The sequence below is a fragment of the Dermacentor silvarum genome, chromosome 8, assembly GCF_013339745.2.
Source record: "Dermacentor silvarum isolate Dsil-2018 chromosome 8, BIME_Dsil_1.4, whole genome shotgun sequence".
Lineage (NCBI taxonomy): Eukaryota > Metazoa > Arthropoda > Arachnida > Ixodida > Ixodidae > Dermacentor > Dermacentor silvarum.
Window position 1 is genome coordinate 119,529,961 of NC_051161.1, and position 527,500 is coordinate 120,057,460.

The 527,500-nt window shown below is 45.7% G+C and overlaps 2 protein-coding genes across 3 annotated transcripts in view; both read left to right on the forward strand.

Moving 5' to 3' along the window:
* Positions 1-103,894: 103,894 nt before the first annotated feature.
* On the forward strand, positions 103,895-387,218 carry LOC119461642 (potassium voltage-gated channel subfamily KQT member 1-like). The gene is made up of 13 exons (XM_037723006.2): positions 103,895-104,308; positions 222,257-222,347; positions 274,082-274,208; positions 284,654-284,829; positions 288,892-289,020; positions 312,875-312,985; positions 315,564-315,748; positions 324,404-324,478; positions 326,603-326,826; positions 357,202-357,275; positions 358,447-358,574; positions 362,599-362,695; positions 382,883-387,218. Exons 1-13 carry the CDS (start codon positions 103,950-103,952, stop codon positions 383,453-383,455), a joined length of 2,349 nt encoding a protein of 782 aa, XP_037578934.1. The 5' UTR covers positions 103,895-103,949; the 3' UTR covers positions 383,456-387,218.
* A 137,557-nt stretch (positions 387,219-524,775) lies between these two features.
* LOC119461643 (inactive serine protease PAMR1) overlaps positions 524,776-527,500 on the forward strand; it is a 92,069-nt gene continuing 89,344 nt past the window's right edge. The window contains exon 1 of one of the 2 annotated variants that reach the window (XM_049671827.1): positions 524,776-525,006. In XM_049671827.1, the coding sequence (XP_049527784.1) occupies positions 524,894-525,006 (113 nt within the window). In that variant the 5' untranslated portion in view covers positions 524,776-524,893. The remainder of the gene's footprint in view (positions 525,007-527,500) is intronic. The other variant, XM_037723008.2, reaches the window with a different exon arrangement.

Consider the following 527,500-nt stretch of genomic DNA (forward strand, 5'->3'; position numbering starts at 1 on the left):
TCATTGGCCGTCAACTGCCCCCTACGATCAGTAAAGCGTGCAGGGACACCTACAGCGCGCTCGTGTTCTAACGTGTCCTGCGCCCTCGAAGCGTCTGTCCACTAGCGTCACGACTGTGGGCCATCTGGGCTTCTTGACCTTGTGTCGTCTAAGAAGCATTGATGTGGTGTGGGTATTCCACGTATGGTCACTTTTTGATGGCTCTGGGCGCCAGGAGGACAGTGCTGAATTCGCGCATCTTCCCGTGAGCCTAGTGTGCTACAGAAGTTTCGCTGCAGATAGGCCTGTACACTTGCGACTAAAATGTGCGCGCATGTGACAGTATATATAATACAAGTGATTATAGCGCCACTGACGCCGTCTTCACGCTGCACTCACGCGGAAGTCTCCTTCCTCCACGTTCTGGTCCTTGAGGTCCTGCATGGCTTCTTTCAGGTCCACCTGCGATGCCAACAAGCGAAGCGGCAACGCAGTTGCAAACACAACCATACGTTTTACTACACTTGCAATAAGGCTTCGTATTGCGTTGTATTTGCATCAGAAATAACGTGAACGTCATCGAGGTTGAAACTTAGGCAAGCTCCTCAGCCATGGTGGAACACTGGCGCTTTTCCCGTTGTCTCTTACCGTTTGCGCTTCATTCAGCGCGTGTTACCTATAGCAATAGCTTCCGTGATCAGAAGGCGCGGTGGAGTGTCCTGTGCAGCGCCGCTCGGGTGTTGGAGGCCATGCCATGGCCATGCATGCATGGTTATATAACAGTGGCTCGATCGTTTCACGCAGAAGCACGAAGCGGCAAAATACAGACTGGAGTGTTACTACCGTACGTGCCGCGGACTTCCTACTGGCGTATGTCTGAATTAGAAGCGTAGTTTATTGAATAAGATAATCGAGGACGTGGCCGAGCATTCGTTGTCGATTATACATGCGTAGCCTCAGGAACCGGTAATGATTGCTGCGCATTTCCATCAGTTTTGCTCCACTAATTTTAGACCATATACAGAGTGATTTGGTGCGAATGCGTTGTCGCGAAGTATGTTTGGTTCAAATTAGAATGTCCGCCTTCGTCACTGCAGACACTTTCGAGCATTGCGCATCCACTTTCTAACGTCACGCGACTGTTTACATACCGCTCTGAACGAACCAAAACCAACTTGAAGAAAAAAAAAAAAAAAAAAAAAGCCTTGTGTAGAGATTTTAATGTGGCTGACTTGTGGATAATAATCTGCGGCGCAGAACAGCCGACTGCGTGCATCAAATTAAGAAGCAAAAGAAATACGGTAACGTATTCGATATGTGTCTACAAACATTCAACGCGAGTGACACGCACCGTGTTGGCGAAGTGCACGGCGAGCACGATGCTGCTGATGTAACAGATGCTGACACCGGCCGAATTCCATGCGATGAAGCCGAGCAGGACCAGGCTCTCTTTACCCAACAGCAAGGATGGCAGTGGGAAGTCCTGCGCAGATGGCAATGGCATCATCGCACCATGCACCGACATCGGCGGTGTGCCGAATTTGAGGAAGATGACGGCGGCATGCATCATAAACGCGCGTTGCCGGGTGATCCGTACGAAGCTAGGCGTTCCATTAATGACTATGGTCGGATGAATCCATTGCGCCTGTCTCAGTCCACAGCAGCACGGCGACGAAACTTGGGTACTGTTACGATCGACCGCGGGTACGAAGATGTGCGGACTTCATGCACCACGGTGGAGTAAGGACGTTTAGAAATACACGTTTATAGTTACATTTTTGTACAACATATAGTAAAGATGCAGAAAAGATGTTCAAGTTCAAACTGTAGCTGCCGCGGTTCTCTATCACCAAGCGTCCTTCCAGTTTTTAACACCACCGTCCTCCTGGTGCCGTCATCTTCCCCCGCTCCGGCGTCAGGATATGGATGACATCATCCCCTGCCAATTATCCCGAGGTTTGCAGCCCTTTTCCTCCGAGAAGAGCTTGGTGTCGGCTTGGCCCTAAACACACGCGCACGAACATGGAAAGAGGGAAACACAATGAACCCGTCTCCGACACGGACGTGGCAGTTAGGGCCCGGTAACCATGAAGGGTGTCTTTGTCTGGTTCGCTCCTTAGTCGCCCCGGGGTCATGTGAAGGAATGCCCCCTTGCAAAGTGCCCAAACCCGGCCTGGCGGTATCCAACTGTGTGCCTTGAATCATCGCAGTTGGAGATGCCTCTGACGAGGGTGTCGGCTCGTCTACCATTGTCGCCTTCTCCGTGAGCGACTGGTTTCGGCGGGGTAAACGCCCGATCACAACAGTACTAAGCGGGGACTTTCAACACGATTGTCTTGCCTCGAGTTAATTCGGACTGCTATACATGGGCAACACGTTCTATTGTTAATTATCAGAATTTTATCAAGCAGAAGGGGCCGTGACACACTTTTATAAATAATCGTAGAATGGCCTCAGTATCAGAATACGTCGTCCCGCGAATCTCTTGCCACAAAAATCTTTTGAATGCCCTAACTATAAGTGGAGTTATCACACCGATACCCGGCTTTCTCTCTTCGTCTCCGCTAGCGTGCTGGAAGGTATACTAGAGTTACTGTTAGGCTCCCTTAAGGGAGCGGGAGTCAACACAGTAACTCTACAATGCACAGCGGTAGGTAAGGTGCCTCGATGTCCTCCTCGCCCGCCACTCCCTACAATGCACAGCGGTAGGTAAGGTGCCTCGATGTCCTCCTCGCCCGCCACTCCGTACGCGGGCGAGGAGGTCATCGAGGCACCCTGCACTGCCCTACACAGCGGAGAAGCCAAGACGGAGACGACAGAAATGCGTCTGGCGTCTCTATACAATTGCTATCGCAATAAAAATATTGTGCACCTTTGAAATACGGTTTCCCCGATAAGGTGTATCCTTAGAGCAGGGCTGCAGTACATACAGCCCATGACCGGATGCCCGCGGCCGAACCAAGATATATATGACGCGCTTCTGCCGCAGTCAGTGCATGGCCATATCACAAGAAAGACGACAGTTTTGTCGCCTCACTGGACCGATAACGCAACACTGAATATAAAGAACATGTCGAGAACATTTTCGCACGGTTCCAACAGCGTCTCAAGTTATTCGAAGATGAGAAACGGAGCGACTATCTGTCTCGCGCCCAATTCTCCGTGGCGCCGGAAAACTGACTATATAGCGTAGCTCTACAATTCATTGATCCCATGCACCGGGAGCATCACTTTCTTTTTTCGGTTTTATATGCACCTATATTAGAGCAAATAAGGAAACGTAATTTACGATGCCGGTAAACAAGCGTCTCTCTTCGGAAGCACGTATACATGTCGCTAACTGTGAGTGCATGCGAAGCGAGTGCTTGCTTATGACTATGAACAAGAGCAATCTTCTCTCCTCAGTGAGCGACGAGAATTAAAAACGTGATTACAGCAACTAGCGCAATGGCTCGAAGCAGACTGTCTTTCCGTATGCAAAACATGCGACGCTTCTGACTAAAGTACGGCCCGTGTGGACTCCAGAAAAGTTGATAAATTTGGCCCTCGCCCCAAGTTTTGACGTTTGCAGCCCTGCTGTAGGAGGAATGTGAGAATTCAGTGCATAGCGTGGCTTTCTTTCGAACTATTCAGACAGGGAACGTGTCAATGCTCACAACCGGCAAATTGCGCTTACGCATGCGCGTCGCAGGCCTGGACTAAATTGGTTATCCGCCGAAAGCGGAAACGTCGGAAATACGAGACGTGGCCGCATAATGAAGCATGCGTGATAAGAATATTAAGATGGCTTATTGAGTGAGAGCTGCTGCACATTTACTCATATTTAGAGCTGCTGTAAATTTAGTGGCATTTGAAGTTTTGCGTGTGGGAGGGCGCTGAGGGAGGAGCAATATGTAAAGTATACATGACACGCCTGAACACACACACGCACACACACACACACACACACACACACACACACACACACACACACACACACACACATATATATATATATATATATATATATTGTACCGGAGCACATCGGCACCAGCTCTGTGCCAGCGAGTGTGTGGAAGAAGACGTTGACGATCGTGTGGTTCGCGCTAGGTCGGTTTTCAACGAGCCAGCTTGTTTAACCGCTTCATCTAGTCTACCTGCAAAATACTCTTGTTGCATTTGTTGCATTGTTGACGAAGGGGGCCAGGTGCTCCCCTTCGTCACGTACGCCTATAACTCTGCGCCACAAGCTACCACCGGCTTCTCCCCTTTCTTTCTTCTATATGGACGTGAACCATCATGTTCAATGGACACCATTCTCCCCTACCGACCCGATGTCTCTGAAGCCACGCCCGTTTCCGAAGCGGCTGCTTATGCTGAAGAGTGTCGTCAACTGGCTCGCTCGTTTACCGCGCAAGACCAATGTCGCCAAAAATCTCGCCATGACGAATCTGCATCTAGCGCCCACTATTCCCCGGGAATGCTAGTTTGGCTCTGGGTCCCATCCACTACTCCCGGCCTTTCGACCAAGCTTCTCTCGAATTACCACGGTCCCTACCGAGTAGTAGAGCAAACATCTCCCGTCAACTACATCATCGAGCCGCTCGAGCCATCTTCCGACCACCGCTGCCGAGGGCGTGAAACAGTTCACGTCACTCGGCTGAAACCGTTCTACGACCCTCCTGTGCTGTCATTCCCCTAAGTCGCCAGGTTGGCTCCTTTCTGCGCGGGGAGTGATTGTACCGGAGCACATCGGCACCAGCTCTGTGCCAGCGAGTGTGTGGAAGAAGACGTTGACGATCGTGTGGTTCGCGCTAGGTCGGTTTTCAACGAGCCAGCTTGTTTAACCGCTTCATCTAGTCTACCTGCAAAATACTCTTGTTGCATTATATATATATATATATATATATATATATATATATATATATATATATATATATATATATATATATAGTACTGAAGGCGAATGACCGCGCTTCGATGTCTGGGAAAAGAAGACAACGATGAGCGGTGGTTGTTGACGCTCTAGCTCGCGCTCGCCAGTAACCAGACCTGCCTTCCGAATAGCCTTCTGCAACGCAACGTCCAGGCCAGCTTGAAGACCAACACGCCCCATTTTAAGATATATATATATATATATATATATATATATATATATATATATATATATATATTGTGGTGAAGAAAGACGCCAGTGGGTAACCATCATCTAACTGTGTTATGACGTTAACGGTGACACAGTGCGTGCCTATAGTTTGTTGGCTTTGTACCTTGTAGGTGGCGAGGAGGAGGTAGTCGGATATCAAATTGATAAAGCACTCGGACCCGAAGGTGAGGTCGAAAGCCCAGCCGTAGGCTGAAAAACAAAAACAAAAAATTAAGGGCAGCTTCACGCAAAGTGGTGCGAAGACTGGGCCAACAGCGAAGCCGGTGGACCCTCCCTATAGCTTAAACTTTGCTTTCCTTTGCTTAACTTGGTTTGGCTTGGCTGGTTCTTATGCAAACGTAGCCGACCCCGAGCATCGGGACGATACTCGGGTCCTAAAGGCCACTTTATAGACCGACGTAGCGTTGACGCGCGAGCGCGCTCGGCACGGGGACGCCACGCCAGTGAAAGCACAGGTGTGGCCGACGTATCCGGCGTTCGTCGGCGTGCCCCGCAGCCGGCGTCGAGATGCGACATGCTGCATTTCGCGCCGGCCTCTTCACCCAGAATTATCGTGAACTACAGAATGGACCGCATGCGTGTCTTCGAGCAAGATGGGCTGATGGATACTGGTGGCGGTACGTGCAGCGAGTTCGCAGTTTCGAATCATCCCGAAACTCCTAGTTTCGCATAAAATGCGCATGCGTCTAGGCGGCGCGGCGCACACGTTGTCGGTTTTCGCGCCGTCCATAATCACGGCTATCCACCAGCCTATCTTGCTCGACGCGACGCGGATTCGGTTCATTCTGGGTGACGAGGCCGGCGCGAAATGCAGCATGTCGCATCTCAACGCCGGCTGCAGCCGTGGCACGCCGACGAACGCCGGATACGTCGGAGAGCGAGGGTAACCTGGGAGAGGGCGTAACCTCGCCGAGCGATGACGTCACCTGCGTCGCCTAGCAACGCCTCGCACAGCTGCGAGGCGTTGCTAGGCGACGTGCGGTGACGTCTTCGCCAGGCGCAGTTTTTTTTTTTTTGTTTGCACTACGCGTCCTAACCAAGAGCTTAAGCAGTTTAGCTCCGCTGTTAAAACGAAAAATCAAAACCATGATTCATCTACGACTTTGTGGAGATGAAAGTTGGACCAGGGCGAACTGAATCACGTGACAGTGCGTATAGTGTTGCGAAGTTACCAACAACGAGTGACTTCGAAGAACGTACCGATGCTTCGCCTGTAGAAGCCGAATGCGTATTTCAGAAAACTGAATGAATTCAGCGCCTGTAATGAAGAAAGAGGAGGCTATAAATATTGTCGCCATTACACCTATACCCAATAATCTCCCTGTAAACCACTGAATTTACTTGCATTATATATAATGTGTTTCCTTTTAGTAAATCGGCGTTTACTAATATTTTACTCCTAGTAAACACACAGACAAGGCCCTGGAAATGAAAAAAAAGTGATAAGTCTGCAGTTGAGGGTCTCTACAACAAACGCATCTACATCGAAATGTGAATGCGTTGTCGCGAAGTATGTTTGGTACAAACTAGAATGCCCGCCTTCGTCACTGCAGACACTTTCGAGCATTGCGCATCCACTCTCTAACGTTACGGTGCTGTTTACCCCCCCCCCCCCCCCCCTACCGCTCTCAAAAAAACAAAACCAACTTGAAGAAAAAACGTCTTGTGTAGCTGTGTAAATGTGACTGACTTGTAGATCATAATCTGCGGTTCACAAAAGGTGGTCAACAAGAGTGGTGACTTCGCCTCTCTAGCAGTAAGTGTGATCTAGGAAACACAAAAAATAGGCTAAGATCTAACGTGTATGTGCTGGAGTTTGTTCTTTCCTAGATGTGGCGATGCTGATTAATCGTCATGTTTCTTTCACGATTTACACCATATTTTTAAAGGGACACTAAAAGAAAATATTAAGTCGAGCCAGGTCGATAGAGTATTCGCCTAGAAGTCTATCACCGTTTTCAGTTGTGCCAATATATCATTTTGTTGCATGGAAAATTGCGCCGGAGAAGGCCCCGCTGCTTCTCCTCAATTTCAACATTCTGTGCCGATACAGGGCAGCTGACGTAATCTCCACGTGACCTCCATCTATGTCGTTGTTATGTCTTTTAGAAACTTTATTTAGATCTATATAGGAAGCGTACTGCTTGGCGGCTGCAGGTGTTCTGCTTGCATGAGTCGCCTCAGCGGCTCTGCTTGGGTGCAGGACGTACCAGATACGGTCACTTGAGCCACAGCAGCGGTAAAAAAACAGAGAAAGCGACGTATAGCAGCCGCAGTCTGAGAATCCGTAGCGTTGACGTCACATATACCATAGTCCGCATCTGGTGTCCTCTCTCCGATTTTACATCTTCGTAATTTTCTCGCTTACTAAAGTTCTGTTTTTGTTACGAATGACGAATTCGTTACTACGGAAGCTATAATCTTTCAGTCTATAGCTCGACGTAATATTTTCCTTTAGTATACCTGCTTGCCTTTAAGTATACACGCTGTACACATCCGAGCGAGGTCCCAAAGGAGGGTCAATAGTATCCTAGTAGATGGAATCACACTGCAACACTTACCGCGCAGCCGTAGCACAAGCTGACGATGGTGTTTCTGTTCATGGCGAGCCGGTAGCGTGTAACTAGCGGAGCGGTGTCACGAGTTTCGAACCAGCGCCGTTGCGTCTACCGGTCGGTGCCCGGCGTCATGCTGGCATAGTGCGGCACTAATGATGATGATGATAATGATGACGAGTCTTTAAACATATGGCACGTACCCACAATAGTGGATGGGTGCAATTTAAGGATAAGGTGGTTGTAGGAAACGCATGGATAATAAAAATGTCACAGTTTCGCCCCAAGGGCGAAGCAATGAATGCGATAGCAACACAGCAATGCCATACGAAGTAAGGTGAGCGGCTTTGGTAGCAATATGAATTGTAGTAAACATGAGCTGATTAAGTAAGCAGGTGTGCTGCGGCGTAAGTAGACCGACATGAAGAGAGACTCGATGACCACGAGAAGGCGCGTGTGAAACGCTGGTGTTGATGAGAAGCGCTTCCCGTGGGCAGCGCGTGCGAAGGGACACACCTGTAGCGCTGCACTGCCGACCCGGGCAGCATTGCATGTGTAGCGTGCGTTGGAAAATGTGGCCCGACTATTACTAACTGATTGAACAAGCGTGGTGTGAGCGCGCACAAACAAACATGAATAGATCACACTGAATGACTGCAGACAACGACTGTCAAAACGCTGGCAGCAAGCGCATACGCCGCACCAACGGGCGAAGGTACGTGCGGTCTATCGCTTCAACAGAAACTGAGCGGCGAATGCACGGCGCATAAAGGTCAGAGCCGTGGGGAGATAAGAGACGGTGCGGGCGAGCGACGAGCGCTGTTGTTGGCAGAGAGGAAATGCCCCCCCCCCCCCCCCCCCGCCCTCCGCTCCCTCCGGCGCTGGCTTCCCGCTTCCTTGCTTGCGCGTGGGAGATTGAGTGCGTTCGCTCTCCGTGATAGCGCGCGTCCCCGCACGCTTCCGCTCGGGCATACGGCGCGCGGCGAAGATTAGACAGTTTTAGTTTAGCGTTAGCGTAATAGCGGGGTTACGGGAAATAGCGTTGCCGTTCCGCAAACGAACTTTGCAGAAAGAGAGTTTTAGTATAGCGTGATAGCGTAGTTTACGTGCGGGACGCTATTCCATTACGCTTTGAATTTTGCATACACAGGGCACCTAATTTTATGTGTGTGTGCGTCCGGAAAGTGCGATAGGCAGCGCAATGGAAGCCAGGAGCGCGTTGTATTTTTACTTCACATGTCCGTCGATCTGCAATGAACCAGACAAGCAGTACAAGCTGTCTACCATAGCCTCCGAAATCCTCCCATCTCAGAGGCCATATGCCGTCGTCGCGCCTATCTCCCGACTTTAGCGACAAATGGCGTTCGCATCTCAGAAAAAAATTTCTCTCGTTAGGCTTAGGCGCGTTCGAAACGAGAAGCGATCTCGAAAATTCCTCAAGATTAGCCATAACACTCTCTCGGCGAAGCGGCATGAGACTAAGCAAAAGCCGTTTACGCAGTAATTTGCTACGAACGAAGTGAATTCTACAAAAACAACGCCAAATTCAGTTCGAAGCGGGCGACCAGGACCGCCGCCATGTTTTACGTACACTACGTACACCACGCTAACACGGTAACGGTACTCTGAGAAATAGCGTGCGCACGGTAAACGCTATGGGTCGGTTAGCGTTCTGCGCATGCGCACTTCGATCCCGCTATTCCGGTAACCACGCTAAACTAAAACTGTCTATTTTATCTATAGGGAACCTCACGGCGATGGTGACGGCGACGGCAGAAATCCGGTTGAAGTGTCCATATAATTGCTATCGCAATAATAATTACAGGAATGAGGCGCAGAGTTAGAACAGGCCAAGCTGTGAACAAAAAAAGTTGTCGCAGTTTCACCTGAAAGGCGAAGCATCAATTGCGATAGCAAATTTGTAGAGAGCTATACGGAGTAATGATAGTAGCTTTATCAGCTGTATAAACTTGGACATGCAGCAGCACCGGCAACACGCAGAACTGTTGTCGACGCCGTCGGCGTTTTGCCCGCGTTCGCACAAAAGCCTCTGATATAAATAGGCACTTGGTGCCGCAGCTCAACGTCCCCTCCCTTCCCTCCCCCTCCCCCCCGGCCTTTCGTGCGTCAGAAGAAGGCGCGTTTGCTCTACATATATGGTTATTGTAAAGGAGGAAAGAGACGCCTACTTCTGCAGCCCTTAAGGGAGCACGGCACAGAACGCGCGCTTGTTCTCCGCCGTGCGTTCACTCCCCGTGAAAGCGCGCGTCCCTCGCGCCCTTTCACTCGCACATACAGCGTTCGGCGGCGCGCGGCGACGATTTCATCTCCATTGACATTGTCTTGAAGAGCGGTCACTAAGTTAGCAGGATTTCAGTCCAGGGCTCCGCTGGTGAACTTTCGGGCACTTCTGGAAGTATAGCCCATTAGGTATAGCGTTGGTCTTTATATATATATATATATATTGCCACCTGTAGGTAGTGGGTCGAGGGCAAGAGTGGGTCGAGCCCAAGAGAAGAAAGAAGACCGCGCGCCCCTTCTCTGCTCGAGCCAGCCCCGACGGTCGCGTCTTCCAAGAGCCAGCTGCTCTACGTCTATTAAACCTTCTGGGCTACTCCTCGAGGCTCGTGACAAACTGGTGGAGGTGCTGGGTAAGCGTCTTCACGGATGTTGCAGACCCCTCCAAGGATACGCGCTACGAATCCAGTGCCTGTCGACACTCCCGTGCATCGGGCCAGCCGCAGGATCAGGGGACTGTCTCCAGAAGTCGTCAACGCTACAGTTCCCACCACATCAACCGGTATGACCAGCGCTTCCCTTCAAACCACCCCAACCGGTACGGGAAGCACGATGTCGAACCGGTACACACTTGAGAGCCCACGGATCCCGAAGACGTTTCACGGCACAGTGTTCGAAGACGTCGAAGACTGGATGGTCGAATACGAGCGCGTGGCCTCCGTGAACGAATGGAACGAAACGGAAAAACTCCGACACGTCTACTTCTACCTGGAGGATGGCGCGCGTACGTGGTTTCAGAACCGCGAGGAGCAACTGACGTCGTGGCGCGAGTTTTGTCGGCAGCTCTTGGAGACCTACACCAGTGCCGATCGCCACGAACGAGCGGAACGAGCGATTCAAGCCCGCGTCCAGTTGCCAAACGAAACTGTGACCACGTACGTCGAAGACATGACGCGCCTCTTCCGACGAGCGGATCCAAGGATGACGGAGGAGAAGAAGTTACGTCATCTGATGCGCGGGGTCAAGGAGCAACTCTTCGCTGGCCTCGTACGGAGCCCTCCGAAGACGGTCGCGGAGTTCTTGTCCGAGGCCGTGACCATGGAAAAAATGCTTCTGCACCGCTCGAACCTATATGAGCGGCAAGCGAACAGCATGTCTACTGCTGACATTTTCGCGGCCATAGGAAGCAACGGTGACTCTCTGCGAGAACTCATCCGCTCTGTAGTGCGTGAAGAGTTGCAAAAGTACGCTGTAACACCGCAACCTACGGTAAGCTCCATAGCAAGCATTATAAAGGACGAACTGCACCAGGCCCTTCGTGACACCTTGCCTCCTGCTAACGCCGCGCCAGTACCTCCTGAATACCCCCGTGCGACCTACGCGGAAGCCCTGAAGCGCCCTGCTTCCTCTCCGCCGCTGTTCGTTCGTGCTGTTCCTACGGTGTCAGTTCAGTCGGCACAGCCGATACCGTACTACGACGCTGGGTACACCACGCCGCCCGTTGTTCATGCCGCTCCATTTGCCCACCATTCGGAGCGAGCGGTTCACCACGTCGACGACAGACGCCCGCCCCCTCGGAAGTCGGATGTTTGGCGCACACCCGATCATCGGCCTCTGTGCTTCCACTGCGGTGAAGCTGACCACCTGTACCGCCAGTGCCCATACCGGCGCCTTGGGATTCGCGGCTTTTCCTGCATACTCGCCGCCGCCCCGATACGGCCAGCGACCCCGGGACATTGAGGACTACCTCTCTCAGCAGCGCTTGCCACCGCCTGCCAGGCGGCAGTCGCGATCGCCGTCTCCGAGACGATTTTCACCTCCGCCCCAGCGGTATTCTCCCGAGCGGTCGACCAGTCCCCGCCGGGAAAACTAACTGAGGCGATCTTTGGGGGCGAGGTCGCTGACAGGTCGAAGCGCTGAAGACCTCCGACGGACGCAGTTACGGAAACCTACCGATCCGACATCACCTGCAGCTGAACGGGACGACCGGCTTTCGCTCGATATACCAGTGACTATTGACGGTTATGCCGTTAGTGCTTTAGTGGACACCGGCGCAGACTACACGATTCTAAGCGGGAAAATAGCAACGCAGCTGAAGAAAGTTATCACGCCCTGGCATAACTCGCAGATTCGGACGGCTGGCGGCCACGTCGTTACTCCACTGGGCGCCTGCACGACTAGAGTTGAGATTCAAGGATCAACATTCGTAGCGAGCTGCCTTGTCTTACGCGAATGCTCCCGCGACGTTATTCTTGGGGTTGACTTCCTGCAGGAGTACGGCGCGATTATCGATCTGCAAGAGCGTCGTATCACTTTCTCTTCCGAACGAGCAGTCGACGTGCAAGACGGCCAACGGCGCGACGACGTACTCCGTGTTTCGGCAGACAGTGTAACGCTTCCTCCACGAGCCAGTGTCCTCGTCGACGTCACATGCTGTGGCTTACGCGATGGCGAAGCGGTGGCCGAAAGCAACTTGGAACACCTACTGAAGCAAGGTGTTTGCGTGGCTCGAAGTGTTATACAGATTCGTGCTGGTCATTCGCAATTGCTTGTCACCAACTTTAGCTACGAGCACCGACACCTGTTCCGCGGCACTTCATTAGCGTTTGCAGACGCAGTAGCAAACGTTAACAACTGTTTCACGTCAGAAGTAGTGGAGACAGCAGACACGTCTCTGGGCCATCTCGACATCAATTCTGAACTGTCCACCGATAGCCAGACATGCACTGCGCAAGCTCTTGCTTGAATTCAGGACATGCTTCGCACATTCTTCCAAGGTACGCCAGACTTCCATCACTAAACACAGGATCATCACGTACGAAGACGCACGCCCGATACACCAGCAGCCTTACCGCGTGTCGGCAAAAGAACGCGAAGCCATACGTACGCAAGTCCGGGAGATGCTTGACGATGGCGTCATCGAACCTTCCAACAGCCCGTGGTCGTCTCCGGTCGTTCTTGTCAAAAAGAAAGACGGAACGCTACGCTTCTGTGTCGACTACCGCAAGCTCAACAACGTGACTAAAAAGGACGTGTACCCGCTGCCGCGTATCGACGACTCGTTAGATAGACTACGGCGTGCCCACTATTTTTCTTCTCTCGATTTAAAAAGCGGCTACTGGCAAATCGAGGTAGACGAACGCGACCGAGAGAAAACAGCCTTTGTGACTCCAGATGGGCTCTATGAATTTCGAGTGCTTCCTTTTGGCTTGTGTTCAGCCCCGGCTACTTTCCAACGAATGATGGACACTGTCCTTACTGGACTGAAGTGGCAGGCCTGTCTTGTGTACCTGGATGATGTGGTCATCTTCTCCGAAATGTTCGAGCAGCATCTTCACCGCCTACGGAGTGTGCTAGAAGCCATCCGATCGGCAGACCTCACACTTAAGCCCGAAAAGTGCCACTTTGGTTACGAAGAGCTCAAGTTCCTCGGGCATGTAGTAAGCGCCAAAGGGGTCCGACCCGATCCAGACAAGCTTGCCGCTGTGGCCGCGTTTCCAGCTCCTGCTGATAAGAAGGCCATCCGGCGCTTCCTGGGTTTGTGCGCCTACTATCGCTGGTTTATTAAAGGCTTTTCGAAGATAGCGGAACCCCTGACACGCCTTACAAGGGACGATACGCCATTTGTGTGGCATAACGAGCAACAGGCGGCTTTTGCTGAATTACGACAGCGCCTGCAGTCAGCACCCGTTCTTGCACATTTTGACAATGATGCTGAGACTGAGGTGCATACCGATGCCAGCAGCATTGGCCTTGGCGCAGTGCTCGTTCAGCTTCAAGATGGAGTGGAAAGAGTTATAGCGTATGCCAGCCGCTCCCTGTCCCGTGCCGAGGCGAATTATTCGACTACGGAGAAAGAGTGCCTCGCGGTCGTGTGGGCGATCCTCAAGTTTCGCCCCTATCTCTATGGTCGCCCCTTCAAAGTAGTGACGGACCACCATGCCCTCTGTTGGCTGGCAAGCATGCGCGACCCTTCAGGACGACTGGCACGGTGGAGCTTGCGGCTACAGGAATTTGACATCACCATCGTTTATAAGTCTGGCCGTAAGCATGAAGACGCTGACACGCTGTCCCGCGCACCCATTGATCCAGCCAGTCAGGAAACAGAGGATGATGACGGCTTCCTGGGCGCCATTAGTTCGTCGGACTTGAGCAGACGGCAGCGTGACGACGGTGAGATTCGACCGATCATCGATCATTTAGAGGGTCGCGACACAACCATACCACGCCATCTGTCCCGCTCGCTGACGTCCTTCTGCCTGCGAGATAACGTGCTTTATAAGAAGAATGCTCGTTCGACCAGCCGTGCTTACCTCCTGGTGGTTCCAAGGGACATGCGCGACGACATCCTCTTCGCTTGCCATGACGAACCGACATCTGGTCATTTAGGCTTTTCGCGAACACTCGCTAGAGTAAGCGAAATGTACTATTGGCCCGGGCTTTCGGCAAGCGTCAAACAGTACGTTAAAGGCTGTCGTGAATGCCAGCGCCGCAAGACACCATCCGTTAAACCGGCTGGCTTACTTCAGCCAATTGAAGCACCTCACACGCCTTTCGACCAAGTCGGCATGGACATTCTCGGACCGTTTCCTCTCTCGGCCGACGGCAACAAATGGGTGATCGTCGCGACTGATTATTTAACACGCTATGCTGAGACGCAGGCGATCCCACGAGCCACGGCCTCAGAGGTAGCGCAGTTCTTCATGCGCCACATCGTCTTGCGTCACGGTGCTCCCTCCACTGTAATAACAGACAGAGGGACAGCATTCACAGCGCAGCTTATGGACGAAGTTTTTGAATTGAGCAACACCAGGCATCGCAAGACCACCGCGTACCATCCTGCAGACCAACGGACTTACAGAGCGACTGAATAAGACGGTAACAGACATGCTCGCAATGTACATCGACGTTCAACATAAAACTTGGGATCGGATCTTGCCTTACGTGACCTTCGCGTATAACACCGCCGTGCAAGAGACGACGCGCTTCACGCCCTTTCGCCTTCTCTACGGTCGCGAAGTCCAGACGATGCTGGACGCTATGCTGCCGTGTCAAGACGCTGACCTATTTACAACTGACGCCGAGGAATTTGCCAGAGCGTGCTGAGGAAGCTCGGCAGCTCGCGCGGCTGCATATCGGCCAGCAGCAGCAGGCAGACGCACGACGCTACAACATCCGCCACAGGGACGTGTCCTACAACCCCGGGGACCAAGTTTGGGTGTGGACCCCCGTTCGCCGTCGTGGCCTCTGTGAAAAGCTGCTGAGCCGGTATTTCGGTCCGTATAAAGTGCTCCGCCGCGTCAGTGATGTAAACTACGAAGTTGTTCCGGACACAACATCGCAGACGCGGAATAGGACACAAAGACAACCGACCTCAGACATAGTTCATGTTGTGCGCATGAAGCCGTACATTGCACGTCCGTAACTTTTTTTGTTTTCGTTTTTTTTTCTCTCATTCCCTTCTTTGTTTCTACTTTTCATTTATCTTTGGGAGATTGCTTCTTCGTTCATTGACTGTGCCGGCGTGACGGCTACTTTTTTTGTGTGTACTTTCGCTTTACCTGCCTTCTTCTTCTTTGTCTTCTACACTTATTCTTTTTTTAGCATCGAGGCGATGCTTTTGTTCCTAAGGGGGGATATTGCCACCTGTAAGTAGTGGGTCGAGGGCAAGAGTGGGTCGAGCCCAAGAGAAGAAAGAAGACCGCGCGCCCTTCTCTGCTCGAGCCAGCCCCGACGGTCGCGTCTTCCAAGAGCCAGCTGCTCTACGTTTATTAAACCTTCCGGGCTACTCCTCGAGGCTCGTGACAATATACATATATGTATATATATACATGTACACACTCACACACACACACACACACATATATATATATATATATATATTCATACATACATACATACCCTCATATATGTATACATATACATATATATACTGTACATGTGTACAGTATATACAGCACTTATATAGCCCTTGCGCACCGCAACGCCCCTAGCGGACTCCATGCAAACCAGAGCTACGGACAACTACGAGGGGGGGACAAGCCTCGGCCCTAAGGCGCTTCACCCCTAAAACCTTGCTACTTCAATGCGTCGTATTGAGTAGTTATTTACATCTGACACCACTAACAGTCCGTAAGAAAGGACTCCACATTCTTCCATTTGTGAAACAGTGCTACGTGACGCATAATGGCAGAGGAAAACAACATCGTCAAAAAAAGGTTCCAGGAGAAAATGTTTCATTGTGCCGTTATTCTTCTTCTTATTATTATTATTATTATTATTTGTAGTCATGCAATAACTCGCGAATAACCTGCTAAGGAGCACGAGCATTGTGTGACCCCATGATAAGCGTGCGGTGCAATGGAAGTTACGCAACGAGGTTATACAAAAGGCGTATGAGTTACAAACGAATTACTTTGGTGTGCACCTTCACGCGTGTGCGTGTCACCAGCGCCCTCTCTCCCCTCGTTTATTTCTTCTCACCCCTTCATCCCCCTCCTTCAGTTCAGGGTAGCAAAGCGTAAGTGTGTCCGGTTTGCCTTAGTGACGTTCTCCTTGCTTCTCTCTATCTCTCTCTATCGCAAGTGTCAACGGTTTTCTCAGAAGCATTCGCTCTGATGATGCAGTACTACTCTTCGCTTTATATAGAAACCGTATGAAGCCAACAGACAACGAAGCCAAAGAACGCATGGGAATGTTTTGCTGTGCTTGTTAACTAAAATGTAGAATCAATTCAGAAAAGGGAAACGAAAGTGGAAGGACAAGTGGCCAATGGTTGGAGCCCAACCCACAACCTCACTTTGACGCGAGCGATACTTCTACCAATTGCCGCAACGGCACCGCTGCTCTCCTAACAATCACTGCAGCGCCGCCGCATGCCGAGACACGTGGGTGAAGAATTGAAAAGAATGGAAACTGAAATAGATGGTTGCAAGATGGGACCTCAGAGTGAAGGAGTGGCAGCGGCTGGGCCAAACTAAACTTGACGTTAGGCAGCAGCGTGTTGCTCAACGCCTTTGAACTCAAGGGAGACGAGCGATCATTGGCACAACTCTGGCGCGAAGAGACCGCGGGCATAGTGAAAAAAAAAGAAAAGAAAGAAAAAACGAACGAGTGAGCAAGAAGGCAAGGAAGAAAGCGAATGAACAAGCAAGAAACTGCCGCCAGTTTTGGCGGCGCGCCAGGAGCGGAAGGAGCGTAGATGGCACGTCCGGATGACGAGAGGGAAGCTGCGTTTTCAATGAGCTGAGATGGTCGAGTTACGAGCACCGCACTGAGCAATAAAAAGCTCGGTCTCGTTTAACGCGCAAAAGAATAGCCGAAGTTGTCGACATGAATTCAGGGTTACAATTAACACCCGGCGTGTTAGCAACCGCGTGTCAGGAAAGGCCCATCCGAGAGCGATTGTTTCGCCGTGATAAAACTACGGCGTCAATGGCGATGACGTTTCAGCAAGCGGTTTTAGAGCAGGCTGGCAGTCGAGGCTGCCAATTCGTCCGCATTTAGTGTCCGCTTTTTATTTTGGGCGGCGGACGAGACCTCTGTGAGCTCGAGATGCAAATTTGGTGCAGCGACCGCAGAGATTGCTTTGGGATGGTCGTTGCATTGCGACGCGTCCTCAAACCGTTTGCGCTGTTCGAATATGTGTATTCTGATTTTTATTTCTTTTTGTTTTTTCGCGCTGCTCTTAAGGAGAGAAACGAAAGCCCCGGCCATTGCTCCATTGTATTCCGAAATCCAGACGTCATACTCTGGTCCCATACATAGGCTACAAGCCACGCTCGACGTGCTTTAAATGGCGAGAAAGACCGTGACAGTAAACGACCATGCACGTGCCCCGATCTGCCTAAATTGCGTAAAACTATGAAGCGAATGAAACGCCGGAAGAAACGCTGTGCGCCGAAACAATGGCAAGCTGCGAGGTAACGAAGAATAAAGAAACAATTTACCGACGAAAACGATACTCCAGAATGCGAAATTTGAGCGCAGCTGTATACATGTTTTCATTTAGCGATATGTTGGCTGGCGCGGACAAACCGTCTCTTCGCTATCACCGTCTTTCATCTGCCGCTGCGCTCCGCGTTCGCTTTCATCGTCGCTGTGTTCGTTCACTGGGTCACGAGGGACAACGACGACGCTCACCGTGGCAACGGGCGCCTAAGAGCTGCGCGTCTAAAAAGCAACGTAAAAATTCAGTGATGATTTACCGGTAATTGCGAGAGAAATACGTGTGCATCATTTCGCACCTCTTTGAGGGCCCGGGTTCATTGTTTTACATATATTCACATATATTTACATATATGTTTTACACATATTCGAACAGTGCAAACGGTCTGAGGACGCGTCGTAATCCACATATGATATAGTATATATAACGGGAACAGCTTCTCACTCTTCACCCACATACACTTTTTTCCCGGTTTGACACTCTGAATACTAGCGCATTAAAGCTTACACACAGTGAGGCATCAACCTATAATGAAGCGCATAGTTAGGGTTCGGCGAGGAGTGAGAATGGCTGACCAGCTTGTTGCCGTCGAATGAAGGAAAGAGTCGAGTGGATGATAATGAATCGGGGAAAAGAGACGGCGGGGAAAGGCGCCCAGGGTGCGAATAAGGACCCCCCGAACTTCGCTGTTAATGGCCTCCGCACAAGTCAGAAGTCGTGGGGCGGCGCGTCCGCGCTGAGTGAACGATCTCTAATGAGGGTCGATATCCAGGAAGCTTATATACTTTCCTGCGACAGTGGCCGATGGCGGTGTGAGGAGACTACCGGCCACTTTGCCAGTGAAAAAAAAGTAAAAAAGAAGAAAGCCATCGAGTCCATGTATAGAAAGGGAGCGCGCCGCTCTTAGAAGAAGACGAAGTGGTCGATTGTCGCATTGGCCAAGTGTGAAATCATTTGTCACTGAGCCGCCGAATTGAGGGCAGCACCGAAGGAGGTCATCATTAGTCTCCTCGCATATACTCGCGCTGAAGGGGGCAGCTTACGTGATCGCTCAGCGCTGCAACCAATCAACGGGTTTTGGCGATCGAAGCTTGCAGTCGGAATTGACAGGGGATGGTTGTTTCTCCTCCGTACAGCCCAAACTCAATACCATGTTTCTGTGGAAACTTCCGGGGTGGTGCTTGAAAACCATATGAGTGCATCGTGTTTCAAGCCGAAGTTGCCGCGTCGGACGCAAGGATGCGAAGAGCCGCGGTCGAGTGTTCATTTTGCGAGACGGGACGCTGCATTTTTCTGATCACTTGATCGAGAAGCATCTTCTTGGGGATCGTTGCCAGCAGGAAAATGAAGGTGACAAGAAAAAAATAGGTGCAGCCCAGGCTAAGATATGAGCGTTGGTTGCTCGGGAGAAGGAAAGAAAATAGACAGAGGCCTCGACCTGCTCACCTCGCAATGCATTTGGCGCGGCAAACGAATATCCGGGCTATGCGCCATGAACCTGCAGCTTCTTACAGTGCCCTCACTCCTCTATGCTGCGTCCCCTCTCCCCCGCTCCATTAAAAAAAAAAAAAAAAAAAAAAAAAAAAAAAACGTATTATTTAGGAGAAATCGGTGCCTTTAGGAGGCACCAGCTACTCCCTTTTCGCATAGCACACATATATATTACTAATGAAATATCAAGGCGGCATTTACCGGAACAAAGTTAACGAGAGCAAAAACATAATTCAGTGAGGTGACGTAAATACACTAAAAGCTGTTGACTACGTAAATTACATAACGTATATTGGGAAGACAAGGTAATCTCACATGAATGTGTAAAATAAAATTCACGTAACGTGTCACATAAGAAAACACTACAATGTAAAGTCGGCTCTCAGAGATGCTCTTGAAGTACAGAACACACGAAATAAGCTCACAGAAATTCACATGAATTCGGGGGCAGAAAGGAATGCTACATACCAATATATATATATATAACAATAATTACTCCCGATCGGACATTTCTGGAGGGCCACACGGTCTAGCCTTTGCAATGTACCTGTACGCTTCGGGCCTTGGATTTTTTTAAGACTTAAACGCCCGTGGTCTATTGGCATTGAAGTGCGTATGAAACGGTCTCTTTGAGTACCATGTCATGGGCATTCTAGTTATCGATTATATACGACTTCATCCGGCCGTAGCCACAAATGCATCGCGGTCCATCTAAGCATGGACCAATTTTTATGCAGGAAATGTTTTGTAAATACTATGTCAAGCCTCAAGCGTAAACTAGTGTTCCAAAATATCTGCTGGCATTTAATGTGCGTGGAATATGAAATTCAAAGCAGGGGTCAATGGCAAATAATCTAAAAAAATTGAATTTTGATCAAACCATGTTTCTCTGCAACGTACGCGCTCAAGTGTGTCTTTAAGCATGGCACATTTTGCCTTGTGATAGAAAATTTCCTGAGACATTTCAGTGGCCATGTATCTACTGCAACATTATTTGGTGAAGGTATTTCACTGCTTTTATAAGAAAACGGAGGTCCATCAATGTCCCCCAATAAAGTTCATTCCATCCATCCATCCATATATCCATCAATGTCCCCTTTACTTCGCTGCTTGAAGTCATTGTTAAATGGGCGCGCCATCGCATGAAGAGGGAGGAAAGAACTTAGTAGCGAGTTAGCGGTGAAGGCGAGATAAATGCATTATCTCTTTGAGGTTCTGGATCCATGATTTAAAGCGCGTTCACCACTTTGCAAAGTGTTATTGAGGAGCTCACTCGACACACTGTCGGTTCGTCATACGCGCCCTTTAAAGCGGGGTTTTAGATGCATGAAGAAGTAGACGTGGCGCCCGCAGCTGGCGCGCGCGATCACGCCATACCCCCAGCCAATCACAGGCGTTCCCTCCCTCCTGATGAGGGAAAGGGTGTGATCGCGGAAAGGGGGCTCGCTCGCCTCGCGCCCGCCGTTTCCCGCCAGTTCAGGCCCGGCAATCAGATGGGGAGGCCGCGTTTGGTTCGTTCTGCCGAAGAGCAGGCTGCGTTGAAGGAACGGTAGCGGCAACGGCAGCGGGCCCGTGAACGCCTCAAGCGCTCAGAAAACTAACCAGCCCCTCCCCTATAGTGTTGCACAAGACTCGCGTGCACCCCTGTTCCAGGTAGGAAAGGGGTTTAAAATTATTCCGCTTTCACTCTCCTAATACTAGCGCATTCAAAAAAGTATCGCAGAAGCTCCCAAGTGGGATTTGTCAGATAGTGCGTGAGCATTCTTCCCAGTCGCTTATATTGCACACATACGTCTCTGACGTATCTGAACGCGTCTGGTCGTAATATGGCGACGTTTGCTCGGTTTCTTTCTTTGTTGTTGTTGTCGTGTTGTTTTCTTCGTTTTTTGAGCGACTGGGAAAGAATGCTCCCGCGCATCTGACCAGTTACGCAGACCGCGGCTCACTGTGCCGAGTAAGGAATGTTAAGGAATGTTTTGCAATTGAAGTAATTTATTAACACACATTTCACTTCGGGAGAACTTTGGCAATAATGTTCTCCCTATTTTCGCTAAACATAATCCCGGTGAAGTTCATAGTTCTCCCAGGGCAGCATAGTAAATATTGCGCTGTCGGTAAAGCGCACGTATAACGCTTAAAAATGCCATCCGGTGCTACCAGATATTAACTTGGTGCAACGTAGAGTTCTTTCTTGACATTGGGCAACATAGCCGATAAGAGTCGTATGACACTTTGAAACATATCTTTAAGAAACCTTTTTTTTTTCAAAGGCTGCATTTAGTCCACGCAAATTTAACTTCACATACTAATCCATTTTTAGTAAGTATGACCCTGGTGGCATTTATAGTTATGCTAGGCCAGTGTGCTAAATACTGCGTCGCTCGTAAAACGCACTCATAACGCTCCGGAGCGTTTGAATATGTAATTTATAGAAAAATGCAGAATTGACCGAAACACTAAACTTTGCGTGCACAAAAGCCAAAACTTGCCCCTTATTGTCATCAAATATGAACTTGCTGCAATGTACAGTTCTCTCGGGACCCTGGGAAATATGCGTTTAATGGCCATACAATGGTTTAGAACCGCTGATAAATGAATTTTCAAGAAAGGATGTAATCTATGCACACGCTTATCTATCTTCTCTTCGTACTCACATCTACGATAGCGTTCCTCCGGATTTTGCTAAATTTTACATCGGTGGTATTTGTAGTTATGCCGGGTCAGCGGGATAAATTTAGCACCGTTAGTAAATAACACTCATAACGCCAATTTATTGCAAAAGCTGCAATTAACCCACACACATTGAACTTTGCCTACCAATGACCCATAACATGGCGCTTATTTAATTTAACAATTAAACTTAGTTTATCTAATTTAGATAGATGATTTCTTTAGTTCATTGAAGACGCCGCGAAAGCCTATACTACAAACTTCGTAAAACGTGTGACACTTGGCGGAGAGAGGAAAAAAAAATACAAAAAGACCGAGCTTCAGTAATTATTTGCAACGCTTCTCATGAAGCCACAAACGTGATAATCTTCCAAGATCTTACTCCTAAGATGTCCCTTTGCATTTTTCAAATAATTTTTATTCAGCCACGTAAAACACATACACTAAAGATTTGGCTGCACGTTGCCTGTAATATTACTCCAATTTATTCTATAAACTTCGTCAGTAACTAAGCCTTTCCATGATACCGTGAGAACAGACATATAACTTTATATAGCGCCTCCCGTCCCACTAAAACGTTCCCCGTTATACAACCAAATCTATTCTGGTGTTTTTCGTGCGCCTGCTTTATGTGAAACAAAATGCTACGTGATACTAAACAGGTCCGCTCGCATACAAAGAGAACAGTCGTCATGCCTCTCCACGTTTGCATTCGTGCGGTTCGAGCCCAAGCCTCGCACGATCCTCGCATATTACGCGTTTTCATTATTTGCATTCGCGCGTCATGACGGCGTGACCTTGAAACCTGGAAACGGGCGCGAGTAAGACCAAACAAACAGGGCAATAGAATGGCAGCGGCTCTGCATTCGAAGCTCGGTGAGAGTCATTTAAAACTTTCTTCTTTTTTTTTCTCTCTCAAAGGACTCGCGCTCGGGCTTCTTTCGAACCGTGAAACTTGGAAAGCCAAACCCGAGGCGAGCTGCAAAATGAGAATAGGGAAGGGACGTGCGGCAGTGCGGCGTGGCTAGGGGCCAGGAGCGAGCTGGGTGTCCCTGACACCTGCTGGCTGAGCACGACGTTGCAGCCGTCGACGACAGGGCCGTTCCAGCAGCGTGCATCCTTGACAGGTTGCGACGACAGCTTGCGGGGCGTGGACTTGTACTGCTTTACTTATTATTCATCCACTATCGCCACCAGTCAGCCGGGATCGCATGCGCCAAGAGCTGCGAGTGGAGGCGTTATAGGCATTGAAAAAAAAATTATAAGAAGGGCAAGGAGGAAAACCGGGGATAATTTGAGCTTCAAGACGATTACAACGCGGGAGAGACGCAAGACAAGAAGATGCCGAACACACACGACACCGCCGTTCTCGGCCATATAACCGCGTGCGGTTGGTTCAGCGACGCGACCGACCGGAAAACGCGCATCGGCACTAAGGGGAGGTTGCGATGATAATATCCTTGTTATTACGAGGCAATAACTAATTGGGTTTTCGAGTGACCGAACAAGTTTTTTTTTTTTTCCTTCGAGGGACACTGTGGCGGGGTCATTGGTATTCCGTGAGATTCTGAAACAGTGCAAGGAGACAGGACGACACCGGACGAAAGGGACACCAGGCTTCTTCAACGGACGCGAAAGTGTCAGTACGCGACGACTTTCGCGAACCATCCCACCGGAAGGGGGGTGCCCGCATCCAGGAATCTAAACTACGACCTTGCTGAAAGAAAAAGAACGCTGCAGCCATTGACCCATGACGACGGTTTCGGCAACGGTATGCAGTGAGAGGCGGCGCGGTTGTCCGAGTTTATTCCGCGGCTGAAAAAGAGGTCCACGCGTAGCCTTCGAATTTCTATCAAATAAAAAAAAGCAAGAAAATAAGCGAGAGAACGGAAGGAAGCAGCTCGTCAGTGGTCAGCGTGGGACGCACAAATAATTATAGCTTGGAACACTACTCACCCATTTTAAGGCTAATACACCCTAAGTGCACGGTGTGAGCCACATGCTTACTTTACAGCAACAAACAAACAAACGAACAAACAAACAAAACGAAAGAATAATATTAACAATTTGACACTAAGAAGTCTAAACAGCTGCCGTCTCGTGGCTTTAGGATTATATGAATGCAGAATTGTTCGCGTCTCTGAACTGTTTCCGCCAAACACTTGCGGTTTCCAATTAGGCGTGCGTTCACTTCGGCGTGTTTTTGTAACCACGTTGATTAGGACGTATGCCACCCATACACCTGGCATGTCCCTGAGACAGTTATACCTAGGCGCTGCCTAATTAATTGACACGACAGCATCTAAGCGTACAACGAATCCGGTTTACTCAAGGGCTCGTAATTTAATGGCATCGACCTTTTCCACTAGCGAAGTTGTTGGGTCTATGTTCGTCAACAGCAGTGCATCGCAAAGGAATGGATGTCTTTGAATATACCACTGTTAAACAGTGGTATATTTATGTGCATTGTATGGACAGCACCATGCGTTATTATGTATGTGTATATAGTTTTTACATCGGTCCGAAACACCGGTGGACCTGCATTCGTTGGAATACGTTGTGACTTTACCTTTTCGTGGGCGAATGTTTTGCTGGTGTCGCTGCACTGTTATATTTTTGAGGTTAATAATTCTGCACAGATTTTCTTATAATGGTGACATTGGGATGTATCTTAGATTTTTTTTTTTTGTTCTGTGCATGCGCACCACATCCTACTCCACTTTAGACTGGTTGGTAACGAGCTCTCCAGCATTCGTTCTGAGCTCAATCGAGGGATATCAAAAGCTGTATTTTGAGGATATGTGGGCACGGTAGCGCCGTATCCGGTGCTCGTTTATGTTCAGCGTAAGGCCTTGCTTCAGGTACAATATTTATGCGCCCTTTGAAGTGCCGCCGGCTTGTTCTGAAACCACCACCCAGTCGAATTCGCCATTAGTTTACACGTGCGCGTGACTGAAGTGGTGGCCGTGGTATTCCGAACACTCTAGCTTCACTCATACGCTATATTATTAAGAGCCACGCAGTTGCTTAATGTACTAAGACCTCAAAGAAGCCAGCGAGGCGGCTTTCTTTTTCGTTCGACAGTACTTGCTTAAGCTCTTCTCTATTTTTTTCGCTAACTTTTGTATTGTTCTTGCCCATAGGTATTGCGGCTAGGCATTTGAATACTTATATCTGCGCCATACTTTTAATTTCTATAGGGAAATGCCGTGTACCGCCATGCAAGAGAGAATCAGCAGCGCAGTCAAAGGATCCAGGTTTTCTGCATTCACCTCTCCCATGTCAGAGAGCTAAATTTTACTCTATTTTAGTTGGCATTCCGCCTGCTCATACAGCCCTGCCCTTCGGCTGCATAAGGGAATGTTGTACCGGCAGTCCGTTTAGCTAGTGGATTTGTATGAAACACCACGATATAAGGGCAATTCATATATTTCTGCTGCACAGTCGCAGTAAATGCATGTTTTTCTTAAGAATGCTAAGTAACTCAACGAAATGCACACGTGAACGTGAATATTGTTCTGTTACCTTTAGCTCAGAAGACGGTCATGTACTAACAACACATTCACCCACTGTTACTGGAAGTACACCTTGGTTTCGGTTTTCTTCCCGAGCATCACCTCTATACCACCTTGGTTCCGAATACCCTGAAATTTATATTTCAAATTGCTTGTAAACTTCTGCCGAACACCTTTCACAAATACCGTTCACTCAGCATGAAATAGACGTAGCGCCGGAAACACGTTGGGCGAATAGGTTTCACGCGGTTGTCGCTTAATGAACAATGCACGTAATTATACCGTCACGTTGTGGTGACGGTGACGAATCAGACCTCGGAGCAACGGTGCGTCATAAAACGGAGTATTTATTGGGTCCTGAACCTGTGCCCACAAAACAACTAAAACACTCATGCACGACGATATTGGCGAGTGCAAGCGATGGTCGTCCAAATTTGATCTGCGGATCATGTACACATTGGCTATTCATGCCTGGCTCAATGAAACCTCCAGCGTAGTCGCTGGAGCTCGCATAAGTTCTGCGATGTAAGCCACTAATCGATTACACAAGCAGTGGCGACACATAGGCAACAAATAGAACCCGCGAACGTTCCACAAATTTGAAATGCAGAAAGGCGCGCCTTGCGCTTAGCGATAACTTTTAACAGTTGTCAGCAGGTGAAATGGCGGTCACCGGAATAAGGGAAGCAAGTACGCGTGTCGATAAAATAGACATTTAACACCTGTCACTACAGAGGGCAAGTAAAGGTACAAGCTTTAAGGATATGCTGGATATATTAGCCTGGCTGATCGCCTGGCAATGCTACTCTAGGCTCTGGGTGATAGCTATAGCATACCCTGTTATCACATAGGCACACAAACAGCAAATACACTCACACATACAGACACATTCACAACAGAGATGCTTAAGAAGTTTCGTTAAGGCTTGTAGACGTGAAAAACACCATCAGAGCTTTCCTGGTGCGTAACGCGCCGGTGGTGCTTTGCCACGGGACGAGAACGTGCCGCAGTTATAAGCTTGAGTCCGTTTGCAAGTGCATAGTGCCGCCTTCAAAGAATGTCTGCCTATCACTAATTCTAACATTCTACTCAGCGATAGAGGGAGATAAAGAGACAGGGTTTTTCTGGCCGCCCTTTATCAGTAGAAAGGGATGGAGGAATGATGCGAGGAGGAGAAGAGAAACAAAAACTTTCTTCGCAGACACAATTAAGCGAGCAGCGTCGATCGCAGCCTGTCGGGCGATCCTGCGTTATTGTGAAACATATAGCACTCAAGCAGCAGTAGCTTGATGTGGGCGAGTCAGTGTAACTGATTGGTGGTTTTCTGATGCGATATAGAGTTCATGACGTCACGGCGGTGTAATTAATTTTTCACGCATATAAACCTTGTTTCTTCGAATAAAATTTAGTTGGAAGTTAGCGCCCGTCTGTTGCACCGGTCTTCTTTTCGTCCTCGTCCCTTTTGCGCTGTTTTTTCTTCAACCACTCAAGCGCACGCTCGTGTGAAGCGATGGGGTCGGGAAAGGAGCACGCCACCATATCTTTCGAGACATTATGTTTAGTGGAGCGTCAACGAAAGCGTCACACGCCGTTGTTGCTTAGTGGCTGCGGTGTTGTGCTGCTAAGTACGAGGTCGCAAGATCATATCCCGGTGGCTGTGGCCGCATTTCGAGAAGGGCGAAATGCAAAAACGCCCGTGTTACTTAGATTTAGGTGCACGTTAAACAAGCCCAGGCGGTCTAGATTCATCCGTAGTCCCCCAGATACGGGCGTGCCTCATAACCAGACTGTAGTTTTGGCACGTAAAACCCCATAATTTTTTTTTTTTTTCATCAACGAAAGCGTCGTTCGCGAAACTTTCGCGGGGTTGCTTGCAAACTATAAGTCTTGGCAAGAGGCCGCTGTGGTCGCTGCTGCAGGCGTAGTCCGTGCTAGGCAGTCAGCGATTGCGGCTGCCACGTGTGCTGACTGAACCGTTGCTTCTTGTCACAAACTACGGATTGGTCTTTTGATCACTTTGCTTCGTGGAGTGAAGAGCAACCGGAACAACGTGTTTTTACGCGACTTTGGTGCGCCTGGATAACACGTATCTTCGTTCACTGTGGGGACACGGGCCGCCAGGCTTGGCACTAAAATTAAATTATGGGGTTTTACGTGCCAAAACCACGATCTGATTATGAGGCACGCCGCAGTGGGGGACGCCGGAAATTTGGACCGCCTGGGGTTCTTTAACGTGCACCTAAATCTAAGTACACGGGTGTTTTCGCATTTCGCCCCCATCGAAATGCGGCCACCATGGCCGGGACTCGATCCCGCGACCTTGTGCTCAGCAGCCCAACACCATAGTCACTGAGCAACCACGGCGGGTGCAGGCTTAGCACTGCACACTGGTTATCCACATTTTATTTATAGCAGTAAAACGCAATAGCTTTAATCGCACAAATTTACGCCACTACTGCTTTAACATGGCAGTTACGGTGGCAAGCGGAAGAGACAGAGACCCTTGCACCGGAGAGGTAGACATGACCTTCATATGAGAGGCTGTCTTCATATGAGAGACTTTTATTCTGAAATGCACGTCTTTGACTTTCGTCTCCGTCCTGGGTGAAGGAAAAAGTGGGATCAGAGGAGGTGAATAATAGTAAGCTGGGAAGCATTAAGAATAAACAAGTGCACTATACTCTATCCTGCGCGCGGTATGCGCACGTGCTTCATTATATGTTGAGCAGATCATCATCATCATCATCAAGATCATCATCATCACCAGCACCACCACCACCATATCATATGTCCACTGCAGGATGGTCATTTCCAATTTAACGATACGAACTTTTTGGTGCATGTAATCTTGCATTAGTTGTCTTCCCCTTACACCTCGAAATTTGGCAGTCTCATGACAATATACAATTATACGCTGTCCTCGACTTAGTTTCCTTCGCCTTGGAACCAATTATGTTAATCTAACACACCGCTCGTAATCTGCTGAACGTATTACAGAATTGGCCAACTTCCGTTCCTCTTAATTTCAACTAAACTATCGCCTGCAGCCATTTTTTCACCAATATGTACTGCAATCTTCCTGTCTCTCAATGTTCCATCTAACATTATTCATACAATGGCTGGTTGTGCGGTGCTTAGCTTCCTGTCTGTACTGCGTTTGTTAGCCGTCAAGTTTCAGCCTTACGGGTAAGTACTTATAGATTGCATCGATTGTATACTTTTCTTCTTTAAGGAAGGCAGTCAGTTGCCGTTCACGCTTTCAGGCTCACGGCCATACGAGCTTAGGCAGGTTCTAACAATGCTGAAATACTAGCGCTCATTGGAAAGCGCAATCAAATGCACACGCGAAATGTGTTGGTGAGGATAAATAAAGAGAATGCAGCAACACACCAAAGCATAAAGAGTGTCATTGACTAGGGAAAGATACCGTGAAGTTACCGCGGAATAAAACGTGCATCGCGCTGATTACGCAGCACTATACGGAACGAACTAATCAGGTCATTGTCCATGAAAAATGGCGCAGGGCTTTCACATGTTGGCTATAAAGACACGATGCGCCCGTTCAGGAAAAAAAAACCGCCGCGTTGTGTGACAATAAAAAGCGAGCTGTTTCGTGGCAGGATGCATTCACCAGGGCTCGATCGTTACAACTGCGGCGAGCGCAGCCAGCGAACGTAGTCGATGGCATGCCTAAAAAAAAAAAAAAAAAAAACTGTTAGCACTTAACGGGCCCATTAACTAGGCAACGTGTCATGCTGCGGTATGCTCGTATAAGCGCATCGCCATTATAGGACAACGGGTAAAGCGCGCTGTATACTCCATGGATATAGAAACCAGAGCCGCCACTTTAGGACGCGAATATTCCGAACATCTTATACACCGTGCGGTTCCTTGGAAACATCACCGTATATCTTTCAAATAACGATTACGCTCATTCACGCCATCTCTCGGCTACGCGCGCAGCCCATGCGCGAGGAAGGTGGAATACGAATTTATTTACGCAGCCTTTTGAATGAAAAGTTCACAGATGCATTTCGATGTAGTCTATGGGCCGTCTGTATGCATCGTAGGGACTTGCAACCCGACGCATTTATTTAATAGAGTTTTTTTTTTTTTTTTTCAGACACTCTAGCCCTGTTCCGTGTTGTTGCAGAAGGTACTACACGGACAAGAAGGGCGAAGTTTCGTAATTTAAATGAAGTCCGTACAACGACGTGCAAACTGCTTTTTGAGACCTTGAAAGTGTACGAGGCACCTCGAGTAGGCAAATGGGCGGGAGGGAGGCATCGGAATTTGTGGATGTAGATGTTAGAGCCTTGGTTATTTTGGCGCATGTACTACTTCTTCATCTTCTTTTCTTTTCTTCTACTTATCGCCTTTTTATGTTCTTTTCCTTGACTTCTTTTTTTTAACTTCTTATTCTTCGGAAAGAAAGAAACGACTTTGATGGGAGCGCCTGCATGCATCGTATACGTACCTTTTTCTACGGTCTATTTGCATCATGACGGTACTTTTCGATGGCTACTTAGAAACTAGCCCGGAAATGGGTTCTTTTGAGGCAGTTTTACGCCGTCAACTATTCTTCGGCTACGCACTATTAGCCTTCCGGACTTGACGCCCTCCCCCCCCTCCCTTTTTTTTTGCTAAGTCATCTTTGCTGTGCGTACACTGTTTATACCATGATTACGGCAGTCTTCTAAGTGCGTTGCCCAGTCTTGGTATACTTAAGCATACTCTAAGCATTCTGCGTACGCATTGCAACAGGAATAGCGTCTACCTTTTGGGCATAAGCCTCTCACTTGTCGCCTGCGCGAGGACTGTAAATTTTAAAACACATCTGCAGGAGAGTAGAGTCGTGTCCTGCTACGAAGAAACAGAAACAGAACTTGCTCACTTGAAATACAGTTTCGGGGGTTTAAGTTACGCAAGCTGTACCGTGGGCTATAAGTAATGCCGTAGGGGGGACAACCGGCATAATTTGGACAGCACGGTGTTCGGTAAAGTGCACGCAAGTCACGGTTCATGCACTTTTTTTTTTGCATTCCGCCCATATCGTAATGCAGCGCACGTGAATCGAAACTGCGATCACGTGCTCAGCAGCAGAACCCTACTCCAAAGCCACCGAGCCACCAGGGCTGCTCAATTATTCCTTTAATATATGACGACGCTACGCCAATATTCGTTAGAGAAAGAAAACCGGTGCTTCGCAAAAGGAGCAGAGCTACTTTGCATTTCAGGTGATGAAGAAAGCGGCGGGGATAGTGCTAAAAGTGCTGAGAACGTCAGCCATGACCAGCTTCGAAATAAACGTCGTCGAGGCTTTCTCGGAGCCACTATAATCTGACCTGGCTGTGAAAAATGCCCGGTTTATGCCGCACTTCTCTGTCACGGACAATAACAAATGACTTTGCTGGCCGCAGTGGCCCGGTGATTAGGAATGGCCCCAACGACCTCCTTGCTAAGCTGGTAGGAAGAGCGTGTTCAGATTTATAGTGAGTGCATGCCCACGATGTAATTTTTGCTGCGCTTTAACACATTATTAATACAGGTCCAAAGGCACGCTCGCTGCGTTTATATATAGAGCGGTGTCTTAAGATGTTCTGGAAATTTTAGTGAGCTCATTATTTATCATTGAAAAACGAGCTTTCTTCTTGCGTTACTTGCAAAAGTGAGCAGGCAAGGCCCCTCTTGAAGAAGGAAGAAAACCAAACAGAAACATGAGCCATAATATTCTATATCTCAAGTAATCCAAGCTGCACATATGGGACTCTTATGGCACTGCTATGACGATTTCTTTATGAAGAAATATCTGGTAATATCATGAGCGGTATCCTCCTGGTTTCCTGGTCCATAGCATGAACACTTTGTCATAAAGCGCTTGTCATAAAGCGCTAGTCATCAGGATAACAAATAACCCAAATTGAAAAAAAATCGGTCTCGATCGATTGTATAACTTACGGGTTCAATGTCCGAAAGCAACACTTGGTCCATGACAGACGCCGCTGTCGATGGCATCGGATTAATTTCGACCGACTGAGATTTTTCAACGTGCGCCAAATTATAAGTACACGATCGGTTATGGATGTCTTGTTGCATAATATTATTGCCTACTGCCATACCTGTGCCTCTTGCTGATACGAAAATCAAACAAGACAGAAGAGGTCCGCAGCGATTTGGAGACTTGGTGTGGTAGGCCACCTTCAAAAGTCAATTTTCTAGATTTTTTGCTTTTTTCATATTATACTTGTCCAAACAATGAGGAACATTTTTCAAAAGAAAATATCTTCCTATCATCATTAGTTTGGGAGTTGCAGTGAGTTTTCTTACCCATACCTTCGTATTGTGAAACCGAAAATCATTGCTATTTCTTTTATAAAACTATTATTCAAAATACCTTTTTCACTTTATGTTGTCGCCGAGCAGCCACACGGACATAAGGAGACTCTATCTCATAGGGGCTCCAGCTATGAAGCTGGTGCCTTGTAGGCCTCTGTGTTGTTTGTGACATCTTTTACCTTTTTTTAACTTTTTTTTTAATGTTTTTCTCAGTACAAGATTTTGCTTTTGACATAAAATTTTGCATTCATTCCTCATATGCAGGTGTGTGCAATGAACTAAAACAAAAATAAGTGAAGCAATATTTTTGCATTTACAGCTCATCCTGCACATAAATTTGGCCCAAATTCGCAATTTTCCTCACTTTTCTTAGTTTTTGAACATAACTTTCCTAAGATTTATCACATTACATTTATCCTAGTTCATTGCATAGGTGACACACTCAGCTGCATAAACGCCACTGAGCAATTCATTAGTTACTTATCATTGCTGGCGCGACTAGCACTTTTAACACATATTATGACAAAAATTGTACGCCAAGAAAATAAAGTGAATTATTTTCTGCAGTTTAAATGGTTCATAAAGTTAAATAAGGCCTAATCATTCCGAAAAAAAATTTCAAGCCTAACTTCTTAAAAAAAATTTGTGGCCTACCACCTTGAAGTGACCAGCAGTCGTCGAACAAGAGACGTCTCTGAAGTTTAACAAAAGACACTCTCCTTGTTCCATCATCCAGTTGTTGATCGGACGAAGAGAAATCCCCCTGTCGGAATGTGGACTTAAGAGACATCTCTTGTTCGACGACTGCCCTTAGCCTAGCCTGGGGCATGAGGGGACGTGCCACCCTCCCCGATATTTCTGTGTTGGTATGCGGTCTGCTCATCCACCCCCTTCCCTCCTAAGCCTCACCATGCCTTGTCAAGTTCGAATGCATATACATGCAATAACGTAATGCATTAACAAGTTGTTCGATGGAACTGCGTTCATCGGGTCGCTGCAGATAATAATTCGTCCAAGATTTCATGTCCGTATCCGTAGCTCTCGCACGCCACAGGCGTTCCCATAGAGAGGAACAATTGGTTGCAGGAACAATTCTCACTGCATCTACTAGTTCACTCACTGACTGCGATTATCGCACTGACTGCGAACAGGAATTACGAGCCTCTTCGACCGCTTCATACGTTCAAGGATTCCTTATCGATATTGTGACGTGATTGCTGTTTCAGATGTCATCGAGGACGTGTCTTCTTCCTGCTGTTTTGGTCGTTGCCGTGCCGTTATCGCTGAATCGTAAGAGTGTTAATGAGTGCCAAAATTCTTCCTCGTCACAGTAATAATTTGCACACCATTCCGTTCTGTTGGTTTGTCTCATGGTTAACGCTCTTCCCCTTACGGTCGGGACATGCTTACCCTGCGCTGTAGTCGTCACCGCCGTCGGTCTCACGTCGTCGTCGTTGTTGACGTCGTTGTCATCCTGTTACCTGTATTGCTAAAGTCAGTGTTTTTTTTTATTATTTGTTTTGCACATGCGTCTGAACAACAGTGTGACGGACGAACGAATTCGACCAGCCAGTTTACCGGCCTCACAGTTCCTTGCAGCAAAGGGGAGAACAAGCGTAATGTGCGTCATCTCAGAGAAGGTAGCAGAGCACGTTGCGACAAGTAAGCCGTTACATATGGCCGAAAGCATCTCCCGGCAGGAACACCGCGCTTTTCTCCCGATTGAGCTAGGTTGCGTCCGTGGGAGGCGCAACTCAGGACAAAGCACGATGTCCTCGGAAAGGCAAGTGCGCATCTTACCGAATGCATGGGAGCAACAGAGCCGGTTCTTTTCTGACAGTGCCCGATTCCGGCGAAAAATGGACAAGAACAGAAACGAGCCGCTAGTAATCTCTCTTCCTATAAATGACACAGCGGCGACGCATCCAAGAGGCGTCCTATCCTTAAGTATCCCCACACCATGCGCGGACAGTGAAGCTGTATACAAGCCCGACGCGCGCGCAACCTCCTCATTTGCCCAGCACTATATATACCTAAGCGAGATCGAACGAGACACCGGCTCTTATGGTCTTCTAGGGGTTACTTGTTCGCTCTGGACGGGTTGACAGTGAGAAGTGCAGGCGGAGGGGATTTTGCTGCGAGACAAAGAGTGGACGCGCGAGTGAGGGATGATCTTCCGCTTAGACCGTGCGCAAGAAGTGTGGTGTGACAACGGTGTGAGCGAAGTGGTGGCGCTGGCTAACACACCCTCAGGGTTACCTCTCGTACGCATAAACAATTGTATACACAGGAAAGTGACCGGGGAATTGGCGCGGCGGTATTGCTCAATTGGTAAGAGCACCAGTAGATCTTTCGTCCACTTTAATTTTCATGTAATTTCCACATTTCAATCTGAATAAACGAGTAATTTCTCCTAGGCTTTCCTTGTTGTCATTGTCTGTTGGCTTTATGTGGTTGTGAATTATGAAAACCGGGCCCCTCGCTTCCCTTTCCACTTGTTCACACACACACACACAGACACACACACATGCATATATATATATATATACATGAACGACGACAAAGGGAACCGAGGGGCCCGATATTTATAATTCGTAGTATAAGAAGCCAACAAACAGTGACAGTCATTGTTTGGTGGCTTCGTAAGATATATATATATATATATATATATATATATATATATATATATATATATATATATATATATTAGGCTGAATGAGAAACGTTCACACAAAAGAAACAAGCAAAAAAATCGCCTAGTGAGGCCCCACTCAGCTTCTGCGCTTATATTATATTACCAACGTTGCATGATTTTTCTTCTAGCCCATGATGGAGCACCCATCGAGGTTGGGGCTGCGTAGAACCGTGCCCTAGCGTGAAGAAGTGTTGCTTTCATCGCCGCGTAACGTGGGACACCGCCAGAGAATGCGAGCTAAGTTCGCGAAGTCATTGCATAGTGCACATGCATTTGTCGTCTGAATTTCGGGGTAAATCTTGTGAAGAAGTAGGGACCCTAATAACGTTTTGCATCCATCCATCCATCCATGGAGCGTTCAACACAGTGTTGAAGTCTGCAAGAAAACTTCAGTCACCAGTGGCGCGCAGCTCAGCCAGTCACAAAGCAGAAAGGCCAATCAGGGCCTGTCTTCCAGCTGCTTACCAACTTCTGCTCCATTGCCTTTCTGCAGCAAGCAAACATTTGCCGATCAGATTCCCGTCGCACGAGCGCGAGCTCGATGTTTTGTCCTTACATGCATTGCGCGCGTGAGTTGCGTGTCCTTATGTATATATATATATATGCACTCCCCTTGGCCTTAATGCCGCTATCTTTTTCGCCATAGCAATTTTATTTCGACAGATGGTGGTGGCGCGGTTCGGGCCGTGTTTCTTTATATCGTGGTAGGCGATCATGGCCGAAAATCAGCGTTATTATCTGCAAGGCAAAGCCCCTACACTTCCCTCCCCCCCCCCCTCCCCCCTCCACTCTCCCTGCCATTTTTGACTGCTCGTGCGTCGGGTCTTCTTTTGACGCAGACGCGCTTCGTGTCCTGGTCTTAAAAAGTTTCTCATCGAGGCTCGTAAAGCAGATATTGTCATCGCTAGGGCGCGTTTGAATGACAGACGAATATTCATGGTGCAACAGCCTTTTGTAGCATGCTTCATAAAGGAGCATAAGGGTTGCGAAAGAGCAACTATAAATGAGTTTCGAGTGTTAGCATTTTTTCAAGAGTATATTTGAATTCATTTGCCAGGAAACTATTGTATATCGGTGCGAAAAAAGAAACAACGTCAGGCTTGTCTTTCTTTAAATATCGGACCAAACCGTAGGGATCTTTGAGACGTCACAAATTTTAAAGCCTTTTCTCAAACTTTGGGCGCTAGCTCTTCAATTAAATTTTTTTGGTTTTACTTGCCAGAACCACGATATAATTGTGAGACAAGCCGTAGTGGGAGACTCCGGATTAATTTTGACCACTTGGTGTTCTTTAACGTGCACCCTATGGCATAGGGTGAACGTATAGTATATTGGTGTTTTTACAATAAAAAAATTATATATATTATGGGGTTTTAAGTGCCAAAACCCCGATCTCATTATGAGGTACGCAGTAGTGGGGATCTCCGGATTAATTTAGACACCTGGGATTATTTAACGGGCACTTAAATCTGAGTACACGGGTGAGTTCGCATTCCGCCCCCATCTAACCCATCTAAATGCGGCCGCCGTGGCCGGGATTCGATGCCGTGACCTCGTGCTTAGCAGCCCCACATCAAAGCCACTACGCCACCAGGGCGGGTGCGTGCCAGTGTTTCTTAATATTATTACTACTGTTATTAACAGCGGAGCTGTTTAAGCCGGCCGTAATGTGTGTCAGCCTGCCATTGTGTTGCCTAGCAACCACCTCCCGGAGCGTCGCGCGCTATGCTCGGGAGAGAGAAAGATAAATTGAGAGCGAGGCAGAGAGAGAAACAAATTGTAACAGCGCCAAGGATGCAACGCGCAGAGGTGCTGCCCACGCCATCCGCGCTTCTCCGTTTCCCCGCATTAGCGCCGAACGCTCGCGGTGTCCGTAATAGGGTGCCTCGATGCCCAGCGCCGCCGTCCAGGGTGGAGACAACCCCGCTGGCGCCGCCATATTGAGTCACACGAGCTGAGACTCAGCTACGCTTGCGTTCATAAATAGTGTTACTCGCGGCGCACTTCCAAGTGCTTTGCCTTGATGAGGATTTTTTTATCGGTATCGCATCTGCACATCTTTAGAACCAATAGCCGTTAACTCGTCGAAGGTCCAAGACGTAAATGTATGGCGCCGGGAACATGCCCCAAGTTGCCTAATTCAATTTATATTTAACATGCCGTGTGTATGTTTGAAATACGCACTATTTTCTTTAGCCTTGCGCCACTTGTGCAAGCTACCCCGATTTTTTTTTGCTGTCGTTAGTATTACCACCACCACCATGATCACGATCCTCTCTGTTTGTTAAAGGTAGTGTTGGTGCTTGTAGATAGCGCCAGCCAATTTTACTTCTCCTAATTGACAGGCGTGCGCCTAATGAAGCAAAAAAGTGTCATATGAAGAAAATAATTAAATGGCAACAGTTCTACGGGTCACGCCCCCCCCCCCCCCTCCCCATACACGCACATCCATACACACGCGCGCGCACACCCACACACTTTGTTGCCAACTTTGTTCCTGCGGCTCTTGCATGCGCACACAAGAGCCGCAGGAACTCATCAGTAAAAATGATTACTGAAACATTTTGATGCAAATGCTGAAAAAGCGAGTCGCTTCCTCAAATACAATGATTTGCTGTGATCAAATTTAAAATAATAAATTTAGTAATCCCTTCATCTATAGTCGCCTCAATGTTTAATTCCCGCTGTGGTCGGGAATCTAACCCACGTATTCTTGTTCAGCAGTAGTTTGCCATAGTACCCTGTGCCACCATGCTGGGTTAAATTTGCAATGATAGGATGCGTCCTGATCATCTGCATGCTTGAGCGCACGGGCCGCGGCCTAAATATAAAGGATGAGCTCAAAGGCTCATCACAGTTGAGGAGTCAACGTAGCCTAAAGCATGCCAGGAACTATATATATATATATATATATATATATATAGAACAGTTCCCAAGGCATTATTCGTAATTTTTCAACATTTAGGAGATCACCACCTCTTAAAGCAACTCTGGGAATGAAAAAAAAAAAGAAAAAGCTTTTCGTTATAAGTTTCCCGGCAAATGCATGCTATACGCGAAATGTTCTGGTATCACGCCAGAACATCACTGACACAATGAACGTGAAAGCTTCTGTACACTCCTAAGTTCATTCCACATAGGTTGCAATAAGTAAGGGGAACATTTTCGCAGATGTGTCCGACTTATTAAGTGATACTTACGTTGAACAAAACTATGAGTGACGTATAGCAGCAGAGGCGAGAAGCTCCGTCGAAGGAAGAGCCGATGGTCAAGGACATTCGTTCCACGTCGTTCCCACTTCCCAAGCGGTACACTTCTTCAAATATGTGCTACTTACTTAGTGGAACCTACGTGGAACGAGATTAAGAGTGTACCGGTGCGCCTTTAGAAATAAGCCACCTTGAACGCTTACTTCCCCTGCTTTTCTTGAGTATTTCGTGAAATGTATAGACGAAGCACATAACATCACATGCTTCGCTTCAAGGCTTGGCGTTGAGGTAGGCGAGGATATTTCTCGCTGTGTTCCACGTGACTCCTTCAACGCGCCGTTCTTCTTCCTTTAGAGCCTACATGAAAGCGCCAACAGCATTTGCATGAAGGCTCCCTATGTACCTTGCGAACGGCGCGCCCCCTGACTCCAAACTTCCCGTTCAACCCGGATGTTTTTATTCCGTGAGCGCACCCCGGTGCAAACACATCTGCGGCCCGGGCCGTCTCTTACTCGCTGCCTTTTGTCCCATACGATTCCCGAAGTTGATACTGCTCTCCAATCGCTCCGTCGTCTACACGTTTTCTTATTGCCGTACTCTAGTTGCAGCTGATTTGAGGTTACATTGTTAGTCGTTAGTGGATTGTTATAGCCGGCAGCGTCCTGCAAATGCGCATCTTCGGGCTTCGATCGAAGTAACTACACATTGGCTCCGAGCGGTAGAAAGAAACGCCATTACTTGGAGGGTGGGAGCGTTGTGTACTGCGCCTGCTTATCTACTGTACTTTTGTTGCCGCTACTGTGCACACTGGCAACGTACCGGCAACACCGTGGACCAGAGCCATATTTTTATGGAAATGATAAGAAAGGAGAGGTTCACGCGCGAAAAGCTCACTGGCTTTCAAGAGCAGAAAATGTTGCACACAAATACGTCGATACAACTTTTTGAATTTATGGGGTTTTACGTGTCAAAGCCACCATATGATTATGGGGCACGCCGTAGTGGGGGACTCGGGATTAATTTAGACCACCTGGGGTTCTTTAAAGTGCACCTAAATCTAAATACACGGGTGTTTTCTGTATTTCTCCCTCATCAAAATGCGGCCGCCGTGGCCGAGATTCGATTCCGGGACCTCGCGCTCAGCAGCCCAACACCATAACCACTGAGCAACCACGGCGGGTCGATACAAGTTTTACTGATAAGAACTCGCAGGCGAAGAGCTTTAGTTAACACTTGCTCGATGGCAAATCTACTCTCCTCAGCAAAAGTTTACGGACCAGGTATTCTGCTATCAATACTTTGATATAAGTTTTACTGATACGAACTCGTAGGACAAAAGCTTCAGATAACACTTGTTCGATGAAAATCTACTACCCTTCGCAAGAGTATTGGGACTATGAAGGTTATTTGGTCACCTCCCTATGAATGTAAGTTCAAATTTAGGACTGCAGTGCAAAATTGACATTGCTAACTTTCCAGTGCATTCGTCAATTGCAGTTTGTGCATCTCAATTACGGATAAATTCTTTTTTTTTTTTGGCGAGGCCTTGGTCCGTATAGTTTTCGGCCATGAAGTTCACAGTTGTGTCTCGGCCACAACCACTGAACACCTCAAAGAGTCCACGGCGTGCTTACGTCAAAACATATCCGTCCGGTCATATTACGCAGGAATAAACGCAAAATTACAGCGGCGTTCTAGTTTCTATTCCTGCGAATTTTACTTGAACTTCTCCGGTCTAGCTGCGGTATTAAATGCAGTGGTTGCTGTCTTACCAGGTATTTTTTTTACAGTGCAAATGTGAATTAATATTGTCAGTTTCTTTACATAATTTACTGGTATTGTCTACTTGTCGTAGAACGCCTGAACCGGAGAAACGTCAGTTCAAACGCGAGTCATGGCAAGAAATGCAACACTGGATTTATTTTTGGCGCTTGTTGTTGCGGTGATCCGACATCAACGTAGTATAAAGGGCGTGAAGATCAGTACCACAAATACGAATGCAAAGGGCAACAGACATATAGAGAACGGGTCACAATTGATAAAATCGCTTGCTGATTTGAGGAATTTCCACCTCGTACGTTTTATCGAAGCCAGGTAGATATCGAAAACGTGCACTCATTTGTGTGGACGGAGGCATATGCATACTGTGTAAAATTAAAGAGGGAGAGAGAGATAAACGGGGTGGTAAAGGCAGGGAGGTTAACAGGAAGCGATTCTAGTTTGGTACCCTGCACTGGGGGAAGGGTAAGGGGATGTGAAAAACGGAAAGAATAGCGGAGAGAAAAAGCAAAGGCAAAAAAAAGTCATTTCAGATATCTAACTGCAATAAAACCGTGAGAAGCATACTAATCGTGACTTGCAATTCTGCTTTTCATAGCCGTCTACTCCTCATGAACAGGACAAAGCCCGCGTCATTTTTTTTTTCATCTGTGAGGCCTGTGGCCTCCCAGACTAGATCCATTATGACGACAAGAAATTGATGCGTTCGCCTATTCGGTAGTGCTTGGACGTTAATCTGCAAAGCGCACGGCGTCATCGCGTTGCGACTAAAATCAACGGGATGCCGCAGCTAGTTAACAACGCCCTGAAAGCCTCCTGACGTCGTGCACTGATTTTGAGATATTTTAGACGAGCATACGCTCCTCTAAATAGATAGAGGAGCGTACGCTCCTCTATCTTTCTATTACCTCAGCCTCACTTGCAGGGTAGCCTACGAGAACTACCCCTGGTTACCTTTCCAGCCTTTCTATGCATCCTTTCTTTCTCTCCCTTTCTCTATGTGCCATTGTCGATGCTGTTTGACGGTGGAAGGCAACGAGCGGGAACCAGGCGATGGTTGTAGGCGTCGAAACGCTTAGGAAAACAGCGTGTTTACTCAAGCAGCGTTGTTATTATTGCATCTCTAGTTCGTGTGTCGCTCCACCGTGTAGGTGTGGTGTTTTGAAGTTACGTAATGGAATGTCAGATATATGTAAACGGTGTACCAGATTGAAACCTATGGGGAGAGAAAACCAGCTGCGAAACTATATCTAACAGCAAAAAAAAAGTTAAATGGGAAAAGCTTTGTGACAGTACAAAAGGGCAGTGCCCTGCTGTGCGAAAGTGTATCAGGGTATCTGAGAACGAGCAGTTTTAGAGAAACATTTGAAGGAGAAGGCGGCTATAGCGTAGCGTGTGGAAACTCTGCAGAAGCAATCGAGCACATTCTCGTTGCAATATCAGCGCATACACCCAGCGATAAATGTGGAAGCAGAAGGCCTGACCGAGGTGTCAAGGTTTAAAAGCTATATGGAAAACATAAATAAAACCTGCCGCGAAGGGCTTGTAAGAGATGGCTGAAATTTAATTAGTGGCGCAAAGGAAGAGATAACACGCAATACAGCCAACTTTGTAGGTAGAATGATGTGCCTTAATAGGAGGAGGAGGAAACAACATTATTAAGAAAAATTTCAGGGCGTTGTAGATGGCCGCTTGTCTGCGGCCACCTCTTCCGCCCAGGCAACGATTTCTTTTTGTAGCTTTTCTTCTGGAGACCGTATTAGGGTACCTTAATATATAAGTAACATTTTAAGTACACCCGGAACATTTAAAGGGCGTTATAATGGTGTGTGCCACCACTAAGTTTCAAAGGGGATGCTTTTAACATCATCATTATGATCATAATCATCATAATTGAAAATAATCATGAGGCTTCCTGGTGCAGGTGTAACACCTGCCACAATAAATCTCAAGTTGCCAAATCCTTTTTTTACTCACTTTTTTTTTACAATGAACATGGTAAGTGTAAATACAACGAGTGCAAATATCTACAATATCTACATTGAAAACAATTCGAGGTGTAGAGATGATAACAGAATGTGTACGCCTGTTACTCCGACGAGCAAAGAGTCGATGACATTGAACAGTTCCTGCACATAACTATCTCCGTTCTGCTGCACGTGCACAAAGTTCTATCTCTGCTTATTAAATCAAAGAAACACAGCTACAAGCAATCTACGTCGAGCATACGCAGTAGATCTGAACTTGTGGCGCCATCTATGGCACAAACGGTGAACTTCTATCGATTTTCTTTTCGTTTCGGCAGATGGCGACACCAAGTCGTGTTCATAGCCTAGTTTCTATACTAATTAGCAATATTGAAGCAAATGTATATAAACAAAGAATACTATACATCGGGAAAATAAAAAAAAGAAAGTGGTTAGTGGTATGTTCCTGTCATCTCCCCATTTCATGTAGACGCACAAGTCATCGTCGCATCTTGCTCGAGGGGGATGCTATTCTGGAGACTGTGAAAATCAGCCATATTGAAAATACTGCAATGGCGGCGGTTCGGGCCAATCAGAGAAGGCGCAGCCGCTCTGTGGCCCATTCGGAGGTGACAAGATGGCGCATTCGACAATACGGCAGAATTAGACTATGTTCAGTATAACAGCTCGAGTGTCATTGCTTCTGCTCTTGACAATGATCTGAAATCATGGCACCTACCGACCAGAAGCACTGACCAAAAATCCAGTGGCGCGGGTAAAATGCATTCATTGAATGGACTTAAAGCTCAATCAATGAAACGAAGAAGAAAGAAAAAAATAAGAAGCTCGATTGAGACGACAGACGCGAATGATGTACGATTTCTGCGTTTTAATCAAAAGAAACTATTTTTGCTACCATATACATACCCGCCACTCTCTCCCTTTCTTCGCCTTCGTTTCCGATAATCTCGCCCCGTGTTTTTCTTTTTCTGCGAATGCAATTTTCTAGAGTTATGCTTTCTCTTATAAGCGAAATCAAATTTAACGTTCGAGCACATCCGTGAGAAAAGGAGCATGAATCCATCAACATGAATTCGTTAAAATGCAGTCCATTCTAAAAAAAAATAATGTGTGCACCATTCGGGACTTTCCTGTCCTAAGACAGTAATCGTGATCCATCTTGTGTACATTTCCTTTTTTTTGACACCCTGTGCTCTCTACAGTCCTGTCAAGAACGCCGTGCGCGGCGGATACGAGCATGCTGTTCGTGTTCTGAAAGAACCAGGAGAGCAGCCTTAAACAAAGGGCACGTGCACAAGATGGATCACGATTATTATTTGGGGACCAGATAAATCCCTGCGGGTGCAATTGTTTTTTTTCCTACTCTAAAACTAAATGTGCTTATGTCGGTATTGAAAGACGAAATGCACACTGCGCGAGAGTAAATGCTAAGGTAATGTATATTGATAGGCTGGCCTTATAGAACATACGTTCGACCATCCAAGCGTTGCCATGGAGCCTGCTTGAGACCATATTTGCAGTGGTTCAGTTTCTTCCCTCTTGGGTACATTAGACCCTGTTGTGAATTCATGGAATATTTATAGCTGGTAACGATTTTCTATTTGGAAATTGGGTTACCAATGACTTTTGGACACAGCGAATTGGGTAACGCTGGTACCTACTTGGCTTTCAAGTTCTTGTCATGTACTGTTTCCGCAAACAGGTTGCTTTCGAAAGCTTACCTGCAGGTTTCACGTAAACAATATGTTATGGTCTAACATTACCGCATTCTCGAAGCGGCGCATGGATTGAAATGTAATAATTTTGCTAAAGTTCTTTACCAGGCTACATTACAAACGTCCTTGACCATACAGATCCGTTTGAGTGTAATGTCTTATTCCATTAAAAACAAAACAGCACTGAAGTACTTGGATAAACATTGAAACGCAAAACTTAAAACTTGAACGCTATCACAGTTTGACAGTGAGGTTCAACGTCCCGATACGACTCGCGGTCGCCGAGAGGCACCGAATTGGATACTTCAGGTGAATTTCGACCGCCTTGTGTTGTTTAACACGCAATTCAATATCATTACACGAACGCTTTCCGCCCTCGGCCCTTATGAAAAAGTGGCTGGGTATCGAATAACTGACGACCTCGTACCCAGCAGAAAACATCACATCCACTTAGCTGACGCGGCATGTATAATTTGAATCCTATATGCAAGCTTTCAGTGTTTCTAAACTGACGCGATTTTAATGGTGTCGTGCCCATGGTGTTTTGTTATTTTCATGAATGTTGGCTGAATCATAATTGATAGGAACAACTGTGAATGACAACGAAAACGAAATCTGTCACCTTATGGCGTGGCCGCAAGGGAAAGCTATAGCGTGCCACAAAATATGCAGAGTAATGCGGTTAGATAGAGGCGCTCTCCAGTGCCTTGTTTCGAGATGTCTTCTCGCTGACAGTATGGCGGTGTCATGGCCGCGCCTGCACAAGCTCGTTACAAAATCCCGTGTGGTACACATAATGCACGGCAGACCAATAATTCAATGAAAGAGAACATGCGCTTTAAGGAGCACGCAATTCCTTCGAATATTGACATGCGTAGCCACGCACCTGTTGCAGTAAACAAAAACGCAACAAAAACAAGTTGGAATCTATATACAGCCAGGCTTTGTATGAGCGCATAAAGAGTCGAGACACGAATTTGTGTTTATTGAATGTCCGCAGAAAGTGACACGGAAGGCTTTTTTCCGGCATTAGGGTAATGCAAACGCTGCCGCGGAGACGCGAAGGTGAGCTTTATGGCTCTTCTTTTTTTCCCGCACGGCCGGCGCCACCGCTGCCGCGGATGCGCCGAGGCGAGCGCCATCTGTTGGTGGTGCAAGGGACCCAGCGTCGCGCGCGGCACGCGCCTTCCGCTATGATTGGTTGGCCTATTTGGCTAGGCAACAGCCACGCCGGAACAATTACAGCCCCGAAAACCCGGCGAGATTCACAAAAAAAACTGCGCTTTTAGAAATCAATGATGGACGTTTAAAATATCTGTGGTAAATATGTGCTCTGCGATTTTTTTTAAAACGAACCACTTTCATTGGCTCTTTCGGCCTGTTTTCAGGCTCGGTGGTAGGTGGTCAGACTTTCAACAACGACGCATAGGCGCCGTCGAGCTCTCGGCCAACTGACTTGCGTGCCGCATTCGTCGCTGAAACGTCAGCTCCTCAAGCTTTCTGAGGCACACGTGATGTTCACATATGCTAGCGCTAACCATGTGTTGGTCATCGACTCCGTTCTCTACGGAATTACGCAGTGAAACGACAAAACTCGACCTAAATATCCTCCCTGCAACAATTTTACGCCTTCAAGCGCATCATTCCTTTATATTAAAGCGTTTAGCGTTCTAGAAGCGTTCAGCGATCCGCTCACATTGACAATCATCGTCGATGGTTCCTGCATAATTTTCTTCCCTTTTGCTTGATTCGGACGGAATACGGCTGTAAACGTATAGGCGAAGTGTTAACTGAGACAGCATTATAGGCAGACGTACTTCATCTACTTTGAACGTATCACGCTCCTCTCACGAGAAATATGAGCTGATCCCGAACGCAGTGCTGTCTAACGCAGCGTCTCAAAGCTCTAGTTCGGACGAGGGCAGATTGCGAGAAACTGGCAAGTGACACAAGTGCCAGATGTTTCACAGAGCGACTTGGGCACGACGAGTGAAGCTTGCGTGCAGTATAGTTTATTTATTTATTTATTTATTTATGAGTACCTTACAGCGTCCTCGTGGGACATTGTGTAAGGGGGGCAATACAGCATGTACATATCTTTAAAAAGGGTCAGTTTGGCAATGATCGGTCGACACTTTTCTTTATCATGTCTACCCAACCTGTGAACCCGTTCAAACTGTGTACCTGTTAGTGTAAGCTGTAACTTTTCAGAACAGAACTTAATAATTTTCTCTTCGGAAGCTGCCCAATCCTCATTAGCATGTGTCATGAGTAAGACGCCGGAGGCGAAATAAAAGAAGACGAGGACGATGTGATCGGAGCGTTCGGAACGGCACGAGCTCTCGAGGCGCGTGAGCCGAGCCGTAATCGAGGGATGAACGGCGCTGTCTGAGGATTATCAACGTGGTTCCGGGCCAGGAAGGTCGCATCGCCAGCACCGCACTGGCGACGGGAGACTTGGGGGTCTGGCCGAGTCCGTGACGTTGGCCGTCCAAGGCGTGGCCGTCGACCTCGGCAAGTTCGGGCGAGGCTCCTGGACGAGCTGCAGCTTCTCACGGCAGGACCAGGCACCCCAGAGAGGCTCCCCCTTCTGCGGCAGACCGGCACGATTGATCCTCCTCGGGACGCCACGTCAGCACTCTTGAAGGAGTTGGGACGCGTCCCGACGCTAGGCCTAGGTAGGTAGGCCTAAGCTACGGCGACCGCCGTTGCGGACGAGCCGACGAGCTCATCACCGACGAAGCACCAGCGAGCTCCCTACTGGTAAAGAGACGACGCGCCGACAACAAGGCAAAAGCGACTATAGCATCAACGAGTACACCGACTGCTGGAGAAAAGGGACCGACGAGCTTCGAACTCGGACAGGCGTGCAACGACGAACGCAGCAAGGTGACTCTTTGTTTGTAGCGTCTCTGAGATAAGACAGGGTTGCCTGACTGTGAAGAGTTAGCCGCCACGGACGCGCATAGGCGCCAAGTAGAATGTGTTGCACATTAGGCTTCGTATTTTAGTTTGTATTTTTATTAGTATTTCTTCCCGTAGTGTGCTTAGATGTGCTTGATTTTTAGTTTTAGTTTTGAGTGTGTGTGTTATTAAAAAATCTGTTTGCTGTGTCGCCATCCGTCTTCCTTCTCCATCTCTCTTAACACCCGCACGCCTCCGAGATCGGTGACAACAAAACACATCACAATTGGCGAGCCTGCCAGGATCCGTCCCGGATTCTATCTTAGCCCAGTCACCGATACTCGGCAGTAGCAAAGATGGAGTGGGAGCGTTTGGCGGCAATAGCAAAGGATTTGAATATGTCTAAGGATGAGGCGATGACATTCTTCGAGTACACTCGTCAAGAGAAAGAGAAGGAGCACGAACGAGAGCGCCAGAAGCACGAACGAGCACGCGAGGAACATGAACAAGTACGCGAACAGCAGAAAAGCGAAAAGGAAATTCTAGAACTAAAGATAAGACTAGCGGAGATGGGCGCGGGTTCTCGCGAAGGCACAAGTTCACCCGGATCGGCGTCATCCGACTCAGCTGCTTCCAGACCAAAGAGAATTTGCCCTAGAAAATTAATGGCTCCTTTTGACGAGCGAAGAGACGACTTGGATGCATATTTGCATCGGTTCGAGAGAATAGCCATCGGGCAAGGCTGGGAGAAGAGCGAGTGGGCTAACGCCTTAAGTCTATGTTTGGTGGGTGAAGCGTTGAGTGTATATGGGCGTATGTCAGCTGAAGAATCACTAGACTACGACAAGGTGAAAAATACTTTATTACAGAGATTCAGGTTGACGGCAGAAGGGTTTCGAGAGAAGTTTCGCTCATGCAAGCCAGAAGACTCGGAGACAGGCAAACAGTTTGCGTGCCGACTAACTAACTACTTTGAAAGGTGGATAGAGCTTTCAGAGACTGACAAAACGTATGAAGCAGTTCGTGACAAAGTCGTAGGTGAACAATTTCTGGCCAGGTGCAGTAACAGTCTGGCAATATTTCTCAAAGAAAGAAAGTTGCAAACAGTAAAGCAGATGGCCGAACAAGCCGAACAGTTCGTAGAAGCACAAGGGTTGAAGAATTTGGGAAAGAGTGATAAAGATACGCACGCAGCAGCGGTAGAAGAGGTGAAGAATCAAGGACAAATGAACAGACCAAGGGGACCGCAGAGGTGTTTCCTATGTAATCGGCTGGGTCATGTAGCGATGAACTGTCGGGTGAGAGGTAATCGTCACGAAGCACCGGTAGTTTGCCAGTTGTGCCAAAAGAAAGGTCACAGAGCAGACGAATGCAGGACCAGATTCATGGATAAGACTGCATGTATTGTGAAGTCAATAGAGGAAGGACAGAGAGGACAGAACATGCCTGTAGTGGAAGGCGAGGTAGAAGGGCACCAAGTTACAGTGTTGAGAGACACAGGAGCAAATACCATTATAGTGAGGAAAAGTTTAGTGCCGCATGAAAGCATGACCGGATACTTTAAACCAGTGATCTTGGTAGACAAGTCAGTCAAGTATCTGCCAGAGGCACAGATCCAAATATCGACACCCTTCTATACAGGACTAGTCACAGCTAGATGTGTGGATGATCCCCTCTATGATTTGATTGTGGGAAATGTACCGGGAGCGAGGAAAGCAGATGACCCCGACCCAAATTGGAAGAGGACCGAGAAGGACGTAGAAGAGAAGGAACGCTTAGAAGCGCACAAGGTGGAAATGCAAGACACAGACGTAGCCGCTGTAGTACAAACACGAGCAAGTAGCAAGAGCATCAAACCTTTGCCAACATTGCAGGTTACGGCCGTGAAGGGGTTAAATATAACGGTAGCAGAGTTTCGAGAATTGCAGAACAAGGATGAGTCGATAAGAAAGTGTGAACAGAAGATAGGAGAACGGGTGCAAAGGAAAAGGAGTCGGACAGTAGCGGAGTTTATAAAGAAGAACAATTTATTGTACCGGAGATGTATATTTAGTTCAGGTAGGGAAGTATTACAGTTGATGGTCCCGAAGAGACTGAGGAATAAAGTATTGAAGTTAGCGCATGATAGTGTAACGGCAGGTCACCAGGGAATCAAGGACACGTTACAAAAAATAACAGAAGAGTTCTTTTGGCTGGGAGTGCAGAGTGACGTGAAACGATATGTAAAATCATGTGACGTATGCCAAAAGGCGATGGCTAAGGGGAAAAACGAGGAGAAGACTGGTGTTTGTTTGGCGATTGCCGATGACAAGGACATAGGATTGACGATAGAGCCAACGAAGTGTGAGATAGGCTACAGGACTAGGGAATTTGTGGGGCACAAGTTGGGAACGGGACGAGTCGAGCCCAAGGAGGATACACGAGATACGATACAAGCAGTGGGCAGGCCCCAGGCAGAGAAACAAGGTCGAGGAAGGATTTTCAGACCTACCCGAGCAAATAGAAGTTGGGCGGAGCGAGATGCAGTGTTTAACAGAGGAGCCCGCGAATATAAAGCTAAGCCGACGTATAACAGATATGAGAGGGAGCCTTACTTTCCACATAGAGTATATTAAGGGACGACAGAACGTGGGGGCAGATTACATGAGTAGGGCGATGGATTGACTAAGCAGTGAGAACATAACGCGTACAAAACAAATGTACATATTTGAAGTGGTGCGAACAATGAACTCATGAGTGTTGTGAACAGTGCAAACAGTGAAATGTGCGCGACAGTGCAGTGAAGTGTGGTGATAATCGGTAAGCGAAGACGACGCACAGAAAGGCACCCAAGTCACAAGAGTCAAGTTCGCCACCAAGAAAGAAGACGGACAGAAAGCAGTTTTTTGAGAAAAAACTCTTAAAAAGGGGAGCCATGTCATGAGTAAGACGCCGGAGGCGAAATAAAAGAAGACGAGGACGATGTGATCGGAGCGTTCGGAACGGCACGAGCTCTCGAGGCGCGTGAGCCGAGCCGTAATCGAGGGATGAACGGCGCTGTCTGAGGATTATCAACGTGGTTCCGGGCCAGGAAGGTCGCATCGCCAGCACCGCACTGGCGACGGGAGACTTGGGGGTCTGGCCGAGTCCGTGACGTTGGCCGTCCAAGGCGTGGCCGTCGACCTCGGCAAGTTCGGGCGAGGCTCCTGGACGAGCTGCAGCTTCTCACGGCAGGACCAGGCACCCCAGAGAGGCTCCCCCTTCTGCGGCAGACCGGCACGATTGATCCTCCTCGGGACGCCACGTCAGCACTCTTGAAGGAGTTGGGACGCGTCCCGACGCTAGGCCTAGGTAGGTAGGCCTAAGCTACGGCGACCGCCGTTGCGGACGAGCCGACGAGCTCATCACCGACGAAGCACCAGCGAGCTCCCTACTGGTAAAGAGACGACGCGCCGACAACAAGGCAAAAGCGACTATAGCATCAACGAGTACACCGACTGCTGGAGAAAAGGGACCGACGAGCTTCGAACTCGGACAGACGTGCAACGACGAACGCAGCAAGGTGACTCTTTGTTTGTAGCGTCTCTGAGATAAGACAGGGTTGCCTGACTGTGAAGAGTTAGCCGCCACGGACGCGCATAGGCGCCAAGTAGAATGTGTTGCACATTAGGCTTCGTATTTTAGTTTGTATTTTTATTAGTATTTCTTCCCGTAGTGTGCTTAGATGTGCTTGATTTTTAGTTTTAGTTTGAGTGTGTGTGTTATTAAAAAATCTGTTTGCTGTGTCGCCATCCGTCTTCCTTCTCCATCTCTCTTAACACCCGCACGCCTCCGAGATCGGTGACAACAAAACACATCACAGCATGGTCTTCTAAACCGAAGAACAGGAGGTTGGATCGACGCATCCTGTTTTCCGCTTCATCACATCGCGAAGATATCGACATCAGCTGATCTGTCACTCCGCGCAGTGTGTCTGCAGGTGCGGCCGGAGCAGTGGCAGCTGCCGAAGCCCCTGCCTGCTCAAGTGACACCACCTTTGCATTTAAGCGCTTAATTTCATGTTCAGCAGATTTCAGTTGTTCAGACATATCGCGAAAAGCAGGTACTGCGCTGTCCCCGGCCGTAAGCCGGGCGGCATGATCCTTCTCCAACGCGTCGACCTTTAGCCTAAGTTGCTTCATTTCGTCGAGGACTGCATTATGCTGAGTTACTAAAGCAGCGTATCCATCTTTGAGCTCACGTTATATTATAGTTATACTATAGTTATACTAATGGTTATAGTATTGGGCTGCTGTGCTGGTGGAAGACAGAAGTTCGATCCCACCAGCCGTCATGCATTTGTTTATAACACTTAAGGAGGACGTCACCCACTTTGGACGTATCTTTGAGAAAACTCGAACTGTGTGCTGTGTTGTACAGAAAATCTTAAAATATATAGATACCAGGTATAGAAATGGCTTACGTTCTCGGAGTTATTCTTTATAAACCCTTACATTAAATTGCCCATTCTCACAAAGTTGAGCGACAATAGACATTTTGTTACTATACTGCACCATATGCGCCTTGGCAACTTTTGCACAGAATTCAATGGGGTCCACCAAGACTAGTATTTCCGCGGAAATACAGTAATACAAAGAAAGAAACCAGAAGAAAAGTTCCACAAACATGTGGCCATGCCGCGACAATAACAGCGTTTAACCCATTGCGCCAAGCATTTGCAGAGAGCTAGACGCGCCTACAACACGTCCTTCCCGCGCTTGCTCGGGGTGGTGCCGCCGCCTAGAGCAGAAAAGAGAAGTGCATTATGACCAGCTTCGGTGGTCTCAGCACTACGACGCCTCACGATAGTGCGAGTACTCAGCGACGGCTCCGCAATCTCTGAGGAAGTTGATCGCGGAGGCTGAATTACGACGCGCTGACGCGCTGATGTTGCTAGATTGTCGCGCGTTGTATTAGTGTGTCAATCCGTCTTTCGCGTTGTGCTACTGTGCACACCTTCCATATGCACCGGTTGCCTCATCGACGTTTCGTGATGGAGGAGACCCACAGGCGTCAGCGTCGGTGCATCAACGCCTAAGGCCTTTAGCACACTGAATGTTGCTAGATTGTCGATCAATCACTACACCGCCCCTCCTTTCCCCACAACCCAGCCTCTTAAAAAATGAAAAATGAACAATTTCAGAGCCCTTCCACTAAGTGAAGATGGAAGACCAGCGCTGTTGGATTTGTTTAATTATATCTTATTTTTTTCTTAATTTGTTGGTTATGTTAAATGGTTGAAAAGACACAACACATCCCTTCGTTGCGTCACCGCGCGCCGTATGCTGTATGTGCGAGTGAAAGCGAGTTTAGGCGACTAGATTCACACCCCCTTGCACCAACGGCTGCTGCGCGTTCGGCTTCTCGTCGCTTTTGCATCCATTCGCGCTGTTGAGCGCACCGGCGCTCCTTGAAGGCGCACTCTTCCTCTTCGGAGGGAGCGACGCGGGTCTTACCCATACCGACTACATGGGCAACTTGATGACGTCGCTAGGGAAATGGCTACTTCAAGAGAGAATGAGACACAGCTATTGGTTGGTAGACTGTTACGTTTTATCACTGACGTTTCGACACGCATCCTCATAGACTAACGTTTGGGCAACATCGTTCATTGCTCCGGAGCATTGTTTTGGTCTCTTAGGGTCCCACGTGTGACAAGGGTAGTTCAAGGGCGCGTTACAGGTCCCCAACAGACAGGGTCCAAGGTCATTGGCATGGGTATGTGCCAATGACCTTGGACCCTGTCTGCACTATCACCAGGATCGGGCCACTTTGTTGTTTTACACGTCGTATTGTCCGCGGACGCGATCCGCCAGGACCTAGCCACATATACAGTTTCACTGTAAAACTTTGCCCATGGTTAACAATGGGGATACAGAAAAGAGCACTTGTGGCTTTTAAAATATTTTTTTTGGAAAATACAAAAGTATTATGCTCACAACAAACGTTCCTGGTTGAGACTACTATTATTTTCATTTAAATACCACAGGTCGCACTATATGTATACCTAAGTCTGATTTTTTTACATGTTGTTATGTGTGCTCTTGTGTAGATATCTGTAAATACGTAAGCCCTCTCGATTGCGAAACTCTCAACTTATGAGCGAGTCTTCTGACTCTCTTGTGCACTTTCATTTGTTTACGGAACTGTGTGTGTCTCTTGGTGTCATTTTACTCTGTTGTGTGAGTAGAACTTCGTGAATGTTCGTGATAATTGTATTTGCTGATAATTGACGAGTGCATTTCAGTCTTTTTGTGCTTTTAGTGTTGCTCACTCTGCAAAGAAGAGTAGCCGGCGTCAATAAAGGCGCCAACCGCTGCTTTAATTACATGTCCATAAAAAAGAGGGCAGTACCTGACGATATTTTATTGTTTCGTCGCAATCACAAAAGCTGCATGAAGCTGTATCGTTTATATTAGAGGTGCGAAAATAATAGGCGCTCGTAAAAGCTACTCGCAACCACAAGCGACACCACAAAATTGCAATCGAATTCACAGATAGACGATGCTGTAATCGAAGGCGCAATAAAGAGGCAAGGGAGTGCTGCCATAAATTGGAACATTCCGCCGAATTCCAATGTTGTGATGCATTACGACGAGAAAGTAGGCCAAGGTGCCGCGCTGCATGAGGCCTTAACAAGTTCTCCGTGCACAGGCGATCATAGACTTGTTGGTATACGCGGAACGCGCTGCTTCGTTGGTACTTTCGTTGCCAGGCAACCACTGAAATTTAATTTCATCTTGCGGCTGCCTTTGTGTGACGCATCGCACGGACTAGACCTTTTATTGGCGTGTGATAGGTAATTATCTAAAAAAATATGCACTGCCGGGAAGAAAGGTGCTGCTGAAGCTGCAACAATTCCCTTAAAGTATGCGAGCAGGTTTTGCTGTGAAACTCATTGTAGGAGAAGGCGTGGCTACGGAGCAGTAGTGCGGCAATAACAAGAAAACTTGTGCCGAGGACTTTAAGGTCATCATCATCATCATTATCATCATCATAAGGCACACACGAGAACGTGTGCGCGACTGATGAGCAAAAAGCGTGTGGGCTCGTGAGCTACACCGCCAGACAGCAGTCTTCATCAGCTCCATATGTCCGAGGTGTTGCGGGATATCTCCATTCTTTCTTTTTTTTTACTTGTTTAAGTAGGTCGTTTGCTTAACTAGCGGTACCACCTAAGTGAGCTGTCATTAGGCGAAACGCTGAAACCCTAAAGCATTCCCTGTTATCGCGAATGGCGGGCGTGTGTTTTAGCGTATACAACCGGTTGTTTTGAGATGGCATGTGCTCGGCGTCTGTCGACTGCAGTTGCATGAACATGATGTATCGTTGTGTAAATTTCCAGGCGCGTTTTATGAGGTGCGTCTGCCCGTTCTCATTTCCTCTATCTTGCGTACACAGGCGCTTCATTTTCATATTGTTGCGCGCACTTTTCCAAGCAACGCTTACGTCGCTAAGCCTCCTGACCTTCGCTGACCACGGCGGCTGGTTCTGCTGCTACTGCTTTTTTGAACAATTTACGCACAGAAAATAACATCATTACGTGTCCGATCGATGATGGCATCGAACTTGAATCTCCGAGTACGACAGCCCGATACTCTAATCATTATACCAGGTGTTTCAGCGAACACTTTCAAACATTTTTAAAGGTTGCCTGTGGCAGATAGCGTTCATGAGGTGGTCTGCGTGAAGAGGCGGACATTACTTGCTCAAAAAATTTAAATACATAATCGACCAATTAACATAAATTCACTAATTAACTTCCTAAATAAGTAACTTACGGCCCATATTGCAATTTACAAGTTCTAGCCGTGTAGTTCGCAAGGCGGATCCACTTGCAACGAATTCTGAGGATGACACCATTTTCGTGATATTAATTCCCGAACTTCGCGGAGAAATGCATTGGCGTTCCAGTTAATTTCTTAACAAAACGTCGTTTTATGCATTGAAGCACGAAAGTGCATTGAAGCACAAAAGCACGAAAGCTTATTTGTATTCTCACTCTTAAGCTGTCGAAAGGCTATTCGTGCAGCTTGTTTTTCTTTTTTAATACATTTAGTGGCTTTGGGTTTAAAACTGATCCTTCATCCTTGATATAGCTGTCTTTTTCGAACTAGTACGTTCAGCCGTGGTATAATCATACCGGAATAAATGTTCCTTCTGTAGACTTATGCGTCTGCGTTTTACTATTCGATATTCGATACTTGCTATTCGTATTCGATGCGTATTTTGAAATTTTGATTTTCGCCCTCCTCTAATAAGTGAATATAATCCAATATGTGCGATGGATCTGCGTCATATTTTTGAAATTAGTTTTTTTTTTACACGTACGCCTTGTCACGTATTTCGCGATGTGCTGTACCCGCGCACAGTGCGTGCTGAATTGTCACGTGATCTTTTCCCGTTAAACAATAGGAACATGTAAAGTAATATTCCACTTTTTTCTGCAAATTTTAGATCAATGATGAATTATAGTTCAGGACAAGCTACTGGTGGCGCATCTTTCTTTCTCGGTCGTGCCCGTGCTTTTCATCAAAACTGTGCAGAGAATGCGCACTCTGTAGAGAGACGCGATGGTGTGAATGCCTGGGTGCGCCTACCACTTCGGCACTGGGCTCCCAACCAGGCAGAGAATCTCAATGTGCGTGTCTGGCTGGAAGCAGCACATTATGTTGTTGTTTACTCGAAGCAAACATTGTGCTTCGCGAAGCGAGGTACAAAAATAAGACACATGTATAAACACATTTGGCATTTTTAGGTCATTTACAGCAAAAATAAACATTTAACTATAATTCTCCCGCTTGTTTAATTCAAGGGCGAGTGAAACGCGAGTGCTCTCCGCTGGTCTGAGCTGCCGTGCTTCAATTTGCTTTGAGGTAGCCCATATTTATGAATTAATTACGACTAAGCTAACAAATCCTAACAAACTCTTGCATGTTTCATCTTCAGTTCTGCGACTTTTTCAACATCAAGTTTCATCGTCATTATCATTAGCCTATATTTATGATGATGATGATGAATAAGAACCTTAATGTTGAAAAAGTCGCAGGACCGAAGATGAACATCAAGTTTAATCAAGGTGTAATCTCTTTTATCAAGCCCACCATAATTACCAAATGTACGCATTTTGAGCGCTACACTTACAGCTCGAGAGAGAGAGAGAGAATAAACTTTAATGAAAAGAGCACGGAGAGCGTAGGTAGCTCCTCCGGTCTGCAGTGGGTGGTCCCCTCAGTCCAGGAGTCCAGCGGCCTTAGCTGCCCTTCTCGCTCGATTGACCAGGTTGAGCTGGTCCGTCGAGTCGGAGCTGGACAGCGCTGCCTCCCATTGCCGTGTGGTGGGGTGTGTTATGGGTGTTAGCTGTGGTGTGTTTGCGCAAGCCCATACCATGTGGTAAAGTGTTGCACATTGATCACAGTGTGGACATTTATAGGAATACAGCGCAGGGTGTATGGCGTGGTAAAGACTCAAATGTGGATATGTGTTTGTTTGGAGTTTTCGCCATATTACGGCTTCCTCTCGCGTCAGAGCATTATGCGGTGGGGGTAGTGTTCTTCGTGAAAGGCGATAGTGTTGTAGGATGTGAGTGTAGGTTAATGGTATGGGCTCTGGTTGGAACTGCTCGGCGCGGTCATCTCGCGGCTCGACACGTTAAGGATGCTCAGACTAGGTTTCCCAGTACGTACGTTACTCCTTCGGGCAGCGAAAATAGGGTTTACTGGAAGCACAGAAACCAACCAGAGAGTGTAAGTATTCGATCGCCGTAGCAACGCGAAATCAAACGCTTAAATTAAGCATTCCGTTCACCAAGGACGTGTAGACAAGAAGAAAACTCCCAGAAAAAGCTGTTTAAAGCGCAAAGAAGGCGCATACCGCCAACGTCCTCGTCCGTGTACAGGCGGCAGTCGGTATCTGAAAGCATAAGTGTGTTGGAATGTGGGATTTCACACGATTGATGTTCCAGTATCCCGAGAGAGAAGAGGGGATGGACCTTGCTGCTTCGCTGCAAATTGCGCCTGGCGGGATCGTGTAGCTAAAGAAAGAAAAAAAAAAGGTTCACTGAAAGAGACGAAAAAATTTAGGCACGCATTCCTCCTCGCCTTTTTCAGCGCCTGATTCCCTCACGAGAACTTGTGCTACAGCGCCGGTGGTCGTCGACAACTGTCGCTCCAAATTTTTCATTGACCTCCAGGAAAAGTATTTCTAAGATCTAAGTCGGCGACAGCTTTGATTTTTATGAACGCCTGCAGATTGCTCATTGTGTCCACACACCTCGGAGGCATCGACTGGTTTCTAAGCGAAGCAAGACACGAGCGGCTTGGCGACAGAGTGGGCGCGAGGGAGAGAGAGGCGCTTGAGTAACGGTATTTCATTACGCCCCCCTCCCTCCTTTCCGGAGTTTCCGGAGACTACTCTCGGCGCGAGAATGCGTCCCGGGTAGAAGATTGCTTGCGGACTGGCGGTCGTTTCCAAGCATCTTGCCTCGACAAAGTGTTCGTTAGCTGTGCATGGAAGAGCTCTCGGCTTCTTGCATGTTTATATTCGAGCTCTTCTTGTACACACAGTTTTACATGCGCCTTGCTGGCATTGTGCTTGCCACCCCTGAATGGTTCCAGTCAAGTTATTTTGGCAGCCATGTTTGCGAACGTAAAAACATTTTGTTCGGTAGTAGACTTATACAGCTACAGTCAACCAGAAAAGTTTACGGGATGTGGTTTCCCCTGCAAATGTGAATTACTGCACTGTTAAAGCATGATACTTCTAACTTGATGAATCACTGTGTAGGTGGCAAAGGCTACTACATATACTGGAACATTTAATTTGAGGCTGCGTGACCTCGCTTCGCGAGAATTCAGCTTCTTGGCAGATACTGCGTCGCGCAAACTTTTGCGGTTGACGGTACATCTTCTTTATGTGTTCAGATATATATATATACATACGTGTTCAGATATATCTGTTCAGACATATCTGAGTTTGTGTGAATATTATCTTGTATATTGCACGTCCGATAAACGCAGTACGAACGTGGGTTGTTCGACATATAGAGAAACACCTTGCAACAATAATTTTTGCTTTGCACTTTAATATGAAGGTAATTATAAAAACTGCTACCAACTAAAGCTATGTCTTTTCCTTTTAGTTTCATAAAAATGAAAACGAGGAAAATGGTACAGACATCACTGTAACATGCTCCTTCAAGTAAACGCTAACGTATGTATAGAGGAGGACGACGACGACGACGACGACGACGACGACGACGACGACGACGACGACGACGACAACAACAACAACAACAACAACAACAACAACAACAACAACAACAACAACAACAACAACAACAACAACAACAACAACAACAACAACAACAACAACAACAACAACAACAACAACAACAACAACAACAACAACGGATAACTTGCGTTGTGCTGTATAAACACATGTACACCGGCAAACCGTTCATCTCTGCTGCTTACAGCTAGCAGAAATCAAATAAAAGTGTGGCATTTAACGTCGCGAATCAACACACGAGCTACGAGGAACACCATTGTGGAGATCTACGGAATAATTTAAGCGATCGGACGTTCTTTAAGTAGCACCTAAAAATAAGTACATGAAGGTTTTGGCATTTCGCTCTCATCGAAATGCAGCCACTGTGGCAGGTAAAAAAAAAAACCCACGACCTTGTATTCAATAACACGACACAATAGCCAGGGAGCCACCGCGACTGGTTATACAAGTTATACATTGGTTATACATTGGACGAAATGCATGATCATTGCAGCTAACGCAGCACTAGCCTGTTTTTCGCGTCAGTACATATATTGTTTATGAATGAAAAACCATGAGGCTGTCTCGGGAGTCAAATGAAAAGAAGCAAGCAAACAAGAAAACAAACCAATTGCGAAATATAAAACGCATACGAACGTGCTCATGAACGAGTGATACCTTCATGGTAAAAGTTTGGCATAAGTTTGATTGGAGCTGTAGGAAACACACGGGAATAATTTGAGATGAAAGTGAAGACAGGATCCAGACTGTTGGGTATTATATCGCTTAATAATATACAAGTTTGCTGCAAACCAAAAGTACGAGCAGGAAGAGCAAAATAAAACATGACAAACGCTCGACATTATCTGTGTTGCATGGAGACGCAAAAGATTAAAAAAATAATTGGAGCGAGTAAGCATAGGTATAGCTGCAAGCCAACATTGCATGAGTCTTCGATACGCTTTTCTCGATAATTTATGAAAGCTGGTCAGCGCAATAGTTGAGAATTCTTGTTCCAGTTGCCTCCATCTGCTGTCATTCCCAGGGAATCAACTTGGTGAGTTCCTTTGCGTTATGCGAGACTGCCGCAATGCGACGTACTTTACGAACTAAAGACGGACATTTCATTCTTGTCGCCACGCCCAGGGACCGTTTCTTAGTTGTTTGAATGGTCTGAAACTTTATTTAAGTCACTGAGTCAATAAACAAACAGGCGTCATATACACGCTCTTGTCGTCTGAATTTTTAAAGTTTCATCTCGCTTTGCACTCGCCACCGTGAATACAAAAGTCATTCAATTTAGTTTCCCAAGTAAACAAATACGGCGAAAATTTTCTCTGACCATGGCCTCAAGATTGCCTGAAAATTTAGCAAACGTGGTGTCGATATGTTGCCAAAAGATGTCCCGCAGCAAACAGAGACACTGGCCGACAGGAAATAAAAGAAAATAAGATTGTCGAGTCGCTCGAAGCACACAACAAGCCTCTGTATAGAAAGACGGTTCTTTCTAATATATTGCTACCTGCCAAGAGATGACGACTACTTGTCTCCCGCCACCCAATCGGCCGAAGTGGGAAAAAGCTGCAAACGAGCACAGCAACTTGACGAAGAGGTTCGGAGTGGTCCTATAAGGAAGAGTCGGCCCAGAGCGACTCAGGGATGGAAGCCTCTCTGCTGCTGCTGCTGCTGCTGCTGCTGCTAGGTTGCGTGAAGGCAATTTGTCTCGTGCGCACACACGACGGGATTCCGGCCTGGAAATTGTTTTTCCCGGTCCAGGAAATAAAGGGCAACGTCTGATAAGGCCATTTCGCGTGACGTCGCCGCGCCCCATGGAGACGAAAGTAAAACAGTGGCGGCGTTTGGAGCAAGGCTTGCATGCTGCAGACGGGAGGAGAAAAAAAAAAGAGATAGAACAACCCATGTCCAAGCCTGTCTTGCATAACTAAGAGCTCTGAAGAGGACATGTACGGAATAGGCTTCAGAAAAAAAATAAACAAATAAGCAAATACATTGAAAATCAAACGTGTTTTCTTCTCGTGCAAGAAAACAAGAAAACACGTTTTATTTTCGATGTACTCGTTTATTTCTGTGTGGCGGATAATCTGTTTGGCTCTCTCGGGCTTGAATATGTATGCGCCCAAAGCATGCTCAAGTTTGTATGGCATGCATACGCGGTAGCGTGTCTACGCGAGTTGCTTTACTTCCCCTGTTCTGTTTTCGTTGCCCATGTTTTCTTTTCATGCGCAGGTATTGTGCGTTGTTGAATGTCGCAGCTGCCCACTGCAGCCGCTCGCGCTCGCGCCGGTTCTTATGCAGGCGGCGTGTTTTGCTGCTCTCTGTCGAAGTAGTACAGCCGAGTACTAACTGTTTCTTCCTTCCCTTCATTCTGTCCGTGTTTCTTTACTTTTACTTTCCTTTTCACCGACTTTCTTGTTTCGTTCTCTATTTATACTTTCTCCTCTTTATCTTTCTCTAAGTAATCCTTGCATCATTACTTCTTGCTTTCTTCCAACCATATTTGCATTTCTTTGTTTGTTTGTTTTTTTCTTTCTGTTTTCGACGTTTCTTTCTTTGTTTCTTTGTTTGTTTGTTTCTTTCTTTCCTTTCATATTTCTTTCCTTTCTGGCTTTCGGACTTGCCGATCAGTTATTACTCACCTAGCATGTGGATCACAAGTGTCCCATGCGTGCATCGCTGTGAGCTTCTGCGACGTCAGCGCCTGCTGGTGCCGAAGGTTGACAGCACTGGCGGGATATAAGCTCTGGACGCGCTTTTTTTTTTCAACGCTTCCCGACTACCGTTTTCCGCCTGCCGTCGGCAGCAGTCTCCGGATAGCCGGTTACCACTTCGCGGAACGAAATGCGACGGTCTGCTCAACCATTGGCATACTTTTCCTTTTACCGCCGCTCCAACTCAAGTTGTGTTTCATTATGGTTTGGTTTTCATCCTGGAATCCTTTGAATACATCGCGTTATTTCGCCCGCTAGCAAGTGCTGTTCGTGGGGCACCACTGGAATTGAAATCTCTTTCTTTTTTTCATGCCGCTTTATCTAAACAATCGTTCTCTGGGTTTAGTGGTCTCGTCTAGTTGTAAACGCACTCCTTTCTTTTTACCTAGCGATAGCTCCGCGGCTATAAATTTTACGCTCTTTCTGTTACAGCCTTGCTTACGTAGCGGGGCGACAATATTTACTCAGCTAAGTGAAGGCTGTCTAACCCGTTTACAACAAGCGTATCGCTGTGCGGCGTACATCTGAGGTTTAGAACTTTCCGTAAACAACTTGCTTTAACAAGAGTGCCTTCCGGGGGAAATCGCAGTTTTTATTGTTTTTTTTTTTTCATTTGACAGATTTCCTTAGCCCTGTCACAGGCTGTTTGGCGGTCAGGAATATGCGGGGCTTGCTTGATGTCTACTTAGTAACATTGGGTTGGCTGGTTTTACACGATTCAAAGCAGTGCTTGTCCTTGTTGCCTGTTTGTCGGCTTTGCGAGTCAGAAAATCGCGGTGTTATACTTCGGTTGATGACAACTGCTTACGCAAAAGGGGGTCGAATTATGGCATTTAAAAAGAGAATGACGTCCTGGTGTCCTGTTCTAATTGTTGAACGGCTCTCTTCAAGGACATTCAGAGGCAGAAAAAAAAATGAAACTGAAGGGTGATTGTACAAGAAAACTATGCATGGTAATACATGTTCTACGATCTTACAAACATTTTGACATGCTAAAAATCGGTTCGTGAAAAGGTTCCGCTCATCGTTCTCCTTCCAAACCCCTGCAAGTCTTCTTGTCGTGGTAGGTTTCTTCGTGCAAGTTTATTCAGATTAGTTCCTAAAGCAAGCAACATCGGCAACAGCTAATTAACTGAGAAAGTCAATTTGACCTAAAAACAACTTCTAAAAATTGCGTGCTGTTCTCTTTCCCATCATTTTGGTGTTTTGTCCGCGGAATTTCCGGATTTCTAGAAATATTAAAGTTCACAGGTTGGCAGGTACACATTGTTTCGAAGTTTAGTTGTAAAAACAAACCATAACAGAGCTCACACAGTATTGAGATCTGGACATTGACCGAGAGTGTATTGCACAGCATCTCCAACTTGTCGAATATTCACGCAGACAATCTAGAAATTTAAGTTGACATTGCAGACATCTTTGTAACAGCTCAAGAATGTCAATGGAAATATGTATACTATTTTATGTCCACCCTGTTCAATATGAAAATGAGTCACGACGGCTACTGGACTAATCGATACTGGCGCCTTGCCTGTGGCTACATTTTCGGGGCATCAGCCTATTTACACGCTGTATGACTATCCCATCTGTGTGTGTATTGTTGTAGCATTTCAGGCATTGGCATATCCACCTTTAAATTACAATAGAATAGAGTAAAAAGTTTATTTCTCTTTCACGCAGTACAAAGCGGTACAGGGAAGAGGGGACACTGACCAAAAAGCTGCTAAAAGCAGCTTGAGGGAGCACCCAGTGCCCCAGGTACACATGAACAGCAATGGGTGGGCACATACAAGATCTACATGCAACATGTCTCAACGGAAACGCAATATATAGTGCGTTCACACGCTACAAAAAAAAAAAAAATAGAAAGAAAGGAAAAAGAGAAAAACTGAAATACATAATTGTCAGTCCTAAAATATCTTACAAATAGAATAATTCATGCCCATTTACAATATAAGAGGAGTGGTTTCAAAATCCAGAAGCATGGATGATAGCTGATTTCGGGATGTATCTTCTAAACATACACTATTTTCAGCGAGTATGTTGAGATAATGAGACACATTGTATCATAAGGACTGTTTGCCGATATAAGGTGTGGCAAAAAGGTAGACGCCAAGGCAAGTGATGTCTTACATTGCACACGGGTGTATAATGATAGAGGTTCAACGCTGTTCGTAAAGGTTCGTTATTTGTTGTAATTGCATCTTTGTACATACACAATGATTTGAATGGATACAACACATTAATTCATTAATTACAAGTGAAAAACGATTGTCATCAAACCACTGAACAAAAGGACTCTAATAGTTAAACGGAGCTCTGATACAACCGTTATAGTCGAAAAGAAAATCACGAAGAGTTGTAGTAAAATGTAAGCAAAATAACTTTTAAATGCGATTCATCAAACAAATTTACAAGACTTGCCTTTTGGTAAATTACGTACGTCAAAGCGATGCAGCTTTACTATGGCTCTTCTGGAACAACGAAATCGTTGCCTTCATTGCGTTGCCTGCTTTACCTTGTAATTGTTTTTCCCTCTTACAGGCAAACTCGGTGGTGACGCATAATGAACGCTTTTTGTCATAAATGGTACATTTGTTGTGGTTGGTCGAGAACTCAAAAACTGTGCCAAGCTCTTCTCTAACAAGGCGTGTTCATGCATTATGCAGCAGGCTACAGCATCCGCATCAAAGCACTGGAGGAAATCCAAGCTGGTTGAATGGCGTCGGAACTATAATGTAAGCATCTGATAAAGCTTTGTAGTGGTGCAACATAAATGATCATTGTATTATTGCTTCATGATTCGTATCTTCTTTCCTGTTACACCACAGAGGTTATACAATCGCCGAAATGCTTTACAGAAGGCATCAATTGCAGGAATCAGTCTTTAAAAAGCGTTCAACAGACAAGCGAACACGTAGATAAGGATAACTGAAGATAAATGCACTGCTCTCGCCAGCAACAGCCATGCTCTCTATATTGCTGCCATCAGGAAGTGAAGCTCATTTCCGGACAACAGTGTAGTGACAGAGCGTTTGGACATTCATCGTGGAGCCGTTGTCTATCACGAGCATCCAATGTTTTGCAAGTTATATGTTTTTTTCTTGTTGTGTGCACGAACTGTTAGGATTACAAAGCAAAGAAGGGAGCTTAGATCCTCAGCACTGGACGTCCTTGGGCCAGGTCACGTTACGCTTTTATTGGTTTATAGATGGGCTGGTCTCGACGGCTAAGCAAATTACCGCTGCCTTAGCCTTCAAGACCAGAAATAGGAGCACATCGCTGGGTTCGCATTTGTGCGAGAATTTTTCGGGCTGGAGTAGTTGATGGTGTTTGTACCTTCGCGGTACACTTACATTCTTTTAGTCTTTTCATACCAGAACTTCCTCTTAGAACGACAGTGTTGAACTTACTGCCTCTAGGCACACATGAATGCCGTTCACTCTGAGACTGGAAATCGAGCAGATTCTTATAATTCCGCGGTTTTCATGGCTGTTAACCTAAGAAGTCTAGATTCGCCATTTAATATCAGCTTTTGAATGCTACTTAGTTCCTGGAAATATTGATGATATTGATAGCAGTGTTAATGGGGGTGTTGCGCACATGTTCTGCGGGAAGGCATGGTCCGTAGAGACAAAGTAGAGTTGTTTTGAAGATGTCGCGGTTCGCCTGAAAATGGCAAAAAAAAAAAACTCATGCACACAGGTTTATCTCAGGTGGTGGTATCAAATTTTAGGTTATATAAAACAGTGTGTTTGGCTCACAATCCGCCGCTGATGATTCAGTAACGACAGTGTGCGCTGCATGATTTCGAGGGGGGGGGGGGTCACAGCGCTAGAAGACAAGGACAAGAACGAGAACACAGGATGAACACTCGTCTTGTTCTCTCGTTTTTGTCCGGGTCTTCTAGCGCTATATGACCCCCTCTGATGTATCAACCACCTAGCCCAAATAGCCATACTTTTTAAACTTCGAGTAGCACGGTACTTTCGTTGGCATGCCGACCTTCTGGACACCTAAATATGCAAGACAAACTATTGAAAACGAAAGTCAAGCGACTGAGGAGCTAAAATTAGAGTATGCTCATTATACGTTTAGTGGGACCCGCCGCATTGACACCACATGATTATTAGATATGACGACTCTATTTTCGCGCTTTTTTTTGATGCCCCCTACTTCTTAAAGAGACTGAGGAACACTCACGCATCCCCATCCTCACATTGTCTCTCTCATTACTTTGAAATATCTCCAGTTCACTGACCCTCGTATAACTAATTTGTATCCGTATTGTGTATTTCCTAGCTTGCTGCTCTTCTCACATGTCTCTACATTTTCATTATTAAACAAGGGTCCCGTTGCAGTCTTTCACTTTGGGACCTTCGTCTGCATATTACCTGTAACCCATTGACTATATGTTAACGAATAATAAACTGAATAATAAGGTAAATCATTGCCTTCTGCGCTTGCGACATTTAGCGCATACATCCATATTGAAAGACAGTAAGTTTCCACCGAATGGTCAGACTTGCATAGCGTACTTTGATACGAAATCTTTACAATGCTATCGTACACACTGTTCTTTTTTTGTGCTCTATACAGAATGGTGACTGTTAGTGAAGCACATGTGGCAAAAATTACATCCTATAGTAGCGTCGTAATTACATCGTAAAACAACATTGCCGCAACCTATGCAGGCACCTATTCCGATTCAGCAACCGCACCAATGCTCCTTGAATTTTGAAGGACACAGCAACGGAGAGATCCTCGTTTTTTGTATTTTTTTATGTCGAATGGTATTCTCAGGCTACTTCAACAACTTCGGGTTTATTTCATCCAGCCTCTTTGAGCCGCTCTTGTATAAACCAAAATTCCTCTCAAATTTATCCGGTGCTGGACAGACTCTCACGCGCGTCACACAGGTTCCTCAGGCACAGCTGCTCGACGCTTTAGCGCTACGACACGAATGCCCGCGGGCATCGAAGCATTAATTCTCACCGTTAGCATGGCCTGGCGCACGACGCATCTCGGAGGCTATGTAAAGAAAGCGAAACTTTGGCCGTACTTCGCGGTGGCGCCGCTATGTGGTGCAGCGTGTCCGGAGCGAAGCGCGGGAGTGAGGCCTGCCAGCAGTAGATGGCTCATATATGACATGCTTCGGCGGTGTCAATACGGTGTGTCGCTACATATTGCTTGAATGATGATCGCATCAACATCGACAATTTTCTTCAGATTACTACTGCTGGAATGTTTTAGGAGTTCGGCTTGGAAGGCAGTTGAGTGAGCGGCGACCATAAATATAATGGCATATTAACTTTCCGCTGTTCTGAATAAATCAATACCGCTTACTCGTCAATTCCGTGCCATACAGAAGAATTTATGTCAGCAGCTCTTTGCCTCCACTTTATCCGGAATAAATGTGCTACGTCATATGACGCCATTACATTTGAGTAACACTTCTTTTTTCTCGATATCATCGTTGAATACAAGTGCCGTCTGCGAGAAGCTACTGCCTTCACTGGCACGTGGTAATTTATTAGTATTGTTTAATTGATACCCATAACACCGTTTGAAGGAGGTATTGAGTTATTTTGTTGCTATGCTATTTCCTTATTTTTTTAATTTTGCGTTCAATTTGTTGTCCGGGCTAATCCTTTTTTTATGTTCTTCAGGCTGTTGCTTTGTTGATGTTGTGCTTGATTATATATATAATCATCATGCCGTCGGGGAAACATCTGAAATAATAAAAAGTATGTTATTTTTATTTCTTTTTTGTGGTAGTATTTCTAAAATACCCTTGCCTTCTGTAATGTGAAAGCCCCCTATGGTTAAATAAATAAGTAAGGACAAGACCGCAAGAGGCTTTCGGGCGTAGAAGAAAACGATATAGAAATGCTAAGCCACTTGACAGAGGGACGCAAACATAGCATCGCGTTTTTACCGGTTTTTCACTGTCAAGAGAGCACAAGGACTTTTCCAATTCGCTTACCAGTATTGAAAAGTTGTATACACAGAAACTTTGGCCACAGAAAGGGCCTGCTATCGCAAAATCTAACCTAGAAGTAATTGGTCCCCGCCTTTTTTTGAAAATAGAGAAAAAAACTTTAGATGACCTTAATGTTCCCCTTAAGTGTCTTTAATGGCGCCAGCCCCTAAACCTTCGCACGTCCTTCTCCTACCACACCCGTTCCGAACGTTTTCAACGACGACGTTCCGAACGCGCCGTTGGAGCGCGCGTTAGGACACGAAGAATGAATGGCTCATACCCCCTTAAGCAATGGTTCATACCCCCGTAAACGCGGCCTCTACATTACGATCACAGAAGAGAAGTGAAATTATACGCTAGAATGATGAGCGGCATCGGAGCCAGCTGGGGAAGACGACGACGACAAACGCTGGAGCAGTGGCATGAGCGCGTTCGTGCGGTAGCGCCGAGGGGCGCCAACGTGCCAGTTGTGGACGAAGAAGACGACGCTCGAGCCATTGCTGATGATGATAGTTAATCATCATAATGATAAGATGATGATGATGTGTGGGGTTTTATGGCGCAAGGGCCAGATATGGCCAACGAGAAAGACCTCACGGTTATTTGCCCTTTCCTTAACTATACTTATGCGACTATATCATATGTATCCTATACAACTCTGAACTTGAACAATTACCTTCTTTTAGATGGGTTTTTATTATTCTCACGGTTACGGAGACACCTCAACTTCCGGTTGCCTGACGCGGACTTCCGGTGTGCTCCTTCAGAAACATAATGTCGCTACGTGCTAGCGCCATAAAAATGGTGAAAATACAAAAAAACTGTCAAAAGTATATAACGGAATAGTGAAACACTAACGCAGCAATACCGTAGATCACAGAGCAAGTAGAGAAAAAAAAAAGAAAGCTTATGAGGCTACAAGAACTGCACAAGCATGAGCAGGTCATAGGAACATATAGGAAGATGCGAATCCCTATAAACGGCACTGTTCACTATGAATTTATCGAGTCACTGTCCACCAGAAACTCCCAGATAAAGTCTGCTGCATTGCTCGCAATGCAAACAAGAAATCACAATCACGGAGCGCACAGCTCACTTCGCCAGCACTTCATTCGAGGACAGACGCTGTCGCTGCGACGATATAGTACACATCGGGTCACGTAAAAGCAAGCGCGAGCACGCAGAGCGGTATTGATTTCGAGTGGGAGCACCCCGCAGGGAAACCAATAACTTGAATGAGATCCTCGGCTCTGTCGCGCACCGCCCCGACAAACAGAGCAAGTTGCGGTCAGTCTAAACACGCCGTCGCCCCGCGAACAATGACGCAATGCGTCAAGGCCGAAACTGCAGAGCCTGCCTACCACAGAAAGAGGACGAAGGAAATAAAAATAAAGAATAAACAAAAAAAAAACGAAAAAAGAAGCTCGCCGCTATCGGATTACGAAGAGCTTCCTGTGATATGTGCCAGGAGTTCCTCAGCGGTAAAATTTCCCATACGTGAGGTAGCCTCAAAAAAAAAAAAAAAAAAGGAAAAAAAGAAATATTACATCCCCCCCCCCCCCCCCCCCCATTTTTTTCCAGCTTGTATAGCGCGAGAGTCGCAATAAACGGGCGTCGGACAAACACACGTCATTCACCGGATCGGATGGCGGGAAAGGCACCCACCATTCGCACAGCATGCACTGCCTGCAAAAGTGACCTCACTGCAATATAGATAACCAGTTTCTCGGTGTGATGTTGAAAAAGAAAAATCACGGCCTCGCTTTCTGTGCCGCAATATGCTTGCGAGAGAACTCCATGCAAACGGGCGCACGCAATTTAGCAAATCGATTACTCCGATGTAAGGCTCCAATAGGTACGAGTAACATGTTTCCCCGTATCCACTGCAGAGATTCATTTTTCTTTGTAGCTCCTTGGTCACTGTCAGAACAACAGATACTGGGACAGTGGCCACAATGGTCATGTGCGCTAAAGGCAGCCAGAGCGATTGTTCGCTTGATAGTGACACGGTGCCACTTCAGAATTTTGTGCGTCCATTTCTGCTTTACTACAGATCTTTCCCTCTTCCTATTCATTTAAATCTATTTCCCCGTATGTGGGGTAGCTAACGGTGCTTTCTCCCGCTTAACCTCCCTGGCTTTCCTCTTTCTTTTTTATTTTAATAGCCCGCAGAAACTCACACAATTATAAATAAATATATTTGTTATTTATAAAAGGTACTCTGTGTGTATTTGGTCCACAGACTACTCGTACAGAGTATTTTAGGTCCCCGTTGAAAATAATCAGGTGGTAAATTCTTATAAGGAGTGTATGAACTTATGACATTGCATGTTGCCTGTAGGGTGTTTAGTGCTTTATGAATGTGCAAAAGGAAGAGTGCACTAGAAGCAAAAGTAGCTCCTGAGAAAGTATCCTAAAGCAGCGCCAGAAAGATCTCCTACGTGTGCGCAAGTGCTGTAACAAAGTTGCGCAGAGCGAATAGTCAGTTGGAAAGCCAGGCGAAAAGCGTCCGTCATATAACCAAACCATGCAGCACGCAAATCTTATGCACGCACTGTAATGCCAACAACTCTGTTAATGAGGCATAAGGCCGCCATTCCTTGAGAACGCAGTAAGTATCTAGAACACCTTTAAAAAGATCGGTTACTGGCAAGTCGTGACGCACTTGGTGCGAGCTGGCTACTTTATAAGGTGATGTAATTATTAGTTTGGCTGAGGAGGAATGTTGGTTTATTGCAAGTGCGATTATTGGAACGACAGTTATTCACTAAAGAAAATGTTGCAGCATCACTCATAATGCGAAACAGCGAGGCGATAGTTGGCGCCAATATTATAGACAGCAAGTCTTCCACTGTTTTCTCTATACAGGGTGTCCCAGCTATCCCGCAGCACGATTTGAAAAAAGAGGAAAGGCGTTACGCGAAGCAAACCTAGTGCGTATTGTTTCCAGTACAGTGGAGTAGCCGCCAGTAATCTTTTGGTTACCGAGATTTAATTCGGTAATTGTAATTAATTGTCGAACTCGAGATGTACTGTCCTAATTATCAAAGTGTCAATGAGAAGGTTGTAGAGCAACATGAAAAACTCCCGGTACAGCTTTCTGTTGCTCAATACCTGCTACATAAATGTGTTTTTTCGAGCGTGAAAGAAGCCCGCGAATACGCACAGAATTGCCGCGCGACTGGCCGCTCGAGGCATTTTGCATGTATTCGCAGGCTTCTTTCACGCTCGGAAAAACACATTTATGTAGCACGTATTGAGCAACAGAAAGATGTACCGGGAGTTTTTCATGTTGCTCTACAACTTTCTCGTTGACACTTTGATAATTAGGACAGTACTTCTCGAGTTAGATAATTAATTACAACTACCTCATTAAATCTCAGTAACCAAAAAATTACCGGCGGCTACTCCACTGTACTGGAAACAAAACGCACTAGGTTTGCTTCGCGTAACGCCTTTCCTCTTTTTTTAAATTGTGCTGTGTGATAGCTGGGACAGACTGTATAGTTCCGGTTGTAGCAAACAATCGCAGATGCTCGCTGCAATCCGCTTTCGAGAAGATAAGATTCTTATTGTCTTCGTGTGCGGAGGGGGCACTCCCCGGTGGGGGTTGAAGTGGAAAGACATGGTATCTTTTCCCTTGCGTTCATATTATGCCCTTAGATCTTTACCACTGGCTATATAGATGCTAGCGTTATAGATTAGCTGCCGCCAATCAAATGTCTCCAGGTGCAATATTCTGTTCTGCTTAAGCATTGGCACAAGCATACGTTTGTGCGGTATGATCTGGAGTTGACATTTGCGGATGCTTGCGGAGCAATATCCTGTTGAGAAGAAGAGGAATACACTTTATTGATAAAAGTGAGCTGACGGTAGAATCGCCGGAGGTGGGCGACGTCCCTAAAGTCCAGGATGACGTGGCCCTGAGCCTATAGCTAGAAGGAAAGTTTCTTCATTGTGGATGTGGCGCTGCCTGGTGGTGAAATGATGAGACACAGCTATACCTTCCACCTATTTCCTATCCTGCTTTTCAAATTTTACTGCTGGCTTCACTCAAGTATCCATGACTGCGGTGCTGGTTTATAGGTAAGCTGCAACTTGGCGTCAGCCAATTATAGCAGTAAGTGGCGTCACTGCGCTTTCCCGACGGAATATTTTTCTCTGCTGCAGAGTCAGCCCCAGTAGCTGAGGGGTAAAACCTGCGACTGCTATACTCTGTGAGACCGGAGTTAGAATACGCTTGGGGCGCCTCGCGTTTGTTTCTGCATAGAGGTTTCGCAAAGCACTTTGAGAATTTGGAACTTGTGTCAGTACTTCTACAATCGTATACACTCTGTTGACTTTAGCATCACTAATTGTTAATAAGGCTTAACAATTACGTATGCGTGCATGACCCTCCCATAGCAGTGAATCACCAGTATACGGATTGCATGTGCCAGTGAAAAGATGCACTGACACAGAAATTGAAGACGTACATGGCATCTGTGTTTCCAACTTCACCGCTTTTAACGAAATCATGAATAACGTACCTACTAGCCAACAATACCTGGTAAAGGAATATACGGGAATGGGCGAATCGTTGAGCTGTACTATACAGGGTGTTTCATTTTAGCTGCACCAAATTTAAAAAATTGCCCGTGGCAGATAGCACAATCATAATCGCTGATCTAAACTACTCGATGAGGCGGCCATTACTTCCATGAGAAATCAAAATGCCTAATTGAATAATTAACATAATTACGCTAATTATCTTTTTAATTAACGATTTCACGGCACATCTTTCAATCTACGAGTTATAGCCACTGAGTTCGCAAGGCGTATCCACTTGGAACGAATTCTCAGGACTGATCCAGTTTTCAGATATTAATTTTTAACGTGTTCGACGAAATGTATGCGTGTTCCAGTTAACTTTTTTGAGGAAAACGCTGTTTTATGCATTGAAGCACAAAGTTAACTGGAACGCCCATGCATTTCGTCGGACACTGTGAAAATTAATATCTGGAAACTGGTTCAGTCCTGAGAATTCGTTTCAAGTGGATACGCCTTGCGAACTCAGCGGCTATAATTCGTAGATTGAAAGATGTACCGTAAAATAATTAATCAAAAAGGTAATTAGCGTAAATATGTTAATTATGCAAATAGGCGTTTTGATTTCTCGTGGAAGTAATGGCCGCCTCATCGAGTAGTTAGGTCAAGGATTATAATTGTGCTATCTGCCACAGGCAATTTTTAATAATTTGGTGCAGTTAAAATGAAACACCCTGTATGTTTCCTGAACTACGTCCGTGTACTGCGTGCAAGCGATGTCACCGAAGAGTAGCCAGCAAGTTTTCTACGGCGCTTGTACTGTGGGCAGCTTTTTACACAACACCATCAACTAAGGCAACGTAGCTCTGTTGTACAGCCTTAATTACTTAATTCAGGTTTTTTTTTTTTTGCCTGGACTAGATGTGGCAGCCCGTAGATCATCTTACGCCCCGCTACACATTAAGGTTGGGCGGGGAGCTCGGGACCGCAGCCGTGCCATTATGCGGCGCACACACACAGACAAAAAAGTATATATATATATATATATATATATATATATATATGAAACCGAAACCGCGGTACCTAATGAGTGCATCCTCTATTAAAAGAAAGCCAAAGGCTCTTTGTAATTACGGCCGCACTTCAGACACGGTAACAAGGGCAATGTTTGAGGCAAGCTGCCTTTCCCTCTGGGCCTATTCCAGCTGATGCATATCTTTCTACGAAGGGGATGTCGAGATGGCTCCTGAAGCTGGTTGATGCGCTTAGAATGAGCTCTAAACATAGGGCAGCACCTTACTGTGTGATGAACCCCGTTTCTCATTTATAAGGCACGTGCACCATTGTTCTCGATGGAGAGACACATACATGTGGCAAGTTAACTTAACTCGTCACTCAATATGATTTGCCAACATTCATCATGATATATTTGAGAGATTCAATTTTTCTTTCCGGTAGCTCCGATAGCCATTGAAAAGATAGCGCAGATTCTTTTTATTTTTGCTATTGTAGCGAGGAAGGAGGCACTTATCAATTTATTTGCAATGTTTAAACCGCTGAAAAAAACGGTGAAAGATATGTTTACCATGCTCTTTATTTTAGACAGACGTCAAGTTAGCGGTAAAGCACATTCAATTTCAATTCCGTACTCGTGGGTGAAAAATCGCCCGCGGCGGTGGCATAGCGGCAATGGTGTGGCACTGCCAAATATGAGGTCGAGGGATCAAATCCCGTCCGTGGAGGCTGCATTTCGAAATTAGGGCGAAATGCAAAAACGCCCTTGTGCTGTGTATTGTGTGCACGTTAAAGATCGCCTGGTGGTCGAAATTAATCCGCAATCTCCCACTACGGCGTGCCTCATAATGAAATAGTGGTTCTGGCAAGTAGAACCCAAGAATTCAATTCACTAAGTGGGTGAAGAATCAATTAGGCGCACTCTCATTAATGCAGCTTAATACTGCAGTGCAAGACAATGCCTAGTGAATGTGCGCCAAATTTATCACGAAAGTCGGAGCCTTAAACGTTCGCGACCAGGAACGTAGAATTTGGTCTATCTCCACAATGGTAGTTCCAGATATATATGTTTGTCTGAGGTTAAGTATACTTTTTTTTTCGAAGAGACCGCGATAGATTATTTCTTAACAACTTCGGTAACATTTTTCGTAACCTCACGAAAGCCGGTGGTTGAACATACTGCGCCATTGACTATTCTCTCTGTTTGTACTCTAACTTTTAATGTCTTTCTAACTGTGCTTAACCGAGATGGCGCACTATGCTTCCTCTATTTTTTTTTCTCTTTTATCCTTACTGCGTCTTTTTCATGAGTGACGCCAATAATGGAACTGAAACATCGCATTGCGGAGAACGATTGATTAGGTACAGCATGTTCGCCACTATGAGTAAGCGAATAGTGCATTGACATGACTCAGTTGAAAGTCGAACAAGCGTATCTGGACAAGCGTATCAAGTTTGAGTTGGATGCCGCTCAATTGAAATCGGTGTCTTTTTTCTGCGATTTGTGAATGCCATGCTGATTCTTTTTGCGAAATAATTCTAAATACGGAATGAAGTGTTTACCTACACATATTTGCTTTCATATATGTCAAGGCTTCTACAACCTTCTTAAACTTTCGGTCTCTGCGGAATGATTTGAGCGGGTAATATTGTTCTCACGTTCGAACCAGATTAGTACTGCGTCAGACATCTGTGCATTATGCGGGTTATACTGGACACGCAAACGCCGCTGTACGACAGAACTGGACTTTCGCACTTTCCAATGTACTTTAGCGAAGCTTGGGAGCGGGCTAGATGGTAATCCGTGAGTACAGTTGAAGCGCGAAGTTGACAGTGGGGTCTCGCAACCGGATTCAGACAAGCGCTAACCTGGAACGATATTATTCAGGGAAATAACACGGATATATACACACCGGGGGTTCCGTGAAAAACTAAGAAAACTATAAGGAGCAAGAGGAAACAATGAGGCGTGTTCACGACTCAGCACTTCTGCCGCAACACAGGTACTCGGGGCAGTCAGTTTCGTTTCGCAAAAGATGCAGTGACGCGACACTTACAGACGAACCTTCCGCACGTGCATTTTCTTTCTTTTCTTTTCTTTTCTTTTTTTACCTCATTCAAAGATTCCTCTTGTGCTTTTTGGAAAGTCGGGTTCGCACCAACGTGCGCTGACAGTGGGCTTCAGTTGGTCAGCAGACGCTGTTTTATTTTGTTTTTTGTTTTTTGTTTTTATAGTGTTAGCATGTCTTAGACTAAGACGTTTTCTGGAGCTGCTGCGCATCTACCTGTCATCCACGGTCGTTCAATGGCAAAGTGAGGTTGTAATTCAAAAGAGCGCGATCTGTATCAGTTTCTGCATCGCACGGATACTAACCCCCGTATTCAGAAATGAATCTTTTGAGTTTAAGCCCATGATAGACTTGATACAAATGACGCCTGGCGTGAACGGGCCCAATACGTTCATCTCGTTTCCTTTGGTGCGTTCGCGATAGGCGTCATTTAAATGAAGTCATGCGTGGGCTTCAAGTTAGGGTGCATTTATGAGTACGGGGGGTAAAAGTTAACATGAGCATAACTTGAAGCAGCGCGAAGAAGACGAGTACAGGAACCGAAAACACACCCAACCGGGCGAGAGCTGAACAGCCACCCGAAACGTTTTGATTCTTGTTAGTGTCTTTGTCGTGTTCTTAAGCTGGTTGTTCCATCATCAAATTTTGTTGTTAAAGGAAGAACCTTCGACAAAGTTATGCATGCAATTATAACACATGGTACATATACGTACTAATTCTCGGAATAAAATACTTGGAGGTTAATTAGCGCTTGTCTGTGTCTGGTTCCCCGTCCCCAGCATCCATTTCCTGCTTCGACTCTACTCTCATGTACTTTAGCATACGGCACGGACTTCTTTTAAACAATTCTTAGGCCTTCTTTAGGTGCAAAAGCAAGGCACTCAGAACCTTGTGTCACATGTCTTGTTCCAGTTGAGGTTTCGGGTACGCACATTTAAAGCACAGGACCTGCCTGAAAGTAAGATGCTTTGAAAGTGCCAGCACGCTTTGCTGCTTTGCTGGCTGGTTTTGCCTGTGCAGATAATACGATGAGGTAAACTGCGTCAACGGTTGCATGCACTTGCTACCACTACATTTGTGGCTGATATCGAGTGGGCCAGAAATATGAGTTTCGACATTTCTTGCTGGGGTTACGTTATCTTTATCTCCCTGTATGACAATCAACCATAGTGGAATGGGCGGTGATAAATGCTGCTAACTTTTGCGATGCCATAACATCAAATAAAAAAAATCGAATGAAATCACCTAGTCATGATCTATCTATCTATCTATCTATCTATCTATCTATCTATCTATCTATCTATCTATCTATCTATCTATCTATCTATCTATCTATCTATCTATCTATCTATCTATCTATCTATCTATCTATCTATCTATCTATCTATCTATCTATCTATCTATCTATCTATCTATCTATCTAGCTAGCTAGCTAGCTAGCTAGCTAGCTAGCTAGCTGGCTAGTGAGCGCATTTACAGTAAGAAGGAAACCGCATTCCAATCTGTAACAGCTTCTTTACATGAGCGAGCCACCTGGCTTCGAATCTCCCTTATGGAAAGAGAACAAGGGCAAACCACGCCAACAACTCGCAGAACAAGCTTGTGTGCCAGAGCAGGCTTAGATTTCTTGTATCCCAAAAGTTTCAGAAAAGGCTTCGTAACCTACACTGCAGCGTCTAAACGTAGATACGAAAAAACTTTGTTGGCAGTTCGGTTCGCCGAACTCTTCGCGACCTCAGTGATTGGCCAGTAACTATAACTGAATCGTGGACGGTGTTATCGCCGGAGTATTGTTGAGGCGCCTGGAGCGGGTAACTGAGGCGTAAGCGCATTGGGAAGTTTACCTCTGTCACTTATTTTTTTTTTTTTACCTCTAAGCAGGTCTTCCTGTTCCGGCCGCAGCTCCCACCCTTTATTCTTAACTCGCGAGGGTCGCTTCTCCGTCCCGCCAGAAGTCACCTTTCAGCACTCCGAACTACAGCCTTGTCGATCAGTTGTGTTCGGCGGTGTTCAAAAGTGCAAGCTCTTAGCCTGACCGCATTTCGGAGTCCCCCCCCCCCCCTCTCCCAAGCCCTTCCCGTCCCCCTTAAGCCGACAGCCCTTGTTTGCGAAGGGAGAAAGTGAAGTTCCATGGCCAAAGAAAAACAAAAAACAAAAAGGAAAACGGAAAATTCTACGCATGTTCCTCCGTCGAGAGAATTTTCGCCGTCGTCCACGGAAGGTACCGGAAACGCTCGGCCGACGCTAAGCGTCGTGTGCCGGAAAACAAGGCCCCCACCTTCCCCTTCCCACCAGGTGCGCTCGAGGCGCGTACGTCTTTAGCTCTTTTCTCTTTGCTCATCTAGCGGTTTCGCGCCAGTGTTTCGGCTGTTGGCAAGAAAACCGGATCGATCGCTAATGGCTTTGCCGGACCCATGATCGCTGCTGCCGTGCGAGGCATCTCCAGTCACTCTCCTTCTTTCCCACTACCTCCCCCCCCCCCTTTTTTTTTATTCGTGCCACTTTGATGAGCCAAGTTTTTCTAGAACCAGCGTGGGGCTTCGTATCTCTCTCTCCCAAGATGCCGTGCCGCGCACATTACCGCGTCTACATCGACCGACGTCAATTGCTTTACTTCTGGTACCTGTACAGCTCGAACACTTTCGTTCTCTCTATATGTTTTTATACACACCTCACTCCAAGCGTCGACAGCAGCTCGTTGCCTTCGCAGTCACGAAAGCGTCGATCAACGAGTCTTTCGCGTTTTCTCCATAGAGAACCGAGCAGACCTGTACGACATCATTTTGAGGTTTGTGTATGCCCAGACCGAATGCATCTACGCCTCTAGGCATTCGCGTGCACGAAGCCTCCAATGACCGCGATGACGATATAGAGCTCCTCCTATTTCGTATTATCTTCCTTACATACTCACCGACCGTGGACTCCACATCGCCGTAAGTCACAATTGCTAGCACGGTTGAAACGGGTTTCTTAGTCACCAATAGGAAGGTGCATCGAAGAGTACTTCCTAAATAATGCAATTTGCCGGCACTTAAAAGTTTCCCTTCTCTTTTATTGAGTGTCAAGCCCGCAGTGCGTAGCAAAACATGACGTACACTCTTTGTCAAAAATACACGAACTACGTTGCCTGCGACTGCTAGACTCTTTCACGGAGTTCCCGTGGCACGCCATAACTTGCAACGACCCCGGCAATGAAAAAAACGTTCGGACTCATCACCAAAGAGGTCTGTAGCATCAGGAGCACCACGGGAAACCACGCCACACAGCCAAACGACGTTTATAGCGAAGGCGCAGAGTAGTCTGCATACTTTCGACAATGGCTGTACGCATAAATATAGTGTGACGCTTAGACTCGTTATTTGATTTTCTATTTGGTCGCAAATTTGTCGTTCTCGTTTCTCCACCCACAGAATTGAAACTTCCCCGTTGGGGATTTTGTACTCCGATCCTAAATGTATAAAAACAGCGCAAAATGATCGACACGTATACACTCCAACAAGCTGCAAAGGAAATTGGTGCAAGTTGTGTATCAGGATCACTAGAATTGTCGCGAAAAGGAAAATTGTCATCCACCCATATGTAGCACGAGTCTACAAAGGAAATCCATGCGGGCTTTTCAGAAAGAGAGCATCGAAGTTGAGGGAAAATTAGTCCTGGTCCGGGACCAGGATGAATTTTTCGTCAACTGAGAAGCTTTCTTTTTAAGAAACCCGTATGGGTTTCCTTCGTAGACTCGTGCTACATATGGGTGGATGACAATTTTCCTTTCTTGACACTTCCACCATCTTGCGGGATTTCGCAGAATTGATTTGCCATATTCATCATTTGAATATGCGTGGGCAGCGTCACTGAAGTGTGTTAAGTTAGGCAGTGTGCCAAGTCAGCCAATGCAAACGAAACCAATGAGTGCCACTTGACTCAGTATATACTGCTCTGCTTAGTCCCATTGTAGCAGAATAGAATAGCAGTAATGTTCGTATACAAACAAAAAAATACAAAGTGTGAACGAAAATGCTTTCCCGCTTTCAGAAGTTCACGTCACGGTACTTTCGAAAAGCGGAATGTCAAGCAAGGCATAGTTTAAGGCATTGAAGGAAGCTTTGTTTTAACTATACTCGTGGTCGCTCACTTGCATACACGTAGGTGTAAGCATGAGAGGCTGTTTAGAGCCCTGTTAACGTACCATCTGTGGAAACGACATTTGCATTGATTTTCACAGGGACATGCGTCAAACCTGTGCGGAATCTGCGGTCGCTGGTATTAGCCTGAATTGGCATTCTACGTCCGTTGACGCTGTAGTTGCCTATAGTTTGAATTGAATTGTTTATTATTGTGCCCGTAAACAGCTTATATGCCTTCTAATTTGGTCCACAGTGATGAAAAACAAATAAAGCAGAGAAGAGATGGAGCCCAGGACTTTAGAGCATAAGTAATTCAACGTAATAAATTCTAGATAGGAAAAGTGCTAGACTGCATTAGGTACAGTAAAGCTCAATTAGCTCAAGTAGGCTAACTGACTCTTCGTCGCTAGTCCCGTGTAAAGGGCATGCCAATCGTCATCAGTAAAAGCTAATACTGAGTTTTCACGAAGGATCGTAGTGTTTTTGCGCCTTGCAAAGTGCAAATCCTCGAACGCGCGCCTGAATGATCCATAGATAAGTAAAGGCACGTACCCCAGGGGAACCGTGTAGAAGAGTGACATCAACATGCGATTCAAACTTGTTTCAGTGTCAGTTTTATGCCTAAAGCTTTTCATTCTTTCGTTTTCTTTCTTTCTGTTTTGTATACGATGATAGCTGTTAATGCTTTTATAGGTTTACGGTGATGTGCATGATTTTGGAGGCGCGCATCGTGGGGCGTAACACGCCGATCGTCATAAAGAAAGAAAGTTTTCCTATATTGCGAAGCAGCGACGCGTTGTTCAGCACTGTATTATACGCAGTAATGCTTGCGCTTCGTCATCCGGTATTGGTTAGCATAAAAATTCGTAAACTTGCGCGATCGATCTGCTTTAAAGAAGAATAAAACTGTCTTGCATGTCCATTCCATAGCCCACGTCGTCTTCCCTTTTCGACGGTAGCGCTCCCCGGCGGCAAAAATGTAGACAGACACAGCTTCTTCCTTCTGTTTCCTATCCTGCCTTTGCCGCTGCCTTAGTTTAGGTACTTTCAACTCGGCGCTGGTTTATAGATCCGCGGTAGAGCTTGGCGTCAGCGTACCAGTGGTGTTCGGATGCATTATTATTTTGTGCTGTAGCATCGGCAGAAGCGCTATATTTCGCGGAGTAAGTCTTGCGTAGTTTCATGCGGCACCAGTCGGAGTACTCCGCGCGCAGATGCTCGTGGAGCAACATCTTGTACAGAAAAAAGAAAGCGTTATTCGTTGTAGATTTAGCGTTTCCTTGGTGTTGATGTTGTTGCCTCAAACCATGGCTCGGACCCACAAGGGGGATCGGCCACACTGGGTTGATTGAAAAGTGCACGAAACAACATACCAAAAGGTTCCTCGGTGGTGAAGTGGAGAAATAGGACAATTTCTTCTTCCTCCTTCCTATCCTGCTTATCGCATTTTACCGCTGATATTATTTAAGTTCTTTCACATCGGTGATGCTTTATAGGCACGCTGCAAAGCGTGGCGTAAGCCCATCGTAGCATGCTAGCGGCGTGACCGTGCTCTCCAGGTGCAGTATTGTTCACATCGATGGCGTCAACCGAGTACATGAAAGGCAAAGCCTCTGCCTGCTACTCTGCGGGGCCGGGGCTCGAATCGATTCTGAACACTTCGCATTTTTTTTATTAATTTCTCCAGAAACTCGCAAAGTGCTGTGGTATTCCGGAGACGGACACCGGCGTACATCGAAATGACTAGGGGATTGAGCCCGCAACAGCGATCGCTGTAATTAGTAAAGGGCGCGCTAAGCAGGTTGCATACACTCATGCACTTAACGGTCGCGCCTGCAAAATGGACTCTCAAATGAGACGCCGCACGTCATTTTTCTCAGAGGAGGCAGGCTTATCGCCACCAAAGATGGCGCCACTGATCTATATATATATATATAGAGAGAGAGAGAGAGAGAGAGAGAGACTTCGTTTCTGTGTAACTCAACGCTTCTCGTGCAATGCACGCTCTAATGGGGCCATTTTGTTGACTTAATGTCTTTCTCCCCAATCGGATCTTGTTGCCGACTTCTTAATTTCTAGTTTCCTGTTCTACTTGCCTATCCGAATACCTACCTAGTGGCACGCATACAGATTCTGTGGAATATGGGCCAATAATTGTAACATATACAGTATCACATGCCAAGTTGCACATGTCCTGTTATACTTACTCAGTAGCCCAAGCTGGATACTCGACACATCAGCAGACTGCAGCCAGGACCGGCGAAGTGGGACGGGCAGAGACAGCTTCGCTCTAAGAAAACATTCGAGGCAGTGCTCACCACGTGAACGCGCCGTGAGCTCCCGACTTCCTACCTCGGAAAAAGGCTGGAAATGAACGTCGCCTACGGGCGCTGGTCGAGGTAGTAGGGGGAGCCTCATCTTCGGGGAGGGTAGCTCGCCTTTTTGACCATCTTCTCGCAATCCTTCGTGTGCTGCCGTCTCTTTTATTATTCGATCCCTTTTAAAGTTTCTCCCGTATAATACTCACTGGACGGCGCGATACGACTTTCTTTTTAAAATGAAAAGAAAATATTTGGATGGGGCCTTGTGACGGGTCTTCTTCAAACGCTTTACATCAAGAAATTATCGTGGCCAAAGTTGGGATTAAAATTTAAGCCTTGCGGTTGCGAATTCCAATGTGTCTACCAGTACAGCGTGTTGGCCTAGGAGTGTTAATTCTGATGAAGGAATATAACGTCCGTAGTAGCAGTATGCCTATGCAGAACAGCTAGCACCTTGAGGTCCATGTCTATTAACAATAAAGAAGTGAGCGCACAGAAAAAACAAATGACCAACTCTTCCCTACCGGAAAATGGAGGTAAGCGAAGCGTGTAATGTCTTTATTCGGTGTCCCTCGCAACGAACTGCCACTGACGAGTACCACGTTGTGCTCGAACCCCAACCGGTCACACGCTTTGCTACTGGCTCCCAAGCTCCGGTTGAGAAAATCGCGTTGAAACTTGGCCGTCGCACCGGGGAAGTTGGCGCTAGCGTTGCCGAAGGCGTGCACCACCGTTGTAAGCAGACGACGACGACGAACACGGGAAGCAGTGGCACGAGCATCGTGCCGAGCATGAGGAACGAGCGCAAACCGAGAGTCGTTAACGAGCCAGCTGCGGAAAAAGACGACGACGCTCGAGCCAATTCTTATGAAGATAATTTTTTGCGTATATTGACGCCACCTAAATCTGTAACTTGTAACAAGCTTCGCTTGAAAAAGTACGCCGTACAGGAAATCTTACTCGTTCGCCGTAGAGCTCTCCGAGGAAAGGCTCAACAGTTCAGGTTAGGCTACGAAATCGGCAAGGCCAGTCATCTGACCAAATGTAGATGCCAATCTGTTTGAGTGCCATATTGTTCATAGATATTATTTGCACTCGTAATCATATGCCTGAAATGTGATTTCCAGAAGACAGAAATTCTGCGGCCACGCCACAGTAAGTATATGCCATTGTATTACAACAAAAGAGGTTAAACTAATTCGCAGCAGCGAAAAAAATGTTATAACTGAGCGCTAGCTCTAAAAAGAAACACTCTATTGGGCCTCCTGCAGGCAATTCTAGATGACAGCAACCGACAACACGACAGCTGTAGCCAAGGAAAAAAAAAAACCAAACGACGAAGACGCCAGCTCACAGGGTGCACCGCGCTTTCTCATTGCTCTCTCTCACGTCCTGCCTCAGGACGATATGTACAACGGTGCTTGATTGCTTGTTCCTTAAACCATGGCGCTTACATACAACGGATGATAGCATTGTTGTTACTGGAGAAAGACGGGAAAGGGAGCAATAAAAAAATTACTCCATCTCCCGTAAAGGGAACCATGTGTGGATGCGAAGCAGTGGGGAGATGGTTAGCTTGAGCGGGAGATGGTTTCGCGGCAGCGGCCCGAGCGCTCATTGCGGCGCCACACAGGAGAGAGAATGAGGCGCGCGCGCTCCGTCATTTTGATACGCGGAAATACCGTGGTGCCCCCAGCGGAGTATGCAGCTGTCGCACCACCTGTCGTGCGCGCGCTCCGGATTCCTATAGGAGAGAAAGGGGGGGAGCGTAGGAGAGGAGAGGGGGAGGGGACGCGCATGCGCTGTGGGGGTGTTGCACGCGGGCGCCGCTCCGTAGAGGATTCCTAGAGGAGAGAAAGGGGGAGCGTAGGAGAGGAGAGAGAGAGAGGGGGAGGGGACGCGCATGCGCTGTTGGGGTGTGGGACGCCGCGGGAGGGACGGACAAAGCCGCCGCCATAAGATGCTTCGCATCTGAAAAATTGTGCAGGAACGATTGACGTTGATTGTCAATGAGAGCGAATAGCCCGAAAGAACGAACGAACGAATGAAGGATAGAACGAACGAACAAACAAACCAACGAACGGACGAACAAGTGAACGCACGAACTGTTTTCCACGCCGAGTCGACCACAGAGCAATCATTAAAACGAACGGCAGACGCAAAGAAAGCTATTGGTTTCAAAAGAAGGATCACAGGCGAGCACTCTCCAGTGTTGCGAAAGTTTGACCTCCTGCGCGCTTTGGGCTAAACAGGCCCGAGTCGAACTGCTTACGTGTCATTTCCCTCCTTCCTAATCGCACCTTCCGCTATGTGCCTGACGTTGGCGTAGATTGTCACCGCAGTTAGCCGCACGATTGATTCTCATGTGCGTTTGCTCTGTGACGACCGGCGGCTTCGGCACATCTGTTGAACTAAGGCTTTCCGAAGCTCCGATGGGCGGAGGGGCGTCCTCCTGCGTTCCGGCGTCAATGAGGCATAACGGCGTACTCACGCCCGCGGCGTGGGATCGATAGCGTGCCCATCGCCATCACCGGCGCCTTTATCGTCGCGACAGAATACTCTATACCCGAGGAGTGAGGAGTGGGCTTACTCGACGTCGAGTGAATCTGCACTGCACTCTTCCATTTGCTCAAGAGCGCACGTTCTTCATTCGTAATATTATTGCCCTAGCAATTATATGGACACACCAGGCGCATTTCTGCCGTCGCCGTCGGCGTCGCCGTGAAGTTCAGTGTAAAGTTCATGGGCGATCACATCGTTGCCGCGCGCCATGGATGAAGGAAACAAATCAGGAGAGGCCCTGACGTCACTTTTTTGAAGCCGGAAGTGCAGCCATGTTGGTGTGCCACCTCTCTTTGCGCCTCCAGTCAGGGGTTCTGCAGCTCGCCGGAGCAGATGGGTGCGAACTTTGAACTTGCACTGTTACGAGCCGCCGGAAGTGTGTGATCCTGACGCGCGTCAAAACAAAGCCTACAAAACTTCTTGAGCAGCTTTAGTGAAGCAGACGCGCTCCTGTGTTTTTCTGTGGCACATTGAAGAAGACAACGAAGACCCGCGCCGTGATTGCTTGAGTGTATCTGTCGCTGGCCGACACTCACACTCACAGACCTAAAACACAACTTTCAAGCTTACACACCAAACTTCAAAGTCAGCTTTTCTCGCGAACAAAAGGTGCTGCGGGAAAGACACCGGCGGAAAAATGTTATCTCACTTTTCAGAGACCGAGAGCAGCAGCGAAAGCTCCAGGAGCGCGGTTGTCATGGCAACGTTGACATTTGGGGTACCCGTCCCAGTGCTCCTTTGTGAAAAACAGCACGTGACTTCCGCCACACCTTCTCCAATACGCTCGTGCTGGCCAGGGCCTCTCCTGGGGTTTCATTCCTCCATGCCGCGCGCCGTATGCTGCATGTCCGAATGAAAGCGTGCGAGCGTAAGCCGACGATGGTGGCTCAGTCTCGCGCCCGCGAGGGTGGAAAGAGGGCAGAAAGCACGCTGTCTTCCGTCGCGCGCAATGCACCAAGGGGGAGGGGGGGGGAGAAGGGAGAGGAGTTCTACTTCGGCTGCGGCTGCGCAGAGCGCGGCCGCCCTACGCAGCCAAGCATAACGGGGAATATTTATTCCTATCGCTCATAATTAGGAATACCCCGCGAAGAAAAAACGCAGATTTAATAATAATTTGTATCGCCCTTAAGCCATAGATGTGAACATTCTGCAACACATTGCCCTTAATAAGACGTTCATTTCTACTAAATATCGCTTAGTTTTCAAGGGACATTGGGAAACATAGCTGATTAATTCCGTGTTACACTTTCGAACACTTAATTAAGAATTTTTATAAAGGCTGCAATTTATCCACATGCACTTACATTCGCACACAAGGTTACCATAGTGTTTCCCCCGTGTTGGTTAAATGTGATCTTGATCACATTTGTAGTTATGACAGGGGAGCGCCGCTCGGAAAACAGTCATAACGCCCCGGAGCACTTAAATACTTAATATATTTCAAAATTTGCAATCAACCGAAACACTTCGAACTTCTCCTACACGTTATAACCTGCCCCCTATTGTCCCCAGATATAAACGACGTGCCGTGTTCAATTCACTGAAGACACCGAGTAACCAAACTATAGGGATCTCGTATGTGCAGCATTAAAATAAGGGGAAAATAAACTGAGTTCTAGCAAAGAGCAACTTCGTCGTCGTGCATCTCTTGATCCCAGCATATAGCAGCGGCTTTATGACGATGTGTGGAGTTTTGCCAATGTGTGGGTGTGGATACGGGGGTTTCAGGGCACCATTACTCATTTTTTACCTAGTCAATTAGTTAATCAGCAACCTGCACCTAATATACGTACGCATCTATGCATGAATCCGCGCAACCACAGGCTGCCTGCTTTTCAAACATCTTTCATTCGACACGGAACACTGGTTAAATAAGAGCAATACGTTTTTTCTTTTGCTTTTTTTTCGTGTGAACCTGAAACTACTTTTCCGAAACGTTCTAAACCAAATATTCTCGCAGCAAACATTCGAAGCAACGCTCACGCGTTAGAGATGTGTATACAATCGCTCGGCCATCTTCTTTACTCTGTTCAATCTTATAGCCCGCGGAAGTCAAGAACAGGAAAGCAAGCCGAGGTAATACACGTGAGGAAGTAGGAGTCGCATTTGCATGAAGAATCGTTTTTCCATCCGGGGAATGCCGTTTCCAATACGACTGTGCCATGAAGCGACTCACGGCCAAGTGAAAGAATGTGTGGTCGCTGACACAGCCCTTTGCGCTGTTCATACATTCAGTTGAGTTCTTTCGAGCATTTACTTCGCAGTCTATTGACTCTTTCTTGATATACTCTGTGACGATCGTTGAGTTTTGCAGCGCGCTTTTTTATTACGTAACTGAGAGACTACGCGTAAGGACTTTTCTTCATTTTACTTAGGCTTGTGGAAAGCTGAAGGAAAAATAGGAAGCACATTAGGAGTGATTCTTTGGTGCTCGGACATTTACAGTGTCATAGGTCAGTAAGACTAAAGTATCAGACAGAAAAAAAGGGGAAAAAAGCAATACAGGCGAATTTCCGAAACAGCTAGGTGGGTGAATGTCGGTGATGCTGTGATGCCGTCGTCGAGTCGTCCTTTTGCCGTATAGTAACATCGATGACTCCACTATATGCGCCGTTGAGACATCGACGAAAGCGTCATCTCTTGACAATTGCATTCGCTCACGACGCAGAGGTTGTTCTGCGCTCCACACCACACGAAGCACTCCTTAAACAAGACGCAAAATAAAACTGCGTAGTACAAACAATAGTAATAAGCTGCTACAGCGCACACGGTTCAAATATTTCATTCTGCATTTTTACTTTTGCTTAGTGTTTTGTCTATCACTCCGATTTTAGCCGTAGTGGGTGCATTACTATCCAAACATTTCACTCGCTCACGGTTAGTATACAACGGCCACGATTCGCTTGTCGTTGCAATGTATTCTGTGGCCTTTACTATGCACGAAACACCCTGAAGATATTAGCAAATTCTGAGGCTTTTCTTGCCAAAATCATGCTCTGATTAAGAGGCACGCCACCTAGCGGGACACTACAGATTAATTTTCACCACTACCGGCCGCTTCATTTACCTGGACCCAATGTACACGGTCCACGAGCCTTCTCGTATTTCACCCGCGTCGGAATGCGGCCGCCGCGACCGGAAACGAACTCCACGACCTTGCGCTCTGCAGCGCGACGCCATAACCACTGAGAACCGCGACGGTTGCAACACCGTGAGTACAGTGCAGCGAATGATAATACGTTAACTGTCTTAACTGTTTCTCAAATTCGGCAGGAGCTTCAATTCACAGAACTTCGGTAACAGTGAACTCTTGCAGCCCAACTCAGCTAACATGGGATAAATTGGAGTTACTGGAGTTCACAGAGCGCAATAAAAAGAAACGGTAATATTTGGCTACGACTACAGCTTAAATGACGCTACAAAACACACGCGCAGCTTTGAATATCACCCGGCGGCAACTTGGCGGGTCCAGCAGGAGAACGTGTTTCTGCGCTGTCTCTGAACACGGGCTATAGCGATACCGCTGAGACTCTAGCTTCCACGTTATACTCGAAAACGTTCCCACGGTTTGATGGAAGGCGACCAATTGCAGTTAACCTTAGAAGTAATTTTTCGCTGTGCTGTAAATGCATGCTTTTCTAGACTGTCGGTGAGCTAAAAACGAGTTTTCCAATTTTGTATAGCTGAGGAAGTACGCGGCTGTACACACACATACACGTAAACACAAGCACAGCTACCGAAGGAACGAGCGAACGAACGAAGAGACGACAAGAACACGCGTATTTACGCACTCAACAACCTCAGCATTGCTAATTTCCATTGGCGCAAATCACATTTGTCTGCTCTTGTTGAAATCTTTGTGTCTGTCACGTACCTGCTAGGCCAGTTTGTTCGAAGGACGTGTGTATTCATGTTTCCACACAGAGAGCGCTCCGCGTATCCAATGAAGCACTATACCATACTCGTCAGGAATGACAGCGACGCACATTTTGTCTTCGGACGAAGCTAGGGGACCCATGGAAGATCAACAAGCTCACCGATGGTTAATGCTGCAACGCTAACGGCCACGCCCCATGCCTCCATCACTACAGAGAAATAAATGCTATTCCAAATGAAGGCGTTCGCTAGCTGCTGCGTTTTAAAAGACGACGTTTGCTGTTGACTGCATAGGCCGTGGTTTACGTAATTATTTGAATTAATTCTCGCGCAGAGATTTCACCGCGAACGAGGCTCGCACGTCGATGGCAAGAAATATCGCAGCAGTTAGGAAGGGGCTAGATTTGGTAATACCTTATTTTATGGTAATGCACTCAGGCTTGGTAGGAAACTGAGGATCGCGACAGGGCTCATTTCGGCGTTTGCGACTTCGCGGCTGAAAATATTTACTCCATTTTTCCACGCGCAAAACAATTTCGGGCGACACTGACGGCAAGAATGTTTGCTATGCAAATCCAGCGCTTGATACCCACACGCTATGCAAAGCGGGGCTTGATATCTGCTCCGTGCGGGAGTGTCTGTCAACAGTAAACGGGAAAAAAAGTGTGAAGTAAAAACTGACGCCTAGGGAAGGAGAAAAGTAAACCTTAGTGAAGACAACGTCTCTGCCTTTCGGTTTTCGTTTGCGATTTGTTGCATTAATAATGTTGTGTTTTCCTTACAATGGCGAGATTAATTTTGAGTTAGGCAAGAACACACAAGAGGATGGAGGGGGGGGGGGGGGGTTAGAGAAAAGGAATCGGCTTGTTTTTGAGGAGATTGAAGTGTCCGAACTATGATTATCGTCGTAGATTGCTTTAAAGTATGACATAGATGTCTCGAAGACGCGTTTAGTCTTTCCAACGACGTCGGCGAAGTTATCAAGCAGAAGTGTGTCTTTATCACGGCGGTGTCACTATTGATGTCTCGGTCCAAAAACGGAAGATTTCGTTGCACGCAACGATATATTAGTTGACAGATGAAGTGACAGCCTTAGTGACGTTAGCTTGCCACTATGCCACGTTTTTCAATTGCTTTCTATTCTTGATAGTTGTGAGGGACAGCTACTTCCTGGCCAGCATGTAAAAAAAAAAAAAAAACATTTCTCACTGTTATTAACTACATAGTGTTTTAAGCTGTCGACTTTTCTTTCTTTTTTCGTAGATGGCATGAAGCGGGAATTGTCGCTTTTTGCTCTTCTTTCTTAATTTATATTTCAGATGTACAATAAATGTTATTCTAAAGAGATAACCTGCTTTAGTGCGTGGTTTAGTCCGAGTGACATTAATTAGTATAACACATTTAAGCGAATGATATAGACAGCTTTCGCCGTTGCGTGCAGACTCTGGAGTCACCGTTTTAGCAATGCATCTGATGGTATATATGCAAAAGCAGCTTTGGTGGTGAGAAAAGCTGACTGTCTTCTAACCAGATTGTGCTTAAACGTGATTCTGTGGTGTGACGTTACTTGGTGAGCAAAAGTATAATATTAAAAAGGCTACTCTTTAGCGAATGCTATTACGTCAACACATAAGCGTACCCAGACGCGGAAACCAATAAAAGGCCCATGCCGTTATGTTCATCACGAGGTCACCAAATATCCTGACCTGCTCTGCTGTGCATGTCTGCATTCCTGTGTTTAACTAAAGTGGCCCAATGTTTAAAATGTTTAACCCAATGTTTAAAACCGAGCAATGACGAGCGCCGTAATGTGATATAATGAAAGTATTGCTATTTATAGTTGCGTTTGCTTCAGTGTCAATTATAATAACATGGCGTTTTTTTTTTCAAGTCTTAATTGATTTGAAAAAAAAAAACGACACATTCGCCACTGCTAATATGTGTCAGATGGTCCGAGGCTAAGGTATGTGTCCAATATAGGAAGTGTGTCGAAAAGAATATTTCTCGCGGGAAAGGGCGTCTTACCTTCCAAACCTTGAACAGGTGTGAGCAAACGTAAGTAAATAATGAGCGCAGAATACTGGTACATGCCTTCTCCCATATTTACTTACTTTATCGATAAATTTTTGCATAGCGAGGCAGTTGACACATAATATGATCGTGCCCGCTGCAGGTGCTTAATTAACTAAGAGCTCCACGCGCCAACCATACGACAAGATTTTTTTTTCTTTCTTTTTAAAGCAGTTCATGCACGGAAGCACAGTTTGCTCGGGGAGATAAATCTCGACTCACAGGATAAACAGCGAAAGAAAAAAAAATATATTAACTTAAAGGTTGAGCAGTCGAAGGTATGAAGCAAAGCTACTGTATGACCTGTTTTTATCTTTACTCGAACGTACGACAGTTATTTCACTGCGTTAAGCGGGCTTGGCCCCATACTTTGACGTTTATTTTGGAAACGTCAAAATGCCTTCTACTTAAATAAAAGAGCTGTAAGTGGTAACGCTGTCCCGTGCAATTTTCGTTTTATATCTTTTTTAAATGCGCTGCCATAGTATACTCCTAATCTCGCTCCACATAATTTCCATTATTTGAGCGGAACAAATTTGCAAAATTTTTATACTTCTTAAGAGGAACCTATGTGTAGGGGGAGAAAGAAAGAAAGGGAGAAGGCTGGGATGTCATTAATAAAACATCCGGGTGGCTACCTAATGCTGTGGGAGGGGAATGGGGGAATGCAAACCTGACAGACAGAGAGAGAGAGAGGAAGGAAAGATGCGGTGAGTTCGCGCAAGACATGTGCAGCGCTCCACCAAATAAAAGACGTTCTCGCAGGCCAGTCGCCCTCAAGAAACACAAAAGCGCCTTCACAGCCTCGTGGGCCGACGAGTGGCGCTGCCCGAGTGGCCCCTGCGCGCACCACGGCCGACTGTCTATAGTCATCGCAATGTGATAGGGTGTTTTTGCGACTGAAATCGACGAAAGTGGCGCAATAAATGCTCGATGTTTTCTTCGCTGCCGCAGACTACGCACGCAGCACTGTCGGTAATTCGAGCCAATGTTGTGTAAGCCTTCGCGAAGGCCGCTCCCAACCACTGCCGGCACAGAGGAGACGCTCACATCGATGAAGCCCTGGTGGGGGGTCGGAGCCGGAGCGAAGGGTTTAGTTATAGTGTAAGCTGGTGCGCCTCACGTATTTGAGCTGTTCAACTCCGATAAGAGTAGCGTGCGTGCCAGGTGACGAAGCGGCCTTGCAGCGTCTGTCCGGGAAAGAGGAACGGTGTTCGTGTTTATGTAACGCTTGGGCAGGTTTGTCGGCGGGATCACTTCCACTGATCCCGCAATGGCCGCGTAACCACTGGCAGATAATTTCGTGGCCTTTTTTGTTTGACGCCGTGTGGAAGTTTGACGATACGAATGTCCTTGAGCGTCGGCTCTTCCCTCGGTGGAGATTCTTGCCACTGCTACGTTATATACCACTCTTATTAAGTTCCGCATAGCTTGCACTAAGTAAGTAGAACATCTTAACCTCGTTCTACGTATGTTTCACTGAGTAAGTGGAAAGTTTTCGCAGTAATGTTCCACTTAGTGGAACTCACGTGGAACGAGATTAAGAGTAAACCTAGAAATGGCTCTGTAGCACCGGCATTGCGAGACTATACTGAAGTTTACACCCACGTCATTACACCAATAACACGGAAGAATGAATTCAGGTTTCTCAACAAACACCTGCACGCTTCTTTACCTACCGCCCTCTCCCTAGTCGCATCGTCTCCAAGTATCTATGACCTTCACGTTGTTGGACAACCATGAAAAGTGTGCACACAACATATTGAAGCGGCGCGGCTCAGCAAGGAGGTGAAATCTTAATTTCTTTCCACGTGCATTCCAATAAGTATGTGGAACGCATTTATAAAAAAATAATGCTCCAATTCCTAAGCGGAACTTGTGAGTGACGAATGTCCTGGAGAATCGACTCTTCCTTAGGTCGAACATCTTGCCACTTTTAAGTATACTGCGCATCACTCTTGATATGATTGCATATAAGTTTCATTAAGTAACTAAAACATCTCAATCTCGTTCACATAGTTTCCCCTTACTTACGCTCCACTTAGTGAAAGTTTGAAAGAAAACGAAATGATTATGTGCAGGCAAGTACGACACAGGAAACTTGCAAGATGCGTATGACCTTCTATTTTTGGCGTAGTTTGCCACCTACGCCCTTCCTCCCCCACCCTCCCTCCTACATGTTATTTTGTGTCTGTTGCCACCGTTATCGAACTTGAAGGACCAGGAAAAACGGTGAACAGTTGTTGCGGGCTAACCAGCTCGGTGGACAAACAAGGCTCTTACGACTGGCATTTAGCACAGTTGTGCCCTGCGGCTGTTTTCAACAAAGAGTGTTGCACCAACAGACCTGCAGGGATGAAATGTCATTTATGCCCTTGGGTGCCTTGCAAGGCCGAGGAGCTGGCGACTAGACCAGCGTCACCTGGGACTGATGGACATGCCATTATGTTTCCTATCTTCGGCTGTCCAACAGCTCAGAGCTGATGGGCGAGACGAATTCTGAGTCAGCGGTCCCGTCCATCGTTAAACGACATCGTCGCTTTTTTCTGTCACGGTATGGACCGTGACTGTCAAACGAAAGAGCTCACTTGAGACGACGACAACGCCGCCATTCGTGGAAACGCTAATCAGCGTGAAGACCCACCTCTCTGTCAAGCTGATCTTCATGAAAAGCCCCATCATTTTTGCAAGGGGCCAACGGCAAGACTTTCCGTGGGAACGGATCAAAGTTGAAGTTTCCAAGTCGCCAAGTGGTTGCCCGTATGTGGAGGCGGTTGCAAAACCTTGGAGGCGTTATCCGGCGGGACGGTGCAACGTCCGGGGCGAGATTTTGCGAACGTTCTGGCGATTGTGATTGGACGAGAACAACATCAGTGAATTCCTCTACGAGAGAAAGGGGGAAAAGGAAGGGCTTAAAAAGCGCACTTTCTGTGCTGCGAGTGTGCTCGTACGTTGAAAACTCTCTAAATGCAAATGCTGTAAATAAACCCTTTTTCGCTCCTCTTGGACGTCGCCCCCGGGCATCTTGATCGCCCTGCACCTGGCACATCACCAGCCACGTAAACTCGTAATGATCGCTCGAACACCAGTCGCAACAGCTGGTGGTTGATAGCGGTCGGACTGGAATCCTCCAGCCAATGCCAAACACAACAATGCCTTGCGAAAATGACTGCAGTTTCTCCCACAGCGGCGCAAAGCAGTAAAAGCGATTGCTTGCTCAATTCTGAAGAGCCGCCGCACTACATCGTCCTGTTTGTTTGCTTAGCTCTCATGTCGTGTCTGTGCAGATACAATTGGAGGCTACAAGGACCCCCGCGTTTCTATTCATCACAGCCTAACGAAACATTTGAAGATTAAGAAACAGAAATTGACGCTACTAAAACTAAAATAACGTTCGAGGAACTGACAAAAGAACAAGAAACCTTTGGAATTAGTTGTCGGCCTCTTGTAACTAAAAAAAAAAGTAAGTATTTTTTTTATCGGTGGAGAGGATGGGGAGTCAAGCACTCGCGGGGTACACGGGTCATGAATAGTAAACGCCGAGACAAATAGAGATGGGTTAGAGCCCATGTGGCAGGCATTCTCAAGTCGTGCACAGCACTTTAGGAATTTAGTTGAAAAAAAAAAAAAAAAAGGTAATCACCACGAACCTGCGTGGTGGCAACTGCGAGGTCGACAAAGAAACAAAGACGCCAAAAAAGTCCCACGCGAAAAATGATTGAACGAAAAAATGTTACAAAGAGTCAATGTAGTTCATTAGCATGCAGGGGCGGAATATTGGAAGCAATCATTTTCGTTACGACATCCAAGTCTGATGGGGCAGGAGCTGAATCAAGCACTCCACTCACACGAGGAGACGCCACAAGTAGAAGCGGAAATGTGGTATTCTTAGGCTGGCCTGATTTGCGTAAGCGATATGCCACAACAGAGCCGAAAGTTCACAAGCTCAAGACAGCTCATGATATCCGTAATGGGAACGACGGTGTTAGGAAACGCGACGTTACGTGAGAGAAGGACATCAGGATTCGGAGATACGACTTAGTCACTGTCTGGTACAGGTGGGATGGGTGAAGCAACTATATGTAAGCAACGGCAACTTTATTGAGGGAGGCGAACTTGTTAATTGGACAGAGCCGGCTTAGAGCAAAATGGAGATTCAATAGCAACAATGTCATACTAATAACGAGACAGCAAGACTGCTGCGGGAATTAAGAGGGGAAACGGCGTAGCTGATCGTACAGTTGAGATTGAGAAAGTTAATGAAGCTGGCCAGGTCGCGTAATCCGTAGAGGAGTGAACCAGTGGTTTAATTAGAGTAACAGAACGGGTTCCAAAGGAGGGCGTGGTGGTGTAGGGTCGTGTGGTGCTAGAAAATCAGAAAAGCTGGCCAACTCAAGACAGCACTAGAAGGAGATCACTGGGAGAGGCCTTCGCCCTACAGTGGACATAAATAATCTAACGATGTGAAAAGAGAATCGTTGAGAACGCCTTCTTCTGACTACACTGCGACTAGTTGTACGACGCGCGCTGATAGTTCACGTGTGCGGGCCTTCTGCGTTTATTAATGCCGAGCTGTACATGTTTTTAAATCAAATAATAATAATAATAATAATAATAATAATAATAATAATAATAATAATAATAATAATAATAATAATAATAATAATTACTGACCTTTGTATTGCCGCATTTTTGTGAACCACGATCGTCGACTGAAGAGGACGTGAAGCATACACTATCAAGCATAGACCCTTTCACACCTATAGTCTAACTGACTCTAATTTGACGCATTAGGATGTATATGCAAGGGTACGCAGGCCAGCAACTGCGATGGTTCCGCATTACGCATTATACCTGCGTGAACCTATGCGCTTTCACGGTGCCTCGACACATAGCTGTGACGATGACGACTCCGCGGATACACCTATAAGAGAACCAAGATATTCCACAACGGCCAATTACGTAGATGCTCTCCGGGCGACCGAGAGTCCGAACCACGGCATTCGTCACGAAGACACTATACGCCGATACAATACGCGCCTCCCGTGACGTTTCGACAGAAGCAGCGTCGCGCTGGCCCCCCCTCCTTTGTCCCCGCGCAGTTCCGGCGAGGGCGCCGCCTTTGCACGCGCCACGGCCGTCACATTCGATCCCCGAGGTCATCCTTCAAGGCGGCGGCTGGCGTTCTTTGCGCTCGCACTTGCCGCCTCCGCGCTATAGCGCTGGCAACTGCGGCGTGGAGCGCGCTGAAAGCGCGCCGCTCCTATACGACAGAGAACGCTCGCCCTCGCCGGGCCAGCCGGTGCCAAACCCGCCGCCAGCCGACGCCCGCTGCCATAGGCCTCATCGGTCGCAGGCCCCGGCACCACGCTGTGATGCTCGCGCCCCTGGCCGACACACTTACGCCCGATAGAGCCCGGCGGCGGGCGCGGCCCCGAAATATGCCTCGACGAGGAAGGAGTGGGTTCTCTCCGTGGCGCAGAGAGACGAGGCCAGCTCTCGGTTTGCGGAAACCGAAGCAACAAGCGGCCCGGGACACCGCCGCCGCCTCTTTCGCTGAGCCGCGGCTGCGGCTCACGTGCTGTGATCACCGTCACGGGCCCGCCCTCTCTCTTTCCCTCGTGCACCTTCACCATTGTTCCGTTTAAAACTGGAGTAAATATTACGCTCACGGTAGGAGCACAGAGTGTGCCGGCGCCGCATTAAACAACCGGCTCGACCTAGAGTTTTTTTTTTTTTCCTCGTGCTTCTGGCGCTCAGTTATTTATTTTTCTGAGGTTCATACAGGTTCTAAGATTAGAAGGATTGCAGAAGAAAGTAGGGCTAGTTGGTCACAAGGCCGGTAATAATTTAACGATTACGTCCCTGTTGTATCGCTTGTACCACTCACGACCCTGTCGATCCTGTTGATAACGCAGTTAAAACGCTGCTGCTCCGACTGCACTGACGAACCGCGAAAAGCAAAATTATTGTTGTAATAGTATCGTGACATTCTATCGGTATATTCTCGTTATATTTGGTACAGGTAATCGTCGAAAAGCCAGGTTCATGCGCCTGCGGGCTTCGTGCTCGCAAAAAGTGGCGTGGGAATCATCTCATTTTCATCGCCATCACTGCCACGAGTTGCTAGTTCCGGGACACCGTCCAAAGCGAAAAAAAAAAAAAAAACTCATCATCCATGCACCTCGTACATATGGTAAACCAGCGAAGCTGAAATGTGCGACTCCGGTATGAGCCACACGTGATTTCTTTCTTTCTTTCATCCTTCCTTCTATTTTTCTTGTCCCTGTCTCATACTTGCATATCCAATGCGCATATGCGTCACACGTGATTTTATTATCGTTAATCGTGACGTAACTGACGAACATGTGATGTTATTGATGTCATGATATATCAGTGATGTTAGTCATACATTCGTACCCTTTCTATGCCAACTTTGGTGTGTAGCAAGCGAACGAGACGCGAGTTTCCGATAGGTTTTCGATAGGTTTATTTCCGCCTGGGGGTTTCTGTGGTCGGATCACGAGTGTTTCAGCCTAGGCTTATACAGATTCGCTGTAAAAACGTTTGGGTTAGATATATAGAACGAGCAAGGAAAGGTGGGGTCCGGTTAGCTACCCTGCTGGTTGCCTTCTGGCTTTGTGCGAAAGCTTACATTTTCCTTTCCTTTCCTTTTTATTTTCTTTTTGTTTTCTTTTTCTTTTCATTTCCCCCCTTTTTTTTAGTTTATTACAGGCTCTGTGTTTACGTGTTGCTTACGCCGCATTTACGAAAGTGCTCTGTTGCTAATCTTCTAAAGCTAAGTGTAGGCAAATCAGAGTTTATTCAATTGCGGTGATGGGCTGTATTACGTTGACTAAGGTAACTTAGCAGATGGGGCTTTTAGCTTCAGACATGCTTCTAAGTGAGTGGAACTGGAAAAAATACAGAAATTATGGCACTTAGGATAGTCGGATAGAGCTGGGTAATTACCCTCGCAATGATTTTGCAGCGTGCTTCGTCATAACTTGGGGGCTTTGTTTCGGTCTCTGCGTTCATTATAATCTTTAATCTTTATTCTCACTGGAACTTAAAAAGACGGTGTCGAAAAAACAAAGTTAATAAAAACAATAGCCCTTGCAGGGTGATTCTATAGGATTGCGGTGAAGGAAAATAAAGACAATGATAGATGGGACTTATATCAACACCAAACAAAGGAACAACGTAGAAAATTTTATTTAATAATTCCCGCTGACATTACGTGTGAGCACCGCATTTGAGTTCTTCGCGCTAACCATAACAGAAAGAGGGGGAGTAATGACGGTACTCTGGAACATAAAGCTGAGTGTGCTTTGACTTTCCTCTAAATTGTTGCCTGTGGAGCTCGTAAAGTGGAACTATACGATAGCCGGCAACGTGCCTTTGTACTTATGTCTTTATTCGGCATTCAAATTTTTGGCAGCCGCTTGCTACTGAAAACGTTCGTGAGGGTACGTTTCTGAACCCGTCAGGCAGTTACTGGAAAAAAAAAAAGAAAAAGAAAAGAAGAAAAAAGAACAGAACTTTGTCGACGGCTGTTGAAATGCAGCTGGTGTAAGCAGTGATGTGAAGACAGCCATGAAAGCCGTTTTGTCCCCAGACCCTGCAGTCTTAGACGTAGTGTTTCTTAAGTAGAGGTTGACTGGATTCAAACCATTCCATCAGAACGAACGCTCGTATACACTAATCTGCCACTGTTATCCACCTGTGGTTCGCAACTGCAATTAAAGACTCGGTCAGATATAGCGAACATGAAACTATATATTTCCCCTACATAGCTGCCAACTGGCTGCGCAGACTTCGTTATATTTAGTGAATACGGAACTCAAACAAAGGCAGTGTTCCCTCTCGTGGGTGTTGTACGTTGTGTATACGTCGTTGTCTGCGAGATGGCGGCTGTGCCTTATGCATTATAGTAGGAATATATGCTTTTGCAACTGACGTGGCAACGAACGGCATTACTTCTTTAATAGATGCCTAAAAGAGACCCGCCACGATAGCTTTGTGGCTGCAGAGCTCGAGGTCGCGGAGTCGATTCCCAGCCGCGCCGACCGTCTTTCGATGGAGGCGAAGTGCAAATAAGCCATTTCCACGCTTGTGAAATCTGATGAAACAGCGGAGCTCTGCAAGAGTGGGTGTATAGCGTAGGGGGTACTCACGCTCGCCTTTGGACCGTGAGTACCCGGGTTGAAATCTCACCTCGCCAAGAAAGATTATAATGTTATTTCTTTCTCTCTCTCTCTGTCTCTCTTACTTCGTTTCGCTTTGCTTCTGTGGCTCTCATTTTCTTTTTCTCTCGCCCATAGAAAGTTGTGTTACAATCGTCGGTACAATGCAACCATATGCTCAATAGCTGAAATATGAGTATTTTACTTCACCGATCACCACTCTTCATTCACTTAACAATGTATAGTTGTACAAAAGCCGGTGAGATGTTGTGCTTGTGGCCGACATTTCTAATTATTAATCAATCAAACAATCAATAAAGCTTCCGAAGCCAACAGACTTCAATGACCAACTGAAGTGCACCTTCGGATGAATCGGCACTTTCATTTCTGTGTCTTTTAAATGTTTGCCCTTTCCCTTTGTGGAGGGTAGCAAACCGGACGCTCGTCTTGTCGACATTCCTCCTTTTCCTTTCTATCTTCTCTCTCTCTCTCGCTCTATCATGCTCCTTTCAATTAAAATATAACATTATTTCCCCTTCCAAGCCTGTGTATATAAAAATACTCGAGGATTTTAGTAATTATCTCTATAATTTATTACCTAATTCATTCACTTATTGTACCATACAGGCCCATGAAAGGGCGTTGAGGAAGGGCGTTTACATCGTATATAGAGCAAAACAACCAACCAGGTGAAAAAAATAAAAGAAGAAAAGCTATAGGGAAATGGAAACTTATATAGATAGAAACGTCAGGTCATCATTATACATAAGGATATTTGTACAATAATGCGAACACCACGTATTACAAACGAGGAGCAAAAGTCACGGACGACAAGCACAAAATAATACAGGAGCGCACACCTATACGTAGAATGGCTGCAGCAACATTAATACAAATCTAGGTATAAAACATGCGCAGGTAATTGCGAAACGACTCCTGGTGAGATATTGACACAATGTGACCACTAAGCTCATTAGAGTGTGTTACGGCTCGTCGCAGAGTTCGCGGAATCACCTCGAGCTTCGCATTGGTGTTTCACATGGGGAATGCAGCATCGAAACAGGGAAATGTCCACAATGCGAATACACGGGCCAAATCAATTCAATTAATTCCTTAAATTATGGAGTATTACGTGCCAAAATGGTCTTACGTGCGGACAGGCCGCCAATGGAAAGCGAACCTGGCAACGTTCAACACGCGCACCCTCTCGAATGAGGCTAGCTTAGCAGGACTATTTGAAGAATTATCAGGCATTGCCTGGGATATTATTGCCCTTAGTGAGCTTAGAAGAACTGGTGAGGCTTACACAGTGCTGACTAACGGCCACGTCCTCTGCTACAGCGGTCTTCCAGACAAGAGAGCATCCGGGGTAGGATTTCTAGTCCATAACAACATAGCGGGCAACATTGATGAATTCTACAGCATTAATGAGAGGGTAGCAGTCGTCGTAATAAAGCTGAATAGGAGGTACAAAATGAAGGTAGTACAAGCCTATGCCCCAACCTCTAGTCACGATGATGAAGAAATAGAACAGTTTTATGAAGACGTTGAACTAGCAATGAGAAAGGTGCAAACTCAGTATACTGTAGTCATGGGCGACTTCAATACAAAAGTGGGGAAGAAGCAGGTTGGTGAGCCATCAATTGGCAACTACGGCATCGATTCTAGGAATGCAAGAGGATAGATGTTAGTAGAATTCGCGGAAAGGAATAGGCTCCGAATAATGAATACCTTTTTCAGGAAGCGCAGCAACAGGAAGTGGACCTGGAAAAGCCCTAATGGAGAAACAAGGAATGAAATAGATTTCATACTCTCTGCTGATCCAAGCATAGTGCAGGATGTAGAAGTGTTAGGTAAGGTGAAGTGCAGTGACCATAGGTTAGTGAGGTCTAGGATTTCTCTCAATTTGAAGAGCGAAAGAGTGAAATTAGTCAATAGGAAACAGGCCAACCTAGAGGCAGTAAGGGTAAAAGCAGATCAATTCAGGCTGCTGCTCGCAAACAAATGTGCAGCTTTAGAAACTGAAGATAAAGACAACATAGAGGTAATGAACAAAACCGTAACTAGGTTGATCTCAGGAGCAGCAATTGAAGTGGGAGGTAAGGCACCAAGGCAACCAGTAGGTAAGCTCTCCCAATAAACAAAGGACCTAATAAAGAAACGACAAAACATGAAAGTGTCGAACTCAAGAGATCAGATAGAATTCACTGAACTGTCAAAACTGATCAACAAGAAGAAAATAAGGATTATTCGAAATTATAACGTGGGAAAGATTGAGGAAGCCGTAAAATATGGACACAGCATTAAATCAGTAAAAAGAAAGCTTGGCATAGGACAAAGAAAGATGTATGCACTGAAAGAAAAGCATGGTAATATCATCAGCAATTTCGATGACATAGTAAAAGCCGCGGAAGAATTCTATACTTACCTGTACATTACCCAAAACAGCCAAGCTAATTTCATTCGAAATAGTGGTGAACCGGATACAGAGGCTCCTTCCATAACTAGCGATGAAGTTAGAAGGGCCTTGAAAGACATGACCAGGGGAAAAGCTGCTGGAGAAGATGGAATAACAGTAGATTTAATCAAAGATGGAGGAGATATCATGCTTGAAAAGCTTGCGGCCCTTTATACGCAATGCCTCACAACTTCATGTGTACCAGAGAGCTGGAAGAACGCCAACATTATACTAATCCATAAGAAGGGAGACGTTAAAGAATTGAAGTATTATAGACCAATTAGCTTGCTTTCAGTATTGTATAAAATATTCACCAAGATAATTTCCAATCGAATCAGTGCAACACTTGACTTCAGCCAACCAAGAGAACAGGCTGGCTTCAGGAAGGGATATTCTACGATGGATCATATCCATGTCATCAATCAGGTAATCGAGAAATCTTCGGAGTACAATCAACCTCTCTATATGGCTTTCATAGATTATGACAAGGCATTTGATTCAGTAGAGATACCAGAAGTCATAGAGGCATTGCGTAATCAAGGAGTACAAGAGGCATACGTGAATATCTTAGCAAATATCTACAAGGATTCCACAGCTACCTTGGTTCTCCACAACAAAAGTAGAAAGTTACCTATCAAGAAAGGGGTCAGGCAAGGAGACACAATCTCTCCAACGCTATTCACTGCAGGCTTAGAAGAAGTATTCAAGCTCTTAGACTGGGAAGGCTTAGGAGTGAGGATAAACGGCGAATATCTCAGCAACCTTTGGTTTGCAGATGACATTTTCCTATTCAGCAACAATGGGGACGAATTACAGCAAATGAATGAGGACCTTAACCGAGAAAGTGTAAGAGTGGGGTTGAATATTAATATGCAGAAGACAAAGATAATGTTCAATTGCCTGGCAAGGGAACAAGCATTCAGGATCGCCAGTCACCCTCTAGAGTCTGTAAAGGAGTACGTTTATCTAGGTCAATTAGTCACAGGGGACCCTGATCACGAGAAAGAAATTCACAGAAGAATAAAATTGGGTTGGAGTGCATACGGCAGGCATTGCCAAATCCTGACTGGGAGCTTACCACTGTCGTTGAAAAGAAAAGTGTACAATCATTGCATTCTACCGGTGCTAACATATGGGGCAGAAACTTGAAGGTTAACAAAGAAGCTCGAGAACAAGTTAAGGACCGCACAAACGGCGATGGAACGAAAAATCTTAGGACTAACGTTAAGAGACAGGAAGAGAGCGGTGTGGATCAGAGAACAAACGGGGATAGCCGATATTCCAGTTGACATTAAGCGGAAGAAATGGAGCTGGGCAGGCTATGTAACGCGTAGGATGGATAACCGGTGGACCATTAGGGTTGCAGAATGGATACCAAGAGAAGGGAAGCGCAGTCGAGGCCGACAGAAAACCAGATGGGGTGATGAAGTTAAGAAATTTGCAGGCGCAAGTTGGAATACGCTAGCGTAAGACAGGGGTAATTGTAATTGGAGGTCGCAGGGAGAGGCCTTCGTCCTGCAGTGGACATAAAATATAGGCTGGTGATGGTGACGTGCGAAAAGCACGATTTGATTATGAGGCACGCCGTAGTGGGGCATAATTTTGACCAACTGGGGTCCTTTAACGCGCGCCCAAATCTAAGTCCACGGGGTGTTTTTTTTTCTATTTCGCCTTCAGCTAAATGTGGCCGCCGTGGCCGGGATTTGATCCCGCGACCTTCTTTGATCCCGCAACCATAGCCACTAAGCAACCACGGCGAGGTTGCGAAGACAACAACAACGACAAAACTGGCCGGTTACTTTCACATTAAAAAAGAAGAGTTGAACACGTGGGTAGCGAGGAAAGTGCGATGGTTCTTCTTCTTCCGTCAATATTCATTTTACGGCCACCGTACGCGCCGCTGCCACAATTTCTCGCTGCTTTGTTTGACGAGAAGATCTCTCCGCAGGCGCCCTGAGCCGCTCGCCTGAAATAACGAGGAAGCAGGACGGAAGTACAAAGCCCATAAGCGCCTGGAATTAGACTCCGCTGGGGAGGGGAGGAGCGGTTCCTCCCTCCCCACCAAACTGTGCTCCCGCATTAAAGGACGGCTTACGCCTTCGACCGCTTTATTTCTTTATTTGTTTTATTTCGCTTCCTTCTCTCAGTCCTGCCTAAACACTGAACAGACTGAACGAACCTATTATCTTAGAAAGGCGCGCCTGGTTTGTTTGAGCAACAAATTTATGCCGGTTTACACTGCGAAAACAACCTTGCACTTGTGCCGTTGTAGTTTGGTGTTCGTTATGCGTTCGGCCGCGGAAAGCGAACCATTTTCTTATTTCCCGATGTTGACGCATCATGCGTTGGTTGCCGTTGCGGCGCCAATAATTGCTCCGCAATGTCGTCCTTGGCTTCAAAAGTTTGTGATACGTTCTTTTCAGAGCCTGGGAATTTCTCGGGCCACCCGCCCGGCGTTTCAGCTGGAAAGCCCTTTTCTCGCTACCTCTAGGGAATTATCTAGTGTAATCAATCATAATTGGAATGTTAATAGCACACGTTTAGTTAAACCGTGAACGTCTCTAAGAAAAGTAAAGGCAAGAGGAGCGAGACATTAAAGCTACGCATGATTGCGAGCCACGTTCAAATTGTATTTTCATTTACTGAGTGAAACTTCCTGTTTACAGTATCTGCATTGCTTCGTTTTCGATAGCTTGAATGCAGTCCTTGCTTTACTGTTAGGAATATTGCGCCCCATTTTTTTTTTCTGAAGGGAGGGAGGGGGAGGGGGGGGGGGGTCGCTTTCGGATTCTAGCAGCGCGTGTTGCCGGCGCAAGATACTTGTGTCTTTTTATTTGTATTTGTGTGTCTTTTTTTTCTTTTTTTCATTATTGACGAGCAAACGGGGCATGCTCGTCAAGAAATGAAATAACCAGACTAACGCGCCTCAATTAGTCCTTGTTTGCGACAGCATCGCCGGCAACCTTTACCGTCCACGCTAACACCAACCAGAATGTTTTCGCTACAATAATCAATCCCGGGAAGTGATTAGGAACCCGGAAGCCTAAGAGAGATGTCGAAATGCGCAGGTTCTCTCTCTCTTTTTCTTTCTTTCTTTCTTTCTATCTTTCTTTCTTTTTTTCTTTCTTTCTTTTTTCTATTTTCTATGCCGCACTACGGAACTGTCAGGGCACTGTTTTGCCTGTGACTATACGCCGCTACACCTGCCACTTCTGTGTGCAGGCTCGTTAGACGCACCGCCATAAGGTGTCGTACGGTGTCAAACAGAGCTGTGCAATGACATGCAGCTTTCCATACAGGTGCGCAGGTGCTCAGTAATTTACCCTATGCCTTCTGCCCTAGCTATATACTATTATTCGCCTGAGATCGCTTTCACATTAAACTGCAAATTGCCTTGGAGTACAAGTAGAAGTACAAGTACAAGCGTAAATAGACAACCAGGAGCCATCAGAAAGAAAGTGATAGAACCAGAGATAGTGAATTGGAAGCAGAGAATGGAAACAAAAATGACCAAGGAGATTTACAAGATCGAGAAGAAAGAAATTAGAAGGGAGAATCTGTACGATAACACGAAGTGAAGTGCCTCGCTATTTGAGGCATACCGGAGCAAGTTTTCGCAACTAGATGAGGCATAGGTATGCTGCAGCAGAAATCTGGAGGCCACTCAGAACATCTTAATGGAATGCGATGGGATTCACCCAGTGAGAACCGTGAGTAACGTGCACCTTCCAGAAGCGCTTGGATTTAAAGTGGACGGAAGCATCAACCGGGTAGCAGTCGAGATAACCAAGAGACATTTAGAGCATTGATCGAAGAAAAGCAGGGAGGAGATTGATACGACCGGATCAGTTACACGCATAGGTAGCGGTACAAGATAGTTAGAGAAGTTTGTGTGTGTGTGTGTGTGTGTGTGTGTGTGTGTGTGTGTGTGTGTGTGTGTGTGTGTGTGTGTGTGTGTGTGTGTGTGTGTGTGTGTGCGTGCGTGCGTGCGTACGTGCGTGCGTGTGCGTGCGTGTGCGTGCGTGTGCGTACTCGTGTTTCCACTCTTTATCCACTCACACAAAGCGTTGCTGTATGTAGATTCAACTCCTGGATCTGATGTATTTTTCTAAACATTGAATCAACTCGACTCGGATTTCTAAAGCTTGCATCCATTAGTAAGAACACGCATCTAGAAGCCGTTATAGCTATTCTGAATCGTTGAGCGTGCTCGCCGTATAGGCCCGTAAAGTTCTTACAAATAAAAAGTCTCGTTAATGGCGGGCCATAGTCCTTACACGGTTGCTCTCAGCTATGGCTGACGTCTTCGGGCATCCATACTCACGAGAACGTATCGACGCGATCCGACGAACTGTCCCCCACGAGTCGACCGTGGCGGCGGGAGGCGTCGAAGCTCGATTCAAAACGGCCCGCGCGCTCGCTCGCCCACGGCCCGGTCCAGGTGGCGCGGCGGTTGGAGTTCGCGCTCGAGGCGGCGCTCCGTGTGCCAACGCGAGGGGCGCGCTTGCGGTGTCGGCAGCGGGGCAAGTCGTGTGCGCGGGGAACGCGCGGGTCCGCCCGGCGGGCGCGAGTCCCTCCTATGGCCGGCAGCCGGTGGGCGGCTCGCCGCCGGCCGGACCCCGAACTCGGACGCGGGGGAGGCGGCGCGGCGGCGGCCGCCGCCGTCCAACAGCACCAACAGCAGCAGCAGCAGCAGCACCAACGGCAACAGCGGCCGCAGCAGCAGAACCCGATCGGCGCAGCCGCCGCTGAGCAGCACGCTCAGCAGCAGCAGTCGTCATCGTCGTCGTCGTGCAAGCCGCAGTCGCTGGTGCCGGGCCGCCTGCAGTCCCGGCCGCACGGACGCAGCGATGCACGCCGTCGCCGTCACCAGATTATGGTGCACAACTTCCTCGAGAGGCCTCGAGGATGGAGGGCCGCCCTCTACCACATCGCCGTGTGAGTGTGCGAGAGCCCCGCGTGTGTGTGAAGCGCGCGCGCGTGCGCTCGAACCCCCACGCCCCTCTTTCCAGTTCTTTGGCACCGGACCAGGGCTCGAAAAAAGCCGCGTCCGCTGCCCCGCACGCAGAGCGAGAATGAGGCCCGCGAGCCTATTAGGGGCGGTACGGGGTTTGCCCCCGAGATGTTCTTTCGATCATCTTTTTTGCGCGGTCATTTCGTTCTTTCCGTCGCCGCTGTGCTGGCCACGCCGCTGGGGGCAATCTCCTTTCCTGGGCACCGCTCATCAACGTCACTGTCCAACGCCCTATCCCTGCGGACCGGCACGCGTCGTGCGTACGATATGAGCGTTACGTGTAAATGCCACGCGTTGCCGACCGGCCCGCAGAGCAATGTCGTAACGCCCGAGCGTGCTTTCGGTCCGTGCACGGATGAATTTATGTGCGCGTATCCCGACGCTTATGGGCGCTGGACACTGCGGCCTGCACGCTGCTGTGTTGGCGGTCGGCCGCGCGTGGAATTCGTTCGGCAGCGATTCTCGATGGGACCTTCGCATATGCGAACGTGTCGAGGACGCGTTCTCGAGGAGAATTTCGGGGATAGTTGGCGTGGTAAGGGGTCTGTGCAGTTCCGAACGTCAGGGCCGACCGCCCCGCGCCGTGCGTGGCTGAAGGGGAAATGTCAAAAGGTTGGCCGCGGTCTGGGCCGGAAAAGAAAAAGCGGCGTTCCAAACAATGATTCGGTTCCTGGCGAGCATTCAAGTGGATCGCGTCGTTCCCGAGAGACGTGCGTTCTGGATAGAGCATAGAGGACGGATTGAGCCACGTTTGTCCTTATCCCAGAGTGCTCGTGTTCGAGAGGTAAATGTCATCCGCCTCTTTCTTTATGTAATGCTCAGGATAGAGCTATGGGCGCAAGTTAATGAAGATCGAGGCTGTTTATTAGTGAGCGGTTCTCCGTGTCGCTGGGTACGTGCGCATGTGCATTAGTTACAATGTCAGAATTCACGGGAAACTTTAGCTGAGGGTATAACAATGAAAAAAAAAAAACCAAGCAACTCATCCTGTGCTGCGCCCTATAGTTAAGTGTTTATTTACATTATTAAACGTTACATATTGTTTGCCGTGTTGAATTGCATTTTCTCAAGGCTGCAGTTTAATTCAATACCGCTTCATTCGTTCTATTCGGGTGATGATGTGTTAGGACACATTTGTCAGCGTTTACTCTCATCGCAATTTGTCTTTCAATCGCCTCGAAACTTTTCATGCATGAAGTCAGCCTTAGGTGTTCGTTGATTTCGTCTAATGAGCCTAGTCTTCTGAAGGCTGTCCATATACAAAAAATGAAAGAGGAACGAGATGAGAATGAATATCACTTTTTTTTACATTTATTTATTGTTAGAAAAACTTTTGCGCTTTACGAGGCACCCTTGCCACCGCGTGGGCGCATGGCCCCACGAAATGAACGTGGCGGTTATTTGTCCCGCGGACATCGTCCGCTTACTCCGCTAATCCGGGCGTGGCTTTGGGGGGGTCACGCGATGACCTAACAGGGACGAAGAGAGACGTTATACTGTCATTTTTTTATTCATTCTTATTTATTTTTTTCTCTTCCGCTCTGCGCCGGCAAACGTGTTCCCTCATTTCTCTTGCCTCCCGAGTATTGATTAATGCATCGTCATTTTTTATCCCTGACCACCTCGACGTTCCGCGTTGCTCTTTTAGTGCGTGGTTCGAGAGAACATGACTGACGTGGTTGGCTGCTGGCCTTCCGGAGTGGGGGCCGTTGTGGTGTGGAAAAGTTGTGTGTGTCTAACAGCATGGCGCGTGTCGCAGTGACAGTATATTATTTTTTATGTGCAACGCCACTTACATCATATGTCGTGTAGTTCCTTGTAGAGACCTTTTTTAAAATGGTGTAAAATAACACCTACCGGTATATGGTGAACACGCACGCACTTACCCTGGTTATTCGGACCCTGAAGAACAAAGCCGTTTGTGCCATAGCTTGGTTTATGACGACCAGGCTCCAACATTGTGAACAAGCGATGTCCTAAACATGGCGTTTATGACGTGGTTCCGGCCTCTGCAATCACTTCCGGATTATGGAGCCGGCCAAAGCATAGCGTTCGAGGTTCGTTTCCGTTACTCGGACGGAACCGTCAGTGGGGCGTGGATTTCGACTCCATCTATTTGTCCGGCATGCGTCATTACTAATTGCTCGCCACTGACCCGTTTCTATCGCTAGTTATATTTTAGAGATCACAACTGCCCGGGGCTTCTTCTTCTGACAAAAAATCCTAGCGTACAAACTCCTTTGTGCACACGCGCCTTGCCTCCCGGGCTCCCGTTATTATTCCTTTTTTTTTCTTGAAAGGAACGCTCATACCGTGGAGACGATAGAAAGATACATCAGTCAATACAGTAACTAGTGGTTGTAGACATTACGCGCTGCTAACGAACGATGGACTACGTCTGGGCATGCGACGCGCAGTTCATTATCTTCACAATAATCTCGACGAGCAGGCTTCCCCATTTGCATCTTACATTCATCGAACTGCGTCTATACTGCCCTCTTTTTGAGACCGCTATTGAACCGGCTGCGTATAGTGGACGGCGCAATCGGCGCTTAGATATCACGCTCGACAGCCGGGACTTCGGTTCCTCTTTCACTCCCTCTTGTCTTTCAACTTGCTGTAGTGGAGATAACTCACATGACCCGCATTTGTTATAGCTATAGTATGGGGAAGCGGCTTTGCTTATGAATGGGGAAGCAAGCAGCGGGCAAACTCGTCTGGGTAACGGATGAATGATTTAAGCCGCGATACTATTTATAGCGTTTCATTCGGCGCGTATTGCGTTTCGCTTACTTTTTTTTTCTTCCTCGCCAAATTTCTGCTGACCGCCAGAAGAAACTGAAAGCGAGCAGTGAAGCGCTCCCTGGTGCGTGCTGGCGAAACAATAAAGGTGGTGAAAGAAGGAGTACAAAGGAAGGAAGAAAGCGCATTTGAGGAAGGGAAAAGCCAAATCAATCAAAGCTAACTAAACAAGCCAGGAAGAACGGAAAGCTACTGCTACTATATGGACTCGGGAAAGTGGTCACGGTCTGTAGGCGTGCGGCCCCGTAAAGGCATCGATTTCTTAGCCCGTCGCAAGCACTCGCTTAACCCACAGACACGCTCTGCTTTGTGAAGTGAAACACCGTGACTGAAACGTGGAGAACCTCCTCGAAAGTGGTGCTTCTTTTTCGCGATCGAGCAAAATGCGATGCTCGCCGTGCTTGCTTTTAGTCTGATACGACGACACTCGAGTATGCACGAGATCAAATATTTATTCAGCTTCGTATTACGTGTACTGTTATATCTTGCAGACAACTTTGCCTTTGAAAGCATCTGTAGCTATGTACGATGTGTAGAAGGAGAAGAGGAAAAAAGAAAGGGAGTAGGCAGAGATGTTAACCACAAAAGCGTATGGTGGGCTACCCTGCGCTGAGAGATGGAAAGCGGGGAACAGAAAGATGCGAAAGATGAGAGAGATAGAAACAGGCGGTGAATTCGCGCACGCGCACAGGCCAGTTCCCATCAAGAAACACAAAAGTGCCTTCACAGCCTTGTGCGCCGACGAGCGATGGGGGCGGTGTTTGAGTAGCGCCTGCACGGATAGCGCGGCCCATCGTCGAGTCGTCGCAATGCGTCGGACAGTTTGTATTTGTGATTGAAATTGAGGACAACGACACCATATGTGCTCAACGCTCTCTTCGTTGCCGCAAATATTGCACGCAGCACTGTCGGTCATTGCAATTAGTCTAGTGTAAGCCTCCGTGAAGGCCGCTCCCAACGTCAGCCGACACAAAAGTGATGCCTCACGTCGACGAAGTCCGGGTGCAGGCCGGAGCTGCATCGAAGGATTTCGTTCGTGTACGGTGCGGTGCACCTGAGTGTGCTAATTTCGGTTGTGCTGCAAACACCCCGCAGCGTATAGGAAGGTATTTGAAGGCAACGCATAAATACAGTATACTCCAGCGCAACAGCTAGGACATGTAAAAAAATAATTACAAGAAAGTAAACCAATGCAAGCGCCAAATACATGATTAACAATTATCGCAGAGATGGCCGCGCAAAGCAGCAGTATCAGTGCCCTTTTGCTTTGCTTCCTAATGTCTTCGCCTTCTGGCAACGACGTGATCTTATGTCTTGTAAGGTGTGCAGTTAAGCACGGGACGCGCGTATAAGACGTCCGACAAGGACTAACTTAGGTTCGCGTATCCTTGTGTTGATGAGGCTTGTCCTTTTCTGTATATATGCGCTCGCTTACTCTCGTCCAGTCTCTAACTTGGCAGTTTACAAGAAAGCAACCTTACCAGCTTCATCCAACATCCCCTAGAACATACTGACCATAGCCTCTATGCACGTCTCCGTATGTACGTGGTCTCAATTCTCGCTTTCCTTTCTTTATTTTCTTCTTTCTCTTTCTTCTTGTATTTTCTTTCTCTCTCTTTCTTTTTGTATTTCTTTCTCACTTCATTCATTTCCTTCTTTCTTTTTATTTCCATCGTTTAACGCCCTTCCTCCTGCGTTGGGTTGCAAACCAGGCGTGTGTCTGGTCGACCTCCCTAAACCTTCCATGATCTCACTCTCTCTCTCTTTTTCCCTATCCAATGCATAACAAAAAAGGACCCGGTTTTGGCTCCGCATCCTCCGGTCCGATAGCGACCGTCCTTTCTCGTGGCTGCATACTGCAGTGATAAGGAGAGCCGGCGCGAAGCTTTTATATATATACGTATACTCATCTCCGTCCCACCACGCCGAAACCCTTTTCTTCCTACTGCGCTTCTTTCTGCGCACCCCGGGGAGTCTCCTTATTGGTGTCGGAAACGTCCAGCCCATTCGCTAATAACGGTTGATAGCAGCAGAAAGCGTCGACCTGTGAGCGCTGCTACAATTCGGCATACCACCGATCCTTTTTTTGAATCGTGTATCGGGAATTATTCGAAATGGTAGTGAACGAATTCAGCGCATTTCCTAGCTCGTAACCGCTACTCCCAGTAAAATGCTCGCTATATATTGCTGTACGCTTAGCAGATTCCTGCGAACACGTGTGATTCAGGAGTCGCCCTATTGTTCGTAGTGGTATTATTTTCGTGCCATTTCTTTCTCATCAGCAGTGTCTTATTGACCCTTCAGCACTGTGAGCTGCATTGCGGTCTATAGCGTCAAAACGAAGCAGCCCAGTGAGCCAACCAGTATTTCCGGCAGACAAAGCACCAATCTAGTGAGACATCCGCAACTGCACTATTAAAAATTTCCAAATAAGCGGCATTTCTCCGCTTCCCTCTTGAAATACGGGACTGCAAAGGATGGTATCCTGGCATCTGTGAACCCCGTATCTGCTGCGAAAAGACTGCGGGTTCCGTTTTATTCATTCACTAACTCGCGCCCTTTTTGTGGAGTCACGCCTATGTATACCTCGCTCTCCCAGGGGCCGAGTTTTTCTTTATTGTCAAAAACTGCAACTCTCGGACACCGCTTTATGAATCTCCCGGCAGTCATGCTTCTTTCGCCTGTTTCAACCTCTGCCTCGTCTCCCCCCCCCCCCCCTTTTTTTTTCTTCTTTTTTTAAATGCACATTTTAAAAATATGTTGGCGCTTCTAAGTGGCGCCGGCCGCTCCTTTTCATATAGAATAATAATAATAATAATAATAATAATAATAATAATAATAATAATAATAATAATAATAATAATAATAATAATAATAATAATAATAGAACTTTTAAAAAACCTAAGCTCATTTTGCACGTCTTGTGGGACCTGTGTAACATAATCCTCATTTCCCCGTCTCATTTTTCGCGCTTTTTGCTGAATTCACTCGGTGTTTTTTTTTTTTTTTTTTGACGGGCGCTAGTCGTCGCAACTCCATATGAGCAAAACACATATATGACCTCTCGCGTTTATACCTTTGCATGATTTAATGGAAACGCGAAGCTTCAGTATTAAAAAAATAAAAAATAAAGCGACAACTTTGCTCTACGGTGACCTTTCTGTCAGTCCCTGCCTGTTTATTCATCCATTATTACTATGTATTTCTTCCCTGCCTGTTTTCCTCTTCTAAGCTTTCGTTGCTACCTGGCTGCGTCCGCGGTCAGAGTTAAATCGTACCGCGCAACTGACCCCGCGACCTTTTGCCAGTAATCACTCACTGAAACATGTCGCAAATTCGTCTATAGCTGCCCTTAGCAGTGCTCGCAGTAATTCCTCCTCCCAAACACATCGGTGCCTTTTTTCGCGACGCAGGAATGGAATGACGGGCATCATACGCTCCCTGGCCTTCGTCTACTCTAAACCCGGCAGCGTGCACCTTAATACGTTTCCCCCGAAGCGCTGACCTCTCCGTGATTCGATTGTCTCAGGTGCGAGCGCCGTTCGCCCGTGCGTCCGTAATTGCATCGCGATAACCAGATACCTCCATTGTCCGTTTTCGCTCGTCGCCGACTGATTGAGTTTCGCACGTTAAGACGATTTCTTTTCGCGTTCCCCCTCCTTTCGCACCACATCTGTAATTGCAGCGAGCGCAAGCGTATTCCCGGTTTTTTTTTTATCGCTAGCGTTTCTCGCCTTTCGCATCGGTAATCGTTGAATGTATCTGTGTCGGTTTCCAGAGTCACGACGTAATTCAATAATCCGCGTTGGCCAGACATGTCAGTGACCAAGCTGAGGAACATACGTTGAAAGATTGGTACGTTAGCGAGCGGAACAGGGTATTCAATGGCATCGCGCGGAGCACGTTTTGTTTTAGAAGCGCGGAATGAGATGAATTCGAATTCCAGGACGCAATCATTACAGCGGAAAGAAACATATCGGCACGACTGCGTTTGCAATCGCTGATTATCCAGGCGGTAGTAAGAACGTTATACAGAACGCGGGGCCGTTCGCACAGCGAAGAATGATGGAGAACATGCTATAAGCGAACATTGATTACAACCACGGCTGTGTGCAGTATGCTGTGATTACAAGTCACGTCTTCCCTAATTCGCCGAAACTAACACATTTCGAGAACGCGTAGTTTTTTTATTCGTTAAAAAAGTAGGCGAAGTCAACTAGGAGCTTGCGCTATGCTGAATCCTGGCCGGCGCTTGTCGTGCCCGTGAAACTCCACGCTTTAGGAAACGCTCGTGGCTAAGGTCCAGAGTTCGCTTCCATCACCAGAGCTCACACGCGTGCCGTGCCCACACGAAGGGAGGCTGACCAGCCGCTCTTCAATCAGCTGTAGGTCGTGCGACCGATGTCATTGTTTTTCCTTTTTTTTTTATTTGCAAAGGCTGTACGTGCTTCACGTTTCTTCACGCTCCCCTTCGCAATTCTATTGGCGACCTGTGCTGTGCGAACTATACCTGTCGTCATACCCAAATTATTTTCGATTGGCCGCCGTGAGCTCACAAGACGTGTAAGCATAGTTATCTCTCTTTCGACTAGCAACGTGAACAGCACTCCCGTGTGGAAGCCGAAACGTCTAACCCATCTGACGCCTAACTAATCTCCCCCCCTTCCGATTCTTACATGAATTTACTCCGCCGACCGAGACGAAATGTCGTCCGGTTATCGTTTTCGTACAAAGCGTTTGAAGTATCCTGCAAACAGTGTAGTTATTATTTTTTTTTCTCGAGCGCACAATTGCAGTCTTTTTACGCTCTGTAATTCCGACGACCAGAAGCGTTTCGCGGAATGTGAAATCTACAAATTAAGAAATAGATTGCATATTTCAAAGTTTCCAAAAATGATCTGCAGGTGCAAGTTAATGCGGATTCGTTGATGGAATTGGAACGAGATCACTCGTATCGATTGCAAGTGAAGATGGCGGACCACCTGCGTGTCTGAAGCAACGATCGACTGGGAGGATTGAGATCATCAGAGAGCCCACGAGAAGGCACGCAATTACGTGTACAAAAGGACAGCGAGGATTAAAGCCGAGAGGGAATGGATCCCAAAGCATCTTAAGGAACAGTAACAAGATATCTCCGTGGATAAACTTAAGCGCCATGAGCTCTAGATAGAGAAACGTAAATCATAAGAGGAAATGGAAATGGACGTATCTATGGAGGACGCGTTCCATGGAATCATGTGAAAATGGGAAACAATAGCTAATAAATATAAAGCTCAGACTATCCCTGCTCATAATGCTTGGGGAAAGAAGTACGACGCGCTTAATAACAAGGGCGAAATGATCGAAAGAAAAAAAAATCCACCTTACAAGCTGAGAGCGGCTGATTGATCAACTCGCGCAACGTTCAGAACACGCGAACGTCTGCACCCCCTTGTTCAGCACACGCCGAGCTCCCGTAATTGAAAAATGCGACGATCGATACCTCAACATCGGCTCGCGAAGAGCGGCTCAGAACTTCCGCATCCAAACGCGGGATGTTTCTGAGCTCGTCTCAAGGGGGAGTGTTTTTATGCGAGAGTTGCCCGAATCAAGTGACACGTACAGCATGACGTTGCGTAACCTTTTACAGCCGAACACTGCCGAGCAATCTCCCCACGATGGTCTTCAATACACCGCGGTTACGCAATGGGCTTCAAGCAGACGTCTTGCGTGGACCATCTTACATGTGCATATGTATTGGCGTTGACACAGGTGTGCCACATATTGCGATGTATCCTGGAAATATGGAAGCGAATTCCTTCACCGTTCGTTGCCCATGTTACTGGCGCTCTTTCTCTTTTTTAAGCAAAGCACAAAGCAAGTCGGTCGATTATTTCGTAAGCAGGAGACAAGGAAGGCTTCTTTTTTTTTAATGTGACTTGTTTCTGTCATCCTTTTTTAGTGCAATACGCAATGAACTGTATTTCTACTTCGTTATCAATGCTATATGCATTTGTGTCGCCATTCTGGTTGTAGCACGGTCGCAGTCGTTTCTGTCAAAATATAGTCTACCTCAAGATAAATGGAGAGGACTGTGAGGCTTGCAGTCGACATAATACAGTCGCCATGCAACAGTTTCATTGAGGAATGAAATCATTCAAACGAACTTTGCCGCAGGCGCTACTGAGAATGTTCAAGCTAGTTCGTAGAGAGGATTCCCATAAATTTGCATAAACAAAATGCTAAAGCGCTTGCGAAATTCGTGAAGGCAACAACCTGTGTTCACGTGACTGCCAGCACAGAAGCTCTGGCACTTCGCTGTAGCGGAGTGAGGCTCGCTACAAATACAATTGTTTTAAAAATGAAATGTCTGGCTTTCTGCATTTGTTTGTCCGTACTTTTATTGTCTTGCGAAGCCGCAGGCGTCGCTGATGATTACAGCCTTGGACGTTCTGCCGCATTTATATGATGGTTAAGCAACTTCGCAATAAAAGAAGCTGAAGTTCGCGAAGTTGAGGAAGGGATGTGAAAAACTGAGCATTTATATTTGCTCCGATAAGTCGCTAAGCGTGCGAATATTACGACATCATCTTTTCCGATCCGCCGCTGTTTATGCGGTTCGAACAGAAGCAAGCTATTTCAATTAATGGCGTTTCAATATTAAAATGCGTAAGGTCGAGCCTTCTTTGCGTAACTGCAACAGACAGTCACCGCTCTTGGGGCGATTGATCTTGCGGTTACCTCACATTGGCGCAGCAGTTATGAATGTTGCTTGCAAGGACGCTTTGCGAGCAAAATAAATAGTATAAATCAAGAAAGCCACTTCTTTACTGCATATTTCATGTCAGCCGTCCTCCGATGCGAGAACTTATAAGCAACGACCTTGGATTGCCAAACGTGCGAGTACGCATACTTGTGCTCCCTGATCGATAACTTTTGTTGCTTTTGTTTCGCGCAATGTGGCGTCGATGTGGAGAGCGTTGTGGTTGCTCTCAAATCGTTACGTAACTTTTCATTTATTGCCGCATCTTGATTTGCCTTCTCTCGAAAAACACTGTTTTACATCTCGTCGTTTAATAGCCAGCAAAAATATATTGCACCTCGTCAGTTCATGACAAGCACGACAAAAATGAAAAACGTAATCTATAGAGGTACCTTAATGATTGAATAATTGCGTGAATTTGCAATTTTCAGGACGGCGGCATTTCGACTTGGGCGAAATGACAAAACGTTCGTTTAGCGACATCCCAGTGGACTGCAAATAATTCATGGTGGGCAACGTCAACCGGAATAATTTTACTACGAAGTGTGAGATAGGTAATCTATCTTGAAGGCGCACAATCAATCAATCAATCAATGAAGCAATATATCAATGATCTCGATGAAGCTATACACTGACTGGCGCGCCACTAAGAGATAATTGTGTGGCTGTTGATTTTCAATTTTGCCTAATCAGAGAGAAAAAAAGGTAAAGGAACGACAGGGAGGTTAACTAGAGATTATTTCCGGTTGGCTACCCTGTACCGGGGGAGGGGTAAAGAGATTCGACAGGAGAGAGAGATAAAAAAAAATGTCGCAGTTTCGCCCGAAAGGCGAAGCATCAATTGCGATAGCAAATTAGTAGAGAGCTATTCGGAATAGGGATAGTAGTTTTATCGGCTGCATAAGCTTGGACACATTGGCTTACTAACTGAATTAACAAGCGTGGTGTCAGCGCGCACAAGCAAACATGAATAGATCGCACGGAATGACCGCAGACAACGACTGTCAAAACGCTGGCAGCAAGCGCAGCCGCCACCGCGGGCGAAGGTTCGTGCGGTCTATCGCTTCAACGGAAACTGAGCGGCGAATGCACAGCGTATACAAAGGTCAGAGCCGTGTGGAGATAAACGACGGTGCGGGCGACCGCCACAGCCGCGGGCAAAGTACGAGTGCAGTTGTTGGCAAAGTGGAAGCTGCGCCCCCCCCCCCCTCCCTATAGTATAGTATAGTATAGTATAGTATAGCACGGCTATAGTATGACCTCAACGGGATGGACATCTACATACGCACCTCCTAATCTTATCATCATCATTCATCGCTCTTTTTATCCCCTCCCCCCTTCCCCAGTGTAGAGTAGCAGGCCAGAGCAAACTAACGCTCAAGCCGACCTCTCCGCCTTTCTTCAAATAAACCTCTCTCTCTCCCCCCCCTCCCTCCCGCGCTGCCTTCCCGCTTTCTTGCTTTCGCGTGGGAGATTGAGTGGCAAGTTCCCCTTACGCCCGGTTGAAAGATACGCCTTTGGTGCCGGAGCACAGCGTCGCCCCGCTTCCCTCCCTCCCATACCCCCATGGCCTTTCGCGCGACGGTCGCGTTTGCTTTCCGCGGTGCGTTCGCTCTCCGTGATAGCGCGCGTCCCCCGCGCGCTTTCGCTCGCGCATACGGCGCGCGGCGACGATTTTATCGCCCTTGGACTTTATACAGAACCGACAAAGGCCAGTCGTCCAATTGGTTGAACGCGTTGGTAAGAGAATGTCTCATGCGCACTGTACTGCGGGCAGTCACACAAAATATGTACAATCGATTCTTCATTGCTCCAGTGGTCACAGGCTACGCTGTCGGCCATTCCTACGCGGAATGCATAGGCGTTGGTAAATGCAACGCCCAACCATAATCTGCACAAAAGAGTTGCGTGTCCTCGGCGAAGCCTTGATGGTACTCGAAGGCTTAGGGTTGGGCCCAGAGAGTATAAGCGAGCATGCTTGAAGTGCGATTCATTCCAAGCACGCGAAGCTTCCGTGTAGCGTCAGTCCTAGAAAGTGGTATGGGCCGTTGGGGATCTTCTTTATGAGCTGTGCGGGCAGCTTGATCGGCCCGTTCATTGCCGATAATTCCACAGTGACTTGGAAGCCACTGAAAAGTTATTTCTTGCCCTATCTCAGTCAGATAGTGTATTGCCTCGGCAATCTCAAAGACCAGCTGCTCGTGTGGACCGCGGCGTAAATTTGGTGATGAATTTGGTGACTGCATAGCCGCCTTTGAGTCGCAGAAAATTGTCCATTTGTGTGTCGCTTGATCACTAATGAATTGGAGCGCGGCACAAAGCGCTTCCAGCTCTGCTGCCGTCGATGTTGTGACGTGAGACGTCTTGAATTTAATAGTTGTGCCCATCGTTGGTATCACAACTACCGCGGTAGAGCTAGCTATTCGGCAGGACGGATTCCTCGGTGTATATATGGGCAGAGTCTTGGTATACATTTCGTACAACAGAAGTAAGGCGAGCCATTTAAGCGTTGGTGATTTCAGAAGTGCCGAATGGCGCCTTGAGGTCAGGAAATACTTGAGAGGTTCATTGTTGAGCAAGATGCCCGTCATTAACGAAAACTATGGAAAGGAATTTGTTTTTCACGGCGACACTTCTGGTCTCAGAATTAGCGAAGCGCGACTCGAATTTAAAGGAATTCGAAAAACATTTTCTAAACGCATTGAGACCCCTATATGCCAGCACAAAGCAGCTCATTGGGGCTCAAAATTTAACACAACACATTAAAATGTTTTGCTTTTGCGTGCCAATGTCAAGATATGATTATGAGGCACGCTGTAGTGGGGGGCTTCGGGTTATTTAGACCGCCAGGAGTTCTTTACTGTGCGCCAAAATCTAAGCCCACTCGCGTTTTTGCATTTCACACCCATCGAAAAGTGGCCAGAGTGGTCGGTATCGAACCTACGACCTCGAGCTCGGCAGCGTGACGTCATAGCCGCTGAGGCACTGCGACGGGTCCTAGCACGAAACATTATAGGATTACCTAGAAAAGGAAAGCGCGAGGCACGAGTCTGTTTTCTATTGCAGTTGGAAAGGGGTAGTTTTCTGCGTATAGCAGCATTCCTGCTGCAACTTGTAAGCGTTACAGACGTTGATAACTGTTTCAGAGATCGTGGAAGCTTCATATGACCTTATTCTACTCGAAAAAGCTCTCGCACAGCAGGTATCAGGTTTATAGCATTTGGAATATCAATTACCGCTGTAAATCCCACAAAGCGATAACTTTTGAATGTTCCTGCGGAAGCTGTAATTTCGCACTTCCGGTTCTGGTGGAAGAAGGCGCACTAGCGCACAAGACTGACGAAAGAGGTGATTTTTATCGATCTATCTGCACTTAAAATCTGCAGCGACTGCAGCCAGAAAACTCCCCCGTTGCTGAGCATACACAATGGTTCACTCTAATCCGTTACGGACGGCAAGAAGAATAAAGCCGGCCGGTATTGTTAAAATTAATTTAAATTATAGTGTCCCTTAAGTCTGTTGTACCGCAGCTGCTGTTCACGCAATTGGCTTCCCATGCTCATCTTCTGGTAGCAAACGCGAAGTTCGATGACATGGGTGCACTCTCATCAGCTGTGTCATCGGGAATAACATCAATAAGCCATGATGCGCAGGGCATTTGCAAGCTCCCTTGCCGTATGGTAATCGTTTTGTGCTATAGTGTCCGCAGTACAGTGTACAGAGACAATAGCTCTCCGTTGTGCGCAACCAGAGTACGACCAGCCTCTGTCGGAGGAAAGAGAGAGAGAGAAAGTCATAAGGGAAGGCAGGGAGGTTAACCAGGCTGAGCCCGGTAGGCTACCCTGCACTGGGGGAGGGGGTAAAAGGGATTGAAAGAGGAGAAGAAAGAGAGAAGTCACACGGAAGATCTTGGGCCCGTGGCCTCGTGCGTCTGCTGTGTGCAGGGTTACAAAGTCGCTGCGGCGTTTTTTGAGGTGCACTGGCCTGTATGACCGCCTGTGACGACACTTGGCGATGAACGCTTGACTGTGTAAATGTGCAGAGTCGGAGGAAAGAGTTCCACAGCATCGACGGGACTCTTTCTATTTATCTGTACTCTGAGTAAGTAGTCAGCTGGAAAGATAATGACTGCTGTCAGTGTAAGAATGTCACAACCCTTAGAGAGTCATATCATCGTAACATCTTTTGACACCAGGTGCGAGACCTTGTGAAGTTCGTGTTCCGTGCCTTGATTTTTTACCACTGGTCGCAACCGGTCGACACCATCGGGGCCAGATAAATTGACGATCATAATACGCGCGTTGAGTAATGCGTCTCAAGCAAGACCACTTAACGAATTCGTAATAAATAATCAAATAATCGATCAATAGCTAATTGAGTTTGAATACCGCGGAATGCATAGAAACGAAGCTGTGTGGACAGATAGCGATAACCGGTGCACGGATCAGTAAAGAATAGGTATAGCGAGGACAGTTTGCTATGAAAGAAAGGAAAAAAAGTGCATAAAGCCTGTTACACAATAGAATGAGGAACCGTAGGAAAATAGGTCACGTGACGTTAGGCTTTAGCGCATCTTTTCGCTTTGCGATGTCCTCTTTCTTTATTAATTAGGGGGACTAGCTATTCCCATTAGGCGTCCTAGCTATTCATAGGTAGATGGGACTAGTTCTGAGCGTTGATCAAATGATAAGCAAATGTTCTGTATAATAAACTGTACTCCGTTAATTATAGTGTAGAGGAAAATGGGTGAGTATTGCGAGAAACGTTACCGAACAAAGACGAAGTCCCAAAACCACCAGATAAGGAAAACACTCCCACGCCCAAACAATTACGCTCGCTGACTCCCGCCGGGTGATACGAGTATAGCGAATGGGGCATGGCGAGTTTACGAAACTATCGCGGGGCCGCGCCCACAACCCCGCTGATAAAAAACGGCGACGCACAACGGCTAGGTTCGCCGCTAATGTCGAGCACCTGCATCGTCTGCTTGCAGCAATTATCCGTGATGCATCGGTGGGCCATGCTGCAGAGTTGCCAGAATTTCGGTCACGGGCCTTTAACGACCAAAAGTCTGCGGCGGTAACTCTTTTGGCATTTAGTGTCGGCAGTAAGTAATAATGATGAGCCCCCGTGCAAGCTATCATCCGCCAGGCAAGGATGGTTTTGGCAAAGTTCCAACTCCAATTCTGTTAGACAGCCTCTAACCACACTGCAAGGTGATTCGAGTTCGGTGTCTCGCGGTGCAGGTGTAGCCTGTGCACATCCTCGAAAGTTGACCTCAAGGAAATGGATTACGCTACGCGAAAATTGAGTTACAAAACCGAGTGTGCACACTTTGCTAACCAGCGAGCAGTCCTTGAAGTAACCTGAGCATCAGTAGGAGTTGCCTACATTTAGGCGATTGTTAATTTGAATTATTATTATTATCATTCTCATCATATTCATCATCATTATTGTCATAAATGATTGATTGATTGATTATTATGATTCCTATGGTGAAATTAGATAAATTGCAGAACACTTTGACATCGTAATGTTTACTTATTCAGCTTCCTTTGCTTTAAGTAGGGTAACCAAATGTTATCTTGCTCTTCTTTTAAATTTCTTGTCATTTAAAAAAATTTTCCGCGGCTCATCGTTGTTTGTATTTCATTCACCATATGTATTATGTTCATAGGCACGGTCCTACGAGCCAACCGAGGCTTAGACCAGCCTGTTCGTGTTGTTCTGCATTTTTGGGGTGGCAATAAACATTATTATTATTGTTATTATTTTATCTTTATTCATTTTTTATGACTGATAATGCTCTGCCGTATTTCTTTTATATATATGCGTGCGCCAGCACTTGGACCTCATGGCTGTTCCTGGGCCCGGTAATTGAATGATTGATTGGTTGATTGGTTGATTGATAATAGCAGTTCTTCAGTCACATACTGACACAATCGTGTTGCCCATCTCTTTCTTTTACGAACATTGGAAAGGCTACAAGAACGGATCTACATCGTTTTCTTTACCGACGAAGAACTGCTCAATGCACAAGGGACAAAACAGAAGCACGAGGCGGGCGCCGAAGTCACAACTCGGGTTTATTAACAATTGGGGTTCTGCTCTAGTGTCGTGATTTTGGCTTGTCTCTTGCGTACCACGCAATTCTTCGTCAGTGTGAGATACCAGTTCGCCCAGTATTTACTGTTTTCTTCACTGCGGACTTTCTAGCTTAGACCTTAATTGTGTGCTATAGCAGGAAGCGACCTAGCCACACGCCACAAAGGTTATGTAATGCTCATTTTCGTTACCTTGACATCTTTCACATCCTTTTTTTTTTTTCTTGTTCGTTTGAGACTTTCTACTCTTGAGTATTTTTTTCTTACTCAGCGCCTGCTATCGAGGTTCGTTTAGTGGCTTTTCTTCTATGTGAATTTATTTTCGAATTCAAAATTTTTATTAACAGCGAAGCTGTTTAAGCCAGCCGTAATTTGTGGTGCGTATCAAGACACTACCAAGAAAGAAAATAAAATAAACCTTCTTGCCGAGGCGGGATTCGAGCCCGCGTACCCCTGGTCCCAAAGCGAGCGTTGTGTTCTGCAAGCTTCGCTATACAGCCACGCCTCCAGAGCATGCATTTATGCGAACCATATGATTGCGCTCGAGCGTCGTCGTCTTCGTCCACAGCTGGCGCGTTCGTACGCTCGTGCTCTGCGAGGTGAAGAGGTTTTACACGCCCTGAGAGAGAGAGAGAGAGACGAATTCACGGAGCGGGTCTCCTGGAACGCGGTGTCGGTGTTGCAAGCTGCGCTACGCAACGCGCAGTGACCTCCGTAAGTCGGAGACGCGCGAAAAGAAATTATCATCATCATGAATAATTAAATGAAAAGTTCGCGCGCACTTCCGGAAAATGCTGGGCTACGATCGCCCAGCTTCGCTGTTTCAAGCGTTGCGTGGCCGAGTGCAAGGTTTTTCTTTTCGATCTTACCTCCTCGCGTGCCCTAGTTTCTTTTCTCGGTCCTAGTTTATTATAGGCTCTAGCATTGCTACGCAAATTGGTCGACTACTTTCTTCGACCTCTCGTACACATTAAATCGGATGTGGAGCGTGTTTCGCGGATTCCGGGAGTTGCGCCACTGATTGAATAATAATTGATTGATTGATTGATTGATTGATTGAATGAATGAATGAATGAATGAATGAATGAATGAATGAATGAATGAATGAATGAATGAATGAATGACTGACTCATTCGTTCGTTCGTTCGTTCGTTCGTTCATTCATTAATTCATTGTCCTTCGCCCGGTACCATAGATAAGACATCCAGATATAGGTCAATGTACGGACACAGTTTTTTCTGCGAGAAGATTTCATTCGTAACCGGACACAATGTGCTCATAAATCTGGATTTGTTCAGCTCTTTACTTCCTGCCGCACTTTTTTTTTACGTTTTCGCGACCAGAGTTGGTGTGAGAGATAAGATGAACCTGCAGCAGTGCGAGTACAGCATTTTCTCGCCTCGCGTGACTTCGAGCGTCGCTCCTTCGCTTGAACGTACCGTTATCGTGCAGTCCGCAAAATAAAAAAGTAAAAAACAAAGCGACAGATTTCGCGCGCGACGCATTCTAAGCCTTCCCGGAAAACTCCAGTCTGCGCCCAACGCTTAACAGAAGGATTAGGCAGACTACCGCTGCGTTACCCTGGCTTTCTTTCTTTTTTCCCCTCTTTGTTTTGAAAGCACGCGTCGCGACCACACGCTCGGAAAGAGCTGAGATTTGTTGCACGAGAGAGAGTTCTTCACATATCAGCGGCAGTTTCGCATCGCTTGAGAGATTCAGGCGCCAGTGGCCAGCTTAAACCAGTTGTCATCTCACGTTATCCCCCGCGCCGAGCCGGAGTAACACCGCGAAAATTTCGCAAACGAACGCAGGCGGGCGAACGGCTTATGGGCAGCGCTTATCTTGGCAGAGGAACAGGCCCCGCGATGTTGTCGTCGAGCACTGCCGAGCATGCAACAAGGAGGACGCTACGCGGAGAGCCGCAGGCGAGGCTCCCTGGACGACAACCACGCCGGGAACCGTAGTTCTGTGCACCAGCGTGCATCGCGAGCCTGTTGCATATTCGAGCAGACGCGTTTACTCCGAGGATGCATAGTTCCCGGGAAGCGGCTTGCCGTGTACTGCAGCTAATTAGCGTTGCGAGCTTTCTTTTTAACGGCAGTGCAGTGTTACATCTAGCAGCGTTCGCTGTCAAGATATATGAAACGTGAGCTGCGTACTTTATCTGAACAGCGAGTATAGTGACGGTATCTCGAATGAGATTAAGACTGCGTCGCTGCGGGTCACGTCATACGCTGAACGGTTAAAAAGTGGTCTGCATGGATTAAAGATATGGGGTTAAAAAGGTATTATTTGTAAGCAGATGATGCGAGGACGACATTGAAATTGGTCATTGGGTGTCAAAGATTGTCGCAAGATAGAGACAACGAGAAAGTTCGAGGAAAGTTCATTACCCTGCAGCTTTCACAATAAGGGACACACAATTGTAAAAGTTTTTTGTTCGCAAGTTTTCCTTAAAGTTGGCCGATAGCTCAGAATTGGCTGGAATTTGAACTTGCTAACAATTCTAGCGTAAGTGGTATAGGGTAACGGTAATCACAACACCTACGAGATTGCCGTGTGGTCATGTATCTTCCGTTGGTGTGTTTGCGTTGGGAATACCGTAATGCATGAGTGTCTGCTACCGCCACTACAATATATGATGCTGATGATGAAGACAATGTGTGCGGTGTCAACGCACAAGGATTAATTAAGAGCACGTCTTTCCTTTTACTTTTCTCGTGTGCATTGAACACGAAAAAAGACCTGCGCGAACAGGCAGGCAGACAGACAGACAGACAGGATTGATAGATGAATATATATATATATATATATATATATATATATATATATATATATATATATATATATTTAACCCCATATCTTTAATTCATGCAGACTGGTGGCGCTGGCTAAAACACCCAGGGTTAATTCAAGTTGTTAGACATAAATACCCCAGAAAGTGGATGGGAAAATGGCACCGCGGTCGCTCAATGGTGAGACCATCGCAAGCGTAATGCGAAGACGTGGGTTCGTTCCCCACGTGCGGCCAGTTGTGTTGTCATCCATTTTCATTTTCATTAATTTATCATTTCTTTAATTCAAATAGCCAGTACAAGTAATTTCCCCCATGTTGTCCTTGGTGTCACTGTTTGTTGGCTTCTTATGATATGATATATAGACAGATAGATAGATAGATGGATGGATAGATACATGGATAGATAGATGGATGGAATAGATAGATAGATGGATGGATAGATAGATGGATGGATGGATAGATGCATGGATAGATGGATAGATAGATAGATGGATAGATAGATAGGTGGATAGATAGATGGATAGATAGATAGATGGATAGATAGATAGATGGATAGATGGATAGATAGATAGGATAGATGGATAGATAGATAGATAGATGGATAGATAGATGGATAGATAGATAGATAGATAGATAGATAGATAGATAGATAGATAGATAGATAGATAGATAGATAGATAGATAGATAGATAGATAGATAGATAGATAGATAGATAGATAGATAGATAGATAGATAGATAGATAGATAGATAGATAGATAGATAGATAGATAGATAGGCAGGCGTGGCTGTTCACCAAGGTACACATTCAGTGAAATTGCGACAGGGCATCGGGACGTATTAGGTTCTTGCTTTATTGTAGGCACTACACTTTATCGCTTTTTCTTGTTCTGTTATGGCAACTGAAACGGATAAGTAAAGTATTCACCGTTTTCAATAAAATAGGGGAAAACATGCGTTCGAGAAAGCTGTCAGACTTCCAAGCGGCAACGTGGTTCTTTTTATATTTCGGCCTACGCACAACCGTCTTGGATTGGAAATTTGACCGCTAGGCCAAAGAATGAAAGAGAAAAAAAAAGAACACAGAGCGAGTGGAATTGAGTGGACCCAATACAAACAAACGAAGAATAAAAAAAAAACAAGAACAAACAAGAGAAGCTCTGCCCCCTGGAGACCAGGCCGGAAAAGGCAATTACGCTTACGTGAAATTTTCACGAGGGCGAAACTCGATGAGCTAAACACCTGCGTGCGAATAAGTAGAAGAATACACGATCAAGCCGGAATGCTCAGTTTCTCCACAATAAGAACAAACAAACAAATATTACAAACAAACTCTGACAGGCTCCTTTCCAATGCGCCGCAGCGCCGTACGCAAATAAGGATGCAAGAGCCAAAGCAGCGTCGTTATCCAGCATTGCTCGAGGCGCACGTAAGAAGCTTCGAAAAAAAAATAATAAAAAGCCAATGCGCGGCTGTAATGGAGAATAAGTGCGCCATTCAGGGAGTCACGTCACGCGCACGGCTACCACGAATTTTTTTCGAAGAATGTTGCGTTCTCTTAAAAGAGGCACTTCCGGCAAGGTGCAATGCAGCCGGTCATTGTTGCAAGCGTTAGTGCCACGGAGGTGGGCCCCGCGAAATAACCCAGTATCCGGACTCCGGAAGATGCTGGCCCCATTCGAATACATTGCGTGTACGTAGGGAGCGAGGGAGGCGCATTATTTTTACGGTATAGCGGCGAATTCGCAAAGTCGGATAAACTGAAGTTTCAATAAGGAATGTAAATTTGCGAGCAAGAACTACGCAAGAGGGCAACGTCTGCGGCGTAAAAACATAAGCGGGAGTAAGCAGAGACTGAAATAGAGAGCGCCTCTTTGGAGCACTTTCCCTGCTCGTACTTGAGTACTTTCCTTCCCCACGCAAGCGCTTTGACAATACTAAGAAGTCAGAAAGTGAGTTTGAGTTCGGCGCTGGTTCGTGCAATGCAGTTCTATAGTATTCTTCTTTCTTTTTTTGTGGCACTGGGTGGCTAAAAAGTGTGTAGTGCATTATGAACATTCAACCTTACCATTTTTAAAGCTTAAGCTATGCAGATGCAGCACAGTCTGTTCTTTACGGGATGTGTTCTTAAAACCCGCTTTCGCTGGTCATCGTTCTAGCTTGTTTTCCGGTCCGACTCAGCCGCACCTTTTTTTTGTACTAAAAGCAAGGAGAAATGTAGAAGAGGTGCTAGGGAGGTACGAACAACACACACACTCAGAAAAAAAAATTTAAAAAAAGCAGGACGGCGTGGCAGATGAAAGTTTCAGTTCCACGAGCCATTAGACATACGGCTCTACATTGATTTATAAACAATTTCGTTTAGCTTTATTCCGGTGCAATAATTTCTCTCGAAAAGAAACAAAGCAAGCCTGCAAACAGCAAGCTTGCCTTTCATTGATTTACTGGATTTTGCTACGACAGAGGAACTTTAGGAAAGAAGTAAGAAAGACAGACAAAGCTATGTCTTATCTGAACGCACACACCTGAAACGCACTCTCTGTTGGCCCTCAGACGTATGTAACGGGTATAAGTGTTTGGGCTAAGGTTGTCCCCCAAGACCGACAACTTTCAGACTACTGCAGCAGTGCCTATGAGGAGCTATATATGGAGCCACATTTAGGTCTCGCTCGGGATTTACAATAAAATATACTTAGTTCAGCTCCGTCCTGAGTATTCGTGAGGACTCAAAGGGCATTGTTTCTAAAATATATTGCTGCATTCCACACATGCCTGCTGATGGCGTCTATAATAAGCGAACATTCGGGACGAAAACGTACGCCACTGAATATTCATAGGCCTTTTAATCAACACCGAACTATGCCACAAGAAGAAGGAAGGGTTTGTGTTTAGTGGTAATAATAATAATAATAATAATAATAATAATAATAATAATAATAATAATAATAATAATAATAATAATAATAATAATAATAATAATAATAATAAATAGGAGAAGGAGGAGACGAAATATGCACTTTAGCTAAATTGACACTATTCCTAGCCAGATAATTTTTTAGATGAAATTGATCATTAGCGAAAGGTTTTTCTTCCATTGCATTCATTATTCGGCGTACGATGCTCCAATGTCAGGGAGGATAATGCGCGCGGAATGTTCACTGCGACGGCAATGTCTCTTTGCAGCACTGCACTTAAGTAAGCAGGCGAAGCACACCTCTTAGGCACATGCTCGCTTCAGTGATTCTGACGGCGGGGCGCATCTGCGAACAGATGGGTCGAGCGCTCGGGTCGGTGCGCAGCGCCATTCGTTCGGCGACGCTGTATATACTTCTTGCAGACCTCTACGGAATGGAGATTTTCGTGTGCCATGCTGCGCTAAGCATTCGCTGATCAACACAGCTGCTCGAAGGAATGTTACCAAGCCGACGTCATTGCCCTTTCGTGTTGTTGGACGCTATGTTTTTAGTGACTCAGGTAATAAGCGACATCACCTTATGACTTGAATACCAGTGTAGGTTGCGTGCTTTGTATTTGCGGGTCTTGGGCTAGCGTTATGCTTCGACATGGAAGAGCCTCGGTGGAATAAGGACTGTGTTTGGAAATTTCGCGGGGATTGACGATGTTGTGCCAGTGGTTAAAAACAATTCTGAGTGAGTGAGTGAGTGAGTGAGTGAGTGAGTGAGTGAGTGAGTGAGTGAGTGAGTGAGTGAGTGAGTGAGTGAGTGAGTGAGTGAGTGAGTGAGTGAGTGAGTGAGTGAGTGAGTGAGTGAGTGTTCGGATGAAATTGGAAATGCTCGCAGCTACTGTGTCGCCGGCTTGTACAAAAGCAATTGTCGAATGATCAAAGGACGATAACGTGAGAGAATATCGAAAAACTAACGGTCTAGCAATACAGCCCATTTCGTAAACATGCTTAAACAGTGAAATAACTCAGCATACATGATATGAACATTTTTCGACCAATAGAGCATGTTAGCTACTAAACTACAAGTACGATCTGTTGTCGTGAAAACAATCATCGCAGGCCAGATTAATTATTATAGCAGGTGCATTCAAGCGGCTGCGGGAGCTTAAAACAGCCTTCTGTAGTTTCAACTACCTGACGTGGTCAAAACGAATCCAGCCAGCGACACTATGACGTCTTTCATCTTCTATAAGTGTACACTTAGCACGTAAAATTACATTGATCAGCGGCGTATTTCTTTAATTTCACCTCATTCTATGCCCATCTGAGCTCTTTCTAACGAAACAATTCTGCATGCGCCGTAGGCGTCCAGAGTAACTTAATCGCGTATCGTCAACAATGTTTACGACCAGGTTGATTCAAACATGTTACATACGTCGGAAATTTTATGCATTACTTCCGCTTACTGCACGAAGTTCGTATATATACCGTGAAGATACGTATGTATGCTGGCATCTTTTTTTCTTTTACGTTAAAGGTTCCACTTGCTTCTTGACGCATTGACCTCTGACATTTTGGCGGCCCATAAAGAGGAGTTCATGCCTACGGAAGTTGACTGGCAAACTTTCTTTCGTAATACAGCCCAAGCAAGTACGTCGCCTCACTGTAATGCAAGGACGCTGCTTCAGCTGCAGTTCCCGCGTCAGTTTTCTTTAACCTCTGATTCTAGAAAAGAAAAAAAAATGAACAGCCAAAATTAAAACCACGTCTCATAAGCTTCCCCAATTAGCACGTCCTTGCTTAACACTGACGCTCATTCGGAGACCGCCGGGGCGTTGCAATAATTAAGACCTCAATTATTTAGGCTTCGCTAACTAAGTCTTTCTCGCGCCCGGTGATATACATATATATACGCGTGTCGCCTCGGAAAGACGAAGAAAAAAGCAAGACCGTAGGGTCTGTAAGCAACGAGCAACGGGGAAAAAAAGGCCGGCTGCATTTGTTTCCACTCAAGGACGGACATTCTTCTCACCGAGAGGCACTTGCAACGTCACGGGAAAGGGCTTGCTCCGGGGAGACGCCGTTATTGCGAGGCCGAGCCGAGCCTAGCCAGGGAGGAGCGAACCCTTCCTCTGCGGTGGTCCGACATAACCGTAAATGATGGCGCGGTTTTTCTTTCTTTTTTCTTTTTTTTTTGTGCGTGTCACCCCCGACGCTGCGGCGGAGCTCGGCGCGCGATCCCGTCGCTGTCGCGTCGCTCGCGAAGCGCCCATCTCGCGCGCGCTCTTCTATCGCCGGAAACCCACCTCCTTTTCTTTATCGGCCCCGGCCACCCATCATCCTGGCATTCCATCTCCTGTAGTACTGTGCAGCACTTCCTGGAAGGGTACAAGCAACATTGCCTTCGCGGTGTACGTTGAACAAACGCTTAATAAAATACCGGCTAAGAGAAGACTCATTATTCGCCTACTTTCTAAAACTAACCTCTATACTTGATGTAGCAATGCAGCTGTTTAATACTGGTGCCGCACGACCACTTTTGATCGCGATCAAGCCCGATCCGAATCGAAAATCTCGACAGCGATTGGCTCCCTCGCGCAGCTTGCGCAAAGGAGCCAATCACGACCGCGAAATTTGATCCGGATCGGGCTTGATCGCGACAAAAAGTGCACCGTGCGACACCCGTATTACACAGTGTATATTTGCGCATCGCTGAGCTTGTATAGCGGTCTCGATTTATTGCGTTGCATCGTGTTTCTGATTTATAATCGCCTGGTTGTTTCATCGTAATTTTGTACCAAACTATGCTGTCTGCTGCTGGGTGAGCGGGGTGGTAGTCAAGCTGCTGCGCATGCAGCTTTTTTCCCGCCTTTCTCGTCACAATTGGCACGATTTCGGCACTTTTCCGCGTGAAATAAATAAATGCCAAATACCAAATAGCGTGCTTCAATTCTGGCCAGAGAGAGTCAAAGTAAGTTTGAAAAAAGATTTCTGCCCACGTATGCTACTCTGCACGCTGGAGGGGATGAAAGGTTAAATGTCTCTAAGAGAAATAGAGAGAGAAAGAGCGGAATGAAGAAACAAAAAGACAGCTTGTAAAATGTGGACTTCTGTATCCACGTGTGGAACGAATACGCATCAAACCAAGTTCTCGCCAGCACTGAAAACTGCTACTGTCATTACTAAAAAAAAAAAAAAAACAACTTGAAGCCAGTGTAATTGAGCGCTATTGGAAGACGTCTCTGTACTCGCCGTGGTGCTCGATTGGCTTTGGTTTCTCGCTGCTAAGCCCGAGGACGCGGGATCGAATCTCGGCCGTGGCTGTTGCATTTAAATGGGGAAAAAACGAAAATCAGCCCTGTACCATGCACTAAGTGCACCTTAAGGAACCCCAGGGGGTCAAAATTAATCCGGGGTCCTCCACTACGGGCGTACCTCATGATCATATCGTTATTTTTCACGTACAACCCCGTGATTTAATTAATTAAGGACGCCTCTCTTACTTGCCGCCAACTCGCCTCGACAAGAAAAATATAGGAAAAACACATATACAATGTGTGCACCTTGAAGCACTTCTCGCGTGTGAACCTATAAAAATACAGCGTATAACTCACATTAAGCGTATAAGAAAGTGTCGCTGTGTTTTATTGTGCGCCAGGGGCCTTCCTGTCGAGTTTTGAAGCATTCGGTTCGGGCAACGAGGCGAAACAGTGCAGACTACTAGACGGATAAAACAGTTTCACGCCTCCCGTCGACTGCGTTGTTTCGCCATGGTGAACGTATATCAACTAGCCCAGCTCAGAACCCTTTTTCAGCTCAGCCGCCATCTTGGTTGGAAAGACAGGAAGTAGGCCACTTCGTTTTGATTTCCACGACGTCCTTCACAAAGCTGTCTTCTTTGCCGATTTCGTCAGAATTGAAACGAAACCTAGCGTGACCGATGTCCGCTTTGCTGTGGATTTAGCCGTCTACATCGAATATTGCAACATCGTCTAAGTCGCGCACGAGTTACGCTCGCTAATCATATTCCGCAGAACGTACGCATAATCATACGACTTATCTCAGTCCCCGATGTCGGCCTGTTGTGAAAGCTATGACGCAGTGTTTTTTTTTAACAGCGAAGCTGTTCTAGCTAACCTACTGTCGCAAAACCTCGCCGAGCTATGACGTCACTGCGTTGCCTAGCAACCACCTCGCGGAGCGGCGTGTGCCGCGCCTCCTCTCCGTGCCGTGCACATGTTGCCTTGACAGGGGACGTTAAGGAGAGAGAAGCAGAGGATGCGCGCCGCGCGCGCAATGCTCAGGCGAGAGAAAGAAAAAATGCGAGCGAGATAGAGAAACAAACTGTAGCAGCACCGACGAGGCAACGCGCAGAGCTGCTCCCGACGCCGCCCTCGTTGCCTAGCCGCACATGCGCCGAAGCAGTAGCGATGACGTCACCTCGCGCTGCCTAGTAACCGCCGGCGCAGGTGTGCGCTCGCTTCGCCCGACACAGACACGGCTCCTGCCTGCCTGCCTGCCTGCGTTTGTGGCATGCCAGGAACACTGTCGCTCGTAGGCGCCGACGCGTCCAGCGCTAGTCACGCAGGCGAAAAGCAAGGTACCTCCGAAAATGATCGCTCGAGAATACCTTCCCTACATGCATAGTTAAGTTAAACCAAGTTAAGACCTGAATGCAACCAAGTTAATACCTAACAGTAGCAGCCAGTAGGATTTGAGAATTGACACTTTCGCTGTGCCTAAGCTTTGCACGACGAAGTGCAAACTTGCCCGCTTTTTTTTTTTGGCGTGAAAAGAAAATTGTAGGTTTATAAGGAGGCTATTTTCTGTACTAGTAGCAATGCTTCACTTGCGGTCTTTTATGCACGATTTTATTTCTGGTTCATGGGCGCCACCATATTGGACTGTTGTACGAATATTTTTTTTATGTTGTGTACAATGGCGTCTAGTAAACATAGCCCTGAAACACAAAATGCGCCTTTATAATAATTTTCATGCATACGCACCGTACATTAGCTATTACACTCTCAAAGCACTCTTGCTAACTCCCCATTATAGCAGCCCTTCAACAATTCCGCGATATGGTCTGTAGCATTAGGATCAGATTAATCGACAGAGCTGATGATGTTGATGTACTAATACACCACACACCTGCGGGAATCCTGAAAGCGTGTCATAAGCTAACTGATGAAAGCGTCTTATGATGGATCGTACGCGGCTGCCTTTATCGCGAAGTCTTCGGTGGCTAACCAGACAATACTGAATGCATATGCAAAAGCAGTTTGGGCAAGGCCATATTGAAGTATAAGAATGCGCCAGTCTTGCGAAAGTAATGCGTTGTTCGGGGCCAACCTTGCGTCTCGCTATCGTTCCGCGAGAAAGACGACTGATGACGGGCATGACGTATAAACTGTACAGGGTACGAGCGCGTCTTTGTGTCGATGAACCCGCCCATAATGGCCTGCAGTCGGGCACTTCTGAATGGAGGGTCCATCCTTTGTCGTTCCGAACTACCATCATCCTGTCATTCCCTCTGTAGCACCGGTATGGTGCAGCACTAGGAAGAGCCCAGCGGCTGTAAATCTCCCGCCGCTGCCTTGCCGTAGCGCCTCAACGTGCGCCTGTTTGGGCGCGGATCTATGGGGAGGTGTTCTCGGCGCCTAAACGTGTTCGTAATTATTCTTTACTGCGGCCAACGGCCCGGTGATGCGGCGTGTGATGAAGGGTCCTTAATAGGGTGGAATTTCGCAGCGCTACGCTTAGTATTCTCATTCGACTCTTTCTTCTTCTAGCGCTCAGCGATTAGGTTGAACATGAAGCACGGGGCGAATCTTCCCATAGAGAGAGAGAGAGAGAGAGAGAGAGAGAAATGAGATAGGAAAGGAAGGGAGGTTAACCGTGAAGAAAAGCTTGATTGCTACCGAGGAGGAGGAGGAGAAGGAGAAAAGAAAGGGAGAATTAATGCCCGGATATTAATCAGAAAGGCGTCTGGTTGGCTACCCTATGGTGGGGAAGAGTGAAAGGGGACAGAATGATGAGGGGGAGAGGGGGGTGGAGGTAGGAAAGACGCGGGCAGACGGCACCCCACACTCGAAGTTGTTCACGCGGACCAGTCGGCCCCAATAAGCACGCTCGGAGAAAGTACGCATATGCCGTAAACTTCTTATGAAAGTTTCCGTCTTTATTGTGCGTTAGTTAAAAATATTCAATGCTTATGCAGAAAATACCGCATCCTCGTGAGGCCTCGTGAGGGATCTTCACCTGACGACTGTTCCCTTGCTACACCAAGCGAAACAACTCCATCCGATGTGAAAAAAAAATTAACAAATGCGTTACATTTAGTTGAAAGTCTTCACCAAAGTGTATGTTTGAAGGGCTATGCCACTGATGGAATTAGAGGAACACTACCGTGATGCAAAAAATAATTAAAAAAACACTTATCTCGTTCAATCATTATGCCTCAATTAGTTCAGGAAGTTATTTGTCCAGCGTGAAGTCTTCTGTGTCCTATCCTAATTTGGCGCCGGTAAATTATGTATGAGCCCACTTGTCAAGTAAGCACAGTCAAACATGGCGCTTATATAAATTTTTACGCGAGAAGCGAAAGTGGATAAATCCACGCAGCGCTTGAAACGAGTTCCTGGGTGCTCTTAACTAGTTGTCAGGGTGAGCCGTGAATTCCCGTTCAAGTAAAAGAGCTATGTTGCCGATTGAGAACAAAAAAGACAAGTTCGCATCTGGCCAGCCTGTATTTGCGATCTCTAAAGGGAAAATGTTAAGTGCTAGAATTTGGCCAATACTGATAGCAAGTGCGCCAGGCGTCCGTGGGCGGCGCCCCACAAGCTCAACGATGACGTATACGAGTTGTGTTGGATGGAGATGATGAAAGAAATTTCTTGAGGCAAAAAATGTAGCATGTCAGGCGAATAGCCAGGCTAACATATCCAGCATCACATTAAAGCATGTTTCTCTCTCTCTCTTCTCTAGAATTTGACATCACGTACATATTTTCTGCAAGCATTGTGCAAGATAACGTACCCGCCACGTTAACACAGCAACTGCGGCGTAGCGCTGTTGCTTTAAAGGTTGCGGGAGCGATTCCAACCGTGCTGGCAGCATTTTTACAGAGGCGAAATGTGAAAAACGCAGGTGTACTTAAATTTACGCGCACGAAACAGAAGCCCAGCTTTTCAAAATAATCTGCACCATGGCGTGTATTCTAATCAGATCATGCTTTTCGATTGTAAAGCCCCACAACTTAAAAAAAAAGTTTTAACATGACAGACCGCCTGATGCGAGCTGTGGAGCACACCAACGTTTCGTAATGTCCAGGCCTACTCCTAACGTGACATAACGCCATCCAGGATGGCCGATCCTGCTTCATAACCGAGCTTTTCAAGAAACACTAAGAAATTGTTCGTTTTGTGACATTAAATCTTCTTTCAGCGAAATGTCAAGCGTGCGCCCCAGTCATTAAAAGAGACATTGTATTTTTCTAATATAAGGCCCATAGCTGAGCATGCATCCGTAGCATGGCATCCGTATACCGGAATCATTACAGGCAAACTATAAAGGGTTCAGAAACGTTCCGCAAGTTTCGTCACGGGCAATAATAATTTTTGTGTTAGCAGCTGTGAAATCGTAGATGGCCTTGGCTGGAAACCGTTGGCATCGCGTCGAAAGATGCTTCGCTTAAAATTTGTGTTTCAGACCTACGACCACAAAACAGGCATTGATAAAAACAAATATTCGAAAGCAGCACATTACATTTCCAGCAGGAAGGACCATAATAAGAAAAAAACCCTATATGTACAAGTGTCGAAATAACGCATCTAATTATTCTTTCTTCCCTCGCACGATTTACCCCGAGAAACTGTGTATGCCCCCAGTTTTCTAACCTGTGTTGAAACTTTGCATTGAAACACGTATTTTTCTTCATCTTCTATGATACTTTGTTGTACAGGAAGTCCAAACAGTGCTTGTTTGTTGATGCTTTCTTTTTATCTTCTGCAGCAATGTTAATCGTGTACAGTATTGGCTATTTCATATATATTGCGATGTTTGTTTGGCGTTTTCTTTCAATTTTGCAAGCAATGTAACCTCCCTACAATGTCTTCTTGGCGCTGTAGGTAATCCTAATAAATAAATAAATAAATAAATAAATAAATAAATAAATAAATAAATAAATAAATAAATAAATAAATAAATAAATAAATAAATAAATAAATAAATTTCTCGCTGAAGCGCTTTCCTAGATGGAACCTAACGTAACATGACGCACGGGTAAGTCTCGCACAGTTATACAGGAGGCGTCAATTGGACTCCAAACATGATTAACTAGAGTAAAACTTGAAGCAGCGCGAAAAAGACGAGGACAAGAATCGAAAACAAACACAACAGGACGAGCGCTGTTGTGTTCATTTTCGATACTTGTCCTCGTCTTCATCGCGCTGCTTCAAGTTTTACTCAAGATGAACCAACTCGCCCTAATCAAGTTGTTGGTATCCATACCTAAGTGCGCAGGAATCCACTAAGCCGCAGACTGGCTTAAGACATTAGAAAAATTTAAAGACCGTCTCCAAACGGTGTGTGGCAACGAAGCAGCCTGTGCCTCTATTTTGTAATGTTGGAACGTTGACAAAAATATGTATGTTCTAACGGAGCTTGCCTAAATGCAGCTTCAAGAACGCAGTAATGATTAATAACTAAACGCGCTCAAAAATCTGCTCGCACTCCGCAACATCAAGTAACTCCTGACTAGACCACCGTGACGCGATACTTGAAACTAAAATGTGCGAAACTTAACATGTGAGATGAACACAAACTAGGCACAAGCTACGGGGTCACTCGTAGCTACATATAAGGCATCTATGACTTTTTTTTTAGCCGGCAGAAAAGAACAAGGCTCATGGACTAAACAAATGAAAATTCAACTCAATGGACCTCCTATACAGAGCGCAGGAGTTCTGACAGTGGCATAGGGCTGGCAAGTCAACGAAGCAGCCTGTTTCTGTTGACGGAGCTCATGCTTCTGAAGCTGTGAACCACGCCTCCCCAGGGGTCCTCGAGAAAGCCCAGAAGCCCTACCTCAATTGTGGGAGGGGGGAAGGGGGGGGGGGGGTAGAGTTCCGCTATTCGTTCAATGTTGACGAGACCTTTTTTGTTGGGCCAGCGAGTAAAACGTATACGGCGAGGCAGTTGAGACAACCAGAGCGAAGTTCCAGCGCAATGCACGCGAAACAAGGTTCGACCAGAGTTTCCAATTGACCCGTCAAGAGCACGTCGCGTTTCACCTTTTTTTCCGGCACGTCACGCCGCCTTTTTCTCATTGCGCGCACATCCAGAATGACACACGAAGTAGCGAGAGCGTGGTTCTGGAAATGTACGACATTTTCACTTCAAGCTTGCAACTCGTTCTCCGTGTGCTTCCTGCTTAAAAAAAAATCAATATGAGGAAATGTTTCCAGGCAGTTGCCGATTCGCCTATTTTGGTGAAAATTGCTAAACGTAAATAAGTTTCATGTAGATGTTGCGTAATTGCAGAATTCGTTTTAAAAAAATTAAAGGAACACCGCATAATTCTACCAGCAGTTTACCAGATTCCGGCGTGTCTCGTAGTGCCACGAGGAGGGCGCAATTCTTAAAATTTTGTTCATCGATGGCTTAATAAATGTAATGACTCAATCACTGAGTCAATCGATCAGCAGATCAATCATTCAATTACTCAATAAAGCAATTAATGAGACAGCGAATGTCACTTGCATTGGCAAACATCAGAATGCGAGAAGGGGCGACCCAAGAGAAAATGCTCGCATACACCGCAGTTTCACAAAGGTTGCATCACCACGAGAACAGTTTATTATTGCTCCATACGCAATTTCGGTTCGTCTCTCTTTAAGAGAAATATTCGCTTTAATGCGAATATTTCCTGATTATGCCGCATGGTGACGCAAGTTAACATGCCTGCATGACTAATTTTATGCTTAGAAACGACCTGTATTTCATGTGCTTTTGATTATGGAGAGAAAAAAAAAACGCTTCTGGTAACCGCCCAAGATGAGGGCACGCTAACCGTGCCTCGGGAATATTACGACATGCCGGTGCGAACTCAGCTTCACCATGGGTGGGCGTCCCATTATGCGTGCAGTTGATTACAAGACCGTGACACAAGTGCACTACATTTTAACGCGGAATGTTACGGAACCTGATACTGGCACATTACGAGCGATTCTCGACGGTTGCAGAAGTGTCGCGCAAAACAGCGATTTAAGAGGCAAGCAGATTGTGATACTGGCCGTGAAGCCCGGTTGTGATTCGACAGAGCTTTCTTTCATTCCTTCCTTTTTTTAATGAAGTAGTTTTAATGAGGTAGTTTTTAATGACTTAGAAGACGACTTTGTCTAGCTTTCTTTATGTTAGGGGCGTGGCTTGTAGAGTACGTGCTCAGCGATTCAGACGCGACACTCGGAGCGCATGGTGGCCAACGCTGTTTGCGCCACTGGTCGGCGCCGGAGACACCGAGAGTGATACTTTACGGCCTAATGATGAAAACGAGACCCTTTGTAACACAATTGGATTGCATTTGCCCTCCCCCCCCCCCCCCCCCCCCTTAGCTATAGTACCCAGCGTTCACTAGTAGCGCAAAAAGCATCGTGGTGTCATTGTCGCTTTTGAGTTGCCGAGCACTGTACACGTAAAAGGTAATGATCAAAAGTCAAACAATACAGCGGTTATTAATAATATTGCGGCTCCCCTTTGATTACAATTTGAATGGTTCTTTATTTGACTCGTGCGAAGTGGCCTCGGTATTCTGATACCAGCAATCGAAGATGTTCTTCAGATCACCCAATAAGTATTGCGGAAATCAGCACCGCAGGAGTTTCACGCAAAGGAAAGTTGTCATTCCGTGTAACGTTCGTCAGCCAGTTCAGGCGTCGGTGCCGCGGGTTCTATTCTCGAACCAAAACGTGCGTTTCCTCGACAGCTCAGCCTTCTCAGTGGCGTTTTCGAACGGCTCCTTTTGTTAATAGTTTCGCGCTTAGGTACAGCAGTTGCCCACTTTTGCTTTCATCGACGTGGAGGAGGAGGAGGAAAGAGAAAAGAAGAATTAAGGCAGGGAGGTTAACCAGAATAACGTCCGGTTGGCTACCCTACACCGGGGGTATCGGAAAGGGGAATACAAAGGTGACAGGGAGAGAGAAGTGAAATCTTGCCTGTGCACTGGGGACACCCGGTGTGTGTTGTGTGCAGAAGTTTGAATAGCCGTTAACAGCACAAAAACTGCTCTAACACTTTTACTCTTTTTTTTGCGATTCCTACATGAGGACGAGTGTTTGGTTTGGTTTGGACGAGCAGAGAACAAGAGCGTAACAAAGCTGAGAATATGCCAGGACAACATTTGTAAGAACTGGCTCTGCACATAGTGAGACACGTCATTTAGTTTTGTAGATGTATTGCGTTTTCTGGAGTTTTATTAACTTGTGTTTCATTCTGAAACTGAGCTTCTCGCGTGTTTTCTTTCTTTAATTAATGCATGTAAGAAGATTCTCGCGCCTCATTTTCTTGTTTGTCTTTCAAACTAATGCGTTTCGCGGTGAGCTGTAAAAAGCCACACAAGTGGTGTTTGTGTAGCGAAGTCAACCTCTGGACATTTTAATTAGTATTTCTTTCTGCCTTGCGACTTCTACCACCAGTGCTTCCATCGTTGGTGAGAGCCGCCCTTGGTTCGTAAAAGAAAAAAAAAAAACGAAAGAAAGGAAAGAAGACGTAGATTCTGTTTTTTTTTCTGTTTCGTTCAACGCCTAGCTGTTCAACACTGACTTCGATCCCTGCCCATTCTCTCGCTCGCTTCATTGTCGCCTACTTCCGGTGGTTAATCGGTGAGGCGTAAAACATTGAACGCTGTCCTATTGCTTCTGGCATGCTTATCTTTCAGACGCAATCACTGCAGTATACACAAAAAGAAAGAACTCGTTAGACCCCTCTGAAAAAAAAAAAGCAGAAATTTCATACAAGGATCATTAAACTTCTCCAGATCTGATAATTTAGTAGCTGGCTCGTTTTACTGCTTCCCGCTGCCTATTGTCAAACGCTTACGAAAAAAATAACACGTGAGGGAAAGAGAGAGACAGAGAGAAAGAGCGAGAGAAAAAAGGAATGAAAGGATTTAGAACAGAAAGAGGTTTGGCTCACCGCCACGATATTTTGTTTCCTTCCGCCCTACTTTATCTGTAGCATTTGCTTGCAGAAAATTAGAAAAAAAAGACGGAAAAGCAGGGAAGTACGGCATCTGAATATTCCTGCTTTCTCGAGCGGAATGTCGTGCTCCGCGATAATCTCTGGTGTGTCAAAAACAAAATAAAATCTCTTTTAATGGAAGCACGGATTCGTCGTTACGACTCAGTGCTTCCTAAGCCGAAGGCCGTCGGTTTTCTTTTTGACACGACTTCATCGGGGCCTAGACCAACCTCCTCCCTCCGCTGTGGGGCGCTGCTAGCGTACGTGCCGAGCTGCTCTAATCCCGAATAGACACAGCCAGGCGTGGTCGCTTTATTTCTGTTTCTGGGCGGCGGCATTACACTCATTCGGTGAGGTGAGGTATTAGAAGCACATGTTGAAGCGAGCTCACAAATGTGCTACACAAGAGCACGCGTAGGGAAACTTCTTTAGCATAGGCGCACAAAAAGAGAAAGTTCGAATAAAGGCAGCGCACAAAATGAACGAGATGTAGGTGTTTTGATCTTTTTCTTTTTCTTCGAATCAACATTACGCACTCTGCACGTGCGGTGAGCTATCAGCGAATACACAGATGTCCTAACCATAGGGACTGCACTGAGACAAGTATAGTATGAGGGCACCAAAACTTCCTACGAACGAAGGGCAGGAAAATGAACAACATGTTGAGCTGAATTCAAGCGAGGTTGGCAACATGGAACGTCAACAAAAAAGACGACGGAGCAAACTTTAAGAACCGTCTAGACAAAGCAACGGCATCGAAGAAAGTTCAGGATTGATCGCTAATGAGGATGTGCTTGGGAAAAGGAGTTTGAGAAAGACAGAGATGGGAGGCAAGTTGAAATCATATAGAATATCGAATTTAACAGGGATAAGCGAGTAATACGGTGTCTGTTTTGACGTTTTTCTGTTCGGAACTTTATTAGATAATTTGCGGCGACGTTGCCCGATGCCAGGCTGCACCAGCTGATGATTCCATGGGGGCCGCGGATCAATTTGCATGCGGAACTTGGAGACCAATTTCCGTTCCCAATCCGAATGATTCACTCCAGGTTTTAGTTCCTTCATTAGTGGGGTGGCTGGGGCCGGTTTACTGCGTTATATAAATATCACTGACGGAATATGTGGGCAGCAGTCGTCAAATGACGAGCAAAGTTTGATGTTCATACATTCTGATGCAGCCCACGGCTAAGAACGGAAGTGACGTGTTTTATGGAAAATGTCCGGTGTCGTGACGAAACCTCCGGTGCTGCCTGTTTTACAAACATTGCTGCCGCTTTGAGTAAAAAGGCCCGACACCTTAAGGAGTTCTTACTATACATGGTTTTTGGCTCTAAGTGTGGCCTAAATGAGGAAACACACACACACACACACACACCACACACACACACACACACACACACACACACACACACACACACACACACACACACACACACACGCACGCACGCACGCACGCACGCACGCACGCGCACACACACACACACACACACACACACACACACACACACACACACACACACACACACACACACACACACACACACACACACACACACACACACACACACACACACACACACACACACACACACACACACACACACACACACACACACACACACACACACACACACACACGCACACGCACGCACGCACACGCACATTCGGTTCCACCAGCATGCAGTAAGCCCCCCGTATGACCAAGAAGAAATTGCATTAAGAACTTGTTATTGCTTGGCTAGATATCAGCTCTTTCCAAGAGAAAACTTCATTTATTTATATCCGTATCTCGCTTTGGTCCATTTGGAACTTGCCATTCAGGAATAACATCACATATACCCTTGGTTAGAGGATTCAGCATCTCTAAGAATAGACGAGAAAAAATAAAGAAAAAAGAAAAAAATAACGCTAGACCGCTGAGAAGGCAGACATATCCCCATTACCGTCCCAGAAGAATCTGTGAATAAATAAAATCGAGCTTATCTATGGATAAATATATAGATGCCCAGACTTATCGATTGTGGCGCTGAGCGGTTTGCAGGGAAATAAAAAAATAACCTGTCAACTTCTTCTTCGTTTTTTTTTTATGTTGTAGAACCAGATACGCATTTTCTAGTTCCATCTGGTGTTGTCGAGATTAAACAAAACTGAAAATTTTGTCCTTAAACATTTCGCTGTCCCATAATCACAGCTAAAAGTAAAATCTCTAAAGGTAGCCGCAGAAATAATGAACTTTCTAATGTGTTATTCATTCTGTTCGTGGTTAAGGAAGGTGGTTAATGAAGGTGGCCACGCACAAAGAAAATGAAAAGGAAGAAAAAATGATCCGCTCCCAGCCTGATATGCGTCCGGTGATTGTAAAGATCGGGCTTCTATAAGTTGCGAAGTTCAAGCACTTTAATGACTAAGATAAGAAAAGTGCGCGAATAACTCCTCTCGTTGGTCTCCCCTCGCTTGGTTTGTTTATCAACGCCAAAGAAAGTTAGCTAAACCATTCAAGTTCCGATAAATGACGTGAATCACTGCGCAGCAGTGAATTGGGCAGCTAGCGCCACCTATATTATATACCTAAACTCCTACTGTCCATTTTTTTTTCTTTGAGGGAAAAGCCTCATTTTTCTACCACATACAGCACCGCATGTTGGTCGCTGGTCTGTAAGGATGCGCTAGCTATGCAACTTACCTATAAACAGGAATTTCAGTATTTAGAAGAAAGTGGATACGCGCATGGAATTCAGTGGTACAGTACCTGCTTCTTAGTTTTAGGAATTTGAAAAGCAAGTCACGCCGTAAACAAACGCTTGCTGACCGCGAGCGAGTTTGTTGCAGCATCAACAACGACATTAACACAACAAAAGAACTGCACTCGAGTTGAGTGTTGTCCTTTGAAAATATTCATTTATAAACGTACGCACTGGTCTAGTTGAATATGATCGTAAATATTGTGCAGTCACGAAACCCCACTTTTCTCGCAAAATGCTCACTCGCGCAACTAGCAGTGCTGGTGAATTTAAACTATTGCGACAAGATTTGTTTGCCCAATAGGCTTCAACGAATTAGCAATTCGCTTAATTCAGGTATTCCTCTTTCAATTAAATTCCAAATATATTGCCCGGCCAATCACAGAGCTACTAAAGGAACGCGTCTGTGTCCAAATTGTACTGCACGGTCGTCGTTTTATCGCGTTGTCGTACAATTATTAGAATTATTCTTCACACAAAAATGGCCGTCTTATAGTCAAGGTATGCCAGAAACAACAAGTACCCTGCTCGGCGTCTAGCATGTTTAGTGACTGTACACGTGGGTTTAGGAAAGCTGCAGTGTCACGTAGTATCACGTAAGGTTCTTTATTTCAATCAATCATCATACTTCGTCACATTTTCTTCTGCCTTCTTTCTTTCTTTTTTTTTCAAGAATCAGGAGTATCTGGCCAGCCTCTCCGCAGTTCGTAGCAAAAAATTATCTCTCTCTTTCTTAGTATACTACCGTCCACATTTAGCGGGAAGATAAATGCATGCATGCATGCGTACATGAAGGCAAGCAGTCTCTACTCGTATGGAAAGGTTTGTTCCTCACGCTTCTTACAACGCCCTCTTATCCAATAAAGTTGAAGAAGTGTTCTTGAAGTGCTCGCCTTATTACCGTCAAAATGCTCTCTCTCGGTGTCAGCCACACTCTGTACACGCTTTTCTCTAGGTCCTCTGCAGTCACATCACGTAGTATATAATGTCGTCAAAGTTAGCCGAAAACCTAAATACAACTCATAAACACAAGCCCACTGGTGCGGCACTGCTTACAGTTTTGTTTTCAATTAGAGTGAAGGAAAGGAAAAGAAAGAAGGAAAGAAATAAAGAAAAAAAGAAAGAAGGAAAGAAAGAGTAAACGGTAAATGAAGCCAAACGTCCTGAATTCCGCTCTAGAGCTCTGGCCTACTGAAAAAGCCAGCTAGTTGCTGCCGTTGCGGGAGCAATTGCCAGCGAGTAAGTACGCATTACTGCTCGATGTGGACCTAAATGGCCGCTGTAATTGCTCGCACATTTGAGAGCAGTCTGACGACTATTTCGGGCATGGAACAGGAGGGCTGCCCATTTGGCGTCTATAGGCTGGAGAGAGGCAAGTAAGTGTAAAGAGAAAGCTCCATGCGTGGAGCTGGAAGATGAGCTTGGCGAATGTTCCCTTTGGGGCGATACGGAGAAAATCAGCCATGCATAAGGTGCGTTCGTACGCGTTCACTTTAGCCGAGGCCGAGGCACTTGGACTCCTTAGTGCGTGCCACTGCACGAGTCACAAAAAGGTCAGAGAAAGGGCAATGCACTCAGAACTTCGCACGTGTTAGTGCCACGTGTGGAGTTTTCTCAAAAAAAAAAAAAGCCCGTTGCGAATAAAAGCGCTCATGGACGGTGTTAGGCTTCTAGCCATTGGCTGGCTATCTCATCATAGACGGCTGGAAGCTCAGACGAAACATGGCAGAGTCTGCTAGGTGGCCATATCTATGGTATTTTGTCGTAGAGTGACTAGATAAATTTTCTCTGAAACAGAAGTTACTGTGAGTTTTTAATTTTTACTTTCCCATGCCCTGTTCATGTTTTTGTTGTCCTTGTACTCTCTTAGCACTTATTCTTTTTCTCACTTTCTCGTGATCAACCCATCGTTTTTTCGGGTAGCTAGCGTTATGTTATTCCGTTACCGTCTTGTTTTGACTGTCTTGTAAATTTATTTCTTTTTTGTTTTTCTTAGCTAAGATTTAGGGATATCCCGCCCTTTCTGTGGCCAAACATTTCATGTCTGAGAGCTTATAAAGTAGAAGAGCCATACTGTGCCCCTACGCTGGCTAGATGACAGTGGCGTTCTCCTTCTGAGTCTGAGGTGGCGGGTTTGATTTGGGTTTTGCCGATCGCCTCCGATAGTTAGTTAGTTAGTAAGTTTGTGAGTGAGTGAGTGAGTGAGTGAGTGAGTGAGTGAGTGAGTGAGTGAGTGAGTGAGTGAGTGAGTGAGTGAGTGAGTGAGTGAGTGAGTGAGTGGTCAATGAATTTATTTTCCAGAAAGTGCAAACGTTTAGCGCTAAACGTTTCTTTAGCGCTAAACGGCTAGTGAAGCGCGGGTGTTTCCAAATGACGGCTAGTGAAGCCGCATTTGGAAACACCCGATCCGATAACATTGTGCCCGATGGCATGACGTTTCTTGAAGCGTGGCAAGGCCGAGCAGCCTCAGCCAGTCGGTCATTCGTTCTGCGTGTCGATTCGGCGGGAATAAGCTGAAATTTAAGCGACCTTTCCCGACAACTTGCAATGGCGCGCTTTCTCTCTGCACCCAGCGTAAGCTTGAGCTTCCCTGTGTCATGACCCTTACCGTGTACTGCGATCATGAAGTATGTTTTGTCCTGACCCTTAAGGATGGACGCTGGTTCTGGAAGACCATTCTTATTTTTCAGAAGACACGATCGAGAGTCTGTATCAGGCAGTAACATTAAAGTGGCCCAATCTTCGCTTATAGAAAGGTAAAGTACTGTCCCCACTTGACGAGAACACCTAATTGGTATTCTAGTCCTGGTTACAGCTAAGATTTGATATGCAGATGTGGAGAATAATTTTTATCAATACATCTCTGTCCAACGTATCGCAACGAGCCTTTACTGCGGAAGTGACAAAAATAGCGACTATATTGGCTTAAAATTTATTCATGTGTTCTATATCAAATTGAGGTATACTGTAGAAAAAGGCGATCACTATGCATTGCAAAGACCAGCGTTATTGACCCTCCAAAGATTTCTAGAAGCGAGCAATATTCTCGGAAACTATTGAGTAGTGTGTTTATCTGTGATAAGCTCACTCTACGGGATTTTTTTTTACCCGACTTTGGCCAATTCAATGCCTAGATTCATGTACCTTAATTTGAATCTAATCCGTGCTTTCTTACGTGCCCTGATATTAGTGTAGTTATGTGACCGGACTTTCTTTGCTGTGTTTCTGAGTTGAACTTCAGTTTTAGTGTGGCATTAGTGTACTTACGTGACTGGACTATGTGTTATTGTGATTTCGAGTTTACTTTTACTTTTAATGCGTATAAGCTAACTTTTTTTATATCTATATGTGAAAAGGCGTAGCCGGCGCCAACTAAAGGTGACAACATCTCCTAAGTACCATATAATAATAAATAAGTGAAATCTATTGCTGGAGCGCCGTTAATATTTGTAATGTGACCCGATAAAGACGTACTGCAATGCAGACTGAATGCCTGCGAACGATTACAGCAACGTTTTTTTTCGCTGACTTCCGTCAACATGGCTTTTTAGCGGATCCCAGACCACCAGCGTTGTACCTCTTTCTTCGCTCTATCCGAACCCTTTCTTCGGGAAATAAAGAGCTCGTCTACGGCACAATGTTTACGTTCCAACGTGCCGCCACATTACGGGCGATACTAATTACATTACTAGCGATACCGGTAGCGTTACGCTATAAATAAGGTCACGTTATCCTGTCCCGCGTCTATCAAACCGGTCGCACGAAACGACGACAAGTCACGCAAAAGGCATAAAATGATCCTTGCGCGGGCGAAATTTCTGGTCACGCCAGTTGTTGGGCAGGTCGCGAGAAAAAGAAAGGCACTTGGTTTCCGCTCTGGTGCTGGAGAAGAGAAGAATAGATTAAGTTAACCCTCTCGCCTGTATTTTACCGGCGCTGGTGACTCAATGGCTGTGGCGTTCTCCTGTTGAGGATGAGGTCCCGGGTTCGATGTGCGGCCTCATTTCGATGGCACCGAAATGCAAGAACGTTGTGCTTAGATTTAGGTGCTCGGAGAGAAACCTGGATGGCCCAAATTATTCCGAGTCCTCCCATTACGGCAACTCTCACATCCTACCGTGTTATTTAGAAACGTTGAAGGCCACAACGTCATTTACTCTCACCGTTGATGTTAATGGGTCGTGCTTTAATTCAGGCGTTATAGACTGCTTTACACTTCCTCTCAAGTATTTGTGTACCGTCTGTTTCACACTTAGGGAAAACTCGGAGCGCCTTGCAAGGCGCTCCGAGTTTTCCCCTAAGTGTGATACAGACGGTACAATCCCCCCACCCGGTTCCTCTCCTTTTTTGTTTCTTTTTCAGTGCACGGATGTACCATGTTGTTAATGATTTGTAGTTTTTTTTCTGTTGTAGTATTAGTTGACGTCGTGCAAAGTATGATTACCAGTTGTTTTACAGGGCCGGCAAATAGGCCACGTTCACTGGTGCATTAGCGAAGGTAATATGATAAATATGAAAAAAAAGAGCGTCCATCGTGTCGTAAACTGGGAAGGACCTATACTGGCGGCAATCATTTCTTGCAGTCCCTCCTACTTCTCTCTCAATCTGTCATTCCTTCTCATATGCCACCTCCCCCCCCCTCGTTCTCCTTAGTGTACAAACTTTGTTCAGGTTAACATCCCTACACTTTCCTCTTTTTTATCGCGTTATTTCTGTCTTTTCGTCAAGATTTCCACATTCGCGCTGAAAAACAAAAATAAGTCTGAGAATTGTGCGCTTGTATGGCATCTATGAGCCACGTGCACTATCCTGCGCATATATTTCGTTTCTGATAGCATGATTTACCGAAGCGAAAATTCTTCGATCCTAGTCCCCGACCAACATCGGCCCTGAGTTGCTGTAAAAGTGCTACTCGGTCTGAAAAAAAACACAAAATAGGAAAAAAAGACACGAAGGACATCGGGACTGATTGAAAAAACAGTTGTCGCTGTCAGATGCATTCTCTGTGTTTGTGCGGAAAGTTTTTTTTTTTTCGTAGCTTCTTCTCTCGGTCCTCATTTCTGCGCTTACCCCATCGCCACAGGGCAGAGTAGCCAACGGGACAGTTAATCTTGTTAACCCTTTTGTCCTTAATCCTTGCTTTCTCTCTCGTCGCAGGATGAGCCAGTTTTTCTTCAAGTAGACCGGTTCATCTCGCGCCCGCTTAATTGGCTGTCTTTCTCGTGTTTGTCAGTCTCCCCGGCGACTATCTACAGCTGCATCCCTGACGCTATAGCCGAGTGGCTCGTTGTTTGTTTCTGGCTGCATAGCGAGCGCTGATTGGGAGGGAGGTATGAGCGAGCAGGAGGATCTTCTTGTTTCCTAACTGTAGCGACATTAGAAGCCGAGCTTTCCAAACCTGCCACCGCCAAATCATAGCTAGAAACGAATCATTAAACAAGAGAAAGAAGCGTAGAATAAATAACTTTGCCCAATGATTAAGAAGCAAGTGAAGCCCTCATTAAGAAGAAACCTGTGTATTAACAACAGAACAAATACGTCCCATATATATAACCTAAATGAAGCAAATGTAGTAAAAAATTTAAAAGATTAGTTATATGGTTGCACGATGGGCATTTCAGATAAATGCACAGAATAGAAGAGGAAATATTTTATTTTTCATAACAAAAAAAATTTTTTTTGCTGTGGTTGGAATAGTTCTTGGTCGATTGCTTAATTCAGTCCATGGACGTGGAACGCAAGAACACACACACACATTCGTATGCGCCATACTTTGCGTTCACGTTAAAGAAACCTTGGTTGTCCAAATTTATGAGGAGCCCTTCAGTACAGCGTCCCTCCAAACCCGCTGTGTAGTTTCGGCACGTTAAGCCCCACAACTTCATTTTAATTAATTTGTGTAGAAATGTAAACGTCGGCAATGATTACAATATGCCGCGCTCTTCTCCGCGAGACTAAATTGTTAAATGAATGAAAAAAAAAAGCTGCTGCTGGCAAAAAACTGGCGCTTCGCTTGTGTCAGTGGTTTGTATACAATGGCGTCGAGGTCAGCTGTAAACAGCCTCTAAAGCGATCTCAGCCGTAAAAGTGATACGCGATTGCTTATGCCTGACTTTGTATACGCCGTTACTTGCATAAGTGCTACATCCGGGTTGATTAAGGGCATTCAATTAGGCACCCTTGTTGCTCTATGATGTGCGGCTGTTGAGAACCCGATTGCGGATTCAATCACCGGCATCACGGCGACCAGTGCTTCGCTGCTGACGGAATGCAAATGTGATCGCGTACAGGATTTTGAGTGAGAGAGCGCAGGCAGGTTAACCCGAACAGATTCTGGTTCGCTACCCTGCACTGGGGGAAGGGTAAGGGGAAATGCGCGCTAGAAGAGCCACTGGTGGTTGACATCAATCTGGAGCCCTCCATCACAGCCTCTTTACGTATAGCCCCCCCGTGTTGGTTATGACTCCAATAGAGATCGTAAATGATGAGTCAACACGATGCAAATCACGAGAGGGAAAATAAGCTGGCTACGTTGCCAAGAAACGATGCAGGGTTATTTTATAACTTTATTGGTTATATGATGTTCCTTCTTTTGCGTGGTTACGCGCTTTAGTTTGGGAGAAAGGTGAGGCCACGCTTTTCATGGCAGCTTTTTTTAGGGGAAACGAGTAAGGCTCTTGCGAAGTTCGTCTACCTATAAACAGCGCGACTAAGCGAAGACCACTCACAGCGCGAATTATCGACGAGAATTTAACGTAATAATATAACATAAATATATGACGAACTTATAGACAAGCAGAGAAACAACACAAGGATAGGAAAGGTATAAAGAGTTTACCCAGGCTGAGCTTACCGTATACTACACTGGGGTTACTCGACAGGAGGAACTGAAATGAGAATAAGAGGGAGAAAGTGAGAACTTTGCGCACGCAACGGAAAAGCAGCAAACGCGACAACATGGGAAGGATTAACGTCGGTCCCGTATCATCAAACTGTATTTTCGCTTCTCACAATTTTTCGGTACATTTAGTGGGGATTTTGCGAAAGCTGGCTGTGTTTGCCCTTCACCGTTGTTGCCTCTGCGGCTTTAGAAAAAAAAATATCGCGCTTCTATGAACTCACAAATCGCCAATGTGTTTCAACAACGACATCTTTATTTCGCGGTGTACATATACGCGTATATATTTGAGATCGCGACTCTGATATTAAAAACCACGTGGACAGGGCGGCACGCTGTCTGCAACAATGGTCACAGTGATAAGTGCAAGCTGTACAAATACCGAGAATCTCCGACAATGTAGGGGATATAGGCTGAAGGCAAACATTGATAGTGACCCGACGTGGAGGCATTCACGCATGCATGCGGACTGCGCCCAACCCGAAGCATTTATTCAGCCTGTAGCGATCATTGAAAGAGCTGTGTCCGGAAGGGGCGCAGATGAATATAAAGCGATCAATCAGAAAGCTTTTTGTGACCGTGTTTCTTTTTTTCGTATTCCGAGTTGTAAAAAAGGAAGAAATAAAAAAAAGCTGGCCGCACAAAAGAGTCAGAGAAGAGCTAAAAAAAAAAAAAAAAACTATGATTCAGATTGCGCGCGTGCTTTGGGAATGAAATAACTGAAGATAGGTTTTTTTTTAACTTTTAGATATGGCACTTGTTTCCCCAGCTTCGCTAGATCCAGAGAGAGTAATTTCTAGAAGGGGCTGCTTGTTATCATTCTCTGCCTAGCTGCCTGGCTCACCGCATGAAAATAAAAAAAAAATCTTGAGCCATTCCACTGTGTGAAGGTGGATGACCAGCGAAGCTGTTTGGCACACGACACAGATGTGACAAAGAAGTTTTTACAAAGGTACGAAGATATTTATTGTCCCGATCGGTGGTCATCGTGACGATTGGTACGTACACACAATCGCGCATCACCTCTGCTATTAATTGCGTCCGTCACGAAAGACAGCGAATGGCTCATACCCCCTTACGCAATGGCTCATACCCCTCTGTAAGCGCGGCCTCGCCGTTGTGACGACCGAAGACAAGTGAAATTCTACGCTGGAATAATGAGCGGCAACGGAGCCAGCTGTGGAAGACGACGACGACGAACGCGGGAGCAGTGGCACGAGCGCGTTCGCGCGGTTTGCGCCGAGGGGCGCCAACAAGCCAGCTGTGAAAGCAGACGACGTTCGAGCCATTGCTGATGATAGTTTCTTCGCGCAGACGCCACGAAACCCCGGATCTGAGCCATATACAGCTTCGCTGTAATAAACGCACAATACAGTGCTCCCCTCTGGCGGTGCCTTTCATAATGTATCGAAGCGCACGCGAAAATCTAACGCTCGCTTCGCGCGCAGGGCGCATACGCTTGCAGAAAACGATGCTGTCAGCACAGAGGTCGCAAGTTGCAGCGATGGCAAGAGTGGTGTCGCCGTGTTTGGCGGCCAAATTCTTCATGATGCAAGTTCTTACCACTCCGTGCAGTTCGGAAGCCGCGTAATGAAGTCATTTTGGATGGAAATATGTCATTAACAGGCCACGCGGATAAGTTCCAAAATCAAAATAAGCATCCAGCGCCGCACCCCTGAATTCGGCAACGCGCGCACTCACCAGCGAAAGTCTGGCACGCTGATCTTGCACATTTATGTGTGTACCGGCAGCCGCAGTCAACGCGATGCAAATTGGGCACAATTAGTGAGAAGCGAGGCATCTCTGTCCTACAGAAATACTAGTAAAAAAAGACGTATTTTGAGCTTCAACAAATACGTACAACGACGAAGGTGCGTGCAAGCATAATGATAGATGTGCTGTGAGAACACGGACGAGAATAAATCTGTCCCACGGACTCTATCGCCGCGTCTTTGCTGCGCATACTAAACTCGTGGAGGCGTTAAAGAAGCTACCGTGTTGTGTTTCAATGCTTAAAATATGCACGTCCTTGTATTTGCTCTAAATGAAGAAGTGGAGGCGGTCGAGAAGTAAGCACCCACTGCTGCCGTGATGGTGATGGGAAGCGCCAGGTGGATGCGACCGCTCAAGCCTGGGGTGCTAGCATGTGTTTTATTTGCCTGCAAATCTGCGCGCGGCGTTCTTTTTTTTTCTCGGTGGCGATGGGCCCCATTGTCGCGCCGATGCAGAGAGACTTAGACTGTAAACACACCACGTGGAATCAGCCAAACTTGAGGACCGAGGGGATGGTGTTGAGGCCTTTTCCTATTGACACCTTATAACCCCCCCTCCCCTTCGTCCCCACCCTCCCATATGCACAAACACATAAAAATATTTAAAAAAACGCAATCAGGAAAAGAAATTCACCGTAATTGAGCTATCTGTTTTTCTTTTATATCTCTAACACAAATTTTAAAAAGCGTCATTGGAATGTGGCACAATTGCACTTCTTGAGATAGATTATTCTCAAAGGCAGAGACATTTGAGCAGTAATATTTGACTAGTTAACGAAGTTTCGCTAAATTATTTTTAATATAATCAGTGTACTGCATGAATGGGAACTTACGAATTGGAACCGGTGACATGGAGAGCCATATTCACAAGGTGCGAGTTCCGAGGATGACAAGAGTTTCGAGATAGGCGTACCCAATGTTTGCGACCGAATGCATTGGTGTTCCAGTGATATTTGAGCTCCAATGCATAAAAATACATTTCTTTCAAAAGAGTAAGTAGAACAAAAATACGTTTTTGTTGCACATTTGACAGTGCTTATCTCAAAGCTAGCGCTATAGACGATTTTATACTCAATTCATGGGCGCCGCCATCTTGGGCTGTTACACAAACAATTTCTTAGTTTTATGAGAAGTTAAGTCACGTAACATGGTCATGATACGCCGAACGCATTTATACAACTGTTTTCAGGTTTGCGAATCGACTGTAGTACAGTAAACTTCGTTGTTGAAGACAGAAAACAGAAGCGTTATCAGCCCAATATGGCGGCACCTAAGCGCTTCCGTAAAATAGTGTTTATAGTCTCAAAATGTGTACCACGTGGACGTGCTTTGTGATATCACTGGATTCGAATTATGTATTGGAACATGTGCGCAAAAGCAGTCATTTAGAACACTTATTAGGGAAATTTCGTTAATTCTTTAAATGTGCATTTTGATTTCCAGTGTAAGTAATGTCCACCTCCGCGAGCAATCTAGCTCAATGAGTAGCTAAGAGTTATATTTAACAGTAAATTTGAAAAACAATTCTGTTATTGACAAAAGAAAAGAAGAAAAAAAAAAACATCCGTATATTAAGTCACCGCTTATCGTGCGCACCACTTCTACCGTCTCTCGTCTCCGCTGCGATGTTTTAAATACGGTGTCGCTCGACAACGCCCGCGGAACGTCATGATTTTCTCCTATATTGACCCGGGACGCAGCTACATGTGCCCGCATCGGCAGCGTATAGGCTCACATCATAGATATTCTGCATTTACGCCCAGCCATCGCTGTAGTCTGTTGGTTCATCGCACAAAAAAAAAAAGAAACCTGAAGAAAAAAACAGTCCCCGAATCATTTCGTGGCCACCGGATTTCGTTCGCTCGCGTCTCGCGGATTCACGCGCCGCCCCTCTGTTTGACCCTCGTTCCGGGTCGTTCGGGTCGTGCACCTGGGGGAACACCGGACCGCACCGACTACCGGCCCTATACTTCTGCAACGGTGGCCGTAAAGCCGCGGGTGACCCTGGTGGTATCGGCGTGGTCCCACGTGTTTGCTGCTGCTGCTGCTACTGCTGCACTTGCATCTCTCTCTGTCTCTCTAGTTTGTGTGTGCGCTTATATATACGCGTCTCGGTAATAGAGACGGCGGCGGCGGCCGGCCGTGGCGCAGGTCATGCGAGTAAAATGCCGCGCCTCGGCGACGCGATCGATGGTCCCGGACGACGGTGGGTCCAGCAGCGAGCGGCGTTATATAGCGGAAATGAGCGCCGCCCGTGGTGGTACGTAGCCCTCCCTTCCCCCCAGCGGCAATGCATGATCGTGACCGCGCCTGAGCGGAGCTCGCGCACATAATGGAACGCCATGGCTGCCTCACGACGGTGTTGACAGGCGCGTACTGCCTAATAGTATAGGACACCTTGCGCACTGTCTGCGACCTGGCTTGCACGCAAACGAGAGAGAACGACAGAGAGGAGGGGTGGGGGGAGGTGACAGTGTGGGTATGGAGACAGTGTTGGCACCGTCAGGGGCTGCAAGTACAGCGCGGTACACTCTTAAAGCGAACGCACTGGCGCGCATTTTACCCTGTGGCAAGTGTGTGATCGCCCGGGTTTGCAGTGACTTACTTGTAGTTGGCGGCGGTGTAACGTTTTTTTTTTTTTTATATAGCTTCAGCCGGCAAATCCAGCTGCAGTGCCAGTAAAGGGAGAGTCACACATTGTAGCGTTCCCTTTAACTGTCCACCCTACGGTTTGCGTAACACGGGCGACGCATAGGAATAAAGTGACCATTCTGTTGGCCATCAACTAGAAGTACAGCCTTGAGTATTTAGAACCTTGCTGTGGCACTCACGTGTAGGAGAAGTACAAGATATGAGGTTCAGTGACCACCACCTCTAAAACAAGGGAAGTGCTGCAGTTGCTTTTTGGGAGTAAAGTGCTGGTCCAATATTTCAATGCGTTTTAGAGATTTTTCGTACTCCCTGCAGAAGCACGTTCTCTGTGCTTGAGCCCGGACAGAGCGAATGCACCCCCAGGCGAGATTATGAAGTTCTCACCTGTACCGTTCTTCCGGTTCTGTGCATCACTTTCTTTAGTAAAATAAAAATAAAAAAATAGATTTAGTAACCTATAATGGTTACAGCTACTCCTTTTCTCATAATAGTAGTAGTAAGAAAAATATTGTAACAAAGAAATAACGTCGCAGGTCCGGAAAATCTCATTGATGAAGAAGTAGAAGAAGAAAACGAACATGACAGTTATTATCCTATGATGACTGTAAGAATTTATCCTCGATTTATACGTTCAACGAGAAATTACTTGCGTGAATGATGCTGCGGCACTTCCTTTTATGTCCGGGAGAATGCCTTCGCTCCAACAATGAAGGGCCCCAATTGCGCTGTCTTTCACTCTGTGGCATTCATTCACCGCAGCCCTGCCAGGGAAAGGAAAGTTCATCGCGTTAACCGGCCAGAGAAAGGACGTAAAAAAGAACAAAGGGGTATGCAGGTTACGTAGGTTAAGTGCCGTCTCATCGACTTGCTTTTCACTTATCCTGTGTCATGTAGTTTACCCCAATGGGCGGTGTGCAACGCGGCAAACTATCTATTCTACTCGAGTCCAGCCTGCAGGCACAAGCAATGATAAAATATCTATCTATCTATCTATCTATCTATCTATCTATCTATCTATCTATCTATCTATCTATCTATCTATCTATCTATCTATCTATCTATCTATCTATCTATCTATCTATCTATCTATCTATCTATCTATCTATCTATCTATCTATCTATTGACGCAATGTATTGAGCATTGACCATTGACGCAATGTGTTTCTGCTTGGACTATTAGGTATGTTCTCGCAGTCATGATGTCGTCGTGCTCGTTGCATTGTCGTCATTTCTGCTTTGTCATCCAACTTGGGTCATGCCGTATTCCTCACGCCAGTGTCGTGACACGGCCGTCATGCGTCCGATGTCACACTACTGTCACGATGCCGTCACGGTCGTTCCAATGACGTCATTCTAACTTCGTCATCCGACTCTCGTCATGCCATTGTCGACATGCCATCACCATCACCGCGCCTTGGTGGCTTCGCCGAGGCGTGCGCGACGAATATGCTTTGTGTTACCTTATGCACCCTCAACTCTTCCAATGTACTCACTGGATAAATACCATATGTTCGCATTTTCAGAACGAGCTGACTGCTTGGATTGCTACTGTATTTGACGAGGGGTTGGCAGTGCCAAGGAACGGTACGATTTTTTTTTACGAATTGAATTGGTGGTGCCCTCCGGAATTTGCTATTTTGCTGACGTGACAAGGTAAAGTGCAATGTGTATCACGGTATGGCTGTAATTTGTCATGCTTTGACAGCAATTCATCGAGAAAATTTATTGTAGCTTCCTTTATTGCTCCTATTGTCTCGTGTTCCGTTATTAAGCAGCTAGTTGCTCTACTTTTATAAGTAATTCATATCATTGCGTAATTTCCAGCGCGAAACCTTTGGACGTCACGTGTAGGTAGGCGTACCCTCAAATCCGGATGATGTTTAGTTAGTAGCACTTGTGCGCGATTGTGTTTCTCTATTCTTAAAAATGTACTGTCCTTGAAATGTCCCAAAACCCGTGGAGTCGTGCGCCTTAGAGGTTAAAGGCTACTACATATTTCTGACTGATTTTCCAAGACAACTAGGCTCCACATACTTTATTATCAGAATTCGCGGGGCTGTCAGATCCCAGAAAGCTGAGGCGAAATCGTGCATTGGCAAATTCACGTGCGACAGATTACGCAGGCAATGGTGCCAGGTTTCTTCTTAGTATACTTTATGTAAAAGCCCCGTACCCGCGATGGTTGGAACCTGCCGAAATCGGGAGAAGTAGTAGCATTGAAATGCGTATCTATTTAAGGCAGCCAGACGATAAAACTTATCGAGATCGCAAGCTTCCCAAGGCCACGTAAAAGGCGCCACTTTACTTTCGGGCTCGTCCGAGCGAACGGCGCCGTCATGTGTGTTGTGTGTATGCCGTTCGGTGATAAGACTGCGTCCAGTCATCGGCTGTATATGTTTTCTTCCCGCCTGGAGGGCTGAACATGCCTCTTTCGTTTTTTATAATGTCGCGGGGCCACTACACTGCGTTACTGGAGGAGAAATGCCAGCGCGAAGGGAACGAAGTCTCGTCCTTGCGGTATATATATATATATACAAGCGCAAGAAAAAAATCCCACGGGGCCGCATTGATGAGATGTAGACACAAATGTAGAGAAACGAAAGGCATAATGAAAAAGAGCGTGTGTTCCGGCGCGCACCTCGGATTTCCGACCGGGGGGCCCAGCGCAGGTTTCGATCGTGCAGCTTCGTTCGCCGCGGTACCGCCCGGACACACCTCTCGTGACGTTCATCGCTCTTCAGCCGCTTTCGGTTCTAGCTGAAAGAAAAAAGGAGGCCTTCCTTTTATGCGGAACCCAGTGAAAAGAAAGGCCGAATGCTCGTCGCAGAGCTGAGATCTGGAACGAGAGCTGTTCGCAGCTCTCTTCTATAGTGCCGTGCTGCTGTGCCGTTGACGTGGTGCCTACGGTTCCATCGTCGTATGCTATAGGCATGCCCGAAAAGGTCATTTCGCCGCAGAAGCTATTTTCTCGAGGACTCGCGCAGACTTCGGTCTCACGCAAGTCGGCGGCAGGCGACTGGTGAGGTGACTTGAAAAGCCCCGGTGAGGCGATTTCCGTTTCACGGGATTTCCGTTTCACGGAAGTAGCCTCACGGGGCCTGAAATCACCCATGATGGCGAGCATTCTTTCGGAAAAGTTTGCACTGTAAGTCGGATAATTGCGCACTTTATAACCGATGATTTACGTTTAGACGCAGCGCATAAGATGTGGCAAATTTCTAACAGCAGACTCACAGGCCATCACAATTTTTAATATGCTTTTGTGTGTGTTTGTGTGTTGTCAATTTTGCACCCCCCCCCCCTCTTTCAACAGCTTATATTTCATAAAACTTGACGCAACAGTCGTAAAAATGTGGAACGAACCCAAATTAGTAATTTTACGAAAAATTCGGGAGACTTGGAAGGTATGGCTATACCTAAATATCCTCGCTGCAACAAGTGTACGCCGTCAAGCGCATTGTTCTTTTAATCAATAAAATTGATCTATTTGGCTCTAACTCCCGTTTTAAAGATAGCAGTTTGGGTCTATCATTCATTTTCGCACTCTGACTTACCCGCTAAGGGCCCGTGATTTCGAGCAGCCGAGTTGCAGGGTGCATTCTTCTGAGACGCTTTGCTGTCGCGCGACAGTGCTAGAGCGATAGCTCTACTACTCCAGGTACAAACCCAGAAAACGCCTGGTTCCGTAAATCTGACCTTTAAGCGCAGCCAAGGTCAAACTGGGACTTAGCCTGCCACTACCGGCGGCTGCTGCGTGCGCCGCGTGGGCGCCCACATCTTGAAAGTGATCTGCGATGTGGACAAAGTGCGCGGTCGCTCGGGCCTCGTCTTCAAAGCGATCTGCGATGTGTACAAAGTGCGCCGAGTGCTGGTAGCTTCGTATGCGCTGTGCTTTCGACGCTTAGTTCGCGTTGAAGCGAGACGCAGCATGAAGGTCAATTCGCTCGCTGCTGCTGTTGCGCAGAGCAGAGTCTGTGTGTTGTCTAATAAGCATTTCAATGCCCTATGCTTGCAAACCTTTTTGTGAACTATTTCACTGAATCCTATGGCACTCGACCGCAGCCTCTGTGGTAATCTAATTGATTCCGAAATCAAATAGGTTCATTTTTTCCAATTTTGGTCGCTGAGCAGCGTTACGCAAAAGCAACTAAGCAAACCACAGCGGGTGTCAGAAGGGTTCACGGCGTTCGCATTTATTAATGGACAAAAGATATTCTCTATAATGTGTATATTACCTTCACCGCCTGCCTCCTCAGGCAAACACGCGCACTGTGCTTAGACAGATGAGCACATGATTCATGTGGAGGAAGTATTGGTGGGCTCAGTTGGTTGGGGAGTACTGTTCTAAAGGCAGCGCACTTGCTGATGCATGTACAAACACAAAAGCATACGTTTTGTCTGCTTTTACATTCATCCATGTATCAATAGGTACGCTGACTTTAAAACAACATGAATCATGTTAATATGCATCAAGCTGAAGTTTGGCAAAGTGAGCGTCAGTTTTCCCAAATGGCGCCATGCCATTGCATGCGCGCGCATACATAAATTTTGTCAGGTATGTGTTGCCTCGCTACTGCGAATCGACACCCGAGTTCCAACGCCGTTTTGACGGTCACGGTTACGCTATTGATAGTGAACGCTCGTTTCCTGAGACACTAAAGCGCGACATGTGGTGAATTGAATGGCACTTGTTTGTCGCGTGAGGGTGCCGCTTGGATGATGCGATAGCGTCATTGCTGTAGGGATGCGACTGGTGTGACCGGAGCGATGCTCTGACGGGCCAACAGTGTACGCTTTACGTCGTCTCCAGCTATAATCCTATGAGGAAAAAAAGCCATGTGCGCCATATCTAATAAATCTATATGACAATATGGCAACATATGCGGATCCCATATAAAAACCCGTATGCTTACGTTTATCATATCGAGCATATTATCAAGGAAAACACAGATGCCTCATAGCCAATAGAGAAACATGCGGAAACTTAAGGAAACATGCGTTCCCGTATATCATATGTGACATGTCTCATATGATATGCAGAAAGATATGGGTCATATATATGACATCCCGATATGTTCATAGATATGGAGCGTACGGTTTCAGGCTCGCTGCGGCCTATGCTTTGTCAACTTCGCTTCCACAAGCGGGCAAAAATGCGTTTGGCTGCGATGCCGCATATTTAAAAAAAAAGTTTTTTATTTTCGTGCACTTCGCCTGCATGAAGCTTTCCCGCGAAAGTCAACAAAACCACGATGCTTGAGGCAAGCACTTAGGCACCCGTTGCGTTCCCGTAGTTGGCGAAAAAAGCGTTTTATTTTTGTTTCATTTTTGCAAATTCTGGGGCACTCGTCGCACGGCTGGGAGCGTACACAGCAGGCGAGTGACGCGAGGGAAAGAGCGAGAGCCTCGGGCGCGGCGTCGATGCGACCCCATTTAGTTCCTCTCTTCGTGCCATTTCGTCCCTGTTGCTGCTAAGCGAGACTTCGCCGTCGAACGACGGCGGCGGCGCGCTTTCTCCCCAACTTCTTCTTAAAGTGCGTCGCACGTATGGGTGCGGACGAAGAACGACGAGCAGCTCGCTCGCGTGATCGGGTCGCCAAAAGCGCCGCGCCAGCAACCGGAATATATTGCTCGGGTTGTTTTTTCCTTGTTTTCCAGCGCCGCTTCCCATTCCGCATACAGCGCGGTGACTGCTCGTTCCCAACTCGCGCTGAGCGTTGAGCTCGCGCGAATTGCCCCAAGATGAACGATGCCTCCTGAATGTGTTCCGCCAGTGTGCGATCAGAAGCAGCGCTTCACGAAGCAATGAGAGAGCACTTCGACGCCCCTTTGAAGACTTGAATAACGTTGTTGTTTTTGAAGACTGGCATGCCAGATGAATATCGATGGTGCAGTATACCACGTGTGTGTATAAGCGTGAGGGATTTCGTTCGCGCGTATACCCTCCGTGGTGGCTTAGCGGCTATGGTTTTAAGCTGCTGAACACGAGGTCACGCATTCGATTCCCAACCGCGGCGGACGCATTTCGATGCGGCAAAATGCAAAGTCGATCGTGTACAGTGAATTGGGCGCACGTTGAAGAACCTCTAGGAGGTCCAAATTAATACGAAGTCCCTACTACGGCTTGCTTCCTAATAAGATGGTGGTTTTGGCACGTAAAACAGCACATAATTTTTTTAAATTTTCATTCGAGCGTCAAATGGAGTGTATATGCAATACATACTATGTGGAACCATGTAAAGCAAATGTCCATGAGGGTCGGCCGTGCATTCGGCATATTTTCTTGTCGTTGCTACTATATATATATATATATATATATATATATATATATATATATATATATATATATATATATATATATATAATCTTCTGATTTCCCTGCACACACATATATATGTTCTTTTGACTAGGTAAGTGTACCATATCAGCATAAATATTACAATTTCTTAGGGAAACATACGTGGAGCGAGAGTAATCCTGTGTTGACAGCTGCGGGCTTTCTATCAATGAACGAGCCAAATAAAATTTTATTTAAATATTGTCCCAAGCAAATGTATGTTTTACGGAGCCGTCGCCAGCATACGCGACGACCACTACTCCATTTTCGTCTCCATGAAAAAATAATGGCAAATGCTCATAACGACGCACGCTTCAATTCTTCTCTTCCTCCCTGTTCAGCGAATTGTTCATCATCCTAATATTTCCTGTCAACTTGCGCGAAGACGACCTCACCCCAGCCATAAATGATTAGGTGATCGAGCCACCTCCCGTTGTGTACAACAGCCTTCTCCTGCAATTATTCTTAGGATTCTTAGGATTCGTGTGACTGGAGGTCGCCGGCATGTTCCTTCATGCTGCAGGGAATTCAGACAGGCTATAGTGATGATAACGACGCTAACCAAATAGCGCGTTAGGGCTACAGCACGGATAAACGTTCACACATCGTTTCCCTGTATAGGTTTCATTTCTCTATCCGCAGCCGTGCCACGTTGCTCGCCTTTGATGTGGCCCACGAGACACGCTTCTGTGGCTGTATCGACTTCTCGGCCGGTGGTGGTGGCTTGGCGGAAGCGAAAAATGGTCCATTTATCGCACGCTTCGCCGAGACTCTCCAGCTGTGCCTCTGGCTATATCTGCTAGTTTCTCTCTCTCTCTCTCTCTCGGTGATTTAGCGAGAGGCGGTATGCTCCATTTGTTTCCCGAATCAGCATTTCCCACGGCAGCTCTAGCTCCCACCATCTTTTCGGTGAACAGCCGTGGTCGAGAATTCACGGCCAGGTACTGTGCAACGTGCACAGCGCCCACTGTGATGGCATCATCATTCTCGGGTGGTATAGCGAAGGTTAGTGCGGGCGAATGCCAGAAAAAATGGGAACGATGTGCCGCGCGGCGTCGTTTATGAGATAGCTTCTTTTAAAGAATCGAAGAAGACTGCTACGGAGTCATTGGCAATTCATAGAAAGTAACATATTGCCACACCTTGCAACAGGCACCGCTGAATTAGAAAGCAGGCGAATACCCTGCGATGCATGCATCGGTGCTCTAGCTTTTTTTTATTCTTTTCTTCTTTTTTTGTGCTCGGTTGACGGTTGTAGACTCGGACTCAGCGCTCGTATCAGCTGAAGATAGGCGGTTTTTCTAAAACGTGACAATATGTGTCGAGTGTGGGTGCATGCTGTTGCAGGGTACTATTGAATCTGTGTCTTCGTAATCTGGTCCAGGTATTACTAGATCATGATCAATCTGTTTTGAAAATATGAGGTAGCTGCTGACTGTCAAATGATATGACTGCTTGTAGGGGGAAGGGCCCCGTCAGGCTCATTGCCTTGTGCCGTTCTCCTAAGTTGCACATTTCTTCTTACACTTTGAGTAAACTTCCCTTTACATCAATAAAATCACGTGGGTTCTCTTCTCCGCCCCCTCCCTTTTTTATTTTTTACTACTACACCACCTTTCAAAGAGTTTGCTTTCCACACGAAACCAGCGCTAGCGCAAGAGGCCTTGCGCAAGCGATTCTTTAATGCACAAAGAAAGGCTGAATGCGGTAGCGTCTCGACCCCACTTCTCCTGCATAACTAAACAATTTTCTGCTGCCTAGGCTTACTACACTGACGTCACTAAAAAAATGCATTGGTTCCTGGCCACTTTTTTTCTTCCACACTTCATGGTAGTTTCGTTATTTTTTGAATGCGAATCGACCAACGGTGCTTGGGAGAAGTCTTCCATTTATTGGCGGCATCAGGCGGGGAAACTTCGACGGTGCAACTGGAAGCGGTGCGGTGGCGTTTGAGAAAGTGCGATGATGCATTATAATGTTATGGCCGCTTATTCAGGGCATGTATAAACACATCATGTGGACTTCGATCGCGTCGTTTTTCTGTTCTATTACCATGAATTCAACCACCACCCACTACTCCTGCGAACTTTTCTTTTGTTACTGAGGTTCGTAAAAATTGCACACTAAAGAAATAAGGAATGACGCTTAGAACGAACGCCTTGTCGTATCTAATAATGTACATTGCCCTCACTGTACGCCTATGTCTCTCCATCGTGTGTTGCGGCAGAGCACGCCTTCTCGTCATTCGGTACAGGCCGGTATACTTCGCGTGCTCATCGCAGCTGGATCTTGTGCGACTCGAGACAAATCATAATTGAACCCTGCTACTTCTAAAATTTCGATTTCGAGCACTTTTACCCGCATTGGTTGCATGATCGAAAAACGGAGAATGAGTTTATTTCGATGCACCAGGAAGGCCTTATGACAGATGTCAGCGTCGGTTGGTTCAGTGCAAGGCGAGATGCTTCGGCAGATCGATGTTAGGCCGCTCAATCGCCGACGCAGTGGGTGATAACAAGGTCGTGGCATGGCTGTCAGCACCATTTGGCTGACACACGGACAAATTGGAGTGGGGAAGAACAATCAACAACTTGCACGTCCACGAGCAATGCTGGAATTTTTTCAAGCACTTCAATTATTCAACGTTTTGATTATTTCGGATATGGCTTCACTTGCCTTTCACATACCATCGTACCTTTTACGCGCTATATGGGATTTTTTTGCACAAGCGTATCACACACAAACTACGGCTCACAGAGTGGGGAAGAACAATCAACAACTTGCACGACCACGAGCAATGCTGCAATTTTTTCAAGCACTTCAATTATTGAACGTTTTGATTATTTCGGATATGGCTTCACTTGCCTTTCACATACCATCGTACCTTTTACGCGCTATAAGGGATTTTTTTGCACAAGCGTATCACACACAAACTACGACTCACAGATGCTGAAACACTATTAACCTAAGCTTCCGAACAGCATTACATTTGCTGGCCTTGATATAGGCACGTGAAGTGATGCTGAACTTCGTTGTCATTTTGCAAAATGATTGTTTTTGTGCAATGTTTATTTCTTTCTCGTAAATGCAAACATCTACTTTCTTGATTTTGATTTTAGTGTTTGATTACTTGTTTTTTCTCTTGGTATGTCAGAAACTACTGTGTTTTGTCACGCTGTATACACTTCTAATCTGCATTTCTGTAAAGTTTTTATTTTATTTTTGTTAGTATTATTTTTTAAGGCGAGTTGTCTTTCTGCTAATTGTTGCTATGCATACTTGCTGATATATCCTGTGCATAATATTTATTGTGGTCAGTGCTGGTTTCCTTCTTGTCATCATATTGCACCTTTGTCAAACTGTGTGTATGGCTCAGGAGCTCGTCACGCTACAATTTTTTCTCCTATAAGCCTCTGCTAATTGGAACTAAATTAAAATAAACATCGATTGATAAATGAAGCGCGGCATTGTTTGAGTTGTCGATCGAAGTAGCAGCAGCAGTGGATGACACGAGCAACAGCCTGGTCGCCCGTAGCTGCTAGTTGTGGGCATCACGGGGACGAAAACTACGTAGCAATGTTGCTTGTTGTGGAAAGAATGTTTATGAAAAGCGTACTTACATACCGTTAAGGATTCATACCCATTGGGTCACAGTGACGCATGGTTTCTGCGAAATTGAACCAGAATTGGCCCAGAAGGCCCGTCTCACAGTCTTGTGTTCGGGCTCATACTTTGTGGCATGTGCTCAGTGATGCATGCTGTATACTTTCGGCAAGACAGCAGCCAACACACCCAATATCCCAAGTTGTCTATATATATATGACTGTATAAATCCAATAGACAATGAATCAAACGAAAGCATCGGGGAAGTTAGCTGTGGTTGAAACAGTTATGTTGAAAATAATAAAGGAAAAGAAAATTAAAGTGGCTGAAAAAGTTAACTTGTCGCCGGCGGGAGCCGAACCCGCCACCTCCGCATTACGCGTGCCTTGCAGTACCAATTGTGCTGCCGCGACCGATATATCAATCCGTCCACTCACTTGGGTATGTATGTTTACTGGATCTAGCTCTGGGTGTGCTAGCGAGTGCCAATCAAAGGCATATATATATATATATATATATATATATATATATATATATATCCAGCTAGAAAATGGCTATGAACACCAAACTCAAGGGAAGAGGCAGAAAAAGTTTCGCTTGAAAAAAAAAAAGTAACTGTAGGGCATGTTTTCTAATCGTGCGGCTTATGTTCCATTGCACCTTGAGATGTTAATTTCGACAATTTGCTGTCTGGAGGACCTTCTTTACTCTCACTTAATGGCAATGATTCACTTAATAATATAATTTCTCATAGAGTGGTCGCGATACGAGCATGTCCTGCATGCTAGTGTCGGTCATTTAATTCTATTTAAGCGTTAAATTGAGTCACTGGGGTAAGTGTGATTTTATAAAAGTTACTTGATCACACGGTACCGCCCTGATAAAGATGTGTGTTGATAGCCGTACGAGATTTGCTTGGGGACAGCCAGGTAATTAAATGCATTTGATTTGCGCATTTTTCCGAGCTCTACTTATACTTGGTGTTTGCTTTCCGGACTACTCGAACAATGGCGTTTCTGTGCGCTCCTATAACAGTATTTTCATTGCATAGTAGAGAAGAACTACTATTACTTAACGCGGGTGCTCATCGGTCGCCTCTTGATGGTTAGCTTTACTTTGTCTGTCTTATTTGCAATTGCGTTTCTTCTTATATACTTTAGCATGCTTATATGTTTGTGCTATGTGTCATCGTGCCATACGGGAAAGAATGGGTAGCCTCAATTTCCTAATTGCGTCTTGCGATGGCCGGATTGTAGACTGCTGTAGACTAAATCCCTACGTTCCCGTTTGCCTATACCATCATTAAACAACAAAGAAAACCTACGAAAAAATGAGAAAATGAAAATATTAACCTCATAGGCTTAGGAAACACAACAGGGCAAGGCTAAAGTGCTTCTCTGAGGCGGGCGCGCCCTGCACAAAACTTTCTTCCACAAGCTCACTTTCTCAACTGTTGCTATTCCATGACACCGCAACACTATCTTCATCTTTTTTTTAAATCCTTCACCATACTCCCCTACGTGCATAGCCGCACTTCCCTCTGTGTCGCGGTTCTTTTATGCGTACGCCTTCCCGTGGTGCTTAACTGCGCACATTTTCCCCTCCCACCCACTTTCCGGGCACACAAAGTCCCTCGAAGAGAAACAATGGCCTTCATTTAGAAGAGTCGTCTCCTTCCCCCCCCCCCCCCCCCTTTTTTTTTCTCTTCATTTTACGACGTTCGCCGAAAACCACTTCCCCGTTCCCTTTTTACCTCCCGTCTCCATTTCGCCAGCGCCGCACGAAAGCGCCGGGGCGAGCGCCTTTCAACGGGCGAAGCAAAATACCGCAACGGCTAAATACCGCCACTGATTACGGATACGGTTTAACGGGTCGCCTCAGTTTTAGCGATCCGCGAAGGCCTAGCGGGATGTGGCCTAGTGTCGTTTTCTTTTTCTGTACTTTTGCGTGCCTCGTAAAGCGTTGCCTGGAGTGTGGGTTAACATCTTCATCGTGGCAGGACGGGACGGAGAGCAGACAATATTGCTCGCCGGAGTGGGCAATAATCGCGTGACTTTGGGAACCGCTCGTGCGGCCCCGTGAGCTGGAAATTTCCCCAAGATATTTTCCAGTTCTGCACACAGTCGGTTCGGTGATGTCCAATGACATTTAATGAGATGCCGGCGCAAGAAGTTGTCGTTTATTTTCTCCTGATTCTCGCGCGAATTTTTCCGTACTCGAGATATTGCTGCTGTCTTTAACCCTGCCGTTCTTGTCTCGCTGTGCGTGGGTGCTTTTACCGACGCGGCTGTTTAATTCAGCCGTATACTCGCAAACTGATCGTCGTGTCAGCTTCACCCTGACTCGCTTACAGAGCGGCTGCGACCTCTCTGATTGGCTGAAAACGCCAACATGGCGGAATGTGACCACACGGCCAAATGCGACAGTGTCCCGAATTGCGCACAACGCTAATTTTCTGAACGCTGCTAACGACCAAGGTCTCTGTGCGAGCATTTCTTATTACAGCTTCCAGAACGCACTCTTCCAATACGGCGGGCTACTTGGGAACAAGAATAGAGCTGTATCTGACAGCATCTAATCATTGCCCTGGTATGCGCCCTGAGCATACGACATTTTGCAGGGATTTATTTATTTATTTATATAGGAAATATTGACAATGCCGGATTTTGCAGACTGTTTGATGCTCTATTGAAAGTACACCAAGAAATGAAAAAAAAATATGAATGGACGTACACACATACCCACAATGACGAGCCCATAGAGTTATTGAGCGTGAATCGATCGGAGAGTTGCCTGCTCCTAATAACAGGTTTCGCGTGGCCTGCGCGGTTTAGTGGATGATGTACATCAGCGCAGGTGAGGTGCAGGGGATGTGAGGTCTATACTTCCATCGTTGACAAAAGCTTGATTTTCTTACACTTGTTACACAACATAGTACTGTCGCAAGTTTGGCGTTCATGTACACTAAATCGGAAAGCCTCTTATATATATATATATATATATATATATATATATATATATATATTGTTACGGTGCAACCAAGAGTGGCGCCAGTTAGAAGAAGACGATTTGACGTCTATAGGTGGAATCGGTCTAGACCACCATCTTGTATCTTGTTTATCTGTCGTTGCCGCTCTAGTATATAATGAAAATACATCTTTATTTGAGACTTCTTCATCGTAACAATACATATATGTATAGGTGTGAAAGGTATGCGAAAGGTAGCATACCAATCAGTCGCAGACGGACATTCCGTACCATCCGGGGCACCGCTTTAAGCGTAAATGTTCGAACAGCTAGATAACCTTTCGAGGGTTACTGTTAAGTAATGAAAGGTCCTTCTTAAGCAGACATATCCGGAGAGGATAATGGATAATGCTATAACACGAGCTCGCAAGCTTAGCTGCGCTGATATACTTAACGCTAAATCACCTAAAAGTGAACATGACACCGATCAAATTGTTACCCACCCTGCGCCGGTGCTAAATGATACAGCTATACTTAGGAAGCGCCATAACATTCTTATTCAAAGTAATCGCCTCAAACAGATATCGTAGAATCACCCCGTCTCGTGTATCGGAAAAATAAACCCTTGCGGTGGAACTAGCTGCAGGCACTGCAATAAACCGCCATTGCCAGGTCTGCCCTCACATGAGAACCACAAAACATAATCAGCACATCGCCTAACTTCTCTGTTCAAATTAAAGGAAACCTTACCTTTGACACCGCCACTGTGATCTACCTTCTCAGATGCAGAACTTATAATCAGCATTATCTAAACGAAGCTTGTACACGCTAGCCTGCGCCGCCGATGTAACGCTAAAATAAACAGCTGCTTTCACAGCTGCACAGGTGGCTCGTGTTCGGCACTGCTCTCGCGTTCGTCGTCGTCGTCTGCTTCCACAGCTGGCTGCGTTGCCGCTAATCATTCCAGCGTAGAATTTCGCTTGTCTTCTGTCGTCGTAATGGGGAGGCTGCGTTTACGGAGGTTTGAGCCATTGCTTAAGGGTGTATGAGCGATTCATTGTTTTGCGTAACGGACAGATTTCATTTCGAAATAATTTCATGAAAATCCATCCAAAATGAACGCGCTCGGGGAACGGCTCGTCTTCGACGTGCCGATTCTTGCGTGAGGGCTTCTGAAGGCTAGGCGAAACGACAGCGAAGAGCTGCCAACCCCGAGTTGCGGAAGCGCGATGTTAAGGCCAAACGTCAGCGTCGTCTGGCCCTCCAGGAACCCGACAACGGTGGTGCACGCCTCGGCAACGCTAGCGCCAACTTTCCCAGTGCGATGGCCAGGTTTCAACGCGAGTTTCTCAACCATAACTTCGGAGCCAGCTGCAGTGCGTGTGACCGGTTGTGGTTCGAGCACAACGTGGTACTCGTCAGTGGAATTCATTCGGAGGAACACCGAAGAAACACACGGCAAGCGTCGCTTACCCCCATCTCCTCGACAGGAAAGGGGCTACAGATTTTTTGTCAGACAGACACACATTTTAAGATGCGATTTAATAACCACAGGTCACATGCAAAAACTATTTCGAAACTTCCTTTATCTCAACATGTCAACCTTCCCGGCCACTCTTGCAAAAAAGCGGCAATATTTGAATCAGGGTTTCAACCACACACCTGCCACAAAATTCTGAAATAGTACCTTATTGGTAAGTTTAATACTACTGCCTCGCGTAAAAGTGAAGGTAAACTCAGGTACTTGCCTACTGATTAGAAGAATGTTGTTATAAGTTGTAAGCAAGTCGACTTAATTCAAGTACGACAACATCTGTCACACCTCCTTTACGTCACCTTTCCCACCTTGCGTCGTGGTGACCCGCCCGTCCCGGGTAGAAGGTAAAGGTTACTTTTCGGTGCCTTCTTATCTGTTTAAGAGAACATGATGATTACAAACACGATGATGACAGCTCTAACATACTCCACAAAATTTGGCTGAAATAGGGATTAACAACCGTCGCTGTAAGAATAGCCTCGGGAATTTTTTGGTCAATCAACGTCCACATCACCATTGTTGGAATTACAACGCGACGCTGGCCTTATTATCCCCCGGATGTTGTTAGTGATTCTTCTTGCACGTAAAAGGCGGGTCATAAGGAAAAAATAAAAAAAAGGATGCCGGCAGTGATAGCGGAGGGTGCAGCTAAAGACCGAAAGGTCACATGCGCCCACTTTTTTCCCGTGACAGCCACACTAATTGGAACAGTAATCACCCGTTCCTGGGAGCACTTAACTGTCCCCCGAGCTTGTATACCCGCTCGACTTGTTCAACAGAGCACGCCCGCGGCAAACAGTGCTTAAAGCGGGCGGCTCTCCATTGCAAAGCAATTGGAAGCACTGACGCCCGGGCGAGCAAGAAACAAACTGCCCAGACCCCCACGCGGAGTGTGATGCTCTGCTCCGGTTTGTCCGAGACCGGGTATGTTTATCGCGAGGCGGCGCACAACTAAATAACATCGACGCACGCAATCAAGCGATGCGAGGCAAATGTTTGCACGCTTCGCTGCAGCCGTGGATGCATTCGACGACGTGATGCTCGGCCACCGCTGCTTCGCCCAGTACTACTGTTCCTACTGGTGGCCAGACACAAGACTTAAAAGGACAATAGATCAAAAAGAAAAACAAGAAACAAACGAGAGTGCAGCGTGTCCGTGTCTAAGCAGCTGCGAGCCGAGCTGGCCGCGCTCGGACCCAATTGGGCTAAGTGCATCTGGCCACGGCGTCCTTGGGAAGCGGCCTCCCATCGTGTCAGAAAAAAAAAGGGGGAAAAGGGGATCGCGGAAGGAAAGAGGGTATCGGCGTCCCATTTGTTTCACGGGCCCCGCCGTCGCCGGAACGCGGTGCCGATTCTCCGGTTATCAGCGATGCTCCGCGAGCAACCAACCCGGCGGTGGACAGCGCTCTGTTAGCGCCCTCGGTTTGTGCGCCCGATCCCTTCCTTTCCAACTTGGCCGGGTCCGGTTTCTAGCCAGGGCGGGCCGGCTCTTATTTAACCCCAACCGAGGGATGCTGTCTCACTCGGGAAGGGTGAGCTCGCGACGCTTTACACAATGGCGAGTGCGAACCGCAGCAGCGCGGAAGACTAGCTTCAATTGCATACAGGGGGCCGTTAGTGGGCCGCCACTGCGAGCCGCGTAGTAGATGTGCGTTGTTGTTTCATTACTTTTTTTTTGTTGTTACGGTGCGTGCTTTGCGTTGTCGTTGCGCCCTTCGCAGTGGTACACTTATCGTCTCTTGAGACGACATGTAGGGCGCTCGGTTTACGATCACCATTAGTCGTCGGCCTGTTAGCCCTCGAACGGCGTGGGAGGACGGTCGGGTCGTGCTGAAATTTATTGCCGTTACCGAACGTGGCTTTTGCCGGTAACCTTCTTCCTTTGTGGAACGTGACGTGCGAAGAGCTTGGTTCTCTTCTTCCCGATACTTTGTTCTTTCTCAGTTAAGTAGGACGCGGTGTCCCATTCGGGAAAAATTGACGGGCTTCGTTGTCTCTCTTGAGTCGTCTTTGGACGTCTGCGCAGATGTATTATTAAGACGCAGTTTGTTTTCAAGATGTCAATATGCCTTCATCTCTCTGCGGGTTAGACATAGCCTGCACAAGCGGCTTACAAGGAAATGTAATTCTTGGGAACTGTGCTTGTACAGAGTTCTCGAAAATTTCCAGCAGTGAGCACGATTGTTTCCCCCTCCACCAAATGTTTTATGATGAAAACAGGGAGGCACCGACCTTCTCTCGAATTACTCACTTGGGGCGATACTTAGGCCACAGCACTGCCTTGAAACAACAGTTTTCTTGTAACAATCTTTTCAAATGAGAACATGTGCTCAATATAGTTACCGACAATTTTGTGCGGCGACTCACATTTGTTGTTGATGTTTCGTCTTTTTTTCTCTATTATGTATCTCTGTTAGTATTTAGGCATGCTAAAACGTAGTTTTTATTACGATTTATTTCCTCCGAATAAATTCATTTTAAAGAAAATTGTTTGCATTAAGAAAAATGGAATAACTGAAGGTTTACTGCTTTCAACCCCTCCAGTTAGACCCCAATTATTGCTGCCTACGTAAGTACTCAATTGACAGCGTTACGAAGCAAGGATATTCTGTACCCCGCTTAGTAAAGCGGAATGTCGACCATGGCCTGAGGGATGGGCCTTGGCAGTATTATGCGCTGTCCGTAGATTCTGTCTCATTCACGTTCTTCCTCTGTATTCTTTTTTTTTTCATGTCTTAACATCCTCTGTGTCTATTCAGTCAGTGCTAGCGAACGGGACCGATCTCTGGTTAACCTCCTTGCCATGATTTTGCTTGCTCATCTATCTATCTATCTATCTATCTATCTATCTATCTATCTATCTATCTATCTATCTATCTATCTATCTATCTATCTATCTATCTATCTATCTATCTATCTATCTATCTATCTATCTATCTATCTATCTATCTATCTATCTATCTATCTATCTATCTATCTATCTATCTATCTATCTATCTATCTATCTATCTATCTACTGAGGTTGTCAAGGGTTTATAGGCAGCAGTTGAAGGACAGTGCAATATAAAAGGCCGCCGATTACGTTCGTCAAGTAAGTACGTCGTCAAAAAAGACAACACAAAAAAAAAGAAATAAGGAAAGAAAGAAGAAGACCGGAAAGGACAGGAGTTCGCGGCCTCCGTTTGACTCCATTCTATTTTCAGTTTTCGCGATGTTACTTCTTAGAAGAGTTCATGTTTGAAGCGACTAGGTTGAAGTTATGATCTTTTACCCGTTTGGGGTTAGGAGGGGGTTGACGCTTCTAGGAGAATAACGTCACTAAAAAGCAAACCTTAAACTTGACATGCCAGCGGAGCCATGAGATCCTTAAAGAGGCACTACCCAAAAGTTTGCTGCCATGAGTTCCATTCCAACACCGAGTATGAAGTGCTTCGCGGGACACATCGACGGTCAACGCCAGGATGTCGAAAGCTTGATCTCAAGGAGGCTCTTAAAACTCTGCTGCGGGGACGTATTTTGTAAAGATTGTTTGTTTGCTGCGTTTATGTTCAATGTTATCCGTCTCGCCGAGCAGCCTATCTCGGTAACAAGGGGGAGGGTGAAAGGGCAAGTTGAGTTCGTGTGAGCCAACCGCGAAAATGACGAGAAATAATACAAAAAACAGAGTCGTGACAAAATGCAGCCCATATTGTTCGTTGTGTAAACTTTTGCATTTATATTTCGCGATACTTTCTGCGTATGACACCACAGGACGACCTCTGATGATCGGTACGTGGAAGGTAAGAGATAAAAGAAACAAATGCGGGCACGCCGTGGCGATATAGCGTATCGAGAACGCATCGCAGGACGAGCATCGTTAGCGTTTTATCTGCTGCGCCGGGGCAGACTAGCGCGCCCCGTACAGCCGAGCTTACAATGACGAGAGCTGAGGCGCCGAAACTTCGCTCACAAAGAAACTGCGGCTTCGGCGAAACTGTTTGACAGCCCCGTTTAGCGCTGGCTCACGCCGAGAGAGAGAGAGAGAGGTGTTTCGCGGGACCTCTTGACGAAGCAGTCAGCAATTTTGTTGCGATACACCTCGCCGGCACGCCTCGCACCGCTGAATGCCGAGCGGACTCCTCTTTCTCGCATATACCCTCGGAACCGGCGTAGCGTATAGCTTCACCGCAGGAATAGCCGTGCTTCAATGCGTGCCGAACCGCGGAAAGCTTAATGGGCCGGCTTGCAACAACGAGCGGTGGGCGTGGCTTGCTTTGTCGAATAGCAACGAGGGCGAACGTCCCATTTGGTCACGGTGGCGCGCGCGTAATGAGGCACGCATGTCCGCTCACCGAACTGGCTCTGGTAGGTCACGCTCCGCTTCCGTGGACGAAGTCTAGCGGGAAGAGCGATGCATGAAGTATAACGAGCGCGAGTAATTAAATGAATTGGCGACAGAAATGTTTAAAGCTTCCTTTTTGCGGATGCCATGGTAACCAGTCCCAGGTAGACTCCGCTTCGTGCGGCTAACAAAAATTCAACACGGTATTGTGTCGTTCCTGTATAATGACGTATTTACTTCTTGTAGCAGGTGTGTCACGGTAATGCTACCTGGGCATAGCGCGAAATGATGTGGGAAGATTAGACAAGACGAGCCCAGACTAATAAGGTCCTTTTATTGAAAGACACACGTACAGAAAGTGCTTGTTTTTGCTTCGAACGCTTAATAAAATTTACAAAATTAACTCGGATAACGTCTAATACAGATGAATTATCTGCGCAGGCGAGCAACATTTAAAAAATGATTTCCTGAATAAACACATTAGAAAAATTCACTTCTCAGAAACATCACGACACATTTTTATATAGCAAGGTTGAAGGGAATCGCCGTAAAAGTTTAGCTCAGTGTGTCTACGTTTCAAAACGCCATGTAGGCTGAAATAACTGACGTGAAGCTATTCGTTCAATTTAGTTGATCACGCGCGTGGCTCTTAAGTCCAATCCTTGTGTGAGGTAAAAGTGTGGCGTAAGGCAAGTCACGGGCTGTCGTGTTGTAGGGGTTTGGGCTCCGCATTAACTTCTGCCACCTGAGATTCATTTATATGTGCCTATATTATGATACACAAGCTTTCCTTGGATTTGTGACATCACAGCCGACAGAAAGTAACCCGTGAAGTGCGTTTCGAGTACCGCTTAATGATATTATCCAGGTTGCACCGTCAACGTACCAACCTACCAGACGATGCGGCATCTTAATATCCGTGTTTAAGGAAATCAAGGCAGTTTTGGCAGTAACAAACATTAGGAAACGGGTTTTTTAGAACCTAGCATTGGTGTGACTGCACCAGGCGAATTTTTGCCGTTGGCGTCAGCGTCGCCGTCATGTTCAGTATATGCTTATGCGTACATACGCCATATGTTTATTTATGTCGAATATGCAAGACAGGTGCTATATCATTCAACCGCGAAAATTGCTCAAGCCTGGTCTCATATTGGCTGACTTCGTCCTAGATTGTTCTTTTTTTTGGAATTCCAGCGGGAAAACAATGTTCATGAAACATTTCATTCACACCGCATGCCTTTTATCTTACACATTTTCGCACTATAAAACAATGCAAAACAATATTAGTGCTCACAAACTGAAAGTGATGTAATTTCACCAACACCTCTCTTTCCGCCTCCCTTGACCCCAGAAAGGACATTCAATAAAGTTTTGTTTCTCTCTCATTACGGGCAGCGCAGTGCGATGCCATTACAGTCCTTACATGGCGTGTTAAAGCTTTTAAAGTTGCCAGAGGTTGTTGCGCAGCTGCGTATGTATCATACTCGTATAGTTAGAACACCGTCCGAGGAGTTCTTCACCCGTTGGGTCCAAATGCAAATTAAAAAAAGAAGTTTAGAGTCACTTTAGTATGCTCTAAAGAGGATGAAGGCGAAAGCCTGTTCGCTCACGAGACCTTCATTAAATTATTTGACATTCTCATTAGAATGCGTCGTTACTTCCAATTACTTTCTCTCCCACCAAAGGTCGTGCATTTTATAAATGCTTTTTATAAATCTATATTAATTAACTCTACAGTTATTAACTTTGCCCTAATTAACACCAAAGGTCGGGAGTTCGACTCGCACCATAGGTCGTGGGTTCGAGCTCCTTAATCCTAATTGACTGTGCCTTAATTACCTTCGACTAAAGCAACGCCAAAGGTCGTGAGTTTGACACACATCGATGCTTGTGGCTTCGACTGCCACCAAAGGTCGTGGAATTGAGTGCCCTAATTACTTCTATCTTAATTAAGCTAGATTTAATTAAGGCACTCGAACCCAGGACCTCTTTTGGTGGCACCAGCACACGGGGTCACCATGTGGCAGGGTGGCACCATGAATTTTGGTGCCACAACTCCGGACGTCGGATTTTTCGCCCCATGAGCATGTAAGGCTTTCGCCTTAAAATAACACGGATCTATCTATTTCGTAACATGCTAGTCGGTATAATAAAAACCGACTTGCCAAGCGGTTCGTTTCGTGAGCTGTCCTGGGGTCTCGCGAGAATAAGTAAAATAATACATAACTAACGAAGCTTTGCAGAGCTCTAACGTTTCCAAGTGTAGCCGCAAGCTTTTTTTTTCACCCTTTTGAATAATTCTAACGTACTAAGTCACTACATTGCTTGAAAGCTAATCGCATTAACATCCACAGTCCTCGTGAGATGTGCTCTTTTTTTTTCCCCTCCGAACATCAAAAACGAAATGACAGCGCGTAACCAAAGAGGCTTTTCGTTCCCGTTTCACGTGCGATGTCGCAATGGCGTACTTTGCGAGCGTAATACTGCCGCATCGCTCGGTCGCCCTGTGCCGTGCTCGTGGAGCATTCCACAGGATCAAATTCGCTCCGGCAAGCAAGAAACTTCTCCCCCCCCCCCCCTCCCGAAATCTCGGCGAGATAAATCGGCTTGCTTCTCTCCGCGCGGCCATCTGTGTTCGAAGCGATGCCGTCGCGATGTAAACACACGCTTCAGCAGAGAGACTCCGTCCTAACGAAAGCGAAAGAAAGGAAGAAAAACAAAAAAAACAAAAAACAAAATGAAACCATCGGCAAAGGGTGAAGGAAGCGCCGACGCAGAAAGCGATGTTCCCTAACAATGCCACGCAAGCTCCACCCGCATCGCGCTCGGCATGAGAGGTACACAAGAGAGAATTGAATCGGTCCCGCTTTTCTTTTCTTTCTTTTTTTTTTTTGGTTTGAGGGCGTTCCCTGTTCCAGGAAGGGAGCGCCCGAACAAGCCGAATGGATGCAACTTTTTCCACAGGTGGCCCAGGCGCGTTTGAACAATTTTGTTTTTCTCGTCGGTGCAAAAACGGCTGCGTAGCTGTCTTGTTTTATAGTGCGTGTTCGAGCAGATGCGCGAGACGAGCGTGTTTGTCCGGCGGTAATTTTTATCGAAGTGATTTATCGTTCCTGGCCTCGTCGCGCTACACGTCCACCCGTGCCTACATGGTGTCCTGCTGCACGTGATTCTGTGCTCTGAAAGGGTGCGCTGATCACGCGTGCGGCATTTCTATCTCTCTCTCTACTTTCTTCTTTCAACCTTCCCCTCCCTCGTTCCTCAGTGTAGGGTAGCAAATCGGATTTTCCGTTCTGGTTGAGCTCCCTGCCTTTCCCCTTTCTTTCACTCTCTCTCTCTGCTGCGACCGCCTCACTCCGATGGTGACGGCATTGAGGAAAGTGGCCCGTTTTCCCATCCTAACACGAAACAACAACAACGTGTTTCGGAAAGCGTGCCGTTCAGTTTAAACGCGCGCTTTTCGTATACAAGAAACTGCCATCAGCGCGCGACGTCGAAATCAGAGGCGCCAAAAGCTTTCTTCGCTGTTGCAGTACATTGCCCACGGCCGCGTAACCGATCAATGGAGCGTACTCGACGACGTTCTATGAAACATGAAAAAAAAAAAAAATGCCCCAGTGTCTCAACCAGTGAGAAGCGCGTAGCACAAGGCCGTAGCCGAACGACGAGATGAAACGTTAATTGTAGCGTAGGAGAGTGATAACGGCGGTATAATGATGAGAATAAAATTGACAGCTTTTTAACGTGTAAGCATTCTTTAGTGAGTACCCCAGAAAAATCCGTCGCGCGAAAAGTGCAATACCTTGTATCTGCACAAAAATGCGTAATTTGCGGAGTTGAGATATTTCTTCTTCTTTCTCGAGTTTTACGTGCCAAAACCAGTACTGATTATATGGCACGGTATAGTGGAGGGCGCCGGATTAATTTTGAGCACCTGGAGTTCTTTCACGTGCACTACAACGCAAGCACAGGGGCGTTTTTGCATTTCGCCTCCATCAAAATGCGGCCGCCGCGGCTGGGATTCGATCTCGTGCTCAGCAGCGCAACGCCTTAGCTAATTGAGATATCGCGGCGGCTGAGAGATATTTCGTAGTTGTAATAGTGTAAATGCCGATTATGGTAGGTTTACAAGCGATACGGAATAATTGAAACGAAGGAGAAAATTGATAGAGAGAAAATGTTGCTCCTCATGCCTCCTTGAAAGCTTACTTTTCCGCATGATATGTATGTGTGCAGTGAAGCCTGTTGTGGGGCTGCTGAGCATAAAAACAATAACTGAATGGTACGTGTGACAACAACAACAACAACAACAACAACAACAACAACAACAACAACAACAACAACAACAACACAACAACAACAACAACAACAACAACAACAACAACAACAACAACAATAATAATAATAATAATAATAATAATAATAATAATAATAATAATAAATGATCGGTGACGTATAAAAATAAGCTTGTGACGTCGCCGTCGCCGCGCCAAGGTCGTAGCAAAAAAGGAAAAAGAGAAAATAACATTTAAAAAATGGTAAAAACAGGTGTGGTGAAGCCGGTTGTGATGGAGCTCCGGCTCAGTTAATACGATCGCTTTGAAGGGACCACGCAGCTTCCTGGGAACTGATCTCCACACCGTTCAGTACACGGATTTCATTTCTTTGGGACGGGAAAAGCGATCGGTAGACATGCATATGCTAGGAAAAGCAAGTAAGCAAAAGGAAAGTAACAGCCGAGCCAAAGAACGCTTACGCATTAGTAGACAATTCTCACAATTTCTATAGCATTTTTGAGACGTCTAGAACTTGGTCTCATACTTTGCCAACTTCAAGTATCGTACCTCGCTGCATGCTTACCACCTTGTGACTTTTGCGTCGTGCTGCGCTCAATGGTGACATTCTTCAGTTCCTTCCGGGCAATATGCGACTCTAGAGGAATTCACGGGCACTACTTTCAAACTCCACCTGTGTGATTCAGTACGCCTTGCTGAGGCGTACTGAATCACACATTGGAATCACACACATGGATTGTGTAGGGCGTGTAGTACGCCCTACACAATCAGATGCTTTACATAGCTCGTTGCAATGGACAACACTTCACCTGGCCGTACTTCCGTGTCCTTCTAAAGAACGTTCTTCGCTAAATAGGAAGTTCTTCCACCTCCTCACAACCTTATTACCTCGGCTTCTTTATGCGTTCCCCTTAATTAGGCAAGCAGGTACGAACAACAAAAAAGAAAGAGCACACGTGTTCTACGATTCTTGCAAGGAGAACAAGACGGAAAACAAGATAAGCCTACACAAGGCTTCCGTATCGGCTCAGTGGGTCACATTTTAGTTGAGCCGCTATTTCGCCCAGCGCACAAAGTAAATTAAACGCATTCGGCCGGCTTCTTTACGCTCCACGTATGATACAGCTGCTAGCAATTATGCGAGGTGATTTCGCGCTTTTCGACGCATGCCTCTAATTGGAGTTTCCTGGACTCGGCGCTTCCTTTGTCATTGAACTGCTGACAATGGTGAACGGCGGACCCATGTGTGAGGTGTTCGACAAATTCGGTCTCTTTGTTGGGGCATTGAAAAAGAAAACTGCGTGGCCCATGTATTTTTCTTTCCATAGATCAGTTGAACTGCGTGCTTTTTAAAACTGTAGAGGAAAGGAATAGTTTCCATTAGATCCATAACATGCTCTCTCAGCTTCCTGTGTAAACATTTATTCTGTTCAAAAACAGCACCAGACGCGGATTTCCAGCAAGTCCTTTGGTCGGCCTTCGATAGCGCCTACGAATGAGAACTGTAACACTGTTGAGAATACTTTTTCCAATTATCTTCGGCCTCTCTTTATAACTTGGTGGGACGAGACCTTGCGGAATAGCGAAGAAGCCATTTCCTCGTCACTGTTAACAAATATTTCTCGAAATTAATAAAGACATTTTAGATGAATTTTATATATTGCTTGTCTTCACTGGAGTGTATAGCTTGTAGGGAAGTTCGTGCTGTCCGTCATTCTCTGACGAAATTCTAAAACAATGCTTCTCCATGGCCATTCTTGGGATAAGATAACATTTTATATAGCCACAATGTCATCTGTCTCGTATGCCAACACCTGTGCGGCAATGATATACATCTGATTGATTGTGCCAGTAATTTATTGCAACCTATTGAAGCGTTCCTTAGCAATACGTGTACAAGACCAGCCCACAGAAGAATTAACGCTTGTGTACAGGACAAGGTGAGACGTCGAAACATTGTTGAGTGTGGCGCAGCTGGAACTCCTTTCACTCTATTTACTGCCGAGCTCACCTAATTAGTAGGCCTGCTTTCAATTTACACCCACCACACTTGTTCTTTTCTTCACACGCTATCTTTGACAGCTCGTGGTCGCCTGATATGAAGCAATAAACAGCTTGTATGACTCTGCAGAAACATCCATCAGATCAAGACGCAGAGAAAACAGCTGAAGTAGTGAACCAGCTTTGATCCGCCCGGAACAAGGAAGTAGAAAGATCGCGAAACGAAGAAGCGGTAGTAACGGCTTCCTATAATTGAACCAGTGCTTTAGATTGTAGTCACTTAGAGGCGGGAACGCAGTATCAGCTGAACGGCATAATTGAAGAGCACTTACTGCCTCGAGAATCAAAAAGAAAAAAAAATGGAAAGAAAGAAAGAACCGCATGAGGAAAAAACGCGCCGCGGGCAGATACATTTGTTTGGCGCCGGAGCGTAAAAGCAAACGGAGAGAAGTTGCAACCTACACAAACAAACAAACAAACAAACAAACAAACAAACAAACAAACAACAAACAATTAACCAAATCCCTGGGGTTCGCCGGAGAACGCCTAAGAAAGAGCTCATGGTGCTAGGAATGACTCTGGTGGCATCTCCCCCTCGAAGCATTGTTATGCTGCCGCGATTGTGTACTTTTAAAATTTTAGATCATTTTCTTCCTCTCTTGCATTTCTCCGATATTTTATTTATAATCATTATTATGGTATGGTATGATAAAATTTATTACCAGCATTATTTTTTTTTTTGCGAAACTTACCATCTGGACATTGTCAACAATACTTCACCTCGATACTTTCGTGCAATACGAGGAAGACTAAGGCATGCGTCAGTCAACCAGGAAAGACAACCGAAATGACTCCTCCGATACACGCCCTCCGATAGTCCTTCGATGCAAAATGAATGGAAGCTTAACGGAAGGATTAAGAGCGTACAATGGGCGAGCCTTCATCGTCCCTTCTTAGAGCACGCAGCTCACTCTCCCTACTGCTTGGCTAGCTGGAGTCATAGCCTCGGCTTCCCTGCACGGTGTTAGACTGAGTACAGTTTGGAACAACCGGCGGAAAAGTAGGCATGCATTTGGACGGTGCCGGAAAGTAAAGATCGCACAACGTGAGAAACGCTACACCTCAGTACGGTGCAGACTCGAGACGCGAGAGGGCAGTGTTCTCGCTAGAAGCTGTGCGTGACTAGCACAGGGCGACCCGTTTCGTTGTTTGTTTCTCGGCGGGATCCTACGCGTCTGCCGGCCTTTTATTATTGCATGCGCCGTCTGTCTCCCTGCACGGTTCGCGCGGCGGCCATTCTTTATCGCCGTCCCGGAAGGTGGCGCGACATGCCGTAAAAAAACGGGGCGCCGTACGAAGGCAATGAATAGGCAAGTTGCGCGTTTTTTTTTTTTGTTTTTTGTTTAGCAATAGGGGACGCTGCGACGCAGGGTGTAGGCAAGAAAAATAAGTCCGGGCTATGCTGCGCTGAATACAGGGCGGAAACAGGACGAGTCGCAGGCCTTGCTCTTCGCTGTGAACGACGCTGTGAATGAAAAATTTCTCTCGGACAGGAAATTTTGACCACGCTTGTCTGAGAGAGGTTCTTTACACCGAACTCTCCTGTTTGCTACTTTGCACGGGGGTTGGGGCAAAAGAGGGTTAGAAAGAATTCAGGAGGAGAGAGGAAGAAAAAATAGCAACTGCTATTGGCTTTCATCGAGTCTGGTGGATCGCAATAAGCGCAACAATGCCTTCTTTCGTTTGACAGGCTGTGTGTAGTCACGTCTGCGTTGTAGGTTTGTCTCTTCAGGCAGAGGTCATTCGTCGAACGTGTTGAGCACCGCGGTAAGTCAGCGTCTCTGAAGATAACTTACAGCGCCCCCGCATGGGCTCTGCCGCCTTGGAACACGCGATGGAGCCGCCATTGAGCGCCTTCTGGCTTCTCTTTCTCGTAGCAGATGACGACGTGCTCAGTAAGTGCAGAAAATCACTGTTCTCACTTCGTGAGTACATATTAATGCAAAAACATTATATGCCCCATTGCGCTAAAATCCGTCGTAGTAATGGCGTGACCGAAATAGGGCCCAAAATGGTCCACGGGGCAAAGAGGGAGAAAGCGTCAAAAATGCTCGGATTGACGTCAAATTTCGGAGGGAAGTACCTGTAAACAAAATAAATTAATGACTTTGAAAAGAAAATTTCGGACATTTCGGTTTAGGTGGGAATCGAACCCGTGCCTCCGGGCAGCGAGCCAAAGCACGCGTCGCTGACGTCACTATGACTTTTTTTTCTTTATTAACGCCACTGTGGCTCCACGGTTCTGGCTGACTAAAGGTTTGGCCTAGTGCGCGCGTCGTTGCACACGTCACGTCGCAGACATCCGGATCACTAAAGGTGTGGCCTAGTGCATGCGTCGTTGCATACGTCACGTCGCAGCCATCCGGAATTCCGGATCACTAAAGGTGTGGCCTAGTGCGTGCGTAGTTGGATACGTCACGGCGCAGCCATCCGGATCACTAAAGGTGTGGCCTAGTGCGTGCGTCGTTGCATACGTCACGTCGCAGCCATCCGGAATTCCGGATCACTAAAGGTGTGGCCTAGTGCGTGCGTAGTTGCATACGTCACGTCGCAGCCAACCGGATCACTAAAGGTGTGGCCTAGTGCATGCGTCGTTGCATACGTCACGTCGCAGCCATCCGGAATTCCGGATCACTAAAGGTGTGGCCTAGTGCGTGCGTAGTTGCATACGTCATGTCGCAGCCATCCGGATCACTAAAGGTGTGGCCTAGTGCGTGCGTCGTTGCATACGTCACGTCGCAGCCATCCGGATCACTAAAGGTTTGGCCTAGTGCGCGCGTCGTTGCACACGTCACGTCGCAGCCATCCGGATCACCAAAGGTGTGGCCTAGTGCGCGCGTAGTTGCACACGTCACGTCGCAGCCATCCGGAGCACTAAATGTGTGGCCTAGTGCGTGCGTAGTTGCACACGTCACGTCGCAGCCATACGGATCACTAAAGGTTTGGCCTAGTGCGTGCGTCGTTGCGCACGTCACCTCGCAGCCATCCGGATCACTAAAGGTGTGGCCTAGTGCGTGCGTAGTTGCACACGTCACGTCGCAGCCATCCGGATCACTAAAAGTGTGGCCTAGTGCGTGCGTAGTTGCACACGTCACGTCGCAGCCATCCGGATCACTAAAGGTGTGGCCTAGTGCGTGCGTAGTTGCACACGTCACGTCGCAGCCATACGGATCACTAAAGGTTTGGCCTAGTGCGTGCGTAGTTGCACACGTCACGTCGCAGCCATACGGATCACTAAAGGTTTGGCCTAGTGCGTGCGTAGTTGCACACGTCACGTCGCAGCCATACGGATCACTAAAGGTTTGGCCTAGTGCGTGCGTAGTTGCACACGTCACGTCGCAGCCATACGGATCACTAAAGGTGTGGCCTAGTGCGTGCGTAGTTGCACACGTCACGTCGCAGCCATCCGGATCACTAAAGGTGTGGCCTAGTGCGTGCGTAGTTGCACACGTCACGTCGCAGCCATCCGGATCACTAAAAGTGTGGCCTAGTGCGTGCGTAGTTGCACACGTCCACGTCGCAGCCATAGGATCACTAAAGGTTTGGCCTAGTGCGTGCGTAGTTGCACACGTCACGTCGCAGCCATACGGATCACTAAAGGTTTGGCTATGGCGTGCGTATAGTTGCACACGTCACGTCGCAGCCATACGGATCACTAAAGGTGTGGCATAGTGCGTGCGTAGTTGCACACGTCACGTCGCAGCCATACGGATCACTAAAGGTTTGGCCTAGTGCGTGCGTAGTTGCACCACGTCACGTCGCAGCCATACGGATCACTAAAGGTTTGGCCTAGTGCGTGCGTAGTTGCACCAAGTCACGTCGCAGCCATCCGGATCACTAAAGGTTGGCCTAGTGCGTGCGTCGTTGCACACGTCACGTCGCAGCCATCCGGAATCACTAAAAGGTTGGCCTAGTGCGTGCGTAGTTGCCGACACGTCACGTCGCAGCCATACGGATCACTAAAAGGTTGGCCTAGTGCGTGCGTAGTTGAACACTTCACGTCGCAGCCATACGGATACACTAAAGGTTGGCCTAGTGCGTGCGTCGTTGCACGTCACGTCGCAGCCATCCGGATCACTAAAGGTGTGGCCTAGTGCGGGATCACTAAAGGTGTGGCCTAGTGCGTGCGTCATTGGGCACGTGACGGCGCAGCCAATGGTGGCGCCACGTCATGAGTGTATAAAATGAGCGCGTTCATGACGCTCCGAGGTCTTCAAACGGTTCATTGCTTTAGCACCCGCACGTAAGCAGTCTTAAGTGTTTCTCCGAATATTTATTCGACAGCGATCCATCGCTTCCAGCCAAAAGCGCAAACGGAACATTAGTACTGGGGATAATTTAAAGATTGCATTATTACAGCCTGATGGCGGTGAGCGAATGCTCAAGTCGGCGCGTGTGCGTCATGCGAAGAAGTAGTAATTTTCTTCTGTTTTCTCGTAGCAGTAGATATCTCGTGCCGCCTCAGTGCTGTGTAATTTGTCGTGACGGTGGTAATGTGCGATCAATTTGTTTGTTCGAGGATTAGTGGGCAAGCCGCCATCCTCCCATCTCAGAGCATGCAGCCACTCCTCCTGCTGATTGTCTTGCACGATCGAGTCCTCATCGAAAATAAGAAGTTATGAGAACCTCAAAAAACAGACACTTAGTACTTCCGAAGTGTTTAGAAAGTCGCTCAAACAGCTTCGCTGTCCTTGATGTATGAGTTGCTTAGTTGTCACGCATACGCGACGATTTTTTTTCTCTCGCAGACGTGGTGGTGCGTGTGAAAAGCGGTAAATGGTTGCCCTGTCCTGATGTATGGTCTCTTCACATGGTCCTTGCCGTTTATTACAGGCGAAAAATAGGTTTACTTGTTTTTGAAACACCGGTAAAACGCATACGTTTTGCGAGAACCGTTTTATAACTGGCTTCTGCTGAAATACAGTCAACAATGTTGAGCCAAGATGCTCAGCTAGATCAGCTGAGTTAACCATGGCATTTGCGGGGTACTTGTAAAACGGCATATAGGATACGGCTCGGAATAATTTTGATTCGCCCACAACATGTTCCAACAGGCGAGCGGTTGGAAGTTTTCTAGCGAATAGCTATATTACTACTCCTGGACACAGGGTTGCGACACTCAGATTATTTGGACTCCTCTGTGTTATTTGGACTCCTCTGTGCTTCTCGTACGCGACGTGTATACTATGTCTTGATCCTAAGTGCAAGCAGTGAGCTTTGGCCTCTGGTCGCCAAAAGGCGTCACCCGCTCGTTCGGTCGTAAATCCGTGGGTTCATATCTGCGACGATATTGCTAGAGAAAAGTGTGAGACTTAAGGTTTCAAAACAAAACCATGACGCATGCCTACCTTTTCTCGTGCGTGTCGCGCTACTTGTTGTTCGCGCATGCGAACAGCGAGTCCCTGTTCCCTTTGTAGCATTGCCTAATGTAACGGAGTATATACAGCAGCGACATATTGCCACAGATAACCACCTCCCAAAGCATGCTAAAGATATTCTTGAATAGCAAGCGGAGTTTGTTATTCATAATTGTTTTGTTTTGACAGCAAATGTACGGACACTCTAGGAGAATTTCTGCCGTCGTCGTCGCCGTGAGGTTCCGTATAAAGTTCAAGGGTGATAACATCATTGCCGCGCGGCCTACGCTGTATGTGCGAGTGGAAGCGTGCGAGGGGAGCCGAGGAGCGCGGCTCAAACGCGTCCGCGCGAAAGGGAAGAAAGTGGGCAGGAAGTGCGCCGTCTTTCGTCGCGCGCGAGGCACCCAACGTTGCGAGGCATGGGAAAGAGGGGACGGAGGGGGGGGGGGGGCGGCATTTTACTAAGGCTGTAAGTACGTATGTGGTGGTCGCGCGCGGTCGCGCGGCCGTATCTTGAGAGCGATCTGCGTTGGGGGGGGGTCTAGGTGCGTCGGCGGCTTGTAGCATTGCGCGTGCTGTGTTTTCGGCGCTCAGTTTGCGTTGAAGTGATAGAAAACAGCACGAAGTTCACTTCGCTCGCTGCTGCTGCCGCGTTTCCTCACGTCAGCGCTGTGACACAGCGAGTGTCCGCGGTCATCGAGTGTGATGTGTTGATGTTTGCTGTGCGCGCTGACACTATGCTTGTTAATTTATTTAGCAATCAAACCTTTACAACTCGATATGGCCGATAAAAGTATTATCCTTACTTCGTATGGCTGTCTGCTAATTTGCTATTGCAATCGATGCTTCGCCTTTCGGGCAAAACTGCGACGTTTTATCTTACCATGACGCAATATACATCAGTAAGAAAAGTGCGGTAGTTGTCTGGCTAACACGGCTACGAGAACAGATATATGTACTGTGAACGAATGGGGCCTACAAGAGAATTAGAACCACGAGAAACCAGAAACCGCATTTATGTTTGTGACGATGCAAAGGCGACAAAAAAGAATCTGCAACTGAGCTGCCAAGCAAGAATCAAGACATTTCATCGTCCCTACTGGGTCATGTCGGGACTCGGGACATTTACTCAAAAGTAGACACTGTCCCGCCAAATTTGGTGCCGTTGGCAATCCTAGATGCAGTGCTCGTGGGGGTAAAAACGCTATCAGTTTCCGAGAAATCGCGTCTGGATAGAGCTATAGGGCGTGACGCCTGTTGGCAGTTTGTCTTCCTTATGCTTGGTTAGTAACGCATAAGGGTACACTACCGGAGTAAATGGAAGCAGCATGAAAAGGATAATCGAACATCCAAACTTCGACTTGCTGGCGCCGTACGGGACGCGGTAAATGATAATGGATTGCGGAAGTGTCGACGAAAATAGGACAGCGATGTGATTATTTTTCGCTTTTTGAGTGAGGGATGTCTCAGCGAAGCTTTTACATCATTGATACTACAGGAGGGAGATAGTGTTTCTACGTTATTGATATGGCGGATTTCACGCTTAAACGCTATATGGGCCGCTATAGCTATATATATTTGATGAGGGTGAAATTGATTCACAGGGGCTTATTCAGTCTTGTTGCGGAGTAAAACGGCGTATGCTAGAAGAAGAAATTATATGTTTCGCTATTTATGCTCATTGCTGGAGCTAACTTGAGAGCTTGCAGTCTTTTTTTGTTTCCCCTGCACACGAGTAACTTCTCGTTCTGCTCGACGAATAAGCGATCCGCACAGAGCGCGTTGGCGCACTATGAAGCACGAGTAAGCCCAGCGGTGCACGGTCAACCTAGCATTACCAACGTCGCACCTTCGCTCCCCCTTTCGCCGATGTAATTTTTAGTCTATTCGTATCTTATTTCGGAAAAACGTAGAATTTATTGATTATAGATCGATTATCGATTAGCTATTGATTGGCTACCGATTGGCTATCGCAAGGTATTGGTCACGTATTTGGGATAGGCTGAGCACTACCAAGACATCCCCAGCATTTCCCGCAATTTATTGATTATTGATCGATTATTGATTAGCTATTGATTGGCTATCGATTGGTTATCGCAAGGTATTGGCTCCGTATTTCGGCTAGGCTAAGCACTACCAAGTCATCCCCAGCATTTCTCGGAATTTATTAACGATTAGCGATTAGCTTTTGATTAGCGGTCGATTGGCTATCGATGACTGACTAAGCTGAAGTAGTCCCAACGATGCTTAGCTAGACTTAGCCAGGCTCAGCTTCGCTAATTCACAGGGGTATGTGCCATTGCGCTTGGACCCTTTCTGCACAACCGCCAGGATCGGCCCACATTTCTTGCGGACAACTAACAGAATAACGGCCGGCTTAGACAGCTCCGCCGTTAAAACTGATGAGTGAATTCCGCACGCACGCACAACAGTGTAGTACACCGTGCATTCGACGGCAGCCGCCGAGCCGCGGTACACCGGCGAGATTTATAAGCTAAGACTTCCAAGTTCTTCGGTATCGTGAGTGCGCCTGAACGGAGATTTCGGAGCGCTGATCGCAGCCGCTTATACCCATGTTTGGGAGCATGATGCGAGCGACAGGATTACTTTTATGACACAATTCTCATATCGCACGTTGTCGACGAAGGTTGCAATCCTTACATGACATTTTTTTATTGTTATTGATGTGAGACTGACGTCACGCATGGAGCTGTGTTGCCCCCCCCCCGCTTCCTTTCATCCCTCCAAACGCCAGACCAAAATGAAGCGGCAAATCAACAAAGAATGGCTATTCGCTTGCAAACCATCTTCATGACACGAAAGCAACCAAGCATTGGGAATGAAAATGACACTAACAATCTTGTTCAAATATGGGCTTTTCTTCACGAATTCGATCGCATAAGCTCCTTATTGAAACGACCCAACTGGAATTGAGCGTACCAGCAAGTGACCAACTTAAGCGCAAAAATACAAATAAATCTACAGTACGATGAGATTGTAGCTGCGGAAGAGGAAAAGTCATAAATATATCGCCAAATAACACAATAGGAGCAAGAGACGGTGGCCCACGAGCCGGGCCGTCGTTCGTATGCCTCTATTTAAGCAAAGAGGTGAAGGCGGCGACGACCATCGTGGCTAGCTTCTAGAACAATATTGCGCGTGCCGAGCTTGCGCCTCGTGCAGCGCTGTGCATCTTTATTTTTCTCTTTGTTTACAGCCGGCACCAAGGCGCCGGCTCAGAGCGCCGACCAAAGTGGCCCGCGTTGCGGCGTCGGTGGGCGTTACAACGTCACTCATCGGTGAAACGGTTTTTTTATTTTAGATGCGAAGCAGCTTATGGCGGGGGCTTTGTCCGTCCTGCGTCCCACGGCGTCCCACACCCCCACAGCGCATGCGCGTTCCCCTACCCCTCTGTCTCCTCTCCTACTCTCCCCCCCTTTCTCTCCTCTAGGAATCCGGAGCGGCCCGCACGACAGGTGGGGCGACAGCTGCATACTCCGCTGGGGGCGCCACGGTAGTTCCGCGGTATGAAAATGACGGAGCGCGCGCGCCTCATTCTCTCTCCTGTGCAGCGCCGCGATGAGCGCTCGCGCCGCTGCCGCGAAACCATCTCCCGCTCAAGCTAACCATCTCCCCGCTGCTTCGCATCCACACATGGTTCCCCTTAGCCGGAGATGGAGTAATTTTTTATTTGTTTTACTACTCGCTATGAAGTAAATGAAATGAATACATTGAAGGCAAATACCACTGCTACATTTGAAGCATTACATCCGTGCATCATTTGGGAAAGCTTTTCTGTTCTGTTGTAAATGGGGTGATATTGGGGGAGGAGCTACTTCGGCTGCTCCATTGAGCTACGTTGTACAAATAAAGAATAATAAATAAAAATAAATAAAAATTTGGTATTAAAAATATAAGTAATATATTTAAAAGTACGGCTTTTTGGGCTAGTTGGTTAGATACATCAGAGGGGGTCATGTTGCTAGAAGACACGGACAAGAACGAGAGGGCAAGACGAGCGCTAACTTTCAACTTCGTTTCAACTTTCAACGCTAACTTTCGACTTTCAACGAAGTTGAAAGTCGAAAGTTAGCGCTCGTCATGTCCTCTCGTTCTTGTCCGTGTCTTCTAGCAACATGACCCCCTCCAAAGGAATGTATGTTTTACTGACTGCTATATACATCGTTGGAATTCCTTGTTCGAAAACATGTTTTTTTTTTTTTCACAGGGGTGGATGGACAGAGGGATTTGTTGTGTGGTGCGCTCTTACAGATTTTTTTAACTCTGTCAGTTATTAAAAAATATCATTTCGATTCTGGTGTCACAGATCTGCTCCCAACCGCCACTAGATTTCACCCTGCAGTTTTAAATGCAAAACGAGTGGCTTAATGTGGCTTAATCAGAATCAGAAATCACCTAAATCAGAATAAAAGAAATTTATAGCCTCTAAATCAGAATCTTTAGGTACGAAATTCAGCCTGCATTCAACTCGGTTCAGCGTCTGCCTGGTGGAAAAATCCTTGTGTTTCACATTCAGTTTGCACCAGGGAAGTCGCAGTCAGGCTTTCCCTAACAGCTTTTTCTAAAATTACTCCCTGTCTATGGAAGCGTTCGTACATGTTTACAGATACAAAGTCTCACAAGCCACACAGCGTTCTGCGCATAAGACAAAGATGAAATCGAACTTGCTTCGGCGCTTTCATGCCACCCGATGCCGACGTCGATATCGCGGTCCCTCTGCCTTCCATGCATCTACCTCGCTTTTCTCAAATCGAAGCACCGCTTCTTTCCAAGTCCAACGCAAACAATGTTGGGAACTTTCCCAAATTGGAGGCGAATGACATTTACAATGGACGGGTAAGAAATCTATCATTATCTTGTAGGAAAACGTGGAATTCAACAAATTAAATGTGCCTCGTGAATGGAACGGCAGAACCAGCGAATAAAACGAGACACAAAGAGATGGTGAGCTAGGCATAGTCCTTCGCGCCTTCACGTTCTTGTGTCTCGTATTGATCGCCGGTTTATTACTTAACCCCACAAAGACCAAAAATAATTCGAAATCAAGTAAGTTTAAAACGAGTTGTTCAACTATACATTTGGCCGTGAAAAGTATGCATTGGTAATAAAAAGAACCAGAAGAAAATCAGGAAAAATTCATATAATATGGTGTTTCATTAGTACTTGGTTTGCTGAACTATGCGCTACCAAATGTTCCCGTGAGCCTATCATACTGGTATGGTAGTGGCGTTGAGTTAAATATCATCATCATCATCATCAGCCTATATTTTTATGTCCACTGCAGGACGAAGACCTCTCCCTGCGATCTCCAATTACCCCTGTCTTGCGCTAGCGTATTCCAACTTGCGCCTGCAAATTTCCTAACTTCATCACCCCATCTGGTTTTCTGCGAGTTAAATTTAATGCGGCTTAATCAGAATCAGAAAGCACGTAAATCAGGATAAAAGAAATTTATAGCCTCTAAATCACAATCTTTACGTACAAAATTGAGCCTATCAATGCGAGTATACTCCTTCACCTGCTCGCGCCGTTGTCTATTCTCTTCAGGAGCCGCCATGAACGAAAGAAGAAAGACTATTGATCACTAGATGAAGTTTAATGTTTGCCACCATCGTGTATGTTTATATAGTTTGGCACCGAAGCCTTTCGCGCAGTTGATTTGCAATGCCTCGTGACGTCATTCAAGAAGATTTTTCCGCTATTATCGGTGTGCTACAGCCATCGTATCTATGGCGTTTAGTTTAAGTGGATATGGCCTTACTTTATTTGGTGCGTCGGTCGCGAAATTTTCCTGGTCCCGGAAATTTCATTTTATTTTGCATGCGTTCGAGGCGCCTGGAGGGATGTCTGAGGTCCAGCTTTTCCTTAATAGAGCAAAGGTAATTTGGTGCGTATTCTTACGTCTTTCCGTTTCGTGCAGCTTCCAGGTGTCCTTTGGTGGCCCATTTTTGCAGCTTCGTCCGTTTCGTGAAAAACGGAGTGAGCCGCATAAGACCTGTCACGTGTAAAGCGAAATGATTAGCCTGTTCTTTCGTTATCACTGTACTATGCTATAGCGCGTTATGAAGCTTCTGACGCATGACGATTTTCTGTTTTTGTCTGTTTTTATAAGCATCTATAAAAAAAAATCTGATCTCGCGAAAAAGACGTCTGCAAGAACGCTCTGTAGAACTTTCAGTTTTTTTTTTGCCTTTTTTTTTCATATGAGCAGATGGCTTGGATGAAATGTTCCACTTGATTTCGGCATTTACTCTTTCAAACAAGCAAAACGATTTATTTACAGTCGTGTTGAGAGTCTGTCGCTTCTTGGTGAAAACTAATCTGGTCGTACCACTCACAACGCTACTCACAGTTCCACTGAGCCTCTACACTATGCCACGCTTTCTTAATAGACAAGGCCATGACAAGAGCTCTCACCCTAACTCGTTCTGACGCTTTCAATTGGTTTAAACATTCTATTTTTCTGTGACTGTAAAATACACAGCACAAGGGCAAATCAGAAAGTCCTTGCCCCTATTTTTTTATTATCCAAAGTAAGGCACATGCAGGTAGTTACAAATATGCGTACTATTCCACGTACCTTACACAATTTTTCCACATAGCCCCCACACCGGTTCCGACATTTGTCCCATCGCAACACTAAATTTGAGATGCCCCTACGGTAGAATTCGCCCGGCTGACTGTGGAACCACCGTATCGGACTGCTTGTCTTGGCTTCATCGTTGCTCATGAATCGCTGTCCTGCTAGGAACTTCACCACCTCACACTTCTCAAAGCAAGACTACCTTTCCCCATACGTGGGCTGGATTTCCCTGTGGATTTCGAAGGGCGCTCGTCCCTTGCTCCATAGAAAACGAATCACACTTCGTTGCTCGTACGCCGTGGACGTGTGAATCACGACCGCGCCATCTTCAACAACTAACAGGAGCGCCGTGCCGCGGAGCTACCGGCAGATAAGGCCGGGCCGGTCCAACAAAGGTCCACCGTTGGGAATGGATATGTTGACTTCGCATTTACAACCGTCATTTGGCTAAAAAAAGAAAAAAAAAACAAGGGCCATGACTTTCTGATTCGCCCCCGTACGATGTTCAGGTTTTAAAAACATACAAACAAGCTAGAAAGAGCGACAGTGCTCCCATTCCAAACGACAGTCCCGTTAAAGACGTTTCCGTAATGACACGTAAACGAGTTACGAATTGTTGCGTTTTTACCAAAAGTACGAATATTTCAAGTTCGCAGCGTTCTTGAATTGGTTCTTCGAAATAAGAGCACCTAACAAAGATGAAAGGTAGATTAAATATGTTGCTGTCGAGCTAGGAATGCGGTGCAGTTGCTTCAACAAAGAAAGTCTGTACATGCAAATTCCCAACACGGCACGTTTGCTTCATTACGCTCAAGTTTCTCGACTCATTACGCAGGTAGAAGGATTAACGACTAGCAAATAAATGACTAAACAATTGTACATATAATCCAGTAATAAACTTGTCCTTGCGCTGATTAGAGGCAATTTACAAAATATTGTTACCAGCTGGCTTGCCTTTTCTGTGCTACATTTTCGTAAAACGCCTGCGCAGTGCAAATCGAAACACACAAGAGAGCAACAAGTCACAAGCGCAGCACTGAGTACTTATGTTCTGTTTTATTTGTTTAGTGTTTATTTTGCTTCAATGCCTTCGTTCTCTGCGTTCTTTAATGCAGCGCCCCTTAATCTCTCCTTCTTTATTATTTCTTTTATAATTTTTACTCTGACATGGCATGACGTGTTTATGGCATACATAATTAATGACATATATATATATATATATATATATATATATATTCGTTGCTTATATCTCTCCCAGCAGAATACTTCTTTGTCTTTTGCAGCGTCGCAGCTGCGCAATATTCCTGTCCTGTTTCCCTAAGTGGGTGCTTGTCGTAGTTAAGGATGATAATCATCATCGTTGTAAACTTTTTTTTTCAGTTTCTGCGGAACACGCACTCTTTCCTTGACCGGTAAACAACTTAAACGAGATTGTTGGACTTAATTTCTTACGGTTGTTTTCTATAGTTGTCCCTCATATTTCGTTTGTTCAGGTATGACATGCTACACTTTCCTGAGCTTTTAGGCTTGCCGGCTTGCTTTTGTTCAGCGCCCGCCTGATTAGCGTTTAAACCGAAATCGCGTAGTGCAGCATTCGTTCAGTCGTTTCCGGTCTCTAGCGCATTGTATTTTGTGTGGTGTAGGTGTGTTTTTTTTTTTTTTTTTGGCCTGAGCTGACTCTAAGACACACGCCCAAAACTTGCCTCGTTTTTCAAATGCTGTGTTTGTGCTCCGGCTTCAGCTGCGGTGCACATAATTCTCCAGAGAGAACGAGAGAGAGAGAACGAGAGAGAGAGGCATGGTGAGCTATAGCTGAAGCACACAGGACGTATGCGTAGAGGGACGCAAGGGGCGTGGTGCTGATCTGCCCAGTCATCAAGCGAGCATGGACCCCGAACGCTGAGCAGCCTGCTCAGCGGGTTCAGGAGTGAAGCGAGCATCCTTTCCCAACCATAGAGTTTCCTACGAAAATCACAAGAAAGAATTCAGGCGCCGCGATCCTTCATATACCATGAGAATGGTGGATTATATACTACGGGAGTTTGTCTAGACTTCGCGCATTTATTGTGGGCGTTATATTTCTATCTTTCGAACTTTCTGAACGCAGCCTGGCCGTAAGGCTCATCGCACGCGCATAATCAGGGCGACTAGTGCCACTTACAGCTCAATATTTTGCTCCACAGCACCGTTTTGCAAAGTCGCAAAGCCGTTCGAAGCCAGAAGAAATGAAGTCTAGATGAATCCATGAGCGAACCATCATTCCCATTCCGTACGCTGAACTGTCATATGCTTGCAGCTTGCGTAGACACTTGCGGAAGAGTTCATTCTATTAAGTTTTTGGATTAAACTAGCTACCAAGCCGAGTCGACGGTGGCCGCCGCTGGAATCACTTGAGCATACCCCATACTGTCAGTTCTGAGCATACCGGATCACACCGGTACGACACATTCTGAGCATACCGGATACCGATAAAGCATTGAGAAAGCATCCGATGTTAAAACTTGCGTACGTTGGCTCGAGCGCTCACACACCCACACACAAAAAGGCGTGAGCCTTAATAAATGAGTGGTAGCGACGACTCAAATACGAATATTTTTCGTGTGCTCGCGTGTAGAAACAGAATCATCTACTATCCAATGGTGCATGATAAGACCGGATAGAACACACACACACACACGCACACACGCACGCACACGCACAGAGAGAGAGAGAGAGACAGATGGATGGAAGAAGCGATATAAGCAGAATACTTAGCTTATAGGAGAGAGATAGAAAGATTCGGTCGTGGATACGGTCGCGAGCAGAGTTGTATCTTGTTTGCTACCATACACTGATGGAGGGGGAAGCAGGCAGAGAAGGAAAAAGGAATTATCATGAGAGTACGTCACAATGGAGTCGATGGTAGGTGAGAGGGCAGATAACTCTAAGGGCTTCCTAAGATGGCTATCATTTGTAGCAAGATGCATGAGCTATGCAATTGTTCTGTTATTACAACAGAAAGCGCTCCGCGTATTGTCAGGGGCCTCAGTGCGGTTAACGTAACAGCGATGTTTCTATTGCGTACGGGCGGCATAAACCGAACGGCAAGTGTAGTTTGTACCACACTTTCCAAAGACAGATCTAACGATTCACTGCACATCCGCGAGCTGTCGTGCACGTATATATACCGGGGCAACTTTCAAGTATTGTGTATCGCGCCACGTTAGTCAATCGCTCTAGTTGATTGAACGATAATGAGCAACGCTAAATCAGTACGTATTGTTACTTTTTCCACAATTCACTTTTATTTTCATATACTGGCTGCTACCCTGCTGAATTTTTCCGTGTGTAGTCTATGAATACCATGTTTTCTGCATGATTCTTACGAGATTTGCGAGGATCTTTTACGGAACCCGTATTGATTCCGCATGAGTAATGCGGGAAGCATCCCTAAAATACTTGGTATCATTGGACAGCCGACAAAACCGTTTCAGTAGGATAGTGCAGTAAATAAAGGTCAAACGTCCCGTTGAAATTCTCGCCGTAACCTTACCACCAGTACGTCATTCTAACGTCATAGATGTATTTTCTAGCATTTGGGTCCTTGTGTCGCAGAAAAAGATCAAGAGATTTGATAGCTCGTGTACTTAGTTGTTTGCGGTGTGCCCACAAGGGAGTTGGCATGAAGTAATACTCGCAGTTGTCCCACGGGGCGTAGTTAGGTCATTTAGAATGCGGCGCAGTACTTGGAGAGTCATGAACATGAGCTTGACGTCAGAAGATGTCCGCATTGAGGGCGTTGTGGTGACCTATTGCGAGAACTTCAATACTGAATGAGACGTTTATTTCGTGTAAAACATTGTCATACACCACGGCACAACCCAAGCTAAAAATATATCTGTCGTGCATCAAAACTTGCCCGAAGCTTCACTGCGGTTCGGTGAATCCGTGTCAGCTCCTGAGCCGTATCTCTACAAAAAAAAAAAAAAAAAAAAAAAGATCACGTCGCGAGAAATCGAAGCCTGACACACAGCGAACACACATTCATAATTCAATTAACGGGAAGACATCGCTTCATTCTCATCGGTGTCACAGCCTGATTAGTGGAACTCCACGCATTTATCTCGAGCAAGAAAACACAGCGACATCGCGTTGTATACACCGCTAGCGAGAGAGGGTCGATCGAATGAGCTCACAGTCGGTTCGGTACAGCTCTAAAGCGTTCTCGTACTTTTCGCTTGTGGCGTTTCTTCTTCCCCGACTCCGTTCCTAACCCTAACGACATGAACAGAAAAAAAAAGAACCACGGAACCGGCAGCGCTAAACATTAAACGAACTCAACCTCAGTATTAGAAGCCCTGTATAACCGGTCGCTGCAAAACCAATTCGAGGACGGCAATCAACAGCGTGTCGACATCGAACGCAATTAAGACCGCCATTCGGAGTGCGCCGACGGATCATTCGGGGCTCCGACAACCAGGTTCGTTTGCGTGGTCCATTTTCGGCAGCACGTTGCGTCAGTTGTGTTTTTCGATAGCTCCCTTCTGCAAGTTAAAAGCTCTTGAGCGAAGGCTTCCTTTCCACTCTCATCGATGCTGGTTATATGCCAGTTTGCGCAAATAGAGTGTGCCTGCGGGTATATATAGAGCAATTAAACATAACCGGGGCAACTATGCTTCTATTTGTGACTTATCTATAGGTGGAAACCACCGCCCGAATGTGTGGGGGCCAAGGCGTATATTGCAATTGTATAGCATAAACAAAGGAAACCGCCAATCGCTCACGTAGTTGTATGAAAGGAAACTGCAATGACGAGAACAACATTCAAAGACGCATCTACGCCGCAGTGAACAGACGTAAATGAACGTAACGTGCGAATAGTAATAAAGCAGCAATGAGACTCTTAGATATGCAAAAAAAAAAGAGGAAAGGCAGCCATTTTCTCCGTATCCGCTCACATCAATAGAAACAATAAATCATCTACTTAATCACGCCAGAAGTGCCCGGGCATATTACATCAACCGGCAGTTGGTTCCATTGGGCAATGGAGGAAGCTGTACTTGGACATGCGCCAAGACAGTGATATGCTGGTGTGAGTATGCGTGTATGCACGCTGCGCGCCGTGTTTCGAGTAGAATTTGTTGACACTCAGCTCTGCCTGTGTGCCTGCTCCTGTCCGTCCTGTCTTATTTCTGCTCTCGCCAGATAAGCGAACTGTCCATAGTGTTGAACGTGTCCTTAGACAAAAGAATTCGAAGAACCTCTCCTTGTGCTTTGTTCGCGTGCCTTCACTACGAATAGCACTAACATATAGTTGCTGATGTCCAAGTTAGCGTGAACACTTACGAGCCCAAAGAAGGACGTTTTCAATCTCTTGATCTTTCTCCACGTCGCATGGGGCTGATAAAATAACTTTATAAGCGGTATCGCCCGTCAGCTGATCTAGCCCGAAGGCGATATCAACTGAAGATAAAACGTAACGATCTTTTAATGTATTAGTATTTTTAAGGTGCTTTACGCACTTTCCGGGAGTCAAGTATCTATCTGGCTGTCTATTTATGTTAGTACCTAACCATTTCCCGCTTAACCTGGGTGACTGGGCAGTTCGTGTTCGAATGGGTAGCCTATCGGCCTTCTGTGCTAAAGGGTTCGACACCAACCGTCGGAGCAACTTGGGTCACTGAGTGTGGAGCATGTGCCGACATGGGTCGCAGTAGATGCGGGACTGGGTATAAGGCACCGCTGTCGAGAGAAATTTTTTGATACCGACTTGCAGTAGTGGGTATATGTGCCAGTCGGTCTGTGCTGGTCTTTAACGAACGTCTTTGATGCCAGCTTGGGTTATTAGTTATGTCTCAGTCGGTGCGTGGCGCAGTTTAATGACCGTATGTCACGCCAGCTCGGGGAACTAAGTATGTGTCACTGTATGCGTGTCAAGCGAGGCAACGATTCTCAGCGTCCGCCGGCACCGGCTCGCCGCACTTCTCGAGTCTTGGAGGCCACGCGCAAGCTTCCTGGCGACGTCACTAGGTGGTGCTGCGTGTCCACAAGCGCGAATTTTTGAAAAGGAAAAAGAATAATGAGAGGTATACAAACATGCTAGATAAAGAACATGTATAGTATACCTGATTAAATTAAGCAGGCTAGGTGACTATTTGTAGCCGCCCCGTTTCAAAGGGGGTGCCAATAAATCATCATACCACGAAACAGGAGCCCGGTTGCCACATGACGCGTTTCTGTAAGCGTTCGCAAGCAATCGACGCGCCCCGCATGTCGGAGGCCACGCCCAGGCTTCGCGGCGACGGCGCTAGGTGGCGCCCGGTGTCCTTATAGCGCATTACAGTCGAGAGTTGTCGTGAGATGGGTTGTGGCGAATTTTGTTTAGTATACTTTCTGGTGCGTTAATACTTTTTTTTGGGGGGGGGGGGAGGGGGTCCACGCATCTCGGGGTGATCAAGCATAGGCCGACAGAGAGCCTTATAAGCCGTTATTGACTTTCGTTCATTCAGTGGAGTGTCAACAAGTTCCTTGGCAGAAACCATAATATTTTTGATAACCTTTGAACCAGGTGCTTTAGACGCGGATTCCAAGTTAGGGACGACCTAAATGTCACATGTGAGTAAATGTGACTACAAGCTAGAGAATTGCTCCAACGAGAAAAGGTGGAAGTTTGCGCACTTGTGAGAGCTCTTGGTTTCTGCGCGCTTCGCGTTTACTCGATATAAACAAAACTTTGCTTCAGCGCTGACGAAGAGTTATGGAGCTTCTAAGCTCAATAGCGTGGAATTAGTTCTTCGAAATCACAACATAGCTGTAGTCGTCACAGTTATTTCTCTCCTGCGTTGATGTTTCGTGCTTGGTTCAGAGCAGAAAAACTAATATGTGCGTACTGGTACTTTTTTTTTTTTTGCCTTTGTCAGAAAATCAACAGGCGCACTCTTGAAAAGAGAGAGATAGGGGCTCGGTCACTCCGTTAATGATAGCGCACTCTCGAAATAGGAGAAGCAGTAGAAATAAAAAAAAGAAAACACGAGCTTGACACAATGGACAGCCTAAGCGCAATTTCATATCCTTCGCAAAACAGAAAAAAAAGAGAAGCGAAAAAGAAAATCAATGCGAAGCCACGGAAATCTGTCCCTCGGAAAAAGAGCTCGACAAATGGCTCTGTACTTTGATAAACTCTTCTGATCCCCGGCGGGAACTGATTTGATCTCGAGTGAGCTCTTCCAGAAGTGAAGCCTCGCGAGAACGCAATTGCGTTCAATTTAGACTTTTGCCGAGAGTCGGACAGCGCACCGATTCCTTCGCCGCTCGGTAAGTTGGAAGCTCAGTGGCGTGCAATTTGCGGTGCGCGACCTTATTTCACCCGAGGTTTTTCTATATACCGCTTTATGAAACACGTACGCCATCGCCAAGCAACGGGCTCTGTTCGGTATAACGTTGCTATACCACTGTTGGGAAGGGTGTCGACCCCTTGCTCGCGCTGCTGTTGCTGCTATTTTGCTTCGTGAGTTTTTGCTAACTATTGCAAAAAATATGCGCATCCTCTGTTGTATTAGTCTGCTATTCTCCACCGAACGGTCGCATCTAGAAAAGGTATACGTCGGGGTTCTTGCGTTACTCCGGCACAAGTGAACATTAGTGGAACAGCGAGAGAGAGAGAGAGAGTAAGCGAAGAGAGGAAAGGCAGGGAGGTCAACCAGATGAACGTCCGGTTTGCTACCCTACACAAGGGGTAAGGGAAACGGGGAATAAAAAGAGGAAAAGAGGAAGAGAGTAAGGAACAGGGAGACAGAGCGTTAAAAGAACATACGCGTTGACACGGCCACTGAGAAATGTACGCGACTAAACATTAACGACAACCGACTCAATTCGGCTAGACCAACTTGGCCAAAGGCCAACAAACGCGTATTTAAAGGACCCTTCGCAGCGCTTCGGCATTGAAAGCCTCCAAGCGCGGCGCATTGATATAGATCACTATCGTGTCTGCAAAGTATCGAACCACGGCGAGGCGTCAAAGTAGCTCGAATTTTAAGCAGAAGCTCGTGCGTTCTGCCTCTCGACGTTGGCGCACTTCCTGCAAGGTAGTCAAGGTCGTCACTGCAAGGTAGTCACGCATAAACTCCTTTACGTCAGACGCGCTACCTGCAACGTCACCCGTCACGGCACCCAACTTGGGTAAATAATGCAAAGCAGAACGCGCAATACTGCCAGGGTATCAAGCACGTGACCTGTCCATGCTTTCGTTGTTCTATTCTCGTATAACTAATTTTTCTTTAATGCAACAGCATTATATATTCGGACTTCAGCCACTTTTGGTGGTATCATGTTCGTCTGACAAAATGTGTTGGCTGATCCCCGAGGCAGTCTATCACAGCGGCTCAAAGAGCTAGCTGTCACGTGAGAATAATGCGAGAAACTTACACGGGACACATACGCCAGACGTTTCAAGAGAGAGAGAGAGAGAGAGAAAGTCATAAGGGAAAGGCAGGGAGGTTAACCAGGCTGAACCCGGTAGGCTACGCTGCACTGGAGAAAGGGGAACAGGAATGGAAAGAGGAGTAGGAAGTAAGATGTTCGCACCCTGCACATTTACACAGTCAAGCGTTTATCGCAGAGTTTCGTCACAGGCGGTCATACAGGCCAGTGCACCTCAAAAAAAAAAAGTAAAACGCAGCAGTGCCTTTGTAGCCCTGCACATAGCAGACGCACGAGGCCACGGGCCCAAGATCTTCTCCTCCGTAAAAGGCCTGTCGTCTAAGTGCCCCAAAGCCAAGAGCGACTATTGCATGGGAGAAAGATTGGTGCGATTGTGTCCTAAGGGTTGGAGCAATGGGTGGTTGTGCTGGAAGGCAGAGTTTAGGTTCCACCTTCTGTCACGCATTCCTTTATAGCAGCAAGTGAACTTCACCCGTGTTTGGAGATATGTCACAGGAAACTCGAGGCGTGATATGCGCGCGAGAGATATGTGATATGTGCACGAATTCTAAAGCGTTTAAGAGACACGAGGTATATAGAAGCGTCAATTGGATAAATGACAGTCGGGCACAGATGTCGAGACGTCACAGTAATTTCTGTCTAAGGATGCTATGAGTTATAGCGGGGCGAAGTTCTCGCCAAACTTCTATTTTTTATCCTTTTCTGTGTTTATTGTTTTGCCTATCTAGTATTTACGTATAGCTAGCCCTACCTATGGCTAAACTTGCCCAGTTTTAGTTTGAATAAAGAGGAAGCAGAAGAACCGTAGCAAAAAAAAAAAAGGAAGAAAAGAACAAAAAGGAGGCATAGCCTGTGACGTAGACGTGACGTGGTGTCTCAGCTCCGCTGTGGGAGAAAGCAGGCAAGACAGTCCATGTTGGAAAGGGAGAGAGTCAAGAGCGAAAGGGAGAGAGTGTCTATGCTAACAGTGAAGCTCTCTTCTTGGCAGCAAGGGTTTTGAATTACTCCTTTCTGCTCTATAATGAAAAACCCGTTTCAAAAACTGCTACGCTAAAACGCCTCCTAGAATGCACTTTACAAGTTCAGGTGTGCAAGCAAAATTTGCCGTGGGGCCTGGTGGTAGGCCCTTCAATTTTTTCAACGTCACCGTATGGTCGACGTAGTTAAGTGAGGAAAGAGAGCTGCAAACAAGACTTTCTACCGGCACAGACCCTAAAATCAGATTTGAGAGGACGCCAAAGAGCGACGCCCAAACAGTTTTGAGTGCAGAAGTGTTCTCCAAAACCAAAAAAAAATATTTTTTCTTAATGGGGAGAAATCATGGATCCATATCGGAGAAAATTAAAGCACAGCTTCCTCTTTGTGATTGCCACGCTCAAGCCGCCGCATCGATATGCCAGTGTGACGCCACGTATTTTTTACAGTGTTTTCGTGCATTCAGGTCTTTATAGTGCATGCAAATTTCTCCAGAAATGCTGCGCCGAGCCTGGTCCCTTCAGAATGCAATCTTATAATAATTGCTCTCCGGGGAGACCGTTACAAAATACCACGGCTATACTGCATGCCCCTCCGTTACACTAAAGAAACAAAGACATAGAGCAATAATTATCATAATATAGATTGTAAATAAATAAATGAACCCTTAGTTTTTGGCAGACAATCAACACGCCTCCACAACAGACACTGCAAAGGGAGCATTTAACCAAGCCTTTGCAATGAGAGTAGAATATACGAATAAGAGAAAACAAAAAAGAGAAAAACTAAGGACGTAGCGAAAAGGGAATAGAAAATGAAACAGAAAAGGGAATAGAGAAACTTACACCACTTCCTAGGACTATAGGCGCTCACCGCACACGAGAGGGTGCACAACACTACAGACGGCCAGGCATCCCTGTGCACAAGGGTGAGCACTAGCGCGCGAAACACTTTCATTTTCTATTGATTTTCTTGCGCCGGCAACGGTTGCGTTCCAGTCTAACGATTACCATCTCTGAAAAATGTTCTAGAGTCCCACCGGTTTAAGGCTGGTCTGGATAGGGAGAACGCCACGAAGAATATAAGCCAGTGAACTATTGCATAATAGAATCCTAGCTTTGATATATGGTCTGTATACGGTGAAGTCGAAAGAATAATATTCAGATGGAACACGGCAGAAATACCTGGAATGGACTACATTTTATCGCAGCAAAGTGAAAAAACGAAAGAAAAAAAAAGAATTAGGACACAATGCACATGTGTTGGTTAAGGGCGCCAAGATCAAGTGCAGGCCGTTTTAATCCCGGAGGGTGATATATATATATTTTGAAAACGAAATATTTTTGGCCAAGGAAGTTACTGTTTTGGCAATGTTTCTGTTTATTTATGCAAATTTGATTATTGCGTAAGAAATATAACTTGATAACAGGATCGATGGAACCTTGCGGAGCAGCTTCGGATGTATATGCAGGCGGCGAGACTGCGTTGCTGGGCGTCAAAATAAGCACTTCCGTCATCGCTGCCTGACCTTTGAAGTAGATTAAGCTCCCAAAATTCATTCAGGCCATCAGCAAAGGGTTTCGAAATGTACGAGCAGCGGAGGAAAAAAAGCTGAGCTTGGCTTGCTCCGACCCGGCAAATGAGCTTATTATAGCGTGAAAGGAACAGTCCGCATTTGCGCGTTCGGCTATCCCGTGCACCCGGATCTCCAAAATATGCATACTATACGCTCACCATTTAGAAATATAATTAGCATTTTTGTGCACTTGTTCCTTGTCTTGTCGCACGTGCACTTTCTATACATTTTAGCTCGCCTACGCATGTTTAATTAGCATAATACTCGGTATCCACGTGTCTTCTTTTTTCCATAACCGCCAAAGCTCGACAGCAGCCTAGCTGCTTGTATAGGGATGTAAAAGAAAGGGATACAAAAGCAAGAGGTCAACTACAAAACCCGAAAAGCAATGCAGGATTCGAATTCTCCTGCGGACTTTGCCGCACTTTTGGTGTTGCCGTTCGATTTTGGCAATTTCACGCGAACTGTGTTCTATTCGGCCCTTCTTTGCTGGTCGCCTTAACCGTTATACCGGACGCAAAAGCGCTGTGCTCGGCTCGCGTCTCAGGCCCAGGAAGCGAGAAGGGAACACAGTTATGAGTTCGGGAATAAAACGGGTTATTGCTCGACGCGTAGAAGGATTTTCCAACAGACTTCCGGGTCGGGTACCGGAAATAAAAAAAAAGGCCTAAGCCGGACGAGCTCGCCTTCCGGACCCAGAGTCGTCGCGCCGAGGAACTCCGGGTCGTTTCCGTATCCCGTCGCCGTTCTGCGCGGGTTGCCACCTGAAGCCAGTGCGTGCGTTGGCTGTTCTCTTAGTTGAGCGAGTTCCGTGCACTCGTTTAAGATGTGGCAAGCATGCGATGTGAAGGCAAGAACGATTTAGTGGGCGAAAGAAAATCTCTACATGCCAGATGCATCTTTATCCGCATTGGCTGATCCGCTAAAATAATTCTGTGGAAGCCATCAGACTTACGTTGCAAGCGTCTTTCTTTCCTTTCTTTTTCTTTTTTTTAGGAAAAGGGCAAGTTGTCATCCGCGCGAATGTACAGGACGTAGCTTCAAACTTTCAAAGCAGTGATTCGAGAAACCCACCCCGTGCGTTACGAATTGTGGATTCATCACACGTAGGAAAGCTGATGCGAAGCTTCTGCGAATTGCCTAGATCACTACCTAGGTGTGTGTGTGTGTCTGTGCACACACAGACGCACGTACGAACGAACACTCGTTCGCACGAACGAACACTCTACCCCCCCCCCCCCCCGCATACACGCACGCACGCACACGAAGGATAATAATAGAAAAGGCTAGCTTTATCGTTAAACAAAATGTTTGTCATTTGTTATCTGCGGCTCATGTGCGGATAAGATCTAGGTCAAAGAAACGTAGCAGCGGCTGTGGTCTTCTGGAAGGTGATTTTCACTTACTACAATTGAATACCCCCACTTTGCCACCGTCTATAAACTTTTTAAAACGGGCATGGTCGGCTGCAGACTGGGAAATCCAACCAATCAACAAGTGAGGTAAAATTTCACTTCTGGGTATACAGTGGCCACGTGAGTAATGCTTTACTGCGCATCTTCCTGCTTCGACGATTGTCTTTCGTGCCCCGCCCCGACGCACTGTAGCAGACGACGCGTGGCATGCGCCATACACGCCCGCATTGCGGAAAGGACGGGCGCTGGGCATTTGCAGCCATGACAAGTTTCAGCTTCCGCCGCTTGCGTCATGCACAGTTATCTCGGGTCATCTAAAAATACTTGAAAACACCAAATCAGCGTTGCTATATTTAACCTAAGGGCGGGGGAACGGGTCCGGATGAGGTACTACGATCCGCCGCACCCTATAGGATTACGGCCCGCAATAACTAGATTATCAAATACCGGAACTGTTGAATCCCTGCCCAGAGATAATCGACATAGCGTTGCATTCTGAGTTGTCTTTCATCGCGTTCGAAATACGAATAAAACGTTACAGGTCTGACCGTCGAACTCGATTGTGTAGTCACGGCTTAAGATCGATATGTTGGAGAACACGTCCCCGGTGAATGCAAAAAAAAAAGAAGAAAGAAGAGAGATCAATACGAGGTTGTATCTTTAGACATGCCTACTAATAAAACACCAACTTCGGATTTCTTTTTTAGATGACCATGGGGGTATTCTGACCTCTGTCAATTTCAATTTTATGCGGCTTCCGCGTAAGAGCTACACTAGCATTTGTTTTTTTTTTTTGTTTTTTTTTCGTGTGCGTCTTGCACGTGTTTTACGTTGACCGTATTTCGTATTGTGTAACAGTGGTAACGCTACTGCCTTAACTACTGACAAATATGTGCTCTAGACTTAAGCGCCAAGTATTCATTGTGCATTTATCAAAACATTTTGTAGCAAATGTGTATTTTGTTAAATGTGCTCTATACCGCTGTTACTGTGCCGGCTCAGGGACTTCTGTCACGGACTTATTACCTACTGTCCCTGCATCCGCTTGAGATGACATGTAATTTGAATAATAAAGAAAAATTAGAATAATTTACCGGTCCCCAATAATTCACCATGGGTGATTGATAATCAAGGGGATGTCTGTTAAATATAAAAATAACTCTGCGCATGCACACACGCACACACACACACACACACACGCACACACACACACACATATATATATATATATATATATGTATATATATATATATGTATATATCAAGAGAGAGAATAAGAGAGAGAGAGTAAAAAATGAGAAGCACAACGTCGCGGTTACCTTCGGTTTAATTACCCAACAGTTTCTGTCGGTGGACTGACCTTTTCTAAATACGCTTGGCCCATTGAAAAATCCAGTTACTTTACTCTCTCTCTTTATATATATATATATATATATATATATATATACATGCACGCGCCGTTATGTGGCCATCAATTTGTTTTGCAACATGTACTTACTGAAATAGCGACAGAATACTGTGTCGACGTGTCGGCTAGAGACCGACCAAACGTCGACTCAATAAACGGTTTTCCTTGCATCAACTTTTCAATTTGAACCTTTCGGCATCCACAGATACCGCTACCTTTAAGTCATATATATATATATATATATATATATATATATATATATATATATATACATACATACAGAAATTGGTAAGTTGAGAACACACGTACGAAAAAAACGATGCTTCATGTCCAACGTTTTTTAACATATATATATATATATATATATATATATATATATACACATGCACGCGCCGTTATGTGGCCATCAATTTGTTTTGCAACATGTACTTACTGAAATAACGACAGAATACTGTGTCGACGTGTCGGCTAGAGAACGACCAAACGTCGACACAATAAACGGTTTTCCTTGCATCAACTTTTCAATTTGAACCTTGCGGCATCCACAGATACCGCTACCTTTAAGTCATATATATATATATATATATATATATATATATATATATATATATATATATATATATATACATATATATATATATACACGTACATACATACAGAAATTGGTAAGTTGAGAACACACGTACGAAAAAAACGATGCTTCATGTCCAACGTTTTTTAACATATATATATATATATATATATATATATATATATAAAGAGAAAGAGAGAGAGGGGTCAGTTGGTTTTCGTTCCGTTTGTTCCCCTCTTCGAGAACTAGTTGGTCCGCCACTGTTTTGTGGATACAACGACGATCGAGGACCCGCGTCTTTGATAATGGGTTTATGCGCCAGAGAAGACTCAATGTGATTGGATAACAGTACTGGTCCTTTTGAAGCGATGTTGTCCGTGGCGAAGAACAAACAGGAACTAAACGTACTTGGTAGTTGGCCAAAGTGCCAATTAATAAACTTTTCGTAACCACTTGCCTGCAGGTCGCAGCAAAGTTACCAACTTTAAAATGCGGTTTTCTTAGCAAGACTAAGGACGCCTGACAACCAATCCTGCATAGTTCCCCATGTAACTCGAGAAATCAGTGCTTAGTTTGCATTATGAACAATGAACTTAGTGCTTCGAACATTCATATTTATGCTAAATACGCACGGGCCCCATACAATGGCTTGAACCCTTACGACGTTGAACGAATTGAGGCGAAACCTAATCGCAGTCGATTATGCTGCGAAAACCTAACCGCGCTTGTTTGTTGTTTAATAAATGATCAGATCACGGGGAAGTATAGGTTCCACAAGAGCTGGCGCTCGATGACCAGAAATCCCATTATTTAAAATAGCTTTTTGCGTTATGCAAATCGAGATAGTGGCGTCTTGCGTAATTATACTGCACATTTCTTTCCGGCAGTGTATAGTCTTCCGCTGCAATTCAAGTGGATTCGCCTGATCAGCATTGTCAAACAGAGAGAAATCTGCGAGAACACTTTGGTAGGTTGCGCCTGTATGTTATGATAAATTCTGCAGCAAAATACGCCGAGCGCAATTGGCGCAGTGGAGGTTACGTTGAGTTGGGTTAAAGTCTTCGCAAGCGAATCGGCTCTTCAGTGCTCGCCTCCTCGAAATAGCTGCCGCAGCGGGGGGTTGACGGTTGATTCGTGAGAGTATGTGGTCGCTAGCTCGTGTGCTGCCTGGCCGTTACCAAGTTGGGGACTAACAACGTTCACCGTAGTGCGTGCGGTGTTCGTTAAAATATTAAACGTGTTTACACAGCGCTAAGAAAGATGGAGCACAAAGACGAAGTACACAGGACGGACGCTGTATTTAACGATTACGATATGTATACGCCCATAGTGCTTATTATGTGGATAAGTATAGCAACGCTTTTTTAGTGAACTCTCTCACATTTTCGTGACCTTCGCTGCTGTGGACTTTACGAATATGCACGTGCGCAGCGCCAGTTTCTGTTAAGCTAGGTTAAGTTAGGATAGGTGAGAATCAAACTGGGAAATAATCAGCGACCTTTACTCCTGCCTTTCGCGTCGTACTTATCTCGGCATACGTATATCCTCACCATTTTTGCACCGACAACCATCGCCTTCGTCATCGTCACGTGACTGCGTCGACGTCTCGCATCGGGCATTCGCACAGAGGGCTGTTCACATTTCGGCTTACATTGGTGAACGGAGTAGCGCATAAAACATTGTATCACATTAACGTTGTGACTGGTATGGTGCATAGACGTGAATACTGCGTGAGAGTACACGTTGCCTAAATGACAAGTAGGATAATTGTGTAGCTTTATAGTGTAGCATTTAGTGTGTAGCATTTAGCTTTATAGTGTTGGAGTAACGGCTTCACGAAAGGCTACCTTCGCAGAGATTCCAACTTGTGTGTTTGATCTGCACACTCTTTTTTGTTTACTTTTGTTCGCAGTTTTCATATCACTAATAAAACGAATGTAATTGGTACTGACCGAAACATTTCAAGAAAGTTGCACAGGTCACCTCTCACTGCAGTTCACATTTGCAATAGTGCAACCGAAGACGCTCAGCCTGTAATGTTCAAGAGAGAGAGAGAGAATATAGAGGTGTATTTACAAACTTGACCGCTCTAACCTTCCAGTGTCAATTGGGGAAGGGAATAACTGTAACGTAAGAGGGATGGAAGATAATAAGAAAACCTGACATTCGAAATCACTTTGGGTCGCTTTGGGTTCCACCACATGTGCCCTGTGTAACTAAGAGATTTCACCGAGAGGAAGAATCACTTTTTTATTATTACTATATGGTATTTAGGAGATGTTTACGCCTTTAATTGGAGCCGGCTACTCCTTTTCACATAGAGTTATGAAAGAAAAAAAATTAACCTGCACGTATTAAAATAAATGTCAACTCCAAGTCACAATAACACTATGTCCAGTCACATAAGTGCACTATTACCACACTAATACTGAAAGTCAACTCATAAACACAGTAACGCAAAGTTCAGTCACAAAGGCGCATTAAGTTAAACACAAAATCCAGTCACATAACTACACTAATGCGACACTAAAACTGAAAGTCAACTCACTTCTCTACATCGACAGGATCTGCTAGTGCACCGGCATGGCACGCGGCGAATCAATTCTCCAAACTGCGCGGCATGCGACGAGAAAGAGATAATGAACACTTTCTGTGGTAGTGCCCGAAATTCCAAAATGAAAGGGACGCTTTCCCCGAGGATGTGCAAAAAAACAAGTGCCTTCCGCATGCATGCCTGCAACACCTTGCACTCGCCGAAGGATCACTTATTGCCCGCAAAGAAACTCCACGTCTCCTTATCGCGTTCTTAAGAGAGACTGGTTTGATAGACATTTCGTGAAAAACTGCAGTGATATTGTAAGAGACGCTCAAGCAGAGAAATTGCCGACCTTGATCGCCAGTCTGAACTCGCGTGTTGCTGCATTCCACCACCACCACCATAAGGAAGATGCAAGTGGGGGTTAATGGTGACAAGAACAGTAACGAGGTGACTTTGGTGGGGCCACACAGCGGCGTTCTTAAAGCCTCAAAACCAGTCCTGTGCCGTGCGAAAATTCACATCTAGGGCACATCTAGGGCGAGGTGAAGGACCCAGAATAATTCCTCCGAGAAAGATATAATTTTAACATTCGTTAGAGAAGAGGCGATAGCTTTAAGGAAAACGACACGTGTTCTTTTACGATGCGTCACCCTTCACACACACGCACACACGCACATACACACAACCGCACGCACATTTTCTCACTTTGAAGTCACGCACAATTATTGGCCATGAATCACTGAATAAAGCATTTCGTCACGGAAAGGATAACTACGAAGCGAAGGAGAAATGTTGGCTGCGCGGTTCAAGGGGCACGGCAGCCACATCGGCGTTTGTACCGCACGCCTTTCTCCATCGCGGCCCTAAGCGTACAACGGGGGCTTAATGCACCTGAGCCCGGCGGCTTGCAGCATCGCAAATGCGCTTCATGCAAAGAAGAGCTTAAGTGCTCGCGTCTCGCCGAGATTCCCGTGATTCACGCCGAAACTACCCAAGGCATCCTGGGCATCGAAGCGAAGTTATCTCGCGCGAATTCAGGGATGCGCGCTAAAAAATTCACAAGCACTCGGCGAGGTACGTACGTTATCTGAAAATAAAAATGAATAAATAAATAAATAAATAAATAAATAAATAGATAAATAAATAAATAAATAAATAAAATAAATAAATAAATAAATAAATAAATAAATGTTGAAGCAAACTGAAGTGACGGCGTGTTATATTGTTTTTTTTTCAGGTTTCCATTTATCGAAAATCGCTAAATAAAGCGCCGTCGTATCCTTATCTCAACTCCATTCTCAGGCGGGATTAGTAAGTGGTTGTTAGACCGGTGCAAGCGCTGTGTCACTCAAGTTATTCTTCCTGAGCGTGTTCAACCTCGTGGAACACCAAGGTGAAACTTATTATAGAATATATATGCTGTATTCGCTGAGAATTCGCAGTCACGATAGACGGAAGGCCACTCCTATGTATACCAACTGTTCTAATGCACGAGTTGCTTTATGAAATGGGGCGAGAACTGCTTCAAGTGCCTTAAGCGACATCTTGCGCGCCTTTAATTTGTTTAAATGGACGTCACATAAAATCTGTTAATCTTGTTTGCCATCCGAAAGCGAGCGAAGCGCATTATCATGTAAATTACACTGTACAAATGCAGACTCTGTGTTAACTTACGCACAGGCGCGCAAACTTTGCTTCATCGGCTCCGGCTAGGTGTTGAAAAATTAAATGCGCGGATTTTACTTGCCAAAGCCCCGATATGATTAGGAGGCTCGGCGTAGTGGGGGACTCTCGAATAACTTGGACCGCCTGGGGTTCTTTAGAGTGCACTCAATGTGCTCTACATGGGCGCTATGGCATTTCGCCAGTGTTGAAATGCGGCCGCCGCGTCAGGGATTTGAACCCGTGCTCTGGGGCTTAGCAGCGCAACGTCAAAACCGCTACGCCACAACGGCGGGTGCCGGCTAGGTGTTGCTTTAGCCAACAGCTTCATACATAAATTTGAGCGCGCTGTGCCTTCGGCGCGAGTTTACAATTATGCAAACGACGGCATCGCACATCGGCTTCTAATTTCTCCCCCTTGCGCATCGCAGAAGCGACAACTCTGCCTAAAGCTCAGATAGCTGGAGAATTGTATGCACTTTATCCAGGCGATATTCTCACACCGTAGTCTTCTGCGGATATTGGAAGTAGGGAATTATATACTGCGCGCAATTCTTATGCTAAGCGCGACCTAGCTTTGAAGTACTGGCCGCCATGCATAGGTTTAACCCGCGTTCTTCACCTCCACGACCCCCCCCCCCCTTTCCCTTTTTTTTGATGTCCTTGTGCTTAAAGCGGCAGTGAAGGGAAAAATTATTTCTTCTGTATGAGTAGATTACCCTTCCACAATAGCGAAAACACCACTCTTACCACGAGAAGCCGCTTGGTAAGCTAGCAAGAAACGAAAAACACAGAGGCGAGTGGCGACGCCACCTTGAAATTCCCGCACCAGTTCACCGTGACGTCATGGATTTTGACATTGTCTTCTAGGTCCCAGTTATTCTTTTAGCGGTAAAGATTGACTACATTGGGTTCTAAAGGAGCCCAAGACTGAATATGGGAACTTTCGCGAACTTTTACTGAGCCAACGTGGCCCAAATACAAAAAAAAAATTATTTTAGAAGTCGTGACGTCACACTGAAGTGCCGACGTCGGGGTTACCGCGTGAAATTAAAGAAAATAACTTTGAGCTTGATTTTCTCTTTTAATAATTGACCTATGGTAGTGTAATTAACGACAGCAGAGTTTTGGAAGAATACTTCATCAGTCTAAGTTGATTTATTGTTTTGCTTTAGTGTCTCTTTAAAGTGTGGATTGGCGGGCAAGGCAATTTTTTTCTTTTTCACTTTTCCTCTTGTCCTTCAGTAAGTGTTGCCTCTGTGTTTTTATTTTTCGCGCTGTTACAGAAGTTGAAATTTTTACGCAGATTTGAAAAAATATATATATTGAGTTATGCTGCAACTACACGACAAAATCTTTTCCGCTAAAGAAGATGTAAGAAGTCTTCTCGAGCGTCTTGGACATTTAAGTAGATTGAGACATGTTTGTTCGAGCGTGCTGCGCTCGCGCTGAGGCTCCACCCTATATGCATTGTAAATTCAAAGCTTCTCCCATAAGGACATGGAATTACGTTGCTGTAAGCTCATAACTGGAGGAGCGCGATTATACCGGGCTAAATAATAAGAAGGCGGCAAGAGAGAGCGTTACTTGACAACTGTGACAGTTCTTGTTATATTTTTAGAAGAACGATTAGTGTTAACTCTACAACTCTTACGGCGCGTTCTGCGAGAAGCACGAGGATACTCTGTGCCTTGAATGTGCAAAGAGACGGACTTTGACTGATAAATGTCATTTGGTTTAAGATCACGTAACAATTTATTTTACTAATAATATCTGTGTTTTTATACTACAACAATTGGTTGCCAGTTGGCGTTGTTTGGTCGCCTTGTTTTTCTGCGTCACGGTCTCGTCGCTCTGCTCCAGTCATGAATTGGCCTAACTGCAATTGTATTACCGTTTCAACTTCGGTTGTCTTGTTTTTTAGTTGGTAATAATAGCGCTAATAGTGTTCGAAAGTTATAGTGCTTGAACATTTTTGTATAGCGACTGCCACTTCTCTTACACACTCAGTGATTCCATGTGTGTGGAAGAAAATCACTTTTCTGAAATGATTTATTGCAATATGTGTTGCATAATTACGTGTTTATCACATTGCGTTTTTAATGCGAAAGCATCAAACGCCCCATTACGTGAAAATCGGGTGGCGGCGGCGTCGGCGGCGTGACTGAGCGATGGCACCAAATGTGGCCGGCGCCGCAAAGAGTAAAAACACGTCAGAAATTGACGTCATTGACGCCAAATTTCTCGTGGAGGTTCCTGTAAACAAACTAAATTCATGTATTCGAAAAGAAAATTCGGCTTGGGTGGCAACTGACCCCGGGCCTCCGGGGTGCGATCACGCTTCCCTGACGCCACGGCTACTCCTTAGTTCTGGCTGACTAAAGTTGTGCCTATAATGCGTGCGTCACTGCACACGTCACGTCGCCGCCATCTAGCTGACTAAAGTTGTGGCCTAGTGCGTGCGTCATGAGGCACATGACGGCGCAGCCAATCGGAAAGAGGTGGCGCCACGTCATAAGTTTATAAAATGAGCGCACTGCCTTCCCTCGCGTCACTTGCTCTTCGGATTTCATCGGCACTGCGATGAACTCTCGACGCCACGTCATGAGGGTATAAAATGAGCCGGCCTGGGGCCAACGTATACGCAAACACATACACTGAATCCGAAGAAATAACTTGAATGCATGTCGAAAACATCAATCGAAAACATTTCACCAATGATTTCGCATTCCCACATGCAAACAGTCCTAAGTGTCCCTGCCGAAATTTTTCTTTCTGTTAGGCACTGTATCGTTGCTCTTATACTGTACTTCCCGAGTCCAAGAAGCGGTGAGAGAGTTTTACTTTCACGAATGATTAGAAGACAAAATTAACAAACAGAAAAGGAGGCGAGGGAAATGATTCGGACAGAAATAAGGTAGCGACGCTGAGTTAGAACGAGGCGTGCAGCGCTATTCCAACGACGGCAGCACCACTAGTGGACCTCGAATTGCCTGTGCAGTAAGCTTCACCGGCGTACGCTGTGCGCTCGACTTGATTAATGGCCGACGAAGCGAGCCAACTCCGCCGCTTTGTGCACCGCTGGTCACGGAACGTGGCACAAGATCCAAAACGCAGAGGAGCACGTGCCTGTTCCCACCGAAACTTATGGACTCGGAGATTCCATGCAGACATCTGGACATAATTTAGAGAAACGGGAAGCGTTCTCTCAACGCTTGTAGAATTCATGGCTCTTTCTTACACGCTTGCGATGCCACTAGCACGTTCCTTTCAGCATCTTTTCTTATTACTGGCGCGTTCACTGTTGTTTGTTAACTCGCTTATTTTTTCCCCCTTATCCCGAGTCTTCTAGATGCTATTGCTTTTTTAAAGGATAAGATGCTATAAGAAACTAGGCCACCGAAGGTTCGGCTATTCCAATGACAAAAATAATCTCCAGCGACTGAAGAATACATGCACGAAAAAAAGAAGCAACAAACTAAAGACAACAAACTCCCCCGATTGTGCAAGCTTTGATAGCGATAGCCAAGTATTAGACAGCCAACGAAGTATGGTTTGTAGTTTTATCGGCGGCGTAAACTGCGGTAAACAGTTGCTTACTAAATAAGCAGGCAGATCCCACGCCCTGTGGGAATCGATGTTATGCGAAGCAGTGTGCGGGGAGCCTGCCATGTTAACGAAACGACCATGAGAGCACCAAGACATAGGCGTGTCTTTCATGACCTACATGACACGCATGTCATGAGACCTCAGGAGTCCCTTTAGCTACACCTAAGAGATATTAAGGCGAAAACCTTAGTCATTCTGATGACTAATACTTCGACCATCAACCTTTAGCCTTTTCCTTCGATTAGTACCACATCCGAACCTATTCCATTCGTTTTTGAGTGTTAATCTTTTTTCGCTGAGTCATTCTCATTTTTCTGAGTCATGGTCACGACTATGACTTCTACCACAATCCTTTAGTGTTTCCTTCACTTAGTGCCCACGTCGGAACCCATTTCCCTGGTTTTTGAGCGTTAATAATTTTCGCTAAGTGATTGTCATGCCCTACATGACACGCATGTCATGCCATTTATGTCATGACTTATCACTAATGTTCGTCATTCACTCGTGTCATACTATGCCAATTTTGGTATCTACCAAGTTAACGAAACGACCACGAGAGTACCAAGACGTAGGCGGCTGATTCATGACCTACATGACACGCATGTCATAACATTATTGTCATGACTTATTATTTATGTTCGTCACATACTCTTGTCATAGTATGCCAATTTTGGTACATACAAAGGTAACGAAACGACCATGAGAGCAGAAAGATGTAGGCGGCTAGATAGATAAATAGATATATAGAGAGATAATGTCAAAGTAGAAAATGTTCGCCAACAAATGCTTCGTATTAAATAAGCTAACATGAATTGGTCCACGCGGGCACAGGCAAATTATAGAACAGGTCTCACTCGATGACAGCGAACTCCCGTTGTGACAACGCTGGCGTGATGAAGAGTGCCGGCAGCGAGTAGAGAAGACTTGGTGTGGCCTCTTGCTTCACCGTGTCTTCTAAATTTGAGATATAGTGCGCGTGAAACCACCAGCCATCTCGGCTCGCTCTAAAGCATTGCACTCGCCGCAAATTACCTCGAAATATGCGGCATGTGGGTCGCATATAAGTTCAACTGCGTGCGAGCCACGGCCGTATTAGAACAGAAGACGACACGTCGCTCACCAGCACATCCTTTCCACAGAGCGCTCACCTCCTGCCCTTTCTGCGGGCTTGATCATTTGACCGCCAGCGTTGGTCGCACGGACAGAGGGAACGCATCTAGTAACCATCCTTATCTACCCACACTAGCACGCTTTCCCTCGTTCCCACAGCATGCACCGCGCGAAAGAGGGGAAGGGGGGAGGGGAGGGGGGGGGGGGGGGCATCTTGACGTTATTGCTCTTGAACATTTTACGAAATGTCACGGCGATGGCAACGACGATAGCGAAAGTTCGCCTGGAGTGTCTATCTATCTATATAGTTGTTATCGAAATAAAAATGCCGCATGTAAAGTTAGCGGAAAAATAGAACACCAAATGAAACAAGCATAGCCTGCTATACAATATGCTTAGCGAGAACGCGCTGCGTACGGTAACAAGCGAACGTGTAGTCACAATGCACGTTACAAGGACAGTTCCTATCTGTAGTCATTGCATGAAAAAAGGTAAACAAAACGAACTTGCACACGGCGATGACTAAAGACAATCGAAGGAAGGTAATGGAAACTCTCATAAACTTCCATGAAGTCATATAATGAGCACATTCATGATTTCGGTCTGTGTAAAAAAAACTGCATAATATCTATAAAAATGGTAGGGTAGCAAGCCGGACACTTGCTTGCTTGATCCTCATCCGTGGCGCTTACCCACTACGGGGGATTGGCCAAGAAGCCGGCGGTTAAAGGTTAAAGGGAAGGGAGAGACGGAAAAAAAGAAAAAGAAGAAAAAAAAACTAGACGAAAAAGTAAATCAGGGTGAAGTATAGCGTTTATGATAATTTGGAAAGAGATTTACAGGGCAGAAACAGAATTAAAATGATTGTAATGGTATATAAACAGCAAAAGTTTTTTGTGGTATTAGAATAATTTCGAAACAACAATTAGCGATTTAATGAGTTATCCAATTATTTATCTTGAGAATTAACTGGGTAGTCTTTTTGTGTCACAGATAGAGTCACAGAGGGCCACGCAGATGTTCCTGTGGCTAAAGCCCATTGAAGAAGCCCCGAAGGAGAGGATATTTTGAGTAGTTAGAGAAATACCCAATTTACGGAATGAAAATTCGAATTTCTTCCTCTGATTCCTAAAGCGACGACAAAATAATAGAAAGTGGTCAATGTTTTCGGGTTCCTGGCAGGTAGGACACAAAGGGGACGGTGCCAGACCGGACCTGTGTATGTAAAAATTTAATGGTGAGATTCGGCAGCGTACACTTGTTTGGTTGATCTCCTTTCTAGCGGCCATCGTCATCTTCATCGGTCGCCTTTTACTTATGGCGCGCTCAAGTGCATGGGCATGCGCATGTGCCTCTTTCCTCGTGCTGCGTGCTGCAAGCTTAGAAAAAGAGAAGAATAAAAAATATAGCTTCTTCTGCTCCTGCCATCGGGCTGAATTGTTCCTTGTTCTTTCACTCGCGGACTCACGCATTGTTAGAGCGGACCTAACCTCGGTCCCTATATCCTTGCTTCTTATATCCATGATTTCTCTCTCTCTCTCTCTCTTACTATGGCTCATTGAAAGGTAATTAAAAAGAAAAATTATTTGAGCTGTGTTCGTATAATAGACTTTGGCAACACTCCTAGTTCACTCTTACAGTGTGATAACGCTCGGTAAGCCACAAAAGACGTAAAAACGAAACGGGGGTGGAGACGTTGCCCTGTGGTACCGCCACAAGCTCAGCACGACGTCAATGACTTTGTTCGCGTCTGCTCTGCTTTAGCTAATATTTTTTTTTCGGTAAGGAAGAGCTACGTCCCAATCTAAATGGGCGAAAGAGTTAATTTATCAAGTCTCAATAACTTTTAGTAAAGCACAAGTGGCAAAACGAAAAGAAAGAAGTGGAAATTAGTTGCGTCACAATGATCTGCAAGCGCTTGAGTTTTGGAGCGAAATAACGTCAGTAGAGTTTTCAAAAAGAATATTCATTCAGCCTAAACTACTTTAGTGTCTCTTTAATGTCCCTTTACATATCGTCAAATAAACGTTTTAAATTGCGATAGGTACGGTATCAGTCAACCGCAATAAGTTGAACTCTCGTGTAGTATGTTACCAAGAAACAATAGCTTTTAAACCGAACGATTCAAAATCGTGGGCCTGTACGGCAGCTTTCAGCACACTAATTTGCATTTGTGAAGTGGCACGAAAGAAACTTTTAGAACGTTGTGAATTGATCACTAGTTCGTCGATGGTACTATGGTACAAAATGCGTGCAAAAACATGCACATGAACGAGACTGGTGACATGCACTGATTATCTTGTGGTGACGTGGCAGCGTAGTCGGTGTACACAAACTTTAAAGGTCATGTTCAAGCGATCTGGCTGCCTGCGTGGTTGTTTTTTCAGTTAATATAAAGAAAGTGCAGTTTTGGTTGAAGCGCCTCAAATGACGAATAATTTTTTTGAACTTTGATTTTAGTAGGAAGAAATAGATATCGCTCTTCTTAATTGATTGATTTGCTCTAAAAAGGTTTCAAACATGTAATGTAGAAAAAAAAAGAAAACTATAGTGACAACGCTTCCGAAAAGCTCACATACACACACCAAAAACAAATGTTTCTGAGCAGTCCACAAAATTTGAATGTTCATGTTGAAATACAAATTACGTCTCTGGAAAACACAGTGCACACGAACATACACATAACAGCCACGGAAACGCAATAACAATATGTATTACGGAAAAAAATATGTGATAATGTTGAAACAAATACAAATTCAACAAATACAACGTCGTTATCAAAGTTGCAATAAAAATATCAACTTTCACATATTCCTGATTCTATAAAGAACTGATCTAATGCGCATGCTGTATAGTCCTCTTTAACACACACCAACATCGCCTCGAGTACAGTTATTCAAAAAAAAAAAAAAGGAAGAAGAGACAGCGCTGAGAAAGAGTGTGCACATTTTCAACTAAGCGTTGACCTCACTTCACGGTGATGGTGTGCGAGCATACAAACCTATGTTGTCACACGAACTCCAGTTTCCTTTCTTCGAGAATGAGCGGCTCACTATATTTCTCCATTCTCTAAAGAGTGCTTTAATACGACTTATGCTCATGGATTCAGGGCGAAAGCGAGCTTGGCTCCTGCCACCGCTAACGAAGATCCGTGCATATTCTCACCGCGAATTAGCAACAGCGTGTGAAACAGGCGTATACGAAAGCGTCACATCAGTTGTCAGAGACTCAACTCGGATATTTTAGCCCTAACAGCGAGCTTGGGCTCACATCAAAGGCTGGAAACTTGGCCAGAAAGCCTACCTAGAACGCCTGATGCGCCAAAAATGGATCGCATAGAAGCGCAGACGTTCGGACGAGTTGATAATGCATGGTGACAGTGAGCATGGTGCATAGGGCTGCCCGCAAACGAGGATTCGTAAGCAGAGCGGTGTATATTGTTGCTCTTTCGCGTTTTACTCACTGTCAAGTCGGACAGGACCAGCTGTCGTGGTAATGGCGACACGTGTTTACGGAGCGCGGGCGTCGCCAAATAAACTGAGTTATCTCGATGCTTGGGAGCGCATTTCGGAACCGTGTGGTTCCACGTACGCGTATATACATACAAAAATACACAAGCTGTAGATCAATGTAGGATGGGAAAATAGCGTGACATTGTTCGCGATATCAGTGGCCGGTTAGCGCTCTGCCTCCAATGGTACACACAGTATGTTCTACGCAACGGCGCTGCACATCCTAGCAGTCTTCGTTGGCAATGTGACCTTGAAAGTCGACTTTAATCAGGAAGACCGGCAATCGGCGACTTTCGTTCCTAATTGCACATTCTTCTGTTGGGGCTGTTGGCTGTTCGCCAGCAAAAGCTTCCGAATACTGCGAGACATAAAAATACAAACGGGCACGTTTCAGGCTCCTTCATGCAATAATTTACACTGACACACAACACCCCAATACAGGCAGGTCCCGGGTCAATTTTCGCAACTCTGGCCATATACCGCCGTCGACCTCCGCCTCGAAAAATCGGAACGACACAGCCGGGAGCACATAATGAAAGGCGCTCGCTAAATGCCAAACTGAGACGAAAGAGGGAGAGACAGCCACAGTCGTAAGTGGGACAGGTTTAACGAATCTCTGCTCAAGGCGGAGGCGAGAGAGACGCAGCTGGACGGATGCGAAAGCGAGGCAGTCACTCAGCTCAACCTGGCGCCTTTGGAGCGCGGGTAATGAACGAGCCGGCGCGCAAGTCAGCCTTCCTGGTATACGATGCGACTGCAGCGCGCTCAGGGAAGACGGAGAGGGGAGAAGACTGTGTTACTGCGTTCTGGGTCCTTCCGCTGCCTTCCCACCTTTCTTTCTTTCTTTCTTTCTTTCTTTCTTTCTTTCTTTCTTTTCTCTTTCTCGCATTCTTTCCTTTCTTGCTTGTTTGCTTTCTTTTGTCTCTTTTGTCTTTCCTTTCTTCCGTTCCGTCCTTCTTTCTTTCTTATAGTTCCTTTTTGTATGTCGTTCTTTCTTCTTCTTTTTTCCTGTTTTTTTTGGGGGGGGGAATTCTGCTGCTCGCGCCCAGGCCCTGTGTAAACACAGATGAATGCCGGTGGGCCGTCTTCATTCGTGTACCCGTATTTTCCCAGGTTATACACCATCGAAGCCCGAGAAGCTTGAGAGGGCCGCCGTTCAGTTTGGTCTGTATATCCCGAGAAAAAAAAAAGACACCTCCCTGTTCTCGAGCTTCTATTCCAGCGAAGAAAATTAGCTTCCTTCCTCGTGGGTCGCTATAAGCGTCAACAACGCGAGTATTGTTGGCGCCGCCCGAAGCACGTGGGCTTCTATTTACGTCGCACGTTTCTTCCGTCGTCACCGGGCGACGCGACGCGTCGCAGACCCCCGTCCCCGACGGTTGCGCTCCGACACGTCAACTCTTGCGCTGATGTTTTCTTCCCTCATATACGTCGGCTGAGGAAGCAAAGGAGGGAAATACCTCGGCAGCCCTTAAGGCCCAGAATGTTTCTACGAAAGAAGCTTGAAGGAAAGATGAAGCAGTCAGAACCTTGGTCGGAGGAAGTAGATAATGACCGTGGTTAACAGAATTTCAGTGGCGCCACAGCTACTGTGCGTCGCTGAAACGACGGGACGGATGTATGATTTCTGCGTCGTCACATTTTTTTCCTAAAATGCATAAAAATATCCTTACGACTTTAATTGATCTGTGTCATTCAACCTCCAATAGGCTGACGTGACTGGCGAAGGTAGGCTCAGCGATGTGAATTACAAGAGACACGATGACGTAAACCACTAAATAAAAAACTGATGACGATCGCTTTTTAGCACGTGGAGGTTTCTTGCACAAACGAATATTCTACAGAGTGTATAGACCATATGGGTAGCGGCATAGACAGAAGTTAGATGCTGAGTGAGCTCTCCGTCGTGAGATTGTTATGTCGGTTAGGATTACGTTCATAGCGTTGCCAACTTTCTTTTTGAGTGTGTTGCTTAACTGAAATAGATAAGTCGCAAAATTTTCATTAACTCTTGCTCCAACGAAGCTAAATTCTGGCTAAAACTTTCGAATGATTTTAATGCGATAGCATTATAGGGGGAATTCTCCCACTTTGGTGGTATGATCGTGTGGCCTAAACAAGTGGACCGATTTCAATGGCAGTGTAGTCTGAAAAAAATTGGCCGATCTCGAAGGTAGTGCAGTCTGACTCAGCGTCTCAACGCACTAACTGTCAAGAGGAAAGAATGCGAAACACTTGCATGTGACGTAAGCGCCAGACGTTTGGAAGAACGACTTTGGCACCAGAAAAGCATGCATGGTATCGTGGCCTACCGGTGAGAGCATTGGGCTGTTTTCGGTCACGCATGTCTGTATAACATCAAGCTATAACCGGACTTTCTCCGCTGTAGAGGCATCTAGCAGAAAACTGGAGGTGTGGAGCATACGCAGCGCGTCACAGTGTGGCTGAAATTACCGAAGAGATACCAGATATAGAAACTTTGATAACTGAGAGTATGCAATGTAGCCCATGAGAAACGCTTTCGAAGCTGTGAATACATTATAATAATCGCAATCTAAGTATGCTAGAGAGTTAGCGGTGCTAATTTTTTGTCTAGCCTCTCTCTCTATTTCATTTTTTATAAGGTTGGCGTTTTTGGAACGCGATAATGAAAACTAACAAGGTGTAACACATCTACTGCAACGTTTCGAGTTCGTCTAGTGTCCTTGCACGTGAGGAATAAACAGTCAACTCACCGCCGGGGTGTAGATGACTTACTTTACTAATGCCTTTCCCAAAGCAATACATGCTGACAGCCACAATCCTGCCCCTGTATTCGTATTTTAAGATTACAAACCCTGCATGCTTAAAAAAACAGGTCACTTGACTTTCCAGTCTCAAAGGCTCACTTGTTCCGTGTTATGCATGCGAACTGTCCTGCTTTGGGCACTCTTGAATTAACTAAATTAGCATGTGGTACGATCTTCGTCGCTTTGGTAAAGCGGCAATGACAATTAGGTGAATTTTATACAGGTTAAATATTACGTCTGCCTCCCCTTGATTCACCTGAAAGCTCCGTGCGGCATCGATTTATTGAAATGGCAAGAGAAAGGGAGGCGTTGAGTTCACGTTCGCGTGAACTAGACCAGGTGCTCCGATATGCACGCTTTTCTGCAGTTTATCTCGTCTATTATTCACCCGGCGCGTTCTAGTGCTCATCATAATATATTGAAAAACGTTTTCATCACTTAATTTACTGATGCGCTTGCAAACGTTGGCCCGCCAAACATATACTTAGTGAAATTACAGTGCTCGTAGTATTAATAGCCATTCTAATGGGTTACATGACGATCATATATATATATATATATATATATATATATATATATATATATATATATAATGAACGAGAAGAAAGGGTCGCTAAAGTCGCTAAAGAATTCCGTCGGTCGATCAACTGACAAATTGCCCGCTATACAGAAAAATCTAGCGACAATATTGCTAAAATGGCAACACTGATTTTCATTGAGTTTTATTTGTTATTAACCTTATTTTCGCCTATTTTCCCTGTAAAATATATATAAACAGAGAAAGAGAGACATAAGCTTTATGATAAAAATAAATAAATGAATATACTAAATATATATAAATGGATATATAAATGAAGCAGCTGAGGTACTCTACCTCTCAATCGCTGGACTGTAACCAATTTGTAACAGTACAGGACAGAGAGCATGCCCTGAAGCACGTTCCTTCCAAACATCTATTGCACGAGTTGCAGCTCATTCAAATGTTTTTTTTTTTTCGTTTCATCGCAAGACAACTTTCATAGCGAAATTAACAAACAGTGTCCGTACGTGGTCTAGGAACCCCTGTTAGCTCGTAGCCAACTGCGAGTATATTCGAATGTGTGGAAGAACCATTCACCAGGGGCAGTAGCAATACCCTGAAGGAACATGTGTCCTTGTTGGCGTTAGACCAGCAACTGCCGCATCATTGAACGCCAATGCGCTTTGAGCTTTGATGTCACGCTCGACGTTCACGAGCCAATATTTTTGAATGCGTGACGTTTGGCGAAAGTATTTTTTTTCGCGCAGAATGAATTTCAATGGTAGCCGCAGTCTTCATTACTAACATCAACGACGAGTAATTTGTATTGTTGCCCAGACTCAAATGGTTATTTAAGCGCGCTTTGATAAGATAGAAAGTACATTTCTTACGATCACTTATTTGGTTACAGTCCCATCGTCACCAGTTTGTTTTCTTCTTCATTTTATCATTGGAAGAATTCGAGAAGGCTAGACACGAAACAAATGCAAGACTCGCGAAACTGTCGAGTCATGTGCAACTGTTAGCGGAACGGTGTAAGCTTTCTTTTTCGATTATTCTATGAATAAAGCTTTGGTTCATTGTCAGGGAACACCAGACAATGCTATTTATTTTGCTCTGTGAGGATGTAGGCCGTTGGAGAAGTTAAGACGATGTTCATGAAACGTAGTATGTGACCATATATGCACAGTGATGGCGTCGCCAATCTTAAAATGAGGGAATACGAGAACTGGCTGGTCGGGGTTATGAAATATAAAATTTCGCTGTTTTCCCATGGTTACGGGGCGTATTCTGAATTTAACAATGATTTCCGATGCAATTAGCTGGAAAAGGGTGTCATTTCAAGAATATTACTCATCCATTTTGTAAATGAGGGCATAAGGGAGAGGGAGAGAGAGAAAAAGGTAAGAGAAAGACAGGGAAGTTAAGCAGAGATTATGTCCAGTTGGAAGAGGTGCGCAAGCGCACATACGGCCACAAGATCTAGTGTTACGCTCGAAATAATCTTTTATGTTTATGGCAAAAATAACGAGAAACTGGAAGGAAAAAAAAAGATAAGAGAAAAGCTGCAGTTGGTTTTGAAGTGTATCAGTAAAGATGTCTTGAGATTTTTTTTGTTTTGCTTTTTGTTCGATCCACGTAAGCGTTTAAGTGCGTCTACATGAAAAAAATGCGACGCTTTCGGGTGACGTGGTGACGACAGCCTATTAATTTTTCTTAAAACTTGAATCTAAGCGGATAATGTCAAATTATATTTCCCTGACCACGTTTCTTTATTTTGAACACATGTACTCTTTCATATGTGTGCGCGAACAATCACCACCAAGTTTGCTGGTGATTTGTGTGAGCTGAATTCAAACTTTATTTAGAATTCAGGAACGACAACACAAGGGCGTCCTTCTGCTGTCTTTTCTTGTGCCGTCGTTTAGCGCTCCTCCAAGTTTGAAACAGACTTTATGTTTTATCTGTGTGTACGAGTAGCCTGGGTGAAGACTGAAAGGGAGCCTGCGAATTGATGTATCTCTACATTGTTGCTACAGGAAGGCTGACATCTTCAACACCTTCTCAAACATTAGAAATACGCTTCTTTGTGTTTGTCTTTTTTTCTCGTGCGGTTCCGTAAAATATACGATTATTTGCTTTTCAATTGTTCATGTACCGTTTTCTTTAAATATTGGTGATAATTAACAGTAGGTCAGTGGGAATTAAGAAACTCATTTTATATAGCCTACCATACTAACAGTTGCCAATCCCTCCTGGTGCGTACGTGTCGTGTTTAAAAGGCGACAACGTCCCCATCATGCTCATCAACAGCACCAGCACCACCACCACCACCACCACCACCACCACCACCAACAACAACAACAACAACAACAGCTTGCAACGCAGATTTAAATTGCACACATTATAATGCATTTGAAATCGGCGCCATCTTAATCTCAACGCTGACTTCTGTAGCCGCTGCACAAGCTTTGGGAACTCCATTCAGCAGCGCGATTTGATTTCGAGAATTCTGCTATACGCGATGTAATGATATGCACAACTCTGTGCGCTATATTTACAACATATCATTTTAACTACACTAAGCGGTCTACGGATTTGCGACTTCCACTTCGGACCCGTTCCAGACCAAGGAAATTGCTATATGTATTTGCTGATCGTGTTTAAAAGCGCCTTACTTGCTAAGAGCACCCCCTGTTTTTAAAATTTAAAGCTGTGTATTCCACATCTTTGAATTTACGTGCCTGTCATTCCGTCGTTTGCAAAAAAAGCTTAACTATAGGCACGGGAACGCTTAGTTAAGTTTGTTTCTGAGATGACGATCGAATGCGTCTTTATTAAGCTGGCGAAATGGAAACGGTTAATATACACCGAGATAGAACATTGTGATCATGTTACGAGCATACTCGAATAATGAGAATTGTCGAGCGCGGCATGAAATTCTCAATAATACGGTCATTATTCTGCCAATTTTCTTTTTTTATTGCACCAGGGAAAGCGCACACTGACGCCTCTCTTCTTTCCTTGTCTCGTTTCAGATTTTTAATGGTTTTCACGTGTCTGGTGCTAAGTGTTTTTTCAACAATCAAAGACTTCGAAGAATTAGCCGGTGCCATACTGCTGCGAATGGTAAGTCCGCTCATTATACACAATCATTAGCACGATTTTCTGTGCGAGCACTTCTTACCAGCTACAGAAGCGGAAATCACTCCTTAAAGCAGCTTGCTATGTCCAAGCGTATGCTCACGTTGTGCCACCCATTGTGCTAACGAATATAAATCATGCGTCGGTATATTTTATGACGACGTCAAGACCCAGAAATGCAGAAACTGCGCTGAACAGTGCGCAAACAAGAATTTATCACCCCCCCCCCCCGCAAAATAAAAAAGAAGAAAAAAAAAGAGAGATATGGTTTCGACGAGAGAGCTCATCTGCAACAACGCCTTCGAGTCTATTTTTTTAAAAGCAGTAGTTATTTCATGTCTTGGTAGTGTTTGTGCTTCGTATTTAACGCACGAACATGTTTGTTAAATTTTCGACGTAGGGCATTACCATATCAAAAGTGCGCGAACTTGTGCATCAGGAACGTGCGTAATATAAGTTATGGTTCCTAACTTAAGTATGACAGCAGACATAATCGAAATATTGGCATATTTATCAGCCCTTTTGTTCGCTCGGATATTGTTCAACTAAGTTTTAAATCAAGAAGCCGGAGAGACGTGAGACACAATGGCCAGGTAATCTTGTCTGCTTGGCATCTGCTCTACCGCATGTTATCATATGCTTTTCGCCGTTAAGTTATTAAGACATTAAACATCCGTAGTGCATAAAATTCGTACGCATTGCTGTTTTCATCGCATTTTTTTTATTCTCACATCCTTACTTTTTGCCGACGTCAGGGCTTACTGCGCTGAAACTAATCTCACGTTAAAGTACGGCCGGCAGGTCGTAATTGGTCTAACCCAGGTATGTGCTTTAACCCTACTTAGAGTAATAATTCCAACTCCGCTCATATTGAAAATTACAAGACGACGCGTATACCGAGACGTGGAATAAAGGAAAATGATATCTAAATGATATCTTAGATATCTAAGAGATAAATATATTTCGCGGAAATATAGTTCCTTTCGCAAATGATTAAAATCCACGTGCACAGTAGTTTAAAAAGATAGATACGTCAGATCACAAAGTATGTATAGTGTAATCATATGTCAGCCAGCACTTGCTCATATAATAATTTTCGCATTGTTTGAGATACGACTAGAGAAGGAAGACTCCGGTCGCGTTCGCCGAACGAAGGTGAAGGAAAAATCTATATTTCGGTGGCGCGGTTAAGGACAGCGTAAATCAGCCTAACCAGTACAACCACTCCTTTGTGTCGTTCGAACACAACCGCAGGATGAATTCTACGCGGCAGACACGACCGGGTGTCCATAAATCGTCCGGCGAAATTCCGCTCCACGCAGTCAGCGCAACTTCGAGCTGCCTTGCTATGCAGGGAAGCTCGTACAATCGCTCACTCTGAGATGGCGTCGTAGGTCTCCGCGGTCAGTGGCATGTCTTTCGGAGCCATGTTCGGTTTCATTCTCTGCAGACAATGCTCGCGGCGAACTTAGGACCAAAGGGCTAACTGCAATGAAGCATTGGAGCGCGTAAGAAGCCCAGTTTCACATTGCGTAGAATACACCGTGTACTTCACGTAACTAGAAACAAACGTTAAAAGTAGAGTGGTGCATCTTACACCAGTGAGACAAACAGCATATTGCTCGTAGTCGTATAGAGTTAAAATGTTTTGTTTTTGAAGGGCGATTGGTTGAATGATTAGTTATGTTTAATTATTTCATATTTTAAATATTTGCCTTAACTAAAGTATACGTCACATTTGAAAAGTTATATAGCGAGTTTAATAACACCCAATGAAGGTTAATTGCTTTCGTGTCGCTGTCTTTTACGTCAGTCTTTTTCTGGGCTCTAAAGAAAGAGGCAAAATATTTACAAAATGACGACACTGCAAGCTTGCGCGTCTCTATTGTTCTTGCTCACTCAGTATGTTACTAAACCCAGAAGTCTCGTCTGTGTAATGCACCGGCAAGCAGACGTACCACTAAATAACTTCAGCAAGGAACGACGGCACAAGAAAGAAGGCCCAGAGGTTGCTTACTTCGACCACATGGCAGAATTCCGCAAATGCTTCGAAGTACAAAAGGGACAACAAGACTATTTGGTGCTACCACCTGCCGTTGGCGTGAGCGCACGTTTATTACCAGCGGAGGGGCGCGCTACCTCTCCTCTGGTAATAAACTTGCATCCTACTCGTAATAAACGTGTGGGACCTCGTTCTCCAGTTTGAGCATTGCTTCTCATCGACCTCGAGATTCCGTCAGACGCCACTGACAAAGCACCGGATGACCACGGATGAGACAGCGAGACCGATTCAATAAAACCCGTACCGGGTACAGCCTGAAAGAACGTGAAGTGGCTCAAGAGCAAGGAAAGAAAATGCTTGAGGATGACGTTACCAGCCATAAAAAACCCCTTGGGCACGGCCGGTAATGCTCTGTTAAAAGAAAGACGACGGCTTACGCTTTGATGTTGACTACCGCAAGATTAACGGGGCGAAAAAGAAAGACGTATACTCATTACGGCGTATCGACGTTTCTCTTGACAGACTCAGGCATACCCGCTACTTCTGGTCGATGGACCTAAAAGTACGTATTAGCAAATAGAGGTCTAAAAGAGAGAGAAAAAAATTTTAGGACGCCTAAGCTTCGCCTTTAAGAGTGGAACGCGATAACATTCAAATATCCCTGGCTGTTTGTCAGGCTTCCCGGCAACTGCAGCTTTATTTTTTCTGCACCTTCGCCTCGGCGCGCCGCTGCCGTATAGCCCCTTGAAAACGCTGCCGAGGAGGCGAGTGCCATCTAGATCGTGTTTTTGCAAGGAACACCAAGGGGGGCGCGCGGCTTTATGAATGATGGAAATGCTGGAAAAGGGGTTTGTGTTTCAGTTTACGCGTAAAAGAAATATGTGTTCTCGTATATTCAAGTTACAATCCGACGTTATGACACTGTAGGTTGTATGTTAAGTCATACTTTACGATTTTCTTGCGCATTTTATTTTGAGAAATTCAATTAGCTCGCCAGCTCCTCTGCGCCACGCAGGGGGCCTGCGTAGTCGGGGTGGTTCAGGATAATTTTTTTGGCCGCGAACGCCGAGACCGACACCGCCACCGGATTTTATGCGACACGGGACCCTTAACGCTATGCGTTAAAGACTGCTTTCTTAACGCTTAGTCGGGTAATGCAGTGCAAACAAGATAGGGACAAAGAAAGCGCGGAACATTTGCTCAAAGTTTTCTTGGTCCCTGTCTTCTTTGCGCTACATTCCAAAACTAACTATGAAGCAACTCGCACAAATCAAAGTCCTGCTTTCCGTAACGCCTGGCGCCCTTTACGAATTCAGTCAGGGCTTTGAATTAAAGCGAAAGTCAGCCCAGCCTTAAGGCTCAGCTCCACCAAATTTTCACAGATTATTGGATATCGTTTTGCCAGGCCTGTTACGAGTGGACGCCCAGGGGCATGGATCTGCTGACAAGCCCAGTATTCCAGCGGGCGGAGTGCTCCATACAGTTGGACCATTCCGATTGGCCGGGATATGGTCACTGAACTCCCTTGTCTCGTCACCTAGAGAAAACGTGGGCTTAAGAGCGGAGATTTTTAGTGCTGTGTGCGGCGTGTGCTCAGCCTCGCCTATTAAGCTCTTTATAAGAAAAGAGACCTTCGTGTGGGGAAGAGAAGAACAAGCAGCATTTAAGCAGCACAGCGTCTACAAGCACCTGCTGTGCTGGCTCACTTTGACGAGGACGATTTGACCGTGACTCTTAAGGACACCAGCAACGTAGGCCTAGGCGCTGTGCTTGTTCAGTTCGAAGACTCAGCCGCGAATCATGCAAGCAGGGCGGTGTCATGTTCCCAGTCCAATTACTAGCCAGAGAATATTAATGTCTGCTGGTGGTATGGATAGTCATCAAGTATCACCCTAATGTATATGGTCGTTCGTTTAATGTACTCAGCGCCTATCACTCACTTTGCTAGCTGACCAATTCGAACGATTCGTCCAGTCGACTAACTGGGTGGAGAATGTAGGCTTCAATAGTTTTGATATGACGGTGGTGTATAAATTCAGATGGCAGCACTTCGACGCCAATTTACTCTCAAGGTCACCGATAGAGTAGGGAGAAGTCAGAGAGGACTGACGAAGACATAACGTTTATAGGAGTGTGAACACGGCCAGTCTTTCTCGTTAGCAAGGGCAAGACAGCGAGTTCATTCCTCGTATTGCCATCTTAAAGGGCCGGGCTACAAGTGTGCCAAGAACATTTGCAAGAAGGCTGCCATTATTGTGCTTGTGCAATTATGTCTCCGTTAGAACTTCTTTCAAGGGGAAGGAGCCACCTACTTGTCATCCCGTCATGAAGCCATACAAGCCTGTCACTATGAACCGACAGTCTGGCCACCTCGGCAGCACGCGAACATTGACCGGAGTCAAACCGAAATATTACTGGTCAAGGCTTACAGCCATCGTGAAACATAACGAGCGCACTTGCATCGATCGTCAACGACACGAACCGCCACCTGTAAAACCAGCTGGGCCATTACAACGAATACAAGTCCCCACGACATCATTTTCCTATATTGGGATGGACCTCGTTGGACCATTCTCGACTTCCAATACTGCAAGAAAGTGGGTAATGGTCACCACCAATTATCTCACACGCTGCGCAGAAACCAAGGCGCTTCCAATTGAGTGTCATAGCTGTCGAAGCAGTGCGACTATTTATTGAGAATGCGGTTCTGAGGAACGGTGCAACTATACGGTCATCATAATGGACAGAGGGATCTGGCTACACTCCTAAACACAGTGATTATTCCCACGACCACATCTCTTATAGGAAGACCACAGCTTACTACTACCCGCAAACAAATGGCCTATCAGCACGCCTGAACAAAACCATTGAGGACCTGCTGAGTATGTACGTAGAGGTGGAACACACAAATTGGGATGAGATTGTGCCATATGTCACATTCGTTTATGACACGGCGCAGCAGCAAACGATGCCAAGAACGCCATTTAGCCTTTTTACTTTTTAACAGGCACGAAGTGATGACGTCACCGCTTCATTATATATATATATATATATATATATATATACAAACGAGAACGAAGGAATCCGATGAGCCCAATTATTATTAGTCATATCATAAGAAGCCAACAAACAATGAAACCAATTAGCATAGGGGACGTTATCTGTAGTTCGTAATTGAATTAAAGCAATGATAAATAAATGGAAGTGGATAAAAAACAACTGGCCGCAGGTGGGATACGAGCCCACGTCTTTGCATTGCGTGGTCCCACGTGTATTAACTCTAGCACAAACATAAGTATAGCCAGGAAAGTGGACAGGAGGACGACGTCCAGGGCTAGTTCGGACGGGAGACCGGCGCCGCAGCAGCTCAATTAAAAAGAGCATGGAGCATTGCACGGGCCGAATGTTTCGACCCTGGCCCTGCTCGAGACCGCCGCAGGAAGCTAAGTGTATAAAAGTTTTAAAATTGTCATTACTTAGGTGGTGTACTTTAAGCTATTGTAATAAAATTGTATGCAGTGGCAATAACATATTGCCAATATCATTTTTCCGAGATAGCACGAGCACAACTAACCTGGAAAAGCCGACAGAAGCAACACCTGGATTAAGGAATGTCTGGCACAGCATTTCATTTAAAGCTTTAGGGCACGCTTTATGTTGTAAACTTCGACAATTATACACACTCGTAAAATAAGTGACAGTGTCACCCGAAGGCGAAGCCTTGCCCGCGGCACCGAGGTTCATCGCTCCGATCTAGCTCCTCCCATGGTGTTCTAGTGTTATAACAATACGCGCAAACGACATGGCGCGACGCCGCACGCGAGACTATACTGATGCTACGCAGCATGAACGGCTACCCTGCCGTGTCAAACTACGCTGTCGTGGGAGGAAAGTCGGCAACGCCGTTACTGGCGTCGCAACTCGAGGGTGCACCGGTTGAACCAGACGGAAAACTGGAAAGACTTGGCGTTTGGCAGCGCTATGGATTTGTCTTAACCTTTACTCGGTCCTTTCCGTCCAGTCCAGTGTATGCACCGCGATGTACTATGCGCACAGCTGCTCAGCAGGAATGCTAACGTATGTGCACACAACGCGCGTGACAGCAGTGGAAACGCGAATTCTGCCTGCCATCGCTCAGGCAGAGCAGATTTCGCGGAGCGTGAGAATGAATCAGCTTGCTACACAGCGCGTAACTGGATGCAATACCACATTGCCCGGTCTCATACCCTGCGCGAGGATAAATTACCTTGGACGCTTTTGCAGCTAAACGTATTCCGCGCGTCTACATAACCTTTGTGACGCGCCACGCGTATAGGCCACGTGTGCTCGTCGATACCCTGACAGGACGTACGGCGGCGGCACGAGAGCCACTTCAGTGTCCTAATTCTTATCGCCATGAAATGGTCGTTGTAAATAGTTCTTAAAGCAAGAAGTTTAAAGAGGTCCTGAACCACCCATCTGGCTTGGTGAGATAACATTGTCCGCGGGTAGCATACGCTGCTGTCATTATCTCATTCAAATTTTGCTGTCGTACGCGGTGCGTGGAACTCGCAAGCGGTGCGCGAAGTCACCTTTCTCTCAAACAGAAGCCATGTTCCTCACTCTTTTCTGGTCGCTTTATTTCGTCATGAAGCGCATTCCCATACGCGGATGCTATTGGTAGGTGCGGTCTGCGGGGTGCCGCCACGAGTCTATTGTTTAGCGCACTGCGGCTCGCTCAGCACAACCGCGTTTGGCTAACGTTTAGGCGTCGCAGGCTCCAAAATCGGAAGTCGTGGGGTCTACGTTAACATTCAAAATAAAACTTGAACTGCGCGCCACGGTGACATTCAGAAGGCAGAGCGTTGTGGTCAGGCCCAACTCGGCCGTAGCCTCCGCAGTGCAAGGCATTGAAGAAGGAACGGGAGCACGGCGGAGGCCGTGTTTGATTGCCTGTAACTCCGCTTCTGCTGAACGCATTGAAGTACGTTTTGCGGCAACGCATTTCTGAAACAGCCTATTGTCACTTCAAATGCATTTCTCTACTTTGATAAAACATGGTTCAGGGGCCCTATAAAATTAAATTAGGTGAAAGAGCAGTTGAAAGTTGAAACGCGAATATTCTAACTTGGGCACAAAAAAAAAATGAAGGTGGGAAATGCTGTACCACCCCAATCCAGATCAGGCAGCGGTGAAGCAATTCTCATGAATAATAAGTTTGAGGTCCACGAAGAACACTGAGATTGTTGTTAAGCTGGAAGCAATCCATGTACACTGAAGTGACCATAAATCAATCGTAGTGGGTATGACGCTCGCCTTCGTGCCGAGAGTACCCGGGTTGGAATCCGGCCTCTCTCTCTCTGTTTCTCGCGGTCCAGCTGCGGACCGTCAACTGGGCTTTGGAGGTCGCCGAAAGTCAAGGGCTTACGGCCACCTCACGCCGCCTAGCAGAAGAAACCCAGTAATTTAAATAACTCTGCATCTGACGAAAATAAAGTTTTCCCTCCTCCTCCTCTGTGTTTCTCTTTCTCTCTTTCTTTTTAACTCTCTCTGTCTCTCTCTCTCGCTCTCATGTTCTCTTTCTCTAGCCCATAGCAAGTTGCGTTATTATTATTATTATTATTATTATTATTATTATTATTATTATTATTATTATTATTATTATTATTATTATTATTATTATTATTTGATTTGCAAACATATACGCAGGAAAGAGTAAGCGAGAAACAAGGCTGGCAACTGCCACCAGAAGGGGCACAACGCCTGCCTACTCTTCGGAAAGGACGAGAGAAACAAAGAAGGAAAGATAGGAAGGAGGGGAGGAGAGAGGAAAGAAAGAGCGAGATGACAAATCTCAAAGAATAAAGTAAAACATACAGTAGGGCCCGTCCCTGCAGGTCAAGCTACTAACGAATGTAAAATAAAAGAAATAGTTGGTGGGTTACAAACGTGCCCCTAAGTTCGTTGCTTCTAGAAAAGTAAGGAGAGCACGATGAGCTTGATCACGTCGAGACGCACAACCACTGGGGTATAAACATTCATCTAGAGTCGTACACCGCAGGCCAAGGAGATGATAGTCCCTCACCAGTGATTTGCGTTGCGCACTGAAAGCGGGACATTCCAATATGAGGTGCTGAAGTGTCTCGCAGCCACCGCAAGACGTACACGATGGACTGGTCACACGTCCTTGTCGGTATAAACGTTCGTGCACATTAACACAGCCAACCCTTAGCTTGAGTAGTTGCGCTCTAGCGCGACGAGGCAAGCCTCGACCGCGAACACGCGCCGGGAACGTTCCATTTGCGACGCGCTGGTCTGGATGCTGCTTGAGTAGGTGGCGACGAATGAGCAGACGAGCGTCATCAAGCTTGAACAAAATTTCAGGGCAAGCACAGTTGTTATGAGTGCAAGTTGAAGCCAGTCGATCAGCCTCTTCATTTCCGGCGATCCCTACATGCGAAGGTATCCATTGAGCAACGGGAGATACCCCACGTGATAAAATTTTGTTGGCAGAGTCAGTAATGCTGCGCACAATTGGGCAATCAACCTGATTGCGTTGTAATCTGCTAAGGGCAGCGCGGGAGTTCGTAAATATGACAATCTTCCGTGTGGTTAACTCCTCTTGCACGTATTTCAGTGCAACATTAATTGCTGCTAGCTCCGCAGTTGTTGACGAGGCTGTATGGGGTATATGGAATATACGTCGTAATTGAGTTGAAGGGCAGAAAGAAGCTGCAGAGGCACCTTGACCGTCACTGTGTACAGATGCATCTGTAAATACTTGAAGGTACTCTAGAAATCTCTTGAACATTTGCGACTGATCCAATTGGAATATGGCCGAAACAGGCATATCAGACTTTTTGTGTATGTCAGGGATTGTAAGGTAAATGGACAGCACGTGTTTGATGATATCTTGCGGCGGCGAAGGCGTAACTGAAGCATCATGTTCAGAAATGTCAGTAATGTTCATAAATAATGCCGCCATTTTTCCAATGCGAGAAAACGGGCGGTGAATCAGACGATCAAGGAGCATTTGACCATTCGATGCGCGGTGCAGACGCTCTATATGAAATAGAGCTCTCTGGTCTGCTTGTAGCCTTAGAGGTAAATGATGTGCGTCAGTGAGTAATGGAACTGATTGCGCCGCACGAGGTAATCCCAGCATTATTCGAAGGGCAACGCGATGATCACGTTCAAGTTGGGCCATCAAACTAGGTGGGACGTTCTGGAATGGTAACGCACACATCATGCCTGAGAGTACAGATGATTGGTACACGTGGAGAGCCGTTGTTTGGTCACAGCCAGCACCTCTAGCAGTCAAGGCGGCCACATACTTAAGGATGGATTGCGATTTGTGTCGTACGAATTTATTAGCAGGAGGCCAAGATATGCGATCATCCACAATTAAGCCCAAATAACGGTGTTGTCGCACCCAGCTTATCGGCGTTTCGTCAAGGTACAGTCGGCTCATTGTTCGACGAGCGCGTTGTTTAGGGTGGTAATACTATTGTAGCCGACTTAGCAGGTGATCTCTGCAGGCCAACTTCACCCAAGTACTCCGAAGTCGCGTTCAGAGCTCTTTGCAAGCTTGGCCGAAGCTGCGGGCCAAGGTGCGAAGGGCCGCTTATCCACAGAGCAATATCATCTGCATAGATAGCTATGCTCACAGGGAGGTCACTGTCTCGAGGCAAGCGACTTGGAAGCGCGGCGAGTACTGTGTTAAACAGAAGCGGCGATAAAACGCTGCCCTGTGGGACACCGCACTTAACAGTGCGGGATTCACTTGTTATTGCTCCGACACGCACTTTCATCCGGCGCTCCGATAGGAAATTGCACACAAAGCGAAGCAGACGACCCGAAATTCCCGCGGTTGCAAGAGCGAAAATAATCGCCTGATGCGGAACCGAGTCGAAAGCTTGCTGTACGTCTAGGAAGAGCATGTAGGCGGAGTGCTTGTTTCCTTTAGCACATTCAAGCGCTGATACGAGGTGTCAAATGCTGTCCAGAGCTGAACGGAAACGACGAAAGCCGCTGATAACATCAGGGAAAAAATTTTGCTTCTCTAACCTGTCTTCTAGACGAAACAGGACCATTCGCTCCATTAACTTGATGACATTTGATGTTAGGAATATCGGCCGGTAGGACTTGAGGTGTCGTGCAGGGCGCCCGGGCTTTAAAATTGGTATTACCACGGACGATTTCCACTCAGTAGGGATTACACCAGTTCTCCATACCTCATTATACTCGTCCAGTATACGGTCATGAAAACTGTTATCAATGTTCCGTAATGCTTGACACGTCACCCCGTCTTCACCTGGGGCAGTGCGGCATTTGGAGAGGCTGAGCGCGTGTCGCAGCTCCTCAAGAGTGAAGTCTGCCTCGTCCATTTGCAGGCTGGAGCGTAGAAAGCAGTCATGGTACTCTGACTTGTCAAAGAAGAAAGGTCACCATTTGTGATGTCACTGGACATAGGAGAGACGAAAAGGTCTGCAAATGCCTCCGCTAGAACTTTTGATGAATGGCCAGTTGCTATGCACAAAGCAGCCGTAGGGTTCTTGCAGATTTCGGGAGTGTGGAGAGCCTTCAGTATGCGCCACACATTTCCAAAACCACTTCCAGTATGCAGCCTACTACATAAGGCGGCCCAGCTCTTGCGACGAAGCTGTTTTGTATGCCGCCGTATGGCTGCATCAATGCGATTATACAGAGTCCAGTCGGTGCGTCGTTTAGAGCGCTGTGACCGCCTATAAGCGCGGCGTCGACATGCGTGGAGCCGCAAAAGCTTAAGATCGGGGTTTGGTTTGCTGATACTTCGTCGTCATTGTATTGTAGCTTGTGGTAAACACTCACTCACCTGATTGAACAGACTGTCTTGAGATGATGCCTCTCAGATAAGCTGACGGAACGTATCCCAGTTTGTCACTGTATAGACGGTAGTCTCTCGGCCCGCAGTATGTGTTGGTGTTAACCAAATGGGCAGGTGATCTGAGCCCCACGGGTCCGCTTCGCATGACCAGTCTAAGCACATATCTCTCGTTGAAATCGCAAGGTCTATAGCGGAATGCTCCTTTCCTCTACCTATAAATGTAGGTGAACCGTCATTTAGTAATTGCAGATCATTCTTGATAATAAGCTCGTTAATTTCTGCGCCAAGATTGTCTTGGGGGCGGCTACACCATCGCGGATGGTGAGCATTAAAATCTCCGCATAACACAAACGACGCACCATACCGAGACACTAAGCACTCAAGTAGTGAGGTATCTGAAGAACGTGTAGGCCGGATGTAAATGCTTGCCACCGTCGTGTAAATGGTTGCAAGTTGTGTTACAAGCGTCGGTATAACGCAATCATATGGTTCCCATAAATAGCACGTGCTGCAAGCGTGGCATTATAGACTAGTGGTTATGATGCTCGCCTTCGGACCGTGGGTACCCCTATTCGAATCTCGCCTCGCCAAGAAAGTTTGTTTTATTTATTTCTTTACTCCTCTCGCTATCTGTTTGTCTGTCTGCCTTTCTCTCTCTGCACCTCCTCTCCTCATTTCACACTCTTTCCACTTTGCTAGAAACTGCGAACACCATCGCTCAGCAGGGATCAACCTCGACCTTAAAAAGCTCCGCTGTTAAAGTTTTTGAAAGTGTTCGCTGTAACACTAGGTATAGTGATCAAAGGAGCACAACTGAACGCAAAACGCCCATAGCAACCAATGGAAAGGAAGCAGCACTCAACATGTCTATAAAATAGGCCCCGGGACATCGGGAAGTGGATTAGCGCACTTAATAAAGCCTACTGCACGGTGTCCCTTAGGAAACACCGCCAGCAGTGATTTGGGAGCTGACGTTACTGACAACTGATGACAGTCCTAATGGAACGGCTTCTTCGGATTTCCCTTGACAAATTAGTGGAGCTCTCGACGAAGGACGCGAGCAGTGGAGAAGCTTTGCTGTATCGATCATGTTTTTTGCCGATTATGTGTGCGTTGTCGCACTATTCGCAATCTTGCTTTTAAATTTCTGTAGCTTAATGCGCAGGAATAAAGCAATGCTCAGCTCCGGTAAGTAGTGTAGTGTATGTAAAAAGATAGAAAAAATGTGGTGTTGATTAATGTACCGCCGACGACGAAAGAACGCGGGGAAGTAGTTAGGCGAAAAAGTGATTTTCGAGAAGTTTGTTCTCGGAGCGAGTAAAACCGTGGAACTTTATTGTTATGATTATTGGTAATATTATTATTAAAAACACTCAACAAGTTAGAATTTTCTCATTGGTTTTCTAAAAAACTAAAGACGGCTATAAAACCGAAACCAGGCACACAGAAAAGCGAAGTAAACACGATCAGAGAAGTGGAAATTTGACTAAAGGATTTGTCGTTAAATGTCCAAGCTTTATTATAACAACAATCCCTACAGCCATATTTACCGCTGTGAAAGCCAGCAAGATACGTAATAGAAAATATTGCTTGAGGTACGCGCGCTCTTTTTACTCTTCTAAAAAGAGCGTCGAAGATGTGTGTTTTGTTGATGAAAATGGGGATGTTTCATTTGATTTCATTTATTTCTAAAAGTGCCTAAGAACAGCTCTACGCCTTAGTATTGGTGCACTCGTGTAACACAAGTGCACCAATACTAAGGTGGGCATGAATACAAAGGCATCATCAGTGTCCTGTCTAGGACACTGCAAAACATTCATATTCCGTATTCGGTATTTCAGTGCAAAAGATGCATCTATCTCAAGTAACCTTCCTCCTCAGCCTCAATATCGTACGGTGTGTACGCTATCAGTGAATGAAGACCTTGTTTTTAAGTGTATGAAGCGCCTCTAAACTTCCCTTTCTTGTGGTGCTGATGGTATCCCTCCCGTACTGCTTAAGACGTAGGGAAACATATTTGTCCTTGTTCTCACAGGCATCTTCAATATTTCCCTAAATTCTAGTACGTTTCCTAGCGCTTGGAAGGTAGAACGGGTAGTTCCCGTACACAAATAAGGTGCTAGAAGTGCATTTACTAACACCGGTCTATATATATCCTTTGTGCTGCGTCAGAAGTGTTTGAACCTGTATTGCATTCCCTGCTTTCCGTTAATGCTAAGATCATTTGAATAGATGAACAGCATGGCTTTGTAGCGGGGCTTTCCACAACAACGAACTTGGTCACATTTATGAGCCGTGCTTGCGGTGTGGTACATAGGGTCCAATAAGGAGCTCTTTACGTTCAACTTAGTAAATCATTTCATGTAGTTGGCCACGAGCTCCTTATTACAAAACTATCGCACATGGACCTACCTTCTTCCATCAAAGCGCTGGTATAAGGTTACTTAAGCAACAGATCATGCTTCGTTTGCATTATTGGACAGAGCTCTGTTAGCTATGAAGTCGCTAGCGGAGCTCCTTAAGGATATTTTCTTGACGTTACTCTTCCGACTGTTCATAAATGATATTGCGCCAACAATCCAACACTCTTCATCCTTCTATATGATGATTACGTAAATCTATTTCAGACTATCGACAAAGTTCGCGACAGCACTGACCTCCAAAAATACATATTTTTCACTCGCAAACTGGTGCACAGACAATAAGCTGCCCTTAAATGCCTCCGAAACTGTGGTATTAATTTATACGCGGTAAACACACCATGTGAAATTATCGTACTCCTGTAGGGACGTTCTATGGCCCAGGGTTCATGAAATGAAATATTTTTGTGTGTTCTTTAAAAAAATGCCTCTCTTCACAGGCTAAATATGTGAAAGAACGTATCATTGGTGCTCTTGGTATTGTTTATCATACATCGCCTGATATCCAATCTCCGACTGCATTTTTCAAATTGTATTCTACTGTGTGCGTTCCACTACTAGAGTATGCCTCTGTAGTTTGGAGCGGTACATACAAATCTAATTCTGATCTCACTGAACGCGTCCAATATAAATTGATATGTATTTCTAAACAGATTAGAAGAGGTATAAAATAAAGGTAGTACAAGCCTACGACCCAACCTCCAGTCACGATGATGAAGTCGTAAAACAGTTTTATGAAGATGTTGTATTAGCAATGAGGAAGGTGCAAACTCAGTATACTGTAGCTATGGACGACATTAATATAAAAGTGGGGAAAACGCAGGCTGATGACCAAGCAATTGGCAACTACGGCGTCGATTCTAGGAACGATAGAGGAGATTTGTTCGTAGAATTCGCGGAAAGGAATAGGCTCCGAATAATTGAATGCCTTTAGGAAGCGCAGCAACAGGAAGTGGACCTGGAAAAGACCTAATGGAGAAACAAGGAATGAAATAGATTTCATGCTCTCTGCCGATCCCAGCATAGGGCAGGATGTAGAAGTGTTAAGTAGGGTAAAGTACAGTGACCATAGGTTAATGAGGTCGAGAATTTCTATCAATTTGAAGAGAGAAAGAGTGCCATTATTCAAGAACAAACAGGCCGACCTAGACGCTGTAAAAGTAAAAGAAGACCAATTCAGGCTGGCGCTCGCAAAAAACATGTAGCTTTACAGCAGGAAGATGAGGACAACATAGAGGTAATGAATGAAACCGCAACTAGGCTGATCTCAAAAGCCGCAATTGAAGTGGGAGGTAAGGCACCAAAGCAACCTGTAGGGAAGCTCGCCCATGTAACAAAGGGCCTAATAAAGAAACGACAAAACATGAAAGTGGCAAACTCGAGAGATCAAATAGAATGCACTGAACCGTCAAAACTGATCAGCAATTAGAAAGTAAGGGATATTCGAAATTATAACGTGGAAAAGATTGACGAAGCAGTGAAATATGGACGCGCAGCATGAAATCAGTAAGAAGAAAACTCGGCATAGGAAAAGGCAAGATGTATGCACTGAAAGATAAGCAGGGTAATATCGTCAGCAATTTAGATGACATAGTAAACGCACCAGAAGAATTAAACACTGATCTTTACAGTTCCCAGAGCAGCCAAGCTACTTTCATTCGAAGTAGTGATGAAAAGGACACAGAGGCTCCTTCTGTAACTAGCGAGGAAGTTAGAAGTTCCTTGCAAGACATGACCAAGACATGACCAGGGGAAAAGCTGCTGAAGAAGATGGAATAACACTCGATTTATTCAAACATGGAGGAGATATTATACTTGAAAAGCTTGCGGCCCTTTATACGCAATGTCTCACGACTTCAAGTGTACCAGCGAACTGAAAGAACGCCGACATTATACAAATCCATAAGAAGGGAGACGGTAAAGAATTGAAGAATTAAAGACCCATTAGCTTGCTTTCACGAAGATAATGGGCCTGCAAACTACCACATATGCCAAAACGATACTCAGCATTTTTAAATCTTGCCCAAGCCAGCAACAGCAAGCCTTGCTTTTCATTGCTCCACAGAAATGCAATTTCAATGCAAAAAGCCAATATGAAAACAGCAAACATCCGACATAAGGTTTTGCACAGGTGTAATGACTCGAGGTGAGTTTTCTAGTGTCTATACCACTGGTTATTAGGAAAGAGACAGCCCCTGAACCTGCCACCATTAAGTATGGGCAACTAGGATTTCACCCGTTATCCAAAGGGGTCACTCAAACATGTTCAACGGCTGGGTGAAATCCAAACCAGTGTGACATCCCTCCCAGAACAGAGCATGGGTGATTTCCCTGCTGAGAATCAAACACAGAGGCGCCCCCCAAAAAGATTGAAGAGCTGCCTTTAACTGCGCAGTTTTGTATCCAGCTGGACAAGTTGCAAAAGGAAGCCATTATTGGGTCGTACTGCCCGGTTCATGCGTAGAGTTCATGCGCAGGCCATCATCAACAGTCATTCCTTTCTTGGTCATTTCTTTCTTGAATAAAATATTCACGAAGATAATTTCCAATAGAATCAGGGCAACACTTGACTTCAGCCAACCAAGAGAACAGGGTGGCTTCAGGAAGGGATATTCTACGATGGATCATATCCATGTCATCAACCAGGTAATAAAGAAATGTGCGGAGTAGAATCAACCGCTCTATATGTCTTTCATAGATTATGAAAAAGCAGTAGATTCAGTAGAGATACCAGCAAGTCATAGAGGCATTACGTAACCAAGGAGTACAGGAGGCATACGTGAATATATTGGCAAATATCTACAAGGATTGCACAGCGACCTTGGTTCTCCACAAGAAAAGTAGAAAGTTACCTATCAAGAAAGGGGTTAGGCAAGGAGACACAATCTCTCCAATGCTATTCACTGCATGCTTAGAAGTATGCAAGCTCTTAGACTGGGAAGGCTTAGGAGTGAGAAAAAACGGCGAATGCCTCAACAACCTTTGGTTTACAGATGACATTGTCCTATTCAGCAACAATGGGGACGAATTACAGAAAATGATTGAGGACCTTAAAATGAGAAAGTGTAAAAGCGGGATTGAAGATTAATATGCAGAAGACAACGACAGTGTTCAATAGCCTGGCAAGGGAAGAAGAATTCAGGATCGCCAGACAGCCTCTAGAGTCTGTTTATCTAGGTCAATTACTTACACGGGACCCTGATCATGAGAAAGAAATTTATAGAAGAATAAAATTGGGCTGGAGTGCATAGGGCAGGCATTACCAAATCCTGACTGGGAGATTACCACTCTCGTTGAAAAGAAAAGTGTACAATCATTGCATTCTACCGGTGCTCATATATGCGGCAGAAACTTGGAGGTTATAAGAAAGAAGCTCGAGAACAAGTTAAGGACCGCACAAAGAGCGATGGAATAAAAAATGTTAGGCTTATAGCGTTAAGAAAAAGGGAGACATCGGCGTAGATCAGAGAGCAAACGGGGAAAGAAGATATTCTAGTTGACAGTAAGAGGAAAAAATGGAGCTGGACAGGTCATGTAATGCGTAGGATGGATAACCGGGGGGCTATCAGAGTTGCAGAATCGATACCAAGAGAAGGGAAGCGCAATCGAGGATGGCAGAAAACTAGGTGGGGTGTGGAAGTTAGGAAATTTGCAGGCGCAAGTTGGAATCAGCTAGCGCAAGACAGGGGTAATGGGAGATCGCAAGGAGAGGCCTTCGTCCTGCAGTGCACATCAAATATAGGCTGATGATGATGATGATTTTGAAGCACCGCTTTTGACGTTCTGGAGGCCATAGTCCAGCCCTCTCAAGTATACCTCAACCCCCACCTCTAAAATAAAGACGGAATAGATCAGACCTTCTGTTCCTCTGGAAGGAGGTTCATGGCACTATGCATGAACTAAAGCTTCTTGATCTTGCACACTTTTCTGAGCTACAAAATGATTCCAGGCAACATTCCGCGTTTTCTTGCACGGCATTGTTTCTGTAGCCACTGTTCTTGGAGCACCATGTTGGTTTATAAAAATCGGTGCCATAGTAGTTAGAGCAGAAACATTAAATAAATTAGTATTTCTGTAATAACTGAGCACGTTTGGTGTGAATTAATATTTGAGCATTTCTGCAGAGAATGCTTCGGGGAAAAGAAAGGTACATATAACGAAAGCATGATTAAGATAAAAATATGAACCGGAAATATCCACAGCCTTCTTGAACTTGCTGGCTGTGCCATACAAATAAAGCTCAAGTCATATTAGTTTTATTTTGACTATACACGGATGAAATTAGCTACATGTAGCGCTTACTAAAGAATAGATGAGCTGCCGAAAAAGACTTCTTTATAACTAAATCGAGCATGATAACACAAATGTTTTTTTTTAATTTTTCATAATTTTTCATTCATTGTTAAGGAGCTCATAATCATGTTTTGCCTGATGTAGAACCGAGATTGAAAAACGATGTTTTACCTTACGGCCGGTACAAAATTTTTGCACATAATATCGTGCTTCTCTTGCACGTGATGCATTGAGTAGCAAAGTGAAGTTGGAATATGCCATAGGCTGATTGGGGAAAAGCAGTAAATATTTTTAGTGGAATAGCTTTTTCTTTCTTCAAAAACATTTCCATTCCAATAGGTCATTCTTTGTTCATACACATTTCTATTCCTATAGCTCTTTATTGTTTATAGAGATTTCCATTGCGGTAGCTTTTCCTTTATCGTAAATATTTTTACTGCAACAAATCTTTCTTTTTTCAGTAAGATTTCTATTGAAAGAGCTCTTTTTTTTATAACGTTTTGCATAGAGGTATTGCGCTCATGAATAAGGGATGAAGCTCCTCGCAATATGAAGAGTGCCGCTCCGAACTCGTTGGACCCCTTCAGATATGCAAAATGTTGCGCAGAAAGATTAAAAAAAAGGGTTTGCAAACTTCAAAGCACTTGTACCTTCAATGACCCGCAGAAGGACTGGCACGACAAAAAATTGTCAGCTTTAGTTCATTGGTTCTATAATGACATATTTGCGGAGGCTTTGCGTTGTAATGGCATACGAGATTTTTGACCCTATCTGATTTCGGTAGGCACGCACAATATCAAAAGTTTGTCTCTCGGACAGAGCGGTTCCCGCATTATTCGTGGCCATCATGACTGCATTACACAGAAAATGGCACCCTACTCGCACTAGCCAAACCCATACGCACAGACACAAAAAAGGAAACAGACATGTGCCGCTCCTTGTCATAATTTTACGGCACTCGACTTCACTGAATTACTACGCACCCCAAATATAGAAGCTGCACTCTAGGCTTCACTTTTTTTACTTCCGAAAGAGAAGCTACCGGGTATAGTTTTGTAAGCAAAAGATCACGACAAGTACAACCGGTGTTTTGTCTGCAAACTGTATATGAGAAATAAAATACACTGTGTATTCATACAATGGTTACACAAAAGAAACGTCCTAAATATTTCAGTGACCCTCTGCATGCGCCACAAATTATGTATGCCTACCGCTCAAGAAGGGCTTAACAGAATATTATCATTGAAATATTTGTCCTAAAAGTGTTCGTTGCTAGCCTTGAAGTGTTTATTTGATGTGATTACGTTCAGCAGGAGATGATATATCGTGGCAGGTACCCTGCATGCGAGCCTATAGGCTGGCATGACGTGCCCGCCGTTTTACTTCTGGGTACTCCTTCCCCTGTCCCACCTACACTTCCCGATCGATACCCAAATAAAATATCCTTATTGACGCAATTAGTGACACTCCTGCTTACATTCGAAGAAGTAGAGCAACACTGCTGGAAGTATGGTCTTTCGAGAGAAAACAAATGCGGTCGAAAATTCCTTAAGGTGAATTATCGTGGTGTGAAGCATTGCATATTGCCTTTCGCAACGTTGCGGGGCAGTGCCGTTACCATGTCATCGACATCGACGGGCGCGTTTAAACTCTGTCCGACTTTGCCGTATAGGACGGCAGAAAACTTGGTGGGGTTATAAGATTAGGAAATTTGCAGGCGCAAGTTTAAGTAAGCTAGCGCAATTAAGTCAGGGGGAATTGGAGATCGCTGGGAGGTGTTCGTCTTGCAGTGGACATAGATAGGCTGATGATGATGATTATTATTATTAGGATGTTGATGATGAATGATGTTACTGACTTCCGCTCATGAAGCGCTTGATCGACATAAATGATTTGCACGGGGAGACCATGCGTTTTTTTTATTGCGATAAAGACTTGCCGTTAAGGCATAATTCTTGATTTGTATATGTGTATTATATGTGTGCTGTGAGGCTTGTGTTGTGTATGAATTGAAGCAGTGTTTTGTGGAATCTGTTATCATGTATTCAGCAGTCAAAGCTGGTTGTCACACTGTAGCGGAGGCCGGCTTGTAGTAGGAGACGCGAGCGTTCCTATTGTAAACCAGTACATGTCAATATTAGATGATATTCATCTGCTTCCATCACAGGGACGGAGCAGTATGGACACGTAGAACCTAGTGGTAAATGCGACCAGTTCCACCTTGAGATCACAGCCGGTGTAAGGGCCACCCCGGCCCGAAGCCTCCTAAGCACAACTTCCTCCGCCCTACTAAGGTGAAAGGGGAGGGAGCAGACACACGGGGGGATAAGAGTGCGTGTGTCCTGCCGGAGAAAATTTTTACGGGCTCGGAGCGAGTTAAGGGGTTGAGGTGGGAGGGAAATAGACGGAAGGCCTGTATTAGGAGGGAAATGGGCCTGCTGGTCAGCAGCAATGTTGTGAGGGTTCGGTGCATGGCCTTGAATCGAGTGCACCTTGGCGCAAGTAACTGTTTTTCTATTCATAGTGTGTATTGTTTCGCAGATTTCCATAGCCTTGTCAACCTTCTTCAGATCCTGAATAGCCGCTAAAGAATCAGTGGAAATATCTAGTCGTTTGATGGTAGGCAGCTTAGATGTCGCATCTTGCACAGCGTCGTGGATGGCTTGAAGTTCCATTACTAGAGCGCTTGCTTCCGTAGATAAATAGCGCTGGTGGCCGCTGATCAAATTATGCGTAGTACTAAGGAATGATGTCCTCCCGCCGTCTGGGAGCATAGCAGCATCCGTATAGACTTTGCAGGTGTTAGCGCTTGAGGCATCGGTGATATTGTGGTCGTCAATAATACCTGTTGTATCGCTTCGTCGTAACTTCGTTGGCTTATTAGTTGTGATGCTGATGAATTCCCAGGGAGGCATTTGATAGGGCTGATTGTCAATCCGAGAGCCGCGTTGCAAATGAGCATGCAACGCAGCAACAGCCGTAACAAGTTGCTCTTTTATTTCACGTGCTTTTTCACGTTGCAAAATTAGCTCTGCAATTGTGTTGAGCTGGGCATGTTCCTGTAAGGTTGGTATCGGAGTGATGCGTGGTAGTGCTGTGATTGTGCGCATAGCATCGCGATTAATCGTCTCTAACTGCTGCCAACTGTGCCAAAGTTAGCCGTTGAAATTGTGCCTGATATAAAATTCGTGACTGCAAGACTGCACGTACCAGCTGTCGAGCTACGTCAGTACGAGCTCCAGCTGCTTTTGCTGCAATGCGACGAATAAGGTGAAGTGTTTTTGTCGAAGTCTGTCGGATTTTACGGAGCCAGTGTGCACCACCTGCCGGAAGTGGTGAATATCGAGACCCAGTATGCGGACCTCAGAAGCCTCAGGGATTGTCACTGCGCCGAGTTTAAATGTAAAGGGGCTGCTGCGTGATTCTTGTGCGTCCTTTCTTGTTGGCCACCACAACATAGCTTGATTTTTGGGCGGAAATGTCCAACCCTGCTTTCCGAGCGTAGTTGTGCAGAACATCAAGGGCTTCTTGAAGCTGTTGAGTTCGTCGAGATACATCTTCATGCACGGACCACAAAGTGACGTCATCCGCATAGATTAAAAACTTAACGTCTGGAATCTGGTGTAGTTGCCAGGCTAGAGGCATTAGAGCAACGTTGAAGAGAAGAGGAGCTAAAACCGAACCTTGTGGGACTCCTCTGTTCGATGTGAAATATCCTTCTTGCCTTCTATCTACTCTAATCGCAAATGTGCGATTCTGAAGAAATGAGTAGATAAATCTTATGACCCGCGGTGGAAGTACCAGGTCGATGAGGTTGGCAATAATGATTTCATGGTCTATATTGTCATAAGCTTTCGTTATGTCTGTTGCTACTACCGTGCGCACAGCTGACTGTGTGGTGAAATCTGTAAGACATCGTTTGATAAGATAGAAAGACCCTCTTCAGTTCCCAAGTAAGAACGGAAGTCAATTTGAGCAGGATTATATTTATCATGGCGTTCAAGCCACCAGGAAACACGTGTGGCCAGCATCTTTTCAGCGAGCTTGCAGACAGTTGAGGTTAGTGAAACTGGGCGTAAAGACGGCAGGTTATTTGGAGACTTTCCTGGTTTCGGAATCGGAGCAACAATTGAATGCTTCCAGTCAGGTGGAACGTTTCCAGTCTCCCATACTTTATTAATAGCCTGGAGAAGTGTGTCGAGAGCTGCTCCTTCCATCTTCTTGAAAACCTCATAAGGAATACCATCTGGTCCAGGTGTTGTTCGTTTCTTCGAAGTTTCAATCGCCGCTATTAGTTCGGCCATGCTGAAAGGGCTGGATATTTTGGATTCATCAGACTCGTCGATTTCGGGGCAGTTTATAGGTGACGCGTGATCGTACTTCGGGAAAAACGCTCTAGCCGCGTGTTCTGCAAATTCATGTGGCGAACTTTGCATCGATGACCTAACGCTCGCTGCAGGGCCAGGTTGCTTCTGACCGCGTTCCATTGGCCGAAACGTACGCCAAAGTGCTCTGTTTTTAATGCCAGATCCAAGATTCTCGCACCACTCATACCATCGTCGTCGAGAAAGTTGCTCTTCGTGCCGACGCGCCTTTGCCACTATATTGTCAGCACGTGCACGGTTACCTGGTACATCGGGATTCCTCGACGCATACACTTCTGCCTGACGTCGCTTTGCCCAAAGTTGCAAAAGAGCGAGGTCCGGTTGAGGTTGTTCCTCGTCAACTATGATTACAGTGGTGTTACTCCGGAGCAGTTCTTGCAAAGCAGGAAGAATTTCCGAGGGCTCTGAGGGTACTTTATCAATCGATGATTCCCGAAACTTATCCCAATGCGTGACTGTTACTCGTCGTCGAATTTTCTTTATGCACGTTATACGCAAACCAATCATTATTGGCATATGATCACTGCCACAGATATCTGGTTCCACCCGCCACTGCGGCATTCCAGGGCCCAACCACCAGGTGAGGTCTGGAGCGTGTGTTCTAGATACTGCGGGTACAGCACAGGTAGCCACAGCGTGAAGGTTCAACAGTGTAAAACTGGCATCGCTCATGACGTTTTTAACTTGACATACTCTTCGGGAGTTGTACTTGTACCCCCATTCTGTATGTGGAGCATTAAAGTCTCCACCCACGAGAATAGGAATTCCCGGGTACGTAGACCGTAGATGGGCTATCCACGCCAAGTCCAAACATGCGCGCTGTGGTCTGGCGTAGAATGGCACTAGAATGACAGGAGTCTTCACTGGTCGTGCCAGGACCTCGACAACTTCTTGATTAACACTACACCATGGCTGCAGATCAATCACTGTGTGAGCAATATGCGATTATACATACACTGCAGCTTTTCCGGGAGCTGAAGCCATTGTAGTAGCACGTCTATCTCTAATAGATGGGTTATGATACCCACTAAAATTGGACAGGGAGCACAGCTTATTATGCTCTTGAATAAGCAGTGCCCATACATGTAGCTTATTATATTGAAGCTTGGTTTTAATTTCTCCTAACTTGGAGCTTAGGCCCCGGCAATTCCCCTGTAGAATTCCATCCTGTGACAGCTGCTGCAGAGAATTAGCCATGATGCAGGCAATCCTGAATGAGCAACGTTAGTTGAGCAAGTTGATCTAAAACTGCTGTCCAAACAGCTTGGTTGACCTGTTGTGCCGGACGGGATCCAGGCTTAACAGTGGCATTCGCACTGGTTGATGCTGTCCAAACAGCTTGGTTGACCTGTTGTGCCGGACGGGATCCAGGCGTAACAGTGGTATTCGCACTGGTTGATGCGTTACGTTTTGGTCCTGTTTTCTGACGCCGCATAATTACCAATTCTTTATGTTTGCGTAGTCGCTCAATCTCTCTGGCCAGTGCGTCTATCCGAGCGTCAATGCCATCATGGTCATCATCCGACTGATACAGAGGTTCCGGTAATTTCTGTTTCTTTGTCTGCGACAGTTTGCCACGTTTAAGAGCAGAAGAATACAGCTGTGTTCCTGGGCCTTCTGCTTCTTTTGCCATGAGCATCTCTGGCTCTTCTGCAAGAACCTCATAACGATTGTGAGTTGTTACTATACTCGTTTTTGGTATAGCCTTTCGTATCCGTGCTGTGGCCTTCTGTTTAGTCGCACAGCTTGTCATCTCATCAGATTTACATAAGCCACATCGATATCGTGGTTGGCCTTCTGGTGTGAGCTTTTCGGGGTCAATAGTACGCTGTGGGCAAAAAGCCTGCATGTGTCCGCGTTGAAAGCAGGGGTAGCAGAATATCGCCCGAGGGAGGTAGGGTTTAGGTCGCAATATACAACCATAATAGTAAAACCGTTCTGGAATACATTGGGGGCCCTGTACCGTCACTACGCAAGTACGGCTTTTGCCCATGAATCTAGCTGCGAGCACCCTGTGTGTCGTGGACGTCAATTCACGACATATTATCTCAGGGGCGTCTTCCGTGTCAATACCATAGACAACACACCTTTGTATATTAGGGCCCGATGCAAAGTAGCACTGCATAGGTAGATGCTGATCTTCTGACAGTGGGATAGATGTTAAAGTGCACATTTTCTGCAGATCACTGAGAGATGCCAAGTGCACAGTGATCGAGTCGGTAGATTTATATGCTGCGAAAACTTTGTATCCAGTGGTTTCAAGAGATTGGTCGATGACCCTTTGCACATATTTTGTGGCTACTGAAGTTATGTCGTAGCTGAAAGAGGACGTACATAAACTTGATAGGATTCAGAAGGGGTGGGCGTAGGGTAAGACTGAGAGGGAGCGGGCGTAGGGGAGGGCGTGTAGGAATTGTCTGGGGTGGCCTTGTTCCGATGCGATGGCGTCTTGTTATAGCACATTGACTGGGGGACCTCGCTTGGCTGCATTCGTCGAACCGCCAGAGGGCTGCACGTCCATAGGGTCACCAGTGTCCGTCGGCACGATTGCGGATAGGTTCCCATTCACATCAGGAAGTGGACTGTCCTTCAGTGTTGCATCTTGTGTCTTCGAGCTATCGGTTGCACACTGCTGCTGCATAGTTGGCACGGATGTTGTCATGCGCAGCAGTCCAGTGGAAGGTACAGATGAGGAGCTCACATCTGGCCCAAACACTTCTTCGTCGGGCGAGCGCGGCGGCGCGGCCGCACTAGGCCTAAGCGCCAGCCGTGCGTGTTTTGAGCCTATTAGACCAGCATGATCAGTAGGACAAGGCAAAGTAGAGTCCTCACCAGAGTCCGCAGATCCCCATAGGCTTCCGAGAAGCTTCGTATCCGGATAAGGCCAAGATTTTCGTTGCTGTCGAGCAATTTCCAAGGAACCCAAGGAAACCACGTTTGCGTTAAAACGTCGTCGTCTTCTTTTCTCCCATGCGTTCGATAATGCCATCCAGGAAAGGGAGCCTCGAAGGCTTGGGCAGGTACACGAAATCGTTGGTGCCACAGAGACGAGTAACTCTACCATGTTCTATAGCCAACTTACACGTTCTAGACAGTCCGAAAGTCTCAGGGCCGGCTTTGGGGAATAAAAGCTCGATGGTGCCCTAATGGTTAGCTTGCGCGTTAGTAATTTGCGACTTTAACCAGAGCATATCGCAAACCATGCACGGTGCTCCGAACTTGTCGTCAACGAAGTGTTTCTTAAGGTAGGCATCGGTGGCTTGGCAGAGCTGACCTTGTAGCTTCCGTCGCTTGGTTTCCGCGGTGAGCTGCTCGGCCTCGCGCTTCTATGCTTTTCTCGCTTCCATAGCGGCCTCATTATTCCTAGCGTAATTTGTGCGTTGGTGAGCTAAACGTTCTTGCTTCCCTTCTTCCGTTAGCTTAGCGTGGCGCTGCCTACTTTTAGCTATTCTGGAGCGTGACGTAGAAGCAACGCTGACCTTCTCTGGTCCAGACAGGCTCGCAGTCCTCGCGAAAGCACTGCAAACTTCGGACTTTGTTGCGGGTGATGTGGCCTTTGTACTCAGTGGACCCAGGACCCCTAAAATCGTCGTACGTTCATGTGACTCACCTTATAGGAACTCCTTATTACAGAGATAATATAGGCTGACTATTTTGAAACTTCCAAGTTAACTTAACCATTTACAATCCTCACAGAACGAAGGAATGAAAATTTATTTAATAACTACTGCATATAAAGCCTAACATTTTTTCAATATTATAGACATTATTAGGTCTAGTATTCGATTGTGCCCTTATTTTTCTGGACTTGTAAACAAAAAATTTATTTTTAAGGTGAACTAAAAAATATAAAATGTTATTGCCTGACCTTGCTGAGTGCTTGTTGTATATTACTTCGTATTATACAATCGTAATCGTGAGGAATAATTCTTCAACATTAAGGCGACGTTAACATTTGCATGAGAAAGTTCAAATGACTTTCTTAGCCTTTTCGCACGGGCAACTTAAGTGTAATATTGAGCAAACATTGCTTGGATCAGATGTCGTAATTCAAACACATTGTGGACAACAAATTGCAATTCAGGACAGGGCCTAATGTTTATCGGGGACAATACAAGTCTGTGAATTTAGAACACTACTCACAATGACACGACCACTAAACACTGAGCTGGTACATACAAAAGGAAGCCTGTTAGAATGTCCCTTGCAATGCACGACCAGTTTCATATTTGTCGACAGACCTAAGCCGGAATATGCAGCAGAGCGAAGTCACAATAACGAATACAGGACCAAGGTCAAGAATAAGACAGTGCGTTGTAAACCAAAAAATAAACAATTGATTATTTTTAAACGCAAACGTAATGTAGTCATACAGATGGATGAATAATATTTGAGACGACGCGATGCAGTACTTATCAAAATACTTTCAAGTTGATTCACATATGTTTAGTAGCACTATACAGTAGCGGTTTCGAGCTTGTATGAAGAAAAGTCAGTTCGACGCGTATAATGAGTGGCGACTTGCTCTGCAGCGCGTGTTAAAGTCAAGAGGTGCTCGTCGTCGTGCTCAAGAACTACAGTGTGACGCCGAATGATGTTCGATTAATGCATTACTTCAGACTGTCTGATCTTAACATGGCAACGTACGAAAGCTGGTCTTGGTGCGTTCCAGTCACACTGATTCGCAAAAGCTTCACTGAAGCTCCGAGCATCTATGCTAGATCTGCATATTTTTTTAATCACTCGATTGAGCGCCTGTTAGCCGTTTCCACTGGCTCGACGTGTTGAAAAGGGAAACAAATACTGTGTGCCAGCTATACAACATAGCTTGGAGGTATGCGTCGTATAGAGTGTAAAAAAGCTGTCGCCGCTTTGCTCTTTTGCCAAGTAGCGCTGAAGACGGACCATAAATCTAGCTGCTAGGCTGGGGCTATAAATCTGCTCATCTGGCACGGCCACTGCTTCCAAAGTTCCCACTCGTGCTCCTCGCGAACATCTTTGTGAGCACTCTCTCGCTTTTTGTCGAGGTGGCTCGTCTTTATATGATTTCAACCCAGTGGGAAATGATCTAGACACATAAAGCAAACGCACACGAGCGCTGCCTGTACTTATTGGTTGTTTATTACACAAGCACACATTTTTGAAAAGCAAATTATGGAACATTTTGATATTATAATAGTCATATGGAGGTGAGAAGTCCTTAATTTAACTTTTAGTCGAGTTACATCTTGAATATTTGTTCAGTGGATATTTTTTATCGCGAAATTTATGTATATTGCATTATCGTTATATTTTAGCCTTATTTATTGCCAATGTTCGTTTACATGAAATCAACGCGAGTGGGTTGAGCTAGAAGCGGAGATGACCTGGACCCATCCGACCGCGTTAGCATGCATCTTGTCAGGCGTGTTTGTGGAGTACACCCATCACTTGCAGGAGGGTTAACCGAACTCGCCTCGACACTCACTCGGCCCAAGCCGAAGGGGTTACACTGGACCCGCCGACCGGTTTACCTTCCGATATAGCGATTCGAATTTTTTCACGCTCATGTAAACGCTTCTTGGGTCCTGAAACCGTCTCGTGTTTTTCGCAAGCTATCGCTGTATATGTACTTTTTTGAAAATATCCTAGCCGTTTCTCTCATTATGGTGATTTGTTTCTTTTTCGACAATCTGCGGCGTTTTCGTAGCGACTTCTTTTATATCATACCGGGCTAATGCACAGTGGTATGTGCTTTATGATGTTCGCCGGTTTCTGCACGCGAAGTCAGGTTTACACTATTTATTTCTCATTTGAATCATCAGGCCTCGACTAAAGCTTGGTGGCGTTAAATATTCATTTATGTATATTGCATAAATTATGTATTGTATTGTATATTGCCCACGGCTTACCAACTTAGCAGGTACTCAAATGTGAATACGCATAGAAAATGGACGCTCAATGGTATCGCATAAGATCTGTAAGACGGATTCATATGCCTTATCGACTATGTCTACTGCACACATGTTCTTTCAATCTACAAGATAGATATCACGATGAAATTCAGCGAAGTTTCAGATTGCCGAGGCCATCTCACTTCTTTTTCATCACCATGCCACTTCATCGATGATGCTGAGGTAACAGTTGTCACAGTGTTTTCTGTGTCTGTGTCTCCATATTTAGAGACAATGGGTTCGACATACATTCTATGCGCAAAATTCAATACAACACGCAGCCTACACGTAAAAGGACAGCAACCCAATTATCAAGTGTTTACCAGGTCTGGGCGACTGCGCGTGGTGATGGTGTCAGTCTGCTTGTGCAAAACCAAGAGGTTTGTGGCACAAATATAATATTTTTCTTACATAGCAGCTGATTATGAGTTTTTTGTCTGTATTGAGTTTGAACAAAATTTATTAAATATTGCAAGGCTTCTAAGTGGTAATATAGAGCGGTATCTTAAATTTCTTGAGCGCTTCTTTCAATGTGCTAGTGACAAACAAATACAGTGTCGTCATGGGTAGGGACTCTAATACACACATTTTAGGTAACCGCTCTTTAATAACGGATTTCAATCAGCTGCTACTAACCCATGGCGTTTCTACCGCTATAGTACCTCTAACGAGAGATACTATCACAACTGCGTGCATTGACCTCTTCATTACCAACTTACTCAATTGTAACATTACAACCAGCGTTACCGCTTATCCTTTGAGTTACAACATTACCGCATTTCTAAGCATAAATCTAAAGGTTTGAAGTTGCGGAGCACGTGACGTCGCCCCAATGTTTATAACTACCGCACGGCTTGAACAATTTCATCGTGATATCTATCTTGTAGATTGAAAGAACATGTGTGCAGTAGACATAGTCAATAAGGCGTATGAATCGGTCTTACAAATCTTATGCGATACCATTGAGCGTCCATTTCCTATGCGTATTCACAATTGACTACCTGCTAAGTTGGTAAGCCGTGGGCAGTGGCCGTGGGACACGACGGAATTATAAAATAAAGTGCTACACAACAAGTTCGTCACGTCACATGATCTAGCAGATGTAAAAGTGTTTAAAACATGGCGTCATCGTATGAATAATGAACTCTCCCATGCCTAGGCACGCTACAATGCTAATTTAGTCGAAACATCTACGAAGGAGAGAGAAAAATGTGACATCTAAACTTTTTCCTATCTCGGCTAACGACTTTGATTTCTCCAATATTTATTATAAAGGACTGTGTTGTAATACCCGATTTAGCATTGTCTGATGCATTTAACTGCTATTTCGTTAACGTATCCGACCCGCCGTGGTTGCTTAGTGGTTATGCTATCGGGCTGCTAAGCACGAGGTCGCGGGATCGAATCCCGGCCACGGCGGTCGCATTTCGATTGGGGGCGAAATGCGAAAACACCCACGTAAGCTTAGATTTAGGTGCACGTTAAAGAACCCCAGGTGGTCTAAATGATTCCGGCCTCCCCAACTACGGCATACCTCATAATGAGATAGTGGTTTTGGCACGTAAAACCCCATATATTAGCTAACGTACCCACTTTACTTAAAAATAACACCGCGTGCCAATATGTTACTGCCAATTGATGTGAAACCATTTTTCTTCAACCTTCCTGGGCTGCTGATATAGTATGCATCAATTTTGGTTAAAAAAAAGAGAACTACATATGACATTACCAACCTGCAGACAAAACGAATAAAATATCGATTAGACATAATTGCTCCCGTGTTAAACTATATATAAAGCCTCAATCTCTATATATGCATATTTCCTAATAAAATTCAAACCACTTTAATCAGAACTGTATTTAAGAAAGGTGATAGAACAGCATTGCCATATTATAGGCCAGTATATATTCTGTCAATTTTTTTTTGCAGGAAATTATGGCATTCTGCCAATTCTGCCAATTTCTGGGAAGAAAGCCGTATATGTGGCTTTCTTGATATACTAAAGTAATAGCAAATTCTAGTATGCCTTTCGTATGCATATGTCCACGCAACCTGCTCTGATAAATCAAAAGGAGTTCATTTTTAACAACTTTGAGAGCCGCTTACTTACTCTTAAATTATAATGGGCTTCAACAAGGCCTTTATTTGTATTGTTTATAATTTACTAACAAAAGAAAATGCCTTATTACGGCATTCGTTGTTTGGTACTAGATCGTACAGGCTCATCTGAAGCACAGAGCACAGTGCGTGTTTAATCGAAACAAATCGTACAAAATCATTCCAATTACGGCAGGCGTCTCTCAAGGCAGCATCCTCAGACCACTTCTTGTCAATGTCTCCATCAATGATTTATTTAGTGCTTCATCTCAAACTAAATTCACAACGTATGCTGAAGACACGGCGGTCATGTTTTCCTCTGACAGCAGATATTCTTGTCCATACCGCGAATATAGTGCTGAAGAAAATACATATGTGGTATTTGGAAAATTGCCTAAGAATAAACACCGAAAAAAAAACAACAAAGCGCTGCTGTTTCTACCGAAAATGAAAAAAAGGTGTCCCTACCAAGTGACGTTATTCTAAGCACTTCTGCTATTACAGTTGTCACCTCTGCTAAAACATTAAGCGTGTTTTTCGTTCATTACATGATGTTGAACACACATACGAATTTAATGGATGGCAAGCTGTCATACGTTATTGATCGCAAGTACAACTCTAAAGAACTTTCACTCAGCACCAAGATGCTCATCTATTATCAACACCCTGTTTGTCACTCAACTCATTTATTTATTATTGTTTGGGGCACTACCTCTACCACTAATATAACATCTATACGTGGTGCATGGGCGGTGTAATTTTTTTGTTTGTAAGTGAGCTAACTTTGCCGTAGTATACGATACTTCTTTCAGATCCAGCCTCGACCGCAGCCGTGGCCTAGTTGTAGAGCGGCCACCTCGGTTGCCGGAGGTTGTGGGTTCGATTCCCACCGGCACTGGGTACCCGCTGGTTCAAATGGGCGCAAGTGTACTCCGACCTGTCGTTCGGATTTCGTCAGGGGTAATATGCTCGGGAAAGGAGTCTGCGCCCTCAATTCCCGTCGAAACCCTCGCGAGCACAAAAAAAGGAGGTTTGGGTCTCTCCCATAGCGGCGATTTCCCATGTGGCGCCCCTTATGCACCTATTTATGTGGGGATGCCTTCGGTTCGGAGACGAACACCCTTGGCACGCGAAGTTAGGCAGCTCGTAGTCATAGTCGATGGCACAGAAAACCACGAAAGCCTTGTTGCACTACCTCAAGTCGACAGGTCTTGGCGACCGTCTGTATACTTCGTGCGAAGTTTCAAATGTGCGCGAAACTGTGCTCTCTCTATTTCCTTCCTCTCTCTTTTCATCACTATACCCCCTTTCCCCAGTGCAGGGTAGCAAACCGGACGTGCGTCTTGTTAACCTCCCTGCATTTCCTCTCTTCTATTTCTCTCTCTCTCTCTCTGAAGAAAACCACAAGCGCCGTTAGGACCAGCACAACTGGCACAACCGCGACAGTCGCTTTGCCCCAGGTAGTCATGGGGCCAATTTAAAAGCGGCGATTTTCAACAGTACATATGGTGCACCTAATAGCAGCCAACATACATAGGGCAATCTGCGGTTACATCCACCTCTAATACCAGGGTTCCCTCGCCAATGGTCGTGACATACCGTTTTCAGCGACTTTAACGACACTTTGAAACAGTAATTCCTACTTGAACCGCAACAAGCATGCTCTACTCTATCACGGTAAATCGTGGTCTTTTCATTTCCATTAAAACTGAATGACACGTTTCGGGCGGTGGTCGGTTCCTTTAATTAACGTTCAGGCAAAGTCAGTCTGTTGCCGAGTTTAAGACCTCCGGGAAATAACAGGGTTCAGTTTCCTTTAGCGGATAGGGACACTCCTCCGTAGAGAACTTGAGGTGGCACACGGCCCAGACACATTGAGTTTCTGAGCAGGCTTCCGCTTTGCTGCTGTGGTTTATGGCCACCTAAACCACCATTAATAATTAGAGTGACGGAGGCGTCTGCGAGCTGGTTGCTTAACGAGGAGACTTTAACTTTCGTGCTGCTATGCAAGCGCATGGAAACGAGGAAATTGTTTTTATGGGCATCATCTATTTCACGCAAGTTTTAAACTTAAACGCGAAATAGGAACGCTTTAGATGATTCAAGAGACAAGGTTTACAGATCCGCGATATTTGTTTTTTGGCGTCGAGTCACGCATTTGTGCAGTCAGATTTTATTCATACTTTCGAGTTTCGTCAATTTTTGTAAAACATTCGAGGCCGTAAAACAAAATCCTGTTTTACAGTAGATAGAATTCAGCTTTTTGTCTTAACGACAACAATTTTTATCGACATTATTTCAGCGATTGTCTAACGAGCGCATTCTTGCGCTTAACGTGTACTTGAATGGAGAAATCTGAGCTGGCCCCAAGGTAAACCTTGCGTGTGTAACTATCGGAGAAGCTAGGTTTCATTGGCCATGGATTCCAGCTTTCGCCAACTTCGTTTACGGAATTCCTGAAGTGATTTAACCTTAACTCGTGTCTGTCTTCTTACGCTCTTCCTGTTCCCTCCCCGGGGGTAGGAATACATCTAACAGACATATTCATTCTTTCCCTTGAAATATGATAGCCGGGAAAGCTCTAGCGCAACTGCGGCCATGACAAAGAAAGGTAATACAACGGATGGGCGCAGAGTATAAAATATTTTATTCTTGCTTGCAGCCTTCATATGTAACAAAATTCAGGCAGGCAACGCTGTCTGTACAGCGGGCGAAAACGGAGGAAGGGCAGCGAATATTGCGAGGTGTGACAATAAAACTACAACCACGCAAGGAAGTTTCCCTGCGACCGTAAATACCAACATCGGTTTGTCTGTCACAAGCATTGCCAGCTTTGTTTGTGTAAAACGCTCCCATGAGTTATCTTGCTTTTGAAATCAGGAGCTCTGAAGATGTCGTACGTTTTGCGCGGCGAAAGAAATCGGTTCGACAGGTGTCTTCGCTTCACGTGGATATAGTTTATTTTGCTCAGCGCGGGAAATCCTATTGGGCGCTTCCATTCTAGACTGCATCGACGTAAATGGGGTTGCAGCTTTATAAAACGCCGGGGGGTCTGACTGTTGCCAGTTTTCTTTGTTGGGCTTTTATGTCGAGCCAACTCGTATTTCGTGCGAAAATTGGTTTCCTCGGCGCCGCCAGGGTATTTGTGTTGAGTATAGTGTGACGCGGGTTCTGTCCAGTTGTATTTTACAGACGACGATCGCCTTAGCGTTTTGCTGTGACTTTTACGCGAGTATTTTTATAAACAGGTTCACGTATTTTGAGACTGCTTTTTCAACATTTGGAAGAAAGCTATAGCGGCGAAACGTTCAGGAATCTTTTGATAGCATTTCAGCCGCTGTGCGGTAACATGAGAAAGGCGGTCTCTGTACGTGCGAGCTTCCATTCGATGGCTCCTTGGAGATAGTAAATTTACGTCACATTTTAGGCACGACAAATTTTTTTTTCATTAACGAAAATCGCAAAAAGAAGAAACCACCTACATATCCGCGCAGTCAAAAACAGCGGCGCGGGTGACTGTCATGTGTTGTTTGACGTGCGCTCTAAAAAACTCGAACCATATATTCTTGAAAAAAAAAAGCTTTATTGATCATGCGACCACACTCGTGAATAGCGGTTTACCGAGCAAAGTCATAACGTCTCCTCATGATACGATTCTCCGTGAAATGAAAGAGAGAGATAAGAAACAGCCAGAACCGTAAGCGAGTGATCCTTAGGATCACTGCAAGTCATATCGTCCATACGCGTAATGGATGTCAAATCTCTTACTGATTATTTTTGTCAAATCATTGCAAATACGCGAGATTCAGAAGAAATGGAAAACTGCTAAGGTTATCCCTATACATACACCCGGCGACCTGAGCAGCACATCCAATCCGACCGACCAATCTTGCTTACTTTATGGCCAGCAAAATCCTCTAACATGTAATCCTGAAACACATAGTATCATTTGTAGCAAAAAAATTCATTGCCCCTAATCAGCATGGCTTTAAAAAAAGATTATCTACGACTGCTCAACTGATTGAGACAATCCACGACTTTGCGCTTACAATGGAGAAATGTAGTAAAACCGACATGATATTCTTAGACCTATCCAAAGCGCTCGATAGGGTTTCCCATCGTTAGCTACTTCAGAAACTCATCCACTACCTTGGTGATAACCAAGTAGATAAAAAGCTATCTTGCAGGTCGACGTCAATATCTATGTTAGAAAGACTACTCTTCGGATTGCGCCGACGTGGCAGATGATGATTAACACAAAAAAAAAACTGTTTGCACAACAGTTACGAATAAAAGAGTGCCTATGAACTTCCTCTATTATTTACAAGGACAGAAGTAAATAAAGTCGAAGTGTATAAATATTTAGGTATCATAGTTTCACCAGATCTTCAAAGGAACAAGCAGATAGCATTGTTAACAAAGTGCTGGCAGTTCTTTACTCGTTAGAACGCTCGCTTAGAACAGCATCAGGAGATACTGACCGCTTACCATACCTGTCACTAGTTGGCTCTATATTGGATTATGAAATAGTACGTTGGTTTCCCTTCCGTAAACAGTACATAGGAAAATTTGAGAGAGATTTATTTTTATTAAGTGTCGTCGTCTTGACTCCCCTACAGAACTATTAAGGCTATCCGAACTTCCCACTATACAAAATCGAGCCAGACTACCTTGTATTAAGTTTTTTTACTTCTTCTTAATGGCAGCATGAAAATAAATGCGAGTAACTAGTTATTGTAGACAGATACATGTAGTTCCCGAGCAAAAACACACCAAGCACTTAACAGAATACGGATTTCACAACGACATATTCAGGTACTCCTTTTTTCAATTTGCAATCCGTGAATGGATAAGTTTTCCTGATGATGTCGTGAACTGCACATCACTCGAAGCATTTATCGCCAAGGTATCAAACAATGCTTTGTAGTTACGATCGCCACGCAGGCGCGCTGCGTCGTACAATGACATTCTGATTCACTTCTCAGTTCCTTGTTTTCAAGTCCTGATTTTTTGGTGACATGATTCCCCCAGTACCTGCCGAGTTATCTCTTATGCAATGAATATCCAGTGTATCTACAGTTTCTTTGTGCTTATTTCGTGTGCTAAGCCTTCCAACATGCCGTTTACAACTGTTTTTCTCATCCTTTTATAGCATTTGTATAATGAATATAGAGGGCATATGTACTGCCTTAATTGTTCAACTCAACTTATTTATGTCCGCGCCTACGTGAACAGTGTTCTCTTGAATATGTATCCTGCCCCTTTCCTGTAACAGCCTCAAATGTGAGGCCAGCAGCAAGTAGAAATAAATAAATAAATAAATAAATAAATAAATAAATAAATAAATAAATAAATAAATAAATAAATAAATAAATAAATAAATAAATTATCACTCAATATCAGCGAGATGGTGACTATAGACTCAACACGCCTGTTCTCTTCCTTCCTTTTTTGACTTGGGCAAACTTGCGCGGTTCTACCGATGAATGTTCTCTCTACAAGGTGTTGTGTATAAAATGGCATTGTGGGAGCACGTTATGAACAGACCAGGCTGCACAGTTGGATGCAGTAACCACACGAAGGAGCTTGCTGTTCATTAGGAAATGGGAATGTGCACTTGCTGGCCCATTGTGGTACCATGTATTTCTGCATTCCGGCAAGGGTCAGCTACTGAAGAAAAAAAATGAAATATGCCTAATGAAGCAGCATGCCCACGTGAGCAAGTTGGCTAGGATTCAGGCTAACGTGTGAAGCTGCGCAAACACACTGGGACAAAATAAGAATAAACGAACAGCGCCGCCATGTTGCCGTGAGCTATATTTTTTTGTTCCTGTATGCGCGGTTTCGCATATTAAAAAAATAACACAATGAAAGCATATATACGCTTATGCAAAGAAAGCGTGCGTGAGGTCTGTTTTGATTTGGTATAGGTAGCTCAGAATCTATTTTTAAGGAACGTGGCAATCCGTGGACCATTGAAACTTCAGTTTGCATGCATAGGCGATGACAATAAGAAGATATCCCTTTGTTGATTGTCGTAGTGTCATGCGCATTTGTCCATTTCCCTGTTGTTTACGCGTTTGAGCCCGTTGCATGCAGCCCGGCGTAATCTCCTGGCCGTATACAGCGATTCATGGCGTGACGGTTTAATCTGCTCCATGGACATCCAGCAGCCTCACCCGGCTGCTTAAATGAGATAAATAATGTCTGACCATTTAAATCGCCTCATTGCTCTACCGACTTGCCTTGTACCATTGAACGATGTAGCTTATACCTTGCTGCGCTAGGTCTTGTTCAGAGTTTGGTGGCACTGTCGTTCGTTTTCCCACCGGGTAACTTCACCGTGAAGCTTCAGCCGGCAGTACCTTCCTCAGCATTGATAGCATCAAGAAAAAAAAGGATGAGATTGATTATTTACAGAATACCTACATCACCTCGAACAAGGTGTACAAGTACAACATGTACTTGTACAACATGTACAAGGTGTCCGAGATAACTTGTGCAAAAATAATAAAATATACACGAGTGCCACGTAGCTGGACAGAGCCAAAGTAATGTTCTTTGCCGTCGCTTGCTGCAAGTCAGTCTATTTTTTGACGCAAGTCAGACTATTATTCTGACAAACTGGCCCATTCTCTTAATATTTTTTTTTGCAAAGAAGGAGTTTTGATGAATGTTCGTCCTGCAAATATAGTCGGAAAATTTTGAAGTTGTCATAGCAAGGCAATATGTAACGAATCTTTCTACCTCCAACAGGTGGCGCTGATGTTCCTGCATAAAAGCAAAGTTGATGTCTTTATGTATATGCGGATAGGTTCGATTTCCTTGGCCACCTTACCATGTGCAGTGGTCATTCCCGCGAGATCCATCATGCATCACCAAACTCATTACGTCTTGTTAGCCGTCTTGAACGGTTGCAGAACTCGCAGAGCTCCGTTCCTCGTCTCGAATCCATCATTCGGCAATCGCCGCCAGTCATGCTCTATCTTGCGGGCTCTAAGGCTGGTGTCCAGTGTGTCAAGTAGCCGTCTCATCAAGGGCCTAACCAGCAACTAGTTGGGGGTCATCTAACTACTTTATCAAGGACGCAAATAAAAATGGACACAATTTTATACCCCAGGGGATACTGGGCCATTGCGGCATCGCAACCCGCCATGGTGGCTTAGTGGCTCTGGCCTTTCGCTGCTAAGAACCAGGTCGCGGGATCAAATCCCGGCCGCGGCGGCCACGTTTCGATGGCGGCGAAATGCAAGAATGCCTCTGTACCGTGCATTAGTTAAACGCTAACAATAGCCTAAGTGGTCAAACTTAATCCTGAGTCCCCCACCACAACGTACCTACTAATAAGATCGTGGTTTGAACAGGTGAAGCTCCAGAATCTAATTATTTTTAGATGCGAAGCTGCTTATGGTCGGGGCTATGTGACTCCCTCCCTCCCTCCATCCCTCCCTCCGCCGTGCGACGTCCACACCCTTACTGCGCATGCGCAAGTTCCGGCTTCCGGAAGCCGGAACCGGAAGCCGGCTTCCGCTTCCGATTCCGCTTCCGTTGGCACTTCCGGTTCCACTTCCGGTTCCGCTTCCGGTTCCACTTCCGTTTCCGCTTCCGGTTCCGGAAGCCAGATTCCGGCTTTAGGAGAACGCTTCAAGCGTTTTGCCCGAATGATCCCCCGGTGCTTCGCCCACTCATCATCATTCGTTTCGTCCTCTCATTCTGCTCCCGCAAGGCCGCGATGAGTGCCACGGACAGCGCCAGCGTCAACGCCAGTGTCAGCGCCGTGGACAGCGCCGCGGAGAAGAGGGCTCGAGCCGCTGCCACGAAACGGCAGCGGCGACAGGCCGATCTGAAAACTAATGGGAACTTGAGTCGACCCCAAGTCTGCTTCGCATACTACTCAGGGTTCCCCTACGGGAAGATGGTGTAATTTTTTTTCTTGCGACATCTCGTGTATCGATCGTGTGGATGAGGCCGCCCGATCAGCGCACAATGTTGTCCAACGTATACCACCGCAACTATCGGTGAGAGCTGCAGGTACAAAGTTTAGTTGGTTAGCGCACGAGATTACAGCGGATCATTGGAGCTCGTAGAAGTTTACCAACACTGATTTCCATATATTAGATCCCCGTAGACAGCTCTATTTCCCCCCAATAAGACGAGACTTCTGCGCCGCCTGCGGCTCGATGACGCCCAAGCACTGCGCATTGTAATGAAAGATAATCATACGACAACTTCGGCTGCATAGAGGACTATCAGGCACTTTCTTGACTGCACTCGCTACAGTGTGGCTAGAAAAAAGCTCTCAAACTCCGATAGATAGACTAGAGAATAGCCCCCCCCCCCCCCGCCCATTTTTTTTTATTTGCGGAGAAAAGAAGCTTTAGACGCTGGTGTGAACCGTCCTCAGTTCACACGCCTTTAAACGCGTCGCTGCGCTTTTTGATGACGTAGAGACAGTGTGATAGACATAAATGGCACACAATCGTGTTAAATTGCATAAATTAACAAAACTTATGATAGTCTCCATCCTCCGGCCTACTTTCAGACATGCAAAAATGCCCGTGTGCTGTACATTGTGTGCACGTATAAGCCACTCAGCTACTCAAAATTGATCCGGAGTCTACCACTACGGCGTGCCTCATAATCAGATGGTGGTTTTGGAAAGTAAAACCGTGAAATTTTATTATTTTTAACCAACTTTTCTGCCACATGGCGCACTGCTGTACATCGCTTAAACAAATCCGTGAACTTAATCAACGATGCGACGCAAAAAAAAAGAAGAAGAAGAAGAAAGAAAACGGCTCCGGAATCGAATTAGGGAACTGACGTTCTGCTTATCGCAAAACTAGATCTGCGGTGTAGTCCAAGCCGCTCAGCGACTTCGCGAGCGGTAGGTGACAGGTTGTCGGTAGCTGACAGGTTGATATCTATGCACTTCCTCTAGATGATGAGACTGCGCTAGAAAAACTGCAATTCAGGAAATTTGAAAGTGAAGTTTACAGAAGCTTTGCTAGAATTAAATTAAAGCTTACGCCTTCAAATAGTGCATCAAAATTTGGCGTTTCAATTCCCTTGTATGTACTTTTTTTGGAAATAGCTTTCTAAAAAAAGCTGGAGTGCTGTCATAGGGTTCCACATTCAGAAGTTTGTAAGTTTTTGCGCGCAAAACTTAGCCATAAGCAGAGTCTTACAGTCAAACATTTTCTTATTAAAGGTCCCTGGAACAGGATATAGCAGACATGCCGCTTGGCCTCTTACCTTATTCGCTGATGTTGCGTGTTACTTGCATGGCTATAACAAGGATCAATAAGACGAGGAAGCAGCGCGTACGCCCCCTCATTCGCTCCAGCATAACAGAACCGGGCCAGCGCCGAGGTCGATACCGTGTATACGCGACGACGTGCACGTGGCGAGTCGTGCTCGTCGGCGCAGCACACGTCTGGTAGTCACGCTCAGATTTGTTCCAGAAAGATCGGCTTTACTGGTGTCGCACGCTTATTCTCTTTACTTGGTTACAGGAATTTGCTCTGTTCTTAATCATTTAACCGCGTACGCTCAACAATATCAAATTTTAGGTGTTTAACGTTCCTAATCTTTAGAAAGGCTATAGATGAGAGACGCTGTATAGTCGGAAGCGGCGGAAGGGAGGTCCTCGAATCCCATTTTGGCATCCGTGCAGAGGTCTCGATATCGATGAGTAGAAGAATGTTTCGTAGAAGTCTGCGTTCAAAACGTAGCTTTCTTGTTCGTCTTGAGCTCAGCGCGTACTGTCACTATATAGAGTAGTCCTCTGTATCAGCCTACCCAGAAGCTGGAATCATTGCCTAAAAAGATTGAGAACCGTCTACAAAATGCGGCTCCCTCCAAGCATTTCGCCTTTGCTGCAAATCAAGCAATGAGTTCTTTGCATCTAGCCCAATATCTATCGATGCGGAAACAGTGGATACTATAGTCATTCAATTCGGCGCACCCCTTTCCTATTGACCGTAGCGATAATAGCTTCATAGAGGGAATTACAACCGCCAGGTGAACAATTTTTGGTTGCTCACACTGAATCGTGTCCTTCACTCCTTAGCGACAGCACAGGGTGACTCATTGTGGTGGAGATGCCTGGCAACACTTCCTTCATGTACATCCACTACTGTTTCCCAAAGCTTAGAGTCAGGACTTCGTTTAAAACCTTCATTAAGAAAAATTCGCCAGCGGGCTCAGTGACTACACATACTTAAATTTGTACCCTAAACTACGAAAACACAAAAATGAAGGGGGTACATAAAAGAAGACCTAAAGGGTTAAATATAAACGCTCTATTTTTCCAAAAAAACATGTGTATACGCGTATATATGTGGGCACATTGGAACGAATAACGACATGTTTTCGAACCTACAGATACAATAGATTGCAGCCGATTAACCTCACTTCTTTTTGCTCAGAGCTAAAAAACATAAGCTGCTGCATGCACCCTGAATGTTCGTGAAACACGAAGAAAAGCTTCATTTATGGTATCTTCCCCGTATATGGTAAACCGGCACTCGCCAGAAGGCGCTACGGCAGTTCAAGTGAAACAAAAAGCAGGGAAGAAATTGATTGGACCGGACTCATTGCAGGCATATAAGTGACCATACAAGGTAGATATAGGGGTTTTAAGGATGAGGGAAGGGATTAAGGAGACATAGACAACGTGTTAGACTGATAACTATCTCTACATTACTTTAGTAACTCCAGCAGGTTACGTGACTATTTGTCACTGCCCGGTTTCGAAGTGGATTGCACTAAATCATCATCAGCACCATCGTCGTCATGTGCAACTGAAATATATGCTGACAACATCCGGCATTTAGGCCACGAAAATGACACGACGTTTTGAACAATACCAGACAGGTGCCCGTCTTGTGTTGTTCAATATATTATTACAGTCAATGTAGCCGCATTAGTAGAAGAGGAGGGTGTTAGCGGAGAAGACGAAGAAGAGAACGCTTCTTGCTCGTCGGAGGCTCGCCCTGAGGCCTGTTCAATAAACTCCGTTTGTCGCGCGTCGTAACAGTTATTTGGTGGAGGTGCGGGGTACTTCAAGTAACGACGGACCCGGAGCCATTTATTCTTCGCCGGAGTCGTCGCCTCGCCGGACTACCCCCTGCGCCTGTTAACATGACCAACAAAGGAGACGCTCGGGGACCGATGCCTGCTGGTACGTGGCGCTACTACCGAGAACCTCGGGTTTTCGCCGGGAGAGCAGGTGAAGATGTAGAAGAATGACTCAGACATTACCAACGGGTAAGCAAGTCCAACGACTGGAACACCACCGACCAACTAACCAACGTTGTCTTCGCTCTCACTGACACTGCCCTGATGTGGTTTGAGAACCACGAAGAATTATTAACAACGTGGGAACGTTTCCTTCATGACCTAAAGGAATGCTTTGGCGACTCGGACGCAAAAAAGAAACGCGCAGAGCATACCCTGGCACAGAGAGCACAGCTACCAGGGGAGACTTGCACTGCCTACATGGAAGAGATCTTGAAATTGTGCAAACAAGCCAACGCAAGAATGTCCGAGGAAGACAAGGTCGGGCACCTGCTCAAGGGCATAGCAGAGGATGTCTACAATTTTCTGATCGGCAAGGACAGTGTCGCTTCAGTGTCTGATGTCATGAAGCACTGCCGTACGTTCGAGGCGCTGAAGATGCGCCGAATAACGCCAAAGTTTGGTCGATTGGCCAATGTTACCACTGGGGCCAGCATCGATATGAGCTCTTCATTTGTCTTGGCGTCGACCATACGACAGATCGTCCGCGAAGAGCTAGACAGGCACACCGAGACGACACGTCGCCTGCCTGATGTCTCTGATGCCTCCTTTTCGCAAGCCCCGGCGACTTCACTACCTTTGAATGAATGGCAACCGTCGGTCAGCGTCGCGAATGTGTCAGAGTACCGACACGCACCGGCATCGAGAGGATACCCGATTTGAACCTCACCCTCGTTACGCACGTTCCTCTGGACGCCTCACCACTGGCAATGTTCCGCGTTACGATCCAGTCATTCGTCCTAGGCGGGCAGACGTGTCTGACAGCTCTGAAGACTACCGCAGAAGCCGTCCGCTTCCGACATGCTACGTCTGCGGCGTCCTTGGCCATATATCCCATTTTGTCCTCAACGCCAAAGGTATCCGTACGATCAACTTGCTGCCCCAGCCCCCAACGCCCAATGGCCTTCTATGGCGCAATCGCCTTCTAGCAGCAACTTTTGGCAAGGAAGCTTACGGAACCGCTCACCTGCCTCCGATCGTAGCGGGACGCCACCTCCTGTTCCTCGATTGCACCGGTCTCCTTCACCACGGCGTCGTTCAAGATCACCACCGCCGGAAAACTAGAGAGCGCGGCCAATGGAGGTGAGGTCGCTGGAGATTCGCTGCTGAAAGATATGCCTCCGCGTGTGTTTATGTTGAAGAACAAAGTGAAAGTCCTCGTTGATGGTGTGTCTACATTGGCGTTAGTGGACACCGGTGCTGTTGTCTATGTGATGAGTCTCGCTTTCCAAAGGTTATTAGGACGCAAAGTGGTATTTCAATGGAACCAAGTGGCAACATTTTGTGGCGTGAGCGGGGATTCGTTGTGGCCTGTTGGTTTTTGCGCTGCACAAGTGTCACTGGGTGGTAGAGTTTTCACGACTGAATTTACAATCCTCCCCCGTTCCTCACATGATGTTATATTAGGTATTGATTTTCTGCAGATGTGCGGTGCCACCGTTGATTGCCGAACAGGGGAGATGTTTGTGAGTGGTGACATTTCTTACGAGCTCATGCAGGATGCTCCAAACGAGGATGGCGCATTTCATGCCTGTGAGGACACTCTCGTGCCTGCTTTGTCAGCTGTGTGTGTGCCGGTGGGCTGCGTTACAACCACTCATCGGGCCTTCGACGCCACAGTAGAGCCGGCGTATTTACCGTGCATGAAGAACATTTTTCTGCCACATTGTCTTGTGTCTGTTGCTCAGCGGCGCTCCAAATTATGGGTTGTCAACCCTTCAGGCGAAAGCGCAGTGGTACCTGCTGGCATGAAGCTTGCTTCCTTCAATGAGCACAGATCGACGCCAGTCGCCGTGCTCACAGGTGCTCCACATACACGAGTTGACATCTGCTCGGAAGACTCGAAGATTCTGCCAATGATCAGCAAGTCGATCAGCATGGACGAGCGCCGTACATTAGTGAACGTCCTGACTAAACAATTAAGCATCTTCGACTTCGCCCAGGGCGATAACGCGCCGTCCATTCCTGCGTCTCGAACCAAGCACAGAATTAACACGGGGTCGGCGCAGCCTGTTCGACAGAAACCCCACAGAGTGTCACCGTCAGAGCGCCAGGTTATCGACGAACAGGTTCACGAAATGCTACAGAAAGGAGTAATTCAGGAGTCATCGAGTCCGTGTGCTGCTCCAGTTATACTGGTGAAAAAGAAAGACGATACTTGGAGATTTTGTGTGGACTACCGCCGTCTCAATTCCATTACCAAGAAAGACGTTTACCCTCTTCCAAGGATTGATGATGCATTGGATTGCCTTCATTCAGCATCCTACTTCTGTAGATTTGCGATCGGTTTACTGGCAAATCCCAATGCACCCGGCGGATAAAGAAAAAACGGCCTTTATAACCCCGGATGGCTTTTTGAGTTCAACGTCATGATGCTTGGGCTTTGCAATGCACCCGCGACTTTCGAAAGATTTATGGACACCATTCTTCGAGGCCTCAAATGGCATATTTGCATGTGTTACCTAGACGACGTTGTCATCTTTGGAAGCACTTTTGAAGAGCACAACAGGCGCCTGGAAGTCGTCTTAGACTGCATCGAAAACGCCGGCCTAGTACTCAATTCTAAGAAATGTCACTTCGCTGAGCGGCAGACATTGGTGCTTGGCCATCTTGTAGACAAGGATGGTATCAGGCCTGATCCGCAAAAGACAGCAGCTGTTGAAGCCGTTTAAGCCTCCTCGGTCTGTTAAAGAGCTTCGTAGTTTCCTAGGCCTCTGCTCTAATTTACGCCGATTTATACCTGCTTTTGCCGATGTCGCCTATCTCCTGACTTGTCTTCTGCATAAGGACGCCGTTTTTGAGTGGACTCACGAGTGCGACGCATCTTTTCGTCAACTGAAGTTCTTACTGACGACGGGTCCCATCCTTCGGCATTTCGACCCAGCTGCACCAACAGAGATCCACACCGATGCGAGTGGCGTGGGGGTCGGGGGAGTCCTCGTTCAGCGATGCGGCCGGAACGAGCATGTCATTGCTTATGCGAGTCGTACGTTAAGTAAACCTGAACGCAATTACACCGTTACGGAGCAAGAACGCCTAGCGGTCATTTTTGCTGTGCAACGTTTTCGCTCGTACGTGTATGGACGCCCATTCACAATCGTCACAGATCATCATTCGTTGTGTTGGCTTGTCAATCTTCGTGATCCCTCTGGTCGACTCGCGCGCTGGGCTCTACGTCTTCAGGAGTACAACTTCACAGTTTCATATAAGAGTGGTCGCCGACACGCTGATGCTGACTGCCTTTCGCGAATGCCGCTAAACACCACTCTTTGTGATGCCGATAACTTTGATCACTTGATTGCTTCTTTGGCACCTGCATTCCCTGATAAAGAGACCTTCGAGAAGGAGCAGCGAGAAGACTTCAGCTTAGAGCCACTTTTCAACGCGCATGACTCCACAACAAGCCGAGGATATTGTGTTCGTGATGGCCTCCTCTACAAGAGGAATTTCGCAACCACTGGTGCCCGCTTCCTTCTTGTAGTTCCGGAGAAACTACGCTCCTCTATTCTGCAGGTTATGCACGACGATCCTACCTCCGGACATCTCGGAGCAGCGCGTACATTTCATCGTGCCCAAGAACGGTTTTACTGGCCCCGAATGCGTCGGTCGACTGAAATGTATGTGGTCAGTTGCGCTCAGTGTCAGGCCCACAAACACCTAACTACGACGCCAGCCGGCCTCCTACAACCACTGACGCCTCCGAGCTCTCCTTTCGAGCAAGTTGGAATTGATCTCATGGGTCCCTTTCCCCGCTCATCGAAAGGGAACCGTTGGATCATCGTATGTGCCGACCATCTGACCCGGTACTGCGAGACGGCTGCTTTGCCATCTGCCACCGCCAGCCAAGTTTCCTTTTTCCTCCTGCATTCGATCATTCTCCGTCACGGCCCTCCTCGAGTAATCATCAGTGACCGCGGCCGCCAGTTTACTGCAGATGTCGTGGAAGAGCTTCTTCGATTATGCGCTTCCAGCTTTCGCCACTCGACACCGTATCACCCGCAAACAAATGGGCTGACCGAGCGTACCAACCGCACACTGGTGAACATGTTGTCCATGTACGTCGCATCGGACCATAAAAACTGGGACGACATTTTGCCATTCATTACATACGCTTTTAACACAGCAAAGCACGAGACTACTGGCTACAGCCCGTTTTTCCTACTCTACGCTCGTCCGCCGCGTCACACACTGGACACCATATTTTCTTTCTCCACCCACGACGATCTCACCATCGCCGAGACTCTGTGTCTCGCTGAAGAAGCTCGACGCTTGGCCCGCATACGTACTCTGGCTTCGCAAGAGCGGTCAAAAGCACGGTACGACAGGCACCATCGGGATGTCACCTATTCTCCAGGGGATCTAGTCTGGCTATGGTGTCCGGTGCGCAAACGTGGCCTGTGTCAGAAACTTCTTGCCAACTATACTGGCCCGTACGTTATTGTTGACCAACTCAGTGAAGTGAATTATCGACTGGCGCGTCTCACCGCAACTGGACGGCGCTCCGCCAAGACTGAGGTTGTGCATGTCGCTCGTCTCAAGCCCTTCACACCGAGAACTTAGCTGACTTTCCCGGCGGGCTTCGTCTAGGAGGGGAGGAATATTACAGTCAATGTAGCCGTATTAGTAGAAGAGGAGGGTGTTAGCGGAGAAGACGAAGAAGAGAACGCTTCTTGCTCGTCGGAGGCTCGCCCTGAGGCCTGTTCAATAAACTCCGTTTGTCGCGCGTCGTAACAATATATAGTACTGTGAAGAGCGCATGCGCGCCTACGTTCTGGCACGCTGGTGCTGCACTCAGGTCATAAGCCAGACACATGTGCCTCAAGAGGAGCTGTGAATGTGCTGTCGAGAAATCGGGGATGGCACGTGCTACTAAAAATTGTTTCCTCCGCTCGCTATAGGCTGTGTGTTACGGTGCTTCCAATATCAAGCGAAGCTGCAGCGCTGCTTGCTCACAGCACGTTGTCGTGGGTAGAAAAAAAAGCATGTTGTGGACAGCTCGCACTGCGGGAATCGATGTTACGCGAAGAGTTTTGCAGGTATACATAGCTGGTCGTCATGCATTCGTTGGGCTTCTTCAAAGCGTTAGAAACGGAACTTGTCTGTGTAAGGCGAGCAATTTAGTGTGTGCTACATGAACTTGTATACGATGACACCAGCAGCCAATGACGATGAGGATAGTATGAGGATGATTTCATGACGACTGATTTGTCATACACCGCTGATTAAATGTTGTTCTACCGAAGGAGGCACAACTTTACTATCATGCCACGTTTATGTAGTACACCGTTCACGAGCTATGCCGAGAAATTCGGATGGCGCGTCAAATTAGTGTGGATGTTGCTGTTTTTTGTGCATGTGTGTGTGGTAAACGCGGATACATATTTCATACCAGAACTTGAAGCCCTTCCTCCCATGTGCGCATTCTAGACCCTTTGTTGTGGTCGCACGGCTAATCCCTTTATCGGCATTAAAACAATATAATTGCATAGGAATGAAAACCGCGTTTGCGAAAATTTATCCTTTTATAGGCGCTAGCAACTAGCGACATTGTGTTTCTGAAGAAGCGCACCGGAAGTCGGCCGCAGGCAACCGGAAGTTCAGGCGTCTCCGAAACCGTGAGAATAATAGAAACCCATCTAAAAGGAGGTAATGGTTCAAGTTAAGAGTTGTATAGGATGGATATGATATAGGAGCATAAGTTTAGTTAAGGAAAGGGCCAATTGACCGCCAGGTCTTTTTCATCATTTTAATGATTAACTGTCATTATCAGCAATGGCTCGAGCGTCGTAGTCTTCTTCCACAGCTGGCTCCGTTGGCGCTCATCATTCCAGCGTAGAATTTCACTTCCCCTGTGTCGTCGTAATGCGGAGGCCGCATTTAGGCGCGTAAATGAACCATTGCTTAAGGGAGTATGAGCCATTCATGGTTCGTGTCCTAACGTGCGCTCTGCCGGCGCGTTACGACACGTCGCCAGTTGCTCCTCTGGGTGCAGGAGGAGAAGGACGTGCGTTAACCTAAGCTCTAGGGGCTAGCGCCGTTAAAGACAATTAAAGGGAACATTAAGGTCGCCTACAGTTTTTTTTTATTGGCGTGGCTGCCCCTGATGCCAAGAAAATCTATCAAACACGTGTTGTGTCAACATATAATTTACAGCGCTTCTCTCCAAATACCGCTATAAACTTGCTGGTATCAAGAATTATTTCATAGGCGAAGAGCAATTCTACACCCGCACATGGCGCAAGAAGGGATGACATGCTGTGCATCCTCTTCCGCGCATAGTCTTCCATTGCTCCAATTTTGGTGTAGCAAACCTAGTTCGTCGAGATGCCCCCAGCGCTCACCCTTTTGGTTTCATCGTCTTCGGAAAGGAAGGATAAATATATTTAAGAAAAAAGCTGGCAAGGCGCAACCTATATTCATTCTCATCGGTCATGTTTATTACGAAGTATTAGCGTAATGGGCCTTAAAAAGCAATAAAGACCTCCTACACTGTCCTCTAATGATTCAGTTAACTAAATATTGGTCGTGCTTAGAAGAATTCCCAGAACGTATTTATGAATCTGTCACCATTTCCACAGTTCTGATAACGCCACAATCTTCCTTGGTGTCAATAAACTATAGCAGGAAACCAGAATACCAGGTTGTTTCATGCTATATTTCAAGCGCACCAAGGCAGATTACAAAGTGATCTGTACAACTCTAACCGTGACAGATTTCTTAAAACGGTGGTATTTTCATGCTAGCGCGTGGTATAGAATGAAGTGAGCATACCAGGTCGTTTCATGCTAATGCGACATATTGGTTTTAGCAGTGCGGGCTGCTAAACCCTACCCGTGGAAGGTTAATGAGACAGGCACTTTAATTTCCCCGTTGTGTGGTAGCTTGCGTCAATACGTTTACGATGAGCCGCTAAAGCTGTCATTACCGGTCTTCATCGAGACGGGTGAGTCGCCGTGTATCGTTCAACTTGGGTTAAGCAGATTGTATTAACACCAGCCGTTCTGGCCGAAGGTATAATGGACGACCTGGTGGCAAAGGCGCATTACGCTCGTGTCCTGGTAATGTATGCACATAATTTCCAATACGGACAGCTGTATCAGCAGTTGCTCATATTGAACACCGTCGTCCATGATTGCAACGAACAAGAAGCTCATTAGAGCTACTTGCAGGCTGATGCGGCGTCCGATGTCTGAGATTTGGTGAAGAGCTACCAAGCCCACTGCCTGTCTATTGCCGAAAGGCAGTCATTGTGTGGGCACGTTAGAAGTCCTTCCTCAGCAGCTAGGAAGTCTGCTTAATTGGGACCTGACATTTAATTCGCCTGTGATGACTTGTTCCCTTCGTTGGGCAGAACTACGGCAGTGCATGTGCATAAGTGTTTTTCCATGCTAGTGTCAGGTGCTTGCTTAAAACAATATTGGGGCTTATCTCCAGCCAGACAAGTATATTTGGCCAGCCGACGATATATCGCGCCCCAGGCAATAAAAACAGCAATAAAAAAGTCCCTTTTCTGCGAAGGAAATGCAAAAATAAAAAAAAGAAAACAGCCAGCCTTTATTGAACTCTCTGTAGAATTTGCTTGTTTCTTGCTAGTCCCTTGTCCTCCCAGGCGCAATATCACACTCAAGAGTACAAACTTGTGCTGGCTGGTTCGGAGTCGAAATTTTCTTTTTATTATTCTATACGCTGGCTAGAGTTTACTTGGACAAGCGGCCACTTCTGAGTGAAGTGCTAAAGCAAAGGCATATCCGTGCCAAGCTTTAAGTTTTGCTTGCACGAGTAGTATTATACATTTGTGATCTTTCATTATAAATCCCCGATATCGCATGAGTATGCTTCGTGCGTGCTACACGTTTAACTTTAGTTGAATGAATCAGCAAGTGATAGCTGATATGCAGCACCTGTGCCGTTTCCCTTCTGTTTTGATGTTCGCTGCTACGTTTTAGCGGATCGCATATCACGCCAGTTGGAGCATCTCAGCCTGGTCAAGCATAAATTGTGCCTATAACGTTTTTTGTCCTACTTGACGCTCGATCGTAGTATATCCTTCTGGCGCCTGATTTGTTGTTCGCTCCTCTGGCCCCCTTCTCTCTCTCTCTCTCTCTCTATATATATATATATATATATATGTATATGTATATATATATATATATATATATATATATATATATATATATATATATATATGTATAAACGAACCAATGGTTTTTGTGTCGTTCTAGTTGAGTCAGTGAAGACATAGATCACTAGAAATCAAGAATTCAAAATATAGTTTGTAACCTTCAAAGAAAGCTAATAAACTACTGGCTTTTTGCGTTCAGTTAGAAGCACGATGACACCTCTCGTTATTTCATTTGTTACTACGCTCGCTTTGCAGTTTTACCAAAGGGAGCTATAAAACATTAAGCTTCGATGCCTATTTCCTACCCCAACAAGTATTAAAAGCCGGCAATTAAGAATAAATGAAGGGTTTCCCTGCGACATTTGTGTTTTCAGTTGGACGAGGCGCAATCTTAAAGTGTGAAGCCAATAACATTAATTTTTTTTACGAAACAGCGTAAGCCGGGCACACTGAACGACGCGACATTGAAATAATATAAACGAACCATAAACAAAGCCGTAAATTATGTGCCGCATTTTACAGCCTTGTAGGTTGTAGACCATAATCACCGTGCTTCCACGGTATAAGATGATTCGGAGAACAAGACGGCGCATATAGGTAAAAAAATTTGCGCGTGCACTGCAACTGCAAGAAATATACATTTTATATTTATGCTTGGCTTGATTAATGAAAGAATATAAACGCCATCTCACACTAATGAACGGCTAATGCGCGGCTCTACTCATACATTACGCGTAGCTAGCTTGTTAGATGTTTGTTCTGCAAGTATATTTCACTCACTTTCATTACCATAGTGGGCGTGGAGTGGATGAAGCGGGATATTCTTTTGTCTCGGCATAGGGTTACTACAAGGAATGAGGCTAATGGATGTGCCATAGCATATATGTTATGTGGGAATCGCTAGTATTACAGCTAGTGGCACTCGCTACATTCGTCATTTTATCAATGGAATCTTTATTACGGAGATGGAAATCTTCGCGTACTATGCATGTATTCCTTCTCTGATGAATATCAAACAGAAGGAGAAAAAATGATATCGTTACTACTTTTGCACCCATTTGGTGGCTTGCTTCCTCCTCAGTAGTGTGACGAGTGCCTTACTGCGGATGTTTGAAGATGCCTCTTTGAAGCGGTATCACCTTTCTGAAGCTCTCAATTGGGAGATACAAACTGGAAGCATAGCATACGGCACATACCTGCATGGTTGCAAAGACGTCACTTTTCAAAAACTGTTTTATGGCGTATTCCAAAACATGCTGCACTCGACAATGTACTCCTTCTCAATGATGATGATTGATGACTTATAATAGCACACCCTTTGAAGCAGGGCGGTGAGTGATAGTCACCTAACTTGCATATAAGCTCATCATGCTTTACTAGATCTATGTCAGTGTATGATTTTGTCTATTTCTACTTCATATTCTTTCTATTCATTGGAACCTTTGTGTTCATATTATAATGTTACGTATTCATGCCATAACACCGGCTCCATCTCTTCGCTGCATTTCCTTTCACCAATACTCTAAACATATCTTCCTTACCTCGACCGCTTACTGGTTGACGCAAGAAAGTGGACGGCAGCGCCACCATTCCATTGAAGTGGCCACTGTGCTTAAGTAAAACCCGAGAGCAGTTTCTGGGGGAAACTTTTGTAAGGAGGTGAATTCAGCTTCTGTTCGAATTCACTGGAATAAAGGTGTGCTGCTCAAGAAAATTCTCCTGGTATAATCATGGGCTCATCAGATAGCACGGTCATCTTGGGTCGAGAGATGCCATTGGGCTCTCATCAGTAGAGGTGAAGTACAGTTTTGAGTCTAGGTCCACGTGTGATTACAGGAGATAGTCTCACGTGGTATAACAAACCATCGGTATTTGAATGACCATTGAAATTAAAGATCATTAAAGTCCACGAGCGCCATTGGCTCCCTTCTGCAAGGCCACCCAGACGAGCCGATTGGGCAGGTGCATTTGAATAGCATTTTGTTTTAATTGTTTTTGAAAGCGAGCATGCGACTGAGGTATGACACTGCCGAAAAACAAGAGGTCAACAATGACTGTTTACTCACAGAAACAATAAACATCATATCCAAAGTTATCTGCTTATGAAAATACCTGGGAAGCGGACCTTGCAAATTCAATCGCACTGCTTACACAGTTAATTTCTCATCGATCATAAGGATAGAAAATATAACGCACGCGGCAGTCAGGCGCTGTTCACAGACTTTGCCCCCTTAACATGTTGCCAGTTCTCACATGTTATGTTTTCAAGCCTTGTGTTCATGCGTGTCTGTTAAGCACCGCGTTCCTTTCTTTTGCGCAGGAGATCGTGATGGTCATCTGGTTCACCATCGAGTTTTTCTGCCGGCTATGGTCGGCAGGCTGCCGGTCCAGGTACCAAGGGTGGATGGGGAGGCTACGCTTCCTCCGAAGCCCCTTCTGTGTGATAGGTGAGGATCGCCGCACTGGGAAAGAAGAGGGTGCTCGCAAGACCTTGGGGAGGGGGAGTGGGGGGGGGGGGGGGAGTGTAATTGCTTGTGCGATTATGATGAACTCCATATTAGAGGGTATTCGTCGCACGCTAAAAATGAAAAAAAAAAAACCTTAAAGAGGGTTGATTGGCCCAGTGGCAAACACCATTACCCTAAAGAGTATAAAATAAATTTTGTTGTGCACCACAGTGAGTTCACACTATACCTGCGATGACATATGTTATTGTTGAAATCTATTAAACAATGTTTCACGCAGTTTTCGTGTCCTCTGCCATAGCTAAAATCATGCTGACTTGCCAAAAGAAGTAAAAAAAAACAATTATTGGTCCCTACCAACAATTTCATCTTGCCCCGTGATGAGGGTGTTAGCCACTGGGAGGAACCAGTGTTAAAATGTCTCATGTGTACTTCCCTGGATGGCGTGGCACTCAGCTTATGCCCAGTCAGATTGAGCGTTCTGAAATGTGGTGTATAAGAACCATTTAAATTAGGGTTAAATGCATGAGGAGCATGAGGGCAGGCCATGTAATGCGTAGGATGGTAACCGGTGGACCATTAGAGTTACAGAATAGATACCAAGGGAAGGGAAGTGCGGTCGAGGACGGCAGAAAACTAGGTGGGGTGATGAAGTTAGGAAATTTGCAGGCGCAAGTTGGAATCAGCTAGCGTAAGATAGGGGTAATTGGAGATCACAGGGAGAGGCCTTCGTCCTGCAGTGGACACAAATATGGGCTGATGATGATGACGATGCATGATAAGCACTCACTTCCGCAAAGGGAGTTCCCGGCACTCACATTGTTGAACCGGCATCGATCCTTCTGTTCTGGTACCGCAGGCGTTGTTAATTGTTTGCGCCTTAGCGCGTCGCTTAACTCCAGCGCTTGCTGAATGATTCAGTGCCTGAGTGCTTCTTTGGTGCATAAGAAAATGGTTGAGGCGATTGACTGACTGCTGACATGCAACAACGTGATGCTCGAGTTAATTGATTACGATCATCGTGCAGAACGGTATCATTCATCGAAAGTGGACATCGTGCGAAGCAGTAAAGATCATCGGTGCAGGTACATCTTGTGTACTAAATAAGCCGAAATTAAAGGGGTGTAAATAACGCAAGTTTTCTGTCAGTGAAAAAACAGCGCGAAATAAACAGGGAGAGGGGAGGAACACAAGACAAGCGCTGTTTTTTTTTTTTTGTGCTTGTCCTGTGTTCTTCCCTTCTCCGTGTTTAGCTTATTTCGCGCCGATTTTTTCACCGATGGATTCGTACCAACTAGCTCGCATTCATACCCATTCAACTGACTTTTCTGTTCTTTAATCAACATTTCGACAATAAAGCAGTGTTTTTTTATGTTTTGCCATTCTCACACGTTCTCATTATTCTGTGACCGAGTAATCATCGGCAATACTCTTCGCCGCGTACGTAGCCGGGTCTCATTCCTTACTCACAAAAAGTGCCAACCCCTAAATCTTCTGAATGTCGCGTTGTAGCTACTCAGCTTCCCATTCTCTCTAAAAATATTGGCTCGTGTATTGGAATCTGATGCTACTGCATTGAATCCAATACATTTTCCCTCCTCAATTTTCGACATTTAGCTCCGTTGAGCCAAGGAGGCAAACATAAGAAAAAAAATAATTCTATACTACAATGATCAACGCTCCGAGTGACTCAGCTGAGTCAACGATGCGTCTAACTTCACCAAGGAGGAAGGTGGTTCGCATAATGTTCTGTAACTGCAAGAGCATCGGGTCATAAGAAACATCATCGTAAAAACTAGAGTTAACGTTCAGTTAATGGAAGGTATGAGGTTGAAGGTGGTATTCATTAGTATTTAACGCTAGAAGAAGCATGAGTTTCTATCTGTAAATGGTTTATCTTAAAGTATAGGTGTGTTCTAGTTATGGTGCCTTCGTTGCTTTTCAACGTGTAGCTAAATACATGTGGAAAGGGTCACTGTATACTTATCGTCGGAAAGTCGCGCGCGTGACGACAACGGCTGGCCACGCGATACAGCTCGCCCACTGATTAAGCAGCTCCGCTGTGCAATCGTAAGTTAAGCACCCGAAGCCCTGAAGTCATCGAGCCAGTGCCGACTTACTAATGCGGGGCTCAAACGAAGCTAAATGGACTCGGCGCAGGATCGTAAATTCGTTACGGTTTGCGCGCGAAAGTATAGTACGAAAAAGGTTTGATGATCCACTTTAGACCATTTTCTCGAATGGCCTTAAAGCTACAGCTTTTCAAGTGAAGGCTACGGCCCTTCCTTTTCCCCTTCCCTGCCCCCCCCCCCCCTCTCTGTCTCTCTTTAACACACACACCACTAGAAACCACGTTTTGCATTTTATAATTGGTCTCACGATCGTATTACCGTTTAGTTGAGCGCCTACTTTCTTCCAAATCATGGGATCTCAGGGCAGTGGAGTGTTCTTAGAAGTGCATAGCTGTGGCACTTTCGAATGTTCTTTCCCGCTGTTAACATGGTTGGGGAAAGACAGGGCGGCAGTTTTGGATCGCAGTAAGCTCATTTTGCTTTAATGATATACTTATCTTGCGCTTTTGAATAAACAGTGCATTCGACGGTAATACAGAGACAGAGAAAGTTTAATTATATGTGGAAAGGTTAGCCTACTGCATAGCAAAATAGCATAACATTTGGGTCCAATGTAGACAGGCTGTGCTCACACATGGAATAGAGTGGTTGCGGCAAAATGGATGTTTAATAGGGACACGAGAATCTTCCAAACTCTGAAACGTCCTCTTGTTGCAACATATGAAAGATATTAAATGAAATACCAAAGATATATATGGAGGACAGTGCACGCGTCCAAGGTATATGTTTAAGCAGTGTTCAACTACAACTTCTGCCGGTATGAGCTCTTTCGCTTGCCTTGCTGTTCCCTTGATGACGTAGCGATGCGAGTGGGTCAGGGCAATCGATGCGATGTGAAACCTTAAGTATCGTTTATATCCTCCTTGCAACGTGCAAACTCTCGACGCACGAAGCGATTGAAGCAAGTCAACGTGGAATGATCAGAAACAAACTTTTTACGTTCAGTGATATGTTTGAGAGATGAAACTAGAGATCAGCAAAGTGCAGATCAACAATGACGAACTGGAGCGCTGACGATACCAGCTAGGGCAACACTTATCTGACAATAGTGCTAAGACACTCACATAGACAAAAAATATAAGGGTAAGCGGAGCTAGTGGCAAGGCGACGCTGTCGCTGGCGTTCCGTTTGTGTGCCTTAAACTCAGGTCCGCCGCTCTTCGCTGACGTTTCGCTTGGGCTTCGGAAACCCTCACGCTAGAATCGGCCCGTCGACGACGAGCCCTTTTCCGGATGAGTTCACGGCGCCGTTGCTGAAACGCAGCCTGCTCCTCGGCGGAACGCACCACGCGGGGCCTTCCCATCCCGGAGCGAAACCGATCTGAGACGAGGGAAGCCCGCTGGAGCGCGCGCTTACCCCTTTTCCTTCCCTTCCCTTCCCTTTCTCTCCCCGCGACACATCAAACGACCCTGATTGGTCGCGCGCGTCACGTGGTCCGGCGACGGCGAAGCTTTCCCGCGCCTGCTCTACTCTGGGAGCAGCCAAGATTTCTTTCTTTCCTTCTCTGTTCCTACCTTCCTTCCTTTCTACCTTCCTTTCTTTTTTTTCTTGTACCTGGCTCATACACGCATATACAATGCGGGTATGCGCTACACGTGATTTTGTGATCGTTAATCGAGACTTAACTGATGAGCATGCGCGTTTATTGATGTCATGACCTATCAGTCATGTTTGTCATACTTTCACACCCTTCCATGCCAATTTTGGCACATATACCAAGTGAACGAGAGGCGAGTTTTCGACAGGTTTTCGATAGGGTTTTAGCGTGACACCACCACCACCACAGACACTTGTGAGACAATACAAGCGTCGCTTGAAAAAAAAAAAAAACAGAGCATAATGAACTTTTAGTACTGAGGATGCCGGGCTCGTGCACCAGCCTCTTTGTGAGAAACATAATATGTAGGAAATCTTGCATGTTGTAAATACGTTAGCTTTGTTGCGCGGCAACACACAGGCAAGCTTATGACGGAGCGCTGCATGCCGGTTGCAGAGGAACAATATATTTGATGCAAGAAATAGCTCATGCATATTTAAGCATGATAAGTATACGTCACAGCCGCTATAGTGCGACAGCAAGACTTACCACAGAGTTGAGCAAAGAGAATGCAGGACAAATGCTAACTATACCGAATATATTACATTACATACAGCAGCTTATATATAATATGCAATGTCACCCCTGCAGCTAGCACCTGCGCACACATAATTTGTAATAGCAGATAAAACACTTGAAATTTCAACCTTGTGGTGCCATATCTGAACCAAACTTAACGCATTGGGATATCTACCTTCCTATTAGGCAACTTCGCGACCGCATAAAGCGATAGAAAGGTCGCTTGCACTCTCGTCGCTGCATTTATTATTCTAAACGTCTCGACTATTTCCCTAGCTCCGCTTTGATTGCGTCTGTAAGTTGTCTTTTTTGTGTACCATAATATGTGTTCCACACCGGCAATCGTGAAATCTCGGCCGCTTCAACATAAGTTCGACGCCTTTCCCTAACTGAGGCTTGGCGCAATATCCACCTTGCACTCAAGTTTTTCGCACAATTGACGGTAGCGCCAGAACATCGTCCAGCGAGAACGGGAAGCGAAATGGGAGGGGTGCTATTCTATTTCGCAGTGACACCTCCCATCAGTTATCACGAAGAGTGTCCGAGATCTGAAAATGCTCCTCGTGACTCGGCATGTTTGCGATCGAAATCAGAAGCGCCAACGATACCTGGCTTCAACCCGGCTGAGTTTGGTGAGCAAACAAACAGACGAACAATGAAGCGTGGGTTGTTGTTCTCTTAATTGTCGTATCATTTTCTTCGTACCCCTAGCGGCCGGGATAAATGAGATAAATGAGGGCGTTGTAACACCCTTTGAATGGTGCATGCATATGGTGCCTATATATACGCACATCAAGTGAAAGCTGCAGCAGACCTCCATTTAACCTCATGAGGCCTAGACCACAAAGAGATACGAAACGCCCCCGTACATGGGATCGCATTGAGGTTTACAGCACCATGACTCTAGTTCAGAACCGCGTTGCGGTAGAAAAAGTGCTTGACTAGAAAAATGGTGTCCGAATGAGCTGCTTCTTTCTCTGAAAGCGGCTAAAAGCAAAATTACTGCATACCTAGTATCTTGCGCCTTGCTATGTGTTCGTTTGCTAGCTCAGCTCGTAATGAAAAGTGAAGAGCAGTAATATAGCTGGATGTAGGGTGACGTTCATAACCACTTTAACTATACAGCCGACAAGATTACTCACTCTCCATCTTTGTTTGACATCCCATCTACTGCCCTTCCACTGCGAGCTCCATTTTTAGAACCCGAAAAATCTATTCTCCGATGGCACACAGGTGCTGTTAGCCCCCAGGGTGTCTGTTCTCTTTCTCGTAACCTCACTCGAGTGAAGGATCTCTATTTCCGGTTGCCTCGGGCTCTGGGTGGCCCTTACAACTTCCGTAACGTGGTTGAAGAGGCTGCGAAGTGCTCAAAGTGCAGTGCCCTGGCGTAAAAAGCTCATGCTCGCCATCTATCGTAGCTATGCGCAGGCGCAAAAGCCACTCGAGTGAAAGCGCTCAGAAGTGCCGGGATACGGACAGACTAGCGCATCGCACCGAATTCGAACGGATAATTATGGTCAAAAAAATTTGAGGACGCTTAAGCTTCGCCTTTAAGAGTGAAACGCGATAGCGTTACCGGGCCCCGTTCGCATCGCATTTCTTTCAGTGGGCTTCACTGCAACACCGAACGTGGGAAATCCAGCTTACAAAGACCAAGCTTACACCGATCCCCTTAAAGTCGGCTTCACTTTTAAACAGAAATGCATTGCTGGAAGTACGTTTCTCTAGGGGCAATATAAGTGGTCTTATATTAAAATGTGAAGGCCCTAGGACGTTTTTAAAATAATTTTATTAATTGTTTGCTGTTGCCCCGACGCGCGCGCGTGTCCAAAACGTATTATTAGGTAGGCGAAGTCCCAATTTGACCTGCCGACGATGCGAGCGCCATCTGGATATCATTTCTGCAAGTAAACTACCCGAGTGCGTCTGGTAGAAATGCTGGAAAAGGGGTTTGTGTTTGAATTTCCTCGTACCAGAATTATGTTCTTTCGTACATGCAAATTGCAGTTAGACGCCAGCATGTCTGTAGGTTGTGGTTAAGTCGTACTTTACCATTTTTCTGACGGATTCCACTGTGAGAAATTCAATTTTTGTTCACCAAAACCTTGAACCTCGGGGTGGTTGGAGATGATTTTCTCCTCCACGGACGCCGACATCCACGCCGACGCCGACGCCGGATTTCTTGCAACACGGGGCCCTTAACGCTATCGCGTTAATAAGTTCCGCAAGGCACTGATGCAGCTTCTCTTCGGCGTATGGCAGACTGTGTGATAAAAAAAAACAAGAAAAAAAGCAATGTTGCTCACTTCTGGCAAACATAGTATAAGGGGTAGAAGGCAATTACCTACACTGATGGCTGCCATTCTTTAAAATGAGAGCAGTATGGCTTTTGTCGCGCAAGTGACGAGAGGAACGTAACGACGCACTGCAGCGTTCGGCGTTTGAACACTATATCACTGCGGCGCATGCACTTTCCTACTGAATTTAGATAAGGCTAATCTGTCGCTCCAGTACCTCCACCAACCACCCATGGAATGACGTGTATACATACGTATAAAGCACATTGATTTTTTATACGTCTTGGTATGACTCTGTCGGGAAAGAAAACGGCATCTTCTTTTATTATTCTTCATGGTTCGGCTTTTTACGCGGGAATCGCGCAATTCTTTAAAGCAGTAGTGTTTGACGCTGGCCACTTTTTATTCTTTTATGTAATCTAGACTGCACAAATCAGTTCTTCTTAGTTTTGGGCACTGACACCAAGCTAGGGTAAAAGAGATGTTGAAACATTTTTATTTATAATGTTCACGAACAATACGATCGTTGAGAAGTTGAGATGACAATATTAGGCTTAGAACAAGATTTTCCGGTCCAGCTAGAAAGACGAAGTACAGACAAATCCATGTTCTACCTGTCATTCCCAGGCTGGATGAAGCACTGTACAGGCGGCGCAGTTAGATGATGTACTTTATCGGTACTAAACTTAGTACAAAACTCTGTGGTGAAGTGCGCCGACCTGACTGACCGTTAACAGTCCTGTGCGTCCTCTCGCGAACACGCAGTGTCCACTCTCACTCCCTTTTTGCCTTCAGCCTCTCCCTTATCCCCCGTGTAGGGTAGCAAACCGGACGCTCGTCTGGTTGACGTCCCTCCGTTTACTCTCCATGCCTGGTCTTCTTCTAAGGTGCCACGCACCTTTAGTCGTTGTTGGTGTTTACACGTAGGCTGGAGTGCGTAACGCCAATTGAAAGTCCTCCCGACTCCTCATTTACGCACTGTTTAAGCTTTCCTTATTTTTTTTCACAACTTAGTGGTAACGCAGCCAATAATACGTACCTTCACACAATGGCATCGAGCGTCCCCGAAAAAAAAATACTTCAAATTGCAAACGCTTTGTACTGCACGTTTGTCGTTGTACCGCCAATTATTCGTGCAATATAGTGTCACGACCTCGTCACAATCAAGTTCTTAGCAGTTAATTAATTTCTGTACGATATATTCCGTCGTTCGTTTCGATGGGCCAGGCTAAATTCTCCAAGATCAACGTGATATTCGTAATTATATTTAACAGAAGTGGCATTCATTGCACAGAAGAGTAAAGGCTGCCTGCGGCTTATGTAGCCTATTTATCTGTTAGAATTGAATCAAACAAATTTTACTGAGCACCGTGAGATAGAAGTTGTGTAAACTTGAGATAAAGTGCCCCAGACAGGCTGGCCGACGTTGCTATAGGTGAACGTATGCTTGTCAAAGGTGACCTCGTAATCCTTCGGGTGTTTGAATGGGTTGGTAGGGTGACGTCATGCGGTGTCGCTGTCGCTCAGCCATTTACAGCACAAGAATTGATTCTACATCATTTTCCCTTCTTCGATTAGTTGCGCAGGCGCCATTGCAGCGCCAGTGCTTGCATCTCAAAACAGCTATAAGTCTTCTTTGTACCATTTAAAAGCGAACGAAATGGCGCTGAATGTATTACTTATGTTAAAGAAGGGGATAGGAGCAATCATAACCAAGAAAGAGGCCGTTCAAAAGGCTTCGGCATATACTAACGTCTCTATGTGAACGCTCTACCAATGGCCAGCCCGAATAGCTGGGCGCCAGTGAAGTTACTTCGCCAATGCTGAACTCGCGAGGAACGGGCGGCAGGGAAAGTGGAAAAGGAAATATGACAATTAAGCATGAGATGGGAGCGGTGCACAGAGTTGTGCGTGGCTTCTTTCTCTTGTAAAGGGACATTCAGGCGGGCTGGGAAGATCAAAGCACGCTTTGACAAAGACGACAACCTCTTCAACGCGTTGTAAACAACTTGGCATCGCATTCTCAAGAATATTGGATTCACGTTCAGAGGAACTCAAGAGCAACTGCTGCCGATTGAAAGCTCCGGGGATTGGGCGCGGAAGCGGCGCCTTTACCCCTCAATAAATAAATGAGCGCAGGCGGCGGAAACAAATCGTATTTGGAGCAGATGAGGCATGATTGAGTGCCTCTCGCACAACGTTGCAAGCACAGATTAATGAATCCCTTGTAAGTGCTCTTTGAGAGTGATTGCTCCAAAACGCTAGTCTGCCAATTTATTAAGCACTGTACTTCCTGCTATGGAAAAATACCGAACACAGGATCCTGTTTGCAAGCAAGGAGTCCTTACATTCCGGACTCTTACCTTAACAGCATCCTTACTACACAGGATTCTTAGCTTCAGCTGTCGGGGCAGAAAGTGCATGCTGACGTTGCGGACAAGTATTTGTGAGAAGATCACCCTGCTTTACGAATGCCCGTGCTCGCGAATCTTGTTGATACGCCAGAGAGCACAAGAACTAAACTTCTGGCGATGAAGTCGACGTGCTCGTTGCCTTTAATTCTTAGCCGATCATCGCCGTAACAAATGTGTTAGATTCTTTCGATTAAAATGCGAATGCCGCTGCGATAAGGGAGGCGTTCATTAAGCAAGACCCAATTGCATGCAATACTCGTCGCGCGGTGATATCACGCATTCGCGCGATCGCGCACGTGATATGACTTACGCGAGATTCACCTGTCAACTAGCTGTGGAACTGAGTGTAGGGTCTCTAAACCTGCTTTTGTTTCTTCATTACGAACGCATGCGAGAATGTCAGAATGATAACTTAGCGTTGCGCGCTGTATTTGCCCTAATGCGCATCAAGCTGATTACGCGTCTGCAGTTGACGGCAAGAGTTACCTCTCGAACTCATTCAGTAACAGTGGACTTCACTTTAAGTGTTACCTGTGAAGATACAAGTGAAATGTTAAACTTTTCTCATCACGTCATAACGGTACGGACTCGAATTGAAGTTGTCACATTTAGTTCATTGTTGACAAGAAAGAAGGGAGGAGTTCTGCAGACCCTTACAGCGTTACCATGTTGTGAATACGTTCATGTTAGCAAATAGATAAATGCAATGTTTGAGAAAGAAGACTCACAAAAATAAAAAGTCGCCGTATTTATTTGAGAGGCCACAAGGCCATTCTTATTAGTGGGGCGATACTTTATGTCCCGCCGTCAACTTCAATCCCAGAGTACTGATTTAAATTGTTAACCTGTACTTATAAACGGGAATGCCTTGATTAAGTTGGCTGAACATTTGTTGTACAAACATCCTTGTGCTACCTAAATCAGACACGAGAGCCATTGTCTTCCCTGTAGCCTAGTATAAGAAGGGTTGCCAAAAAAAGCGGTGCTCCTTCGGGACACCTTAGAAGATGTGCTTTGCTCAATGTGCGCTGTCATCAGTGGTACATCGAGCGCGTGCCGCATCTATTATTAGCAGAGCACATAAAGTTGGCAGACATGCCACGGTCAGACTCGTCATTGTCATGTCGTCGGATCGCACCTGGTACGCAGCTATTCCTCCTGCTTCCTTTTTCTTTTCTGAATAAGGAATAGCATGTGCGGCTTCCCGTTTTCGCAAGCGACGGCGCGAGAGGACAATTAAGAGTGATTCAAGGGGTTATGGAGTGGGGGAGTGACTTGCAAAAAATTATGCATGTGAGATTTGAGGGTCTAAGTGAGAGTCACTCAGCAAAAAAAAAAAAACAAGCGCTGAATCAAGGTTCGAGTCTGGTGAATCATTGAGTTGGGGGCGCTCGGGTTTTCGCCTTTAAAGCATATGCAGGAACGTTTCGGATGCCATAGTGTTGTCGCGCGTTGTTGATCGGTGCAGACGTGATCGTGATCGTGGCGTCAGTGGTGGTCCTGGCCATGGGCAGCAGCGGCCAGATGTTCGCAGCATCGGCGCTTCGAGGTCTCCGGTTCTTCCAGATCCTCCGGATGGTGCGCATGGACAGGCGAGGGGGCACCTGGAAGTTGCTCGGATCTGTCGTCTACGCGCACCGTCAGGTGGGGCCACGTGCGCTTGAAACTTATTTGTCTGCAACAATTGTGTGCTCATCTGAGCTGGTTGGCTCGTGGCTTGTTAAACGAGTTGAGGAGCTGAACTGGAGGCACGGGACTCAAAGGAAACAGCGACGCCTTTGTCCTGCCGCGCTTTCGTTTCCTGTATTCAGTTCAGCTGCTGAGCTCGCCTGAGGTATTTCTTGTCTTTTTTTGGAGGTTTTGAGTATTCCTGAGAAAGCATTAGAGAGTCTATGTTTTGCAGGGAAGTTTTATGTAAGACACTTTGTATGTATCATGCTGTTTTTAAGACGATGATCAAAACGAGAACAAGGTGAAAGCAGGAGCCAACGTTTCGACAAGTGGACTTGTCTTTTTCAAAGTGGACTTATTTTTTTCAAGGCGAATATTTCACTTTGAAAAAGACAAGTCCCCTTGTCGAAACGTTGGCACCTGCTTTTACCTGGTTTTTGTTTTGCTCATCGTCTTGACTTTCCATCTCCAGCCTTATCCATGCTGTTTTTAAGTTATGCAGCGGAGGGTGCAGGAAAGGAACTACATTTCTGCCAACATGACGGCTCTGGGAAGTATATCAAAGGATCAGACCAGTCAAGTCCTTAGAGACCACAGAAAATAATGCCCAGTTACAGGCCCGGAACGTGGAACATAAGAGCAACTTTCAACTATAGAAGAGTATAGAGGGAGGTATGTTTATCGCAAAGGCAATGCAGAGATATTCGAGCCTGCTATTCAGCTTTGGGCTAAGAGAAAATGGAAGAAAGGAAAAGGGAGAACTTTGCGTTGGTAGCTATTATAAGAGAGAAGCTTACGTAAAAAAAAATTGAACTCGAGGCCCTGCTTTGAGAGCACGTCAAGTTCACCCTTTCGAAGAAAAACTTACAATGGCCTTCAGTGCCTGTCGAGGAGAGGACGTTCGCCAAGGACACAAAATGACACTTTCCAAAAATATTCAGTTGTCAAAATGCGCCTTTGTGAAAGGCTACATTCAAGGTTTCCATTATGAACCTATAAAATTTCAGCCCATGTTTTACAAGTAATGTGCTTTAACGCGTATCACGTAGCTTAACGTGTTATATTTCGCTCAAAGAATGCTAAAAGAAAGCAGAGGCATTCCCCCCGCCTCCTCACCAACCCCTTGTTACTAGACAATGCCGATCTGTAGGTTTAGCAGCTGTGCACCTTCTCTGCAATCTTATTTGATGCGATTTTTCTGCTTGTCCATTGCAGCAACTCTTAAGGATTTATTAAAAAAAAGCAATGAATAGCCAATAAGAAAATTAAATTTACTATGTGATACAAGTTTTCTTTTTGACTTAAAATACCGCTGTTGTTAAATAGGCTTTTCCACTTCTAGTAAACAAGTCCTTGTGCACGTTAGTCCGAACATTTTTCAGTGTGTCAATTTTAGCTTCTAAACTTACTTCAGGATTAGGGAAATATACCTCTCGCTATCAGTCTCTACGCAGAAAATTTTTCTTGACACCAATTTGCACATTTTATTTATTTATTTATTTATTTATTTATTTATTTATTTATTTATTTATTTATTTATTTATTTATTTATTTATTTATTTATTTATTTATTGTACCCTCAGGGCATACAATGCGTTAGAGAGGGGAAAGGCTATAATCACACAGGAAAAATAGAAAATACCGCACGAGAATACTACGACAAAATAAACAAACATGTCATCAAATAATGAGTTTGGTTGAGCTGACAAAAATCATCAAGGTAGTAAGTTCAGTGTTAATGGGGTCGTAATTGCCTTTCTTATGATTCCTGACACGCTTTGTGGTCCTGCATTTCCGCCTTGATAGAATGCAAAGGGTTAGGTGCAGGACGTCATGATCACTGATACCGGGAATGTGTGTTATAGGGGAGATATAGGGGAGACAGTGTCAACGACACTTCAATGTTTCACGTTATGTTTGTATAGATTGACTACATATTACCTTATAGAAAACAAAACTAAGGCTATAGTTCTTTCCTGTCTATTATACTATACTAAAAATGACCAGCTGTTTTAATGGTGCATCCAGGTAACAAACTTTCTAGATTGAGAAATGTAGAATTACTTCATAGCAATTCCAAACTAAGTAAACGTATGCAGACTATAATGTCTACAAACTATTCCTTCACATGGAAGAGAAACTGCCATGGTTATTAATGGTTATAATTAATACAGATGTATTCATTGGCACTTCAGACTATCGTTCAATAATCGCTCAATAACAATAAAAAAAGTCCGCCCTTGTCCCATTGCCTCGTAGTCTAGCATTTTCGAAGCTCCAAACTGTTTTCGAAGTGCCCAATTCTTGAAGCCACGCCACCAGGAGAATAATGCGAAATACTGCCGGCTTTAACTTCGTGATTACAAGGTCGAAGAAAAGCAGTAAGGAGGTTTTCGATGCGGAAAGCACCTCTCATAGCTATCGTAATACACATCTTTATGTGTATCGGTTGGCCGAGCAAATTTGCATAAAATTTTTTCAATGCTTCTTTATTAGCCATAAACCAATAGGCAAAAACATAAATATATTCCGCGTATAGACATCGCACTTTTGGCGTAATAAAAAGGGATGCGCACTCAGAGAACAACAAGGAGTGCCTTGCAGTGCGTGCGTACTTTATGCCAGATGGGCAACATAAATGTTAGAAATATTGGAGACTAACGTTTATGGGCTAGTTTACTTGTGCATACATTAGGATTCATCGGTACAGTGCTGCACATTCACGTACTCAGAATCACGCGCAGTGACTGCTGCTTCATCAAAATACCGTTGAGGGGTTTTTAAAGGAGAGTTCTTTTATTTACAAATCAGATGTACACTGCTGGAAATATCGCCGACCAAACAAGACACTTGCACCTGAAAGGGTGAACTTGCATACGGTCCAGAATGAACACGCATTCAACCAGGCTGTTTACTGTTTACTTTTCTATCGGCTATGGGTTTCGTGAGAACCATTTTAATTCAATATAATGTTAAACATATATTTTTTGTAGAGCTGGAGGGAGTTGTTTTTTTCTCGAATTCTTTTATATCACACTTAATACATTCAAACATTTTTTTTATTTTGAAGAGGCCTTTTTTCTTTTTCCTTTCATGCCCAAAAAGTGTTTATAGACCTAAATAGAAGTTTGAGGGAAGAATATTAATTTGCTTTAATTACTTTACATTGCGTAGGTACGAGACATAGAGGCATACAAAGGCTGTGTTTTGGAAACTTCTCATTGCCGTAAGCTCTAAACATGGCGCATTATTTCTTTTAATTTAGTTTTATTTCCTTATATATCCCTTGCAAGCTGTCACATAAGAATTGGGAATACAAAAATTGAATCAAAGGTTGTCCGCAATATTATATACAAAACACTTGTTATTTCGTCCAAGAACGCAGATGAAGTGGTGATGGCCGCGATGTGCAGTGAATGACATCTCCTTGCAAATTTCTTCTCGAACCTTTTTAATCTAAAGCGGAAAGCTTTTTTACTGCTTCTCAGCCGCGTTACAGAGCACACATTCGGGGCACACACTACAGTGTCTATAAAAATAGAATACATGATTCAATGAATGAGTGAATGAATGAATGTGTTATTCAATTGAAAGACATATACAGAGGTGTTGAAAATTTCACCTGAGCCTTTAGCCTTATGGCTAGTCATGGGCTCATGCAGCTATTGTACAAGTGTTAGAACTTACTCACGCATACTTTTGTATCAAATATCTAGACTTGACATAAAAGAAATAAAGATAAAGCAAAGGAAAATGTAACTTATAATAGTTTTCATATACAAGGACGTCAATCGAAAATTCAAAGCTACAGAGTAGGTATGACACATCGAACGGAGCAATTTTAGTGCAGTATTAGTGAAATGGAAATAATTACGCTGAAATGACATTGTTTTAGCACACAATGTACACGACATATAGGGCTATTCATCGTGTGATTGACGAAATGTTTGTGTTTTATCATATACTTTTTATATGATAGTTTATCGATTGCCAGACGCATGTTTACTAATGCTTGCTTGTCTCTCTCAATTGCAGGAGCTCATCACTACATTGTACATTGGATTTCTAGGACTCATCTTTTCTTCATTTCTTGTATTTCTCGCCGAGAAAGATATCAACCCTGTAAAGTTTGGCAATTATGCCGATGCCCTTTGGTGGGGTGTGGTGAGTACAGCTTCGGTTTCTTTCATATGCTTTGTTGTCATACGTGAGCACACTTTGCTTTGTAAACTTGATTCCAGGAGTGTACCGTGAATAAAGTTTATTCGTGCACCGTTAGGACGCTGTGATATCTGAAGTGTTGTCGCGCTTTCGCTGCTATCGCTGCTCTACGAGCGCAGGCAAGGCATCTATTCTGCTGAGCATATGATGTTGTCATAGCTTGTAGCCGTACAATGTGGGACATTTATTACAAGCATGGCATGCTTACATTACATTACATTACATGTGGCAGGAAAAGATAGAATAAAAGTCGGTTAAATCATAGACGGAGGAGATATGCTTGAGGAGCTTGCCGCCTTTTGTACGCAATGCCTCACGACTTCAAGTATACCAGAGATTGGAAGAATGCCAACATTGTATTAATCCGTGAGAAGCAAGACGTTAAGGACTCGAAAAATAATAGGCCCATTAGCTTGCTTTCAGTATTTTATAAAATATTAACCAAGATAATTTCCAATAGAATCAGGGTAACACGACTTCAATTAATGAAGGGAACAGGCTAGCTTCAGAGAGGTGTATTCTAGCATGGATCTCATCCATGTCATCAGTACGATAAACGAGAAATCTGCGGAGTATGATCAGCCTCTCTATATGACTTTCATATATAATGAAAAGGCACTTGATTCAGTAAAGATACCAGCAGTCATAGAGGCATTGCGTAATCAAGGAGTACAGGAGGCATACGTGAATATCTTAGCAAATATCTACAAAGATTTCACAGCTATCTTGGTTCTCCACAAGAAAAGTAGAAAGTTACCTATCAAGAAAGGGGTCATGCAAGCAAACAATCTCTCCAATGCTATTCCCTGCATGCTTAGAAGTATTCAAGCTCTTAGACTGGGAAGGCTTATGAGTGAGGATCAATGGCAAATATTTCAGCAACCTTCGGTTGGCAGATTACATTGTCCTTCTCAGCAACACAGGGAACGAATTACAAATGATTGAGGACCTTAACCGAGAAAGTCCAAGTGTGGGGTTGAAGGATTATTATTCAGAAGACAATTCTAATGTTCAATAGCCTGGCAAGGGAACAAGAATTCAGGATCGCCAGTCGCCTCTAGAGTCTGTACAGGAGTATGTTTATCTACGCTAATTACTCACAGGGGACCTTGATCAGGAGAAGGAATTTACAGAAGAATAAAAATGGGTTGGGGCGCTTACGGCAGGCATTACTAAACCCGACTGGAAGCTTACCACTGTCGTTGAAAAAAAAAATTATACAATCATTGCATTCTACCATTGCTAACATATGGGGCAAAAGCTTGAATGCTAGCAAAGAAAATGCAAACCAAGTTAAGGACCGCGCAAAGAGTGATGGAACGAAAAATGTTAGGGGTAACCTGAAGAGACAGGAAGAGAGCGGGGGGGATCAGAGAGCAAACGGGGGATTGCCGATATTCTTGTTGACATTAAGAGAAAAAAATGGACTTGGCAGGCCATGTAATGCGTAGAGTAGATAGCCGGTGGACCATTAGAGTTACAGAGTGGATACCAAGAGAATGGAAGCGCAGTCGAGGGCGGTATAAAAATATGTGGGATAAGAAAATTTGAAAATTTTCAGGCGCAAATTGGAATTAGCTAGCGCAAGACAGGGGTAATTGCAGGTCCCAGAAGAAGACTTCGTCCTGTAGTGGACCTAAAAAAATAGGCTTACGATGATGACGACGATGATGATGATGCTTACATTTTTCCGATAATGACATCTACAAAATTGTTGTTATCAAATATGATAAAACGTCACCACATTTCAAATGCCAATTTCATCGCTCTGGTATCGCTGTGGTGTTTGAGCTTGAGTTTATTCAACCACATGGTACATGAGAAATACCACCTTTATGAAGTTTAGCACATGCCTTAAGTAATGTTCAGAATGAACAAATACTTTAATTAAAAGACGTTACGTTTGTGGTATCACGTGACTGGCAATTTCTTCAGGCTTTATGTATATTTCAATATTAATCACCACTCTAATAGGATAACGTACGTGGTACACTATAGGGTTGAAATTAGGCACATTAATTACGTGCAGCGCATTTGACAGCCACAATAGTCCCGCATTGGCTTCAAAGCCGTAATTTGATCATTTCAAAGCGCAACTTTTTTTGCGACCCTCCCGTACTCTCCTGGCTGTGGCTGCTGGGCGATGCTTTTGTCTCACCGAATGGCGCACACATTAAAAAAAAAATCACGCGCCATGCCACTGCTGTGAAGGTGAATTACCAGCGAAATTGTGTAGCACACGACACAGAGCTGACACCAGCTTAGATCATAGCTATAAGCAAATTTCATTTCTCTTGAGCGTTGACGGCGGTCATCCCGAAGAAAGACACACGCACACACACACTTTTATTTTGACTGGTGGCTTTGATCGGCGGCATACGTTCGCGTGGAAGACTACCGCCAGCTCGGGAAGTCGGATCAAAGTAGAAACGTGCGACAAAACCGCCACCCAGGGAGAGCGGAAGGAAACTAGGAACGCGAGCGCTTGGAACGACGACAGTGAGCGGGCGGTGGAGTTTGTTGGCGGACACGAAAATGCATGGAACCCTAGCCATAAACAGCGTCTCTGTAAAAAAAAGGGCACACGCCTGCGCGGCCCACGCAGCACAGTCACAGCGTAAGCTGGTGGAGCAGCTCAAGAGTAGCTCCAAATTCGGCACCACGCACAACAGGGTCTTCGCGGCAAAGTCTCTCCGCCTCGTTTTGGCGAGAACGATCTGAACTGTCCACCCGGCGTCGACAGCGAGCTGCGGCTTGTAATGCTCTCTGGAGAGCAGACTGCTGAGCCTGATGATGCCTGGTTGTAGCCGCGCACGATGCTCTACAATTCGCTTCTTCAGCAGCGGTTCGTACCTTGCGAGGAGACGCCATAACGTGTACTGAAGAGGTATCCATAATACGTGGCGCACATCTCACATCCCTTTACTCGTGCTACGGTAGGTTGTTGTTGATGATGATGACTGTTTTTTTTTTGGAATCTTCAAAACGGGCTGGTGACAAATAGTCACCTAGCCTGCTTGAATTAACCAGGCATTGATTGCGTGCCTCGTCTGAACCGCAGCTCGTCGTCTGCGCCTGCGCGCCTGCCTAGGGGGCATTTATGTAGCATTTTCCCGCTGCCTGATAGCCAGCGCTTGCGTGGATCTGTGGTGAAGAATCCGACTCCCACGCAGCGGGCCTGGGTTCGATCCCGGCGGGGACCCGGTACTTTTTTTCGCACTTCAGGCGATAGCGGTGACGGTCACCGGCATCGGCGGCGGACACCATCGCGAACCGAAACGGCGATTGGAATGAGCCTATAACAGCTTACGCTGTAAAATAATTACGTGCCCGGTGGTGGGATCGAACATTGGTCCCCTAGCACAGCAACGCAATGCTCTAATTATTAGGCTAAAATTGCATGCGCACTTCTATGCGATGATCTTTGAGATGATCGCCACATACAATGCTACATTGCGATAGCACGGTGATGTGAGAGACCATGCGCACGCGCGCCAGTTTTTCTATACGCCAAGGACGCAGGAATGAAATAGGCAAATTTGTAGCATTTCAATAACCGCTTCACGCAGATTCCTGCGCGTTGGATGCGCGTTAATTGCGTTAGTAACAGCGACATTGTGTTGAACGTGCATTGCGGGAATAGCTTGTATGCGCTGAGCGATACATTGCGTGCACAGTCGCACACTTTTTGTAGCCACATTTTGCTTTCACACGCTCACAAGATTTTAACTATTGAAGCGCACGACAACTGAAAAGCAGTGCGCAGAAAAAAAGCACATTGTGCCAAAAATATACCTCACGGAAATGAAATACCTTGAATTAGTACGCTTTCGTTTAGTGCTACTGAGTTAGTACTTCAAACTGCGTAAATATGAATGTTGTTACCGTACTTCCTCTGTGGTAATAGTCTGAGCATTGACGTATTGCTGCCCCGTTAACACGCCTTACACGCGACGATGTTCCCTTTCTGTGGGGTGAAAATGAGCAAGCAGCATTTGACGAACTACGCCAGCGCCTGCAAACGCTTCTAGTTCTTGCGCACTTTGACCTGGAAGCCCCTACAGAACTTCACAGCGATGCGAGCAATGTTGGTCAGGGGGCCGTACTGGTGCAGTGGCAAGACGGCTTCGAAAAAGTAATCGCTTACGCCAGCCGAACTCTCTCTCGTACGGAGGAAAACTACTCGACTACCGAGAAGGAATGCCTCGCCGTGGTGTGGGCGGTTACCAAATTTTTCCCGTATTTGTACGGCCGTTCATTCAAAGTTGTCAGCGATCATCATTCTCTTTGTTGGCTGACTAACTTGAAAGATCCATCTGGCCGTCTGGCGCGCTGGAGTCTTAGGCTTCAGGAGTTCAACATGACCATAATTTACAAATCTGGGAAAAGGCGCACCGACGCCGACTGCCTTTCGCGGTCACCCGTCGAGCCCGCAGGAAACGATGACGTGGACGTGGATGCTGCATTTTTGTGAGTCGTCGACGCCGTCACCGTTTCACAGGAGCAGCGCCACGACCCAGAGCTGCTCCCACTCATTAATTTTTTGGAAGGCCGAAGTAAAGACGTCCCGCGACTCTATGCCAGGGGACTGCCGTTGTTTGTCTGCGGAATGATGTTCTCTATAAGAAAAACTTTTCTGCAAGTGATAGCATGCACCTGCTTGTCGTACCGGCATCACTTCGCAAAGAAATACTAACAGCATGCAACAATGAAGCCACCTCAGGTCATCAAGGCTACACGAGAACACTGTCCCGACTCCGACGCGAGTACTATTGGCCAAAGCTACCCGCTGCTGTGAAACATCATGTACAAACATGTGCCGACTGCCAAAGACGCAAAACACCTCCCGGCAAGCCTGCAGGTCTGTTACATCCAGTCGAGGTACCAGGACAGCCTTTCACCCAAGTTGGAATGAATTTCCTGGGCCCATTTCCAACGTCTACAGCCGGAAACAAATGGATCATTGTCGCAACCGATTACCTGACGCGCTACGCGGAGACTACAGCTACGCAGCGGGGCACAGCAGCCGAAGCGGTTCGTTTTTCATCGAAAACGTCGTCCTTCGGCACGGTGCCCCAAAAGTAGTCATCACAGACAGGGTAACTGCCTTCACTGCAGATCTTCTTGACTCGGTTCTCACATCAAGTGGTACAAGCCACTGGAAAACAACCGCATATCATCCCCAAACCAACGGACTAACCGAGCGGCTTAATAAGAGCCTCGCAGACACGCTATGCATGTACGTCGACGTGGAACACAAGAACTGGGATCATATTTTGCCTTATGTAACTTTCGCATACAATACCGCTCGACAAGAAACTACTCGAATGACACCCTACAGCTTGGTCCACGGTCGCGAAGCCAGGTCGACGTAGGATGCCATGGTGCCTCACGAGTGTGACGACATACCTACCGACGTTGTCGAATTTACTCAGCGCGCCGAAGAAGCCAGACAGCTTGCCCGCGTACGTATCTGCTATCAGCAAAACCAAGATGCAAAACGGGACGATCTTCGACACAGGTCCGTTCTCTACACTCTCGGCGATAAAGTATGGGTTTGGATACGCATACGCCGTCGTGGACTTTCTGAAAAACTGCTAAGACGGTACTTTGGGCCGTACAGAATGATTCGACGCCTGAGCGACGTGACCTACGAGGTCGTTCCTGACAGTGACAGTAGCTCCAGTCGCCGCAAGAGCTTACCCGAAGTGGTGCGTGTGGTACGGATGAAGCCGTATCTGTCGAACTAAGTTTCGTTTGTTCTTTCTGTTGTTTTTTCTGTTATTGTTTTGCGTGTCTTACTCTGTGCCATTTGTACACCGCCCTCATATGCTTAAGTTGCGCATCGGGACGATGCTTCCTTCGGAGGGCCGCAAATGCCGCGCCTGTGCTCCGATGACGAGGAGGACTATGCGAGCAGGCATGCGCGTTTCTATCAAAGCGCGGCGAAGAAGAAGTCGCAGTAGCGCGCTGTATTAAAAAGGCGACCTGCTGCTATTCCTCTTGATCAGGGCTGTGCGACCTCTGTTTTTGACGTTTCGACAATATATTGAAAGAGCAGATATATTGCCGGCTCGTTGCGATAACGACCTGTGCGAGCTGTGGCACAGCGGTGTGAAGTAACGAAGAGTCATTTCGTAGTCAGGCGAACGTCTGTGCGCTGATTTGATTGTGGTACTGGTCTGCTGTTTTCATGTTACACCACGTGTCATAATTGTAATTTGCAATTTTGATTTTTTTAGAACAGGTAGTGAAATTCATGGCGCGGAACGTAGCGAAGAAGTTTGAAAAAAAAAATATCCAGAACTTTTTTTTGTCTGTTTGCTTAATAGGCCAATGCTCGAGTTTACATAGCGCGATAAATATACGCATATTAAGGTTATTGCAGCTTTATTTTTTTATTTTTGCTCAGTAAGCCTGATGCTAAGACAAATTTTTACTGGTAATGCAATTCATTGTGCGCCTGATGAGGAAAGCTTTTGATGTATAAAGTCTGTGAAGAAGTAAACCAAATTCCCCAGCACCCTACTCATGCATCTTTGACTTTAGCCCTGTAATGCTCATGGTATCGTTTTTGCTACGCTGAGTTCGACTCCTATACATTCTGATTTAAAGACAGGAAATCCAACCCGTAAGATATAATAGCGCTTGTGCATGATACCCTCGAGCGGAGGTCCAGTTGTGCATAATTCAGCGCATTAAATATTAAGCAATTTATTATCGTACTCAAATTGTTTTATTAAGAACAGCACTTCATTTTTTTTGTTTTTGTACAAATGTACTCCCCCAAAAAGATGCAGGTGCGACGCGTACTTCACCGTTCTAACACTACCCTGCCGATTAACTCCAAATTTAGTCACGAGGCCGCGACTTCCATGTTATGAAATCTTTGTTAAGTTTTGAGTCCGCGATAAATTCAAAGATAACGTGCCTCTACGCCGACATCTCATCCTCAGCCACATGGCCCTACGGTGCCGCCGAGGCAGGCAACAGAACCGTAGTAACGGACGAGAGATATCTACTTACTATATATAGGAAGGAAAACCGCGCATGAAAGAGAAGCCACAGTGATTGGCTTCGCGCCAGAGTATCGTCATGCGTCGCCTGAGGAAGTCCAGGAACCACGAGAGCTACACGGGTAGGTCGTTGTAGCTACAGACAGCAGCTGTTTCACCTGTGCTGTCCGAAAAAAAGAAAAGATCTAGTTCATCTTAAGCGGGCATAGGCTATGTTCCTGAATAATGGAACATGCGCGAAAGTATATCTGCACATAAACCGTCAAGAAACCTATATGAAATCTATCCAGCGTTTCTTTTACATGTTGGGCCGGCAGTATAGTGTAAGGTATGCTCAATGGAGAAGAAACCTGCATGCGATACAGTTGTTGCAATGAGCACTTTGCTTAATTATCGCGATAGTGAGAACCTATATTTAGGTAGTATGGTATCTGTAAAACAGTTTTCTCGACTGCTCTTCGTTAAGATGAGTCGTCCTTTTCATTCAGAAAATTGCTGTGGTGCTTGACCTATCTGAACAGATAGTTAACAAATAGATACATAGAATAGATAGACAACGAATATATTAATGTGCAATGGACCCTATTTTTGTTATTACAGCCAAGCTGTTAGCCTCTAGTTGGCCGAGATTTTTCGTGGCGTGCTCAAAAAAGAAGAAAAAAACGGCCGCTGGAAAAATGGGTTTGTGCATCAGTTTAGACGTGGTAGACTAATGTTTTCCGGCATATTTGCATAGCAGTCCGATTCTATCATATCTGTAGGTTGTGTGTAAGCCGTACTTTTCGAATTTTCCGACGCATTTTACTCGGAGCAAGTCAATTACTTCAATAACGGACTTGCGTTAGGCGGAAGGCCTACAAGAATGATGATGCATACTGCGCTAACTGTACCACCACGTAGCGGCCGTGGTCACTCTGACAGACCTCGACCGGCAGCAGGACAAGGACTTTGTCTTTGAACTCCCGCGCAACATGTTTATGTTTTCTCGTTAAGTCGTAATTCACGCATTTTCTGACGCAATTTACCTTTAAACCATACTTTAGGTTCATCAGGCACTTGCCCTTGGTGGACGGCCTAGAAAAATGCCGACGATGTACGCGGCACTTCCGCACACGTGCGGGCGCGCTTGACGTACGCCGCTTGTGGTGGTGGTGCTTGTGTAGCGTCATGTGACGTCAGTTGGGGCGGTAGTATACTTGTGTAACATCCGCACCGGCTTCCCTGTACAGCCACTTTCACAGCATAGGTTGGAGGCGGATTTGTATTCTTCCCCGTATATTAATTTCACAGATAATAATTCATTTGCGCCGCATAGTCGTATACATGAGCGCATACCTTTACGATCGCCGAACGCTGTGTAGTATTTGCTTGTTCATGCGTGCGTGCCTCATACGTAACGAGTAAAAGGTCTCCAAAGCATTTATTATGAAGACTGTGGAGTGCCTGGTGTTGTTGATCAGACAGCTGGGGTGACTTACTAAGTCAAAACGAACGTTTTGCTGTTCCAAATTTCATACGAAACAATTATTAGTACACAATGGCGTTATTATCACAGCAGGGTTCTTAAATACCGCCGAATTACCGTGGCGGCCACCTGTTAATGCTCACGACGGAAACTGATGCATTCGATAGTCTTCCAAAGTCTCGTATGATGAAGTAAAAACATATCCGTGGCACTATAGGGCGACCCGTCGTGAATCTATTGCAAGAAAAACAAAGTTCTAAATGTGCCTCGTATCAACGGGCCTAGACTAGCTGCCAGTTGTCGTCATATGAATGAGTGCTGTGACATTCTGACTTGCCGAGGCCAACAAACCAAATGGTTGTTTAGCACTAGCACTAGCGCCTTGCCAGTAGTTGCCTTACACTTAGTTGTGCAGCTAGCTGTCCAGGCTGCGTTTATGCACATTTAGCAATAACGCGTATTAAAGAAGTGAATGGGTAGTACATGTAGAGTAACGTCTGTCGCAAAATTAGGACTTAGTGACAAGTTTACGACACGTACTCGACACCTTTTACCAGACGTCATTACATTGGTTTACGGTTGGTAACGTTCGAAGTGACGAAGAAATGACGTGATAAAAGGAACATTAAACCTGTCACGTTTAATAACCTAATGACAGATGCACGAGAAAGGGGAAGGACACATCACGTGCAAATACTGCTGGCAATGCACGTTCAACACAGATTATCACTTGCGAAACATTTCAGAAATCAACGCTTGGGCACAAACGTTTTTGTTACAAACAATACATAAACAATATCTACTGTGCAGATATTAGATTGCTTCTATGTGAGGGAAGAGGCATGTGGCGAAGGCATCGCTCGAAAGTAATCCATGGAAGTGGATTTCCATGATTTAATACATATGATATATTACAGATGCATTACTAATGCATTGGCAGGGCGTTTTATTGAAAACATCGTGACGCTAGTGGAAGGATAAGGGTGCCAAGAGACGGTGAGCATGCAGCGCGGTGATAAAAGGCGAAGGCAAGCGATTGTCGGCTGTCATCAGCTTCTTTTGATTGCTCTGTTTCCGCTTAGAGACGTAAACAGAGCGTGAATGGGAAATCAATGACGAAATCACGCGCATTTCGAACATCGACGCTGTCGCAAAAGTTGAACTTCCTTTTGCAACTCATACATGGAACGGCTAACAAAAATATATACATGCATGTAGTGAACAGAGAAAAATAGCTGCTTCATAACTTGAAACAACAAAACAGATACACACACTGCTACTGCGCTAAAGGTTTGCAAACTTGGAACTTTTGCAACCATGACCGTATAGATAGCTTGAGGGTGTCGAGGTTATGAAAGTGCTATGGCGAATCCCGCAAAATTATTTTCCGACTAGGTTTGTTTATTACCAATTTTAGGCTGTTTACATATTTCATAAAGTAACTGTATGCTCTTAATTAATATTTATTGTTTACGGAAAGACCTCTAAGCTTGTTTCCACACTCTACTACCCGCCATCTTTTCCAGCTACAGGCTTAAAGTGCGTTGTACGCGTAATCTGGTATCTACAATAATACTTACGTGCAGACCAGGATACTCTGTTAGAGCCCATATTTCTTAGCGCATATTTTTAGTATCTCACATTGTTGTGCCTAAAGTATTGAAATCCTCAAATCTGACCTGCGTTCCCAAGTTCATGAATTTGCTAACATACTTATGATGCATTGCAGTCAGCCAACCAAACGGCCAAAGCTGGGCACTGAAAACGTTTTGTGAAATCTTTTTAACCCAAAATAATTTACCGTAATTTTTTTTCTGTGCCGCTAATTCATATTCTAAGTTCTGTATCCAAACAACTGTGGATTGGAACATTCTATTGCAGGGTGAACACTTAACTTGCGAAAATATTTTGTTTTTTGTTCCCCAACGCTCGTGTCATGAAGTATACGACATCGTACACAGGTGACGAACTGTTCGCCGAAGCACTTGTAAAAGTTAATAATAATAATAATAATAATAATAATAATAATAATAATAATAATAATAATAATAATAATAATAATAATAACAATAATAATAATAATAATAATAATAATCTTGTCTGAAGTAGTGCTCATATCAGACAATTTTTTTTTGCTCCGAACGTCATCCCTATTGTTTTTACCCTTGTGTTACCAGATGCTATGGTGTTACTTAGCCTTGTGTTATCTCCTGTATTGTGACGCGCTCACGGCCCTGCCGTACTTGATCAGCGGCGCTCGGGCGAATCAGTCGCTGGCAGCTTTTGCAGAGTCGCCAGCTGCACGTAACACTCCCTCTTCCCCTCCTCTTCCGAACGAGTCCCACACGGTAATTCTTGGCACCATCGAGCTTCACCGTGGGTGCCCGGAAATCGGAACACCGCATTTTCTTCCCCTCCTTGTAATATGATATGTTGTTATTAGTGTTCTTTTTTGCACAGCTTTGCCCGATCGATATTTAAATGCCGCTTAATTGCACCCAGTTCGTCTGGCAGCACCACCGCTTGTTATCCATATCGACCACTTCCGCTCCGCCGGACAAAAAGAACATCGAGGCTGAGGTCAGCGCGCAAGGGGGAAAAATAAATGTTTTTTTTTCATTTGGTACGCGCTCCTGGTGTCGACATTAACGAATCACACGTGATTGAGTAAGCTCTTCCTGTTCGCATCTGGAGATGTCGAAACTCCGTGCGCGTGCGATCCAGAGGAGAGCAAATAACAAGATTGGTGCTTGCCGGTTTTGAGCCAGTATTCACAAACAGTTCTTTCGTTAGAATTGCTTATGCGAGAAAATTCCAGCTGATGGTGACGTTGGACATAGCGAATGCGGCCAGCCAGTGGTGAGCGTCACTTATGAATTAAAATCTTGTGGATACGGCCCCTCTTCATAACCTTCAGTCGTATGAGAAGTGTAGTTCGGCACGAGTAGTATTTTTTGCTGATAAAGATTTCGCGCCATGTAACTTTAGAAATTCCGCATGCTTCATTTGGCTTTTCCGCTCAGGCAGCATGCATGTGCCCCACCGTTGCCGCCACTGCAGTTAAGCGTCCTGTGAGGGATTCGATACTTTCACGATGACACTAAGAGTGATGTAGGAGAGTGTATTTTATGAATGGGGGAAGTAATCAATGACACGGCGCAAAAATACAATTTAACTTGTCAGTAAGCGCATCACCATTTTCAGAACGCTGGGTTACAGGAGATGTGGACGGCAGCAACAAAGCATATATCGGCATGCTGTGACGCGGAGTGAAATCAAGGGAGGAAGAAAACAAGAGGTAAAAGGTAGATACGTTAACCACATTAAGTGTCCGGTTGGCTACTCTGCACAGGGGGTGGGTTAAGGGCAGAAAATATTAGAAAACCAGAGATTAAGAAAGGGGAAAGAAAAGAAAAAGGAACGCATCAGTTCACACATCAAGACAGCTCACAAAGCTAATACGGTAATAATTTAAATTACCGTATCCTACTTAAAGGGACACTAAAGGCAGATACTAAGTCATGCTAAAGTGATGTATTATTGCTCGAGTATCTCTAAAGCGTCAATATTATCGCGAGCAGAGCCTTAGTAATAGAGAAATTGAGGTAAATGCAGGACACGATTAGAGACTCCCCCCGGGACATTCAGGTACTCGCCCGATGACGAAGGCACTCCTCATTTAAATTATGTCGCTAGTACTGAACCACTCGTTATAAAACATCATTGTACTGTATTATAAGAAGAAAGAAAATACTACTTCACCAGTTCTATTACACTTTTACAAAAAAAGAACTAACTGACATTACACCGTTGACAACAACGCGGGCGGTCGGAAGGTTTCGTGTTCGCTCGACTCTGCGCCGCCCGCACTTGCGCGTTTATGTTTTTCTGTTATCGTGTAGTGTTGCGCTTGTTTGTCTGGCTCGCGAACCTCGCACTGACTGCAAGTATCAGAGAATTCCATTTCCATGCGACGTCGCGGAATGCCCGAACGGTCTACGCCGCTTTAGCAAAATCAGCTGCAGCTGCGCACCGTACCGCCATCTGTTCGGCGCCGTTTCACTCATCAACGGCAGCAAAGGGCGGTAATGGCGTATGCAACGTCACCACTCCTCGGTTGGCGTGGTGGGTGATTTGAATTGCAATGAAGGTATTTGGACCCTTCAGATCCAATTTTATCGTAAACTAAGTCTTTTCTTTCCACGAGACAAGCGTTCCGAGGTTTCTGGAAAGGTATGTAAACAGTCCACGTCGACTTAGTATTTGCCTTTAGTGTCCCTTTAACTGCTCATACAAAGCGTCGGTAGCGAGATAATTGTAAACATGCAGTCCTTTTTATCACTTTGCTTCGACAATAGCATTGGCTCAACGCAAAAACATTTAAAACACATTGTGGTTGGAGAAAGAGCAAAAGACGATCGCTATATACCAGCGTCGCTACTGCCATCCATGGATCCAATTACCCAGTAATCCATAAACAGTAATAAGTTGGCGGACTAGCTGAAACACTCTAATGAAGCATTCATTCGGGAATACTATAAGCTAACTCACGTTCCCATCATAGCTAACCTGGCTCCGCGGAGTAACACCACTAGTTATCTGGTTGAGCGGGCTCGTCGCTCTGAAAAAAAAAAGAAAAAACTTTTATGTACACTAGAACGATAAATATCTTGACTGTTCTTAATGCTGCCGTTCAGGGGCAAAACCATGGACTTTGATATGCGATGAATGAGTAAAAATTAAAGGGCAACTCGGAAAAACTGCCTAACTACTCTAAGTTTCTCCTCAAATCACTTTTTTCTACGGAAAGATTAGTAATCTTCAGAGACTCCCGCCACCCAATGTTCAGTCTTCCGGACCAGAAAATAGACGGCTAGAAACCTCTACCCCTCCAGAGAGAGAGAGAAAAAAAGGTGAAGGAAAGACAGGGAGGTTAACCAGACATTATCTCCGGTTGGCTACCCTGTACCGGGGGAGGGGTAAAGGGATGCGACAGGAGAGAGAGAGAAAAAATAAGTACAAAAAAGGGAAAAAAAAAGGAAAGAAAAAAAAATCACACACACACACACAACTGAACTGTTTCTGTGGGCATTGTCAGTCTGCGAAGGCGTTCTAGTGTTGAATAGTGTCAACGTCCCATCCTACGTCACACAGTGTACAGTCACAATTTGTCACTGAGTTCGGTGTCTTTTAAATAACGCACCAGTGCCTTCAAGGTGGCTCGCGCTGTTTTTCGTGTAGGCCAGTTTACAAGGATGTTGATTTGCGTTATTAAGCGTTTGTCCAGTTGACCTATCGTGGCTGAGAGAGCTGCTCTCTGCGGGTTAAAACGAGGGCACTCACAAAGAAGGTGTGCGATATTTTCGTTGCACCGGAAGAGCGTTCTAATCAAAGTCGGTCAGATAGGCCGGTGGCTCGTAAGAAGCGCAGAAGCGCCTGCACGGCCTTCTTCTGTGACGTTGGGTCCAGTCTGTGGTGGAGAATTTTTTCTTCCGACAGAGGCCGGTCGTCCAATTGGTTGAACGTGTTGGTAAGAAAATGTCTTTGCGCACTGTACTGCGGGCAGTCGCACAAAATATGTACAATTGATTCTTCATTGCCGCAGTGGTCACAGGCTGCGCTGTCGGCCATTCCTATGCGGAACGCATAGGCGTTGGTAAACGCAACGCCCAACCATAATCTGCACAAAAGTGTTGCGTCTCCTCGGCGAAGCCTTGATGGTACTCGAAGGCTTAGGGTTGGGTCCAGAGAGTATAAGCGAGCATGCATGAGGTGCGATTCATTCCATTGTGACCTTGTGCGTTGGTGGGCGATCACGCGGAGCTTCCGTGCAGCGTCAGTCCTAGAAAGTGGAATGGGTCGTTTGTGATCTTCTTTATGAGCTGTGCGGGCAGCTTGATCGGCCCGTTCATTGCCGATAATTCCACAGTGACTTGGAAGCCACTGAAAAGTTATTTCTTGCCCTATCTCAGTCAGATTGTGTATTGCCTCGGCAATCTCAAAGACCAGCTGCTCGTGTGGACCGCGGCGTAAAGGTGATAGTAGAGACTGCAGAGCCGCCTTTGAGTCGGAGAAAATTGTCCATTTGTGTGTCACTTGATCACTAATGAATTGCAGCGCGGCACAAAGTGCTGCGAGCTCTGCTGCCGTCGATGTTGTGACGTGAGACGTCTTGAATTTAATAGTTGTGCCCATCGTTGGTATCACTACTGCCGCGGTAGAGCTGTTCGGCAGGACGGAGCCGTCGGTGTATATATGGGCAGAGTCTTGGTACTTCTCGTACAACAGAAGTAAGGCGAGCTGTTTAAGGGCTGGTGATGACAGCTCTGCTTTTTTGTGGATGCCAGGTATTGTCAGGTTGATATTTGGCTGTGTAAGGCACCACGGAGGAATCGAAGGTCTTGCGGCAGGAGTGAAGCAAGTTGGTAATGATTCACCATGCGTGGCTATTGTTTGGCAGAAAGAGGTACGTTGTCTGTCCGCTGGCAGAGATGCCAGGTGGTGGTGGGGAGTCCGGGCAAGATGTCGTATATCTGTCCTTAATGCTTCAACCTCAATGTGAGTCTTGGCGAGGTGGTCTCCAGCAATTGCTATAGTCGCCACTGTGGATGCACTCCGAGGCAGGCCTAGGCAAATGCGGAGCGCTTGTGCTTGAACACTTTGTATGGTGCGCAGACTCATTTTGTTGACGTTAGTTAAGGCTGGCAAGCTGTACCGCAGGAAGCCAAGAAACAGCACATTGTATAGTTGCAGCATAGCACTTGTGGACATTCCCCATGTCTTTCCAGTGAAGAACTTAAACAGGTGACAGATGCCTGTTAACCGCTTCTTCATGTATGAAACATGATGGCTCCATGACATGTCTCTGTCAATTATAACGCCTAGAAACTTGTAAGATCGAATGTAGGGTATTCTTTGGCCATTTATCAATACGCTGTAGTCTGCCATGGGCTTCCGTGTAAATGCCACAAGTGCGCATTTCTCAGACGATATTTCCAGACCTCGATTCCGGAGGTAAATAGCAGTCTGAGATGCGGCTTTCTGGATCCTCGCACGCAGTTGTAGGCGTGTTACTGCAGACGTCCAAACGCAGATGTCATCCGCATACATTGATAGCTGAACTGTGCTTGGCAGGTGCTCAATGAGAGACAGGAGAGTCAGATTAAACAGCACAGGGCTGAGGACACCGCCCTGGGGGACGCCGCGGTAGCTGTAATGTAGAGAGGTGTGGCCGTCCTCAGTGTTCACGAAAAAGGATCGCATGGAGAGGTAGTCGCGTATCCATTGAAACATCCGGCCGCCCACACCTACCTCTTCGAGAGCAGTAAGTATGGCTTCATGTGTAATGTTGTCATATGCCCCTTTCACGTCAAGAAACAAGGAAGCGCAAAGACGCTTTCGGCATTTTTCGTGCTGAACGTAGGTGACTAGGTCGACGACGTTATCTATTGATGATCGACCACGGCGAAAGCCCGTCATAGCCTCTGGGTAAATGTTGTGGTACTCTAGGTACCACTCCAGGCGTCCTAGGATCATTCTCTCCATTACTTTGCCCACACAACTAGCCAAAGCGATCGGGCGATACGATGAGAGCTCCAAAGGCGATTTGCCAGGCTTCAGTAGTGGAACCAGGCGACTGGTTTTCCAGCTTATCGGGAGCGTGCCATCTCGCCAAGATTCATTGTAGAGCTCTAGGAGAACAATGCTTGCGCGCTCACCCAGATGACGTAGGGCTCTGTAAGAAATGCCGTCAGGTCCTGGAGCCGATGTGCGTCCACACAAAGCTAGTGCTGCCTTAAGTTCATGGATTGAAAAAGGTAGATCCATGCGTTGATCTCGCGGTGGTGGAGAGCTACTCAAAGGCGGAAAATTGTTGGGAGAAGTGAGTTGGCCGGATAATCTGGCGCAGAACTCTTCTGCCACGTCAATATCCGGTCGCTGTTGTGAAAGGGCTAGGGCCTTGAATGGAAACCGCTGCACGGGCAGTGTCCGGAGACCTCGTACCGTCCTCCACAATTGCGATAAAGGCTTGCGAGGGTCTAGAGACTCACAGAACGCAGCCCAGCGTTGTGATTCCAGCTTAGCTAACCGGCGCTGGATCTTCTTTTGGATGCGTCTGGCGGTCCGTAAATCATCCATTGCATGCGTGCGGCGGTACCTTCGTTCAGCACGTCGACGAATTGCTCGAAGTCGTTCTAATTCTATATCAAATTCCGTTAGCTTCGAAGAGCATGTCAGAGTGCACATAGTATCTTGTACTGCACTCTTGATAGTCTCTTCCAAACGATGTGAAATGTTGTCTTGACAGTGCTCTTCCATGAGAGACTGAAATTTGGTCCAGTCCACTCTTTGGATGGTATCGCGTATCTTGGAAGGAGATAATCCGCTTATTTTGACGTATGTGGGAATGTGGTCACTCCCATGTGTTTCTATATCTGCAAACCACCCAGCACGTCTGACGAGGCTTCGTGAGACAAACGCCAAGTCCAGACAGCTGCTGTACGTGGAGCCACGTAAGAACGTAGGACTGCCGTCATTTAACAACAAAAGTTCATTGTCATGGGCGACGGATACCAAATGTCTGCCTTTCGCGTTGATCTTCGTACTGCCCCACAGTGTGTGATGAGCGTTGAAATCCCCAATGATGACCCACGGATCAGGAGTTGATGATAGGATGTCGCGTAGTCTTGTTTGATCAAATCGACTTGATGGAGACAGGTAAGCGCCCACAACGGTGATGGTAAGTTTCTTCTTTTTCACTGTTAGACATATATATTGATTATCGTCATGAGGAACCACAGGCTGGTGAATGTAAGTGAGATTGCGACGAATAAACACCATAACCTTGCTGTTTTCACCAGTAGTAGATGACATGAATGATTCATATCCAGAGAGCCTGATTGTGCGGGATAAGTTCGGTTCGCAGATGACAATGATCGGAAACATATGGGCGTAAACGAACCGACGAAAATCAGCAATGCGCGATCTCAGTCCCCGGGCATTCCACTGAAAAATTGTTGCTTTTCGGACCTCATCCCTGAAAGGCAGTAGCTGTTGAGCCATGGTCTACTCAAGGGCTGCCAGCACCGGACTCAGAGCGTCCAGTACTTGAAGTGCACTTCTGGCTGACGGTGTCTGCATGTTGTTCAATAACACGCGAATGGCACTCATTAGGGGTCGCAGAAGAGCGACCACTTGTTTATCTGTATTCTGCAAGTCATCCGATGCAGCACCTTGCTGTACTGGAGGAGGTGGCTTCTGCTGTGGCTCTGCTACAGGTCGTGTAGGCGTAAGAGGTGGCCATTCCTTTGTAGAGAGAGATCTCCCAGTTTTCTCTCTTCCAACCTCGGCGTTTGTCGCGCTCAGAGCAGCAGCTGGCTGTGTTCTATGAACGGTCGACCTATCTTTAAAAGTTGACGTTGTCCGTCGTGAGGACCTTCGACGGTGGCGTCGTCTTCGTCGGACTTTTTCAGCGGCCTCTTTGTGGGTTGAGCTGTCTCTCACCATTTGTCTAAGAATAGAAATCTCTTTCTTAATCTGTGGACAGTCTTTGGAAGAAGCACTGTGAGCACCCTGACAGTTTGGGCACTTCAAAGTAGTTGCGCTGCACTTTTCTTCTGGGTGGGGTTCGGCGCATCGGGGGCATATTGCGGAATTTCTGCAAACGCCCTTCACATGGCCCATCTTCTGGCAGTTGAAACACTGCATAGGCCTCGGAACATATGGTCGAACCGGGTGGCGAAAGTGGCCTACCTTCACGTACGAGGGAAGACAGTCGCCTTTGAATGTTATTCTGACACAACGTGTGTTGCCGAGGCGGCCCACGTACACAATGACGTTGTTTTCGCTTGCCGGTTTTATGAGAATTGGCAGGTCTGCATTGGAAATTTTTTACCCCTCCATGCGTTACGCGCCGCTCAGGCGGTAGGTATTTGAAACAAATTTCGCCATTCACGGGCGTTTAGAAAATCCAGGCAGTTAAAGGTGCAATTGTTGGCATCCTGCAAAAACAGCAAAACAAAAATCACACACGCTCACCCACCCACACACACACAAAAAAAAAAAAATAGACGAAGGAAAGACATTCATGGCGCGAATAAAAAACTCGAAGTAAATGTGTGCCTTTCCTGAGATCGTAACTTCCACTAGACGTGATCGTGTACAAACTGTGTCGGACGGGGTTTACTCGATCATTTTAATGTTCAGTGGTTTTTACGGACCAAACCGCGGTATGATTATGAGACATGCCTTAGTGGAATATTACGGAATAATTTTGACCCCCTGGGATTCCTTAGCGTGCACCAAGTGCGCGGTACACGAGAATTTTTGCATTCCACCTTTGCATTCGGAATGGGACCTCACGGCAGCGTATCGAACCCGAAACCTCGTGCCGGGCAGCGCAATGCTATAGCCACGGAGCTACCATGATGGGTTACTCGATGCACCAAGTTCCGAAAACCGGTATCAGATGCTGAACATGAAAATAAATCAGTGCTTTATGACCAGTTTTTTTTTCTTTTTTTTAGCGAATTGTCAAAAGTGCATTATTTGTCCTGCCATCATGAGAGTTGCTGCTGTCACGTTAGTGTCAGACGACAGCAAAACAAAAAAGCTAGACGAACTTTTATTTTAGATTTTCAGATTTTTCGAAACCTCAACAGCACTCGACGAAACTCGGCGTATCCTCCGGGACAAGATCAGAGATTCCCAACGGCATAAATAATTCGCTTAAACTCTCTGACAGTTATCTTCCCTTTCGCAGAGACTTTCTGTAATGTTTCCGCGCCACTTCGCCACCCCAATTTCGTTTGATGGCGGCTGAATAATTCAGCCACACTCGCATCATCCTGATTGCGTCAATCGAAGGCTTAGTCTCTTTGGCGGTCTTCTTGTTTGCTGCCTCTGGCGAACGGAATACGTTTTGGACGCAGTAGCTGCACCCTTACCCTTGTATTTGAGCTCGCAGGCAAAACCGAAAGCGCGCTTTTGCTACGAGAAGTCCGCATTTGCGGGTGCATATACGTTAAAACGATGAAAACCTCCGAGCCTCTCTCTTCGCCGACCACAACCCAGTGAAAATGCCAAGCCAGGATAGAACATTCATCAAACGAACGTTCGTGAAAGCTAGTCTGATCCTCTTATAGGCTGCAAGTTCGTGCCGAGAACTTGCCGGGCATTATATATGCAGTGAGCATTAGTTAAATTGAGTATATTGCTTCGGGAAGAGCTCATCACTCGATCGATACAAATTTTCTAGTTGATTGTTAAAATTCTATTTATATAAAACGTCACTATACGATGCATGGTGGCAAAAATCTCATGTCATCAATTTTCATATCCTCTTGCTTTATTCCGAGGAGTAAAATACAGAAAAGAGAGTTAACGGCTGCCTCACCGAAGCTTGAAGTAGGCAGCAAGAAAACCGTCCGTACAAAAGCATCCGCACCACTACTGCCTCTGAGGCTATGTAACGGATTCTGTGATGCATGTGCTGGCCACCTTGTGGGAATGTAAAGAATTGATCGAGAATGTTTTATTTTTCCTACTGAATATTATTTCACTGGCACGTGCAATGACATTAATTTTACTAGTTTTGTACGAATGCCTAAAGCCGTCGCTTGAACAATTTTACACGGTGTTCAAAACACTTCGAGCTTAGTATAATTAACGAGCTCTCAATATCTATATGTATGACATTGCAAGCAATGATAAGGACTTAGAAGCTATGTAATGTATGGTTCCATTGACATCATATTGCCCTAAACACTCCAGGACGCAATTTGGTATTTTCAGAGCGAGATGCCGCTTATTTTCGCACTGAAGCCGCTACAGTGGGACCTCTCATATTACGCATTTTAAAGCTGACGTGCGCGCAGACAGATACGCAACACTAACAGTTAACGATCACTGAAAGAGCAGTGAGAACAGCTACTCAAAATTAAGTTTCTCAATGCAATAGAGAGGCGTACATCAGTGCACTGTACGGTATTCCATTTCGTATACATAAACGAAGTTCAAGGATATAAAAGAAATATAGCAACTGTTCACGTAATTTTGGTAATCTAACAATTGAATCATTTGAAAACATTCAAGTAAAACATTAAACATGTAAAATTACAAGAACAACTGACAATCATTAGGTAGTCATTATACACTGAAGAAGCAAAAGATAGAAAACTACGTTTGAATTATGATAAGTATGAATTCATTGCATTGATATGGCACTGAAGTTGACAGCTTTAGTGCGTAAATAGGCTAAAGTATGGCCACAATTATTTCGTATTTTTGGCAAAGGAAAGTTGTATTTCGATGCAAATCTTGTGACGGTAGCCCTGAGTAACTCTTGTGTGTGGATAAAATGAAGTAGATTGCAATTAGTAATGATTCGATACTGAGGATTATCTACACTGTAGGTAACTGTAGGTTCTCCATAGGCAATATAGCAAGTAATTCATAGAGGTCGGTGAATGTAGTGTGATTCAAGTGGGAAGGTGCAAAAACTTTGGTACATTAAGAAAAATTTTAATACCGTGTGACATTCTTTCCCGCATTTATAAAATGTGTAAATTAAACTTCATCAAGCTGCCAAGTTCAACTCCTAAGAATGTACAGCTGTCAGATGAGAGAATACGGTGGCGAATGATAAATGCGGGCAGAATATTCAGGGGGTTTGGATGTTTGGAGCTAAAATCCATGACTTAAGTATTTGAAGAACTGATGATGAGTCAATTGCTTCTCAACCAGGAGGATAACGCTATGAGGTCGCGATTGAAATGCGAGTGAAACATTGCAAGCAAGGGCAAGTGGCGATAAGCGTTGTACCGTCGGTGTATTAAAGACAGGGAGTGTAATAAGTGAGACGATTGGGAAGATTGTTAATGTAAATAAAAAATAACAGAGCGCATAACGCTACGTTCAAGTTCTGTGTTGTGTCTGTTGTCAAAGGTCGGCAAATGAAGGCGATTTCAAACGCCGAAGTGTAAATTCATATGAATTTGTTGCGTATCATCGGCATTCTCACGTTTCTCGAAGAACTCACAAGTATCGCAGGGGACGCTTCAACATTGATGTTATAAATTTAATTATTAGATTTCACGTGCAAAAAAATCACGTTCTGGTTTTAAGACCCGCCGTAGTGGGTGACTATGAATTAGGTTTGAAAAGCTGGAGTTCAATGCACGGTACAAGGGAGTTTTTGCATTTCACCTCCATCGAAATGGGTGCATTCATGATGCTAGTGGTATGTAGGAAAAGAGGAACAAGGCTACACCAAAATGGTCGTTTGGCCGTAGTTCTACACTGAGTACCCTCATAGTCGCGGTCTCTGGCTAATCAGTAAGAATCCCGACCACCATACAGGCTTTTGGACCGAACTCGGGCAATTCAACACTTCTTGTGTCCTATTGGTACCGGTCCAAAATGAATTGAATAGGGAACGTTCCGGTTACATTCAGTGCCAGGCAATGCATTTTAGCCAGGCATTCAGTGCCAGGCAGCCCGTTCAGTTACCAGGCCGCAGTAGCTTCTTACATGGACTGTTTTCGTAAAGTATAACACACGCCGACACCCTGCGTGTTCTACAACATGCAGTCTTCAGATTTTGATTCGGCCGCGAAAATGTATGAAACTAGCAGTTTATTGCAGAATGACAGTGACGTCGCGCAGAAGAAAATCGGTGTTTCAAACGAGTAGAAAAGCTTGCGGAAGGATGTCGTGGAGGCTCGCAGAAGATGCCGAAGGCGGGAGAAGTTGCACGCCTGAACTTGGTTTATTGGTCGCAGTTGCCTAATACCACGAGGCTCCACGTTCTTGGGTGGTGGTTCTGATTACGTACAGTCCGAATAATAAACGGCATTAGAATGCTGCCATACTGTGTCGTGCGCATTCTTTTGCTTTGTGATAGTGATCGCTTTGACAGTATTATCGCTGCAATCATGTTATTGGTCGCTCGCATTTGGTGGTTTCACTCGCGAAACGCGCACATAATGCGTTGAATCCTGGGAACAACACGCCAATTGTGGCTTGGTTCGTGGTAAGCTTGCGTACAGCTAGCCGCCGGATAGCTAGCGGTATTGTCACCGTTGAAACGGCAGCACTAGCTACGGAGCATCCGCACAATTGGCCGAGCGTTACAACTTTCGAGCGGCGCAGCCGACAAGCAGACGACGAGCACAGAGTAGCCGCTCAGGGCGACTAGAAACGAGTGCTTGCCATACCGTGCTTGGCTGGCTTCGGCTTAATGTTCAAATAGCGGTCTCAGCAGATGATAAAAAAGCAGGATCTTCACTTCCATACCCACGTTCTCTTGTAATGTAGCTTTAAAGCTGTTTTGATCACTTTCTTAGCTCCACCACAGCGCTCTCAAACGACCACCCGGAAATACCAATAATTTACTCGTCGGTTCTATCGGAGCACTGTCGCTACGCCGTGGCTGTACAGCGGCAACCACAGGAACTTATTGCTGGCATATTGCTGATATAGAATAGTTAATTTTTGGGCTAGTTGGTTCTGCATAACTGAACAAGTAACTCAGCGCAATATAAAAGACGGACACAAGAAAGGGACAAACAAGGACAAGCGCTGTCTTTTATATTGCGCTGAGTTACTTGTTCAGTTTGCTGATATAGCTCGACGAGGCTCCGCCGGTCTGCCTTATTCGAAGCGAGAACAAAGCAGTAATCATGCCAGAGACACCTACCACCAGGTATTCGCTTTAATTGGCATTCACATGTGGCACGTATAAGCTTGGGCCCATTGTTCCAAAATTCGATCACTTCCAATTTTAATATCCAGTTTATTCAAGTGCATGCTGTCTTGCAGGGGCGAATACTCCCCGACGAGTGATTGGTTTGGACGAATTTTAGGAAAACGTGCACCCCTAAGGAACTGCGCATTTTGGCTTTTTGTGTGAAGACTCGCGTACTAAGGCGAAATGACGCTTATCGACTTTGAAAAGGAATGAGTTCAACATTGACGTGAATTAAACGAGATGGACGTGAAGCGTGATAAAGCCAGACTCTTCAGTGTTAGCTTGAGCAAATTGTACGTGTGGGCTTAAACTTTGCAGTTCTCTGCAGTTAGGTGTTGCTGCAGAAATGCTTCAGCCGTCATTTGCTGCCCGGTCTTTCTTTCAAGATTGTGAAATGTGATATCATGAAACCCCGAACATTTTACGTTGTCGTAACATGCCTATCGGAAACTGGTTCACGCTCGTGAGGTAAATATAGAATAAAGTGTCACAGCTATGTAAAGTGTTGTGCGGTTTGCTGGGGAATACAAACCCGATCTGTGTCTTCTTTGTCAATTATCTTTTCAGATCACCCTCTGTACAGTAGGTTATGGTGACACCGTGCCCGTCACGTGGCCCGGGAAGTTGATTGCATCTTTTTGTGCTCTCATGGGAATCTCCTTCTTTGCTCTCCCTGCTGTAAGTGGCTGCCGGTTTACCACTATACCATACTTTTCAATGTTTTGCAAATTCTCACTTTTATTTTTCACTTTTCTCACTGTGTGTGCGTCTGCGTTTATGACCTAGCTGCTGTGGCTCAAACAACCATCTAGAAAGTCGAGTACTTACGCGAATTTAGTGAGTTATTCTCGCCTTCTTTCAGCTGTAAATGTCCAACGCCTTTCGCGTGTAAAAAATTATTTGTCTGGACGGATGCAGATGACTACACGGCTGCTATGAAGTGTCTGGTTTTTGAAGGGGCTTTTCACTTATGGTTATTGTGTGTCCTTCGCATGAAAAGTGTTATATGTGAATTTACGCTCATTCTTGTACACTGTAAGAAAAACTGAAAGTGAGAAACACAAAATAAGAACTCCAGGAGTCGCGAAATAGCAGCGAACTGCAGATTTTTGGTGCTTTGTTTTGGTGTCTCTTATTCCTTACGCGGATTGTTGCCGACATCCACAGCGTTCATATATTCATGAGTGTGCATTACCGTATATCTACTGTGACAGATTCATACGTCGGTGTCATTTTAGATGGGAAAAGTACACTGGAACACTAAGCTCCACGTTCGACGGCAATGGTGCGCATAAGCTTGTGAGTGTTCAATAAAGAATAAATATTGTGTGCCATTAATAAAACGATACTATACACGACAGGAATCTAACGAGCAAGACATATGTTAGCCTACGCGCAATCAAATACCCATAGCACTGAACTGAAGTTCTGACGTCGCTTCAATGAATGTCCAGCAACAATAGAGCATACATACTCCTGTGTGTTGATTAGCGTATAACTATTGTGCAACATTTATATATCGATGTCATATAAAATAGGAATCTAGTAAAAAAGATCTAAGTTAGCCTACGCGCAATACCTGAGCAGAAACACTCGAATTTAGTAGATTACGCTTTATCCCTCTATTTACCCTTGGGGGAAAACGCTCAAGCACAAAATACTTTGGGCGTTTTCTTCCGTAGGCATCAGCAGCGCACGAGACGTCTGAGAAATATATCGCTCTTAGCAGAACGCTGCATAAGCACACTGCACATCGGTATTGGGTTAGGTCGTTTCTTTTTTTTTTTGCCTTTTATATGAAGTCCCGCGGCTTATTCTATCAGGGAAGTGTGCGACCTCTTCTCAGGGCCGGCCTTAGCGAGTTTCGGAAGCGGCGACTTCCTGGATTGCACTTACTGAACGAAGCTTCGCGCACTTTGTCAGACATTGTAGGCCGCGTCAGTGCAGAAAGCTTTGTTGTGTTATATCGACCCTGGAACCCATCCCGCACACTTTGCTCTCAGCCGCCATTCCTGTCAAGGATGGATGCCCTTAGGCAAAGGTAGTTTTCCGACAGCATTTGGTGACCTCAGTTTCGTTGGACGAAGCCTGACTAGACGTGTCTGGGAGGGTAAATGTGTTAAGTTTCGTGCAATAATTTTTGCGCAGGGAATATTTTGGGCAGTCTAAATGGAAGTTACTAAATTTGGGACCTCAATGCATCGAAGTAGTGCGCGTATGTATATTTTGTTCATGGTTACTCGAGTTAAATTTAGACAGAAAGCCAAAATTTGATTTACGTCGCATTGAGTCGCATACTTGCGGATATCGCCATCTATCCGTATGCGTACCGAGCGAGAATTGTCGACGGTGAAAAGCCAGGGGAGGCAGTGAAGCGCACACGGGAAACCTTTCACGCGAGGACATCCGCCTCCGTCCCAGTTCATATTTCCGCCGTTCTGACATTGACGGAGGGCCTAGTTCTTCGGAAACTCGCAAGATATGTGCGAGCCAAGTCGTCCTTAAAGGGAAAAATTTCTTCGTTTTTTTTTTCATACTGCATTTCTGACATTTTGCAGAATTGCAGGAAAGTGTCGGCAGAGAATCGTCTTAGCACAATTGCGTGCGATACTTACGTTTAGCTTTCTTGAGTCGAGGTTCAGTTTCGTTTCATTTTTCTTTATATGATTTTATAAGTTGAGACGTACAGTGACGGGTCTGAAATTTAGGGGTAGGTTGCGACAAGCAACACGATGTTCCCCTATACTCGCCGTCTGACACTACGGTATAACACCGTGCACCGTAGTCATACTGGCAAGAACTGCATGTGATATCTGCAAACGCTTTTCAGTGTACTACGTTATACCAGAGTCGTCTGATTGGGCTATCTCTACGTGAGTCTTGACCTTCATTACTCGAACAAACTGATATTTCTTTAACCTTCCTAGCTACCTGATGGCTAAGGATTCAGACGGACTTCCAAGAACTAGGTATTCTGCAATGTTAGACGTGACAACAGATAAACAATTACGAATCAGAAAAAAATTTAATATTTCAGATGTTGGATGACACGTTATATTCGTGGACAGCATAACTTTGGCTGCGTTCTCTACGGATGTCTGCTGCGATTTCGGAAAATAATGAGTTCAAGAAAAAAACAGGAACTTTACAAATACACGTAATGTTCGCGTTCTCCTCTCTCTTGACAAATCGAGTATTCTCGTTCTCTTCCGCATTGAGCAGAAGTGTTAGCTCATGGCATCTCGTCCGGTCACAGGGCATCCTGGGGTCTGGATTTGCGCTCAAAGTACAACAGCAGCAGCGACAAAAGCACATGATCCGACGGCGTGTGCCCGCTGCTACTCTAATCCAGTGCCTGTGGAGGTGCTACGCCGCAGATGAAAACTCCATGTCCGTAGCAACGTGGAAGATTCATCAGGTCCCTCTGCCCAGTCCACCCACGTAAGTAGCCTTGGCGGAGCGACAAAAACGGGCATGCGCGGTTCACGCTTTTCTTTGAGCTTCGTGGCCACATCACTCGCACATGTCAGTCTCGAGATGGGAAAACAATTCGTTCGTGTGAACACAATAATCTTTGAGAGTGTGGGCAAACGAAACAGGTTCTTCAGCAGGAGAAAATCTCTGCCTCTTTCATCTACACTACAAAGACAAAAGAGTGGGAGGTTGGAACAGCACAAAGGAAAAAAAAACTGTCCGAACACAGATGCGAAAGCGTACGTCTGGGACTGCGGCCTGTCGGCGCAATCAGGCCTGTCATAAAACGTAGGAGCGTAGTCGTTTGCTTTCGTGTTAGTGAAAGCCAGAGCTGAGAGCTGTCTCGTCTTAATATGGATGGTTTTCCAGCTTGGTGAGGGTTGTGGAGCGCTGTTTTCTCTCTGCTAATACGAGAGCACTCACAGAGAATGCGTTTTCTTTTTAATGCAAGCGTAAATACCACAGAATGGAAACAGAGAAGACGCGTAAGTGCCAAGTCACACCGTCGCTGACCATCATCAAGGCGGTGCCGTACGTAGTGATCTAGGTAATACGTACATGTAAAAATATTTTAGCCTTCAAAGCTCTGAACAGACAACCACACCAGGAGCCTTGAAAAACTTTGTTTTTGAAGGCTTGAATATTGTATACATTGTGTGCTTAATATAGAAGCTTTGGCTTCTATGCATTTGGCTTCTCGGCTCTTTTGCACTGGCATCGTAGGTTGTTATACCACAAGCGCTCGTACATCGTCATTCATTGATACCTTCTTGTAAACTGGAGCTGCATTCTATTGTAGTTTAACTAGAATAACATGGCAATATTTTGCAGTGGCTGGTTTACGCCAAGTTGCATTCTCTGATAATTTGATGCGTTACAAAGGTCTGCGTGCATCAAAGTAACCTTGGCCTAAATCTCTCAAATCTATATCTTATTCGTAAACCTGGAAGTTATGAAAAAAATTGTTAATGATAATTCATGACAGGCTAAAAATCTAAGCAGTGCAAGAACGTGTACCCCTTCCTTCATTTTCGGATTGGCAGGCCATAGTTATTGGTATGCTTAGTACCTTAATGGTACTTTGTTAATTAAAAGTTACCCATGCTGACAGGGAACCCCACAGAATCAATTAAAGCCAGTGTTCGCGATGAAAATGCTCACTCGAAATGGGATTTCTCTCCTTTGCGAAACAAATGAGAGGCATTAGAGATTATTACTTTATTAAAGAAAGAGGAAACGTGCGAAGGACAATGGTCTTTAAGCGATTGCCTCATGAAGTTTCAAGCGCTGCATGTCACCAAAGGTAGCACTAGTGGTTTGAACGCCCCCAACTTCCAATGTTTCACACTATCACGATAACCATCACACTCCACTTTCACAATCACAGGTTCTTACCTCAGCAACGAGAAGAGGCCGCGACTGAATGTAAGGGCATAATGAAATAGTACTTTATAGGTTACATGCCAAGCTCTGCGCCTCAGCAGTTTGTGCCGGTGCCTTCGGTACCTGTTAAATGCTCAGGTGGACGAATGCGAATGCATCGAAACTATCTTTCTTGAGCCAAGATCATAATAAAGCACAGCTGCAAATTAACCCCTGGAAATGGAGAGTAGTTCGGGAACAATGCGTCGTTCCCGGCCTCCCCTTCAGTGTATGCATTGCTGCATGCTTTTCAGATACGTGTTTGTGGACAATTTCAGTACCGAAGCGTGCACCCTGATGGAACTATTTGCATGTTGCACACACACACAGTACACGGAAACTCGACTAATTTGCACAATTCACATGCACGCCAAATGCAAAAGACGTCCTATCAAATGAAATAGGAGAGGAAAGTTTGCATTTTGAGCGAGAAAATTAGCATGAGTAAGATTCCTTTCTTGTGAACTGATTCATTCTTTCTTCGAAGACATTCGTACCGCATTTCCACCCCGTCGATTCGTTCATGTACCCTTCGCAACTGCTTGAAATGCATTGCAGCGAATGTGCATTCGTTACTGGAATTTAAAATTAGGCGAAAGTAAAAAAGAGTGCCTTTCTGTAGCTTTGCACATCCAAATGAAGAACTTCAAGAACATCGAGGAATGAATTAGTTTTATTCAGTGTTACAAGTCTTCGCTTCAGTGTATGCACTTTTTTACTGTCTTGTACGCTTGTATTAAGGATAACATCACTTGCTGCCGTTTTGGGAGTCACTGATTTGAATTTGTAAACAAGGCGTACAGATTTGGTAAATTGTATGAACTTAAATTTAGGTTGAATGTGTCAATAATATTTATCATGACTATGCATGAAAACCATGGGTGGGCGGAATACTGGAAGGTGGTGAGGTAATAAATTTGGGGCGTCACGGGAATCGCATACTCTTCGCTAAATACATAAATAAATATTGAGGCCGAGGCGCAGGCCAGCGCTAAACGCAGAAACGGGCGTCTAAGAGCTGCGTTCTAAAATGTTTCAAGTACTCGCGCGTCAACCGAATACGGGGTAACATGCTTTATATTGGCAAATCTACGATGTACAAGTCTTACGCTACAGCTACAAATCAAGTGCAGTGACACTTTACTCCTTGAAGGTTGAATATACATGCAGACAGTACATATTCGTTCTACCGACCAGTAGCTCTCTAACATTATGGCTAACTTAGCCGAACCTGTTGTTTGTTGTTAGCTCATTTTTAGGCACTAGGGTAAGGTAAAGCTGTCGTTCGTGGTCGGCTCCGATTCTTCTATTGAAATAGGTTAGAAAAGCAGATGTGACCCGGATAAATGAGTTTAAAAGCTAAACCAATCGACTAACGAAAGTAGTAGGTAAATCTGCTGTATCAGGTAAATATCTTCCCAATAAAAGCAGCAGTAGCCTAAAGTTGAGAATTCAAAATGTTTACCAGAGCATATTCCAGAGCTCTGAAAACTGCATCGGTTATATTGTCTAAAGCGGATGAACATATTGTCACGCTGCACGGCGCAGCCGAAGGAAGAGGAAGTAGAAGTGTGCGCGAGGAGCTGGACCGCTGCCTGTTGGGCTTGGATGACCGTCCTGTCCTTTGTGCTACGCCAACCATCCATAATTCTTGTAAATAAATCCATCCCATCGGTTACAATTTGGTGGAGGTGCTGGCTACATCACACTGGACGACCGAGCTCTACTACCCCTTCGACGCAGCAAACGGTTGGCCGGGCTACCACCGGGAGATGTCGACATGAGCGACATGAGCGAAGGCGACGTTCGAGAAGAAATCGCGGCAGACAGCATTCGCCCGAGGCAAGCCGGTTACTGGACACCTCATCGAGAAGCACGCACATTCTCAGGCAAAGCGAATGAGAACGTCGAGGACTGGTTGAGGCACTACGAGAGGATGAACCGCCACGGTGAATGGAGCACGGCTGCGCAGCTCTCTAACGTTGTCTTTTTCCTTGTGGGAACTGCCCTCATGTGGTTCGACAATGATGAGGGCTCGCTCACAACTTGGGGCAGCTTCGTCGAAGAGATAAAGAAATGCTTTGGCGATTCACTTTCGAAAAAGAAAAAGGCTGAGCAGACACTTTCACGACGAGCGCAGTTACCGGGAGAGACGTGTGCCACCTATATCGAAGAAATCCTGAAGCTTTGCGGAATTGTGAACGCAAACATGTCGGACGAGGACAACGTCGGACACCTACTCAAAGGAATTGCTGAAGATGTGCACAATTTTTTTATCTCTAAGAAAGACCTCACTACTCCGTCCGACTTAAGGCGTCACTGTCGTACGTTCGAGGCTCTGAAGACACGCCGCATTCTTCCGAAGTTTGGTCGGCTGGACAACGTGACCAACATAGCAAGTGTGGACGAATCTGTCTGTAACGACCTGGCTGTTTTGGTACGGCAAGTTATTAGAGATGAACTGGCTCATTTTCAAGGCCCAGATGCCAACCGCGTGTGCCACCAATGCTCCGTTGATGAGCGCTACTTGGAGGCGCCGGCGGCCTGGCCGCGACCTGCCTGCGGTGCCCGCCCCGTTTCCGACAACGCCCATGCCCACAGCACCATGATCCAGCCACAAGCAACGAGTTTTGAATGTCGACTTGACAGACAGCCTCGACGTGGGTCGTCTCCCGTCTACAATGCGCCTTGGAGGTTTATACCCAACATCAATGAAAATTTCAGCCCACCTGTGTGCTACAGCTGCGGGGCTCAGGGACACATCGCGAGGTATTGCCGCCGTCGCCCACAGCGTGCTCCGCGAGATCGCGCATATCCGCCTCGCATGCAAGATGCCACATCCTGGCAACCATTTGTCCCTTTCCGCCAGCCACATCGAGACTACACATACATTCCAAGGAATGACTCTCCCGTGTCCGACCGCAGCCTGACTCCACCGCTGACTCGGACACGTCGATTGCCATCTCCACGTCGCCGCTCGCCTACGCCGCCCCAGCTGGGAACTATAGCTGTTGCGACCGATAAGGGTGAGCTCGCGGGACGGTCACTTTTGCAAATGCCTCTGTCTGTCGTCATGGTAAAGAACAAAGTGTGTGTTTGTGTCGATGGTGTTAATACTGCGGCTCTAGCAGATACTGGTGCTTCTGTGTCCGTGATGTGTCTTGCGTTCAAGACTCGCCTCGGACCGAAAGTGGTGTTTGCTTTGGATGGAAATACCACGTTTCGCGGAGTTGGCGGTGAACTATTACGTCCTGTGGGAGTATGTTCCGTCGTGATAACCGTTGGTGGAAAGGCATTTCGAATCGAATATAATGTACTCGCGCGCGCCACGCACGACATAATTCATGGTATTGATTTTACGGGAGTGTGGAGCAACATTAGACTGCAGGGCTGGTGAAATTTCACTCAGGAGCGATACCAGACCACCCGCGCTAGACGACATTGCATCCGATCGTCAGGAAATATTTTCCGTGTCCACTTATGCACTTTTGCCTGCGCAGACGGCAATGTTCATCCCTGTGACCTCGTCACGCGTCCGTACTGGTTCCTGCTGTGGATTAATTGAAGCTGAATACATCAACACTCTAAAGAAGAATGTACTTGTCCCTCGGTCACTTATCGAAGTCATAGGAGGTTGTGCTCACGTTTGGACGGTGAATGTGTCCTCCGAGTCGGTTGTTTTGCCTGCAGGACTGAAGGTAGCACGTTTTGAAGAAGATAGTGTTGCGAGCATTCGTGCGGTTGCTATTTCTATGGACGCAAGCCCACCACTCAGTGACCACTCTTCAAAATTTAGGAGCATGATTAATAAATCACTCCCCTCTTCCCACCAATAAGCGCTCCAAGAGATCCTTGCCCGCTATGCGTCAGTGTTTGACTTTGCTCAAGAGCGCCTGCAGCCACCACCACACTCCCGTGTGCACCACCGCATCAATACTGGAACAGCGTCGCCCATACGACAGAAACCGTACCGCGTCTCTCCTGCCGACCGCAAAGTGATCGCCGAGCAAGTTACAGACATGCTACAGAAAGGTGTCATCCAGGAGTCCAATAGTCCTTGGGTGGCTCCAGTCATATTGGTCAAGAAGACGATTCGTGGCAATTCTGCGTCTACTACAGACGCCTAAACGCAGTAACGAAGAAGGATGTGTATCCTCTGCCACGGATATATCACGCCATTGACTGTTTACATTCTGCCTCGTACTTTTCCTCTGTCAATCTGCGCTCAGGCTGCTGGCAAATATCGATGCACCCGCCAGTCAAGGAGAAGACTGCCTTCGTAACGCCAGACGGACTCTTCGAGTTTAACGCAATGCCTTTCGGTTTTCGTAATGCTCCGGCGACATTCGAGCGATTCATGGACATGATCCTGCGGGGACTTCGATGAGAAATCTGTATATGTTACCTGGACGACGTCGTCATTTACGGCAAGACATTTCACGAGCACAACCACCGACTCGAAATTGTGCTTGACTGCATACGGCGAGCTGGACTGATACTAAAGTCCATAAAGTGTCACTTTGGCGAACGTCAAACGCTTGTTTTGGGTTTCCTCGTCGACAAAGAAGCCATCCGCCAAGACCCCCAGAAGCTTGCGGCCGTTCGTGGCTTCAACCAGCCGAAGACAGTGAAAGACCTCTGCAGCTTCCTGGGACTATGTTCTTACTTTAGCCGTTTCATTAGGGACTTAGCACGCTTAGCTCATCCGCTCACGTCATTCCTTCACAAGGACTCCCCGTTTAGATGGACTACTGAATGTGAGTCTGCATTCCGTCAACTAAAATTTCTGCTCACGTCAGCTCTAATTTTGCGCCACTTTGACTCAGAGGCCCCAACTGAGCTTCACACCGATGCTAGTGGTCTGGATGTTGGAGCTGTACTCGTACAAATACACAGCGGACGCAAACAAGTCATCGCCTACGCAAGCCGTACTCTTACCAAGGCTGAGCGGAGTTACACCGTAACAGAAATGGAATGCCTCGCGGTAGTCTTCGCCACCTACAAGTTTCGACCATACTTGTACGGCCGCCACTTCACGATAGTGACAGAGCACCATTCTCTTTGCTGGTTGGTTGGACTACGCGATCCATCTAGCCGATTAGCTCAGTGGTCATTACGGCTTCAAAAGTACGACTTTTCTATCACTTACAAGAGTGGTCGTTCTCACACCGATGCTGACTGTTTATCTCGCCTTCCGTCAGCAAGCACGCGAGATACGGACGATGACTTAGATGAATACCTCCTTGCCATCTCCGCCGAGTTCCCTGATGCCACCGCATTCAAGCATGAGCACCAGCATGACCCTTCTATACGAGTTATTCTTGACGCCGCTCGGTCACCTGCACGCGGCTCACCTTTCATTATTTTTGAATATATACTGTATAAGAAGAATTATTCTGCTGAAGGCGCTCCACTTCTGCTCGTGGTTCCCCAGACGTTGAGGCCTATGATACTTCACGCCATGCACGATGACATCACGTCAGGCCACTTTGGCTTCGATCGGACACTTCACCGACTGCGCCAGCCTTTTTATTGGCCCAAGCCCTGGAAGACGGTGAAGCTGTACGTTTCCAGCTGTGCCATTTGCCAACGCCATAAGCAGCCAACGACGCCTCCTGCGGGTACCTTGCAGCCAGTTAAACCGCCGACCGTGTCATTCGAAAAAGTTGGTGTCGACTTGCTAGGTCCCTTCCCCAAGTCTACATCCGGTCGCCGCTGGATTATTGTGTGTGTGGACTATTTGACCCCGTACACTTAGACGGCGGCGCTCGCTTCGGCTACAGCTGCGGATGTTTCATCGTTTCTGCTGTACTCTGTCATTCTCCGCCATGGTGCTCCACGCGTTGTGATTAGTTATCGTGGACGGCAAGTTTACTGCGGACGTTGTTGAAGAACTACTACGTCTTTGTGGATCTGATTACCGGCATTCGACCCCTTACCATCCGCAAACAAACGGACTCACTGAGGGCAGGAATCGTACGCTGACCAACATGCTTGCCATGTATGTCTCCACCGATCACAAAAACTGGGATTCAATCTTACCATTTGTAACGTACGCTTACAATACTGCCAAGCACGAAGTCACCGGCTATGCGCCTTTCTTTCTTCTCTATGCTCGAAACCCCCAAAGCTTTATCGACACCATCCTGCCCTGGTCCCCACATGATGACTACTCATTAGGCCAGACTTTATGCCGTGCCGAAGAAGCGCGTCGACTAGCCCGCCTCAGGACTCTCTCCTCTCAAGATCGTGCCAAGACTCGTTATGACGCTCGACATGTGCTCGTCACATATGCTCCTGGGGACTTTGCTTGGCTTTGGACACCTGCGCGGAAAAAGGGGCTGTGCACGAAGTTTCTGTCACGATACACTGGTCCATACGTCATACTGAAACGACTGAGTGACGTGCCCTACGTCATCGCAAGAGTGACTTCGCACAAACGGCGGTCACATAACACGCAAGTCGTGCACGTCGCCCGACTCAAACAGTACCATCATCGGGCTATGTAACTCGCTCGGAGAACTTCGTCTGCCCTCGGATAAATTGTCACGCTGCACGGCGCAGCCGAAGGAAGAGGAAGTAGAAGTGTGCGCGAGGAGCTGGCCGCTGCCTGTTGGGCTTGGATGACCGTCCTGTCCCTTGTGCTACGCCAACCATCCGTCATTCTTGTAAATAAATCCATCCCATCCGTTACAATATCAAAAAATATTCTGCAATCTATGTGAAATAATTACATTGTTTACACAAGTTGTGCACAATTCATATTTGCAAATTATGTGAGAGAGCAATGTATATACTGGTTCCTCCAATTTAAACATCCCAATGTATGCATTCCGCAGAATCGTGTAGTTCTTTATTCCTCAGTTACGAAGCTGCAATCTTCATTAGTCATATTTCAGGTTGTAGGCACTATAACGCTAAAGAAGCACTACATTTTAAGTGTTTCATTTTAGTGGAACAAAACTCATCGGAAGCTCGAGGTAACTTAAGCAGTTACCAAGAAACCCAATACCTTCTTATTCATTTTAGAAAGCAGCTGCCGAAGTAAAACTTTCTCTTAATAAGAAAATCTACCTTCAACATTGTCGCACGTTTGAAAATTCGTCTATCTTTTGCGTTTGGCTCCTAGCACGGGTCTGCCTGCTTTTTTCACGCACTGTCGCACTGTGTGGTTTTGTCTTGTTGCACCCCCATCTCCAGCTATGCCTCAGGGTCGTTCACAAGCACAAAGCGCAGAGACAGACTGGACCTGCCAGCCCCAGGTGCTGGAATTCTGTAAGTATACACCGGGCACCGTATTTTTTGCACTGCTCACGAATGCCGAATGCTATATCGAGCAAATGCACAGTGATCGTAATGTGACTTTATGTTCGAGTTTCTTGCGCCAAGTGCGAAGATGGCAATAACTTGAAAAAATGAAAGAGCATCCTCTTCTTTCTCCATGCGGAATAAGGTCACTCTACGCTTACTACGCGTTATTTTGCACAAGTGGGGACCTCAGGTAATCAGAACCTTGGATGGCCGCACCAGATATGTCATATAATGGGCTCCCCGCTCTTTTGAATACTCAGTTTATGCAACAAAATTGGTCAATGGCAAAGGTGGGCAAGAAGCTATGTCGTTTGAAGGATCACTGTTAGTGTTGGTGGTCATCTTGAGCAACGGTTGGTGCTCAGCTTGAGCTTGGCGGTGTCTGGTATAGGCGTCAATAAATACCCAATGATACGTCACCGTTATTTTTCGCGAAACGCAATCATTGCAGCTCTAGTGCAATACGTTGCAAAGAAATGTGTTAAAACATGCCCGCAATAGTTGGTTCAACGTGTGCGACCAAAACGAGTATTTTAAGGAAACTTGGGGCCTGATTCTTAAAACTTACCGTGCCTGCAATTGGTCAGCCACCAATAGTATGCTCAGTATCGGGATTCATTTTAGTTTTCCCTTACGAACAATTCTAGCGTGAGAGTTTGGCGAATACGTACGCCATATCGCAAGAAGGACAGTGCGAAAATACATGGATGAAGAAGGGACACGTTAACTAAACGGGTGCAATTGATCCTTTTTACGTGCCCTTTTCTCGTCGATGTTTTTTTTTCGCGCTGCTCTGTCTATGCCTAAAAAATGAACGAACTAGCCCAAACCAAATTTTTATCGCGGGGACGTATTTATTGTCGGGAACGCGTTCCTTTTATAAAAAATAACGGGTCAAGGAGCCTTCAACTTCGCACTGTGTGACAAGCTTGGCTTTGTTACGGCAAGTAAGAAATGCTTTCCGTCCGCGGCTGGGTGGCTAGTGCAGAGGTGTTCCGTTTGCCGTGCTCAAATATTCTACTACTTCTGTTCATTCATATAAAAAAGATGAAGGGGTAACGCGAAGATGGACGCTTGTAGAGATCAGCAGTGGACAGACAAAGGAAGCATCAACGTGGAGCTGAAGTGTTGACGAGGGAAACTTGCCGTCGTCATAGCGACAACGATAGGTTGCCTTTTTGACACTTAAGCTCAAATATGAAGCTTCCATCGCCTTCTCACTGTTGGTCGCTTGTTCTGAGTTTGCATTGCGAGCAGTGCGGTTGGGAAGCATGATTGAGGCCTATGTATTCTATTTGTCAAACTCATGATTTTTTCATTGGACCTTGAGAATGACATGCACGCAATTGTACTTATTCGTGCGTCATTTAAGCGAAATGTGAAATGCCGCACGTAGAGGTCTCCGGTGCTCGACTTCTATGATGTTGATAGCGCCAACGTTTTAATGTGTGCTCAGACTTCAAGCTTTATTCACACGTTTTGCAACGGTTGATGTCGAGACAGCTGCACAAAACGTACTTGAACATTTTTCGCTGGTGTAATAAGATAATCAGTCGTACCGAGAAAATTTGAAATATTCGTTGGCGTTCGACACAGATCTGGCCGCCACACACGGATTTTCGTCTATTTTATGCGTTGTATAATCTGAAATAATAACATGGTGTCTTGCAACAGGTACTTCAGATGAAGAAAAACTCGCAAATAAAGTATACACGGCACCAGGAAATTGTATAAAGAGTTTGAGAAATTCAATGGTATGCCGTTTTGAATTACACAGCCTCGTTACGATGTTTCAAAAAAGAATCGCGAAGAAAACAGGCACCATTTAGAGGTGAGGACAAAATAATATAAACAGGTGTCAACAGTCTTCAGTCGGCTGCGGTGTCTCTGGTTGTGGTGAGTAGCATTTCTCGTGCATTTTTTTTTTGTGGTGGCGTTCTGGTAGGCAGATGTAGTGGCGTTGTTACAGATGATACATTTTCACATTTAGTTTCTCGTGCTTTACGATGCTGCTGTTTGCTGACACGCCCTCTGATACAGCTCTTACGAGGAACTTATTTCTTTCACGGTTCTTCGTGACGACCGTAGGTTCAAGCACAACACGTCTTTCGTGAGCAGGCTGTCCACGATACGTCGGCACCGACAGCCCGCCACTCCGTCGCACTTGCATTCCCCGATGTCCCGGAGTCGTTACCACTGCGACTCTAACGCCAGCCAGGACAACGTCATGCACTCGGGGAGGCTTCCGGCCAGCTTCAGCGAGGACAGCGTCGCCAGAGACATCTCTGATGCCTCAAAACGAAACTCGGACGGTGAGCGCACTCATTTGCAGCTATTTCATTGATCACCCCAATCGAAAGATTGTTCTGGCAATTCTTATTTGTCCTTTGCTTTCGTACGTACAAGAATTCAGAGCTGAGCCTGTTTCTCTATTATGTATGTGGCTATCTCCGAGCTTCAAAATTCGAATTTACACAAATAGCAACTTAGACAGGCAGGTCAGGGCAATCGGTGAACACGAAAAAAATAATGAAATGCCTGCGGCGAAGACTAAGCAGTAAGACTAGGTTCACCTTAACAAAAGAATCTTATCTCGGGTCGTCGTCGAAGCCGCTAGGTCACGGTGAAGCGAGTGTCTCTTCTCATGCCAAGGCCTACTGCGTCTATACTTGAATGTCTGATCCTGTAAAATTAACAGAAAAATGCAGTTTCGTATCAACTTCTGAATCCTTGAGAGTTAACTATGGTAATACGAACTGAAAGGTGAAAAATTGAGCACGATCGGGCTACAGACATCTCGTAAACCTGACATCCTTGACATGTGTGAAAGCATCTCCGAAAATTGTCCACAATGCCTGCAAACTTTGTTCATTTCCATGATCATCCGATGGTACAAACATCGCAAACATCGTTTGCCGAGGTTTTGTATGAAAGTACGAAGCTACTGGGTGTACGACGTGCCCCTAATCGCGCAAAAGCCGGTTGCTGGGGCGTATACCGGTCTGTCACCTGTGCCATTATTCATGCGCGAAAAAAATAACCGCAGCATTTCCATGGAAACTGTCCTCGTTTGCAGCTACGGCCGCTCGGTTCGCTGGATGTTGAACTCCGTAAGTTGTGGTAATGGTGTAGGCATAGTAAACAAAATAAGAACAGAAACTAGACTGGCACACTACGATTAGTAAACAACAAAGGGAGAATAAAATAGCAACTGCTCTCAAATAAGAAGAGGCTTTTAAGTGAAGTGTTGACTTGGGGCTCAGAGCTTCGCCGCATGTGTGTATGGCCATGTTGCGGTAAAGTATGCCTATTTTTATTCTTGTACAGCACCATGTCTGATAATGAAAATACGCTGAGTCTGCTAAGTATGTTAATAGAGGCATATGTAGGGCTCTATAGAAATGAAGGTCAGCACTGACGAAAAAAAAAAACAACTGCGGCGTATCAAGATGTATCTCAAAGGCGTAGGGGCTGTTGGCGCAAGAAAACCCTCCCAAAACATAAATATGCTGAATACTTCCTGTGGTTGTGTTTGTGCTTGTGGAAAGTTATGGAACATGAATTTCATTATCATAGCATTTCTTTTTGTTGTTGACGCGTAGTTAGTCACGTCTATGTTATCTGCTCTTTAATCTCTTTCAGCCCATAATAACAGCGAAAACAAGAAATCTTGAGGAAGCGCTTGAATAGTTCAGCAGTAAATACTGAGCTTATTTTCATTGCAACCAAGGCGATTATTTTTGTCAGCGTCGGTTGGTGTCTATAGCAATGCCTTAAGAGCGGTTGAACAGCAATCCCCGGAAAAGCTGTCGCAGCTCAAATAGGTTTAGATGCTATTCGAGGTGCAGCTGAGCGATCATCACGAGAACACCAACGGTAAGCTCAATGCTTGATATACTTTAAAACGACCACGCCTCATTGGTAGTTTTCGTGCCTTATGAAAAATGCAGCCCAGTATCCCAAGTTTGAGCAGCATCCCCTTGTCTTTTCTCAGCCGGATGGGACAATTAGTGCGCGACCCGATGTCAGAGGCCTTGGTTCGTACTCCGTGCCTAATGACGTCCCAGGGGCCTCGTTAGTGAGCCCTGCTTTGCCAGACCATCCCCCTCTAGCATACATGAGGTGTCTGGATGTTTTATTTGTACCGAGAAAGATCTTATTGCCTAATTTTTTATACTCGGCTGGAAACGCTGATTATCTATCCTGAAGCCACTTCAATGTTTTTGCATAGTGCATAATATAGATATCCAATCATGGTTTTGAATGGCACGTGCGTGCCGCAAAACAATGCATATGGCTTAAAGACATGATTCTGCCGGGCTTTAAATAAGGAAGCATATACAGGCCTACCTTTGTGGCTGGCTGTATGGTAATAAAATTTAGCCTGAAGGAGTTATTTGTTCGAAGACAGCGTATTTGGTTGGCGCGACAGCCGGAGTAAATTTGGACGCAACTATCGAAATAAAACAGCATATTATTTTAACGCACGGAGACCAGCTGGTTGATCTGAAGTTCCTTGTGTTGTGTAATTGTGTGGCTCTCGTCAATTGCAGCACGAGTTAGTACGTTCGTAAACGACGTTTATCTGGTTACGAGAAACGCACTGAGAAATGCTACTGATATATAACAGGCATATTGGATGCGCCATGTATCCTTGTAGTCACGCCCATGAAGTATTTCCCAAAGAATTAGGAGGACCGTTTCATGTCTCAGAAGGACATGGATGATGCATGCAGCCACTTCTTCACATGCTGAGGAACTTATTCAAGCAGCAAGTGTGTGCCACGGTCGGGAAACACAGAGGCCTGTACTTTTGAGAATTTGTCTGAACGTTCATGAACAAAAATTGTTTTTGTCCTCCATCCAAAAGGCACCGTTAGTAATCTTTGTTTTAAAAAAAAGTAATTGAATTTAATCCATTCATTTGTACAAGAAAGTTGTTGGAGAGAAAACTCTGCTTCATTTAACTCAAAACTTTCAAATAGAGCCATTTCTGGGTCAGTCCGCTATGTCTGACGTCTGCCACAGCGAAGAGCCATTTTGCCTGTGTCTAGTGGCAGATATTTGGGGTTTGAAAACTACGGAACGATTGGTGTGCATTTCATCTGTAAAATGCTGTTCGCTAAGCTCATATCGAGAAACGTCTGCTTCGAAAAACAATCAACTGACGGCCGCCATGAGTTATAACATGACACGCTATACGGAGAGGCACTTCATGGAGGGCCCGCTGCTCTGGAAGCAAACGCTTAGCACTTTCACGAAATATTGTACATGCGGTATAGTTTGGAGGCTATATCCGAGTACCTACGCAACGTCCGCCTCCATCCAAAAAATGACATGGTAATACATGACACAAAAAAACAGGGCGCGACAGAACAAAATAAACAGGAAAAGTATTGCTTTCCGCCGGAATGTGGTGTGCCACCCCAGTTGGAGAGTTGCCAAATCGATCTGGTGAATACATTGCTTTGAACACTTTCAGTTGAACACGTTGAGGAACATACTCAATTGAAAAGCAGAAGCATACCAAATTTAGTTGGTAGGTTTCGAATCAACAACGCGCAAACTACACAGAAGACATCACTAGCGGTGTGCAGAGGCAAGGGTTGCTGAATTATCAATGACTTTCTGGTGGTGTAACGGCGCTCATATATAGTTTAATTTATTTATATTGGGCCACGTGTGACAGTTCAGTGCCTCTGTCAAAAACGTCCTTTTGTCCTGTATTTGTTTTGATTATTTATTGTTTCCTCACAAAAAGTCCTGCCACTTTCATAGACTGGCGCAGTAGTCACTGGACAAGATAAATTCTTTTTAGGTAAAATAAACTATTACATTCAACAAAAAATATCTATGTTCCTTCATGGAGATTTCGTACTTCCTGATACAGCATATTTTAAAACACATTCTATGAAGAAAAAAGAATGCTTGAGGCCCCCTTCACCCGCAACAAGTCGCGAAAATGATGTGTTGATACGCTGATGTGTTGATGTGCTGTTTCATGTAGGTGTTCATAACGTTCGTAGTGCGGCCCAAAAATTTTTCATTTCAGTTGTCACACATTAATCTTCCTTAAGTACATGTGACTACTACGACTGGGAACAAACTGTGATGAGAAACAAGTTTTGCTTGTATCGTGACATTATTTTTTGTGAGCTTTCAACACAATTGGTCGGCTCAAGTATCAAGGAACTTATTTTGTTATGCTTGGAAACATGCATATCATGAACAGTGCCATTCACATACAACTGCGTACTTTTTACAGAAACTTCATACAGGCAAAAATTGCTTATGCATCTGCAGACTCCTGCATGGGGCTTGCGTTGCTTCCTAATATGCATTCGCCTCTATATGCATTTTCGCTGCATGTTTCTCTACGTGGTCATTGTTGTGGAGTCGCAGGCAAACGTTGCTTACGCTTTTTTTTTTTACCAGACGAAGTCGTCAGGCTGAAGGCTTGATAAATATATGTGCTTTTTCGTCGCTGCCCCTACGCTCTCGTTCTCTGTAGATTTCAGCTAGTGCGGAGCCTGACTGTGTTGCTACAGCATGCTTTAACGATGTGCGCTTTAAAAATGTGCTCGCATGAATTTTCATGTGATCCTGTCATCAATGGTCAATTCTCACCTCGTATTTTCAGTGTCAAGGTGCCGATGTCTTTATAAAGTGAATTAATCGTTGTCGAAGACTGCGGTCACTGCACTATGGGCAATTTGGTAGGCCTAGGTCAGTAATGCAGGACTATTGAGGAAATTAAATATAAATTTGCACCTACAAACAGGTGCGCGTGTAACTTAAATGAAAGAATTCGCACTAACAAATACACTCCAGTTTCACAATATATATGCGTAATAGCTCGACCGTATCACTGTTCAGAACTGGATCCTACAAGATAAATTATCAGTGTAAGCTGCGTAAATGTTATTCACTCGTGGATCATGCACACTCTTGATTAAGGCATTGTGCTGCGCCGCAGTGCTGCTTACTTTTTTTTGCAACTGCATTACAGCGTCATAATTCAAGCTCATGCAAGTAAATATTCCAGCTATGGCGTGATTCCAGGAAAAATTGACGTATAAGCCAAGTACGCCGAGCACTAGCCGAAGCAGCACCGGTTTCCCACTGTGACAATACTATGCCGCTTGAAGCTCAAAGATTATATGTATATGTCGCATTATAACATAATGTCTACATTAGCAGGCTTAAAAACGTTCTCTTGGTTTTAGAGCTGAATTATTCTCATTGTCGACTAGTATAAAAACATAAGGTTTCTAATAACAAAAATGTTTTTCTAGCGCCACAGAGGAGGAGCTCACTGAAATGATGCGACCATCCATTTCGACGGATGGCAGAATTCTGCAGATCTTTGAAATCAGAATGTTCCGAGGGATCTCAATATTTATATTTACTGCCTCTTGTGTTCACAACGCTGATTTAGACACAATTTTTCTTGAAATATATTGTTAGCCATTAAATATGAAAACAATAGTGAGCTTTCCAAGTACTGCCATGAGCGAAATGGCGTGCGACAGTTCACTTTGCCTAGATAAGCATACCGCAACTTGTATTCTGGGCGCGCGTGATACCGCAGCCACGTGTGAAACGCGGCGAAACGGACTTGACAAGTGAGCCCACTCTCCCCGCCGGTAAGACCCAAGCGAAAGACAAGTCGAACAGTCAAATCGAGCGGCGCTCCAGCTATCGTCAGCCATACTGAGATACCGCAAACATACCGAGATAAGAGCGCATAACGTTTCCCGGCGCTGGTGTCAGTCCGAGTCGGTTCAGGTTGCGCTGCGGAGCGTTCGTGTTAAGCGTGCTGACGACGGTACACCATTGCTCAGATCAGGGCCACAAAAAGCAAGCGGTAGCTTTTATACTCGTATTCGCTTCAGGCCAACAACATCTACAAAACGTAAAGTCCGCCTAATAGGAAAGCATCTACTTATCACTTGTAGTGTTGTTGGGCACATTTTCTGTACTGTGTTTAGTTAATCTTTTTCATACAATTCTACAGTATTTCTGAAAGCTGTGCAGCGTTAATCTATATATGTTTGCTGCTGGAGACTGCAATGCTTGTGCTGTTACGTACTTATTGCAGCTTATTGCTGTACCTTGCATATGACAGCTGTTACACGGACGCTCTCAACGGAATAGTGTAGAGCAAGCATCACGTGGACTATATATCATTATTTTCAGTCTTTGTGATACGGGTGCTTGACTTTATCATTTCCATTGACACTGATTATGCTATAGCAAGAAATCGTTTGGCGCATCTGCTTGAAAGACAAACAGTAGTGTACGCATTGCATCCCGTTGTGCACGATACAGAACAAATGGTACTAGCGAACAAATATATAATAACAGAGTGTTTTCGCGTGCCTTCGTCTTCTCCCAAAGCCCGCTACTGTTACCATCGTTTCCGGTTCAAAGTGCGAAAATCGCTATTACAAGAAAGGGTGGCAATTTGTGAAGTGCAGTTAAGATAAATCTGGCAGAAAAAAAAACTGGTTCTAGACATGCCAAAGCATCCTTATTGCTTTTGAAAGTAAGGTGATGTTGTGAGAATATACTATTCAAACTGGGGCCAGGTTACTCTAAACTTCCACGTCACACAGAAAAGGTCGTAAAGTGGTAAATGCGAACTGTCGAGGTTTCAATGAATATTCAAGTAGACAAGCTTACGAAAATGCACTACAGAACAGGACAAGATCTTTGCCAAGTAATGTCAAAAACCAAATACTTCTCGTGCGCCTACCGACGATGCATACCACCTGCGTCTCCATTGGCTCCCTCGTCTCATGCAAAGTCCATTGTTGCTATTGCGCGGAGGCGAGTTGAGATGGTCCGTGTAACACGGCTTTGTGTGCTTGCCAGCTCTTGAAGTGTCTTGCGGGCGTGTCTTTGTGGCATGACGCCTGCATGCTCGACTTTTTGTGCTCTCGGCGCCAAGATGTGTCTGTGCTGTTCGAGCGTGCATTCGTCGCATAACGGTGGAATGACTGTGCTGCATGCTGTTCGTGGTGCTTGCAGAGTGTGTTCATTCAGTGTCGCTGCTGTTGCCTGAGTGCATTTCGTGTTCCCCCTGCTCTGAGCAGATTGCTGCGCCGAAGACGGGACCACTCCTTTTGGCCTCTGCGTGTTGCTGCAGAAAGAATTCACCAACCCGCCGTTCCTAGCCCTGTCGCCTGGCTTTAGGTCGGCTCCAGATACAGGTTGGACACAGGCACACTGTTCCAGACGCACATTTCACCAACTCGCGTTGTTGAGGTTGCACACTGTCACCAGTTCACACTGCGGACGCTGCTCAAGCGCCATCGATACTTGAGCGCACTTGTCAATACATACTTGTAAGGTCCAGTGAAGATAAGTGCATTTGAGTTGAACGCTCACTGCTAGGTTTATGGCGTTTGTCGCATTGCCCGCGAATGCCGTTAACCTCCTATTTGGGTACATGTGTCAACACCGCTTCGATACAATCACGGCGATAATGAACATGGACATTGTTAGGCAAATTATAAAAAAGATTTAGCCTGTTGCCCTTTTTGTACCAGTTTCTCGGGAACAAAACAAGAAATGCGCTGCTGTAAACGAAAGCTCATTCAGCTTTTAGTTGTAATTACGTGTGCTAGGACAGCAAACTTACTTTCTAGTCGAACAAGGTTCACTTGTGTTCGACCACCAATGATCTTCGAGTACGTGTGTTCGAGGGCACAAATAGAGTGTAACTAAACATTACAGGAGTGGCGGAGCCATGTTTTACAGCAGACACGTGTACTCACAACGCTGCCGGGAAATTTTATAACAAAAAATATTAGCTAACATTATAATACTAGCGCTTTTGTTGATTATAGCGTGTAAGAGTTGTTGACCGCTATCCGCTATCCACATTCGAGAACTACCTATGTCAGCAATTTTTTATCATAGAATACTTCATTTATTTTCCTTTGCAAATAAAAACAGAAACATTACTGCATATGTGTGCGTAAGGGCGATGATTAGTGCATCTTTGCACTTGTGTTTTCTTTTTAAGTACACCGTATTTTTTAATTTTTAGAAACCATGTCGCGGGTATTCATGTACGGAATGTATTGATTTTTGTGATCTAGCCAACAAACAATTCGGATTCGAGGTAAACAGAATCTTGCACGCCAAACCGTCGCCATAAGCGAGCTCAAAGGCAGCAAATATAATCCTAAATTTGTTCGACAGTCTCTGCCTGCACCTTTGCTGGCAGGTTTTGGTCGAAAGGCTGAACATCGCTGTTAGGGAAAAGAGTCCTACGCCTGTAATGTGTGTCAGTGCTTTGCACTTTGCTCTTGGCACCCCGCTATATATTAGTACAGTAGCCACTTAGCTATCTTGCTCAGCCGTATGTTCTCTAGCAAGCATAAAGACAAGCTGTGGTGCACTAAGTAGACGTTGAAAAGAATAAACCAAGCTGCTGGAATTCACTGTATGTAGGCTGGTAGTAGGGTCTCAGCTATAAACGCACATAATTTGACGTAGCTTTGTTTAAGCACTTGCCAACGTCTCTTATGGCGAATTCGGCAAATCGCGCCGATGCCCACCGCCTTGGTGCGAGCATGATTGTTGAAACCGCGCAGAGGGGCGCCCTGAAGCGCACTGGCGCGATTTGTCGAAATCGCCTTTAGTGATCAGTGCGTGTGGAGTAGCATGCGTATATGGCTCATAGAGGACACTTGCGGTCACCTCGTTCCTCACAAGTATAATCGCTTGGTATATCAGCTAGAAAGTTTTAGGTGAATGGGGCTCACATGACTGTGGCGAACGTTTCCTCATACTTTTGCACCATTAGCACGCTGCATGTACTGCAACCACACCACCGCTTGCGTGTCATCTTCAACTGCATGGCAAAGTAACCACAATAGCTTGGCGTTGTCCATGTGCCGCGTGCCAGTAGTACAAGTAACGTTTGCCTGCACCAGCAAAAAGGGAAAAATAGCTCCCTTGGTTTTGCTCGGCGTTTGCTTGTTCTTCTTTCTCCCAGTATGCGTAGCTATATGCAGGTGAACGAACCTCAGTGGTACACAACATACTTACAAGATGCAGCAACTGCCTTATGTTGTGATAGCGACCATTATGAAAGAGGCTTGTGACGGAAAGTCTCATGCGTTTCTCGTCGTGTAATATTAGCGTTGCACGACTTTTGCTGAGCTCAGCGTTAGCCTTCTCTAAAATCATAATTTTCAACGACCACAGCTCTACATGTGCTAACTGGGCTAGATATTAATGAGTGACTTGGGATTCATGATGGTATACAAAAGTCAATATGGAGAACTTTCCGTGTTTATGGCAGAGTATTTCGATAAAACTCGGCTAAATGCACCTTCTTACGGAGTCAGGGTTTTCGAATGATTCAGAGCTCTAGTCACATAGACATGCTAAGTAACACTAGGAAAAATTTAATCGTTTAACAAATGTTCAAATCAACGCAGTGCGTGTGATACTAACATCAATGATTGAATTTGAATCTAAGATAATGTCACAGGTCGAATGATAATGCAGCTTCAGCACCACTGAGTTCAAAGTGACATGTGTACTATAACTTCTACATCGTTATTGTTCCACAGTTTCCTCGCCGTTGTTGGGGAAATACCTTTCACGCTTTTCAATAGACCAGCGTGAACGTTCTGCCTTGTTGGTGCGATATACTCAAGAACGGTTGAGCGTTGATGACGACGACGTGAAAGAAGGCCCACATCATTTGTTGAAGTCAGCGCTTTGTGTGTCTTCTTGCACATCCTCGTCATCGACAAGCATAAGCGTTTCTAAGCATTGGAAGACACTTAATTTAATATTGCCTTAGAGGTTTTGGCCTTCTAAAAAAAACCTTTCAATTCAGTTTAGAAGTGGTCTAACATGAGTTCATAACTTGTAAAATGGCTTTAACACCATTTAAAACCCCAAAGCCGAATATCTGAGCTTGCTTTGAAAAACTGAAAGAAACGACCAGCGCGGAATTTCAGTATATTTATATCGGCACTGTTTCTTACTTGACGTCCTCTGACATCGAGGATGAAACCACTTCTCTTTCTAGGGAACCAGTAAAGCATATGACGTTGCACTGATGGCAGCTGCGATTGTGAGCCCGAATGAATGCAGCCATGTCAGCTGCTCGGAGTGTCGCGTGTTGTTGCAAACTCTTCTGTAAGCAGGCTGTTTTAGAAATCACACATGATGAGATGTAGACATGTTTCGGTTGGAACATATACGCGACGTGATAATATCAATTTATTTCGATTCTGCTCTATTTTCTGATGAAGGAGCCAAGGGCTCGGGTGGGAGGAAATGGCAAAGGACAGGCCAGAAGAGGTGAAGGACTTTAACATATGCGATCATTAAGAAGAGAAAGTTTGACTCTGCAAGATTATGATGCAACTGCCGAGGGCTCTGCTTGAAGCAGATGCCTCCTGTTTATGACCCAGCTAAACCGGACGGACCAATAACTATGCTAGTATTTGGCTGGGGCGAGACGACATATATAAAATAAAGAAGATCAGGGCCACGGATGTGCCAACAATAAAATTTAAAGAATATTAGGCCAGACGGTTTCCGGACAGGTGACGAGTGTCAATCTTTTCAGGCGGGTCGCTTGCCTTGTCTCGAGTACCACGCTGGTCAGGGTGCTTTACTTTCGGGTATAGGTACAATTAGTGCTGTAGTGCATGACTGTTATGAACGAAGGCGTATGTATAATATGTCCGTCAAAGAGCAACGTTATCGCCGTCTGCAGGGAACTCTAGTGCTTGATCACTAGGATCACTCGATGTATAACACTATATGGTACGCATAGACTGAGGCATCCACATATCAATGGGTAGCTCTTGCATGCGTTCTATAGCGTGACATGTAAGTCATACATATCAATCCGATGGCGTTTATGCCAGTTGAGAAATGCACTCCATCATCGAAAGTACGTCATTGAAGCTGTACCGTTAAAGGCGAAATGTAATGGCGCAGTTATTGCGTACTATTCATAATTTACAAAAGAGTTTTGAAACATACAGAAAGCTGCTGTCAAACATTGAGAAATATTCCTTTTCAGTTTCAAGCATTGATATTGTGCTTATCAGCTTTTACGGCCTCAACAGTTGGTGGAGGCCACACACAGTGGTTTTAACGTTTTCTTTTTAACATTTCAGGGCTAAATACGACATCCACTGATGAGGCTTACCTACTGTCAAGTGATAGTTATAACTACATACTTGGGTGAATTGCTGGGTGAATTGCTTGCGTGAATTGGGTGAACTACATACAACGGTGTATCGGGCTAGAGTGTCGATTTCGTTGTTTGCGCTGCATTAATTATGGATATATATACATGGATTTATTTAGACTGTAAATTGATTTTACGCATTTTCGTTATCGTCACTGACTCAGCACACAACCTTTCTCACCTTTACCCTAAGTTTTCAAGCTATATGTTTATACCGTCACGGAAGTTTGTCTTTGGGGGTGATAACGAACAGTTATGTGGTCCCATAAACTTCAATTGCTTGCAGCTTTTCGAGGAAGTACACGTTGGAGAAATGTTCAAAGCTTGTAGCTTTGATTATTTGAGCGTGACACGCTAGCATTCTTTCTTGAAGCACTGTGGCCTCCCGCCTAATTAAAAATGTGGGTTCTTTTCATGTCCCAAAAAGCAACAATGCGCAAATTTTGCTTTTAGGGCAACATTGTTGGAATCTGCCTTTAATGACGTGAAAGCACCTGCAAAACACCGACGTCCTGGGACAAAATAGACATGTGGTTACAAGTACAAATGCAGTTCACGTCATGAACTTCGATATAATTGCACAAATTTCTATCCTAATTCAATTGCTTTTATTTACTTATGCATTTATTTATATGGCAATACTGCTGACTCCAGCGGGAGTCGTTGCAGAGTGGATACCGAAGGTTGAGTTCATGCATAACTACAATCTCTCAAACGGATAGGAGTAGCACGAGGAAACGATAAAAAAAGAAAGCGCACAAACGACAAAAAGCAATCAAAATCAACAATTCAGTTGGTAGTCAATGTTCGAAACATTTCTATGACTTCTGTTTCAACTGCGTGTGAATCTAAATGATTTCACTTTAATATCAACCGCGGAGAGAACGAATACTTCATAAACCCAATGTTTTTAGCCTAAAATGTAACCATCGAAAGACTATCTCTTCCTCAAGAAGCATAAGCTGTTGAAAAATGCACATAGATATATGCACTGTTCTTTAAGTGTCCTTCAATAATATAAACATATGGCGTAATCATGCAATCTTATTCCTATCTGAGGTATGCTTTAGCATTTGAATGAATTGAGTTCTAGAGTTTTTCGTGCCAAAACCACAAGTTCATGATGAGCGACGCCGTTATGGGGGACTCCGGATTAATTTTGACCTCGAGCGGATCCTTAACGTGCTAAATGTACGGGACACGGGCGTTTTTGCATTTCGCCCCCATCGAAATACGGCCGCCGGGGCTGGGATTCGATCCCGCGATCTCGTGCTCAGAAGCGCAGCACCATAACCGTTACGCCACCACGGCGGGTAGAGGGCAGCCTTTGCAACCAACCTCGAAACGCTGCTGTAGTGATTAAAGTATACAAATTGCTTCAATTGCAGTTGTAACCATGTTTCTGGACAAGTTGGTAAGGTTTTCTGAATACACCTTGGTGCGCGAAGAAGAATGTAGCACGGGAAAAGGTACAAATACCTTAATTTTTAATGTTGCATGTTCACTTTTTTAAGCTGTCATCAATCTTCAGAAAATAAAAAAAAATTGTCCGAACTTGGAGTGTGTCTTTCTATGTTCGTACTTCAGCAGATCATAGCATGAAAAACTTCATTTTCTGGCTAAAAATTAACACATCGTTCTTTGAGAAGTTTATATATAGGAAATATTTGTATCTACTGCTCTCTATCATCGAAATAAGGCTCACCACGAGCAAGCCTGCATGTGATGCCTTCATAATCTTTCCTAATGCGAACACCTGGAAAAGCATAAATTACTGTTTCTCTTACGAAACGCGAGGGCAAAGTGGAAATGAATCATCGTAAAAAAGTCTAATATTAAATTGTTTGCGCAGTTATGCACATTGCATGTTAGTAGTGTTAAAAAATTAACAATGAATTGAACCAATCCGCGAACACATATAGTTATACTTCCCAACGCTCAAGGTTAAAACAATCCCGGCGTTTTTATTATTTGCAAATGTATCTCAAACTCGCACTATATCAGCGCGATATCTCAAGAAAAAAGCTGATAATTTACTTAACTTATCTGTCTCGTTTAAATAGTTTAGGTTACTTAGCTGAGACATGTTTTCTTTGTTAAACGTCAAAGACGTCTACTCTACTGTATTTTATTATCGGTGGCTGCGTGAGGGAAAGCGCTTGCTCCTTGAGCGAGTTTTGATTCGAGGCAACTCTACAAGCCACACGCTTCACCTGAAAGAACGTGGTACGGACTGAAGGAGCGTGTTTCGCGCATTGCGCATAGGGCAATATCACTGATATTTGGCACCATGTTATGTCTGGTACATCGCACTGCCGAAACACTAGCCAGTAGCTAGTCAAATATATCTTCGTAAGCGAAGTTATGACTATAAATATTGGAAACGAACGTTGGACTATTCATTTGTAAAGCCGTGCTCTCTGTAATGATATCAAATTGACCTAATGGCATATGCCATCACTGCCTATATCATCTTTGTCGTGATATCTCTTTAATATTACAGAGAATGATCTTCTGTTTATATCTTCACGCCACATTTTCGAATGCAAAATTTCTTACCTATCTCAACTGCTCCGTAATTGGTTATGGGAGACGCAGCACGTTTAGCGGTCGTTAGTTTGATTTCCCACTTTCAACTGTTTTTAGGGAACCACGTTTTCCCATGTTTGTAGAAGGCGCGAAAGCCCCTTATTCGCACCCATTTGCATAGTGTTCATGGTCCTAATATGCGTACCAAGCTTATTCTCTCTCTATTAAATCGCACCCCCTGTGACTCACAGCGTCACGAGCCTCGAACCACACGACGTTGCTCTATAATCACGTTCTCTTTTAGCTGATACAATCCACATACGCCCACTTTTAATTGCAGTTCTTCACGTCACTTTGGCGGCAAAACGCATGCAGGCGACAGCATAGCAGCGTCCGCCATTCCACAAGTGGCAAGCAAACGTTCCGTGCGTGATTTTGCTCTTGTTGTGCTGATCGCAACTACAGGTTTGGAATACGGAATCGGTGCACTAGACTAACGTGCGTTAGCCACTTTTCTTATCAGAACTAACAGGGCCAAAACAGTCTTCACATCAATCCGGCCATAATCGCCGTGGTCTGCTACAGCACGTGCAAGGTGACTTTGGCCGCAGCGGCACGTGAGGCATGATAGCAGCAAGCTATATGGCTTGTCGCTTGCGCATGAGCTTCAGCTGCCTGTGCCAAAGCACATTTACATTTTAAGGCAGCTTATGGTGCCTGCAAACTTGTGCAACCTAACATTTCCAATATTCACGAGACCTATTCTGGGAATACGATGGTACAGTGGTGTGAGGGTGTTTGCATTCTCAAAAGCCGATCCTCAGCAAATGCGCACAACGAAAGCTTCGTTATACATTTTTTTAAAGAACGCTGAGGTGGTATTTTCGAATATCATTGTTTTCTGCGTTAAATGAAGGTTCCAGGCTTCGAAATCATAGGGAAAAAAAGCTGTAAAGCCTCCCATTGCCATAAAAAAAACTAATATAATGACTTTCTCACAGCCAGTTTCGGTGCTGTATCCCAGGAGGATGCTGTGCGGTGATGTCATTGCGCAGAATTCGGTCACTTAGGAGCACGACATTGCGAGGCCTTGACACTCGTGCCAGATTGTTTGGTCGTGTGCAATGCGGCTACATCGGCTCTGACAACTAGAAGTATAGGAGGCGACCGAGGGTCAAGAAGTCGAAATATCCTGCTCTCACGTGACTACCTACTACATCATGACGTCAAGACACAGTAAAAACGAAACCGAACCTGCATTTAGTAAAGTTATTATATTGAAGTATTTAGAGCGCTCTGATGTGCTCTAGTACCGTTTGGAGGTGTTTGTGGTCCCGGAACTTCATTTAACACGAAAAATGAGCTGTCGAAAATATCATGTCAGTACTCCAACAAGTTTTTCCTGCATGATTTATGCCGCATCGAACCTATTAAAAAATCAGGGAAGGCACTCCACTTTAAAGTCTCCAGCGCACGTTGTTATAATAACGAATACAGTTTTAGAGGCGCCATTTTGTATCCACTTGCTTGGAAGCCAACGCACTTTGCCATGCAAACCCACCATGAAATGCTCGCTTGAACAAGAGGGAACATATTGCATACGTTTCTGCGATTCGTAAAGAGCCGCGTGCCCTGAGTCGCCTACGGTGCACGGTTTGTCATGCCGCCTTGGGGCCTCTGCATTTTTTGTTTTTGTGGCGAGATTGGAACACGGTGCGAGGTCAACATATCCCGCTGCAATGCAGTCGCTATTCGAATTCTTGGGAATACTTTCCTGCAAGTAAGCAATGCTCCTCAGATTGTGAAATAAAAAAGCTGACTAGATAGAGTATGTGGGAATGAAAAAAAAAGAACAGTGTATCACGACAACAACTCTCAGTGAAGGTGTAGCCTCTAGCACCACGAAAGAAGAGACATTAATGAAATGCTTGCTGTCAACATGCTCATTAGTAGAGCTCTATACTTGTCCTGGTATAGCGTGCTCTTCGAAAATTGTCTGCAGAGCCAAGCTCTCGGAAACGAGAAAGTGAATACGTAATAAACCTGCCACTGTTCAGCAGCTATGGTCACGTCATCTTGTAACATACACAGCCAAGTTGAAAAACGCTCTGTCTTTGGGCATTATTTTGGTCGTCTTTTGGACATCTGTGACAATAGCATCGCAATTACTCACAGTAGACATCCTAGGTATAAGAAAGCTATTTCGCAAAACTTATTACATGTGCACGAACACAAATATTGAACTTACAATTTCAGCGTGAAGTCGTTTACTCATGCCAATAAAAACTTTGACGATAGAGTACTTAAGGAGGATCCGCGCCATTGCGTCTTGGCCCTTAAAAAAACAAAAACAAATCACCAGAAGACGTTTCTCCTGCCAACTGGAGCAAGAAAAGGTAACAGGTTCTGTTCTTCAATATTCTTGGTGCAATAATAGTTTCCGAATAACTTATGTCATTGTGCATATGCGCGACAAAACTTAGATAATGAAAAAGACTTATTGAGACACGCAATTCGGGGGTAAATGAGTAGAACCTCATTGCCACCAATAAACTGCAGGAGGTGATCCTTAAAAGAATGAGCAGCAACTCATATGGGCGTGTCCTAAGTACGTGATGACATCTACAATAGAGACAGCACGTGAATGCTCTTATCGAGAGAAAGGTGCGACAAAAAATATAATAGCGTAAAAAGTATTCAAAATTAACAGCGGCTATATATGGTCTGCCTGGAGAACGTTTTGTATAGACAACGCTGGTTTCAATTCACTTTCACCCTCGCGGCAATATGTCAATGCAGTTTTACTTTCATGTCAATAGTGAGCGACAAGAAGCACAGTCTACTATCCCATCGGCATGCCAGACAGTGTGCATGGTTTTTGTGGGCCATGAAAACAAGAAGTTATAAAGAGTGGGAAATGTTCAGAGCCCACGCCAGATGAGATGATAAGACACAGATATGCCAGCATAGGCAGAATTTTCTCCCAGCTTTGAACGGCTGCTCCAGGCTTGCAAATTTCCCAAGTTTCTTCAATAGCGACTGCTTCGAAGAAGTTTCGATAATTGAGCGTGTCACGGCTAGGCTCGGTGGCTTGTCACCAGCGGCGTATTGCCACTAAACAAGGCAGGACGCGCCTTTCTCGAAGCTTTTCCGCGAATCAAGAATATCGGCTTGTTGTGGCTGCTGGTTAAACCCGCGCATTGAATTACAGATCTCTAGCACGGCTGGTGTTGACACAATGCAAAGTTGTATCCCAGCTAGTGAAGCTCCTATCAAAGTGGATAAGATAAACATTTGCCGATACTCTTTCCCAGCTACTCTAATAGGGTAGATCTCAGAAAGGATGGTTTACACCAATTTGAGCGTGTTTTAATAGCCTTTATTCATCCAGGTTTTGTTCGTAATGCAAAGCATGATGAATACGACGCAATTGGATTGAGCATCGACTATTCAAAAAAAGGAGCCCCCGTATAAAGACATCGATTTCAATACCATTCACTAAAGAGTATTACTATATTAAAAGGTATAGTGCAACGAAACTTTACCAACTTAACGCGTTGGTGGTTGTTGCTGTCTTAGCTAGGTTTGAAGGTACTAGCAAATTCCCCACTTTTAGACTTTCTAAGATATGTCATTATATAGATGAGGAGTAACACAAGGGCTAACGGGCATTTCTCGTTTTTAGGGGAGTGATTGAGATCAGCGTAACCTTTTCAGCAGCTGTGTTTTAAACATGAACGAGTGAAAGGTTTCGCTTGAGAGGCTACCCGTATGGAAACGGCTGCACCGTACTTTCCTGAAATATTGTGCCTTTTTCTCCGAGAACAGGGTCTCATCGCTCCACTACACTTTGCGGAGGCTTTTTTCATAGGCTTGGGAAGCAACAGATGTTTATTGGTAAGCTAAAAGCACACGCACATCTGCTTTTATCCTCCTCGATAAATATCTTGCGTTTAAGATTACCGAAGCAAAAACAGGGTCTGATGGCGGCCGAACGATTTGCTCCATATGTTGCAAGCTGCAGATCAAGGCATCTAAACTTTAGTACGATAACCAAGTCCTCTATGCTGCCTCAGGTACTTCCAGCGTACACTTGTATTTCTAAATATTTGAGTGTCCTTTCAAATATCGTAAGCTGAAGTTGTCAATGATAAGGAACCTGTTTGTTAAATAGCATTAAAAACTAAGGAAAACTGATTTTAAGGTACAACTTGAGCGTAATGTTAGTGACGAGGCTCATGCGGTTATGTGCGGAAAAACTGACGGGCATTGAGCTGTTTCTCAGGAATATTAGAGCGGAAATGCGAATGCCGTACGCAAGAGAGTTAATTTCATGCTGGATTTGCAGTCAGCTTTAAAACGCTCACTCGCACATGTTCACATTTGCACAGCTTGGTTTTTCTGCTTTATCTCGTACCTTCCTTGCATCACCACGGAAATTGTTTTGCATGCACGATTATTTTCTCTTCTAAATGCAAGATCGGAGAAAGCTTTGCCGTTGTGCACGCACAGCCTTAAAGCTATGCACCGCCCATGGTAAAATACATGTGGTGACCCGCATTGCTTGACTCTCGTGTGAGAGTGCTTCTGCATTAGAATCTTAGAACAGGCAGAGAGCCTAATTAATAGTATATTTGCCTAACTATTAGCCTAATCATTAGGCTTCCGTAAGGTGGTCGTCTTCGTTTGTGGTTTTCCGAATTGATGGAATGTTTCCGGAATTCGCATTTTTCAACATATTTTGATGCGTTACTATTAGCGGCGTTTCAATAGTGGAATTTTCCGGTATACCCAAAGATGAATGTTCCAGGAAAACGATACTCGAATATTCGAATCGAATACTAGGTTTATTTTTATTTCCAAATAACGCGCAATAGGAATTCCGGCCTGGGCTTATGTTGCAAAAAATGCGTATTTGCGTTATTCTGCGCATGTAACGCTGTTGACAACCGAGTGTCTCTTCAACTGGGCAGATTTACATTGAGCAAATACTGTAAGGGTGTAATGTAGCAGCGCACTTCGATACAAGGACGTAACGCAGTGAACAAACGCGATCGAGTGCAATCCCTGTATCTAATGGCGTAGCCATGTTACATCATGATTAACCAACTAGCTCAGCAGTATGTCTTATACTGTAAGGGATTATCGTCTGTGCCATGGGAACGGCTGTATCGAAAGAAAGATGCAGCACGTCATTCTACTCCCTCTCAACGTCGCAGCCGTGCCACTAAAATATTTAAATTCAAGAAATCGCTGCGCTATCATTCACAGAAGTAGATTGGTATGGTACTAACACACACATTATATCGAAACGATGCAATAATGGTGAAAATTCTCAAATCGCAATATATTTTTTCAGTGATCAAAATGAAGAAAAATTCTAAGTAGTCTGAAGGAGTCGCGCATACAAAGTAAGTTCGTGAACATTAGCACGTACAAGTCATCTTGTAACCCGTGGCTGTGCAAAACAAAAAGCTCTAATGCACAGAATTACGAAAAGGGGGCTTTTTGACAAAAGCATTTGTCTTCATCATAGAATCTGCGAAGTGGCCAATAATTTCTCATCATTTCCTTTATTAACCTGCACCGAACTGCAGCTGCCGACCAGGCTGGTGCAGTATACACTTTTTAGTGTACAGTGATTTTCTATTGCCTTCAGTATTTGCAGTAAAGTAGCAACCCCTATGACAGGGTTTAACACTGTTGAATTCTGGGCTTGTTAGGCCTCCATGAAGCGCTACGGCGTTATAGCGAAATGGCATTAAAGTGAAGGGGTGGCGTTTTGAATTTGCCATAAGCTTTTACTACGACAGAAAAGCTCGAAACTGAGTTTACTGTGTCCATGCCTCGTTTTTGCTGTGCCGACTGTCCTACTCGTCGTGTTGTTATACTGGGCTTCGGTTTCTACATGCGGTGAAACAGAATAAAAGGACCCACAACGACCGCCTCCCACCGTTTCAAACGTACGCATTGCGGTAGTCGAAAAAGCGCGCAACGAGGACTGAGGGAAACACTGCACGAGAGCTACAAATATCTCCGTGCGCACTTCAAACCCATGTCCCTGCAGCTGTATGCAGCTTGGAGCTGCACTAACTATACACTGCAATATCGCGCAGTGTTCGGCTCTCCTCAATCTGGCGTTTTGCACCCGGCAGTCTATGAGAGTCTGGGTGTCTCGGCATGCACGTCGGAGGCCCCAGCAGGGAATAGCGTAGCGGACGATGATTACGTTATGTGCATCCTGAATGAAGAAGTTGTTCTAGAGACGATGCAGGATTCGTGTGAAAGCCTGCTGCGGTAACAGTAAATCACATCAGAAGTAGACACGAGCTATTGCTTTTATGCCAGTGACTTCGCAAGGTGAAAGTTTCATTCAGAGGTTATCCTAGCCGGCTGCACCGTAAATAATTAGAACCGTGTGGCTACAGCATAGCAACATCATTGCAACAGCATAGCAGAAGAACATGAATTCGTTATTGGCACTCAGCTTCAAGAATCTGTGCAAGAGCACGTTTATCTAGGCCAATTACTCACATGGAACTCGGATCACAAGAAGAAAACCTGCAAAAGAACAAAAATTGTTTTGAGTTCACACGGAAGGCATCACTGAATCATGACCGGCCGCTTACCGCTTAAGCTATCCTTGAAAAGAAAAATATGCCATTATTGCATTCTACCGGTAGTAAGATAAGGGGCAGAAACTTGGAGGTTAACAAAGACGCTTGAAAAGTTAAAGACCACGCAATGAATGGTGCGAGGGTAAATGATAGGCATAGCTTTTATACACAGGAAGATAGTGGCGCGCTTTAGGGAGCAAACGGGAGTATTCTTAATTTATAGTTCTTGAGCCAATATTTAACTCGAGAATGATAAGTCGAAATAGAATGGGTCAGATCATGCATGATATTGTGTATAGGGAAGATTACTGATGGTCTCGGAAAGTAACAGAATGTATGCCATCGGAAGGGAAGCGCCGTCGAGTACAACAGAAAACTAATTGGTTTTTTCAAGAATTTCCCATATTTGTAAGCATAAGATGGTGTCAGCTCATGCCAGATAGAGGTAATGGTAGATCGATGGGAGTGCCCTTCATCCTGTAGTGGACATAAAATAGAGTGATGGCGCCTGCGAACAGATCACTTTTAATTTATTCCAAACTTTCCAGCAGTTACTTTTAATGAGCAAAGTTCATCACCACAGAAACGCTCTAGAAAGTGGTCCAGGCCACGTTCAGACGTTTCCCATGTGCTTCATCTCATACAAACTGAAAGTGCACGATGTTTGGTACAGTGTGGATCAACTCGTGAATGAACACATTTCGGGTGGCGGTAGGTTAATTGCATGGATTATACACTTACGCGTTTGTCCACACAGAATTTCTGCACTGTGTAAGCACACATCTCAATGGAATGGAGCGTAATGTAGCCTTCCACTATTTGTATGTGTGGATACGTCGTATGTAATACAAAGTAAAGGTATTGCTCTACAGCAACTGTTTCTACGCTGCATGTGTCAGTTTTAATTAGTTTATTACGAGAAGGAGTTACATGCGAATGACCTGCTGCTGGAGAGTTCAATTTCTCATGCATGCATCCTAACATCAAAACGCAAGTGTGTTTCTTTTTTTAGTTTGAATATGTTTCCCAAATGCTTCATCTCATATAAACTGAAGTGCATGATGTTTGGTACATTATGGATGGGGTGAACTCGTCAATAAAAACATTTCGGATGGCAGTAGGTTAATACACAAGTGCATAGATTATACACTTATTTGTCCACACGTAGAATTTCTGCCCTGCCGAAACACATAATCAACAGAAGATCGCGCACAAATACACTGTCATTAGCATACGCGGATTGAATATACTTTACCTTTATACCTGAAGCTGCAGTATACAAACACACGCAACTGTAGCAGGAGAGAACTGTCGCTTTATTTAATGGACGTGAAATTATTTGCTGTCTAGGGAAATTGCGTAATGGGGATGTTGTTTCGCAGTATATTTTTATGCTGTTTACGACATATTTAAAATGCTGTTTTAAACTTCGTGCACCGCGCCAACCATTGCATCGTAAATTTCAGCGAACTATTGGAAACCTGCACCTGTTTCGGCAAACAGCCATGCACCTACATCGAAACCGAGCACGGGATAAATCAGTAGCTAATCTCACCCTGCGAGAGTCGTCTGCATGCGTCAGAAGGCAGTGTATAAGCAATAATAGAACCCAGAGGTACATACCTTCTTTGTCCGGGTTGCGCCAGTAATAGCTTACTAAAATGATATTCGACTCATAGAACATCTTAAAGCATTTCCTGATAAAGTTGGAAAACGAGAAATTTCAATTCATAGCCAATTAAACTTGGCCATATACTTGACGGCACCAAATGAATCGCGTCATGTGTTGTCATTCAAAAATCATTTAGTGTCTATATGCGGCACAAAATGATTTGCTTTAATGTGCTGACTACACCAGGCTATTTTAATGGCTGACGATATGTGCGTTTTTGCAACGGAGGGAAATGACACAGTGAGCCGCCTTTAGAGTATACGTTTTTCGCAATGCACTCGAATAAAGCTGACGAGAACATCAATGGCAAATTAACATATTTACGCGCACCCATAAGCATGCAATTGAGTACACGTTGGTGAGCCCATCTGCTAAGTCATCACAGGCTGAAACATACTTCTGAGGTGGAAACATACAAAAAAGACAAAAATTCAGATTGATAGATTTTCGTTTATCTGTGAGGAATGTGTCAGCCTGTGATAAACAGCATGTTTAATGAAGAAGCACAAAGATTAGGTCAAAAATGTTTTCCCGCCTCTTGATGCAATCGATTGAAACGTATACTGCTTATAACCTGTCTACCCGAGGCTGGATGTCGCATATTGCTGCTGTTGAAGAAATTGATCAGATCATTGTATTATTCGCAACCAAAAAGAAGTATTCCGGCAGAAACCAGCACAGCAGCCCGCTACACAACTCATTACACCATGGACTACCGGGTAACTGAAGTTGGCGTGAAGGAGGTTAGATGCGGATAGACAGACCGACAAAGTTAGCGCGAAATGAGTGACGCTCTCAAAAAATGCTAATTGCAGTGATACACACAATACATCAGAATTCTACAGTTGGGACTCCAAAACTCAATGAGTTGTGGAGAGGCTCCCTATATATATTGCACAATGTGGTAGAAAAAGTCCGCGTACCGGAATCATATAAATGCGTGTGTACATAGTAACGGTTATATATTATGCAATGGCTAAGCAAAATCATTTTCGAAGAATCACAAAATATCCCATTAGACGTTCAGAGAAAATAGAATCATAGAACAACCGTTGTATATGATGAGTTTATGTGGCCCTAAATTTAGTAAATTAGTAGCACCCCACACTCAACACACACCTCCGCGTCAAGTGTGGCCGCTTGATAGCCATTGCAATACATTGCTGCCACGATACTAGGGTTAGGGGCGGTTGCTACGGAGCTTCAACTGTGGTACTGTGGTCACAAGATATACTATGTCGCGGTATCATTTGGGAGTGTTTAGCAATGAGATTTGACTTCGTGTGTCTAGTAATGCGTCCATAAGGTTTCGTGATTCACGGATGACACGGGGATATGCGACCGCTCACTCAAGAAAGCCATCGCTGACATTGCGATCATATTCGAACATTCCGGCCCGAATTTTTTTTCGGCAGATCGGCTTGCCTTGATTTGAGTGAGTCATTACTACTGGGCCTAGACGTTATCTGTGACTACCTTCAAGTGGCATACTCCCAATAGCACGATCTTCATGACTTGCTATAATAATGAGCACAGGTTTTGTCAGTTTTCTCTGCATTGATCTTAGAAAAAAGAAGACGTCATAAATTGTTGGTTGAGTTCCTCAGTCTTCGAAGTCACGTGCGCCGTTACCCAACATTGCATCATTTTCAAACTGCAGGTTGCAGATGCACTTGTGGTCGTTCATCCGTCTGTTGTTTCGTGCAGAAACAGGTCACAGAAGGAGGAGGAGGAAAGAAAGAGAGAAGGCAGGGATGGTAACCAGAAATGAGTCTGGTTGGCTACCCTACACTGGGCGACGGGAAAGGGGTGGACACAGAAAGAGCTGCGCCAACCAACGACACCGCCTTCCTCACGTCAGGATTTTCTCATTCGCCATCACAAATCACTACTTTCGTTAAATCATCACTACTTTCGTTCGCTATATTATACCATGTTGTATATAGCTTGCAACTACGCACCGATTACTAATGAAGACATCGCGATTGTCAGCCGCATACATTTTAACTGGGGTTTTTCTAGTTAAATTACGTCAGATCCAGCGTTCGCCGTTCTCGGCGTGCTCTCAGGAGCACTTGAATTTGCAGTGCAATATGAAATATGCAATTAGCCCCCATACATTGATATTCGCCTGGCCGTCACTCATAAATTGCCCCCTAAGTTTCACAAAACATAAGCAACGTTCCTGCTTTCGTTCACCAAGAGTACTAAGAAACCTAATAGAAAGCTCGTATAACGCATGATAATAATATCAAAACGAGGGTTGAATAAATATTTATAAAGCTCAGATTTATGCTAGAAACGTGAACATCTCTCCACTCAACACACTTGGCATGCACCGAATTTTCAATAAATATAATTCAATGTGGCATAGAGTTCTTTCAAGTGGTTGGAAAATATAGCAGATAACAGCTATAAAGCGCATGAGAGTCCTCCTTTGGGCAACATCGGGCCAAGACAGCGATTTATCCACAGACATTTAACTTCGCATGCACATTAAACATAATATTCCCGCCTCTTCTCAGTAACATTGATATCAGTGGCCTTTATGTAGTTTTTTCGAGACAGGTGGACTAAATCCAGCGTCGTTCATAATACACGCTTGTAATGCTCCACAGCGCTTGCACAAGCAACGTAAGGTAAAGGTCATTCGAACTTTGCCTACGCACCACCCATGAACATTCCCCATATGTTTACGCATTTCAAAATTTCCTTTCTCAATGCCACCCGTTGCCACAAATTTTCTGTCGATGTAAACTCGACGAATAAACAACTTTTTTCACTGTATACCATAAAAACTTCCCGTAACATTTTGAGAGCTTCTATTACCTCTTAACGACTTCGCTGTAAAAAGCAAAAAGATGTGAGATTGTTTGTTCAGGCGAATATTTATTCAGAGGAGATGTGACAATAAAAGATCGCGGCACACATGCAAAATTATTGCCAATTGTTGCAATTGTAATGCAATATTTGGGTAAAAAGGGACACTTTGCAAAGACAGAAAGCCGTTTGAAGTGATAAGGACGAAGCTTAGGCAAATTTATGAACAACTGACCATCATTCTCATGTCAGAACTGCCATGCTTGTAGCGTTTATAGACATAAGCGCCAACTCTCCCACCAGTAGCTTTTGCCCGAAACTCTATGATGCTCAAAGATCATGCCGAAAATGTAAGGCAGACCTTTGGCAGAAATTTTGCCTCGCATGCGGCTCGTGCAGTTGCAAGCCAAAGCTCGAGGGTGTCGCCACGGAACACGGCGATCATGAAATACGTGAACGCATCGAAGCATTCGACCATGACATGACTGAAGAATGGATTCTCTTACATCCGCAAGTGCTCTGTATCCAACTGCTTCACAAGCAGCTCGCGTATCTACATGATTAACCACCCGTGTGTGCAATGCTAAAAAAAAATTCAGACCGGGAGCACCGGATAGAATTCATGCATGCGGATGAACGCGGTATGCGGTTTGTGCGTCTAAATCCAAGAAAGTTTAAGGAAAATTTCGGGGGTTTTGGATAATGCTCTCAGGATGTGTATTTCAAGCTCACGTTGTTCGTTTGAAGCAGTAACTTTCTAAATTGTAGCAGCAACTGCTCCCGTCAGAAAAAGAAATGCATGAAATAAGCGATGCTAATGGTTAAAAAATTACTGCTAGCCATATTCTTATAAACCTAACAATGCATGTCTGGCCGCAATATCATTGTGCACAACCAATCTGCAATGTAGGTAAAATTACATGCTTATTTTTCAATTATTGTTCTATATCGCTGGAATATCAGAAAAGTGTACATCTGTTTGAACACGAGTGATTGTGATCCCATGTAAAATATTCTTTGCGTTCGTGCTTTTTCATCTTCAATAATGATAAATGCTGCAAGCTGAGGTTAGTTCAGTTGAAGCAATAATATGCAAATGAAATCCTAAATGCATGCTCAATGTTCAGTGAAAATAGAAAGCGTACGTACCCAGGACCTCTAGTCCTCATTCAGTGTAAAATGATGAACTATAAAACAACCGAAAGTGTTTCTGCTTGACCCTCTTGAGACTTCTTTTCTTGCACATCATGCTACACATTGTTTTCAATCCTCGTCAAAATTCACCGTAACGCAATTGCGTAAGATAGGTATTCAACCCAAGTTCAAGTCAGGTGCATATAGTACTGTATAAAAGCAGTTTCGCAGAATTCTAGCTGTCCCTTTTCGAGAAAAGTGACAGTAATTTGCGACGCTACAGACAACGAAAAACAACCAAGAAGAGCGTTTCGAATACTCTCAGTTGACATGATAATCCAAAATGAAGCATTAACATGACAATCCTCCACATGAAGTTCAAGTTGATATCCCTGTTTTGACAAAGAAAAAAGAGTTTCTTCTGTACGAAACACGAGGAGTCGGTTTATTTGTAAACGTGCATGGAGGTGCACTATTGGAATCTAACCGTGGTATTCTTTTTTTTGCATTCGTAAAATACCAGTCGATAATAAGAACGAACTTCAAAAGTGATTAGGCTCCTGAGCTATCTTCTGGTATCGGGAGCCTATATTCGGCCAACACAGATCGTTGCCTGTGAAGAGCATGTCTTGCTTCGTGAGACCGCTTGCCTCTTGTAAACATCTATTCGTGCAGTTTTCTGGCATTTACGGCTTTTGAAGAAGCCCCTCTTAGAGTATTACATCAAGGTCAAAGCTAGTATTAGGTGGCACATTTTTTCAATAGCGTTACATTAACAAAGCACTGTTTCGGACAAGAATTTAGAGTGCCAGCGGCGGAAAGAAGCAACTTGGCTATGGGTATGTCGTTATAAACGTTAATTTTTGCTCTTGACATAAACGTGGAATTTGAGAGGAATACTTGCCTTGGTGCGACCGTACCAAGGCAAGTATACCGTACATACGGTATAAGGGCCACATCCGTGTAAGGGCAGCACTCCAAACTTGGCAGTACAAAATTTTGAAAAAGAACGCTTCAAACGGAGAAGCAATCGTGTTCAGTGCCTGGAAGTCGCGCGCGCGCGTTGGCAAATTTTTGCACGCTGTGAGCTTTCGGGTGCCACTACTACATGGCGTGAGTCATGTAGTAGCGGACACAGGACCGAATCAAAAGGTTCGGCTCTATGTAAGGGCCGCACCTTGTCAAAATTTTGAAAAAAAGTGCGTCCCTTACTCGAGTATATACAGTACCCTCAAAGGTACTGTCAGCCGCGGCATACCACTGAGTTATACTTACACCTGCAGTTTTCCACATACATAGCCCTTCTCGGAGGAGGGTCAGTATGCACGAAGAAGGTCTTTAATTAGAGGGATTCGCACAAGGAAGCGCCGGCCAATCTTGAAAAGCACCAATCGTGGCAAGTGTCAAAAAACAGTTCTTTTGAAAAAATGCTTTTTGAATCTGGCTGTACTTTACAATAAAGAAATTTAGCTCCTCGCATTTCTTTAGGGGGGCGGGGGGGCGGGAAGGAGGAAGTTGGAGGGATGGGACTAGAGCACACGGAATGCTCCTATGGGCCGCCAAAGTGCTGTCACATTCTCAAGCAATGGTAAGAGAAAACGGTTTTACACAGACTTCATCAAGCTGTCCATTTTTCCTCAACGCCTACGTGAGAGCGAAGATCATTCGCTGATGCTTTTTTGCTGCCTGTCAACGTGAGTTGCACCTGGAGTTTCGTCCTACCCTGTACTCTTCTTGGCTCACGTTTTGCTTGACGTGAAGCATGTTTTCTTTTTCCTCTCATGACATCTCAGCATGTTCATTGAAGCACATGACAGCCTGCATTGATTTTTTGCCATTGTTTCTTACAACCCTCAAGCCTGTTCACAATGCACCTGCACCTGCATAATAGAGTGTAGTTTATTGTAGCGGCCTTCAATCACCCAATAGTATGTAAAGAAAACAAGACAACACCATAAAAAATTTTACCTAATGATTGGGTGCAAAAAGAATCATTTTACAGTGTACAGTATTTTTTGAGGGCCTCAGACATTTGTGCTGGTCCAATTTCCTGCTAACTACAGAAGATGCTTGCATCGCAAATTAAATAAGTGCAGTCCGCGGTTGTTGCCAAAGGAAGAATGAAATCACGTCCACGTGGCTGTTTCACTACTTGACTGAGTTTAATTAAGAAGTGTTGCAAAGTTAGTGGTGCACATATCACAATAGCTGAATTGCTTTAGGTGCATATTTCAGTGCTGGTATTCATCATTTGCAGAGCAACAGAACTGCATTTTGCGACGATGCGTTAGGTAGTGCTACGTAAAATATTTATGCCATTTTATGGGTTAGCATCAGTAGCAATATTTGTCTTTTTTTTCAATTGCAGCCACGTCGTGACTGAATTACATTAAAGCGGAATGCCGAGGTGCTGCTCTGCTGTACTCTTCTGTCCCGTCAGACGCAGCACAATGTTTCATGGCATTGCTTGCTTTTTTGATGGGTTGTTTTGAGAATCTGATAAAAATGTCACAGCTAAAATAAAGATTGAATCACGGGACTCTCTCAAGCAGTAAGCATGATAAGCGGCACGCAGACCGTTCAGAGTACGATCAGTTCGAGTTCTGATGTGCCATAAGTGTGCGCAAAGAACGCAAATTCAGCAGTGCTTGTACACATTATTGTAATGTAAATATTATTGGGAACTCTAAAGTTTATCCAAGAAATACTATTGCTCCTAAAAATGGCCATCTGAATTTGCTACAAAGTATCCATTGGTCTTTAATACTCTGTATAGCAAGCAACGTTAACTTTGCTACTCTCTTCATCTCGACAGGCTTTTTTTTATTGTAGGAAAGCAAGAACGATAACAGTAGCACGTTTTCCTAAATTACTTGACTCTTTCAAGGGATTCGTTGTACAATCATCAACTAATTTATTTGGTATATTTGTTTTTGTGAGCTGTAAATGTGGAAAATTATTAATAAGGTAATCAGAAAAAAATGATGTGCCTAAACACGCGCGGATGCCTTCCAACAAAACAATGTTTGCAAAAAAGGAATGGTATAGGTTATGCCTAAAGCTTTCTTGATAGGGTATACAGTATTCTGTCATGCAAGTCAGAAACCCATTTATTAGTGCTTCATCTAAAGCATTCTTAATGCGTACTAATGTAGCCAGTTAGTGTTGCAGCCTTTAAGTACATGATCGAGGGGCCCTATAGCGTAAAACTATTCCAATGTGTCTTTCTTCTCATATCCTGACCTCAATGTTACGTAACCGCCGAAGAAGGTTAATCACCGCCGCTGCGGTGACCCGCAGCGTTGTCTGAACAGCCCAATCAACACTCTCCTTGTTTATAGGAGACCACTTTTGTTTGCATTCAAAACAAATAACATTGCCAACATTGAGTGGTTTTTCTTGTTTAATTGGCTGACAAGAGGCGAGGAGCACGCTCAAGGGGAGAGGGTTTCGATGAGGCCGAGGCAGTACAGTGAAAATATATAGCCGGATGAGGAGGGTGGTGCCGGCGTCTGCGAGTGGTCCGCTTCCCCTGACTTAGCTTGAGGTGGCTGTTCGAAAATTGCCGCGCCATGCAAAGGACGGTTAAGAATGCCGCTGACACCGATCCTCAGCAAAGATGAGTTGTCAGAGCGAAGTCGTATACGTGACGAAAGGGCTCGATAACGTTATGCTGGCACACAAAAGCCTTATTATACGCAAATAAATGCATGCTCTCTGGCAGTGGCGAGTAGCCAGTGCTTGAGCAATCGGTGGGCAGCCATCTTTTATGGCTTTCGGAACGGAGCAGTCTCCGGCAATTCAGGAAGAAATTCAGTTTTATAGGCATAATAATGCATCTGTAACGAGTACACGTCGCTTCGATGGGGTGAGTTTTCGTGGGTTTTTTGGCGTCGCGTGACAGACAGGTGAAGTGGGCACAGCCCGAAATCTTTTGACCAATAGAAGAGGGCTAATGGTGAAAAGGCGTCAAATCAGAAATAATTATTTCTCTTTCGTTTTCTTTACATACGTCATATTAAATGGAGAGCTATCGCAGTTTTCACGACGTCGCGTGACATACAGGCGAAGTAGGGGGTGGCCCGAAAAGTTTTTGACCAGTCGTGGAGAGCCGATTGCAGAACTAGAATAGAAATGGTTTGAAATAGCTTTACGTTATAGCGCCCGAGGGCTGCAGTACTTTCGGCTATTATGCACCAATGAACTGTGAATGAAGTTTGTGGTCCTACTTGGAGAGTATTCAGCTAGCCAGAATCCAGGTTCAAGCGGGAATATTGCGTTGACAAAGCGAGCTCCATCTCACTGAACAACAAACGTTTTTAAAGGCATTCGTGCAAGCAAGTAAACATTAGTTCAAATTTGTGCCATCAATAATTTTAACCTAGAGTGTTACTGACCGACAAATTGCAATTGGCACATGACCAACTCCCTAATGATAATTTTGCAGCAATCTGACGCTTAATAAATGGAGAAAATAGCCTGTGGTAGCACTGATATTCATATTTATTTACCGTTTTAGCCATATGCTGTTACGTTATTTAAGAAATGAGCATCTACGCTTCGCCTTAAACTCGCCTGCGAAAAGCGTTCATTGTAGATTTTTGTGCGAAAACCTACGGCAAGTAGATAACTCAGCAAGGTGTTCTGGCGTCTAACATTTTGTTTTGTATTGCAGACGAAGAGCCCGAAGAACCTAGGCTTACAGTGCTCACGAAACAGCATAAAAATGCTATTAGATCGCTCAGAAAGGTAAGTTCACATGGTTTCTTTCTTCAAAGCTAATTTGCTTCAACGCCAATAGAAGAACGCAAGATGCACACACCTATATTGCAGATGGAAGATAAAATTCGAAACAATTTTCAACATTCATATTTTCTAAAGCGGCGTTTCTGTTGGACACATATTCTTTATTTAATTTGTGTTTGCTATGAAAAACCCAGTAGGATGTTTCAAATAGTGGCTTCAGGGCTCGTACAAAGCCCCTTTAAGTAATCTTTCTTCATGCTGTATTTTCGGAAGAGCTAGACAAGGCTTGACAAAATATTTACACATTAAGTCTTCAAGATGAACGTGGATAGGCTGAGTTTTGACTGAGTGATGGGTTTTTTATTGAACTTTTAGTCCCTTCCATTTATTTTAGAATTCACCAGCTAGGAGAGAAGCTTTAGTGGGAATCATGGTGTAACTTTCTAGACACGATGACTAATATGTGCAATCCGAATAATAAATTTCTGACATAAATCAGCCGCATATCATGTGCTACAAAACGGCTCCTTCGTTAGGCGTAATCATCTTGTAATTACACAAGCGTGTAATTGGAGCGTTTTCAATCCAATTTTGTCTTAGAAAGCTAACATTAGCGTTGAGTTTCCAGGTGAAACTTGCAGCCGTCATCGGGACCAGACGGGTCGGCAGTATATGAGAGGGAAACAAGATAAGCCAACAACACACACGCACGCTGGCTATTGATATAAACAGATGTAGGAGACTGCGAAAGCAGTGACGACGGTTGAATTCGCGGTGTCAAATTACCCACTGCGAGTATACCGACTTGCATATATAACAAGGGATCCCAATTTAAATTGTAAAATATTTGGCGTTGATAAAATTCCAGAAGGCAGTACAAACACTACGAATACAGAGCGATATGATATGACGGATGAGCGTCGTTAGGAGAGTACCAGCCACGTCCCAACACAAGTCACCAGACCGTTCTTTATGAAGGCAGTGCATGCATTATAAGAGGGAAAACAAAGTGTAAATTTAAGAGACAAATTGAAACCAATTCGATATGCACGTAGCGGAACTGAAGCGCCCATGTTCACTTTCTGCTACCATGCTGTGAATGCTTGTGGGAAATTTGTTTGTGACGTCTTGAGATAAATACTAGCGTTATAGCTTTTCATGCTTTCTTTTTCAGATTAAATATTTTGTAGCGCGGAGGAAATTTAAGGAGGCCCTGAAGCCTTATGATGTGAAAGACGTCATCGAACAATACTCAGCGGGTCATGTTGATCTCCTTGGACGAACCAAGAATATCCAATTCAGGTAAATTGCACGCTGTCGTCGGTATTTATTCTATAGTTTTCAATTTCACACAAGTGATCAACCATTTTCGTGTGCGTCCATTTTGCCGAGATAAGCACAAAGCACTCCGTTGGAGTCCTGCTCGTTGGCTGCTAATCGAAGGTGTTGACTGAATCAATGTGCTGACTTAGCGACTATGGCACACTCAAACTTCGTATGCGCGGAACTATTTGGAATGAGTGCCTGAGAGAATAAAAGTCACATTTGCTTGCTTGTCTAGAGAAGCCTGTAGTGGAGTCTCGCTCATCAGCATCGTCATCATCATCAGCCTATATTTATGTCCATTGCAGGACGAAGGCCTCTCGCTGCGATCTCCAATTACCCCTGTCTTGCGCTAGCTGATTCCAAATTGCGCTTGCAAATTTCCCAACTTCATCACCTCGCCTAGTTTTCTGCCGACCTCGACTGCGCTTCCCTTCTCTTGGTATCCATTCTGTAACCCTAATTGTCCACCGGTTATCCATCCTACGCATTACATGTCCTGCCCAGCTCCATTTCTTCCGCTTAATGTCAACTAGAATATCGGCTATCCCCGTTTGTTCTCTGATCCACACCGCTCTCTTCCTGTCTCTTAACGTTACGCCTAACATTTTTCGTTCCATCGCTCTTTGTGCGGTCCTTAACTTGTTCTCGAGATTCTTTGTAAACCTCCAAATTTCTGTCCCATATGTTAGCAGCGGTAGAATGCAATGATTGTGCACTTTGCTTTTCAACGACAGTGGTAAGCTCCCAGTCACGATTTGTCAATGCCTGCCGTATGCACTCCAACCCAATTTTATTCTTCTATAAATTTCTTTCTCACGATCAGGGTCCCCTGTGAGTAACTGACCGAGATAAACGTACACCTTTACAAACTCTAAAGGCTGACTGGCGATCCTGAATTCTTGTTCCCTTGCCAGGCTATTGAACATTATCTTTGTCTTCTGCATATTAATCTTCAACCCCACTCTTACACTTTCTCGGTTAAGATCCTCAATCATTTGTTATAATTCGTCCCCATTGTTGATGAATAGGAAAATGTCATCTGCAAACCGAGGGTTGCTGAGATATTCGCCGTTGATCCTCACTCCTAAGCCTTCCCAGTCTAAGCGCTTGAATACTTATTCTAAGCATGCAGTGAATAGCATTGAAGAGATTATGTCTCCTTGCCTGATCCCTTTCTTGAGTCTCGCTCACCTCGATGTAAAGGGTAAGGCGTCTGTAGTGCAGGCAAGAAAAAGCCTGATCCGACGCAGCGTCTTAGTAGTGCTGCCATCATTAGGGCTACTAAAACAGAGCGTGGTAAAAAACTAGGTCTCGTAAAGATAAATATATTTTTCAAGTTATTAGCATATCGCACTGGGCATTTGCGTTTATACTTGCTCCCTTAAGTATAACCAAGTGAACCTACTACTTCCACAAACCTGTGCCGCTTTTAACGTTGCAAAAGAAAGTCAAAGAACGACGCAAAATTAGCTGCAGTTTTTTGCTGGTTACGATGCCTAGTCCTTCCTTCGACCCGGAGCTCTGACCCACCAGGATGATGCTAATTTTCACCAGAAGCGGTATCATGGCAGCATGTGCAATGTTTTGCTCGCATTCTCAACGAAGGTGTTACTGTCCGACTGTCCATGGAATGACATCTTTAACGCCGGAATACGGCGAGGTACGTGGCAACTGTACCGCTTCAAAAAATTATTCGCGATCAAAATATTGTTATGGCGCTAGAAAGATGTACATATATTGTCACATATAAAGATAACACATCTTTATTGGTGACTTCCGTATCGAAACGATATCCTCCTGCAATGGCTTTATAAATGAAGCAGGCTATTCTAATGAGCGCTAAAGAGAAAAAGAAGCGGATCGATTGATCAGAAGCATTAAGGACAAAACAATTGTGTTAGCTTCATGGTTTATGCAAGCGGTTTCTGACGGCTACTCTCAGCGAACACTGCATTCTTAGAAATCACTCAGTATAGCAAAACCATTGCTTAAGAGTTATCAATAAACCTTTTAAGCAACGCATTAAGAAAACTTCCAAAAGGGCTGACGATACTTTACGACAACTGCATGCCCACATATTTAGACGAAAGGGTACTCAACGTTACAGCTAAGTTAAAAGTTAGCTAGGTCGGATTTTCTGCCGAAAAGACAATTGAGAATTTTTTCCGCCATGCAGACACACAAAAGCAGATTATGAGTCAAAAAGGCATAAGGAAACTCAATATGGCTAACAGTTATATTGAGAAAGTTCGTTTACGTAAAGTTTATTGAAGGCCTCTGCGACTCTCCTGAAATTAAAAACATGCTCCAGCTGGAGTGCCGGATCTTAATAAAATAGCAGGGCTATAAAGCGGTGAAATTTTCATAATGATTTTTTCCTTCTGCCTTGAATTCTAGACATGTAAAGAGGACAAGATATAGATTTAAAATGTCACTACACTTCGCACAGTAAAGTTGTACTCTCAAATTTTTCTGTAGAGCTTGTGGTTTTAATTCTGCCACAGTGTTGTAGGAAAACTTGAATACCCATTAAAAATAAAGTGCTCACCGTTCATAGAAAAGGACGCTCGCTGTTATTCAGAGACTGTTTTCGGCAAGTTCTCACAGTTCTACGTACATGTTTGTTTTTTGTGCGCGTCAGTGATGCGAGTTATTGGTCTTGTGGTGCATGGCTAGATTACAAAAATACCTACCTGATTTCGCCCCAACCGTGGTGCATGCAAAGTAGCTTATAAGTAAATGCATCTAAAATAAAGTGTATAACCTTCCATTTCGCGAAAAAAATAGACATCACTGAGACACTACACCTAAATGGAGAAGGAATAATCCAGGAACAATGGTTATTTTTAGGTGTCATTGTCGACTTTCACTGAAATTTCATGATAATTTTACATCAGTTCGCAGAAAGGCTTCCATTGGCAAAAAGCCTTACTTAAAGATAGGCAACTTTGGCCACTCACGCCCTCACAGTAGGTAAGGTATGATTTTGCAAATTGTCATAAAAACTATTGTATTACATCTTGGGGAAGTTAAGATACTTCTCAGACCTGGCCATTATACAAGTTACAAAAACTAGCACTTGAAATCCTCAGTTGCTCGTCCAGGCTATCATCGTCCTTGCTGATTTTGTCAACTAACGATTTTGCCGCTTCCCATGCTATAGGCGTAAAGCGTTGGTAAGCTATATCTTAAAATTTATCACTGCAAACTTACTTTAGACATAGTTCCAGGCGACTTACTTTCCAGTCCTACTAATAACACGTTTCATGCCAAGTGCCATCTTTCTTTCCAAAGATAAATACTAACTATAGTAAATAAACTCATGTTAAAGACGCAACATCTATTAACCTGTTTAGGAATAAATTGAAATTCTTTTGATTTGATGTAAAGTAGTTTTTTTATTTTCCTGATATGTTATTTGTAGTGCATATCTTGTCATTTTAATTTGTGTTTTTGCCCTTGCAAAAGATTTATCGCTAATGTGCCTGTGCTTTTATTTTCGTATCTCACTCTTACAGCAGGTCCCAGCCTACGGTTCTTGAACCACAGGGCCACATACTGTTCATGTAAACGCTCTAATATTTCATGCAATTTTCTGCAACAAATCTTAAATCTGAAAGGCAATGCAAACAAAAATGCACATTTTACCAACATGGTAGGGACAGTTGGCCCAAGGAGGTTTATAAACAACTCAGTTGTCCACATATTACATTTCTGATGTTCTTGCACTTCAGCGCCTATGAATTAGTGCAACGCTAACTTTCCATTCGGTGTGCTCCACTCAGATTTTTCTTGCACTGAGCACTTTCTGATGCAGTTCGGTCAGGCCTCTAAACGTATTAGCGCGTCGCATTTTCACTGTATCATGCTATGTATATTAGAGTGTACTTTATACCGAATTTCCCCATATTGCCTACGGCAACATTTCCAGAAAATTGGCCATGCAGGCACGTGATATTGCTTTTTTCACCATCTCGCCATTTGTTTATTTTCTTTACAGACTGGACCAAATCCTGGGAAAAGTTGGATCCAAAGCAAAAGATGTTTATGAATCAAAGATTAGCCTCGCATCGAGGATCGTGAAAGTTGAACGCGCCGTAAGTATTTGTTTTGATTTATTTTATTCAGCACTGCGATAATATTTTTAGTTGCAATGTAACACAACATCATTGGTTAGCTCGGGAACATGTTACAAACAAAGGACGGCAGAAAGAGGACGGAGCCACTCTTTCTTCTCGTTGATTTTTTTTTCTTTTCTGGAATATCTACGTTACTATTAGGAACTAATACAAATTCCTAAGAGATTTATCCTAATATCTTGTGCCGCTCCTTTTATTTTCCCGGCTTTCGGGGCCGGACTTGATGTTTAGCGACATGATGGATTACCAGCGAGCCTCGCTTCCGGGTTTACTTATGAAATCGAGCCGTGACAATATCATAGAGAGTAGTGTGGATATGACGTATGGACGATGTATCGGCTATACTTGGTGACATTTACTATGCAAATTAGCTATGCATGTCATGAGCATGCACAGTGTGTACCGTATTTTCTGGAACATTACCATCCTCTTTTTACACAACCGTATGTGCTTGCCTATGTGGGATAGCGCGCTTGCATTAAAACCAGAAAAGGTATTCGAAGTTCCAAGAAAGAAATGTACTCTAGCGGAGCAACTCTAATCGGAACACAACTGAAAGTTATCTGGGGTGTAAAATCGATAGTCTGACACATAAGAGTCGCAACACTTTTCATATACACCTTTTCTGTCATTTTATCTGGAGATCTTGACAGTGCCTGATCGTGGTTCCTCCTAACATTACACAGCCCATCACATGTTGATCGCCGAGTCAGAAATTAGTCTTTTCTGTTTCGTTGACGCTTTGCAACGCATTGGCTCGTACGCTGGCAGCCCATGGATGCTTGAATACGAAAGTGCTTCTTACAGCTGCACGCAAGTAATTTCCAGACTGTTTAGTTTTAAAGACAGGAGCAGCGGGATCTGCTTAGATTCTCGGGATGGTTATATTCGACTAAATACGATTGGTTTCGGTGCATCGGAGCGCCCAATATCTGCGCTCAAGTGTGAGCGATCGGCTATCGAGTGAAGCGAATCGATCAACACGCGTGGAGAAAAGTACTCAAGGTTTCCTTAGCAGCCATAGCAATGCCTAAAATTAATAATGGCGGCCACGCCGGTGGCCCCAGGTCGGTCGATGAAGGCGCCGAGCAATAAAAAAGCGTGCTTTACGGTAAATTGCGCAACTGTACCACTTTGGATTAAGATCACAGCTGTGCCCTGATATAGGCACGACAGCCTGTATGACCTATATAGGGCATCGCCGGCGTAATAAAAATGTTATAGCCATACCGTGATCTGGGCCCAATGTTCAAGATTTATCAAGTTCCATTCGCCAAATCAGAAAGCGAGAGAAGTGCCTTTTATTAGCTTTTATGACTGCTGAAACGTGAAATCTGGTTTGCTTGATTCTGTGCCACCAGAATATCAGAAAATTGTGTATTTCTGCACCAACGCTTTCTTTCAAAGAGTAACACTTGATCAGATATATAGTGACGCGTTCATTGCGTGGCTCAGTTACCTCCTTTGCCTTTACGTCGATTTGCATGACACCGGTGCGGCTCAGCAAATCTCTGTTTCGGCAGATATCGTAGACGGTGGCTTGGGGGACGACACGAAGCTTTGGCCACAGCATCAGAGGACATGTAAGAGCTCATTACGCCTCGTGCAAACTGCGCGAGCAGCCTGTAGGCTGTTTGTAGTAGAAGCGGCGCTAGAAATGTATTCCAAGATCTGAAAACTTTCCGCTGATGAATAAATCAGGATGAGCATGTTTTGCTCTTCATTCTTTATTTAGCAACCACTTTGAAGAAGCGGCTTGTCGTGTTTCTGACCCAGTAACTTTCTTCGGTGCGGTCACTATCAGATTGTTTATATTCTGCCTAATGGCTCGCGGGTTTTTTCAGTTGCGAAACATTTATTGCTGCCGCGCAAAAGGCTTGCAGCGTAGATCTTCTCTACGTGGTAATAAATTGTAGCAAATACGTATTATCGATATAGTCACTCGCTTGTCGCCTGTGGACCGTCACGAAACGTTCAGCTTCCAGCATGCGCGTGTAGTCGGTGTAGTCACCATCACCCGTACTTCGGCGCATTGATTCAAGAGTGTGGATATTCCCTTATTCTTGATACGTGACCGAGAGAGTGGGAGTGAGTTTAAGTGTAAGTTGCGGTGGACGTCGTAGATAACATGCGAGAAAATTACTATGCGAGGAAGCAGTGCTACTCCCTTTGTCAATGTGTAACGAGCGGTACGAGCAGTACGTTTTTTGGAAGTTAGCGTTAGAACGCTGGTGGGTTAGTGCATTTGTTTTCATCCTCGAGGAAACCGTGCATCGTGAAGGGCCGGCAACACAGGCCATCCTTATGTAGCAGCACTTCGTGAACTTGGCCACGCACACTCATTCCATTCCTTAATATGGCAGTCACTATTTTTGCAGCCAACTACTGCAGACCTCTCCCTTCTACCGTTCCACATTTTGCATCAGGAATGGAGCACAGTGCTTTATTGAACACTCAGATGCATTTCCGACAGCTTGATCGCACAGCAGCAGGACAGAAGCGGTAATGGTTCCGTAATCGCGCTCTCTCACTGAGGCAACGTGCGCCATTTCGTTCCTCAAAGGAAAACTGCTTCGTGAAAAGGGCCGGTACTGCCAAAGCATTCGACGAGATTTTTGCTTTCATTCATGCGACCAGAATGGGTCGACTCGTAGCATACAAAAAGAGGAGCAAGCTTCATTTTCTCGAATTTCGTGCCAGAACGTCAACGCCGACACTTCCGTATGAAGTCACCGATTTAAAATTTTCCCATTTCTGCCCTTAACCTAAGACTCACGCTAAGACTTCTTAGCTTGAGTCTCTCATGTTGTTGTTTTTTTTTCGAAGCGCAACGTAGTTAGTCTTTGCCGATAGACGAATAATTAGACCTGGGGTGCTATGCAGGATGCGCCGAGTTTGGCGAAACTCGGGATCTTCACGAGCTCTGGCGACGCCCCAAGATGAAAGAACTAATGGTAGCAAGACAAAGTTTGTCCATCGGCATGCCTCCAGTTTCATTGGTTTATCTAGATTCACTCTGGGTGGCTATCATCTCTTGAGCGTTGCCATATTGGCGGTCGACAAACTGGGGCTCACGTGATCATACAGTCGGTGCACGGTCGTACCTTCTTTCACTTGTCTGTCGTTCCACCGAGTGCATTATAGGCACACGCATGTTATCAAATAAATGTATTTAGTACGATAATATTAGTCACTATAATGTGGGTTATAAGCATTTTAAGGTTTACAAGATGTGCACTGAATGTGTATTAGACTAATGTGCCGTTTAATACGTTTCGCGTTATACCACGAGGGGACGCTCGCCCTCCTCTTTCTTCCTCTGGATTGGAGTGGAGCAGCTCGCTACGCGCTTGCGCTAGCATTTCTGAGCACAGATCGGTGTGCGCTGGTTTCCTCACTAGGCTTTCAAGAGATCGCTCGTTGTTCCTTCTCTTTCCTCTGGATTAAATTGGTGCGGCTCGCTACCTGCTTGCGCTCCCATTTCCGAGCACAGATTGGTGTGCGCCTGGTCTTCACATCGCTCGTTGCTCGCGCTCAAGTAAGGCTGCGAGACGAAGTGAGCGTCTGCTAGCACAGTAGTGGTTTTCCACGCGCTTACCGTGTAAACACTCATGAATGCCGGAAAGCACTCATAGGAGGGTCAGAAAACTACGCTTTATTTTCTTTTACATTGTGATGCACCTTTAGACGGGCTAGCGCCGAGCGATGGCTTCTAACAACCGCTGGAAAGAGTCCTTGTACTGGGTATCCCGAGCGATCCGTGGCTTCTAACAAACGCAAGAAATGCTCTTCGCAGCGTACGTGGCGGTTAATTGATTACCACGACATCTATGCCTGGAATTACTCCAGCAGCGGTGCAGTTACCTTGTCACCACCGCTGACGAGGTGGCGATTCACTTTTTGACAATAAATTCCCTTTTTTTGCGTTTGAAGGCTCGTGATGGGGCCCACAAACTTCACGCTGTGGTTGACTGTTTCCCAGTGCAGATTGAGGCTCGCCTCGTTAGCATCCACTAAATTTGAAATACAGTTCTATGCGACCCGTGCGTTACTGCGAATAAAGGTCCCTGGTTGAACATTGGCTGCAATAATGGCTTCGTCTCGTCGGTCGACCTTGAAAAGTCGCAGCACTCCTGTGGTAGCGCAGACCATGCCGAAGACCCATGGTGCATGATCTTTTAACATCGCCGTAATTTTGGCGGCTCGGTGGAACGTTGTCGCCCTTGATCAGGCGGCCTCGATTGTACTTTCGCTTGCCGCGAAGAAGGCACTCGTCAAATTGCACTATCTTCCCGGGGTTCCCGAGTAGAGGTCGCGCCAGCAGCTCGTCCATCAGGACCTCACGGGCGTAGTTCTTCCAGTCGGCGATGGCATGCTTCGATAAAGGAAACAAGTCGCTGGTCATCTCCTTCAACAGCCACGCATCTACGCTATTGCTCACGCAGTACGTGAGCCAAATCACTTGCCGCCTAAAGAGGTGGACGTTCGGACGGTCGAGGCGGTCCGTGTTGGCGAAGTAACTTCCTTCGCCTCTCTGCCCGTACAGTGCAGCGGTACCGTGTAACTGCAAAGACTGCTTTCGGCACCTGTTGCACCGGAAGGCAGCCTGGCGTCAATTCTGAGTCTTCCTGTAAAATGTGACCACTACAATGGGACCAACCAACCACAGGTTGGCTGGTCCGGTTGGAACCGTAGGTGCTTGCAGGTGCCCCAGTACTCCGATGACGCCGCCGGACCTGGCCTGGCGCTGGGACACGGTGGACGCATGGCGCTTGAAGCCGGAGAGAGCCGAAGCGATCGCACGAACTCTTCCTCTGCAGCCTAGTCACACCAATATGTGCTCCGAAAGCATAATTTACCCGCCAGGCTGTCTCCGCAGACGAGAGCTTTCGCCTAACTCGCTACACATCCAGCGCACTGACGTATTGGAAAGGCGAAAATGACGTTGAAACTCTACGTCGGTCATGTAGGTGAACGGGTCCAGACGGTCTATTGACGTTTGCTATCGCTGGATGCGATCACACAGGCTCCTGCTGCCGCTTCCATGTTCCCGAGTTCAACTCGGGGAGGGTTTCGCGATGTACGAGTTTGGCACGAGTTCGCCTGTCAATTAAAACCATAGGTCACGCCTCACGCGAGGCATGTAATTCTTGTGTGCACACCGACCACAGTTGAGCCACGCCCAACTTATTCTTCGGCAACAGCGACGCGGTGCTGAGCAGAGAGGCATCAACAATCTTGACCGCCGAGATAAAACACTCACAACGCACTGTCATCGGTGATGTACTGAGCGGCGACTATCGCTGGCTTATACATATGCGTATGTCTTCTCGGGCTGTGATGGCCCCACAACATGGTTTCATTGCCTGCACTGTGGCGACGTAGCACACAGCAAATAATTATCGGCAAGTCACTGTAGCTACTTGCAAGGTGTCGATGCGCCATGGTGGATGACGATGCTGAGGAGTGCGTAGTGTTTTCCAACGACAACGTATCGCAGCTGTCATTTGAGATGATCGGCTATGTATCGGAGCGGTAGTGTCGCTAACATGGTCAGCGTCGGGCACCGCCCGCTTTTCTAGACCCATTACGATGACATTTCTTCATCACAAGCACTGCACACTAAACAGTTGCAACACCTTCCTGCGTTCGAAGTCTCATTTCATAACTGCACACTAGAGCCCTCACCTGCCAAAATGCGATTGTTGCGGTGTCGTTACGATATCCGTCTGCGATCGCTGTTAGCTCCAGCACAAACAAACAGCAAGCAGTTTGGAGTGCACAACACACTCAAAATACTGCGTATTGCGCACAGAGGCACCTTCACTGGGCAAGCGATGAAAAGCAAATAATTGTAACGCTGGGCAGCTCGCTCTTCTTCATAATGCATCACGGAGGCTTCGCGCACAGAAATAAACTGGTACCGTACAGCCATTTTGCGGCGACAGCCGTTGATCCCCTCTCTATGGCCAGAGTCTCGCTTTTCGTTGGTAAAGCGGCGGCCTCAATAGCCTCAGTGAAGCGCCTGCGGTGAACAGCCATGCCGCGGCGATGCGTTTCCCTTCCCCTAATAGACAGGCAATGGTCAGATCATTGTGATGACTGACTTAGTGGAGAATAGCACTGCAGCACCCCTGGCGACTTGTCACCGTATGAACTCCCTCGTGTGTGCGACATCTAGAATGTATCCGCTTGTAAGCTGTCGCCTCACTGTCGCCACTGACGGCAAAAAAAGTGCAAAGTGTAATAATTCGCTCGATCTCCGTTTGTCATCAGAAATTTATAGCATTCAAAACGAAAAACCGATACTTTAAGAAATAGATTGTTCATTATTTTATTTGTTGTATTTTAACGTATTCGATTGAAGGAAAGTGTAGATGCAAGAATGCACCGCCTGTGCCCTGTTCGCATTCGACGGCGGATAGAAAGATAATGCCCGAGAGAGGAGGCACGCCCTTGACGCGCTCGAGAAAGGCGTGGCAAGCGGCTCACGGCAAGTGTGCAGATAGACAGCGGGACAGTCACGGTATTTCTAAATTGCAATAATACGTTGATAACAATACGCGGCGGTGGCGCGTTTCGTTGGGCAGTCTTCTGTGCTTGAAACACCGCGCAGGGGGCGCTCATGTTGTCATACGCAGCTTTATCTCGACATTTCTTTTGGCCCGTTGTTCTTGCGCTTTCTTTGCTATCTCCGTTCACTGACTGCCATCGAGCAAACTCGGGTAAAACTCGTGCGAACGAGAAGCTCGGCACATCCTGCATAGCACTCCTGGCCGGATGTTGTCATAACGGGAAGTTCATGGTGGTGTCCCCACTCAGCCTTCGTTTTCGATTTATTTTTTTCTGGTTTATCACGCCTCCTCTCAGAGCAAACATTGGCAGAATTGGTATCGCAGAAACGTAATTTACTAATTGATCTGAACTTTTCGTCCCTCTTAAGGAACAGACGCATGGTTACTGTTTTTTAGGTGGATTGTCTGCGACATAACTTTTCGGTCAGGTAGCAGCGCCCGCAGGGAGATAGGCAGTGTTTGGGTAGTGTAGTAAACGCTTTCTACAGCGAAACTGTTAAGGGCTCACCTTCCGATCGTCGCGTCCGGCAATAGAAAAAAACTCTCATTGGCCACATACTGTATGTGAGAGTGAAAGCGCGCAAAGGCGGGGGACGCGCGCTTTCACGGGGAGCGAACGCACGGCGGAGAGCAAGCGCGACTTCCCAGTAGTAGAGGAGTGGTGGGCAAGGAGGGCACGGAGGCACCCTAGACTGTGCGTGTGCGTGCCCGCTCTCCCACTGCGGCGCATGCGCGCAGCCCTGCCGGCCTCTCCCGCCGACACTCTCTGGGCTCTCGCCCGCCTCTCAGTGACGACAACGGCGTTTAGCCGTTCGTCACGTAGCCAGCGTTTTGACAGCGGTTGTGTGCGGTCACACAAACAACGCGCACAACTCCTGCCGACGGCGGTGGCGTTCTTCTCGCGTTCGCACCGAGCGCGCGCGGCGTCGGTGACGTGTTTATGAAGAACGTGCCAGCCTTTGCCGTACACCCTGTGGCGGTGTACCATAGCGACCATGAGGCACAGTGCTTGTCCTGTGGTCACTAAATAAATGAAAACCACCGGATCATATATATTTCTCATTCTCTAATAGTTCAAATAACCAATTACACCAGCACATCTTAATAGTCATAACTGGAAATACATGATTTCACCATAGTACAGCTTCGCTGGTGTTCCATTTCCACCCCAGTGGAAGGGCTGACAGAGTTTTTTTACGTCTACAGCAAATGCTTGATACCATACATTGGAATGTATGGTATCAATTTGTAGAAGCAAGGTGCTTTCTCATTGGTATTATTTGCAAGCAAATATTTATTAACATTCCTTGAAAAGAATTGTTTAATAAAAGAATTGCAGCGAAAACGAGGAAACTCCGTAAAAACACCGATGGCGCTTTGCACCACGAGAACATAAACAAAATTCGAAATATGGATGTATACAACAATCCAGTAAATATATTTAATGGCCTGTAAATAAACATAATGTAAATATTCTATCTGAAGTAGTTCTTTATATACAAAGGGAAGTAAACCCTAGTGGCTATTCGGCGGTTCGTAAGAACCGCGCGCACGTGTGGAGCGCAATGCCGAGGTCCACTCCCGACCGTGTTCTCGCGCAAAACTGCACCCTTTGAGCCGCCGCCGGCAAGTGGTCCCGCCCTAGCGACGTTGACACTCTGCAGAGGAGAACTCTGACCTTTAGAACACACCCGATATCTTTAGGTCTGAGCGCGGCAGCGAGGAAATGATCCGGAGTAGAAAACGAAACTTGCCGCTGGATACCTGTTGACGTTCCGGGGCTATTTGGCACATTTTCGTCGTCCGTGCTGAAGTCCGATGAATCAATGTCATCGTCCAAGTCTGTGCTGCTAGCACCATAAAAAAATTCTGACGTAGACTCATCGAAATCCGTACTCATCGAAAGTCGCCGTTTCCGAGTGGCAGCTGCGCGCAACGTCGACGCCATGTCGGAAACTACGAGCGCTCGTCACGCGCAACGAAAAGGCGCTTTAAAAATCCCCCCTCCCCCGCGGTGAAAAAACGAACAAGAAAGCGAAACTAACAAAATAGTTCCTCTTTCAGGCGCTGGATGGCGCTAGCTATCCGAAACCGCTCCGAGCGCGGCAGAATTTGAAGTTGAAACATTTGACGGCGAGAGAGAGAGAGAGAAACGGACGGGAAAGGCAGGAAGGTTAACCCGAAAATATTCTGGTTTGCTACCCTGCACTGGGGGAATGGTAAGGGGGAATGAAAGGCAGAAAAATAGGTGAGAGAAAAAGCAGTCACGTAAAAACAATAGAGAAGGTCGGAAACCTCCGTGAGAACTACAGGTATAGTGAGACTCCGTGAGACTACAGGATAGTCCACTCGAACGCAAGAACTTCAAGAGTGTCTTGACTGACTTCTTATGTGACGACTGTATAGGCCGGTGTGCCAGAACTGTCGGCTCCGAAAGCGGCCGGTCGTCAAGACACGCCAGTGCGGTCGCGAGTGACTGCCTGTGTGCGCTGTGTCGTGGACAATGACAAAGTGCGTGTTCGATAGTTTCCTCGTCGCCACAGTGGTCACAAGCAGCACTATCCTCCAATCAAATTCGGAAAGCAAACGACTTCGTAAATGCGACACCAAGCCACAATCGACAAAGTACCATTGTTTCGGGTCCAGGTGGAGGTCGAAGTCGAAGACAGGGGTCCAGTCGATGCAGAAGTGTGTACTGCAAACTAGGTGTGTTCCACAACAATTGTGTGGCATCGTCTTCAAGCATTCGAAGTTTCGCTGCTGCATCTGTTCTTGACAGCGGGATTGGTTCCTGCATGCCGTCTTCATGAGCAGATCGAGCAGCTTCATCCGCATGTTCGTTGCCCATTACGCCATAGTGGCTAGGGAGCCACTGAAAAGGTGACGTCGCGTCCTTGCTCGATGAGACGATGAAGGAGCTCTCGGATTTCTAGGACTAGTCGTTCGTAGGGTCCACGGCGTAAGGGGGAAAGCAAGCAATGTAGAGCTGCCTTGGAGTCACTGAAAACACTCCATTTTTGAGGTGGTTCCTCACGAATTATGTGAGGTGCGCTACGAAGCAGCAAGGCCAGCGGCGGCTGTCGATGTTGTCTGGTGTGATGTCTTGAACTTCAAGGTGGAGCCTCTCGCAGGAAAAAGCACTGATCCTGCCCCTCAGTGTATAGATGGGTATGATCACTGTAGTTTTCGTACAGGAAGATCAGCGAAAGTTACTTGAGAGCTGGTGATGAGAGTTGTGCCTTCGTTCGAATTCCTCGCACTGTCAGTCGAACTTGTGGCTGAGTCAAGCGCCAACGGGGAAACAAAACTATCGATGCAACTGTGTAACCTGATTGAAGGTATACACAATCAGGCAGAATCGTCTGACCCGAAGAGGCGCGTGGTCGGTCTTCTGTCAGTGAGGCTAGATGATGGGAAGGGGCGCGAGCAAGGTGCCTGATGTGTGCTGTGAGCGCTTCCATAATAATGTGAGTCTTGGCTCGGTAGTCATGCGCAATTGCAATCGTTTCTGATGTTGATGCACATCGTGGCAACCCTAGACAGACCCTGAGCGCCAGTGCCTGAGCACTTTCGATTGTACGGATGTTAGTTCTGCAGGTATTGCTTAGCACTGCCAAGCTGTACCTCAGATACCCGACAAACAGCGTCCTGTAGAGTTGCATCATCGCGTGTACTGAAGTACCCCAGGATTTTCCTCCAAGAAACTTGAAATATTGGGAGATGGTTGCCAGGCACTTCTTTAGGTAGGTGGCATGGGGACTACAACAGAGGTCACACTCGATGACTACCCCTAATAACCTGTGCGTTCTCACGTAAGAGATATTTTGTCCATCGATGGATATGGCATATGAAGCTATTGGTTTCCGGCTGAATGCGACCAATGCACATTTTTCTGGGGAAATCTTGAGGCCTTGTTCGCTAAGGTACATCGTTATCACCGTCCGCAGATTTTTTTAGCCTTGCACGAACTTGAGAACGCGTCACGCCAGATGCCCAGACGCATATGTCACCGGCATAGACAGACAACTTCACCGTATTTGGTAGGCATTCTACGAGAGCAATGAGCACGAGGTTGAATTGTGTCGGGCTCAGCACTCCATCCTGCCGTACTCCACGGTGTGTATAGTGTTGAGAAGTTGGGCCGTCTTCGGTATTCACAAATAGAGGCCGCATATGTAAACTGCGTGTCCAACGATAAACTCGACCGCCAAGACCAACCAATTCCGGAGCCTCTAATATACTCTCATGAAGAACATCGTCATATGCTTCTTTGATGTTTAAGAACATGGCGACAGATAATCGTTTACACGGCTTTTTATATTAAACTAAAGAAAACAAATCAATGACATTATCAATGGAGCTTCGGTGACGTCGAAAGCCAGCCATTGCGCCTGGGTAAACTTCGTAGTGTTCCAGGGACCATTCAAGTCCATCACCTTCCCAATGCAACTAGCCAGCGGGATTGGGCGCTATGAAGTAATCTCTGGAGGAGACTTGCCAGGTTTGAGGAGCGGTACCAGGTGACTGGTCTTCCATTCTTGAGGAACGTTTCCATTCTCCCAGGACTCATTGAAAATGTGCAGCCGTGCACTTCGCGCTTGTTGACCGAGGTGGCACAATATACGGTAAGAAATACCATCTGGGCCAGGGGACGACGACCGATTACATGAAAGTGCCGCGTCGAGCTCTTGAGTGGCGAACAGCAAATCCATGCGTGAGTACCTTGTGTCCAGAACGTAATTAATGTAAGGGAACTTGAGCCCGTTGACTGGCTTGCAATAATAGCACAGAAATCTTCCGCTGCGTCAAGGTCTTGTCGGCGTTGGAAAAGTGCTAGTGCCTTGAATGGAAAGCGTTGTTCCGGAACAGAGCATAGGCCTCTCGCAGTTCTCCATATTTGAGATGGTGGTTCGCGGGGGTCAAGGGACTCACAATACTTTGTCCAGCGCTCGGATTCCAGCTTATCTATGTGACTTTGTATCATCTTTTGAGTGCGCCGGGCTGTCCTTAGATCGTGAATGGACTGCGTGCGTCGGCATCTTCGTTCGGCGCGACGACGAATCGCACGAAGTCGCTCCAACTCCAGGTCGAATTTCGAGTACTTTTATGAGCACATGAGCGTGCACATAGCGGTCTGCACCGCTTCTTTAATAGCTTCCTGCAGACTAGAGGAGACACCTTTCTGACAAGCGTCCTCCAGTATAGGTCTTTCAACACAGTCCAATCAATTTTTCGCATTGTGTTAGGCGGTTTAGTGTTAAACATCCCGTCCATCTTGAGGTAAGTGGGGATGTGATCGCTTCCATGTATTTCAATGTCCAAAAACCACTTTACGCGCATGACAAAGCGGTGTGATACAAAGGTCAAGTCCAGGTGTACACTGTGCCCTGCTGAAACGTAAGACTAGCGTCCTTCAGCAGCAAGAGGTCACGATTGGAGAAAAATGGAGCGAGTTTTCTCCCGGTTGCGTTGACGTTTGAGCTTCCCCAAATGGTGTGATGGGTGTTAAAATCCCCGGTGATATTCCAAGGACCTGGAGACGTTTTTATTATGTCTTCTAGGCTTTTGGTGTCAAACGGGCTTGATGGCCGGAGATAGGTACGCGCCTACAAGTGTAAATGTGAGCTTTCTATTTTAGACGGTTAAGCAGAAATACTAATTGTCATCATGAGGTTGCAGAGGCTGGACGACGTAAGTAAGCTCACGGCGAATAAAGACGACTACCTTGCTATTTCCATTGTTATTTGAGGACGTAATTGACTCGTAGCCGGATAGTCTGATAGGGTGTGTTAAATTTGGTTCGCAGATAACGATGATTGGCTGTTTGCCTGTTTAATCCTCGAAGGCAGATGGAAGAATCCACAGGTATGAAGAGGACGGTGTGCGGCCAGCGCTCAGGTTTTGCATGCAGGGTTGATGTACTCCCAGGTGATGACGTCTTGATGAGTCTCCTTTAGGCTTTTCGGCTCTTCGCCGACACAAAGCTGTCATTCGATGAGTGACAGCGAAACCTTAGTGTCTTCGCTGGTGCTAGACCAAGTACCTCGCTTCCTTGAGGAGCTTGTCAAGGTAGACTTCTGGCCTGACGGGATGGCATTATCCGCATCCATGGCCACGATAGCAGGAGCCTCAGTGGAGTCTTCACTACTGGTGTACCAGGTGCCGCTTGTCAATGAAAAGGGCGCCGTAGTAGACTTCTGACCACACAGGCCTGTGGGAGGCTCCACGTGCATAGCCGCAAGGCCGGACGCATAAAGCGCCCCGGAAATTGTGGAAAATTGGACGAAATATAGCTAGCCGAGACAGAATGCGTTCTAGCAAAGAGCAACTTCGTCGTCGTCAAAAGAATGTCTTTGACAGCGAGCTATCGATGGGTATAGATGCGGGCCACAAAGTGTTCAATTTACATGGATACTGTGCTGTGAAAGCTTTGTTACCGTCCGTATGACTGCGCACAATTATTGTATGGCGACCGCACACAAGAGTGCGTTCGTTCAGCATTCGCGGATTGGCCAAAGTTGAACAGAGAGACAGAGCAATCAAGGAAAGGCGAAGAGCTTAAGCAAACAGGGACCCGATTGGCTGCACAGCCTGGCAGAAAAGGGTCGGCGGATTAAAAGAAACAAAGGAAAAGTTTAAGGGACAGAAAGTTCCCGAAAAGTGAAAACATGTACATCAAATCGGGGGAAAACGCTGTAAACATTACACACTCTATTGCATATTTCTGACCTAAAGGTGAACATATTGTTCATATACTCAACGTCGGAAATCTACTTACAAATTTTTGCTAATTTGTAGCGGTGCTTCCTTATCGACGGACATCGGGTGATACCGACTAAATGACGTTTTGAACTGAAGCTTCTTTTGTATAATCGTATTTACTACTTTTTGACATGATAGTTAACAGCTAGAAACTGGGCTTGCTGTGTACGTACAACTTTTATGTTGAGTGAACGGGACTACGGCAGCCATCGTCGTGTGGCCACATTTTCATCCTCGGCGTTACCCTAGCCATAGGGCAAAGAAGAAATTCCGGCCACTGACACTGTCGCTAGGATTAGAAATCATGTCCACGGGCAATGTGCCGTTAGAATGCGGTAATGATTACGCTATCGTGCAGGGCACTCATAATAGTCTCCAAATAGTCGACGATAGCACTTGTCATGCATATATAGCAACTGCACACACTGAGTATACCCTACATTGGACCGATCACTAGCATTCACCGTAGTATTGAACCGTCGCCTCATTTCACTTTCTTCGTTTCCCTGTCTCTCGTTAACGCTCCACCCCATATATGTGGAGTAGCCGCCAAGAGCCAAGGTTATTTGGCCGTGTCTCTCCCCTTTTCACGTCACTTAACTTTTCTTTCTCATATGGTGCTTGATAGATTGTGCGAGGTTTCGCGCCCTACGTAGACTCAGCCAGTAAAGGCACTTGCACATGTGTATATCATCGAGGAAGCAATGCTGTAAACTTTATAACTCGAATGCATATTCCTGCCCTAAAAGTGAGCATATTGCTTATATACTCAAGAGGGAAAATACACGTTCAAATTATTCCACTCGCGAAAGAGAGAGAGAAAAAAACAATAATGATCAACGAAAGAACCTTTTATGATTGGTCTAACGTAAATTCCGCTTTGCTTCACGCTGTGCCACCGGAATACTTCGTGAGGCCACAATACACAATACTGCAGCAGACGAGGTCGACGCCGCGGCCATCGCAAATATGCTGTTCTTGAGAAGATGAATGGGCCCGCGTGGCACCCTGCAGCTGTCTCAGTGACTGATGGTACATTCGGCTGGTGCCTACCGCGCTCTGACCCATATTGCAACCATGAGGAGCCTGCTCTTGATAGGAGCCAGAGAAAACGTGCCCGAGCCAAGCGTGCCGCTATTCGCCACAAAAATCGGAGACCGGAAGAAGAAATACGTCAGTGTTTGTTTTGTTTTAAACCAACAAGGCGCGCAGGCACCCAGGGGCTGGCGCGGCGCACGCCGCGCCAACAACGGAAGCTGCGGGAGCCACGTGACCTGGACTCCTCCAGACCTCGGTCGCGCTCCGAGGTCGAAGGTGAGAGCGCCTTCGAGCGCTCGGAGCTGAAGTGCGGTGCTCTGAAAGAACCCGCCAAATGTGTTTCGAGCGCTGAATGTCGACCAGTCAGGTGCAACGCGCGTCAGCCGTAACGCTCTGGAGCACTCGCAAATGACCAGCCAAATGTACCATAAGTTAGAGCCTCAGGAATAAGTGGTCTTCTGATTTTTACAGCGTAGCTGTCTATGGCTCAGATCCCGAGATTTCATCGTGGCGTAACGTCGACAGAAAAATATCATCATCAATCAATTACTCACGCCCCCCCCCCCCCAAATGTAATCGCTATGAGCGATTACATTTGGGGGGGCATACATACATACATACCCCCGTAAGCCAGAGGCCACAAGCACTCAGCAAAGTGAAGCCAACAGTGCATATATTCTTTGGAATCACGCATACAACAAACCGGACAGCATGTGTTTCAATAAAGAACAAGCTCAACGCCAGCATCCGAACCACATAATTGATCATAAGGCGCGCCCACGCCATAATGCAATGCGAAGAACGCATACGTTTCCCGGTAAAGATTACTGTTTCGCAAGCTGCCGCCGCGCGGCAGCTTTTGACGTGCATGGGGAGTGACGTGCCAAGCCTTTCGTATATAAAATAACCAGCCTATAAACTGGTTTCAATGCTGTTGCAACAGCGCTATGGGTGGCGGCGTGCTGTGAAAATTACCATTACTCTAAAACCATAAAGCATTGCATACCCCCCTCAGCAGTTCTAGTGGTGGTTTCCAACAGCTTTGTTAGGCATCCGCTTTCCGACGCCCGGGATGGCGAGTCAATTTCTTTTTCTCGTTGTAGACTTCTGCCCTCTCCATAAGCATTGAGTAGATAGCCGGCATTGAAGCCCTTGCCAGCCTGTGTGCCTTCCTTGTCACAAGATTCCCCTTTACAGTACAACTTTGAGATGTGCAGAATAGGACACAATCACGTGGTGTTCGAATCAATGGAAACCTTTGAACTTAGATGGATTCAAAATAAACTTGTTCAGAAAATAGTTTCTCAGCGGTCTTTTCTGTCGCTGCTACGAAGCCAGAAGAATGATTCCGCGAGCTTGTATAGCAATTTCTAGTTTGGTTATAAGGCCATAGCGTCGGCTTTACTATTATCAGCGCCAGCTAGTCGACCGCTCTAGCCACCGCGGCTTTGCTTCGAAAACGATATTCAAGCCTTGAAGTGGTTGATGTTTGGGGTGTGTTATGCCTGGCAGTAATTTTCTTTACGTTTTCTTATGCTTTTATTTCTATTTCCTTATATCGTTTATTTTATTTTTTACTTTGGCATGTCGCAAGATATGAGATAAAATCTGAATGAATATGAGGCATTAGATGGCATGAACACATATGGTATCTTATGTCTCTTCATTAGACAGTTTTCGAATAGCGTTCGGCACCTTACGTACGTTATACACAAGCATTTTGAGTGGATGCCACAGTGCATGTCGCTTGCAAACATAAATTTAACTTAATGGGCAGGTATGAAACATAAAGGCATAAGTTTGAAGAAGGCACCATCTGTTGTGCCGCGTCAGACCTGTCTGAGCCAAGGTAATCCAATAGGACGCTTGTTGCGGCTTTCTATGTAGATGCCTCTCGTGAGGCCTACAGGCGCGAGTCGCCGAACGAAGCCGTAAATTAGAAGCGCTAGCTGCTCATAAATTTGCTAATTTGGTGAGTTGAGAAGAAGCGCAAGCTTATTCCACCGTTTATTGGCGATCAATGATCACACAATTCACAATGCACAATTCCCAAGGAAGAGGGAGGCACGGCGGCTGCAATGCATGAAAGCGCTATTTTACAGAGAAGCAGTTAGCCTCTAGTTTCTCGGGATTTTTCGTGGCATGCTCACCCCCTCCCCCCCCCCCCTAAAAAAAAGGAGGCTGCAGAAGGGGTTTGTGTTTGAGTTTCCGCGCAACAGAAATTTGTTTTTCATATATTCGAATTACAATCCGATGCTGTCACGTCTGTAGGTTGTGTGTAAGCCGTACTTTAGAGATTTTGCGACACACTTTATTTTGATAAATTCACATAATTTAATAACGCAGTTCCACCAGGCGGAAGGCACAAATGCATACGGCGTCTGGAAAAGGGCTTTGTCTTTGAGTTTCCGAGCAACACATTTGTGCTTTCTCTTATATCCGAATAACAGTCCGAAGCTATCATGTCTGCAGCTTGTGTGTCAGTCGTACTTTACGCATTTTCTGACGCAATTTACTTTTGATCGTTCATTTAGTTCAACAAGGCACTTGCGCTTGGAGGAGGGCGTACAAGAACGAGGATGTATGCTGCACTTCCGCACACGTGCGTGCGCGTGTGGCGTACGTGGCTTGTGGTGGTGGTGCTTGTGTAACGTCGTCTAACGTCCGCACCAACTTCGCTGTATACACCCACTTTTACACGGTGGAATGGAGGCGGAGTTCTTTTTTTTTTAGTAATATGTAGAGTCGCAAATGCAAGGGCTTAGCGCTAACGTTACAGTCAGTGCGATCGACACTGAGCATGCGTAGTAAACGACGCTGGAGCTCTTGAGAGCGTGTGCTATTTCTTTGCATTTGGCGTTCCCCGCTGACGCACCCAAGGCTCCCCTTGTGTTGGATATAATGGCGGCAATTGTTCAAGTGGGCGCCGTCTGCACGAAATATATCAAGTCTTTGTGCTGGACTGTTTGGCTAATCGTTCCCAAACCAGTAAGGCATGCACTGACACCTGGCGTAGCAAGAGGAAATCTAGGAAACGGGCGCCGAGTAGCAGCGAAGATCCTGCCCTGAAAGCTGCCCGCAAGCGGCGGCGAAGTGACGCAGGTACCGCGCCACTAAATTGGACGAGCACTTGGGCGCGTGTGCGAAATTTCGGAGAGACTTTCTGGACAGACAATTCGGATTCAGTCATGCCGTGTGCGACAGATTGTGGTTCGAGAACGATTTGATGGTGATTGGTAACGTTCGAGACGTCGGCGAAGCGTGAACGTGATGCGGTTTTGTCAGATATCCCCTCTCCTGACTAAGCCAGCTGCTCGGTTTGGCTGCGCCGAGGGAGCGCTAATGGCCTATTAGATCTTGCCGTTGGGTGCGGGAGTTCGGTGACGTTGAGGTGGACTTAGAGAATTGAAGGTTTATTTACAGTATTCACAGGATTGGAAGAAAACAACTATACATGCAGTAAAAGAGGCATCGTTACGGCCGCCAGCAAATCGTATGCTGCGGCCGGCGGCAAGAACAACGTTTCATTTCTCGATCTGCATCTCGCTTACAACCCTTTCGGTCTGTCGGGGCCTCGTCATTTTTATCCAATCGTCGGTTTTGTGCAAGTGGCGTCAGGTTCGGCAAATGGGGACTCTCCAAGGGCTCTATTCTCCGATGGTTGACTTGCCTCCGGCGTTGCCTCTTCGCCTGGAAGCGCTCAGCTGGACGGGACGGGTTGGCTTGAACTACCGTCCAGAGCTACCCAACAGCTTTACTCGGGACCAAGGTCAACTACCTCAAACCGTGCCAGCCTCCCGTTGCACTTTCGGGAAGAGTGAAGCATGGGAGGGGGACAAAAGCTCCGAGCGCGGCACACGAGGGTGCGATTGCCAACCTGTTTGACGGGTCCGTTAGCTTGTCCGACGTGCACCCGCACACCATAATTGGAATGCGACGGAGAGTGGTTGCAGTTGAAGAACTTGACCAATGCTTAATTGACCAAATAATGGTCCGTATCTAACAGGCCGTAGCGCCCATCGATCACTGGGTGTGACAGGTGGTTGCTAGTAGCAAGCCACCTGTTGCAATTCCGCGCCTGTGCAACGAACCGAATAGGTAGTTAGTATGTTGCGTGCGCTGGTACGGGGAGGCCGCGTGTAGTGCGTACTGCCGAAGAACAGCTCCGCTGGTAGCCCACATTCACAAAGTGGAATGGCTGCGATATTTTTTGTAACAAAACTTTCTATACAGAGCATGCGTAGTGAGAACAACACTATTTCTGTACTCACGTAGGCCGTTTACGTTTGCTGGATAATGCTATTCTAAAGCTGTATCTTTTAGAGCGCAGCTTTTAGGCCTGCGGCGAGCGAAGGAGCACAGCGAAAGATGAAAGCAAACGCAGAGCGCAGCGGCGGCATGAAAGACTGCGACGAGGCAAGCAGATAGGAGGGTGCTGTGGAACCATGAGGCGGAAAGTGGAGGAGTGTATCGCGAAAGCGTGAGAAAAAAAAGCGTAGCGCGGCGACGATGGCTACGAGGTGGCGCCAGAGTAGCGCGCGTCGTCTGGGAGGTCTGTCACCGGGCAGTCTGCCATGAATCGCGCCCAGCGCGTCACCAGACGCGCTGCCTCTCGCGATCTCCCGATTAGCGAGGCAGTCACGCCACACTTCGCTCCGTTTGCAGTGTGCCGCACGAGACAGATTGTTCGCGCCAGCTACGCTACTCACAGCGTTCTCTTCCTAATATGTACCGTGTACCATATAATCATAATACAAAATATTGACACAGCGAAATGAAAGCACGCATAGAGCTGCGCTCAAATTTCGCATTAGGGAGTATCGTAATCGTCGGTTAATTTTTTTTCTAGGTGTTCTCTTGTGCACTTTGCATCAAAGAGGCGACATCTCCATGAAAAAAGGCTGATCACTTGCATGAAGGTGCTCAGTGGTAGCTGTCACAATTGAAACACATCCACGTTAATATGCTAATTTACAGTGGTGCAGCTGTCGTTGCTCTAAACTAAACGGCGGTGAGTAATTGGGATTGCTATAAATGAGGACACGATGCGGACTGAAACTGTGAAACCGTATACGACTGTTGGAGAACTGAAACACCAGTGAGCTTCAAATAATTAATACATAAATCTAACATGATTCCCCTCTACTCTACAGTCAATTTCGCTACTGCGTACTTGCAGTTGACATTGTCAAGTGCAATTTGATGTCTCCTTACTTAAGTGTCGTATATAGTATCATAGTTTCAGTCCGCATCTGGGTCCTCATTTAATGCAAGAACCAGGAAGAATAGTTTCCAAGCGCCAAGACCTTAGCGTGCTTTTCATGACTGGCGCAAGACACGAGTTGTTTCCTGTTTCCCAACAGTGACCTTGCGACTACTGGAAAACAGAAAACAGTGCAAACACGACACTGCAAAGACGAAGACACACAACGTTATGTTCCGTCCTGCTGTCAAGTTTGGTGTCTGTTCGTTCGACATTGTACGCCTGTGTTTATTCAAACGTTTTTAATGATATCTAAAGGCACGGACATTCGTGATGAAAACATGAAGCAGCTAAAAGATCAACCATCTCATGTACGATAAGCGTTCATTATGAGTTGCGTTCATGCTTGCACTGAGCAGGCGCCACTAGCAAAACAACAACCAACGATGCGTAGCCGCTAGCTTTTCCCCGCGCCGTTGTTTTCAATGTGTCATGCGCCGCGAGCGCGGGCGAACGAGTACGCTGTGTCGCTCTCACCCAGCACGCGTTCTGCCACCATTTCCGCAGGTTGAGGACATCGAGTCCAAGCTGGATCAGCTGATGGAGATGTACATGGAGGACCGGGCGCGACTGTTCGCCGTGCCCGCCGTGCCTCCGCCCGGGCTCAGCCTGCGTCACCAGCCGCCGCCACCACCGCCGCCGTCGGCGGCGCCTTCCATGGCGCCCTCCCCACCGCCCCAGCCACCACCTCAGCCGCAGCCATCGCAGCAGCCGGTGAGCGTGGCAGTACCGGCGCCGGCGCGAGCCACCCTGCTGGACAAGCAGTGCAGCGAGCCCAACACGCCGGTCACCAAGACCTTCGAGCGACCCACTGTCATGCAGCGCGGCAACTCGGACTTGGGTACGCGGCTGAGGCGCCGCAACCAGCAGAGACTCCAGGCCGCCGAGGCGACCATGGAGGACCGGGGCGGACCCACGACGGCCGCGTCTTCGTCGATGGCCAGCACATCGGAGAGCGCGGCGGCCAGCGACGACGAGCCGAGCGGAGCCGAGGAGGAAGACGTGAGCGTGGTCACCGTGTCCGTCACGGAGACGGCCGCGCTCCTCAGGCCGACGCTACACAACTTCTCCTCCGCCTGATTTCCAGGCCGGGACGTCGCGGGGCGACGCCTCCTCGCACGCGCGTCGTCGGCGGTACGCCCGAGCAGGGGCGGTACGCCGGCGACCGGAGGCCGTCGCCCGCGCCGCCCGGCTACACAGACGGCGATTATGACGACGCGGCACCACGTACCGATCATGACAACGATGCTGCCCTTGCGCGCATCCTAGCGCACGTTGTTTCACGACGCGATTTTACGGGAGGCCCGTGACAAAACGCGATGTTTCGCATGAGCACGTTCTCACTTGTTCAACCGCCGCTAAGCGACAGTCTGACCGAGCCCCGGCGGGTGGGCGTTTCGCACTGAAGCACCACCGCACAAAAGCAAAACAGTTTGTTTACTGATTAGTGCGACACTAATTATTTCCGCTGACGACAAGAATTCGCAGAAAACTGTATAGGATCACTTTTTTTTATTTTGGCAGTCACATAAAATTTAAGGACTTAATCTAAATTTGCACAGTGACAACGACTACGATGTTAAAACTTAGAATCGGCACAGCCTACTGACACGACTTGGTTTAATCAGCCGAATATCACCATGTTTGATAATCCACTAAAACAGTGCTGTGTGTTCTGAAAGGCCTTCACATCGATGGTGACGCTCCGTATATTGTATCACCATTGTGTTCAGTTCTTGTGCAGGCAAAATGCGCAAGTCTTACTGTCAGCAGAGTGGTCAGTTCTGAACCGTAAATCCGCGAGAGAACAAAGAACCAGCGCTCACTGTAGTTGCCACCTTTACGGCGCACTACGCGAAACACTACACAGCCAAACATTCCGATAGACTGAGTGGTTTGTGATGACGGTGCTTGTGAACGATTCAGACTGATGCACAGATGTTCAAGTACACGAAAGTGTGTTTGCGATGGAGTGGTGCTTTATGGTTGTTCAGAGGACATTGTTCTCATTTGGTCGTTCTTGGAAAATATATTTTCTATAGGTATTCAAACTTAACAAGCTGCGACCTAATTAAAAAAAGCTTTACTAATTAAAGCCCTACGTATAGTACGATGTGCTCAAATTTCCTCGCCTAAAGGCTAGCTTTATGTCCACACGTGCATACGGTGGGTACGCCGGCTATTCTGTCTCCTTGACTACGTATTTATGTGTGGCTCTTAGTCGCTCATACTGCTTGTATTTCTGCTTTTCGATGCACTGCGATGGGGGTCCTCATCAGTCGCAGTTCTTGTTGCGGATTAGGTTATCATTGAGGCTGCACATTTTACGTCGCATTTTTGTGGAGGGCAAGATAGCTTGAAGTACATGATTTTTTTTATCAGCTGCTGCTCAGTGTGTTGAAAAATCTATATCGAACCATGCGATTAACTTTCACAGGGAATTTGTGCTTTCTAGAAAAGTTAGGCTTTCCCGTTCGTCACCGTTTTTGGAGCCTGTATTTTCGAACTTTAAACAACTGTTTCCCACGATACTCTGTGATGGCGCTTCACTGTGGTTACTGAATTCCTAGCTTTTCAATTCCGCCAGCATTGGTTCCCTAAAGTTTTGATTATGGTGTCATCGACGCTGTCATTACGGTGTCATGGAATGTGTGGTATGCAATGTCGTTAATATTACCATATATTCACCAGCATGCGGATCCCGTAGTTGAAGCATCATTGAGCATTAGACTTGTGGCTGTCACATGTTAAGTGCCGGTTTGCCGTCACACCAGAAGACTCTTGACCTGTGTGCTTATTATTTCTATACGAGAACAACCATGCTAATACAAATGCATTATGCCTGAAATAAGTTAGCGGTGTGTTTTAATTAAATCAACTTTGACAGAGCGCGTACTATGTTCCTTGATTACTTCTCCAGCGGCTTCAGCTGACAGGCATAGTTCCAGGAGATTGTGTGGCCATGTTCTCCGCGACATTCTAAGTAATCTATGGATTACGATCGAAGACATATTACATGCTATCACCATTTATCATATGGATAAGCTAACATATGCTCGTTCTACCACTTTCGTTTGCAGGAGTGAGCTTTTTGCGGTCAAGATGTCACTCGAAGCATAACTGAAGCACACCTTCTGCAGTAGTCTATATGGCAGCGCATCTCTGATTGCATACGGCAGCAAAATCAATGTAAAAGCACACACCTTTCAAAAACCTGCATCGGCGTACGCCTCATCCAAAAGAAGGTTTCCACAGGCGCACCTCTTGTAATGCTTAGCAGTGCCAAGACTAGTTACCGGCTTGGAACCCTGCTGTTGCGGCAACCGTAATTACATTTGTCGGCACTTCGAAAAGACTACACTTCTCCATAGGCACAGAAGCCCTTTCATGCAGTCTGAAGGTATGGGAAACTCTATATCGGAAGAATGGGGATCACTTTTTAAAACAAAACTTGTTCTCTAGGAAGGCATACTTCGTTTTTGTTGTGACGTTATGGCAGGTTAGTGTCTTCCATTGCACTGGATGTCATGTCTGTCGCAAAATGTTCAGCGCATGGACTTGAAGTGTATCCACGTTTTTCTGTTTCTGCTTCTCTTTTCTTATACCCGACAGTAGGTTCCAGTAGTGTAATTTTCAGCTCTTTAAATAAACCAAAAGCTCCATCAGGTCATCAGAAAGGTTCTCTAAACCCTTGTGAGGACACATTAGAACTCATCACGCTTTGCGAATACTTGTGAACCTCCTAACTGCGTCTCATATTATAGCTCTAAGGATTGCTTCAAAAGGCTGAATTGCACATCAAAGCAAGGAAACATCTTAGACGCAGATCTTAGACTCGAATCTCCTTGTCAGAGGTTCAGCTCAAGCAGCATTGGATTGAAGTACAACACAAAATTGAAACCATTGTCTCTCTTGTCAGAGGCAGTGCTGCGAAAATACCTTATGGTTATCAAACTTCAAGTATGCGCAATAAATATCAAGTTTCATGACAAAGTTTCAGTCAAATAACAATCAAGAGAGGAGAGCATTATCTGAGGCATGATTCATTCTACAATGTTGCGTGTATTTCAAATGGGAGCATTTCTGCTCTGCCTGGTAAGCTGACAATTGCGCGGAACCTTGGTATACGAAACTAAATAAAGGACGGGTTACCGCATTGATTGCTGCTGTCAAATTGGCCAATTGTTGGGAATATATTTAAATTGGCCTTGTAAAACTAGACGTTGTGACTAAAGAATCATCCGGTAACCTCAAGCGCTTAGCTCTGCAAAACACCCCTGGACGCACCACCACAATCGTTGCCTCAAAACAAAACCAGCGCTTGTCCTCCTTACTATAGTCGATAGGCTACCGATACCAAGACCATTGTGAGTGATCTGCGCATCAGAACCAATTCATCGCGTTCTATTTTACCGGCCTCGGCCTGGGTTAGTTCAACTGAGGCTTATAGTGAGTGCCACCCTGCGGTTATAGCAGGTCACCTGTGCTTTTTCTAGCTTCTTTTTTTTAGAAATACGAGTGTGGCGTTCATTTCATAATTTCAAGGGAGAACGTCGCATGTAGCGGAAAGGCGGGAAATGCTGATCTATTTAATTATGACACCTTTGGATTGCAGTTGACAAAGCAGCTGTGAAATCATATATGCCATAATGCGCCGTTTGCATTTTTTAAATATTTTGTACAAAGACGAGGTTTAATATAATGACGAGCATCTTTTTTGGTTGTGTCCTCGATGTAATGAATTTAAATGCTTTACATTTTTCATTTTTCTAAACCATGTGGTAATAGTTTTGCCGTCTCTCTCCTGTTACCTCTCTCTCTTTGTGGCAGCATTACACTTTATTACTGCCAGGTCTGTGAATGACGTAATTGTCAAATCTAAGTATTTGCATAGGGCTGATTATAACATGACAACATGGTGGCTCATCTTCGACCTATTATGTATTTGCCCGATATAGACGCTTTACAAAGCACTCATACACCAATAAGTGCACAAAATAATTTCGCTGCGGCACCAAACAAGTTATTCTCGAAGTTATACTTCTACTGACACTTCTCATTTCCTTGCTAAATGTTACAAACCACAAGCATACCCTGTGAACAGAATATTTTTGTAGAAACACGTGATAACAGCGTCGGGAACCTGGCGCAACACATAATTGACGCTGTTTGGAAAGGTGTCTCCGCTAATACGTTTTTCGACGTTGGTAGTTATCACCACTGTGATGACAGCAAAAGAATCTATATTTAACAAACCGTCACACAAAAATAGTCAGCAATTTCGACACTTCAAAATTTAACGATATGACAATTACACTGCTAGTTATGACCAGGTAATTAAAAGACGAGGCACATGTAACATTACGTGGTCACCGGAAAATACATCTTGCTCTGAAAGCTTAACTGCTATGATTGTTGGGCACAGACGCAGTGCTGATATTACAGAGACTTCAGCACTAATGCATGGAGCAGCTCTTCGCTAAATGGGGATCGTGATTCACAGACACTCGGCGATTGCTTCGCTATTGTTTCGTTCACCCTCCTATTGCGCTGAGTTCACGAACGTCCCAGTCGCAACGTTTGTTTAAGCAGAAGTATTGAGGATCTGAGCCAAGATTCACCTATGCTCATCAGTAAGCCGTTTCGACAAGAATAGCACAGGAAGCTAGGCCAGTTAGCTGATTTGGTGCCCAGACAAGCAGACCGCCCGCTTGGCAGTGAAACCCGCAATCGAGCAGGTGGGCCTCAACCAGCTTTCATCGTTCGCTCCACATGGTGCTCATTATATTCGATGCACAATGCTGCTTGCACAGCGATTTTGGCCGTTTCTATATTCTACTTCAGTGGATTGATTCTGTGTTAGCCAACAACCATTCTTTTTCTGTCGTACAGACCTAGCGGCAATAGATTTGCAGTAGCATTGTAATTAAAATGTGCGAAACATTCACAGAATAACTGGCGGCAATCGACAGTGTTACAAAGCATTCAGAAGTAGGCGAAAATAGACTGTGCTAAGCAGTAAAAGTGTGTCTTTATTAACGATGTTTAAGACAAAAATGATGCTATGTGGTCAATATTTCTCTGGTCAACTTCTTTTTCAAGTGATGACCCTTTCGATACGTCGACTGAACTCCACGCCCTACCAATTTTGCAATAAAGAAAAGGAAACCTCGAGTTATTTATACCTATGCGCGCAAAGTCGAGACAGCCTGTGAGAGTTTCATGTGTAAGCCGTGTGTGGTCGTGAACACAAACCCGTTTTTGCGCCTGCTGACGCCGCGTACATGGTACCTGAAAAAAGCACGTTCTGCAACGGTGTTTGCAGAATAGGAGGTGAGGCCGAGGCTGCTCGCTTTGACTTTGTTACTCGTAACTACCGTGACGCTTCGTGTTTGTCTCTAATAGACCATCATTGTTTCTTTTGTCTCTCTCTCTCTCTCTACCTTTCAATCTTTCAGAAACTACCGCAATCACTTGCTGACAGGCACCTGGCCTGCGACATTGAAATCACGCTCTCGACGGGGCAAAAGTAGCAGAGCAAAAGCGAAAGAAAGATATAGACAAATTAGAAAATTTTGTAGGCGCCTTACAGGGCAATGAGGAATATTTGTGACACGGTTACAACGGACGATCGGCAAAGAAGCTGACTTCGAATTCAGGAAATGGACACCGTGTCAAGGGTTTGTGAGTTAGCTGTTTTTATGGCAGTGTAAATGGAATCGAGAATATGTTGCATTGTAAAATGTTTTTGAACGAACATTGCTCTTTGTGCGCGACCGAATGGCAAAAACCAGCGAATTTTTGTTATCAGTGCTTTGTGCGCGTAGACTTTGGTCTGTCTGTGCGCAAAACGCTGCCGAAAGCAGGGTGCTTGATATATTAGAGAACATTTTCCAATAATGCTGAGACTAAAAACTGGCCACGTGAAATATGATCTATTGGTTTATGTGCTACCAAAAAGGGCAGCTCGTTTTGAGTATCCCCTGAAAATACCAACGAAGGTCAAGGTGGGGCAGGAAATGAAATTCGCTTTCAAGTAAGAAGCTTTATCATGCTTTCGGTGCGATGCATTGATAAGGCTTGGCAGTCAGACATACGATAGCTTATCGTTGGGCCCCTAACAGTTATTCTTTCGTCTTACGCGCTCGCCATTTGTGAAAGCCAACTCGGCGTGTTGTGAGCACACGTGCCCGTGGCAAGGGCAGGGCACCCTAACAGTTATTCTTACTCTGCTCGATAGCCAGAAGTGGCTTATCTGAAGGGCTTAATTACATTGATAAACCCATACTGTGTGATTGCTCACGAATTAGATGATCAATAGTTTTACTAACTTAGCAAATTGCCAAGAAATACTGGCCTTGAATAAACCGCACACGAAAATGAGATTTGCAGAAAAATGAACTAGTCTGAAGTCGAATTCTACAATATTTTCAGCATCTTAAAAGCTCATTTCTCCTCCCGCTAAACAGACGTGATTCCTTTGTCGAGTACAGGGCATGTCGGGACCGGCCTGGTGTTTGCATGCTGCCCTGTCGTGTCGTCTCCCCGCGTGTTTTCTGTGAACTCTTGCTCTCTCTCTCTCTTTCCCGTTCCGCTTTCCCTGTTTGATTTCCGTGCCTAATGTTATGCATTATGTCGTATCGTCCAGCCCAAGGTGCACATTAGCAGCACTTCAGCACTATGTAATCATACGCGCTGCAGCTCTAACATGCACCCAGCATCTGGATGTGTGACACATCATGTGGCATCGTCTGTATCATCATTGCCCATATAACGGAGGTCGTGCGCGTTGGTTTCTCTTAATCTATGTTTCAAAAATGGCGTGATTACGTCTTAGATGATCAAATAACCTCCCCACGAGGCAACCGTTTCTAGGACATGTGAACGTGCTGAACTCTCACAACTAAAAAGAACAATAGAGATGTTTTTCTCCTGTAACCACATTTTTAGTAAAGTGTGCTTGTCAAACACCTTCTTTCGTGCTGCCCATTAACACCTGACATGTCTTCGACACTCTACAGTGACGTAACTTTCCCAATGAAAACAGACGCGAGTGTAGCCCCTGCGTATAGCTGTTACATAAGAAGCGCTCGGAAAGTACCCAGCGTTGGTGCAGCTTCAGGTAGTCGAAAAGAACGAGCGCGTGAAACAGAAAGAAAGTGAAGGAGATATGACGAGATTTTTCTTTTCGGTATGCGCAAGGCTTGAAAGATAACGCAACCTTAGGGCTGAAGTTCACAGATCTTTACTAAGACATATGAGCTGCAGATGTGCATGAATACGTACTACCTAAATTGTTCTTCCAGGGAGATAGAACTGAATACGAAATCGAATGTGCAAGCACTAAGTGAGAGCATGTTTTCTTGTTAGAAGTGTTTTCACCCAAGCTCTAAATTATAGGAGCTATGGAAATAGCTGAGTGGTTGGCGCACGGAATGTGGGTGATTTCTTGTCTCTCTTCGTTTCTCTGACGTCGCTTTCTTTAAAAGCGCACTGACTGCTCGTAATGTTTTGTCTTGACTAGTCGAGTATCTTTCATCACTGAAACATGCACCAACTTTGACAGTTTAGTGAGGTTTACACCTATGACAAATAGATGAATAAATAAACTAGGAAAGTAAAAGCAGCTCGAAGGCTGTTCGTAGCTGCATTCAGCCATCTCTTATCTTTTTTTAAGATTTAGGCTTCAGTGAGCATGCTTTAGATTCCTCGTTGTTCTGGAAAACATTAAACTTATTCCATGGATTCCACCTACGCAATCAACCTATACAGTAAGAGGAGGCTGACTGCGCCATTGTATGTGTCGAGTATGAAATGTTAACCATCTGGGGGTTTCAAGCGAAACCAGTATACTTTTTGTAGGGTGTACATTTTACGCGGCAGCGCCTCCGAAGCATCCGTAATGCAGGCAAATTCACCTTCAGGCCTACGCCATGGGCTTTTACGACTATTAAATTGTGTTGGCTAGCTATACCCCAGTGATAGCTTTAGGAAATTATGGAGAAGCAATGGCTTTCTGCAGGCGTGAACACGGAATGTTTTCTGTTTGATATATCTGAATCATTCTGTGTTCGTGCAGGCCTTCTGTGTTCGTACCAAAGCACCGCCCACCTCAGGCTGTTCAAGCAATGTCTGTTGCCTTCGAAGTTATATTTCAACCGTTAAGCAGAATCTGCTAATATTTAGTATTGCGCACGTTCGTAATACATAATTGGTGGTGGATAGCGCAATAACATAGACAACACAAAAAGAAGCATATACACACAGAGGCGAATTTGATACATTGGCACTAAAGGCCGCACATTGGTTTATCCAACTGCGCTAATGTTCCGGAACATCGCATCCCTAGATGGTGAGATAAACTGCTGTTACTCAATCCCGATCCATGACGTACGACGTCAAACATTCTAGTACTTGTTAGTACTACGTCTCCAAAGGACCCATACTTATATCAGCTATTGCCATACAGCCGCTGCGGCGCCTCTAAACGAACAAAAGACCAGGTGACAAAACATTCACTTTTCTTGGCACGTAGGGCGACAACTGAGCATACCAGAGAATGAACATGATACTGACTTGATTCTAACACTTTCACGAGCGAAAAAAAAGGCTTTACTAAAGCACGCAACATTATAACAGCGGTAACCAAGGCCTAACTGACGTCAGTTTTTGCTTGAATACCCATCTTCGAATGGGATTTTGAGACTCCCTCCCCTTTTTAAATGACGTTTGAGTAAGAAAATTTGCGTAAATGAGCAGGGTCAAATTTTTCTTCCTTTATTAGACTCAAGGGCTTTTCAAAGCTCATAGTCATTAGAAATGTTGGAAGTTCCAGCGTCGAGGGTCCAACAATCTGGTTAGCATCGCAGCTGGCGAAACAAATAGGCAGCGTAAGATAAGTTGAAAGCAGTCTATAACATAATTTATGCATATGACTTCGTCATATTGCACACGCCAGATTATAACATTTTATGAGAAAGAAATGTTCGCACACAGTGCGTTTTTCTACGTGCAATGTTTATTAACTACGCCACTGAGCGCCACTGAGACATACAAGTTAGCGTTGGTAGGGAAGTAAGATTTTTCATTCAGTGTAAATTGCGAACCTTTTGACATTCAAAATTGAAAAGGATATCTCAACCCGCCAATTAGCGCTTACCGTGCCTATTAATACAATCGGATGGTAGGGCTTTGCAAAAGAAGATAGGCTGGGGTTACTTCTTGAACTACATTGGTTACCAGTTTGGGCGAAATATTGGCAAAAAAAAAAGAAAAAAAAGGTCACCTTGTGGCCGTCAAAGCGTTTTTGAGAAAGAGTACCTATAGAGAACGTTACTTGTAACCGCAGCTTAACTTGGGCAATGTAATAAAGCACATGTAACATTAACAGTGCTTTCGAGCACTGAAGACTAAGAACAGACAAACATTCGACCTTGCAAAGCTTCCGGGCACGGCAAGCGAAATACGACAAGTACTGTTTTGGCACCCTTCCGAATGCCAGTACTTGTGTAATATTGACAACCGCCTGTGTTTCCCAGGCCGAAAATCAGACTCTGTGCACTGTTTTCTGCGCCGTACTTCACTGTATGCTGTTATTGTTTCATTTCATTATGGCTTTTTATTTCACGTAAGCCATTTGTCGCATTGTGCTTGTCGGGATAAAGCAATTTATACATAGATAATAGTGATTACTTCTGAATATAGTCAAAATTCCAACAGTGGTTTGCTAAAGCTCTGTAAATGGCGAATGTCGCTTTCGTCTGACGAGAAAATCTGGTACATGGACCTTTGGGAAAGCCTTTGCAGTTGGCGCTAAAATAAGTCACAAATCGTTCTAAAGTTTTTAGGCATTATGATAATCCTGCACCCGTAGGCCTCCGTCCTCTCTGCCGTCCTGGTGGCCATTTTCAGTTACCTTATTCCTCAGCTGATTATCAGTATGCTTTGGCAATGCATGGGGCCCTTCTACAAGGTTCCCGGAAACACTTTTGGAAAAAGGTAAACACGCTGATCTGATTATTCATAACCACGTGAGTGGAATATCATGCCAGCAAACGGCAAGAGAGAAGATAATTTATCATTGGACATAGCAGCGCTTAGTACTTGCCAAGCTGCGCATCCTCTAGCAAGCAGGAAGTTAGAAAGCTAGTATAAAAAAGTCTGAAGCCGAATTCCCGAAGCTGTTTGTTCATAGGTGCTCTCTGCCATTGGAAAAAAGCATCAGTATTGGTTTGGATTTGGTTGCGATGGAATTGAGGATGCGATTTCACCCTTGCACCTTTCTATGAATGCGGCCTTAGAACTCTCCAGCCGGAAGTTCTCACCGGTACACCTACGTTCATTCTAAGAACTTCGAAGAATCCGTTGTTGAGCAGACTCACCTGGTTGAGACCCTTCAAATACAAGACGCTTTTTTTTCATACCTTGTGCCACTTCGGGACTCTTTCGAGAGGCCTAGTATGGCTATTTCTATTTTCACACGAGCTTATATGGGAGGGACCAGTCGATTCGTGTCGCGGGTCCTGTGGTAGACTAGCCACAACTGAGTTCCTATTGCAGTCGGTTGTGTGGTTTTTGCCTTTTTGTATGCCCGCAGTGTCTATTAGAGATGATGTACCGCACGAACACGTTATTTCAATCATGACAGTTAAAACGGATCTCGCCAATTTTAGGAGATAATCGCTATTTGCGTGTTATGGTGAACCACATTTTTATTGATCGTCAGCAGGCGTATTGTTAGCACTGGCTTCGTGAATGACTGTGTACAAAAGCCTGGCCTAAGCAAAACGTTATTTAGCTGGCGCAAGTGTAACTCAGAATATCTTTACAATTATTTGCTAGTTGTGGCAGCTAAAAATGAAGAAAATATGGCACATGCCTGCTATAAAACCGAAGGAGCTAGAAATCCTTATGGCGCCAAAGTGCTAAAGAAGGAGCTTACCTGCGTAGGAATCCGGTTATGGACAGCTTATATGCACAAGAGTGAGTGACATAACTTTATTTGAAATCCGGCGATTAGGAGGCCCGGGCCTGGGGCCGCCTAGATGGCCACTGGGAGCTGTTGCTCCGGCACGGCATCCATGGCTCGCTGGACGGCCCAATGGTCTACGAGTTCTGAGCTGAGTAGCGTGGCCGACCACCGCGCCCGTAGATTCTCCGGGGAGACTGCCATTTTTTCTTGATATACTTTACATCCCCACAACATGTGTTGAAGGGTGGCTCTAGCAGACTATATCCGCGTTATTTAAAAGAACCCGAGGAGTAGCCAGATCAACGTTCGCAGCATTTTGCTGTATTTATTACGCTAATGACTTAGCTGACGGCATCAGCTAAGATCAATGGCAAAGAAGGTGTTTCGCTGACCACCATTACACTTCACAATCATTGAAAGACATGCAGCAAGCAGGCTCTTCTAAACATCTGCTGCCTACGATTACCTTAATGCAACGGATACTGCGAGATAAGCCACTGTCACACTTAATTCCTTTAACGTGTCCTTTCTGTTCATTGTAAATTCCTAGATTCTGTGCTATGGTTCAAATAACGCCGATGTATAAAGTCAGTAATCAAAACCATACACGGCTGTTCCATTATTATGCTGAGTAGCATGACCATTACGAATATGGACTTCATCTCGCCGTCTCTACTTGTATGCCTGTATTGCTTGCATTTATGTGTTTATTCTTTTTTTCGTGATAATTTATGTAAAATTTCCAGGTAAACATATAGATAAAAAATTGTTACGAGTCCATTCCAACTGGAATGCATTATGCTGTGGACAACTATGCTTTCATGCAACTTTTTTATATTACTGTATTTTGTGCTATAATAAAGCAATCACTGTAAAGAGTAGACAGCCCTAGCTCGTAAGTGATGATTTTATTAACCTAAATATTTCTTGTATATTCGTGTTACTTCTTAATTCGGCCGTTTAGAAGTATTTTGTAACCACAGAAATATTTTTGGGGGGAGGGTGTACGCGTTGGTTTCACATACACAAACAAATTGAAATATTTTAAATTGTATAAAATTACAGCGAACTGTTTTCTGTTTACCAACCGCACCCATCTCTTGCCTTGTATATTCTGACGTGCTTAAGAATCGGCATTTTATGGTGTCTCCTGGTTTAGGAAAGTACTACTGTGAACATTTTCTCTGCCTCTGCTCCGCGCATAAGGGGAAACGCATAAACAAGCAAAAATACCAATTTCCGATAGCACGTCATGATGAAAGTACTATCCTAACTCTTCGTATATAAAATGTAACGTTTCCAGTCAGTTAAACACTAATGACGTGAAACTATAGAGATGCGAAAGAAGTTTACTTCAGAAAATGGCCCCTTTCACATCAATTATTACCACTTTTGCCGTCACAACAGCAGAAGCAATAAAACCAGACAAGAGCAATAATGTATCAACTTAAGAAAAATTCATATCACTTAGGACAGCTGTCGCTTTAAAAGAAGCAACTAAACTGCGCGTACTTTCACGTATCTGTATTGGTGCTATAGATCCTTCCTATGGTTCACAGTCTTTCCGGGAGTGTATTGAAGAATTAACGGTGCCGTAACATTCACTGGCGATTTTTATTGCCTTAGTCCCACATCCTAGTGCACTTCACGATAATGGCCCAGATATTTCGCTCGTTGTCAGCCTTACTTAGCAACCTCAGTTCACCTTCAGAACAATTAGTTATGGCACCTTCACAAGGCATCCCTCAGACAAAAACAAAGATCTTAGCAGGGTTTGCTCTATTCGCATAACATATTTTCTTTATACGCAAAGACGTGACTTTATGTGCTGCAACTGTGTCCATTTGTGACTTGCACAAGCGTAAGAAATTAGTCTTGGTAAAGTACCTTAACGGCGAAATGTATTTTTGTACCGCAACATCAGTGATGCTTATGTGTCGTTGCTCGAAATACAGTGCATGACCTCACGGCCTGCCATGGACGATCATTCCAGTTGAAGTTGGCAGCTTATCCCAATAACACCGAATTAAAATTTTCCGCGTTCTGCATTTTTGTTGGCTCAGCCTTGGAGCAGTGTTATCAAATCAACGCAGGTAGTCAGTAGAAAAGAACAGATTTTTTTGGCAGCCCTGCTTTCTGAAGTGATTCCTGCAATAAAACGCACAGTCTGCCCATTCAGATAGACAAAATGAAATACCGAGGGATTGTTAAGTTCGTTGCCTTGTCATGGGTAGGAAAGTTGATTTATAAAAATAATTGTGGCGGTGAAATGGTGCCAAGATGGCGCTCATCACGTCGATGGGTCATCGTCCGCTATCTTTAAAAAACTTCGTGAGTCTGACAGCAATCACATATTTACATTATGCGACGTTAATTCTGGGCAGGATATTCAATGGTATCGTATGGCTTTTACATCAGTTTGCGCAAAAAAATATTGAAACTATTGTTTTCAAAACAGATAAATGCAGTGGTTCACGCTGATTTGGTTGCGTGCTAGTTACAGTGTTTTCAGTGAAGCCTTTATTAGAGCTCGCCCACTTCTGTTTATGCTGAAGCGGTTCTCCAGTCATGATTTACATATTTTTCATAATACGTAATTGTTTAGTGCTTTACCGTTCTCTACCCGATGCCGGATAACTAGCTAGCATAACGTGTTGCATTTACAACGCACGTTATTTTGCGCCACCTGCAACAAAGCACAAGGACACACAAACAGCACGAACCATTAAATATGAGGCAGCCAGTGTACAATTTTTCGCAAGGGCATTGACCAAGTTTGAACATTAGGAATTAGTACTGACGGGACCAATTGTATACAGGCCATTAGGACAAGACACACGATGAATCACGACTACGACAAAACACTTGCTACTTTGTTCTTCGCACACTTGCTACTTATCTCGTTAATTACACAGCCACTATGTTGTTTTTGTGCGTTCTGTGCACTCAGATAGATCGCATAATACCTTTAGTGCAAAGTTTATTCGGGATACCAATGGCAGCATAAGATGCGCACTTTTGTAAATGCGAACAGTTGAGCTGGTTTCTACTGAAAATAAACATACTAGCTTGAATTCCTAATAACATCTACGTCCTTATTTCATTTTCAGTTCACGCTTTCAGCATTTATACTTTAATACCTAACAAAATTTTCATAAAAATAGATGACTGCTTTATCATCAAACTAAATGGTATATTGACCTGCAGGCCTGCAATTTAATCATAATAGAGAGCATGAGGCTGTAACACGTCCATAATGCAAAAAGAGGAAACTCAGTCTCTCAGTGCATGAATAAGACTGTCATTGAGTAACCAGTCGTGCAGCTACATGACATGCGAAGCGCATACAAAAACTATCAGCAAAAGTTTGTAACGAAGTTACCGCACAAAGATAACTTTCTGCAAATGAGGGACTATTTGATTTATGCACGCCGTGAACTTGATAACCAGTGCGTTAAGTTGCATTACTAATGTTTGCCCCCTGGTATAGCAGTTGTATATGTCTTTGCGAATGTGTTTCTTCTTTTTTCTTTATATCCATCTGACTACAAAATACAGTTTGTGCTGCTTTTCTGAAACCACTTCGGCAGATTATTTAATCAACATTTATTGTGTCATCATTTCGTTAACTATTTCGTATCTTTACAGGTGAGATTTTAAGCCGCTGCGTCCTGCGTGATTCTCCATGCCATTCTATATCTTCAAGCAATGATCTGCAATATGCAGGAAATTTGCGTTCTTTACGTTCGTAGTAATATATATTATGGTGAGTGCTCGTTCGCTATGGCCACGTCCTAATTAATTTTTTTTCGCACTCAAGCGCTCGCAGGTATGATTTGTCAGTTAGGTTTAACCATTGCCGGATACAGCCAGCAGCGCTTGCTTGAAAGCTTGGCCCATTTCTTATCAGTATGCTCATATTGCACTTTTGGGCAAATGTACAGTCTACGATATTAGCGGGCTGAGAAGAATGCATGGAGACATGCGCTTTATTTCAGCGTGAATGTGCGTGCTTTCCTTCAATTCTCCTGCCCCTGGTTTACTCTTATGCATGTGAAACTCAAATGCATGCACGTTGTCGTGATTTTGTCTAAGGCAGAGTTCTTCAATCTGTCCTTCACAGTCCTTCAATCTGTACCTCAAAAGAATCTAAATTCACTTTCATTTCATTTCATTTGGAGTTCTGTTGCTTCTAAAAAAAAAGAGGAAACAATCTGTAAGTAAATGGAAAACCACACTTTAGCAGTTGTTCTGTATCATGGATCGAAATGCTACTATGTAATCGTTTCGAACGTGCGGTTTAGGAATACACAAGAAAAAACAAACAAAAAATACGAGGTATTCTGCGTTGGTATTACTCAAGTAACTAATACGACGACGCGACATTGTTCTAGAATAACGAAAGGCTGGTCCAGTTTATTCTGCCATGGCGGAATAACGAGCTGTTAGGGGGGGGGGGGGGGGGCTGCGTTCATTTTTGCTTGAAATGCTAATATGGATGCAAGCTAGTTCATCCTGGTTACGACTTAACACTGCGCTAACGAAAAAAAAAAATTCACAGGCGAGTAAAGGAAGAGCTTGAATCCCGCCCTGCTCTCTTCACTCGTCTGCGTTTGTTTTCAGCTAATAAAGCGTTTACTTCGAAGAAACGTTAAAATCATTTGCGCTTGATGTGGCGCGGGAGACCTGCCTCATGAATTAGTTTTCGGCCCTTTCGATAAATTATCCGCAACATTATCGCTAGTCTGCTTTTGTAGATATGACGCCTGAATTGTGGAGGCAAATACCAGTGGAAGGAACATTAGTATAGCCTGCACTTAAACGACCTCTCTCTATCTCTCTCTCTAGACACATATATTCTAGGCACGGTGGTGAAGAATGAAAGTAATTTATCGGCTACGTCAACAGTGGTGGAAGGCTAACTTTTTCTGCCGTGATTCGGCATCTTTTTAAACTTCAGATACTGCGACATCACCTATTCCATAGCAGACAGCAGGAGAGAAATGCACAACTGTTGCAGCGGTTAAAGCAGTTAACCATCATGAAGCTTAACGTTCATATGCTGCCTCCCTAGACCAAGATTCTAGGATTCACAAACGAATGCCCCTTCGCCAGCGTGCGTTATTATGCGTCCTATTCTGTGCGTGTTGGTTAGCTCTTGTGAAGAGCGAATAGATGCAGCGACCTCTGAATGCCACAAACGTGACGGTGTCACCGAATAAACCACGCCTAACGATATTTCACCGGTAATGTGACGCGTTATCAGTGCGGCTGTCATGTACGTACTACTCCTGAGTGCTCCATGCTGATATCGATGCAGACATGTACATGGTCCTAATATGAAACTAACGCGCCTGCGAGTTTGTTGGTGTCCAGATTTCTGTAGGACCTGTTCTGGTGCTCGGCGTAACTGAAATGAAAAGGGAGCGGGCAATCGGACGGATTGCTCCTGCGGCCATTGCATGCTGGGTCCAGCATCTACAACAACTATAACTAAGAGCTTTCACGTGTAGCACTTACGTCGAATAGCAGCCGTCCAACATTAAGGTAATATCATTCATCCGCTTTCACCATATTATATACATTTAAATATATTACCTTCATATCACTAGAGGACGTTTTATGCAAGCACCGTTTTTTTGTTGCTCCTAGCTTCGGCAAACATTAATACACGTAAGTTGTGACGTTAACGTGTTGATGCACTTCATTAACACGAAATGGCGATATTGTGCACTATACAGTGATCTCGCTTCCTTATGTTTAAGGGAAAAAAGCCCATCCTAACTTTCCTTGTATTTTCTCGGCAGTTACTCTAGCGTTGTCACTTTCCATTTTTGGTTACTTAAGTAATGAGAAGAATGAGACCTACGTGGTGTGTTAGCTGCTACGACTAAAATAGCTGCTAGTAAAGCAGCGTCATTCAGTGTGCTCTAATTGAACGAAAATGGTAGTTTTTTTTCTCCTGAGTGTGTTTCTCGTTAATTATTGTTTAGCCGAAAGGCCAAATAGAAAACATTTGGTGTTGAAATCTGAAAACCTTTTCGATGATTTTGCATATGATCTTAACGACGCAACATTTGTTCGTAGAACATTACACGATAACCGGTTTTCCATGCTGCACACCTGTTTTTATTGCTCCACTATTTAATTTATTTCACGTTTTGACACCGCTTCCTGGGCCAAATATGGAAAGCATACACATTTCTTAGTCTACTTAAGGAGCAGCCATACTTACGTATTCTAGGATGTAAATATCAAGGAGCATACTTTGAACAAAAGCACGGACGTAGAAAGCAAGATAATAATATGTTGGTGGTTAGATATATGAGCCCTGTACAGTGAGTAAATAGCTTCAGGATCTTGACAATACCGCTGTGGTCTCGTAACGTGTAACAAGTTTCTTCGGTAAAAGTTCACCACTGCTCTTGCTGTGTGCGTTTGACAGAGAGACTGCATGCGATAGTGAAAGCACGATAAACTAATGTAGAACTTAGAACAACGACAACTGACCAATCTTATACTGTCAAACTAGGCTCGTAAGGCCAGGCATTGCGGGTCTTATGAGGAGTGGAGTTTCAGAAATGTCGCGTTTTAGTTACTGTAATTAGCAGTGTCTCAAGGTCTAAAATCAGATGTTAAACTATGCGATAATTTGTTCCCGTCAATCGCTGGACTTCAAGCAGAAAACATAATCTGTTAAGTCAGTTTTACGAATGTTATTGTAACGTGGAGACAGTCTACTTATTTCCTGCTCGACGGCACTCTGTGTAGCTCTCCTGATAAGAGTTAAATCAGAATTAAAGAATGCTTGGGCCAGTTAGGGCACATTCGTATGTGAGCAAACAGCATTAAATTAGAAAAGGACCAAGGAAGCAGGCTTCATGTCGAGCGAGGAAATTTCTCATGAGCAAGTAATAGTAAGCGAGCCCGCCTAGCGTCCATGTTGCTTGAGATTTTCGGAACTGAAATTCAGCTACTAAGCTCTGACTATATATCTATAGCGTGTGCGATAATTCTGCTTGATTCTGTACAGCTATTGGGCTTCGACTTTCATTGTAAAATACGCGGTTTATCTGTTGTGTACTGCGGTTTGATTATGATGCTGAATCTGAACTTTTCTGTCTCTAAAAGATGCAGCAAAATGTCTGGCTCTTCCTATTGGAGCAGTCCAATACTGCTTCTACTGGGATCAACTGCATGGTATTGAAGATTGTTTACGGCTTCAATATGCGCATTCAGTAAGCTCATAATCTGATGTATATGTTGCATTTAAGCAGATCTTGACCTTGAAATAGTATTTACGTTTTCTTTTGAAGCTTGGACAGGCAGTCACGAGTAACAGTTTGGAGACCATGGCCTCAGCAAAACAACTGGAGTGGAATACATGCCTTGCAATACACTGCAATGTCAAGAATTACACTGGCATTTAATGCTTTGCAATCAGCGAACGCGCACGCTTTAGTACATAATGTACTAGAGTGTGCCCAGCCTGTGAAGCATATATATATAGAAGAAAGTAGGAGATCAGTGGGCCTCTTGTTACTTGACGAAATGGAGGCACAATGTGGTTACCGAAAACTTAAAAATTATTATGCCATCAGTTTCGAGAGTTGAAGTTTCTTCGTTTGAAGGTTATGAAGGTTATGAAGGTATTGAAGGCTGTTTGAAGGTTATGTATATAAACATTCGGACTATTGGTCTCCAAATTATCGCTCGGGATTGCATGGCTGCTCACGGGCTGACAAGCTAATTGAAACTTTTTGTTTGTGCCGCGCTCTGTGTTAGCAAAGAACATTGACGAACAACTGTCCTTTAAATCCTTATGAGCGAGCCAGACCTTCGTGGCACAGATTGTTTTGCCGAACAGATGCCCTCTCGCGAACCTTGCACACGCGGCTGATCGTGTCTACCGTCCTCCTCTCGTTCTCGATCTGAGGAACCACGAACCAAATACACGCCCCGTTTTTTACGTGCATCCAAACGCAGCGTGTTGAGCGGTGCGCTTGTACGATACTGCGATACATGTGTTTATGAGCTGACCCCCAGTGTTGGCGTTGTTCAGTTCTGGAGACAACTTGCCACGTTACTGTATAATAGCTGTTTACAAGTTCGTTATTATAATTGAAGCTCCAGATTGTATAATACCCGGTACACGCCTGTCAGCCTTCTGAGTGTGGAGGTTGCTGTGTGCCTGTTTTTATGATGCAAGTGCAGCTTCCAAATAATATGTGCGAATGTGAAGCATCTGCTGAGATTTTGTAAAATACATCATTTCATTCCCTTGAAGGTGTTTGTCTGTTTCTATTATTCTGCTGTGTTAGCGCTTCCGTACAATTGTGTCAACTGTACGGTGTGGCGCTTGCACTGCGATTATTGATTGTTATGTAGAAATTTTTTTTATCGAAGACATCCTTTGGGGTATTCTCCATCGATGAGCGGGATTTTGTTCACTTGGTCTGGTGGGTACATGGCTTATTATGAAAAACAACGCGATCAAGGAACCTTGAAAGCAAGAAACAGACACAATTGTTCCTTCCTTTCTATATGTGCTTCTAGCTGCTGACTGTCCCATGCTCGGGCTGTTCTACAAAATGCATAGATCGATAAGCAAAACTTTGTTCTCGCAGCCATCTAAACGATTGTCAAGAAATTGCGCCGCCATGTTGTCGGAAAAAACAGTTTTGGTTATCGTGACATGCCTTTAAGGTATTTCCGAAATTTTCTTTCGCCTTTTTTAAGATAGGAATTACGTTGGTGACACTGTCGAGATGAAACAGCGCAGTCGACGTACATGGTTAGCGAGATTTGAGAAAAGATTTCCCGCAAGATATTCCTTGTTATAAGACAGTGCTGTGGTCCTGATAGTTAAGTCTTATAGTCCGCCTGTGGATTGCCAACTACGTACTTGCCCTTTACTTAACTGAATGTGAGCATATTAAAAAATTATTTCACCCACCCCCTTCACTTTCAGCTCCTCTGCTTTAGCAGAGCAGTGCTCCAAATTTTCCAGCCTTGTCAGATTTCCATAACGGCAGCTAAAACCAGTCCCTGTTCTGCGGCCTGATATCTGGTGAATTCATTCCTAAGTACACTTTCGGAATCCCAGTGTTTTCGCCTACAGTTTACGAGGTCATTACGACGTTACGAGATGAGTGGTGATTTTGTCATCATCGGGTATGATAGAAAAAAGAAGAGGACACCAATGCCTAGCAAGACATACACGTAAGAAGCAATTATACTTATATAAAATTAGTATGCAATTTGTCTTGATGCGTTCTAGTACACTGAAGAAAAATCACGTTCAAGCACAGAGACGTCTCTGGGGCTTGCAGAATAGTTTAAAAAGGAGAACGTAAATAAATACGAACGATAAGCTTTTTGAAATTGAACCGTAAGTGCTCTTCAGTATACACCGGCCACTTTCGTTAATCAGGAATGGCTGGCATCTCCTTTCACAAAGAGTTTTTTTGCGTAAGAATGTATTTGTGAATACGCACCCTGATCTTTACTGCCGATGTGCCTGCTAAATCTGAAACCCACTGAACACGTTATGGTTCTGGACCGCTTTATCACTAACATGAACTGCTCACATTAAGCCCCTGCGAGTGCTTATCTCGTGCTGATTTGCTTTGGTAGATAATAGGAAATATAAAACTAAGAGTTGAGAACAGAATTTTCGTCTGGGTCACTGTGTCGGCAGGGAAGCTGAGCAGTGGTCTGAAATCTTTGAGAGACCGCGAAGGTGCGCTCTCAGCGTGTTGACTGCTGCGTGAGTTGGTAGCAGATGGTCTCTGGCGATGGCGATTGTTTCTCATGTTGAAGTGCATCGACGAAAACGCAAAAATGTGTGTAGGGCTTGACTTTGACACCACCTAGCTGCGAGACCTCCATCTCCACTGTGGTGCCTTCGACAGCCTTAAGTGTGCCTGGATAGATCGGCCATTATTACGAATTACAATTATTCGTCAGTGGCTTTGAAGCATCTGACACTGCTATTATTGCACTAAACATGTTAAGACCGCAAGCACGCTTGTACTTAAGACTCTTTCTTGCCAACAAGCGCAGTATACGCTGTTGTCATTCTAGTGTGTCTGGGTTCTCTAGCAAAATGAGGCACAATGAAATTCAAGGTGTCATAAATAACGACACCCACGGCTACAGAACTTGCAGCCCTCCATGCGGCTGAGAACTATCTCATTCAGCAAACATAATAGAAATGGGTGGTGTTTCGTGACTCAAAAGCAGCTTTCTGGAGCGTCAAATCTACTTTACGGCACAGTATGTTCATATGTGACCGATTATATCTGAAATAAGAGAAATTAACCATCATGCTTTGGAAAATTGGCACGACATTGCCTTTTCCTGGCTTCCGGCTCATTGTGGCTTCGCTAGTGACGACTTCGCTGATAAGGCTACCCGTTCTGTCCACGAAGGCATGTAAACTATTTCAATACCACAGGCAAGGACAAATGCTGCCAGAGAACTTCATTTGCATGCTCGCACATCGGCGAAAGCTTTCTGGAGTTCCAGCGTCTCTAGTCACTGCCTACGTACTCTCGACCCTTTGTTACGGCTGCAAGTGTCAACCATCCTCTCCCGCGGAGATTTGACATTGCTCTAGCGCCAGTGGCTAAGCGTGGCATTTGCGAACGCTTACACTTAACGTGAACTAACGTGCAAGATTTGTGGGTTTCACCGAAGTATATAACACCTGTTATGCAGTTTCTTTCCAATACTACATCCAGCAAACCAACATACAGACCACACTAAGTACAGTGGACTGCAGAATAATCTCTTAAACAAAATTTTCGAACCCTGGCCATATATTACGTCGATGGCGCAGAAAGCCATTCGTTTCTTACTGCAGTTCCGTAACCTTTCCGTGACCCCCATTGTAGGGTAGCAAACCAGACACTTGTCGTTCTGACCACCCTACCTTTCTCGTCCTCACTTTTCCCCTCTCCGTTTTTTTTTTCGTATGCCTAATGAACGGTGCAAGTTCGTGAACCCCGAGAGTGGTAAGCTTGCGGCCAAAGAAAGCGGCTGATTTTGAGTCTCCGCAAGCGGCTTCGCCGAGAAAAACTTCAAACCACCTTTGAAAAACACCAGTCGGAAACAGGAAGAACTCGATGTCAATCAATCAATCAATCAATCAATCAATCAATGAAATCAGTTTTATATCAAGGGCGATTGGAGAAAAAGCTGTTTCGTGCGGCCTGACAAAGCTCCGGACACCCGACACAGTGACATGAAGAATCTAACACTATAGGGGCGCGCTGTTGTCCAATTCATGGGACTATAGGTCCACATTTCTGCCATTCCACGTTGCCTCTTCAGAAGAAAGCGCCAACTCAGAAAGGACGTAGTAAAGCACACCAACTCTGGCTCCACTCTCAACTATCAAGCATTTAATTAAGAAAATAACACCGTAAGTCTACAGGGCATACCAGTTAACTTCAGCCAATGTTTAAAAATATGCCAAAGCACTCTAAGAGGACGCGAACAAATGCATGGTGTTGGAGGTTGTATGCAGCAAGTCACACCGGTTTCTATATTCTGCTTCTCGGCATAATTAGCCACGATTAATAAACCAACCTCGCAAGTAATAAATCGAGGCCAAAACCTTTAATGAAAAGGTGCTAGAGCCTTTTGGGAAACATCTACTTCAGCGCAGTTTTTACCTTTGTAGTTCTCACGCATTAATTTTTTTTCTGCGTCATAAAGCCAACGAGCAATATATGAAAAATCGCCTGACATAACCACTCGCGTGTCTCAATTGCTCTTGCAGGGCTCTGAAATGAGCTGCGTCTGAAGAGAAACAGTGCGTTTAGCCTAGTGTGCTACCGCTTAAAAATTGAAAGGGCACTGATATGACAGTCTGCTCATACCTATCCTGAACAGCCACGAGGGAAGCGCGTCAGCAGCCTAAATCGTACGCACAACACCTGCGTTCCGTATAGACCAATAGAGTTGTAAAAATTAAATAAATTCCGCGGTTTTAGGTGCGAAAATCACGATCCGTTGGAGGTATGCGCTATTGGGGGCCTGCACAATAATTTTTGACCACCCGGGTTTCGCTGTATCGTCGTAGCCGTCATCGGCTACGACTATAGTATGATGGCGACGGTGATGACGTCACCCCCTGACATATTGAAGGCCGGCGAAGAAACGCTATGGTGTTGTGCTGCGCAGGTCAAAAGATTCACCTCATGCTATGTTTATGCTCACGCAGTATACCGTGAACAAGCTATGCTGCAACGCAGACACAAAATTAGGCTGATGCACAATGCGACGGTTCGGCGAGTCGATGTCACGATCATTAATGCGATATATGATGCTTTTCGAGAGAAGAATGGGGATGATAGACGCTTGCAGAAAAAAGGACGACATATATCGAAATACATTTAAGCATCCTATGCCCATCGTGCCACAGTGCCCCGTACCATTTCTGGAGGACTGGCTAAGAATGAGAACATGCACAGGGGCCCACGAATGGAATAGATAGCTCAAACAAAAACATTAAATATTAAGACGTTCAACGAAGCCACTGTATATAATGCGCTGTTTCATTAATTAAGGAATCTGTGTGCTTCAGGGATACCTTTAAGGAGGCTTTAGTTTTCACATCTACATGTCTGATGTAGTGATTTATTGTTTATTACGCACAAGAGAGTTACGCTGACTTGCACTATACTTAGTCGGTCTGGATCCAACCATATACTACTCGTACCGACGTTAGACGTGCGAAGATACTCAGGCATCGATCCTACTAAGGCTTCTCATTAAAAAGCTTCATCTGCGTGTCATTGCTTTTGAATCTGTACCTCTGTCCTCAGAAATTGTGAGCGCTGCGCCCTCTGTGAGCGCTTGACGAAAGCGCGTGCCAGATCGTTTCCTGAACTTCCAACAGGCGGCGAAACAGCCTCACAAAGTTCCGTAGAAATGCGTTCTTGAGTGTCGTAGGTCGGCGCGCGAGGGAACATCGCCGTGACGACGTCTCGCGCTTAATGGGGACTGCATGCGCGTTGTCTTACGGCTTCGCTTCGCCGCACTCGACTGATTTCCAGTCTCGCTGCTCCCGTCGCAGGGTATTCCGCAGAACGGCCGCTGTAGCCTAGCGGCTATGCCACTGCGCGGCTGAGCTTGAAGTCGCGGAGTCGCGGTTTCAATCCCGGCCGTGGCGGCCGCATTCCAATGGTGGCGGAATGCAAAAACGCTTGCCTACCGTGCATTTGGTGCACCTCACAGAAGACTATAGGCGGTCGAAATAATCCGAAGCCCCTCACTACGGCGTGTCTTGTCGCGATGTCGTGGTTTTGGCACGTAAAACCCCAGAATTTTATTTTCATTTAGCTGTCCGTATCTCCCCTTATTTCGTTATTGAGTACCCACTGGTAATGCTTTCGCTCGTTCTCACAAGGAGAAGAAGCATTTTGTTGGCTGTAGGCGGATCTAGCCTCGCGAGCCATGCCGGTAATAACCCCGCCCGAAGGCCACCTTTCAGGAAAATTCGTCACCGCTCAGATGAGCAGCACGAGACGTTGGAACGAGACAACGCTCGCTGCGAGGCGCTACAGGACACAAGCCCGCCGCCCGTGATCCGTCCATCCCACGCACGGGGCCCCGCCGGGCCTCCCCCATGCCGACATAACGTCCTGAAATTAGTCTGCCAAGCGTTACCGATGTCTAAGCATACATCACTTAACTGCTTCAGGAGGAATCGGGACATTTCCCTTCTGAATGTCCTGTTCCCATGAGGAAACACCATGTCGTTTACACTAGCACGTGGAAAGCCTAGACGCTGGAGTCCTTGCACTCAATTGCGCCGCTCAAGAGTAATGCATTGTCAGTTACAAAGAAAACTATTCGGTCTTAGCGTTAATAATCGACAAAATAGTTTTGGGGATGCGTCATACAGATGAGAAGAAATGGAGGCACATACAACGCTATAGAGTACGTCGACGAAGGGTGCAGGAACCTTAGTCCGTAGGCAACAGCGAATGGCGACGAACTAGACCGTGTATCGATAACTTTGCGTTGTCTATATAGCTGGAGGTCATGATGAACTGTCTCTACGAGTGGAGTTCATTTTAGTTGTGTACGGGCGTCAAAAGAAAGATTGCCGTCAAGGATCACCGATTAGGAGTTATTACACGGTTGAAATTGAGACACAACTCGGCGGCAGTGTTCACCAAGTTTCAAACACAGCAAGCGCGTCTTGCCCAAGAGAGATATCATTATGATAGCGATTATTCAGTGAAAGTGTTCGCTTCCAAAGTATAAAACAATGCGAGCGCGGCATTGCGAAAATAAATCATTTCGTGTATTTCCCACATCCTTTAGATCAGTGCTATAGGTGTATGAGCAGGCAGACATCTTACACATCCATTAAGGGATTGTTTTCTCTGTGAGCCAAATTAATCACTCATGCCGATGAATGAATTGAACACAGGTGTTTTCGGTGTTTCTCACTCTCTTCAAAACAGCCAAGGCATAAAAATTTTTTTCATTTACCTTGTGCGTAAACATTGAAAAAAAAAATCAGTTTTTCGAAACAGGGGTGCTCAGTGCCGAACTAGAAACATTGGGTCAATGACAGGAAAGCAGCCATGGCGGCGAATTCTGGTTTATATCACAGTCTCTAATAGCTGATACATTTCATTCCGTGTTCCTAATGGCCTCGTGCGTTCAGGCACACGCAATTAGCTCCTGGAGCATAATATTCCACCTGTCTTTTAAGGTTTCGGTTTTAAGCTATCATGATCGGACATTTCTTTTTAGCATGGCACAATGAAACAGTTCAGATATTTTAAAAAGAAAACACCACGTATTACTGTGCACAAATTGTTGTACAGATCACTTTTGTCATTGGTAGCTATGGCAAAGCAGCAATCACCGTGTTCCACGCTCGTGCTCTCGCCTTCTGTATAGCGCTGTTCTCTGTCTGATGTCGTCCTGTTAGTGCTCTACTCTAATACACTCTTGCAACGTGATGCAATAACAACTAGCCCAATCTGACACCGTTTACGTTATGCGGAATTTCGTCAAGTGAGCGAAGCTTCAGAGAGAGAGAAACACGTTTATTAAATCATAAAAAATAGAAAATTGCACATGTATGAAAAGGCAACCTCAGTGGCAGTGGATTAGGTCAATGGATTTGCTTCTTATAAGAAAGATGAGCAAGCTGTCATATATAGCTTTGCGGTGTTGAGCGGTCCCTCTTGGAAGGATCCAAAGCTTCGGAAAACGCAAACATTTTTACAGTGAAGCTGTTAAGGGCTCATTCTTCAATGGTCGCGTTCGGATGTAGAAAAAAAATTGTCGCAAATTGTCGCAGTTTCACCCGAAAGGCGAAGCATCAATTGCGATAGCAAATTAGTAGAGAGCTATACGGATTAAGGATAGTAGTTTTATGAGCTCTATAAATTTGGAGATGCGGTGCACCAGCAGCGCGCAGAACTGTTGTCGACGCTGTCGGCGTTACGCCCGCGTTCGCACCGAACGCGCGCGGCGTTTTTATTAAATACAGTAGTAGTTATTTTATTGAAGAAAATTAAATGCACATTTGGTGCCGCAGCTAAACGTCGCCTCCCCTCCCTCCTTCCCGTCCCCCCACAGCCTTTCGCGCGACCGAAAAAGTCGCGTTTGCTCTCTATATATGGAAAGGAGAAAAGAGACGCTTAATTCTGCAGCTCTTCAGGGAGCACGACGCAGAACGCGCGTTTTCTCTCCGACATGCGTTCGCTCTCTTGAAAGCGGGCGTCCCTCGCCCCCTTTCACTCGCACATACAGCGTCGGGAGCACGGCGGCGATTTCATCGCCGTTGACGTCATACGCAACCTCACGGCGACGGCGACGGTGACGCGGACGGCAGAAATCCGCTTTGGAGTGTCCATATAATTACTATCGCAATAAAAAACTCGTTGGCCGCATGCTGTATGTGCGAGCACGCGAGGGACGCGAGCTATCACGGAGAGCAAACGCACGGCGGAGAGCAAACGCCACTTCTTCCATCGTGCGAAAGGCTGGGAGGGGGGGAGTGGTCGGGTAGCAGGAAGGGGAGGCGACGTTTAGCTGCGACACTAAATGCGTATCTTGTTACCGGGCGCAAGGGGTACTGGCGACTTAATCTCTCACGCGAAAGGAGGACAGCGGGAAGGCAGCGTGAGAGGGAGGGGTTGCGGCTACTGCTCTGCGAGCAACTTGAACTTCGCGCGGCGCCGGGCGGCCGCGCGCTCGGTATCTTGAAAGCGATCGGAAACACGGCTCCAACCTTTGTATGCGCTGTGCTTTCGTCGCTCAGTTTTCGTTGAAGCGATAGACCGCATGAACTGCTCGCTGCTGCTGGCGCGCTTGCTCACGCCAGCGTTCTTACAGTGGCTGTGTGCGGTCACACAAACAATGCGCAGAACTGTTGTCGATGGCGGCGGCGTTTTGCCCGCGTACGCACCGAACGCGTGCGGCGTCGGTGACGTGTTTATGAAGAATGCGCAAACCTTTGCCGTACACTCTATAGTGGTGTACCGTAGTGACCATAAGGCCATGGTCCCTGTGGTCACTAAATAAATGAAAACCAACAGATCATATATATTTCTCATTCTTTAATAGTTCAAATAACCAATTACACCATTACCAGTCGACTGGTAATAAACACTTATTACCAGTCGCATACACAGTTAACTTTGTCTTTCAGTTTTCTTTCGATCTAGCCGCAATGACCATCACCTGACAGGCAGAATATTTTGGCCATGGTCCGTAAAATATGACTTTTAGAAAGTGGAGTAACGCCAAGGCATACCAAAGATTTAGCCATTGATTACCTATCATGAATGCACAGTGGGCACACACAGAGCACGTGGTCGATAGTTTCCGGCATGGTGCAGTTCTCACCGTCAGCTCAGTCCCAAAGGCAAATATGATGGCGAAACTGTTTTAGTAAAGGCCAGGCCAAGTCTCAATCTTTGTTGACTGCTCGCGTGGCTTCTTGAATTTCGCGTGCTATTATGAATCTCGAGATCAAGTAAGGAAGGTGGTCTTGACGGTGCTCCGACTGAGAGCAGTAACTTGCGTTAGCGGCACCGACGATGTCGCGTAAGATAGCGTTAGTATCTGTCCCAGTAAATGGAATTGAAATGGCGTAAGAATGACAGAGAGTCAAGATAGCCTCTCCATCGGCGAACTCATTTTCATCAACATTGCAGTGTCCGTGAATAGATTGAAATGCTGCGAGGTGCCTTTTTTGCAACGCGGGCTTCTAAAGTTCGGACAATTCGTGAGCAAGCAAGCTAGAAAGTTCTAGCATAAACACGTATCAGTAACTTGAAGTGCCGCTTTAGAGTAAGAAAACGGAGTTCACGTCCTTGGTGGTTCCCGAGAGGTGTAACGAAATGCTTCGAGAACGGCAGAAACCTCTGCATTCGTCGACGTTCTCGGTGGTAGAGTTCGAAACTTAGACGTCTAAGTAGACGAGGCTGGCATGACGAAGGCAGCCACGTAGGCAGCAGAGAAGGCCAATTCATCGGTGTACAAGTGCAGTGAATAGGCATATGCCATAAAGCCATGTGCGAGCGTGAGATTGGGGGAGGGGGGAGCAAGAGGGGAAAGAGAGAGGTTAACCAGATTAAGTTCCGGCTTGCTACTCTGCACGGGGGGTTGGGGTTAGGGCAGAAACGATGACAAAACAAAGAAAATATTAAAATAAAAAAAGAACGCATTAGTTCGCACACTATAGTTTTTTATCAGTCCCGTTTCTTTTAAAAAGCACAGTTGCGCCTTTAATGCAGTTCTTGCCGACGTCGGCTCGGACCCGGTTCCAAACATTCTGGCTTCCGTAATGGGACGGTTGTCATTCGTGTCGAGCATGGTGCTGTGGACTTTTCCCTGTGCATTGAAACGTGTGAGAGCGCGAGTTTCTTCTGACCACATTCCAGCAGATGATAGTTATGATAGTCTTGAGGACAGTCTTGAGGACAGTCTTGATAGTTATTACAGCGAATCGGTTAAGGGCTAGGTTCCAGGACATCGTGTCCGTGAACCGACCGGCGGGTACAACAATTTCTGCTCCATGTGTGTGGTTGTTTGGCTCCATGTGCGTGGCGGATTCCCGCCAGTTGTGCCTTAGCACAGGTGTCAAAATGGATGACGGATGACCCATTGTTATACCCTTCGCCACCGCCGATGCCTCTTTTACAAGTGTCCCGATACTCGGTGGCGTGACTAATTGTCACTAATAGTCACGTGACTTGTCACGTGACTAATTCACGTGACAACACTGTTTTCTAATAGGACGACGGGCTCACGAGCTTTCATAATAACGCTGTATGAAACAGTTGGCTTAGTTTTCCTGCGTGAACAAAAAAATTAAAAATTAAATTATGGGGTCTTACGTACCAAAGCCACGTTCTGATTATGGGGCACGCCGTAGTGGGGGACTCCGGAAATTTAGACCACCTGGGTTCTTTAACGTGCCCTTAAATCTAAGTACCTGCGTAAGCAGCTGCATATAAAGTGAATGATTCGTGGCGACATGGCAGTCGCTCGACTGTTGTAAATAATTTGTACGTGGTGTTTTGGCTGCCGACCAAAAGTTGGCCTACAAGGGGAAACGCCTGTCGGAAATAGGGAGTGAGGTTTCAGCGTTCCTGCAGGCAGAAAGATATTGCTGATTTGCCACGTAGCTAAGCATAGACGCTGTACGTAGCGGATGATTACAGACGCAACGTGTCGGCCCAGTTGAAAATGCTGCATGTCGGTCAAATTCCTCTCGTGTCACAATGCTATGAGGCCGCCACTGACGTGTGCGTCATGTTCTCACGTAGCACCACCTCTTTCCCGTACGTAGACGTCATTTCCTGTGACGTACGTAGAGACGTGGTCATTTTTTTCTTTAGCCATAGACCGTTGTTAGTAGCTTTCACTGCCATTGACTAATGTTTACTTTCCAAATAGTCTATCGTAACTTCATCAACCAGTGATCAATATTTTGGTTCGTTCGCAAAACCGGGTTTGCGAAAATGTGTGCAATCGTGTTGTCCAATATTTTATAATGCCCCTCCCCTCATTCCGCAATATCTGTATGCATTAATTCAACCTTATTGTAGTGTATTATGCAAGTTCGCAATCGAGGCCGGGAATAGCCATACATGTGGGTGGGCTGTGTCGCAAATGCATGCCGCAAAAAGTAAACATGGCTGCGTGCTCTGACATCATTGCAGCTTGTTTGCCTTCGCGGAATGAAATCATCTTGGAGTCTTTCAGAAATTAACTGCAATTATGCATAGCTCTAGGACGCGACAACCCAGCAGTTGGTTAGTATGCCAGGCGGTCAGCCTTTCAGTCAGTCAGCTTCTTAGCCTATCAGTTGTTTATCCGTGGTTTCCCTATGGCGCTTACATCGTACGTTCAAGTAATACTCGACTCTGTTTGCCAATGCATTCACCTCTTGACACCGATTACCCGGTTACGGGGTTCCCCGGTGCTAAAATAGTACACGGCAGCCCGTGATTCCTTCTTCGACATATTCGCGATGACGTTTTCCAACTTGGGTGACCTCAGTGTACCAGCGCCACATTAGAAGGACACGGCGCCGAATTACTCGCAATGAAAGCAGCAGCATCAGCAACCTCTTACAAAACATGTTGAGAACAAAAAAAAAAAAAGAAAATATTGTCACGTAGTGGTGACGGTAAATAAAACAGTCGTAAAACTGGGAATGACGTAACTGATTCTTTATTGGGCGAACCTGTGCCCACAAAAGCAAGTTACACTTGAAGCACAACGATAGCGGCGAACACAGTCGGCGATCGTCGAAATCTGATCAGCGGCGAAACGCGTCGGCTTTTATACCTGAGTCATCGAAGGTTCTAGATTAATCCCTGATGCCCGCGTGTCTTCCAGAAAGTTCTAGAGAATTCGCGTCAGTCATGCAATCAGATAACATAGGCGTCGGTGAAAACAGGCAATGGAAAGAAGCATCGATAACGTTCTAGAAACTTCCGATACAGGCGCGTCCTGCGCCGAGCGATAACGTTTAACATTTGTTAGCCGGTGGAAAGCGGCCACCGGTGAAAGATAAACATCTATACGTGTCAATACCCTCCCCTTAAAAAACATCATCCCGATGCTACAAACAAATGTGAAAGCGAAAACAAAACCACACGTAATAAAGAAGAAAAAAAATAAAGTAACAAAGTACGTAAGTTCGTCAGCGGGCGTAGGAAGGCTTAAGACGCACCACATGGACGACTTCGGGTCGTGCGCAGCGCCGCTGTGATTGCGAAATGCCGTCTGGCACGACCTCATAGTCCAGTGCGCCAATACGTCGGATGATCTTATATGGTCCGAAATAGCGACGTAAGAGTTTTTCGCTAAGTCCTCGTCGGCGTATCGGAGTCCAGACCCAAACACGGTCTCCGGGCTGGTACTCGACGTAGCGTCGTCGAAGATTGTAGTGTCGGCTGTCGGTCCTCTGCTGGTTCTTGATGCGCAGGCGGGCGAGCTGTCGACCTTCTTCGGCACGCTGCAAATAGGTGGCAACGTCTAGATTTTCCTCATCGGTGACGTCCGGTAGCATGGCGTCAAGCGTCGTTGCCGGGTTCCTTCCGTAGACCAGGTTGAACGGCGCCATGTGCGTCGTTTCTTGCACGGCCGTGTTGTATGCGAAGGTCACGTACGGAAGGATGGCATCCCACGTCTTGTGTTCGACGTCGACGTACATTGCCAGCATGTCGGCGATGGTCTTATTTAGGCGCTCGGTGAGGCCATTCGTCTGCGGGTGGTAGGCGGTGGTCCGGCGATGGCTTGTCTGGCTGTATCGCAGGATGGCTTGAGTTAGTTCTGCCGTAAAGGCCGTGCCTCTGTCGGTGATGAGGACTTCTGGAGCACCGTGACGCAAGAGAATGTTCTCAACGAAGAATCGGGCTACCTCGGCGGCACTGCCTTTGGGCAAGGCTTTTGTTTCGGCGTAGCGGGTGAGGTAGTCCGTAGCTACGACGATCCATTTATTCCCGGATGTCGACGTCGGAAAAGGCCCAAGCAAGTCCATCCCGATCTGCTGGAATGGTCGGCGAGGTGGTTCGATCGGCTGTAGAAGTCCGGCTGGCCTTGTCGGCGGTGTTTTGCGTCGCTGACAGTCTCGACATGTCCTTACGTAATGGGCGACGTCGGCAGAGAGGCGAGGCCAGTAGTATTTTTCTTGTATCCTCGCGAGCGTGCGGGAAAAACCGAGATGTCCAGCCGTTGGGTCGTCATGGAGAGCTTGCAGAACCTCTGGACGCAACGCTGAGGGCACCACGAGGAGGTAGTTGGCTCGGAGAGGCGAAAAGTTCTTCTTTAGGAGAATATCGTTTTGCAAGAAAAACGACGCCAATCCTCGCCTGAACACCTTCGGCACAGTGACGGTCTTGCCTTCTAGGTAGTCTACAAGGCTCCTTAGTTCCGGGTCGGCTCGCTGTTGTTCAGCGAATTCGTCGGCACTGATGGGTCCCAAGAAAGTGTCGTCATCCTGGTCGTCCTGTGGCGGCGGTTCGACGGGGGCGCGAGACAAGCAGTCGGCGTCAGAATGCTTTCGGCCGGACTTGTAGACGACGGTGATGTCGAATGCTTGAAGTCTCAGACTCCATCGTGCGAGGCGACCTGAAGGATCCTTCAAGTTAGCTAGCCAACACAAGGCGTGGTGGTCGCTTACAACTTTGAAGGGCCTGCCATAGAGGTAGGGGCGAAACTTTGATGTAGCCCAGATGATGGCGAGGCACTCCTTTTCTGTTGTGGAATAATTTGATTCCGCCTTCGATAGCGACCGGCTAGCGTAACTTACAACTCTTTCTATTCCGTCAGTCCTCTGCACAAGCACGGCGCCGAGTCCTACGCTGCTTGCGTCGGTGTGGACTTCGGTATCGGCGTTTTCGTCGAAATGCGCAAGAATGGGTGGCGATTGCAGGCGTCGCTTCAGTTCTTCAAATGCTTCGATTTGCGGCGTCTCCCACTTGAACTCGACGTCGGCCTTCGTGAGGTATGTCAGTGGCTCGGCGATCCGTGAAAAGTCCTTGACGAAGCGCCTGTAATAGGCGCACAGGCCAAGAAATCTACGCACTGCCTTCTTGTCGGCGGGCGGAGGAAAGTCAGTGATGGCCGCCGTTTTCTGTGGGTCAGGGCACACTCCAGACTTGTTGATGACATGGCCCAAAAACAAGAGCTCCTCGTATGCGAAGCGGCACTTTTCTGGCTTCAACGTGAGTCCGGAGGTCTTGATAGCTTGAAGAACTGTTTCAAGGCGCCGGAGGTGTTCCTCGAAGCTTGAGGCAAACACAACGACGTCGTCCAAATAGACGAGGCAAGTCTGCCACTTCAAGCCTGCCAGTACTGTATCCATGACCCGTTGGAAAGTCGCAGGTGCCGAACAAAGACCAAACGGCATGACCTTGAACTCGAACAGTCCGTCTGGTGTTATAAAGGCAGTCTTCTCCCGGTCTCTCTCGTCAACTTCGATTTGCCAGTAGCCGGTTTGAGGTCCATCGACGAAAAATACTTTGCGTTGTAGAGTCGATCCAAGGCGTCGTCAATCCGTGGGAGAGGGTATACGTCCTTCTTCGTGATCTTGTTGAGGCGACGATAATCGACGCAGAAACGTAGGGTTCCATCCTTCTTCTTCACTAACACCACGGGGGACGCCCACGGACTCTTGGACGGCTGGACGATGTCGTCGCGTAGCATTTCGTCGACTTGTTGCCTTATGGCCTCGCGTTCGCGCGCCGAAACTCGGTACGGGCCTTGACGGAGTGGCCGGACATTTTCGTCGGTTATGATGCGGTGCTTGGCGACAGGGGTTTGTCGAACTTTTGACGACGACGAGAAGCAGTCCTTGTATTGCAGGAGCAGAGCTTTTAGTTGTTCTTTCCTATGCCTGGGAAGGTTCTGATTGACGTCGAAAGTTGGTTCAGGTACTATAGTCGTCGTTGCAGGTGCACTGGAATCCGTGAAGGCGAAAGCACTGCTGGCTTGTACTATTTCGTCGATGTAGGCGACCGTGGTGCCTTTGTTAATGTGCTTGTATTCGGGGCTGAAGTTCGTGAGCATCACCCTTGCTTTCCCTTCACGTAGCTTAGCTATGCCTCTAGCGACGCAAATTTCACGATCAAGCAGTAAGTGATGATCGCCCTCGATGACGCCCTCCATATCTGCAGGCACTTCGGCACCGACGAAAATCATTACACTGGAGCGAGGCGGAACGGTGACTTGTTCTTCTAGCACATTCAAGGCATGGTAACTGATGTCTGTATCCGGTGGTATCGCGTTGTCCGTTGAAAGCGTTATTGACTTGGACCTTAAATCGATGACTGCACCATGTTGGTTTAGAAAGTCCATGCCTAGGATGACGTCCCTGGAGCAGTGCTGCATGATTACGAAGCTCGCCGGGTAAGTGCGATTGTTAACCGTGACTCGCGCTGTGCAGATTCCAGCCGGCGTTATTAGGTGGCTTCCCGCTGTCCGGATATCAGGTCCTTCCCAGGCCGTCCTCACCTTCTTCAACTTGGCGGCGAACGGGCCACTGAAGACGGAATAGTCAGCTCCAGTGTCGACGAGAGCGGTGACGCTATGACCATCGATTACCACATCTAAGTCGGTAGACCGTCGTCCGGCGTTGCGGTTAAGTCGTGGCGTCGGATCACGGCTACGTCGGCTTGCTTCGCTGCTGCTACGTCGCGTCGGTAGGTCTTCTTTCGGCGGTGAAGTGTTGTCGTCAAGGCTCTTGCTAGGCGCTGTGCTGGTACCTCGTTGCGATGATGCGTGAGTTGTCGTCGTCGGTGGCGGCGGAGGATCTTCGGTATTGCGTCGTACAGCAACCGCACCTCCATCGGTTGCTGCCTTTAGTTTCCCGGATAGGGGCTCACGGACCGGCCCCGCGCTGGGCCAGTGTATGGTCGGCGCTGCGGCGACAGGTAACGTCCTGGTGACGGCGAGCGTGAGGGTCGTCGTGGTTGGAACTGGGCTCCGGCGAGGTAGTCAGCGATGTCGCGTGGTCGCTCGCCAAGCTGTGGACGTGGCGCGTTGACGGCGAACCCTCGTAGGCCCATCTCGCGGTATGGGCATCGGCGATAGACATGGCCGACTTCCCCGCAGTGATAGCAGAGCGGGCGGTGGTCGGGGGTGCGCCAAATGTCCGTCTTCCGCTGGTAACTGCGCTGGGCGACGGGCGGGCGTGCTGGCGGCGGCGGCGGTGGACGACGGAACTGCGGCGTTACGGGGCCCTGGCGCGAGCGCGGAGGGGGGCCGTGACGACGGGCGACGGCGGCGTAGGTCATCGCTTGCGGCTGTAGTTGAGGCGATGCCGGAGCTTCTGGCACTTCCAGAGATCGCTGAACCTCTTCTTTAACTATGTCGGCGATTGAAGTCACCTGTAATAATTTCTGTAGTTCTTCCCGTACAACAGCTCTGATCGTCTCGTGCAGGTCGTCGGCGCCTAGAGCTTGAGCTTCGGCGTAGTTTGTCAGCGCACGGCGGTTGTATTGTCTGGCTCGCATTTCAAGCGTCTTCTCGATGGTTGTCGCCTCCGAAACAAATTCTGCCACAGTCTTGGGCGGGTTGCGCATCAATCCAGTGAATAGATGCTCTTTGACGCCCCGCATCAAGAACCTAACTTTCTTTTCATCAGACATGTCGGGGTCGGCGTGGCGGAAGAGGCGAGTCATCTCCTCCGTGAAGATCGCGATGCTCTCGTTCGGCAATTGAACTCTGGTTTCCAGGAGAACTTCAGCCCTTTCTTTTCGTACGACACTCGTGAAGGTCCTCACGAAGTTCTCGCGAAATAGGTCCCAAGTCACCAGGGTGGTCTCCCTGTTCTCAAACCATGTCCGAGCAGCGTCATCCAACGAAAAATAGACATGGCGCAGCTTGTCATCGTCGCTCCATTTGTTGAATGTCGCGGTCCTCTCGTACGTCTCCAGCCATGTTTCAGGGTCTTCAGCTGATGATCCACGGAAGGTCGGTGGCTCCCGAGGTTGCTGCAGCAGGATGGGGGACGCTGGGGCTGCCATTGAGGTCGTTGACTTGGCCTTGATCGCTGTGGTCTTCTCGGGAAGAAGTCCGTATTCTGGCAAAAGACCTTGCTGCCTACGGCTAGCTCGCTGGTCCTTGGCGATGTTGGTCTCGTCCTCCGGTTTCGGGCTTGGGTCGCGGCTTTGCGGGGGTGTCCGCTGCATGGACACAAAAGCACCTCCACCAGATGTCACGTAGTGGTGACGGTAAATAAAACAGTCGTAAAACTGGGAATGACGAAACTGATTCTTTATTGGGCGAACCTGTGCCCACAAAAGCAAGTTACACTTGAAGCACAACGATAGCGGCGAACACAGTCGGCGATCGTCGAAATCTGATCAGCGGCGAAACGCGTCGGCTTTTATACCTGAGTCATCGAAGGTTCTAGATTAATCCCTGATGCCCGCGTGTCTTCCAGAAAGTTCTAGAGAATTCGCGTCAGTCATGCAATCAGATAACATAAGCGTCGGTGAAAACAGGCAATGGAAAGAAGCATCGATAACGTTCTAGAAACTTCCGATACAGGCGCGTCCTGCGCCGAGCGATAACGTTTAACATTTGTTAGCCGGTGGAAAGCGGCCACCGGTGAAAGATAAACATCTATACGTGTCAATATACAGTACAAAAACTGGGCAAGAAAGAGACCAGAAAGAGGCTCCTTTTCATGACCCGTTTTTTTTTTTCGCTGTCTTCTTTCTTAACATCCTCTATCAACTCGGCCAACAGCAAACTCTTCTGAAAAAGCATTTTCTTCGTGATAATTAATAACATTGCATTCTTGTTCTAGCTTACGAATGTGCATTGTGAACTAGTAGTTCTTCTGTCACAACTTGTGAACTATTTGCCGAAATTTGTGAGTGCTTTTGCGTTGCCATGGCTTCATCATTGTAAGAGTGTTCATCTTTTTGATCTCAATCGGAACAGACGAGTAGGCGGTGTCTTTACCAGGCGCTAAAATCTCCTGACATACAATATAAAAAAACCGAAGAAAAGAAAGTAATGCCGAAGCGACGCTAATGAATTGATGTGCCCCTTAGAGTAGCAAAAAGACACACAGTACATCAATTTAATCAGAAAAAGTATTCCTTCAAAACTATATAGTGGTTGCTTTCGCGATGTTACCTTAATTATTAGATAAAGGGAACGTCAGAATTACACTTTTTTTAACTTGGCGTATAGTTCCTTCCGAGCACCTGTGCGGCGGTGTCATGACACGGATGTGTATATTATTTGTCGTATTTTCGTTGTTGTGCCGCAGTAAAAGCTCTTTAAACTTGCGAACTTAAGTCCTTGTCTTTTTTTGCGAGACAATGTAGTTCATTTCATTACCAATAACAAGTTAACTACGCCTGAGTAGGCATCGTCACAGTGCATGACGTCACGATGAGATGGTGCGGTGACTTCAAGGCGATGCAGTCACCCCTGCTATGTTCTTTCGTCTTTTTCGGCTTAGCAAGCCACTTCTCTTTGTAGGAATGCCTTCTTCGGCGCCGTATAAGGGTACTTCCCTAATACAGCAGAAATCGGTGTCTCTTCACCGTCCATTTAAAGTCACCTGAGAATATTCCCTTCAGACTGTATCGATATGATCGTGTTACTGGGCCCTTGACTCGAGATAATTTTAACGAAGCGAGCCCTCAAGGCTCTCTAAGAAAGTTTTTTTTTAGCAAATGCCTAGATTAAAGACAGTGAGTTGGCCCTTTGGAGAGGAACGTACATATAACCGCATCCGACTGTTTACCCTCATCGTCATTCCGCATGCTCCTTCCTTAAGAGCAGAGTAGCAGGCCGGAGAGTATTACCTGAGGCTGATCTCTCTGTGGTTCCACAATACAGTGTCCTGTGTTACCGATATGAAATAAAGTGCTCTAGAAGACGCGTAAGGCGTGTAGTAGTTAGCTTAGGTTTTAGCGAAGGTTCAGCCATCAAGGCAATGTTGTGTCAGGCAACTGACAAAACCCTAGAGCATGTCACGCTTCAATTAAAGAGTCTTTGTCTCGCAAGGATTAGTAGAGATTTAGCAGCCATCTGCACCTAACGAGGCGTCTATTTCAATTTCCGATCTCTCCAAGGTGTCGCTATTTGCTCATGCACAGTTCAGACACCTTCTTTACCACATTGTCAAAGAGAAAATGAAACCCGCAACCAAAACTACACCTAATGTTATAAAAAATATCATTTCCACCACATCAGGCACCCTTAAAAGGGAAATCCTCTGCAGCCCAACGGTACTGCCACGAAGAGAATAAACACCTTGTAGAGATATACCACATTCTGTGACAGTTTTTACTTATTACTAAGCCCGACCACTGGTAGGACAAGGTCATATACAAAATAACCCACGAAGTAAACGTCCTGCTATAATTAAATTTTCCCCGAAATTCACAAGGCCTGATTCGATCAAGCCGATTTGGAATCAGATGCAACTCCTCCTTGACGTGGAGGAGGGTTTACCATCCCGACTCAGCTAATTTTATCCCTTCGATGTCAGTGCCTCTCAGCCGCATTCGGCAATTACTTAAAATGAAGTTTGAGCTCAGGGCTAACTCTAGTTGCCCTATTGAAATCCATGTAAAACGCAGAAATGCTTTTATAAGACAGCCGCTGGGTAGATTTGATTGACAATCGCTGCATTTACGAGAAAACGTTAAGGTATAGTGACTCTATTAAGCAGGATTTTAATTTATGGTAGAGATTGTTTCACAAAAATTTCATTATATAGGTAAGTTTCTTCTGTGGAGCAATGCATGAAGGGTAAAGGCAGGCTGATACTTAAAAAACACAGCACTCTCAACTATGGCGTCTTTATAGGCGTTAACTTGCTTTGGAAAATTAAACAGATGACTACAGATGGCAGCTGTCCAATTAATAAAGCTCCGACGTAGCTTTCCTGATGTGTACTTAGAAAAAAATCTGATTGACGGCTAATTAGGTATTTTACCGATATTCTGCAGACACAGTTGGAATAGAGGCAGATGTGAGGGTGCTGCATGCACCATAGGGGACTGCGAATGCGTGTCCAATAATTCAGAAAAATTTAAAAGCAACCTGAACTAGCTGTGGTTTCGTTATAAAATGTAAGCCCGGTTTGAAACTCGTGCCAACGGGGCCCTGTTTGTATCTCCACTGTTCTATTTTGATCTGCAGCGCTATAGCGTTGCGAAGCCATGAATTGTGAAGAGGTGTCGTCACCATTGATAAAAGTAAGACTGAGCTGGAACAATGCAACTTTTACGAGTTAAATGAAAGCATCATCGGGGATTATTCGTGTCGTTTGATTATCACCCAACAACTCCAACTTTAGAGAAAAGCAGGACATTACATAATAAACATATTGCCATCGTGTAGCTGATAGTTAAGGCAAACCTGAAATACTACCTCCTTTCTACGACCTTGTGGTATGCAGGAAACTGAAGCAGTCACCCTTTTGTCTGGGCATAGAAATTCCATGTTCTCACGTTCGGATCATGTATTGAACCTGCTAATTTACGTTCGTGAAAACCACTGCTAGGTCACACAATGTGGCAGGGCTGTCAGTATGAAAAGTCAGAATTTCCCTATTTCTGGCGAAATTTTCCTCACCAGCTCAAATACCTTTATAATAATAAATGTTCGTTGTTTTCTTCGCTTCAATTTTTACGATGAGAAATATATTTATATAGCCTTTACGACCCGCGTAAACGTCGCAAAAATTAGTTCTGCGGGCTAAAACCGCGTCCAAAGCAAATCTGGCGAGGCGAAGTGTTACCTAGAGATCGAAACTAACAAATGAAACCCTATATTTGGCTTAGATGTAATACACCTCATCAGAACATGGTAATGCTTCAATAACTTTATTAGCGCTTTTTACAATAGTCAATCTGAAACAAAAGGTGTAACAAAAGCGCTGTAAGCAGGAGTGCACCGCTCCGAGCTATCGGCGCTGCAAGCGGGAGCGGCGATGGGAGGAGCGGTTCTACACTGATTTTCCTATTTTTGCAGTAAAAAGTTGCTAGAGTGCTTCAATGTTGCCAGATGATAGTACAAGAAACCGCCAAATGGCTTTAGTAAATAACCCAAATGTGGCCAGAGCTACTGATATTTGATGTTATCTGAAAAAAATATAAATTACTATAAAATGTCAACCATATATGGAGCGCGAAAATTCTATCAAACTTGCAAGATTTCCCTTATTCCCACATAGAACTGAAAATAACTTTAATCTCGGAAATTTCCCTGGAATTTCTTTAGCTGAACAGCCACTTGTCTGCAAGAGCAAAGGGAGTCTTAGCGGTTCACGTTTGATTGCCACACTTCATTTGGCACGCGACACGAATGATTACTTCACTCTTCACGGGGAGTTCCTGGTTCTGTCGGTTCAATTTCCTCCTAGCAGAGAACGGGATGTGCCGGGGCATCGTTGTACATCAGAAGATTGAAGGCGCGGACAGCAGTCGTACATCATCCAGGCTTAAGCAGTGTGGCGAAACCTGCTTCAGAGGTAAAAGAGGTAAAAGAGTGTGAATTACCGGAGTTATGTTGATCTAACTATGAAACCAATTCCTGGGACCGGTCTGTCATCTTATGGAAATACCCAAGAGGCTCCTTAGGTTAGCGTATGGTCAATAATACTCTCATTTAGGTACTGACGGACGGGCTATGGTCTGCACGCGAGAGTTGAAGTGAAGCAATCGGTCCTCTTGATCTTATAGCCACGTGCTTCATTGAGATTTTACTGCGCGTTACCAAGACATTGCAACTCCGACCATGTGCATTGTCTGTCAGCTCCCACAACTCTCCGCGCGTTAAGGTGTCTGTACCGCAGTACATTCGATTTAACCCAGTACTTACAGCAGTATTTAGAGTGCGTAAGTCGCAAGAAATGACGTCAATATCCTTGGGATACATTCGTTGCATTTTGTATACAAAAATACAGCGATTTCTTATGCCCCATGTTTGATGAAGGCTACGCCTACAATGCTAATACAGCTGTTGCATTCTCAGCCTCGTGTACGTTTTGAGTACATTGGGAAAAATGACATATTCTCTACGTAATAAACAAAGTTCTCGGGCTTCAGGAGACCGTTTGAAAGAACGGCTAATACGAAATGAAATTTTAATTCTGAGACAGCAGTACCTGTAAACCGTACATAACATTCAGGGCAGCGAAATCCTTAACGCTACTTTACTTCGCGGAAGGGGGAGGGGTAGGAAAGGTGTTGCTGCTTTTCTTACAAGGTAAAGGTAACAGCACGTGATCATCAAAAGTTAGATATTGCTCTACTAACGGTGAAGCACAACACACATATGCAATATACAGCAATGAATATGAAGCATACAATAACTTGCATATACTTTGAGCAAATTTAACGGTAAAAGCAGTTGATAATGCTCATGGAGAGAGAGAGAGGTAGATTATATTGATAGGAAAGGTAGAGGAATGAACGTGAGCTGGTGCGCTTTAGTCTGCTATTCCGCAGGGGGAAGAGGGGAGGAGTGAAAATATTCAGATTGATGATGATCATTAGAGAAATGGCGAGTGTTTACGTAGACTACACGGTGGCCCTACTAGAGCCTCTCGGCTAGTGTCGTGTCATGCAGGAACTTCAACAGCGCTTTAATGGTGCGAATTGCAGCTGCAGTGTCAGGCCATTGGCCGAGAATAGCGTCCTCGACAGCGGTTACCTGTCGACACTGGCTTGGGAACAGGGTTCGCAATCAGAGCTGTTCGACTGGCCGGTGAGGTGTATGAAGTTTCAAGTTTATTCATCAACGAATGAACTTGAAATTTTGTATACAAAATTAGTACTACATTTATAAACGGTCAGGGGGACTTCCATACGTGATAAAAATCGAAAAAAAACGAGATGTACAACAATATATGGTTAGGGTAACTTTACAGACAATTTCAAGAAGTAAAGAACAGTGCGAAAAACAAGAAAATATAATGTTTCTTAGTAAGACAAAAATGGCAAATACTCCTGTAGTAAACAAGCAATATCAGTTAATACTAAAATTGGAGCAATACAACATGTAGTATTAGTGCTACGTCAATTATTATTATTAGAATCACAAACGTCATTTGTTGGGATGAAGAGAGTTGTTGCATAACATATTTTTTTACTTGGTTCTTGAATGCATGCTCTGTGGGCGATGATTTAATGGTACGTGGAATAGAATTCCACCGTTTGATTCCCACAAATGTGGCAGTGAAGTTATATAGACTTCAGACTCTGCCCAGGCGGCGCTGCGGAAAAACCCGCCACCAGCGCCCCCATCGCAGCCTTGGCGCAAACTGAGTAGTGCAAAGACAGCTGTCCGCAAGCGAAGCTGCATAGGCCACAATGGAGCCCCGTCTTTCGGTTGTGTTGAGCCACGGTTTCCTAAAAATCAAGGACCTGGAAAGCTTCTTCCGCCCATCCACGCTTCGGAAAGGGAGCCGAGCGAAGTACGTGTACAATGTAAAATAAGTTTCAGGTGTTATTTCGGCGCGCTGCAACTCGCAAGTACAGCGAGCATCGTACGACGTCGAGTTCGAGGCAAGCACTCCGACGTCCGTTCTCTAGCGCCTAAATGTGTTAAATTTGGGTACGTACATAATGTCAAAGCGATGAAGTACATATATGATTAAGTCAGTTAACTATGTAGCTTACGGTCAGTGGTACAAAGCTCGCTTTATCAGGGGCGAACGGTCCTGGCGACCTTCGCCTTTTCAGTTGCGTTCTCGCTTCAGCTCTCGCTTCCTGGGCGTTCGAGCACGTTATCGCGCATCTTCGGATGTTTTCTTCACGGTTGTCTTCCGTTTGTATTTACTGCAAATGGAGACTTCATTTTTCAAAGGCAGCAAACAGCCTGCGAACATAACGAAAGTAAACTTCCTACAGTGTCTGCGCGAAGAATATTCCTGTCTCGCGGGAGCTACAGCACCGCTCAGTACCCTTGAATTTTTAGCAGACGCTTAAAACAACACACGCGCACAAATGAATGTCCATAAAAGCCACATTTTTTTCTACACACGTGCGTTACTTCGCAATTATTCATCCAGTGCTCCCACAGCAACTTTATTGCTCAGATTAAAAAAAACGCAGCCAAGAGGGCTCAGGGCATTGCGAAACGTGCTTGTTGTATGGGAAAAGCCGAAACTAGAAATGAGCTCGCGATACCACAATGCCCTAGAACACGATTTTGAATTCATAAACGAACGAAAATGTTTGGTTAAACTGACCTGGCAAATCTCTCCGTTCCACTTGCTGAGTCACGCGGAGGCGGACGTGTGTAAACAGGTAGAAATATCGATGGCACATACGCAGGACGGTTCACAACTTTGTTTATTCTGTTGCCAACGAAGGGGCGGCTGCAGATTCTTTAGTTTTCGCTTGGTTGCCATTGTCCCTCGTCAGGGCTACGCAACAGAATTACAGCAGACCAACATTATCACACTTTCTCATGTGAGCGGCTGTGTTGTAGAGAATGCGAGTAATTCGCTTACCCAACACGCGAACCCAACACGTATCCAGCGCTCTTGCCTTTCTCCTTCTTACGACCGGGATGGAAATCGGTAAAACTGAACGTTGTTATTCAGTCCTTCACGTTCATGGCAATTTACAACGCAACAGTAACGTCGATTGCGGCGTTTCTTCGTAGTGCGCGGAGCTGTCGCGGTTGCCGTCGTGCTCGCCATCGTCAAAAAGAACTTTATGGCAGTTCGGCGGCGCGTCCGACAAGCGGAGAAATTCATAGCTCTCATTCTGGATGTTAAATGCGCAAAACATTCGCAATATGAACCAAAATTAAGTTAAATCGTTGTTTCGCACTCGCTAGCTGCTTAGGCAACTTAGCAAGGGAGTCGGACTTTGCACTACTCAATAATTACCACTTCGCACCGGCAGGTGGCGCTACGCATCTTGCAAAACTCTAGAGTCTGACGTCTATAGTTTGAGCGCACTTCAGGTACAAGACGGTTATCAAGTTCAGAGAATCTAGTATTATTATTTACAAAAGCGTCTAAAATTTTCCTGGTGCATTTATCAGGGTGTCTGTGCACTGCTTCACATTGCGATAACATAGGCGTACATCCACACTGCCGACAGTGCAATCCAAAATTTCAACAGATAGCATTTTTTACAGATGTATCAACGACAGGATGAGAGAGCATAACAATGTAAAAAAAAAGTTTGCTATCTGTGGAAATCTTTCCTAAATGTACTGGGAAAATTTTAGAGGTTTTTAAAATTTCACTGCTTAAGTGTTTATGCATCAGCATTCCGTCTCTGAAGCTGTTCAAGAAAGAAATAGATTTTCTAGCTACTGCATTGTAACAAGAATGCACTTGGCACAAAGTTTTCGCCTTGTTTTCCTTTCCTCCCTTGTGTGTTTTCCTTTTATGGTCTTGTTGATACTGCCTTAGCTCTCCCCATTTAAGGCTCAGCAAGATAATAAACACGCAGTTGTTAGCGCTGCGTGCGTGTGGTTCTTCCCCTATGTCCAGTCTTGAAGTGTTGTTTTTTCTGGCACCGCAGTACGAGCCCCTCACTATATATCTCCAGCATCTGCGTGAAATGCTGTGAACTCAATCTGTACAGGGTCTGCATTTGGTGAAACGAATCTCAACGCGCTGACGACGCCATGTTGTACTGGCTAAAAGAAACGAGAGGTGACGCTGCCTCCAGAGCTATATTTTTCAGCAGAGGCGAGTCGAATAAACACATCAAAATTGCATGATCAGGGCATTTTACCACTTATCTCTGAGGCTAAGCAGCAACTTCTGACATCATTATTGGTCGGCGATGCAGGAATGTTACTCTCTCTTGTGTAAACGATTGACAGGCTAATAGAGGTGAGAATTACACGACCATTTTTGTACCGTACATGTCGAACTTCTACAGATAACTTCTGACAATGCGTATACTGCCCTGTCACAACACTGAAATAATGTTTGTGCTTACTTTGAGAGTGGTCAGTGCAGGGTACATTGCAAATATTGTCGTAAATATTCTGTGCGAAATGAGTTGTTTGTTACTTGGCCATCATCAATTACTATTTTGTGCGTAGCTTCAACACTCGCATAAGTGTAAGCTGATAGGTATCATGTGTAGAGGCCGCCATTGTTGATGTTGCAAAGCACAGCGGCTCGCCTGGCATGTCAGTGCCACTGAGATCTTGGTTATGACATCACGCATACATTTCTTCTCGTTGGTTCGATCGTGGACCCGGCGGCTGCATTTAGATGGTGGCTAAATGGAAAAGCGTCCATGTAAGCATAGTTGAAGACTGGATGCCGACCACACAAGTTAAAAGATGTTTCAGCCTCGGCACGGGAACCTTGTTCGCTTTCTCAACACCCTGTATTGCGGGTGATATCGAGATTGATAGCAAAGCACCCTGGCGGGGGACAAAACGCCTTATTTGAATGTTTTGCGGTCGGCATGCAGTTTTCAACTACTTAACATTCCTCCTACCGACCAGACAGGTTTCAGTCAAACTCATAATTTCAAATGCTCATGCACAAGAGAATGATCTATCGTAATGCGGCCTCTTTTCTAACCAGTAGAAGCGTCAAGAATGCATTGATGTGTTACGTTAATATACTCGCCGTTGTTGTCGAAAAACAATGCCACCACTAATCACTTTAAACTTATTTCATGCTGCGTAGCTGTGACTGAATTAAGCGTGCATGACCGACCACAACAGAAGTACGTCATAGCATAAGGAACCGCATAACATTCCAAGTACCGTTGGAGGTGTGTTACCACGATCGCTTCTATTAGTTTCCCAACGTAAGTAACCAGAGGGATGAAAACCGTACGAAGCAAGGTCTCATGCCAGACTTGCAAGCTTTGAGTAGGTAGATTTCTGCTTCCAGGAACAAATCCTTCGCGGCAATGTTTTTATGGCCAACGTTTCCAAGTGATGTGTGTGTAACGCCACCCGGCCCATGCGATAACGGCCTTCTAGATGTAAAACGCGCTTATAGCTTTCCGAGATATTTACGTGCGTTAGTCATAGAACGATCACAACGTTGTTGCACCGCGTCTGTCCCTTTCTGTTTAAACGAAGTGCTTAAAACAGCGCGCCAGAATAGTCGACTCTACACTACCATCACAAAGTACATATTACACACTTTCATTCTTTTTTTTTTGCTCTAGCTCCATGAGGGAAGTACACAGTATATGTCATTGCACACATACTTCGGATCCTTTAAGCAAGGAGGACCCACGGTCACCTTTCCAACTCACTATACTTGACATTGCGTGGATACAAGACTTGTACATAACAAATTACATGTATTTAATTACTTGCAATGAAATAACTGTTTGGCAATAGTGTAATTCCCTATTCGTTTTTCACTCTGTAACGTTAACTGTAATTTAATTACCTTTTGCAGGAAAAATTACATGTAACTCATTACATTTTTATGAAACAAACACTAACCGGCGAACTTTGAACATGGTAAATGTGGCGGGAACTACAGTATTCCAAAGGGATCAAAAGGCGTACGTGGGTTACCTGCTACTCATAATCAGCGTGCTCCAGCTACACCTCGAAGATCTGGACATGGCAGGCTTGCAAATTTCCACATCTCTTGGAAGTCCAACCTCCAAGCTTTTTTTTTTCAATAAAGTTATCGCTCTCTCTCTCTCTCTCTCTGCGTTGCAAGTGTTTTTAGGGGGCCTCTTTATGCGCTAATAGCTGCTGTCCCATTCTTGTTAGCTCAGTGAACTCTATGACTTTTTGGATACATTCAGATGTATCCATTTTTGGATCCCTTAAACGCATATGCTTATAGCTGTAGCATAGATATGCGACTCATATACGAGGTGCTACCCAAAAGTTCCGAGAATTTGTAAAGCGCGGCAAACTGGGTGTGGTACATATTTCCCCCGGTAGCTATAGCTAACATACTAGTATGCCTTGCGGATCAGTATGCTGAACGACTTGCATCTAAGACGAAGCATTGTTTTGCGAAGTGTTGTTTGCAACGCAATGTTTAATTGATTTGGCGCATTTCTTAGCAACCAACATGGCAGACTTCAAGGGGCAAAGGATTCGCATCAACTTTTGTTTCAAACTTGGCAAAACTGCGGAAGAAACGCATCGTATGCTAGAGGACGCTTGCGGAGTCGACGCCATGAGCCAAAGTATGATGTTTTTATGGCAGCAACGCTTCAAAGAGGGTCGAATGCGTGTTGACGATGATGAACGAGCACAATCCCGGAAACGATAGCGGAAGTGTGTAAGGATAGCCTTGGAAATCGCAGGCTAACTTTAAAGGATGTCTGCGACATTGTAGGAAAATCGTATGACACAGTTTAATAAATTTTGTCGGATGTTTTGAACATGAGGCGCACTACTGAAAAAATTGTGCCAAGACTGCTCAGGGACGAACACCATGTTTCTGTCTGTACGGAACTGCAGCAACAAGTCAGAGACAATCTCACATTCCCCTCCAATGTAATAACCGGGGATGAAACATGATGAGACATAGGTTTATGGCTACTATCCTGAAACAAAGCAGCAGTCGTTGCAGTGGAAGTCGCCAAATTCCCAGCGGCCGAATAAGGCGCGTAGAGTTCGTGGTAATGTGAAGTCTATGCTAATCGTTTTTTTTTTTACCTACATGAAATTGTCCACAAGAAATTCGTACCTCCTGGACAAACCGTGAATAGCGAGCGTTACTGTGACGTTTTGAGACGCGTAAGCGAGAGCATTCGTCGCAAGCGTCCGCATAAGTGGAAGAACAACAACTGGCTTCTTCATCACGACAACGCGCCTGCTCGCACATCACTCCCCCCCCCCCCCCCCCCCCCCGTGGGTCGACAGTTCCTGACTTCAAAACAAATCACAGTACTTCCACACCCACCCTCATGGAGGTATAAAATACTAGGAGGGAGTGTCACGTGATTTCGCTAGCCTCGGCAAGCCAACCTCCTCTGAAGCCACCCCTCCCTCTCTCAGGGGCCCCGTGCGCGGTGCCTTTTAGGTAGGAATAGGCCCACAAGGTTGCCGGAGCATTCGTGATTGTTTGGTACGTGGTAACTTTTAGTGGCGCCTGCCGTCACAGGCTTGGAGGCCCGTATGCGGGTGGTGGTTTTCTGCTACTGCGCGCGTCGTTCTTCGCTTCAAATGCGGTGCCTTGAAACGTGGAGCAAGACTGGGGCGTCTGCTTCATGAAGGCAGAAAATTTTCAAGGCGTCACTTGCGCTTACCACCGCGGTTAGTGAAGTTGCCAGCGCTCGCGACTCGAAACCCGTCCAGACGCCTGAGTGTGGTCTATTTTTCCCACATAATCAAGTTTCGTCAAATCAGTCGTTGTGCACCTTAGTCTGTGGTGCGTATTGCTAATTTTTCGTCCCGCTGTCTTGCACCTAGAAAGAAACGAGATGTTATGAGGGACACTTATTTTTTGTCGCATTTTCGCTTAATTAAAGGCGGGTGTGCGTGTTTTATTTTGAGAGAAATCACGCTGTCTTGCACCTAGGAAGAAACGACTAGATGTTTTGAAGGACACTTTTTTGTCGCATTTTCGCTTAATAAAAGGCTCTGGTGTGCGTGTTTTATTTTGAGAGAAATAAATAGCATTAGCCTGCATTCTAAACGCCGAAGTGGTCGCCGTTTATTCAGATTTACGTGTACTATTTTGCAAGATTGTGTGGTGCGACGACGCTGTTGAGACGCGCCTCGGGGATCCATTTTCGTTATATAATAAAGCAAATGGACGGAATTTGTGCATTATCTAGAGTTTATTCAGCTGTTTTCGAATGCGAGTATAGCCCCACAGCATAATTATGTCCTAGAATCAAACACAGCCAGGGGGACCCTTCTTCCTCTCCTAGTGTGAAACGGCATGAAAACTGAATACATAGCGGCAAGAGAAAAATGGCAGCATTCATTTGCACTTGTGGATTCATTGTGTTGCTGGTGTACTTGTACTAAGGAAAGCACATTTTTATGACAACAGTAATTGTTTCATTCTTTATTCAGTGATTATTGCACCTATAGAAGCTAGAAGATTGCAGACAAATACAGAAGGAAGCCACATTTATAATTTTGAATGAAGTACATTGCAAAGATAATACACAAAAGAAAATTATAAAAGGCAAGTAGGAAAACTTATTGTGGCACTGCTCTTCGGTATCAGTATTAGCATGCTTGTATGCCACAGGGCATTTGTATAATAATGTAATACAAAGTAAACTATATCACTCGTAGTATTGATACCTTTAATGAAACTGGTCAATGGGATCAGCTGTCCTTGAATGTAGCTGCAGTTTTGCTTACAATGCCTTGTATGCAACGCCTTCAATACAGGGCTATAATTGTATAATATTGTTACGCGCTATGCCGAGCATGGAAGAATGCGCCAAAAAGACGGTGAAGACGACGATCTGGGCAGCGCTGGTGTTGTTGTTCTGCCATCTTGCCAGCCGTCTCTCTCTCTGTATATATCGCGTAAATATAATTTTCCTATCCCCCTTGCTACTTTCATCCCCGTGGCATTTTGGTGGGAGGTTCGGGGTACCCACACGGTACAACGGAGCTCCGCAGCGGCCGACGCTTGGCTTTATCCACGATGGCGGAAGAAGTGTCTGCGCCCACCGAGGCGGCTGCAACGACAACGGTCGTCCTGGCTCAGCTAAAGGACCCAGGCACATTCTGCGGGACTGACAACGTCGACATCGAGGACTGGCTACCCCTGTACGAGCGTGCAAGTAAGAATAATCACTGGGATGAGACGATCATATTGGCAAACATATTATTTTATCTCAAGGGAACCGCGAAGGTGTGGTTTCAGAATAATGAAGAGGAAATTGGGAGCTGGGATGCGTGCAAGGAAAAGATGCGTTCCCTGTTCGGCAATTCCGCAGGTAGAAAGGCAGCAGCAAAGAAGGAGCTGGCATCGCGTGCACAGACAGCGACAGAGTCACACCTGACATATATACAGGACGTGCTTGCCCTTTGCCGCAAAGCCGACGACGGCATGACGGAGTCCGAGAAAGTAGGCCATGTGTTAAAGGGCATAGCAGATGATGCCTTCAACCTGCTAATCTGCAAAGACTGCGACACCATCGATGCCATCATCCAAGAGTGCAAGCGCTTTGAGGCCGCCAAAAGTCGACGCATTGCCAATAATTTCGCTCGACTTCCGAACACGGCAGCAACGTGGTCCTGCGAAGACGTACCTGAGCCGTCGGCGCCGCTCACCGTGGAACACGTGAAAAAGATCATCCGACGTGAACTTGACGCTGCGTCTCCTGCTTCTACGTGTGGCCGTACTTGTGATCATAGCTCCCAGATGGTGCCGCTAGTCCAAGCTATCGTTCATCAGGAGCTCTCCAATGCTGGCCTGGACTCTGCGTTCGCCGCAGCTCCTTCGCAGCCGATCGATCGACCGCCGTCCCTCACTTTCGCACGCCCAAGGTCAAAGGCCGCCTTTCCGTAATCGCAACCCAGCCGAGTGGAGGACTGCTGATGACCGTCCCATTTGCTTTAACTGCCGTCGTATTGGACACGTGGCCCGCCATTGTAACAGCCGGTGGTATTGGTATCAGGCTCTCTATGGAAATAACCGTCGCCCCGACATGGATCATGGCCGATTTCAGCCCTACCGCGAGCATCCCCAAACCACCGCTGAAGACGCTCCCCCCATGTCGCATCGTCGTTCGCCATCCCCACGTGGTCACCAGTCCCGTTCACCGTTGTCGCGTCGCCAATCATCTCGCTCGCCCCAATTTCGCCGCCCTACGTCGCCGATTGAACGACTCCCTCGGGAAAACTAGACGATGCAGCTCCCAGAGGTGATGCTGCATCGACGACCCGCCTGCCAAATCCTCTGACCACACTGCAGACCAGACGAAACCTGATAGACGTTAAACTGGATGACGCACATGTCGCTCTATAGTGGACACTGGGGCTCAGATATCAGTGATGAATTCGGAGCTTCGTCGCCGCCTTAAGAAGGTTATAACACCACCCACAGTACCGCTCATTCGTGTCGCCGATGGTGGAACGTTTCCCGTGCTAGGGATGTGCTCGGCGCGAATAAGTGTTGCTGACCGATCCACAAGCGTACTCCTTGCCGTGCTCGAGAAATGCTCCCGTGACCTCATTCTCGGTATGGATTTTCTGTCTGCCCATTCTGCCCTTATTGACTGTGGAACCGGCTTGCTTCAGCTAGACCTACCGTGCTACCATGACGCTCCTACTCCACGCCAACCGCGCTTGTGCTCAGTGGATTACGTTAGGCTACCTTCCTCAAGCCGGTATGTATGTGAACTTGCGGTCTTGTTCGCCCATTCCCGATGGCGATTACATCTTGACCCCGATCGTCGACGTCGCATTCACCAAAAACGTCGCTCTTCCTCATACGCTTATTAGAGTTGCAGATAATCACACGTCGTTACCCATACTGAACTTTAGCTGGTGCACGCAACTCATCCCAAGCGGCATGACTCTAGGCCACATTGCTTATCGATGAGTGCGCCGTTTCTGCATTCGTCACCGACGCTTCTTTATCCTCTGCCCCTTCCTCTTTCTCACACATTCTCGTCGACGGCGATATTGACAAGATGATTGCTTCTGACCTCCTTCCTGCACAGACAGCCGATATGCGGCGCATATTGAAGTCCTACCGCGACATCTTTGACTTCAATGACCGTCCTTTGGGACAGACATCTGTGGTCACGCATAAGATCAATACTGGGGACGCCAGCCCAATCAGACGACGTCCCTATCGCGTGTCCCATGCCGAGCGAGAAGTGATACAGCGTGAAGTCGACAAGATGCTCACCAAGGACGTAATTGAACCTTCATGCAGTCCATGGGCATCACCGGTCGTCCTGGTGAAGAAGAAAGATGGCAGCTGGCGCTTCTGCGTCGACTACCGCCACTTAAACAAGGTAACGCGCAAGGACGTCTACCCTTTGCCGCGGATCGACGACGCTCTCGACTGTCTACACGGCTCTGCATACTTCTCTTCTATCGACCTGAGGTCAGGCTACTGGCAGATCTCCGTCGATGATCAAAACCGTGAAAAGACCGCATTTGTTACGCCCGATGGACTTTACCAGTTTAAGGTAATGCCCTTTGGACTGTGTAATGCCCCAGCCACATTTGAAAGGCTGATGGACTCCCTCCTCCGTGGATACAAATGGTCAACTTGCCTGTGTTACCTTGACGATGTCATCGTGTTCTCGCCGACATTTGACAGTCACCTTAGCCGATTGTCGGCAGTTCTTGAAGTTTTCAGGCGAGCAGGCCTTCAGCTGAAGTCTTCCAAATGCCGTTTTGGCCGCCGCGAAATCACTGTGCTTGGCCACCTTGTGAGTGCTGAAGGCGTGCAACCTGACCCAGAAAAGTTTGTGTTGTCAAAGACTTCCCTGTACCACGTTCCACTAAATACGTCCGGAGCTTTGTTGGCTTGTGCTCCTATTTTCGACGTTTTGTCAGGAACTTCGCCGACGTTGCCCGTCCACTCACAGAACTCTTGAAGAAAGAAACGCCATTTTCTTGGGGTCCTGAACAGGCCACTGCGATTCACATGCTCACGACGTTACTTACGTCACCTCCCATCTTGGCCCATTTTGACCCGTCAGCCCCTACTGAACTTCGCACCGACGCCAGTGGACATGGCATCGGCGCTGTTCTCGCCCAGCCGCAAAAAGGACGCGATCGCGTCATCGCCTATGCCAGTCGCCTTCTTTCCTCTTCGGAGTGCAAATTTTCGATCACTGAGAGCGAGTGCCTCGCACTAGTTTGGGCTGTCGGAAAGCTTCGACCATACTTGTTTGGCCGCACCTTTTCGGTCATCACAGCGCATGGCAATAGGCCATGCGCTTTGCTGGTTGTCTTCCCTCAAAGATCCGACTGGACGACTCGGTCGCTGGGCACTCAAACTGCAAGAATACAGCTTTGACGTCACTTACAAGTCCGGCAGACTGCACCAGGACGCGGACTGCCTATCGCGTCATCCAGTGGACCCTCCCGACTTGTCAGCGCACGATTCGGACGCCTGTGTCTTCGCGATATCCGATTTATCCGACATACGCAGCGAACAGCTCAGCGATGCCAATTTGCGATCAATTATCCGCCGTCTACGCTCTCATGACTGTGCCCCGTCCCTCCAATTATTCGTGCTTCGTGACGGCATCTTATACAGACGCAATACCAGCTCCGATGGCCCAGAGCTCCTACTGGTTGTTCCCGAAACACTCCGTTCCACAGTCCTCGAACAGCTTCTTGATGCCCCAACTGCTGGACATCTCAGAGAAACTCGTGCGTACGATCGCGTTCGGCGTAGGTTCTTCTGGCCAGGCCTCCACCGCTCTGTGCGCCGATACGTTGCTTCTTGCGAGACTTGCCAGCGCCACAAGCATCCATCCTTGTCACCAGCCGGTCCTCTTCAGCCCATCAACATTCCCGGTGTCCCGTTCTACCGCGTCGGCCTTGATCTCATCGGGCCATTCCCAACATCTCTGACTGGGAACAAGTGGATTGCCGTCGCTACAGACTACGCGACACGATACACTATCATGCGGGCACTACCGACAAGCTGTGCCACTGACGTTGCGGAATTCCTACTTTACGACGTTATTCTTCACCACGGCGCTCCTCGACAGCTGCTGACCGACCGTGGTCGCTCCTTTCTGTCCAAAGTCGTCGACAACATTCTTCGTTCGTGTTCCATCCGTCACAACCTAACCACTGCCTACCATCCGCAAACCAATGGGCTTACCGAGCGCCTCAACCGCACGCTGACCACAATGCTCTCCATGTACGTTTCCTCAGACCACCGTGATTGGGACAGCACCTTGCCTTATGTGACATTCGCCTACAACTCGTCACGCCATGACACCGCTGGCTTTTCCCCCTTTTATCTCTTGTTTGGCCGCCATCCCATATTGCCCTTCGAGACTCTTTTACCATCACCTGTGCACCCTGTTACCGACTACGCTCGCGATGCAGCTTCTCGGGCTGCAACGGCTCGCCAGATTGCCAGGGATCGTCTTCATGCCTCCCAGCTGTCCGAGAAGGCCCGCTACGATAGCCATCACCGAGTCGTTAATTACTCTCCGGGCTCTTTGGTCCTCCTCTGGACGCCTTGCCGCCACATTGGCTTGTCGTCAAAGCTTCTTTCCCGATACTCCGGGCCTTACAAGGTCCTACGCCAAGTCACAGACGTCACGTACGAGATCACTCCATTGGACAGTCGCTCATCTGCCGCGTCCGCCACTGATATCGTGCACGTCTCCCGCCTTAAGCCTTATGTTGCCGGACAAGATCCTACTGCTCCTTAAGCGCCGAGACGGCGCTCTCGACGGCGGGGGTTCTATGTTACGCGCTATGCCGAGCATGGAAGAATGCGCCAAAAAGACGGTGAAGACGACGATCTGGGCAGCGCTCGTGTTGTTGTTCTGCCATCTTGCCAGCCGTCTCTCTCTCTGTATATATCGTGTAAATATAACTTTCCTATCCCTTTTGCTACTCTCATTCCCGTGGCAATATTTTTATCTGCACTGTCCTCACAAATATCGAAAGGCTTCGGTGATTGTGCTTGTCAGAAAAGTAAGCAATACATATGCAGAAATAAAAAAGTGGTAATTCTTTCAACTTTGACTTTGTAAACTACCACTCTTTTTTTAAAGACTGGTAGTTTACAAAGTCAAAGTTGAAAGAATTGATGTGAGGTCAAACCCACAAACTAACTATGTAAATATTAAAATACAATGCATTTTGCTGCAAGTAAAATATACAACAAAGCTTATGTTGTATCACATACCTACAAAATAGTTAGCGTCGTCGAAGCTGAGCCAACACACCGCAAAATTAGGAGGCGACGGCTCTATTACGTTGTGAACCTCAAATGAATGAATATTTCACGGTATTTAAAACACTCATTGAGTGGTATACACCAAATGTTTGTGGTTACAGTGAATCTGGCATCATAAAGGCTATTGTAAAGCAAATGAACAGAGTGAGCATATTAAATTATTTTAAAAATAGTAAAACCAACGGTACTCCAGGTGACAGTAGCGAATTTCCACAAAGGTCAGGTAAAAGACATACAAAATAAACATTAAAAACATTGTCATCCTCAAGCGTATACTTAGCTCACACGTAATCCATTGAGAGCATTCACAGCATGTCCATGTCATCACACAGTTTTCTCTAGTGAAAGGTAGGCCAGGTAACCTACCGTCATTGTCCACGCTGTTTAGCTTGGGCTGAACAGAACAATTGTTTAAGCATAATTTGCATGCAGGTGATTCAAGCTACATCATTCAGCAAGACAACAAACATGTACTTGCAGAATTTACAATAAGGTATCACATTTTCCCTCTGTAAAAGTTCGACATCTGCATACAACGCTCTTGAACAATGTATGCACTTTACAAAGTAACTCAAAAAACAAATGCCTTAACATAAAACCTGGTGGGACAGCTGAAGTTGATGGATAAAGCAATTAATTGTGTGGGCCATCATGAACATAATTCACCCACGAGAAAACTTGTGTAGCAATTCTTCCAGTACTGCGAGCCGCAGGCACCCAAGCTCAGACACCCTGCCTGGGTCAGCAGAGTAACCATGATCCTGAAAAATTGCTTCTGGGAGTGGTTCACTGGCTGCAGGGCTTCTCTGGGGGTCAGTGAGGTTAATTACATCGCTAGAGTATGGTTTTTTCAGAGGAGCGTACAAAGAGAATTTCGATGTGTTCCAATAGAAAGCAGTTTCCGCCATCAATGTCCTTGACCTCGTTGCGAACTATCAGACGCTTCAAAGCTGCTGCAAACTGCTTTGCTGTTGGGTTGTCATTGCAGCCCCCAAATGATTTTATTGCAGCAAAAAGTAACTAAAGGTGGTCCTGAATTAGCTTGGAAGTCGGAAGATATGCCAATAGGCCATTTTCTGTAACCAAGTGGTTGTATAGACGGTTGTCTAAGCACACCACAAAGCGAATGAAGCCTGTCTTTTGGTTGGTACCTGTCATTAGTTTACCAGCTGCAGACTCCCTAAGCGAGCAAAAGTAGGCCATAAGTTCTTTGACATACGCAGTGACAGAAGCCACATTTTCAGGACACAGCGGTCCTTTCTATTTTTCTTGCCTTATATGTCTTGAATTTAAAATGTCAAATGCGTTGTTGACATGTCTGATAAACTCTTCTGTTGGCAAGGAATTTGAAAATTTTGAATTTTTTTGAGCTCTGCAGTCACCAAGAGCATCTGCTACCGATTGACTAAACGTTTCAGCCAACAATGAGACTTAATGGGCTGGTTTTTCCAGGTGATATGTGCTTGTCTAAGTTTGTTTGCCAAATGTAGGCCCTCTGTGTATTGTATTTCATGCGGCTCATCTATGTGTTTCAACGATATAAACTGTTTGTTCGTATCTGAATAGCCTTTTATCAAACAGGGTGTGCCGCACTAGCTTCAACATGTGACAGGAATCCAACATGGCAAAGAAAAGCTTTTTTTGTCACTGGATGCGGAAAAGAAGCATCCAGCTTAGTTAGGTCCACCTTGCAGCCAAGGCTGTGCAGCAATCACAAATTCGCTGCAGCGCCATCGCAGGTCAAACTCACAATGTGTGCACCTTTTTCGTGAGTGAAGCTAGTTGCTTGCAGCACCAAATTGCGCCTCTGCTCACCACCAAGGCCATGCACTAGAAAGTAGCCAATCGGCAGCTTCCATCTGCCATCGATTGCAGCAAGCATTAAAACAAATGTATCTTTGGCAACTGGAAAGCTGTGATCATTGACATCAATGCCCATGTCATCATATCGATGACATGGGCTCTTCCCATCCCACACCACTTCACTGAATGGCCATCTCATCCACAACCAGATTGCACAATGTAGAGAGCCGTGCTTTACCTTGATAGCCAATGCAGTCATTGCCTCTTTTGAAAAGCCAGCAGCCCTATCAATGGATTGATATCATTTACAGTGTCTTTGGATGCGGGAGGCATGTGTTGAAAACAGCTCGTACATATCTGTATGATCTAGGGGAATAAAAATGCAAAGTCAGTGCAAATGGCCTGAGCTCTGGCGATTAAGCGAGTGACATTGCTGGCACCAGGCTTATGTGGCAGTTGACGCATGAGCAAGTCTTTTTTTTGCCTCACCAAGACTCTGCAATATGGCGACATCCTTATTTCCTAGAATGTGATTGTCAGATAAATATTGTATGACATCTTCGAGATGAGCAACCTTTTAAAAGAGCTGTTGATGGGATTGCCGCAGAGTCTTCATCTTCTTCGTCGCAATTTGTAATCGTGTGAAGCCATACTTCATGCCTCAGAAAGGCCTTTTCAGGCGCGTCTTCTGCTGGCTGTGGCTGCAAAATATCACGCGCTGTAACAGGTGCATGAGCGACCAACATGACACAAAGCACGTACGCAGAACTAAGTACTTAATTGTTGTGACACACACTCTTGTGCAAGCTATGAAGAATATAATGCTTAATTTTAGGTCATTACCTTGCTCACGACGGTTTCTGTTTACACTTTTGTGAACTTAAAAACTGTGGGGGCATTAAACTGCCATCCACACGAGCTTGCTAGTGCCACTTAATTTTGTTTGTTTATTTATTTGCTAAATACTGCAGGCCCATCTGGGCCCAGGCAGGAAAGGTAGAAGTACAAAACAACTAACACAGAATAGGCCAATGTAGCATAGTTCAATGAGAGATGTTTCACAGAAGCCATTTAGTTTGAGTGGGCAAAATATACTGAGCTCATATATCACTGCTCATTGTGACCGATCGAACATATAGAGAGCATAGAAAATTGTGAAAAACCTGTTGTTCTTATAGTTATTGTGTCATTTGAATGGAAAAGAGAAATTGAAAACGGATTATTGGTCGTTAATTGGTGTTTAATGCAAACCCTGAGGAAACTCATACCGCTGCGGACAAATAATAATGTTTCAGTATTTAATTAGATGCTTGCCGTGATCATAAATGTTAGTGTCCAAGTGCAGTTCCACTGAGTGACATTTATTATGCTTTAGCTATTAAACAGTTGCCACGAAAATATATGCTACTTCACTTGCAGTTACCTAAGGAAACATGTAAGAATTGTCGTGGTCGAGTATTATCCTCACCATAGTATGCCTTGCTGTTCTAGATGTGGCTGGGTTGTGTGTAGGCAGTGCTGCAGAAGCTTCCCCCTTGAGAGTCCTGGGGGGCCTTGGACTGGGAGACTGGACAAAATACACCTCGTGCAATGAGGAGGGACTGCTTACTGCAACATAACTTGAAATTGCTGACCGTGCAAACGAAACATCACATGCAGAGTTGAAGCTAAAGCCCAGGACTAATAGCGACACCATTGGCTTCATTTAAAATATAAGCACAATTATGACCAGCAAGCAGTACATTGTTAGGGAGATCAGTGGCTGTGGCTATATACTGTATTTTTTATCTACTGTCCCAAAAACTGTTGATAAAGCTTACCAGCACAGTTGGCATGTTATAAATTTTATTACTGTAGTAAATGTTGGAGCCTAGCAAGGGTGTTAATTATGTGTGTAATGAGAGGACATGGCTGAAGTATAATTCAGAGAAGGAGTGTGTTTTTCTTATTCCAACTTTACTGAAAAAAAGTGGTTTTTCATCTTACATAACACTGCTTTGCTGCAGTTTGTTTTATTTTACTTATCTTGTACTTATCCTACATTGACTAAAATGAGATTATGATGTAGCATATATGGCTTTCATTCACTAGCACTCGCTTTTGCTAGTGTTAACAATGAAATTTGAACGCAGTATGCTTGTCACCTGTGTCAAAAAGGCTGTAATGTAGCCAATTATAGGTTGAACAGTTCTATCTTTCTCTGCATTCTGAGCATTACTAATAGATCTTTTAAATCTGTCGAAAACATCCTACAAAAATCTCCCCGCAGGGGCGTCTGCGTCAGCAGGCGTTTGGTGAGTTGCGCCACCACGTACCCGAGCACATGAGGGTTGGACCCTCCCGCGTGTAGCCGTGCGTGGCTTAGCCGTGTCTGGGGAAAGGGGGATCCTGGAGGTTGAGCTGATGCCGGGTGTTCGGACCTTTAAGGCCCCCCGGCGGAGACAACACACCTCTTAGGCCTCTGCTTCACATAGACGGCACCGCTGGGCTGACCCACCCAGGGGAAATCGGCAGTTGCCTTTTCCTATCCTCCTCTTAAATCTTCGTCTTTCTCTCTCACTTTCAATCTATCCTGTCTTCTTCTCTCTTCTATTTACTTCTGATCTTCTGGGCAGCGAGGGTTAACCTTGTGTGCGATAACCAACCTTGGTTATACATATTGGGTTATAGTGGCTGTGTACTGCTGGCGCTGGTAGGCTTTGTGTACACAGAATCTTGCCTCGTCCCCTTGTTGGGCTCCGTGGTGGGCGGCTGGCACAGCTGCCGAAAATTAAATACATTTATGGCTTTAAGCTCATTCCCAAAGCTGCCTGATCGCTCTCTTTTGAAAAGAGGGCGCACCGATGAACCTTTAAACTTTTTCGCCAAGAGCAAAGAGATCTTCCCACGTTACCACGTGATTCATGCTGAATCCTCCCAAAAGACTCTAAGAACCCTATCTCCTTTTGTTGTCGCGAAGTGCCTCACCGACATTCTGGGCCCAGGATACAAAATTACGAAAATGGCCAGTGGCGACCTTCTCCTTGAAGTGCGTGACAAAATCCAACATGACAAACTGACAAATCTTGTTTCATTTGGTGACACCCAAATCTCAGTAAACCCTCATCGTTCCCTCAACAGCACACGAGGTGTAGTTTCAGAACAGGACCTACTAGAATTGACAGAGGCAGAGCTCCTAGAGGGCTGGAAGGATCAACACGTAACAAATGTACAGAGAATTAAGATCCGGCGAGACGATAAGGAAATTCCGACAAAACACCTGATTCTCACTTTTTGTACCAGCACACTCCCCGAACAAATTGAAACAGGCTACATCAAACTCAATGTCAGACCCTATATACCAAATCCCCGACGCTGTTTTAAGTGCCAAAGATTCGGTCACGGCTCTCAGAGCTGCCGCGGCCGTACCACCTGTGCCAAGTGTGCGTCGCATGACCACCCCGCGGACAACTGCAACGACCCACCCCACTGTGCAAACTGTGAGGGTGAACACCCGGCATATTCACGCTCCTGTCCCACATGGAAAAAAGAAAAAGAAATTATAACGCTCAAAGTAAAACAAGACATCTCCTTCAAAGAAGCACGAAAACGCCTCTCATTTGTGGGGCCTTCTTTCTCCGAAGTGGCACGGCAGGGGGCACTGCCACAACGGTTCTCGGCGGCCGTTCGGACCACGCAGAGTGGACCGGCGTTAGCGTCACCCGCCCCCACTGCGGTATCAGCTAGTGCTGTTCCGCCAGCTAGCAAGCAGAGCCAGCAGCCCTCCGGGCCTGCGGGCTCTAGGACTTCTAGGGCCTCTGCTCGCGCAGAGAAGCCCGAATCACCCGCGAGCGTACACCGCGAGCGGGCATCCAGCGCCTCGGCGGAGGCGATGGATACATCGCCAAGTGGATCGGCGTTTCAGACGCCGAAGGATCGGCGCAGCTCTCAGGAGCGCGCAAAAAAAGACAAACCCCGCATCACGGGGCCTGCAAAGGGCCCTGTGGGCTAATTTAGTTTTTTTCTCTTAAACACACAGCACAAACTACTGTAAACATGGATACACAAATATTACATTGGAACATCAGAGGTCTCCTCCACAACCTCGATGACGCCAAAGAACTCTTATGTAAGCTTAATCCCAAGGTGCTGTGTGTACAGGAGACATATCTAAAACCCACACAGACAGGCTTTCTCCCGCAATTTGCTATCTTCCGCAAGGACCGTGACGACGCCAACACCTCGTCCGGTGGTGTTGCAATAGTAGTTGATAAATCCGTCGCATGTAGAGCTCTAGATCTTCGAACGCCTCTTGAGGCAGTTGCGATTCGAGCCTTACTGCTTGGAAAACTAGTCACTATTTGTTCTCTCTACATACCACCTAATTATCGACTCCAAAGAACAGAACTTGAGGGATTAATAGATGCCCTGCCACATCCTTACATATTGGTTGGCGATTTCAACGCACACAATACACTTTTGGGAGACTCCCGATGTGACTCACGAGGCCGAATAATAGAACAAATCCTGCTCTCTTCAGGTGCCTGCGTGCTAAACAGGAAACAACCAACATATTACAGCATTGCACATAATACATACAGTTCCATAGACCTAAGCGTAGCATCACCGACCTTAGTGCCCTTATTAGAATGGAATGTTATTATGAACCCCTATGGCAGTGATCATTTTCCTGTGTGCCTTAAATCTACAAGAGAACATCATCCTCCCCCACACGCGCCTCGATGGAAAATTGCGTCCGCAGACTGGGAAAAATTTAAGACAATGACGCACATGCCTCGTAATGCTCTTAGCGATTTTAATATAGACGATGCTGTTGCTTATTTTACCGCTTTTATCATTGACTGCGCATTAGAGTGCATCCCACAAACGAATGGTACTCCAAAGAAACGGCGAGTGCCCTGGTGGAACGAGGACTGCAGGAATGCGCGGAAAAAACAGAATAAGGCTTGGGGCATGCTACGCCAGTCTCCAACAACTGAGAACCTCATTAACTTCAAACGTATAAAATCCCAAGGAAGACGAATACGGCGCATTGCTAGGAGAGAAAGCTGGGAAAAATATATCTCTAGCATTAATTCCTACACGCAAGAAGGAAAAGTATGGAACCGGCTGACAAAAACAATAGGTCGTCAACCCTACCTCCTGCCTCTGGTCGATAACCAAGGCAACAACCTTGAACACCAGGCGAATGCTCTTGGACAGTATTTCGAGCAAGTGTCCAGCTCCGACCACTATTCAGAGTCATTCCTTAAAGAAAAACAATTAGCAGAAAGCAGGCCGCTGAACAGGAAATGTAATGAAAATGAACTGTACAACCGTCCGTTCAGTGTTGCCGAGTTCAGAAATTCCATAAACAATTGTCAAAGCTCTGCCCCCGGAGCCGACAGGATTATGTATGAGATGATAAGGCATCTTCACTCTGACGCTGAAATGGCGCTGCTGTCCCTCTTTAACACTATTTGGGCGGCTGGGTACCTTCCACTCGTATGGAGAGAAGCCATCGTAGTACCCATTCTAAAACAAGGTAAAGATCCATCCTCAGTGGAAAGTTACCGCCCCATTGCTTTAACTAGTTGCCTTTGCAAACTTTACGAAAAAATGATAAACCGCAGGCTTTTACACTTCCTTGAAACAAATAAACTGCTCGATCCGTATCAGTTCGGTTTTAGAGAAGGCCGTTCCACGACAGACAGTCTTGTTCGCTTAGAAGCAAACATCCGTGACGCCTTTATCCACAAACAGTTCTTTCTGTCTGTCTTCCTCGACATGGAAAAAGCGTATGATACAACGTGGCGGTATGGAATATTGCGAGATCTCTCAGAAATTGGTATCCGCGGGAAAATGTTTAACATAATTGAAAGCTACTTATCAAATCGCACTTTCCGTGTTAGAGTTGGTAATGCTCTATCCAGACAATTCACACAGGAAACTGGGGTGCCACAGGGAGGTGTACTCAGCTGTACGCTTTTTATCATAAAAATGAACTCCTTACGTTCAGCAATACCGCGCGGCATGTTTTATTCTGTATATGTAGATGATGTACAGATCGGCTTCAAGTCATGTAACCTCGCAATTTGTGAACGACACATCCAATTAGGTCTTAACAAAGTGTCTAAATGGGCCAGTGAAAATGGCTTTAAACTTAATCCCAATAAAAGCTCCTGTGTTCTATTCACACGGAAGAGAGGACTGGCCGCAGATCCCAATATAGAGTTAAATCGACAGCGCATACCTGTGCACACAGAACACCAATTTTTGGGCATCATTCTGGACAAAACGCTAACTTTCATTCCACACCTAAGAAATCTTAAGCAGAAATGCCTTAAAACAATGAATATTCTGAAAATCTTGTCGCATGCGACATGGGGCAGTGACAGGAAATGCCTTATGAACGTATACAAAAGCCTTATACGTACGCGCCTTGACTACGGGGCCGTGGTGTACCAGTCGGCCACTCCAAGCGCTCTAAAGATGCTTGACCCTATCCATCATCTAGGTATCCGCCTGGCGACCGGTGCCTTCAGGACGAGTCCTGTAGAGAGTCTCTACGTTGAAGCTAACGAGTGGTCACTTCATCTTCAGAGGTCATACTCTAGTTTCATTTACTTTCTGAAAGTCAACGCGAACCGCGACCATCCCTCTTACGAAGCCATAAACGACATGACATCTGTAACGCTGTTTGCTAATCGACCTGCAGCTAGAGAACCATTTGCTCTGCGCGTAAGAAAGCTTTCTGAGGAAATGGGAGTTCAGATTCTTGAGCAAAACCTTATGGTACCAGCGAAGCCATTGCCACCGTGGCAGTGGCAGCTCATAGAATGCGATACATCGTTCGTAGAGATTACAAAGCATGCTCCAGAGGCACATATAAGAATGCATTTCCTAGAACTGCAGTCCAAGTACTCATGCACAGAATTTTACACTGATGCTTCGAAGTCAAATGCCGGTGTTTCGTATGCAGCTATCGGCCCACTGTTTTCAGAGTCCAACGTTCTGCACCCGGAAACAAGCATATTCACCACAGAGGCTTACGCAATACTGTCTGCTGTTAAACAAATAAAGGAAACAAAGCTACAAAAAGCCGTTATCTTCACAGACTCCCTATCTGTTGTAACATCTCTCATGTCATTCAAGAGTCACAAAAATCCTGTACTCACTGAGGTATATTCCCTCCTGCGCAAAGTATATACATCTAATCAGCACATCATAATATGTTGGGTGCCTGGGCACAGAGGAATTGAAGGCAACATGCTTGCAGATGGAACTGCCACATCCAGTGCAACGAAAGCTGGCAACTCATCTATAGGTATCCCAGCCACAGACCTGAAGCCATTTTTACGAAAACAACTTAGAAGACACTGGCAACAGATGTGGGACACTAAGACTTCCAATAAACTTCATTTAATCAAGCCCCGCTTAGGAAATTTCCCACTAATGACAAAAATACGGCGAACTGAAGTGATTTTTTGCCGCCTTAGGATAGGCCATACCTATGGCACACACTCTTATCTGTTGACCGGCAGCGAACCTCCTACCTGCTGTAAGTGTGGCGAGACACTGACCGTCCTCCACGTCTTGCTGGAGTGTCGGAAAGTGGAACCTGAAAGGAAAAAAACACTTCCCTCTAGCCTACCGACAGCATATTCCTTTTCATCCGAGAATGTTCCTTGGTGCAGACCCGTTTTTTCACAGAAAATCAGTTTTTAACTTTTTACAGGATGTTGGCGCATTACAAATTATTGGCCCACAAGTATCGTAGCATCGCCTCTCGCCCGAGGCCCCTGCTGCGATAGTAGCGCCTTGTAGAGCACCTGCCTCCAGGCTTAAGGGCCTCGGTGAGGCAGTAGTGCTACTGGTATTTATACATTTTAGTATTTTACTCCGTCCGAGTATACCTTTTTAGTTCACAGCACACCTCACGAACCATTGTCATCAATTTATTATGTTTACATGTTACTACTGGTTTTAGGCCCCTATACAGCCGTGTTATATCTTCAGTCAGCCACGTTTTCCCTTTGTAATCATTTGTATCATCGAACACACAACACCACCGCTTGGCGCTCTTTGGCCATTATTGGCCCTTGCGCCATAAAACACCACATATCATCATCATCATCCTACAAAAAGCTGTATGACAGTCTCATATGCATTTTCACACTTAAATAATTACTTTAAGGATGAAATCCAAAATATATATTACAGGGAAACACCAGATTTTTGCAAAGCAGATCAGAACATGAATGAAACAAGGCACACATGTGAGAAAATGTCTTAAGCAAGCTCTGTGATCATTACGACAATCAAACATGCCAGGACATGTTGGATTTCGGAAGGCTCATCAGCGATGTCTGAATCAGTCAAGGACGTGCTAGCAGATGTAGCAGTACCCTCTGCTAGCACGTCAATCAGGCAAGCCCTCAGAGATGTCCATATCCATTGTGACTTGAGAGAGACCTGCCTGAATATAAGAAAAGAATATTTCACTTCAGGAATGGTGGGGAACATCTACCACAGTCATGAAAACGGTATGACCAAACTGGAAACAAGCATTATGGCTGCATACAGGTATGCATCAACTTACTGGCTCAACTTGATGCTGTTATGTTCCCGTGGATGTAGCTGCTTCACTTTAAGGTTGACTCATTGCTGTGGAATCGTCCTTTGCAAGCGTCTGCAGTTAAAGAATAACCCACCAGATATTTTTAAGGTCCAACAATAACATTTGCTGTGGAATGCATTTACACAACCTTTGCAGAGTCATGCAAAAGACCTCGCATGATCTGTGCATGCTTTCCCTACACACCGCATCCCCTTGTGTAGAAAACTATGTTTGATCTAAGTGTGCTTGTAAAATACACATACAGCTAATTGAAGCTCGGGGAAAATGGAGCTGTAGTAACTTTGCAGTGCATGTTTCACAGAAAAATATCAAAGATATAGCTGTAACACATACATAATGTAATGTAATGCCCCCATGTAATGCCTCCAGGCCTTCAGGGTACTACTAATAGATGAATTAAAATGATGTTCACTCCTGTAATTTAAGGTAAAACTGCGTTACTTCATCTCAACTGTCATTTACCTGTTGTTTAAAATATGCCAACCAACATCATATCTTCTGAAAAAAAAAGAAATATATTTAGTCTCAACATGGGGAGTGACTGAACTTTGCAACATAATGTTTGAACTTTGCACTCACAAGCCGAGTTACTACGAGCAGAATATTCGCTACAAGATTATTGTTCTTGGCGACTATTGCAAAACTTGGTATGTTATGTGAAGACTAATCTTTCATGGTTTCTTCAATTATTTAGTTTTATTGCACTTTTGATTGTTTTCAGCCACAAGAAATACATACAAAATTCAGTCAATAATAATTTTATAGCAGGAAATGTAATTCTTCGACAATAAATAGTTTCACATTGTGGGCTTTTTAGGAGTGTACGCTAGCTGATAAAAGTACTTTAAGGAGAAATAAATGTTTAACACTTAGTGGGAATTATGACATGGTTGGAAAAAAATGGCTTGAATCGTATCGCACCACTATTTCGTCTGTTATAATTCACACGAGCACGTATAGTCACTAACGATCGCTAATATTGCAGTTCCATTTTCATAAATAAAAAACGTTCATTGTACTTACCTATTGAAGGACAGACCATCGCGCCGATTTTGTGTTCGATTAGAGCATCCTGGCACACAACACTTCATCACGCAGGTTCGCCTACTGCTGACGGGAGCTCTCGCCGGTCTGCTAAGAGGCCGAAGAGTTTGAGCAGATCTCGAGCAACAGTGTCGACTGCGCTACCTTAACTACGAGCCGGCACGGCCCTAAGTATGTTCGCAGTCTCCGGCTCGCCAGTCCATCCTTGGGCACAAGACGGGACGAATTTTGTTCCAGTAGGGAAACAGTCTCTTCGGACCCTGTACGCTCGCTTAATCGCCTGCACATTTTGCGGGGGCGAAAGGCATCATTGTTTCCCAAAAGACGTCGTCAAACGCAACGAATCGTCGTCGGAAGGGCGGCTTGGTTGCCTTTACACGTTTGCAGGGCGAAAGGTTCCCTCGTTTCCCTGAAACCACACCGAAACGCAACCAGTCGTCCTTGATGCGGTCCTCCCAGGTTGTTTGACGCAATGCCGGTTAACCGACGCCTTCGTTCGCAACAGCCTTGGCGCCTTTGTGCTAATTAAGCGGCGAGACTCAACTGCTTCACACACTCGAATTCCTTCACTAACCTCGGCGCGCGTTTGCCACGCCGAGTATGTGCGCATATTCCGAAACACCCGCAGCAGACGAAGCCGAAGCCACCGAAGCGAGCCGAGTAAAATCTACCGCTTGCCTATCACGTGAGGGCCTATTTCCCATCATTCCATTCCTCTAAATTTTTTATGACTAGGCTTCAAGATTGTCACGTGACGCTCCCTTCTAGTTTTTTTTTCCTTCCTCCATGCCCACCCTATTCGCCTGACCTTGCACGCCTTTCTCCAGCGTGCACATCGACTTCCTTTTCAGTGTCACTGCAAATGTCTCCAGAAGAAAACAAGGGTATATTACTCAAAATTTTTTTTGAAAAGCCACTGTTACTGAAGGGTAACAACCTGGGCAGATCTGCAGAGGACGCATTGAAAGTGCCAGGCCAGCTCGTTCTATTTACTCTATTTGTTCCGTGGTAATGAAACTAGGGAGGAACGTAATATTCAAGTAGCCGAATAGTTTTTGCATTGCTTAATTAATTTCCTGGGTCTGTAATGGGTAACTGTAATCAGTAACACTTTTGTTCGTAAGTAGTTTACTTGTAATCGGTTACTTTTTTTTCTGTAACGTGTACAAGTCTGAGAGAAACGCTGCACACCCTTGTGACTTTTTCTTGTCCCCAAAGTTGAAGATGAGGTTCAAAGGACGTCGGTTTCACACTGTTGAAGTCGTCCAGTCGGAATCGGAGGCGGGCCTCAACAGACTGTCGTCTAGAGAGTTCCACGAATGCATGGAATCGTTGCAGAAGCACTGGAATTGGTGTATACATGCTTAAGGGGACTACTTTGAATGAGATAGTGCTGGTTAGGCGTTATGGTGAACACATTTGTTTTATGACTGAATTCCCGGAACTTTTGGGTAGCACCTCGTATACCTATTTTTGCGATTGCAACACGTAAATAGTATTCCAGGGTTGAATAAAATGCAGCTGCATACAAAATTGCATTACAGACTTGGAGAAACGTTCAAGGAACATGGACGTTTTGCTGGCGTCTGTCACAATTAGTCGTTTAAATATAAATGGCTAACCAGTGAAGGGCATCGGGAGGATGTCAACCAGATTTTAATCGACCAATTGAAACGGCTTTTCGATGGCTCGATAGCGATGGCCACTTCAGACGTTGATGCGAGGCAACTACCTATGGGCGATATTGAAGTTTTTGACTTGCCCTGCCACAAGCGCCTTCCCTTAAACCCAACACCAATGACGAGCTACTCTTCATAGAAAGCCGAGCCCTGAGCATCGCCTCATTGAGTAACCACAATCGTGTGACTTACCACACCACCCTTACTTTCTCCAGCGTGCACATCGACTTCCTTTTCAGTGTCACTGCAAATGTCTCCAGAAGAAAACAAGGGTATATTACTCAAAAATTTTTTGAAAAGCCACTGTTACTGAAGGGTTACCTGGGCAGATCTGCAGAGGACGCATTGAAAGTGCCAGGCCAGCTCGTTCTATTTACTCTATTTGTGCCGTGGTAATGAAACTAGGGAGGAACGTAATATTCAAGTAGCCGAATTGTTTTTGCATTGCTTAATTACTTTCCTGGGTCTGTAATGGGTGACTGTAATCAGTAACACTTTTGTTCGTAAGTAGTTTACTTGTAATCGGTTACTTTTTTTTCTGTAACGTGTACAAGTCTGAGAAAAACGCTGCACACCCTAAATTGAATCCAAACTCGTGGACTAACTACGTGGTATGAAACAATGGGTTCCACCCTGTTTATCACGACACGCGTGTCTAGTCAGGGCGACTCAAGGACGTTAAAACTAGCTTTCCTGACCAAGTGCTCCCATTCATTTTAAATAAAGTGCTATATCTGACACAGCCTGCATTCGCGATTGTGGTGAGCCCCCAATTTTTTGTTACAAACCATTCCTCGCCTTTAAGTAAAATTCAGTGAGAAGTACGTTAACTCTCGCTCATTCTACTTCTTCAGCCACGCGGTACTTTCTTCTCGCACGCGAGAAACCCCAAGTCCTTCATGAATAGAAAGAAATGGTTTCTTTAAATAACTGGTTCGTTAGGTTAAGCTACCCTCCGATCAACGCTGTGGTTGTAAGGCTTTTCCAGCAGCGGCGTAAAACGCGCGCACCCAAACGCGTCGACCGTTGCCTTCTTTTTCGAGTCACACTCAGTTTCTCCGTCTCTTCCTCTTCATATTTACCTGCTGTGGGCTCCGCGCGCTCGGTGGCCGTGACAGGTGGAAGGGTGCTGCTGGGAGCAAGCTTTCTTCTCCGGCGGAACGACCCGGCAGTACCTAGTGTTCCTGCTTCCTCCGCATCATCGTTGCCGAGTTTCTGCGCGTTCCTTTGTTTTCCGCGCCTGCTCTGTGGACGTTTCGGCCCGCGCAGGACCCCTCCCTGGATGGGCGCGCACCGCGCGTCGCGGTCCAGCGACCGGCGCGAGGAAGTCGGCCACACTGGTCTTGGCGCGGAAGGGCGTCTCCGCCGCCTATAAAACGTGCGTCCTCCTTCCCTTGAGACCTTGTGCACGGTCAGGGACACACACAAACGCATCATGGCCAGGCGAACGGGACCATCACTGCTGGCACTGCTCGTGGCAGTGCTCCTGGTGGCGCCAAGCTCTGAGAAGAAGCTGCTCAAGCTGGCGCTGCTGATGTCCGGAGGAACCACCTTCATCCCCATACCGGTGCCGCTCAACAAGAAGGTGCAGCACACCAAGTTTGTGCCGTACAACATGCCGTACCCGGTGCCAGTGCCGTGAGTTGCTACTCTTCTAACCTTGGCGTCTGTGAAAGTAGTGCCGGGAGGGTTTCTACTGCAGCGATGCAGCCACAGTGTCTGGCACTGCTAATGCATGTGGTTGATGCGAGGTGGCAAGAGCAGTAAGTGCTTTGCAGGAACATCGCACGTCAGCAGAATTTCCCTTGGTTGGAGTAGTTTTACGCAATAGTGGTTACTGGGGGGGGGGGGGGGGGGGGGGGGGGCGGTTAGACATCGCTGCGTACATGTATGGTCAACTCGCCGGCGCGGTTAATGAACCTCTATAACCTATTAAAAACGGCAGATGTATCGTTTTAAGAGGTCATTCATTCAAATTCCTGTAATGAACTTTTCAATTGCACTGCTGTGAGAAAGGCGGTAATGTGCCTCCTCCATTATAATTAGGCAGTTAATTTATATGTCGGCAGTTCTGCGTAGGCATCACGCCCACTGGTCGGTTTTTATTTGATGTGCCTTGGCCTGTGCTGGTGCTCCGGTGGCATCAAAGAAAATGAAAAAAGCTCGAGAGGCTAGGAAGCGGCCACCCGATTCAACTACATCCTCTTAACTATCGAAAAAAATCTAGGCATGCAAATTTTAAAACGTTTATCGCACACGGTTTCAACAGGTCACAAAACAAGATAGTAATATAAAAGTGTGCTTGAAGCCAAAACGCCGAGGCCACATATGTGGACACAACTAAAGCGGAAACTTCCTGTGAGCTGCTCGCTGCCATTCTTTTTGTTTTCTATGGATGCCTCAGCCGGGATATGGCGTCCACCTTTGGATACTAGGTAAGGTATTGCACAGGCAAAGAAAGCCGCGCAATTAAAGAGCCTCGGATATTTTCGCCGAGGAGAATTCGGCCCAACAGAAAAAGGCGGCCACGTATGTGGATACTGTTGGCGAAGAGGTTAAATGTTACAATGCTCTTGCACATAATGAAATTAATTTATTTGGATAGGCGCTTGCTTTACGCCGATTACAGTCATTTTGCTTCGGCGGTACATTAGCGAGCCAGGTATTAACGGCGTTAATTATTCCAACCACGTGACATGCAATCTAGCTCTCTGCTCTGCCCAAGAAGTAGATGTCTGATTGTAAAAGCTCACAGATTGAGAGATGATGCAGTGGTCTTTAACAACGGCCTTGTGCATCTCAACCGGAGTTAAATGCTTAATTAAAAGCCATTTTCCCCTTTCACGGACGAACTTGGTGGGATAGAAAGAAGCGCCCAGAAATATACGACACAGACCTAACAGCACTGCGATACCTTGGAACCAAGCACCAATTAAAGCAAACTCAAGTGCTTCACAAATGAATAATGTGGAAGCGTATTCTCGATTTCTCCTTTCCAGGGTCCATACGCACGAGCATGTGAGTCACGGCAGCAAACACGCGCATGTCAACTACGATCACAAGCACGACCACTCGAGGAGCAAAGTCGTGGTTATCGATGGCGACCACCACGGCGGAGGTCACTACGGTGGGCACTACGGTGGAGGGCACTATGACGACGGCTACTGGTGACCGCATGGACGAATCCTCATCCAAGAGTCCCCAATCAAACATATCCCGGCTGCGAAGCCTCAGCCCAGCCTCGTCGCCATATGTGCATGAGCCACTGCGTTGAAGGGTCCGAAAGCATCGACAACTGTCATTTTTTTCAAACGCGAATGTATGGACATCACAGAGAGACGATGATACTCAGGAAACGGCGAAAACGGGTAATTGACGGTATTTCACCGTAACAGGGTACATTGAAAGCACGGAGAAACACGGAATCTGCGACTACATTAGTGGACATTACCATGATGCGTTGTACAAATGTGACTGTCGGCGACAACATTGTGATAGTGAGCGCGAAGAACCCAATTCCCATATTCTAACGGTTCATGCGTTCGTAGGGCGGATCAGTCAGACTCCCTCCTCCCCGTTGTTTTTGTTAGATTGAGACGAAAATCAACAGAGGAATCGTTGTCGCTTCTTGCTGACGACAGCTACACTTTTGCACTTGGAATCGCAGTGCACGAAATTGTAACAGAGCTGATGAAATTGTTGTCCGCCTGTATAGATGGGTTATGGACAAAACATTTTATAAGTCATTGTTGCAGTATCTCCATGAAGCGGCCCTGCACGCTTATATTTAGCTCCATTATGACGTTATGCCACGTGGCAACCCAAACTCTTGTTTTAATCGTCCCCATCAATGTGCAAACTGAATTGTTCTGCGCGGACAGCCTTACCATGTACTCTGAGCTGCGGTATGATAAATTGTAAGAAATTTCGTACTCCTTTAGTCTGGTAATCTAAGGTATCGCTGCGCTGCCGGCAGCTAGCCACTATAGGGGGGGTCAAAAAAATAGAGAAGAAATATCAAGTCAGGGATTGATTTATTTGACAATATTGAAGGCGTTGGCAACCTTTCTTACCGGTATTTCCACCATATTTTGATTTGCTTGCGCCAAGGAGGTTTACAAAAAAAAGAACTTCCTGAGCTCGCGCAAACGACTCCCATGTGGGTCATGTATATAAGTTGGCTGTACAGAGGAGTGGGCAGAAATTGTATGATTGCGTGTTCCGTTAAGCGCATTAAAAGCGCGGTGTCCAGAAGCAATCGTACTTCTCCTTCGCGATTACCTTATGTGCAGTACTGTCCTTGTTTCGAAACTGTAAATAAAACTTCATGAAGCATGTTGCTTTTCGTTGTATTTGTCTACAGACCGATCTTGTAATTCTCTGTACGATGAATAGCAGTGAGCAGTGCCTATGAAAGGACACTACTTGTGCTCTAGACAACGTCCTGCCGGCGCACCAGAGATAGTACGTTTGGCTCCATGCCTCTATTTTTCTTTAGTTCAGCGTCAGCTATTTAGTATCCTGCTTATATATAGATAACTTCTGGTACACAAACTTATATTTTACGACACTTGTTCATCCATTCCACAGTAATATTCCAAATCCTAGAACCCTTGTACTCGTTCTACTGTTTTGATAGATACTGGCCTTTCTCAACGTCTTTTTCAACGGGCCGCTGTGAGCTTCATGCGCAACTGCTGAGGTGCACGATTTTTTACAATTTTTGCGCTGTTCGACCACTCCATTTACGGGCAAGGTTGTGTGTTGGTGACTAGGAGTGCTGAATCCAAACGTATGTTGCACCGACAAGACGATGCCTTCAATTTAGCGCTTTACGCAACCACCTACTATTTGTAGTTAAGTGGCAGTTAGGAAAATAGTGAAACGAACAAGAACGCGTAAGAACCAGTGACGCTATTGCGACCGGCAAAACAGCGTTTGTAACTTTTTGATAAATATGGTTGAGAGGAAGCGTGGCCAGAGAAAAGCGAGTTTAATATTGGGCGCTCGTTGGTGGTGCATATTGAGACGCACCGCACGGGAACGTAAGACGAACAGTAGACGGACAGAGCGAACACGACAGATAGACAAAGAACTTGAACAATCGCCATAAGAGCTTCGTACCAGATGATAGCTGAACCCGCCATATAAAAAATACAACCGTTACTGGAAGAAGTTTGCCTATCAGTGGCACATCTAATAATTGGCGGTTAGACAAAATGTACTACACAAGACGCTGTGGAAGCAATACTTAAGACGCATAGAAGTAGAAGGGTTGCCAGTCGGGACATTTCGGGCTGCCGCCAACCACTCTTGACTTGCCCAGCGTAGTTTTAAGGGATACACTTCTATAAATGTGGCTACAGTATTCTGAAGATGCCAGATTGAGTAAGTTCAACTAAATTATCTTCTACTATGAACATCATCGATGGTCCTCTGAAAAATATGACAAGACTAAGGCTTCCATCAGCTCTTTAGCGGCCGCACCAGCTACTGCTGTAATATACAAAAATGACCACAAAAATGAGCATTACGGACTTCTCTACGGTTACTATGTGCTCCATTTTAGCAATGCGAGAATAGCAATTGCACGTGCGTGTAATGAACTGAGCTGTTCGGTTTTGGAGAGCTTCAATAAAGGAGATTACACAATTTTGGAGCGACGATCAAATCATATTCAGGCTGCGGGCGAGCAAAATACAAGTAGTAAACTAGTTCATGGACATCAGCTGAACACCTGCACAAGTTGTGGCGTAGAAATCCCAGGGTTTTCGCAGATATACATTGATTATTTTAGCATGGGTGAACCAAGATAGGTTTCAAGCAAGATGAATACGTACTGATACATGGATGCACGAGGAACTCGAACAATATTTTTGATGCAGAAAAAAGTTTATATTATATATGTTGAGGATAGTGAAAATAAGTTTCCATTTGCAATTGATAATTGTGACTGGCCATTTTAATGCAGGAGTGACTTCGGAGGTGTAGGTAATGCTGCAGGTCCAGCTGAACATTACAGGCAATAATAATTCAAAATATTACGTCTTAAATATGGTCAGTGTGCACGGTAATGAAATGTTAGTGGACAGGTCTTTATAGCAGACTAAGAACAGGAGAGGCATTACAACGCTTCATTTTACGATACCCGATGTTACATCAGATAGGGACGAGGTAAAGTTATTTCCCGGTATGAACCGGTGACGAAGAGACAAACAATTCTTGAGTCAAGACATTGCTAAATTTCCGAATCAAAGAGCAGATGAATCTGATGTTAGGCGAGATTCAAGCTGCATGGTGTTAGTTTTTTTATTTATTGATACTGCGATCTTTCACAAGACCTTAGTAGGGTATGCTCTGGCGAAATCAAGAACGATAAAGTCGGTTTATGTGTTGCTATTGATGATGGCGGTGCAATTCAGTCGTGAACAGTAATCGGTGGTAATCTGATATAGGCACTTTCTAAGCCATGCTGATTGACAAATATGAGGTTTTTTTTCGTTGAGATGGCAGTACATGTAGCAAGTGTTGATAGCAACGAAATAAAGTAGATCACTCCGACCAAACAAGGGGCCCGTGCTATTACCTGTGCCCCCCCCCCCACTTCACAGCACACCATTTTTTTCTAGTTCACTCATGTTTGTTTGTGTACTGATCTAATTCTAGCCAGCTTGTTGGGTACAGACAACGCAACGTCACCGTCATATTTTGGAGTCACATTCTTTACGCCATGGGGCATGCGATGTATGTAAGCAATAGTGAGGGACATTTTTTTTTTTGCACGCGATGGCGTTTCGTTGGCAACAGAAACGCCATAACCCATTGACCGAGAAGAAAGGGAACCAAGGGGCCCGATTTTTTGTTAATGATATCATAAGAAGCCAACAAATATCCCAGAAAGTGGATGGGAAAACGGCGCCGCGGTAGCTCCATTGGTAAGAGCATCGAACGCGTAATGCGAAGACGTGGCATCGTTCCCCACTTGCGGCAAGTTGTTTTAAGTGCGTAGCACTTTAGCGGCCCGGGCTGTCGGCGTCTAATGTGATGTCATGCCGTCGTGGTCACGTGCAAAAACATTATCTGCCGAAAACTCGCGTCTCGTTCACTTGGTATATACCAAAATTGGCATGAAAGGGTATGACTGTATGACTAACATGTCTGATAGGTCATGACATTAATAAAATCACATGCTCGTCAGATACGTCATGATTAACGATAATGTGGTGCATATATACCCACATTGGATATGCGGGTATGAGCCAGGGATATGTGGGAATTAGCAGAAACTCATGAAAATTGCTTCCGAAACGCCAGTCTGGTACCAGCGCAAGGCAAGAGAGGGCGCAACCACCCCACAAGCGCTCGATTCCTCCTCACTTGTGCAAGAATAGCACAATATTACCATAATGGAAACACCGGCCCATCCCTGCTTCGCACTTCCCCAGGTTTCACGTTAATGGAGCTGCATTAGCGCTAGATTTGAACTACACAAACGCAGAATTTGAATCCAGCCCCTAATAAAGCTCCAATCCTGCTCAAATCCTGCGCTTGTGTAGTTCAAAGCAACGGTTATTTAACATACGGGAAACACCAGCGCATCCCTGCTTCGCACTTCCCCAGGTTTCACGTTAGTGGAGCTGGAATAGCGCTGGATTTGAACTACACAAGTGCTGATACACAGCGCTGATACTTTTTACGTTTCTTATAATAGTATATTCAATCACAAGCCTTCATAATTACACGAAACATGTTGTTGTGCAATAATAAAGCTAAAAGGGTTCCCTACGTCCAGTTTTTTTTTAAAGCGAAGCTTTCTACGTCTCACTGATTCGCCCGTGAGCGCTGAAAACGCACTGCAGGAAAGCCAACTTACGCACTGCGCATCTGCACACACAATAGAACAACGGCGCGCGACATGCATATCGTAGAACACTACAGATTTTACATTCGCAGTTGTACCGATAAGAACAATGGGAACTGCAACGCCACGCTACCCAGATGAACTGTATATATATCTGCATTTCATTACACGCGTCGCACAATGCATTCCCGGCTGTCACCATGGGTAAGCCGCAGGGGCAGCGCACCGCAGAAGCGGCTGTCGTACGCGAACGTAAGCGCGACCGCGATCGGGCCCGTAAGGTCGATCCCGTGTATCAGCAGCGGCAGAGCCTCTTACCGTCTACCACAGCGATTACAAAGCAATACTGTGCAAGTGTAGAGTCATCCATGAAAGTGTGAGTGTGTGCGTGTAATCAACGGCTACATGATCTAAAATAAAGGCTATGCAACCTAAAGAAATGTGTCTTTCCTCAGCTTGCACGTTAAAAAAATACTATCCTAAGCAAGCAATCAAATCACATAGCATCGCATCGGGTCGCTCAGCATTTCTTGGGTTCGTTGCGTGGTCGTTGGCTTTGGACTTTCGAATGATTCCGTTTGCATGGGAGAAACCTTCGCATTCAATCAACTTTCTTTAAGAAAGGGGCTTTGATTTTTTTAACAGCGGAGCTGTTTAAGCTCTTGGTTGCGCCGCGTAGTGTGAACAAAAACAGCTACTGGCGATGACGTCAGCGCGCGTTGCCAAGCAACCACCTGCGGAGTGGTGTGTGCTTCGCCTCCTCTCCTTGCCGTGCACATGGTCACGGGCCATCAGGTAATAAGTTAAACTTAATTAGTGAATTTTTTAACACGAAAGTGTTTTATGCCGGGGTCCACCAAGACTTCACTGACGTATTTCCGTCACGGAAATACGTCATAGAACATAATGCAAAGAGAGAAACCAGAAGAAAAAGTTCCACAAACATGCAAAATTTGGAAATCGAACCCACGACCTCTCGGTCCGCGACGATAGATCGCCGAGCGTTTAACCCATTGCGCCACAAACGCATTTGCAGAGAGCTACACAGACGCGCCTTATATATCTAACACTCCTCCGTGTACCCGCGCTCTTGCTCGGGGCGGTGCCGCCGCCTACGAGCAGAAAAGAGAAGTACTGCATTATGACACTAGACAGTTTTAGCAGAGCGTTGCTTACGCTCCGCTCCGCTAACGTTTCACGCACACCACTGGTTGCATGAACTGCGTTGATTTGGCTTGTTTGACAAGTGCGTATGCCAGAGACGCCGGCCACGCGCGCTCAGCGCGGCTGTAAAACGGCAAAGCAACCAGTAGACGCACCCTAATGCTCCGCTCAAATGGCTTCGTAGCGGACCGTGGGCAGCGTTCTTCGTTCCGCTGCCGATATGAGCGTTGTGCGCACGCGCATTAGCGCTCCCGCTAGCGTTCCGCTGAGCGGCTCTGCGCGAATCGTTCGGACACGACGGTCTGAGCGGAGCGGACCGTGAACGCTCTGCTAAAACTGTCTACTAACGCGCACCGACAGTGAACGCTTCGGTGGTCTCAGCACTACGACGCCTCGATGCCAGCATTCGAAGGGACGCTGGCATCAAGAAGCACTACCAACGCCACCTAGGTGGCGTTCACCGTACTCAGCACAGCGGAGCGTGGCCTCCGCAATTAGCTCTGAAAATGTTTCTGAAGTTGATCGCGGAGGCTGCAATTACGACGCGCTGTACGCGCTGATTTGACTCGGTGACGATTCAGTTACGTGCTTTGTCTTGCGCGTTGTATTAGTGTGTCAGTTACGTGCTTCGTCTTTCGCGTTGTGCTAGCGTGTGCAGCGTAGTGCAGCTTCCATATGCACGACGGTTGCTCATGGTCATCGACGTTGGTAGTCGTGATGGAGGAGACGTGCCACCAGGCGTCAGCGTGGGTGCATCAACGCCTAAGGGCGCTTTAGCCACAAAACACCAATAGACATTATATATCAATGTGCAATAAACATTACACTACTTCTGTGAAGACACGTTTCACTTTCGTGTTCTATACCGATTCCTATATAAGAGGGATCAACCACATTTTAACACGAAAGTGTTTTATGCCGGGGTCCACCAAGACTTCACTGACGTATTTCCGTCACGGAAATACGTCATAGAACATAATGCAAAGAGAGAAACCAGAAGAAAAAGTTCCACAAACATGCAAAATTTGGAAATCGAACCCACGACCTCTCGGTCCGCGACGATAGATCGCCGAGCGTTTAACCCATTGCGCCACAAACGCATTTGCAGAGAGCTACACAGACGCGCCTTATATATCTAACACTCCTCCGTGTACCCGCGCTCTTGCTCGGGGCGGTGCCGCCGCCTACGAGCAGAAAAGAGAAGTACTGCATTATGACACTAGACAGTTTTAGCAGAGCGTTGCTTACGCTCCGCTCCGCTAACGTTTCACGCACACCACTGGTTGCATGAACTGCGTTGATTTGGCTTGTTTGACAAGTGCGTATGCCAGAGACGCCGGCCACGCGCGCTCAGCGCGGCTGTAAAACGGCAAAGCAACCAGTAGACGCACCCTAACGCTCCGCTCAAATGGCTTCGTAGCGGACCGTGGGCAGCGTTCTTCGTTCCGCTGCCGATATGAGCGTTGTGCGCACGCGCATTAGCGCTCCCGCTAGCGTTCCGCTGAGCGGCTCTGCGCGAATCGTTCGGACACGACGGTCTGAGCGGAGCGGACCGTGAACGCTCTGCTAAAACTGTCTACTAACGCGCACCGATAGTGAACGCTTCGGTGGTCTCAGCACTACGACGCCTCGATGCCAGCATTCGAAGGGACGCTGGCATCAAGAAGCACTACCAACGCCACCTAGGTGGCGTTCACCGTACTCAGCACAGCGGAGCGTGGCCTCCGCAATTAGCTCTGAAAATGTTTCTGAAGTTGATCGCGGAGGCTGCAATTACGACGCGCTGTACGCGCTGATTTGACTCGGTGACGATTCAGTTACGTGCTTTGTCTTGCGCGTTGTATTAGTGTGTCAGTTACGTGCTTCGTCTTTCGCGTTGTGCTAGCGTGTGCAGCGTAGTGCAGCTTCCATATGCACGACGGTTGCTCATGGTCATCGACGTTGGTAGTCGTGATGGAGGAGACGTGCCACCAGGCGTCAGCGTGGGTGCATCAACGCCTAAGGGCGCTTTAGCCACAAAACACCAATAGACATTATATATCAATGTGCAATAAACATTACACTACTTCTGTGAAGACACGTTTCACTTTCGTGTTCTATACCGATTCCTATATAAGAGGGATCAACCACATTTTTTTAAATATTCGATTATGCATTTCAATTTCTTGTGCAAGTAATGCCCGGCTCTTCAAGTAGACCAGCTCATGAATTGGAATTGTGCTATCTGCCACAGGCAACCCTTAGGAATAAGAATTTTTGAAAGTGTCCGCTGAAACACCCTGTATATATATTCGAGTCCTCCGGCAACTTCTCTCGTCCGCAAAAACGGTTAACCCTTTGGTAAATTGAAGTGAAAGTACTGAATTAATTGTATTCAACAGTTGCACGCATGATAATTCACCCATATTTCGTACTTGTTGGTTCCAAGTGTTCTTGCTGTTGCGTTTGATTCGCCTTAGGCATTTATTTTTGCAGTAATGAATTGGTGCATCACGTTCGTGCAGAAAAAGAATGCATCAGTTAAAAGAATGCAACAGTTATAATAGCTTCATGTCTGTCATGCATTTGCTTGTGGAACCAGCAGTGTCTTTTACTGTATAAATGAGCGCACAAATGCTATCATTTGTGATCCTAATAATATTTAAGCTGTTGATATTCATTATAGTTAGGCAGACACCATTTTTATGGGCAGTAGCCATATTTATTTAATTAGCATGTTGCTTAGCACCCTAAAACAAACAAGGTACACTTGCATGTGTTCTGCAGACTAAAACCAATACCATAGATATGTCACACCTTCTTGAATTTCATATTGCAAAATTGTGCTTTTTTTCTGATGCAGTCAAAATTTCTGTTCCAGACATGCAGTAGAGAGAATGGCACCAGTATAAAGCAACACACTCTACACACTAAATACAAGCTACTTCCTGCTACAACAAGGCCATTGTGTGGACTTTGGCTGCTACTACAAGGCAAACAACACCAGGTTCAGAAAAAGTATGCTTGATATATCCTGTATTGGCTTGCTAGCCCTCAGATACGTGTCATTTGTTTGTAGCAGATGATATGAATGTTCGTTCATATTTACGGTTAAGCATAATTGGTTCAAACATACAACAAAACACTACATGAGTTTGGCTAATCTGTGCTCTATCTCATCATTATCTGAAGAACAAGCCTAAGCGAACGGATGCACTTCACGTCGGCTCCGTCTTTCGTAAATGATTTCGCAGTGTTTTTGCAAAATATCCCTGTAATTTGGCACCATCGTCTCCAGCAAGTTATCCGGACTCTACCGATATTCGTCTTCAAGGTGGGAACTGCTTTTTCACCGCTTTATTATACTTTTCTCCCAAGCCGCTACGCCACCGAGCTAAGCTAAGGCGTGCTCTTTTTATTAGATTTCATGTTGATTTTCGGGTGCACACGTGTGTCTGATCTGTATGAGCTCGGCGTTCGTTTCATTAAATCAACAGTTGTCAGTACTGCTTCGTGTTGTTTATTTCTTCGTCTCGTGTGCTTTTTGCGATAACTTCCCAAATCCTAGACCAGCATACGTGCTTACATGGTCCGACGTGTGTGAAATTGATAGCCACCTGGGTGGAAAGGCCCGCAAAATTGGCTGCCGAAGGTGATGCCCACGAAACCGACCATGCCTATATTGAGAGATAGAGTGGCACCAAGTGTGAGCTACACATTAGCGGCCCCCAAAGAGCAAGAAACGTGCAGGTTGGAACGGATGTAACGCTAAATTGCCGGGTAGTCTACACAGCCAACACAGCGACATAGGCTACCCGATTGCTTCGCAATGCAAGTTGCTCATCTTCAATGGCGACTGTCGGTGCAAAGACGTGGGACACTCTGTCCAATCTGCTTGCACTGCTGGTTGTCGCTCGTTACCAGGCTGCCATGTGCGACGACGAAGGTGAGCCGTTTACGAGCTCGCGTTAATGATTCCAGCGTATCTCGACATGTAAATTTTGTTTCTGCTCTTGTACGAGAAGGTGCACTGCTTGTATTCTGCCAATGAAGTCCTACGTTCCGTTCACTGACTTGTGGCTTGTTTTTATGGGCGTCATGCAGTAGAGGCTCTTTGGACTTCTGGCAATTAGAACGCACCAGCTAAGTGGCGGCCAAGGCACTGAGGCCAGCCGCAAGACTAGCAGGACGAGCGCGGCGCGTACCAGCGTACGGTCCCGGTAAAAAGCGCCATATTCGATCTTGCACTTCAAAAAAAAAAAACATTTCCACTTCTCGTTCGAGCAGCGCCATCTGTTGGGTCCCCCAGTAAGTTCCATGCACTGCTGCTTTTTATTTTCATACCACTGTGGAAGGTACAGTTCCTCTTCTCTAAAGTTGGTTCTTCATTCAATTACTCTGTGGCTAGTACATGTAGCCTTGACATGGGACGACCAAAGAACATCCGGACACCCGAAGAAGAAGCCGCTCATCGTGAAGTGCGTCGCGCGGCCAAGCGAGAATCGGCGCGTCAGCGGCGACCCGATTCGGAATACCGCTCCTAGCAGTACTTAGCATTTCCTAGCAAAACTTAGCCAAGCCTAGTAAAACCTGGAAGAAGCTAGGTCCGATCACCAACTCCGCTGTTTATTCCAGCCTCGCACCACTAGTGCAAGCTGCCAACATTTTTTTCATCCACTTTCACTTCCGTTAATTTATCATTTCTTTAATTCACTTACTAAGAACAAGTAATTTCCCCTATGTTGTCCTCGGTGTCGTTGTTCGTTGACTCTTTATGATATCACCCATCGAAGCAATTTGTGAATGAGGCTGGAAACTTGGAGGCCGCCGTATCGCGCAAATTTCAAGCTTTCAACTGGCTTTGCAAAACTTTATGTAGAGTGTATATGCATAATTTTTAAGATTGCTGACCTCAGGCAATGCGTGACAACGGCATTCTTACCAATCCTTAGAGTGTCTATAAACCGGATTCAGGAGCGATATTGCCATTCACCTCATGCAAAGTGATGATGTTTTCTAGGAGCTTGCAAAACTCTGTAGTAAGTGACATGAGGCCATAGTTATCAGTAGAGGTCGGCGGGAATCTTGTGAAACTGGCACCATTCTGGCAATTTTCCAGTTCACGGGTGGTTGACCTACGCACGGGGATTGCTCAAAGATAACATGTAAAATCCAAATGGAGCCCGGCAAGGTGTGCCGGATTGTCGTATTGATGTTAGCAACTCGAGTAGATAAAGCCCCCTCCCCCGCCTTTAAGTCAGGAATACAATTAAGAATGCTTTTTACACTCAGCTCGATAGGCGACTTGAACCGTACAGTCAAGGTCAAGAACGGTGTGCATTGAAACGCTCTTTGTAAACACAAAAAAAGATAAAGAAATGTAGAATGTGCGCGGATTTGCGCATTGCCCCCGTCAGTGAGCGAAATCAAGTATTTTCCGTGATTGGGAAAGATCGCTTACCGGAGATTTGGAACAACATTTCGAAATTAGACAATGCTAAAGAACAATATTTATCTTTGGCAGCACCAAAACGCACTAGGGTTTCAGAAATTATTTGTAGTCAGCCCACACGTCCCTTACCTCGAACTCGTTCAGTGCAATCGTAAAAGCATTTCTCGTTTCATAGTGTTCGACGCAACCTAACGAAGGACCTATCATTTGATATTCAAAACATTGCTACCCCCTCCCCGTGCTTATCAAACTACTGCTTTCTCTCTAGATAGTGCTCAGTTTGCCACGGTAATCCGCCAAATGCTCTACCAATTTTATTGGTGTTTTTTTTCTCAGAAATGTGATGTGTACTTTGAAAATGTGAGGTGAATATGTCAAGTGTTAGGACTGCTGGTGCTCCAACCAAATCGAAATAATTTGTAATATACTATAGGATGAGCTTTTTTTTCTACATTGAAGTAAGAACCATGCATGAGCTCATAGTCAGTGTACTGGATATAAAGTCTACCCAGGAAGCTACCGGAAGTGCCCAATGAACACACAAAACTGACATAGTTTTGTCCAAATGACTGGAAATTTCGATTGGTGGATTAAGGACATCTTAAGGAAAGTCGGAGAGAAAAATAACTAAGGATAATGGGCATAACCCGAGCCGAATTCGAGTTGACCGGTATTTACATTGAACTTAGCTTTCTCTTGGGGAATAATTTATTTTCTACTCGCTGAATACCTGAGAATTTAAACCAGTCAAAAGACAAGGGACACAGAAAAGACGTTGCACAAACAATGACTGGACTAACAACTGTGCTTTATTGAAAAACCTCGCCTCGAAGGAAAACCAGACGAACATGCGCAGTCAGGAGCCAACGCACACACACACAAACAAACGTTGATTGCGATAAACCAAGTAGCTAGCGCCAGTGCGATAGGAAACTTAGTTCCTTCTGCATGAGTGAGATAGAGGTAGCTTTAAAGCAATTATCCCCTTGCCTGCTGATATGGTAAGCTTCAAGAATTTCAGGCTCCATCTTGCCCTTGCCTCTACGAAGGATTTTATCATTGGAAAAAAGCGGGATGCCATCGCATTCCCGACAATGACGAGGCAAATTTGCTCCGTTAGAGGTGTTCCAAGAATTGTAGTGCTCTCTCAGCCTCTCATCAATACACTGGCCTGTTTGACCGATGTAAACTTTTTCACAATTCAGCGAAGCTCGTACACTACACGTGTTGCACAAGAAATGTAACAGTTGTAATGACACGCGAGGGGTCTATTTCTGCCACGCGCAACACGTGAGCAAAAGCCTGAAAGTTTGCATGGGGCAGAAAAAACGGCGTTAACGCACTGCCTCACAGCACCGTTCTTGACGTTCTGGGAAACTCTATGTACATGGGGCATCACTTCAAGTCTTTTCCATTCAGCTCCATTTGGGTTAGCCCTTTTTTTCTCTTGCCTCTTAATCTTTTGCAGCAACGTTTCTGCCACTGCGTTCAAAAGCGCTTTTGGGAAACCAGAGGAAAGCAGACGCTCGTACTGGTTGTCAAAACTTGATTTTATGCTGTGGTGGCAAATCTTTTGCAGTGCATTACGGAAACAATTCATAGCTATCCCTCTCTTAACGACTTTTGAGTGTGCGGACGAGTATGGTAACAATGTCTTCTTACTCGTAGGTAAGAATCACCAGCACACATTGCCATCATAAAGAAAAGTTAGTTCAATTTCTAAAAATCTAATCGAATGGTTACTAGGCAGTTCATGTGTAAAGCAAAGAGCACTCGATCAAGCTCTAAAGACCGTTAAGACCTGGCCTACTACGACAAGCAAGGAGTCATTAGGGGAAAGATTTAAAATAATCAGGAAATCGTCAACATATCTGAAAACTTGGCACACACGTTTATCAAGAAGAGAGACTTGAAGTATGTTGTCGGACTTCGCTAAAAATATCTGGCACAGGAATGGTGCAATGCTAACCCCTATACAGACTCCTGTCTTCTGTATGAACAGGGAGTCCTTCAAAACTACCACGGTGGAGGAAATATGGACAGTTAACAATTCCAAGAACCCATCACGAGAGACTCCGCAAACATTTTAGAAGGCGACTAGTCCATTCTGATCAATCAGTTTACGCAACGCGGCAAACAGTTCACCATATGGTATATTATAGAACAAGTCCTCTGTGTACACAGAAAAGGCACTATTGGCACCAGGAATGCCGTTACTAAGCACTTCAACTACTGCCCTTACGTTCACTACGCCGTAACGGTCCTGCACGGTAAGGGACTGAAAATGATGCTGCAAATACTGACCCACCAACTTCTGCGACGTGTCCGCCTTTGTAACCATAGCTCTCAACGGGTCCTCAACCTTGTGGGTTTTTGCCGCGAAGAACACTTGGAGATGGTTACCTTTGCATTTGTTCACCCTTTGAGACAGGCTGACCAAACTGTTGGCCTTTGGGAAACTAACAGCTGAAGACTTCAATTTTGAGGGCTTCCGTTGCGGAGGCTGGAGATTCTTGGCCATTGCAGCCAAAGCTTTCTTGTCGAAAGTGCTTGTGGGAAGGACCATGAACCCCCCCTCCTTGTCCGCTTGAAGTAAAGTCAATTCGTTATCAACACGGTGAAGAACACGGTTACTGTGCTTACGTCGATTGCCGTCTACCTTTCGTAGAGCGTCGATCTCTTCAAACAGACACCGTTGCTTCTCATCTTTGTCAGCTTTCTCTGCTACACGGCGTACACTGGCAAGTGCAAACTGTATTTGGACCCATTCTGTAGAAGATCATCAATATCCTCAGGAACCGATACTCCTTCCAGGTAGGTAACAGAGCCTCTGTGGACCTTAGGCCGTTCCTTTTTTGGCAAGTGCCTGCGCACCTGATTCCAATACACCTCAGTTGCTAAGCCTGCCAAACGTCGGTGTTCTTGAAGGCAACGGACACCAGAAAGTTCTCCATGTCTGGAGACGCACGAAACCCGAAGCCAGTCGTGCTGTCTCACTTGTCTCCAGCACTCCGATTTCCATATTTTGGCTATCCACTTCCAATGCCCCGAAGACGGCTCCAAAAGGCCGAAGAAGGCCACAAGATCCTTGGGTGCCGAGTTCACTTTGAGGCAATGGGACAAAACTCGCCCCCGGCATGTGATGAAAGCAATTGCGCTGACGCAAACCGTTGCCTGACTTTCGGGAGAGTGCCTTTAAAAGGTTACCCAGCGAAGAAGAGAAGCATTGCAGTAGAGTTGCGATCTGGGTCAGTTGGTACATATTCTTGAGAATTCAAGAATATTGAGAATATTGAAAATTCTCAAGGTATCAAAGAATGGACGAATGTCAGCAAGAATACTTGCTGGCAAGGCACAACTCACGTAAAACTTATTATTGCTGAATATGCAGAATCGAACATGCGGCGAAGTCTTCATAGCACAAAAGAGCTGTTCAACTAGCTTTCGTATAGTGCGCGATGAAGCGAGTTCCTAGAAACTAAAAATGAAGGGGGGGGGGGGGGGGCGTATGCTCAACAGCGTCACCCAATAGCAAGTAAGGGTGTAGAGTCAAGCTGGCAGTGGAAATATTTAGTCGTCCTCATGGGCAAGCTCAAAAACGCTGATAATAACGTGGTATAGAAAGACAATACTACCTGACATTCAAAAATTAGAAGTGTTAAAGAGGTGTAGCCGTTGGCAAAATCATAAGTATTTGCCTAAATGCACTGAACTAGTTGCTTACGTGCACTGAATTAGGCAGCTTTATTATAAGTAGCGCCATGTTTCACAATGGTCTTTCCAGAGTATTGATCTTGTTCATTAACGCTGTTTGCTGTGCGAATAGGTTCATATTGGTGGGTATAAGGGTCCAAATGAACACACAGATGAAGAACTTCAAAGTACAAGAGCTGGACTTTCAACTGAACTTCGCTGAAATAATATCTCCTAACATCGAACCATGATCGCATGCGCTTTCATGATCTATGTAATGTTAGACTGGTTCCTGTTTCACTTCGTTGTTGGTTTTGCTTTGTTTCCAAGCCAAATGGCGGGAGTTCAAGCATGCGCTGATGGTTCGATGTCGGGGGGTTACTATTGCAATAATTTTCAATTGTAACTTCTACGCTTGGCCTGTCCAGTTCTTTTTGTTCGTGTTTATTCGATCGCATATTTCACCCACGAAATGAAATTATTTTGCGTTCTTTTACTATGACAGTTTTTAGCTGTAATAGAAGTTAGGCAGGAAGGTGTCGTAGCTGACGCCACCTTCATAACACATTCGTCGTCGTTGTGATCATTGTGTCGTCATTCTCTTGCCGCTAACTGCTTCGCCGGTGACAAAGGTGTCGTGTTGAAACGATGATCATTTTGATTATTCGGAGAAGGAGTTTGCGCTGCCGTCAGTTGTGTCGTCGCCAACGACGACCCCAAGCCGGCTGCTATCATGAGAATTCTATAGAGCTACAGACCACGTGATGAGCGCATGAAAAGGAAGTATTGGAGGAGAGACAAAACAAAAGACCGGTTCCTACCAGATCGCCCTCGATCACGCCGGTAGCTGTTTCGAAACTTGTCACATGATGAAGAGAGGCGTCCCACTTTTTTTTCCGCAGGTAAATAGAATTGAAAGCTCGTTCTCGTCGGTGTCGATATTTGTTTGCGAGCCCAAAAATGCCCAATGATGGCAGGACTTGGGACAAAGCAAGGCTTGAAAGACGTGAGGGGTGTAAATTTCACGAAGGTTGCGCAACCTTAGCAACACCGCCCGTGCACATTTTCCGTTTTCAAGGAATCGCACACCACTCTGGAGACACTGGTTCCTCGAACAACAAAAACTTAATAGCTGCTAAAGTTTCAACTAATTTTGCTAATACGTTGCTCTCGCCAGACTAAAATTTGTATTGCATAAATGCACGTGCAGGTGTTGGGCTGTTGCTTTTTAATACATTTGGGTTAATTTTAGTCTCAGTTATACGTGAATTTTGATAAGGTCAACAGTTTTCCTGTAAATAATGCATCTAGATAATCTCCACTAGTGCAAAGACGAAAACTCTCTATTAAAGGAGTAGGAACTTGCATTCGGGCGTAACAAACTTCAGTTATAAACTACGTCACGCACATTGACGTACAAGGGTCGCCTAGTCGCTGCGTTGCGCTCAAGACATATGGAGTCACGTGACGTGGTGTCGACCATCTACACCCCGATTTGGCTTTACCAGACTTGTACTTACGAGAGGGCCGACTTCTCGCTTAGCAGTGTCACGTATTTTGTTTCTTTTACCGCTGATGACTGATATCAAGTTTATTGCTTGCGCTGTCCTCACTTGCTTTTAATTATCTTGCATTTTTAGGTCACACATGATCATTATACTTGGTTATTTGCACTGTGTACAATAAAAGTTCATTTGTGAATCATTCTGTTTGGACTCACGTTTGCGTTCATTTGCGCTCACCGGGTATATGCCACTCGTAATGAAACACAGCCAGTGCACCATTTACACCAAATTCATATCCATCACAAGGTGCATTGATAATCCAAATAACATAACAAATCATCGCAAAACTACGGATACGGCGCCAACATTTTTTTTTATTTGAGACAACCACGTAACTCCTTTCTGGCTGCAACCGAGGGAGGGTTTCAGCTGAAGCGACGACGATTGACATGAAATGTCAAGGGTTTGTGAGTGACTGCAACACGAACAGAGACGGTTTCACATTTTTCCCTAAGCGTACGAAAAGCCAGTCTAGGTTCTGGGTCTTCCCAAGGAGATATCGCATGATGAAGAGCCAGTCTCGCGGAATGGCATTTCCTCTTATGCCAGTCTACTTGACGCGGCCCTGTTTTTTTACCTGCGTGGGCGTTGAATTCGGCATCATGAAGAGTCATGCGACTTGCGAGAAGCGTCATGTGAAAACTTGGAAGATGTATAAATAATGGCTCGCTCAAGCGTGCGCGAGTCACAGCTTAGGTCCAAAAAGTGAGACTCTTAGTCAACAAGAACCAAGAGCTCCAAACGAGTCAACCGAATTAAGGAGGATTCGTCGACGCCCGGATGCTCTTTTCTGCCATGCTCGGCAGCGGAAACGGTGGCACGGGCGGGACCCCTTCGTTCGAGGAACGACAGGGTGCGGGATTCCCCTCGAGCGCCGCAGCCGAAGCGTTTCGTAAACATGCATTTATTCGTCGGCGCTGTATCGATTAACAGCTCCCACACGACACACAGCGCGACGTGCGCTCGCGGCACTTGCGCAAAAAGATCGCCTCCGGCGGTGTCCGTGGGCGATGCGGCGAAGCTACCTTGCGGTCTTTACCAAACGCCATCGTAGCCATCGCTCGGATCACTGTACGTTTGAAAGGCCTGTACAAAAATAACAATAATAACAAAAAACTAAGGGGGAAAATGCTTCTGCGGAAAAAGCACTCAGCCAAAATCGAACCTCATTTCTTAGCTTTCAAAGTGTCCCGAGGGCGCAAACTGAAATTCTGGGATCATCAGTCACTTGACTTTCACTTTCTTCTTTTTTTTTCTGATAACATAACAATATGACCCGTATAATCTCTATCCCTTACGTAGGGTGTTTTCGCCATTAGATCTGTTTTGACAATAGAAGTGGAATTACCTATGCTGCGTCTTTCGTACGAAATTTCTCAGCCGAAATGTTCTCACGATAACATAAGAGGGCAACAAAAGTGGCAGCATACTTAACTTATGTCGTGCTTTGAGAGCAAGAAGGAAACAGAGCACGGAATAAATGGCAAGGAAAGTAATAAACGCGTTCAGCTGATATCATGACTGCACATTATGCGTTGTAGCTGAGGCTATGTTGTCTCGGCAAATCCCTGCAAATCCTTTCGTGCCATTTCGCGCACAGGAGCCGAGGTACCACGTCACGTTGTCACAAGGCACGGCTCTTACTCTTTTCTACACTTCCTTATTGGCTTCGGGGTGCCACTGGCGGTTTTGCGTGTTTTGCAGTCAATGATTTACCGAAGCAACATGTCTACATGTTGCAACATGACGCAACAAGTCGCAATGTGCAGGCGGTGCGTCAAGCACGAAAGCGTTTCTGCAAGTGACTGATTCACACGCAGGAAACGACACTCTCAATAAAAGGTTAATTTCGTGTGAAATTTCACCAGTTTTCGAGCTGTGGGTGGTTTTATATTATGCAGACAATCGTCACTGCATGATTTCGTCCGTTATTGCTATTAGGATTATTTAGATACGTTGCCCAATTTGCGGTATGCATGTATGTTGTCTGTATCTAACCTCTTTTATGTCGCTCTTGAGTGTGAAAAAATCACTGACAATTACGACACGCCTTAATCCGAAATTTGAGCGCAGCTGTATACGTGTTTTCCTCTCACGATATATTGGCTGGCGCGGACAATCTGTCTCGTGCGACACGTTGGAAACGAGTGAAGTGTGGCGCGACTGCCTCGCAAATCGGGAGATCGCGAAGCCAGCGCGTGGGTGACGGGTGGGCGCGATTCACAGCAGCCGCCGCCGACAAATCTACCCGAGAACGCGCGCTACTCTGTGTTTGCTTCTCACTCTGACTTTTCTTCTTCGCTTTTTTTCTCACGCTTTCGCCATACCCTGCTCCACTTTCCGCCTCGAGGTACTGCTGCACCCCTCCACTTTCCTCCATCCATCTTTCATCCCCCGCTGCGATCCGCGTTCACTGTGATGTTTCGCTGTGCTCGCTAGTTCGGTTAGGCCACCGCCACCGCTCGCCGCAGGAATGGACGCCTAAGAGCTGCACGCTAAAAAAAGTACTTTAAAATGTGCCCTGTGCTGGTCGGAATTCAACCCGCGTAACACGGGCTCCTCAAGCACAACAGCGTGATGCTTTAGCGTGCTACGCTACACATGCGTGCAACAAGAGAGTATTTCTCCAGCATTCGCACGCACACGTCTCGGAGGCCACTCACGTACATTACGGATACACCGCTACATGGCGCAGCGTGTTCAGAGTAAAACGCGAGAGAGGAGTCCGGCTGCAGTGCGCACCTTATACATGATGCGCTTCTCAGCGTTCGCAATCACCGGTTTGCCAGGCATTTCAAAGGCCATGCACGTCCTATGCGGTGGAGCTGACGGCGCAGAGGGGCAAGAGCTACGCAAGAGAAAGGGGCAAGGCTGCAGCACGCGTCTCACATGGGCACGTTTTGGCATTGACAATACAGTGTGTCTGTATTGATTTGCTTGCTCTTTGATTGATGATTGTATCGATTGATTGATTATTCTTTGATTGATAATCGCAGTAACGTTAACATTCGTCGTTAGATGTGCTCATCCGGAATATTTTTTTTCATTACCCACTCCTGGTGAGGGGCGGTTAAAGCAGGACGTTGACTGACAGATCGTGCAGGTGCGTCTCCTATATTTATGAATGGTTAGCGCATGCTTCATAAGTCGTGTTGATCGGCTAGAGGAAACGTAATAACGCATAGCTTAGGCATGGTTAGTGACGCCAAGGTCGTGCGTGAAAGATTACGCTAACCAACTACGGTGGTTCCTTACAGGCAGTTTCTTCAAACTTATTTTCAGCATATTCCAGCATAATTATTTATTTCTAAAAAAATCAGTCTCAATTATCGCATTTAGGCCACTTCAACTTGCATTTTACCAGTGTTCTTTTTCTGTTTTGTTTGTTCTTTTTATCTTGAGTTCTTTGCGTAACACAAGTGCACGAATGCTAAAGCGTAGAGCTGTTCTTAGGCACTTTAAAAAATAAATGAAATAAAATAAAACTGTCTTGAGGGAAAAGGTGAAAATTAGGCACACCAAAGATGACAATGTCTATAGTTAGCTACGTGATGCACTTTCAGTAGATACTGTTCGACAATTATTTTAATGTGAAGATTGTCCAAACAACAGTGAGGCCTTGTTTTTCTGTAACCCTTTGCTCATCCCCTTTGTGAGAGTGCGACTGGCGTAATTAACGACGTGTTCGTCGAAACCAAACTTGGTTGGGCAAGAAGAGTGATGAGGCCGACTCCACTAGTCGTCAGTGTGGATTTCAGTATGCGAGCCGGGTCTAACTGGCAGAGCAAGGGATAGAAGGTGCAGAAGTGTTTGAAGGGGCACAGTGCAAGACCCGTGTAAAAAGTACTGCCTACTATATTTAGCTTTGCTTTCGATAAAATTATTCCTTCCTTGTGTAAAAAAAGAAGATCGACAGGCTACAAAGCCCCACTATCATCACCTGGCGGAGCGAGTCCAACTCTACAGCCGAGTTCAAGATGCTTCCACTGCATTTCTTGCTGCCGCTAGATGACCCGAATAAACCAGTTACCATTTGGGAGAGTTGCGTGGTAGCTCCTTCAAACCTAAAGCTTCGATGCAGGGTTTTACCAACTACGCCCGCAATGGCGGAAGACGCGTCCCACGTCCCACAACGTCGATGCACTCAGTGGCCTGCTCGAGTGCGTTGCATCAGTGCGACTCCCCTATTGGGAGCGAGCTAGCAGACCACAACATTGAGGACTCGCTCGCTTCCCGTGAAATAGTGAGCACCTACAACAAATGCGACGACGCTAACCCCGCCATTCAGAAATTCACATTAACTTGAAGCCCATGCTTGACTTGATCTAAATGACACCTGGCGTGAATGTGCCAAGGGCGTTCATTACGTTTCTTTTGGCGCCTTCATGATCGACCGGTGTCATTTAGATCAAATCAAGCACGGGCTTGAACTTATTTCTGAATATGGGGATAATAATCTCAACAATGACACGTTCTATCTGAAAAACGTCGTGAACTTGTGGTACCGAAAACATGACCGTGACCTCATGGCCTAGGTGGTGTTGAATGCCAGCTTCAGGAGGCTGCATTTTGAAAGGTCCGCGCAAAGCAATGCTGTGGGAACGGGTTCCTCATCTCAGATGAGTACCCCTATTAACGGCCCAGCACGTGGCTGCGGTACCTCTGCACCCATCAAAAAGGCAGGGGGGTACTCGGATTCAAACCAGTACTTCCCGCATACGACCATTTCGGCAGTGCTGCGAAGCTCTTCGTGCTACCGCCAAGGTAAATACACCTGGTAGTGAAGCTTCCATAGAAGCCCATACGTTCAAAACATGGCGGTTCATCGGCGGTTCGTGGGGCTTAGCGCCATCTGTGTGAGGAGGGAACACTTCCGGTGGAAGAAAAAATTATGTGACGCCATATCCCTTAAAAACAGAAGTGACGTCATTTTGTTCTCAAAGGCGCGAAATTTGTTTTCGGGGCCTGCCAATAGAGCTGTAAATTCAAATGCCCCGCCATTCGACGTGATGGTCGTTTCGAGCTTTCAGCGCTGTATGGCTCAAAAGTTGAGCCATACGGGTGTCGAAACCGCACCCTTGCGCAGAACATACTTTGTTTGGAGGCCGACGAACGCTTTGGGCGTAGAGTGCTCGTCCTTTCGTCGGATGCCAAGCCCGTCGGCCAGCGCTGTCCCACAAAAACAACTGAAATAAACAATTATCTGCTGGTCCCAACTTACTGCTTTTGACTAAACAGGTTAAGAAACAATGAAACTGCACGTGTCACCAAATGCAGATAAACGTGGACAAACAAAGCAATACAACATGTGAAGGGGCGTATTGTAAGAGATGAACTTTACGAGTGTCCCTTTCTGCCCACTTCAAGAGCTGCATTGCATTGCTAGTGATAACCGCTATCGGTGAGTGCTCTTACGATGGGCGCTGAAGAAATGTATTTATTGATAATGATCAAGTAAAATAGAGTTCCTTTCTCGCCATGCGTATATAAAATTGATTAGGAATTTTATTTTCGTTGAATGAATCTAACTGCGTCTCGCTTTAATTAAGAAAACACTTTTTTTCTTTCCCAGTGTTTATTCCCTCCAAACATAGTCGCGCTTCAATCGCTTGCTCCCATAACCACCCTTGCTGATGTCGGTGACAATTCATTCTGAACCGCTTTTCGCCCGAAGCTTCGCGACCATTTGGATCGACCTTGCTACCGCAGCGCGAAGAGCAGGTACGAATAAGTTACGAGCAACAATGTTTTTGACGTGCGCGAGATTCATGTCGATCGGCGACGCATAAAATCTTAAAGCATTAACAGTGCTCCTTAATTGCATGCACCACGTATATATATAGGTAATTTAGCCACAATGTAGGTACAATGGGCAATTTATGCACAATTTAGGGCAATTTAGACCAGCGACACATAAAGCCCAATAACATTAACAATGCTCCTTAATTATGAACAATGTAGAGCAATTTAGTGCCCCTTGCTGTATTTATCAACGAAGACATTCCTTATTGGGCAGCTCAGGGGTGGTGGCGAGTAAGATAGCAAAGGAGTTTGAGCGGCTGTCGTCCTATCGCCGGCTCCGTTTCAAGCGATTTTGCTGTCAGCTTATGATCCTCTTAGCCATGTATCGTAGATGCAGCATCGCATCTTTTCATAAAAGGATGAAGAAAGAGCTTGATTTGCGGCAACATAAACCGCGCCAAGTGAAGCTGAGCTGAGGTGCCGCCGCCGAAGAGATGCGCTCGACAAACTTCTTGCAACAGCACAATGTCACCCGCATCGCTCTCCGACGCTTGCGGTACTTTCCAGGTCACAGTGGCCTTAGTTTCTGCCTACCGGCTCCGGACGCCACCTTCTGCTAATTTCTAGCGACCAACTTTCAAGTACCCCCTAAGTAAAACACAGGAACCCACCTTCGCAAGTAGCCTTTCGCCTTCCCCTCGTCGTCGCTCCATTTCACCCACGCAGCGTCGGCAGCGCACTCGACCACAAGAAAACTATATAGTCACCACATTTCGGCAAGCGAGAACTGCGTGTCCTTCAAGGCCTTCGATTTGCCCTAGTAACGCTATTGATACTTGACTTAAGCGCGAAAAAAACGAGGACACAAGAAGGAAGACCAGACAGGACGACGCTACTTCAAACTAAAGTTTATTCGCGGAAAAACACGCCTATTTATCAGTCAACAAAGATCAAGGACACAGTACATCAGTGCGCAAGCGCGCTCCAACCCTCCCTCCCCCCCCCCCCCCCCCACTTCCCCAATGTTGAAGAAAGTTGTAAAATGGTTAATCGTGACGCTGCTATCCTGAAAAAAAAAAACAGAAAATACCAAAAGCTCCGAAAGCGAAGGACATAGAAGCAAGCTCTGATTCAGGCTTTTATCGCTTTTATCATGTGGGCACTGATAGTGATGGATTTGCAATAAAAAGGATTTGTCGAGACATGCCATTTCACTTGTTTGAAGGTTTATCGAGGGCCGGCTGATAAACGTGAAATCATTTTTTTTCTCTAATGTAGAAAGTCTCTATAACCTCCCTAGTTGTCCTATATCGGTGCCGAAAAAGTACTGATGTGCTTTGCAGAACCGGTTCAAAACCGCACGCCGGCAGTCTACGGCAAGATGAGAATATGGTGACCCTTTGAGGGAGCTGTGGTGCTCTCTAAGTCTAATGTTTAGACAGCGGTCTGTCTGCCAGATGTATTTTCGTCCACATAAAGAAGGAATGAGGTACTGAACACTAAAGGAGCAAGGAACGAAGGTTACGCCGTGTGCGTGGTACAGTGATTTTACGTTCTGGCTGTTGTAATAACAGCGTCAGGGTAGCCAGCTTCACGTTTTTCGACCTGACCATCCACGCATTGTTTTATTAGATGTTGGCAAGACTTGGTCACCACCGAGCAGACGCAGGGGAAGGCGATGCTATTTTTGACAAGTTTTGAATGGTACGGACGAAAGGTTAGGAGGGCTTTTACAGGTCGGGACATGTACTTCCAGCATCCGTGTGATCCTCCAAGCACAAGTTGCAGGTCTAGGAACTGGATCTTGTGATCTTTTGGGATCTGAAACGAAAATTTCAAACCTAGCCCTTGCTCTCCGAACACAGTAAGCAATTTTCTTTGAAATTTATCCCATTAACAAAGATTAGGTAATGATCCATGTACCTCACGATTATTAAGCCAAACCACACAGGTTCTGGTCTATGGCTCTGTCCACCTTAGCTAAAAAATCTGACTCAGAAAAGGCGCTGCTCGAGACCCTATACAAACACATGAACTTTGTGCACATACATTATCTACCCAGGAAATGAACGTAGAGCGGAGATAGAAAGACAGCAACCCCAAAACACCTTCCACCAAAACGAAATCGGGAAATAGAAGCCGCCTCATGGTTGTGTTCGCAAATGGATTCTTTCACGCTCTGCATGAAGGCGTCGTGCGGTATGGTATAATATACTTCCTCATCGTCAACGCTGGAGTTGCCCACACGCGACGCTGCCGGAACAGGAGGCCGAGGCTAAGCGACAACGCTTACAAAACCCCGCTGTTCAAGACCGCGACGCGGACGCACATCGTGGCCGCCGTGAGCATGCCGCAGTATATGAACGTGAGGCCGACCCAAGGCGACAGCGCCGAGAAGACCCTGAAGTTCAAGACGATGCTGCTCGCGCTCATCGAGTCCATGTCTGTCTGCACACGTCACGCTACACGTGTTTACTAAACCAGCGCATGTTTACTGCAATTCATGCTGGCACTAAATCTTTGAGCCTTACTTCGTGCAATACTTTAACATGTTGCCATCACATTCATTGTTTCGCCCTTATGCCGAAATTGTGATCTCTTAAATAAATGAACGAATAAAATTTTACAGCGGAGCTGTTAGAACCTCGCTACATTGATCATTCTGTCGTCCAGCAGCTTCGTCGAACTGGGGAAAAGACAGCTGCGAGAGAGTGAAAGCAGAGTATCAAAATAGCATCGCGCAGCGTAACGGATACGAGGTGGAGAGGAGGAGCGAGGCAGGTGGGTCGCGTAGGGCTGCTGCTGACGCCGACCGCGCTTCCACGCGTTCACGCCGAACGCGCCCGGTGTCCGTGACTGCAGCCGATGCCTCTGGCGGTGGCATGGCAGGTTTCGACGAGAGAACTGGATCCTCGTCGCTTCCGAAAGAGTGAAGCGAGAGATTGCTAATCTTAGCATTCTCAATCTGCACTGGCATGACAAAAAAATTATGCGTAGCTCTGCTATTGCAAACACCAGAGACCAATGGAGATGGGGGAAGCCCTGCTAAAGTTAGACTAAGTGTGTGATTTGAGACTACTTTACTAGGCTTTCCCTAGCTCCGCTGGTCTCTGGTGTTTGCGATAGCAGAGCCACGCATATTTTTTTCAACGGCCGAATTCGAACAGAGGACATCTAGCACAGAAGCTTGCTATTTAAAGCATTGCGGCCTATAATGACGTAGTTGTGAACAGGTCAATCGGGCAAATTGCATAAAGCATGATACATCAAAATGTAGGTTGATTTCGAAGATACTAAACTAAATAAAATTAAGGACGACGCTCCTATACTCCCATCACTCAAGTAGTGACTCGATGAAGTGCGGTGCGCAGTGACTCCACACATAACGTTCTTGCGGGCCCCGAGCCTTAACGAAACTTTCTAAATATTGCAATATGTGTGTACGTATGACTATGTACTGTTAACTGCTTATCACTGTATATGTCATGATGATCACCCAGCACCTGGAGTAGCATGTCAGGCGGATAGCCAGGCGAACATCTCCAGCATCTCATTAAAGCATGTTTCTCTCTCTCTCTCCACGCCTATCCCACCCCCAACATGCTCAGGAAGACTGGCTTTCATCGACATCAACTGGTGAATGAATCGCCTTCCGGCTTTTTTGCCTTTTTGCGCACGGGCTCGTGGGCATCACCGACCTAGCTCCAAAGCAACCAATGGACACAGTGCGTCGCCACCCTTCTGAACTTTCTCGCTGATCTTTTGGAGCTACCGGCGACCCCGCGCTTGTCCCTCAAGCGCCATATTCATAGTTCAGACTTCGCGATGGGACTCTCTACCACTGAAATTGTCACTGCGATGACCACATATGGCTTCTAGTGGTTTTATCTCCGTAACGACATCTGTGCTTCCTTTCATGCCAAGCCACAGAGTGGTCACGGCAGAGGGTCCAAGATCTACCCTGCCTTCGACTTCGATACTACTGATGGCGGGCGTGCACGCTTTTGTCTGAAAATACGCCCGCTTGTCCAGTGAGAGAAAACGCCGAATCTCGGCTCCTCATGCCACTTCCTTACGCAGTTCATCCGTTGAGCACGTCGCGATTGAGTTATATGGCCTTCTCCCATGTACTGCAGCTAGCAGCCGTTGGTTTATCGTCGCCGTCGATCACCTGATGCGACATGCGGAAACCGCTGCCCTCCAAGCAGCCACAGCGCACGGTGTCGCTTTTTTCATAAGTCATCCCTTCGTTATCCGCCACGCACGCACCTCGCGAACTCTTGAATTACACACAGCGCGTGTTTCCTTCTGATGGTAATTAAAATTAAATTATGGGGTTTTACGTGCCAAAACCACGATTTAATTATGAGACACGCCTTGGTGGCAGACTCCGCGTTAATTTCGACCACCAGGATTTGATCAGGCGCCCTCGCGATTAGTAGCACAACGTTATCGCCACTACGCCACCACAGCGAGTAATTTCTGAAGTTCAGTCACTCCTGGGTCAATGCAACATTGTATACGTAGCAGCACCGTCGCCTATGACACACATACAAATGATCTGATTGAACGGTTCAACCGAACTCAGCGGACAGGCTGTCCATTCATGTTGCCTCGAACCAATACGTCGAGGCAACATGCGTGCATGTTGTGTACATATGTGTACATATATATGTGTACAACACCACCAAAGAGCTGGGTTCTACCCGATTATTTTCGCTTTTCCGTCTCTACGGCCCCGAACATTTCTCTACCTTGAATACAATTCCAACACATTATTCTATACCATCCAGATGCTTCAGAGTGTACTTCGGTTTCAGGCACTGCTAGGCAGGCTGAAGAATGTCGTCAGCTCGCCCACTCAATCATGACTGCCAACTTATCCAGCCAAAAAACTCGACATGACGATGACCGGCGTGCTCCCGCCTGACTCTCTCGTATTGCACTGGGTACCACCGACCAATCCCGGTTTCTCTTCCATATTTGCGAAATTCGGTGGTTCCTTTCGTACCATTGCTCCAACCTTCTCCAAAACCTACAGTCGAGTCACTAACGCCTTCAAGTGCCCACCGTGGCCGCGGGTGTTAGATAGTTAGTTCGCGTTGACAGGCTCAACAGCTATTCTGAGTCCACGGCCTCGTTGTCTCGCTATCTCGTATCTCCGTAGCAATAACCCAGGTGAGAATGCCGGTCACGGCATCATATTGCAGAAACGAGATGAGACAGTAGCGTTCGACTTGAACGAAATCAACGTTCTTTTTTTAATTGTTATTACATTGCTTTTACTGCCAGCGCCTGCCTTTTGAACCCTCAGTCTTCTTCTGTCTCTCCCTATCCGCTCCCATCAGTTTCAACTAGACGGAGGGATGATTGTAAGGAAGATCAACACGCTAGGAAGCCTCTTCGCCATCATGTTACTCAGGGGCAGTTTGCCCCTCCAGTCGGGCCCTCGGTGCGGCCGCTGCTTTTCTGGCTCCCGCTTGACGCCCCGAATAAACCTCTTGTTGCGAAAACGAAGAAGCGCATCAGGGCTGTCGCTGACCGTCAGATCAGTGCTCGTGCTTTTCCAGTACCACCTGGGTTTTTGCTTGTTTCCATTCCCTAAATAAATGGCTTTATGACACTCTCGGCATTTGCTCCTTTTCTGCACTCAAGATGACATATCGCGTAGATCGAACGCATCATAAGAGTACGTTTGAGTTCGTTGTGGGGAAGCTTGCATCTGTCAAAAATTCTGATATATATATATATATATATATATAGTGCATAAGCCAGTTGGCTATAAGCATGTTCAAGGGTAGACGACATCTGAGCAGGATTGATGCCACCTGGTAATTATATTTGCTTGTTGTTAGCAGCTATTCGTAATGTACGAAAAACGGTTTCGCTGCAGTAATGAAAGTTTGATTAGGGCTATTAACGGCGAAAAAGAAAGTGTTGATAAAGAGGTAATAAGCACGTCGTTTGAAGCCAGAAGGAAGGAATTTCCGAAAATAAGTGTACTGACCATCACTTCTATGATGGTTATACAGCCGTACAAGTGCTGGACGCAGACACCATAACTAAATATATTACGTTTTGGTAATTTCATAATGAAATGTTATAGCTGTTTTCACATCACCTTGTCAGAGCGCGCAAATACTACTTTCAGGCAGTACTAGGAAAGATTCACCATTTAAAGAGGGGGTTACTCTTGCAAGCAGCGCATCCATTACCCATAAAAGCGGCAGATGCTGTACATCATATACACGTAAGCGCAACGCATGAAATCAGGTGCGCACCTGTATTTTCACAGCTTGTAACTTGCCAGAAATACTGCGCATTCTGGAGTTAGAAGGCCATGTCCGGAGAATGCCATATGCCTGCAGGTAGCGCCAGCAGCGCCAAAGCGCTTCGACGGAGCTATGTGTGGACAAGTCAATAAAATTGGCATGACAACACATCTTGCTTTCTTCACTCTCAGATACGATAAATACATAATTTTCTGTCCACTATGTGTGGTTTTATTTTTCGAGTAAACAGAGTGGCTCATTAGAAAGCCCACTTCCAGTTTTCTGTCTGGGAACATCCCCCTTACTGCTGAAAAAGATTCCCGAAAAATGTTTTTCATTGCGTTTATTATGGATATTCTCAATGTTTTGCTCATTTAGATAGAAAATAAAAATGTTTTCTGGTACTTATATGTGTCATCATTCTTTAAAGGGCTAACAAGAAGGCAGCAGTCCTGGCGGATGGAGACTCCGGACACGCACTCTGGAGAAGTAACGGCAATCGTCCGCGCGGAGACGACAGGCAAAGAACACGTCACGGTCATAACAGACTCGCAAGCCACCTGCAGGAATTATCAAGCAGTACGAACATCAACACTCGGCCCTCAGAACGTCAGCAAGAATCGAAGATGCCCACAAAATCTACATAGTCGGGACCCCTGGAGACGAATCCCTAGCGGGTAATCTAGCGGCGCAACCCGCAGCCTGAGGACATACTCACCGGGCTACCTCGCTAAGTGACCGCACACATACATATACAGACGAAGGCGTTCCAAAGAAATACATATACATTTTAGCGCATTACAGGCTCGAAAGGAGAGTTTACCCTCCCCCAAAGCACAACCTATCCAAAGACGATGGAGTCAAACTTAGACAAACTACAGACGTTCCCGCACGTCACATTACTTCACGCTGTATATCCAACCAACTACGACTACAAATGTAAGAACTGTTAAGTGCCCAACACTATCTACCATGGGGTATGCGAATGCGAGCACAACACATAAACACAGCCTACTTCCCAACTAACCACGGAGCAATGGGAGGAACCTGCAGCTGACGAGCTCAAGCACTGAGAACCAGTACCGACTGGTGGACAGGTCCATACTGGGGGCGAGGGACCATGGCAGCCTGGACTGAGGAAGCCACCCACCTGGTAACGAGATTAACTTTTGTCCCCTCATTTTCAATAAACTTTATTTCTACTGCTTTCTGAAGAAGTACTACACCAAACGGCGACAAACATACCACAATAACTTACTAGAACCGATCGCCAGAGTGTGGATCAATGACCGTTGAAGAAATACTAAAAAAGCACATTTCATCCCAGCCTCGCGAAGTAGCGTCACTGCGTTAACGTCACAAGACAAGAGTCGGTGATTAAACAAAGTGTCGTGCAAAAAAAAAAAGTCCTGATGGGTCTGCACCAGGATCGATGAGGCACTTCGCCCGCAGATGATGAGAGGCAGTTTACTCTTTAAGCGCTTATGCACCACTCCCATCCTTCTTCACTTCGTCTGTTGAAGGAGCTGACGCCAGGTCCTGCTGCACATTTCCATAAATCGCCACCCAACGTTCTCAGCCAAGCGTGAAACCCCGAGGCGGCGTGCGGCAGCCAAATCCGGCAACTATACCAGAGGGCGGCAGACATTACGGTAGAAGTCACGACCTCTATGAGCTGGCGAATGCGGGTGCAATATTCCCGCCACGAAGGCCAGCAACCGCGTAATGGTTTATGCTGATTTCGTGGGTTTTCACGGAGACGTCCGACTATGGCAGTCGCACGATATGACGGGAAGCGAGAGGAAGAATGCGTGAAGCCATTGCTCGAAGTAGAAAGTATTTCACTTAGCGTGACGTGGCTAGTGGCGAAACGTACCTCACCATTGTCGTGGAGTTCCCTTGCTCGTAGCTGAAAAACTTCGCCTCCGTGGGTGAACGACCTCTTGATGCACTCTGAAATGGTCAACCTTGCACAAAAGTGTCACTGTGTATCACTGCGCCGATTGGTAGGAATGGAGCGGTCGAACATTGAAAAGTGCGGAGTTCTTTTCATTTTTTTTTATTCAGGTAAAGCTCTTGCCTCTCAAGTAGTTTGAGAACGTGCGAAAAGATAGACTATTAAACGTCCTGAACTTGCTCAGGACTAACTGGTGAGGTAGTTGGATACGCATGTCTATTTGCTCACAGCGCACTATAAATGGACAGGAACCAACAGAGTAGACACCACAAAGCGCTTTGTGGTGTCGACTCTGTCGGTCACTGTGATGAAATAGACTTTAAACGTCCGCCGACACAATTTCTCGCGCTTTTATAATGCAGCGCATTCACCAAGACACTCATCAGCCTTCGCTTTGTCAATTCCTTCGCACAGACAGTACTGTGAATAAACACTGTGCTGTAAGCATGAATCGTTCTCAAAGAATGAATAACAGAATCATGTTCGGATATCAGCTAACTTCAAGAACAAAACTACGTGTGCATTATTGACTGTTCTATTGATACTAAAATATCGTCAGCTTGTAGGGGAAGAGCAACATATTCTAATCTTCACCAAATTCACTTGGTTCAAAAAAGATACCCTCGTCACATTTATATTGCAGCCGATGAGTCACTAAGCACTAGTCCTTTTCAAAAGTCCCAGATAATAAATATACACAAATTATATAGATATCGGCTAGGTGCAAATTTTAACCTAAAGACACAAAGACATACATAGTCTGGAATATGTGGCACACAGAACAAAATGCATTGCATTACGCAACAAGACACGGTCAGACTTTGGTTACGAAGTCTCATCAATTCAGACGAGGTGAATGTTACCAAACAGTGTCAGCGCTTTCCGTTCCTTTCTCTTCTTAACAACTATCGTACTAACTAGTTCGATATTTTGCTTGCAAGTATCGCGAGCAACGGGAAATGTATTCGTTATGTTCACTACTACGCTATAGCAATGTTATTCTCATATGAGATGGTATACTTGGCCTTTTGTTTTTGTTTGTTTATGCAATATTTTACTGCTTATGTGCGCCGATTTTGTGATAATTGTGTGCGCTGCATCACGCTGATGCAAAAACGTATTTATTTGGGGGATGTGTGCTCATCTAGCTACATGCCTGCAGCTTTCATCTGTAGTCATACCATCAGAATTTGTTGTGTATGATGCCACGGCGGCAGCATTTCGATGGGGGCGAAATGGGAAAACACCCGTGTACTTAGATTTAGGTGCACGTTAAAGAACCCCAGGTGGTCCATATATCCGGAGTCCCCCACTACGGCGTGCCTCATAATCAGATCGTGGTTCTGCCACGTAAAACCCCATAATCTAATCTTGTTGTGTATGACGGGAAATTAACTAATTTCATTTCATGCGGAGAAAAGATAAGAGCTCTTCTGCTTGATTTCTACCGTTGGAGTATATTTTTTGTAATAAAGAAGCGCCTGAAGATTTCTGAAGAAAGAAAAATTGGATCATTTATCTATGGAGGCTGATAGGGACACAAAAGTGATGTATCTCAAGGAAACTGGGACGAAATAAAAACGAGAAGAATAACACTAAATGAGTGATGCTCGTTACGCGTAGTTAGAATTCAATTTTGCAGCACCTTGTGTTTGTGCGCGCTAACTTCGCTTGAGAACAGAACAACTGAAAGAAAATAACTAACTAAAAACATAGTCTCCCTAATTTGTGCGCATGCAGCTGCTTGTACGCAACAAAATTCAATTGTAAGTAGCGCCAGTACTGCACTGTTTGTTCCTATGTTTTTTCTTGTCTTAGTTTCTTAGAGCTACCACTTTTTTTCCCTTCAATATTAAGAACCGAAGAAGGCCTCACTCTAAGTATTGCGGAAACTCGATGAAGAAAGTGACCCTTCAAACTAGCAATGTCATTGAAACGACGTAGGCATCTCGGGTTTCGCACTGGTCCAGTCATAGCCTGAAACCAAATTGCATTTTTCGATGCCTAGTGACCGCGTCCGATTAGAATCATTGCTGTGTGCTAGCTGCCACTAGAGTTAACAGGTGTGAGCAGGCGCTGCAGGCCGAACACATGTATTACGGCCCAGTAATAACGCGATAGTGTTAAGGCTCCCATGTCGCAGAAAATCCGGCGTCGGCATCGGTATCGGCGTAGATGTCGGCGTCCGTGGCAGAGAAAATCATCCCCGACCGCGCAGACCCTCCGCGGGGCGCAAAGTGTTAGTGAACCAAAATTGAAGTTCTCAGTGAAATCCGTCAGAAAAATGGTAAGGTACGACTTAACCACAACCTACAGACATTTGAATGTACGAGAAAACATAATTCTGTTACGAGGAAACTCAAACACAAACCCCTTTTCCAGCATTTCTAACATACCAACATCGGCGCGCTCGGGTACTTGCGAAAATCACATCCAGATGGCGCTCGCATCCTCTGTAGGTAAAACTGGGACTTCGCCTGCCTAATGCGTTTTGGACACGCGCGCGGGTCGGGGCAATAGCAAACAAATAATAAAATAACAAAAAAGGTCCCAGGGCCTTCACATTTTAATCTAAGATGACTTATATTGCCCCCAGAGAAACATCTTCCCAGCAATGCATTTCTGTTTAAAAGTGAAGCCGACTTTAAAGGGATCGGTGTAAGCTTGGTTTTTGTAAACCGGCTTCTCCACGTTCTGTGTTGCAGTGAAGCCTACTCAAAGAAAAATGCGATCCGAATAGGGCCCGGTAACGCTATCGCGTTGCACTCTTAAAGGCGAAGCTTAAGCATCGTCCAATTTTTGATCACTCATTGTCAGTCACCTGGCGAGACTTTTTGCCGTCTTATAATGTGCTCTAGTAGTATTCGAGTGGATACCGCAAATGATTGAGCACTGATCTCAAAATCGTGACGGGGAAACGTGCATATCTGCTGGCGTGCTGTCATTTATGAGACTTATTTTAGTTTGAAAAGGGGCTGAGCGTTGCGCGGCTAATCGGTTTGTAATCGCTTGCAAGCGGTGCCAGAGAACGCGAAGGACAGACGGTTTTAAAGCGAAGCTTTATACGTCTCGGCGCAATCGCTTGTGTACAGAACGCTATCATCGTCAGCATTGGCTCGAGCGTCGTCGTCTTCTTCCGCAGCTGGCTCGTTGGCGCCCCTCGGGTTGCGCTCGTGCTCGTGCTCGGCACGCGCTCGTGCCACTGCTCCCACGTTCGTCATCGTCATCTGCTTCTGCAGCTGGCTCCGTTGCCGCTAATCATTGCAGCGTAGATTTTCTCTTCTGTCGTCGTAATGGGGAGGCCGCGTTTACGGGGGTATGAGCCAATGCTTAAGGGGGTATTAGCCATTCATTGTCTTACGCAACGGACAGATTTAATTTTGAAGCAATTTAATTTCGAAGAATCGCAAGCCCCAATGGAGGGTGAATGTTGCTAACCAAGCCACCGAGCAAACTCGAGCCATCGAACGCAAACGACAACGGCGGACTGCGGGCAAAGCGTCAGTGATGTCGTTCTCTCCGTTGCATCCGAAGGCGCGTGCAACCTCATAATTGAGAAATACTTTTATTTACCATCGGGATTAGCCCAGTGATAAACACCGGGGCCGCACGTTTCAGCTTCGCTGGTTAACCATCTTCACGGAGTGGAAGGGTCGATAAATTTTTTAGCTGTGTATAACGGCTTCGCAACGACAGTAATCGCAGTCGCACGCGAGGTCAATCTCCACTCGGTCATATTTTTTCCTAGCGCGGTCTACGAAGTCCGCTATCTCATGGTGCAACAGCCAGCACTCTGACTCACTCTAAACATGAGAAACAAAAATGTCATCAATCCTCAACTTAAAGACCGCATAAGCATGAAATATGTTAAATAAGTGAACTGCCTTATAATTGGCCCTTTAGTTGTATTAAGAGGCGCTATTGAAATAAATTACCGCCTATTTGTTCACGCCGTGTTTTTTTTCAAATGAAACTAAACAATTACTGTTATCACCTTATAATAATGACGACTGCACCTTTTCGCATAGTAGTAACATACTAGTTTATGAAAACATATAGAGCATATACCCAAACGAACATACAGGGTGTTTCATTTTAGCTGCACCAAATTTTTTAAAATTGCCTGTGGCCGATACCACAATTATAATCCTTGATCGAAACTACTCGATGAGGTGGCCATTACTTTTAAGAGAAATCAAAATGCTTAATTGAGTAATTATTGTAGTTGCGCTAATTAAATTTTTAATTATTTATTTTACGGCACATCTTTCAATCTACGAATTATAGGCGCTGAGTTCGCAAGGCGTATCCACTTGGAACGAATACTCAGGACTGAACCAGTTTCGAGATATTAATTTTGAACGTGTCCGACGAAATGCATGGGCGATCCAGTTAACTTTTTTGAGGAAAACGCCGTTTTATGCATTGAAGCACAAAGTTAACTGGAACGCCCATGCATTTCGTCGGACACCTTGAAAATGAATATCTCGAAACTGGTTAAAATAAACAATAACAGCAAAGTGGAAGAGAAATGAATCCTTAATGAAACACAGAGTGCTATGGGGACACAATAGGTACGATGTGCTCCGGCGTAAGTGGAAAGGTGGAATGGTTCCACGACACAGATTTGGAAATGTGGTCGGCTTTCCGAACGCGTGCAAGATAGCGGCCCAGGGCTAGAGCTAGTACACGTAAATACCTGAGTCAGTAGATGGATTGATGGTTGGCGCGGCCGCACAATTGGTAGTGCAATGCAGGCGTAATGCGGTTGCTGTGGGTTCGTCTACCACCGGTGACAAGTTATCTTTTCATCCACTTTAATTTTTCCTTTCCCTCATTATTTTCTACACTTCAATTTAAACCATAGCAAATTATTCTTATGCTTTCCTTAGCGTAATTGCAGGTTGGCTTTATATGGCCGTGCTTAACAAAAGTCGAGCTCCTCTGTTTCCCGTCTTGATCATTCATAGCGAGGATCTCGAATCAGGCAGCCCTTATGCGATTACGTAGCATACGAGGTTTTATAAGCCACGTCTCGCTCTCTTCGCACGTGTTAAGTGACGCCATATCGGCCCCCTCCCACCAAAAAAAAAAAAAAAAAGGCTTAAGCTTGCACTCGGCCGCGCAAGGCTTGAAACAGCGAAGCTGAGCGATCGTACGGGCTTATTATGACTGTTGCTAGGTTGTAACTTGGCTAATGTTAAAGCTTTGCCGCTGCCTCTCTCGCTTAGCAGCGAGCCTTGCTTCGCGAATCAAGGCTTTTCCGGCCTCTTCTTGGCGAGTACGAACTATGTTTGGGCGTTCCGTGGCTTCTACTGATCCAGCGCCGACGCGCACACGCTTACATAGCTGTTGCCTCAAGGTCAGTGCATGCGCAGATCTAATCGTTATCACGGCGCATGCGCAGATCTCGGAGCGGCGGCGGAAACCGGTGGCGCGCAGTGTCTCCGAGCTGCTGCCGAGCTGCTGCCGACGCCGCCCGCGTTTCCCCGGCGCGAGCGCGGGAAACGGGGAAACGCGGGCGGCGTTGGCAGCAGCTCTGCGCGTTGCCTCGTTGGTGCTGCTACAATTTCTTTCTCTCTTTATCTCATTCTCATTTTCTCTTTCCCTCACCCGAGCATAGCGCGCGCCGCGCGCATGCTCTCCATCCCTCTCCTTAACGTCCCATGTCAAAGCAACATGTGCATGGCACGGAGAGGAGGCGATTCACACGCCGCTCCACGAGGTGGTTGCTAGGCAACGCAGTGACGTCATAGCTTGGCGAGGCTTTGCGGCAGCAGGTGGCACTTTTTATGGTTAGCTAGAACAGCTTCACTGTTAAAAGATGATCCACATGCGTCCGCTACGGCCATTAGTGGTGCTGGCTAACATACCCATAATCAAGCAATATAAATTCCTGGGCGTATGCATAAACGTAGAAAAAAGACTTACTCAAACGCTCACAAAGATAATCTTAATAAAAGTGCGAAGTGGAATGCCGCAATTATTAAACAAACAGCACATTGGGGCTCGAATAAACACAAGGGGATGCGTGGAGTCTGAAAAGGAAGCAATGATGTTCGCGCTAAAGTTTGGAAATGCCGTTCTGTGCTGAAAATCATATATCTTGTGGGCTCCCAAAGCCAACCGGCCCAATATCAGTGGGCCGGTTGGCTTTGGGAGCCCACAGTAAAACCACAAATGAGACAGTAGACACTCTGCAGTAAACCTGCAGGGAGACATGGGCTGGGCTTCTTTTGAAGTCAGAGAAGCGCAGAGCAAAATTAATTTTGAAGGAAGGCTCAGGAACATCAATGAAAATAAATGGGCGACTCAAGTGCACAAGTGTCTGTACCTGAAAAGCATGGACACAAAATGGAGGAAGAGTTGAAGAAAGTTGGCAACGAAGTACATTATAATTAAATGTGTAAATAGACAACCAAAGGTCATTAAAAAGGAAGTTAGATAAACAGATACACTAAAGTGGATGCAAAGTAATAATAAAAAACGGTGGTACTTAAGATAATTGCAAGGAAGGAAATACAGTAGAAAATTTTGCCGATGACACAAATGGCAGTGCCTTGCTAGTTGAGGCTCGAGCTGGTTGGCTGAGGATAAAAACATACCGGAGCAAATATTTGCCACACGATTAGGGATGTGTTTGCTGCATCAAAAATCTGGAGAAAACTCAGCCCGTCCTAACGGAATGCCAAGGTATTCACCTAAAGAGACCCATAAGTAACCCACACCTCCTAGAAGCTCTTGGATATAAACTGGATGGAATCACCAACCGGTCAGCAGTCGAGATAAGTGTGAAATGTGTGGAATATAGGTGGAAAGAAGCCGAGAAGAGATTGATTGAACCGGATTATATACAGGAATAGGTAGTGGTTGAAGGTAGATATAGAAGTTTTAGGGAAGAGAAAAAAGATTCAGAAGAGAAAAGTATAGAAAGTGCTAGATTGAAAGGCAGCCATAACATGCCTTATTAACTCAAGCAAGCTAAGCGACTATTTGTCACCGCCCCGTTTCAAAAGGAATACCAATAAATCATCATCATCATCATCATCAGGGCCAGATATAGTACACATAAATACCCAAGTTAGTAGATGGATTAATGGCAGTCACCATTGCACAATTGGTAGTTGTGGGTTATTCTCCCACCGGCGACAAATTAACCTTTCGTCCACTTTCGAGTCCGCCGCGGTGGTTTAGCGGCTATGGTTTTGCGCTGCTAAGCACGACGTCGTGGAATCAAATCCCGGCAGCGGCGGCCGCATTTCGATGGGAGCGAAATGCAAAAACACCCGTTTCCCGTGCAATGGGCGAACGTTAAAGATCCCTTGGTGGTCGAAATTAGTCCGGAGTCCACAACTACGGCATGCCTCATAATCAAATTGTGGTCTTGGCACGTAAAACTCCAGAATTCAGTTCCATTCGCCGACTTTCTTTTTCCCGTTTTTTTCATTATATTCTAGATTTTGATTTCAAATGCAGCTAATGACCCCTATGCTGTCTTTGGCGTGATCTCCTCTTGGTATGATATGGTCGTGATTAACAAAAATCGAGCCCCTCTGTTTTCCTTTTCTTTGTTCATTCAGAGCGAGGGTCTCGAATCTGGCAGCCCTGATGCCATCAGGTAGCGTAAGAGGCTTTATAAGCCACATGCTGGCTGTCACGTTTTACGTGACGCCATCGGGCAATAAAAAGTATGTTCCACATACTTTTTTATGCATCTGGCGCTGGCTAACACTCCCAGGGCTAGATCTAGTGTACACGTAAATACCTAAGTTAGCAGATAGATTAATGGCTGTCACCGTAGCACAATTGTTAGTGCCACGCATTTGTAATGCGGAGGTTGTGGGTCAACCTCTCAGCGATGAGAAGTTACCCTTTCGCACACTTAGATTTTTCTTTTTCTTCATGATTCGTTACATTTCATTTTCAACCACATCTTTTTACCCCTATGCTTTCCTTGGATTCACTGCCTGTTGGCATTATACTAAGACGGGCAAGACATTCACGGTTGAATGACTGAGCGCTTACCTAGATGATGGAATTTTTGATAGTGGGTGTTTCACTTCCTGGAGATCTCATAATATCCTCGAAACGATTCGTACTACTAGGCGCTCCGGAATAATTTTTACGACCTGCGGTTTCTTAACCGGGGCTGATATATGTCCATCTAACTGGCATCTTTAGATTCTTTTTAATTCAGAATGCAACCACCATGGCTGATAATTTAGCCAGCAAACTTATTTTTAATGACGCAATCGAAAAACCTCTGAGTAACATTTTACGAACGAAAACCGGGTCGAAGGTACAAAATTTTACATCATGAGTTATTGCTGGATTCAGTATTTTTGTTTTTGAGACAAAACTCTAGAAAATGCAACGTCTGCGCAACGTCGGTGGCGCCGTTTGAATAAAGATGTGATCGGAAGACGACACGCCGATCTCCGACCCGCAATCGGGTGGTTGCGAGGACTTCTCTGGCGCGAATTAGGTCAGCCCCCCACTCAGCTGTGCTTTGTGGGGCTCTGGCGTGTGCCAGCGGCACCCGGGCACCGTGTGGCACCAAGGTCGACAATGCTCTGATCCAACTGTTCTTACAATCGATAAACCGTATGCGTCACACTAAGTCACTGTACCAACCGCCGGGTCGGACACGTTCTCTTGATGGTCGCAATCCGTGTAGTATGAGTAACATGGCAGCGATATCGCGTGCTGCATCCTACGAAACTTGTTTTCTCACTAGTACATTAGTGTTTTTCGCCCTAAAAGCGTTGAGCAAGTGAAAGACAAACATTTACATATGTAATTTATTTCTAAATACCTGTAATTGTGCGCTGTGAGTGATCGTCTGTGGCCATTTTCCACGTTCCTCGCGCGTGTTTTGAAATGTTTACCTGAGCGCTATCTTCTGTTCACATCTTTCGTTGTTATTCTTGTTGGATTGCGTGCTTATTTCTGCATCAGTGAGGTTCTATGCGTTACAAATATTTGCAACGAATGGTCGTTTATATACGATGTGACTGCGTTGCTAGTGACCACACATTGTGAACTATTCCACTCGTTGATATACTACATTTTTTAGAGGCAGCTGCCATTTTGTGTAAGCAAGCATCAATATTTTGCCGCTAAAGCAATGAAGCAAGAATTACCCGTGCTGATGCCGTGAAATTCGTATGATAGTGTAGCCGAGGACTTATTACGAAAACATCTTGCCATCATAAAGTCACGACATATAGAGCTCACGTTGCGAAGCATGCACAATGCACAACAAATGCACAACAATGGACAACAAATGCACAATGAAATTTTTCCGGCGAATAATATTTTTACATACTTAGTTTGTAATTGACGTCCCAGTGACGTAAACTGGCGCAAAATTTATTTCAGATGAATTAAATCAAACGGCCCAATGCAGCAGATACGACTTGCCTATGTGAAATGAAATTTCACATTACATTTCTATAAATGAAACAGCAGGAGGACTTCGTACAGCCAAGCCATTTTCTTTCTTAACGTTCGATTTTCGTTCGGTATAAGTGACATGAACAAAGTAGCGATCACCCAATGTGGGTAAGTGTGTTTTATCACCAACACATACCGAAACAAAAAGGACAAGGTTTAATACGCAATACTCCGATATATTGTTATCTGTTGAGAAATTGGTGTCATAGAAGGAAGCTTGCATATTCAAACATTCAATCTGACATTTTTAGACACTTTAAGTACACACGGTGTAGTTTTGTTCATGAAGCTACTCTCCACACTAAAATGTAGGGCTAAATACCTGGTCATGCTAAGTATCTTATTTTTGCTTGTAATTTATATGCATTTTCCTCCAACTCTAGCCACTCGTAGCACGCTGAGATCTCGGCTTGCAGTTACACGCTTCATGAAGTGTTCAGCTGGATTCAGAGCCGATGTGCACCGGTAGGCTCACCAGCGATTCTTTCTTTTCTTTTGTGTTATGTATTCAGAACTTTTCTTCAGTTACCGGCCTTATCATCATCACTCTATGTTTTATGTACATTGCAGGAAGAAGGCCTCTCCGTGCGATCTCCAATTATCCCTGTCTTGCGCTAGCTGATTCCAACTTGAGCGGGCTAATTTCCTAACTTCATCACCCCACATAGTTTTCTGCCGTCCGCGACTGCGTTTCCCTTCTCTTGGTATCCATTCTGTAACTCTAATGGTCCACCGGTTATCCAGCCTACGCATTACATGGCCTTCCCAGCTCCATTTTTCCCTCTTAATGTCAATTAGAATATCAGCTATCCCCGTTTGCTCTCTGATCCACACCGCTCTCTTCCTGTCTCTTAAAGTTAGGCCTAACACTGTTCGTTCGATCGCTCTTTGTGCGGTCCTACCGGCGTTATAAACACGGTCTATTTTAGTTACACTAAAAGCCAATGCTTCAGACAAGTTTTTAAGCAGGCCAATATGGGACTTAGCGAAAGTTTGCAAATCCTCCAAATTATCAAAAAATGTCACAGTTTCGCCCCAAGGGCGAAGCAATGAATGCGATAGCAACACAGCAATGTCATACGAAGTAAGGTGAGCGGCTTTGGTAGCAATATGAATTGTAGTAAACATGAGCTGATTAATTAAGCAGGTGTGCTGCGGCGTAAGTAGACCGACATGAAGAGAGACTCGATGACCACGAGAAGGCGCGTGTGAAACGGTGGTGTTGATGAGAAGCGCTTCCCGTGGGCAGCGCTTGTGAAGGGACACACCTGTAGTGCTGCACTGCCGATCCGGGCAGCATTGCATGTGTAGCGTGCGTTGCAAAATGTGGCCCGACTATTACTAACTGAATGAACAAGCGTGGTGTGAGCGCGCAGAAACAAACATGAATAGATCAAACTGAATGACTGGAGACGACTGTCGAAACGCTGGCAGCGAGCGCATACGCCGCCGCGGGCGAAGGTACGTGCGGTCTATCGCTTCAACGGAAACTGAGCGGCGAATGCACGGCGCATAAAGGTCAGAGCCGTGCGGAGATAAGATACGGTGCGGGCGAGCGAGCGCGGTTGTTGGCTAAGTAGAAGCGCCCCCCCCCCCCCCCCCCATGCGCTCCCTCCGGCGCTGGCTTCCCGCTTCCTTGCTTGCGCGTGGGTGATTGAGTGCGTTCGCTCTCCATGATAGCGCGCGTCCCCGCACGCTTCCGCTCGGGCATACGGCGCGCGGCGAAGATTTTATCTATAGGGAACCTCACGGCGACGGCAGAAATCTGGTTAAAGTGTCCATATAATTGCTATCGCAATAAAACAAAACACGGCAGGAAAATCCGTCTTGTGATTGCGGCGCCAGTTCACCGCGATGTCATAAGTTTTGGACTCCGTAAGCAAATGTATGCATAATTTTGATACGTTGAAGAGAGATGGCATTGTATTCAGTTGTATAAAACATGCGATTATCCAACAAATCAGGACATAAAAGTTGAAGCATAACAGAATACAAGACATATTAGACTAAGAATAGCACTATATATGCTTTGGGAGGACTGGGTGCTGAGACATTGTGGCTGCTTCAGCAAAGAAACAGCCCACTTTAAAGCAATAGAGTTCTCGTTCATTTCTATGTCTTTGTCTACTGAGCACATTCCTGCCATGAGAGCAACAAGAAGCGACCTCAAACTAACTCCCAAAAATATCAAATTACGCGCAAACTACGAGGATGAGCCGCCCTTACAAACGATGTTACACCTAAATGGCAAGTATACAATTGACACTCGAAATCAGCAGCGACAGCGCAAGAAACCCACCAACTTGTACAAGACCCTGTTTCACATGCGGCACACTAAACCTGAAACACCTGTTATAGTATTCTACAGCTTTCAACATAATAAGATATGAACACAATGAACAGAACAAAACATTGCATTCCAGAACATAAAGTGTTGTCAAGGGAGATTTCACTGTCTTCTTGATTTAAGCGAGTAATGCAATGTTTTCAACCCCCTTACGCGCAAAAATAGGCAAATAAAAAGAAAACTGTCGCAGATGTATGCCAATCAGAGTAACTCATACACAAAATATAGCGAAGCTGTGTCAGCGAGTTCTTACAACCTTCGAAAGAACTAGGGGCCTTTTTTGCCACTGCCATAAACCTACTCTAGACATTGGAAACCTTCGCTATGGGCGTTGAAATAGCCTTTTTCAATTTCTTCACTATATCCGAGCTTTGCACAGGGACCTGAATTTTTCCTTTCAAATCATAGAAAAATGAAACGTATGCTCACACAAACAGGTAACAAAATTTATCCTAGCCAAAAGACCTGGACGCAATAACGACAAAAGTTTCGTCTGTTTCGGTCCCTCCTAGATGACCTGTTAACCACAACGTTTAAAAACAAATGTTAAGAATTACTGGCAGAAGCAGACCGCTCAAAGTTGTCGAGTTGAGTGAGATAAACGCAAAATTTTGTTTTATAAGTCCAGATAAAGACTGTTCCACGCGAATTCGGGGTTGCGTTTTTGGCTGTTTATCGATTCACATTTTTTATGTACATACTGCAGACCATTGTTAGGTCCAGGCAGGCAGGGCAGAGTTATAGAAAGGCATAATCACAGCAAAAATGAGATAATACAGTAACAGTATAACAACATAGAAATATAGCAATACAGTAATATAACATGTAAGTGTACAATTTAGTATCCTGAAAAGATTGTAATATAAACATAGGTTAGATTCAATGGGGTAGGCTAAATACGGTTAATGAATTCCAGTCATTTGTGGTGTGTAGAAAAAAGAAAAATTTGTACAGATCGGTTGATGGAAAAAGTGGTGATAATAAATCTTTGTGATAGAATTGTGTATTTCTAGGTGGCATTGGGGAGAGGTATGGTTAAAAGGTCCAGTCTGAGTTTATTGTTGCGAAGAAATGAAAGAAAATCTAAACGAGAATTTCGACTTCCTAACTGAAGTTGATCAATGCCATGGGCGCGCATCAAATCTGACGGGGAGTCAGTAGGTAGAAATTTTGAACATATAAATCAGACTGCTTTTCTTTGTATGCTTTCGAGCTTCTTTATATTAGATTTGGTATAGAAGACCCAAATTATGCAAGCGTATTTGAGCTTCGGCCCAATTACACAATTATAGGTTAATAGCTTAACTTTGGCGCGGATGTTTCGAAGCTTATGCCTGAGATAACGCAGCTTGCGGAACCCGAGTGAACAGATGTTGTCTGTGTGAGTGTTCCAAGCGAGGTTATTAGAAATTGTTACACCTAAGTACTTTACGGATGTTACTCGTTGTAATAGTAATGAGTCGAGTTTGTACGCGTACTCTAGTGGATTTTTCTTGTTAGTTACTGGAAGAAAAACACTTTTCTCCGTGTTGAAAGTCACGTCCCACTGCTTGCACCATTGCAAAATATTGGTAAGGTTATTTTGTAAGTCACATTGATCGTTAGCATTAACAACTTCACGGAATAAAACACAATCATCTTCGTACAAACAGATTTGTACACCCGGGCAAACTTCCGCAAGAATGTCGTTTATATATACTAACAGAAGGAGTGGCCCCAGAACACTTCCTTGTGGCACACCTGATGACACTGGAAGACAACCGGCTGGTGCAGCCCAAGCGCAACTTGTTGCTTGCGGTTAGTAAATAATCTTGTATCCAGTAGATTAAAATGGCCGGAAGGCCACTGGATTTCAGTTTTCTTTAACTAGGATGTGGTGAGGAACTTCGTGAAATGCTTTACTGAAATCTAGAAAGATTGCATCGATATGGTCGTTAGGGTCAAGTGTTCTTTCAAAAAAAGTGGACAACTGAAAGTGACTGAGTTACTGTGGAAAATACTTTACAAAAGCTATGTTGGAGATCTGTCAAAATGTTGTAGCGATCTGAAAATTCATTATTACCAGTTGCGAGGACATGCTCCAATAATTTGCGGCAGGAGGACGTTGAAAATATAAGTCGGTAGTTTTCCACCTGAAAGCGATAACCTTTTTTAAAAACAGGCACAACTCGGGCCATCCTCTAGTTATCAGGTACCCTACCGGTGAACAAAGAGGCACGAAATATGATAACCAAATATCTGGTCAGTGATGCGGCGTACCTCCGAAGAAACGCATTGGGGATATCATCAGGTCCCGGGGATGATTTGGTTTTCAAGTTTAGTAACATGGAAACGATGCCGTCATACGAGATGAAGTTAACTTGTGATTGGTGTGCCGGTGTTGAGCATGGCACATCACGCAGCTTTGATTGGGAAAACACGCTATGAAAGTAACTCTTAAAAATCCGAGCTATGGAAGTCTGATTGGTAATAGTTGTATTGTCTACTGCATTTCAGATATAGGTGCTTTTGATTCGCTAATGTGGCACCAGAATTTACTGGGATCATTTTTATGAAGTTTGGCCCCCAACGTTGTTTTGAAATAATATCCTTTGATTGGCGAACAACAAGAGCGAGGCTTTCTCTTAGTTGATCTATGGTGCTTCTGGGTACGGGCTGTTTTTTTTAGCCTTTTTTAGTCGGCGTTTGAGATGGATGATATTGCGATTCATCCAAGGCGTTTTCTTCCGGATGTTCTTGTATTTTTAGGCATAAAATTATTTAGCCAATTATAGCACATTTCTTTAAACTGACTCCAGAGTTCGCAGGCATGATTACTTTCGAAATCAACAATGCAAGGTTCAAGATGATCAATTACTGATGCGTCATCGGCATGTGTGGAGTGAAGGATACAACGTGCTTCACACTTTTTTGGATTGGCAAGAGTGTTTATGGATATTGAAACGCTGACAAGTAATGATCTGAAAGTCCCCGCTTGATCGATACTGAGCATTCATGGACGTCATCAGGAACAAATACCAGATCTAAGATTGAACTATTGGTACGAGATACGCGTGTAGGTTCACGAACCACTTGACACAAGCCGTGCGTAAACATTATGTCGAAGACAAGATCTACGTGTTTGTTGTACTGTGAACACGGCTGCAGTCTTTCCCAGTCAACGCGAGGTAAGTTGAAGCCTCTAACCAATAATATTTTGTACTTTCTATATTTTGACATATGAAGTTGTAACATAGTTAAATAATCATGCGTAACGTTAGGTGGCCTATAAACCGCATATAAAATAAAGCAATGTCCCCATCAAAACAGTTTCAAGCAAAGGCACTCAAGATCAGGTACGTATTCGAGCAGAATTAACAGCCTGTATTTGATTTTTATCAATCACGCGCACTCCTCCACCCCTCGAGGGCCTATCTTTACGAAAAATTCTGTATGAGGGGGGAAAGATAAGGACATCAGGAACCTCGTTGTGAAGCCACGTTTCGGTTACAATTGTTACGTGAGGGTCATGTTGGAGCAGAAGAATTTCAAGCTGACCAATCTTATTAGTAATGCTTCTGGCATTAGCGTTATGTATTCGGAGCTGCTTGTCCTTCGAAGCACTACCCTTGCAACCTCGACTACGTTTATTTTGGAGCAATCTGCTTTCAAAAGTACCAGTATGCTGTTTGCTTAAATTATTATCCTCTATGGTGCTGATTTCATTTGTAACGATGCTTTTGGGCGGCGCTTGCTTTTTGGGGTAGCTTTTTTGCAATGGTACCTTATCGTTCTTCACATCGTCCCAGATGTAGGCTTATTTTGTTGTTGATATAAAGTATGTAAAATGCTAATGAAACGTTATCCTTCTTGTTACGGTTCGGCTTGGCACTGTTCCAGAGCTTTCTTCTGATGTCTCTTATTTTTTGTGAAAAGTCCTCGCCGTTCAATATGCCACTATATTTAGTTTACGTCAGTGTTTTAGAATTTCTGGCTTTTGGCGAAAATCCAGTAGCTTGAATATAGCTGGCTTAATTTTGTTTTCTGCGCGTTTACCCAAACGGTGGATTCGCTGTAATTCAAGTATGTCTTCAATTATTTTTTTCTTCACAGAACTCTCCAGAGACTCGGAGGTCTCGTCTTCTTCTAAGCGACAAACGATTACGTTTGACCTCCGGCTGCGGTTTTCCAAGTCATCTATTCTGTATTCCACACGTTTTCAATAACGCGAATAATTGATGCTAGTTGGTTTTGACAGGTGACGATGTTGGCCTATAGTCCAGATATTGCGTCCAGTTTAGTGTCTATGTTAGTTAACAGTTTTTCTTTTATCTCTTTATATTTGCCGCAATTTCTTCAAGTAGTTTTGAAAGTTGTGCAACATCGGAACCAGGAGCTGACTCAATATCGCCACGCAGCAGCAACAATTATTTCAAGTACAGAGCAGCGCTATACAATGAGCAAAGCATGCGTGGGCACGGCAGCACAAATAGGAAGAGACCACTAGAACAGACCCAGCTTCGGTACTGTTTCCTCCCCTGCGGTATGAAGACAAATGGATTAGGTGAGCCCATTCTCGAAATGCCACCATTCCCAGTGGACGCGGAGGTCCCGAGAGGGTCATATTAGGCGGGCGGTGCGGGGGCGCTGTTCCTTGGACATGCGTGGTGCCATCGGCTCGTGTTGTCGCTGATTGCGGAATCATCGATCCCACGGGGTCGGGCGAGGCACAGGATTCACGTGAAGGTGGTGTTATTCAGGATGGTGTAGTCATCTTCAAGCAGCGGCGGTCCGGCGAGGCAGTAGACGGTAGTCAACGGCACACCGATCCACAACTGAGATATGAAGACAAACTGATTAGGTGAGCCCAACCTAGAAATGCCACCGTGCCCAGCTGGATACATTTGTTACATATCACGCCGCAGCACACCACCATCAGCCTTGACCGCCGCCACTCTAAAACCATTGGCGAACTCAGATTCGCTGCAAAGCTCAACTGGGCTGCTTTGCAGAACCTATGTGGAAGAAAAAAAATGCAGATTCCACGCACTGTGAGAATCAATGTAAGCGAAGCTTTGCGTAACGTTTCCGTTTATTGACAATATTTGGCGGTGACGTTGACGGCCTCCGACAGTCGCGATGTGATGCTGAATGGTACTTTGCGTGCACTACCTGTGTTAGTCTTCGTAGTACACGAGATACAGAGCGAGACGTGTTGGCTCGAGGCGTTGTTGTGCGCCATTTTGAGCGGCCCGCGACAATTTTAGCACTGTCATTTCTTCACACGGGCGCATCGCATCGTGGCTGAAGCGGTGATCTACTGGACATCCGCTTGCGTGTTCTCGTCTTGACACTGCGATGCTTTAGTGCGGCTTTCCCTCTACGTACCCTGCGTCAGTTGTTCGCATGTACAAACTGGCAGCGTGTTTATTTTTCAGGAATAGTAGAAACGTGGTATAGTATAAATAGTAGAAACATTGAAATTTTTACAGTTTGTGCGCAAATGTTGCCCTGTCTGGTAGTAGCGTTTCTTTTATCGAAGAGACCCCAAAGGAAGCATGATTTTTTACGGTGCCTTTCCTTTCTCCCACGATTGTGGTGGTCATTGCTCACCCGTTTCGTCAGAGCGTTGGTTTTACGCATTCTCTGTCGCCTGTTTCTATCACGCTATATCCCTACTACGATTTCACGCTTCAGTACAAAAGTAAGCGCTGCAGCTTCTGCAGTGCTTTTGCGGGGGACTAACGCGTAATTACAGCGGTCCAGAGGATACTATGTCTAGGAGCAGGGAGTTCCAGTAAGGTGTGACAAAGACCAGAGATCTCCAGAGAGCATTTTAGCCACGCCCACGAAGTTCTTGCGAGAAAGGGCTTATATGCACCTCTCCCGCGTCCCTACCATGTACATTATACACGTTCTCAACCACACCCCGAAGCGGCGTGAGACAACAACAGTAGCAGCAGCAGTGGAAAAGTTGAAGGAAGATGCGAAGAAAGACTCGCTGTAAAAAAAAACGACCAAATCCACGCGCAGGTAATGTTTAAACAAATCGCACTGGGATGGTACTGACATGGGTGGTTTATACCACTGGTAGCGGCAGCACATGCACGGTTTTGCTCCATGAAGACCAGTGTTAATTAAGTTCGAAACCACTCGTACCAGCAACTTAGAAAGGCTAGGAACTTGTGCCCCTCCCAAGAGTTACTGATAAGATCATTCAGCACAGTTCGTAGTCGTTGGGCCATGTTTGTGCTACTCGGGGGTGACTCTATCTGCAACCTGCAGAGTGTACAGCGCACACAGCGCGAATTGAATTGCGTGTATATAGTTCATTGCACCATTGCATCATCAACACATTTTCTGTTCTTCTTTTCCAAGTCTGTCCCCTTTCCTCTATCTCCAGGGATAAGAGGCACGCAAGAGACCCGTCCTTGCGACTGACATCTCCCATTTTTTGTTTATTAATGCTACTGGCTTTCTACAGTATGCCCTAATTTGTCGTTCACTTTAGCAGCTTGTTTCTCAAATAGGTAAGCATTGCAAAACACTACGGGAAATCAATACGTCCCGGCATTTCAGTAACATCCGTGCCACTCCGGCATCATCGTAAATGGCACAGGAATAAATACTGGGAGCATGTACTCGACCCTAATCCGCACGGAAAGTTACCAGAGCCCAGTTGTGTTATTTCAAGGCTAATGGTGACAAAATGTTTCACCGTGTAAAATGGCTAATATAAAATAGGGTCGAGATAAGGTAACGTGCGTGCAAAATTTTACTATTGAAATACTAGCGGAGCATCACGAAAAGCTCGTAAAAATAGGCTTTTTATACCGAAATTAAAGGAAGCGTCACCAATACCGCTTCGTGCAAGTGACGCATGACCTGAAGCGCCTGACCTGGAGCGCGCGGCTTTTCGGCATCGCCTCAGAGATTAGGCGACGTTCACGGCTGCCTACGGCATGCTGAAAATTCACGGAGGTGGCGTAGTGACACTAGTGTCATAGCGACGACCACCAGATGCACGCGTCGTATGCTTAGGCGTTGTTTAAAGGCTGCTAACAAGAAAACTATGCAATTAACAGGTTTGAGACTTTTACAAGATTCATTTAGTCACATATATTTCTCATTTATAACAAATTTGGCCAAAATGAAATTTCTTTGCAGTTGCAGGGACAAGTGACCAAATCACCCATTAGCCCTCGTGATAGGTCAGAATGACTCGGGCTTGGCCCATATGGGCTGGACTCGAGCCATTTTGACCTATCCGGGAGGGCTTATGGCCGATTTGGCATAAAATCAGATTGGGATAGTTTTACGTTATACCGGCCCATATTTTTCATGCATAGTGAACGCTGTTTTGTGGGTGCGGACATCATCTATTATTCCTTTCTATTTTTTTTTTCTTCTTCAGTTTGCCCCTCCCCCAGTTTAGGCTTACAAAACAGGTGTATTCTGGTTTATCTCCCTGTCTTTCGTATTCTTTCTTTCTTTCTCTTTTGAAAATCATAGGGCAGACAGTGTCCAGTTCCTCCTATGCTAGAAATGTGTGTTCATCTCCTTGTCACGATTACATGCAGCGTCGCAACTTCGTTAACTTTGTGATCAGATGTCGCTGAACAATAGCAAAAAGCGACATTTGGATAATTTGTCTGTATGTTTTCGCGACCATATTTTGCAGGTTTCGACTCACTCCCATACACTCACCTGTTCTGAAGAAACCGTTTTCGGACAACTCTTGCTGGGTGTCGTCGATCACGAAAAGCCATTGATTTTCATGGGAGTGACTGATCGTGCCTCAGATCACTACTTCGGTTGCTAAAAGTATGTTCACGCTTTCTGTCAGTGGCCTTAAACGATCAAATATCTTCCTTCGGCTCTAGCCTATGCCGCCTTTATCCGGTCATTCACAGAGGGAGATGTTTCGGGACCTTGGCGATGGCCGCTCTACACGTAAAAAGCTGTTCCAGCGCTGATGTCTTTCTTCAAGGTCGCCTGCACGACTCCATCGGACTTCGTCGTTCATCTATGCCATGCGCCTATGAGCCACGCCCATTTAGTTTTTGTCTTCTCTCTCTTCATATTTGTCACAGTCCAACTCGAACCCTTATAAAAGTTCACCGGGCGCGGCCATGGTTAACCTCCTCGCCTGTCCTTCTCCTCGTTCTCCTCGTCAGCTACTTTCAGGTCAGTGTGACGGCATTGAAAGTACCTCTGTCGATAAATACAGATATTCCGAACATTCGTGTGCTCTTCTTGCGTCCCATTGTTTGCGAGTGTGGTGGGACGGGGGCAGGGGGGAGGGGGCGAGACGTACAACAGTGTCACTGAGCGCATGTCATTACATATTATGGTGTTAAACGTACCTCACAACACGTCGTATGTATATGGCATGACCTCTGCAACCTTGTATGGGGTCTCGTTAGTATTAACTCGACAGCGTTAAAGGCGCTGTGTCGCAGAAAATCCGGCGTCGGTGTCGGTCTCGGCGTCGGCGTCCGCGGCCAAGAATATCATCCCGAACCACCCCGACTACGCAGGCCCTCCGCGTGGCGCAGATGCGCTGGCGAACTAATCGCATTTCTCAAAGTAAAATGTATCAGAAAAATCGTACATTACAACGTAACCACAACCTACAGACGTGATAGCCTCGAATGGTAATTTGAATATACGAGTAAACATAATTATCTTACGCGCAAACTCAAACACAAACCCCTTTTCCAGCATTTCTCCCACTCATACAGCGGGGCGCCGCGTTTCGCTCCTTGCAAAAATACCATCCAGATGGCGCTCGCGTCCTCGGCAGCCGAAGCCGCATGCGGGGGCGAAGTTGGAGAAAAAGAGAAAACCGCAGTTGCCGGGAAGCCTGACAAGCAGCCAGGAATCTTTGAATGCTATTGCGTTCCACTCTTAAAGGCAAAAACTTAGGTGTCCTCCAAATTTGATTAACAGTAAACGCGATGGGTAACTTAATGATTCTCGACTTTGTACTACGAAGCAACTAAGGCACCAAACTTGATTGTAACTGCGTTATTGCGGCTTGATAAAAAACACCCTATACTAGACAAGGAAGCAAGTATAGCGTTGTATCTTCTAGCAGAGTTCTACCGATCAGTCCTGTCGCCTTTTTTATTTTTTATTTTTATTTTATTTTCAAATACTGTTGGCCATCTTGGCCGTAACAGGGTGGGTACAGCAAGTTTGCAAATAACGTAAAAAATGTAAACACCTTACAAACGTAAATAGGACATGAAGCAATGAAAGTTGCAAATACAATGCAATAACCACCAAAACAAATAACCAAATACAAATACAATACTTTGACTAAGAAATACATGTTTGTGGCATTGTGACAGTGATATCGCAACTTACATAAGAGAAAGACTACAGTATGTATTCAAGAACAATGTGACAATGTTTGCACTACACCACTAAGATTTCATTTCATACAAGGTTTTTAACACGTTCCTGAAAGCTTTCGAGGCTACTCGACTGCAAAACAGACACCGGCACACTGTTCCATTCCTTAATCGTTCGCGGAAAAAATGAATATGCGTACGTGTCCAGATATGATTTTGGAATTGAGAACATGCAATGATTGCTTGACCTGGCGTTTCTAGACTGTCCGGAAGCAAGATAGGGTGTGGTTTCAATATTGAAGTGGCCTTTTGATAACAAAAAAAGAAATTTAAGTCTAGCCAACTTCCGCCGTTGAGCCAGTGGAGACAAATTAAGCAACCGAAGCATTTCAGAAACAGAGTCAGTACAATAACACCGGGAAAGAATGAACCTTGCGGTTTTTCTCTGTATCTTCTCGATGCGGTTTATTATTCCTGATGGAAACGGATCCCATATTTGTGATCCGTTTGACATGACACTGGCACTGACGTTTGATATGACACTGGCATACTCTAACTTCGGTCTAACGTTAGGTTAAATATGCAAGCAGCTTGACGGATGTGGTTGCTATCTTTAATTTGCGGCAAAGGAATCATAACTTTTTTTCTGCAGCACCACAAATTCTATCTACGTGTGATTTCCAACTTAAATCTTTCGAGATTGTTAAACCTAGGTATATTATTGTTTCAGCTTCAGTTAGACTTGTTGAATTCATCTCATAATTATACTCAATAACATGCTTTGTTCTGTTTGTAACTCTGAGCATGACTGATTTAGATTAATTAATTTTCATTTTACATTTCGCGGCCCAGACTTCTACAGCTTTAAGGGCTTGACCAAGTGACGCCTGATCATTTTGGTCATTGATTTCACGATATAGTAAACAGTCGTCGGCAAATAACCGGATGGTTATGTCCTTACTTATGTGATGAGCAATTTCATTTATGTAAACTAGAAAAAGAAGTGGTCCTAAAACGGATCCCTGTGGACCGCCCGAGGTTATCTTTAATCGGTTAGATTTGTTACTTTAGCGTGGAAGCTTGGGCGTGTTGGTGATTCATTGCCGAAAACACAGCGCAAAAAAAAAAAACACGGACACGAGAGAGCGACACGCACACAGCGCTGTGTGCGTGTCGCTCTCTCGTGTCCGTTTTTTTTTTTTTTTTGCGCTGTGTTTTCGGCAAAGATTTGTTACCATGTATTTCAACGTATTGTGTCCGATCTGTAAGGTATGAGCGGATCCACATAACAACTTCATAATTTATATTCATGTCTTTCAGTTTATTAATCAATTCATTATGTACGACCCGATCGAAAGCCTTTGACAAATCTAAAAATATAGCGTCGACCTGCTTTTTATTGTTCAAGGAAGCTGAAAAATCGTTCATCGTTTCTATCAACTGTGTGACAGTCGAAAGGTGCTGTCGAAATCCATGCTGGTTGGAAAAAAAGCTTTCTTGTCTTCAAGGTAGGTGTATATGGACTTTGAAACTATGTGTTCTAGTAGTTTGTAGCATACACATGGTAGTGAAATTGGCCGATAGTTTCCAATATTTTGCCTTTCACCAGACTTGTGAACAGGGACTACTTTTGCTACTAGCCAGTCATCTGGGACCCGTTTTTGTGTTAGCGAGGCATTAAATATGATCTCTAGATAGTAGGCTACCCATTCCGCATATCTGCGCAGAAAGGCATTTGGAATGCCGTCTGGGCCAACAGATTTCTTATCGTTAATTTTAAGCAAAAGAGCTACAATGCCTTCATGCGACACTTGAATATCAGGCATTGCTGATGTTTACGGGGATTCTAGTGCGAACTGTGAAAAACCATCTGCAGAAATATCAGTAAAAACCGATTGAAAAGAATCATTAAAGCATATTTCCATGCGCGAGTTGTCTGGCACAAGTTCACCATTAACGATAATGTCACTTGGACCTCCGTTATTATGCGACAGATGGCGCCAAAAACGGTGCGGATCGTGCTTCATAAAATTAGTTAGTGTCACGTCGTAGTAATTTGCTTTAGCAGCAGCCATATTTGTGAGCAATATAGAGCTTAGCACCGAAATTTTATTATGATCTTTTTTTGACTTCTGTCTTTCACGGTTACTTTTCCGCTTTAAGTGTATAATTTAGCGGGTTATCCATGGGTTATGTTTATTTTCTTTTTCCGAGTTGGCACCAATCTGGTTACGCAGTGAAAAACAATATCTTTAAATGCAATCCACATCGCATTGACGTCATCCGTCGAATCGAATCCACCAAAACACAGCGAAAGATGATCAACAATGCTTGTGTCATCGGCTCTATCAAAACACAGAACATGCGTAGTACTACCAGCCTTCGGGTATATCTCTTCATTCCCAATTTTCGTGCTGCATCTGCATCTGTTCACCAATTATCCCCGCAAAATAGCACGGCTATGTCCCGTAATTTTTTTTTCTGTCGAACTCTTGTATTATTTCTGTTATGTCTTACATTGCACCTCTGAAACGGGCGTTGCGTTTTAACATCCGGAAATTAAATGACTGCTTTTTATAGCAATTCATGATTTTATTTTCTAGGCTGTACCAAACCGGAACCATGGCCAACAGAAAAAGTATGACCAGCTAAATAAAATTTGAAAATGTTCCCCCGAACATTTGTTTCCCAGTCAATCCAGTTCGATGCCCGAGATCGACATCGGATTCGCCATGCGTTAGGTGTACAAAACAGTTTTCATAGCGACAGTAAAGGCCATTAGTCGCAGAAATTCTTGTATGCGTCAAGCACGTCTCTTATGCTGGAAACCTAGCGTCTGACCTGCCCTACACACTCAAAAAACGCGAGATGCTGCCGTTAGTCACATTACCAATGGACCACCTAGACTCCCTCAGTCTATTATAACGACTTCGTGTTACCCGCCGTGGTTGCTAAGTGGCTATGGTGTTGGGCTGCTGAGCACGAGGTCGCGGGATCAAATCCCGGCCACGGCGGCCGCATTTCGATAGGGGCGAAATACGAAAACACCCGTGTACTTAGATTTAGGTGCACGTTAAAGAACCCCAGGTGGTCCAAATTTCCGGAGTCCCCTACTACGGCGTGCCTCATAATCAGATCGTGGTTTTCGCACGTAAAACCCCATAATTTAATTTTTTAACGACTTCGTGTTACTAAGAACAAACCCACACCAAAAAGCTGCGTGTTACAACTTGAATGCTACCACGCAGGCGTTGACGACATGAAACCTGTACGCTAGCGTACAGAGACAACGTTATCGTCCCAGTATCTATTCCGTGAAGTGACTGAACACTTCCTCCAAAGAATCACATAAGGCTCCCATTACCACGAGAACACATCGTCATCACCTTCGACAATTGATGATCATGGAGGCTCAAGTTTGTAGGGTACTCACGGTGTTCATGTTCAAGCCAATTGGTTTTGCACCTTCAGGCGAAATTCACTAAACTAGGACAACGCAGACACATTGTAATTCATACAGACAGGCTATGAACCATGCAGAGATAACTAAAACTTGAAGCAGTAAGGAAATATCAAATATATGAATACTTATACTCATAAAGAATTGGTAAAGAGCACACAAATCCGCAAGTACTTGCGTTTTTTCACAAAATGGTGGCTGTAATTGAATATTATTTGATAATGCAATGTATGCAGTCGTCTCGGCGAGCTGCTTTTTCAGCATAGGTCCGTATTGGCTAAAAATGAACTAAACATGATTGTTTAAAGTGCTGCATAGTCATAATTATCATCATCAGCAGCAGCAACTGTCTATTCTTATCTCTATTACAGGACGAAGGAGTCTCCCAGCGATCTCTAATTACAGGTGTCTTGCATTAGCTGATTCCAACTTCCGCCTGCAGATTTCCTTATTTCATCACCCCACCTAATTTTCTGCCGTCCTCCACTGCGCTTTCCTTCTCTTGGCTGTCTCTAATGGTCCACCGGTTATCTGCCCTACTCATTACATGGTCTGCCCAACTCTTTTTTTTTGTCTGTGGACCAGAATATAGACTATTTACGTTTACTCCCTCATCCGCACCGCTCTCTTCGTGCCTCTTAACGTTACGCCTGAGATATTTCGGTACATCGCTCTTTGCGTCGTCCTTACCTTGTTCTCAAGCTTCTATGTTAACCTCCAAGTGTCTGCCCTGTGTGTTAAAACCAGTAGAGTGCAGTAATTGCACACTTTTCTTAAAGACAGTGTTAAGCTTCTAGTCATGATTTGGTAATGCCTGCCGTATGCACGCCAAACCATTTTTGTGCTTCTCAAAATTTTCTTTTAATGATCAGGGTCCACTGTGAGTAACCTAATTCTTCGACAAACGTACTCCTGCACAGACTCTAATGGCTGGCTTAGTATCATGAATTCGTTTTCCCTTGCCAGGCTATTGAACATTATCGTTGTGTTCTGCATAATATTCTTCAACACTACTCGTACACTTTCTCGGTTATCATCATCAATCATTTATTGCAACTCATCCCCAGTGTCGCTGGACAGGACAATGTCGCCTCCACCTCACCCCAAGCTCAACAGGCGACAGGCGAGGGACTGGCGCCGAATACAAACACCTACCCACACTTCCATAGACTACACAAAATATTTCCTAACAAACACAGCGACAGATGTCTATGGCGCGACTCCACCCCGACACTAGAACACATCACTTACCAATGCACGCAGCGTCCGGCAGGCGCCGTCTCGCCGCTACTTAACGATACACTTAGCAATTGGTCGTGGGAGGCGCGACTCTCCGAACTGGACTTGGGAAGCCAATTGGCGACCCTCGACCAGGCCTGGCGCACCGCAATAGCCAGTGGGGCCCTGGAAGAGGGGCTCCACCCACAGTGACCCAGCACGATCTTAATTTAAATAAAGTTGTTTATCTCTCTCTCTCACCTCCTATACGAAGTTTGTTGAAATATTCGCCGTGGATTCTCATTCCTATGCCTTTCCAGTATAATAGTTTGAATACTTCTTCTAAGAGCGCAGTGAGACACCATGCATCACATTGGAGTGATGGTGTCTCCTTACCTAGCCCTTTCTTGATAGGTAATTTTCCACTTTTCTTGTGGGAAACCAAGGTAGCTGTAGAATCTCTGTAAATGTTTCCGAAGACATTCACGTATGCTTCTTGTACTCCTTAATTAAGGAATGCCTCCGTGACTGCTGGCATATCTACTGAATCAAATGTCTTTTCATAACCCATATCCCTTAGATATTGACCCTTTTCGCGGAGCAGTTTTTTTAGAGAAACGAGACGGCGCTCACGGCGGCGCGCCATACCTCTCCTCAGCGACCGCGCACGAACACGAAACCATTACCGCTTCTACCTTGTTTCTCTGCGATCAGCTGTCCGAAATGCAAATGAGTTTTCGCTAACACACCGTGCTCCAATCATGCTAGATTCAATCATGTGGATTGAAGACGTGTGCAATCATCATCATCATCATCAGCCTATATTTTATGACCACTGCAGGACGAAGGCCTCTCCCTGCGATCTCCAATTACCCCTGTCTTGCGCTAGCGTATTCCAACTTGCGCCTGCAAATTTCCTAACTTCATCATCCCATCTGGTTTTCTGCCGACCTCGACTGCGCTTCCCTTCTCTTGGTATCCATTCTGTAACCCTAATGGTCCACCGGTTATCCATCCTACGCATTACATGGCCTGCCCAGCTCCATTTCTTCCGCTTAATGTCAACTAGAATATCGGCTATCCCCGTTTGTTCTCTGATCCACACCGCTCTATTCCTGTCTCTTAACGTTAGTCCCAAGATTTTTCGTTCCATCGCTCTTTGTGCGGTCCTTAACTTGTTCTCGAGCTTCTTTGTTAACCTCCAAGTTTCTGCCCCATATGTTAGCAGCGGTAGAATGCAATGATTGTACACTTTTCTTTTCAACGACAGTGGAAAGCTCCCAGTCAGGATTTGGTAATGCCTGCCGTATGCACTCCAACCCAATTTTATTCTTCTGTAAATTTCTTTCTCGTGATCAGGGTTCCCTGTGAGTAATTGACCTAGATAAACGTACTCCTTTACAGACTCTAGAGGCTGACTGGCGATCCTGAATTCTTGTTCCCTTGCCAGGCTATTGAACATTATCTTTGTCTTCTGCATATTCATCTTCAACCCAATTCTTACACTTTCTCAATTAAGGTCCTCAATCATTTGTTGTAATTTGTCTCCATTGTTCCTATTCAGCAACAATGGAGACAAATTACAACAAATGATTGAGGACTGCAGTAGTTGGCTGCAAAAATAGTGACTGGTATGTTACCGCATACAATTAATATGTGTGGCCAAGTTCGCCGACAGCTGCTGCAACTGTCCGAACGTGTTACCGGCACTTCGTGATGTACGGCTTTCCTCGAGGATACAGAAATTTGCTCATCCGCGAGCCTTGTATCGCTAACCTTCAACGAAAGGGCTTCATCCCCAGAACGTCGGCAAGAGTGAGTACCACTCGTTAAACAATGACAAAGTGAGTAGCGCCGCTTCCTGTCATAGTAAGTTTCGCGCACGTTATCTATACACATCTGTCCAAATGGCAGGAAAACTTACGCCCACTCTATCGCCGACGTATCAAGAATAAGTGAATGGTCGCACACTTGAATATCTATGCGTACTGTACATGCACAATAAATGACGGACTACAACGATGGCGCACGAATGGTCAAAGCTGAATCTTTCGTGACTGTCCACAAGAGTCAGCGATTTACTAGCTGTAATATGTATTTGCTACAAGGTATTACAATGTACAAAACAGCTACGTCTCAAGCCTTGTGCGCAGCAAGAACAAATCTATCAGAACTATCAGCGATAAGGCAGAAAATAATCAGATAGTGGCCACACCGAGGAACTTCACTGAGTCAGAAACTGACAAGCCACTGCTTCAAAGTATTTGCTGAATAAAGAACAAAGAGCAAAACACACTAATCCTGACTGAATTCATAATTGGAAAGCGTGGGGAGCTTGGCATGCATATTTAGCCCCGCTTTCAGAACAAGCACCATATACGCTGCTCGCGCCATTTGGACATAGCTTAATCAGCTCCGAAATCAATTTTGCATGTTCTCTGAAGCTGTGATGAAAGCTTCGTGTCGTCCACCTAGTCACCGTCTACGACATCTCCGAAAACAGAGCTTTTCTAAGCCGCACTGGCGTCATACACTTCCATAGTAAACAAGGAGGCAACGGAAGCAGTTGAGGCAAGCAATGGACGCGTCACCACGTGATCAAACATGGCAGCGCTCAGGGGATCGCCGCGAAAAGGGTCAATATAGTACGGTGCTTTAAACATGCAATTCTCAGTATTGTTTTGATTCTATCCTAGCTACTGAAATGCGTCTTGTCCAGATCCTTTATGTTACTTGCTGGCTGCACTATTGCATAACTGCAGCCAGGAAACGTGCATGTATGTAAATATAATTTCATTACTACCTGTCTAAAGTCTTTTTTTGCTTCGTATTAACATTTAATAGTATACTTGAAGACAGCTGTGCGCCTAGGCGAGTTCATTTGCTTTGCCACATGGTTAGTGTTCCGAGAGATTTAGCTCCAAAGTTTCTCACTCAGTGGATCTATTTTACATTGTATTTATACATACACGCGTATACAAACATCTATGTGAATTGCACACTGCGCGTAATTTACGCGGCCTCATGCATGCATTTACTTTAACGAAGTATTTCTTTTATTGCAATATATGCAGTTGTATGCACTTACATGGCACTTCGGCAGCCGTGCACGTACGCAGTGATTCTAAAATGAGTATCAGCTTTTTCCTGCACTGTATACGAGACAGCGATTCTTTCTACGCATTTGAACTCAGCGACGATCCTCTAAAATCCGACTATAGTAATGTCTACCGTGGCAACGCCCGCCGATTACCAGGGCTCCTGGCCTTATATGCACCAAATGACCACAAGCGATGCCCATCTGCCTAAAGGAAGTATCTTCTTTTTGCAGGTAAGGTATTCTTTGCTTCTACAGTAATTGCGTAGATGATTTACGAATCTGTGCACAGCTGCCGAACGTAAAGATTGAACTGTTTTGAAACCTTTCTGCTGCATTGAACATATCGAAAGAAGTGTGTGACACAAGTAAAGCTATCGAAGGCTCGCGGCTCGAGCTACAAGAGCTGAAATTAAACAAGGAAATCCTGCATGACGTTGAAAGCCGTAAGCAAGAAATCCAGGATCCGCTCACGAAAAGCGCGAACTCAAGGCTGACAGTGTAAACTTCAACGCAAGATAAGGGAATTTGAGCAGTTTCCACGTTCCATTAACTTGGAAATCAAGGGCGTTAAAGTTGACGGGGAGCCAATGACTGTTAAAAAATTGCTGTACTTGTGATGAGGACATAACAGAACAGGATATTGACATTTGCCACATTTGGCCGACTGCGTGACACGGCGAAATCGACGGAATTGTTAGGTTCACTCGATGAACCAATAGAAAATGCAAGGCAAACAAGCTGAAAATAAGCGCTCGTGAAGTCGGCTTCCAGGCGGCGTCCCACATTTTTCGAAACGAGCACCTAGCTCGTCAAAGCAAGTAGCTGCTTGGAGCAATGATCAAAAACACTAGAAATCAAATGGAGGTTTGTTTGGAGTTCCGGGGGCAAAGATGTTGGCAAAAAAGACGAAGGTTCACCATCGTTGCGATAGCTACGATGAATGATCTGGGGAGGATGGTGGAAGACACTAGGTTAAATGGGCGTTTTTGACTGTGGTAATGCCAGAACATAAATGTGACTACATCTGTGACTTGTGCATTCCACAGTATCCACTCCTTCAACAAGCAGTTTCACGAAAACCGCAAGCAGTAGTTATTTAAATACATGTACAAACACTCATTCAAACGACTCATGAACTGGTGTGAGTGAGACGCTGATTGACATATGTGCGACGAACATGCATCCAATAATTACTGTTGCATGACTGCTTCCTCTTGAATCAGTTATCACTTTCCATGTTTTTGTTTGTTACCAGTTTGTCCATAAGAAAAACAGGTCAAATGTTTAATCCTCACTCGCATAATTGACGCGCAGGCTTTAGGCACTTCCACTCCCTTGTCTATATCAAAGATAGGGAGAGCATATTACATATCAATTATGAGAATTTGGCATAGAATGCGTGCTTTGACAAACTTACGTTTTGCGACGACGAGGAATTTTCAATAAAGTGAGGGAAACAAGAACGAAGTATAAAGAATCCATGGATTAACGAAGTAGTCATAGAAAATATAACACCAGGAGAATGGCACGTTTCACTATTTTCTGAAAACTAGGAACGACAGCATGTTTGACCATTTAAAAACTTTCAGAAATCAGCTTTCAGTGAGTTCAGGGCTATGTAAACCAATAAACCTCCTTGATGTAGACTTCACCGCGAAAATTTATCGCGATCTTAGGAAAATATCGGTCGAGATCAAAAATTTAGATGACAAAAGACCACTACCTAGCAATCTATATGTTTCTTCGTATACAAGTATTGCCTCTGGAGGAGAAGTGGTTGACGTTCTGAATAAATACTTTTACCAATTGCTATTTTGCGTAACAAACTTGATGAAATGCACCCCAGATTGACATTAATTCCATCAGAATTGTAGATTCATTGTAACTCGGACTACTTACTCCTAACGATGTCAAAGGAATAACAAACAGGATTAAAAATAATGTTGCTCCTGGCTATGATAAAATATAAAATATAAGCAGTGGCCATAAATTATGTGGCGGCCATATTACAGAGAAATCTGTATATGGCTAGGCGAATCGAAAAACCGTTCGTCCCATGTTTTTCTAAACGTCTCCACTAGCTGCGCCGTCAGTTACGTCGTTCTCTACGTCGCACCCAAGCGCTCGCGCCATTGGCAGCGCCGCTAGGGGCGTCGTTCTCTGCGTCGTACCTGATCTGCCCGCAACGCCAGCTCCTCGGCTCGCCGTTGTCGCATACGTTCGATATCTCGCGTTAGCTCGGCGCCGTAGTCAGCAGCATCCGCCCGCCATTGGCGCTTACGTTCCACTAGAAACACAAACATGTAACAAATAATTCAGAAATGCTTCAATACAGCGTCGGGATTAACTCACTGCTAAACACCGGGGCCGCACGTTTCAGCTTCGCTGGTTAACCATCTGTACGGAGTGCTTGGGCGGTGTTTTTTTTATCACCTATTTTAACTGATATATACAATAAAGCTTTTGAAATGGACGTTTCCCGGTCCTCTCAAAAAAGCACGCGTCTGTCCTATACACAAGGGATAAAAAAGATCCCAAGCCCTCCAAAGCCAGACCTCCCCTTTTTAGCTAAAGTCTTTGATATTGCTTTACACTCGACTTCAACAATTTTCAGTCAACATAGCAGAGAACGTCACGCACAATTTGGATTTCAGAAGGGCAAATATAGAGAACAAGCTTTACTTAACCTGAAACATGACATCACATGTAATTCTGAAGTAAAATGATATTTTTGAGGCCTATTTGCTTACCTACAAAAAAGCATTCGGCTCTGTATGTCACAAAATACTTCTGGGGAAATTATAGAGATACCAAGTCCGAGGCATAGTTCTGAGCTTGTTAAGTAGGTACATGGAACACACATAAAAATACACGTTACTAGATTACGAAGAATCTCCCAAAATAACTGTAAGGCAAGGTGTTTCTCAAGGATGTATTCTTGAAACTGTTCTATTTACAATTACCACAAATGACCCCTGCCTCTCCTTATTAGTAATGTACGCGGTTGACAAAGCACATTTTTTTTCACAGGTGTCAAGCCTCACAAACTGCAAGCAAAGGTAATCAATATTTAAATTTACTCTACCCAAATAATTTCACCTTATTGCATCTAAAATAAAGCATATAATCGTTGCACCTATGAAACAACCCAATGAACTTGGATACCGCTATTCATTTTCGAAATCCAAGACTGGAGCAGATATACGCAGAAAAATTGTTCGGAGTGTGATTGTAGGACAACCTGTACTGGAATACACGTGTCAACAGCTTCACAGCAGACTTAAGTAGGGCATTCGGATGCTTATAAAAGCTTTGGAAAATATTACCCGCATTGTTAAAAAATCAGCTTTTCTAAACATGTGCTTATTTTAGAATATCGTATTTCACATTACTGTGACGAGGAACTCCTCCTGAGACCCGAACACAACTATGAGACATAATCACTTTTCAAGGTGGTGTTTATCGTCTACTCTTATGTTACGAACTTGAAAAACGATTTTTAAAATTTAAATACCACGGTTAGATACAAAAAGCTACGTCTCTATTTACGTGAGAAAAATAACTATCTCCATCAATTCTGTTATGGTAAAAACTGCATTTCACGGCCTAAACGCAGCGATGAAGATGGAACTACGTGTAGTACATTGTCATGTTGCTCCCGCGTCCGGTATTTTCACGCAATCTCAGTGATTTCGAAACACACCTCAAGCTTGCTTTCGTCCATCTGGGACGACACACAGGTATATAGCAATTTAGTGTGAAAATTCCTCAAAGCGGATGACAAGAATATGAGCAGACCTGTTCTACACAGTTACACATGCCGCGTACTTCATAACCGGAATGAATATTTTACGTGATCACTTCAGAGTGAGCTTCTAAAAACGTTAAAGGCAGTGTGCTATGTATTGTGCTAGGGGTCTTAGGAGGACATACAAGCGTGAATTAAAAGAGGGGGTCAGTTTTACAAAAATAAAGTTATTCAATTTTCGAGCAATTCAGAGATTCACGTATGAATTGTTTATGCAAAAAACAGTACCTTCTCTTTTAAATGAGCTGAACAAGCTCCTCAATTTGGTGTTCAAATCAGCTGTAATCGAAAAATGTGTCGAATATAGGTAAAGTTATTATAATGTATCTAGTGCTTAAGTATTTTTCTCAGGTGTTTCATTAGCAACGTTCGTCATTGTATCTGAAATTGTTATGCTACTGTACCAATTTATTTAAAAGTACAAATTTTGAATTCTGATGATTGCTTCTGTTATCATTTTGGATATCTTGCGCTGTGTCCTGTCCGATAAGGGGATTATACTGGCGTATATTTTTAACATCATTTGTGCGTAAGGATGTTTCTATACATTGCGCTCTCCTGGCGCTTGCATAGATTTATTTTGTTATGTATTTTAACTTGCCCGACTGCATGAGGAAGAATGCCACTGTCAGACTTATAGCTTGTAGGTTTTCATTCGGTTTTTCCGAAATCAGACCGGATGTCTGTAACAGACAATGAAATAAATGAAAATGAAATCAAACGGGAAGTCGGTAAACAAAAGAAATATTGTGAGAATAATGAGGTGCCGATTGCACTATTAGGATCAGTGTTATGAAAAAAGGATCACTCCCGAAATTGAGTTTTGAACTACAGCAATGTCAGGAGCAAAATAATGAGAGGTTGATCTGAAACATGTACGGTATGTCCGCTCACGCATCAACCGTGTTACCAGAACTACAAACGGGTGTCAGAGACATAAATCACTGTAGAGAGCAAGGGTTTAGCTTATGTGCCGACAAACAATCAATGAGCTTTTTAGCATTGTAAGGGAATTTTCAAAAGCGTCACCCGATAAGGACACTTTCAACGCGCAGTGTCAGCCATTAACATTTCAATATCTGGAATGCTCAGCGTGAATTGTGCGCATACTGCTACCATTTGTGTGTTGAAAATTTTCATCGACAGGCTAGTGCGTGGGCAACAGTAAATCTAACGCACAATTGTGCCTAAAGACTTAACACGATTTCAAACCTGTGCTTGAACACAACGGGAACCTAACTGTACTACATGCTATTTTAAGCGAGTGGTACTTCCACAGCTACTATAAGATATCTCGCTCAAAAAAATATTCAAATGCTTACTTTCATATAAATGACGAAGCTGCATAACAATTTGCTCATTTTGAAAGTTCTGGCAAATATGTGTTTAAAACTGTTTTTTCAATGTTAAATGTACAACAAACTTTAAGAACAGGGTTAGTAGGAAGCGATATTTGTACAGAAGCAGTGGCTTCGGACCTCCTAAGACGCACGTCTATGTGGAGGCCGTCAATTAATAACACTGAAGTACAAGAATAAAGAAAGAATGCGCGAGCACGTGTGGCAAAAGTGGCACATCCATGCTACATGTTCCACTTGCACCACGCCAATCGGGCCCACTACAGCGTCCATGCAATTAATTGTAGCAGGATACTTTACAACGTAATGTCGTTGCGACGAGAGTTCCTGGTTTGCAGACACCTATGACAAGGGAGGAGTCTAGTCTGCACTAGTCAAGTGTTTAATGTTGTACAGGTGACAATGCATGAAAATTAAGGACTGCGTGAGCTGCCGGTCTTATTGAAGGTTGCGCTATCAGACCACTTCAGTGCAAGTCGTTGGCCTTATCTAATCTGTTTAAGCGCGAGTAAAGGTGTCGTTACAAGTCTATTTTCTTCGCTGCAGGACTAAACTTGCGCCTTCAACAATTTCGGAGCTTTAAGAATTGTAAACCAGAAGATAATGTACGCCTTATAAACTTTTTTTTACAGTAATATCGATCGTACACCCTCTCATGGCTGTACTTCATGTGCATCCGCATTGTACAACTATGTAAGTGTAGCCGGTATACAACGCGAACTGAAACGAAAAAAACATAACCCTATTTGAGGATTCGGCTACGAAGGGGTGGCTTTCACTTGCAATCATACACGCACACAGGTGTATTTGCCCTCGCTTGAAAAGCTTCAGCTAACTGACAGTAACATGCTGCACAGTAAGTTGTCTATAGAGAAAAGTGAGCGACACTCGCATGAAATGTTTTAGGTGTGACCCTAGACGACTTACGGTTCAGAGCGATACCGCTACTTGCACTGAAATTTGTTTTTTCGCAGACGAATTCAACCAGGGTAAAATGTATCGGTCAAACTGGCTCAAGGTCTACTCGCTGCTTGCCAGCCCAGCCTACTGCGGAAAACTTGCGCAAGCTTACGAACAGGAATTTCTGAGGGCAGCCGCTAGCTCACCGACTAATATGGTGGTGGAGACACGAAGACCAATCAGTACATCGGTTACATCGTTTTTCAGCGAAGTTAAAATTTCAACATTCCCCACAGCAGACAATCAATTCCATCAGTAGTGATATTAAAAATCACGCGTACAGCCAGACAGAGGCAGGAAAACAAAGGTCGGTCGCACACTTGCAAATTAAATTTTCTAGGAAAAATACCTCCTACAACACTGTTCCGCATATGCGCGACTATACGGAATCATAGCGGCTTGGCTGCCGCTTGTGAAGTTAAGCATCAATTACGTCAAACGAAGTCTCGTCGGCAAGAAACCTGATCCCTTCTCTGGTCACGTACTTCACGCAACGTTAACTTACACACACACACAGACACGTATATATTTCATCTTTAATTGCGTAAACTGATTCCACGAGCCCTCCAACGATCATCAAGAGCTCTTATTGTGCCTCTGCGCTGTGCAATAACACCCGCCAGCAACATTAAAAAAAAGATCCACTTGCGGAATTAAAATTTAGGCAGGAGTAATACTTGGAATGTTTATAGTGTGCTCATTCCAAAACATACTGGCAGAGCTGCAAAAGTTTGTAGTTTAGGGCAGTCACGAAATATCGAAGTAGCACAGAGTATAACGCGCGGTGGGGAGGCAAAAAAATTTGTTTTATATAAACTGATTTATATGTAGGTGTAGTTTATAAACTGATTTTATAAAACTTTTTTGTTGAGGCCTATAGGATCAGTGGAAAAAATGTGCCCCCCTTGTCGAAATATGTTACATTTTGTCTATGGGACAAACAACTTCCCAATTATTAATGAACTGTTTGGTGTTGATAAGTGCAGTTTGCGGTAAACTAGTTCTAAAAGCCTCATTTACTCCTATCAAGCAACAATTCTCATGAGTCTTACGCAAAATAAACGGTATTCTAGAAACAAAGAGTAAGGGACGCTGAAACACTTTTCATTGAAGACTCAATAATGTCTTTGGGCGAATGTTGTGCCTCCCAGGATTTAATTACTGAAATACTTTTTCGAAAAGACCCAGTACGAGCGTAGACACTATCAGCATAATATTTATCTTTCACATTTCTCCGCAGCGTCTTCCGTTCCGGAGGAGCGGGGCGGCGCCAGTTTCTCTACGACGCCCACGGCATTACGTAACTTAGCTTCAACGTGTTTTTTTTTTTCTTTCAGCGGAATTTCAACGCGCGCTGTTGGAAACGCTTACTTCCGGTCGCTATTACTAGGCTGACGTGGGTCATCACTTTGCTGCGCTACAGTGTACCAGAAAGCCTCACGCGGCTGTTCTTTCTCGTGCGAAGTGGCATGAGTAGCACATTTTTATTCGCACGTAGCAAACCCTATTGTGTTTGCTATAAGTAGAGCAGGGCTGGAGTGCGCCCTAGCGATCCTGTGCTCCAGTCTGACCGGGCTGCAAGTTACAGACCGGCTTTGTCCTGCAGGAATAGTAGACAAACCCAAATTGCGCATCTTGAAAGGTTGTCAATAGCTCAATACGATGGCATGTCTGCCCGTGTGCCTAACATGTCTGCCCGTGTGTCTAGCTGAAGCGGCCGGGCGTCACTTTGGCTATGTGTGAGAGGTCTCTGGCACAGGTTCCTTGTGGATGCTAACCGCCTTTTCTCGCAAAACGCAGCAGGCGTGGTGTACATGTGGTCTGGGCTTAAGTTTCGCTTCGTTCGAGGAAAGTAGAATGTTCAAAACTAATCGAAATTAGCGAGCCCCGATGCCAACGACACCGATAAGCAGTGTAGCCGAAGCTTCATTCTAACATGAACGGGTGCGGCCGAGTGTGAGCAGACGATATCCCGCTTCTTCCTGAAGTGCATAATTCTTACCGAAGCTCGAAACGAAGATTTTTTGCCTGCATCAGCCTGTTTAATAAACAGCTTCAATTAGAATGCGCAGTCACAGTGGGAAGAAGCACACTGATCTAAACACCCCCTATGATTGATGTCAGCCAGCCAATTACAACCCTCTATGGGAATTTTACACATGACGACATATGCAAAGCGCAACCAGGTTCGAAACCGGGAACGAGCAGGCCTCTGTTCGAAGAGAGGATGTTTCTGAAAAATGTAACTTCACACCGAGCTTCTGAACTCAACGCATCGCGCACGACTTAAAAATTTGGCTGAGATATTCCCAGCAGCGTGTGGCATCCGCGGAATGTGTTTTCTCATCAAGCCCGAGAGTTGGTTCAGGAGTCCTTTAAAACTGAAAGGAAATAGTGATAGTACCTTTTGGCTACTGCCACACTCAGTTCGGGTAGGCGGACGGCAATCTTGGAGAAGCGAAAGCGTCAAGCCGTATCCGCTGCACATCCGCGCGCGCTCTGCGGACGTCGCCGGAGGCCACGACACCTTCCGTGCGCGAGCAGTACAACTGATATCGCGCCACCTGCGCTTTCCAGATGCGCACACTTTGTCACCTGCTATACACCTACATAAAACACATTCTCAAAATCTGAGAATGTGTTTGAGAATGTTTGAGAAATGTGTCACAAAAGGTGAGAGGAAATAACGTAGTGCTGAAGGGGCGTTTCTATATTATGAAGAAAAGGTGAAGCACCGCACGGAACGATGACTGTTACATATCACGGAGAGCGTGAATGACTGTCATTCATCCGAGAAATGCGTCTTTGTGTCACGTCTTGCGCTGTGGACCTGTGCACAAAATGCAGCGGAGTGAGACCCGTAATGATGATGAAATAAACTTTAATTTTCGAGACAGTGTTCCCGAAGCTGTGGATCACTCAAGGTGGGAGGGTCCCTCATTCCAGGAATCCTCTGGCCGCGATAGCATCCCTGGCTCTGGCGACAAGACATCGTTGGTATTCCAGGGCCGGGGTGGAGATCTTGGCCTCCCACGTCTCGGCGAGGAGGTTCACGTCTGCGGTTGTTGTAGGCTTGGTTACGGCGTCTTCGGGGCGCCACGGGCACTCGAGTAGTAAATGAGCCATAGTCTCTGGCACGACGCAGATCGGGCAGTTCTAGGTGTGCAGCGTTGGGTGGATGCAATGCATGAGGATCCCATGGGTGTACGTGTTGTTCTGCAGTCTTCAGAATGCGGTGCTTTCCTCTTTGGTCAGTTTTGGGTGAGGTGGCAGGTACACCCTGCGTCCCAGTCGGTAGTGTTGGAGGATGGCGTTAAACGTGGGGTGTATGGTGCGTCACCAGGTGGTCGGAGGTCTCGTGAGGCGGCGAGAGAGGCCCGGTTGACGTGATCGCGGGCCGCGGGGCAAAAAAAAAAAAAAATGACCAGAATAAATGAAGCCGCTATGGATACAGAGGTTAAGGTGACGAGGTTGCAAGACACGCGAGGCTCGTATACAACGTGCCCAATAATGGTCCCGCGCTCCACAGGGGAAACATGACAAATGCAGTAGGATAACCGGAAAGCTAGCGCAAAATTTAGTAATGACTTTCGGTGATTTCTGTCGTTAATCGTATATTTCTTTGCATGCAATCAATGGTGGATGCCGGTATATATTTTTCTTCTGAGCAGTAGGCCACGTAATCAGCTCTGACGTTCAGAGCATCCTAAGTAAACCCACGTGTACGAAACGCTCTGACAAAATGCTGAACACGTCAAGAAATCACCCTACTCTATTTTGTTTCTTGCGGAAATGTTCATTTTAACGTACGTTTGCTAACTGTGGCTATGATAGACGCTATATAGTGGAGAAGTCCCGATTAGTATTTACCACCTGGAGCTGTTCATGGTGCACCTAAATCTAAGATCACGAGTGTTATTGCATTAGGCACCCATCAAAAAGTGTCTGCAATTGCCTGAAACTGCACCCGCTATTCCACATTTTTCGGAAGGTGATCAATGGAGGTTTGCAACCTCAACAAATAAGCGCAAGAATATTTGTACTGACCTACGCTGAGAACGAAATAAGCTACACTAACGCAGTCGCAGCGTTCACAAGATTGAATAAAAGACCGTCAGTAACCTTCTAGTTACGTTGTCGCACAGCCAATGCGCCGGTATCGGCCAACCGCTTCGCTGGTGCGCTTACAGTGCCATCAGGAGCACTGGCACGGTGATGCTGAGGCAATGGGCGCCCTTCAATATACTGCAGGCTAATACTAATGCCCAAATTGCGCAAGCGGTATAGACGAGCCGTTAAGCAGCTACGGAGGAACCCTTGGCCAACACAAAGGCCGAGCATTCAAGAAGCTGGCGCGTGACTTGGCCCATCCGGTGTCATCTTCCTCAGTTCCGGTCCCAAAACGCGCTGGGCCATTACAGCTGCACTGAGCGGTTGAAAAGGCGGGGGGGGGGGGGGGGGGGGATGGTAACGCGCACCTGTAGTCGCCACTGCGCGCCCTTCGGTGGCGATTTTCTCGCACCCCTCCACGCGGCTTAGGCTTTACTCTTGTTGCCCGCAACTGGAGGAAACTGGTTCTTCATTCCGTGTTTGCGTGCGCTACGTCAGAACCGCCACCGCTTCGGTTGGCGTGCAAGCAGAGGGGGGCAGCCCCGGCGGCACGAGAGAAGGTGGCCGGTTTACCTGGCGTCACGCGACGAAGCAGAGGGTGTTGTGCAGGAGAAGAGGAGGAAAGGCGAAAGCGAGAGGGAGAAGCCCGTCCTAGCGGCCGCCGAAGAGCCGCCGGCCTCGATCGACAACCCCTCTCTTGACGCGCGCGTCGAACAGAGACGCGATGCCGCGCAGAAACATGCCTACCCCGAGTGCTCTTCGCTTCGCGGCGCTGGTGCTGCTACTTTTGGTCGTCGCTTGTTGCTGCGTCCGTGGATCGGAATACCCTGCTCTCAGGTACGTCTTTCTCGTGGGTGTCGGGAGTTGTTCAGTTTCGTTGGTGCATGTGGTACAGTGCGAGAAGTGCCAAATTACCCTAGTGGTGTAGTCTGTGATCCCACCTCTCAATGAACATCCCCTCTTTGCTTTAAATTTTGTATCAATCAGAGTGGACAGGCAGACTGCTATGATCCTAGGCTGTCACTAAAACGGTGAAAATTAGGACAACATGGGCGCTCACGGTGCGTGTGTGAGCCTGCACGTGCTCGAGCGAAAGTCAGTTGCCATTCCTCGGCGCTATAAATTAAGGACAAACAGATGGAGGACCAGGGCAGACATACGAGCCGAGACATGATACCCAGACGTGGCCTACCATCTTTTATCCTCTTTGTGATAGTGTCCGCAATTTTCGCAGCATGTGAACATTCCGTAGACAAGACGCTGTCCCGTAACTCCGCCTCGGAGTCAAAGGTGCCGAGTGTCGTAGTCCTGCTGTCAGTTTGACTCTTTTACGGTTGAAGTATGCATGCCTCGTTCGAACAGCGCAGGCATCACCTCGTTGCCCCACTCGATCAAGCTGTCAAATTACGCGACCGCCTGGAGCGCTGTTTGCCGCCATCATTCAACCTTGTCGTCGACGAAAGGCGCGTTTACACCGGAAGCATACTCCCTCGCTCGTTACGCCACCGCGTATTGCATCTAACTTCCGGTGAAGTCGGATTGTCAACACCGCGGGGAAAGTTCTGAGCACGTAGTGGGGGTAAAAATAGTCACAACGCGTCAGAGCTTCCGCGTCTGTTTACATGGGAGAACCAATGAGACCGGCATTTGCCGATTGTTTCAAAGGAAGGGCTAAATGGCAGAATGTTTACTTCAAAGATGTAAGCGTGAAGTTTAACTTCACAAGCAATAGTAAGATCTGCCAGTACGTTAACCGCAACAAAGCACGTTTAGCACTCCATAATTCGCGCGTTGAGTGTTCGCAGGAATATCCTGCAGCATATGAGTCTATTACGGTACAAGCCTAACTGTCAATTTCAGGTCAGTGTTTCTGCTTCTCTCCTCATACATTTGCATGGCAACTTTGTGTACATATGATTCGTATGTCGGTTATATTATGAGGTATAAGACTTACCGGCAGTAAAAAAAAAAGTCGATTCAAGCTTTGCTGCTGCATCATGATCATTCCAGATGCATCCCAGGCGCACTGACAAGGCTACATTGTTTTACTGATAGCTTACATTTAGTCAGTTTAATAAATGGCAATATTTAAAGTGCACTTGATTGCCGAAGGCTGCAGCGGTATCTAGTTGTTCATTCCGACTTGCTATCGCCGTTGCTTCGCACCAGGATACCGACACGATACGGCGTGCTCAAAAAATTCCTCTCAGTTGATGTATTAGGGAGCTGTCATGAGCTGTAATGAGGTAACTGTAATGTAATGTGGTGGCCAACAGCAATGACCGTCGAACTGTAATGCAGAGAAGCAGATTCAAAAGCTAGGCATTCGATGTGCGTAGTGCGCACACGAGAGCAGTCACACAAAAATGCCGAGAAGTGAAAACTGAGGACAACAGCTCGTGGAAAAATCCCAAGGCCGCTAAACGTTCCTCGAGGCGCTCCGCTGAGGCTGCCTCCAAATGTGTATAATTGGTAACTCCGGGCACATTCCATCGGTTTTTGCTTGTGACGACAGTCATCATGTTAAGTCAGCAATGTTTAAAATTTTGCGCAAAGGTGAGGGAAACAACGTGCAAATGTGTAACAAATCCAGTGGCTTGTGTGAATCTTAGTCGAAGGAAAAGGGACATGCAAATACAAGGAATAAAAAGAAGTTGAGTGATGCTAGAAACAAGCGCTTTGAATTAATCACGCCGTCATGTGGACGCCGCTTCCTGTAGATTGAAATGTGATTACATCTTAAGCTGTTGAGCGTTCGTCCTAATTTATGCCCGTGAATTCCCGGTGCAAGGGCTCGTTGGACAGGTGTTCACAGCGAATTGTTCTGTCTCAATACTTGTCCCGCGTGTTGAATACATAAGTGAATCGGCGACATTTCACAAAAGTTTCTTGAAGCAACGCTTATCGCTGATATGCCACTGCCTTTGCATTCTTCAAATTTCTTTATATCTTGATGTTCGGACAGCGTAATATATTAAGCAAAGAAAGCTGCTGTTTCTATAAGGACTTTTTGGTTAGGTAACAATTGTTATAATAACGGGACGTAAAAAATATCTGTTCGCATCGTCGTGAGCGTTATTACACCCGCCGTCAGCTTCGGCGCATTGTGTTTTGAAACGTGCCTGTATCATTGATGCATGTACACTGTGTCTACCGCACCATATCCTCTGAAGCAGATGCAGTTACACTACAGCATGACCTCAACTCCGTGTACTCTTGGTGCCAAAAATGGAATATGGCGCTGAATCTCTCGAAATGTAATCTGATCCGGTTTACGAAAAAGAAACAATTCCTTCAAGCAGACTACTTCCTTGGTAGCACAGAAATATCT

What these genes read in the sequence shown, in the direction of transcription:
- LOC119461642 (XM_037723006.2), top strand. Translation starts at nt 103,950, where the DNA reads ATGGCCGGCAGCCGGTGGGCGGCTCGCCGCCGGCCGGACCCCGAACTC. An exon ending in CTCAAAACGAAACTCGGACG is followed by an intron (nt 326,827 to 357,201) that starts GTGAGCGCACTC and finishes TTTGTATTGCAG; the next exon opens with ACGAAGAGCCCGAAGAACCT. An exon ending in TCGTGAAAGTTGAACGCGCC is followed by an intron (nt 362,696 to 382,882) that starts GTAAGTATTTGT and finishes CCATTTCCGCAG; the next exon opens with GTTGAGGACATCGAGTCCAA.